The sequence below is a fragment of the Pezoporus flaviventris genome, unplaced genomic scaffold, assembly GCF_033815535.1.
Source record: "Pezoporus flaviventris isolate CSIRO_AGI_PZ_B2104156 unplaced genomic scaffold, CSIRO_AGI_Pfla_v1 ptg000064l, whole genome shotgun sequence".
NCBI lineage: Eukaryota > Metazoa > Chordata > Aves > Psittaciformes > Psittacidae > Pezoporus > Pezoporus flaviventris.
In genome coordinates this window covers 670,646-1,136,955 of record NW_026892612.1, presented here as the reverse complement: position 1 = coordinate 1,136,955, position 466,310 = coordinate 670,646, and the positions used below count along the sequence as shown (strand labels likewise).

The following is a 466,310-nucleotide window of genomic DNA, read 5'->3' as shown; positions in this document are numbered from 1 at the left end:
GATTTCATTCCCTGTGTTGTTGCAAAGACATTTTTTTCTTTTTAGTTTAATCCTCATTTATCACATCCCATATTGATAAGAAAACTTCCTTTTCTGAAAATAAACTTTTCTGCCACTTGGCTCTTCATCAAGTAAATAAGATTCAAATGGAGATTTTGTGGAAAAAATCTTTTGAAGCAAGATTTAGTTTTTCTGTCAAATAGTTCAAGCTATCCAAGTTAACCACGCGAATCACTATTCAATTTACCCTGTTTATGCTGGACTTCATAAGCAACTGAATTTTTCTCATCACAATTTATTTCTGGGGAACTTATGGAATGAAAAGGTTTTCGTTTTTCTCTCCTTTGTTTTCATTCTTGTCTCTGTAGTGTCTATCTTTTATTTTTGTTGTTCCTTTCCCCTTGTTTTGAAAAAGTGACATAGTCACAAAATAGGCTTGTACAGAAGAGCCCATTCTATGCCTAAAAGCTCACCTACAGACAAAGATGTTTGATTGCAGATCTTGAAGGTATTTACAACAGATAAGTATGGCAAAGGAGAGCTAGCCTTCCTGTGCTAGAATTCTGCTAATTAGCTAATCTAACCTAATCAAGCTACAGAACTGGTGGAAGCCACTGCTTTGATATTTGAACAAGGGAAATTACGTATCTCAAGCCAGAATCATTTATAGGCTGTGTACCCTTTGCTCCTTACTGATTTACATGAATGCCAGAGGCAGAGAGCCCTGTGGGTTTTCATAGCAGTGACCCCAGAGCCATCGCCCTTTTTTTCTGACACTGGTATTGCTTTGCTACTCATTACCTTGGGCACTCTTACCCGCAACCCCACAGCTGCTTTCTGTTCACAGCCCTCTACCCTTTCACCCCCGCTGTGGGGACAGCATTTCCCAGAGCCCCCAGTGCACTATTTTTCCCATATTGTTCCCATACTGCTGTTGGTCTCATGCCTTTGCACATGCCCATCCCTGTTCTGTTGTTAAGGCAGGTTCTCACGGGAAGCAGTTGCTGATAGATGAGATTCATTCTCCCCCTTCCCTATCCTGCAGCTGCAGCACTGGCTTTCATTTGGCGACCCAGTAATGCTCCTGATCAAAGCTCAACAGCCAGCCAGAGACACAACACCTGCCCACACCAGAGCATGCTTCTGGCGGTGGCAGGGCAGCACAGGTGCCAACAGCCAGCAGGGACTTCAAACAGGTCTTGATGAAAACCTGTAGTGTTGCTATGGGAAACTGTTTTGAGGTATATCATCTGCTGCATGAGAAAGAACACTTCACCTTGGAGGATGTTCCTCCAGGGACACACAGCACTTTTTTTTTTGTCTCCCTCTACCCTCATTTTTGCCTATTTTTTTCTCTGTATTTCTTTGTTTTTTTTTTTTTCTCTGTAAATGTAATCTTTTTTTTTTTTTTTCAGTCCTTAAACTGTCTTTTTTACCATCAGAGTTGAAAAATGTCACCAGCTACAGACCCTGCCAACACCTTGTTGTGCATGGAAATCTTTCCCAGCACATTTTTTACAATAACTTTCTCCCATTGCTATGGATTTTTGGGAAGAGCATTTTTGTGAGAGGTCTTACTTTAATTTTATAAGAATTGCTATATATGCTATATTTGTGTAGCATGCTTAGCAGTCCTGACCCTGGAAAAGAAATAAAGGGTTTTAAAGTAAAATAAGCCACATCCGTGTAAAAGCTGTCACATTTAAACTTTCTATTTAATTAAACGACATGCTGTGCTGCTGCAATCAGTGTCTAGATTTAGCAGGTTGGCCTTGTAGTAATGCTTCAGCAATCTGTCCTGTCAGGGACCACAGGTACAGCCATCTTATCCACCCCTTCATTTTCCTGTCTACCTCTTAGAGTGCTTCAGCAATGAAGGAGCAAAGAGATCATATGACATCTCATTAACAGCCTGACTGAAAATCTAGAGATTTTCCTCTATGTCTTCCACTAAATATTCAGATGTATTTTTCTTTGATCAGATTCTGCTCTTCCCTTTCATTACTGATTACACTCAAGAAAGAAAACTGTGCTCCCTGTAAGACTTCTGCTCCATTCTGAAGCCTGTCTTGGCATAATAGTGTCCTGTGACTTGGCATACCACATGTTCATGCATCAGCCTTAAAAAACACAAACTAATGAACTTCAAGATGTTCTGCAACGGTGCATGTCAGACTCTTGTAAGAAAAATGATGACAAATGCAAAAATGTTGGTTGAGATATGGTTCTTTCATGACTGTTTCTGTTTGTGAAGACTTTTGCCAAGGCGAAATAGTTTGATTGATAAAGGGCATGCTTACATGGGCACACTGAAAAAATATTGCATGTAAAGTTGTGATGCCAGCACTACCACATTTGCCGACTGATGCAAAAGTTTTGCTGCTCTCACAGTAGAAATTCATGCCTAGCTTTAGTGTGTTTTGCACTCTCTAAGGTTATGCAGACATGTTATAAAGACAAGTTTAAGGTAAGAGGGATCTCCAGTCCTTGTGTATGCTATTATGTCCTACTGAAGTCTTTTTGGCTTTAAGAGGATAAGGAACCATCTTAGTGCTGTCTACAACTACTTAGTTGCTCATTTGGAGAAATTTCCACAAGATATTAGGAAAAATCTTCTTTCTGTGGGGGTGGTCTGGGGTCAAGTTGCATGGGCATCTCCATGCTATCTCCATCCTTAAAGCTATTACAGCTATAACAAGCCCTGAGCAAGCTGCTCAAGCCAGCTGTGACTGAGCTCAGCTTCTGTTCTGTGATTAAGTCAGTCCCTTATTTCCTCTTCACCAGGCTGAACCAGCATTCCTCCCTCAGGCCCTCCTTGCATGCCAGGTGCTCCTGCCCTGTAACCTCATCAGTGACCTCCACTGCTCATTTATGGACATCTCTCTAGTACTGGGGAGCCTCAGGCTCTCCTCCCTCAGCCCGATGCCTGTGCTCCTGCTAATGCTGCCCAATATGTGCTTGGCCTGTACTGGAACGATTAATCTCAACACCACCTGTGTATCTCCCAGCACGCTAAACATGCAGCACTTTGTACTGGCGAAAACTTCCGCTGTTCAACAACAAAAAGAGTAATTCTGGGTTGAATTTTGGAAGTCATGGTTTAATTTCTCTTGTTTGGAGTATAACAACATGGTTTTATATAAATGAAAAGATGCACACACACATGTATGACACATACATGTATGTCTGACTATTCAGTCTTTTACCCTCAAGTACCAACATATGCCTTAACAATATTGAAGGTGCAGCTACGGAAACCCTTTGAAAACTTGGCACCTTGTGCTGAAATTATCGAACTAGACAATCTGAACATGTTTGTACTGCAGAATACTTAAACTATACAGATCAATGCAGTATCCTGGCTCAGTCTTACAGCTATTTTAAATGCTCATAAAATAATTTGAGACCTTGTGTGAGGACAGCAGTGTAGCATATGCATGATAGTCTCCATTCAGCCCGACCTTAAATTAGATTTGAAAATTTTATCTCAGCAAAATCAGTAGAGGCACATATTCAAGGATGGAAGCATAAAGAAAAATTCTGCAAATTATTTTCTCTAATTGTTTTTAAATGGCAAGAATTACTACCTTGCATATGAGTTTTAGGATCTTTCACTGAATTAAAGTCATCAAATGAGGCTTGTAGGTGTCACTAACTCATATGTGAGCCCAAGTATGTGGTGTAAGGCTGAAGTATAAACATAAAATCAGAATTACATTAACAGTCCAATTCTTCTATGGATAAAATTCCTTGATTTGTTTTGGCTTATTTTTCTCTTTCTTTGAAAGAAATTTAACACCATCTGGAAAGCTGCATGGACTATTTCTAAATTAGCATCCACTGCCTCATAATAATTTTACTGTAGTATACTGATAATCACAATGGCATCTTATGCACAAAAAAGTTTTGTTTTCCTGAAGATAACAACTATAAGAAAGTAAATGATAGAAATAGTGCAGCCATGGTGGTCTAGGTATGTGAACGAGGCAAAGCCTGTGGACACTGGTGTTTTGGGGGAGGGAGAACATAAACTCTCAGGAGCATAGTCCTGCTTGGAGTCAATCTGAGAGTGAATCTCCAAGCTGTGTTTCAGGAAAATTTTGGTTACCTGGAGAGTGAAAGTTCCCTTCCTCAGAGATACTCTTTGAATATGAAAGCATGCAGTTTCATTTGTATTTCTTAAAGAAACAGTGTCCCATGTGTTTTGCTACCTTGTAGTCTGTCTAGGCTGCAAGAATTTTAAATAGAGTGTTCTTCTAGGCTCTTCTAGGCTATTTTATTCTACTTCTGTTTTGTACTTTCATTTATTTTAAATTAAATTCAAATTAGCTTAATTTTACTTTTAATGTTAACCACAGTGCTTTCCCTTTGTCTGAAGGTATGAGTTTGCTGATTTTAGGTCTGAACCTGGTAGTCTTACCTGTGTAGCATCTTCATGGGGAGCTTTGCTAGCTACTCATCTCTCTGTTTCTTCCTGATTCCTCATTTTCCCATTGCTCTGTTTGGTCTAAATCCTGAAATGCTTCTCCTGTCTAGGGCAGCAGTCCCCAGTGATACTACTAACCCCTCATCCCAGTCTGTGTGTCATCCCTGCTGAGCTGGACCCTGTTCCAGAGCCCCAGCCCTCCATGGCTAATGCCAATCTCCTCCAAGGCCTTATGGCACAGTCTGCACTTCTTCACACTGCATCCACATCACTTGCACACAGTTCTTGATGATGGTTTGCTTTCTGTATGGTTCCAGAGGTTTGGTCTGATTTCTGAGTCTGGCCTTTCCACCAAGCATAATCAGGGAGTTTTCTTATTTCACTTCTTAGATCCGCTTTGTTGTTAAGTCATTTAACATCTTACATACTTTTATGGGTGGCAGGAGAACACATCAATTGCTGGGGGGGGGGGGGGGGGGGGGGGGGAGTAGAAAAAAAAAGAAAACAAAAGCAAAGAAAAAGTAGCATTTTGAAAAAAAAAAAAGCAAAAAAAAATAAAGCATGAATAGAAACATCCAAAGAGAAATGCCTGATACATTTCTCTATGCATTAAAACATTTCCAGATTTACAGCGTTTTTACACAGAATATTCTGTGGCAGATCCTTATTGTAGATCAAATTCTTTTTCCTTTTCTGTCCAGTGATTTTTGATGCAGAACACCTGGTTTGCAAAACACCTTTTCATCAGCACAATCTAGTTTTCTCTTTTGTGTTTTTATTTTACATTAGCTGCAGTGCCAGCAGTGTCTTCTAGCCTGTGACTAGACCCTGGAGGAGGCAGAACTGTTTCCAAACTGTAATTAGACCTCACTCCTCTTTAATTATTTAATCAGAAGAACCCACAAATGTAAAAGATATCTTCACATACATAACACAGTCATGATACAGCTGATCTCTCATCATACTAGTTTACTCTCAGATTTGTACTACTAGAGGGCACAAACATGAGAGAAATATACCATGAACTCATAGAGTCCACATATATTGACATGCTGTTAAATAAATGACAATGATTTTCATAACCTTTACTAGCATGCATGCCGAGTGAATCAGATACCTTCCACTCAATCACAAACTCTTTTCCAAGTCAAGTCCTCCATAGCTGTAAAATATTTCTTCTGTGGGTGGGAATGCAAAATTGATTGACTCTGAGCAGAAATAAAGTACCTGGAACTAGTGTACAGAACAGAGTTAAGATTGAGAGGTTATTAAATAGTTATAAAGGGCTCGTTCTTTTCTTGTTAAATGTTTGCTTAAACATGAGTAGCAGCTTAATTTGTTAATGAATCCATTATCAGCTAGGTTGTTCCATCTATCTCCAAATACTAATTTGGGGGAAAAAAAAATCATTGATATTTTGGCTGTAAAGTGTTCTCTCATTTCTGAATGAGAGACGTTGCCCTGAGAACAAATAAGCAATAAGACATCCTCAGTCTAGGATTATCTGAGGGATGTCCCCACCCTGGCCAACACCAGCCCTGCACACTGGTGGCAGGTTAGGGCAGCAGCATTACTTGCCTCTGCCATGGATGGTAACCTTCTTCTGCCACTAAATGGCAACCTATAGAGTTTGAAAATGCTGTGATATCTTTCTAGAAGTCTGGATGTCAGAGTCTGCATGTGAGTGTCTTGAAAAATCCACATGCCACCTAGCTGGCTCCTTAAATTTTAGTCCAGACTCCTCCCTGCTTGAAGGATTTTAAATGTATTGCCAAAACAAGATGAGAATCAGTTTGTGAATGACTTTCCAATTGTAAAAGAATTGAAAAAAGTAAAAAGGCTTTGAGGCACTCATTTTACCTACCCAAGGGATTGTATTTCCTGTCAGTTATACAGTTGGGAAAATTAAGTACATGAGCTGTGCAAAGGTCTGGTTCTGTTCAGAAGTGATAACAGAAGTTAACTTTCCACGGTCAAAGGGGAGACCTCCCCAGATAAGTTTTCTTGGCCAACACCAGCTATTTTCTTTGCAATTTTTTAATATACACATTTTGTTTGAAGAATTTGAAATTGCTTTATAAAGAAACACTACTCCCATATTAGTGCTGGGGAAAACCAAAAAAATCCTTCCTGTAGTCACAAAGTGCATCAGCAGTACAGACCTTAGTGATAGCTAAGTCCTGTGCATCTCTTCTCCAGTTGAAAGCACTGCAAATTTAACGAAGTCCTGCCTTTAGGAAAAATACTAGTGCAAGTGAAATTTTGAACTGCCTCAAGCAATTCTGTATTTTTTAAAATTATTTAAAAAATTCTCATTACTTAGCTCCTTTTAGACAAGATAAAATTCCCAATACAAAGTGGAGCACCCAGGTTTTCTCATTAGTCAAACAGCTCAAGATATCAAGCATTTCCAACCTCGTTTTGAAAGTGTTTTGCATTATATATAATCCACCAGACTACCATCTTGATCTTCGTAATATCCTGATTTATTACTTAAATTATTTTGTTTGCTCTCTCTGATAATATCAAAATCAAGCCTTGTTCAGACAATCCTTCGTGATGGGGAAGGAGAGTTTATATTTGATATTGGCATACAGAGTGCAAAATGATGTCTATATAAATAATTAGTTCAGCTATCATATTTCTATGGGGAACAAGTTGTGCAGTAACTGCCCTTTAATACATGAAATGCAGCTGAAGTACATTTTATGGTTTAGTTTCTACAATATGGGCACTCTGTTCTGCATGTTTACAAATGTACCAAAGATAACAATCTTTAGGACATATAAATTACATATCTTATTTACAATCCTGTATCCAAATAACTAATTCTTAATCCACCCTTTCTAAATGTGTAACTATTACTGCCCTTCACTTAACTGATGGCCGGCTGGAAGCAGAGAAGTGTGTAGTGATTTTCTCCATAATACACAAACTTAGGTTTCTCACAGACTGAAGATGGGAATTCTGAATCCCAAACCCTAGAATACTCTTCAGCAGTATGCACTGTCCTATGTCTCCAGACAAATTCTTCTGCAGTAATACAAACTCACAGGACTCTGCTCTGTAGGATATGCAGCATGCATGGATGGCATTCGCTTCCCATATGGCAGTATAAATATATTGTTGGAGAAACAATTCAGCTGATACTAGAAAAGGAAGAAAGCTCTCTGGCTGTGGGGGATGGCTGGTGCCTTGCAGCAGTGAACCTGAGCTCTTCTCTGATCTTTCACACTCACCCGTGGCTCTGAGCACAACCAGCCTTGGGCAAGGCTCCTAGGAAAACAGAGGAAGCGCAGGTCGGCTGGTCTACACATGGATTTGGGGATATGTTTATGTTGATTTAGAAAGGTTTGTAGCTCTTTGGCTTGCATCAGTGAATTTATATTATCATCATGTGGCTTTCAAACACAATGGGTGATTGTTAAGATTCTCTGTAGGAAAATAAAATAAGGAACATTGGCTAGCTAAAGAATTCCTTCTGCCTGCTGTTCTTCTGTTTGCCTAAGATTGCTGCAACTTTTTATGAAAAAGGACACACCTTTAAAGTAAATCTCAGCTGGAATATTTTCACTAACCTTAAAGAAAGGAAGGGACACAGTGGCAGCCTGGAGTTTTCACTGAAACTAACACAGGTGCAAGCACGTGTTGAGGGAAGGGCGATTTAAGGCCATGTGCAGAAGAAGTACTCTGTATTTAATCAATCAGTTTCTTTCATGAAGGTCAGAAACAAGATTCATAAAAGTATTTCTCTTTGCCATACTTCTGGTTTGGTTTTATTTGTTGTTGTTACTGGGGAGGGAGGAGGTTGTTTTATTTTATTCTCTTTTCTCTCTCTTTTCTTTTTTCTATTCTTTTCTTTTCTTTTCTTTTCTTTTCTTTTCTTTTCTTTTCTTTTCTTTTCTTTTCTTTTCTTTTCTTTTCTTCTTTTTTTTCTTTTTTCTTTTCTTTTTCTTTTTTCTTTTTATAAGGAGAAATTTCAGGTCAGAATAAATGCTAGGGTTCTGTTGTTCAGATAGCTAAGAAAATTGAGGAAGCTTAAAGATGACCCAAAGTTATCAGCATTCCCAAGCTGTCAGCCAGCAGTGCAGATAAAACAATTGAATGTCAATAATACAATGCTGGGGTTTAAAACCATAATAAAACCTTGATCTTTCAGCACATCTGCTATGAATTTTCTCCATGTCATCTCAAAGTGTTCAGAAGTAGGATAGAGAACTACCCTCCCTCCTGGTGAAGACTGAATGCTGTGCAGAGATTGTGAGATGTCATGCTGAAGCGGCTTGACAGCCTCAAACCAAAGATACAGAGGTGGGGAAAGACATATGTGAATACTGATATGATTTTCTTTGAACTTGAGAAATGACACTGTCTAGATGGGATGCAATCTAAGTGTGAAAAAAAAAACAAAAATCCTTCTCACTTTTCTGCCCACAACATCACCAGTACCTTTGCCACCCCCAGGTAGACTGGTGGGTTAATACCAAAACAAAGCAACACAACAACAAATACTAACAAAGTTGTTGCTTGTATTAATTCAAGACTAAACTTGAGGATACCTTTTGTTTAACTTTGAACGTCTCCAAAACTTAGCAGTAATTCTGGGTCTCAGCTCTCTGGACAGCCTTTTCTCCATAAAAGCCTGTCCAATTAGCACTTCCCTTTCTTTTAAAGTAAGGATTACTTTTTTTTTTTGCCATTTCTTCAGTGTGCACCTACACCTACACTACCTCATGTGAGCCCCATTTTTCTCTGTGTAGTTACCTTGAGCAGTCAGCTGGAAATAATTCAATATTTTAAACTTTGGAAATAAAATGGATTTCAACTTGATTATTTTACAGTTAATTTTTTCATAAAGCTTTAGAGGTTAAAAGATAGTATCTTTTGGCTCAGAGCCTGGCCAGTCGTTGCCTTCAAGACTTATTTTAGAACTGCAAAGATAGATAAAAGAAGGTTAGTTCATATCTGAATTAATTTCTGCTTTGCTGATAGGTAATTGAAATGTTATGCTCTCCTTTGACTGGGGCTTTTTTTTTTGTTTTTTTCATTAAGGATATGAGCTACATGCCAGTTGCAAACAGAGATTTAATATTACAGTAGAAGTTTCTGAGCAAAAATTGTATTTCAGCTTTCTGGTTCCATGGAAAACTCAACATCACATCTTAAAATTATTGTAACTGAAAGGTATTGTTCTGCTTAACTATAACAGGAAAATTTTCTTCATTTTCAATTGTAGTTACAATTGCCAACTATCCCTGTAACATTTAACTCATAAAAGCATCTTTCTATGTGCAATCCATCATACTTTATACAGCATCAAATGGCTTACCTCTATTCAGGTAACTTGACATAGGTTCATCTTATGTTTCTTGTGTCTTTTCTAATGTTCAAGAGTTTCCTAGAACAGCCTCTGTCGTGTGGAAAGTACTGCTGAATTTGAGGCTTGCTTTCCAGAATCATCCATTTGGCTTTCCAGAATTATCAAGACAGTTCACCACATGGACAGGAAGCTGTGATTTGAATGAACAGGGTATAACTGTTTTCACATCTTTGCCTCTCTTTACCCACATGGTGTCTTCCAGGAAGCATAAGAAATTCTCCTTGTGGGATATAACCATGTTTCCAGCTCCTGCTCCACTCTAATACAGCAGCCTGCAGTCACTGGAGTGTCTGCAGACACTTTGCTCTTTTCATATATAGGAGACATTTTTTTCCCTGTCATTTATATTTCTGAGCTGGATGACCTTTGCCTTAGTTTCGTTTATTATTATTAATTTTTATTTTTTATTTTTATTTTATTCTGCTTTGTTTCTTTTTTGTTTTCAAATGTGTTGAGAGTTGAGATGAATGTTGTCATTTGTAAATTACTCAGAGCTACAAATCACACCTATGGGTTGGAATTGTTAAGTACAGCTTTGTGTAAGTATCAGAGACTTCTTTCAGGGAACTGAATTGTCATGTCCAACTCAGTAGAAAGAGTCTCAAGAGATTCTGAAATGCAAACAGTATATCGAAGGAAGCACAGCATGTTAAATATTAAACAAAGAAGGCAGAAGGTACATAATCAAAGGGGAGCTGTTAATAAGAATAGCCAAAGTGCAGACAAGATACTACTACTTATTACAGCATAATAAAGTCTGATTTAACAGGTGGACTTGTGCTGATCCCAGAGCTGTGGGTATGCTAGAATTTCAACTGTGCACCGCAGTGGGGCTGTTCAGTAACTGTTGCCAATAGTGTGATACCGATGAATATTGTAATCCCAAACAGGCCCAACATATCAGTGGTACAGAAAGGACTACTGGTTTCCCTCACAAGTTTGCTATGCTAGGATGTGCCTGGTCTTTTTAGGCAGAGAGGATAGCTACAAAACCTATCTTTTTAGAGTCCAGAAGTGTGAAATCTTCAGCAGCTACACCATGAAACTAGTTACTCTCATGGCGCTCCTGCAGTTAATAAATACGCAGAGAGAAAAAAAAAAAAAGACAGAAAAGAGGCAGACCTGACAAATGCCATATTTGCAGTAAATAAGAAAATCTCCACAATTTTGTGTAGTGTAACTATGAGCAGAAAAACATGGCAAAATGCAGTTCTGGTTTGAGATGAGAAGAAAGAGCTCAAAAAGGGTTGCAGTTGCTTATTTCAGATACCAGTTAGAAAAAAAATGGGTTTACACTGTTGCCTACAGGTCCTGCTCAGCATCAGTTAAAATAATAGATGTCATTTTCAATGCAAAAATATTTCTTTTCAAAATAGACTCTGACTTTTCCTCTTCTGCTGACCTTGTTTCTTACAAAAACTGTCTTAAATGCTCCTTTCCTGCTTCTCTTTATGTTACCACTACACTTTGAGGGAGAGGGTGTAACTTTCAGATGAAAGTGGTTTCTTGATTTTTCCGCCATGCATATATCCAGAGGATAACACATTTTCTCCCTGAGGAAGAAAAAAAATATGCAAAGAAATATGAAGATAGGCATTAGCATAATCTTTTTAGATTAGATCTGACAAAGCCTGTCAGTGCAATCACTTTACAAGGCTGTCATACATCCAGTGAGTCCTTCTCTTTGAAAATGCTCACTGTGAGCTCTGGGTTTGGCAGAACTTAATTTGGAGGCATAAATCTTTCTCTTAATGCCCCTTCCCTAAGACAGAATGTAACTTCACTAATTTAGACATCTCCAACTGTGAAACTGCGTATTTGCCATTTGATCTAAAAAGGGCTCAGCAGCTTCAGGTAGGATCCTTGTGTTCCAGTGCTTCATGTGAAGGAAGTGTTCCTGGACATGCTTCCAGAGAAGGCTGAGGTTCTTAATGACGTCTTTGCCTCAGTCTTCACTGCCAAATGCTCTGACCACACCACCCAAGTCTTGGAAAGCAGACACAGGGACTGTGAGAATGAAGACCTCCACTGAGGAGAGGACTAGGTTCGAGACCATCTTAAGATCCTGAATGCACACAAGTCCATGGGACCTGATGAAATCCATCCGTGGGTCCTGAAGGAGCTGGCAAATGAAGTTGCTAAGCCACTGTCCATCATATTTGAAAAATCATGGCAGTCAGGTGAAGTTCCCGATGACTGGAAAAAGGGAAATATAACCCCCATTTTCAAGAAGGAGAAATTGGATGACCCAGGGAATTACAGACCAGTCAGTCTCACCTCTGTGCCTGGCAAAATCTTGGAGCAGATTCTCCTGGAAGGCATGCTAAGGCACATGAAAACCAACAAGGTGCTTGGTGACAGCCAGCATGGCTTCACTAAGGGGAAATCCTGCCTCACCAATTTGGTGGCCTTCTATGATGGGGCTCCAGAACTGATGGACAGGGGTAGAGCAGTTGATGTCATCTACCTGGACTTGTGCAAAGTGTTTGACACTGTCCCACACGACATCCTTGTCTCTAAATTGGAGAGACATCAATTTGATGGATGGACCACTCGGTGGATAAAGAACTGGCTGGATGGGTGCACACAAAGAATTGTGGTCAATGTCTCAGTGTCCGGCTGGAGACCAGTAACGAGTGGTGTCCCTCAGGGATCGGTGTTGGGACCGGTCTTGTTCAACATCTTCGTCACTGACATGGACAGTGGGATTGAGTACGCCCTCAGCAAGTTTGCTGATGACACCAAGCTGTGTGGTTTGGTTGATACGCTGGAGGGAAGGAATGCCATCCAGAGGGACCTTGACACGCTTGTGAGGTGGGCTGATGCCAACCTCATGAAGTTTAACCATGACAAGTGCAAGGTCCTACACCTGGGTCAGAGCAATCCCAGGCACAGCTACAGGTTGGGCAGAGAAGAGATACAGAGAAGCCCTGCGGAGAAGGACTTGGGGGTGCTGGTTGGTGAGAAACTCACCTGGAGTATTGTGTGCAGTTCTGGTGTCTTCAGCATAAGAAGGACATGGAACTGTTGGAACAAGTCCAGAGGAGGGCCATGAGGATGATCAGGGGACTGGAGCACCTGCCGTATGAAGATAGGCTGAGAAAGTTGGGGCTCTTCAGGCTGGAGAAGAGAAGGCTGCATGGAGACCTCATAGCAGCCTTCCAGTATCTGAAGGGGGCCTATGAGGATGCTGGGGAGGGACTCTTCATTAGGGACTGTAGTGGTAGGACAAGGGGTAAAGGGTTAAAACCTAAACAGGTGAAGTTTAGATTGGATATAGGGAAGAAGTTCGTTACTGTTAGGGCGGTGAGGCACTGAAATTGGTTGCCCAAGGAGGTTGTGAATGCTCCATCCCTGGCAGTGTTCAAGGCCAGGTTGGACAGAGCCTTGGGTGTCATGGTTTAGTGTGAGGTGTCCCTGCCCATGGCAGGGGGGCTGGAACTTGATGATCTTAAGGTCCTTTCCAACCCTGACTATTCTATGATTCTATGTCTTTAAATGTGTTTAGCATCTAATCTTCTCTACAGATACGTTTTGTGACCTCTTTGATTACCCCTTTTCACACCTACCCTTTTTTCCCCTGGCTGGGTGATGTTTATGCCTGACACCTTATTTTCTGCCCTTTCCCACTGTGACTCCCACCAGTCTGCACTCACATTGGCCTTCTCTGGCCTTTAGATATGCCCAGTCTCTGACAGGCTGTGGTTAACAAATCCAGGTAACAAGTGCTCCTGTAATTTGCTGGTCTTCACAGGCTTCCTAGTGCTGAGGAAGGAGGTTAGCTTATACTGAAAGCAACAAATTCATTGAGCTATTTCCTTGGAGACTAGGGGGCAGGAAGCAAGGAAGAAGGATGAGGTAGTAGTCGCAGGTTAAGCTTGCAGGGGGCAATTCATAGATTTGCATTTTTATCTCTGAGGTTCCAGTGATTCCTTCTTTATATGAACTATCAGATAGGATTAAAAAGAGATAGGATAAATAATGCATGGTGTTATTGGCTGAAAAATATTGCTAGAATTCACTTCAAACAGCATACTCTATTATATTGTCAGATTTTCAGAGCCCTTCCATTAGTGCACATTTAAACATGTAATATTTTCCAATTAAATGTGTTGGTAGGAATTATTCATTTTAATAATTAAAGCATTTCCAGAGCTCCCTGAAGAGCGTTACCATGGAAGATCAGACCCTCTGCTGGGAACACTCACAGCATGCTAGTGTACAGTATAGGCCAACTGCTTAATGTCAGTTGTGAAGAAGCATGAAATCCAGTCCTGAGGCACATTAGCTTTGGTTGCACGTATCTGTCCTTCTGTGGGTCTGTCAAAGTTTTTCGAGTTATCTTTTGAATTCTGTGGTTTATGGAGCCTGCTACTTGACCACCCTCAGATAGGCTGCGAAGCTGCCAGTCTCCCACTGTACATTATGGTGATGGCTTCCTCATACCTTCAGTCCTCTTAACTTCACGAGCTGGCATTGCCCCCCCTTATGCTAACCCATGTTCTTGGCATGCTTCTCTTTAATGATCAGAAATTAAGAGACATCTGCTCCTTGTGGATATTGAAAATCCCATGGCACACTCTGGAGAGGAGGGCATCTTTAGCCAATATTCTCATTTCCCACTGCCATGCAGCACACTGGTTGGCTACCAGTTGGCTTGTGTGACTGTCACCCTCCCACTAGTGATGGCTAATGCTCTGTGTTTGTGGGTGGGCACATGAAGTGAGACAGACAGACTACTAAGTGCTTTAGAAATAAGAGGTATGATACAGAATAAAGCTCCACTACCATCAGATTTTCAGTCCGTATTCAAAGACACAAACCCCAGACTAAACTGAATAAAAGGAAACCTGGCAAACAATGTGTGAAGATGGGAGTCATAGGGGCCAGGTATTCTCCCAACACCTTAACATTTTTTCTTTGTTTTTTTTTTTATTTTGTGTAAATAGAGAACGAATTGGAGCAAGGAACTGGTTAAGATGCTGTGTTCTTTCAGGCAAGCAGAGAAAACTGGAGAAAACTGATGGAAGATTATTTATTTATTTACTTATTTATTTATTTATTTATTTTTAGCTAAGGCAAACAAACCAATAAAATAACTTGAAAGAGACAAGGTAAGTGCTACAAAACCAACTGTCAACAAAACCTTTTATTTTTTTGTTGTTGTTGTTGTTACAGATCCCCTTGCACTACCTACTTCCTTATCTACAGATAGATAAATGAGATTGGTTAGCAGTACTGATACCCCTTAAAAATGTAACAACTATCCAGACCTCCTACATTGTCCTAGTGAATCAATTATGTTGTAAAATAGTCAAAGGTTTTCTTGATCTGATTTTCAATGTTTACTTCATATCCTTATATCCTTGGAATACTTACAAATGAAATTCACAGTTTGTGCTCTCCAGATTGTAATTTGGAGACGTATGAGAATTCATCAACAAGTTTGTGGGGAAGTATCAGTGGTCAAAGCTAAAATATTTCTGAATAATTTGGCTTAAAGGAATTCCTTGACATTGAAAGAATCCTTAGAAAAAAGAGTTCTGAAACCAAGCAGAATCTCACTGGAAAGAACTGAGAGAACTTTTCATCTTGAAAATATCAACTAATTATCTAAAAGAAGCTGAAATCTAGACAAAACATTCAGGCTAATTGTTTAGCCATTCCCTTAACAACCAGAAACCAAAGTCTGAAACTGGAATAGACTCTTTTGAATAGCTTGAAAGGTCACAGCAAACAGGAAGATCATTTTCTGCATACATATAATATCTGGTAGCATACAGTTTTATTCACCTGAGGATTTAAAAAAAAAAAAAGAAAAAAGAAAAAACTATCTTGCATAAAAATCTTTCAAGGACAAATAAATTTCATAGGTTCTTCTTTTCTGGTACCTCTTTCTCCTCACCTTCCTTCCCCTTCCCCCCCCCCCCTCACCACCCCCCCCCCCCCTCCCCGGGGAATGAAAACACAGAATTAGATTAACTATTTTCTTGTGGGATTTGGAATGTTAAGATATCTTCTCCTGCATTATAATTGATTGGTAACCTGCACACATTATGTGAGTGGAAGTGTGATTATGAACCATAGGGATATTTCACAGTCAGTACTGGCTTCAAATCTTGCTGTATTGGTGCCTAGTATTTCACAGTCAGTACTGGCTTCAAATCTTGCTGTATTGGTGCCTAGGTACTGGTTGACAGAATTCAGCAGTGCATTGCTGCAGCAACCAAGGCAAATCAAATCCTGAGCTGCATCCACTGGGTTGTATGATTTGATGATTCCACAGTACTGGACAAACCTTAAACGGTCCAAAGATTTTGTTTAGCTATATCCACTTATGCTTTGTTTATTTTCTATGTACTAAGCTCACAACTTCCTCTACATAGTTATCTTTTTAAAAAATAATTCTAAAGATATTTGAGTGTGCGCAGAAATAAGTTTGATAATCAGCCTGGTGTCTGTGAGACATCAGAAACAGCTAGACTCATTTACCAAAAATCTTCACTAAGGGTGGCCTGGATCTGGCTCTAGGTCTCTTCCTCTGTAGCCTAAATAAGTGTGGTCTGTCTGTGATACTCTCTTGAATGTTTATTCGCTATAGAAGTGGCTATCCAAAATTTTGCATAAAAAAGTGTGTTTGTCTGCATTTCAGTATCACTTGGTAACCCTTATTAAATGGACTCTGAAAAGTGTTGGCTATTAATTATTATGGTTTTTGTGTTCCTTAATTTATCATTGACTTTGTCTGACAAAACCAGATTGAGTTATAGAATCATAGAATCATAGAATAATTAGGGTTGGAAAGGACCTTAAGATCATCTAGTTCCAACCCCCATACCGTGGGCAGGGATACTTTATGCTAAATCATATCACCCAAAGCCTCGCCCAGCCTTGTCTTGAATACTGCCAGGGATGGAGCATTCACAACTTCCCTGGGCAACCTATTCCAGTGCCTCACCACCCTAACAGGAAAGAATTTCCTTCTTATATCCAACCTAAACTTCCCCTGTTTAAGTTTTAACCTGTTACCCCTTGTCCTATCACTACAGTCCCTAATGAAGAGTCCCTCTCCAGCATCCCTATAGGCCCCCTTCAGATACTGGAAGGCTGCTATGAGTTTCATAGTACTAAGTAACAGGCTTAAAATATTTCTCATTTACTGTTATTTAAACTGCTAAAATGACTTTGCACTCTCAGATGAGAGCAGTGCAAGCAGCTAACATTACTTATATGTCACAGGTTGAACAGTGATTTGCACAAATCATTTCTCTCCTCAGTGACTCGTCTTGCTGTGCAATTTGTAACAGAAGCTCATTCAAGACACATTGTTAAACCTTGATGTAACTGTAACAAGTGAGTCAAATTAGGGGTAAAAAGCAATTGTTTTACAAGTTTTAAAAACTTATTTTAAAAATAAGCTTTTATGCTCCCAATACTGCAGCCTGCTTTAGAGCTGCCTCTTCGACAGTTCACACTGGTGCCTCCAAGCTAATGAAGTAAGGTCACAGATACTTGACCTTCTTGTCAGCCTCTTTTCTAGCGGGTGAGCATGAAAGTGGCCCCATGACAAAAGAGTCCAGATTAATATCACTTAGGCAGCCAAATGTTCCTAAAAAGTGTTGTACAGTAGAAAAGAGAGAGAGAGGGAAATGGTCCTCGTCAGCATGCAGCTGAAGATTCAGAGCTGACTAGCTGAGTAAAACAAAGCACTGATCTCCCAGCTATGGATGGAAACCAAAGTAGGATAATCAACCACCACCTTTTTCACTGTCCAGGGGTTTACTTCTGATGTACCTCACAGACCATGATGGCTAAATCTAAAATCAGAGCCTTGTCTGTCCATTTTAATCAGAGCCCCTGCTGTGCTCACTCCAGCTGCCAGTCTATGATCTCCTGGCACCACATCCTCCCCCTGTGCCTGCCATGGCAACCTCCCCCACCTCAACATACTCTAGGCTGCCACTGCAGCTGGGACCAGAGAGAGTTCAGTGCCTCTGAGTGCAGTTTAGTGCCTCTGAGCTCCAGGTTGAACTGGAAAGGCTGACAAGGTTAAAACTCCTCCAACCTCTCCCCGGGAAGACCTAACTGAGAAGAAATTCCTGATCCTTTGAAGTTCACAGTGCAGTGTATAAAGGCAAACCAGCACTAGTTTCACTGCTTCTGCATCAATCCATCATAGCATAAACAACACCCAATGTGGAATGAATTTCCCAAGAATAAAGTCTGTAGGGCCAGTTCTGATCCCATAGGAAGTCCCTATTTCTAGCACTCCTTTTGTAAGCCCAAAGCCTGCAAATACTGTTGATTTATAGCTAATTCTTCAGGCACACAAAGATGCATAAATTATAACTAGACTGAAACACAGACATTAAACATGCTTAGCAGTTGATAATAAATTCAAACACATGGCAAAATCATGTATGTCTGTACAAGCATTTTGCTTATCTGAATTTCTCCACCAGTCTTGGACATAGGACAAATTTTCCTATGGAGTCCAGGATCCCTAATCTTACAAGAAGTTTCTTTGCTGAGATGCAGAGTCTCAGTTTCTCTCTTTGCCTCATTCCACCTTGCAATAATTTTCCTTTTGCAATCAGTCATACAATTAAACAAGAGCTCTGTACTACAAATGCACATTTTGTCCTCCCTCCCTTCCTTATCACTTCCTTGCTTCTAGGACTGATACTAATATTTCAAGTTTGCCTAACATAACAGCCACCCCCCCCCCCCCAACCATTGCTTTGGACACCAGTTTTTCTTGAAGCTACACTTGTCCTGTTTTCCTGAGATTCACCTCAGTGGAAGCCTTTCAAAAGCATAGGTCTGCGTAGTCACAGCTTGCATGAATACCATTGCATGGGAGAACTTAAACATGAGAAGTTTGTGTCCTGACCGAAACAGACTTAAGGAGCTACTGAATCAAACAGAGCAACACTAACAGACTCAATGTCACTGCACACTTCATTCTCCTTTTTTCACAGTCAGATAGATGACAGTGGCACTGTTTGTTGGCCAGTAAGTGCAACAAATTCCTCTGAAATTTTTAATACTTTCAAGAGTGGGGGAAATGGAGAGAAGGCAATCACTCATAGTAATGAAGAAAACTTGGCCTGCTTGACAGCTTGTAGTCTCAAGCAGGAAATCCCTGAAGGTAGTCAAGTTTGGCTGTGAAGGTTTTGAACTAGGTTGTCAAGTGACTGCTAGAGCTTGTTTGAGGAGGTGAGAGGCATTGGTCCAATTAGAGATCTGAAATGCATCTCTATAATGCCTTTCTCATCCTGGTATCTTCCCTGTTAGCTGACAAGATAATTAGAATATATATAACCATTACTTACACCTTCCCCCAACTTTCCAGGGCGGATCTGACCTGTTTCTTCTCTGCTCATCTCCCCCTCCACCCACCTCCACCTGGCTACCAATCTGTGAGAGTTTTTGCTCATTTGTTACAGTTGTGCAGGCTGGCCGTGCTGTGCATGGAACAACAAACTGGTTCATTTCCTCTCTACATTTTTACCCCATATGCACAACATCAACACAGGGCTCTCTCAAAACTATATTACTATAGCAACTGGTCTCAGATGCCTCTTAGACCTATTGTTTCAGCAGAAACATTCGCTATTATATAAAAGGTTTTCAGCTGGATATATTAATCTTTTCTATTTTACTTTAATTGCTGGGTTTGTCCCTATTAAAAAAAAAATTCAGAATTAGAGAATCATAAGGTCATTGGGTATCTGGTAAGAAATAACAAGATAAATATGTAAATAAATAATTCAAAAAGAATTAGTGTCTTACTTTCAAAATCTTACTTCAGGTGAGACGTTCCACTTCAATTTTCAGTGTTCAAAAATCAAAGACGTTCTGGCAAACCATTTAAAGCTTCTTGTCACTGGCAATAGCTGTACAACCTATGTCAAGAAGACTCAGGTTTATGATTTTTTTTAATTTTTTTTTTTTGTTCCAAGTTAGCTAGTCAGCCTAATCTCATGGATATTCAGATATTTATTTATGTGATCATGATGGATGATTCTTTGAGCACATGAGGATTAAGAAAAAGTGCATGGTTTTAGATTCAAGTCTAACACATGGGGGGGGGGGGAAGAAAGCAGCTTTCTTAATGTCCTTATTGTAAATTGTATGTTTCTGATTGTAGTTTAGTACTGAGTAAGATTATGTCAAGGTTTTGCGCTCATTGAAGTGGTGGCTCCAAGGGGTTTTAGCTGGTGAAAATCACAAGAGAAAACATTGTACTAGGTTTGAATGCACGTGTGCACATTTACATACCAACCAGAGTTTTAGAAGAACAATACTGTGCAACATAAGAACAGCACAGGTTTGTAAAGATGGTCAAGAATCCTCTAAGTTACTCTAAGTTACCCCTCTATGCCCAAGCTGTCAATGATCATCTCAGCAAGCTTAGGAATAGTAGCAAACTCCATACAGAAATACTATGCATGCCTATGACTGCTTGAAAAGGGTCATGAATTTTAGTGTAATTAAAAAAAATATGGAGGGAGACATTTTACCTGCCATCTCCCTGTCGTATGTTACCTCAGTTGTGTTATGCTGCCGCTGCATGTCACTGTTAAGACAGCAGCAGTGAAAGATTTTAGCAAGGTTTATGAAGTTCTGGTGGGGTCACCCTGCTGCTTGCAAGGAAAGAGCCACACTCATTAAAAGGAAAAATAATTTTGACTTGTACACATGAGTAACTATTCATTGCATTATGTTGTAATAATTTAAATCCAGGGAACAGCTAATGGCAGTCTATGCTTTGCTTCTGGAGCTTATCTTGTCACTTTCTTTCACATAGAATTTTAGTGGCTACACTGAATTTTGGGTATTCTTACAGTTATTTTTGTGCTTTATACTTCAAAACAAACAATTTAAATGTCAGCCTACCTAAATATTGACGTGTGAAAACAAAGTTTGAAAAACCTTACAATGCTTCAAATTCTTTTCACTATACTACATACATACAAGTGAAAACTATTACCTAAGTAGTAACATGTTCACAAAATGTTTGAAACCCAGACATTGCTGCACAGCTGAAACAGAAGAACATCATAAAATATACAATTATTTTTCTTCCATTGGCACAACTTAGAAGACTTTAAATTATAGAGAGCATGCATTTTGACAGAACAATTACATTTTTAGCATTCATTGATCCTAGACATTTAACGTGGTGGGTGTAATCTACATTTTTACATTGCAAGTTTTTAAGCTTGTTCTGGAGCTTTTCTTTTTAATGAAAAATCTTCATTATTTAGTTTTTCTTACCAATCCTCATCTCTTTTGTTTTAAAATAAACTACATTGTAGTTGTTCTTCTCTCCAGGACAAAATCTGGAGAAAGGTCTGACTCACACCTGCTGTTTCATCCACATGTTATCTTAGCTGTCAAAACCTCATTGGAAGCAAATAATATGAGTGAGATGAAGAAGATAAAGACCTTTGTATCTCTCCAAGATAATGCCTTTCTTTTCTTTCTTCTTTGTTCAATAATTATTTGATTTAAAATTTATTACAATTTATTGTAGAAAAGTAAAAGTCTCTGCAAATAGACAAAAAGTGAAGGATTCCACTTCTTCAATATTTCTGACATACACACACATTGAAAGACAGAAATGTAGTTGAAATGCAGAAAGGGACTGGATATTTGGTACCTGGAATACTTTTTTTTTTTTTTTTGGTACCTGGAATGAAATCTGTTATGAAAACTGTGTATGTATGATATACTTCAAACCTCAGTTCAAAGCCCTTTACAAATTGAACGGCAAACTACCCCAAAACAGCACTGCCTGAAGCTAGTTGTTAGAAAAATACCAATATGAACAGGGCCTTTCCTTAAAGCTTCCAAACGTTACTCTTAAGGCTATATATGCTCCAGAAGACATTCTTGGATGGACCTGGTACTGATATCTTTTTTTTTTTCCAAGGCAAAAAAAATGAAAAGACTAACTTACAGATGCTGAAAGCAGCATTTGGGCCTCACTGTAGGTATTGTATGTATTTCCTTAAAACCAAAGAGCACTGGTTCAGCTCCCTTTTTTTCTGCTGTGGAGATCCACATGTGGATATCCACATTGTATGAATGGATGTTGCCTGCTGTGGGGTACAGATCAGTGGTAGGCAGGAACCCAGGGACAGGCAAGAGGAGCTGGGAGCTTACATACCTCTGGGAACAGCCTTAGGAAATGTTCAACGTTCACTGGGTCCAGGGGATAATTTGCAAGAAGATGCTTTACTCAAGGAGAGAATTCTGCTCCCCATTTCTAAGCTTTCTAATATTTTTGGTCATTAAGTAGCCATTAGACAACAAATACATGTTACAGCATATATAACCAGCTTTCATGTGGGGATCAAAACCTGTACCCCCTCCAGGACAACTGAGCTCCCTGCTGCACTGGGGTACGGTCCTCAGTTTCTCTCAGTCCCACAGGAATCTTGACTTTGTGACTGCTGCAAGATGAGAGAGAAGTTTTAGATCCTCTGGAGCAGAGAAAGGAAATGAATTTGGCTTTGTCATGTAACAGGTGACTCTGCTAAATGATGGAGCTTATTTTCCTCCTTCACAGTCCTGGGTGACCATTTTAAATGAAAGCAGCATTTGCTAGAGTTTTCTGAACAGAGGTCTTGCTAATAGGTATTTACATGGAGTCTGAGGTACAGCTTGCCTAACAGGGCATTGCTAAGGAAGCTGAGACAGGAATTCTTCTGGTTTAATGCCGCAGTCAGGCATTTGTATGAAACCCATACCTGAGGTTCTTGTAGCTTCGTAGGATCTATAAGGCTGTAAAGAAAAAGCAACAATGGAGGCATTTAAGGAACTATGTCAAGTTTTACAGAGTGGCAGACAAAAGAGTCACAGGTCTGGGTTTACTGAGTTACTGAACTTTTTCATATTTGGTAAACTGAAATTAAATAAAGTCATATGTAATTTCTGATTAAAAAAAAATCTCATTCTTCTTATTGTTTCTGCTCAGAGTATTATTTTTTTACTTCATGAGTAAGTCATTCAACATTCTGAGACTTGTCTGAAGTCACATTGAGGTAAGCCTCAGTAATACAATCTGATTTTGTTGTTCTGCTAACAGTGACTTGAAATTTCTTAAAGATCCTTCGCTTGCTTACAAGAGGGTGAAATGATCTGACGAGCATGTCGCTTTTGAGGGCAATAAGCAACGCTTGAAAGCAGAGCTCAAGCTTTAGGGATGCTTTGTCTGGTAACCCATGACCCTGAAGAAGTTAGAAAACAGCATCTTCTCAGTCCCTGTGTGACACTGGTAAAGCTGATTCACTACAGCCTTTATTTATTCAGCCATAAATAAATAAAGTGAATTCTTAAGTAACCACCGTTTTATTGTAGTTTGCCATTAGTGTGAAAGGTTTGCCAATTTATGCATCTAGCAAGTAATGATACCTACTAGGAAAAGGGGAAGCTCTTCTCACAAGGGAAAGAATTCATTCCATTCCTGAATTCAACATGACTCCATAAGCAGAGAAAAATTAATCTATAAATAGGCCCATTGAACCCATGTGCCACAATGCATTTCACACCAGTTTTAATAATCATGATCAGTGTCATTCATAGATTGTTTGAAGAACCAGCTGGGATAATTATCACTTGGCTTTGAATCCAGCATTAGTACTAGAATTAGGAAATTGATCATTTTATCTCAGGTGACAGGTGGCAAAACTTCTTTCCTCCCCAGGTATCGATTGTCTCTGCAGTTGATAAAACACCAGGGTTTACTGCAGGAGACAGCTTGAGGTGTACAGTGATTAGTCTTCCTTTGCACTCCCCAGCTCAACAGGCAGCAATGTCAGAGGAGAGGAGATCAGCTAAAGCCAGTCACGGGAACCTGCGGCAATAACAACATGCAAGAACTCTAAACTGCTGTGAGGGCTGATTCTTCTCCCTCCACGCCTGCTTCTTCCGCCTCCCTGCTGTAGAAATGCACCAGTGTTGCACTCTGCTGATAGACTTGAACCTGTCACATTTCCTACATCTCCCAGTATGAGGAAAAGGCAGCTGGATTCATAGCAGCTCTTCTGTGGAGAGTTGATTGCCCAAATGAAGAATAAACAGGCAAATTTGGTGAGTTTCTTGTTCTATTTAAATTACAAGAAGTTAAAGTTGTGGTGGTGGTGGTAGTATTTTTTAAAAATGTTAATTTCAGATACTGGAATCTCTCTTTCCTAAGTCTCTAGAGGCTGTCATGGTTGGGAAACTCTGGGAAGAAAATTTACTTTAAAGGTTCCCTCTGAGATCAGATGCACTGTGGAGCAGAATGACTGTGAAGCCACAAACACCTGAAAATACCAATCTTCCCGGCTGATGCAGCATGAGGGTACTAGAGATATTGTATTATAGAACAACAAGCTCTTTCTAGATTTGTTGTTCCAGGAAAGGCAAACAAAATAACAAATATAGAAAAGTTTCAAATCTCTTAAACAAACTGACACTGTTCGTGGAAGTGAAATGATGAAATTCAAAACTACCACACACTTTAATGTAATAACTTTGTTAACTAATTCATAAAGCTCAAACAATAAATACAAAATAAGAGTTACATTTTTTGAAGGTATGACAGAATATTAGTATTTTGCCTTCTCTCCTCTGATTGTTGAACGTTTAATTCATGTACACAGTATATACACAGAGTGTATGCCATTTTGGTCTTTTTTACTTGTAGATTTTTGCTACTTTTTCAGTAGCATTTGTTGAATGTGATAAGAACCATTCACTAGACAAAATGACAGCTTGCTTCTGCACCCTGTTTCGTAAGCAATATACAAATGCCTTTTGAGGGATGACACTTAACTCTGGTGAGAACTTCAAACAAGGAATATTGTTTTCCTTCACATATGAATGAGATGTTTTCATCTGGGGTTTTGCTTTAAAGCTTAGGACCTCACATTTTAGTAGCGTAGAGACTAATTTTTTTATGTGCAATAATCATTTGCATGTAATTTAGGTGATAAAATACACATTTTCTAACTCTGTGAAGTGTATTTTAAATGGAACTTACTAATGTAACACTAAAATTATACAAATAAAAGGAATTTTCTCACAGAAGGCTAATTTGGAAAGGGTTCCTGACTATGGTAAGTGGCTTTCCTGTTTCTGAAAAGGTAAACCATGATGTGATCTGTCTTGCTTCCTGTGCTTTCCATAAAATGACTTTACCAGAACCCTTGTTTTAGAGGTACTGCTAAGTCAGGTAAAGTGCTGAGAGCTGCTGGCTGACGGTGGTGTTATGGCTGAGTGCAGAAGCAGCTGATTTTGGACAGAGTAGGGGCTGAACAAGAGAAAAAACAACATTATATGGAACTGCTGTCACAGCCCTGTGGCGCAGGAGAGCAAGGATCTGTGTTTTAGGCTTGTGGCTTACTGTAAACTTTCAAGTTGTTTTATTGACACCATTAAGACCTGTCTATAGATGTCTGGAAATGATGACATCCTCATTACTGAGAGAAGGGACAGATGAAATGGAAAATGGATTTTCTGGGTCTTTTCCACTTCTATCTCAGGTTTTAGAGGACAAATGTTTTGAGATGCAAACGGAGGGAGTATCAGGTCTGCCTTGCTTATGTGCAGCGTCAGAGGCAGAGATGTAGAGGCTCTGACATTGTAAAGCATACCAAGGGAGCTGATGACATCCAGAAGTATTACCTTAGCAAGTGAAAAGTGCAAGGGCTTAGTTACTGCTTCTGAAGGATTCTTAAAAATACACGTTGTTTACATTGCTAACTATACTGCTACAAGTCTCTGAAAAATATCTGAGGATGACAGCCTGGGGGGAACTCAGGATTGGACAATGAAATGGCTTATAGTTTCTGGATCTCAAACATACTTCTATAGTTGCTTAAAATTATATATAAAATTTATTTTAAGGATCTTAAGTTTTATAGTACAATGATAGAAGAAAAGTATTTTTCTAAATCACACTCCCTCCATATAATTTTAAACATACAAGTACCCTCTGGAAATTGCTGGCTTTTAATAAAGTTGACTCGTGGAGATCTTCTGATCTATTTTTTGTATATTTTTTACTTTCCTCTTCTGACGCAAAGAATTGCACAAACTCAAGGTATCTGATGATTTTTAATGTCCTGTTCCTGCTGATCTGAGCATCATATTGTTCTCTACAGCAATACTAACTGTTATGGCATAATAACAGTTGAAGGGGAAGGCAGTAATAATCAACAGGGGAGTATCACTAAATCAGTAAACGTAAGTTCACATGAGAAAAAAAAATATTAAAAAAGGAAGAGAAAATTAGAAAGCAATGTTTTCTGATAGCAGGAATTCTTCAGAAAGGTGAGGTTCCTTTCAGAGAGGCATCAGTACATTTCAAAGTGCCTAGAATGTAATTTAGAAGATTTCATTTATAATAAAGATTAAAGGATTAATGGTTTGCATGTTTTGCTTCTAGACACAGAAAATGATAGCTCAGCTGTGCACGGCATGCTCCCCATATTAAGTTTCTTTATTGCAAGAAGAGCAGATGTAGTCGCTACCTATATTTTTGCAGTCTGCAGGATTTTCACAGATCAGTAGTACAGTACAAAATTAGCCTGAACATTAGCAACACAATCTTCATGCATACACATGAAAACATATTGAAATCCATTATTGTTTAGAAAGTATGTCTTGAAAAAAGACATCATGATGATATTTTAATATTGGCTGAGAACACATTTCAAAGACTCCTGTTGCTCTTCTCCAAGAATTTGAAGTGTCAACGTTGGCCAGGAAGAACCAAGTTTCCCAGGGTGGCTCTGTTAAAGCCTTCCTGTGACTACCACAAAAGAGCAAAGGAACACAGGGTTTTCTGCATTATGTATCTCTGAAGTAGCTTTCCACTGAAAGAACGAAGGGCTTTGGCCTCCTAGAGTCTGGTTCAGTTGATGTCCTCCAGCTCCCTCCTTGTCCCAGGCTCACCAGCCCACATCAGCAGGTGGAAGGCGTGCTTCAGGAGATCTCCCAGCATGGCATCTGAAGTGACATGTTTTCAGTACCATCAGGCCAAAAAGCATGTGTGAATTAGACATCACAACACTTTCCATTCACAGATTTTAAACTGTTGGATTCCTTCCTGAATCAGTACCAGATGGATCATTTTCTAGACTGTGGGCATAGCAGCCCACTTGCTGGCAGTAGCTGTTAAGACTGCCATTTTCCATCCATCTGGGTATCAATCTGCTCCACTTTCTGACACTGAGCTCTGCTGGCTGAAGGACTGCCTCCCTGTTTTTGGAGTGCTCCAGGGGTCAGTGCTGTTGTTGATGAGGCATGCTGCATGGATCTTTAGTGTATACTGAATTGTATCTTGCTGGGAAATAAATGATCTACCAACAAGCTGACTCATTCTCTTGGCTGGAGAGGTAATATGCCAGTGTTTAGGTCAGCAGAAGTTTATTACAATTGAAAACCAGCTGTGGTGATGGGTATATGTGTGCGGCACACAGGTTATAGTCTTAAGAAACAGGTGTGAAGTCTTCATGGCATGCAACAGCCTCTCCTCCCTTCTGCCATGAATGGTTGGTTGCTGATGGGATTGCTTCTTGAGAAAAACTGTTCTGACAGAATTAGTTCTAGAGCTACACCAATTGTGCTGATCATGAATTTGCTTTTGTATGATTATTTACTATCTTCAGTATGAGTAGCACAGAGAGTCACAAAGGAGAAAATAAATACTTTAGATGACACTGATCTGAAAGAGAGAGGGGAAGCAGCTTCTATGGAGGGCCAGGGAAGGTGTTTTGTCTGAATTTTAAGCAGATGCAGGTGAATTTTGCTCTGCCTTAAATGGCACCTTCTCTTAAAAAAACATGTACATGAATGGTTTGAAACATATTTTGTGGACTGGATACTTTCTAGGGGAGAAATGTGTATTTGCTAAGCTTTTCTGATAAACTTCAAATAAAAAGCATCCTCTGGCTATAATTTTAAATACGATGGTTGACAGCTGGTTACTCTACCATGGTCTTGTGTGTGATACATGAACACGGTGAAGTCGCCTGGATGAAATGTAGACTTCATCAAGGCCTGAGGGCCACTCAGAGCAAATGGTTCAAGAGGTGAAGTTGCAAAGCTTTTATCTCTATATATAAATGAGATTTCCACAGTGCAGAATCTCTTAATGAGTTCAAAATGAAGAGCTGAAGAGTCTAACATGAATCATTCCTTTCATTTTTCTCATGCTGAGCTCTGTAATTTCTTACAGAGAAGTTTAACTTCACACAAGCACTGAAAGAGGTTGTCAGGTTAACAAGGGTTTTGTTTAAACTGCCAGGCCTTTGATTCCTCATCTCAGGTGTTCTTGAGGACAGGGTTTTTCGGCTGGTGTTTGCAAATAGTGAAATCGTGACATGTACCCTGTGAACTGTGAACATCCACATCAGGCAACTGCCAGACTTGTTCTGAAACCACACTGTACTCTCGGCTGCAGGACAGAGCCACAGCGAGCTCAGATGTTCGTGATCTGGCTTTGCCCTCTGGTGGTCCCCTCTTGAAAAATTCCCCAGTCTGGAGAGAGGAAAAGGTCTGAGGAAATGGCAGGCTAGTGTGAGGAATACTATAGTAACGATTAAAACAAGGGAAGGTTTTCGAGCCTCAGTTCCTTCCCTGGTTATGAGGACATAAGTCATAGGAGCCTGTCCTATACCTCAGTATTAGGAAGAACTTTCGGGAACCGGGAAGTTCAATTAGAGGCATCTTCTCCTTGCCCTTCAGAAAGCAGTCAGTAACACTAGGGGGCTTTCATGAAGTGTGACTAGCCTTTCATTTTACAGGCAAAGGTATGAGGGGGGGGGGGGGGGCAATTCTTTGATTTTTGCCACCTGGGCACTTTATATGCTGCTAGTCCTACATGTGTGGGAATAAAACTTCTGCTTCTCCTCTTGAAAAAGGAACCAGAAGGTATTTGCAACCTATAAGGGAAAGAAATGCTCATCTGCAAATATGGTTGCAACGTAAATCAGGTCCAAACAGCAATTAGAATAAAGAATAGTGTGTTGTGATTTGAGAAGGAACGTGGCTATTATAGGTAATATAAAAAAATTGTGCAGGATTTGAAAGTCCTGATGTAGCTTAATTTAACGGTTTTGCTGCTTTTCATGCTACTTTAAACTAGAGAGCAGAGATTAATGCTTTTCAGAGAAACGATGGGTGTTTTTTTCTTCTTAATAAGAGATTTTTTAGTTTGGAGAAAAAAGGTTCAGAATAGTCATTGTTATAGCTAGTCATATAAAAAGATTCTCCCTTTTTACTTGTTTTAGCATTTACAAGCATAAAGGTGCCAGTTAAATGAAAATCAGTGCAATGAAAGTGGCTATGCAAATATAGGGCTAATTTGTTCAGTAATTCTTTCTGAAAAGATCATACAGGGAAATGGCTACTGATAAATGACTAAATAAAATCTGGGGCATGGCATGGGAGTACATGTAAAGGATCCACATTGCTATTGGTTGTGATTCCAACATTAAAGTTTTTCTCATTCCATTCTAGTAAATAGTTGTTTGTTGTTTTTTTTTAACATAATGTTGCCTAAAATGCCCTGAAATAAAGTTACTAGATAAATAACCCATATAATCAGAATTGCTGTATCAGTTATCATCTATATTTTCAGAAAAATTTTTTGCATACTTTAAAATCTTTAATTTTTCAAGGTTTTTAAAATTAAAATTCTGAACAAAAGGGTGAATAACTTATTTATATAGTCCATTCAAAACAGAACCTTTATTTTTTCAGTCAATTAAATTCTAAATGCTACTCACTTTAGAAACATGCTTCCCCCAGTTGCTGAAGATGAATAAGCAACACACTTTTCATTCTTTTTCTCTTTCTCTTCCTTAAGCATTTATATTCTTATTTTTTATCTTATGTTCTTATTATTATTCTCATAATTATAAGGTATTTTTCTCCTTCAAAGGATAAAGAAATATAATGATCAGTAACTGCATGAATCTAGGCTTGTAAAAGCAGACACCAAGTCTGGATATCTAAAGTTAGGTGGTAAGAATATCAAACATTCTGTACTACATGGAGCAATTGCTTTTTTAGCTAGCATTTATGCAATTCATTTTAAAATAAAAAGAATAAATAAATAAATAAATTCAATATCACTTCAGTTTTCTCAGTAGGTGTCTTCAAAACCAGTATTAACAATGGAGATCTTTGTGGACATTAACAAGAAAGACATTCCATGACTAGTGTACAGCATCTAAAACCATAAAGAAATATTTGAGAAAGGGATGACAAATGGGTAAAGGAGACACAGCCAAATAAGTAGAAAATAGGAAAGATGGAATAAAGAATTGAACTTGAAGTAAGCGATAAGATGTTCACATTTTGATGCCTGAGTTGTTGGACAGGTTCAAGGATTAAAATATTGTGAAAACTATAAGTAAGGAAAATGGCCTTGTCAGGCACCTGGGTAGTTGTGGGCTAGACAGTGAGAAGGAAAGAAAATCTAGACTGACACTGAAACCTGCAAGACCCAGGCAAAGAGACACGAGGCAGCCTTCTGCACTGTCTGGGTACCAACAACTTCTATACCCTACCTCTAATGTCTAGTTTATGAAGTATTACTTGTTTTGTACAATTGATTTCAGGACACTTCTGCTAATCAAAGGTTTTACTAATTCAAAATAGTCACTTAAGAAATCTGGAAAAGACTGTGACCTAATATAAATGAGCATGTTGATGACAATAGTTTAGCCATATTTCCGTTTGAGATTGCTTCAGTCCTACATAAGCTTACATGGATGACAATTTTGAGAAGATTATTTACAGTTTCACGATGAAAGGTCTCCCCTTTTTCTCCGAACTAGGAAATGCTGACACAGAACTCAGTTACACACTAGCTTCCTTAAGTACTACAAACTCTTCATATTTTGTACTTTGGGAATTTTAATTTTAATGTCAACATCATTTTCTTAAAAACAATTCTTTCAGTTTGAAACCAACGATCAGTAGAGCCACCTAAATTTCCATTTTGAAATAGGGACAAAATTGTAACTGAGGAATATACCATGGAGTGGATAACTAGTTCCAGAGGTGTCTAAAGCTGCATGTCTGACTAGTTTGGTTACATCACCAAATTTCTCCTGGGTCTGTGCAGACCTGGCTCTCCACAAGCCCACTTTCTTGCCAAAATGGGTCGAGTTGTGTTGCAAATGCCCAATGACCAGACAGGTATCATTCAGTTAGTCCCCACAGTAGTTCTCACACAGACTTGTATGATTTAATCATAAAATAGAATAATAGAATCATAGAATAGTTAGGGTTGGAAAGGACCTTAAGATCATCAAGTTCCAACCCCCCTGCCATGGGCAGGGACACCTCACACTAGACCATGTCACCCAAGGCCTCGTCCAGCCTGGCCTTGAACACTGCCAGGGATGGAGCATTCACAACCTCCCTAGGCAAACCATTTGTCGTAGTTTAAACCCTAGCTAGACAGCTTGTTCACTCACTCCCAGTGAGTGGTGCCAGGCTGGAAGCAAACAAGGCTCCCCCCGGGTCTCTCCCCTTCCCTGCTCCCGGAGGGATGGGGAGGAGGATCGAAAGAGTGCAACTCCCATGGGTTGAGACAAGAACAGTCCAGCAACCAATGTACAACACAAATCACCACCGCTACCACCAACGACAACAATGATAAGAGAAAATAACAAGGGAAGAGAATACGATACCACCGGCCCACAAACGAGTCCCACCTGGAAGCCCGTGTCCTTCCGGGTAACTCCCACTTACCCCCCACCCCGGGCATGAAGTGCTGTGGTATGGAATACCTCCTTGGCTAGCCTGGGTCAGGCGCCCCGTCTCTGCTTCCTCCCAGCTTCCCCTCCTCCCTGGCAGAGCATGAGCCTCACAAAGTCCTTGGTCAGGGTAAACATCACTTAGCAACAACCGAAAACATCGTTTTCACCAGCACTGTTCCCAGGCTGGAAGTCAAAACACAGCACTGCACCAGCTACCAAGAAGGAGAAAAACTGACTGCTACTGATAAACCCAGGACACCATTCCAGTGCCTCACCACCTTAACAGGAAAGAATTTCTTCCTTATATCCAATCTAAACTTCCTGTGTTTAAGTTTGAACCCATTACCCCTTGTTCTACCACTACAGTCCCTAATGAAGAGTCCCTCTCCAGCATCCCTATAGGCCCCCTTCAGATACTGGAAGGCTGCTATGAGGTCTCCATGCAGCCTTCTCTTCTCCAGGATGAACAGCCCCAACTTTCTCAGCCTACATACACTGTTCTTGGGGGAAATCTCTTATGTAATCACTAGAGAAGGGGCTGTGCTCCTCAACAGCACTGGTCACAGTTGAAGTAGTAGGATGATATGGCTCAAGCACCTCCTGTAACCCCTGGGAGAACCCTGCTCAATGATCTGTAAGCTGGTTTGAGCAGGGACAACCCTGCATCTTTTTTCAAGCTATGCCCTTGTGCAGAGTAAAGAGTTCGGTTCACAGGATGCAGGTTTGTCCTCAGGTGGCTTTTTCCTCCTACCTGAGTGCTGTTATCTTACAGATCCCTGTCCTCTCCTGGATAATGTTTTATCCACAGTTCCACATTTCTCTGCCTCTCTGAAGAGCTGTGCAGGTTTTTTTGCATGTTTTCTCTTTAATAGCCTGGTACAAACTGTTTTATGGTCAGGGAACAGACTCTGTCTCCGAGCAGAATGTGTTCAACAAAACAAAGCTGGCTTTTTCAAACGCATGTGCTATGAGATATCTTCATCTTACTTGTAATAACCTAAAAAACCTAGCAGGCACAATACTGCTATTAGCTTCATAAAATCCTTGTCACAGAGGCTCTGGCATACATACTGAATTAGACACTTAAATGAAGTTTAGAGCATTAATCCTTTAGTGACTCATTAACCTGTTAGACAAATCCCAGATGCAAAAGAGTAACTTTAAACAAATGCAAGCTATTTCCTTTTCAGGTAAAAAAAAAAAAGATCTAAAAATTATACATTTTTGAGTTTGTGAATTTGTGGAAGAGAAACCTATCTTTATTAATGTTAAGGATTTTGTGAACTACATCAAATTGTAATGTGATATTAATGTGTTACGATGTAAGAGTAGCTGTGTGCCTAGAAGGTAAGTAGATGACAGAATAACATGTCAATTCCCTTGGAATGGACTGAAATTGAGTAATGAAAACAGAAAATGAAAAATAAGCATATGGCTAGGCAACACATTATCCACTATTCTATGTTTTAATTAGAGCTAACTATTTGAAGTGGAAAGTTTCATCTGTGGTGTCATAAACCTACATCATCATAATAATAAACCTAGGCATATTAAATTTCCCAATCTCTACGGCAACAAGCTCTATGATTCAAATTGTAATCATTCAATTGCATGTAGGTAAGCAAGGCACAATAAAATACGGTGAAATGCTGTTAAGAGAAACTTCTTCCAGTATGGAATGGGATTTTCTCTCATAACTTCTACAGTGAGTGCAATTGTAAACAATTGCATTAGGGCTTATTTAACTCTGTGCTTTAAATTTAAGAAGGAAAGACTTTGGTCCCTCATTTAATTTGATGTACCATTTGGAAAATGTTTTTAAAATTTTAGTCACAGGTGGTTAGTCTTCCTACTGAAGAACTCTCTTACAGGCAGATTATTCACCAACTTGTGTTAGCAAAAGAAGTTTGGTTAAAAGAATTCGGGCCTAAGCTCAATTTGTGCTGCAAAATGCACCAAAAAGTACTTGCGCCTTTGCTGGTATGGCGGGGTTTTTGTTTGTTTTTTCTTTTTTTTTGTTTGTTTTTTTTTTTCCCCCAAACCAGAAATTCAGACTTTTTTAAAGCTGAGCATTTTGGGATTAAGAATTTTCTTGTAAACTGATGCTAGGCATGTATTCTAGGTTTTCTGCTGTCCTGCTGATGAATAACAAAGAGAATGGAGTTGAGAAACTTTGCTTCTATTTGCTTTAAAACAAACGTGGCTTTTGAAGAACTTTATATGCCTTAATTCTGTTAAACTTGTGTGGAACTTGTGGGTTTTTTTTTTCTACCCTTTTCTATCTCCCAGTAAGCAGCAGTAAGCTTCTAAATGATGTTAACAGAGCAATGTTACTGCTGCTTTTGCAGAGCCCAGGTGAACCCAACAACTTTGCAGAATGCTTCAACAGTCATTTTTGATCTTTCTGACATTCTACTGGCAGAAGGGAACTGCCGGTGACTCTTTCACATCAGAAATGAAGAAAAACAAGGCGGAAAGGTTTGACTCAATTTTGCGATTTGAAACAGATGTAAAGAGGAAAGGTCTTAATCTCCGACCACAAAGCATGCAGTGTTTTACGTAGGTTAATGCATTGAAGTGGCTGGCTGACTGGGTGATTCCTAGAGGTGGAGACACTGTCGGTGTCATGGAAACAGCAGTCGTCCAGGGATGGCAAGGAGGTCAGAGCACCAGCGGATCCATCTACAGGAGTTAATGCAGAGCCACCTGCAAATCTTGATGCAGGTAAGTGTTTATATAGAGGGATCTGTTTCATTAACCATTGTGATAATCAGTACCACTTTACATGGCTACAGATTATTTTGCAATGGTCAAAGGAATGTTAAATTGCTATATAACATCTATAACAACTGTTGAGTATACTACAGTCAATACAACTTCTGCCTTTGCATTCCTTTGCATCCTTGAATGCTTAGGATTTTTGGGTAACTTCTTTTCATAGGCCTGAACTTCATGCAGCTGTCTTTGAGAAACAGACAAAAGTATACGGACTTTTTTTTTTTTCTAGATGACTTTATACTAATGCTAGCATCGAGGCAGAGATAGATATTAAGACAAAGTGCACTTTCCTAGCAGATCTGCATGCTGCTAGGGAGGTTTTTTCTCAGCCTGGAAATGCCCACTCCTCACTCAGAGGAAGAGCTGCCTCATCCACCATCCAGGAGCATTGGGGTAGAAGGGCATCACCTGGTCACCCTCGACCTTGGTAGAGAGCAGGCAACAGGGCTGAGCAGAGGAGCTGTAACAGAAAACCAAACTTCCAGATAGTAGAGGTGACTTTATCCCTTTCTGCCTGGGGGAGATGATGCTTTAGGGCACCTACAAGTGGGTGCAGCTTGGCTTTGCCTTGCTGCAATTTCATACACTTAGACCTGGAATTGAGAAGGACAAAGGCTGTGGGGGCTCTTCCTGCCACCCTGTGCCCCTTCCCTCAATTCTTCATTCTTTGGAGCCCGATCTTTGTACATGAGGATGAAACAAGAAGTGGGGAACACCAAACAGCTGATGAAACAATTGTCAGGTTCCTTTTAGTAAACTCTTAATTTATGTACTTCCCAGGGGCCTCCCACTAAACAAAAATACATGAAATGAGTTGGTTATAATCAGAAATTCATGTAAGCAAAGTTCTAGACAGGAGAGTGTTTGGCCCATTTGTGTTTTTTCTGGCCAGAATCAAACTACAAGTATTCTTAAAAGGTAAGGGGGGGAGGGGTGGTGGTGCTGAGAAGAGAAAGTGTCCAGTAGCTAAAGACTTTTTTTTTGCCAAATGCATGTCATGTCACTCATTTGTACCACAGATGCTTATGGTGTGTAGCTGCTTCCTCCCGGACTTGTTAGGATGGTATGCTTAATGTAGCTCTTTTCCTGCTTTTATTCTCTTCTTTTGAGCACTGTATATTTGCCGCTGATTGAACATAATGGGGAAAGAGATTTCAATTTCCACTGATACATATTTCCTAGGTCATTATTCTTTCTTCAAGCAACGGTTCTATTTCTTATTTAATAACTCAACTCATAGCTTACTTTCCAGGCACTGTTGTTTAGGAAGAAATTTTGTGGGTGTTTTGTATTCTCTAGTCTTTCTTAGATCTACTATTTCTATTAATTTCTCACACAGTAAAATTTAATCTACTAGTAACTAGAGTCCCCTTTCCTTTTCCCAGGAGAGGTGAGGAGAGGGGGAACAAGTACCCTCTGGCATGGAAAGGAAGAACAACTCCTCTGTGACAGGTCAGCAGATCTGTGGTTGACAGAGGTTTCCGTGTACTGTCACATACTTTAGGAATCACATAGACAAAGAAAATCACTGCTGTAATGCAAATGGCCTGAAGGAGCCATGTTGGCATGGTCCACTAGAAAAACATGTCCTGGCTGTCACTGTAACATGGTGCTGAAGCTCAAAATACCTGTCTACACACACACACCATACGTCATGGCCCACAGTGCTTTAAAGTCAAGGACCTGATCCTGGCATTTGTGCCTCCATAGCTGCTGTCAAGTGTCTGAGTTATGGTTCTGTCAGCCAGTGTGTGCTTACAGGCAATTTGATGTGTCTTTTTCTCTTTTGTGGGTTTAACCTGACCCACAGTAAGCGATCTTAAGCCTGAATCAAATTGCCTTATATTTACCATAGTCTATAGCTTAGTCTGTAGGCACTTACTACTACAAGCCAGCTTCATTAACCATGACAAATTGATCATTGCTGATATTCAGCCTAAGAATGTGCCCCAAGGGAATAAATCAGGACTTTTTGATTTCCTCCCACAGTGAATTCTGGCTTCTGCTGCTGCAATTCTTTTAGAGACGGAATTACTAGAATCTTGATTAAAAAAAGCAGGGAACTTTTTCATGTAAAAACATTAGTGTATTGCACTCTTCTACTCTTCTACTTGAACGGTCTTACAAATAACATTCTTGTTGTTTGCTGAAGTAGCCAGTATGTCCTCTAAATTCTGGAGCTCTGGGTCCCATTGTGTAAACTTAACACTTCTGCTATTCAAACTGTGTAGTATAGTGCTAACTGACATTTTATTGAAGGGATACTAAAATGACCATTTAGCCTTTTTATCCAAAAGCACTAGCTGTGATTCCCCTTTTTTTATGTGGTGCATCACTGTTAATTTGCTACTTGACCATAACCTTCCCTGCTGTGTTCTGAGTGCAAAGAAATCACAGCTCTCAATGGCTGTGTACAATCATGTACAACACAGTTACCTTCACTGTCATTTAATTGTCATGTCTTCTGAATACTCTTTAAAGATAGGTATTGCATATGGTTGTCTTCACCTAAAACTGCAAGTTTACCCTGTTATAATACAACCCTTGTAGACTCTTTGTTCCATTCTTTTGCTCCTGCCCTAACTACTGTAATATCCACATTTAATTTGCATGCAAGGTTAGGCAATCAGCCACATAATTTTCTTTTTAGTCTTTCAACATTTATAAGATTGGGCCTGACTGTATGCATGAGAATAATCTGTGCTGGCAGTCTAGAAAATATAATTGTATGCAGTTGCTATGGTAAAGCTCTTATTAATAAAAAGTTGCGTGGAAGGGTTTATAACAACTGTCATTTTTTTCCAGAGTTCATCTTTTTGGATGAATGGATACTTCAGGTTAGAATTTGCTCAGTTATTTGAATTGTCTGGGGTTTTATATTATAAATAAATTTTAATGTTGTGGGACATATGTTTTTCAAAACCCTTGTTTTCAGGCTAATAGAGGGAGAATTGTCTCAGTAACTCAGTACAGCTGCTGCTCAGTTTTCCCAGATGCGTCTTTTTCAGCCTTTTTATTGCTGAAAGATACTGACTGGCAAGAGAGATGGGATGTAGCTTTTCACATCTTATACGTCAAGAGGAGGAAAACACTTCACCACGAGGTCATTAAATTTTCAGTATCTGCAATACAGAAAGATAAATCTTTAAAAGCAACCAGTTTGGAAAGAGACCAGCCTGAAATGGCTCCATCCCCCTGATGGCTGATCCAGGTGTAAATGTTCCCTGCAGGACATGACCCAAGGAAGGCTGGTGACACTCAGTACCAGCCCTGTGAGAAACTTCTCTCAACCAGGGGATATCAAAGCAGATACTTCTGTGTTCTGTGTAGATTTTTGCCTTAAATGCAGTGTGAAGCTATTTGGCAACTGGCACTCTTATACTGTATTTTTCTGAGGATGCTGGGGGAGTTTCTGAGGTAATCTTAGTCAAACTAAGATTTCCTCCTGCCTCTATGTTTTGCAGCAGGTAAAAGCTCTTAGTTGCTTCCAAGAAGGGATGCTGTCCTCCATCTCCTAACCCTGGATGATAGGTACAGAGGGCGCCAATGACATACATGTTACTTCCTGCTTTAAATTAAGAAAAGATGAGATTTATTTCACCCCCATTTTTATTTAATTCCTTGCAAATGAGAGCAGATATCTTACAAGAGCAAAGCATTAAGTATGCAAAAGCTTGGGGGATTTAAATATGAAATTGAGATTTTGTGTTCTATGTGCCTAAAAAAATTGACTGGAGCTGTGCGAAAGGCTTCCAAATGAGAAGGATTAACTACCCATGTCTTAAATTAGAATAGCTTAGTCATTGCAAAACACTTCCCATAGTGAGGACGATTTAAACCTGGCCTGAAAAGCTGTGCACTGAAGCCTATTCTCACCACCTTAGCAAATGCCCCTTTCTGATGTCGGTTGAACTCTGTGCTCCTAGTAGGAACCCTTAACTTCAACCAGCCCCTGATGTAGAAATGAAGGCCCTGCACCAAATAAACTTCCTGTAGTTAGGAAGGTGAGACTAAAAGAGATCTGGGCCATAAAATCTCACGTTTTTTTCTCATGGGCAGCTTGTTTTGTGTCATTTCAGAATAGGTCCCAGAGAGTTTAAACAACAAAACGTCTCTGTGTAAATGACCTGCTTTCCAGATAAGGCAGTTTGGGTGCTGGATGTACTAGCCACAGCCTCTTTGCTTCAGCAAGAGTACAGGAGTTATATCCTTTATAATATCCTTTATAATAAACTTACTGCAAGCAGAAGCCAGAAGTTATTCTGACTGAAAACCATTTATGGTTCCTCTTTCTGTGGCATTTGACCTCTCAAGTAGCTTTGGGAAGGTTGTGGGAATTTTTCACATTTATCTGAGCTAGCTGTTGACTTTAGCAGCTACACTGCTTCATTTTGCACTAGTAAACAGGCTCTTCAGAGGAAACACAGTACAAGTCACCAGGGCTGGATCTTTTTCCACTTTTCAGCTGTGAGCCTAAGGATGCCAATATGTATGAAATTCTGTGATCATTCATTTTTTTTCTCTTTCTGCAGCTGCAGGAAGGATAGTCTCAGAAACAGCAAAACTAAGCAGGCGAGACTCTAACAGGAATTGATCGGTACAAACACAAAAGAATACATTTCTTCTGGTGTCTTTATTCTGTATGAAATGTATTAGCTGTGAATAATGGTGGTGTGAGCTTTTGCATGGGTGGTTATTTTACACAGAACTTGTTGAGTATTCTCTCATTCCTTATTTTCCTTTTGTGTTGTGCACTTTTTTTTTTTTTTTTATTTTGCCTTTTGGACCAAAGTTAGTAAAATGCCTTCACACTATGTTGGTGAAGCTAATTTTCTTCTGAATTATCTAATAAAAATAAAAAGTTCTGTCTACTTACAGAACAAAGAGGAATGCAACAGTCTTGAAATGATTAAAAAAACTCAAAAATCCAGTCTTAACACTCCTGAGAGTGGCTGGTACTTCATTCCTACGCACTGAACAGCTGTAGAAGACATCTGTAGGTTGTCAATTTTGAAATACCTTTGCCTGCACAACAAACATTGGCTCAGATATACTCTAGTACATATCTAGTTCTCCAGTACCTTCAGTAAGAGAGACCTCCCATAACCTTAGTCATAAAAGGCTTAGATTTCTTATATTTTTTTGCACATCTTGCAAATCCAATCAGTTTTATATACTTTTTAAAAAATGTCCCTTATTAGTCAGCCACCCTCAACTGATACCAGTAAATATGTAAGGAGGTTTTTCTATTACTTCTTCATTAAAGGATCACACAAGCAATCACTGCAGTCTGCATGAACGGAGTATCCCCTGTGCATCCAGCATATAAGCATATAAGAATCATTCATGTTGCTTTTCATGACATGGCAGTCTTATTCTCAGTATTCCTATTTTACTGTGTTTTTCCCCTGAGATCTCAGGCTTCTCTGATATAAGGCACATTATTCTTTCACTGGAGTGAAAAGTGGTTTGCTTTTTTTTTTTTGTTCCCGTGGTTAGGCCTTGATTCTTGGTAAAGTTATTCTTGTGATCGATGACGTTCCAAATGTTCTCTGCGTAAACAACCTCTTTGTGTCCTACCTGGGGCACAGTGACTTGGTCCCTACTTCAGTTCACATTTTTCTTTCTGTTTAAAACATTAAGGAACGCAGAATGTACTCCTCTTTCCACTCCCACTCTTCCACTCAACTCTTCTTTTCAGAGGTTTCTTAATTTGGAAAAGTCAATAAAAACCTTTTAACATTTCTGGATAATGAGTCTGCTGCAGCAGAACAACTAGTGTCCAGAAAAATAATGTGCTTGAATGACTTTATTTTTCTTAAGTATATAGAAAAAATGTGTTCGCAGAGAATAGCTTTGGGCTTTTTGTGTTCGTTTTTTGTTTCGTTTTGCTGTTTGTTTTTTACATTCAACAGGCTTTCAGATCATCATAATAATTTGTCATATGGGGACTGGTGGGGATCAGAAGAGGTCAAAGCAAGCTATTTGCTTACCATTACTTCCTAGAATTGCTCATCTGCAGAATCATAAATAGATGTTATACATAACAACAGCAGGTGGCTAATTAAAAAAAATACTGAGGTAGGTGGTAGGAAGTTATGCAAATCAATGAAATATTAAGAATCGGTTAATTTTATTTTTGCCTACTGTCAAATTAGTGCTTAATTTTTATTGATAATTTTTTATTTCTATTTAGCAGGATCATTCAGCAAAATTAAAATCAGGCTTATGAAATTTGAATAAGGGATTTTTAAAAATAAGATCTGCTATATGTATTCCAATGCAAGTGCAAGCTAGTACAGCCTAACCACAACCTTTCAATCTTGTTTGGTCAAGAGATTGCAAGAATGATGCCCTATATTTCCCCACAATCTCTATAATTGCACTGGAGTGGTACACTGGCCATGCACTGGGTGTGTTGTGCTATTACACTACTAGTAATACAGTATTAACCGGATGCACATGTACACAATCTTTTTGGTAATTGACACTTTCAGAAACCTCTAATATCCTTTTCAGAAGAAATATTAATTTCACTTCCTTTTCTAATGATGGGATTTCTGGGGAATACAAGACTCTTTAAAGTCTAAAAAATCACCACACGTCTTTATGACAGCTCTTCTCTGGCATTCCATTTTTCTCCTTGGCTTATGTGAGATCCTTTTGGCTTGTCTTCTTTATTCCTCCACTTTATCTTCCTTTATTTCCCTTCTTTCCCCATCTTCTCCCTCATCCCCTCAAGCTCACTATTTTCTCAAAACACTAAGCTAAAATAGTATTGTCTTCCTGAACAAGTCCAGAGAAGGGCCACAAGGATGATCACGGGACTGGAGCACCTTCCGTATGAAGATAGGTTGAGGAAGCTGGGGCTGTTCAGCCTGGAGAAGAGAAGGCTGCGTGGAGACCTCATAGCAGCCTTACACTATTTGAAGGGGGCCATAGGGTTGCTGGGGAGAGACTCTTCATTAGGGACTGTAGTGATAGGACAAGGGGTAACGGGTTAAAACTTAAACAGGGGAAGTTTAGATCGGATATAAGGAGGAAATTCTTTCCTGTTAGGGTGGTGAGGCACTGGAACTGGTTGCCCAGGGAGGTTGTGAATGCTCCACCCGTGGCAGTGTTCAAGATCAGGTTGGACGAAGCCTTGGGTGAGATGGTTTAGTGTGAGGTGTCCCTGCCCATGGCAGGGGGGTTGGAACTAGATTATCTTAAGGTCCTTTCCAACCCTAACTATTCTATGGGTCTATGATTCTATATTTTTACTATGACACTATCTGGAAGAAAACTCTTGTGCTGTACTTTTATAGCTCCATACCTGTAAAAGCAAGGAATTGCCACAAAGTGTGGTCATGCTCCCATTATTCCACCTTCTACCAGAAGCTCTTGTTCCAGCTGTGTATATGTACATTGAACTAGATCCTTGCACTGGTACGGATTGCCCATTTTAAACACTTAAGTTCCTTGGTTGACTGAGATAAGTTTTAGCATAAATAAAGATGACTCTTTTTTTAGTCTCTAAAATGGATGACTGTGGCACAGATTCTGCATCCTCTATTGCTTCCAATCCATCCCCATCTGGCTTCAGAGACTTTTGGAGTCCCAGTGAGCGACGCTTTCTCATTGTCAACCAATCTTAAAGATTTATGCATGTATATTGCAGGAAAAGTAATGCAGTGTAACTCAGCATGAAATCTTCTGGAAGGAAAACTTGATCCTTTTTTATGAAATTTTTAAGCAAGTTGAGTTCATGTATTCACACTTGCTCTCTCATCATCTTCATGCATTCACTCTTTCACTCACACATGCTAACACTCGCAAGCACCGAGATATATGGATCCAAGTGGCCATATAGTGTTTCGATTCATGCTTACTCCATTCATACACCAGCTTTAATATTTCTGTTAAAAACACACAGAGCATCAAAATGTGAAGTATTTGGAAAAAAAGTCATGAATAATTTACTTAACTATTTTTCTATTGTGAAGTCTATGTCTTAATAATAGATAAAAAGTAATTCATTTGTATTTCAACGTAATAAATCTTTGCTACAAAATCAAAGTGCCTCTCATTTCAGTAGAAAAGAAGAATGTTAGGTGATAGCAAACATTCTTTTGTTGGTATAAATAATCAATCACTCTGAGTATTTGATCACATTAAATGACATAGCTGTACCAAATCTGAGAAGGAATTAAACTGCTGAAAGAACCCGGGGTACCATGGTAACTATTATTTCCAGAATTCACAGGGTACAGTTGAAGTTAAAAAGATGTCTATCACTATTTACGGAAAATATCATGTGCTAATACTTTTGTGCTAGTGAGACAAACCACAAGAAGTCCGTTGGTTTACTTTTCATCCCAGTCCAGAGAAAATACTCTCTTTATATGCTTAAGTCTAAAAAAAAACTTTTTAATTGTAACTGACAGACTAAGAACTTGGCTACACATAGAACATTATTGGAAATGGCCCCTATAGGACATTTCCACACTTTGAACTGTGCACTGCTTTCTTCTACTCATTAGGTAAATTCCTTCAAATTGTTACAAGCAGAGGAAGGAATATAGTAGAGTAAAGCTAGTGTTTTATATTGCAAAAGTTTGTGCAGGTTCAAGTGCTAATCTATTTACACATGTATATAGTTCCAGAGGTAAATGCATTCATGCCCAAGAAAGTAACTTTTGTATTCTGGGATTTTGTCTAATAAAACTATTACAGAATGCAATGTATAGGACCAGCTTTCTTATCTAAAATGTTGGTGATGGGAAAATCAAACCTTTAATAGCTGACACTTCCATACTACGTGTAGCAGTACTTACGTATTCAACAGTACTTCATGGAGGAGACGCAGCTCCAATAAAGATCACTGGCAGTTCTATTAATTTCAAACTTGATATTGGCCCAAGTGCTTTGCTGGGTTAGGATTTTAATTTTATTTGAAAGAAAATATTATGATGTTCAACTCAATAAAAGTCACAGTCTTTATGTTTGTGAATAACATGCAAATTATTAAGCTCCCATCTCTCAGGTGTCAGAAGTAAGAATTAGATTAAAAGATCACAAAATTTGTCTTACATAAATCTAATGGCTAATGCTGGCCAGACTATTTCAATATTGATCCTCTACAGGGCTTCCTTTCTGCAAGGACTCATGCATGGTAGCCCAGATGAAGAAATTCTGGGGTCACCCCCATTCAAACTTGGCCTTAAGTCTGGCAGTACTAGAAGAATGAAGGCAATCTTAAAGTGACAAATAAGATTCTTATGCTTTTATCAAGGAAGAGGAATTAATAACTTTTGCAGGTGAGACAGACCAGTTCTATCTATCAGATAAACACAGACCTCATTCAAGCTGGTGACCTCCTAGTGTTGGGAAGTCTTCTTTAGTAAGGGCTGGATGGTGGTTCTCACAAGGATTTCTCTTTTAGAAATAAAGAAAAGTGAGTAAAAAAAAAACCAAAAAACTTAGTTTTACCAAGCTTTCCAGAACTTTTGAACTGAATACCTCTGCTCTTTCCTTAAATAAATAAAAAGGGCATTAAAGGGACTTCAGAAAAATCTGAGAAAATAGTTATAAAATACTGCCCCTCCCTGTTTCCCTGGAAGTTTTTCTTCCTTACTTGCAAACTGTTTTCTGGGTTGTCTGGGGTTCATACCCTGCTACTCAAGCATTTTTATGACAGATTCCTATAGAGAGAGCAGACCAGTGAATTAGTTGTGATGTTGGATATTAATAGTCTAACAGGGAATGGAGATGCAAAATCAGAGGAAGGACTTAATATTTCCTGATCTGAATGGATTAAGTGTGGCACAAATATGTTGTGTCATCAAATGTTCTCTTTATGCTGTATTACCAAGTGTTAAATGTGTCTTGAAATGAATATTCAATTTAACATTTCTGTAAAAACAGGCTGAATTCCAAGTCAAGCAATTCTTTGTTTTGTTCTGAACTCACTGTTTTTTTTTTTTTTTTGCATAAGATAAAAAACAGCCTTTGCAAAAATACTGTACAGTATTTGTTCATGCTGTCTGCTTGCTTTCAAAGGTATTACAAATGTTTCTGACAATGTTGTGGTGGGGACTGTGACCTTTTGATGTGAACAAACGTGAGAGAGAAAAAATGAGCATAATTAAAACTTAAGACGTTGAAAGTTTGATCTTCCAGTCTGTGCTCAAAACGCCTTCCTTCTGAGTGGGAGTTCACCTTGAATAAATACTACACTAAGGGCTTCTAAGAAACCACAAAAATTGTGCCTTTGTTTGTCCTGTTATACTTTAATGAGGTGTCTAGACATGTTTTAGAAGGAGGCATTATTAAACACCAGTATGTTTCTATACTGTTTCTTTCAATAGTGATCTGGAAAACTCTGTTTGAGGTGTCTCCCCGTCTAAACACTCCAAGGCAAGAATGATCGGCTGGCTATGGCATTAGACAGAAATAAGCGAATACAGGTTAACAACACTTAGCTGAGTTTTAAAGTTGGTGTGACTCACAGGAGGTCACTTTAACTGTTTTTCAGACATAAATTGCCAACAGTGCTTTTCTATTCAATTTGCTATCCTATGATGATGACTCAGGCAAACATATATATAGTTCATTTTCTAAGAATCTATATTATTGGTATAATCAATATCTGCCTCCGCATACTTCATATTGCATGGAAGAAAACTCCAATGTTTAATCCAATGTTTTGTTTTGAAACAAGAAGCCTATTCCTAGTTAGGTTATAGCTTTTCTTTCCATCAAGGACAGACTCAGTTTTTAAAGAAAAAGGTTTCATTTATAATCTTCAAAAAAATCAGAGACTGCTGTAGATTTGTGCTTTAGAAAATAAATTTTACTTCGATAATTACCAAGAATTTCAATAATAGATAGCTTTATTACCTAAAATCTATTATTTCAGACTTTCTGATGGCCCAGCCAGAGTATGAATTCTAATTGAGCTTCAGGGCTGGTTTTGTTTCCTGACTATGGAAAAGTGACTGATCACCTTCATTCATTGTACAACCAGTAAAGAGTGGTCACACTTTTTCTTTCAAAATAAAATTTGTGTGCTGTTGGACTCCTGCCTCTCTCAAAATACGTTATGGATGAACTAAACGAGCATTTTCTAAGTATTCACCAAAGAATACTGGTATTGATTTGTCTGTCTACAAAACTGGGAGAAATAAAAAAAGAAAACAAAACTGTGCTAGGCAATACAAATGATAAGCAGCAAGTGTAATACCAAATTTCTGAAAAATAGCCCTGCAAGACTTTGATCCTGGTATATTTAACTTTCTTAATTAAAACTCTATAAACTGGAGAATGGAAAAAATCTTCCGTAATGCCAGTGATACAAACCAGATGTGTATGACCCACTCCCAGCAACAGATCCACGAAAGAAACAATTACATTGTTCCCATTTTGAGAAAAGCAAGTAATTTACATCCGCTCTTTCATTATTACTTTTTCTGTGGAAGGCAGAAACTTTGTGAGAAATTGCTTTTTTCTAAAATGAAAAAAAGTTTGGCACAGAACTTTGCCTTTGAAAACTATTTTTATATCATGACCCACACTTTGAAAAGGAGAATTCACAGACAACCTTTCTGCCCTTCTGCTATTGTACAATATCCTTGAAGTAATTACTCCCACGAAAAGCTAATCAAAGAAAAGATGTAAACTTTGTTTACATCTTTTTGTGGAGTTGGCAGAGTTTATGAAGTAGTTGCATAATTTTCTGAAGCTTGAGGTGGTCAAGAAAACATGATCAAAGAACTGGGAATGAAAGCACTGAAGATATTTCATATTTGTGATACACTTGTGATGTAAGACCTTACAAAATGTTCATACTGTAAAAGAACATAGAATTTTCCTGGGTTTAACTTTATGAGCCTTCTATCAGCTTGTTTCTCCAACCTGTCCAGATCCCACTGAGTAGCAGCACTGCCTTTCCCTCAGGTACCTACTGCTTTCCCCAAGTGTGGAATCACTTACGAACTTGCTGAAAGCAGACTCCACCTATGTCATTAGACATCAAACAGTATTGATAGTATCGATCCTCAAAGGCTGCTATTAGGAACGAGGCACCAGTTGGACTTTGTGCTGTAGTTTATGCTGGTCAAAACCCTTTAACCCTAATAGTTCAGCAGTATGCCATCCATCTTTTTAGGCACTAAATCTTATTAGGCACTAATACGGCCCATATCTTAGCAGTTTGGTTAGAAGGGTACTGTGGGAAACCAGAGAAAAGACTTTGCAAGTCAAGCTGTGTAACATCACTGCTCTTCCCTTGTGCCCAGAATCAGTTATCTCATCACAAAAGGCAATCAGGTAAGTGAGGCTCGATTCCTCTATGGTAAAGGTATTCTAGCTATTCCTAATTATGATCTTGTTCTTAATGATCCTGGAAATGGCTTTCAGGAGTACTTGCTCCACATGTTCCCATGGATTGAGGTGAGATTGACTAACTTGCAGTACCCCAGATCCTCTTTGCCTCTCTTGGATATTGGTGTGATGGTTTTGGATTTTGTCGTTGTTGTTTTTTCTCCCCCTGTCAAAAGGAGCCTCCCATGATTGCCATGGCCCTTCAAAGGTGAATGACAGTGGCCTCTCACATTGATGTCAGCCAGCTCTCCCAATACCCTTGGATGTTTTCCATGAGCTCACATGGACTAGTGTGTGTCCAGTGGGTTAAGCACGGCTTTACCATGGGGACTACCTCACTCTTATAGGCTCAGCTATACATGCATCCTAACTTCTGTATTTGTGCAATGAAAGACAGAAAACAAGAACAGATAGCCATTTTTTTTCTCCACTTCCAAAAATATTGTCACCACACATTCTTAATTACTCATCCATAGTGCATTTTTATTTCAACCAAGCTATTTAACTAAATTATTTCCTGAAAGTCTCTGATAATAACTTTCAATATTTATAATATTAATATTGTTTATAATTAGTTTTTAGAGGGAAAACACAACTGAGGAAATTACTATCAAGCAGAACTAGACACTTGAACTGGCATCCTTCCTTCATTTTCAGGAATGTATTCAAAGAAGACAGCCATCTGTCCTCCTCTGGTTTCATCCCTAGCTTTTGAACATATTGACCAATGAAAAAAACCCCACAGAAATGGCAAAAGGCTGACAGTTAAACTCCCGTAAGTCTCACAAAACAACAACAACAAAAAATGTGCTTGTACTAAGCAGCAAGATAGAAATAAGCTGTAAGAAATCTGAGGTTTTACATTGACCAGCTGGGCGCCGTGAAGCTATCACTGTTCACCTAGCCCTGGGTGAGCTGAAACATGTGTTGGTCATTGCCCAATGAGACTGACATAGGAATTATTAGAATAGCTAATAATAGGTTTGCTACTTCACCTGAATATAGAATAACTTACTAGATACTAGAAAATTTGAGGACCTTGAAAAGGCTAGACAGATCTAGCAGACTAACAAATGGTTAGAAGGGTGGTGCCATAGTCAGGGTTACTTAGATGATGGGACTTGTTCTGGGAAACTGGGTTTACTGAGGGCTGATGGGGCTTGTCTGACAAAGAAGGGGAAGAACTGCTTTGGTAGGAGACTTGCCAGGCTGGTCAAAGCAGCTTTAAACTGTATTTTCTGGGAGAAGGGGCCTTTGATCCATCCCAATACTGCCAGTCAGATACAGCACCTGTAACGAATGCTAAGAGCAATGCAAAGCTACTTCAGCCGCTCCAGCTAATGAGTCAGCTTTATTTGGAGCTCAGCTCCAAATGGCTTCACCAAGGGCAAATTGTACCTGACCAATTTGATGGCCTTCTATGATGGGGCTACAGAACTGATAGGTAGGGGCAAAGCAGTTGACGTAATCTACCTGGACTTGTGCAAAGCATTTGATGCTGTCCCGCACTACATCCTTGTCTCTAAACTGGAGAGACATCATTTTGATGGGTGGACCACTTAGTGGATAAAGAATTGGCTGGATGGCTGTGTGCAAAGAGTTGCTGTCAACGGCTCAATGTCCAACTGGAGGTGGGTAACAAGTGGTGCCCCTCAGGGGTTGGTATTGGGACTGATCCTGCTCACCATCTTCGTCTGATAGTGACATGGCCAGTGGGATTGAATGCATCCTCAGCAAGTTTGGTGACGACACTAAGCTGTGTGGTTCAGTTGACACTAGAGGGAAGGGATGTCATCCAGAGGGACCCTGACACGCTTGAGAGGTGGGTCAATGCCAACTTCATTCAACAATGCAAAGTGCAAAGTCCTACACCTGGAAAGCTGCTCAGAGGAAAAGGACCTTGGGGTGATCGCTAATGGCTGAACATGAGCCAGCTTGTGCCCAAGCATCCAAGAAGGCCAGCAGCATCCTGCCTGTATCAGAAATAGTGTGGCCAGCAGGGCCAGAGCAGTGATCATCCCCCTGTACTCAGCGCTGGTGAAGCTGCACCTCCAATACTGTGTTCAGTTCTGGGCCCCCTACTACAAAAGAGATACCGAGTTGCTGGGGTGGGTCCTGAAAAGAGCAAGAAAGCTGGTTAAGGGTGTGGAGAACAAGTCTTATGAGGAATGGCTGAGGGAACTGGGGGTGCTCAGTCTGGAAAAGAGAAGGCTAAGGAGGGACCTTATCACCCTCTACAGCTGCCTGAAAGGAGAATGGGGAGAGGAGGTGTCTGGTGTCTTTTCCCAAGTTACGAGTGATAGGCCAAGAGGTAACAGCCTCAAGCTGAACCAGGGGAGGTTTAGGTTGGATATTAGGAAAAATATCTTCACTGAAAGGGTGATCAGATACTGGAACACGCTGCCCAGGGAAGTGATGGAATCACTGTGGAAGCATTCAAAAAACATGTAGATGCCCTTAGTGACATGGTTTAGTTGCGGACTTGTCAGTCCTGGGATAAAGGTTGGGCTTGGCAATCTTAAAGGTCTTTCCCAACGTAGTTTTCAAAATACGACTGGCTAAAGACCTGAGCAAGCTTATCTAAGTGTACCTACTTTAAAGCAGAGGGATGAACCAGGTAAACTCCAGTGGTCCCTTCCAACATAAATTACATTATGGCTTCTGTCTTGCTTATGTAAAGTGTAGTGAAAACATTTCATAGGTTCTGAATGACTGCTTCCAAGCCTCTGGGTAGCTAAAACTTGTCCCAGATAGTTCAGTGGATCTTAGACTCTGCTAGGCTTGAAGATTTAAATCAGGCAAATGGAGCCCTTTCACCACTTACTGACATGCCTTCTTCTAGTGCTTGATAAATATTTGAACATACTTATAAATGACTGTGAAGAGCAAACATGTAGATGAAATGAGAAAGGCTGAAATAAAGATACCGGGCTACTGCATGCATAATATGTGGTCATGTCCTTCTCTGCTCAGGATGAAAATACTTTCCTGCCAGGCATACAGTCTGGGTGATTAAAGCCACAACAGCAATGTTTACAAGCATATGAGGAATAAACATACGGTGTGTATAGTATAAATATTAGAAACCAATCCTATGTAGGTGGTTATTAAACATAAATGTTGCATTAAATCCTCTCAGACCTTGTAACAATCTGAATCTTAGTGTCACGGTTTACATAAAAGTGGACTGGCACTTGGATTGTCAGGTTCAGATGAATTATGGACTGAAATAAGAAGAAGTAAGCCATTTTCTGTGCTGAAACCTCAACCTTAACATCTGAAAAGGAACAATATTTTCACTTCTATTGACATGTGAACTGCTTTTCACAACATTTGACCTTCTGATGTTACTCAAATGACCTGTGTTATAAACTACTTTTACTAAAGCTTAAATTGCTCTTGGCTATGATTTTGTTCTATTTTAGTTTCAAGTTTGTAGTCTATTTAAAATAGCAAAGCTATTTTATATAAGAACATTTGCTTGCTTTTCTGTTTTATATTACATGGTACTGAAAGCTGATTAAGTAGTACAGCACTGTCTGTGTAACTGAACAGGCACCAAACTTCATATTCTAGCTACCAAAGAATTAAAAAGGACTATTGACAAATGAGTAACACCAATGTTTTTGTATCCAGTCCATGAATTCCTTTACAGACTCTTATTCTCCCCTCCCAACAAGACTGCTTAAGAGCATGTCTTCTGGGTTTATATGATTTGAGTTTTTAAAAATTAACCTGCTTACAAATTTTTGTGGGATGTGAAAATCATTAGATTCCTCTAATGCATAGTTAAAGAAAAACACTGGAATTCAGAAATTTGATAGTTATGACTAGGAGACAAAGACATCAGAGAGGTTGATCTATAAATACCATAAAAAATGATAAAGCTAATTGACTTCATCAGCAAAGATGACCCAATACTAATGTACCTCAGTGGGGAATAAATGAAGCTAAAAGAATTTATGAGAATAGTTCACCCAAATGAACTAACTTGTTATAGTTAGACATGTTGGAATGAAAAGACCCTCCAGTAACATCTACCTTCACTGAATAGAAGGTACCGAGTCAGGAGTCTGATTAGGGGTGTGAAGGGCGTTAGACTACTTAATACCATAACAAAATCCTTAGTCATTAACTTCCAATCTGTATTTCAGAGAATTTAATATGTTCTTTGGAAACTCTCACCCATTTTTCTTGCTTATTATGATGTCATTTAATATACCATAAGGAAAATATATCCTTTCATAAATCATTTGAAGTACAGTGGCTATAACTAGAATAATATTATTCATGACAATGTCATATCATCTTTTAAAAATATTTAGGTTTTATTTCAGCTACTTCAGAAGCTTTGAGAGAGCACCATACAACTGACTTTTTCAGTAAAATGGTACTCTGAGAGATCTTTGTAGGAAGGGTTAAATCATAAGTGGTTTAGTGCCTGCAAAACACTTACTGTGCATTTAATGATCCCTGAAAACCAGTATCTACCAAGATTCCTTTTTAATATGGCTGTGTAGAGCAAGATGAAATATTTACCTTGTAATGCTGTTGCCTGAGCTTGTACACTTACACGCTGACTAGCCATCTCGTTAGCCCAGGTGTGAGGACTCTCACCTCCTGAAGGTGCAAAGAGCTCGGAGAGCAAAGGAGAGGCAGCTTTCCTGCATGGCAGAGCACTAGTGTCCTGTCCACGCTGAGCTGATAAGCCTGGTGTACACGTTCCTAAAGTGCTTGGTAAGGCATACTGGATCCAGAAGCCTGACCACGACTGCAGGTCCTTCCAGTATTAGAAAGACTGTTAATTCCAGAGACGCCCCTTGTGAAATCTGAGACAGAAAAGCAGCCCTCCCGCCCCCAAAGGTGTGCCACTAGAAGGTATCTCTCCGTCTTTTGCCTCTGACTTGGTGTTTCCAAGTCTCTCAAGTGTAAACAGGAGAGAAAACCGCTGGACTTGGTGTGGAAGTTGCGTACCGGTAAGCGCTGCTGGACTGGAAGAAAGAACATGTTTATTGCGGGGAAACTAATTGTGCCACTATGCACACAACCCCCGCCCGGCCATCCCCCTGGGAGAGTGCCACCCCGCTGCCCCCCCCGCACCCCTCCCTTCCCGCCGCCCGCCCCACCACGGAAACACCGGAGGGAAGGCAGTGGCGCTCCGCCCTGGCCCGCCTCCCGTATTCCCCCCCCTCCGCGGAGTCTGGGCAGCACCGTTAAAAGTAAGGGAGGCGCGGAGAGGTGTGGGGGGGGGTGTAGTGGTGTTTGGTGCCATGGGGCAGAGGCAGCAGAGCCCTGGGGCGGCGGAGCGGGGTTGTGCCGCCGATGGGGCAGCGAGCGGCAGCCGCGGGCGGCTGGCGGAGTCCTGGCGGCGGCTGAGCTCCCGGCGCGGCTCCGCCAAGCGGGGCGGACCCTCCGCGGCCGCACCGCCGGTGAGTGTCTGCGACCGCGACCGGGCTCGGGCTCGCGCTCGCGCTCCTCCGTGCGGGCACCTCGCGAAGGCGGGTGCTGGGTGGGGGTGGTGTTGAGAAACCTGTTGCACTTCGGGAGGACGAATGCCCCTTCTGATGCGCTGTGTCTGACTAGTTCTAACAGGTGGAAGTCTCCCGTTTTCCTCTGTGTGTGCCTGTTCCCTTGCGGCGAGGCTGGCGCTTCTGCGGCCGGAACAGCAGCTCCCGTTGCTGGTGTCGGTGTAGGAGCCGCGCGGGAGTGCAGCCAGCGTGGCTGGGAAGTAATAGCTTGAGACTTATGCCTGCGTGGTGCGGCTGAGAGGGGAGTTGCAGCTGTCATAAGCGAAAGACTTGAAGGCAGGTGGACTGAAAACATGCGCTTGAGAACCATAAGTGTACTTCTTGTGAAGGTGTATTCCCTGGCGGTGTCTGCCTTCAGCCAGCTGGGTGGGATATGTCAGGAATCCCTGAGGTGGATGGACAGGCATCTTGATGAAGATGCATGGCACAGCATAGATTACGTACAGAAAAGCAAACATTTTGGCAAGTTATACACAGAAATTGAAAGAACAAATTGAATATTCAAGTAGAAGTGAGCGGCATTTGTTAGAATGCTTCGTGGTCTTTTTCTGTGGGATCAGAATGCTAGTGCTACGTGCTGGGAAAACATACAAAAAATTTTGGATGAACTGCTCACTGTCACAAGTACAACCTCAGGCCTCGTGTTTAGAAGCAATGTTGTGTGTTCGTACTGAAAGCTGACTCCATAAGGTCTGCAGTAATATACCTCACTCAATAGACCAAGTGTATTGTTTTAAAACCAAACACTGGTATATAAGCTTTTGAGCTGGGGGGAAGATGCCCACAGGTTGAATGCCAATTGGGGAAATAACATAAGGATGAAGAGACCTACGGTAGAAAGGATGCCATGGCAACAAGAAAGCATCAGAGAAAGTAATATTCTCTTATGGAGGGGGAAGAGGAGGAGCACCACATTCATCTGTAACACACTGTAGATTAAAATACTATGATTTAGTTGGGTTTTTTGTTGTTTTTTTTTGTTCCAGGATACACTAACTTTCTGCAGTTGATGCCTTAAATTTAATTTCCAGGTAAAAGTTCTGTTTGCCACAGCTCATCAGAAAAATGCACAATGAAGCTGAGGATGGGGTTTGGTTCTTTTTTGCTTTTTTTTTTTTAAAGGTGCGTTGAGTTTCTGTTCTTCCAAAGTACTTCTTGCGGCTTACAGCAGAGATGAATTCTTACTCCGGCAGAACCCAGAATGTGACTCAGGTTGCAGGTGTTTGGCCAGAATTGAAAGTCTGTATTAATCTTCAGTTATTCTTTACATTTCCAGAATCTTTCTAAATGGATAAGCAGCTTCTTCCTGTTATCTTCTCTCAAACAGTAGTTAAGTGGTGTATTTATACTGGAGTTGCATTACATTTAAACTTCTGAATTCCATGAACTGCAGGACAGATGGGAAAGGCTGACTCTGATTTTGTTTGTTTGTTTTTTTATTGTGTTAGTTTTTTTATAAACACTTTTTTTGGTGAATGGGTAGCAATTAGTTTGTGTTTTCATTTATATACTTTATTGTAAGAGGGCATAGGATTTTTTAAACCACATTTCACTAAGAATAACTCACTAGGGATCATTTTCAAAAGCAGCGACAGAAAATACTAATCCTTAAGACATTTCCCACCACCATCTTTTTTCCTCCCCCCTTCCTTCCAAACAAACCCTTAAAAAAAGAGTAAGATTTAAATCCTTTTAGCATTAGCTCTTCCCCCCAGCCTTGCCAGCCTGATTGTGTTTTCCTTGTAGTAACTTCTCTTTGTCTTCCTCAGTTTATTTCTTAAAGGTTGTCACTTCTCTGAGGAGTTTTGGGGTGTTGAATTAGGAGGGTGGCATAACTGACTCTGTGCACATGTATTTTTTTGTACATTATTATTCCCTAATCTTGTAATAATAACATTATTCTGGAGTCTCAGATGGTTTCTGTGCCTTTTTAATTAAGAAATGTTAGGTTTGGTCAGTTAATCTTCTGGAAACTGGACAGGCTGTGTGGACATGCTTTCTTTTGCTCCTAAAGCAGGCTAGTATATCAGCCTTTTGTAGCATACCTTAGGGGAGAGGCTGCTACAGTTTGCAGACAGTTTTGGATAGGTGAAAACATAGAAAAATCACTTGTTTAGAGCAATCTTTGGGGTTTAACCTATGTGACAGACTTCTTTAAAACTGGGATTTATTCAAAACAAAATGCAGAGTAACCCAGGGTGGTGGTGGTGGTGTGTGTTTCATTTTGCATAAAGGGTCTCATCTGAATGTCTTTTAAAGCCATTTAGGTAGGTGTTCTTGTTGTGCAAGAAAACAAAAATTTGGTGTTTTGAAGAACTAGTTTCTCTGTGTTAAGTCTCGGTTTAGATTTGCTGTCAAATGCAGAACTTTTAAATTAGTAACTGCATGTTGTATTTAGCAGTGAGAAAAGCTATTTTTTTCTGCATCAATCTTATCAGGTACAGTCTATAAATATCATAATTTTTCAACCTTTCTTTTATGTGATTGTAGAAATTGCCCATCCTGATGTTTCACACCAAATCAGTGAAAAAGTAACAATAATCCTGAAAATTGACTTTTATTTCTTTAATTCCAAAAGAAAAATTTATAGTCTTATTTCTTTGTGAAAACAGTTGGGATTTCTTTTTGTTTTGCTTAGTTTGTTTTTGTATTAGTCCTAGAGTGACAGAGGAGGATTTGTTTTATTGGCAGGAGTGGAGGAAGGGAAGGATATTTGAGATAGCTCTTGCAAACCTCTTCTTAGTTTGGCTAGATCACCTCTGTGGCTGCCTCTAAACAGTCTCTATCTTTAAAGCTGTTATTTTGTTTATAATGTACTGACCCCAGTTGCATTTTGAGTAAAGGGGTTACATATTGAGGAACTAAAGTACAGCTGCTGCTTTAGAAATTAAGCCTTTTCTCTGATTTTCTTCTCTCCATCATCTGTTTTTGTAACTCATAAAAGAAAGCGGCATGGAAACCCCCTGCTCAAATTGATGAAAGTTTTGCCATTTGGAACAGCAGATCACATTTTGGATGTTAAATTTCTGCACATAAAGAGAAATGTCTGGCTTCTTTCTATGAGGATGTTGAGTATCATTTATACTTACAGCCTCTGATTTCTATGAGTTTTTCAACCCATTTTGACCAGGGGCTGCACAGTATAGTGTTCCAGTTTAGTAAAAAAAGAGGTATGTGGCTATTCTCCTGTACAGTTTCTGTTCACAGCAACTTATTTTCTTTATTGTTCAAAGATAATAGGTTTTTCTTATTGCTTTTGAGCTGAGTCTTCCCACAGGATATTTATATGAGCTCAGATACAAAATGATAAGTGAGAAATGTACAAACACATGAAATACAACTTTTCCCTTTTACTTTGCTGTGGCATCAGTGAAATCACACCTGTGAACCAGTTTATTGGTCCTGTCCTGGACACTGAAGATCAAATGGGATGAACACAAAGGATTGGCAGGGAGAAATCAGTTACCTTATGGCAAAGCTGAGCTAGTTACATGTGTATGTGGTTGAGGAACAGTACACAATACAGTAGTTGTCACCCAGTGGGTGAAGAGTTGGATTTCAGGGGGACTTGTTGTGGAGCAGATTTGAGGGCCTTGAACAAAGTTTAGTTTGCCCTCTGAGTTCCACATCTGTGAATTTAAGAAATGAGTTGTCATTTTCTCTTTCTCAGTTATTGTGGCAAAAGCATCTTTGCCAAGAGGCTGACCAGCCTGGTGAGCATTGTTTAGAGGCAGCCATGTGTGTGACTTAGCTAATATTATCTCTTGCAGACCTTTTCTATCTCAAATAGCCATCTTTTTCTCAGCTCCTTCCAATAAAACAATTCCCTCTTAATCATTCAGGGAGTTACATGGGAGAGAGATTACAGTCCAGAGTAAAGTGACAAAATAGTGGGGCAAAGGCAGAAAGCGAAAATGCAGGGTGGGAAGAACAACTTGGGTATGTTAAAACAGGACAAAAGAACACCTGTTTCCAGCATGTGCACATAACACATACAGCCTGGGAGCTGAGCACCAGAACAAAAGTTTAGCATGTGGCTATAGAGCTGCAGCATCACTGGGTTAGCTGTGATGTGGTGAGAGCTCATGTGGCTGGAGTGCTGTGATGGATGGAGATGAGCCCTTCAGGAGAGACAGGCAGGGAAGAGGAAGAAGGAGTTTGCCCTCCATGTGAAGGAGCAGCTCAGATGTTTGTAGATCAGGGTCAGAGGAGGAGTCACTAAGTGTGACACTGTGGTAGGATGTATTACAGACCCCTGATCAGGGTAAAGAAGTAGATAGAGCTTTCTCTGAAAAATCTGAAGAAGTCTCTGTGCCACAGACCCAAACCTCACTGGAAACTTTAATGTGTTAGGATGCCAGCCATCCAGAAGATTGCTGGAGGGTGTCGAAAATAAGTTCTTGCTGTTGAATGGTCCCCAAGTCCTTGTGCAGCACACCGTGTAAACCTTGTCCATTGAAAGTTTGACCTGTTTTGCTCATGCAAGCTATTGTATGATTTTCTTTGAAGGAAATGGCTGTATTTGTCTTTTCTGCTGGTAAGCAGAAACAATGTTCTCGTGATTTCTTTCTGCACTTTGAAGGCAAGGCAGTGCAGGTGGTGTAATTGTTGGTAATGAGTGGGAACTGTCCACAGGCTCCTTTTTCAAAATTAGTTGGCTATATTTCTCCTACAGCCAAGGAATTTGTGCAGTGCAACAAGACAGAAAGTCATATGTGCACAGCAGCACAGCACAGGTCAGGGTGTACTCAGCTTTACTAGTGTATGGATCACTGACTCCTTGATGTGCAATGGTCTCCCTGTCAGGATCACTACGAATGGAGAAGGTGACAGTGATAGCAGACACAGATAAGGTAGGTCCTTGCAACCTTTTTTGTTGTTATCAGCAAGGTCTGCTGGGCCTCTGCTCTTACTGACAGGTCTCAAGGAGGAGAGGAGCTACCAGCTGGGGACAGTGGTCCAGTTGATGTTCATTCAAGAGCACTTGACCCGCACACACCCCTGGGACCTGTTGGGCTGCATCCTGAGGTGCTGAGGGAGGTGACTGACAACCTTGTGCAGCTGCTTTCCGTCAGCTCTCAAAGGCCATGGAGATTAGGGAGGTCCCAACAAGTGGAGAAAGGCAAATGTCACCCCTGCCTTCAGAACAGTGTAGCAGCAGCCTGGGAAGCTGCAGGCTGGGCAGCCTCCGGCCAGCCCCAGGTAAAACCAAGGAGCGAGTCCTGGAGCCCACGCCTGGGCACATGAGGGAGCAGCCAGCGATGGGAGCAGCTGGCAGCGAGTTTCTACAGGTAAATCATGCCTGACCCACCTGACTGCTGGCTGCGACAGGATCATGGGGACGAGAGGAGAGCAGTGGATGCCACCTGCCTCTGCTTCAGGCTTTCAGCACTGCTCCACCAACATCCTTCTGCCTGGGCTGTGAGGTTATGATCTGGGAAGAAAGGCACAGTGGTGGGTGAGAACCAGGTTGGGTGGTGGGCTCAGGGAGGTGGTTGTGGGTTGGACATTGCCTGGAGGCCAGTATTGAGCTGAGTCCGCTGGGTCTATGCAGGGCCTGCACTCTTCAGCACCTCCATCAGCAACCCGAGGAGGGGATGGAGTGTGCGTACAGCCCTGTGAAGCGGCAGCTCTGGGGGTGGTCCTGGGCGCTGGTGGGCAGTGAGGTGAGCCAGGGCCACCCCCACCCGTGTCCTCAGGTAGCAATGAGGGCCAGCTGTGCCTGGGGTGGTGTGAGCAGGACATGGCCTGAGAGCCAGGGGAGGGCAGGGACTGTCCCCTCTGCTTGCTGTTTGTCAGCCCCTGCCTGGGTACCACCTCCAGTTTGGATTCCCAGCACAGGAACAACACTGTCAGACTGATGGGAACCGAGGGAAGGTCATGGAGAGGGCGAGGCTGGGATCCCTTACCCTGTGAGGAGAGGCTGCAGGACCAGGGCCGGTTCATCTGGGAGGAGCAATGGCTTTGCAGCCACCCATCAGCATCACTGGCAGAATGGGAGGGGACAGAGAAGATGCAGCCAGGCTCTTGCAGTGGTGAGTGGTGAGAGGGAGAGAGGCAGCAGCACAGGTGAAACACAGGAGGCCGAGGCTGGAGGGAAGAAGCCTTTCCCCCAGGAGGACAGCAGTGGAGCCGGGGCCCGGGGAGTTCCACATCCCAACTGGTGAAGTCCTGAGCACTGCCATCTGACTCCCCTGCTGAGCCTGTTGTGGGCATGGGCTCATGACCATGGAGACCTCCCCAAGTCCCAGCCTGCCTGAGTTACCCTGGGATTGTGTAAGTCAACATTAAAAAGTCCTTTGAGAATTAATTTACAAGATACATGCTAGCACATCTAGTAACTTGTCTATGATTTTAATAACTTCTTGAAAAACATAAAAGCATACCAACATTAGTTATCAGAAGTGAAAACACACTTCTTAAGCAGAAATGTAAGTTCCAGGGCAGGCACTGGTAAAATAATATGGTAATATTAAAAAATGGAAAGTAACACTTTTCCTGGCCATTCTCCCTCCTGCACTAGCAGGAGGGTGCCCCCCCCCCCCAGTCCCCCCAGTCCCCCGGCCAAGCCCTGACTCCTTGATGCCTCCTTCAGGAGGAGCTAGCTAAAAGCAGATGTCTGTCATTCTTGAATAATGCTTTTACGATTGTTTCATTATACAGAAAGTCTAGCAATAAAAGATCCAATAAAAATGGAAACGAGATCTCTGTCAGTGGTGTGACTTGGAAGTGAGAAGAAGGCTTGAGTGGATGAAGCCTACAAGAGGTGTTTGTGCAGGCTGTGGGTTGTATGTTGTGCTGCTGTAGGACTCGCAGTGTAAAAAGAATTGTAATGAATTTTACTTATGATCTGATTTTACCATCTTTGAAGAAAAGATTTGTTTTCATTATGAATTAATATTTAAGTTGTTGGTAGGTGAAGAGAGCATAACTAGTTCTGTGCTCAAATACTTTGTCATGCCTGACAAATTGGACATTTTGTCTAGCTACGATTTTAGGGATCATGCGTGTTTTGGTTTTTTGTTTTTTTTTTTTTTTTGTTATTTGTGTGTGTGGTTTTGGGTGTTTTGGGTTGGTTTTTTTTTTTTTCCCCCTCAGAACCGTCCTGAGGAAAATGTTTTTGCTTGCATGTTGCCATTCTTGTGAAGGACTTCTCTGTTGTGTAGACTAAATACTGTCTTGATACTGGGAAAACATCCTCTGTTATTAGTATGGAGTGACTTTGAAATTGCTAAATTTTGTGCTGAAGAGAAAGTTCCAGATTTTGGGTTTAATCTGGGAGATGCTTGTATTAGGCAACCCTCAAAAGTCCCTTCCATGTTAAATCATTTTATGACTGTAGCTTTTGAGATTAGTTCTCCGTACCTTGTAGAGCAGAGTGTGGCATAACTGACTGCAGTCACCTGTCATGCAAGTCACTACAGAGCTGGGTGTGATTTTTAGCACAGAAGATGAGGAATACAGAAAAAGCAAAGCAAAACAAAACAAAAACCGAAATGAGGAGAGGAAATTAATTCTTATTAAAATGGTAAACCAGAACAATAATTCAATTTCCACAATTCTCATCTGTTTGTCTTCCCTGAAAATACATTAGGGACTATTATATTGAAGACAGTGTGTCTAAGAAAATACAAAGAACTGAAGTTACCTGGCTATTTTTTTGTTCTTTCTTGCGGAAATGATAATAATAATTAATAATTAATGTACAGTCTATTCTATATCTGAAATCAAACTACATATATTTCAAAAGGAGGTACAAGTTTAATATTTAGAATGACAGTGTTGAACTCTATGGGCAGAATTTAAGAGTTACTAATAATTGGGGTTTCTGACTTTATCTCACTTGCTTCTTTGGGGCCTGATAATTTTTAAGTGGTGTCTGCTTTTCCTTTTTAATAAAAGATTGATTTCAAACTGAACATCCAGACGTCTTTTAAAATCTTGAGCACTTACAATTGTATGCTGTGGATGAACTGTGAGTCTGAGTTGGCTGTGTAGAAGTACTGTTGTTCCTGACCACCCTGTCAAAACAGGCCCCCGAAGGCTTGCTTTCTTATAGGACCTTTTATCTGTTGCCTATTCTGTACAGTTGCTCAGGTCTTGCCTGAAAATACTGGATTTCATTAAAAAAGAGAAAAAAAGTTTAAATTCCAAACAAAAATTTAGGAGTAAGTAAAAAGGAAACCGTCAGTGTGGGAAGATAAGAAATCCCTACACCTGTGACTAGGAGCATGAAAACTTGTATCTAGATTAGTAGACACCTTCAGCTTCCACTCGTTTGCAAGTGACATCTCTGTTGTCTTTTGATTTGTGCGGGGTTTATTTTCTACTATTATTTTTTTTCACCGTAGGAAGCAACTACTATGAGACATTCATGTAGGTTTTTGGAATTCACCTGAAGGTTATGGTATGGTATGTTCTATTCATCACTTTTTAATACAGACAAGTACTTATCAAAGTATCCGAGATGTTAATATTGGTTAGGAAAGCAGGAACAATTTCTTAGACACAACTTGTACTTTCTAGTCAAACACTGTCCAGAAAGTAATACAAGTATCCTATTATAACTCATTTGCTGTGTTTGTAGCTGAAAGAAACTCTTTAGGGACATATATTTAATACTTCTCTGAAGCAGCACTTCAACAATTCTGTCACATTTCAAAATGAAAATGTAAAATGTTCCTTCTGCTTTTAGATAACATATCTTTTTTTAATGACATAATAGAACTGTTGTGTAAAGTATATGCGAAGTAGGCAATCTCCTGTTGCAACTTTCTGAAGTTCGCTGTGAATTGCAGGGAAACTCTCTTGTTATAAAACCCTGTGAATCACAGTGACTGCAGAATTGCAAGGAGGAAAAAAAAAGAAGTCTAAATAAACAACTAAATGAAAACTTTTTGCTACTTACTGCCACACTTAAGTGCTTCTTCTCTGGAATTAAAGTGTCATGAGAAAGTATCTGACGGTAACGTGCTAATTTAGCTATTTATTGTCTTTATTTTTAATAATTTCCCCTGAATTGTAATAACATGATATTTACTGTGATTATTTTTTCAGCCTTTTACTCACACATTTAATTGTATTTTTGTGAACACATCAGATAGTTACTATTTTTTGTGGCTAAGCTGAGCTGGTTTATAGACCAACTCAGAAAAAATTTAGATCTTGTGAACATAAGTGTAACCCTCAGTTATGTCAGAGTATTTATGCTTAATCCTATCATACATCTAAGATCAAGAATAAATGAATGGAGAAGTACGTATGCATATATTTATATGTATATATGTGTTTCTCAAGGTACTGGAAAATCATTTCCAAATTTAAGACTAAGAAAGGAAGAGGAAGTTTCTGCAGCCGAACCTTACGTTTGGCTTTACAAACGGTACCCTATTTCAAGTTACTCATGACAATAATTTTGAAATGTTGTTCAATCCATAGGAGGAGTGTTAGAAGTGTTAACTAAGAATTGAATTGCACAGGCTTCTTCTTTGTAGTTGTTTTCTGCATGTTTAAAAAAATTAAAGAACCACTTTTCTTTGACTGTCAGGTCTTATGTATCCATGTGCATGCTCTGAAAATGTTAGTTATGGAACAATAAAGACTGCGAACTTCACTCTCTCGAGGGGTTTTGCTTTCAAAGCAGTCAAAACTAAAGGCTAAACCTGTGTCTTCTTCATGAAGAAGCAGAAGTGGCTTTAATAATTCTGTGGACCCAATAGCGTGATATTTCTGTTCTCTGATTCTAAGCACATACCTCCATTAGTTAGTACTCCTTGTTCCTCCAGAATGTGCCCTTATGCTGATCTACAAGATGTTCTGGCACGAGAAGTTCTTCATGGTCAGATGTGCTCTAGGGAATTGCATTAGTGGTCCCCCAAGAGATGGGGATACAAAAAAAAAAAGGGAATGAAAGGGAAAAAGAAATTACGGCCTCTGCATGTGGCTGGATGACTTGGAATCTCCTAAGAGGCTGGTGGGAAGCTCTGGATCTAAAAAAAAGTCATCATAGGAAATGAGTAGTGTGTAGTAGTATCAGAAGTTGTGAATCAGGCTCAGGGACAAGTGGAAAGTTACTGGGGCAACAAGACAGGTTAAAAAGATTTTAATGAGCTTAGCAGTGAAGGTGGATGTTCACAGAGGTGTGCATATTTGTTCATTCAATTATCAAAATTGTGACAGGGTTGAATTTGATTCAACATAATCGCTGTGGAGCTGGACATTTTGATTTTCAGATGCTCTTTTTGTTTTGAAGAAAATATTTCCCTAATGCTTAGACTTGTTTTAAAAGCTAATACTAAAATATACCTGTCAATCATTTACACTGACAGTGGAAGAGCACAAGATACTGTGTTGTATGAAAATACAGTTTAACCAGAATTCAAGGTTTCAGCCTCCGTGAACCATGACTGCAAAAGCTCAATTTCATTCCTGACACAGTGCATTTGAAGTTGGTAGAATGCGCCCTGGTGCTGAGCATATAAAACCTTTGAATATAAGAATGCAAAAGTGTAGGGATACTAGAAAGCTTTTAAAAAGTTGGAGTCTTAGAATTCATTCATACAAGGCATTAAGGTGGCAACCCCTTAGTTATGATTGTTCTCTGTCACTAGATTTGACAATCTTACTAAAACTCCCTGATGGCTATTTCTCTGAAATACTAAGAGGACTTCAGGGATGTCTTATTTTACACTATTGCATCAATTCAGTTGTGATGCAAGTAGAGCAGTAATGATTTGTCCTTATGTCAGCATCGAGTGTGACAATATAGATACCAGTTCATGTAGGGTGTCAGAACCAAGACTGCAGAATGAGCTGCTGAAAATCCAAGATGAGTAATTAAGAAAATGCAGAATAGAATATGTGGATTGCAATGCACAACATTATTAAATGATGGTGCAATAGAAAGCAGCAGTTTCATTAACTGAAACACGCTGCCGTTGATCACACGATTTTTCTGCAGTAAACGGAGGGTACAACTAGCAACATCCTGAAATTGCTCACGGAAGGATATTATTCAAAACCTAATCAATGAATATCCTTCTGTTAGTATTAATTTATTCTCAAATAAGGGATGAATTTTGAGTCAGTAAAGAAACACACTCATGGTTTTGGTTCATCTTGTGTTCTTCTCATTGTTATGAATAAGATGCTTCTGGGCTACAGAGATACTGGTTTGGATTTTGTTTTCGTACAAAGACAAGTTCATCACCGCAGACCAAATAAACAATGGCTATGAGGTAAAACATATGCTTAAGTCGCTACTTGAATCACTGTAATCTACTGACTGTGGTATCTCAGTGGGAAAGCTATGGCAAAGTGGCAACTGCACAAAAATATTTGTTAAAGCAGAAGTTTGCCTTAGCTATTTCTGCTGGTGTTTTGTGCCTTTTTTTTTTTTTTTTAAAGGTGGAGAACCTTTGAACCCTTTAAAGATCCCTATATGCTGTGACTTAATTTGACTTACAAAAAATGCAGTTTAACCAGCTCCTGCAGATTGCTCTTTGCACTCACCAAAATACTTGTGCTTTACTTTGTCCATCGTAAAACCTTTTTATCTTACTTTTCCTGTTTCATCAGCTGTGGGACTGTCTGAACCTCCCCCAGACCAGTCTCCCTTTTTAGGAGTTAACTGCATCTAAAGATGTCAAATTTTTCTTGGAAGTCCGTGAGTGTGTCTTTCCCGGATTGTCCTCTTCACATGTGTTAACTGTTCTGTAGACACATACAGGATGCCTGAAGCAGTGATTTTGCACCATGGGTGTTTCCGTATCTCCTACCTGCTATATTTCTTTTGGTTCCCATAGCCTTTCCTCCTTTATTTCATCTTCTTAGAAACAGCAGTTTACCTAATATTGTGATGCTTAGGCTGTTACCTGGCTCTTTCCGAGTTGGGTGACTTGGAATGTGGGGCTGGAACTTAAAGAGTGGTCTCAAACCCAGTCTTGAAAAGGCTAGTGAGAATATCTCTATATGGTCAGGGGTCTTGTGACATAAACTAAACCACTTAATGTTGAAACTAGAGGCAAGGCTTAACAAAGATTCATGTCTAACTAAACGTGCCCATTTGGCTTTTTATATGCATATGTATGTGTGTGTGTATATATATATATATTTTTTTTTTAATTTTTTTTTAACTTCTGGCAAAGGTTACAAGAACGTCCTGGCAGATTTGTATATGGACATTTCCTGGGCCCTTTCCATCTGATCACCTGGCATTATAACAGGATAGCAAAGTGATTCTGATACCTGGACAGAGACTGAGGTAGTCTTTGATAGGATTAGTCTCATAGCCAATTTTATTTAATGTAATGATTTTGACTGTATTCTCTAGTCTCATACTGAGAATATCAGGTCTATTCCAGTTGCATAAATGTTGAAATATTTTTAATTTCCTGGAGGCAGTGAGTCTAAAAAAAAAAACAAAAAAATTCATGCAGTCTTATGCAGTTATTCTTCACTTAATAACATGGCACTAGAAAGCTATAGTTAATTGTGCCTCCTGTGCTAAATGACCTTGCTGAGTGTGATGTTGTCATCATAGGCAGCTAGGGACATCACAGTTGCTAGCATCTGGGGTGTGTGTTTCACAAACAGCTGTGTGTCTCATTGCAGAATGGGTTCTAATGGAACGAGCACTTCAAGCCAAATTAAGAAAGTTGTGGATATTTCACTGTTCCAGTAATCTGACTAGATGAAGTGTCTATAACTTAATAATCAGATCTAGAACACTGGGAATAGGGTCTCAAACACATTGAAAATCCATGGTTTCTTATTTCAGTTTATTAATGTTAGAACTTCAGCTGTAATTGCCAGGCTTCTGGATCTTGAAGTTCGCCTTAGAAAGCACTGCTTGGTTGTCAGATAGGTGATGAGTCTCAAATTTTTATCAGGAAATTCAGCTGTTAAAATGTTGATTCTGCTGTAATCAACTGGTGTACTGTTGCTGTGGTAGATGTGTATGCATGTACACAATACACAACATTGGTGTTAAGTGCTGGTAATAGATACATATTTGGCTCAGTGTATAATGAAGCAGATACAGAAAGTATAGCTTACATGTATCTGGACGTTGTAAAAAAAAGTTCTCCACTTGCCCTTGGGATTTCTTGTTTTTTTCTGGTATTTTCTGGATTACCCACAGCTATAGTTCCAAATGTACTGATGAGCATTCTGAAATGCAGATATATCTGATGCATGCATGCAGATGAGAATCTGGTGTGCTTTAACTGCTCTGGGTGTGCACACACATGGCACATAGTTCATCAGCTGTTTTCCTTCTTGAAAAGTTCGCAGTCCAGGACAGGATTTGGTCCCAGAAGCTGTAGCTGAATTAATGAATTCATTAATTAATCAAACCACATAGAGGATTCCCAGATTTCTAGATAGAAGTTTGTCCTAAACACAGTCCCCCATATTGCTGTGGTTTTAAAGTGGACCCTTCTATCTAGGCATGGCATTGGCAAAGATGTAATGCTCTTAAGAAATAGAATATTATACTTATAGATTTTCCAGGGTTATTTGTCTGTGTGGATAGATTTCGTGGTTTGTGTGGTTTTTTTTTGTTTGTTTTTTTTCTTTGTTTGGTTGTTTGGTTGTTTTTTTTAAATTATTTTTCCAAAACAAAACTTCAGAAATAAAAGAACAAGACTTTATTTTCAGATGAGCTGGTTGTATATAAATAATAATAATAAAAAAATGGGTTAGATAACTGTGTAAGACCTCTGCATTTGACAAAATACGAGTATTGAACAGTTGAAAAAAATGCTTCTACAGTTGGACTTGATGATCTTAAAGGTCTTTTCCAAGCTAAACCATTCTGTGACATTCTCATACATGCAGGTAATGAAGAAACATGTTTTCACAGGTACAGTAGGAGTCCTAGTGAATTTCTAAGCATATTCAGAACCAAATAGTGGTATGTTTATGTGGAATTCAAAGCAAAAAGAAAAATCTTTGTTGAAAAACTTAAATAGTGTTTGCACCTGACTTTTTAATCTCTGATGGATACAATTGCTTTTCCTATTTAGAGAAAATCTTTGTGCAGTTACCAGCATACTTTTAGATACTGATGTTGCCCTTGTCTCTTGCATAGAGAGAACCCAAGTTCATAACAGTTCCCGGGACAGTGGAGAAATATTCAAAATACCTGAAATTCAGATAAATGTCTGTACTGGGTTCAGCTGTAATGGTTATTTTTCTTCTTAGTAGCTGGTGCAGTGCTGTGTTTTGGCTTTAGTCTGAGAACAGAGCTGACAACACACCAATGTTTTAGTTGTTGCTAAGTATTGTTTACCTCTATCAAGGACTTTTCAGTTGCATTCTCTGCCAGTGAGGAGGGGCACAGGGAGCCAGGAAGAAGCAGAGACAGGACTCCTCACCCAAACTAGCCAAAGGGGTATTGCATACCACAGCATGTTATACCCAGTATATAAACCGGGGGGGCAGATTGCTGCTCGAATCAGACTGCGTGTTGGTTGGTGGCTAGTGAGCAACTGTATTGTGTGTCAGTTGTATTTATTCTTGTTTTTTTTTTCCCGTCCTTTTTTAGTTTTATATTCTCTCCACTTGTTATTTCCTTTTTCGTTATTATTGGTAGTGAAAGTAGTGCTTTTGTATTATACTTAAGTTACTGGAGTGTTCTTATCTCAGTCAGTGGGATTTACACTCTTTTGGTTCTCCTCCCCATCCCGCCTGGGGGGATGTGGGGGGAAGAAAGGGAAGAGTGAGCAAGCAGCTGCGTGATTCTGAGTTACCATCTGGGCTTAAACCACAACAATGGCAATATCACAAAGGTATGTGTTTGAAACTGTTTTAAGACTATATTTTTCAAACCATATGCTATGTCCTAAAACTGCTATGCTAAGTAACCTGGCAGAGCTGCAATTTGCAAATAATAAGAACTAAGATGAAATTGTATCCTGCTAGTAAGAAATCACATAAAGACTTTCAAAATTCAACATCTTCTTTGTTTATATCATAAGTATGCCATTAAGAAACCTGACTGATTATATTTAAGGATCAGCAGTGCTGAAGTCTGGAAATACACAGTCCTCACTGAAGAAGGAACCTTTTCTTCTTTGCCAGGTGGAATTTTAATCAGTGATTTGGCATATTATGAAACACATCCTATTGTTTACTCTAAAACTCATAGAGGTCTGATGGTAATATGTAAAAAATAGGGCATTTTAAAAGCCTCTTCCAACAAAAGGAGTTTTCTGAGGCCCTGTTTCAACAATGTAGGCAACCTGAGCCTGATCTTTTCATTTCTTAAGACTTGCTTAAGGGTAATAATCATAATTTCAAATAGTTTATATATCAATACAAGCACCATTCCTGTTTTCAAGTTGCATTTAAAGTGTTTTTGTGCAGATGACCATCTGCTTTTTCTTTGTCTGCTTCATCATAGTACCAGGAATGTGAGAGGTCAGAAATTCTTCTGGCCTAATAATTTGCCCTGCTTCAGTGCAGGAGAAGTCAGAATTGAATTGCTACCTGAAATGTTGAAATGTTACCTTTACAGAAGTAAAATGAAAGTTGGAAAGGGAATAATCATCAGAATATATTTTAAACAATCAGTATATTTGAAATGCATAAATGTGACAGAAGTATAGGACTTCGTTAAAAAGAAGTGCTTAAATAAAAAGTCACTTATTTTATATATGTATATACACACACTAATATTACTAGTGCAGTAATATTATTTGCAGCCTTAGAAATAGATACATTACAGAATTCTCCATTGAATTTGGATCCTATCAGCAAATGCCAACAACAAAAGGAAAAACTCCAAAAAATCTGTTATCAACATATAGTTAGTTAGGTCTGCCCTTTAAAAAGAAGTACTATAGCTTTTGAGAATGAAAAGAAGCATAAAAAATTAATCTTTTTGAAGGGCATGTCTCATCACCGTTCTTTTTTTCACTGAACAAAAGGCTGAAATTTTTGTTTACATTTTGTTTGCCAGTCTTACTCTGGGATGTGCCTGCAGAGCATTAACAATAAAATATTGAAAACTTTTATTGCTATTGTAGACAAAGAAGTTAGACGTGTAGAAGTGTACAGGCTATAGTCTATCTACTGCAGCAAATAGAAATGGAAAGTTTATTAAAAAAAAAACCAAAACTGAGTGCATCAAGTCAACTATTTGACCTGTTCAATTCTGAATGAGAGTGATTTATGTTAGAATTAGTCCCAGATGGTAATGACTGATTTCAAAAAGTTCTGTGTGTGGCCACTTCAACTCTTGACTTAACCTGAATGGCATGGGCTATTGTTTATATACTGTTATCTCCATAAAGTCGTCCTGTTGGTTTTTAGTAAGTAACAGCTAGAAGTCTAGCTTCTTATCTTCAAACATCTTTCAGCCCTTCTCTGTGCTTACTCTAACAGAAGCAAATTTTATTTATTCTTTGTTGTTCTTTTTAACATAAATGGGTAATGGTTATAAAAACTATGAGTTACTGCTGTGTAATTCTGCAGGATTCCAAAATTAATTTCTCTTCTGGAAGTATATTTCCTGATACATTTTGGTGGCATATAGTTTTATTATCTAAACTCCTTTGTCACTTAACAATTGTTCAGTATATGGTATTGCCTTCTGTACTATGAAATGATCTTCTGTTAGCTGACATGGATAAGTTATCCAGGTATTTCTGTATGTAACTAGTGCTTTCCAATATTCTGTCATTGTCAAATGTGACTGCTGTTGCTGGGACAGCTTCTTTATGTTAAGGCAACTAATGAAGTTGTGGAATAAGCCTGGCCTCCAGAATCATACATGAGGAAATCTGCTGGTAACTTCCTTCTTCTTTGGTGCATTTTTATTCCTAACTGCTGTTTCATGTGGTTTTTACTTTAATAATTTTATTCTCCCATAGTTTATCTAATCTCTTGCTATGTGGCAGTGTATCAAATGTTTTCTTACAGTCAGAAGAGATAAAATTTACTACACTTCCCCTTTGTTCAGAAATCTGTCTCTTTATCTAAGAAGGTCCATCTGACATGCTTCGTTTAAGCCAAATTTCTTCAGACTTTTAGTCCTAAGCATAATGGAAACAGCTAGCTGGTGGTGATTTTCTGTTTGGTTGGATTTTTTTTGGTGGGTTTTGTTTGCCTGTTTTTTGTTGTTTTTTTTTTTTGCGTGTGTGTGTTTTTCCTTTGTACAACAATATGAAAAAGGATGGGTTTTTTGTTTTTTTTGGGGGGGGGACGGAGTTGTTTCTTGCTTTGGGTGAGGAGGGCTTGGGAGGCTCAGAAAAACAAATGTATGGACTAATACACTAACAGCTAACAGCGCTACTGATAGGGTTTAGTCCTGCACTTAAGTGAACAAGAAATGTAACTTTATTACTGAAAAGGACCAGGGAGACAGAACATTTGGCATTTATATTCTTCAAGCAGCCTTTTGATTGCCATTTGTATTTAAGTGTCTACAGACTCCCACATATGTATCTCTTTTCTCTTAAGTCTTCTGCTTCCACTGAAACAAGTTGTAATTTAAAAAAATAGCCTTGAAACCTGGCATATATTTGGCTTGAATAAACAGTGTCATTACATAAAATGCCAGACTTTTTGTAAAGGCAGACAATGTCATTTGTGATACAAGTTTGACAACTTAATTGAATCTTCATACTGAAACAAAGGCAGTAAGTACTGAATACATTTGACAAATAAATTCTGCTAGCAGATGGTGGCACCCATCCTGTCTTTCGGGGAGATCTTGCTTTCCATCCTCTTTTCTGTGTGAGGGCTTCTGGAAAGATACCTGTCATTCTGGTCAGAGAGGCAGAGAAAGAAATTTGTAATGGGGCAGATAAAAAGGCACAGATTAGAAGAGCTAACCTTCCTTGTAGCAAAGGAGGTCTGTGTGCACAAGGTAAACATGAGAGTTGTGCAAGGGGATTATTACAATACATGAATAATGCCAAATGTAAGTATGTGGCCAAGGCCTTGATAATGTCAATCTGTAACAACAGGGACACACCTTGAAGTGAATTGTGTGATGTGACTCAAGTGTTGCAGAGGACACTGTGTTATGCTTCTGAGGGACCACTGCATATCCCTAAAGCCATTTCCACAGCCCAGTCATTCACACCTGACAAGTAAGCTTATTTAAAATTTTAGTGCTAACCAGGAACCCTAGACTTACCAGGGGTGTGTAGTTTCTTTTTTGCTCTGTGTCCTGATGAGAAGCTTTAGCACATTGGAGTTGTGTAGCCAGATGAAGGCTGTGTGGAGACCTCATAGCAGCCTTCCAGTATCTGAAGGGGGCCTATAGGGATGCTGGGGAGGGACTCTTCATTAGGGACTGTAGTGATAGGACAAGGGGTAACAGGTTAAAACTTGAACGGGAAGTTTAGACTGGATATAAGGAAGAAATTCTTTACTGTAAGGGTGGTGAGGCCCTGGAATAGTTTGCCAAGGGAAGCTATGAATGCTCCATCCCTGGTGATGTTCAAGGCCAGGTTGGACGAAGCCTTGGGTGACATGGTTTAGCGTGAGATGTCCCTGCCTATGGCAGGGGGGTTTGGAACTAGATGATCTTAAGGTCCTTTCCAACCCTAACTATTCTATGGTTCTGTGAAAATTTTTTTTGTCATAATGCCTCTTCCTTACTGAAAAGTAATCATTTGAAGGTATCTTACACTTTATTTTTCTGCTATGTTTAAGTCTCCGTAAAAAGGCAAGGAATGTCCAAGTGAGAAGTACAAAAATCAGTTAGTCTTTTTGTACTACAGTTATACATGGGAAACAGTATAATCTGCAGGTTTTGCTGTTATTAAAACTACTTCGTATTGGCAAAGGAGAGAAGGCAAAACACTTCACTGCTGTTGACTGGGCAGGCCATTGCATGTGCCTGTGTGACTCTTGCAGCTGATGGCAGGACCTTCCATTCCAGGAAGCTGCCTCGTTGAGAGCTTGCTGAAGGTAAACCAAACTTTTTTCCAGGTTCTCTTCCTTAAGAGGCATATAATCTAGATCTTTGCTTCCTCATGTTCACCTCAGCCATACCAATAACAATCAGACATACTAGCGACAGTTTGTAAGATTGTATTATTTTCCCTGTTTCTTATAAATGTTTGCCTTTATGCTGGCTCAGTCATAAATTTCCTCGTTAGGGCTCCGATTCTGCTTCCTAACCAACAGTACAGTAACAAAAAAGACCACACTGTAAAAACACTTCTACAAAACCTCTACATGAACATAGGAAATAAAAATACAAGCTGAGTAGAGAATGGATTGAGAGCTGCCCTGAGGAGAAGGACTTGGGGGTGCTGGTTGATGAGAAGTGCAGTATAAGCCAGCAGTGTGTGCTCGCAGCTCAGGAAGCCAGCTGTGTCCTGGGCTACGTCAAAAGGAGCGTGACCAGCAGGTCAAAGGAGGTGATCCTGCCCCTCGACTCTGCTCTCGTGAGACCTCACTTGGAGTATTGTGTGCAGTTATGGTGTCCTCAACATAAAAAAGACATGGAACTGTTGGAACAAGTCCAGAGGAGGGCCACAAGGACGATCAAGGGACTGGAGTATCTCCTATGATGACAGGCTGAGAGAGTTGGGACTGTTCAGCCTGAAGAAGAGAAGGCTCTGGGAGACCTTACAGCAGTCTTCCAATATCTAAAGGGGGCCTGCAGGGATGCCAGAGAGGGACTCTTCATCAGGGACTAGTGGTAGAACAAGGGGGAATGGCGTTAAACTGGAAGAGGTTAGATTTAGATTAGGTATTGGGAAAAAAGTCTTCACTGTGAGGGTTTTGAGACACTGGAAGAGGTTGCCTAGAGAAGTTGTGGCTTCCCCTTCCTGTTCAAGACCAGGCTGATAGGGCTGTGAGCAACCGGGTCTAATGGAAGAATGGGAATGGTTGTGCAAAGCGTTCGACAGTGTCTCACCCGACATCCTTGTCTCTAAATTGGAGAGACATCAATTTGATGGATGGACCACTCGGTGGATAAAGAACTGGCTGGATGGCTACACGCAAAGAGTTGTGGTCAATGGCTCAATGTCCAGCTGGAGACCAGTAACGAGTGGTGTCCCTCAGGGATCGGTGTTGGGACCGGTCTTGTTCAACATCTTCGTCACTGACATGGACAGTGGGATTGAGTGCGCCCTCAGCAAGTTTGCTGATGACACCAAGCTGTGTGATTTGGGTGATAGGCTGGAAGGAAGGAATGCCATCCAGAGGGACCTTGACACACTTGTGAAGTGGGCTGATGCCAACCTTATGAAGTTTAACCATGCCAAGTGCAAGGTCCTGCCCCTGGGTCGGAGCAATTCCAGGCACAGCTACAGGTTGGGCAGAGAAGAGATTCAGAGCAGCCCTGGAGAAGGACTTGGGGGTGTTGGTTGATGGGAAAATGAACATGAGCCAGCTTCAGTGTGCACTCACAGCCCAGAAAGCCAAATGTATCCGGGGCTGCATCAAAAGGAGTGTGACCAGCAGGTCAAAGGAGGTGATCCTGCCCCTCGACTCTGCTCTTGTGAGACCTCACCTGGTGTATTGTGTGCAGTTCTGGTGTCCTCAACATAAAAAGGACATGGAACTGTTGGAACAAGTCCAGAGGAGGGCCACGAGGATGATCAGGGGACTGGAGCACCTCCTGTATGAAGACAGGCTGAGGAAGTTGGGGCTGTTCAGCCTGGAGAAGAGAAGGCTGCGTGGAGACCTCATAGCAGCCTTCCAGTATCTGAAGGGGGCCTATAGGGATGCTGGGGAGGGACTCTTCGTTAGGGACTGTAGTGATAGGACAAGGGGTGACAGGTTCAAACTTAAACAGGGGAAGTTGAGATTGGATATAAGGAGGAAATTCTTTCCTGTTAGGGTGGTGAGGCGCTGGAATTGGTTGCCCAGGGAGGTTGTGAATGCTCCATCCCTGGCAGCGTTCAAGACGAGGTTGGACGAAGCCTTGCGTGATATGGTTTAGTGTGAGGTGTCCCTGCCCATGGCAGGGGGGTTGGAACTAGATGATCTTAAGGTCCTTTCCAACCCTAACTATTCTATGGTTCTATGATTCTATAATGGTCTAATGGGAACCAGGTGGTCTTTAAGGTTGGCAGTTGTCAGGGGTTATTTTCCCTGGGTGTCTTTTTCACTGAATTATTATCACTCTATCTTTTCTGAAAGATTAGTGAGCAGAATTCTCTCAGGAAAATACACAATCAAAGCTATTTGTCTTACAACATTTCTCCCTCTTATCCTTAACGCTTTGGTCTTCTGAAGCTCATGTCATACTTTTAACAAAATGGTAAATAGAATTGAACTGATTATTAAATCAGTTATGGATAGGCAAAGGACTGAAACAGTATAAATTAGTGCATGAAAGTGTAGTCTAATTGAGCTGAGAAAGAGCTTGCTTACTGAAGGCTTACTTGGAGGAACTTAAAAGAATTATATTGCTATTTTAATTGGGACATATGTGCATTGTGTTTGTTAACTTACATCAAGCTATTGTATTATTTGGATTAAAGATTTCAAAGGTTACGGCACTCCTAATGTTTCCTAAGCTTCCACTCCATATCTACTTACAGTCATAAAATGTAGTCAATAAAAAATGGCTATATAATTATTGTTGCATACTTTCATATTTGTGCTGGAAAACAGATCTGTTTCAGTATTTTGTGAATCAGTGTTTATAAGCTGTGTTGCGAAACTGCTTATAAACATTAAAATGGTAGCACTGTTCTGCAGAGCAGAAGGTCCCTGCTGAGAGCTAATTGCAAGGAAAAAGCTCATCAGTGCATTATGTAGTTTAATTTAACTATCTGTATTACCTTGACATTACAAATAATATTTATCTCACTTTACAGCTGATTTCAGGAAGCTCAGCTGCCAAGATGCAAAGTTTAAAGGAATCCGATAGTAGGAAGACAAAGTATTCCTCTAGATAAGGAATTGAGAGCAAAGACTGGGGAAGCATTATTTCGATCCTGTCACTAAATATATTTGATGTTCCAACACTGGAAAACATCAAAGGCAATTCAAGTATTGTTTTTTAAAAAAATTATTCAGTTACTCCTACTACACAATCCTTTGAAAATAATCTTTGAAAACCATTTGCACATGTGTATTTACGGGGGGGAGGGGGGGTGGTGGTGGTGGTGGTGGTGAAGAAAAAGAAACCAAAACAAGGAAAAATACCACAGCTGAACATTAAAGCTGTAGGATAGGAAGAAGTATAGACATGGGCAATTTCTCCAAGCAGTGAAGTGCCATAGTTATAACAATGTTGCAGTAATATTGCAGGTATTTTGAAGATATGGGGTGTTGAGGTGGGGTTTTGTGGTGTTTTCTTGTCTCACCTCTAATTATTAAATGAACACTTTTGCTTTCTGAAGTATGAGAATATTCATTATTTATGTAACAGAGTGTGCAGAAACTCAAAGGAGGATGTAAAATGCTGGCACACTTCCAGGAAAAAACCAAGAATCTTGACATGGGGCAGATGCCTTGATTAATTCTTCCTACAAAATTGTAGACTTCATTGTTCGATGTTGTTTTTAAACCTTCTACACTTTGACAGTAGTGGTGATTTGGCATACATCTCACAAGTCTGTGGGTTTGTTTTTTCCTGGGGCTTCATCTTATATCTGTTAAGGAATATCAGTAATGCACACACATATCCACTCATTCTGAAAAAAAAATAAAAAATAAAAATTTGGCAATATATTTGTGTATTTGTATCTGCATATATGATATGTATCACTTAACCATATCAAAACTGAGAGGAAGAGGCTTAGGTTTTTTCATTTTCTGCCTCATACAGTCTTCCTCATGATTTCCTTAGCTGGAACCAGATCTGCTGGAATCCTTGGGACTATTAAACCTCCACTCGGTACATGACCAGAGAGAAGTGACGGCATGATTTTCAGTGCTATAGCTCACAATCACAGATGTGTTTAGACAGTCCTGTCTGTCATTTGTACTGTATGTGAACAGATTGGGCCCCTTAAAAAGTTTCTGCGATTCATTTTGCAAGCTGGCACTCCAGAAGCCAAACTGTTCTTCATAAACTGATATGCTGTTTCTCCAGTGAAGCACTTGTGGGAGGGTTACTCTGAGCTGTGCTGCAGAGATGTGTGCATGAGCCTGGGCTTCCTCTGTTGATAGCTCAGGGATCTCTGAAGGTATTAGGGAGATAACAGACCCCTTTGTGAATTTTTGATGAACTCTTTCTACTTACAGCATAATGAGATTCTCTTCCTACTCTTCTGCTGTGTCATGTCTTAAACCACAAAACTTGCAATAAGGGTAGGGAAGACAGGCATTGTTTTAGGCTAACACAACTAGACTAGAGCTGTTTTCTTGCCTGAAAAAGATATCAGTGACTGTTTTTTATAGCGTCTGTATAAGGAGAATAGGATTCAAAAGCATTTCCTAGACTTGGTATGAGAAATCGTATCATTTTGAAGAGAGAGTTTTTGATCTTGTGGAGTCTGTATAAACTCCCTGAAAAAATTAGGCTGCTATTGAGGCACCAGTCACTGTGGGTTGCTGTGACCAGATCTTTCACAATATTGAACTTCTCTTTGTAATATGCTCTGTAATTAAGAGATTGCAAAAGGACCCTCAAAAAATTTATCTGGAAACATTATATCAATTTATACCAGGGTATCCTATCTTACAATGTACGTGGATATAATATGGAGGAATCTGTACCCTTATATAAAGTGTAAAATTGCAGCTGACAGGAAACACTAGCTGAGTACCATCTTGAACTTACTGTAGCTCTTGAATTTTAGTATTCTTCTTGAATACTATGGGGCCAGCTTGCTCTCATAAGAAGTCAGTATTTCCCTGGGCCAAAGTTTCATTTTATTCTAGAACTTTTTGACTAAACACAGCACCAACTTAGTTTGTGGAAGTTTTTTCAATGAAATGGATAAGGAAACAATTTTTGTTCCTTTTCATCAATAAGTAATGATGAAATGGCAGCAAAGTCTTTGTGAGAGATCACACAGCCACAGTGATGTTGAGCCTGGCAGCAGCTCTGGCGATTGCTTAGTCCAGTCATCAGCTCTGAGTAGTCAGCTGCAGCAGGTTGCTTAGAACCATGTCCACTTGATTCTGAATACCTCCAAGAATGGACTCACCACAGTGCTCTCTGAGCAAGTTGTGCCAGTGCATAACAACCATCACGGCTGAAAAGATACTGCCTTCTGTGTGAATGGAATTTCCTGTATTTCAGTGTGTACCCATTCCCTCTTCTCCTGTCACTGGAAACCACTGAGAAGAGTGTTGCTCTGTCTTGTTTTCCCTTCCCATCAGGTATTGATGTACATAGATAAATCCCCCTGAGATTCCCCTTTCGCTCCTCCAGTCCCAGCCCTCTTACCCTCTCCTGAGGACAGATGCTGCAAGGCCTTCAGCCATCTTCATGGCCCTTTGCTGGACTTCTGTGGCTCCATGTCACCCTTGCAGTGAAGAGCCCAGAAAGGGACACAGCGCTCCAGATGTAGCCTCAACAGTGCTGTGCAGAAGCAAAGGATCACCTCCACCAGCTTGCTGGCAGTGCTCTTCCTAATATGCTCAGGATGCCCGTGGTCTCTGCTGCAGCAGCATGTCGCTGGCTCTTGGTCGGCTTTGATGTCTAGCAGGACCCGCAAGGCCTTTTCTAACAGGATACATTCCAGTTGGTCAGACCCCAGCCTGTGCTGGAGCCTGGAGTTATTCCTCCCCAGGGACAGGACTTAGCATTTTTCTTTGTTGAACTAAATGGTGTTCCTGTCAACCCAATCCTCCAGCTTGTCAGTGTGTTCTTCTGAACCATTTGGTCTGTCAGCCACTCCTCCCATATTTGTATTATCTGTAAATCTAATGACAAATAGGTCTGTGCAGAAAAACCTAATTGTCTTGCTGGAGATCACTGTGTGAAGACAGTTTGATTTCCATTCTCAAAAATGCTTCAAAAGTTTTCTGTTTATAACATTGATAATCTGATTCTGTGAATTGATTTTGTCAGTACCTTCAGCTCTGGCTGTTGGATGCCATCACATTCAATGCTGAGAAGGAAAATCCTCCTTCCACTGGCAGTTCAGATGTCTTTGAATATATAGTTGAAATGGTCAGTTAACATGTGCAGTTGTTAATGGTATTCAGAGGATCCAGGAGACTGATCATATGTCTTAGGAGTTCTGCCTGATAACTGAGCTCTCAGAGCCTGTAAGTTACAGGATAGGAGGGGTGTCTGATCTCTCTAGTCAGTAGCATGCCAGTGCATTGCCTTATTTCTGGAATTTGATTGCTTGTTAAACTATATCAGGCTATATGAAATAGCTAGGCTGTTTATCTTTTTTCTTGAAACAGATCTTCATTCATAATTACATGGAATTAAAACATCTAATAGGAATGTGATTGGGGTATTATATTTTTTAATTAAACATTGGAATGACCATTAATCATCGCTAAGATGCACAAAAAAAAAAAAAAAAAAAAAGAAAAAATAGAACATCTACTTGCGGAATATCTTTAAATAAATTCTAGTATGTGATTTGGGGCAAAGGCTATTCAGTTTTTTATATTGCTCATGCAAGAGGAAACAAAGAAAACATACCTTGTAGTAATGTACACTAAAAGAGTGTGTTGTAATTCAGTTCGAAAGGTTTTTAATGAAATGTCTCTTAGTGGCCTGTATTTTTATTTCTTCTTAGAAGTCAAAGAAGACTTCTTCATTCTAAATAGGCAATTTTAAACTGATTCAACTAAATTGTAGGGAAATGCTTATTGTGAATGCTTGGGTTGTGCTTCAGGGAAGTCTTTAGGTTACATCCTTCCTTTCTTTTCAAAATGAGAGCTATTTTATTGTAAGTTTTCATTCTTTGAAAATCAGAGTGAGATTCTGACACTTGGTGATTCTAATTCCTGGGAAGGAAGAGGAAATCATAGAATCATAGAATAGTTAGGGTTCAAAAGGACCTTTAGATCATCTAGTTCCAACCCCCTTGCCATGGGCAGGGACACCTCACACTAAACCCAAGGCTTCATCCAACCTGGCCTTGAAAAATAATTTAAACAAGTGTATGTGAAATTAGTTTAGGCATTTTTTAAGTAAATCCTGCTATTTAAATTACCCTTTTGTTGTGTTGATTGTTAATTGCAGGAGTCTGTCAAAGCTCAACAAAAATGCCTGAAAACCTCCAGCTATTTTTATAGTCAGAGTTTACCTGCATGCACTGCATGGCATTTTGGTTACAGACACATTACAAATTCAATAATATAAAATAAAGTAGGATTATATGTATGACCAGTTTTGCAGAACTGATGTTCGCTTTCCAGCAAAGCAGGCCAGTCTGGTCTGTGGCTGTTTCTGCATTTCTTGAAACTTCCTGTGTACCAGCACATATTGGCAACTTGTGACTTCAGATACTTAGCCCTGTGTTATTTAGGTTGTATTTAGGTATCATTGTTTGACTTTGTTGACAGCTCTTCTATACGCACGATAAAAATGGAAAAAGCTCCCAGCTGTGAGTATTGAAATAAAGTAATGAGGAATACAGCAGTGCAAGCAGGGTGAAACTTTGCAGCCGTAAGAGTCAAGGATTTATAGCCAAGCTGTACCCCCTTGCTATAAGGAAGAGAGGAAGAATTGGGGAAAATAAACTCATGGCTGTATGGAGTTGCAGGTAACAACTAGTGAGTGAAGCAAAGTTTGAAAATTACAATTGCAGATTTTTGTGTTTTTTTTGTTGTTGTTGTTGTTGATTATTATTATTTTTTTTTCTTCTGGCGGTAGATAGATGTAGTTATTGTTCCAAAGATTTTATTTTTTTTTTTTAATGGGAAGAACTGAGATATGCATGACTCCATGGTCGTGTATGATCATGACTTAAGACGTCTTTAGTTAGAATTGCAAATGCAATTCCGAATAGTCATTTCAGTACCCTTTTTATCTAGCAAACGGGTCAAGATATGAGTATTATAATACCCCAAAGTAACATTATTGTTATGAAATTAGAAATGAAATTGCATCTCTGGCTTTGGAAGTAGTACTCAGAATTACAAGCAATTCCCTCAAATCTGTGGGGAAAAAAAGAATAGTTTTCAAATCTGTGGCTGGTTTATGCACTATATTTTTCATAAAAAGTAAAAGCAAATATTTTTGTAGTAGTGCTGCAGTTGTATTATGATATTTAATATATTTCTTTTATGTTCTCTAAACCAGATACACTTACCTTTAACCTGTTTTATTCTGCTTTTATAAGGAGATTATTGCAAGACGAAATTGCAGTGTTGATGAAAATGTTGCACATTTTAATGACATAAGCCTCATGCTGCAGAACATGTAAATCATTGCAGAGTGAATGTAAATTGCTAGAACCATTTATAGCCTACTAAATGTTCTCTCAAAATTAAGCAAATAGGTCAGTGAAGATGATGGACAGGTTTTGTGTGCATTAATGAAGCGGAGAAAGTATAAAGCAGCAAATGCGGTCTTCTGGAATATAACAAAGGTGGCTGGTGCCATCTTCTGGAGGTGGCCGTGATGATTCAGAGCACCTAAGATTCTAGACTGAAAACCATAGAGGTTTGAATTGCAGTTCAGGACATTTCAGACAAGCAAACAAGAAAATGTATTAGCTACAAAGCTAATGCCAAGCATTGAGAGAAGACATTGTGCAGCTTAGTAGCACTTGCTCTATCTGGGACATTGAGAGTGGTTTTCCACTGCTGGTTTTCAATTTTTGGCAGCCCTGACTCAAGATATGTAGAAGCATCCATCTCTTTTTCACAGAAAATGATCTTGTGTTAGTTATGTAACATTTTACATTAAATTCCCTGGGTTACTATTTTTTTCTTTGGGGTTGTATCAGTGCTGGTTTTCCAGGAGCAGCCTAGCCGTAGTGGGTGTGTGGAAGGATGTGTGGTACCAGGATCCTGTCTGCTCTGTGAGATCACTGGCAGATTTTGTTGTTCCTTGCAGGTTCTGTTTTTCACTGCCATTGGGCAGCTGTACATTTGTTTAAATGTCTCCTTGATTGTTTGTTCAAATGAAAAGATGCTACTTTGTCTTTAAAACCCCATTTACTGATCCGTGTTTAAATGCTGCAGTTTATTCCTCATTCTTCCATTCCTTCATTTCTTTGACTTCTGAGAGGAAGATTGTCTTCACTATACAGTTGAAAACTTTTTCTAACAGTGTCGTGTAACTTCTGTAATTTAGGTCTGCTACTTGCATTAAAGAGCTTAGAAAACAAAACAAAACAGCAAACATTACCGACCAGCAAAGGATGAGGATGTGGCTCTGAGTCTTGTGTTTTTTACAACTTGAATGGAACACTAGAAATTTTTTTAGTCTTATTTCAGGCTGCACTGAATTAAGCCTCATTTTTTTTTAATTTTAAAGTTACTAATTTCTTAGAATTTAATGATTCTATCTTCACTTTTCACAGTGGTTTTGAGAAACACACCTTAGAGACTTGATGGGGAAGGTACTGTGCTTGGCTTTTAGAGGAGGTACGAAGTGACTGGGGACAATGCAACTGCACAGCATGGTAGCTGGCAGAAAGATGTTTATTTTGATCTATGTACAAATGTGCAAGTGCTGCACAAAAATGCACCCAATAGTTAATGCTGAAGTAAAACAACAGGTTTTTTTTTGTTTTTTCTTGGAGATCATAGCTTCTTATATGCTTGTGTAGGGTTTTGTTGTTGTTGTTCTATTTCCAATTCATATATAGCAGAGAAAATCAATTGCTTGCTGTTTTCCCCTTCAGTATTGCTGTGATAGGATACTGCTATGCCATGTTGATCACTACAAAGCTATTTAAATACAGGCCAGTGTATCTTATACAAGTTGCAGCAGAGAACCCACGATTACTCCTTTATTTTTGTTTTACAGCAGTATCCAGCTGCTAGTGTGAAGATACTTGTTGCTAATTGCCTTTATAAGGATGATAGCGTAACTTTTTCCCACCCCTAGAATACTGTGTGGGTACCCTATCCTTAATCTGTTCTTCCCAGCATATGTTAATGGTTGCATAGAGCAATATGGATCAAAGCTCCAGTGTCGATTGTTGCTAGAAGCATAAAAATCCCAGTAACACAGCTCAACTGTGCATAGATTGGTGACACTGTATCTCCTGTAGTGTAGGCTGATTCAGCTGTAAGTTGTCAAATGAAAGTTAAATGCACCTAATAGTATTTAATTTAAAAGTAGGTTCTTACTTGTTTGTCAGTTTCTCTAAAGGTATTTTTTTTTTAATTCAGGTATCACTTATTCTTGGAAAATTGTATTATGCGATGATGCAGACATTAGTAAGGCATTGGATAAACCCACTTTTTTAGGGAAAAAGAATTGCTCTTCTGATTCAAAACAGAGGAGTAATAAATGAAACTTATTACTGGTATGTTGAATAGAGAAGAAAAATTCAGATGTCATTTATGGTTGAACAAAATTCAGTGAAACTAAGTAATTAAAAAATCCCCAACCAACCCACAGTCATAATTTAATATTCTCAAGAGAACACCAGGATGGTTGAGGTCACTTTCAAAATATAAATTCCTTCACTTTGCAGAAGAATGGTATCATTAGAGCAGAAAAAATGACTCAGTCTTGTAAAGTCCTGAATACCTGCCAGTGTTTTCTTAGCATCAGCTTCAGTATGCATTCAGTAACACATACCTATTATTTTTTGCGTGTGAAGCACATATGGAAAGCCATTTATAAGAGACACTAAACACATGCAGGCTGAGGAATGTGGAAGGAATACCCTCCTGAGAAGTGCTGAGCATGTTCAGCCTCCAATGGGTAGATTTCTGTAAAACTGAATTGCATTGTGACGTATAATACTACAGGTGAATATTGAGATGGTTGAAAACAGCATATCCTTTTGCAAATTTGAAGGGGAGGTAAAAAGACAGCTTCTTTCCTTTGTTTCCTGTGGGAGGGATGGGAACCAAAGTGCTCCTAGACTGTAATGTTGATGTGTGCTCAGGTAGCGATGACTATGTAAATTAATTTGTGTGAGATTATGGTATGCTTCTTAAAAGCATGCGTGTTCCTACATACTTGAATTGTTTAAGCTAGTTTTCTTTTTTCTTTTTATTTGATTATTCAGAGAAAAATGTCACATTATTCAGAAAATATGTATCCAATTTAATTATAAATTTAGTAATAGTGTTTACTTCTCAGCAGCATTTGGTGTTTAATACTACTTGTAACTGGAAAATTGTTCCTGCTGCTCATCAGTGAAAACTGCTTGTTCTATTTATTTGCCTCAGTGCAGTCTGCTCTGCCTTAAAATAACAGGTTAATTCTTTATTGTGACAGTTTGACAGTGTACAGAGGGAGGCTTGTGCATGATGTAATCAGTTTGTTTCTCAGGTCTGTAGCATGGGAAATTTATCTTATTGCACATACTAATCCTGATCTTTTCCTCAGAAATACTGCCAATTTTTTTTGCCTGTTTGTTGCTTTCAGCGGTTCCATCTTCTTCTGTCTTTTGTTATCTTCACACCTTCTGACTCACTCAGATTGCACATTATTCCTGGTTTTCTGTTCAAATGTAGTTTAACTGCTTAAATAGTTTTGTTTGACAGTATTTGTCACTATTCCTTTTTAATCAAATTAAGTGCCTTAATCATGATTTCTTCTAACTTCCTTTCTCACCTGCTTACTTTTGATCATTCTTGCGCAGGCCTATTTACATCACTGATGAGGATTTGTTTATGTTCCCCCTCTGCTTCTGTCTGTGCTCACAATATGTTAAATGTTCTTGTTAAGTTAGTTTAGCAGGATAATCTTCAAGCTTTCAGATTTAACTGTAGTATTTTCTCCATCTGGATCTTTATAAATACATAACCAGATCAACGCCTACTTTTATTTATTTCATTAATGTGGCTTTTTTATTCTGCCATTTCTTGGATTTTTTTTCTGAGCATATGTTCTGTGGGAAAGGACAAATTAGCCCTCTAGTATTTGTACAATATTTGGTATTCTGGGTTTTTAAAAATAAGTATGTGCTTTGCAGTGCCCACACATAAGAGAGAAATCTGGCACCAAGCACCTGCAGTTTAATTAAATCCGTTTTGTACTGAAAATGGGGGATAGGAGGAACTTAAAAATGGAAGTAATACAGTCAGGATGTAATACTGAAAATCACTAAGTTAGCAATGCTGCTCTCAAATAAATGTTACAACATACGGGTAATGTATTTAAAATCATACTTTTACAGACCGAGAGAGTTTCTCATCATATAGTTCTAGTTGAAAATCGTGATTACAGCTGTTAAAATTATGAGAGGAAGCCATAAAGTTGTTGTATCTCTCTAACAGAGATAACTGTTGAATAAAAAAGCTGAAATGGATTAATTCTGGTTTTTGCTTTCCTGATTTCACTTTCAAATTTTTTTGGGCATGTAGGAGTAGATATTTTAATCTACTATGCTATATGTAGAATATTTTCATAGAATCATAGAATGGTTTGGGTTGGAAGGGACCTTAAAGATCACCTGGTTCTAACCCCCACCCACTTCTGTGGGCAGGGACATGTTCCACTAGATCAGGTTGCTCACAGCCCTGTGCAGCCTAACCTTGAACACTGCCAGCACTAGGGCATTCACATCATCTGTTTCTAGATTAATTCCTACTTTGGGGAAGGTATTTATGCCTGAGAAAAGTAGACAGTAATGAGGATGGCCTTCTTAATTAATTTCCAGCATCTTTGGAATACTTAAAGAAATTAAGAACTCCCTTGTAGGAGAGGAAATCCCTGCTTTGTCAGAGGCTACAGCTCATGTTATTGCATCAAAGCAGCACATTGAGATATGGTCAGCAAGGTTCAAGACCAGGCGACAATTCAGATGTTGTCTTGGATTGGCCTAGGTCATAAAGCAGTCAAGTCCTGCAGTCAACTCCTGCAGATGATGGGCCAAGCTCAGAAGAGCTAAGATCAAGTGGACTTTTGTACAGACATGGAAATTTATTTTTAAATTAAATTTCTTGAGTACTTTAAAATATATTACTTCTTAAAGATAACACACTATTATTTCAAATTGCAAATTTATCCTTTTTCTTTTCATTTCTTTTGCAGGAGCAGTGTCTGAATTCCATAATAAATCTTTATTTTTGTAGGATATGTCATTTCGATTTGTAATATTGACACAGCAAATGGTCACAACTATAAAGCAGTGGAATCAAAAATCTCTATTAACTATATTGAAATTTGACAGTAGTTTTCATTCCCATTTAACACAAATCACCTTATCTCAAAGAAAGTAGCAGAAAGAGAACTTCCTGTTTCTCTTTTATTAGCTTTTAGTCATTTATGCTTCAATAGCCCTCAATAACTGTAATAATAATAATAAAAAAAAAAACAAAACTGGAATAGAACAAATGCAGGGGAATAAAGCTGATGTACAGGGAAAAACATATAGAGAATTTTAATACAGACATCTGTGTGTGTCTAAAAGATTAAGCCAGTGAAAGAGAAGCACTTATTTTCAGTGATGTTTTGAAAAGATATGATTCAGTTGAGAATGGACCATCTAATTACTGGAATGGGACTGAATGCTGTTTGATAGTTCAGGTAGAACAAGTAGCTTCTTGAGGATGGGAAAAATAGCAGTTTTGGTTTTGATCTTTTACCCCTCAAATATGAACAGGTAAGTTGCAGTCAAGAAATGTGCTAAGTGTTTGTACTGCTTATCAAAACCTGTATTAAAATCAATGACTGCTTTAATAAACACATTCAGGTGATACACACAGTCTCAGATTAGTAAGTCATGAGCTTTTTGATAACTAATATGGGAGCTAATAATAAAATGAAGATTAGAAGATCATTTATATGAACTTGCCATGTCTAGCATAGGAAATATGCTAGAAAGTGCTCCCTTAGGCACTGAAGTAGGTATTTAACCTACTGTTTAAATGTCGCTGCTTGGCTGATGTTCTTGTTGCTTCCTCTCCTTAAAGGCACGAATAGTATCTGTTTTTAGCTCTTTAGGAGCAATAATTAATATAAATCGGTGGGTCATACAACATTTTGCTGCAAGAAATGAAGAGAGACTTAACTCTTCTGCCACTTGAATTGCTCACTCTCTAAGCAATTCCATAGTTAAAATAATCTCTTAATAGGTTAGTGCAAGTATCCCTTTCCTGTTAATGCAGACTTTAACTAAATTTTGTGAATTGCCAAGAGGCCACTGTTGCCATGAAGGAGCACTTTTCCCATTCTTACCCACCTAGCACAGAGCAGAGCAGCAGAGGGGAGCCTTCACTGACAACCTCTGTCAGTGCAGGACATCCAACTCATGCAGGAGGTCATTTGAGATGACTGTGGGAGTCCACACTGGTTTTACTAATGTATGAATATCATACCAAAGTTATTGGAAGGTTTAACCTTTTATATAAGTTTGAGAGCTTCGTGTCTTCTGGCTGAAGTGCTATGAAGGTGTAGTGGATTGCAGCAGCATATTTAAAGTCCTGATTAATTAAGACCATTTAAAAGGAAAAATTGTGAATGATGGCAATATGCCTAAAGATATAGTGTCTTTTGCATATCCAAGTTTCTAATCAATCTCTATGTAATAACTCTGTTTTGTTGTTAGTTTACTTTTCAGATGTTACCATAATTTTAACTGAAATTGCAAGTTATCTACTTAGAAGCTGCTGTATCTACTCCTAGAAAATGACTTGTGTTCCTCCTGTCTCTTTGCTATGTTTCTAATATTTCCAGTCTTAGTTACATAAAAATGTCTACCTTTTAAAAACTGAAGATAGTTATTTTTTTGATCACTATTACTTCTCATATACATTGTTTTCAATGAACCAGTGCATTTAATTTGGTGGATTCTTAAAATAGCCTTGCATCACAGGCAGGAAGGAACAGAACGGACAAATTATGTAAACAAAGGATATGTCTAGGCCACAGATTAGAACAGCATGTTCTTAATTAGCTTTATTGAAAACTGTTGTGAAGGCCTCCTGAAACAGAACACTGACCTGTAATATTTTATTTCTGTCTTGCTCACTGTTCTGACCAAATAAGGGCCACATTAATACATCTACCACTGAAAGTCATTAGCAGTATTTTTACTAAGATCCACTATCAAAGGTTTGTTCCACCTCACCCTGAGACTGAGTGATAAATATTCCTTCTTTATGTGAAACGTCTGCTTCTATATTTTATTTAAAGCCCCTGAAAGAAGAATGAAATTTTTAGATCAATGAGGGATGTGTATCTCCATGGGAAAAATTTGGTCAGGCCCCTATTGCCCAGAAAAAATGAAAATGAAAACTAGAAAATCACCTGCTTTTTCAGCTGTCTCAATATCACACACAGTACCACACAGTATGCTAGAGATTGGAAGGGACCTCAAAAGATCATCTAGTCCAATCCCCTTGCCTGTTCAGGAACGCCTAGATAATGTTACACAGGAATGTGTCCAGGTGTGTTTTGAATGTCTCCAGGGAAGGAGACTCCACAACCTCCCTGGGCAGCCTCTTCCAGTGCTCTGTCACCCTCGCTGAGAAGAAGTTTCTTCTCAAGTTTAAGTGGAACCTCTTGTGTTCCAGTTTGTACCCATTACCCCTTGTCCTATCATTGTTTGCCACTGAGTAGAGCCTGGCTCCATCCTCGTGACACTCCCCCTTTATATATTTATATACACTAATAAGGTCACACCACAGTCTCCTCTTCTCCAAACTATGGAGACCCAGCTCCCTCAGTCTTTCCTCATAAGGGAGATGCTCCACTCCCTTAATCATCTTAGTTGCCCTGCGCTGGACTCTCTCCAGCAGATCCCTGTCCTTCTTGACCTGAGGGGCCCAGAACTGCACACAGTATTCCAGATGCGGTCTCACCAGGGCAGAGTAGAGGGGAAGCAGGACCTCTCTCGACCTACTAACCACCCCCCTTCTAATACACCCCAGGATGCCATTGGCCTTCTTGGCCACAAGGGCACAGTGTTGGCTCATGGTCATCCTGTCGTCCACTAGGACCCCCAGGTCCCTCTCCCCTACACTGCTCTCTAACAGGTCGTTCCCCAACCTGTACTGGAACCTGGGGTTGTTCCTGCCCAGATGCAAGACTCTACACTTTCCCTTGTTATATTTCATCAAGTTATTCCCTGCCCAACTCTCCAGCCTGTCCAGGTCTCACTGGATGGCAGCACAGCCTTCTGGCGTGTCAGCCACTCCTCCCAGCTTAGTGTCATCAGCAAACTTGCTGATAGTACACTCCAATTCCCTCATCTAAATCATTGATGAATATATTAAATATATATACTGACCCCTGAGGCACTCCACTAGTTACAGGCCTCCAACTAGACTCCTCCCCACAGACTACAACTCTCTGGCTTCTCTCCTTCAGCCAGTTCGCAGTCCACCTCACTACCTGATCATCCAGTTCACACTTCCTCAATTTAGCTGTGAGGATGCTGTGGGAGACTGTGTCAAATGCTTTGCTGAGGTCAAGGTAGACCACATCCACCGCTCTGCCATCATCCATCCACCGTGTTATTTCCTCATAAAAGGCTAAGAGATTGGTCAAACATGATTTCCCCTTGGTGAAGCCATGTTGACTGCCCCTCATAACCCTCTTATCCTTGATATGCCTTAAGATGGCACCAAGGATAAGGTGTTCCATCACTTTCCCAGGGATGGAGGTGAGGCTGACCCGTCTATAGTTACCCGGGTCCTCCTTCTTGCTCTTTTTGAAGACTGGAGTGGCATTTGCTTTCCTCCAGTCCTCAGGCACCTCTCCCATTTCCCAAGACTTGGTAAAGATGATGGAGAGTGGTCTAGCATATGAGTGTGTTTCAGCTAGCAGAGCAGTTCATGTGCTTGCTCAGGTGAGTGGGACAAATCTCTTGACTTTACTGAGCCCTGTCATTCAGTGCCTGTAATAGATGTACTTTAGAATCTGTGTTTTACAAAAAAAAATACAAAAAACCCACGTTGTCTCTGAATGTCTTCCTTTATTTCTTTATCAGCATGATGGAGCTCCAGAAGGTGGGAGCTGAAGAATACATTTGAAAACTAAAAGCTGTTGTATACATCACACTAAAATGTGATATAAAAAGTCTTAGATATATCTTTGTGTTTTCTAGATTGCAAGTAGAATTGATAAAACTATTTTTTTAGTGAAGAAGGATATAAACGTGCATTACTGGAGTATGAGTTCTGAAAATATGCTAATACGGAATTATAGTAGGTTTAGGTGAAGTGTACTCTGTGTTTCAGCAATGTTTAAACTTCAAAAGCATAGTTCTTTTCCAACATTCAGTAGTGTTCAAAAAGGGCTGGATTTTTTTCCTGAAGAATTTCCCAAAAGAAATATGACACCACTTGCTGATTCTGTGATTTTTCTGCGAGTCAAGCATGAGCAGTTTTTTGAACAGATACATAACTGTTTTTAAATACTAAGCTTAAAATTATTCACATCTGTGAAAAATCATTTGAGTAGTCTACTCATATTTTATACTATGCAGAACATGCTAGTGGCTCATCATGGTAAAAGGAGATAGATTTAGAGGAAAAATTTAGAGGAAAAAAGCCTATTAAAAAACTCATTTTTAGAGGAAAAGAAAAGCTCTTTTGTTTTTTTTTTTTTAGAGGAAAAAAGCCTATTTTAATCATTTTCCTATTGGAAAATGAGGAAAAATGTTCTATGTAAGGTATAAATTAAGACAAAGCCAGGGATGGATTGTGAAGAAATAGTGGCAGTATTTTTCTGTATTTTTTCATCCTGAAGATACTGTTCTATAAAGTTTTTTCTGCTTAAGAAAACATCTGTTGATGAAAACAAGAGCTCAGAAGTAATGTTGGTAGTATTTTAATCACTATTATTTTTCTTATCAGAGTTTTAAAAATAAAAAAGCTTAAAACTTAGATTTTTCTGGGAAATGTTGTCGCAAACATATGGGCTAAGGAATCTCTATTTCAAGACTTGCGCACTCTCCTTATAATGAGCTTTATTCTAAAGCATGCAATTTACTTGGAAGAACAGTTGAACACTTATATGCATATGTAAATTTGAGACTAACAGACCTGTGAGGTGGCACATGCTTAGTGATGCTAAAACCAAATTTTTGTAATTGTCATGGTTTCAGCTATAGCAGTCATTTTCCTTCTTCTTAGTAGCTGGTGCAATGCTGTGGTTTTGACTCTCAGCCTGGAAACAACGTTGATGACACTGATTTTCTTAGTTGTTGCTAAGTATTGTTTACCTCTGTCAAAGACTTTTCAGTCTCATGCTCTGCCTGGGGAGGAGGTGAAGCCAAGAGGAAGCAGAGACAGAACACCTGGCCCAAGGTAGCCAAAGGGGTGTTCCATACCACAGCACACCATGCCCAGTATGTCAAGTGAAGGCAGTTACCCAGAAGGGCTAGATTGCTGCTCGGGGTGGGCTGGGTATTGGTCCGCAGATGGTGAGTGGTTGTATTCTCTTCCCTTGTTATTTCCCTTATCATCATTATTATTACTGATGGTAGCAGCAGTGATTTGTGTTATACCTTAGTTACTGGACTGTTCCTATCTCAACCCGTGGTAGTTACATTGTTTTGATTCTCCTCTCCATCCCTCTGGGAACGGGACGAGGAAGAAAAGGGGGAGTGAGCAAGCAGCGGTATGGTTCTGAGTTACTGGCTGGGCTTAAACCATGACAGTAATGAAGTAGTCATTGTTTGAGACTTCTAGTGTCTGAGTATCTTGAATTGCCTGTTGGTTTTCTTAGTGCAGCTGATAGAGTGGGAAGGGTAATGGAGGATGGTCTGCTCTGGAAATTTATGTCCGTTTCTTGGCATGCATTGTAAAGAATCAGCATGTATAGGAAATGATGGTGGCAAGCCAGGGCAGTTAAAGGCTTGTGCAGGAAAAGGGCAGGTAGAGTGGCTTCCCAAAGAATGTAAAACTAGAGAAAACAAGCATGGAAGTGGCACTCATAGTTAGGGCAGTGGTGTTTACTAGTTGTCACTCAGTTCTTGTGAAGGATGCTATGGCCTGACACTGCCTGCAGCCCGCACTGTTTGGCAAGAAGCACCCCTGTCTTTCCCCAGGACCACATATATTTGTCTTAGGAAAGACTCTTAAGGTTTTAAAGTGTTGGCTATTTCACTGCAGTTCTCATGCTTAAAAACCTTTTCCATCTTTTGTCATAGCTGTGATGTAAGGAATTAAAAATGTGGGCGTTTATTCTTTCTCAGTAGTTTTGTGGGTTTCTAGGTAGAATAAACTTGACTGTGAAAGTCCCCTGGCAACCTGATCTAGCCTTAAAGCTAGCCTTGCTGAGGAGGTTGGATTGAGTGGCCAGTGCCCTCAAACCTGGCAAGAGTGTGTGTTCAAGTTCTAGCTCTAGAGCTACTTTTAGTATGCTCTCCTATTATAAGTGTTTAAGATGAGTCAATTTCTGATATTGTATCATGCTAGTTTTTGCATATTGTCTTATGGCTTCCCAGAGAGAGGAAACTCCTGCTATTACTATTTGCCTGTGTTACTGTGACTTGGAGTAGTCATTGTTTATGTAAGTATGCATTAATACTTTCATACTGTCTCTAATACAATTTGGCTTGTAAGAACATAATTTGTTTTAAACAAGTGAGAGCTAGACTATTAAGTCTTTGTAAATTTATGATTAAGTGCTTGATCAGTATTAAATTTTAAACATTAAGAGACATATTTTGCCTGATGCATGATTGTGTGATTTCAACTATGATCTGTTCATCTAAATGTTCTACCTAGAGACTGACCATTCTGGAAGTGTCTAGTTGAATAGGCAGATAGATAGAATATCATATCATCTGAATAATGAATTTGGATTCTTTTGGACTCTAAATATACTTGCCGTTAATGTACTCTATTAGGAGCAACTGTAAGGCCTGTAAGATGGGAATTTGTCTTAATCAGCTAACCAACCAGCCTAACCAACCAAATTTGTCTAAATATTTTTTGTGTCTTTCTTTTGTCAGAAAATTGGTTGTCTTGACATCTTGCTGAAGTTTGTAATTTATAGACAAATACTGGGATATACAGGATCTTGAAACCTTCTATTTTAACTCTTCAGTTTGAGATTCAAAGCTACTGAATTTGGGTGCTTGACATTAAATGCAAAAAGAGGCTGTAATGATGATTTGTTTTCAAATTGGCTAATATTCAGGTGGTTCAGTGTGTGTGCGTGTATACTATGTAATCTTCTGTTGTGCGTGTTGCAAATTATCACGTAAAAAGCAAAAAAGATAGATATGAACAACTTCAGATCTGAACAAGATGAAGTTGAATTTACTTCAGTTGTGCAAATCAGCAAGTCACTGAAAAAGTCCCCAGAGCTTTTATAGATGGAGATCGGTACACACCACGGAGTCAAGCTGCTATTTTGCTCTCTCTGGACAGAAGCTCTCCCATGATGGTCTGTTGGGCATGGTACTGGAATATAAGTACTTATGTAGAAGTACTGAATTATTTTGAAAAACCACAAGCAGTTAAACTAGATGGATATATATTGCCCTTTTTTCTTTTTTTTCTTTTTTTTTTTTTAAATATCAAAACACTATTTGTGTGTTTGCAAGAAATTACCACGACTAGTTTCTTTATCATGTCTTTCAAGATGTTTCTTGCATTTTGGAGAAGAGGAAATTACATACAAGTAGAAGGGTTCCCTTACCCCAAATGTATTATTAGGAGTAAGGGAAAGGGATACAGGGATGCCTTGTGTGAACCTTTGAATTATCCACATTCTCTCAGCCTACAACAAGACAAAGGGATATGGATACATTCCAGAATACTTGCAGATTTTGAGGAGAACCTTTGTGTATGGGTTTTAGAGCAATTTACCTTCTGTACTATATAAAAAAACATCTTGTTCTTCTCAGGTCTTATTTTCATTTTGTTGTCTTTTTCTTTAGATTTCTGTCTTGTGATTCTTTTTGACCTTCATCCCACCCACTCCTATGCACAACCAACTGCTCATGGAACAAGGAGCTTTTAGAGTATTTAACATTTAAAAGCCTTGCCCTATATGACTATCTTCTGTCCTTGTACAGCTTTATGGTGTCCCTTCCCATTCAGCCAGTCTTTTCAGGCTTTTCAGCTGTCTGGTAGATGTACAAGATTGTCCTGGGTTCAGCAGTAGCAGTCATGTTTCTCCTTCTTGGTAGCTGCTGCAGTGCAGTGTTTTGACTTTCGGCTCAGGAACAGAGCTGATAACAAGGATGTTTTTGTTTGGCCAAGGACTTTGTGAGCCTCATGCTCTGCCAGGGAGGAGGGGAAGCCAGGAGGAAGCAGAGACAGGACACCTGGCCCAAGCTAGCCAAAGAGGTATTCCATATCACGGCGCGTCATGCCCAGGATGTAACTGGGAGTTAGCCGGAAGGGCTGGGAGTCTGCAGGGTTGGAGGAGGTATGGGTCAGAGCTTGGTCGGGCTTGGGGGGCGAGTTATCGGTCGACTGGTGGTGAGGTCTTGTATTCTCTTCCCTTGTTATTTCCTTTATCATTATTATTATTGGTGGTAGCAGTAGTGATTTGTGTTATACCTTAGTTACTAAACTGTTCTTATCTCAACCTGTGGGTGTTGCATTCTTTTCGATTCTCCTCTCTGTCCCTCTGGGAGTAGGGGGAGGGAAAGAAGGGGGGGAGTGAGTGAACGAGTTGTCTGGTTTGGTTTAAACCACGACAAAGATCCACTTGCTTGTGACTCACCCTCAAGGTCTGTTACCCTATCCAGTTTTAATGAGCATGATCAAACACCTTTTGTTTCTCTGCCTCTTCCAGCTATAAGTAAAAGGCTGCTGATACTCTTGATTATGCAGTTTTATGCTTTATTCTGGGCCTCTGATTGACATTTGTACCCACCCACTTCCCTACTGTTGTCTGAGAAGCAACCTCTGTAAGTGTGTAAGTGCAAACATTTAGTCATCTTGCTTTTTCTTTTCTATGCTGTTTTTCTCCCGTTCCCTCCTCCTTAGACAGCTAGGGCTGTGTCGCAACACATAGTGGATATACTTAACATTCTGTTTAGATATGCTTATTATTCGATAATGCATAACGGAATTAATATCTTGTGGGAAGTCAGTTGAGGAAGAAATACATGCTCACCTAAGTAGTGTTTTGAATTCTTTCTCCAGATGTGTGTTTTGAGATGCAGGGTTAATTAGAACTGTATGAAAAACATATAGTGGAACATTGTGAAACCAGTTAGTATTTCAGTAATGTGTTATGAAGCAGGAAATGTTAAAAATGGATGCTTTTGACACCTGTGAACTGCTGCAGAGTGCGGAATACAGAAGACTAATATTTGAAATAGTGGGCTGAAGAGCTGTGGAAATGAATGTGCCCACATACTATATAGCCATAGCATAGAGATAGGGATTTAGGACATTCACTGCTGTGATGATAAGTATTCTAAAATACACAACCCCCCACTATTTATTTATTTATTTATTTAGGCAAAAGACCTAATTAACTGCCTGAGTTAAAATCCGTATGCTGTATTTACAGTGAATTCATATTGTTCACAGCTTGTGGTTGCTGAAGGGACAATGTCTAGCCATGAAGACTAAATCAAGGACCCTGAGAACTATTTCAATAAAATGAGTCTTTTAACTTCGTTGAAAGCACACCAGATTGCATTTTGATACCCTAGAGACAGTGAGGTCTCTAAGTTTGTTTAAAAACTGAATTACTTCTAAAGTCCCATATACCTGCATGATGTTCAAACAAAACACTTCCTGATAGTAATTAATAATGAATTACAGAACATAAACAATTGTAGAGGAACAAGGTGATCACTTGCTATAACTTGAGTCTCCAGTCTTTGTAAGTAAGCATACTGATATTTCTTGAGAAACCTAATCTCTTTATCATCCATATTTCTTTGTCATCCGTGTAAATTTTATATGCAAATATCTGCAAGGTAAAAGCAGCTGGAAAATTACCTTTTTAATCTCATACATAAATTCTTGGTGTTGTACAACAGATGGTGCATATGTTCTCTGCTAAACAAATGCCAGTATGACTACAGTCTTACAAACTTTAGAAAACTTTTATTTTTTTAGTGAATATCCTGATAATGTTGCTAATGGTCTTTCCAGCTGAGTTTTAAGTTGGGTCTGGGGTGGATCCCACTACATTGGTGTATTCTGCAAGACTGGTGGAGTGAGGGAAGTGCTGTAGGCCACAGTGCTGTGACACACTGTGTGCTCTGTTCTGCAGCTATAAAGAAGGGGACCCTTACTGCATTTGATGCAATAGAAGGTTTCCACTTTTTAATGGTTCTGGTAATCTGTTCCGTAGTTAATCTCCTGCAGAATGCTTTGACAATGTACAGATACTTTGCGGCTATGTGGCATTATGGATGTAGGCTCTCACAGTCTGTAAATAAAGAGCATGTGGGCATGGGTAGAAGCCCAAGCAATCCTCCTACCACCAAAACAGCCTTTCTGGATAGGCAGATTGTCCATTCATAGGTTGGCTCGATTTATTTTCCTGTTCTGTATGTACTATTAGACATGGGTTTATATAAATAATCCACATTCTAAGGAAATCCAAATTACCATACTCATTTTGCACTGAAAGGGTATTATCTAATTTTCTAATTGTCATTTAGTGAGAAGATTAGTGAGTGTAAATATAACTCAGTATTTTGGGATGGTGCTTTAGTGGTTTCTAGTATGGCTTCATGTTTATTTGAACTTGATGCATGAACTTCTGATGCACAGGGGAGATGCATGTACACATTCTTAATTGTTGACTCTGGAAACAGCATTTGGCTTGACATCCCTGCTTGCTATAGTTGTTCATATATTACTATGTTATTAACCTTCAATTTATACAGGTTATAATTACATAGTTTATATTGAAGTTAAATACCAAGGGCTTGAATGATAGAAAATGTCTTACCATATGAAGGTGCAACAGAACCAAGTCCTGTGAGTAAAAATAGTTCAGTTAAGATGGCCTTTCCTGGGTCTTCACATTATCACTTCTACGAGCTGTGACCTAAAGCAATCATATTTCTAAACGATATTGTCCCATCCCCAGAACACATTAAGTAGGTTTGTAGATCATAGATGTAGTCCCCCAGCAGGATTTTACCTAGTCCCCAGAATGCTGTAGCTGAGGGAGCTGGATTTACAGGGCACCTGGCTATTAAATTTTGTAGTAAGTTGCAATTTCATCTCTTTTTTTGGTGTAACTCATTCCTACTAAGTCAATCAGATTTAGCCACACAATGCCTTCCCTGCAGCCAGTTGCACAGGGTGCATAATAATCCATGCAGTAGCAATGCTGTGTTAAAATTAGTAATTTAAGACCGAAAATGCATCCAGCTGATGTGGATCTGCTCACCCTTTGTTCTCCATCATAAACATTTGAGATTTCACATACGTATCAGATGGAAATGAGAGATTTAAATAATTTCTGTTTAGAATTGCACAGTGTTTGAGAACATAATAAAATCTCCAAACCAGAAAAGGAAATTTAGGTGGGTTGCAGTACAAATTTCTGTTTTGTTCCCTTAACATATTTACTAGGGAAATATATTGGTTTTCAGTAACTTTTATGAGTAACAAAAGAAAAGACTCATCTTATCTTGTACTTCTAGCCTGGGGGAGGATATCATTTAGCTGATATGGTATGATTACTTTTTATCCATTTTATACTCCTTATGTGCTATAAGTGGTTTGTCCTAACACATTGGCTCATCCATATCCATGCCTTAGTCAGTAATTGCTGTAGATGCTCTGGGAAAATCCAGCTATGATTTTCAAGAGTGCAGTGCCCTTCCTTCTTGTCTCTTTTAAGCTAACCAATTTAAAACTTTAAGCTGAAGCCATAATTGCATGCTTTTGGTTCTTGAGGTGTCAGATTAAGTTCCACAATGATGACTAGGTATTATTGCCTAAAGAGGGGTTAGGGAAGGCAAGTTGTATGACGGCAGGAGAGACATTGAATGAGCAGAAAAGCATCTTGTTTCAAAGGGCTCGCAAAGCCTTTTGTGTGGAATTTGCTGGTTTAAATAGAATTTGTAAAGTCCGAAGGTAGTAGAGCTGAGGAGTTACAGGTAAAACTGCATAAGTACTAAAGGAAAAGAAAATCCAAACACTTTTATCAATATGTAATATAATTAAACATCCTGAAGCGTACACAGCAGCATCATTTTTCTTCAATTTTATGTTACGGAGTTTGTGAAAACCCATCATGAAAAATTAAGTGGCTTTTGAGTTGATTTCCATCTAGTTTTGAATAGATGAAGAAAACAAAACATGGAGATAATTTGTAAAATTAAAATAATTTTATTTTCTTAATGTAGATTCCTGTGAATATGAGGTAAATTCTTGTGAATATATGAATACAGCAAGAATTACTATCCTGCATATAGGGATGGAATATATACACCAGTTAAGTTTTCATTTGGGACCACCAAAGCTAGACCAATAAACCTTTGTCTCAAGATAAATAACCAAGCCTTGTTTGAGGCAGAGGATTAATTAACTTCATATGGACTAATAATTAACAGGGGGGAAAAGGTGTATGTAGAAACAAACACAAACAAAAAAAACCAAACAAACCCCGTACTCTGTTTCTAGCCATAGAAAATTACGCTTTAATTATGAATGAATCAAATATTATCTTTGTGAGCGTACAGACAGCATAACGGAATAGCTCTGAGGGTAGTAACCTTGTTCATTTAGCTCTTGAAATGTAGATATAATTATTTAGGAACTTTACAACTACAGAGAATCTTTTAGCAAATGTAGGACACTTGTTAAATACTAAAACCAAGAAAGTCTTCTAGTGATTATTATATAGTCACCATGGAGGCAAGTATGATTTTCCACCTCTAGAATGAAGAATTGGAAAAATTAAGTTTATTGGGCAAAATAGCCAAGTGTATACACACATATTCTGGAAGAGGTACCAGAACCCTTTCTGCCCAGATCAGAGGTTTAGGGAACTGTAGTTTTCCTTCTTCAGATAAAGTCATCCTTTGTACAGAAGCAAAAGTAAGGTCCTGTGTATTAAAACAATTTAGCTCTTTGTATTCCTAGAACTTATCTCTGTTCTTTGTTATCTCTTCTCTGTTATTCTTTTTTCTTTCTTTTTTTTTTTTTCTTATGATGAGTTCTGCACTGCTGGCTATATGATCTACTTTGAAGACTTTTGCAGTTTAGGTAATCTCTTAGAAAATTTGTTTAATAAATTTTAACTAACCACAGTATGGCAGCTTTTACAATATGCATGTGATGTAGTTTAATTATAATTGCATCTTGAGAGCTACAGCTGCTGTATTTCATATATTAATACAAATTAGGGGGAACTAATTAAAGTGAGTACACACAGGTGGAAACATATATAAACAGAAAAGCCTTTCTGAGGTGTCATCTTCTCAGCTTCATCAGCTTCTCTTCCAAGAATAGCATTTCGCAAACATTTTAAATGACGAGCACAGTTTTCACCAATCTTATCTGGATAATAAATATTTTATTTTTGTTTATTTTATAAAGCACATAGTTCAGGAACATGGTGCTAAAATTTTTGAGAGGAGAAATTTCTCCTAATAGGACTGAGGTGGCATGAAGAAAGATATCAAAATAACAGAGTAGTTTTACCAAGCAGTAATGTATTTTTTATTATTTGAAGAGCAAATAAAGATATTATTGTAATATTTAGCTCCAAGAGCTATTTTTAAATTAAAACTGCCAAATGTCAAGAGACAAGTCGTAAGTTAAGATGGTGCTTTACCATGTTTTTGACTTTTAACATGCTAGCCTCTTGTGTGGCACCCAGCTATATGCTTTAACCCAAGATACTTGCACAGCCACATGCACCATTTATTCCACTTGGTGAAGAATCTATCATTCCCTGAGCTGCAGCATAAACTAGAAAGTAGGGTTTATTGTGTTCCAGTATCTCAGAATGTGCAGTCACTGTAGCAACCAGCAGGCACAACGGTCCAAATGTGCCTAATAGTGCTCTCAAATGTTTTCCTCTGAGACCTGTGCACACATATACCATAGTATTTTCATCTCCTGCTGTTATTTCAGGCTTGCAAATGATCTGGATTAGTATTCCTGTGACTCCAGTGGTGTTTTCTTCGCAGTTTTGCTTTCTGGTTTTGAAACAATGTAGTAGTGAGCTGGTGTTAAAGACTGCCACAATTACAGCCATATACGAAACAAGAGTTTTAATGAAATGAACTATTTACACTTTTAATACCATAAATAAATTGAAGCTGTGCAAAGTTCAGTCTCACGATCCACAGAGTAATTGTGGGATTATGTTGCCTGGATTAATTTGTACAGAGAAGATAAAGGAATGACGTAAATGATATGCTTGGAGTCTACTGGTTGTTAAATAGGACAGCATTTCTTGCTATCAGTGTCAGATGAATACCCCATTTTAGTATGATGGGTTGGAGTTCAGAACTCTGAATATCTGCAGCAATGTTTTTTCCTACCCTGAACCAACATGGCCAAACTCGGAGCAAGAGTATGGAAATTGATGGCTCTTACCTAGGAGAGCTTCAGTAAATAGATGCAATTCTTGGAAGAAAATAGACACTTTTCAAACCCAAGTAATGGACTCATATCTTACTCTGGAAATAGGAAGTTGGTGTTTTGGTTAGTAAGATTATTTGAATTGATTCAAAGCCTGTAATAGTAGTTCTGTCTTCAAATGATAATTAATATGATTCTTATTTTGCCTACACTCTACTTTTTCCTTCCATATGAAATTATTATAAAAGCAGCAGATAAATAAAAGTGGGGAAATGCAAACATTCTGCTAAGAATATCTGGATAAGCTTGCATTTTAAACTGAATTTTATCTCAAAAAAAGTATGTGTTGCAAATTGCATCCAAATATATGTTATCCCAAATGAAATTTACTGGCATCTTGTAGCTTTATTTAGGTGCAGTTGATGTAGAAACTGACTTCTGACAGATGCTGATTAGTCTTAAATCCCAATAGGCTGTATAACCCTTTAGTAATTGCATTAGTAGGAAAAGGCAAAAGAGCATCTCACATGCACTGAAACTAACTTAGTTTCTGGAATGGCTTGTATGGTGGATGCCAGAGTCCCACCAAAGCCACTCGGTTGCTTCCCCTTCCCAACTGAACAAAACCAGACTCAGCATTGGGAAGTTAGTTTCATTTATTTCCAGTCAAATCGGAGTAGAATAATGCAATTTAGGGCCTAAAAGTTGATGGGATGTGAGTATACTTCATTGTGTCCCTACATGTCTCCCTGGCTGTCAGACTTCTGGCTCTGCTGCTTCTTATGGACAAATGTAATGAAAAAGTGGGACAGGTTAGCATTGTATTCTCATGGCTATGGGAGTGACAGAGGTACTAGGTGACTTAGCAAGTGGTAAATACACAATGATTTAAACACTATTCTACCTGTTGATATTGATGGTTTTAACCATTTCTCTTATTGCCTGGATTTGGATATTTGGTAACCCATGTCACTCAGATTTCTACATACCTAGATATTAAAGAAGTCCACAATCTGTTGTTTATAGGCACCGTCTGCAGATATGCTTTAGGCATATATGCTTTCACAAAAAGAAAGTCATAATGCTGTAGGTGTACCAATTTTGTAATAAATGATGTTAGTTGTCTGAGAAAATCTCAGAGTGAAGTAGCACCATTTTCTACGGGATGTGTCCTTTAAGTATGAAAAATGGTGATTATGTATGTCGGAGTCTAGTGAAGCAGAAAGCCTGTCTATATGCATGGACTCCTCAGCCAGCTGCCTGAAAGTACATGGATGCATTTTCCGTTGGCAATTTTGTATTTATTAGTTATATAGTTATGGTCACTGTGACTGAAAGCTGATATTTATTTCCCTACTTTTTTCGGTTTATTTCTTCATGCATTTCATTAGATTCTAATGAGATTCTAATTCTTCATTCTAATTTCATTAGAACAGCACAGTATAAGAACAGCCACACTTCTTAATTTATTTTCCACTCATTAAAGTGCATCTACTCTAAAATCAGAAGTAGAATCAGGACACTGCAGGCACTGAAGTATCCTGCAGAGAAGAAAAGGTGGAAAGGCATGAAGTTGCTTTATGCTGCATGCCTCACCTAAAACTCTTCTCACTGTAGACAGGTATAACCGAAGTATTACGAATGTGTCTAACTTTAGCCTTTCCCTGTATCCTTATCCATAACCAATTCTATTGGAAGCACACTCTGAGAACAGTTTTTGAAGTTACTTGTTTAAAATGACCAAGGTCTGTGGAGTTTGTCATGTTAGAGCAGATAAGAAGTACAACATGATTGACTTTAATTTCTTGCAAGTGGTTTGGTCAGTGTTTATAGCACAGACGAAATAAGACTTGGAATTTAATCACGGATTTCAGTGCAAAAAAATTCATCTTAACCCATTCCTTGAAGACTCATTGTAATGGAAATTAAGAAAAACTCTTTCTTGGGGATATCTTAAACAGAAACAGCTGACTGGGCTTCAAATCCCAAGGAATCAGTTATCTCACCACAGTGTGAAACCCTATTGCCCCTTCCTGCTTAATCTCAGTGGATTTTTTAAATTGAAACTTTGCTATATTGTTTTTGTCTCTTTCTATGCGTCACTTGTCGCTTGTTAGTTCCATTTGCAGAGCACTGCAATTCCATTAGTGTGAAAGAACTCTGTTCCTTTGGCTGCTGAAGTAAATTAGTTTGCAGTCAAAGCCAGAGCACGACACCTAACCTCAGTTAAAGGCTAGCTGAAATAAAGAGGATTTTACTTTAGATTAGAGCATATATGTGGTGCAAAATCTATTTAAGGCCATCAAATGAGAGATTCTGGTTTTAATGACATGACAGGTTATTACTGTGCTGTGAGATTCGTACTGTGGTATGTAAGAGGTGCTTACTGTCTAGAAGCTTGTCACTTGCTAACAAATATTTTCATTACCAGCTGAATTTAAATGATACGTTATTACAGTTCTGTAATTGTAGAATCCTAGAACAGTTTTGATTGGAAGGGACCTTAAAGATAATCTAGTTCCAACCCTCCTTGCCACAGGCAGGGACACCTTCCACTAGACCAGGTTTCTCAAAGCCCCGTCCAACTTGCACTTGAACACTGACAGGGATAGGGCAGCCACAGCTTCTTTAGGCAACCTGTGCCAGTGTCTCACCATCTTCACTGTACAAGAAGTCTTTCTTATGTCCAATCTAAATCTATTCCCTTCAGTTTAAAGCCATTGCCCCTTGTTCTATCAATACAGGCCCTGGTAAAATGTCTCTCACCATCTTCCTTAGAAGCCCACGTTAGGCGCTGGAAGGTTATAGTATTGCTCCTTGGAGCCTTCTCTTCTCCAGGCTGAACAACCTCAACTTCCTCAGCCTTTCTTCATAGGAGAGGAGTTTCATCCCTCTGATAATTTTTGTGGCCCCCTCTGAACCTGCTGTAACAGGTCTGTGTCTTTCTTGTAGTAGGGACCCTAGAGCTGGATGAGGTACTCTAGATGGGGGCTTTATGAGAGCAGAGCAGAGAAAGAGAATCAGTTTCCTCAAGCTGCTCTCCCTACTATGTTTTCCTTTTGTGCTGCCCAGGATATGACTGGCTTTCAGGTCTACAAGCACACACTGCTGGCTCGTACCTAATTTTTCATCTACCATTATCCCTAAGTCCTTCTCCTGAGGGCTGCTCTCAATCCATTCATTCCCCAGTCTGTATGGATACTGGTGATTACCCTGACCCAGCTGCAGGGCCTTGCATTTGGCCCTGTTGAACTTCATGAAGGTCTCGTGAGCTCTCTTTTGAAGCCTGACAAGGTCCCTTTAATGGCATCCTGTTCCTCAGGCTTATCAACTGCACTCCTGAACTTGGTATCATGTGAAGACTTGCTGAAGTTACACTCGATTCCAATGTCTGTGTCACTGGTGGAGTTACTAAAGCATTCTGGTTCCAGTGTGGACCCTTGAGATACACCAGTCATTTCTGGCTTCAATTTAAACATTGAGGCATTAAGTATAACTCTTTGGATGCAGCCACCAAAGCAGTTCCTTACACATCTAATAGTTCATCCACCAAATCCATATCTCTCCATTTGAGCAGCAAGAATATTGTAGGGATTGATGTCAGAGGCCTTTCTGAACTTCAGGTAGGTGATAGCAGTTGCTCTTATCTGCTGATGGAGTCTCTCCATTGTTGAAGGCTGTTAGGTTTGTCAGGCACAATTTCCCCTTCGTGAAGCCATACCGACTTTTTCTCATCACCTTCCTGTTCTCCATAGGTTTCAATATATCCATTGGGAGAATCTGCTCCAAGATTTTAATGGGCCCTGAGGGAAGGCTGACTGGTCAGTAATTCCCAGTGTCTTTTTACCATTTTAAAAATGGATGCAATATTCCCTTTCTCCAGCCACTTGGGACCTTGTCTGACTGCCATGGCTTTCATAGCTGACTTTGAAGACATACACCAAGGAATGGGATACCTTTGCATGTTGTCACTATAACAATAGCTGGAAAAGACTTACTCTCACTGTTTCACAGCAACAGCTGTGCTTCAGAACACAGCAAGAGAAATATTTTAAGTGTTGTGCTTTAAGACGTGCTTTGAGCACTGACTTGACTTTCTTTCACTATCAGATATAACTCCCATTATATTGTTAGATCCTTTTGATATTTTTTTCCTGCTCCTGCTTCTTTTCCAAGAACCAACAGGCATATGAATGTACATTAGTTCTCAGAAACTCTTGTTTTTGTAACAGTGATCTCAGCCTGTGAGCAGGCTGTACTTTTATACTTTTAATGCTGCTTCTAAATGGGCATCATATGTGAACTACTGCCTTTAAGGACATCATCTTTGTTCTGCTGTGTCATCCCTGCCAGGGGTGAATCATCCCTAAGCTAGCTGATTTACAACTAACTTTATTGAAGAAAATATCCCCCTAAGTTTTGGTCTTTAGGGTTTTATTTTGTTAATAACACTGATAAGCTTGAAAATTTTCTTACTTGTTATGTACTAAGTCTTCTCTTACATTTCTCTCTGGACATGATCATTTGGTAATTAAAATAATTTGCTAATTAAAAAAGGGTTAAGATTGAAAAGACTGCTCCTGTTTTGAAGGCATTTGAGTTGTTTTGGGTTATGCAGTCTTAAAGGTAATAATGAACAGAATTTGATTCCTTTTACTTTTTCTGTAATTAGTGAAAATCTTCTGATTCCCTCACAGAAATACTTGGGAAACCTGCCCCAGCTCCTGTGTGAGCTAAGGAAAGGACCAGGCAGTTTAGAAAGTCAGATTTGGGGTTTGGCTTTGTTTGTTTAGGGTTTTGTTGGTTTTGGGGGGTTGTTTTTTTTAAAATGAAGGTTTTATCACGTACTTCATCTCTCGATACAGAATCCCTTTATTCAGCTTATGTTTTAATTTTGATTCTTTCATGAAAGCAGTTAAATAAGACTTATATCTTGTCCTGAAAAAAAAACCAAAACAACAACTTTTTTCCTTGAGAAAGTTCTCTTTTTACAAATGACACATGAAAAAAGACATTTGCTTTCACCAAAAAGAAATTGATGTCAACAATAAACAAGGAGAGTAAAGACAAGGAATTTTGTGCGTAGAGTGATTTCACAGATCTAACAACTAAGTTGAATGTCGTGTTGGCATAAATATTCTGTATATGGGGGCTACACAGATATTTGTAACTCACTGTCAGTGTACACAGCTCCTCCAGTGCTTCATGCTTCACTGTTTAGACAGCATGGTGACTGTGGTAGCTGATGAGAATCTTGACTGATGATGCTGCTGTTTCATATATTTTGGAACCACATAGTTTAGTTGGGAAAGTTTAGTTGGGAAAGATATGGCCCAAACTCCCATTCAAATTAGGGTCAACTTTGAAAGTAACTTGTATTACTCATGGCCATGGAGTTTATGCTCAGTGATTTCATTTTCAAGCGAAGTGTTTAATATTCTCATGTTAAAGGGATTTTGAAATGGTTGTATTAGAGGAACCTGAGATACTACATGCCATTGTGTGAGAGTCATGATGCAAACACAAATAAATGTTTCATCTTAATGTGTTCATATAGTAAGATGTGGATGATTGCATTTCATGAGGATTTCTGATATGGATGCTTAGTGAGGGAAATCGGCTGTATAAAAAGTGAAAGTTGCTGCTCATGTGCAGTTAATTTTAAAAGTTCTGTAGCTCTCTTTCTTTCAGTTTTGTGGCCTGGAGAGAAAACCTGCAGTAATATGTTTTGTGATAAAACTGTATTGGATTTTTATTTTATGAAAGACCAATTGTATCAGGTGAGATCAGAGACAGATCTAGCCTGGAGAATTTTTAGAGAGAATTTGAGGATAAATTAAGCCCATGAGGAGAGCTCCTCGCTGTGCTTTCTGAACTCCAGTTGTTTGCAGGTTAGGAATGTCTTTACCTGTATCATAATTTTTATTCAATTTTTTTTTTTTTTTTTTAGTAATCTGCTGCCTCTTTCAATAGTGCTCCAAAATAGTGATGAATTATCTGTGAAGCTATTGTGTGTTCAGGACTCTCATTTTCATGTTTATGTTTCAAGTGGTAGCGTTCATTAATAGACCAGTAACGAGTGGTGTCCCTCAGGGATCAGTGTTGGGACCGGTCTTGTTCAACATCTTCATCACTGACATGGACAGTGGGATTGAGTGCGCCCTCAGCAAGTTTGCTGATGACACCAAGCTGTGTGGTTCGGTTGATACACTGGAGGGAAGGAATGCCATCCAGAGGGACCTTGACATGCTTGTGAGGTGGGCTGATCCCAACCTCATGAAGTTTAACCATGCCAAGTGCAAGGTCCTACACATGGGTCGGAGCAATCCCAGGCACAGCTACAGGTTGGGTAAAGAAGTGATTCAGAGCAGCCCTGTGGAGAAGGACTTAGGGGTGTTGGTTGATGAGAAAATGAACATGAGCCAGCTTCAGTGTGTGCTTGCAGCCCAGAAAGCCAACCGTATCCTGGGCTGCATCAAAAGGAGCCTCACCAGCAAGTTGAAGGAGGTGATCCTGCCCCTTTACTCTGCTCTTGTGAGACCTCACCTGGAGTATTGTGTGCAGTTCTGTTGTTCTCAACATAGAAAAGGACATGGAAGTGTTGGAACAAGTCCAGAGGAGGGCCACAAGGATGATCAGGGGACTGGAGCATCTCCCGTATGAAGACAGGCTGAGAAAGTTGGGGCTGTTCAGCCTGGAGAAGAGAAGGCTGCATGGAGACCTCACAGCAGCCTTCCAGTATCTGAAGGAGGCCTATGAGGATGCTGGGGAGGGACTCTTTGTTAGGGACTGTAGTGACAGGACAAGGGGTAACGGGTTAAACCTTGAGCAGGGGAAGTTTAGATTGGATATAAGGAGGAAGTTCTTTACTGTAAGGGTGTTGAGGCACTGGCCCAGGTTGCCTAGAGAAGTTGTGAATGCTCCATCCCTGGCAGTGTTCAAGGCCAGGTTGGACAGAGCCTTGGGTGAGATGGTTTAGTGTGAGGTGTCCCTGCCCATAGCAGGGGGGTTGGAACTTGATGATCTTAAGGTCCTTTCCAACCCTAACTGTTCTACGATTCTATGATTCATATGTTTTACATGGAACACTTGCAGAATGAAGAAATCTAACCTGTAAACTAAGACACTTCAGAGAAATTAAAAAAAATAATTAAATGTTCAATGGGCTTCGGAGGGCAATGAGTTTACAGCAAGCCTTGCCGTTCGATCATTCATAATTTTGATGTCCTTATACTGTCTGGAAGGTGCTCACTGGGAAGAGCAAAGATTGAGATATTGTTCTGTCATTTTCATTTGATTAACAGTTGCTTTTTTCTTTTTTTTTTAAATGTTATGCTTTACAGTAACTAGATACTGCACAACATTTTTTTTTCCAAATTCAGGAATTACATATGTATTTCAGTTGCATATCCTAGCAGAACTATTCTTATAGCAATAGTTGGGATGAATACAAGGCAGGGGGGCGGGAAAAGCTGCATTTACTGAAGGTTTCTATGATGTTGCTTTCACTGTATCTGCATTCAAAATGGTTACACTTGAAACTTTTTCCTTTCCAGCCGTTTCTGTGCTCTCTGTGTTTTACTAACTGCTTGCTTCGAGTTTCTCCTCTGTCACTTTACACTGAACCCCCATTTTGATTTGGGTACTTAATGATTATCTCACTTCCCTCATGAAATCTCAGAATCAGTGTGATTTCTCTGCTTAGGCTGTTAGTCACCTTCACACCAGGAGTCGTTGTGTCTTCTTTGAAGAGCCTCTCCTTCGTTTCCATGGTTCTAGGCTATCCTTGTTCACTTGATGACTCTCAAAACATTTTTTCTATTGGACCTTTTTCTCCGCAGGTGACTATCATGGGTCCCTAGCTCCGCAGTGTCTCAGAAATGACATCTGAAAACAGAATCAGGTCCTTTCCATGCCTGTATTTTAGTAAATGTCTCAGATCTTAGAACTTTTACCCCTAGCACAAAGGGACAGAAGTGTTTTCTTAAAAGTAGCCCTGTAAATCACTCCATTGCTTTTTCCTTCACTTTAGTGGCAGAACTTACTTCTGTGGTATAGAGCTGTTCTTTTCTGAACTCTTTAATTTCATCATTCAGTAGATCTTCCTTCCAGTGCCTACCATGAAACTCACATCATTTGACCTCTTGAGGTAGTTAATCCCAGCTTGAGAAGCAGTCGCATCTGCAGTGCAATCACACTTGCATCTTTCTTGTGGCATGATGTTATGTTTGAGATGCAGTATACTGAATCCAAACACTGGCACTAGCACTATGCAATCTCATTCATTTTTCCATTTATATCATGATTTAGAAAGGAAATTCCCTTTCAGTGATATTTGTGAACCTAGTTTCCTATTTAAATAGACCAACTGTTTTTTATTATTAATGTGCAAACATGCAAAGCTACAGATCATAAAGAAAATCTTTGATTAAAACAAACAAAAAAGTGAACAATGTTTTCAAAGGCTGCACAAAACTGGTTGAGAAATGTTTCTTCATCTTTGATATGAAAAAGGGCTACAGAGTTTTGTGAGTTTCTTTTGTTTTAATTTCTTTTGTTTAAATTACTTCCTCAAGAAATGGTCTATCTAGGAAAAACAGTTATTTCTTAAAAATGTAAGACGTGCCGCACATACTAGTTGTAACTCTCTCACTGACATTTGAGAATTATACTGCAGCCAGAATATTTTAGATCACCTTTTCTGTTTCAGAACAGCAGGATAGCACCTTTCATGTAAAACATTGATTTTTTTTTTGCCAGTCGTAGTGAGAAACTTGTGGAATACAGCTTTTACAGTTTGAGCATTTCCAAGCAGATTTTCAAAGGTGAACGTGATGTGCTTTGTGTGCGGTTGCCTTTATTGTGAGTGGAGCTGGAGACATCTAGTGGTATAAATGGGTAATTCTGCAGACCTGAACCTTCCATTTAGCAGTTACCAAAATAGCGCTGCAAATAACATGCAAAATATCATAATATCAGAATTATCATTCAGAAAATAACTAGTTTTCGCTTTTTTTTGTGACTAAATAAATTTAGTCCATTCACTTATTTAGTATCAACCAAAAGTTGCAGCTTTTGTTGACCCATCTTTTATTTGATTTTTATTTCTAGGGATATAATATAAATCTATTGTCAGAAAATGTTCTCACATCACTACTACTATACTCTGATATAAATTCTTCTCCATTTTACTAAAATATAATTTTAAGAATTGGATTTAAATTATATGCTTCTGTGGTGATTTGTAATTAGTGCTGACTGAGATTTAAGTGATTTGCAAAGCTTAAAAAGAAAAAAAAAAATGCTCTACTTCAAGAGTAAAGGCTTATTTCTTCAGTTTTTGTGCAGATGGTGCAACAGGTGTTGCCTGTCAAGGACTTCTAAACTTGTAAACTGCTAAACTGTCTTCTAAACTTGTAAACTTGTAAACTGTCAAGGACTTCTAAACTGCTTTGAAGTTTTCTAAATATGTAGATAAATATGTAGACAGCTTTGCAATTTTTTTGGCACAATTTATATTGGAGAAAGATATCTATAAAGGAAAGGTCAAAGCTGCTTTATGCTTATAAATTGTTTTTGCTGCTACTTTACATCTCACTGACTAACTTAGCAGAAATAGCTTGCCGAAATGTCATTGGAAGGTTGAATGCCATGGCAAAATATTCCAGAAACATTATAAAACCAGTCTGCCAAAGCTTTCTTCAGGAATTGAAAAAAACAGACTGTTTTCTGTTCACTGCACAGCTTCCCCGTGATGTGATTTTTACCATCTGAGGTGGTGATACTGCTCAGACTAGAGCTCCAAATTCCAAGTATGTTTCAATTTGTTTATTTTCATAAATGACTAGTTCTGGTAAATATAGTTCAGTTTTCCACAGCTTGTAAATTGGATAAAATTTGTTTAGTAGATCAGGATGTCCCCTGTAGGTGTTCTAGTACCTGTGTTGGCAGGTGGGACTTCCCACGTGTGTCCTTTGTGCTGGAGGAGGCGAGCAGCCTGGTAGAGATCCATCTGCTGTCTGTAGCCATCAGCTTCATGTGACCCTGCAGCCAGGGGGATAGCATTCCCCCAAAACATACACACACATACTTTCACTTTAAAAATACTTTATTTAGTTAAAATCACAATTAGCTTTTTCCTGTGCCTAGACTCACAAAAAAAATGGTTGTGCATGAGCTTGCCTAGACACAGGTGGTGCTGCTGAACTTGATTGCTTACACATTTAAAGCTAAGTGTCTGCTGTTGTAATTTTTGTAAGTCCAGAACTAACCCTTTTTTTTTGTAAACTTTTTTGGTTTTTGGCACTTCATGGGTGATTTTTATAGCAAGACTATGAGTTTTGCCTACAGAGTTTATTCTCTATGTGTAAAACAATCTCAACAAGTAAGCATAGGGAAAAATAAGTCTGTAGAATCATAGAATACCATGCTGGAAGGGACCTTCTGGTTGGGTCTTTGAGCAACCTGGTCTAGTGAAAGGTGTCCCTGCCCATGGCAGGGAAGTTGGAACTAAATGATCTTTAAGGTCCCTTCCAACCCTAACCATTTTATGATTCTGTGATTCTGTTCTGCAATAGCTTCCTGATGTGTTTGCAGTAATGACTTTGATGAACCAGCTGTGGAAATGTTTTGTGATGCTTGCTCTCCTACTGGCTTCTCTCTCTTGTTTCTCCCCTTCTTATCCAATTTGGAAATTTATCCTGCCCACCACAATGCTTTGAGTAAGGATACAAAAGAAAACCTCTTGACAGTGAAGTGTATCAGCCCAGTCTAAAACATTTTCAGAGATGTGGCTAAGAAAGATAAGGTAAAACCTCCATCAGTCCTACACTGAAGATGCTGGTTCCCAGTTCTCATTCTTTGAGTTACTGTTTAACACTGATCTAGTCTAGTTATGTGTCAGTATACTCATCACAATTACTGTATATTATTATTATGTGAAATTCTACATAAGGCCTGAATCAGTGAGTGCATTCAAGGAGGACTTGTTGAGAAAGTAGTTTCTACAGATATGCTGCTTAATGCAAGGAGAAGGAGTCTTTCACTTACAGGGGTCAATACAGGAATGCATGGGACGGATATCTTTCCAAGAAAGGATTTGGGTACTTGTTATTGAGGTTTTAGAGATGTTGAGCAGGCAGTGCAACAGGAATGATCCAAAATGTGCTGGTACATAGATGAGTCAAACATTCCGCCATGTCAGTTGAGGATGATATCAAGTCCCCATCAAAGAAGTAAGCAGCGTGACATGACTATTTTTAATTTCTAGTGCACGTGTATTTGTTGGCCTGTCTTCATTTTAGGTACAGTCGTTTTTATAATTTTCTCCAGCAGAAATAAGCTTACAACTGAGATTTATGCCCATACAGAAAACCAACCTGACATTCCCTGGGCACCTCTGTTAGCAGAATAATGAGACATTAAAAACTTTCAAAATTTGTTTTTATTTCTTATTACAATGAAATCAGGGTGTAAAGAAGGTGGCAGGAAGACTCACTTGAAATAAAACAAAGCACTGAAATGTGGTTTTTTTTTGTGTATGTGCGTGCCTGGGTGGAATAAATGGTCAGGAAAAAACACATATAGATTGTTTTATTTGTGAATACAAGTAGATACATGAATCTAAAAGAAAGTAAGTTGTAATAAATAGTTTCCACAACCAAGCAGAATCTAACATTTCATACCTATATATTTAAATTGCACTGAATTATGCTAAGTAAACCTAAATTCATTTTAAGTGCATATGTAATTATTTACAATGTGAAACAAACAAGAAGTGGCAGAGTATTGGATTCAGGCATCAGAACATTCAAAGGTACGATTGAATTGTGTTGAATATTGTAGTGAATATATTTAGCTTTGCAGTAAAGCTGCAACCTAAACTTTTGATAGCAGAGCACAACAGTGCTATAGCTGTCCAAAACCTTCAAAAAATAACGTTGAAAATGAAAAATGTGTTGGATTATATAACACCGTATCACCAGTAATTAAAGTGGATTTTTTTTAAAGTGCAGTACTTGGTATTCTGAAAAACAGTCTCTCATTTTCATTTTTTTTTTTTTAAATAATTATTTTTCCTGTTAGAAAATTAATAATATTCAACTTTGTAAAAGTGCAAGATAGTTAATCTTTTTGCAGTCCACATAATCCTTCTGAAATCATGAACAGAAAGTATTTTATTTTTTGCAACATGCAGAGTAATTTATTTAGTGTGAGATGTCCCTGCCCATGGCAGGGGGGTAGGAAGTAGATGATCTTAAGGTCCTTTCCAACCCTAATTATTCTATGATTCTGTGATTCTATAGTAGTTGAATGTAGTATAGTCTAGCACACAAAATATGTAGGCTTAACGAAGTGCAACAGTCATAAAACCAGAAGGTCATATGCTTCTACTAAGAATGTGAGTATCTTTCCACCTACTTTGGTAGATCTTAGGAGGGGATAGTCACAGAGCATAGCAGCAGCTGCTGTTTAGAATGACAGCAATAGCTGAGACACAAAAACCCAGGGAAAGTATATGTTATGGCTGGGAAGGCTAGCTACAGTGTAATCTTTACTTCTGGCTAGAACTACTTATTTTATTTTATCACTGAAGAAAAGACCTTTATCATAAGAGAAGGAGAAATTGAAAATACACTTTTGCCTAGTGCTGGAAATGGCTGGCATTACAACAACCTTATTCTTACACAACCGCCTTATTCTGAAGTTTCCAGATCCCAAAGCTATTAGATTTTCTTCGGGTTTGTTTGTTGTTTTTTTTTTTCCTGTAAGCACTTACTGTAAGAGAAATAAGAACAGAGAGGCACAGAGACTTTATTGATAATCATCCAACAATTATATGTGATTGTAAGATACAAACATAGGATAATTAAGGTCGACAGGGACTTCATCAGGTCGTCTCATTCGTTTACCTGCTCAGACCATATGAGGCAAACCTATCTTAATGTGTAGCCTAAGCTAAGGCTTAGAAACACTTCTTTCTCTCCCCTTTTTTGGAGGTATACAGTAACTCTTTAGGTTTAGCAAATGTTTTGGAAGCATAACCAACACTTAGCTTTCAGTAGTTATTTTGATACTAATGATTCTCACCTGTGAAAAGCAATAAATATGATCAGTGCTTAAGAATGAAATGTGGGTTAATGAATGGCTGTATGAAGGATCTTCTGAGTTTTAATTGTTGAGCATACTCTGGTATGATGGTATTCCTCTACTCAAGCTTAAAAAAAGGCACTTGTGAATCAGTCTTATACACTGCTTGCATTGTTTTCCCTGTGTCTTATTAATCTTTTTATGTTACTCAAGAAAAGTATTACCAAATACAGAGTAAGCACTTGGTAGAAATTAAAAGAAGGAAGTTTTTAACTCTTTGTATACAGATTTCCTTCTTTATAGCCAGAGGAACTTTTTGAAGAATTTCCCAGAAGTAGAAATACAGGGAGCAGTGACACTTTTCCTGGGGGAAAAAGGATGTCTGAGTTGCTGAGTGACTCTTCCTTTGCAGTCTGTATCACTTACTGATTTTAGTACTACCCATCCAAACAGAAATAACTGAATTATAAACCCCTATGATGTTAAAAATGAAGTATTTTCTTTATTAGAAGAATATTAATTAGTTCAATTGTGTTTTAAATTCAGTAACAATATTTGTAGGGAAATTTCTGCATATCTAAGGCTCATAAAATTTTAGAAAATGAAACCTTCTGCCTTAAACATTGATCTCTTTTTGTCCCTGGATTATTACCAGTATTTTGGTAACTTCCAACAACTTTTTTTCCTCCTTTCACCAAGTTCTTACTACCTTCCACGGAGATAGTTTCACCGGCGTAATATCCCCTCTTAGATCTTGAAAATATGCTGATAGTAAGCAGCCAAGTTATTGTGAAGGACATATGCTAAAACCAAGCAAGCAATAAACGTTTGGTGCCTGAGCATACTGGATTTTTGTGTAGGTGGGCTGTTGGGGAAGTAGAAATTATGAGGGATTGTGTGGGTTGATTGGTTGTTTTACACAAGACCCTTATTTGAGTTGCCTCTCAGTCCCCGTTTTTCTCCTATTCCCGTCGCCAACTGGGCCGAAGATAGGTCCCTGATGTTTTCTCTGTTCAGGCTGGGAAAGAGCCTGTACGCCACTAGTAAAGTGCATCACTTGTCTGTTTTCCCATTTTTTCCTATCTTTTTGCATCTCATTCAGTGTAAATGTAGAGATAATGCATTTCATTTCTGTTGTCCCAGATTTTTACAGTGAGGTTGAACCATTGCTTAGCTTGAAGAATTAGCATCAGAAAATACATGTAGGTTTCCTGCAGGATTTGGCGTATACAAAACTCTGAATCTCTGACATATGATTATTCTATAAATAATATTCCTCTATGTACAGTCCAACTTTTTGTTGCACCAACAACTTCTAAGATAGTGAGTCTAACTATTAATCTCCTTTATGTGCTTGTGCCACATATGGCTCTCCATTGCTTTTGGCCTTAATCTGAAGGAGGCCTCAAGGCTGCTTAAGAACTGTTCTATAGCTGACAGAGGTCATGCTCAAAGAAGTAGGTTTACTGACATGAGAAAACTGAATATACAAGACATTTATTGATTGATTGATTGATTGATTGATTGATTGATTTCAACTGTGACAGAATGGTGCTAAGAGGTGGGAAAAGGAAAACACTGAAAACCAGCTACGGTCCACTGGACAGATCATGATCTCAATTCAATAGCCGGTACTGCATTAAGATGTGTGGTTTTAGACTTCTGTTAACTTTGCAGCAGCTTTTATTTGAGTATTTCGGGATATTGGCATTAGTGATTGCATTTCAGTAAGACTAAAGAAGTGTGCAAAGATAACTTCAGCAACAACTAAAATGACATTATCAGAAAGGCGCAGTAGCTTAGGAAATGTAGAAGAAAATTTGACTAAGGCTATTCAAAATACCAGTTCTTCTTTAAAAGTAGAATTCACTGGTCATAGTTACATGAATTACAGTATTGCATGCAACATAGCCAAATTGCTGTATTTCAAGGAGATCTATACCATTTTGTCAAACATCTGTTTGTATTTTAGTAATAAAATTGAGCATTCATATCTTCAATGAATTAGTATCTCTGTTAAAGATCTTAACAATCATATGATAAAAATCCTGTTGCAGTAGATTCTGAAAGTCATATCCATGTTAAATACTGTTTTTTTTTTCTCCAAAATTCTATCCTTCCATGTAATGCAAATAGTTTTATTCTGATTCCTAGTAATACTGTCTCTTAATACACTGGTGAAGTGGCATTAATCTTCATAAAGGTATTATTCAGTGCAAATAACTTCTATCTTATTTTTGGTCCACATATGAAAACCTAAGCACCATTTGACACTATGTAGTTCTATTATTTTAAAAAGCTGAAGTTCTAAGTAAAAGACAGATCCCTTATGCTACTTTTCCAGGTTACTCATTCACAAGAATTTATTTTTTTGTGTCTTAAAGGTATTCTGTTGTTACTTTTAGAACATTTTTGCAACGTAACTTTTGATTCTTTTCAATACCCAAGATACTTTTTCCAAAGAATTCACAAGGTGAACAATTAATATAAATAATATTTTGCAGAAAAAAACTCCAGTAAAAATGGAAAAAAATCCAAAAAACAGTGGAATTGTGGTATAACCCTTTCCAGCTTCTACATAAAGAAAATTCAAAGTCAGCTTTTTCTTAATTCATACTGAAGTAATACATGCACTCAATTTGCATATGAGAGACTTGGGTGGGTGTTGCATGTTAGGCAGAAAAAACAACTTGTTCTGTTATCATGCAAATTGAATTTTGCTTTTTGTCAAAATGCTTCACAACCAGATTTTATCTGCCTATTCTGAGTCTTGCTAAGAAAAAAATACACCCACTTACTGCCAAACTTTCCCCAAGACTTTTATGATATTTACTGCTTCACATACTCTCCCCTTTCTACTTTATGTGTTGCACTTAGTGGCAAAAATATCTTTTCCTGGTAATGAAATTTACATAGTTGAATAACAATAGTGAGTAGTGGAAGATTTTAAGAAAGTGCCTAATATTTATTTAAGGAATATTATACAGGTATTACAATTTATTGTACTGGAATATATTTAGAACTAACAGTAGTGCTAAATGATTTTTACTATATCAATTTTCTTGGTATTTTAACTTCAAAATTCACTACCACAGAAATTAAATTAAGCTTTTTCATCTGATAAATACATTAAATATCCTTTGACTCTCAAACTGGATTCAGGAGTGGAGCTAGTCAAAGAACTTTGGAAATATATTGCCAGTTGTACATTTTCCCCTGAAAATATCAATGCATGATATTTTGGTAAAATTAGAGAAAAGGATTGGGAAAATAGTTAAAAGGGTTGGGAAAATAATGAAGAGAATTGGGAAGATAGTTCTGATGATGCCATATGTCCCAGTTTAACAGTTTAAGGTAACAACTTTAGAAACTATTATTTTATGTAAAACTGTTTTTTTTATAAACAATTTTTTCTTAGAAAAGTGGCAGTTTTTCCAAATGGATAGTTTGCAGTAAATGAATGCAGTGTTCTCTCTGAGCTGAGTTAGAGGATGGACTCAAGAATACAGATAAATCTTTATGATTCTTTGGAAGAAAATCATCACCCTTGATTTGAATTAAAAAACCCAAACTGACAAAGCCTAACATGGCAACATAAATTTGTCACACTACTATTAATACTACTTAGGCTTGAACATTTCTTCAAATAAAAAGATGAGTAGCTTAAAGTAAAGAACAGTTACCTCTTTACAGTGTTTCTTAGTACGATCAAGGAGCCACATGGCACAGCTGATGTTCAGATAGTATTTATATATAGTTTCCCTTTTATTATTAAATGTTGCACTGACAGATTGAGGCAACTTCTGCACTGAAAGACTGGCCCACAGATGATGCATGGGGTCTGATATCAAGTTCCTTTAGCAATCAGTTTTTGCGTCTAACTTGTTTAATATATTTTTATATATTACTTTTTAACAGTATAATGTTCTTTTTCCTATGCTTTTACAAGCTTGACACCTAAGGCTGGAGCCTCATGACTTCTCCAGAACTTGGTGCATGTATCAGCTGCTGTTCTTTCCATCTCCCATATTTCAAAATGGGATTGATTCAGTAGCACCTGGAGAGCTAATGTTTGGGTCATCTCAGCGCTGGATTACTGGGGACTGTTGCCAAAGATGCCACATCTCTGAGCAGGAAGGCATAGCCTTCCTCATTACAACTTCTTTATTTGCACAGCACTTCAGCTGCATAATGTGTTGAATGAACACTATAATTCTGACTGATGTTGAACCAGATGTTCAGTTCAGAGACATATAGTGGTTGATGCAACATAATTTGTACAGAATTTTTAAAAACCTATGAGCAAGCACCAAAGTTTAACACTTTCTTCTTCAGTTAATATATATCTTAATTGAATAATGCTTCTCAGAGTACCTTGGTACTTGAGTAAAGGACTTAAAAATCTGTACCCTCGTTGTTTCTCTAGTATCAGTCTCAATTGGGTCTTTTTTTTACTGCCATACCATGTGATTGACATTTGTCAAATAATTTAGAAAGATCTAGCTTTTTTAAAGGTTGGCTTTTTATTTTATTTTTTTTTCTCCTTTCCATCCTTAACATCTGGTGGGCTTTCATTGTGCATGGTATCCTTTGAATGTGCAATACCTGTGTTGCATCAGCTCAGCCTGATAGATCTCTTCTCTTTTAAGGCTTTATCAGAAAGCAGAATCTATATATGCAATGAAAGAAATGATATGGAAGACTAATATGCAAATACAAGAAATTATATTAAAAAGCTGTACCCAATTACTGAATTCATATTTTAATATAATCAATGGCAAGCAATGTACAGTGGCTGTTTCAAACTTCAAGAGTACTCACTCTTGCCAGTACAGCAAAACTGTAAGTGTCCAGCTATATTGCTGTGTTGCGTAGGAAAATAATATAATTCTGCAGAAATGTAATTTATCCAGTATAAAAATCCATGGAGTATTTTTAACAGGGAATCTAAAGCCTCCTATAATTTGGTTTCTACAAGTATCCTTTTGGAATAAATATCATAGATTCATGAACCAAGTATATTAGCTTTAAATGGCTTATATGACACTTAACCATACAAGCAATACTAATTTAAAAGTCATTGGGGTAATTTTTTTTTTTTTTTTTGCTTTAAAATAATTTTTGTAATAGATATTCAGAATTAATACTGGATGATGTGCTATACTGTATTTAAAAATGAAAAATAAGATGCAACAGAATTACCAAGATGTATTTTAAATCATACAGTGGATTAACTTGTATTTATAGAATCATAGAGTTACATTAAGAAGTGTCATTATTCAGACACATTTTTAGTTACATTTTTGGAACTTGTTCTACTGGTTTGATATCGTACACCACTAGATGTCACCGTAGTTGAATCCTACCTCCAGTGTTGTATTAACTTCGTGCTGCCTTTGGCCTCTGGATGGCATCTTTCAGTTGTTTTCAGGTACGAGGCTTCTTAATAAACTGATTTACACAAAGCAGATTATTTTAATGCTTCATTTAATGCTACAGTGTCTTTAAAAGCCTATGTTCAGTTTGCAGGCAAAAACTGATATGGATGCCTGAATATTGTCTGGGAAGATTATACTCAAAAGAGAACTGGAAAGATGTTGGGAAGATTATACTCAAAAGAGAAATGGAAAGATGTGTATATCAGTAGTTATATGATAGTCTTGCTTGAGGGGAGGTTTGTTGTGGTGCACCTTCTGTAAGAGTTCGGGACATTGTGATCTGAAAAATTCTTTGAGCCTCATCAGACAAATTTCAGGCTTATTGAGAAGAGGATGCAGTGTACTGTGCTTAGCATGTTGTTGAAATGCATCTGCATACTTGCTTATTTGGCATTTCTCTAGCACAGAAAGTGTAATAAAACTTCGTTGAGTACTGGGACAGATAAGAAAGCATAGGCTCTTCTACAAGTATAGGTTATACGAGTATACACATTATACAAGTATAATCTTTCAGGAACGCAAGTGTTTGATAAAGTGTTGAGAGCATGGTTTGGTTGGACAGACTACTCTTTTTCCCACTTGTTTTTTTCCCTTCATTTCTCCTCACTCTCTTCACTTTCCTGACCACATGCAGGGTCACCTCTGTCCTGGCACCAGAAAGCCAATGAGGGAGGGGAGCAGGACCGCAGAGCCTCCCTCCTTCAGCTGCAGCCGCCCAGAGATACGATTTCCTGCCCCCAGCTCTGTGTGGGATGTTTTGTCCTAGCTGTGTGGGTAGGTGTGCTGGTGGTGCCAAATGTGAGTCACTTGCAGCAAGAGATGGTTGGCATCCTTTACATCTGCAAGCAAAGCCCATCTGTGATGAGGGTGGGGAGAAAGGCTATGCCAGCTCCTTCCTCCATACAGAGGCAGCAAGGCATTTTATTCTCTTGTCCTGGTTTCCCTGCTAATCTCTGCTGCCAGTTTGTATGTTTGACTGTAAATTAAGCCTATGCATAGCTGGGTAGAGATTTGCCACATCACAGAAGGGATTGTTCTTGGGCATCTTGGGAACTATGAGGGTGGTGAGACACTGGAACAGGTTGCTCAGGGAAGTGGTGAATGCTCCAACCCTGGAAGCATTCAAGGCCAGGTTGGATGGGGCTTTGAGCAGCGTGGTCTAGTGGAAGGTGTCCCTGCCGATGGCAGGGGGGTTGAAACCAGATGATCTTTAAGGTCCCTTCCAACCCTAACCATTCTATAATTCTGTGATCTTGCACTGCAGCAACAGCTTTGCATTTGTTTATGCTTCCCCAGAGCTGGGAGTCAAATGGCCACTGGGCCGCACTTGGAGACCTGTGAGGGCAGGCTGTTATGCAGGTGGGTTGTGACTCCCAGCAAAGGTGTACAAAAGGGGTTTGCCCTGTTTCTGTCACAAGGTTCAGCTCAGCTTGCAGAGTTATTTTTCTAATAGTCTTGTTAAAAAATAATTTTATGGGTTGTTTAGTATTACATTGGAACAATTTTAAAGCCTGTTGAGATAGGGTATGATGGTACTTAGATCTTCACACAGATTTTAACAAATCCCCATGGGCTGCAGTGTTAAATTTAGTCTCCCTTTTCTAAATCAAAATTCACAGAAGCTATTGGTTATACATCTGTGTGTTTCCTTCATTTACCTGCATGGGAATGTAAAGACCTATTCTTCCAAAGACAGAAATTCAGCTTATCACTTGCATTCTCATGCACATCGCTTTAAATGTACTTTTAAAACTTCTCTAAGATATTAATAAATTTCATCTTCAGTGTGAAATTAATCTTGAGACTTTCATGTTGATACCTACCAAGGGCAGGTGTTTGTTCTAATTAGGTAAGTGTGCAAGCAGTGTCATGCGCAATTTGCTTTTGGAGACTTTTCTTATATACAGACAAAATTAACAGAAGCAGAGATAAAGCTTACAGACTGCTGAATATTGGTAAAGGTCTGTGTTCCATTAGCTTTTTTGCTCTTGAGTAAGCTCAAAACTCTTTTTTTTTTTTTTAGCCTGCATTGTTGTGTTAAGTGTATTTAGGTCTGCCTCTATGTATGGCAACTTAGAGTAGCAAGGGTTCTAGAGTTCAAAAATAATTGGAAAATAACTCCAACCTGTCTTTTTGTGCTGGAAATGTAGTTTAAGACCTAAGTGGCTGACATCTGTCTTTAAAAAAGGCCACTAAGTAAGATGTACCCATGATCACTCCTGTGGTTCTGGAAACCAGGTGTTTTTTTCTACAGAGTAATCACTATCCTCACTTCCTTTGCCTAAGAGTTAAATTGCGACCTATTCTGCAATGAATTGCCTGCAATCTAGAAGCAGAGTGATACAGTTCTACCTTAATTATTGACAAGAACACATCAGTATATTTAATGGGAGAGGTATGAACCTCTCAAGTGCATCTGTTCATGTTTGAACCGCAAACATAATGGGGAATACCTGAGAAAACCAGAGGAATATTATGAAGCCTCAGTGGAATGCTTTCAAGCAAAAAAGTTTCAATAGACTGAGTGCATTGATTAATGAAAGGTTAAACGAGCAGACTGAATCATCAGTCACTGCTCATTCTGATCATAATGATAAGATTACAGTGACTCAATCCACTGATTTTTACAGTGTAGTATCTATAGTGCTTTCAGTTTGCAAATAATTGAACAAGACTTTGCTAATTCAATCTTGTATTAAATCTAATGTGGTTTATTTTAGGCTGTTTGCTGTCATCACTGTGAAGCATTTTGCATGGTGACCTGGCAATTTCATTTGTAGAGGGAAGGACTCCTTAACTTCTCTTTCTGTGTTCCATTTTTCCATGCCTACTTCATGCCACTCCAGTCCCAGCTGTCTCCCACCCCTCTGCACAGACCTGTCTGAAGTAATAGTAAGAGCTAGTGTAAGTAAGAGCAATCACAGCAATAGTAAGAGCAATCACAGCAATTACACTGCTGAATCTTTAAGTTCTTTTCCTGTTACTCCTGGCTGCATTGATGCAGGTCCCAGTGACACCATTCCCATTGTGGGAGGTACAGTATATAATAAAAAACCTTTACCCTGGAGCTAAGGTCTTCCTGTTTGTTTCTTTGACGTTATCGAAGTGTCTTTAGAGTGATGTGAGCTCCCAATAACAAACTCTTTTCAACTGCTGATGACTCTTAAATGCAGGTAATTTCAGCCTGCTGCTTTCTCTGTTCCTTCCCCTATTTCTAAATTCTTCTTTGTACCCAATAAAATTGTCTTATATTTTTTTCACTGCCAATTTCAGGTGGTAGGTTCCTTTCTTGGAGATTTCATTAAGATTTCAAGAAGAAACGCTGAGTTTCCAAGTAAGCTCAGAAGGGGGCAGAATTTTAGGTGTTCTGCTTTATTTTTGCTAGGTACAAACAGTTAAGTACAATAGAAAAATAACAGGTTCTTTGAGACAGATGTTTTAGTCAGTGAATTGAACTTACTCCATATTGGAATTGTCTGTGAAAGTCTATTCCCTGCTGTACATTTTTTTTATTTTATTTTTTTTTCCCTCCCAGGTATTCTGCTACGGGTCTACTGTTTTGCCATAAATACAGGAGAAGCATGTGAGAGAAAAGAACAGCTATGTTTAAAATGTAGGATTTTAAAAGGTGGACTTAACCTTCCTGAACTCTCCTACTTTCTAAGAGTTTTAAGGAAATTTTAAGGCTGTGAAGCATACTCTTACTCTCTCAGGAAAACTAGGTAAAATGAATTCCCATCCACTGTATAGGATCAGGGAGCATAAGGATTTTTAATACAACATAACAATGGAAAGAGTGAATCAAGGGATAAAAGTGAATGCTTCAGTGTTAATTAAGAGAAGCCAATTAAGAGGTCCCTACAAAAAAATCGGAAAAGATCAAATCATTGCATAAGATGTGATGTTTAAAGGTCAGAAAAATAGCTTTATTCTAGCAACTTCTTTATGTGTAGTCCCTGATTTAATTTATTATCATGCTGTTTGATGTGCCCTACACAGGACTGCAGCAAATTAATGTCTTTATGAGCCCAGTGTGTTGCCATACTGAATTATACTCTAGAAGGCAGTGGAGGTAATGGGCTTTCAGGCAGCCTTTACTGTTCTGCCATGTTCTCATGCACTAACTCGTAACAAGACACCCTGAATGTATTCCATCAAATCTGATTTTGTCATATTCAAACAGGTTTGCTGTTATAACCTTGAAATGTTTCTTCATGTTGGCTGTAATGTCCCTTGTGGGTGTTATAACTGACAGGTGCTCCCATATTAAAACAGAACCAAAAATGCTTTTGCTAAACAAATAGGACGCACAAACCCCTGATTTTTACGGTATCTGTGATTTGCAAAGACCCAGCTATTGCTGTAATGTAAGCTGTGTGAGAATGATAGCTTGCTGTTTTCTAATGTCTTTCAGAGGAAAATAATCCATGATCTTTAGCTGCTAACTAATAATTGAGAAACTAGGGAATTAAGTTTCTCTTTAAAATATGCAGAGAGGAAACTGTATCATTTGCATTAGTCTTTCATGTGTAGCATGACTTAAATAGTAAGTGATATCATGATAATAAAAGAACCCCAAACAAGCCACATTCAGGAACTGATAGTAGTTTATTTTTTTCAACTGAGTACTATTCTATATATTAGAAGGTCTTTTTAAAGAGGAGAACTGAAACATTTTTCTCAGATGGCTATTTTGCTGCATAATTCTCTTACAACATTTGCAGAGTTCATCTGTGTAATGACTTATTCTGTTTGAAATTCACTGAAAGCATTTATACACAAAATCTGTGTAAATAAAGCTACAGGAGGCTTAAACTGGCTGGTAATATAGAGACTGCCTGTTTGCAGAAAGGTGTTTCCTTTTGAAATTAAAAGGCTTTCTTAAGTGCATACAGTGTCTGACTGCCTTTATTTTATTAGAACCAGGACCTAAAAGTGCAAGATAAGAGCCTGGGTCAGCATTGTTACCTCATGACAGTGACTGTCACTTATTGAAAGCCTTTGTGTGGCAGTGCTTACAGTCAGAAAAGCATAATCCCTCTTCCAAAGAGCTTTTAGTTTATCCTGTAGGGCCTGACTCTAGTGTACCTTGCAGTTCTGTAGGGAACCTTACAGTCTCTTGAGCTGGCTGCTTTTTTTATGTGATTCTTTTGCAAGTATCAGGGATTTCATACAACTGATTCATACCTAACGTGTACAGATATTTTTTTGCCACATAAATACATTTTGTTGCTACACTGAAAAGGCAATTTTTGTATGATGCTTCAAGGATGTGTGTTGGAGCTTTGCTTCAGTATTGGCAACTGTCAGGATTTGTGGGTAAATGCTTGCAAAACCAGTGACAGAATTTACTTCATACAAACTATTTTGAGTAGTTGATCTCATGAGGTTGGGGAAATGTCTGATTCAATTGAGCACTTAGCTTTCTGATTCCTTAATTTAACTGCAGTGCAGGTTTTATGCATTTATAATGCAGTTAAAAATAGAGGAGCAAGAATTAATGTTGTAAGAGTGGTACATGCATGCAAACACTGTACCGAGTAAACCAAGAACTGAAATAACATGTCAAAAATAGGTATTTTTTCATGTGGAGGATTTCCCCCCCACCCAATGTAGAATAGAGTGATGTTAGACACTATACCATGCAGTCATCTCAGAAAGCTCAATCCAGTAACTCCTCAAAGAGGAAAGTTAGGGGGTGATTTATCAGTGTCAGCACACACTTGGTAAAACGACTTTATATTCTAACAGACAAGTATACCTAGAGTTATGGATGGAAGACAGCAAGTTTAATCTAAAATAAGCATGTGCTTGAACAGCCACAGCATTGTCCATTGCAAAATGTGAGTTGCCAGAAGCTACTGTTTGCTGGCAATTTTAAAATCAGAATTAGATGTTTCGTGATGTATATGCATTTCCATGCAGCAGTGATTCATTCAAGAAAGTGCTGCTGTTTGCCCACACAGTAGATTAAATTGAATGACCCTTTCTGACCTTTACAGATCCAGTATGAATCTATCTATACAGCAAGGTGTTTGTGCAATTCTGGTTGATTTCATCTAGTTGCACTTAAACTTATTCCCTTTCTAAATGGGATTCAGCTTTTTTGGCTGATATGTTTATTCGCAGGCATGACTTATTTGTTTCTCATGTTTTATGGGAGTTCATAAGCAATAGATTTGTGTTGTGGAAAGCCACCACGTCACTGGTGCAGTAGGACCAGACCTGGCTGCGTACTGAGGGAGGCAGAGTCCTACTTTTGCCATGAGTAACACACTCACATTCAACAGTGGGAGGACAAGACAAGTGTCTTGTGTTGGATGAAACCCTGCATCAATCCACAGGGCAGAGTTTGCAGAGAAAAGGTCAAGCACCTGTAGACACACTTTTTGGTGGAACAGTTGCTCTCATAGATACTGTTGTTCAACACCTATTACGCTTTCATGAATGGAAATTGTAATTTTCCAAGGCAATAAAACTACTCCTTTTTTTAGAAACCCAGCGTGAAATAATTTTAAAATATGTGGGTAGAAGGAAATTCTAAGGTAAACAAAAGGATAATCTTCAGTAATTTCAGCACCTTTTGTTTAGAAGGAACAATATGGATAGTGTAAGAATTTGAGTTTGAATGGATACTATTGTAATGCAACACATTTCTAAGATGCTTAGAAATTCCCTTCTGTATTAGTTTTCTGCATCTCCATCATTAAGATTGTACAGGGCATTTATTTTAATAATGAATATTTTGTGCACAGTTGTTATGTTTTCTATAAATGTTTATGAACAAGTGTTTGCAGTAGTGCAGATGCAGAATGGTTCAGATTTGTAGGTGTCAGACTCTGAAAGATGGGCTAATCTGTAAAGGGATTCAAAGTGGATGTTTTCATGTCCAGTTGAAGGTAGAAAGGTAGAAATCAAGTTGCAGTTCTGATTTCCACCCCCACCCCCCCCCCCCCCCGCCCCCCAAGAAAGTTTCTGCTTTTATTTTCAGTTTTATTTTCTTAACCTTAGAGAAGATCAAGGCTGAAGAAAACTGCAATAGATAGCTTATGTGAGATGTAAAATTGTAATGTATGTGTCCAGGTTGCATGTAACTATTCAACTCAGGTGTTAAATATACTACCTTATTTGCTGAGAAAACTGCATTTTTCTGGCCCTTTTCCTTGGCTAAAGTAATCTACTGGCATAATCATCCCATTAGCAGCTGTAAACAACAGGAAAGTATTTTTTTGAAAAATAAACCTATGCTTCTCCCCAGGTTGCATAAATACTTACGGGATGTGGCTAGTTTAATGAACTAGTTATCTGGTTTGGATCATGCTTTCACTTTTTTATTTTTTAAAGTATATTTACTACAACTTTTCACTCAAAAAGTACTGGAAACTATTTATATTAATAAATATATATATATATTCCACCCATCCACAACTATTTTGCATGTTGAAATTTGTCTCCTCATGCATAATATTCTGACTTTCTAGTTACTTAAAGATGAGCTGAGGAGGATTTGTGTGAGTTTTTTAAAATCATGAATTCTGTGCATAACTCCAGTACTTCACTATAAGCTGGATTTTTTTAATATTCTAGTCAGCAGTTTTTTGTTTTCTTCACCTACTGAAATTTATTAATTCATTTTCAGTTGCCACTAAGATTTCATTTTGAGAATCAGCTCTTAGAAACTGTGAGATCTTAGAATTTAACTTATTGATGCAAAGTATTGGTGGCTGAAATGCTAAATCATAGAATTATAGCATGGTTTGGGTTGGAAGGGATCTTAAATATCATCTACTTCCAACCCTCCTGCCATGGGCAGGGACACCTGCCATTAGACCAGGTTGCTCAAGGCCCTATCCAGCCTGTCCTTCAACACTGCCAGGGATGGGACAGCCATATGATGATACATGAATGCTGTTTCTGTGTAGTATGTATATTTAATGTATCTTGAGTATTCACACCTTGAAAATCCTTATAGCAAATTCCTGTTAAGGTTATTCCAAGTGAAATATTATATCAGAATTTATCTGTGCTGGTAATCAGGAAAAGTGGAAATGGTTTGGAAAATTTTGGGCTTCAAGACACTCTATGAAATACTGAATTTATTAGCTTTCCTATTACTACACTTCTTGCCAGCATGATCTGCTTAATAGCTACCATGTAAGCCTTTGTTAAAGAAACAATTGTTATTAACATTGTGTGATTTATGTGTGGAAAAAATGGGCATGGGGTGCTAGGGGCTAGGTGAACCGGGAAGCAGCTCTCAAAGTATTTTTAAGATTCTTCACAGCTGTGTCTGACAGTGCATGGTGAATTGTCTTCTTTTTTGTTTTTGCTGTAGCATACTTGATGCTTGCATCTATTGTTGGAATGAGGTGATGCTGAGTAGGCTATTAATGTTTTATAAATTACTGTTAAAAAAAAATCACACTCATGCTTTTCTAGTGAGCTCTGGATCCCTCTGATGGCATGGTGTTCTAAACGTTTATTGGGAATTAAAGAAGTGGTGGTGTAAGTGAGAAGAAGGCCTTGGAATCAAAAAAGAAAACCACCCAAAGTATCCCTTTTGCATCACATAAATTAAATTAATTTTTTTAATTGTTCTGCTAGTAATTTTTTTTTTAATACTTTAATTGTAATTCTAATTGTATACAGCTAGAACAGTAGGGCAATATTAGATATCTAGGAGAAAATTGAGAAAATATATGAAGTACCATACAGAAGCTTTTTTTATAATAGAACTAATTTAGTCTCAGACTTTAGGTAGAGTATACCAGTAAAGCCTGATTTCTTCAGCATGACTTCTGTATAGCCCTTAAGCACACTTCTCTCTCAGCTGCTAAGATAACATAGGACTAGTGTGATGCAGTGACCCTGTCCACTCAACCTATTTATGGGTATTAAGGTTCTGATTTAATGGTACTTTACTGATTTAATGGTGCTATATGGGATGTATATCTTTTTCAGTGGATGAGGTGAAATGACACAGTGCAGCAATGAATCCCATCTACAGTCTTTGCAGAAACCTAGCAGCCTCTGAACTGCTCTGCAGAGTTTATCTCATGAATCAAGCAACTGTCAGGATCTGAGTGGATGGATACATACTCCTTTAGTATACATTCAACTGAATAACAGATGTACCCTATTTTATGAGCAGCTTATGAAATCATTTGCTTCACCTTTCTTACAGAATTAGTGGAGACGAAAATTGCATTCATGGCCAGTCTTCAGTTTCCACTCAGTAGGTGGAAATTAATGTGGCACTCTACAGATAAATTTTGAATGACAAACCACTGAGTGAAGGAACTTGTCAGTCTTGAAACAAAGTGATGGTTTGTCTCAGGAAAAGCTGGGGCATGGGATAAATGTGGTGTGAGCATCTGTATCTGTTACCCAAGTGTCACTGTTTCCAGTATAGTTAGAATATTTGAGCTCAATAGTGAATTCAGTTTGCAAATTAAATAAAAAATGAAATGAATACAAGCAGTTAAACAGAAGTAAAGAAGAGCTGAGAAGCTCCTATGCAAGGATTGGAACAATATTCTTGTCTCGCTGTTACTTGGATGGATACAGCTAGATTGTTCACCTGTCTTTTTCCTGATGTACAGTAACTCTTTGACGTAAAAAATGTGTTCTTGATAATCAGGAGAGTGTTTGGAGATGGAAAAAAGCATAGTGTGTCCAGAATCCCTCTTCAAATCAGTGCAAAGCTACCTTTTTTTGGAGGAGTTTTTTTCATGGATAGTTGTCCTTATAGTAAACTTGGGATGAACTTTTGTAATCCTTTTCTGCCATATACCCGTGGGTCTTTCCTGCAAGTGATTACAATTTAATGATTTAAGTAAATGAGAAAATACAGCACTGAAAGCTGCAGCTGTGCAAATAGAACTGCTGATACCCACTTGCCTAAAATGAAGCAGTACTTAATCTTATTATTGATCTTTATGCTGAAAACAAAATCTCTTTTGTTTCTCAGCGTTTTAGGTTTTTTCCCTACTTTCATATATCCATGAATTTGAGTTTCAAAGCTTAGCAACCCTTTCATACCTCATTATGAATCAATTTTTGCTAGCAATCTTAAACATACTCGGATGGTAGATAACTAGCTCTTTCTGTCTCATGAATTGTTCTCCATTGCTACAGTGACCAGTTCCATATAGCTGGAAGGATGAGCTTTAATGCAGTGCTGACACTGGAAAAACTGAAACAGGAGCTATGAGTATTCCTCTGCAGTGAGCTCTGAGAGCCTAAAGTGTAACTGTGTCCTGTCTTCTGGACCACAATGAAACTTATTCTTCTTGGCAGGCAAAGGGACTTGATAGGAGAATTGACAATGTATCAGGATAGGGGCTTCATTGTTATGTTTTGCCTTGCATTGCTTCTTTCTTTTTGGCATTTCCTGACTTTCTTCACGAACGAAAAAGAGAAACCTAGAGTATTAACGGGACAAGCACAGTTAGATCAGGTATTGTGGAAGATGAGAGCTGTAATAAGTTATTTAAAGAAGTGTAAGAGTTTAGGGAGAAGATGTATCCATGTTTCAGCAATGAAGAGCAAAAAAGTCTGAAAAAATATTAAGTGGAGAATGAGGTCTAGCATCTTGATTAAGGCAGATCAGCAGATCAGTGTGGCAAGTTTATGCATTAGGCAGTGACTGTGATTGGATGAGCTCACAAGATGCAGAAGGGGATAATCTAGCCTCCTACTAAGCATTAAAAGTACTTGTACCTTGTCTTTAATTTCTTATGAGGCTAGGAAACAAAATTCTGTGGCATTTTACATTTTCAAAATTGAGAGTTCCTCTGAAGTAACATTGAAGTATGATTTTACTAAATGTATTTTCTATATCAACTAAAAATAATGTATATTATACTTTTGCTGTCAGGCAATAATCTTTTGTCACTGCTGAGTGCAAACTTGATATATAGGTTGTAAAAAGGGATATATGTTGCATTTATATTCTAACTTTTCAGGTCAGTTACAGCCAGCAGTTAATTAATTGTAGCAATTTCTTTTGATTTCCCCCAATATTGTTTAAAATCTCAGCTCTGATAGAAGTTGTGATGTGAGCTGAGTAGTGATATCTTGATATAAAAGATCAGGAAAAATTCTTAAACAAAATATGTGGGCTCTTAAAAAAAATGGCAAAATAAAAATGGAGCTAGTAAGAAGTAAATTATTGGCAGACACATTTCTTTCTAAAGAGATCAGTCTGAAGCAAAACCTGAGAAGATTTAGGCTTTTGAGCCTTAACTCTTTGGGGTGAATACAAGTGGCTAAGCCACTTGCAACTTAACTGTTGAAGAGGTGGTGCTATCGTGGACATAGCAAAGTATGTTGGGCTAAATAAAGTGAGTCAGTATGTCCGTTTTAGGAAGGGATATAGGTTCAGGGAGGAAGAAGTCTGAAACTCTTAACCCCATTGCTGTGTAAGGTTGTCTGTCATGTAATATGCTAAAGACTTTTCAGTCCTGAATTCTTTGTTCTTTATTAAAGAATATATGCAGTGTTACATCTCCTGATTATTGCTGTCCACTGTTGAAAGGTCCCTTAAGATGTTATGATGCTTCTCACGTCTGTTCCACTCCATGCTAAGACTTATATTGTATGCCTTGTTTTGTGCTTTAAAATCTGCTACCTATACTCCTGTGATGAGAAAATTTGACTGAAGGTTCTTGAGTGTTTTGAGACTAGTGGGGGATCCAAAGGAGAGGGAGAAAGTAATCTGTAATGACATGGTGTTGGAAACAGTAAGGAAGACAGGAAAAGATAGTGAAGCATGATTGAAGTTGTTTGTCTTTAACTGTTCTAGTTGGACTCTGAAAAGCCTACAGATTGGTCAGACTTCCCAAATGAAAGTGGTAAAGAAATGAAAAGCTGTTAAAAAAAAGAAGAAAATAGCAGGGAACAAAGGTGCTGAAAGTCTGAAATCGCAAGTTCACTTAGGACTTGTTATTCTTGGTTGTAGAGGTGTTCTGAAACTTTTTTTAATTCAAGGAGCTACTTCAGGTAAGACCTCTCTGCCCATAATTATGAAGGATGCTTGCCCTTCACTAGTGTAAAATGTGAAATTCCTCAGTTTAATTTCTCTTTGTTTTTAGGGTTGTTTTTCTCATATGTATTCAGCTGTGTTTTTGCTGAGAAAGGAAAAGGAAAAACTGCTTTGATGAAGGATTATGTAAAACTAAAATGCTACACAGTAAGAATGGGCTTAAGTTTTAGATTTAGTTGCTGATGTTTTAGCTTTGCCAGTGACTATTATAAGGGAAGCATTTTGTAAAAGGCCTGTGTTATACACATGCAGGTGAAACAGTTCTTCCTCTTAGTGTGTTATGGATAACATAGGAAGCAGCAGACATTTTTACTCTCTTGATGAGTATTTAGTACGCTAAAAGCCTTTCTCTGCTAATGAAACCTCTCTGTATTTTAGTCTTCTCCTATTTCAGACCATTATGTCTCCCTTCTCCTTTCTGATTCCTGAGTAATATTCTCAACATTATAGCAAAGTTGTCCTCCATTTACAGTCCTCCTGAGAAGGCCTTCGGAGTTTCCTATTTTTAATGTTTAAAAATTACATGGCAGTGTCTGAGTATTGTCATTTCCATTATAACTCATAAGAGATGTATCAGACAGCTGTGTTTACACATTCAGGTTGCAGTTTGAAGTCTGAAACTTACGGTAAACCTTGTCATCTAATCAGTTATTTCAGCAAGAATTAAAACCATAGAACTGTTTACTTGATATTATTTTAGTAGCTATCCATACAGCAATAGAGTAGGTTAGGGATTTTTGTATCACATGTCATTTGGGCAGACTGAAAATCTTCAGTTAATTTAAACCAAGCCTGACTTTTGTTTTGCCTACACTAGGTTAAAGGAAAGCATTTTTCATAAATGGTTGCATCAGTCAAAGGAAAAGTAGAGATGTGAAACCTCAGAGCCATCAATGGATGGTCAGCTAATGCTTGAAATGTTCACTGTAGATGCAGGAGATCAAGCTGATGTTTCTGTGTTACCTGATTTATGCCAGGATCTTGAAATTTCATTTCAGCATTGCAGATTGTTGTTCTGTCACCAGAGTATAATAATGCTCTAGTACCAGACGCTTACTGGCTTATGAATATTTCACAATTAAACAGAGGTAGTGGCAGGATTAAGGGAAGAAGAAAATCACAGTAACCAGATAGGCAAGGGATAATCAGCTGGTCTATGGAAGACCAAAGTAAGTATGTTTTCAATAATTTTGAATAAAATACTGTTTTTTTCTTCCTTCTTGATGTCGAATGCAAAGAGATTTTTTTTCTGTGAGAAAAAATAAGAATATTTCTTTTCATTATGTTGCATATTTAGTGGAGTTTGGATAGAATTTTTTTTGTCTGCTTCCTGACAGCATGTAGTACTTTTACTTTAGCTAGGGATCCAAATTCAGTATTAATGGATATACTTAATAGGGTACATTAACAGACATAAGGTATCCCTCAGTTTTCATGTTGAACATTTATTTTGAACAACATTTATGATGAATGATTGTTACCGGTACTTCCGGTAACAGGTCCTTCAAATACATCTCAGTGTCAATGTACAATTTCATTGGATAGGTTGCAGTGACCCTATTATAGTGCTATAGTATTTTGAATAATAAATGCCTTGTGCTGTGTCTCACAAGTTGATTCTTAAGTAGACGATAATGAGTGTTAAGAGATTAAAGGATAAATACAGAAATTTTAATTAATTTTGTGCTGTGCACTATCCACTCTGTATCTTCCAAATAAAAGTAGTGAATTAAAAAGGAAAGTGGAAATAATGTGTTTTAATGTGCAAAGCATTTTGTTTAACATGTCCGCTTTCCTAAGCTACTTTTTTCGAATAATAGAAAAATACTGTGCATTCATTTTTGTAAGCAATTTTCACTGCCAAGAAACCATTAGTGAGCAGACACTTGGCAAGTGAGCGGAATCTTCTAGGATATGCTTAGGTTTCAAAAAAAAAAAAAAAAAAGTTTATTTGCAGGTATCTCTCTCCCTCCTCTTGTTAATGCTGTCCTGTGAAATTTTAATTAAGGCTGCCCCTACATCTATTACCCACTCCACCCTGACTCACCCCTAGAAGAGGTAACAGCCATATAATCCTTTCTGCTTCAGAAAAGTTTAGCTGGTTATGGTTAAAATGTCAGTTTTACCAAAACTCAAACATTTAGAGCAAATATTGATAAGTGATGGAACAATAAGGATTCATGGTGGTTTTCCCTAATGATTTTAATTTTCTTTTTCGTGTATATTTTTTGGAAAACATAATTTGAAATGGTTTTATTCTGATTTTTTTTTCAGCCTAAACTGAAAACCTCAACAGGAAAAAGCAGTTAAGCATGCACTGCTCAGGAATTTGAGAGACCTTTCCAAAAATTTAGTGCCAAAATTGCTCTAAAGTTCAGTTACTAAACTCATCTGAGAAATACATGTTTGTCGTTAAATTGCAGTTTTTTGAAAGAAGTAAGAATATAGGATAAATAATCTGCCATTAACTTTTCATGCTGTAGCTGTGTCCACAAAGCGCTGTGACTAGAGCAGTCCTGATGATAGGAAAACTGCATAGTCTAACTGAAATACAGAATCCAAGTTGCCCTTTAGAGTTTTATGTCACAAGTGTCAAAAATATTTCTAGAGAGACCTGAAGAAAGTGTAATCTAAGCTTGGAAAAAAGCAAATACGGTTTCCTATAGTGGCACTAGTTAAGACCATATAGATGTTTAAAATAGTGAATTAATTATAGGGATTTTACTTCTAAATTTTCATTAGGTGTCTTAATTTGTGTGCCAGTCATAAATTAATATGTTATAATTTCTGAAAGTAATTCAGGATTTGGGAATGTATATAGATTGCTGAAAAGTCATTGATTAAATTAGAAAAGTGGAACTTGCTAACTGTACAGCAAACACCAAAACTCACCTCCATTCACCATGAAGCCCCTAAAGAAGGAAAAAGGCATGATCATGAGTGTATCATGTGCAAAAACCAAACCAAATCAATCAGTCAAACAAACAACAACAAAAAAAAAACCAAACAAAAAGCAAAGAAACAAAACCAAACCAAAAGAAAGAAAGACTGAAAGACATCCTTGATGTTTCACGGATCTTTTATAAGAAAAAGGCTCAGCCTACCATTGCAGACTTTAGAAGCAAGAGAGAAGGTACAGTACTAAGTCATCTCGGCTAAATGTGTTTCTGTTGATTTTCTTGTGAAAGTTGTGAAATGTATTTTGTCAAAGTTCACTGTCCAAGAGTGTCCACTTGACAATTAGTGAGTTTTTACATTGTTAAACCTCATCACATTTCTCCTGATTAATGTGATTTTATTTCTAACAAAAGCCTTGCTTATGTTTTGTGCCCTTTTCACAAAAAAAAAAAAAAAAACCAAAAAAACCCCAAACCAAAACGAAGCAACAAAATAAGAAAACAAACAACAACCAATCAACCAAACAAAACCAACCACACACACACGAAAAAGTCAGCAACAACACAGTGTTTCTAAGGCAAGTATACCTATTGAAGTGTTAATCGTCATCGAGTAAGGGGAAATTAAACAAGTTGATCAGGAGAGATTAAAGGACTTCATGCAGAGCAGTGTGTGGATTTCCCTTATCACATTGGAGCTCAAATTCTTCAAAGGTACTTCATGTTCTCATGTGAAATACAGGGCCCAAATAAAGCCGTGATAAGGTAGCTTTCTCGGTAGCATACAAGACTTTGAAAGCAGTAATGATACAAGCAAACAGGAATATTGACTTGTGGAGATTCTGATTTTCCCTTGATCCATGAATGTTTGATCACATGACTAGAATTAATTTTCCCGTCAGACCTGAAAGACATCTCCTCATGGCTGTCATCTAGCTGCTTTCCATGCGGCTGCAAAATCTCCAAACTGCCAGTCCGTTTCCAAAGCAATGAGGGAGAAATGGTTCAGCAGCAAACAAATTCCATGAAGCTGGAGGCTTCTAGCACACTGCATGTAATCCAGGACAGATGGGTCAAGCTTTGAATTAGAGTACAGACATGGGAAATCTACCCACAGGAAATTATTATGCATTTATGTAGTAGTAGTAGTAGTAGTACCAAGGGAAGCTCATTAGGAATCTGGGTCGGTTGTCATAGGAACAGTATGCATAATGATTTTTAAAAGATGGAAAACATTTTAAATCATATCAGAAGCAGAAGAGTTTAGTTACATTACTCTTTTCCAGGGTATTTTCAAGGAGAAATTGGGAACTATCCTTTCCTCTAGTCTGCCAGAGAAAGCCAGGCTAAGAAATTAAAGGTTAGAGGTAGGGAAGTTGAGAGAAGACCTCTGTTTGAGAGCCACACATCTCAGTAAAGGTGCCTGGCACTCAGGTGGAACAGAAAAAAGGCAGACATGGTTTTAGAGTCACTTCAGCACATATTTAGCATAGTACCCTGTTTCTCCTTGCTGGCCCACCTGTTGCATGCAGAGATCCATCTGTCTAGTGTTCAAAGGTGTGAATAACACATGCCACCAAGTCCAAAATGATATGGAAAAATGCTCTGAGTAAAGGGTAGATACATATTAAAAACTTTGTCAAATTTGGAAGTCTCCCCAAAATATCATGGCGCTAGATGCTGGAATAATTTACTCTGCAGGAGGATGGAATTAGTAGGAGTAGTCAACAGCTGGTTCTGATGCTGTTGGTGCTTAGGCAGGTTTTCAGTACAAACTAAGAAGAATAACTAGACATATATAGATATATAGATTATTATTATATATTATTATATATAATATATTATGTATATTACATATTAAGGTATTAGATATAGATTATATACATTTCTAATTCACATCACCTTTAACCTCAACTTTTGAGGTGTAGAAATGCTAACAATTTTTCAATGGCCTTCTCATCTATTCCTGTAGCCAGCCAGTGCACAGACTTGATTAGTTTCTATAGTTCCGTGTAGCATTATAAATAGTTTAGAAATTTATCTCTAATAAAGCGTATTTTATGAAAATCTGAGCAATAAGCTTTTGAATATAAATGGATATAAAAAGTGTATATAAACCATATAATTACAAACATATATATACGTATAAACATAAAAATATATATAAAACTAAAAAATAAGTGGGCATATGAAAAACCAAAATACTTATACCTAAGAGGGCGGTCAAAAATTTCTGAAGGCTAAGCTGAATGTCTCATGAAAGAATAACTCCAGTTCAGGCTGTGGGGTAAAACACTCAGTGAGAGAGACCCCTGTGGAAAGTAAAACCAAAGATAAATTAAAACCGAACCCACACAGCATTTCACCAAGCAGGTCCTTCAATGTATTTCAAAGCACAGGCTGGACATCTCTGCTTGAGACTGTATGTACTGTGGAGTGCTACAAGCCAAAATCTGAACAAGAACTCAGTTGGACACCACAATATAAGTACATGAAAACAGACAGGCGGAGTTAATCATAGCCTCTGGGCAAGGCAATCCCATTTGGAAGCAGATGCAAGAATTTAAATGGATTATGTCACTTCTGGGATTTGGCACCACCAGCAGGCTCTGCACAACATATACAAAAGGCACAGTATGGTTAAATGTATCATCAACATCTGTGCCATCTCTCTGGTGTAGGAAGAGACCAGAGACAACACTGAATAATGAACTCTGTGTGCAAAGAGACTTGTGCCAAAATCCACCATCACCTGATACTGCTGCTCTGAAAAGCTGTCTGTGGGAGCTGTCCTGATGGATGGGGCTTGAGAATCGGAAAAGACATCATTCGGGAAACTTTGCCTGCCAAAGGGGATTAAAATAAAAAAATCTATGTCAGTATACCAAAGAAGACAATGAGGTTTTTTTTGTTTGTTTGTTTGTTTTTTGTTTTAATTCTTCTTAAGTATGGACCTATGTTCAGAAGTAACTGTAAAGCATGTATACACAGGTAATCTGAATGCTATTAACAACTTCTGATATATTTTGGCGTTAGTTTTGTGGAAGTAAGGATCACAAGGAAATAGAAGAATCCCCTTTACAGCCCTTTTGTATGCAATTATTTTCCTTTTGTTAGTTGCCTCAGACATTGGACTTGAACATTGCAATTTGCCATCTGCCCCTACATAATGTGCACGCTTGTTGCTGTCTTTAAATAGTCACATTTCTCACAGGTTCTTATCCCAGACAGCTTCAAAAATGCAGAATCAGGATTTACTTATAAGCCCGTTTGGAGAAAAGTTAGCAGATGTCATATGACAATAAAGCAAGTGCTCTGCTAAATTACTTTTCTTCCTGATGAATTACATTCTTACATTGAAAAGTGTGATGAGGCAAAGAATTGTATATAAAAGCTGCCTTATTTCATGTGGTCCTCTTTCCCCTCTGACTTCTGACCCTTTGAATAATGATGAATGCTGCACAGAGCACAAATCTGTGGAAACTAATCCAAGTCTGTGTGCTGGGTAGCTACAAGAACAGAGAAAGCCATTGAAAACTTGCTATCATTTCTATACTTCAAAAGCTCAGGCTAAAGGTGATGTGAACTAGAAATGTATATTATTTATATGACAGATTTGCATGGTGCTTTTCTGATTAGCTGGAATGGACAATTGCAGCCTTTCTGCTCTGCTTGCGCTAAACTGAAAACTATCAGTACTTAAGTAATACTATATTTTTGTTACTTATAAAAGCTGTGTCATTACTAATATAATTTTGTAACATAAGAACTGTCTTTGTCTAAGGTATAATTTGCAGTTCCTCTGTAAACTATAATCCAGGTGAATTACAGTGTTCATTAAAAAACTCCAATGCATTTATTAATATTTTCTTGTAAAGTCTAATATATCCTAACATGGTTTCTGAAAGCTTTCAGTCCCATGTCTTTTCAGTTTCTGATGATCTTTATACCCAGAAATGTCTTCCATAAACATTGTACTACCATATGATAGGTAGCTACAGAGAACTGTGGTTTACCAGTATTCCACAGGGCATGAGTTTACATGGCTTGCCTACAGTTAGCTTGTTGGCAAGCATCTAATGTACGTGTGGAGAAATGCTCCGAAAGACTGTCTTTCCTGTGGCAGAAAACACATCCCTCTTTCCTCATTGACTGTGAAAAGAGCCAAGATGACTATCTGAGATGTGGTGCCTAGCTGATGTTATTGTTAAATGTCCCATAATTATTCTTAACTTTTATGTACGTTACTTTGTTACCTGTCTCTCAAGTAAAAACAATGTCTGCGACAGCATTTGGGAGAAATACAGTATGCTTTTGCCCTGTTGTTACTCCCACTGCTGCTACTTGTGCTGCTAACAGAAAGAAGATGCTGGATTTTGTGGATATCATATGAATAACATATGAACTACTATGGCCATTCATAAATGGGTGGCCTTGCCTACTGAGTTAGCTTTTTCCTCTTTTTAACCTTTCACTTTTTATTATTTTTTTTTTAGCCTGAGCATTCTGTAATCATCTATTTTTTTAATATTTTCAAATGCTGAAAAATGGCAATAATAATTTATTTGTGTGGTCCAAACTTAGTAATAGGAACACTTAAAGTGATGTATTTTTAGTGATATATTTCTGTCACACCATCAATATCATTCCTTCATCCAGTAGTTTTAATCTAAATTGCTCTTAATGTAAGCACTTTGCTGTAATCCCCTTGAGATTTTAGCTAGTGCCACCATGCCTGTGTATGCAGAATTTTTACATTTTAATGAAATTTATTAGAAAAACAGTAGCAAGGAGCTTAAAATCCATCCTGCCTTCATTTTCTAATATCTGTGAGATTTTCAAGCCCTTCCAGCTGAGCTAGAGAAATGTGTATTTGTTAAACAGTAATACTGTCACGTTTGCGGTGAAGTTTAGACTGACCTTTAGTGACATGGTTACCATATCAGAGTAATCCAAGATGGTCTGGGATGTTGTTTCTCTCTGTCAGTATATGTAACCAATGTTAAGGATCCTCCTACATCTTAGCTAAGATCTTTAAAAGATATAACTCCATTTGCTTTTTTTTTACTTTTACATATCTACTTGCAGGACACCGTTAACTTCCTTATCTTCTGAGTATTAATTTCGTATATGTTAATGGACTGTTAGATTCTTGGTAGCAAACATAACAGGAAAAAAAAAAAAAACGTATTGAAAGTGTAACTAAAGCTAGAAAAAGCAGAGACTCATCAGCATCTGAAGTACCTGAAATGGCATGTAGACAGAGGAACTGAGAATTTTTAGTAACCAGACTTATCCAGACCTGCAGCTTGTTGTTTCCCTGAAATCCTTATCGAAAACATTTTTCAGTAGCCACTAGATTCAACCTAGTCTAGAGGTTTCTTCTAAAAGAAGAGGAGAAAACCATGTAAGTTGTAGAGAGCCAGATCTGATTCACTGCTTTTCATGATCCAAGACTGAACCTCCTACTCACTGCACATCATAGTTAAATTTCCTAAACAGACATAAGCTTTCCATTTCTAAGTCAGTCATACCAGTTGTAATTTGTTTACGAGAAAAGGGAACTGTAGCTTTCCCAAATTTGTGTTTTGATTTGTGATAATTGTGCTTGTTTTTTACTGTGACAACAAGGCTTTAGTGTCCTGGCAAAATGGTTAATGCCCTTTCTCCGGCATTCTCCAAAAAATGATTTCTTTGTCCTTTGCTACCTGCATACATGATCTGAATCATTTTGGTGTGAATCATGACTGCATCTCATCTTGGACACATGGTTAGCCTTTTAATCTTGCTAGTTTCTCTTCAGAAGGCAAGTGGTAAGCACCTAAGTTTTTTACCAAAGCCCCACATCCTAAGCAATACATACTACCTGGCAGTAAACCTAAACCTGCAGCTTAAGTTATCCTACTGATGAGCCAGGTGTTGTGATGTGTTCATGTTACACAGAATGAAGTGTGCAGTTATTGCCTTAATAATTTTTAAATTACTATCAGAAGCAGGTAAACCTCCTGATTTATCTACAAATACACCAGATGTGTTAGAATGGCTTAAAATTGCATTGTTTCTAATGAAAGATGGAAATTTCATGTGTAAATCAAAATATTTCCTGTAACTCTTTTGTGAATTGATGCTGTGTTAAAATACAGCGATGCTAATTCTGGTAGAAAGTAGTAACTTTTTCTGGAGTATAAGAAGAGCCATAGCTTAGCTCCCTCTAACTTACATGACCAGAGTTATTATAATCCAACTGTATATTCTGGCCTTCATTGCCAGCTATCTCTTGCTCTTAAAAAGATCAGCTAATAAATACATGAAGTATATAAAGCATAAGGAAGTGCTGATATTTATACTCTAGGATCAGATTCACCTGTTATTCAAGGTTACTCTACTTATCAAGGCATTATATGGTGTTCATAATGGGCTTAGCTATACATGCTGGGTTTTCTACAAGATTTGTTTTCCTCCATCAGGAGCTATGCTTTTCAGCCAGACTTTTATTCTGCCCTGGATAAGAATTCATGCACAGCTGTTTGCAGCTGATTTTATCCATGAGAAGCTATTTTCCTGGTACAGATCCTTCCTCATGTTCCCCAGATCTCCACGCCTACTGTTAAGGCTTTAAAGAGCCTAACAAAATGATACACAAAAATCATTGCCAAATGGTCAAGGCAGCTACAAATAACTTTCAGTCTAACCTACAAAGCCACAAAAATTAATCTGTAAGACAATGAAAGTCTAGCCTTGCTACTCTTCTCTCTAAAGGAATATAGCATGGAGGGTGCACCAGAAGTCGCACTTCATTTACCTCCTCATAGGGTGCTTGCTCTTGAAATCTTGCATTTTTAGGTGCACACCTTTACTTTCAAGCACCAGTTGTTAAGGCAAAATGGGTACATAGAATGAGAATGCAAGAGGAAAGGAGGAAAATTTGAACTGACAGGTTCTGAGAAAAACTCTGCAGCATAAGGTGGGTAGAGTAAAATGCCTCCCAGTGTGCAGGGTGGTAGGAAGGGTGTATCATTCGTGACTTCTTTGTTTTTACATCTTCAGTGTCTTGCAATAAGGTATGTGTAGAGATCTGTCTGTTCCTAGCGTAACATGTCATATATTGACACTTGCATTGTGCATCAAATTGTATTACTACTCGCAGGCACTGAAAGCTGCTCTGGTGTGTGTTCCTGGTGCTGGATGCTTCTATAGCTGCACTGGAAGGGACAGGGTCACCGTGTTTTCATGTTTGCTCGTTATTTTAGCTGCCTGTCAAAACTTTTTGAAAGAGCCCTTGGAAGAAGTGGGAAAAATGAATTTTTTAGCGCAAACAGTTACAGTTTGGCTTCATGAGTTAAAGCTATTACTGTAGCCTTGGACACTTCTTGCTATATTTAAAAGGCTTACCTCGCTTGATGTGTATCTTAAAAATACTGTAGAAATTCTTCTGCCTGGGAAGTTAGAGAAAGCATAAACACAGTTTCTTGTAGAGTCACGTGTACAAAAAAAAAGTGGGTGTATCATATGGACTAAGAAGCTTTGTAATTAAAAGTGTTCTTGGGGATTTCCTGCTGCAATATCACATGAAAACGTGGCCTACAGATGCATCATTTATCATTGTTTTTTCAAAACAGACAGGATGAGACCATACTCTACTTCAGAACTGACTTAAATTTTGCTACTTCAGTATCTTTTTAGAATAATACTGAATACAGCTGAAGTAACAGCTACAGCGTCAGCAGAACAGGCTAGACGTTCTGTGAGAGAATTTTTGCGAGAGTATTTCAACTGCCTGCTAAAATAGGTCTTATTAAAGGAGGGGAAAACCCAGCAGCATAAGCAGCTTATGTCACAATATTGCATAGATGCAGTGTAATTTGTTAATCTTTTTCATAGCTCTCTGAATCATTTTGTTCAGAAAGCTAATTCAACATGGCTAGGGACTTTGGCCTTTGCTGTTGAAACCATACCAACACAGGCTTCAATGACTTGTCTGCAGATGCTACCCCCTGTGTAGCTCAATGAAACTACTCACGTGCTTTGCACTACTTGTACACAATTGTTTGCAGAAAGCGCCTGTCATCTCCCCCTCGGCATACTTTGGCATTCATACCACTGGTTTCAATTTAGTGAATGCTTCTACTTCCCTTTAAATGATAAAGGGAATCAGATAAAAATTAATTTCTACCGCCTTGGCATGAATAACGTAGACAACTCACTGTTCCTCACAGAGGAAATGTAGAGGGTTTGTTTGTTTCTTTTTTGTTTGCTTTGACAATACATGAAGACAAAATATTTTATTATTCCAAGTATTATCGTAAGTTCATTTTTAAAGACCTTTTGTGGCTTGTTCAGTGTTCAGTCAACTAGCATTCATCCAGTGATTAAAAGAATTGTCTTTGAATTGTATAAAATTAAATAATACTCCAAAGTTCAATATTCTTGGACATTTCTGCATATTCCTTCTATATGATGTGCTAAGCTAATATAATCCTGCTGCAACATTCAAGCGATTGTTGAAGAAGCATTTCATTAAACAGATCTGTAAATCTTAGTTAAAAATCAAAGGCTTAAATCCTTCTCAGTGGTTGAGATTCTGCATAGAATGCAGGCCATCTACACGATGGTTTATTTTAGTGTTCTTTATTATTTGGTATTCAGCATTCTTGAACCACAGAAAAGGGAGATCATAGAATAATGGAATCATAGAATGGTTAGGGTTGGAAAAGACCTTAAGATCATCTAGTTCCAGCCCTCCTACCATGGTCAGGCATGCTTCACACTAGAGCATGTCACACAAGGCTCTGTCCAGCCTGGCCTTGAGCACTGCCAGGGGATGGCAGTTTTAAATTTTTGTGGGGAAAGAGAGGAAAAGCACTATAGAGAAAACAGCTTAATAGGAGACAAAGTTCCAAGGTTGATTTTATATGTTTTTAATGATGTGGTTGGTTTATAATGCATGCTACATAAAGAGTAAGGGTTTTCTAAGCAGTGTAATGAGAGTTGGTGGTTTCTATCAGGGTCTTACACTTTGTAAAATATGTAGTTACTAACTTGATGTGTAGGTTCCTTTTCTGCCATTTTTTGTCTGTTTAGAAGGAATTTAGGTTGTGAGTATGGCATATGCTTCTGCATGTCTAGTAGTATCCTTCTTGCTATTCACAGTTGTATTTTGTGGTTTCTTGGTGGAATTTTTTACATCAGGCTAAGCTGTGTAACACTACTACCTGATGCTGTCTCACATGTGCATTCTTATATCTGCTTCACCATGGAATAATATTGGTGTTTGTGCAGCCCTTTTCCAGCGTGAGCTGTCAACATATACTGTAAGTATTGATTAATTAACCTTTCTGTACAGAAGTGCATTACACTGGGAAGTTTGATCCTGGGAAGGATTGAAGAGCCACAGACATGATAAACCCTTTGCGTGTCACACGGTTGATTCCAGCAGCTGTCTTTAAAACTGCTGCTAAATGTAGGAAACTCTGCGTTTGAATGCTGCAAGTGTGCAAGCAGGGATGTACTTGCATGCCTCTATGAGGAGAAATTTCAGAAAATTAGCGTGATGAGGCTTGCAGTAGAGCCACAGACACTGGCAGTGGAATGGATGTCAAGCTGTGACCTCCTTGAGTCTGTCCTTGGCCCCGTAAACCTGCTTTTGTTTTGATGCGACCATACAGCTTGTTATATCTGTCTGCCTCCTTATGCATCTTGTCTACTGCTTCAGCTTCTACCACTTTCTAAAGCTGCTGATGACCTCCATGCACTTCATTCATTAAAAAAAAAAAAAAAACAACAATAGCAGTAAAGAGTTTAAGCATTTGCATGGTCTGGTTTTGTTTCTTATTTTTTGTCTTTCTCATAAACACCCAAATCTCAGCTGGTGGTGCAGCAATATGAAAGTGGTAGCTGCTTTAACCTGGTTAAAGATTTTGGGAAAATTGGGTAAATCTTTTTTTGGTTGCAGCTGGTCATAAGATGCTTGTCACCAGAAATTTGATAAGCAGGGCCAGAGGGAAAGAATTCCTTTCAAGTGCAAAGAATGACAGTAGTAGAGAAGGTTCCCTATGAAAGTTGTGCTATGACTGGATATTTGGTGAATATTTACCCTGAGGAAACAAAAAAGATTTTATTAGAGAAGGAAAAAAAATATCATTTCCAGAGATTTCTTGGTGTTTATTTGTATGTTGTTCATAGTCCAACTTATATTCAGATAACAAGCAACCAAACTGACCCAATGAAGTAATGAGGTAAGAAAAGTTTTTGAGAGCAATGTGATTTTCTAAAAATATCAGAAAAATATTTTAATATTTCCAAAAGTCTCTGTATTCTTTTTCTGTGTTCTTCATCTTTTCAATCTGTTCTACATATAACATTGAATTTTATAATTTGTTTTCTAAATATCTTAGTGTAATATCATTCATTGAAAACAGCACTCCTTGACTTGTTTGTTGTTGGGTGCTCTTGCCTAGTAGCACCTTCTTGAAACATACAGCATCAGCAAAGCATTCATTCTTCCTGGGTCTTCCTTTGAATAGATCTCTTGATCGTATACTTGTTTTCTCACGTAGAATGCTAAATTCATCTTTGCATGTAATCCAATTTAATGGTACCTATTAATGAGCCTAATGTAGTCACAGATGAAAATAAATACCTTTTCATGACTTTGTTCAGTTCTTAACCAGAATAAATCTGTGGAAAAAATTCAAAAACACAGGCAATTCGAAGTCATTCATCTTATATGTGTTATTCTTTAAGCTGAAATATATGTGTAAGGAAAGAACACAATATGTTTGCAGTTGCTGTTACAAATGCTAAGGAAATTATTTTGGATCCATTTTTCATGTGCTAGAGATGCAGTAGTCATGATGGCCTAAGAAATGAAGTTCTGTAGGAAAACAGCAATGTATTTTATTAAATTACTTTTTTTTTTTCCTTTGGAGGAACAGCTCTAACTATTCTGTGATTCTATCATTCTATGATTCTATCATTCTAAGTCTGAAGATTTAGGATCTAATTTTTCTGAAACTGTACATTTGAGTGATATATAGCACCTGTCCCTGTGTCCTTTCGTAGTTTTTTGCTACTCTGTGTTTTTTTTCATTTACCGATCTGTTTTGATCTATACCTAATACACATGCAGTTCATTTAGAGATAATTATTGATAACATTCAAAATTCAGGCATTCAAGCATGAAGAACTGGTTTTTTTTAGGTTAAGCACAAAATGGCAATATTCTGGGGGTAGTTTGGAGGGGGTAGTGTAGATTGTAAATCTGCACTCTTTGTCAATCAGTGAAACTATACCTCATGTTGAATGTCTACTCTAAAAATGAATGTTAAAACATACCTATGTTTGATTTCAATGAACAAGTGAAAAGAAGTTTGAGCACAGGAACCAAAGTTGGAAAATATACTTGTTTGATTTACAATGATTCTGATTAAAAGTCTCTTTCTGAAGGGTGAAGGCGCCTGAGGAATATTAGCCTAGTTTGGTAGTGTTTACAATTGTTTCCCAAGTGTAGCCTTTACTTGTACAGAAACATTCAAGAAGTAAAAGGTCTTGACTTAATATTTCCGATATATATGATCAGTTTGATGCCTTTCATTTGATGAACAACAGTGTCCCTGGCAAATACTCACTTTCACTTCTAGTGGTCATTTCTCAGTGAGGCAGTTGGCTTGTCTGATGCAGTATTAGTCATGGGAATTCACTGAAAGTGGATTAACACCACTGTTGCATTGACAGAAAACCTCCTTAATTTCAGCATTCTGAGAAAATATACCACAACACTAGAGCTGTTAGTAACTCAGCTGTTAGTGGATAATAATAGATACAGATCTAATTATGCAGTTAAAACTGCAAACATCTGATAAACTATATTTAGCATCACAAGTATACTATAATCTCCAAAATAAAAGATAATGCTTAAATCCCCAAATCCAACATCATCTTCTGTTCATAAATAGAAGATGTCAGAGCAATAATTTCAGTCAATACTGAATCCTAATACAATTGGGGGTGCCAGAAAGCATATGGGTTATGCTCTGAAAAAAATATTATGCAAAGCTGCTTATCTCTTGCCTCAGAATTTAAAGTGTTTCCCTCTGCAGAGATTCCACTTTGCTATCTCCAGATCAAGAGGGGTTTCTTGCAGATGTCTGTAGTACCAGTGTGGAGCAGCAAATTAAGAAAATTTCACTGGGATTATGGTATCCTTACAGGAACACAAACAATGTCAAAATGTATTTTTAGCTCTTCAAAATATCACTGATAATCTTAATTAAGGAGTAATAACAGAAGCCTGTGTTTATCCTGGGTAAATCTTGCATAATCCCTAAGGTATTGTGCATGTTGCAAACCATGGAAATGGCATTGAGCATTTCCTGATGTCTGGTTCCAATCTATCTCCACAGAAAGGAGAGTAGGGAAACTTCAGACATTTATATGAGGAACTGAACAAAACTGGGAGGCAAAACCAGGCTTAGAGGAGGCAAGAAAATCAGATGGTATGGATAAGGATTCATTGTGGATGGAGGACTTCTAAATAATTTTGGCTGTGGACAGGTTTCAGTGCCGTCTGAGCCTGATGGTAATATTTCTTTCTCTAAATAAAAAATATGGAAGTGTGTTTACTTCTACATCCAGCTAAAGAAATCGCTGCAAATAGGCTGATAATTGCATTGCTCACAGTGATTTTTTTCTTTCTAACTTGGGGATGTTTGTTTAGCTTTAGAGCCTACTTTTTTCCCTCCAAGAAGAGAACTCCTGCATTATTAGGCTTCATGTTGTAAAAAATACATGCATCAGGTTTTATTTATAGCAGAATATTGGGGGAGCTTTTTATATCATACTTACTGAACTTCAGTGTGCTGTTAGCATAAAAGTATGTACATCTGTGTTTCAAGCCAATGTGGCACGTGGTCCGCCACAGTAACCCAGTGACTTCATGCAAAGATCAGAGGAAAAAAATTCATTTTCCTTCTTAATGGAATGGTGAGATGACTTAGAAAAGGCTGTACAAGATGTACATCTAAAAGGGTTTGTGTTGTTCTGCTTTCACATCTGAATCTATTCAAATTATAAATCCCTTCTTACAAGTGTAATTTTTTTAAAAAATGTATAAGTAATTTCGTTTTGAGAATAATGACAAATATGAAATATTAACTATTCAAACATCTTTTTCCTCCACACAAGGAGCTATTCCCACATAGCTGAAATAAGGCATGCAAACAACAGTTTACATGAAGCTTGGGGCGGTGGTGTTGTGGGGGAAGTCTGAGGAAACTTACATGGCATCCTGGTTAGCTTAATCAGTATTTAGACCTAAAAGATTCTTACACGGACATATAAAGAAGTATATTGCTCAGGTGCCACCCACCACAGTATAATGTGGCTGGTTGTGGCTGGTTCTGTCCTGGGATTGTTGTACAGTGCAAATTTTCATTTTGGAATTATATGATAATTCTGTGAAGCCTACTCCTATTACTTCCTCTCTTATTCTTTTTCTTATTTTTATATTACAGGACTGTTTAAACTTTTTTTTTTGTTTATCTGATAGTGGTGAGGAAATGTTAGGCTTCAAGTTTCATTTTCAGTGAGGGAAGTAGACAGTAGAGCCTTCTTCACAGCGTCTTCGCGTACAAAGTAATTCCACTGAAATTTGGGCATTAATTCCTATAGCTTCATAAAAGGAAAATAGAGCAAAATAAGTGTGGAGACAGAATAGAAAATACAACCACAGAGAATTCTCTGGATGTATGTTGGAGAGCTGTACATGTCTTCTATTTACTGCTTTTTCATACTGTAGGTAATTATAAGTAGTACCTAAATTTTTCAATGAGCAGAGCTTGGAAACCACAGAGACACAAAATATAAAGATTCAGAACAGACAGTAAAAATTTCTAGCTGGATTAAAAAAAATGCTTACAGTTGCAGGAGTAAACTTATTTTGTGCTGTTGGATCAATATTAATCTTTTACTTTTTCTCTCTTGCAAATTCAGATGCAACTTAGGACAGCAATACAAGTATCTTTTAAAATCTAATTATCAGTATATCATCTGTTATAGAAATAACAAAATTGTCACTTTACTAAAAACAAATCCAAATATAATGTTCAAGTATAAGCATCTTATTGCAAACATTATGTTCACAACACATAATGGAAAAAACATGAACAGGTAAAAATACTCAGCCTTGAAAGCTGAAGCCTGGATTTCTCTAGAATGCCGTTACCATTCTCACAGGCTGCTTTGTCTTCCAGACATCAGTTTAGTTTTCCGAAACACATTGTGGCACTCTTCCCTAGCCACCACAGAATGCACATGTTGCTTCAGATTCATAGGAGCTGCCTTGCTGAGGCTGGCAGAGAGATGCAGACTTGGAAGCTGGCAAAATGCTGCAAGGTGCCCTAAGTAAAAGCACTCATCCACAGCATCTCTAGCCCACCACTCCCATGCAAACAGCATACAATGTTTGGAAAATGCAGTAGGGTTTACATTTGTGTTCATGTGTGACACTTGCACCTAAATAATTATGGTAGCCCTAATGTCTGCCCACTATGCTGTTAAAATTTGAAACACTAACGTGTACTTTTCTGAGTGGTAAGCACAGAGTCTCAGCAAAACACCGCTTCATGCCAGGACAGCTGATAGAACCATCGAGCCACTGCCTTCTGTTCACTGGTGTCAATTTGTAAATCTTTAATTGCACAAAGAGATCTCTTTATCCTTTATGTAGACTCCAGCATCAGAATACGTGGGCAGTGCAGTTTTCCCTGACTTCACAAGTTAGTATTTGGGTTCTAGTTTGAGCTACTATCAGTAAGTTATCAGTAATTAAAGTGAAAATTTAAGCTTTTCAAATGCTGTACAGAAGAACCGTGACCTCTGGTTCAGCCTTATTTCTGTTACATACCCTATTAATGTCTAACAAAAGTTCTTACTCCTTTCATGAATATTCCTTCCCACATGCTATCTGGGAACAAAACTAGCAGTAGGTTACCTTGCACTGATTTTGTTTTGAACAATACACCTAATGAGATCCTATCTTTCTGTGGGTGGAAATGCCAGAAGTCATTAGAATTCTGAGGTCTTTCTTACTGCCGTGCTTGTAAGTTACATAGCCACTCTCTACTGTTTCAAGAAGCAGAGGCAAATTTACCATAATGTGCTTGCATGGAAGAAGGGAACATGGAGCCTTGTTCTCTAGGTAGGGTTTAGTCATAAAAAGTCTGTACAACTGCAGTCCAGAACACTGAGAGATGTTTCTCTGAGCCCTACCTTTGAGTTGGTCATCCAGGCTTTGGGACAATGAGTCCTTTGGCTTCATATCTAACATCTGCTCTGAACAGCACCAGCAGAAGTCTGCTTTTGTTTCAGCTTCTCCATTTCACTGAGGAGCTAACCAATGATTAGTGTTTGTCTTAAGGATTTTTTTTTTATGATCATAAAATAATTCTTTATAGAATAGAGTTTATTCCAAAACGCTGTATTCTATCCTTCCTTTTAATCATCCATGTATTGTATCAAACTCATGAGCAGTTTTTGTAATCACATAAATAAAAGTCAAATTTCACAAAGCTCAACATCTGAAGTAAATACTTGGCTATATCCTGAAATCTGAATGTTCTTGTTTATATATGTCTGTGATGAGTTTTACTAATCATCTCTTTTTCATAGTAGCACAGGTGTTTCAAGAGCCTCAAGGGTGACACTGCTCATGTTAGCCTTTTAGCCATGGCAGTTTATCTCCAAAGAAAAGAAAGTTAAACAGATCAATTATTAAGCGCTTTCAGATATATTCTTCTTAAAAAATTTAAAGGAAATGTAAGCAGTCTAAACCTGACAAAGTAAGAAATGGCCTTCAAACAATACGCTGGCTGAACTAGAAGCAGGCTAGAAATAGAGAGCAAATTTTCCTTGTAAGAAGGAAGTTCAAAGAAGAGTGTAGATTTCTTCTTGCTAGAACTAATTGTAGTTTGATACAGCTGCAGATAATTTATATGGACAAAGACTATATAGATGTCTATCAAAGACATCTGTTAAACAAATAAAGTGAATCATTCTTGAGGAATAAAACTGTGTTTTAAGATACCTTCTGAAGTCCTCATAGCCTTCTTTATCAATGTAAAAATCGAGGTAATAAAATCAGTCTGTGCAGTGTCTAAGTTTGTGCCTGTGTGACATTTTTCTGGCAGTGTTATTAGGTATTCTGCAGGGTGTCTAACTCCCAGAGATCAGGAAGGAAAGACAGCAGAAGTGCTCTGAGATAATCAGTTTCATGTTAGCATTCCTAAGTTATTTTATTCCCGTCTCTTTAGGCACCTGTTGCAGTTTTAACCCTGTCTGGCAGCTAAGCACCACACACCTGCTCTCTCTCTCTCCCCTGGCATAATAGGGATGAGAAACAGAAGGGTAAAAGTAGGGAAAACTCAGGGGTTGAGATAAAGACAGTTTAATAAGCAGTGCAAAAGCCATGAACAGAAGCAAAGCAAAAACCAATTCATTCACTACTGCCCACGGGCAGACAGGTGTTCAGCCATCCCCAGGAAAGCAAGGCTCCATCACATGTAATGGTTACTTGGGAAGACAAACACCATTAACTCCAAAAGTACCCCCCCTTCACTGGTCTTCTCCCAGCTTTATAGGCTGAGCATGATGCCATGTCATCTGGGATATCCCTTTGGTCATTTGGGGTTGGCTGCCTGGCTGTGTCGAGGACACTCCCAGCCAAAGCTAGAGAGATGAACTCTTAAGGCTTTTTAAGCAATGCTCAACAGTAACTAGAATATCCTTCAATTGCCAAGGCTGTTTCCAGCAAAAATCCAAAACATAGACCTATACCAGCTACTGTGAAGAAAATTAACCCTATCCCAGCCAAAACCAGTAAAAAAAAAACCGCACAAAAACATAACCAAAACCCACAAAACCACAAAAAAAAAAAAAAATCACCCTCAAAAAACCTCAACCCAAATAATTAAAAATTAAATACACACCAAATATAGTTCTACTCAATTATGATACAAACACATCTTCTGTTACTAAGAACAAATTAAAATAGAAAACGGCTGAGCTTACTAACATTTTGTTGTTCTTCATTTGTGTGCAGTGTGCCAGCAGAAAGCAAAGTTTTTAACAAAGAATCGGTAAACATTCCTGTACTATCTTTCAGATGGCCAACACAAAGGAAATGATAGAGTGGTGAGGCTTATATAAAACCTTCTGGTTTCCCTTTTAAAAAATTTCTTTTGATTCACTTACTTTGACAACTCTTGCTTGACAGCAAGGATATAAATGAACAAAAGAGAGAAAAAGACTTGCTAATTACACACTCTGAAATATGAGATGATCCAGTAGGAGCTGAAATATGAAATGATACAGTATGGATTCAAGATAGCATAGATTCTGAGTGGTAGATTCCCAGTGATCCAGTTTTCTCAAATACAATTTCTGTTGTACACATTTTCATTGAACAATGTCAGATACCAGTCTTATGTCAGTCTATTACCTACTTAGTTTCCCTTTTACCTGTACTGTATTTGTATTAGTCACTTTCTTGGGCATTGATTGGTAGAACAAAAATATTTTTCTAGAAAAAGGGAATTGAATACATGAATCCATTGAAGTTTTCTCATTCTTGCGTATGCAAATGCCAAGTAATGCTTTATAAATCATATCCAGTGAATGGTGCCATCGTTTGTGGACTGGAAAATCATGCCACTCACTTACAAGTTTAGGAGGGAAGGATTCAAATGAGGAAAATTTGATTTAGCAAGCTTACACATTTGATGTGCAACTGGACCTTCATCAGTAAAGGGGAACAACGTGCCTGTGGGCTTTGTATGCAGAAGTTAAATGCCGGAGAATCTGTACACCAGTTCTTAATTCTTTAAAAAAAACCAGCCTAACCAATTAGTAATATGCTCTTTTTTTCAAGAAACAGTTAGCAAATGTTCTATCACCCTTCATTAATTTTATTTACATGCTTATTTGCTACATTTGCCAGATAGAAAATTCAGTTGTGTGTGAGTATACAGAATGGTGAAAATAGTATTAATTGGATACTGAAATGCTTTAAACAGTTACATTGTTCTGTAGTCCGCATTTTCTGGTAATACTAACTAGCACGAATCAGTGAAACATGACTGGCATAATGCATATATAAAGGAATAAACTTCCTAGGGGCATTTCTGGTTTGTTTTAGTAGATACGAAGCTTACATATATATCCATAGGCTATATATCTCAAACTACATATATATAGAGAAAACTCTTTGAACCTTTCTAGTCATTCCTTGTGTAGAACTTGTAAAGCACATGCACCATAAATTCCTTCCGTTGTTTATGCTTACAGGGCAATATTTGTATGAATAAAGGTAGTTTCGTCCTACTGCAACCCCAGTGTTGCTGTAATAAATTTAACATCAGATAAGAGGCCAAGAAGCCTGAACAAAGTCTGTGCTAACATAGCAGTGCTTCCATCTTAGTTCAGGTCAGGTAATCTTTACTCTTGAGACTTAAAAGCTTTCAAGTCCTGTAACACAGGCTTAGAAGATACCTTCAGCAGCCTTATCCACCTGATAGTGTCAATACAACTGCAGTATGTTAGGATGGCCAATGATTCAGATATTGAGGAAGGCAAAATACTCCATTAAATAAAGGAGTTACAGACCTTACGTAGCAGAGGAACTGACTCAGTGATCCAAAAGGTCCATTCTGGTTTGGTGCAATGTGCTCTTACTGTCAAGGCAAAGATCCCTTTCTGTAGCACATCCTGCCAGCAGCTCTCAATGAAGTGGAAAATAAATACAAAGGTTTCTGCAAATGGTAGCTATGGTAATATGGTATAGAGAGGGAAACATTCTTTCAACTAGTGAAGTATGGAGCTATTTTAGGTTTTGTGGGTCACAGTCTTAAAGTCCACCCAGGAGCAGCAGGAGACTCCTGTATCCTTCTCCCGTATGAGAAGTGTTCCCATATTCTACACTATTTTAAGCTCCTCGGTAGATGCAGTCTGTACTTCCTCCTGCAAAATTTCCACCATAATTTTACTAACAAGTTTATTTTTAACAAGTCAGTGCTCTGATAATTGTCTACGTGTGTGACTATGGAGAATGAGGCCTTACACATAGAAATGCTGTTATGCAAAATGATATCTGTAAATTGTAACTCCTAAAAGAAATGGACTATAGTGCACCAACGTTAAAAGCTTGATTATTACCACGTTGACACATCAGATTAAGAGAGATTCCACAAGCTGCTGGGTAAACTGAAAACATGTTTTTCTTCCAAAATGAAAAAGTAGAGTGATACATAATTCTAGATATTCTGAACTGTATTTCTCTTTCTAAGTCTTTTCTAATGCCTATTGAAAACAAATGGAGTACTCCCCCAGCTTCAATATGCTTCAGGTTTGGCCTTTTTCTGTGTTCTAAAACCATGTAATCAGTTGTGGGATGTAGGGTAAGCTGCTCTAATTTCTTCTTGACTGTATTAAAAAAAAAAAACCCGAGAATTTTTTCTTCAAAATTTTCTTTTCACTAGAAATCTCATAATTAGTAACAAACCATCTTTGCTTTTGCAGTATTTTATTTAGATTCCATTTTTAGTTAAAATAAACCTTTTAAAATATTTTTGATGATGAAAGTTAATATACGTACACTGCACAATATTTAATATAAAGACATATCATACCCTCTACTCTGCTCTTGTGAGACCTCACCTGGTGTATTGTGTACAGTTCTGGTGTCCTCAGCATAAAACGGACATGGAAGTGTTGGAACAAGTCCAGAGAAGGGCCACGAGGATGATCAGGGGACTGGAGCACCTCCCGTATGAAGACAGGCTGAGAAAGTTGGGGCTGTTCAGCCTGGAGAAGAGAAGGCTGCGTGGAGACCTCAAAGCAGCCTTCCAGTATCTGAAGGGGGCCTATAGGGATGCTGTGGAGGGACTCTTCATTAGGGACTGTAGTGATAGGACAAGGGGTAACGGGTTCAAACTTAAACAGGGGAAGTTTAGATTGGATATAAGGAGGAAATTCTTTCCTGTTAGGGTGGTGAGGCACTGGAGTGGGTTGCCCAGGGAGGTTGTGAATGCTCCATCCCTGGCAGTGTTCAAGACCAGGTTGTACAAAGCCTTGGGTGAGATGGTTTAGTGTGAGGTGTCCCTGCCCATGGCAGGGGGGTTGGAACTAAATGATCTTAAGGTCCTTTCCAACCCTAACCATTCTATGATTCGATGATTCTGTAAGTAATTTTCTTTCTCCTCTACTTTTTTTCCTTCCTTTTTTACAACATTCAGGCTTTTCAATGTTATTAATTCAAAGTTATTGACATCACAGTAATGTTTTTTAGGTATCTCCACAACCCCTTGGCCAAATCATAGGGATTACGTAACATTTTCAAGACTGTTCTGGAGGGTGCTGCTGATACAGAAAAGCTTATGAGTTTGGTGGGAGACTGGACACTATTCACAGAACAGAAGCCGCCTTCAGGCTTGCTAAGATTTACAAATAGCCTCAAAACAAGGAAGCTGTAAATTATGCATGCTAGGATACCATCATCCTTCACCATCATATGTGTTCATTCGCCCTATTCTTACACTCTTTCATAGGCACTGCCTTTAGCAAATACTGGAGACAGGATACTTTGGTCTGTCATTCTGTTCTGATGTTCTTCATACTTGTATGCACCTCTGTGTGGTCTCCATGCAATCTGTAATGCCAATCTGCAATTTTCCTTAGAAAAATCCCACTTTTCAGTAGGCATCTTTTAAATTTGACACTCTCTGTATCAAAGTAGTCTTGGAGCATTGTAGAGTTTTAGAGTGCACATTCATGCTGGTGTTAAAGGTGCATGCTCAAAAAACGGAAGAAAGTGCATAATCAAGCTGATTATTTAGCACAGTCATATTCTGATACTGTAAATATCTTCTATCATATTTTGGTACTTTAAATAGCTTCTTTCAATTAAGTTATTGCAACATTAATTAATGGGACAATTTGTCTTTGATATGTGATAGCAGGGTGGAGTTATGGGAAAAAGAAATTATGTCAGAAAGTGAGAAAAGAAAAAAAGAAAAAATATATGCGTAAGAATGACATATCTCTGAATTATATTGGGTTGTCTGAAAGTTATAACAGGCTGTGCTGATGTACAATTTGTACTGAGCACAAATGGAAAGAATGTGAGTAAATATTTTTACGGATATTGTATAATTTTCATAAAAGTTAGGAGGAGTTTTGCCAGTGCATTCATTTATTGTAGTTTGTTTTTCTTGGTGCTCTGATAATTGGACATCACTTGCTTTGCTTTCCTTCCACGGCAATCTGATATGTGTTGCACATTCTCTTGCAAATGCGTTGCATGGTGTTATTTGGAAATACTGTTGTTTAAGAAGAGAATAAAAGGGAGAAAACCCAGCACCAGCAGTACAAAAAGTAGAAGAATGCTAAGAAATTTTCTCAGCATGTACAGCATCATCCTTGTTTTGAACTGATTACTCTGACAGGACTAGCCATAAAATAAAACCTTATTTTCTGTCTGGTAGATTTAAACCTTACTTGCCTACCAAGGGGATGATCAGAACTTTTTCTCAAACAAGATAAACTCTTCTCAAACTTTGTTATTGAACAACACTTTAGGTAAAAAACTCCACCAGTTGTCTGTTAGATGTAATCCTTAGTTAGTGACAAATTACTTTTTAATTTTTTCAGTAAGATAGTAGTCACAGAAGGCAGTTAAAGTTAGAATACATAAATAACAAAGGTGCATTGTGGTTCTGTAAAGAAATCCCTACTTTTTAAGATGTATCCATCTTCCTAGGGCTGCCCGGCTGTGGTAGCTGTCACATTTACGGCAGAATTTCCCAAGCTTGCTGTTATGAAAGTTGCAAATAAAATTTAATACCACTGCAAATCTTAGAGCTTTACTCTAATACTGACATTTGAGATATTTTTACTACTACACCATGTTGTTTAGTATGCTGGTATGGGTGTTTCCCATTGTTTATGGCCCATGATGTAATTGTAACCTACAGTTCCATCAATTAATAAAGAGGGGGATTTGGGAAATATTTAATTACTTCTGTAGGCAAAAAGCTTTCAAGCTTCCTTCATTTTTCTTCTTTTAAATAGGTATACTGCTCGGTGGGGTTTTTTTTGCTTAAATATTGATATGGCTAGAAATTTCTAGACCTTTTAAAGCAAGCTTGTACAGCAGTCAAGGTTGTGTATCTGGAAAATCAGTTTATAAAAGTTGGCATATCATGGCTAAGAACAGCCTCTTCTTCCACCCACATCATTTGTTTATCTCTAGCATTGGCTATTAGGGATGACTGAGAACAGGACAACCGTACAGTGACTTATTAATGACACTCCATCCTCCAGCATTTTGGCACAAAGCCAGTCAGACCTAGATGCGGTCTTTGTTATTTAACTGATGGACTTTTTCTTTACCCCATGAACTTCCTAAGTTTCTAGTGATATACTAATGTATTCTGTGCATCTGGGATGTCCTGGGACAAAGCATTCCACACTAAGCACAAGCTGTGCAGAGGGGCAGGTTTTTAGTTCACTTTGTTCTAGCTAATTTTCTTTAATGTCTCTTAGTTCTTGTAAAGAAAAAACCTGAACAATTTTTTCCTCTTCACTTTTGTTATTCTATTTGCATTTTTATGTCTTCCTATCATGCCTGTTCCACTTGTCTCTTTCCCGGGGCAATGACTCTTTGTCAACTTAATCTTTCCTATTTATAATAAAAATTGTCAATGTCAGCTTCCTCAGAACTCTTCCAGTCTATATACCATTCTAAGATGAAGAATCAAACCTACACAATATTGAAGATAAAGTGCACTATGGAATTTTATAGTAGAAAATATCATTATGCTGTTAAACTTCTTCCTTTCCTAATAAATCCCACCATTTGATTTCTTTTTTTTCTCTCTGCTGAGCTCTGAGATGATATTCTCACGGAAGTACCTATTGTGGTGCTGAAATCTCATTTTTAAGTAGTAAAACCCACCTCAGAGACTATTATTAAATATATAACATCAGGATTGGGATTTATTTATATGCATTACCTTGCCTGCAGGAAAGTTCATAATTTTATCAGTAATTCAGTCTTAAAAGTTCTTAATGCCTTTCTTCATGTTAGGGCATCATCTTTGATTTTACTTTTTTTTCTAATAGCAAGTATCAGTAAACTTTGTGACTCACTATTATTTACTTTTCTGTGGCATTCATAAAGCTGCTGGATAGCATGAGACTAAAATGCACTGTGGAATATTGCTGACCTTTCTCTGGTGCAGAAGTTTGCCCTTCAACTCAGTTCTTCTGTTTCAGTAGTGTTTAGCTACTAGTTTTCCATTTGAGCTTTCCTGGTTTAGTTTCTTTGAGGTTTTATAGAATAAAATCTCTCCTCAGTACCTTTTGAAAACTCAGATAAGCTGTACCAACCCCACCTTCTTTGTCCACGTACGTATCAAATATCCTGAAGAACTTTTGGGTTCGCAAGGAATGTCCTTCCTTCTGAAGACTCTGTTGACGGTTTTACAGTATCTGTGTTTCCACTGATTCTGTTCTAGAGCAGTTTGTCTCACAAATTTGTGAGGCTTTCTGCTTTTTCTTCCCTGAATTTTTTCCCAAACCCTGTAAAAATTTTGCTATCAGATTTGACACCTTCCATTTTTATGACGTCTCACCGTTTCAAACCAGATGAATTTAAGTTGAATGTCCCTAGTGTTATATTATTGCTCACTTTGTCAAGGCATTTTCTATTTCATTTGTCTTCACTTGAAAGCAGAGGGAATTCCTCTGAAAGGACTCCAACATGAGAAACCTCTTTCTGCTGTCCATGGTGCCTTCCTCCCTTCCTCCCTTCCTCCCTTCCTTCCTTCCTTCCTCCCTCCCTCCCTCCCTCCCTCCCTCCCTTCCTTCCCTAAAACAACTATGAAAAATTGGTTTGCCGTCTGTTATAACCTTATCTTCTCTGCGAGATCTTTTATATTCTAGCAGTCATCTGCTAGCTTTAAAAACTCTGGCAGACTTCCTCCTCATTAATGTGCTTAAACATGCATGTATATATATATTTATATATATATATACACACATACACACACACACATTTATACTGTCTGGAACTGCTTTGTGTTTTTAACCTGCCAGAGTTTATAATCCTTTTTATTACACTTCCTTAGAGATAACGTTGGCTTTCTAAAGATCCCCTCTTCAGTTTTGGTCCCCACTATACAGATGAGATGTGGACAGGCTGGAAAGTGTCCAGAGAAGGACCACAAAGACGATCAAATGACTGGGCAGCCTGCCATATGAAGAAAGGCTGAGAGAACTGGGTTTGTTCAGCCTTGAGGAAAGAAGTCTCAGGGAAGACCGTATTACCATGTTCCAGTATTTAAAGCATGGCTACAAAGAGGATGGAGATTCCCTTTTTACAAGGATTCAGATGGAGAACACAAGGGGTAATGGGCACAAGTTACTCCTGAGGAGATTCTGGTTGGACACAAGAGGAAAGTTTTTCATGATGAAAACAAACAGCCATTGGCATAATCTCCCCAGGGAAGTGGTGGACACCCCAGCACTGGACACATTCAAGATTCAGCTGGACAGTAGTGATAGGACAAGGGGTAATGGGTTCAAACTTAAACAGGGGAAGCTTAGATTAGATGAAAGGAAGAAGTTCTTTACTGTAAGGGTGGTGAGGCACTGGAATGGGTTGCCCAAAGAAGTTGTGAATGCTCCATCCCTGGCAGTGTTCAAGGCCAGGTTGGACAGAGCCTTGGGTGAGATGGTTTAGTGTGAGGTGTCCCTGCCCATGGCAGGGGGTTGAAACTCAATGATCTTAAGGTCCTTTCAAGCCCTAACTAGAATAGTTAGGGTGCTGGGAGATCTAGACTAGGTCTTGCTTTGCCAAGAAAGGTCAGACCATATGATCCTTGAGGTCCCTTCCAACCTGGTATTCTATTATTCTATGATTTCTAGCATCGTATTTTATCCCGTAATGCCCTGCTGACTTTATTTTGGTCTTTCTAAAATCTATTTGGACAGGTGCTATGTGTTTGATCCAAGTTGGTAATAAATACTTTCTGTGCTGTCTTAAAACATTTTTCTCTTTTAGTTGTTCTTCATTGTTTTGAGAGAGTTTGCTTTCCAAAGTGTTACCATAATGAAGTTGCTGTCTTTTTTCTCATGCAGGGAAGCTGAATCAAAGTATACTTTTGACACCTTTGGAAAGCTTTTCACTAGAAACATTTTTTTTTTAATGTCCAGTGTGCTATTCAGGATATCTTTCTCTCTCCTAGGTTCCACGTATGGATTAGGATATGCCTTCATATGGACTGAATTTGATAAGAGCTAGCATCAGTCTTCTGTTGTTACCATGTTCTTTCCCTAAAGACACACTGATATCCCTATACAAGTCACAGTCCTGTTCCTATCTCGATAAGACAGAAATAAGATCATATATACAAAAAAGTTACTTCACTTATTTTAATTTTACAGAGAAAGAATTAATGTTACCATCAGAATTTATCTCACTCCAAATAATTTAAAATCTAAATTAAAAAAAAAAGAAAAAAAGAAGTTTCAGGACACAATTGATCCCATCTATCTGGATATCAATGATCCACTAAGCTAAAATAGGCAGTAGACGGGGAAATCTAGATAGACTCAAAATTCGTTTTTAGCACATTTCTTGTATTCCTGTTTATGAAACACTAAATACACATTACTATTTAAACATGTTTTCAGTAGTATTTTATTACTGGGTAGTAACTTTAAATGCTGAAACATATCTATCTGCCAGTCCTTCATCTTATGGATAAACAACACAGAGAAATGCTTGTAAAGCACCACCAGTGTACTGAAATGGGTACAGACCACAGCATTCATTCTGCTGCTTCTGTGCTTTCTTTCCTGAACAGCACGTTTGTACTGAAGTCTGACTTTGCTCCCTGTGTTCCCATCGTTGTGCACAGCAATACAGCAGAACTAGCTCAGCCATTGCCACTGGTTTACTGCTGGTGTGCTGCTGCTGGTGATCACTTCTGGTTAATATAAGAATTATATGCTCCCTCACATCACTGAATTTCTCAGCTGTTAAGTCATTTACCTGTAGAATACAACTGAGATATAAAATGGAAGTGTGAATCTGGTTTGCAGGATTGTAGTGGGTGTAGGCATCTTGTGAGTGGGCACATACTGGTAGCACAGACAACTGGATACTAGAGGGCAGGTCATTCAGGAGTACATGCTCTGGTAGCTATGCAAGACATGGGCTGTACTAATACAGTGAACGATGTGTGGGAATGAGTTTTGCTGACAAGAGGCACAGCTTATATTCTGGGAATGGTCTGTAACTTCCAGAGAGCTGCAGAGGCAAAGGATAATAATTCAAAAGCTGGTTAGTTCTTAGGTAGCTATTTCAGTATGAATACCTTTTCCTTGTATAAAAACATAAAACACCATATATAAGGCAAACACACACTTTTTACAAAATACCTTCAATTACTATTTGAGAATAGCAAACAGAAGCAGCTCTACAGTGATAATCAGCCTTTTAGGGCTCAGATGTGAATAAAAATCATCAATATTTTTCACTACATAAAATTTTAATAAGCTGTTGCTTAATTGTAATAGTAAATTTATAGGCTCCCACTTAGACTTATTTATCCTGATTCCTCTCCTCAAAAAAGTCACAGTGCATATAATCCTTTATTACCTGGTCACTCTTTAATAAACCACAGCAATTTCTGATATTGAAACCTCTGAAAGCTCTTAGTATGGCTGCACTGATCCTTTTCTAATCCGGGTCTGGCAGGAGAGTGGTTTGTAGACCTAAGTGTGTAAGGCATAAGGAGAAGGTTTACTGTGTGGTTATTTATGCATTTCACAGCAATCTCTGAAAAGTATGGCTACCTTCTCATTAATGTCTTGGGTAAGTATTTGCATGCTGTTTACTTCTCTTTTATAAGGCACTTTGGAAAAGAAGTTATTTACTGGATTCACTTTCTTTCTATATCTGTTGTGTACAGTTGCTGTGCAAATCTAATCAGTCATTCATATCCTGTGGATAAATCTACATTTCAGTGAAAGGGGATGTGAGATGATAAAGTAGGGCTAGGGCATTAAAAAAAAAATAAAATTGCTAAATATTGTGATTTTTCAGGATGAAAACCCTTACATGAACATAAATTTATAGTCAATAAAGTGCCGCTGTCATTTAAAAATTCTACTGTTTTGCTTTTCTGAAGAGCCTGTTTAAGTGCCTAGCATTGCTGCAGACCAAACCAAACCCCAAATGTTCTTATGTAAAACACTTACTTCATGAGTTGAAATGGACTTTGTGTGAACAGGGCTTCACTGTTGTGAATGTACCTTATCTTATCCTATAACTTAACAATCCTGCAGTCTCAAGGGGCTAACTACTCCATGACTCAGATATCATTGCTGGGAGACAAGGAGTATTTGTCTCCAAATGTTCATCCACTGACTCTGCTGAAAAGACTCTGCTCCTCTCTGTACAAACTGTCAGCTTCATAAATAGGAATAGATTTGTTCTTCAAGACTGGAGCATGTACCTCTTGCTGATGGGGAAGAAGTAGTTGTGGTCCTCTTAAAAAATGGGAAGAGGCTTCCTGTTCATGGGCCTTGGTCCTCATAAGAGACTTGTATCACACTAATAGCTGCTGGAGGGGAGCACATCAAACATGAGTGATGCAGGTTTCCGGAGTGCTTTGGTGACAACTTGGTGACAGAATTGATCAAGGAGACAACGAGCTGCACTCTTGACAAAGAGCAAAGGATTGGGCAAGGATGCAAACGTCAGGGTCAGCCGTGGCTGCACTAACTGTGAGATGATGAAGTTCAGGATTCCAGGAGCAGGGGAAAAAATAAAAAAAAAATCAGGATCACAACCCTGGACTTAAAGACCACAGAGTTTGGCCTGTTCAAGGTTTGACTTGCTTAGAAGAATCCTATGGGAGATGATCTTAGAGAGGAGAAGTGTCCAGGAGAGCTGGTTAATGTTTGAGGTGATCTGCCGGCAAGATCGAGAATGATCTGCTCATTACAGGCTAGAAATCAAGCAGGAGGCCTAGATGGGTAAACAAGGTGCTCCTGACAAAACTCAGAAATAAAAAAACAGTGCACAAGAGGTTGAAGTTTGGTCAGGTGGCCATGAGGAATTCAGAGACACACTCTGAGCATGCAGGGATGGGGTTAGGAAAGCCAAAGTCCATTTGGAGTTGAATCTGGAGAAGAAAATGAAGGATAACAAGAAAGGCTTTGATGAGTATGTCAGCAAAAATAGAGGAATAGGAAAAGTAGTGTCTATTGGTGAATGAGGCAGGGAACCTGGTGACACTGAAGAGGAGTTACAAAACAATGTGCTTGGTGCTTTCTTTGCTTTAGTTTCTACTAGCGAAGACACAACAGGACATAAAAGGCCACAGCTGACCAGCTGGGGACACAGACAAGTTAAACAATCTTCTTACCAGCTGGATCTGCTTCAGGAACATGGGTTGCAAAGTTTGTGCCATCCCAGTAACAGCGTAACCTCTGTTATTTTTCTGTGGTCATAAAAGAAGTTTGCGAAGCATAGCTTAAGCCTGTATAGGGGATTAAAGAGGAACTTTTTGTTGCTTCATTTGATGGATGTATTGCATTTCACTTTAATCTTGTTTGGCAGCCCCCAGCTAGACACCTTTCCACTGGGGATCCCCCATGAACAGAGTCCCCAGGGCCACAGTGTGGGTCTAGAAATAATGAATACACCCAGTGCCAGGCTGCCCAGCAGTGTGTTACCAAAGCATTGTATCACTGATGTTGAGAACTTCATTTCTCAAGAGTTCAAGGGAAGACTCTCTTATGAGCTTGTCTGATTTTTCTGCTTTCCTGGCTTGCAGTCTAAAACAGTGGGTTCTGCTTAGATCAACCTTCATAGAGGCTGTAGCTGTTAGCAGCACTTGAATTCTTAGCAGGAATTAAATGCCTATTGAATTGCTTGTATCTCTCTTCTCTTAAAGTCTCTTTGCAAGGTAGACAATAAATATGTTTGACAACAGAATGCTAGGAAAGTCGCTGATACTCCTTTTGGAAAATTTCATTAAGTATCTTCTTGCTGTTTCCATTTTATACTTGGAAATTGCCTAGTATCTTAATCTATTATATGAATAATATATTACACCTCTCAAGTCAAATGCAAAAAGAAAGTATGTATAACAGAAATAAAATTTTAGTAGTGCTCAGTGTAGTAAAAGCAGGCTCTTTTCCCTAGCTAAGAGAGAAAAAAAAATAGGTTGCCCATGCCCAAAGCAGTCCAGATGGAATCCCAGTAAGCAGCATACTAGTGTAAATGAAATGAGTTTTATTTCAGGCAATGTACACTTCAGATTTCTGTTACATTTCTTTGCTTTCCTAACTATGTCACAGTAATATTCAATTACTAAGTCTTCAGGGATTTTTTGATTTCCAGTGTGGTTTGTTATATATGTATTCCGCATTTTCTTTGTATTAAAAATATGTTCACTTCATGGCAAGACTGGTTTCAGACAACTGCACAATGCTTTTGTTTTCCTGTATGCTTCAGTATAGTTGTAATATTATATATTATTCCAAATGAAATACCTCAGGTAGCAAAGCATCTTGTTACATTCTTTAAAGTAATTTAAGTAAGCTGTGCTGTAACAAATTTTGGAGCTCAAAATATAAATCTAGGTTGTCATGGATACACGCATGAGAAGGCTTTCTTTATAAATATGTTATGAGTCTGACTATTTTTAGCACATAAAAGTAGATTTTGAAAAAAAAAAGAAAAAGACATGGTATAAAACTAGGGTCATTATTGGTTACTCTTATTACACTTATGTACAATTTCTTTTTCTTCCTGTTCATAATCTCAAAATATTTTTAAACATTGACATTTATGTGGATGTCAAAATGGCTGATGAGAGCCCTGGGCTTTTTTCTCACCTGTTTGACCCCTTTGTAGCAAGTATGCCTGAAGCAGACTTTGGATGTTGCTTAACACCAAAGTTAGGTTTTTTTATCTAGCACAGGGTCCAGAAGTGCTTTCAGATCTGAGGATATTTCAGCTGGCATTTTTCTATCCCAGTAGTTAAATTGGATACTGTAATTATAACATGTAGCTGGATAAGCTAAATAATTCATGGTACTTTCAAGTTAGTGGATACCTTCTGATATCATATGTTACATTTTTCTTCCTCTTCTCTGCTATATCATTTGGGCAAGAGGCAATGCCCTAATAGGTGATTATAAAACTGAAAGTTATAAGCCTGTGATAAAAACTGAAAAGCCTGTAATAAAAAAAAAAAAAAAAAAGGAAAATAGATTGCTGAGAATAATCCACAGATATAAGTATGCTAAAAAAATAATGCTTTCGGCCTGTAGAATTTTATAGAACAACAGACAGAGGAGATGCTGGTTCAGAGCTCTCAAACTGGGTGTGTCTTCATCTAAGAAAACAAAGCAAACCTTTAAGGAGAATAAATGGAGGATTTCCATAGAACAAGTACAAAATATTAACAATTATTTAGAAAATCAGACTTCTTCCAAGAGTACATAAATGTTAATCTTCTGCTTGCTACATGAACTGTGGGTGGAAAACCAGATTGTATTTAGAATTTGTGCAGTTCTTTTCATAGAAACATTCTGTTAACTAAAAATTCATGAAAAATTCCATATATGATAAAACACTCCGGAGAGTTGACCTGTTTGAAGTTTTTAGTTTTTAAAGCAGGTATCAAAGATGTTGATGCAATTACTTGTGCAGATGTTCCCTGTTATTTTCTAGAAAGCTTTTCTGCCAAGAATTTACTTGCTTGTTTATCCAGCTTCAGTAGTCAGTTTTCACTTTTTTCTTCTCCCCTGACTTAGCTTAAGAGCTGTCGCAAAATGATACATAAATCATAACCATAGGTGCTCTGTTTCATTAAGAATCAGAAAGTCTTTTTTACGAGTCTGAAAAATAATTCATGACTTGTGTCCTAAATGTAACATACTTTAGACATAACACAGTAGAAGCATAAAGTCTAGTGCCAACAAACCAGGAAGAATCTGCTTGTTTGCCTTCTGGGACTAAGACATAAATCAGAAAGCCAAAATTTCTGACCTAGGACATAAAGAAAGTGCTAAAAACATGAAAGAGAGGGTGAAATCACATAGTCCTGGAGAGGATCTGTCATTTGCCAAGGCTGCCAGCATCACGATCGTTTCATGAAATAGAATATGAAATTACTACATTAGGAAATTGCTGTCTCCCAAATTTGTTTTCAGGTTCTAGTAGTAGAGAAAGAGCCTAAAATACAATATACATATAGTGTCTTGTGATTTGAAAATCTTACTAATAAGGATTCATAACTAGTTGGAGAATTAGTAGAATTGTGCAAATCATGGGACTCAAATGAGTGCTTTAAAAATAACTGATATGCTGTGCATATTGGATGTTAATGAACAGTCTGTAGTGAGAATGCTAACCCACCAAAGACTTGCTAGGTGTACAAAGAAACTCCTTCAGAAAAGCCTTCCAGCAGCTCTTTATTGCCAGTGGAATCTGTCCATTTACTGATGGTATGAGTGGCCAGACTTTCATAGTAGTGATAAGGGAGCTATGAGCACAGTGCAGTGTTAGAAAATGCATGCTTAAAGGCTACTGCAGAGAACAGTTGCATAACTGAGTGATACTTTTAAGAAATACAATCCTCTTTCCTTTTCTTTTGCTCTGTTTCCCTGCTCCTGTGGACTCTGCTGTTGCTATGTCTGAATAGTTATGTGTACTCTCTTTGAAGATGTAGAAAAGCATGGGCAGCTTGTCTCCTTAAATAAATGGGCAGTTAGTCTGTCACGAATAGTACTAAAGTTGAGCTCTACCAAAAAAAAATAGATTCTTCTGCAGTGCAGTTTCAGATTCCAGATCCACTCTTCTGTCTGGTTTAAGAGTTCAGAACTGCATCAATAGGGGACTAATGTTGCTACTTACTTATTAAGGGGGTTCACAACCAAAAATATTTTAAAATTCACTCCCCTAAAGTAATACAGGTTGGGCAGGTGTTTTTGGAGTATGAGTGATGGTTTTTCAAATGGACTGATTTAAGTCATCTATAAAGTGTGAAACAGATGTGATACAATATGAAAACATCAATGAGGATTTAGTTTATAATTTCCTGATTTCTGTGTTTTCTTTTGATCAAGGAAATAAACTATGTTTTACATCTGAGCAGAAAAAGGGTTTAAATCCCATAACAACAACATCAGCAACAACAAAAGGGATTTCAAAAAGACAAGAAGAGTTTTTTCTATTTTCAAGAAAAAAAATCACTGGGAAATATATTTCTTCCTGATGAGCATTTTTTTCCCCGAGTAATTTCCCAGGTATCTATAGTCATAGGATCATTTACATGCAATATCAGACTCCAGTAAAAAATTGTCTATAATGTAAACCACTATGAGAGAATGTCATATTTAATGGTGGAGTATGCTCTTGATAGGTTTGGCTTTTCTGTCAGAGCTAAAATGATTTTTAGTTAAGTCAGTGCAGACCATTTCTCTAGTATTTACAGGCATCTGTATTGGTGCCTTCAAACAGCAGCCCTGGGAAGTGGTTAGGCAAGTGCAAGCTGAGACTGCAGCTTATCTGATACAATTGATGCATTTTTTTACCATTTCCTTCATCAGGCAATTTTCACATCACCCATCTGTTGTGTTTGGTTAGGAGATTCAATTATTCTCTCTGGAGGCCATTAACTACTTTTCCTACAGCTTTGATCAGTGATCAGTCTAAAAGCAACCAAACTTTGGTTTTGTCCGCGGTTTCCCACTGAATGCAAATGTTTAATTAATGCAACAAACACTATGGGAACACCTATATCACGATATCCAGAGCTTGTCGCTGTCTAGATGTGCTTATAATTGTACCAGTGAAAATGTAGGTGTAAAGTTACAGGTGTTTGAGCTCAGGATATAACAAGAATGTATGGGGACTTGGTATGTGACTTTAAATAAAAAGTACTCCCCTCCGCAAAGTACTAAAAAGAGTCTTGAACCTAGGTGGTCAGTTTGGAAGTGTATTTTAAAGTAGACCACAGGAGTCATTTATATGTATTTGAAAAGTGTGGTTTTGAATAATACTCTTTTTTTTTTTTGCAAAACTTGGTCAAGCTTTTGCCATTCTCCTTTTGTTTAAGTTCATGAAGATCCCTTATACTTTTCCTTGTGTTATTCTTTAAAAGAAAAACAAATTGCTCAAGGGAGAGAAAAGATCAGTAGGTCTGTAAGTTGTCATCCCATTGCCTGGTAGAAGGTGTTGCTGCTCAAAATGCATTAGGAAAAGATACTTGCAACTCTTGTGAAAGCTTTATTTTCCAGTTAGTCTGGAACTTCAGTGAAGGATGTCCTAGCAAAAGTTCAAGTATATAGTTGTTAAATTCATAGCACATGTGTAATACTCATAACTTTAGCTCTGGACCAAGGACATTTTGCTGCTAGTTGCCAGCATTATGCCTGTTTGTGTTAAATTGATTTGACAGTCTTTCTACAGATGCTTCTGTGGTGCTGCCTGCTGTGTCTGTTCAGGGTATCAGTCACTGGGGTGTTTCTTCGCAAGTGTGAGGGTGCGGCAGTATGGTCTTTTCAGTTTTGGTGGCTGAACCATTCACCAGCAGATACACTTTACCGTAAGCACCTGGTTAGTGCCTAGGTTAGTTTCTCAAACCAATATCAATACTGGTACACAGCTAACTGAGCAGCTGGGGAAAGTACTAAAGGCAGCACAAGATTAGCTGTCTTCACTGATGCATGCTGAAGATGATAAAAAATTTGGTGGAAGGGAATTCTCAGGAAAGCATATGGGTCGGTAGTGAAACCCCAAATGTGCTCAACCCTTCCATTCTAAGCCAAGGGGTTGCAGGAGGCTTGATCATCAGAGATGGTGTCTGCTCTGGAGTAAGACCTTTGCCTTTGTAAGGAGGGTAAACCTGGTGGAGGTGGGGGGGCTGTGGGGGTAGCATGCAAATATACAGTACATGTGGAAAAGATCCTTTGGTTATCTTCATTGTTTATAGCTCATTGGCAGAGGGCGTTAGTGATTTTTATGATTCTTTGCCACTTTCAACTAAACTATCCATTTCTGGAGGACTAAGAGCTGAGATGAGAAAGATGCTCTTGTTGCATACTGCATCTGTCTGTAGCAAATTACGACAAGTGCTCCACTGCACAATAGTTCCTGCTTAGGGTCTTTGTTGAAATGCTTAACAGTCAGGGTGAATTGCTCCCTTTCATGAAGTTAAATGTTTTTTCTTCATGTTATTTACCAAGATAATCAAGACTAGAAAATGTTCTCCATTTATCTACAGGAAAACATTACACCAACATAACTCAGTAAAGTTGATATCTGAGCTGGAAATACTAGAGAAAGTGAGATTACATCAAAACTGATACAGCTTTAACACAAACAATGCAGATAAGAACATGATGGCTAAGATGGAAACAAACTTTTAGTACAAACAGAAATCTGAATGCCTGAGCAGCCTAATTTCTGTTGTATGCTGTAGAGGTTACAGAACTAACAGCTTGCCTACACTTGAAAGTCAATTTAAATTAAGATAGATTGTGATTTAAAATGCAGTATTTGTTTCTAAGTAACAATCAACCATGGACATTTCTAGTCCCAAAATAAATGTGTTATACGCCTATGTGTTTTAATCCCTTTCAAAGATAAACTCCAAAGGCTGCAAACTGTCATTAAAGAGGAAGGTGTGGTGAAATACACCATTCAAGGATACAGCTTCCATAGTTAAGGGTAGGCAGGTTTACAAGTACGTGGAGAGCAACTGGAGGTAAAATGGTGTGAATTATTGGGACTTTCTGCCAGTAGCTGCAGAAGTGAAACCACTAATAACGGTGTAGCCTGCTTGTGACATACCACCTTAAACTTCCATTTTCTGTGCGTACAGTCTGACTTTAATGTGCACCTCCACTTGCTTATTTTGGAACTGGGAACAATTTAATGGGGTGTGTGGAAGAGTATCTCTGACAAAGGAGTGTTGTGTTTGTCTGCACTGCCCAGATCACCTGCTGTCTCACAAGTGCACTTCCCCTGGTTCTCTGCAGAAGCTGTGTGTTGTGGTACCCTGAGATCTCTTGTGGTAGCCCAGATAAGTGCTGTCCCAGGAAAAAGCCAGATACAGATCAGTTAAAGATGACCTCAAAGTGATAGTGAGTATGTGAATAAAATAATCATAGAATCATAAAATCATAGAACAGTTATCGTTGGAAAGGACCTTAAGATCATCTATTTCCAACCACCCTGTTATGGGCAGGGACACCTTGTACTAAACCATATCACCCAAAACTCCATCCAACCTGGCCTTTGATATTCATCACACACTTATGATAACTTAAGATAACATAAATAATACCTTTTATTTCGGCCTTTCAGTCTTTTGTCAAAGGCCATAATTTATAGCTGCGTACAGTACTGTTTATGTATGTGCTTAAAACTGTCCACAGGATTGCCTGCATCTAGAACAAATTAATTAACATTTAGTAAGCATGTAGACATTACTTTTGTCTGTTTCTGAGGGAGAGGGAGTAGTGAGAATGATTATGTGGCAGAAGACAGGACTACCTTAACAAACAGCAGAAAAAGCTACCTCAGACATGCTGTGGCTAGAAAAGGTGTGAGAGCAATGAAGAAATTTTATAAATTAATTATCAGTTGAGTAAAGCTTCAGGAAAATTTGGGTCTGTTAAGATGTTATGGCAGGCATAAAATTAAGCATAGTTTATCCAGACTTTATAACACACACTAGCTTTCTATCCTCTGATTTTGCAAGAAATCACACAAAATAAAAGTTAATAAACTGAAATATGAATGTGTTGGGGGAAAAAAGAAGAGTTATTGCTATTGTAAATCAGGCTTCTGTTCGTTGATATACTCTTCATTATTATTTAGGTTACTACAGACATGCAGTGTCTGGGTAGTAAGATGTCTGATCCTTCTTAACTATACCTGTGAACTGCTTTGTTAACTCTTTAATTTTAAATAAGGGCCTCTAAATGACTTCTTTTTCTGTTGTTATCCTGCTGTTTCTTCCATGAACCTAGAAGATGGCCAAAGTGGTTTATGAAGATCTAACACCTCTGCTTCAGGATGTCTATGTAGTACTCCCATGATGAACACTGCAAGCAAATGGGTGCAAGAGTAGCTCTGTTTTGTCTGGTATTTGCTACCCTATTGGGCAATGCAAGCCCTTGAGGAAGCAGGAAGGTACTCCAAGAGCAAGGAAGCCTTGGCAAAGAGGGTCTATAGCTGCAGTGTGAAGATGTGTCTTTCTTCTCACATCTTTGATGTACATGAGAAAAACGGGTGTGGTATCATGGGAAAACTCTTCTGCCTCTATGTGATGTTTGTCCCCAGTTAGGCAGTGGCTCCACAGAAGAGGTCGCCTTCTACCACACTGACAATACACCTTTCTGGTTTCCTCATCCTGCCTGCCCTTTCTGCTATTGATTTACACAGAATCTCTTATTTCATAAAGGAATTGTTAGCTAGGGAGGATAGAAGAGCAGTACCTGGGTCTACAATACTTTTAGCTAAATGTTTGCTCTCAGGTTGAAAATGTTGGACATCGACGGTGTGCTGAGTGGTCTGGATGTTAATGGACTTCTCAGCCATTTTTCATTCCGTAGCATTCTCAGAGGAGTTAAATTTTACAGTATCAGAGCTTTCTAAGTGTAGGATTATTATCACACTAGATGCCAGGAATCTACAAAGAGGTGCTCTTAAAAGTGCTTTCCATGAACAATAGGTTTAAGAATAATAGAAATCTCTCTGTATTTCAGGAAGCAATGGAATTTGCTATGCCTTCTTGTGATACCAAAGGGGCTCCTTGGCAAGAGACAAAGGACTAGATGTGAATACTGATGGTGCAGTGAGCATTCTTCAGGGACAAAGTGTTTTAATATGAAAGTGACAGATCTGTATTTTAGCTCTAGCAAAGTAGGAGCATAAATTCTAGTGGGATTGCTACATCTTTGCATCTCCTAATGGGCGTCAGATTGTAGAAAAGCTGAGCAGATGATTTTCCAGCGAACAGAATAAGAGATTCAAACTCTGAATTTTTCACTGAAGTGATAAAAAGCTGCACAAAACAAACAAAACCCAACGTCTCCCTAATCTTTTACTGTATTTTTTAACCATTGCTGTCAGCATCTCTGAAAAAAAAAACTTTTCAGAATTTGCTTCTCTGCTTCCTAATCCTTCACCATTTACACTTACACAAATTGTTGGAGGCTGCTGCCAAGACAAAGAAATCTCCTTGCTTGACTTCTCTGAAATTTACACTCAAAATCAGTGCAGTATTGCTTATAGGCAAGATACATGTATAAGGGTTAAAATTAATTAAAATTAGGGCAAAGCAGAGATTAAATGATATGTTGAGAGGCACCCAAGAACTTTGTGGTGTAAGTGAAGTTCCCATGTCATGGTGATGTTCTGTCTGTAAGAGCTTTCTTACTGCCACTGACTGCAGTTAGTACTCTTGCACTCTCTGCAAATACAAATGACTAGACAAGGCACAAGGCAATGTAAAACAGCAAAAAGACAGGAAGCTCTGTGGAAGCTAGAAGATACATTGGGCTCACTATTTTTAGTTTATTAAAGCTATCTGTTATGTTTCTTTATTGTCTTCTGCTCTAGAGACTCCTCAGAGATTTGTTACTCTACTCACTGAAAAGAAGGGCAGCATGCCATGATTGCTCTGTCTTCTTTGTTGCTAGCACATAGGCTGAACAGTCAGGTTTATGGCAGATGCCTAATACAAAACAGAAGTGAAAGGGTCAAGGTAAAGATGAGTCTGGCACCTTCCCAAGAAACTCCTTCCTGATCTTCAAGGGTAAAGAAATGTTATTAACATGGCTTGGAGTGTGGGGGATACGGAAGTGCTTGGAGTCCTTGTTTCTGATTTGTTTAGTCTTTTACTTTCCTTTTACTGTGAACCTCAAAAGCTTTATCACTGGATATTATTACCGTTATAACAGCAAAGTTATCATGCTGCATGTATTTTAAGGTACATGCTATTTAAAGTCAGAATTATTTTTTTCTATGTACTTAATATGTCTGTTGACTGGAGCCTTAGTAAAATTGGTTTCAGAAAATAATTAAGTTACTTAATAATTTACTTATGTTCCTTTTCACTATCAACAGCAAGATTTTTTACTCTTTCATAAAACAAATACATTCTGAGCTCAAGCAAGAAGCCATTTAAATATGTATAATTTAACCTAGCTGCCCAGTCATAACCATTTGTGCCAGTCAGTGGCACAACTTTTTTCACAAGGAAATGGCTCCAGGTGTTCCACCCATTCTGTTCCATACACAACCCACGGTCTGGTCTCTGCACCTTTGAATTTTCATCATTTTAGCATGTGCAGTGGGGTGGAAGAAGTGAGAGAACCCTTCCGGAGCAAAGTCAGCCTTGCAGTTATGTTCTGGGACATTACATTCTGGACAGAACTTTATCCAACACTGAGATTGAATAAGAACGTTCACACAGTTCCTAAGAGGGTACAGTGAGGAAGAGCTGCCTGGTATGTGTATGTTCAAAAGAAAGCACAGATGTACTGGGCTTCCTCCTCAATGCAAATAGGCTCTATCTACATGGGCCTCAATATACAGGTTTTGGAGAGTATCAGTCTGTGTACAAGCACAAGACTTCCTTTGGGGAGGAAGACCAGGATGTAAATACCAATCCTTCCCTGCTCTTGAGGGGTAACTACAGTTTTTAGGATCCTCTGTTTTCCTTGGAGGATCTGATGGTATTGACTGAGGTACTAAAGTTTCCCTGTTTTTCACAAAGTTGCCTGTCCTTAGATAAACTTTGAAAAGCAAACCAGAAGTATTGTTAGAGAGTTTTAGATTTGTGACCCTACTGCAAACCATTATAGACAGTAATACATGATCCAAGCAGATTAGCATAGCCTCATGGAAATAGTATTCTTCATCTCTTTGCCCTCATTTGGAGAATTATTCACCAGCTATCGATGATGTATGTATATGCAGTAACAAGAATAAATTAAAAATAGAGAAAAATATGTGCACTATGGAGATGAAAAGGAATGCCATGTGAAAATGGCAGATCAGTGAAATCTAGCTATAGAATCCACGTTTCCTAACCTGATTTATGAGATACTTAAACTGTACTGAGAAGTGGCTGTTTTGCTCTATAGTCATTGCTATACTTTATTAATATACTTACTATATTTGCTAGTAAAAACTGGTCATTAGTAGCAAAATGAATAATTCCCATTGCTTTATGGGATATTTGCTTTTGCACTTCCTAACTCTTCCCTCATGTAACCTTCATCCCCTCCAAAAAAATACTGGGGGAACAGATTTCTTTTAGCTGGAGAGCTGGCATTCAAGATCTTCATTAGCTGGGAAAGCCACTTAACTGCCCCTAATGGAAACATGATTTGTTATACTTGTATTGCCCCAACTCTATTACTAATAGTGATTGCATGGCTTTAAAATAATTGTTCTGTGCACAGATTTAATATTAAAATGAGCTGAACTGTGAACTTGGCTTGCTTGACGTTAGTTTTTCATTGTTGTTGTTGTGCGGGGTATGTGTGTGTGTGTTTGCCAGAATGTACATATTAACATTTACACTCTTACAATACGGCTTCTAACCACTGCCAGTTGCCTCTAATGAACCAGTACTATACCAGATCAATGAATCTATGCTTTCTAGGGCCACTGTATCAGTAAATCAAGAGTGAATAATTTTTTTTCTCTCTCTCTTTGCTGTCTGAGCGTTGGCCCCTCCCCTCATGCCGATTTCCCTCTCCTTGCAATGCTTTGGGAAAGAAAGTACAAGTACCCCCCCCGTTTGCTTTATTTAAATTATCTCGTTTCTGCCCGTCTTTTCTCCCTGGGAAGCCGAGGAGCGAGGCGGATGGCTCAGCGTGCCTGGGAGCGGCTAACCTGGCTGCTCTCGGAGGAGGGCAGGAAGGAGAGAGCAGGAGCAGCAGCTCTCACTGCAGCCTTTTTTTTTATGCGGGCTGCCCCTTTCCGCTCAAGCAGCGCAGCCTGCCCCGAGCAGCGGGCTGATCGCCTCCATCCAGCCGCATTTGGTATGCATGAGCGCTGCTGTTCCCACGCAGGAGCCAGCTTTCTTAAGGAGGATCGATCGGTGGCCACGGCCGCGCAGCTCGCCCAGCTTAGCCCAGCCCAGCCCTCTGCCCGCTGCCCGCTCCGGGCGAGCCCTGCCCGTCCCGTCCCTCCCGGTCCCTCCGGGTCCCTGCCCCGCGGCGGGCGGGATGCGCACGGGGTGCCCGCGCCGGGGAGGGCGGTTTCCGCGGTAGGCGCTGCCAGGTCTGCGGCTGATCTCCCAGTGGGATTGATTTGCGGAGGGTCATGAATCAGACCGATGCTCCCCGGCCGCTGAACTGGACCATCCGGAAGCTGTGCCATGCCGCTTTCCTCCCCTCCGTCAGGCTTCTGAAGGTACGGTGACAGCACGCTTTGAAAACCGGTGTGGCGCCAGCCGCTCAGCATCTGCCGGAGGACTGCAGACGCTGTTGCTGGAAAGTTAATTCAGAAATAGCCCCAACTTTGCCTCTAATTAGCTTCCTTGCTGCCTTTAAAGCCCCTTGCGAGTACCTGAAGATACCAAAATTGTGCTCCGGTTCGGCGTGTTTATCTGTCGAGAAAGGTCTGTGAGTGGGGTAAAAAGGGAGTAAAGGGTGGTGGGTATCCTCTGTGTTTGTTCGTTTTGTCTTAAAAAAAACAAGCCGTGAACTTCCAGGGGTGAAGAAGGAGTCTGTTGCTAAGGTGTGTCCCTTTGTGAGCAGTTCTCTGCTATCCGTTCTTTAGGGTTGCCTCGTCCTAGGAAACGCACAAAGATCTGGTACCACTCAGACCAACTTGTAAGTGGAGCAGTATGTGAGTGGCCAAAAATACCTTGGTTTGTTGAAAGGTGTACACAGGAACAGGTCGGTTAAAGACTGGCAGAGCAGGCATAATCAGTGAAACTTTCTGATGATGATTATCTCTTTGCTTCCAAAGTTGCATAGTTTTGAGGGTGTTTCTGAAAGTGTTTTAAAATGTGTTTTCCTAGGAGATAATTGTTTTGGGGAAAAAAAAATTACAGACAATGGAGGGCTCTTAGTCTCAGCAGACAAAGTACTGCTACTACTGCATGGCCCACTGAAGCTGCTTTAGAGGCATTTGTAACTGGAAAACAAAATCTCTTGAATCAACTTTGTGATGAAAAAAGGTTGCATTAAACTGAAAAGTCTTCTTTGTTCTTAGAACTTCTCAGTTAATTGGATTATACAGTGAAAATTTAGCTAACATGATCAGGTCTCTTGAGGCTTCTGCACCTGTAATACGTTTTATAAAATGTTGGATTCATGACATTAATTATCTCAGTTTATCTTAGTATTTGCTAGTTTTGGCTTTAAAATTAATATGCAGCCAGGTAAAACATGGGTACTCTAAGGGTGTATTAGAAGGTAATGTTTGATACAACCATTTGATACTTGTGTGGGTAGCTTCGAAATTAGGTCAGTCCTTACTAATGCAACATATTAGAGTAGTAGTGTAGCATGGTGATAGTGCAATTAGCAGATCTGTATTGCATGGGTTATTGTTATGCACAAGTGACTATACTGTGTATGATAACAGGTATGTATTGCATCCTGACAGTAGGGCACTACCCTAGAAGATAATTCTGTTTCCAAACCAGATGTATGGCTGCTGGGAGGTACATTGTGAGCAGCTGTAAAAAAGAGAAGATAAAACTTAGGTTGCCAAAAAATCAAAATATAAGTCATACAGAGCAAATCAGGAAGTGGTGTGGATTCTTTTGCAAAGGTTTTCCTCCCAGCCCCCCACGCCAAAAGCACATGTTAGAATATCCATACTCTACAAGTCAGATACGTGTAGGAAAACCTAATTTTCCTGAGGTGTGAGAGCTCAGGTATGGGGTATTTTATCATCATTCTCAGTGCCGGAGGGGAGAGGCGAGTCTGCAATATTTATCTTTTTTTTTTTTTTTGGCAAACAGTTGTTGCCCCCTGTGTATGGTTTCTCTTCATTGCACATTTTAAGGGTGAATGTTGTGATTAATTATTAAAAGAGCTGACTAAAAATGTTTTTCTGAAGCTACGGCTATAGCCTTTTAGGGCCAGATAAGGAGTGGACCCTGCAGAGTTAACAGGAGCAGGGCGAATAACCAGAGACAAGCAACCCCTGCACAGAGGGTGTGAGAGGTGTGAGAGAGACCATGGCAAAGGAGGTGGGTCTCTTGCACCTTCCTGAGGTGGTGAGCAGAGCTGGGTGACTGGAGAGGGAAATGCATATAGAAGCATCTTCAAGGATCCAAATCAGTTTAAAATTTTGCTTCTGAGATATACTTCTTGTCTTTTCTAATATTTAACATGTAGAAAGCAAGTGATTCACATAAGAGCAGGTCCTCATTGTCCTAATTCCACAAAAGATACAATAGCCAACCTGAAGGAGTATTCCTGTCATGAAGAGCTCTTAAAGAAAGCCTGACAGCAGCAGAATCAAATTACCAGATGAGCAGTATAAATATTTTGCTGTTTTCCTCAGGGAATTTGAACATGTTTATGTACACAAATTCACTCATTGGAATGGTGTCTGTGTCCTTTTCTCTTTCGTGTTTTTTCTCTAAAAAATAATTTTTTTTTTTTTTTTTTTTTCTAAGTGAAGGGTGCTCCTGTGAATCCACAAACATTGGAAAGGCCATTGCAGAAATCTAAGCTCGTTTTTTAATTGCCTGGCTTCCAAATTAATTAAGTGGTCTTGGGGGCTAATGCAATATTGTTTCTCAGTAGACATCCAGTAGACCCATTTTTATACAGCCTTTCTCTGCAGAGAATGCTCCCAGTAACAGAATAAAGTTTGCAAAAGCTAGTATGTAATGACTAATTTTCATTTTTTATTCTCTGCTTTATCTGTGATTCCCAAACTCTATTTCAGTGTACATTGTAAATTTATTAAAAGAATACAAAGAATCATTATGCCTTTATCATTTCAGTGCTTTACTTAGTCTACCAGAATGAAACAACTAAATGACATCAGTAAATTTAAGGATACACTTTTGCCAGAAGTTGTAAAGAATGAGAGATTGCAGAGATTTCCTGTTTCATAGAATCATAGAATGGTTTGGGTTAGAAGGGACTTTCAAGATCTCTGAATTCCAACCCCTCTGCCATGGGCAGAGGCACTTCCCAGTAAACCAGGTTGCTCATTTTCCACATGAGAAAGTCACTGTGGCCTGACCTGGACCTTGGTAATAAACAACACAAAACTTTCAGTTAATGCAATGTTTTCTTGAAGAGAAGTTTAAAGTTCTTACCCTGTGGATGTAATTTCAGGTGTAGCATCAGTGATTTCACACTGGTGGATCTAAATAAACAGTGGAATCTGAGACCTGCATGGGGCCTCTCAGTTTATATTGCTCATTAGAAATCTGTAGGATTGTCTTGAAATTACTGATTTTAAATGAATAATAAAAGGTGTTATTCAGCAGGTAGGCTATGCTTGTATTCTGTTCTGTTGAAATGGTGTGCAGTGCTCAGTTGCCTGAACTGACTGATATGGCTCTGGCCACAGTGGCCTCTCTTAACTTAGATAACTAGGATCATTTACAGATGCTGTCCAGCTTTGCTCCCTGTGCTTTTCTTCCAGGCGTGCGTTCCTATTCTAACCTACTTCACTAATACCTCATGTTCAGGTATGGTTTTATAATCCTATTTTCTCAGTTTTTCATTTTCTAACAGGCACAGAGAGTACTGGGAGTTGTATTTGAAGTACAGATTGGAACAAGTAATTAAAGAATGCTTTCACTGCTTGTGTCATCAGCTCATCCTTCACTGCTCCCATTTTTTCCCCTAATAAATACTTCCTGTAGCATGTTTTGTGCTGGTACTTTTTGTAGTGGTTTCTACATGCTTAAACACACACACACAAACACACTAATGCCTTCCCATCTGAAATAAGAGGATTAACAAGTGCCTTGAGCACACGAGCAAAGAGGGTGGCTTTGCGCAGAGAGGGGAACCGTAATTCTCCTCAGATGGTCCTATTAGTTTCCAGAGGTGGCTTTCCAGCAGAGACGTGCACAGCTTCTGTTTCTCTGCCCAAGTTATGAAGCTTGTTTCTTTGTGTGTTTGGTCTTGCTACCTTAATTTTTTTTTTTTTTAATTTCTTTTAAGGAAGGCTTAATATTGGTGGCAAGCAGTGCTGATCCATTTTGTGCCATTGTACATGTAAGAGCTACTGTTCCAGTTGCAGGAAGCTCTGGTAGTCATGTTTCTGTTTGGTTTATGGTGGAGAAGAGTTTCTGAGTCTCTGTATGTCAGAAGAAGAGATTGTGTCCCAAGAAAGGAAGCAAAGTCCAAATGGCAGGATTTAGAGAGAACAGATGCTTCAGAGCAGTGTTGTATGCTCTTGAAAAATGAATGAATGACATCATTCTAAAGACTTCTCTCAGGGGACCCTGTGCCCTGGGAGAGACTGCAGATGTTGCATTTCTGCTGGGACAGATGGACATGCCAGGGGATCGAGGAATGAGCAAAACACTGAAAAAAGACCAAAATCCACAAACCAAAAACTAAACTGGGAGTAGACAGAGGACTAAAAATTAAAAGGTCTGCAATGTGCAATCATACAGATTTAGGGACATGCATGTGTAGAAGTACGACATTAAACATTTGGAAAGCAACAAATTACCCATGCTATTTTTTTCTTAGTAACACTACTAAATTTTTTTATAATGAATTTGAATTGCATGTCAGTAAGTAGGCTTGGAAGGCAAGAACTTTGGAAGGGACAGAGCAAAGGAATCACTGTGAATCAGAAAAAACAATGGAGAAAATGTTTTGGAGAATTTTTTCCCAGCTCATGGCTCTGTAAAAGTGCTTGCTCAGCTCTATCTACTACATAAATACAAAGAACATTTACTTAACATGGGCAGCAGCCTAATCTACCTCCAGGAATTGCTAGAAACTTAAGAAATCAGACACTAAGTTGCTTACCAAATGAGGAACTAGGTCTTATTTTTCTTATTTTTATTTGATTGCCCTACCAAGAGTATATAAGGTAGCCCCAGAGAAAACTAAAAAGGTAAAAAATAGTTCATTAGAACGAAGCACAGTGTCTTTTAAGTGTCACAATATATACATATGAAATTCTGTCAGTATTTCTCCAGATACAGCAAGTTTAGTTATGTCCATAAAGTATCAATAGGAAAAAAGATGGTGAATCACTTGGCAGGCTTTATGAAGGTACACGGTGAAACACCACACTGTTCGACAGCTTGAGTCAGCTAAAATGTCATTGCTATTTGATTATCAAATACAACTTTATTTCAGGACACCTGGTTTGATAAATTGAATGAAAAATTTGCCTCTCCAGAATGGTGGAAGAATGAAACATGTTCTCTATAAAATAGTAAATATTTATGCTTCTAAGCACCCTACTGTGAGAAAAAGTGACTGTAAGAGAGAAGACTGTGTGTTTTGAAACTGATTTTATTCCTCAGATGGGTTTGAAGGGAAAAAAAAAAAAGTTATTGGATTGATAGAATAGTCCATTAGCTCAGGAAAGATACTTCTGATAATTTTCAAAATCACTTCTAAGCGGATTTGTGTGCCATAACCATGAGATGGAAATGTTAGATTGTGTTACGGTCTTCATAAACAGAAGTGTAAACTTCTTGTGCTATTTCCTTCACTATCAATGAGAAAATCAGCAGAAATGGAGGCAGTCAAAATGTGTAGATTTTTATCTCTTGGCTGGTCTTTTGATACCCAGTTGGCAGTAGAGTCATCTGGTTTATCACTGAGTAATAGTTAAGAATTTATTTTGACTATTATTTTAGCTAATTTACCATGTATGTCTGCCTTTCAAATTGCAACAAAGTAAAAAGACAGGTTTATGAAATCTTGACTGGAAAACTGAGATACTTGGAACAAATCCTAATGCATACTATTATCATTAGTGAACTGGCACACTAAATGTTTCTGAAAGTAATATGCACATTACCGACAGTAAAATGAGAATAGTAATTTACCTTTGCCTGCACTTAGCTGCTTACTGACATAAATTGTAATAACAAATGAGCCACCACTATGCTTCCTTCAAGAGGATTTGATAAATTATGGGAGGTAATGACAGTTCACCCCTTGGGATCAGATTGTTTAACACACTGACATGTAGAAAGTATCAGTCAATGTAACAATTTTCTTGTAAATTCTCTAATAGAAAAAGTGCTCACGCCTCTCGGTATGGTGGGATGCTGTGTATGGTATGAAAGATGAGCTTTAAGAATGAACATAAGTTCTGTTCAGAAAGAAATTACTTGATATGCCAGTTTCTGTTTTCCTGACAGGAAGATCATAGTTATATCTATTACAGTTACGATAGGTATTGCGTGTTTTTGACTCTTAATTCATAGGTTTTCTGTGGTCCATTGTTTGTCTTTAGAAGCCAAAAAGCTGTGTTAGCAGCAAAGAGAAAGATTCTGCTTTCTGTTGTATGTTCTACTCCTGTGCCTTCAGTTTCATCATTTAAGGATTGCAGGAAAGAGACGTGGCTAGACCATTCCTTTGTCTTTGCAGGCTCCTGCTTTATCATCCAGAAATTCATTTAACACCCCAAATCAGCGGAGCAGTGGGTGCTGCAAAGTAGCTTCAGGGCACCTTTCACAGGTGTGGTCGCATTACTGCTGCTCAACTGTTAGCTGCACCTCTAGTACTTCATGTTTTAAATCAAGTAATGGCAGCATGTGAAGACATTTTACACCTGGGATTGAAGAACTGATAACATGTCTTTTGGGGATTGCACATTCCGAAAAGCTGCTTATTTCTAGAAGTCATGCTTCTCATCAGCAGTGACAGGTGCTGATCTGGGCGTGTTCATGTCTTAAGTTTTTTCTAACATTATGCCAGTTCATTTCTTCAGAAGGGAAAGAAAATGTGGAAGCTGATGATGTTTTTCTTTTTTTCATGTACAGAAAAGGTCACTTTGGTTAATTCTGATGCAGTGTGCATTTTGTATGTTATCTACGGTGAATTGGGGATTGTTAGCAGTTTGCCTTATTAACTGAATCTTTCCCATGAATATGACTCAGGCTGGTGACCATTGACTTGGAAGTGATGTAATAGCAAAAAGAAATTTTATCACAAGAAAAAAGAAAGGGAGAGATCGAAACAGAAAGTCTAGCAGTAGAAGTCATGTTTCTAGCCTACAGATAAAAGAAGTAGACGTATCAGTGCCATTTTGAAAGAGAAAGCTGTAGTCTGCTGCTTTCACTTAGAGGGAAAAGTGGTTTTGAGTTTCAGGTTGAAAAAGGCTTTGTGAATGCAAACTTTCTTCTTTTAAACCAGAGAATTTTAGGAAAAAATGGCGTTTCTTTCTAGGTGTGTCACCACCATGTGAGTGCTTCTCAAAAGGAAGTGATAGAAAAGGTAATACTAAATTCTCACTCTTGATTCAGCAGCTACGGTACAAAAATACCTGACTCTTTCAAAGTAAGAATCCTCCAACAGCTACAGGTTTTTATCCTCTTGAGTGTCAATCATATTTTTAGACCTTTCCCTAAATCTGTCTGTTTCACTAGTGTCTTTACCTTCAGCTTAGAAAATACAGCACAGTTTTTCCTTCTTCTGTGTTGCATGGCCAATGGCAAAGGTGAGGTATCAGAGAAGTCATCCAGGATCATCCATATTCCTGCACACAGAAGGGAAAGGCTCATAAATGATCTGTGTTTTTTCATGAGGCTCAGGCTTTCCAGATTTGAATACTTACAGAGGTGGTAAGTGGCCCAAATTCCCACTGATCTTGGTAATACACAAACCACTGCAATAAGTTTGCCTATCAAAAAGTAGATGGTCTTGTTTCCAGAGAAATTAAAAAAAAAAATAAAATACAGGGCTACTTACTGTGTTAGTGGAACCCTGTATTAACAGCATAAGATTTTAATGTTCTGCAATACCATTCCTTAGGTTCAGAAGGGTGCTGTGTGAAAAATTCTGAGCACGGGACCATAAAGTGAAGCAGAGTGGTTTATTCCACCTGAATGGCTAACAAGGCTATGCTACAGTGTAAAAAGAAATGCCCTTTGAGGGTCTCTGGAAATTTATGTCAAAGCCGATAATAAAGCATGAAATAAAATCATTTAATCAAAGATATCTTTCATCCCCCAAATAATACGATGACATGAAACAGTCTGACAAAGTGCTTTTTTCAGTGTCAAGAAAGTTCCTGAAGAAAATAATCAAGATTCTTATAATGTAATTAAAACAATCATCAAGCTGATGTGAGAAGGTGACTGAGCACAGTCTTTCAGTTGTCTTTTTCTTCACGTGTTGTTGGCAGATGCAGCGGCAGACATAGTAGCTTACTGAGCCATCATAATTAAGAATATAAGGAGAATGCGTTGCATTGTTTTGTTACAGAAGGATGCCTTCTTTGAACTTTTGTGTTTTACTGAATTGATGTAGCCTGTTGCTGCTGGGTCTGTTGTAATGCAGTATCACACCTAAGTTTCCCAGTGCAATGACTTGACATGCATCTTTGCATACAGCTACAAAGCAGACCAAAACTAGAAATGGATAAACTAATTGCAGGATACCCTGAGGACAACCTTCCAGACTGACTTTACATGATTGTATGTAGAATTTTCTAAGTTTTCTGAATCACAGACAGTATTTTCTAAATATGTTCATGTTCAGCTTTTGGGTTCAGTATTTCAAATTACTAGGCGCTGTCTTATGCAGGAGGCCCTTTTTGATGAACAGTTTTTTTCTAGCTGCAAATTTTGTGTTACCACATTAAAACTGTGAAGATCTGCACAACCTAGCCATAATACTACTGCTTTTCTCAGTTTTTTTTTGATACATTTCTGCCCACCTCCTGACAGGCCCTTTTTCTGAATTGCATCACTCAAAGCAGTTTTCTGACACTTAGCTGCTTAGCTTGTGCTCACAGAAGCAATAGTGGTGCCAGGTTACAATGGTAATAATGATAACAAATAATTTGCTGCATGCAGTCCAATGACTGAGCCATTCAATGAAGAGGTCAACTCTGCCTGCCTGAAGGATGGGTAGATCAGGCATCAGAATTGCCCAAAATGCTCATTAAGACAAACACAGCAGTGCTTAAATGTATCCCTTTGGTTTTGGATGTGATGGCTGTAATTTTGTATTATCTTTCATGTCATAGAATCATAGAATGGTTTGGGTTGGAAGGGACCTTAAAGGTTATCTAGTTCCAACTCCCCTGCCATGGGCAGGGACACCTTCCACTAGACCAGGTTGCTCAAAGACCCATCCAACCTGGACTTGAACACTGCCAGGGATGGGGCAGCCACAGATTCTCTGGGCAACCTGTGCCAGTGCCTCATCACCCTCATAGTGAAGGATTGTTTCCTAATGTCTAACCTAAATCTCCCCTCTCTCAGTTTAAATCCATTCCCCGTTGTTCTGTCATTATGTGACCTTGTAAAAAGTCCCTCTTCAGATCTCTTGCAGGCCCCCTTTAGGTATTGAAAGGCTGCTGTAAGGTCTTCCTGGAGTCTTCTCCAGGCTGAACAAGTCCAACTCTCTCATCCTGTCTTCATAGGAAAGGTGCCTCAGTCCTCTAATCATCTTTGTTGCATATATCTAGTTGCAAATTAATACTGCTTGGAAGCCAAGTACTTTTTTTTTAATTACTCAGTTCTAATCCAACTTTGTCTTAAGAAAGGATATGGTGCCTGTTTTTTAGAAGTCCTACATTTAGTTTCTGCTGTGAGAACAGGATCAGCAGGGATACATTGTGAAAAGATAGATACCCCCAAAAGTTGCTTACTCTGTCCCGCCAGTAGCAGGATTACTTGAATGTGCATAATTTCTTACAGGTGATTGTCTAAATTCCTAAAGCCATAATAACCCTCTTAGGCAGTCTCTTATAGTGACCCTATCTATGCCATCAAAAATACTTTAATTGGTGTCTGCCTAGATCTTTCTTGCTGCGCTTAAATTCTATGATTTCTTGTTTTGCCCAGTACAAGCAGAGGGAACAGATTCAGCAGCTTTTTGTGCTTAAAAATTCTTGAGTTGTGTTTGGAAATTGGCTCGTTTAATAGATCAGCTGATGACATACGGCTCTCATCTTCCAACACAGATTATTAGATTATTCCACTATTTCTTCCATTAGTTAGACTAGAATTCCCTTGATGCTCACTTTTTTCTGTCTTTTTTGTTGTCTTCAGGTATCTTAATGGAAAGGCCAGCAGGGATATGAGGGACTCCTACTCAGTTTTCCATCCTAATCCTATCTTTATAAACTGAGGAAGGGTTGATAAAGAAATACAAGGTATCACAACCTTCCTTCATTTCTGTCTCTTTAAGAGACTAAATAACATTTCTGTTAAAATGCTTACAAATTCTTTCTGATTTAACTGAATTTACAAGAGTGTGAGGTGACTAACAACACAATCGCTTTCTGTTTGCACAGTAAAAATACCCTTTTTAGTTTTTTGCATAGCAATAAAACCAGTGTGTGCTAATGGTTACATTAGCAAAGAAATTTTAAAACTCCATATGGGGGACAATCAGCAGCACAGTTCTTATTAAGACACTGATCTTCAAGCATATGTGTTACCTTTAGTACATACAAACGATGGAATTTAATTTCTCTGGAATAAAAAGGTGGATTTGAGCCTTTTAACACAAATTTGGGGAGGGGGCAACATGACAAGAAAGGTTTTCAGAGATGTCCTAGTGGGAAATTAAATGTGATCGAGTTAGTCTTGATACATGTGATTAAGAATAATTTAAAGATAAAGATCTGATCTATAAAGCAAAAAATATCTTGTGCAGTTTCTTATTAATGGGAGCTTTAGCTTATTCAGGATGGGAATAGTAAATTGTTCAGAGGATTGCTGTGCCTTAGAAGCTGCTGTCTGCTATTGCTAATATCCGAATATAATGTTTTTTTTTCTTTTGATTACTTTTATTTCTTAAGTAGTGCAAATTTTCAGTTTTATTTAACGTTCAAAAATTGTCAAGCATTACTAAAATGTCCCATGTTAAAATGGATGTCTGTAGAGTTAAAACCAATAAGAAGACCTACTTGTTTGCCCAATATTGCAGTCTGCCAGATATGTGACTACAACAGGAAGTCTTTACGTAAGGCCTGAGAAAGTAAGAAACTGAGAAAAGTGTTTGCATTGAATTATCTGACAAATTTAGGATCTCAGTGCCATGCACTGTGTTAGCACAGATAGTTTCCATTGATTTATTTAGGACCTACCTGAAATCCAGTTAAATCAACGGAGACACTTTCGCCAGTTTTTAGGGGGTGTGGCCCTTACTTGCAAGTTAGCGGATCTTGATGCTAGTAGCAGACACACTACAGTTGTCCAGGATATATATAATGTACATTATGTTACTTAAATTCAAGGCTGGGCATGTGTTCAGGTATCTCTGCTGCAAATAGCTCTGTGCATAACTAATGTCATTTTTTTCCATATCAAATCCCAAGTTTACTCTCCCCTTGAAGTAAATTGAAGTAAATGGGGAGGGCAAAAAGCTGAAGCAAACTACTTAATATGATTAGCTAAATATGAGTGGCTGCAGAGAAATGTGTGGAACATTTATTAATGAAATTGATTAACAGCATAACATAGAAAAGATGCTCTTTTATTTTCTTTGAGCAATAAGGGTATGCTCACTATCAATAGCAGTAGTAGTGCTTGTTTGCATTGATGCAGTCGCAGAATGACATTTTGTTACAGTTAAACCACATAAATGGTGAAGTGTTTGCTCCTAGTGCAAATATAGAATTGTATAGTGAACTATTCTACTGTAGCTCGTTTTATAGAATACACTTTATTTCAGTATCAGTATGATCACTTACTATGACATTGCTTCAAGCCTTGGTAACTTGAAGTAGTTAAACTTGATAACATTTTCTGAGACAGTCATCCCAACCCTAATTCTACTCTTAGTGCTTATTAGTAAATGCTTATTTGAAAGGCAGAGGTTATTTCATGTCAGGAAGGATTTCTCCCCAGTGGTGATTTAAGCTTGGCTGATATGGCAGTTGGACACCAGTTCTGGGGCACATTTTCTTGGCTTTAGCCAAAGCAAGTTAATACTGCAACACCATCTGAACTAAGCTGGTATTTAGATAGTAGGAAGAAGTCCTTAACTATGGGAGTGGTGAGGCAGTGGAACAGATTGCCCAGAGAAGTTGTGGATGCCCCATCCCTGGCAGTGTTCAGTGCCAGGCTGGATGGAGCTCTGAGCAGCCTGGTCTAGTGGAAGGTGTCCCTGCACCTAGCAAGGGGGTTGGAATCAGATGTTCTTTAAGGTCCCTTCCAAGCCAAACTGTTCTAGGATTCTATGATTTTAATATGTCTCTCCTCTCATAGCATTTCTTCCTCATGCCAAAATGCTGTTGCATACACTGAATATATATGTAGTCTAGAAAAATTCTCTTGCAGATGAAAAATCAAAGTTTAGAAGCACCTATTACATATCATCATGAGTAGAACTAGGATTAACATCCTCAAGAGTTCCTTATTTTTGTGTGCTCAGAATTAGTATCCCTTGACTCTAGACTGATTTTTCAGAAACCACTGAAGCAACCTTCTCGGGAAATAACAGTGCTCATACAATCATAACAGCCTATTATCTTGTTTCCTGAAGTTGGAGAACTCGAAATTGCTGAAATGAGGGACTTAACAGTATGTCTGCATCAAAACTGCTCTATTAAAATCTTACATCTTTCTAGGCTTCCTGTTCTATGCTTCTGTGATGCAATTAGGCTATGCCTCTTAATCTCACTTTTGAGATTTTCCTCAGACACTCAGAATAGCTGTCATTAAAACACTTGCTTCGTGCTGTGCGGGATTTCAGCTTTTGACTGGAAGACCACAGGCAGCATAGCCATGTTGCACTTGTTTCAGTGCAAATGAAACAAGAAAGATTCAGTAAGGAATGAGATACCCATAATTAACTTAAGTTCAGTGCAAATGAAACAGGAAAGATTCAGTAAGGAATGAGATACCCGTAATTAACTCAGGTAGTTGATATTTGATCAGAATACTCTGTAAATACATTAATGCTAAAACACGTTATGCTTAAAGGAGCAGTTATTTTTATATTCTGCTTCTTTGAATTATATGTATATTAGTAGATCTCTGCTCGAATAGATTTTTTTTCAAATTCCATTCATAAAATTGGGTTACTTAAAAATAAAAAAGTAGATGTAAGATAGCAACATAAATATTGACAAGATGTTTTAAGTAAAGTAAAGCAGATGAAAATAGAAATGTTAACGTTAAACCAATGTCTTTGAACTTCATGCACAGGGTAAAATACAAATACGTTCTAGAACATCATATTACTAATATCAGTTTGTTGCAGTTGTTAATCTTTTCACTAGCCGGTGTTTGCTGTCTGCTTCCTGATCTCATTCTGTAGCTAGCAGATTACTAGTCCTATATCCTAGCTAAAATTAATTAGCTCATACATATATATATGCTTAAAATCCTAGAATCTCTCAAGCTGGGAGGGACCTATAAGGATCATCGAGTCCAACTCTCTGCTCCTCATAGAACTACCTAAAGCTAAACCACGTGTCCAGTAGTGTCATCCAGACACTGCTAGAATTTTGACAGATTTGGTGCCATGACTACTTCCCTGGGGAGCCTGTTCCACTGACCGACCTCCCTCTTGGTGAAGAAACTTTTCTAGTGTTACAATCTGAACTCCCCCTGATGCAGCTTCATTCCATTTCCTTGTGTCCTATTTCTTGTCACCAGAGGGGGGGATGAGCACCTCCCTCTCCAATACCCCCCCTTGAGGAAGTTGTAGACTGCCATGAGGTTACCCCTCAACCTTCTCTTCTCCAAGCTGAGCAAGCCAAATAACCTCAGCTGCTCCTTGTATGTCTTACTGCAGGGGCCTTTTCACCACCTTGGTCATCCTCCTCCAGACACAATCTAATAGTTTGATGTCCTTTGTATACTGAGGTCCCCAAAACTACAGTGTGTGAAGAGGGTCCTCATCAATGCAGTGTAGAGTGGGACCCTCGATCATCTAGCTATGCTGTGCTGGATACGCCTCATGGCATTGTTGGCCCTTTTGGCTGCCGGGGCACACTGTTGACTCATATTCAATTTCCCATGAACCCAGATCCCCATGTCTCTGTCAGCAGGGCTGCTTTTCAGCCTCTTGTATCCCAGTTTGTACATGTAGCCAGGATTACCCCATCCCAGGTGGAGAATCTGGTTCTGTCTTTTATTAAATTTCATGTGATTGGTGACTGTGGAGTTTTCTTGTCTATCCATATGTCACTGTAAGGCCTCTCTATCCTTGAGAGAGTCCACAGCTCCTCCTGGTTTATTATCAGCAAACTTACTTAATGTACTTTCAACTCTGCATCTAGATAATTTCTGAAAACATTAAAATATTACTTGATTTCCTATTTGCTTTTTTTACTCTCAATACTAGAAATGGTGGAAACTGGGGCTCATGGTGGACAGCAAGGTTGAACATGAAGCAGATGTGAGCTCTTTCAGCACTGTGTTAGGACTGTTAACCAGTAGGGGTCAAGAAAAGTGATGTGTGTTTGTCAGACCACATCTTGGTGCTGTGTCCAGTTCTGGGCTCCCCAGAGCAAGAAGCATATGGACACATTGTAGTGAGTGTGATGAAGGCCCCTAAAGTGGTCAGTGAGTTTTGCACATGACATGCAAGAGAGAGATGGGTTTGTTTAACATAGAAAGGGAATGAAGGTGTAGTGGAAATCCTACTTCTGGCTTTCTATGTCTAGAAGCAGGGTACAAAGGAGATGAAGGCTGAGGTTTTTCAGAGATTCAGAATGTCCGGACAAGAGTGACGGAAACAAGACATCATAAGAGTGTTTAAACACTGAAACATGTTGTCTGAAGGGCCTGCAGACTTTCCATCCTTGGAGACGCTCAAAACTGAGCTGCATGGGGCCTGAGCAGTGTGATGTAACTGAAGATGTCTGGCAAATTGTGTTTTCCTGGTTTGATGTAGTTTGCAAAATAGTGTTAATTTTCAAAGAAAATGTCTTCAGTTTCCTTTTTAAATGTGGGCAGAGATATATTTTTAAACTTTCTGAAGCAATGTAGAACAGCACTACAATTGCTAGGCTGTTATCACAGGAGCTTTTTGACTTAAGAAATTGTCAGAAGAGTCTCCTAAAGTTACTGTAAATGCTTGGTGGCAGCAGATATATCAAGGGTGAAAGATGACAAGCCACGTATGTATTCTGTGGAAGTGGAGCAGAGTGGTTTCGAGGTACACATTACATTGAAATTATGTTCTGGAGTTGGTTTTGCTGTAGCAGCTTTGTAGCTGAGCCTCTTGGATTTATTTGGATGGCTGATTGTATCACGATTGTAGAAACTGATTTACAGCAACATGCAGCTTTCAGAAAGTTCAGACAGACATTGTGTCTGTGACTTTTTAGCATGCTAGTGGTTGAGCAAGCAATTTATATCAGCTACATGCTGTCAAACCGTTTGTTATCTGTGACCTACTTCATTTCAATTGAATATTTACTTGTTTATGCAGTTATGCACAGTGGGGATATCAGTCACCTCTTTGGCATGACTTGTTTTGATAAATCTTCATGAATAGGGCTAGGCAGCACTGGCAGCTATGATGAAGAAAGAATCCCGAAAGATCCTGAGGCAGGGTTTTGTCTTCAGGCTCTGTTGTAGAGAGAAGCTCAAGATACTGATTGTCTTGAGGTTGTACAGGTGCAGCCATGCCTGCAAGGATGATAGGAAAATGGTGTGCAGGATGAGGAAGGACAGAGTGTCTGTTGTCTCATGTGTTATGGGTTCTCTTTGGATGATAGAATCATAGAATCATAGAATCATAGAATAGTTAGGGTTGGAAAGGAACTTTAGATCATCTAGTTCCAACCCCCTTGCCTTGGCAGGGACACCTCACACTAAACCATCTCACCCAAGGCTTCATCCAACCTGGTCTTGAACACTGCCAGGGATGGAGCATTTACAGCCTCTCTGGGCAGCCCATTCCAGTGCCTCACAACCCTAACAGGAAAGAATTTATTCCTTATATTCAATCTAAACTTCCCCTGTTTAAGTTTTAACCCATTACCCCTTGTCCTGTCGCTACAATCCCTAATGAAGAGTCCCTCCCCAGCATCCCTATAGGCCCCCTTCAGATACTGGAAGGCTGCTATGAGGTCTCCACGCAGCCTTCTCTTCTCCAGGCTGAACAGCCCCAACTTTCTCAGCCTGTCTTCATACGGGAGGTGCTCCTGTCCCCTGATCATCCTCGTGGCCCTCCTGTGGACTTGTTCCAACAGTTCCATGTCCTTTTTATGCTTAGGACACCAGAACTGCACACAATACTCCAAGTGAGGTCTCACAAGAGCAGAGTAAAGGGGCAGGATCACCTCCTTCGACCTGCTGGTCACGCTTCTTTCGATGCAGCCCAGGATACCGTTGGCTTTCTGGGCTGCGAGCACACACTGAAGCTGGCTCATGTTCATTTTCTCATCACCAGCACTCATTTGATGTGTATTTTAAAAGAAAGTCTGTTTAAAATCCGAATTGTGTTTTATAAAGAACTTCACTTAAGTGAAATATATAGCAGAATGTTTTTATGAAGAAGTATTTCCCCTAGCAGTGTGTACTGATATGACCAAATGTTCAGGTGAGCAGTCATTAGACTAGGGCTTTCCTCAAAGAGCTGTGCTGTATTTGAAATGTTGATCAAGGTATTCATATGGAAAATACAAGTAAATGTTTTTCTACTTCAGTAAAAATGCAAGTTTAGTATTTTCCATGCACTCACAACCTCACAGTTCCTTTTTCAAGGGAAAACGTATATGATATCGTTTTGAAAAGCTTAAGAATTCTTCTTTCAGTATTGGTATTGGGGCACCTCCTGTATGAAGACAGGCTGAGAAAGTTGGGGCTGTTCAGCCTGGAGAAGAGAAGGCTGCGTGGAGACCTCATAGCAGCCTTCCAGTATCTGAAGGGGGCCTATAGGGATGCTGGGGAGGGACTCTTCATTAGGGACTGTAGTGACAGGACAAGGGGTAATGGGTTAAACCTTAAACAGGGGAAGTTTAGATTGGATATAAGGAGGAAATTCTTTCCTGTTAGGGTGGTGAGGCACTGGAATTGGTTGCCCAGGGAGGTTGTAAATGCTCCATCCCTGGCAGTGTTCAAGACCAGGTTGGACGAAGCCTTGGGTGAGATGGTTTAGTGTGAGGTGTCCCTGCCCATGGCAGGGGGGTTGGAACTAAATGATCTAAAGGTCCTTTCCAACCCTAACATTCTATGATTCTAAGATTGCTTCAGATGCCCTGGAAGAATTATCTTTCTTTTTACTTCCCTCTTCCCAGGAACTGTCCAGAGGCTGTTTTCCTTTTCTTCTTGAGCTAATGACTGTACCTGGAAGCAAAGTGTCAGCTCTCAGCCAAGTTGTTCTGAAGGATCCTGAAGGATCCTTTCTAAAGTACTGAATGGCAATACTTGCATTTCTTTCCAAGGCTGGAAGATCTAGACAGATAATTCAATTTCTGAAGCATAGAAGATTAATCACCTGTTGAGGTTATGCAGATATATCCAGCCAGATGACATATGCGTTATTCACTGGGCCGTGGGCATCAATGGTGCTTTGAGATCTGCCGTTTCTTACCTTTGGCATATGATGAAGAGTTTTGTAAGGTTTGGAAGTGTTTTAATTAGAACTAATTCAGCTGAATATAGAGATCTATAAATATTGGAAGTCAGATCATAGGATTCTTTTCCAGATGGCTTTGAATTCTTTAAAAATATTAGAAATAGATCTGATTTTTCTTTTTCAAACATTTTCTCGACAGCAGGTGGAAACAAAACCAATTAAGTAGAAGGATAGCTTTCTCCTCCATGTTTGTATGAAACAAAGATAGAGAAATATTATTTTTTTAGTAAATAAGTGGTCTGTTATATGACAAAATATAGCAGTTCTGGTACAATACATGTGAAAAAAAATAGTTCTTGTATTCTTACTGTTACTGTTTGGAATATTCAGTGTGTTTAAATATGTTGTGCTTTAGCAGTCATCAGTATTTCCACTGACAATTAGATGCCTATGAAACATCAGATTCAGCTCTCAATATTTTTACAAACCCATGTTGGATTTGTAGTCAGGAATAGGCCCCCAGAACAGAACCTACTCAGTTTGTGATGCTTTCATGTTGTATGAGTCAACAAATTTAAGATTGATTAATTGACTGAGAAATCTCTAGAGAGAACTCAAAGGAAGAAAGAAGGTAGCAGTAATTATTCAATAGGTAATTCTATGGGTTGGGACCCAGTGAGCTGAACCAGTACTTCAGTATAGTGTTAGATGGACTATATAGCTTTTCCTGATGAAACATAAAAACTAAGGCTCAGCTCATTCATGTTATCACTAAGTACCCACTTTTGTGTTTTGGGCAAATTTACTGGTTTGCCCATTATTATAGGGTATGTATTTGTCAGCTTTGAATGACCTGTATTTCATTGATAAGAAAGTTTATGTAATCATCTGCGTATTCCAGCCCAGATCTAATGCTTTCTTGTGACAGAATACATGATTTGCAGATAATTTGTTCTTTGTTGCTTTTTGGAGCTTTTGTTTTGGTGTTTTTCTTAACCTTCATGGTGAAAGATGGTAAATGTAAGTTACTGTCTACAAGGCTAGGCAGAATAAAGATGTAGCTGAAGTACTTGCAAGGTATGAATCTCTAGCTTCTGATGGAGCTACCTTATTATTTTTTTTAATATAAAAACTAGATACATACTTATGAAACCTTTATTAAGTTAAAATTGTCATCTGAATGTAAGAGCAATAGTAATAATTATGTGCCTGTTCTTAATCTTTGCATCGATTGCACAATGATGCATTTAACTGAGCTGAATAAAACAAGATGCCATGTTTTCCATGCTCAGAATCTGTGTTTAAACGAACAAAGAAAAAGCAGTCTAAACAAAATGAGCTTAACCTAAATTCTATTTTTTCTAATTTTGTAATTGCTAAAAGCAATTACTTGTTAAAGGAAAGACAATTAAGAGAAAACCTTGCAACGGTCTTCAGAATTACTATTGTTAGGAAATGGTTACACTGCCCGAATAAACATGGGTTAATAACCTGATACTGAATACTTGCCTCTTTGTCTTACCTCCAGGTTCTGAGGGACTTCACTGAGGTGTGCATGCAGACAGCAGGGAGACCTGTTGTATCAGAAAACATGCCTTCTTTAAGTTGCCACCTTAGCTGTTTTTGGCTTAAATGGTAGCATGTCATCTTTTTCTATTTCACGGTCCTTGCAGTTCTCCTGACCAGAACCATATAATAAAACAGAAATTAGGGGAAATGAGGCCCAGAATTCTGCCTTTGTCATTTTGCACTCTGGGTTACTTCTACATATGGTACAAACATTTTGCTGTGGCACTGGAAAATGAAGCTATAAAGTGAATCATATTGCAAAAAAAAATAGTGGTGATTTGAAAATAAAGTCCAATGACATTTTCAGGGCTAACACTAAAGTAGGTTGGGCTTTTTGGTTTTGGTTTGGTTTGTGGTTTTTTTTTTTTTTAAATAAATAATGATGCATGGCAAGTGATATATTTGTTGCTTTTCTTTGTGCCTGTATACCTAATACAAACAATTGTATTTTCTCAAAAATATACATTGATAATGCATTTCTTAAAAAGCAGATAGCAATAACACCAGAATAAAACAAACAAAGCAAAACACCCGATAGTAGCTAAGTTTGGCACATATTTGAATTTGTTTCATTAATGCATGCACTTCAAAAGATTTTTTTCTCAATTAAGGATACCCCATTGTTTGCTATGAAAGAAAATGTCTGCTTCAGGAAGCTAAAGTATAAGGATTGCAGACTAAAATTAAGGTGAAATAGTAAGCCTGCAAGAGAAAAGATTATAAGGGTGATGCTGAATTAAATATAATACCTCTATAAGCACCACTGAATACATTCTTTATGTAGTAAATCTACACTGCACGTTCAAATTTACTCTATTCGTATGGTAATCTGTCGTATCCAGTTTTCCACAAAATGTTTTGCAAGCTGCAAGATGGATTTTTACAAAGTAGATTCAGCTTTCATTTCTTATTGTGAGATTGATTACTTTTGCTTGGTGTAAGTAATTTGTATAAGTATGGACAGTATTTTTGTTACATACTCCGTTTTCTGAATTGAAGTGTATATAGTATTGAATTCACATCAGCTGTGTTTGTTGCTTGAGTGTTGAAAGTAGCAAAGACAATAAGGCTTCCATGATCCTTTTATGATATGAAACTAAATTTTGAGTGATACAATTTTTTGTAGTTCTCTTTTGAATAAGTCCAGTCCAAATATAGCGCTTCTGATCTCAACTGGTAAGGTTTGTAGGTCTTTGGGTATTCATATGCTTCATTTGTAAGATAGGTGGTTCTGTTCTAATGAGGTGGCAGCCCCAGCTGTGCTAATTACACAATGCTCTAGAGGCTGGCAGTGATTCCAGTTCATTGGGTTGCATATAGCATAAGAAGATACAGTTGACTTCTTTATTATAACCGTATGGAACTTCATGAGGTATCTCTTCAAGAAAGTAATTTTTGTTTGTCTTACCTAAAACCTCACAATGTGAAGATTTACAACAGCTGTTGACAGTTGACTTATGCCTTTGTTATAAGAATACAAATCTCTGTAAAATCACAAATTTCTATAGTACAGGATAATTGCTTTTGTGTGGAATGCTTTACTTTTATAGAGCATTTTTTCCATCTGGGTGACTTGTCTCTTCATGTTACATGCACTTTTTTGCACATTCACAGTTTGCATTTTTTTCCTGTAAGGCCTGTAAACTGAGCGTTGCTGTTGTCTACTGTGTAATGCGAGGTTTATAAGGCAGATTTTTGTCCTTGGCATGACATCACAGTTTATTGGTGAAGGAAATGTGGTTATTCCTTCAGATCATAATTTTGCATGTGAGACTTACCTCTTTTGGCTTTGATTTCCAAACATTAATATTCAACTACTAAAACTGCATTAGATTGCTTTGTGGACACGTGTTAGATATGGTGAGCTGCATTTGAGTATAAAATGTTTGGATGCTGCTGCACATGGAGTATACACTTTGTTTATATATTCTGACACTTTTTTTTTTCTTTTTTATACTTTTCTAGCGTGCAGCATTTTATTGTTACAGTCCTCAGAAGACCTGAGCAGGAAGTAATACCCTTATCCTGACAGAAGCTTTGAGATTTCATAAATTCTTTCCAACTCCACAACAAACCTAAGATCCCCATCCTGTCCCCTGACAACTCCTGAGACATACTGGAAACCTCATTTCAAAGAGTCCTCTAGGCAGTAATAAGTTATTATATCATCTGTCTTTATTATGTGTTCCAGTAAGTTAATGCTGATAAAATACTACAGGTTATCAAGGTGGAGTAAATTGCCTGTTCTTTGATGAGATAATTTTTTCTTTATTATGATGAAGACATGGTGAATATTTAGGACAAATTTTATTTAAGAAGATACAATTTTTATATAATTCACTGGGCAGTTTAAACGTCAGTTAGAAAAAAAAAACATAAATTAAATAGTTCAAATGCCTTTGTTTCCCCCCCCCCCCCCATTTGAGATGAAGTTAGATTTCAAGAACTACACCCCTTTTTCAGGATCTTTCTAGTTTCCAAAAGCTAAATTAAATTCTCATTTATTAAATGGAAATTAAGAATTGCATAATAATGAGTCAGTACTGTGGGGCCCAGTTCAGCTTTGGCAGAGCAGAGAGTCACAGGAGTTTGTGGGCATATTGCACAAGCCCTGTACATGACGTAGGCTGCTTATTTTTTCTGTCACCCAGATTCTGAGCCCACTATCATTTTGATCAGCATTTATCTCTGGTTCAACAAAGAGCAAAAGAACAAACATTCATCATTACTTAAAATGGTTTTAGCTGATTCTTTCAGATCAGACAACTGTATTTTTCAGTGTTTGTGGGAAAACAGCTTTTTTAATTACATACTATCTAATTTTTTATATATGTATCTAGCCCTACCTGCTATTCTGTTTTGAAACTGGTGTCTGAGAATTTCTCCCAGATGCCCTTGACACTTTCTTTTGTAGTACTGAGCTAGCATCTTCTCAGTCTTTAAAAAGGACAATGCATTTTGTTTACGAGTCTCTACAATGGATCAACAGGATGTCTTCTGCAAGAATAAAAGGGAAAATAAGTAGATTTTATAAAATGGCTGGATTTGGTTCAAAGCCTGGTGATTTACGTTTGAAAAAAAATACATAATTTAGCTCTTTCCCCTTTTCCAACTTTCTTTTATACAACTGACTTTATGCCAGATCACCTTAATCAGTTAAAAGCTAATGACTGTTGAAAGAAGGAAACCTTTCCTACTTCTTCAAAGCCAGCTGCTTTTTCTCTACCAGCTCTCTTTTGCCAGTATGCGCATTCATACAGTCAAATCCTGAGCGGAGTAGCAGCAGCTCCATCTTGGAAAGATGTCCATATTTATCAGCGTAAGGGAGAGCAATGGGAGTGAGCTACTTCGGACAAGAGAAAAGTCTGATTTTTTTTTTTTTTTTTTTTGGCTATATTAACTAGTAAAGTAACCACGGCTTTAATGGATGACTTTTCATGGCAGGCTATCCCTATTTCTTTTGAAAGCATATTTGTTCAATGCAGTGAGTTCTTGATACTGGCTCCTTCTTTCATTCGTATGAACTTTTGGACTTCATATTTTTTTCTGTTTCTGCAGGCACTGGTGAAAATCACATCCTTCCTCTCTACCAAGGAAGCAAATTCAGTCTGTATTATTAACATTTGGGTTATGCTGTGAATTGTCATTTCCTTCTGGTGGCAAACTATCCCAGTGTATTCTTGCTTTCACCTCCCTCCTTACCCCTATACTCGTGTTAGCACTGACACACTGCACAGTGCATTTCCAATGAATTATTGCATATCTTGAGTGTTTAAGTTCTTCTGGCTGTGCACGACATGCCTTAGATTACCATCAGCAGCATGCAATAATTTCCAGCCAAATGCATTATTTTAATGTCTTTTTATCTAAATAAGTCATATTCCATTGACTGTATACATAATTGTCTAAGGTATTTCATGACCCATGCCTGAAAATGTCTATGTTCTAAGTGATTTGGGGCTTTTGCACTCCTTCAGTTTCTTTCCTGAGCAAAAACAGTCAGAAGTGATGTTGACAGGGTCAGTGGGCTTATTGCTGTGGTTGCCATTGTTTATTGTGTCAGTACATTTCATGAGTCCCTATTTTTTTTCAAGTCTTGACCTAACTTTTAAATGCTTTTGAAAACGTGAACCCTACCAGGCTAGACCTTTCATTGACTCACAACAGTCGTGCAGAGCTAGCAAGTAAAAGCCACTTGGTATTGTTTTTTGTATGCAGTGTAGCTTCGTGACAAATACAACTAATCAATTTAATTTTAAACCAGTAAACTTTTACACAAGATTTCTTTTGACCTTTTTTCCTTAATTAATCCTTTAATTATTTTGAGTACAAACTGTGTGTGCATACATGTATACTGTGTCTATATGTAAGTTCAATATGTAAATTCAATTCTCTATGCGTTTTATCAGTAGTGAAAATGTTACTACCAAGAAGACTAAGACTGGATAAGCAATGAAAACAGATGCTTCTCTCCCTTTAAATCATTTTAAATTGTGACCTGCAGGAGGATCAACAGCAGTGCTGGTAAAGACAAGTAAGCACATGACAGATGTTACCATGATTTTATTAGAGCAGCAAATACTAAGACATCACTGTCTTAAAAGATGCAGGACACAAAAAAATTATTTCAGAGGGAGAGAAGTATAAAGACAGGTGTATCTGCAATAATGGCTTTGTTTCCACATGGTTTGCAGTGAATTTTTTTTTTTTTTTTTTTAGGATAGAAGTTTTTCCTTTTGACACTATTCCCTCCTCTCTCTTCTATGCTCGGTAAATCTTCCTGTTTAAAAAATCAAAAAGACCCTTCACTTAAACCTGTGTGAATTTGCATAAGCCATTTACAAATATAGATAGATATTTCTTTGCCGTGCTTCTGCTCATGACATTTTATCTTTCTGTGCCCTTTTTGAAAATGTATAGCCTAAGGACCTGAGGCCACTAAACAAACCTGAAGTGTTTGGGTTTTTTTTTCTGTAAAACACACAGAATGTGTTTTTCTGTATTCTTAAAGCAGTGGAGAAATTACACTTTAGCTGGGTATTAGAAAGTGCAAATGGGGAAATAGATTCCCTCCTCTGTGCACAAGAGAGGTATCTAGGTGGAGGGAAGCAAGAGCATGGAGGCTGTTTTCTGTGTGATGCCAGAAAAACAAGAATTCTGTAAATCGTTACTTTTGTTAGGAAAGATGCTAGCCATTAGCAGATGCTGCTTCTATTTTTTTAAACATTTATTTATTTGTTTGTTTATTCCTTAGAAAGGAGCGGTTTTAGCCTTCTTCAGTCCATTTCTGTCTTTGGGGAGTGACAAGAGAGATCTCTGAAAAGGTTGGAGGTCCTGGGGGAGAGGGTGGCTAAGAGAGAAGGGGATTAAGAGCAGTCTTGCAGTGCATACCCAGGAATGACACAAAGCTGAATACTTTGTGAATTCTGTAAGTTCTGAAGACTTGAAGCAATTTGCAGACAGGCATTCTGCATGCTACCTCTTTTCTTCAAGCACTGGCATTGCCAAAAATGTATGAAGACTAAAGTTCAGAAGGATGTTTTTGTGACGGACATTGTACAAACATAATATACAAATGAGTCTAAAATCACTGCAACGAAAGTGTCAAGAAAGAACCAGAGAGGTCAGTGCAGAAATTGGGCGTTTGTATAACCCATACTGCAAGCCGTGTCACAGAGCAGAGCAGCTGAAACCTTATTGCTTCCTCTACTTGTTAAAAGATTTGGTGATTTTTGGCTCTCAGGGAAGCTGTGCTTGGTTACTATGACACTTGGAACTGGCTGCAGAACTGATTCACTTAAAAGTACCGTAGCAATGTTTTACCTCAAAATAAGGACATTATACATTGATTTCAATATAATACAATGCACAAGCTGTATTTTAATGCTCAGTCTATTAGTAGTTGTCCAGCTTTAACAGTTGTTAATATTCTGTTACAGGTTATTAATTTAATATCTGTTGCGTCAAGTTATGCTCTCTCTTAAATCCTGTGAGAGACAGCTTCTTTTGGTGTCACATCTAGTTGGCCACTGGTCACTACCCCAGGGCACAGGGGCGGCGCCAGTGTTGTTTAATAGCTTTATCAATGATCCAGATGAGGGAATTGAGTACACGCTCGATAAATTTGTGAACATCAGCAAGTTGGGCAGAAGTGTTGATCTGCTGGTGGAGAGAAGGCTCTGCAGAGGGATCTGGACAGGCTGGATCTATGGGCTGTGGCCAGTGGTATGAGTTACAACAAGGCAAAGTGCTGGCTACTGCACTTGGGCCACAACAACCCCCCACAATGCTACAGGCTTGGGAAGAGTGGCTGGAAAGCTGCTCAAAGGAAAAGGACCTGGGGGTGCTGATTGACAGAGCTGAACATGATCCAGCTTGTGCCAGGCAGCCAAGAAGGCCAATGGCATCCTGGACTATATCAGACATAGTGTGGTCAGCAGGGCCATGGCGGTGGTCATCCCCCTGTACTCACGACTGGTAAGGGTGCACCTCGAATCCTGTGTTCAGTTCTGGGCCCCTCACTACAAGAGAGACATTGAGGTGCTGGAGCGGGTCCAGAGAAGGGCAATGAAGCTGGTGAAGGGTTTGGAGAACAAGTCTGATGAGAGACAGCTGAGAGAACTGGAGGTGTTTAGTCTGGAGAAGAGAAGGCTCAGGCAGGACCTTATCACTCTCTACAGCTACCTGAAAGTAGGTTGTAGTGAGGTGGGGGTAGGTCTCTTTTCCCAAGTAACAAGCAGTAGGACAAGAGGTAATGGCCTCAAACTGTGCCAGGGGAGGTTTAGATTCTATATTAGGAAAAATTTCTTCACTGAAAGCGTCGTCAGGCATTGGAACAGGCTGCCCAGAGAAGTGGTGGAGTCAGCACGCCTCAAAAGTATTAAAAGCTGTGTAGATGAGGCCCTTAGTGACATGGGCTAGTGGTGGACTTGGCAATCCTGAGGTAACAGGGACTTGATGATCTTAAAGATCTTTTCCAACATAGTTGAGTCTATGATTCTTTGTAAGTTTATAATCTTGATGTCCTTTAAGTCAACTTGACCTGAGTTACCTACAAAGAGATTTCTTCTTCCACCAGATTATAATTTCAAGTTCTCTACCAAGATAATGGACTTCTCAGAATACAGATATTTTTTTTTCCTTTCTTCTGAATTAACTTATGTTGTAACTATGGTGTATCTATAGACTGTAGGAAAAAAGACGTGTTTTCAGAACAGTCTCGTATTGGGACTTGTTGAGCCTCTGCTCCTCTAATCTTTCCGGGTGAAGGCTCTTTTTTCGAATCCCATCAAACTTCCTTTAATGTTGTTTGTGGGAGTTTGAAATCTCATGTTAGACAGTCTCATGTGAGTACTTCTTTTTGGTAAGAAAGTGTAACATCCTTACTATTGCTGTCTTTCACAACTAGCTACTCTTGTGAGTGAGCAAATTACAGAAATGCTAGATGGTTGAAGAAAGACACGCCTCAGGAAGGATATAATCTGGAAGTAAATGAAATAGTGGTGTGTTTCGTCTATGGGAAGACAGAAGTATTACTGAGTATCTTTTCTCAGGAGAAAGAAAAAGTTGATTTGGTGTTTAATATGTTCAAGTTTCCATGAATTTGTAGCACTGATTTTGAAAAGTAAATGAAGTGATAAAACTGATATACAGCTGTTATAACTGAATGTCATTGTATTACCTGATGAAAACAGCCCAAGTATTTTGAGTTTTTTTCTTTTAGCTTATCAAACAACTAGATACCAAGATTTTAATATCTTGATTTGTGTGTGCAGAATACATAGACCAGGATTTTATAATACAGCTTAAGTGAATGATACTAAAAGAAGTGTACCCAAATTCAGTAATTTTTGTTGTTGCTGCTGACTAGGTAGCTAATGGTTCCATTTCCAGCAATTGTTTCTTTTGAGATAAATATAGGGTAGAATAACTTTCATAGCTTTCAGCTGTAAGGAAACTTGTGCAAAATATCCATAGTAATATAACTGATACTCCCATTTAAAAGATCATCAATCTCTTTATGCCGTGAATGAAAGCCTGGAGCCAGTAGTCCTGAAGCAAAAATCATGTCTTTACCACCTCCTCATAATTTGACAGTACTCCCCTGTATCTGTATCAAGTTGCTCAAATCTCATGTATGCTAAACAAATCAGAGATTAAATGGTTATCCTTCATGTGTGTGTACTATGTAGAAAGAGTATAAAGGAGCATAAACCAGTCATAATCTACTCATGTCAAATTCAAACATAGTGAGCAGCTATGCCTCAAACATAGCAAGCAGAAAAGCCCCCAGAATATCAGCATTCTCCCCAAAAAGCATTATGAGTGAGTTAAAAGCACTGTGAATCTCTGCAACAGCCTTTAGAGATTCATCAAGGTTGGCTGAAAGCAAATTTTTGTTTTCCTCCATTAAAATGATGTTAGCTTCTTCAAATAGAAGAAATAAGGAAAAGCAAAATCAGATCACTTTCCTTGTTCTGAGATTTTCTCTCTATTGTCATTGCTGTAGTTAAATAACAAAGTGTAGTCTCAGAGTGGCAAAGTCTGTGTTATCTAGACACCTTTCTACCACTATTACTACTGACATTCCACATAATTCCATATTTGTGGGGAATTTATTGTTGGTATCAATAGGTATGGGTGTTTGGTGAAGCAGCATTCTTTTAACATGGGTCTTAGAACTGAACTGTGACTTACTCTAGGGAGATGTCATCTAAAAGTACCCGCAAATTTATTGTAAAGGAAGTTCTTGCCTTCTAGTTTCATGGTATAAAATGAAGGTTTCTTAGAACTACATTCAATTTTGGAAGTTATTAGATTAATTAAAAAATATACTACTCTTGTTAAAAAGTAGCATATTGTGACAACTTTTGCCATCTATTGCTTACCTATGATAATGTATTAATTTATTGACAGCACTAATGCTGTGACAAGGATTTGAGGCAAATTTCCTGCAAATAGAAGGATGATTTTTATTCTAAGAGTCAGATAAGTATTTTACTGTTCATACTCTTATAGACCCATGAAGTAGTGGTATTTTAATATATGCTCTTTAATTATCATTTTGAGAAGCACAGGGTTTTTAGCAATATTGAATTTCTTATTTTATTAGCATTTTTAAGGCAGTCTTTCTGGTGATACTTTAGTTTGAAGCCAGAGTAAGAGGGCTTCCTGAGAGCAGAAGTTGTGTTGCCTACCTTGTTCTATTTCTTCAGTGATGAAGCTGGTTATTTGTGTTCAGGGAAGAGGTGCACTTGGCTATCTTTTGAGAGAATTTATAAATGAAGCATTTTTTAAAGGACAAACTTCAGTTTAAGTGTCTGAGCATGAAAACTGACTCTCTAACAATGCCTATTTTTTGTAGAAATATCAAAAGCACATAACTGGATTTGAGAATAAAAGGAATTGTTTCTCTTTTTCTAATGCAAGAGATCTGTACTTTTTAGATAGCTCACAAGTTTTCTGTTTTGGGTTTAATTTTCTTTTTTAATTACTGTGTGCTGGAAAAAGAGGAAAAGGAAGAGTAATTGATACAGAATAACTCAACAAAAACATGACATGGGATTTAGTTAACAGGAAGTTTCTGCTCAAAGCAAATGCTAGTCACATGATTATTAAAAGGTCTCTGTCAGTTATTCTTGCTGGATCTGTTCCAGTATTTAAATCTCTTTACTTGTAAAGGTGAGTTACTGACATGTCCATCTGTGGATATATCAGAAGCAGAGATGGTAGCAGAGAGGAAGGAAGACAGCTTCCAGAAAAGTCATGTACAATCTAGTAGTTATACAGTGGCAATGGGAGTGTTGCATAAATCAAAAATCCCTTCTTCCCTATTTGTCATCTTCCTAACCTGATCATTTTTTCCCATGTATGAAACACTGCCATTATAAGAAGTGAAGAATGCTAATTGTTGAGGAAAGAAACGATTTAAATGGAAGGCAGAGGAAAAATCCACTCATTATATGCCATGAATTATTCTTTCTGTATGCACAAATCTTTCTTCTTCTATCAAAAGAAATTCTATTTTTATTTAATTTACTTGTATCCTGTATTACAAATTGGTGTGTGTTCTCATTAAACACAGGCAGAATTACAGTGGAATTTAATACAGCAGTATCTATTAATGATCCACAGAATTTAGCACTTAGTAATACCCCAAGTAATGCCTACCAGACAGAATAATGATATTTTTACAATATTAAAAATTTGTAAAACATTATCTCAGTGCTAGTCATGCTGAGAACCTCATTTGCAAAATATCCAGAGTGTTTCCATTCATACTCTGCTCAAATGTGTGTTCACATCTTCCACAAAGATAGTATTTTGCAAACACAGAAGTGATGTGCTGTACTGTAAGCAGCTGAATTCAGAAGGTCTAGAGCTTTAATGGTGCCAGCAAGCAGGATACTAAGCCTATAAATGATCAAACTTCTCATTGGAATTCTTTCACTTTACAAATAGTCATTTGTAATGGTATGTTTGAATGGCAGGAACAGTCTTTAAATTAGGATGAGTTTTGCTTGGATGCTCAGAGAGGGAAAAGACATTGCCCTAGTTTTATACTTCTTTCTTTCCACTTTGGAGAAACTGGAGCCAAAATACAGACCCTGTCATCTCTTTCTGATATCTTTGTTTTTCTGAAAAAGTCTTGCATTAGAAAGTACAAAGGATGAAGGTATAAAATCTGGAACCATCAAAAGAAGACAGCATGCAAGTGGTAAGGGAAGAAAAAAAGTCAAAGATTTAAATGGAAGAGTTGAGGAAAAACTTCAGGAAATACAAGGCATTGGAATCCAAGTGAAAAACCTGCGCAGTCTTCTTGTTCCTGTCGTGGGTACAGGGAAGAAAAATAGATGTGAAAGTCAATATTGTGAGGGAAGAATGTTGAGCATTAGTTCTTTTCCAGTTGTAAAAGAAGTTCCAAGGAAAGCTAGGCTAAAAATTTCTTTAAAGGTCTGTTTTTAAAAGCTTCCTTGGTGTTTTATTGTAGAAGTTCTTGCTTCCCCTCATGTCCCCCTTGTCTTCACTCAAAATTTAATGATGATTTCATTTCTCACAGAAATGAATGAAGGTAGTGCCTGTTCTAAATATGTATTTTAGACAAAGTTAGGATACTTTATAAAAATTACAAGCACAGAAATCTTTGTGATTTTGTTCCCACTTGGGAAAAAAAATGTAGTAACAAATACTTCAAAGACACATAGAAAAAGGAAAGGTGCTTTAAATGTTTGTTTCACAACTGAAAGTCAAATCCAGATCCAATATATGGAAAGCAGATGGGATTAGAAATGAGCAAAATTGACCTTCATGGAAGCCTATGCATCATTCATGATCTTCTTATAGCATGCAGAGCATATAGCAGCCAGCAAATACTGGAACACATCCCTCAGTCAGCCCCCCTCATTTCTGCTGATCTCACCCATCTCTCTCTCTTTCTCTCTCTTTTTCTGTGTTGTGTAAATATATTACAATGTTCCATTCTCATTCTTTCATAGTATTTTGAAAAGCACATACAAAGATTCTGCGCATCTTAACAAAATGCGTTTTCCACCTTCATTCCTTACCAGAAATCCTTTGTTTCAAACAAAATCCTCTATTTCATCAGCATGGACTGCAAAAGGAATACAGCTTGTGTACAGAACCCTTCAGGATGAGAGGCTCTCACAAATGTTATGAAATTTGAAATATTGTTTGAAATATCATTTTTCATGAAAAAAAAGATAATGCTAAGCACTAATTGACATACAGGCCAGACTGTGTCTTGAAGGCCGCAGGTTGTGGATATGTATGTACATGAGATGGCTTGATAGCTTATTACCATTTGGAACCCTTGCTTGGTGAACTTCCTAGAAGTATTCTTCCCCTCACATCAAGTGCACATGCACTAGAGTAGCATCTCCATTCCAGCTGCTGAAGGGGTTGCTGCTGCAAGACCAGCTTTGCTTGAATGCTCAGAGAGGGAAAAGACATTGCCCGAATTTTGCACTCCTTTCTTTCCACTTTTGGATAAACTGGTACCTTATCTGCTAGCATACCAGTGTTGGTTATAACTCAGAGAATTTTTTCAGCGAGCAGTTCAGGTTTGAATATTCCTTGCACAGGACTTGAGGGGAGTGAAGGGACTGTGTACATCATCTTTTATCATCTTCAAGAGCCAGGATCAAGTGGATTGCAGCATCTCTGTGGTGTAGAGTACCCAGAGGATTGCTCGTGCTGTTAGGTAAAGCTGATGTATAGCATCTCTTCTTGTGACAGCTTGTGTTTATGAAATTTTTCATAAATACTGAAATGCATTATGAGTCTGAACAGAGAGAGGTGCAAGTTGTTATGCGCTAAGGTAATATAAAGCGTCATAAAGCAAAAGAAAACATGTTCTAAGTAGAATTTGATCTCCAACAGTGACTAATGCTTCCTTCTTTATAGAAATGCTCAAAATATCCTAGAGAAGATATTTATGGAAAACTTCAGCTTTACCCTGAGCAGCAAATATTTGGCATATTTGCAGAAGAAGCATGTGCATGTATAGCAATCCCATGTAATGGAACTGTGAATGGTAGCAATATCTTAAATTATATCTAATCCTAATTTAGTTCTTGTTTTCCATATTATGTGGACATTGGTTTTGATTTACTGGATTTAAATGTCACTGAATATTCCTTCCCCCCCCCCCCCCCCCCCCCAGTTTTCACTTACAATTCATGGTCTTTCTAAGCATTTATTTTATTATCCTCTTCAAAACAAATAGTTCTAATGTTCACTCTTTCATATACATGTGTCCTTTCCATACTTAGTTCATCAGGTGTACCACAGTCAGGTTTTTTAGCATACAGTGAGAACCCTAAATGAAACAGTGAGCTACCTGTGTTGCAAATGCATCCTTAAACTCACCCCTCTCTATCCAGTCAACACAACTATTATTTTTAGAGAATTAACTAACTTTCTCATGTATATTTATCTGAGTAACTAGATTTTTTCTATAAAACTAGTTGTTTTTTTGTTTGTGGGGTTTGGTTTGGTTTGGTTTTGGTGGGTTTTTTGGTTTTTTGTTATTGTTGCTGTTGTGTTTGGGGTTTTGTTGTTGTTGTTTGGTTGGTTTGGTTTGTTTTGTTCTCTCCTAGGCATTTGCCTTTTTTTATTTATAGTTGTGCTATACTTTGATTATGATGCAAGTTTTCTTCAGATGCAGTTCAGTAATTCTACTGTCTAGCTGAAGGTGGGACTCAGTTCATCCATTACTAAGGTGAGTAGGCTGATTTTGGGTAAGTTTAGCATATGAAAGTTATCTTTGTGACCACTGTGCTTCCACACAAGAGGTTTTAGAGTCAGATCCACAAAGTTCTTACAACAGGATTGCAAAAAGCAGTGGAACCACTTATGAAATGTCATTGCTCATACACTTACATGAGTGAAATGTGTTAGGTATAATGTATTTCTGTATATTTACTTGTAGAACAGGGAATCTTCTCTCCCCTAGTGTGGGTCATCATCAGAAGTAGAGTGGAGGCATTTTCTGGCTTGGAAACACAGGAGACAAGCGTTTCCCTCCTTCCTCTGTCTGCCAGGGCAACCCCATTTGCACAATCCCTGAGCTCCCTATGAGCAACTCCTGCTTCAATTTTGTCTTGCAGTCAGCGTCCTTCTGCTCCTTGGGGAGCATAGCCCTTGTATTGGAGGCTGCCTAGAGGAGACACATGTGTCTCTGTTTGGGCTCTAGGGACCCTACTGCTGGCTTCAGGCTGCTACCAGAGCCTAAGGCAGGCGTTAGCTGCCAGCACAGCTGCCCTCTGCTCCCAGGAGACCCCCTTCTCCTGGGAGTCCTGAGTTAATGTCTTGTCAACACTGTTAATCAGGACCCATTTTTTTCATAATCCTCTCTCACCGGGATTCTGAAAATAAATAATATTTTAAAATCCAACTGTATGTGTGGAACATTGCAGATGTAGCTGTTTGAGCTGGATGTTCAAATAACATCTGCTCCCCTCAGTCCGTGTTTCTGTTTTGTTTATCTTCTGCCAAGGTAGCCTATGATGACATAAGCAGGGACAGTGCAGAAACACAGCTCTTAAGCCTATCACTTTCTGTGTCAGTGGAAGCTATATTGAAGGGGCTTGTCAGAGACGAGCTAGCTCTGCAAATTAGTTTGTAACAGTTGGCTTCAGAAAAAGGGAATTTTCTTCATTGCCAGATCCCACCACATCACTATTGTATTGCTTTTCCTTCCTTGGATAGCCAGAGTAAGCATAACACATCTCTACCCATTTGCGCAGTACATCAGAGAGTTTTAATGTCATTATACTGCATAGAATGGAACTGGCATTAAAAAATCTTTAGAAAGTGGTTCTCCTGTGTCTTCTTAATGTTCTTACACTGGAAGGAATGATTGCAGTTAGTAATAGATAACATGAAGTAGAAAGTAAGAACTAATTTGCTTCTTTCCCCTGAAATAAATTATAGAGCTTTTGTGTCTGAAAGAAGAACCACATGCAATTTTAAATGACTACAAAAGCTTACAAAACGTAAGTACTTCTCAATTGCATTTTAATACTTCGGGATTTTTTCAGGTGTGCTCAATACATGAATAAAATAATAGTGGTTTCCTATAGTTTACATATATGTTTTGTTTGGTGGTTGTGGTAGTGTCTTTCTACATAGAGATAAAGCATGTATTTAACAACTTGTTTCACATCAGTACATCACAGCTGTTTATAGAGCAGGAGAGAGAGCAGATCCTGTGTCTCCTTGCCTTTCTAGTTTCTATGACAGCAGAAATGGAGATAATAAATTTGGAAGATCTGGGTTTCTTTCACAATTCTGCAGTTACAGTCCCTTTCAAAACTGCTGTGCTTCACTGCAAGGGGTAGGAGCAAATGACCTTTGTGGAATTACCTAGAAGAAGAAAGAAAATCAAAGCTGATGATTGCCCTAAGAGATTATTCAGATTCTCTGTCCTTACTAACTAAGCTTCAGTTCATATCTGAAGTATTTTTATTTCTATGCATTTTTGGCACCTGAATTACCTTAAATAGTACTCCAGGGATTGGGAAAGATGATGTTTGGATATTATTCTTTAATCCTATCACAAGCAGAGGACACAGAGGGGGACATAATGTTTGTCTGCCACTTAACGATATTTTTTTTCTTTTGGGGTACAGTGTATTTGCTTATGTTTAAATGTAGGGTCTTTAGAATTAATGTGAAAAAAAGCAAAAAAACTAGTCGTAACTCTTAAAAAGTGCAAATAAGTACAGTTGGGAAATACAGTTAACCATTCAAAAGAAATTGCTATTTGTAACATATCTTGAATAAGGGAACAAATTACTTTTGTGATTATAGGTCATGTTTATTCTAATATGCACGTTGTCCTATGTCAGATAACTTTCAAGCCTTTCCCTTTTAAAATGGAGCAAAATACTGAACAGAAATAGTGTTGCCACCTCAAAGTCTAATGCATGATGGGACAAAAGCCTCCACATTTTTCACTTATATGTGCTATTCTAGCTAATTGTATTAGTCTTCTTTACAGATTTTGCTTTATACTACAAGCTTCCTGGACAATCTTATCCCAGTGTTGACTGTCCCAACAGGATTTTTTACCTATATGCATTTGGAATTGTGCTTGTTGCAACTTGTGACCACACTGCCCCTTGTCCTTTCACTGTGCTTATGAGCAAACTATGACACCATCTTTTCTACAAGTCCCTGTACGTAGTAGATTTCAGCAATTATCTCCCACCCTTAACCTTCTCTAGGCTAAATAAACCAATTCCGTTATCTGATCTTCATACGTCATATGCTCCTATGATGAGCTTTTTGTGTTTTTCTTTACACTGAAATTACCTCAGTGGAGAAGATTAATACGAATGTTGCGTATCAGGATCCCTTGTTACTACTGTTTTAGGCAGCAAAACCAAAACTGTCATAAGGCAGCATCCTTTACATAATGTGTAATAACTCACATTCTAAAAAAAAAACCCTGAGCCTTTTGTTTTCCTCATTTTCCTCACATAGTTTTCAGCTTGCTTCCTCTTCATTATGCCTGTACATTATTTCCGTCTCTCACCACCCAGCTTCATAAAGTCTATGACCATACCATTCAGTCTTGCTCTACCTATGATACTTATGTCACCTAAAATCCCCTCAGAATGGGGCTGAATGCCTGTCTCAGACAAAAGACTTCAGTAGCTTCTGTGGACCAGCATTCCCTAAGGCTGCTTCTCTTGAACACATGAGTGAGTAATGGCAGAGCTTTCTGGATCAGCTTACTGGTACAGCTGCCATTAGGTCACCATATTCTTTATGGTTTTCATAAGGCAATGACCTGGCTAGCCTCTGAATTGTGAATAGTCTACACTGTGTGCAGTCCCTCAGGAAAGTGTGCTAACTGTAATTAATAAGGCAGTCTTACTGAGTAGACCATATAAAAATCTGCAAAAGAGCTTACATCCAACTTTGTTGAATTGACTTTGAGTTTGGACAAAGAAAATCAGGCCAAGAACAATCAGCTGTCTTATGGTAAATATGTAAGAACTATCCTGAGATTTAAACTTTTCGTCAGTTTATAGAACATGTGGAAGAAAAGTGATTCTGTGGATTTCATGATTTTCCAAGTCATAGACACTCTTAGAAGGTAGCCACCAGTGAGGCATTTTATTGCTAAATTGTGATTTATAGCAGTGGGAAGACAAAAAGAGAAATACCAGAAGTAGCAGCTTCTGTCTCAAATTCAGTTTGGAGCATTACAGAACTTCCCCCAACATCCAAGTTCTGGCCAAGTTCATATCTGATCTCCTCTTTCACTCTACTTCTGAATCAGTTTTGAACAAAATCAATAGCCTTTGAGTGTGGGGTAGGTGTATGTAAGTTCTTTGCTGTATAAAACATTGCAACATGCAGACTGTGTTAGTGGCTGGGTATAGAACATAGCAAAGTACCAAATACAGTTTTCTTGCTTTCCTCATCTTTTCCTTACCTCATATGGCCCACAATTCTGGAGAAGTCACTTAGGATGAGATGTACCATGTACACCATGGTTTGGCTGCTTGTCTAATACATCTTAAAGTAGCATTGAACGTGTTCATTCCCAGGTACAAGAAGTCTCTCTTTTGCATGTTTGTGCATACACGAATTTGTTGATCACTTTAGTCATAATCACAGCCCCAGAGGGAATTGTTGAATTCATTATTCCACCCATGGAGAAAAAAAAAAAAAAAGCTTTTGGAATTTGGTGGTTTCTCCCAGTAGACTCAATTGTCCAGAATGATTTAGCTGCCTGTACAAAGCAAGAGCAGAAATTCAGTTCCATGTCTATGCCTGACATAGATGCTGTTCTTTCTTATGTTTTCAAAAAGTAGGAGAAGGAGGGGTTTTTTTCTTCCTTATTGGTTGGCCACATGACATATGTCTAATTTTTTAACTCTGAAAGAAGGTGCTCTTACAGCAAGAAAATGGACCAGAAAGAGTTGAACTGTGTCTAAGTGGACGTTTTATGAGCCTTTCAGTTGAATTGATCTAATTCAATAGACTTAATGCAGTTGAAAATGAACCATTTCCCTGTTCTAAGCAAGGCCTTAAATATTAATTGAAAGTATCACAATAAAGAATTGAAAGTTGTTCTCCTAGTAAACATTATACTTGAATCTTACTTTCTTCCATAATGCTGTTTTCACAAAAAGAAAAAAAAAATCCAATAATAGATTATAGCTATTTTCCAGTGATGAATCAGAAGAACATATATTGTTTATTTGCTAAGCATGAACAATGCAGTCAATGTTGCGTAAGGCACAAAAGCAGTCTGTGCCTGGAAGAACATTTTAATCTAATGGCACAGATGTTGAGTAGGCAAAACATGCCAGAATCCCCAGCAGTAGGTAATTGGAGTTTTTGGTCAAATTTGTACTCAATATAATTTATTTACTGTTTCTGCTCCTGGTTGAAAAGGTTTGACTAAATACTCACTGAGATAAGAGTCCATTTACTAAGCTGTATGAAAACATATTTAATATGGGAAATGGTTAGTGTAATTTCATCTGGCATCAAGCAGATCAATAAGTGACTGAACTACTTTGAAATCAAAGCACAAGATAATTCTTTGTATGTGTAGAGGGAATGGTACTCCCTACTGGAAACAGCAATTGGTATTGGTTGTGAGCTGTTGCTCTTACACATTTCAACAGCATCTTCTAGCTACTGCTTTCCCTTTTATACCTGCGTTCCATGAGACTAGCAATATGCAGTATTTGAAGTCAAGGGGCTGGATTCCTGTGGATACAGATGTTTAGGACAGGAATCCAAACCGAATCTCTGTACCTGCCCTGAAAATGTAGGCTGTGTCAGGCAGAGATGTGGAGCCCTTGCAGCTGCAGTCAAGGATGTTAAGTGTCCTAAAAAAATCTACAGTTTGCTCAGTTGGGTGCCTGAAATTAGAATGTGTGTTGGTATGAATCTGTCTCTGGCAGACAGATAATGCAACTGCTGATTTCACAAGTCTTGTGAAAATTTTTATCTGTGAAGCTCTCAGACATCAGCAAAGATAGGTGCAAAAAATCATCACTGTAGCTTGTCTTATGCAAGAGAGGGAAAAAATGGATGGCTACTGATTTTTGTAAACAGTTCTTTTGCATGCAGCTGGCGAATAGTTGTGTACTAAAAGGCTGAGTTTTCCTGTAACTATAATTTACTGTGGATTATTTTAAAAATTCCATTACAACTTCTTGAGTAAAGAAAAAAAAAGTATTTCTACAATTTCCTACTGTTTTATTGAAAGATATCCTTGGCTGCAGGTGTAAAAATGTCTTCTGTTTTTCTCACTCAGAACTTCTGGAACTCTTAAGGAGTAGGAGTGAGAGAAGTAGCTTCAGAAAGAAACTGAAAACCAGCAGTAGGTGGTGGCTGGGTGGACTGGGGCAGAACCTCTCCAGAGTAACAATAAGGTGCTGCCAGTGCAGCATCCCAGAGCCTGAGCTGAGAGAACAAGGTGTTGCAGGGAACATGCATAACTGCTTCAGATTAAAAAAAAAAATCAGGTATAATAAGAGCACTGGAAAGCTGGACTGGCTTTTATCCAACCCACCAAGACTAAGAAAACATCTTTTTCACATATATATGAGTGCTCTTCTGGGTTCTCATCTTGCTCTTCTCACCAGGATTCATGGCACAGTGGTAGTGCTGTGATATTGGGAGAGCATAAATTTCATCCAGCATGACAGTAGTGGAAATACATGAGTGGTATTGAGTGGTATGATAGCCTTGTGCCTAAGTTTTGTCCTGATGGACAAAAAAAAAAAACCGCTTGATGGAACTGGTGTTGGCCATTATAGTGTAGTACAGGAGTTCACCTGCAGGGCAGGTGAGTTCTTCTGTTCCGGTAGTGGAAACGCAGCCTCCTGTGGCCATGCTAGAATCCTTCCATGTGAGAAAGGGGGAGTGCTTAATATGGTAAGGATGTGTACATTGTTACTGATTTTATTTTTTTTGTGTCGTATGATGGTGATTGCCGTAAGCAGTTTTTCCTTTGAGCAAGATGCCACTTTTGGTTGGTATTTGATATTTTTAAATGATTGATATTTTTTGAGGCAAAAGAAAACAGGAAAAGTAGGGAAACTTAATGCCATTTAAGAAAACAACAAATCGGTTTTTCTTACTGAAAAAAAAAAAAGAGATACTATGAATCAACCTTCAGAAATAACAAAATATCTTCTAAAAGGGATTTTTAAAGTAGGAGTTGTCTTTTGCTTAAACGTTGTGTAGTTTAGTTGAAGTAAGTAAAACCACTCTTTAGTACATTCTTGACAGGATTAAAATCAGCTGTAAGCAACAGTATTGTTTAATTAATTCAATTTTATTTGGACAGCTGGACTAACATGGTATTAGTTGGAAAGCCAGCACTTGTGATTCAGAATCTTTATACATCCTCTGATCCTGCTTTCTTTCCTATTTCATTTTCATGACTAATACTAGCATCAAATAAATAAGCACAAATGTGAAATCAATGTAGACTTTTTAAAAGCTGGCAGTGAAAAACATATAATTCACTAATACAAGTGTACTCATGTGTAGAACCAGTAAATGTATTTTAAATCTCCTTTAATAGCCATTACAGTAATTTCTGAATCCAGCTTAGCAGTTCTCGTCTTGTCACATCTCATTTTATTGCTCGCATTTTAACACACTGAGGAGTGTTCTGATGATCTGTTTATGACTTTTTCATTTCCTCAATTGGTAGGTGTGTTATTTAAAATTAAATTCGATGGTGCCAACCACAACTATAAAATTTTTGAAGAGCAGCATATGCCAAATTCCAGCTATTTATGATAGTTACTGAACACAAACTTTGGTTTCCATTAGTGAAACACGGGTAGCACTTAGCAGTCAGATTCCCTGTATTAAAAGTAGTTTATATGAAACAGATATGGTGTCTTTGGGGCTGACACACAAGTTTAGTGGAAAGCTCTATGTGGCGTGTTCAGTGAAGAACTCGCGCATAAAGTTTGGTATCGCTACTTCTCTAAACTACCCTTGTGTCTGAGTAATCTCCTTGACACCATAGCACAGGCATGAACTGACAAGTTTTACGAACAGTTTGGAATAATCCTAATGGTTTGTCTAGATATAACTGTGTCAAGGTACCTCATGCTGCAGATCCATAAGGAAAGGAAAATGGGATGCTTGATTTGACAGTTTGCAATGGCTCTGGAAATTACAGCTAGAGGCAAATAATTAACCTCGGGGCTGAGGACTGGACCCTAAGCATCACATTGCAAATCAGGCTGGTCAGCAGCCACAGTCTTTCTGCAGGCAATCAGAGGAGGCAAGTATTTTTCCAGCCAGTTTTTTCTCCCTTTCTATTCTACAAGTGGGTTTGCTTCCTTTCTGTTCCAAAAGCAGTCAGATGGAGGCAGTTTACTGCTGTGTATGTATTACTCATCATGTTGTGAAGACTCTTCTTATTTGTGCCTTGTTTGGCAATGTTTTCATGTTCTTTACATGTTGGGATCCTGTAGGATCTAAGAAACACAGAAGAATGCACCATCTGTGGCAGTACCCTGCATCCTCTACTGTTTCTTCCTTTATAAATGAAAAGGAATTTATCCTTATTTGCCTTTGGTTTGCTTTTGTTTTGTTGGTTTGTTGTTTTTTCTTTTATTATTGTTTTTCTTGTTTGTTTGTTATTGTTGCTTCCAGTGTTGAGTTAGTGAGCAAATGTCATTGCCCAGGTGTTTGAATCTCACTGCCAGAATTTACATGTGTTCTCAGTGGAAACGTGCCATTATGGGAAATTCCTGCTGTTGAGTGAGGAAGAAAATCAGTGTTCTGGCTGGTTTTAGGAAAAGGCGAGCTGATCAGACTGTTAGTGGTAAACAGACCATTCTACCACTTGGTATTTCTGTGTGTATATATATATGTTTATAGGTAAGATATTCATCTGCATGTATCAGGTGCAGTAACGTACTAGGTAACACAATGTCAGCCAGTAGACTGCTTAGTAATGGTAAGATTATTAAGAAATTTGCTGGCAGAGCAGCAGTTTCAACCTCTAGTCATCTCCCTGAAGGTCCAACCATGCTGCATCTTAGATACAATGGTAGGAACCCCCAGATTTTCCTTGTGCCTGAAATAACACTGTTAATGTAACAAGGTTTAAGTCAATAGTGACATCCAGTGGTCAGACCCATTTTATTTCCAAGACTTTCCATTCCTCAGTCTAAACACCAGTAATCTAGTATAAACTAGATTAATTTAGCCCCTCTTTCTGCTGAGCATTTTCCATACAAAGACAGATTTGGAGAAACATGAGCTGCTCAAAAAACTGTTCAGTGGATTATGTCCGCTAATCCATTTCAGCGTCAGGACTGCTTTGAAATTCCTTGGTTGCAATTATTGCTTTATGTCTCTGGTGATCAATATTTTGGACTGATGATCAAAGCTTCACAGTGCTTTGATTCTTTCCTGGATGTCTCAGGAAATGATTATTTTCCTGGATGTCTCTGCCCTGCTGGAAGCTTGCAGAACGAGGTAGGTAAGTATGTGTCTGTGTGTATCTTTATGTGTATGTTCCAGTACTCCTACTGATTCCTGGCTCTGATGCTCTACTTTTTCGATTTTATTATACACTTTGGGAGCAAATATTCACCTAGGGAAGACTGAAGCATGACTGGAAGTGATCACATGCACCAGTGAATTCACTCTGCTGTGGGCAAGGAGAGTGTCTTTTAAGAATGTCTCACAGAACAGGCATCCACAAAGAAAGAGTAGGAATACAGTTCTGTCAAATAGACTTTTTATGCCTCTAAATATCTAGAGAGTTACATTACCTTTTTTATTCTTTATCCCACAGCTGCTAATTAGTGTGTAAATTATTGCCTGTTACCAGGCTGACTCCAGAAACTAAAATGATATATATTCGTGTTAAAAAAAAAAAAAGTTTTTGGCAAGTTAGTTTCTAATCAGTTAACATGAGGTCAGTCAATGAACTGGACTAAAAGGTAACTGAGTCACATGATTTAAATAGGCTGTTTTATTTTATCAATCAAGTATCGGGGCTGAAATAAAATTATGTTTTGGGGAGGTGATATGGGTGTGTTTATTTAGCCCACACTGCCGTGTGTTGAGCTGTACTTTAATATTATACTCTGTCTCAACAAATTGCAAACCAGAATCTGCCTTCTCAATAATAGAAAAAGAAAACCGAAAACATTGGTATTGAAGTAATATGATATTTTGTTGGTATCAATATTATTTTAAATTTTTCTATTATTAGAAAAGAGCTCTTCTACTGGAATTGCCATATCAATTTGTATTAAGATATTTATTTAAAACATTATTTGAAAAAACATTCTGAGGGAGCAGTTAAGTGATTAGTTTATTTTTGTTCTTATAGTTTTGGGGGGGGGGGGGGGTGTGCCACACTTTTTAATAGCTTATTTTGTTGATCTTCAGAAAAGCTGGAGGGGCAATGTGCTTTTCCTGCTTTGGATGTGTTGCCTTTTTAGAGAGGCAAGCCCTGTGTAGGAAAAATTAAGTTTGAATTTTATATTTGTGTATCTGTTGGTTTATTAATCTCTTGACTGACTTCAAATGGGTCACAATGGTGATAACGGAAATTACTGCCTTTTGTATGGGTGCATAAAAACTTCTGATCCATTTTTCTAGGTATGCTTTCCTGTTATTTATTTTAGACTTATGCGTAGAAAAATCATTGTTTTTGGAAGGGACTGGAGACCTCATAGCAGCCTTCCAGTATCTGAAGGGGGCCTATAGGGGTGCTGGGGAGGGACTCTTCATTAGGGACTGAAGTGACAGGACAAGGGGTAATGGGTTAAAACTTAAACGGGGGAAGTTTAGATTGGATACAAGGAAGAAGTTCTTTCCTGTTAGGGTTGTGAGGCACTGGAATGGGTTGCCCAGGGAAGTTGTGAATGCTCCATCCCTGGCAGTGTTCAAGATCAGGTTGGACAAGGCCTTGGGTGATATGGTTTAGTGTGAGGTGTCCGTGCCTGTGGCAGGCGGGTTGGAACTTGATGATCTTAAGGTCCTTTCCAACCCTAACTATTCTATAATTCTAAAATACAAAAAACAATTTTAGTCTTGCTATTTTGGTCACAAAAAAAGTTAGAAAGCTTTGCATGGTAAGCACTGATTTTAATTTCTGGCTGCAAGCCCAATCTCATCTTCAAGACTAAATTTTTTTACTCATTGCATTTTGTGGCTATATAGTCATGTTTCATGTAGGGTAGTGATAATGTAAACCTAATAATTGCAATGACAGAGGTGTAGCACTGCGTGCAATATTCCATGTGCATAAAGAACCTTTTATCCCAAGAAATGTCAGTGCATTTCACAAACTAAATATGTACTAAGGCTATATTCTTCACTGAAAGGGGAGGATATACATCATCTGTCATTACTAGCACCTATCAAAAGCCAGCTCACCAAATCTAGGCAAAACACGTAGGCCCTTATCTCTGAGAATGATGGCAGGAAGTTACCTTGCATAGCATATTGCAGTGCAAAGCGAGGAAGTAGTGATACTTAGGAGCACTAAGTAAATTCTTTGTAAGAAAGATATCATAGAGACTTCTAATATTTGGGATGAGCAGACATAGGATGTCACACAAAAAAGTTTTAACAGGAGAGACTGCAGAACTTGTTACGATTACTGAAAGTAAAGCTATTAATTATGTACAGTGTGAATTCAGCATTCCACAGATGCATGTCATGCATTGAAAATCACTGTGATATATCCAAAGCCTTCCTTTCCAGAGCTGACATTATCTTCCACCATTCATCAGTGAAGCTTAAAAATTCAATCTGAAATGCAGGTAAATAATTGTGTTCACTTCCTTGGTGAGCAAGTTGCTCTTGCCACAAACAGCAGTTCCAGCAAAGCTTATGTTTTAAGGTACCCCTCACTTGACTTGGTATATGCAAAATCAAGGAAAAACCACCAAGTGTAGCTGTGTGGACATGCAGTTTCCCTTCCTGCTCCCAGGTGGAGAATTCAGGAGTGAAGTTGAACCTGGGAAGAAGGGGTAGGGGGAAGGTGGGTTTAAGTTTTATTTTTATTTCTCATCATCCTACTCTGATTTGATTAGTAATAAATTCAGTTAATCTCCCTAAGTTGAGTCTGTTTTGCCCATGGTGGTAAGTGGTGAGTGATCTCTCCCTGTCCTTACGTTGAATCGTGAGCCGTTTGTTATGGTTTCTCTCCCTTGTCCAGCTGAGGGCAGGGTGTGATAGAGGGTTTGGTGGAGGAGTGATAGACTGGCTTGGTGGGCACCTGGCATATAGCCGTAGTCAACCCAGCACACTAGCCAAAAAAGAAAAACAATGCACCTGCTCCTGACGCATCCCAGGTATAAGGTGGCTGGAGGCCTTGGGCAGATGTCTGCTAATCTCCCAGGTTAGTCTGGGAGCTTGCTGAAGTCTGAGTTTATGTTACATAACTGGAGAAAAGAAAGCAAATCTCTGCATTTGCTAATTAATTACTCCACGCAAGTAAAAGAGAATAAAATATTAAGAATACAACTACTTGTTAAATAAATACAGTTCCATTCTGAAATAGTTAGTAAGGGTTAATACTAGCTTTCAGAAAATCAGGGATGGTCTTGAGGCCTCTTAGTTACCTTATCCTCCAAATACACATAATGCTAGTCACAAGAAACTTAAATTTTATTAATTGTTACTCTATCTAGACAGATTAAAAATGAAGGTGAAGATGCATAATCAAAGGTTAATACTTGTAACCTAGAGAACTGATGAGAGTGCATAGCTTTTGTCCCACTCTTACTGATTTGCTGTAAATAATTCCTTTTTTAATTTCATGTTAAAATGAAATTAAAAAAACAACAACCTTACTGCAGTAGCACCTTCCATCTAAAATGAGTTATTCAGTGGTGAGTGTGCATCCACCTTTTAAAAAAATCGTCAGTTTTCAAGGGAAGTCTTATTGCAGTTATCAAAAGACTTCCAACAGTTGTGTTGTAAAATTATTTCCCTTCCTATATAGTATTTCTATTGTAAATTAAATTTCTGAGTAACATCAAGACGGTAGGCAGTGCTTAGTCAAATTGAAAACAAAGAGATGTGACATGCACCGAAAAGATTAGTATGGTGGCATAGCAGATGTTTGCAGTGTTGTGTTTCATATACAGGTAAATAAATGACCTCTCTTGCTTCTGATTTCATCATTTTAGTTCCATCTGAAATAGCAGTATGTTATTTGCTCTGGTGATATTACACTGACCTCATGACTCCTATTATTTACCAGTTGTATTTTAGCTCTGGAGGAAGTACTGGGCAAGCATGGACGGTGGTTTCTCTGGACATAGGTAGCTCACCAGTTAATATAAATCAGTGTGACTTCCTTGAGCTTGATCTGATCCTGCTTTACTCTTTTCTATATTGGTTTTATACTTGCAATCTTAGAGTTTTGTCAAAAGCAGTAAGCAGTCTCCTGAGGTCCTGTAACCTGATGAACTCTCTGATACCACAGTATCAAAGCAAGGAGAACCATGCAAGGATTATAACATTGCTGGCTACTCTTTCACCCTTCTCTCTGTTGTGGTCAGGATTATCTCATCCTTTCATGTGAGCACAAGGCATTTTTGATAAGTTTTCCATATTTTTAACCCATCAATGCACAAATATGCGTCTACTCAAGTTAGATGCAAATAGGTTCTGGGACACTTGTTAAAGCAAGAGCAAAAATGCAACACTAAAGGCAAAAGTAGAGAATACACAATGAAGGTAAATAATCAGTTCAGGCACAGAGAAGCATATATTGTGTACCAAAGCAAGCTTTTTGCTTTTCTCTTTTAAATAATTACTAAGGTATCTGTATAGCAATTTCGAGTAAAGTAAGCTGGAAATTTTAATGTTTCAATTTTAAAACATTTTCACTTGAACTTACAGGTAAAATGAACATGTTTTAATGGGGGAAATATTTCATATTTCCTTTGTCCCAGTTTCTTTTAATTTCTTTAAAAACATTATTTAACAGAATTTCTTCTATAGAATAAGAAAGATGGGGACAACTCTTTAGCAGGGCCTGTTGCAATAGGTCAAGGGGTAATGGTTTTAAACTAAAAAAGGGGTAGATTTAGACTAGATATAAGAAGACATTTTTTGTGGTGAAGGTGGTGAAACACTGGCACACGTTGCCCAGAGAGGTGGTAGAAGCCCTGTCTCTGGAAATATCCAAGATCATGTTGGATGGGGCTGTGAACAATGTGATCTAATTGAAGATGCCCCTGCTCATTGCAGGGGCATTGGACTACATGACTTCCCTTCCAGCCCAAACTATTCTGTGGTTTTATGAAAATAAGAGCAATAAATACATTCTAAATTAATGTGAGCAAGGAAAATGTTTAACTTTTATCCATCTACAAAATCAGGGTGTCTATGTGATACTTAAATTGCTTTCCTGTGACTAGTACAGACTGGTTACTGCTTTCTGCATATAATACTGTATGTAGAGCTGTGTGCACAGATACGTACAAGTGTTTCATCGCGCATTTAGGAAAAACTCAGGAAGTATTTATATAACTTGTCACCTCTCCTGCCTCAACATTAATATTTAACATTAATTTTACTTGTTTGCACATGAAGAGTTATCATTCCCAACATCTGAAACTGAATAATAATGTTTAACTCAAAATTATGCTTTCTGATCTTGCCATTTTCTTCAGCTTATTAGCTAATTAAATGCTTTGCTTGATGTTTGAGGAAATGTGACATTTTTGTAATGAATAAAGTACTGTTGCTCAGTTTATGCAGATATATTACGTTAGTGGGAATTATTTAAAAAAATAGCTTCTAGTTTTTGCTCTATAAAGGTTTACATACAGAAGCTAGTTTTCTGCTAACACCTGAATTATGGGCCAGCTGTATTTGAGGCTTTTTCAATGCTGCAGGTGATATATTAATGAGATATTTGATTCTTGCTCTGATCCCCTTAGAATAAGTCACAAGATCATCCCCAGTAAATTCTCCTCCCTGTCCATGGGTGGCCATCAGCACCAACTGGCAGTGACAACAGTGAGGATCAACTTCCAGCCTGCCTGGCTTTCAAACAAGGGGAAGATGTGACTTTATGACCCTGGAGGCTTGATTTGAGGGTGCTGTGAATGACAGTCAAGGCTGTTGAGGGTTTGAATGAGGGAATAATTAGGACGAAATCCAAGCACTGATCCATGTCTAACACACAGTACGATCAAACCTGTAATGGTACATCTTCTGATAGCGCAGAAGCAGAATTTACAGCACATCAGTAATGCTGTTGAGGCTGTTTCCCCTCAAATTTAGAATGTTTTATTTGGCAGTTTTCAGATTCTTCAACGTATTTTGTATATAAATCGTTGTAGTAGGGTTGTTTGCCTACTGCCTCAGAACTCACTGACAATGCTGAATTTCTGGTGTGTATTTTTTGTGTTGCTAAAACCTCCAAAGTTATTTCTTACAGAAGCAATGGATTTGTATTTTATGCTTTCAAGGGTTTTGGCTGTCCTTAGCCAGCTCACTGATGAGTTGAATGACAAGTGAGAAATTTTGAACCAAGAACAAAGTTCTTGATGGAGAAAAGTAGTAATACAGCCTCTGTTTATGTGACATAGGGTGCATTACCTGAAGTCTGTAGCACATAAATGAAAGGCTTGTTACTTTAGAGTGAGAAAAATTGTTGTCATTATAGTTCTTGTTAGAGTGCATGCATGGAAATCAACAGGAGGCATCTCAGCAGAAGAGCCCTCTCTTCTTCCATGTTGGATTTTTTGTTTGTTTTTGGTTTGTTTTTTTTTTTTTTTTGTGGGTTTTGTTTGCTTGGTTGGTTGGTTTTGGTTTTGGTTTTAGTTTTGGTTTTTGGTTTTGGTTTTCATTTTAATCTTTATTTTGGTTTCTTTCTTTCTTTCTTTCCAGAGTATCTCTGGATTACAAAAGCATTTGGAGTGTGCATATCTGTGTGAGTTGATGGATCTTTAGAAATCCGTGTGTTACCATTTTTGTCAGGTGTGAAGGAAACATAATCCTTTCTGGGAAAAAAATAATGTGATGCAATCTGGAGATACCGTCATACGAGTAGTACAGTCTGTTTAGCACATACCATGCTGGCAAATGAAGGTGTTCCCTAAAAGGTACAGTGTGAGACAGGAAGCTTCGCTTGCAGAAACAAATAAAATAAGAAAATTATGCTGTTCACCCACTTCACCACAAATTCACTCTCTGTGTTCTGTCTTCTATCACCAGTCCCTTACTCTTTTCTAACTTTTTTATTCAAGTGGGGATCTGTTAGAAATTAGTGACCCTCCTTCAGAAAAGCCCTCTAGCCAATTCTTAGCTATTCTTAGCTTATTCTTAAGCTATTTTGGGCTTAAGAACTAATGATTACCAGGTGGAAAGGCTATTTGGAGTACTTCAGGTCCAAGCCTCTCAAGTACCTTGATAGGTACTTTGACCTGAGGACATCACACTTAAGGGTCTGGGCATGATCCCACAATTTGCAGCAACTTCTCCAGATGCAGTGGACAAAATAAGCAGTAAGATGACGTGCAGAACTGAATCAGAGCTAAAAAAGCTGTGTTTGCGTATCACGGTCCATGAATCCCAGTAAATAAGAAAATGAGACCTTTATGCGGAGAGCTTGCAGGCACACAGAAGCAGCATCAAGATTTCTTGATTTCTACTTCAGTGTAATTATTTGCAAAGCTATAAAACCTTTGAACGCCTGCAGGAAGGATGTTCTGTGTGCCAGTGATAAGCAGCAGTAGATGCACAAGGAAAATATATTAAAGGTAGGGCAACTATAAAATTATTTTCCTTTCTATACCCCTCTAGCTTATGGTAGACAGCAGTTTAAAGGGTCAGTCAGGAGGATCTTCCAGAGCAATGTGTTTTAGATACTCTGCTTAGAGATATAGATGGTCTCCTTCATTAAATTATCATTGTATTAATCTTGTAACTCATCTGTCTTTTTTAGCAGACTGTATGAATGTGTTTCATAGTTTAAATAATACTCTGGCTGAAAGAGATTTTTTGGTTTTACACTTGCAGCAAAATTCTTAATTCCTAACTGCTTTTATGAGAAATAGGGAATTATCATTCCCCGGCTCCTCTTAGCAGTCTTCATAATACTTGAAGTTTTTTATGTGATTTTTCCCTCCTTCTTCCCCCTTTATTTGTCTCAGGTGGTAATGCCTTGTCTCTGACACTATGTAGTAGAAATACTGTGGAATACTATAAAAGTATTTCATACCTGTAATCATCTTTATGTCATTCTCTATTTTATCATAATTATCCTAACATATTTCTTAAAATCAACTAACTAGAGCTTTGTAATGGTATGCTTTATTCTCAGTTCCTTTCCCAATAATTTTTAGGGTTCTCTGACTTTCTAGTGGCTGAAATGATGTTTTCCAGGAATTATCCCTGACAATTTCAAGGTATTTTCCAAAAGGGAATGACTGACTCAGAAGCCATACTTGTGCTTCTCCCTTTGGTGTTACTGTGTACTTTCTATATTACATTTACCATTTTATTGCCAATTTATTCAGTGTTATGGAAATTCTTGATTTCCTAGTTTCCTAGGAATTGTGTGTTCTGAATAATTCTGTGTTGTATGGCATCCTGGTCATTTTTCAGTATACTGAACTGTTCACAGTACCTATCACCTTTCCCACATTGTGGTGTCTGCCTTATACCTCAGGGCTGGTGAGTGTGGAGACTACTTTCAATTGAATAACTACTTTGTTTCTTTAAGAGGCTTTGCAAGAGACTAGTTACAACTTCCCACAATATTCCTAGACGCTACCAGCTCACCCAGCTGCTCATTGAATCTGTCATGGAACTCTACCATATTTTTGAGACATTTTTATCTACAAAGCTGTACTGATTTCTCTCCAGTACAGTTACTTTATCCTTTTGCTTTCTTCATCATTATAGTTTCTACTAGTTGTCTTGGTACAGATCACAAACACACCACTCTTAATTTTTCTGGTAATGATTTTGCAACCTTCTCTTGTTGAAACCTTGCTGACTGCACTGGGCCAGGATTTTACTCAGTGGTCATTATGTCAGAGAAGCTGAAGCTACCAATTAACGACATTTCAGAAATACATTCAGATATGATATGCTTGTTTCAGTAGTTTAATGCTTGATGATTTATTTCCCTTGGCTGTCTTAGCTTTCAGTTCTGTTTCATGAATTATTGTTACACCAAATGCCATGGTAGTCAGCGACTCTAACTCTGCACCTGCTTCTCAATCTGATGTGTCTGATAGTAAAAAAAAAAAAAAAAAAAAGGAACAAATTCAAATCAGAATGTTACCTGTTTTTTTTAGTATCAGCAAGAGATAACATAAAGAGCATTGCCAGACGGTTAGAAATTACAACTTAGAGTCACGTGTCTTTTCCTAAATAAAAAAGCTCTGCTTTTCTGAAATGTTTGTGACACCTGCTTTTTGACTCTTTGAAATGTAAGGTGCTTTTTAAAAACTAATTTGGGGTTTTCAAGTTTTAAACTTTAACCTTTCTTTAACTTCAGAAGACTTTAACATGCTTATACATTACTAGTGCCTCAAGCAAACCATTTTACCTCCCTCAGAATTGTTAAATACAAACCCAGTAATAGGTGCAGTTTCTCAAATCTTGTTTCTTATTTTTCTTTTTAGACTTTGTTTCCTCCCCTACCTCCACCCCCTTAGTCATTGCAGAATCTTCATCCTGATAGATTTTTCTCATAGCTGTATCTCTGTTCACTGCATGCTTTCATTTCCCTTTCTCTTTCTTTCCTCTGTAAGAAAATAAAATGTCTTCTTGAACCCAAACACACTCACTTATATAGCTTACTCATTTGAGTCTTCACTTTGAGGTGTAGGGGGCAATCATTTTCAGCAGTGGAGAGTAGTTTCCCTTCAATCTTTCTCATCTGATCAACCTGTACACTTGCAGATCAGTAGAAAAGTCCTTATATTTTCTAGCCTATTTAGATGCACAACTTTCCATTGAAGTGTACAAATGACTAGTTATGTACAGGAGATTCGTTTAGACATTTCACAATAATTTATTAACATCCAGATTGCAAAATTCATGCTTCAATCCAACAGTTCGTACAAACCTCCCCAGTGAAACATTTAGTTAGCTAGATGGAAGATATTTTTCTAGGTAGAATTAATAACAACCCCTTACCTTTTAGTAAAGGAATTTTTAATAGGAGCACAGCATATAGTGATACAACGTGTTAGTACATCCACATTTCATTTGAGATGATCAGAATTGTTAGTTTAGACCACTGGACAAAATTTATTCAGGAGTGTTCGTATCATTTTAAGTCAGTTGCAAGGTTTGAGTGTTTCATAGTATTTCAAAGGTGTTTCAAGAGGGAGGTGCTCAGTGCAGCTTAAATAATTAGCTTACATCTTACAAGGATTGAGGATGCAATGGTGGAAGAATGTGGCCTTTGAATGCCCATTTGTGTCACCCAACAGAAAGCAGTAAATAAATCTGATGTTCTTGCAATATTTTTCAAATTAAAACTTTAAGATTAGTACCAGAATTTGCAATTCATGTGATCTGCCAACCTTCCTACATGAACCTACATAGCACTCACCAGTACTGTTTTTGGTGTCAGAAATCCTTGACTTTTCCCTCACTTATATGAACAATGAATTTTCTTACAGAACACAAATGAATTTTAGATTTCGGCCCATGTATTCATGTAATATGTACTAAAAAATTTATGATAAATTTTGCAAAACATGAAACCATTAATTTCATTTATTTGGAGGAGGAAACTTTAGAGGTAAAATAAAATCATTATTTTCAGGTAATCATGTCAAGGCTTGTGTCTTGCCTAATGTTATGCATGTAGAGATAGTATTCTAATGGGTTTAGGCACCATTTAATGTATTTATGTGAATAAGTATTGAAATAATCAGGGTTTTAAGCTGTGCTGTTACACACACACACAAAGAGACACCCCCCCCCAAAGAAAAAAAAAGGCATCATGATAGCATATCTCATACATTTCTGTCTTTAAAAATATTGTAAAAAGCATATTGAAATGTGGAGCTGTGCTAAATACTACCATTTTATTGGTGACATTAAATTTTATTGTAAGCTGTTGGTATCTGTACTTTTTTCTTTGGAAAATTGGTTTCGCAATTATTGTTTTGTTTACATTTTCTTTAGACCTTGGATGAATGTTTTGAAATTCAGGTTTGATACAGGATAAGTTATCACCATATTTCTTTCATTCTGTCTGTCTTTAGTGTCTGTCATAGAACACAACTTGTATATATAGGAGTTAATTTGCATTTCTTTTTTCTAATAGAGGATAATTTTACTTGACCATCTTATTTAATTTATCATGAAAGTGCATGAGTTTTTATTGTTTGATCACCAGCTGTGGCAGGCTCATTGACCGTTTAAATACAATTCATATCAAAGTCAAAATGTGAGTGCAGCTGGAATGCAACTGCTGAACATTTCTCCGTTATTAATAATTATTTTATTTGAATTCATTTGTTTGAGAAAATACTGGTAATAAACTGACCTTCCTGATGATAAATTAACAGAACAGATACGTTTTACTGTCAGAGACAGTGAATCTGTTATCAACAAATGAATTAAAAGGTGGTAAAACCAAAAAGGATAGAAAAGAATTCCTAGAAGTCCCTGCTATAGCATAGAGCTTGGCTGCCAAAGAGTGTCATGTTTTGAGCTGTAAATAGGGTAATTGTACCTTGAGCTTTGATAAAGTATGTGGACTCACTGCCCTAGTTTAGAATGCTTAAAATTTTGCAAACTGTATGGATGTCACCTTCAGAGAACCTCATCTGACCTCTCTTTTGTTTACTCTTTTTCATGAACATGTGAGAACAGAAAATGATAAAATATCTGATTGTAATGTCCCTGTGCTGCAAATGTGAGATCAGAAGGTGGCAGGAAGTGAAAATATTTTGAAAAAGAGGAAATTTAATAGCATGGACCATTTAAATAAAATTCAGAATTACAGCCAAAACATTATTCGTTTTTTGTAGATACGTCTTGCTCTCTGTTCTTTCTTCTCATCTCAGTGCTTTTGCTGAATTCTATTACAGTAGGATTTCTGCTTGTGTGAAGACCATTTACACAAACATTTCCCTGTTCTATCCTTCATTCACTTACAGTTTTTCTTTCTTGTTGAAAATAAGTTGAAAATAAAAAAAAAAAACAAAACAGTAGTAGCTCAAATTTTTTGAAGATAAGTTTTTGCTGGAGTGTATGCAATGACTTGTAACTGCTGTTTCATAAAATAAGCCAGCTTGTTCAAGTTTCTTCTAAAGTCAGCATTGGTAAACAACATATAAACCATTACTTTAGATTTCCATGTCTCATAGATTGACTTGGAAACATTTTTAAATATGGAGAGAGTGAATTATAAAGAACTTACTTTGTCTCTCTTTCACATTCAATGAATGTTTTTTTCTGGTTCTATGTTAATGGGATCTGCTGTGCTAACATAAAATACTGACGGAAAGCCCAGCAAATGTCTTTGCAAATTGTCACCGGGATCTGTCCAAACAGCATGATAAATGTCAAGTTTCAATCAAAAAATGAATGGTTCTGTCCTGTAGAGACAGCTACTGAGCTGATGAGATTCTTGTTATTTTATGTGCCATATGCAGGCAGGCTCAGGGAGTACGTAGATATTGTGGATGTTTGGCCAGAAGTTCTGGCTAACTACTTTTCCTGTTTTAAGTTGAGAGTGTTTACCATTTTCAAGAACAGTAGAGTAAAATTTTAAACTTTGTATCTGCATTTCATATATCTAAGAGTTGTCCTGAAAGAGCACAGAACGTCTTTAGTCTTGCTTTGAGCGTACTCATACTCTTTTAGATGTGTTTGCAGATTTAGGTTTGCCCATTCTTTCCCCTTGCAAGATTCATTTTTTGCCCACTTGCAGTAAGCTCTGGCATCAGCCTCACTTAATTCTACTGTAAAACATGTCTGACAACTGAACTGACACCTCCAAACAAATTTCACACATTGTAGGTAGACCTTGCTGGCGTGTACTTTGAAGATGGATTTTGGTGGTGCTCTATCTACACAGAGTAGGACTGAGAAATTAAAAAGCCAGGTTTCTTTCAATATTTATAACTTTTCTGCCTAGCATCAGTGATGAATAAGGGTCATTTGTAGATCAGATTTTTAGGTAGATTGCTTATTTTACAAACCAGAATGTTGTCTTCCAGAAGTTACTGTTTTTTCCAGTAAGGATGCCTGCAAGATGTTCATATTGAACTAACAGAAGTTGCAAGGAGGCTCTGTGTAAGGGTACATAAAGTCATAGAAGGGTTTTGCCTGGAAAGAACTTTCAAGTATCATCCAGTCCAGCCCCCCTGCTGTGGACAGGGACATCTTTCACTAGACTGGGTGAAAGACATGAAGAGTAGCTCTTTTGCTGTGCCTGTGTTAAAGCTAATGTCTTTTAAGGTCTGGTTATTTCAAATAAAAATTTACAAACATAAAACTATGATAAAGAGAAATTGCCGTACAAAATATTAATGATTATAAATATAAGAAAAATTAATGCAAACTCTGTGATACCTTAAATCCACAGAAATCATTTCCAGTCACTACTGTGCTAAGCATCCTGTACAGGATCATATGGAGGGCAGTGTTTGTCCAAGAGTGGAGCTAAACATCTCAGTGACCACTGTTGCATTTGTTTCCTGTGCAGCTGTTAGGACAATCTCTGAAAATCTTTTTCACTGCTAAGTTTGATCTCACTACGAATAGTCTGAAAAAAAGCACCACACACTTTGAGCTTGCTCCAGCATGTTGGCATATTTTCCTATTTTCATGGGCTCTGACTACTCCAAACTGTGATGCTGACAGATTATCACTTGCTTTATCTTTTCAGGTACCAGTCATGTCAGTATACTTTTTCATGATGAAAATGTGAACTGTTTGACTTTCAGGATTAAAAAAAAAAAAAAAGCATACTTCACTAATGATCAACCATTTTAGATTACAGTGTACTTTTCAGGTTTGTTTGCTATTTGGTATTGAATATATTTTACTTGCACAGAGTTGAAACAAGCCTAGGAACAAAATGGCTGCCATGTTGGGCTCACACCGAAAGAAATGTGATATTTTTACATTCAGAAAATAGGTAGCATCCAACTTACCAAGCTACTTGTGCAACAATACTCTGAAAACAATATAGAAATGTGATAAGAGCAGAGGGGATGTAACCTACCAGCCGTGTCTTCACATGAAAAAAAATAATCTTTTACAAAAATAAAAGCAAAACAGTTAAGTAATTTTATTAATGTTTTTAAATCTGTGTATGTGCCAAAAATGGTTTGAAGCTTTCAATATAGGAACACTATAATAATTTCTTCAGGTAAAACTAAACAGGAAAGTGAATGACAGGAGTATGTTTGTTGTTCATCGACTTCTACTGAGCATTTAGTCCCTGGAAGCAGACTAGGACAAGACCAAAGTTAAACCCTTCTAAAAGCATATATTGTGGACCCTTAGCACCAACTATTTTACTCTACTGATCTTCTCTGGCTAACACTTGCTATTGTAGGTGTTGCCTAAATTTATTAGCTGCACAAATTTCAAGACTCATACTAAAGCAAGGTACATAGAAATCAATAAATCATCTTAATATAAAGAAATAATATCCTTAATATTGTTATCTTAAATACAATATAACTAGAAATCATAGAACTTATACTAAGCCAAGTAACATTCTTCACAAATGCTTTTCAAAGAAATGTTGATATAACTATATTCTTCCTTCTGATTTTGCAGAAGGTCTTCCTTTTTCAGAGGTCTCTGTAAATTCTTCTAGGATGCAGATTTTTTCAAATTTTGGTCCATGTATGAAACCAATGCAAGATTCTGGGTATGTTGAGAAGAGCAAGGAAGAACTGGAAATTTTCAGCTCTGCCACAACAGTGTGTGCAGCCCAGCTAGCTATAATTGAAAATCCTTAAAGTCTGAAGAACTTGACCCAGCAAGTATAAAACCAGTAGCTTTGCAATATTTGAAGGATTATAGAATTTTGTTTGTTTTTTTTAATGAAACCCAACACATTCTGCAGTCACCTTTCATGGAAAGTTCAGGTGCATGCCACTTCTGAAAATCAGGTGTATGTGACAGCAAGAATCTCATGGCCTCATCATCTTATATTGCATCTGTTCTCACAGAAGCCAGGACCTGACTGACAAGAGGTTTAATAAATCAGCCTCCAGTTTCCAGTAGGGCATTATAGATGTTTATGCTTGCATTGTTCATAATACACTTCTGGCAACTGGAGTTAGAGATCACTCTTAAAAGTTGTCATGCTCTTTTTTTCCAGAAACTTATTCAAGCTCTCTCCTTTTTTTTCTATTTTTTGTTTCAGTAGATGGTGTCAGTCTATTTTTAGTATTACCCACTTAACTTTGGCCCTTGAGACACCTGATTGAAAAAAGAATGACAATGTGAAGATAGCTACTGATAATAAAAAGTAAACTGAGCATTTTGCACCTCCATCACTGATTTACAGATCTCTAATACTTGAATGCCTTTTGGGATCCCCTCTGGAATGCCATAGTGCATTTTTAAGGGAGAGGAATGGAAAAATTCTGTTAAAAGAGCTGCCAGTTTGATAGAGGGAAAGCAGGCATTGTATATGTAATGAAGGTACAAACTATTTTGGCACAAAATTGTAGCACTTTCAGAATACTTACCTGTTGTGCAATCGTAATATTCTAAAGAGTGCTTTTAAGTGCCTTGTTGTTGTTACATAACTTTAAATAGTTTTGAGATAGGGGTATCTGCATTTTGAGGTAATCCCATTTTGTTTCTTTAATTTTTTTCTTTCTGTTTGGACATTTCTTCCATTATTGGAGTAGCATCATTTAAACAAGCATTTCTGCAAGCATTAAAACCAGTTTCTCAGATCTGTCTTTCTTTGGTGACTGACTTTGGTGTTTAAAATGAGGCAAAATTTAATTAAAACTTTTCCTATTTTAAGGGTATTTTTGTCTTCATCTCTTCTCCTTCTTCCGCATGGACCCACTGTGCCAAATAACTCATGTGTTGCTTCTGCATTTTTTCTGCTTTTGCCAACACCTATAGGGTCACATCCTTCTCTCCAGGCTATTTTAGGACCTTGCTTCTCTGTGACCTCTTTTATCCTGACCAATTTGGGTAAAGTCAGTCACTTGGGTCAGAAGTCTTGGAGGTAGGGAATGGAAAACATAACTACATGAATCTGAGAAGCCAAGCTTAAAATAGGAAGAACACTTACCTTACTTGCTTTATTTTCCAGTTTCTGTTAGGCCTAGGTCTGAAACTAATGGAAATTTTATAATGGGGTCATTCAGGATTTTTTATCAAAATCCACTCAGCAATAAGTCACATACCAGTTCCAGGTCTATGGAGATGCTTTCTTCCGTATTTCCATTAGGAACTTCATCATATTTTTGAATTTGAGGCCCTGGAGATAGGAAAGATTATAAGAAATACTGAATTGCCCATAGGAATGGAAAACATCTTACACCTGAGATGGTGACTGGGTTTAGGCAAAATTTATTTTAGCTCCATATCCATACTGGAGATTATTTTACAATTAATGTTTTTTGTCTTCACATACTCTGTACCTGAATTTTACCAAGGTTATGGGGTTGACTGAGCTTAGAAACAGGTTTCAGAGTCAACAGGATCTGAGAATTTTGCAAGAAATAGGGGGAGAGAAGGGAGAGTCACTACAGTGACAGATTCTGGGACTGAAAATTGTGTGAGATAGATAGAAAGGGTAGTCATACAGTTAGATGAAATTGTTATCTCAGACAAAGGTATGTGTAGCTAATGATATGCCTTCAGGACATATAAAAATGAAAGTTAAGACACAGCTTCTAAGCCTGAGGAAAAGGGGAATCAGTAATGTTGGTGTTTTGGGTGCATGGTTCAAGTCAAGGCAGCATCGTAGCAGCTGAAAAACTAAACTTGTTTTAGTTTTAACCTGGTGTACTTAATCAAAGTATCTGTAAGCCTCCTGAAACAAAGAAATTGGAATATGGAAGGATGGAAGGGTGAAAGACACTGAATTATGTTTGTTCTTTGGTAATGGATGTGAGGAAGTTTTCCTACCACCTTGGGTCTGAATGTTTTCTTCAGGTGGCAGTAAGGTGTTCAGGGATGCTCTTTGTTTCCTTCAGTATCTCTGCCAGCAATTCTCCTGTTTGCAAATACTCTTGTATGCATTTGACTAAAGAGTGAGCAAGACAGACCAAATTCAGTGGTTAGAGTGCATGCACGTAGGTTAGTGTCTAACTGCAGTGAATGCCTATGTGTCTGAGAATACAAGGTTAAGAAAAGTCTAGAGTACCTTATCCCATGGTATCCTAGGAATAATAAATAACAAATTTAGATTAAAATCTCTTTAAGCTGATGAATTGGAGTTGTTAATAATATCGATAATTCTTTATGGATGTTTTTTCCATCTGACTGCATTTGACAAAATCTGGCTGAAGTCATTAACGGGTTTTGAATAGCTAAGGGAGAGGGTGTTGTTTTCTTGCTTGTTTGTGATTTAATGGCTAAACTGTTTACCATATTTTAAGACTGGATGTTAATGATTTATGTGTTTGAGTCCTCCCATTTTACAGGTTAATAGATTTCCCACCTTGAAGGCACATATGTAGTTCTGATTTAGAAATAAAGATGTCTTAATGAGGATGTTTTTTACTCAAGGCTTGAGCTTCCTGTTTTCAGGTGTTTTGAACCAGTACCAGAGCATGAAAGAAAGTTTTGCTGAACTCCAAAGTCAGATGCTGAACATCTGTGTAGATACACTTGTAATCAGAGACATGTAGAATTTGGTTACTTCCTGTTTCCATCTGCAAATATCCTAAGTCCCAAAATGCAAGTGGAGAGGAAGAGGTCGGAAGAGGAAATAAATGAGATACCTGCGAAAATAAAATAGTAGAAAAAAAAGCTAGGTGAAAGAAATAGTATTATGAAGAGAATGTAGAGGTATTAAAAAGTGACAAGAAAAGCTGCAGAAGGAAGATTTCCTAACTGTTTGGGGTTTTTTTAATTGAAAGGGTTTGTCAGCATATATGTGATACGTCGTTCTGGACAACATGATGTAGTTGAAGATGTCCCTGCTCGTTGCAGGGGATGTGAACTGGATGACCTTTGAAGATTCCTTCCAACCCAAACTATTCTAGGATTCTGTGAGAAGAGAAATAATCAAGTAAGACCAACAGCCATCTTCCTCCAGTTCATTACTTCTCCGAAGTAGTTTAATCAAGTTGGTCTTGCTCAAGCAAAAAGAATTTTTATAGTTATATACAAATGCTCATGGAAAGATGAAAAAGAGGGAAAAGAAATTATATAAATCATCTTCAGATACCTAGTGGTTGTGTTGTTTATTTTTAAAATAACATGGTTCCAGATACATTTTTTATTCCTAGAAAATTATCATGTATTCCTGGAATTCAGCAGCAGCAGCTGAATCAACAGCTTATTTTTACATCTGTCGTATCATCCTCTACAATTTCAATTAAACACTTGACGTAGACTTCAGTAGAACAGAGCAAGGGAACAAAATTTACTAGTTTTCTTGCTAACTCCATGGATGCTCCCAAGAGTCATTGCCCTCAGAGCAGCAGCTGGATGTTCATTGTGCTGAATCAAGTATAATGAGAATAGAAACTCTATGTACTGCTCTAGCAAATGCTCTGGGAACACCCCTGAGACGTTCTCAGCCTGGTAATCTCTTTCTAGAAGGAATGAAATTGAATCTGTCTATTCTGCTTACATACTGAGGAAAAGAAGCTTTAATTGTTGCTTGATAATCTTAACATTTTACTTACAGTACTTATATAAACAAATTTTCAGGTAATTCATACATGAAAATGAAAATTCTCACTTACTCAGTGGTGCAATGTGTTCATAACTACCTGACATTTACCTTACCCTGCTCCCTGTGTAATCTTTTACTGTTCATTGGATGCACATTATCTGGTGAATTATTTTCAAGGAGTAGTTCCTTGTAAAGGGCTACATTGTGTTTGATTCATAGGTTATGCTATTAAATGATGATAATTTCCTGGAAACTTTGGTAACACTCAGTGTTAGTACCTTGAAGTAATGCTTCTGGTAAAATTGATGGCATAAACCAGTGTTTATTAAATTGAAAACAAGTCTGTTCTGCCTGTAGTGTAGCTGTTAAATGCATCATTTCATATACGACTGATAACTTCCATCAGAAAAATTTTCTTTCAAATCGTCTTTTGTGCACCCAGTTAAATCAGATTTCTGGAGAAATCCTAACTGCAGGTGGATACTTAAGGAAATAGCAAAAGCCAGATTTTATTTTTTCTACTGCTTGTAGAACGTTGTAGAGATTTGCCTGTGGCAGGATTCATTTTATTTTTAAGGAGCTTACAACTCTCTTATAAAAACGTGCTCAGGGTTGGAGATGAACTAAACCAGTTCAACTACTAAGGATTTTCTTTTTGAAGTTTAAAATAATTCGTTATGTGCCTTAAATAAAGGATCAATACTGCAAATTCAGTGAAATTGCAACAAACCTTTATTTTGCCATTCAAAACCCCTTGAGTCCCATATTGGAATTTTCACAAGTGTCTGCCACTTTGTTAAAAGAACATATGAAGAGAGGCACTTCCCCACAGTCCTACTTTGAAAAGTTGGTGTTCTATGACTGTATTTTTAATTCAATTTAATTTAGAAAAGGAACAAAAGCAAAGCACTAAAATAGAAAGAACAGTGTCACTACGAGAAACTAATTCATTTAGCTCCAGGCAAAGAGCATTTCAACAGAAGGGGGTTTTAAGCAAATGTTATATTTAATTTCTACTTTCGGATGTGCTCATGAGGCTCAGTTTCCTTCCCTTGGCAACAGTGTCAATTAAGAATGAACTTGATTGAAAACCCTTGCGTTTCACAGACACAAATAAAAGAAGAATCTGACGGGATAATGATTATTCATAATAAGTAAGTTTAATGTGTGGGCTATTAAAGCTTATTAAAAGTGGAAGCCATGAAACGCCATCTTTGATAATAGTTAGAAGATTTTGAATTCAAAAAGGAGACATTAAATAGTCTCACAGGTTTCTTTCTTCCTCATCTCATTGAAGGACTAAGAGCAAGGAAGGAATAAGGGGTAACAAAAGGGGTATTTTCTGTTTGCAGTGAAAGGCTGTTCATGCTTGTATTTAATTCCAATAAGGGCTGCTAGTCACGATGGATGAACTGTTTTCCTTTTATCTGTGCTAGCCCATCTTTCTGTTCTTCCTTAACAGGCTGTTTCTCAAGTTATCCACTTGTTTATGAGACAAAATGCACATGGTTGATACTGTTTACATGCTCTCTGTGAAGTTTTTATACCAAAGCACATACTAGAAATTTAGAATTGAAAGCAAGTAGCTTATTTTTAGCATACAGGTAGCCTCTAAGAAGGATTATGGTGCACACATATTTTGATCTACATTATGTATCAAAAAATTTATCCCAAAATTCCTGGATTTACATTGTGAATTTGTTATGTCAGGAGACGTATTTCTAAATTTCTGTGAATGGGGGTAAATGGATTTTAAAGAATTAGCTATCATATAATCTTGGCCTGAATGTTTCTTTTTGCAGTTTAAAGGTTGTGTTTGAAGTATTTTGTGAGGACAAGGAAATGGTAAGAAGTATGTATATTACAAAACATGAAACAACTATTTAGCTAAGTGGGTAGAACTTTTGTGAGATAGGAAGGAAACATTATGATTAAGACTCTGTGTAGGAGAGTCACCAAGAAAGAAAATTTCAAGTTTTGGACATTATCCCTGACTTGTCTGTTGCAGTCATTTGCAACAGTGTTTGTGAGACAATACTCATTGGAGTTTTATTTGCAGTTGTCTTGTACCCACATCTGTTCATTTGAGTACAAAAGTGGAAGCAAAAGCTTTGAAAAGTCTGATCTCCAGCATGTTGTACTAGCTTGCAATTTGCAAAAATAACTCCATGAAATTTTAGGCAACAGATGAATTCCCTCATTGTTTTTGAAAAGAAAAGCTGCTGGTCTGGCAGAGCAAGAGGAAGGAGAGAAGAGGGGATCGTTGCTGCCTGTTTTGGACAAGGACCCTTCCCTGAAGTCATGTCCAACATGTATTACTTAAATGCAGAATTTAGAAAAATGTAATCCACCCTTCTCATCCCTAGAGTGTTTATTTTCCTAGTGAGCTGGAGGTAAAAGAAAGCCCTTTAGTGTCTTCACTGGTGGGATTCATTAGTAAGGTGACTTTTCCAAGTGTGGCAGGTGGCAGCAACATTGTGACATTTGTGTCCTAATAGTGGAAGAAAAGTCCTGTGTTCCTCTTCATGTGTGGGAAGCAGCTATTACTATCAGTGTATTTTTGACAAACTAACGAGAAAAAATACAGTTTCTTAGAGGGAAGAGAGCATGGTGTCACGTGCTGTGTCCCATCTCTGTGCTGTATTTTCCTCCACTCCCCAAAAAAATCACATAACTCTCTTGTCTTGCCAGCATGACAAGAGGTTCTCTTTATTTAAGGGTGCTGTGAGTAGGAATTAGAGCAAGACCTTTTTGCATGTCTAAATCTGTATATTACTCTTGAGGAAGTACAGTTTGGAAAAATAGAAATCCAGGAATGATTGAAGCAGTCCCCAAAGTTTTCTTTAACTGATGAACTGAAAGCACATTGAAAGTTTAGTATTTATTCTGAAAACTAACTTTCCTTACTTTCTGTTTGAGATTTGATTTCAATATTTTTAGAAGAGGTTTATTTACTGGATTAGATTGCAGAGCAGAACATCACAGAGTTTCATGTATCCATATAAAGGAAACAAAAAAATGTAGTATTCAAGACTTCATTTTCATAAATGCTGCAGTGCAAGGCAAAACAGTGGATTTTTTTTTACTCTATGAAGCTGTAAAAAAATATTTTTTAAACTTTGATGAATTTGACAGATCTATCAACTGTCTCTTTGTAGGTAAGGGAAAGTGAATTTCTCGAATTACTAGCTGTTCTGTAAAGACTAGCATAGATGCAACGTGAAGGGTTTTGTTGTTCCTAACTATAGTATTCTGCCTGTCAGGCAACTGCAAAATGTGGCAACCAGTGGTGCCTTAAGCTCTAAGCTGTCCAAATCTGGTAGAAACCTTGTAAAGGTGTATAATACGCTTTGTAAAGGGACAGTGGTGCCTCTGCAAAATATTTTCTAAACATTCAAATTCTGTATGTATGTCTGTGATTGTACATGGATACATAACTAAAGATGTCTCAAAGAACTTGAAGTTCAAAACATCTTTTTCAGATGCTTTGGCATCAGAGTTGTCTTGCAAGTTCTGCTATACAAATCCAGTCAGTGGTTAGTGAAAAACTGTTACCAAAACATATTATGTAATAGACTCTTTGAAGAATTCATAAGTTTTGAGAGAGTCTCTTCATGTATTCGTTAAACAGTAAATGCCTGCTTTCTTCTGGTATGTTTATGCACAAGTGACTATGTATAAACATGCCAACACTTTTTACAAGAAACATTGTGAATCCTATTTTATTTTTGGAAAAGTGTCTGCATACATGTATTCTTTAAAAAGACAATTTTATATAATGGCATAATTTATATGTAATACATGCTCTTATCTTCTTGAAGAAGTGGTGCAGAGAGAAGAAATGCCTGAGATGAAAATCTGATGGCTCACCAGTCACTGAACTTGCAGTGTATTCTCCAGTTCACCCCAGTGTTATCAGAGGATCACAGAATGGTTGATTTTGGAAAGCTTATCTGGAGATCACCTAGTCCAGCCCACATGCTCAGTGGGGAACACTTAGAGCCAGTTGCCCAGGACCATGTCCAGCTGGCTTTTGAATACCTCCAAAGCAGATGACTCCAGAACTTCCCTGAACAAACTGTTCTACTGCTTAGTCAGCCTCACCAAGAAGGTGTTTCCCGATGTTCAGAGGAAGCTCCTGTGTTTCAGTTTGTGCCCATTGCCTGTCATCACTGGGCACCACCTGATTCCATATTCTTTGCACCCTTCCTTCAGTTATTTTATATTAATATGCTGTTCTCCAGGCTAAACAGTTCCAACTCCCTCAGCTTTTTCCACATAGGAGAGATGCTCCAGTCCCTTCATCAGCTTAGTGGCTCTTCACTGCTCTGTCTACAGTGTGCCTTTGTCTCTCTTCTTTGTAGTGAGCAGCCCAGAACTGAACACAGTACTCCAGGTTTTTCCTCACCCATGCTGAGTAGAGAGGAAGGATCACTTCTCTTGACCTGCTAACAGCATCTTCCAAATGCAGTCCAAGATATCATTGGTCTTCTTTGCAACAAGGACACATTACAGTAGCTCATGAGCAAGTTGGTTTCCATAGCACATTCATGGGCTTTTCTGTAAAGTTCCTTCTCAATGTATATACTGGTGCATGGTGTAGTGTGGAAGTTTGTACTTTGCTGAACTTTGGAAGTTTCCTGTCACCCCATTTCTCCAGCCTGTCGAAGCCCATCTGGATGACAGCATGACCCTCTGGTGTAACAGTCACTCCTCCCAGTTTTGTGCAATCATCAAATTTGCTGAGGATATACTCAGGCCCATAATCCAAAAAAAAAGATGCTGAGGAGGACTAATGGACTGACCGCTGATCCTGGGGTACATCACTAGTAACTGACATACAACTAGACTTTGTGCCACTGAACACCACCCTCTAGCTCCAGCCATTCAGCTAATTTTGAATCCACCTCACTGTTTTTCTAGCCTGCACTTCATCAGCTTCACTATAAGGATCTTATAGCAGACAGCATCGAAATTGTGACTGAAATCTAGGTAGGCAGTATCCAGTACTCTCCCCTCATCTGCCAGGCCAGTCATCAGAGAAGTTTATTAAGTTGATGAAGCGTGACTTCCCCTTGGTGAACTATTTTCACTACTCCTGGTCATCTTCATGTCCTTAATGTGCCTGGAAATGGTTTCTAGGATTTGCTGCTCCATCACCTTCCCAGGAACTGAGGTGAGGCTGACAAGCCTACTGATCCCTGGCCAGTTCTCCTTGATGCCCTTCTTGGAGGTGGGAGTGATATTTGCTTTTCTGATGTCCTCAGGTACTTCTCCCAGTTACCAGGATTGATCAAAATTGAGAGTAAACTCATAATGACATCAGCCAACTCCTTCATCATTCACGAGTATATCCCACCAATGCCCGTGGACTTATGTGTGACCAGTTTGCTTAAGCATTTGTCACTGACCTGATCCTTTTCCACCAAGGGCAATTCCATTTCTTCAGGCTTTCATCCTGGTCTCTGGGACCTGGGATTCCTGAAGGTTGGTCTTGCCAGTAAAGACTGAGATGAAGGAGGCATTCAGTACCTCAGCCTCTTCCATGTCATGTGTCACCAGGGCCACTACTTCATTCAACAATAGGCCCACATTTTCCCTAGCCTTCCTAGTCATGTATCTACCTATAGCAGCCTTGCTTGTTGCCTTTGACATGCCATGCTGGATTCAGTTACATCTGGGTTTTGGCTTTCCTACCTCCTGTGTGGATGCTCAGATGATGTTTCTGCATTCATCCCAGATTGTCACCATATACTTTATAAATAGCTGTCTCCCCAGGCCTATTCTTTATTTGTCCAGATGGAGACTATCAAGAGCAATGCAAACCTGACTAAACCACAGTCTGTCATGAATGCTGACTTAGTATTGAGTGGAACACCCACTCCTTCATGTTGTAAATTTTTCTGCCATAGGCAATACACAGATAGAACTGCAAATGTATTTGCATATTCTTACAAAATACAGTAACCCTCAAAAATATATTATCAGGTGTACATATTAAAAAGTTGGTTTTCTGATTGCTCTTAATCTCCTCGTTTTGGTGCATTTCATATAGATATCCAAGAGAACAGAAAGTGAATTTGGTATGGATTTGAGCTTATTTGAGCTTTCACATAGGTGAAAGATGACTGCACAGTGTTGTAATATCAGAACAGTATGTAAGATGACCTGTTGTGCTACTCCTGTTTTTCTATCAGAAATAACCAATGTTGCTTTCTTGAGGGAGAGCGTATGCTGCTCTGCATCAATATTTTTGTATATCTTGATCTACTTATTTTAAATGGCATTCTGCTCACCAGTCATCTGCTGGTAGGTCACATGTTTAAGATTACAGATAGTTCATTTATATCTGGCTTTGTAATTGTTTGCATGCAGTCTATTTAGCTGTTTTCCTCCTCCATGTCACTGTCAGCAGTAGACTGGTTTATTATTGGATACTCTAGCCTGAAACATGCAGAAGGTGCTGAAACCATATTAGGAACTGATTTTGAAAGAAATTCATTGTGGTGCAGGAAAGTATACTGAGTTTATAATAAGAAAATATATCAGAAGGCTTTATCCTGAAGGGGTAAAATGGTAGCCATAAAATGTTCTTTGAATGCCAAATTATGATCTGATGTATACTGTGGCATTTTTTATAAGAAAGATTGTAACTCTCACAGCGGTTGTGCTCAATTTGTTTAGTAGTCAGACAGCTCTAGCAACAGAAGGTTTTTATCTTTAATTTGAAAAACATATGCTTGGAGCACATGCCTCAGTCAGTTCAGGGATCTGGTCATAATTACTTAGGAAATCTTTTACAGAAAGACAGAAGTAATTCTAGACTATTTAAGAAGCAGGTTTCGCTGAAGCAGTATGTGTTTATGTAACATACTGCGTCTCGTCACAGTTCTGGAGAGCCATTTACTGCCAATTGTAAACCGCTTTGCAGAGGTTCCTCTTATGTGCAGTCATAGTCGTAGCAGAGGACTGCATGGTGTTTAGACCAGGTTTGATTTACTCATCCTGACAGGTGATCCCCATTTACTCACAAGGTTAGAGAAAGTATTAGGTAGCCTCTCTACAGACTCCTTCCATGTGCTCCTCTTCCTGACTTATTTATTAGGAAACACTTCTGGGCTATGACAGACATTGTACCTCTGGACTCTACAGGGTGGCCTTTTCAAAGCAGAAGAGAAGGCTTCACTAGGATGGAAGATGAAAGCAAGTGTTACAGATGTGTATTTTGATAAGCTTAGTTTGGAGGGGGAGGCAGTTCGTAGGAGAATAACTGGGACTTCTCTGATCTTGTAGGTGTAAATAAGACTAGGTTTAATTGCTTACTGGTTCATGTTGTACCTCTGAATCTATTGTCTCTTGTTCTGTTGGTTTGTGTTTGGTTTTCTTTTTAGGTTATATTGTATTTATCATATTCTAATTTAGTTTCCAGAAGAGTATCAAACGTAAACATATGGTGGAATGAGACTGAAAGTTGACCTTTGTTCAGCACCTGAATTTCAGTAGAATTTAAGCGGCTGTTTCTGCTGTATCTGTTACTAAAGAACTCTGATGCAATGAAAGGAAGTCTGTCTTCCATGTACTTTTGGTTATAGGTGTACCCAGAAAACAAATATTTATAAGGAATACCTGATGACTGACTTTACTACAAAAATTGGTCAGCAAATACAGCTGAGAGTAAACAGGTAATTCCAGACTGTCAGATTTCTGCTTGAGCATTTTCAGTGCTGGTGTGTGCTTCTGCCTGCTTCTTTATTTGTCCTTTTCCGTACATGGCTGTTGCTGATGTACGTTTCACCTGTGGTGGCATCTCCTGCTGCCTTTTCAGGGAAAATGAGAGTATCTGGCATCACTCAACTACCAATTTCTAGACTGAAAGGACTGAATTAACTTGCTGAAATCTCAGCTATGGAAATCTGCTTCATCAGGAAGACTGAACACATAATTGTCTCTTGTTTTACAATTTCACGAAGATCACTGCAGATAGGTGTTTGGGTAGTGTTGCAGTCAGTCTGGTTATCTCAGAGCTTTCTGAAAATTCCATCTGTCTGCTTAACTTTATGATGCACTGAATTCTTGATCTAAACCAAAGGCTGGTTTAGGTCTGTTTGCTTTATTTCTCTGCAAACTATTGAAACAACTTCAGCCTTTGTGTACATTTGGCAATTACTCTTGTATTTTCTGTCCTGCTTCTGTAATATCTGTAACTATACCAGATGCAAGATGTGCTTTTAGAGGAAGTATGTGAAAAAAGCTTCTGTTTCTGCAATACCTCAGGGATGCATGGCCTGCTTGTCCTTCAGCAAGTTGGTGAAGCACCTTCAGTGATGTTGTTGTCATTAGCATCTTGCATATTTTAAGTCCAAAAAAGCACTAATCAGGGGAATTAAACATTGTAGGTGAGAAACTTTAAATTTTATGCCCCAGTTTCTCTCTGATGAATTACCTTGTTTTTCCAGCGTTGGATGAAAGGGTAGAACTAACTATAGAACTGAAACAGCCCATGTTTTGAGGCACCCACAACCCTTCCGTATCTTGTTTATCTTTTTGTTCCTAGTGGCCTTTGTTCTTGCCCACTCATGTTTCACATGTGCTTAAATGTGGAGGTAAATCTCCTGCTGAGATTGTTTCCATGAGATCCTTTAGATCAACAAATGAATCATGGAACAGAAAAGATGCCATATAAAAGAGAAGTTAATGACTTTCCATTGCGTCTGTTTTTCTGGTGATGGGTCAAGAACAATTACGTAAGAGATAGGAATATCCCAGAGCACAAAAAATGGTAAAATGTAAAAAATTTCAGGTAAAACTTTTATTTTCCTTAAACACCTGAAGATTCTTTTAATCAACACACAATTCATTTTTCTTTATAAAGAATAGAATACCCAAAGGGATAGAGGGTCATGGTGGGTGTGACAAAACTGCAGCCAGTGCTTACTTATGATAAAGATGTATTTCTACTTAATAGTGAGTGAGGTTTTTCTCTCTAGTGATATTTGGGGCTGTTCATTGACTTCAAATCAGTTTTTCTCCAGTTTTGCAGAACAGTTACCAGGACTGACTCCCGTCAGCTAATAATAATAAAAGATGAAGAACTGTAACCTATAGGGAAGCACGGTTAGGCTAATTGGTGGTGGATTTTTATTATTTTTATTTTTTTTTGTCTGGGTTCTTTTGTTCACTTGCTTGCTTCTTAGTAAGTGGTATAGCAGGCATTGCACAAATTGGAAGTCATTCAGGAAAAGGAGGCTTGATGATCTGTGGTGTTCTAGAGAGTATTTTTAAAACATGGAATAGAGGAGAATGGCTCCTTCACCTTAAAAAAACAAATGTTTGGGAAGGTATCTGTAAACATAGTTGAATAAACAGGGGAAGAGATGAGCTAGTTAATCCAGCAACAGTTAACAGCTATTAACAGAGAAGCAAATGGTAAAAAAGCAGACCAGTAATAAATGTGCATTAGAAGAGTGTAGGGGCACTTGACCTTATGAGCAGTAATATTCTGAAACAGCCTTAGAACAAGAATTGTAGATGTAAAGAAAGACTGTGTTCCTCTAAAGACATATCCCATTATATATTAAGGGGATTATGTGATACAGTATCTGTGATAGGTACATAGGGCTTATAAACAACTGGATGCTTCAGTCACCAAGTCCTGTTCCTTGTCATGTCAGCAAACAGGTGCATTACTGGGTTACTGGACATAATCACTGGTTTATTCTTAAATGTCCAGTAAGCGATCACATGAGGTTTTGGATTCCCTTCTCAAAAATGAAGGACATTATACTGGCAAGTATGCTTAGAGCTGGCTGCTGAGGGTTTTACAGGCATTAATCCTGGTGAAAATGAGTGCTAACCAGATGTACAGATTCAAAAGGGCTCCACTAATTAGTAACTCCTTCAGACACCAGCTGGTCTGCAAAGCCAGCCAGCAGTCTTCTAAATCACTATTTCCCAAGGTGTTCAGGAAAGTGTGAGTTGTTGGAAAAGCTGTGGTTAAGACCTTTTAGAAGGGAGGGAATCTTGTTTAGTTTTTACTTTGTGATCAATTAGTTTGTGTAAAATAGTAAGAATTCGGAATTCATAAAATAGTTTGGATGACTTTGGATTTGTGCTTTGCAATCTCTTGGGAACAATTTTGTTTAATTGGATTGAGGAAGACACTAAATGCCTGCAACTTCTTACATGCTGTAGTCAAGAGTCCTTATTACTCGATTACATGCTTTTACATTCATTTTCATTTCTTCTATCCACCACGCATCTGCCTCCACACATTTCTGGCTTTGTTTTTTGTTTTTTTTTTTTAAGATCTTTCAATACTCTGCTTGGAATTTCTCTTGTCAATATGTGGTCTTAAAATCCACTTCTTTTATAGCTGAATTTTTCTCAGTTCAATTGTCCATCTTTGTAGTAGGTCACCATTTTGACCATACAAAGTAGGGCAGATTTGTTTAATCAAATTTCAGTATTAAAACTGAGACATCTACAGCCATGAAGATTGCACTTATTCCATAGACAGGTTTAGTGAATGTATGTCTCCACAGACTCTGCTAAAAGGGTGAGCAGAAGCCTGCTAATTAGTAACTCTGTGGCTTGAAGGTTTGAAGCTTGGCTTAGTTGCAACTGTTGGCTGCAATGTCTGGGTACTCATTGGTGGTCCGTCATACTTTTTTTCTCCTCCTTTGAAGTATTAGTATTTCTTATGGTCAAATGAATAAATTTGGACTGAAAATAGTAAGAATGTGGTCTTTTGTTGTCCATGCATATCTATAAAAATCTGGTGTTGTAGTCACTTGTCTTCCTTTTTTTATTAACATTGTGCAAAAAAAAAGAGTCACACCTGCATAGGTTAGAAAAAGGGTCTTTGCTTTTTAGCATGAACCTTTTCATTGACTCTTTGTGCTCCAGTTTTTGCTTTTATGCCAAAATAAGAGATCATTGAAGTCTTTCACAAGATACATGAGTATTCTTTGGAGATGGATTATTTTTATATATTTTTATTGAGGTCACATCTTTTCTAAGGCTTTTCCCACACCATTCTTCATTAGAGTAGATGTCATCAGACTAGACAGTTGGAAATCTGAATAATCTGTGATATTACCAAAATACTGCACAATCCCATTTAGCCTTGCTCCTGTTATTTTCCATTCCTGTCCTCCTCTGTTTCTTGCATGTGTGCATGGGCTATTTAAACTGCATTCTTATACTGGGAAATCTCTTCTTTGTAACTGTTTATTAGACTTGTTGTGGATGTAAACTTAGTACCAATATCTAACCATAATAAAAATCTGCTGGAATGAATGTGAAAAATAACTTTAGAATGAACAATTTCAACTTTTTTTTTTTTTTTTTTCTGTTTTTTTCTCACAGTAAGCTGCTTTTGTTCCACTTTACCCGTGTATCAAAGAGGAGATTATTCTGGTATCTATAATGGCACAAAAGATCCTAATGAAATTGTTAGGGCTTTTTATAAGCAACTGTACATCTTTAACAGATGTGCTTATGGAAATTTATGACCATAAAAATACACTGAACTTAATTCTTTGAATAAATTCAGAAAAGGTATCAGTTATGTGAACTCAAAATTGAATTTAAAGTGATCAAATCAGAGTGGTAAGAAACAGTGCTTTTATTTCATGAGGTCTAATCAGGAAGTTTTAAAGAATGTAGACTATCTCACCCCAAACCAAACCAAAACCCTACCAAATTACTTTTTGGCTAGTAATGGAAATTTCTTTTTGTGCTGCGAGTTGCAATCATTGTCTGCAGATAATCTTGTTCTTTAGTCTTATCCTTACTCCTTAATACGTTGGGGTTTTTTTTTCTTTCTTTTCTTAAGCAAAACATCATCTTTTGAAGATCAGTTCAACAGGTGCAAGCTTACCTGACTTTTTCTGAGCTTACATCTATAAATCACCTTATATTCACCTTCAGATGTCTCCCTTCCCATAACTCCCCTGTCCTTAAGCAAAAGACTCAAGGCAGTAAGAGGAAATTCTGTCAAACTCCTTCACACATCTTTCCAGTGATCCTATATAAATAATTCATCTGTGAGTGTCCAATAGCTTAATCAGATACCTTTTTGATATCTACCCCTCTGACTGAACTCATTTGGTACACCCCTTTTCCTTCTAACAGCAACATAACATTTTTATTTAAAATCTATCCATAATCAGAAGAGGTCTGTGGCAGGCATTTTCTCATATTCCCTGAGAATTGGCTTCAGGTGATCCATTTGCTAAAGCACGTTCACTTTTACACTTCGCTTTCTACACTCTTAATTTAGGGACCAATAGGCAAAAGATCCTCTTTTGCAGCCTCTTCACTTTAGCTGTAGGTCTCACTATTTGTCTCTATTTGACTGCTGAAAGTAGATTGATGTGCCATTAAAAGATGCTGAATAATTTACATGCACTAATAATTCATAAGCCCTGCAGCCATTTAGGGAGAACTCTGGAACAGAAGAGAGATGGCATACATGACAAAATACAGCTTTTGCAGGGGAGAAAAACAAAACAACCAAAAGAACAAATAAACAAAATCACAACAACAACAACAACAAAATAAACAAATATAGATAACCCAGAATTGCACAGTTGGCTAATTTCTGGTTTTACATAGTAGAATGACCCATTGCTTCCTAATAATTCTTTTATCAGAAGACAAATTTGCATTTTAGATTATTTTGAAGGCCAGAAAAATCTAATATCCCAAACCTTAATTTTGTTTGAATGAATTTTTAACAAGAGACATTACCTGTTGAGAGTCAGTTTTACTGTCTGTTTCTACACTTTATTCCTATGGCAATTTTGATAATTGATTAGATACAATTGAAAAACTGACAGGGAAGGAATTAAGGGTTTATGCAGTTTCTTTTTCAATTGTACTACCTATTACTGAGCTAGTAATATTGCAGTTAAATGTCATTTGAAGAGTTCATCACATTGTAAATTTTGACCAAGGCCTCTAGGAGTTTATTTGTGGCCAATTGTTCCTTTGCTCAAATGATTCTCTTTCTAACTAAACATTCTTCTTTTAACATGTCTGTTCTGTTCTGTTAGCATATCATCTAGTTCCAATCCCTCTGCCATGAGTAGGGGCACCTTCTGCAGCATCCTCTGGCATGCTCCATCCCTGGCAGTGTTCAAGGCCAGGTTGAATGGGGCTTGAGCAACCTGGTCTACTGGAAGGTATCCCTGCCCATAGCAGGGGGCTTGGAACTAGATAATCTCTAAGGTCCCTTGCAACCCTAACCATTCTGTGATTGTATCTGCTGAAGCAAGACTCCTAATGAGACACCAATTTACTGGAAGCTGAGACATCACTGAAGATATGCATGTGTAGTCTTGCATGGGGTTTTGAGGTAGCAGAGTTAGAAAGCGTATGTTTTGAAAATACTCTGTACATTCACAGGAAACTCACAGGCAGAATATATGTGCATGGCCTGTACAAGAGGCATGTCATACGGACTGTCCTTAGTGAGCTTGGGAACTCTTGGGTCTACAGGCACCTGGCGTGTAACCAAAGGAAATGAGCTGCAGCTAGTGTTATACAAGCAAAACCTTAAATAGGAAGCAAGTGCTGCAACGGCTTCTTTCTTCTGGCTGGTCATGATGTTGACAGGGGAAAGGAGGTGTTGCCAGAATGTCTCTGTATCATCTTAGAGATGAATTAAGAGGCAAGAGGCTCAAGAGAGACGCTGTGTATCAGAGGGAGTAGCGTGGTCCCCCACCTCCTCTTCTGGCAGCTTCATTGAATGTTCTTTCTAAAAACCAGGCCAGCACTGCATATTTAAGATGAGAAAACATTATGTGCAAGACGAAGCATACATCTGTTGACTACTCCCAAAAGTATGTCTGTCAAGAATTATCAAGTTCCATATTTTACAAATGCTGTTTTCCCTATCAGCCTTAAGCAACTCGTGATGTGAAGCCCTAACTATAAAGAATAAAATGCTGGAGGATCTTTTACATGCTTTTTACAACATTTACTTAGAGAATCCCTCTTTTGGCTATTTTTGGCTCACAGGATTTTTGGTTTAAAATATACAGACTTCATGTATCACAAATACGGAGACTAGATTGAGAGCAGCCCTGTGGAGAAGTATTTTGGAGTGTTGGTTGATGAGAAGCTCAACATGACCCAGCAGTGTGCACTCACAGCCCAGAAACCCAACTGTATGCTGGGCTGCATCAAAAGAAGTGTGGCCAGCAGGTAATTCTCTCCCTCTTCTCCATTCTTGTGAGACCCCACCTGCAGTACTGTGTTCAGCTCTGGGGCCCCAACACAAAAGGGATGTGGACCTGCTTGAGTGAGTCCAGAGGAGGACCATAAAGATGCTCAGAGATCTGGAACACCTCTGCTATGAAGACAGGCTGGGAGAGTTGGGCTTGTTAAGCCTGGAGCAGAAAAGGTTCTGGGGACACCTTAGCACAGGTTCCACTGCCTAAAAGGGGTGTACAAGAAATCTGGAGAGGGACTTTTTACAAGGGCCTATAGGGACAGGACAAGGTATAATGGCTTTAAGCTGAAAAAGAGATTTAAATCAGATATTAGGAAGAAATTTTTCACTATGAGGGTGGTGAGGTGCTGGCACAGGTTGCTTATAGAAGTTATGCCTGCTTCATCCCTGGACGTATTCAAGGCCAGGTTGAACAGGGTTTGAGCAACCTTGTCTATTGGAGGGTTTCCCTGCTTGTGATGAGGGGATAGGAACTACATGGTCTTTAAGGTTCCTTCCAACCCAAACTATTCTGTGATGCTATTATTCTGACATTGATTTCTGTTCTTGAGTACATGGTAACATTTCTGTATTTCTGTTAAAAGTTACATTGAAAATTGTTTTCTGAATTTCTCCTGCATTCGTAAGTCATTCAGAATTTCAGATAAATGTGGCAGCCTTACAGGGTAATGATCCTTTCCATGATGTTTTGATGAGATGCAAAACCTGTTAGGTTACATTTGTGGGATGCTAATAATGGTCCTGACTAACATGAACTGTGCTGTATGAGAGATGATGTGAGATGGACAATGGAGACAGCAGGGCGACTGTATAATTGTAAAAGGATGTGAAAGAACAGGAAGTCTTGTTTAATACTGCCTTTTGTAATATGCCAAAATCAGTTCATCCAATTTAAACTAATCATAGAATATTAGAATGGCTTGGGTTGGAAAGGATCATGGGCAGGGACACATACTAGACCACGTCACCCAAGGTTTTGTACAGCCTGGCCTTGAACACTGCCAGGGATGGAGCATTTACCACTTCTTTGGGCAGTCTGTTTCAGTGCCTCACCACCCTTACTGTAAAGGACTTCTTCCTTCTATCTAACCCGAACTTCCCCTGTTTAAGTTTTAAGCCCATCACTGCAGTCCCTGATGAAAAGCCCCTCTCTAACATCCCTATAGGCCCCCTTCAGATACTGGAAGGCTGCTATGAGGTCTCCACGCAGCCTTCTCTTCTCCAGGCTGAACAGCCCCAACTTTCTCAGTCTGTCTTAATACAGGAGGTGCTCCAGTCCCCTATCATCCTCATGGCCGTCCTTCAGACTTTGTCCAACAGTTTCATGTCATTTTTATGCCATTCCAGACACCTGTGTGCATGAAAGTGAATCCATAAAGCCTCCAAGAGAAAAAAAACAGAAAAAAAATGACAAAGGAGACCCTGTAAGTTAGGTTGAGGAAAGAGGAGAGCAGGAAATAGTATTCCAGTTCTCCGTCAGAGTTTGCATTGCTTCTGATATTTTGAGATCGCCATTACTCTGAAAAGCAGGTGCTTCTTGTGGACCAATGACATATGTGTCAGGCATACCATACAAAGAGCACTCTGATTCCTTTCTTGCTGTAGCTTGGTCCTTCCCAGTAATCCCCAACCTGCTCAAGCTAGCGTATTATACAGCATATATCCTTTTTCTAGTTACATTTTCTAGCAAATAGCATACCCATCCTTTACTTTTCATTAACTTCAGCTGCTAAAATACTTACAAATCAGCAGAAAAAACTGCAGCATGTTGTCTTAACCAGTGCGGATATCAAAAGTAAGGAAGTTTTGATCTCTTTACTGAAAGGAACTATCGCAAATACTCTAATAGCTATGGATCTGAGTATGGATTTCAAAAGAAATTTGAGGGATAGTTACTGAACAAGAGCACTCTTTGTTTATAATTTTCCTACTTTCCTTTATAGAAAGTAGTCTTTTTTTGCTGAATTCATACCACTTCCCTCAGCTTTTCTTAAAAGCATGTTTATCACCAGGAAAGCTAAATCTTTAATGTTCCTTTTTCATTAATATTACACATACTACATCCTTTCCATACCATTTGGGGTTGTGATAAAATGTGTGTAATTTCTACGCACAGAAAACTTAATAGAATTAAATATTAAAAATACTTAATTACCAGCTGCCTCAGATGATCTAAATAAAAGTCTTTTGAATTAAGATTAGAGCCTTGCAGTAAAAGCAGTAACAATTCCTTGTCTTCAGTAAGTTATGTTCTATTACCTGTGTTTCTGAGCGCATTCCACTTATATCTCTACTATATCAGTAAATGCCTGTGATAGCAACTTTCTTTTTAAATTCCTTTGTATTGATTTTTCCTGGGTGTATTGTCAATAATATTGTTAAATATGTTTAAGTATAGTCCCCAGATTCTAAATGACTGATGTATACTAAATATTTGTTAATACTGACTTATTTGACAGTTCTTTGGGGGGGTTGATAATCCTCAACGATTTATAGTTCACTCAGTATTAAAAATTAATAATTGAAACTATTTCCTATATCAGAGATAATGAGAAATAAACTCAAATCTTAAACAGTCTGTCCCCCCCCCTTCTTCTTCCTGGGCTCAATTTCACTCCTGAATTCTCTGCCTCTTTCCTTTGAGTAGCACAGGGGGATGGGGAATGTGGTCAGTTCATCACATGTCTCTGCTGCTCTTTCAGGACTCCTCATGCTTTTCCTCTGCTCCAGCATGGGGTCCTTCCCATGGGAGTCAATCCTCCATGAACTTCTCCAACAGGAGTTCTTCCCATGGGATGCAGTACCTTACAAACTGCTCCAGTGTGGGTCCTTTCAACAGGGTGCAGTCCTTCAGGAACAGACTGCTCTAGTGTGGGCTGTTTCACATATTCTCACTCCTCTGTTCTAGCTGCTGTTTTTCCCCTCTTCTTGAGGTGGCTTAGTTTGTGTTTGTACCTGATACAGATGTTTGTATGGAAGCAAAATTGAAAATTTTGGAATTGGTAATACTTACATTACATTTGGTATTGCAGGTGCCCTAGGAGTTAGTTACTTGGATGCAGTCAAAACTTTGCTGTGTATGGACTGTATAGGAAAGCTCAAAATCAGGTCTTGGTTTTCATTTTACAATGTTTACAATATTTATAATGCAGTAATATTTCTTTGCAAGTTCTGAAAATCAGTTACAAATCTGCTTCTGTAGGAGAGTACCAAAGACAACAAATGCATCATTTCAACAGAGAAACAGGTCAAAGACTGCTCAGTGGTGGTTTATATAGGAAGGTTTGAAGAGAACTTTTGTGTTGGCTAGATTGCAAGGGGAGAACACTGAAAGAAACAATGAGCTGTATTGGTTGTCCAGGAGGTAGACAAAGGATTTTTTCTTTTCATAATTGCAAATTATGTATCTTATTACTCTGCAGAAGAATATTTCTAGCTTAAAAACCAAGCAAGGCAAGTAAGTATTTTTGCAGGAAAAACTATTACCATGTGTTACACTCCAGTTGTACCACCTGGCCTACAGATATTTTAGTGGTACTAGAAGTTTAGTAGCTTGATCAGTGATCAGTCACCATGCAATGATCTGTTTGGATTTTGTCCAGATTCATTTTTGTGCTGGAATCTGTGCTGCCATTGAGATCAGTACTGACAGTTTGATATAACTAGAAGCAGTCTTTTCTTTTGGTTATTTGAGAGAATGTGCTGGGATCAAGGCAGATGCAGAAATACATCACACACAGAAAAAAAAAAGGGGGGGTGGGATTACATAATTCTCCAGGTAGCTCACAGAACATAACAGACCAAGCTTATGTAACTCACAAACTTTCTTTTGTTAGTAAAAGGTTGCCCAGTTATTTAAAATTCACCAACTCATACCCCAGCGTTTCCCTTTTTATGTTATTTTGTGGCAAGTACCCTTTCTATTTTTAGCATTTGAAAGCAGTTTCGGAGAGAAGTTTTTGTAACCAGTGTGTTTTGTCATGGTAGAGGTGAATTTCCTTTTAGGTCAGGTAGTGCCTAAAACTGGAATACATTTATCAGAATGTTCCTACAAAAAAATCTGCTCACTGCAGTAGCACATCAAAAAGCTACAGTTCTAGTCTTGGTACTGAGTTTCAGCTCTGTATATGTTACTGAGGTGACAGCTGAATGCATTACAGGTGCCTTAGAGGACTGAATCCTTTCATTGCTTGCTATATAATGTACAATAATTCAGTTAGTAAAAAGCTGAGAATGGTTTCTCAGGCCAGATGCAGCAAAATAACTGAGCTGTGATATAAACAGACATAAATGAATAAATGCTGTTATTTCCAGGCTAACAGGCAGGAAAAAAAAACAAAACAAAACTTAAAATATATATATATATATATATATATATATATATATATATATGAAAAAATTGTTGTGTGAGAGTAGATAGGAAGTAAATAATGTGAATTACCTAATTTAGAATGACAGCTCAATAGGCAAATCATAGACCATTGAATGGTGTCAGTTTTCCTTGGTACTAGTAGTGTGTTAAAAAAATAAAAATTGCATTGATGTAGCTCTGTGTTGGAAACCTGATAAAATGGGATGATGATAACTGAAAGGAAGCAAGATACAGTTTTAAAGTAATCCAGGTAAAATGGTTCTGTATGAAAGAGAAGAGAATGCTTTTATCTGGCTTCATCTTTTGCTGTGCTACTTCAGTAAGTAAAAACAGTGTCCAACCTGAAGCTTAAGAAATATGAAGTACTGTACGTATCTGCTGTGCTCTGAACAGGAGTTCACCTGCAGGAAAGGAAAATAAATGTTTTCAAAAATATTTTACAAATCTCAGACTAGTTCTTCTCATAATCTGTGTGCAGCCTGTTGACATCCTGAAAGAAATCAGATTGGCTTGAATTACTTTAATTAATCTTTTTAATGTTCAGGTACATACAGAAAATCAAGAGCACTTAGCCCAAGTTCCAAGTAGTCTCTCCATAGAAAGTCAGCTGTATAAATTTTGCTGTGATGATTAAGAAGTTCTGGCAACAAAGCTGGCATTAAAATAGCATGACAGAGAATGCTAGACCAAAAAAAAACATGGTAATGAACAGCTTTGGAGTATAAGGAAGTATCTTAACCTGGTGCTGGTACTGGTATATCTCATGTTTAAACCCTGGGCTCATAATAACTGCTTGGTGAAATATGTAAAACTGGTTAAAAATTAAATGAATGCAGTAGAAAAAATCACCCCTCTTTTTTTTCTGCAGAAGCAGAAGCATCTCTGCTCTAGCTTGAGTCTAACTTGATTATTAGACATACCTGAAAAACATCTGCTGTTTTTCAGTCATATTAAAACAGTACGGCTTCTTCTATGAGTCTGCAAGAATAGGCTTAAATGTAGGACATATTGTATGCTACTATTATTAGGGCTTTCAATGGATTCTGACATACGGAGTCGTATTTTCTTTGATCATCTGTAGTGTTTGGGAAGCTGCCTTAGTGTTCCACTTTATGGAGAGGTATTTGGAAGTTGCATTCTATAAAAACTTCAGTTCTTTAATATTTTAGAGTCTGTGGTCTCCAAGGAATCTGGAAAAACATTCAAGTCTCAGAAGGAAAAGGGAGTGAGAAGTTTAGTTTAGAGCTAATGTGAAATAAAAAGAAACTGAAGCAGTTGTGGGTTTTTGTTACATTCTTACTTTCATGGAAACAACTCAAATAAGGATTTTGTATCTTCCATGTGTCAGTTTCCATGTGCCCAAAGTATTCATTGGAGTTTCAACATCCAGTGTAATCCCAAATAGTTTAAGAACTAAATTGGGATTGAGAAGAATGATCTACCCTGAATCAAAGACTACCTTTTCTTTATAACATCAAATGCTCTTGGATAGGTGGGATTCCAAATTTACTCTCAGCTGTGCTGAACCTCTTCGAGTTGTTTCTTAGAACTGAGCTCTCAATCAGCTAAACTAATTTTATTTAACTGTCATATTTACCTATAAAAGAATTTAACTTCTTTTTTTTATGAAAATGTATTTGTGATTTGCTGGGGGATCTTGCCTTATGCAATCAAAACAAATTGCTTGAAATTTCCTGTCCTCACTGTTGAAAGATTTAGTATGTCCTTACCCTAGTTAAGGGTGATACTCCCTCCATTGTAAATCCAGGTGTTCTCAGAAAGAAAAAAAAATGCTTCTTTGCATTTTCTCATTGCTAGGGGAAAGTCTATTATTTTTAAAATATGTGTGCTACTTGTAAGATCCAAGATAGAATCTATGCAATTTGCATCTGCTTATTAGTTTTGCTAGGTGTATATGCAAAACCATATTGTATTCTTTCTCCGGTGCTTTTTTAGTGTTTGACAGCTCACAAATAGTGTTCTAGTAAATACCTGGTGATATCCGACACTGCTGTTTTCACAATGTATTTCTTAATTATACCATAGTTAGATTACATTTGCAAAATAGTTGGTAACTTGTTCATGACATCTGCTGACTTCTACAATTTAAGAACAGTCTGCATTCATGGAGGGTGTTCTGCCTGGCAACCTTGAGCTATTGTTTCCCAAACAATTGCGAAGTGTAAAATCCTTTTGTGAAGCTGTGTGTATAAACAGACAGGCAATCCTGCTCTGGAAGTCCCAGTGACTTGCACAGTTTTATTGTAAAGTGCAATCCTAGCACTATAGTGCCATCTGCTGAAAAGGAGTGCAGACCCACTGGTGTGTGGGCTATTTTCCAAATGCCCCTTTCTTTCTAGGATGGCATATTGTCACTTCCCTCATACTTCTCTGCCTGTCTACAGTTACCACTATCATTTTGTCTTAATTTTTTTTTTGGTTTTTTTTTTTTTCTTATACTGAATCTCCTTACAGTTTTCAATCATAAAACCATTTCTGCTGCAGCATTTTCACTTCGGGGGCTGTTTATGTAGAAAACCCAGGAAAGTTAAGACACAAATTAAAAATATTTCGTATTAATCAGCCAGAAAAGATTTTTGGTAACTTTAGTGTGCTCTGAGATCCCACACACAGATGTAGAACGAAATGGACAATGTAAATCAAGAGCTGCTTTAGCTGCTTTCTGTTTTCAAGATCCCTGGGTTTGTTGTCTAATACCACCAGTGTGGGTTTCTTGCTTGGGTTGGTTCAGTTGTAGGGGTTTTTGGTCTATGATACATGAAAGCACTATCTACCTCAAATAGAAGTTGTGAATCCAGTTTTTCCATAGCCTCTGCACTCAGGTCTTTCTATGCCTTTCTTTGCAACTAGCCCTCAGCTACCTCTGCTCCAAACGATATAGCGATAGCCTGAAAGGCAAGTGCACAGTGCAGTGTTGGGAATGGGGGAGCAAATTTGGGTATTGACATTCCCCTTCTGACAGAGCAGGGGCTGCTGTCCTCCTTTGAATAGCCTGTTTGTCAGAAAGGTGACACCCACCATTATCAGTGGATAGTGGGTGACATTGTTCCAAAGATGTCTTTGAGACATTTTTAGTGGAGTCCCAAAACCTAAAGACTATAGTTTCACTCCTGTGGGAGAAGCTTCAGGTCTCATTAGTCAGAGCTTCAAAAGTTGTTTTAGCAAAGGGATTCCTAGGCATTGTACTTATCATGACAGCTGCCATAATATTCTTTTTCAACAAGATAAGTTTTTCTTAATCTGTAGCTAGGAAAGTGCTGAAATTGGACTTCAGGTTAATGAATAGTATTGTTAATGGCTGCAAAGAAATGGAGTGCAGTATGTGCTTATAACAAAATTCTGGGTGAAATAGTTAAATGCTAATGAGGGAGATTGAAGATCTTAAAATTACGGAAAGGCAGTGCTTTTGTTACTTATGATCTGACAGTCTTAATCTTGGGTTAGTCACAATGTTTTGTTTCTGTACCAGTTCAAATTAATATACATGTAGGGAAAACAGCACTTCAAGACACTGGCAAAGAGGAACACGAGACTAGAAGTTGCACTTTACTGGACAAGTATCTTTTATGTTTCTTTGATAACAGAAATGAAACCAGGTTACCTTACTGTACCGTTACCTGCAGAAGTGGAGATTTCTCCTCACAGTTTGCCAGCAAAAGTTACCAAAATATGTCTAGGAACCATAATAGAATTAACTCAAAATATTTTGCCAGAATGAAATGGCTAATTTTAATAGCTGTGTCAGCAGATGGTCACTCTCATTTATTTTGTTCTCAGAGCTTAGTATTTTTGTGGTGTTGGTTAAAATGGCTTGCCTGCTGTTCAGTTGTTTGCATTGGAATAATACTTCATTTTGCTGCTCAGAGATCCATAAAAAATGGATCATTGGAAAACATTTGTGTCGCATCAATAGGCTCCTTATCTAAACACCCAAAGTTTTTCTAACTGAGTTTTCTCAGGCAAAATGGTGAACCCAGCTGAATAACTTTGTCAGCAGCAACTTAATACACAGCTAAGGTAAAGAGTAGTCAGAAAATCCAAACCTGATTTACTATATATCCAATTCGTTTGGAATCAATTAAACAATCATTTTAATCTCATTAAATTACCACCCAATTAATAAAGGAAAAGAGGGTTCAAACAGAGAAAAGACTGTCCATTTTAACTTCAGACCCTAAAATTAGGGACAAAATGATGTCCCACTACTTAACAGCAGTTGAAAAGGGCTTAGGTAGAAAGTTGTAGTACTTGATGGGTCAAAATGCTTATCTGTGTAAAGATGTCACTTGATCAGTTTTGATAAAATACATTTAGAAACTTTTCTAGCCTAACTATTGGTCTTTGATCCTTCCTAAGTGGAGATACTTATACTTTGTAAACTTACCGAGTCCGATTTCTGAGCATTCAGCTAGTGAACAGTTTTTATGATTACATTTTCTTAATAATAAAAGTACTTGCTTATAGCTGATAAATGATACGACTACTTTGCAGAAGCAAGACACCCACAGAGTTGTTTTCTCTATATTTTTTCAGCTGCCATCTTTATTGGCTTTACTTCTCAGATCCATTATGCTTCTGACTTTAAAATCCGTATCATGGTAGCATGGTCTGTGTTCTGATGTGAGTATGGATAACTTCTAATTAAGGGAAATGAGGCTTATTCGTGTCACTTTCATAGGTGTTTTCCAGATCTGATTTTTAGTTCAAATTCTAAATGTTGGTTTGCTATGACCTGTAAACTTCTTACATCATTTCCACTTTGTTTTCTTATCCTTTTAGTCAGCTGTTTCTGATGTCTGAATGGGTATTTGCTCAAGAGATTGTCTGCTGAACATTTGCGCAATGTGTAACACAACATATAACAAAAATTGCTATAGGCACTGCTAGCTGCGGAAATAAAACAGCTGAGATTTGAAGTTTATTTGATAATTATTTTGCTTGCAAGATGACAAATATTTTCATCTGGCTGTTATAATTCAGGACCAAAATACATCATTATGTTCTGAAATGCATTTCATATTTGAGGTGATTTTGTTTATTCATATGTTTAGAGAGGTGTTTGGATTGATTTTCTTCTAAAAATATGAGATTTGTTATGGACAGTCACAGCTGTAACTCTCTAGGAACCTTCTGTACTTGTGCTCCAGAAAATAGTTTAGTCCTCACTAACAGTATAGGTAACTTGAGATGTTTATTGTGAAGGGGAGGTGTTTGATCCAGGTAAGTAATTTTGCTGGAATGAGATTTTACATGTGATGCATCTCAAATCTGATATGTGGTAGCAAGTCAGATCTACTTATCCAAACTGAGTAAAAAATATCTATCATAGAATCACAGAATCAGCTAGGCTGGAAAAGACCTTTAAGATCATCAAGCCCAATCGTTATCCCAGGACTGCCAAGTCCACCACTACACTAGGAGTCTCATCTGCACATTTATTTTTTTGTTTATTGTGGCACTGTAGTGTTTGAAGACCATCTGTTGGCACATGCACTGTGTATCGTGTCCTGAAGGACTACAAGTTGGTACAGCCCGCTCATCAAGCCTGTGTCACCACTTGTGACTGGCATGCATTTGGAAATCACAAAGAAAAGGTCTTCCCATGTAGTGTTTTCCAAAAGGCATCTAATTTATGCTCACTGAAGCGGGGAATCTAATTTATACTCACTGAAACTGAGTATACCAAACTAGTGAGGAAAGTAATATGAGGACTCACTTCAAAAACTCATTACCAGTCTAAATGCTAATGTTGTATATCTTGAAATCAGGACACTTCTGGTGTCTTTTGTGTTTGATTAGTGCCTTTTGAGAGGAAGAGAATGTTTGATTGGGGCTTTGTTTCTAAAGCTAGACTTAAATAATGCAAATTTCTAGAAAAATCATCTATGTGTTTTTAAGTTTAATAATCAGATGGTGTTTTATAGCCATTCTCCACACTAAAAGAGGCTGGAGGCTTGCTGGATTTTAGTGAAAGCTAAAGTAAAATGTGGCATTGGTAGGATTTTGAATGAATTCATGAGGGTATTGGTTCTGTTGGCATCATGAGGCCACAAAGGCTGTTTTTGTTGAAATTGCTAATCACATACAAGGAAACTCAAAGATCCAATATTGTTATTTATCCACCAGTAATGTACTGCAAAAATGTCATTTAGTGTTTGTACTTTGCTTTTCACTTCCAGAGAGAGTCTATGTGTTGCAGTTTCAATGACTAGAAGAGAGCTGTTATGATGTAGTAATTGCATTTACCCTGTTGTCTGCCCTGGGAGATGCTGCTTTTTTAATACTCAGACAAAGAAAAATAGGAATGCTATGACTTGGAATTGAACCATACTTAAATTCATCAGGGTAAAATGTGTACTTAGCATACTGGATCTCCACCACTCAATCACAGTTAATTTTTATAATAATAATAATAATGCAGCTGTTTAGTGATGTAGAAAGTGCTTTGTAAAATAAACAGTTCAGAATTTTAATTCTGCTTTAGCAGAATTTTTCTCTCTTTGCTTAAAAATATACAATAATTAATGACTTACATTTCTTCAAAACTGAGTATTGCAGATTCCTACTACATCTTTTTGGCAGTGAGATAAAAGCTTATAACTATTTGCAACACAAAATCTACAGCTGAACTCCTTTATGTTTTCTGCAGAATGCTTGATGGGGTTTTATTTTTGCCTAATGTAGTCTCTGAGTTGTTCTTATACTTTGCAAAAGTGGATACAAAGAGTTCCATTCATGGCTCTCTTGCAAAGATTCAGGACTCATTATTTTAAGTAACTGAGGGAGAGATTAGACTCTTTAATTTGACTGAAAAGGGAAAGGCTATCACTGAGCGGAGTAGTGATCAGAACCCAGCTCTCATTTAGGCTCTGGGATACCCTTCTCTACACCCCTACTTTTTTTTTTTTCCTCAGTGGTTCTGATCTGTCACGTGCATAAAATGGCTGTAATCCCCACAACCAAACTTGTCAGTCATTCTCTACCATAATAATGTGCTGAGATTTTAAAGTCTGGTGATGAGTAGGATCTCATTTAACCAACAAAGAAAACTCAGATAATTGTTTCAAGTGCAAAGCTCTGCTACACTGCAGACTATCTCCAAGTGCTCTACATTGTCCAGGTTCTATGACCTAGAAACAAGAACTCTAGTACTAACAGAGAAACTTGTCATGTCAGGAGTTTGAATATAGAGAATGCAAGGGAGTGATGGCCGAGAGCCTTGTATGTGTAGCTTGACACATACATTTTACTTCCCTTGAAATATCTCTGGCAAAAATTTATCTATTTATTTGTTTATTTCAATTCTCTCTAAATTATTGTCTAGTAAAGAACAGCTTTTTAAGGGCAAACTGAAGGAAGGTATTGAAATAAATGTGCAATTTTGAGGTGTCTTATATGATACAAACTTACCTGTTTTAGAGCCCCAGGCTTAGAGCTGGCCTTTATTCCTGGTAAGCATTGGAAGAGAACGTTTATGAAAATTGCTGAACTGTAGTTAAGATGTCTTGGCTCTACATTTTTGCATGCCGCAGTAAAAGGGCTGATTCAACTCATGCTGATGTATATAAGCCAGCTTTCTGCTAACTAATATGACTGCTAAAGTTAAACCATCATAAAGGTTAACATGGCTTAGTGTCTGAGTCAAGCTCATTCTTTACTTTTGTTTCAGTGATTACGAGACTATTAATACCCGAGTTTGCAAACCTGAGTCTTGCTTTGTACTTCTGCCTGCTGTCAGGCATTTTGCTGTGGTAACAACATATCCCTAGACTGATCCGTGGTGGAGTAACCTTACACTCCTGATATCCACTGCCTGTACCTCAGTAAAAGCATTAGACCTCTGTTGCTCCTTCCAGCATAAACCATCAGTGAACATTTCTTCCTTGAAAGACCCACTATGGCTAAATTTCTGAGGCTGTAATGCGTGCTACTTCCTCATGGGCTGCTCTTCATTCCAAGACATTTGGTCTTGCAGAGTCTATCCATCATGTCAGGATGATTTCTTGCTTTACCCAAACAGGAGATGGTAGTGAGTGACCTCTGGAAAAGAATACAATGAAATATATTGTGCATACTCAGCATGACCGCAAAAATAATGATGGGCTCTAAGAAAAGAAAGAAATAGGAAAAGAAGGAAAATCAGCTACATTGTCTGAAGTCTTCTTTAAATTATAGCTATTCTTACTGTGCTATATGGTTTTCTTCACATCAACAGATGAAAAGATTTGTTTTTCTAGGGAAGCCATTCCCTGTGATGGCATATAAGAGCTCTTATCCCCCTGCAAACTGTATCACAGCCTCATCAATCACATCACTAGTTATGTCTGTGCAGATCTGTGACAGTAAGTCCAAAGCCTGAATGTTCCACAAGCCCTGTGCCAAGCTAGTGAAATGAGGACACTTTGCAGAGTAAGCATCAGTGAACAAAAATTAAGAAAAAAACATTTCTTTTAAGGAATCACAGAACAGGAAATGTTGAAGTTGGAAGAGATCTCTGGAGACGATAGAATCATAGACTAGTTAGGGTTGGAAAGGACCTTAAGATCATCTAGTTCCAACACCCCCTGCCACCTCACACTAAACCATCTGTCCAACCTGGCCTTGAACACTGCCAGGGATGGAGCATTCACAGCTTCCTTGGTGTCCTGGGTTCAGCAGTAGCAGTCATGTTTCTCCTCCTTGGTAGCTGGTGCAGTGCAGTGTTTTGACTTTCAGCTCGGGAACAGAGCTGATAGCGATGTTTTGGTTTGGCCAAGGACTTTGTGAGCCTCATGCTCTGCCGGTTAGGAGGGGAAGCCAGGAGGAAGCAGAGACAGGACACCTGACCCAAACTGACCAAAGAGGTATTCCATACCACAGCACGTCATGCCCAGGATGTAACTGGGAGTGAGCCGGAAGGGCTGGGAGACTGCAGGGTTGGAGGAGGTATCGGTCGGTGCTTGGTCGGGGCTGGGGGGGCAAGTTATCGGTCGGCGGGTGGTGAGGTGTTGTATTCTCTTCCCTTGTTATTTCCTTTATCATTATTATCATTGGTGGTAGCAGTAGTGATTTGTGTTATACCTTAGTTACTAAACTGTTCTTATCTCAACCCGTGGGAGTTGCATTCTTTTGATTCTCCTCTCCGTCCCTCCGAGAGCAGGGGGAGGGCAAGAAAGGGGGGGGAAGTGAGCGAACGAGTTACCTGACTGGGTTTAAACCACGACAGTTCTTTTCGGCGCCCAACGTGGGGCACGAGGGGTTGAGATAAGAACAGATCTGACTGGATTGATAGTCACTCGTCACAATGCTGATTTATTGGCTCTCAAGGTTTTTCCTCTTGATCTCACAGTTTCAGTATATCGTATCTTACGTCCATCCGGTATTTGCTGTATTAGTGTTTTTCAGGTGTGGGGCTTGGGCTAAGGTTTTTATCCCATTGTACTTTATGGTAATGACTTGTAATACAGTAGAATCATTGATCATGAAACTGATCTGGCTTATGTTCCCAGTGTGGTCACCACCTTTATACTTTGGGAGGTATATGATGGAGGTGCTTCGCAATTACACATCTTTTTTCTCCTCCTCAGGTGCTCAACCTGTGAAGGAGACATCCTTTTACCCTCCTAGTCATCCCCCCAGACCATTTACATTTGAGAGTTTTGAATTTTTTGAATGGCCTTTTAATGCTGTTGAGACTTGTTTGCTGATGGTGATGGGAATCACCATGCTAACACGCATACAGAGTGTGTTTTGCCCACTACTGATTTCAAGAGTTAAGCAGGTTCAGGTTTGGGTCTTGTCTGGGGTCAAACGACGATGTAGGATGACTGAGAGATTTTCCCTGAGGCTGGACAGCCATGAGTGACAGGGTGTGTGGGATAGTATGGGCAAGTATCTAGGTCAGTGGGCCCCTCCAGTACTTTGGAATTTCACTACCGAACAACTGCAAAATCCAGAAGAATTAGTAAAACACTTAAATGAGGTGTGTGGTCATTCTGGCCATACCAGAGATGGACAAATCACGGCAACGTGCTGGGGCTTGGCCTATGCTTACAGGGCCTTGTTCAACACGACTTAAGTGTCCAATGCTGTGACGACCATTAGAGGGGCCCTGCCTCCAGCCAGGTGGAGGTAGGGGACAATCGGATTTACTGGACTGTGTGGATCAGATGGCCTGGCACATCAGTCCCACAGAAGTATAAGGCTCTAGTAGATACCGGTGCACAGTGTACCCTGATGCCATCAAGCTGTCAAGGGGTGGAACCCATCTATATTTCTGGAGTAACAGGAGGATCCCAAGAGTTGACTGTGCTGGAGGCTGAAATCAGCCTGACTGGGAGGAAATGGCAAAAGCACCCTATTGTGACTTGTCCAGAGGCTCCATGCATTCTCAGCATAGACTACCTCAAGAGAGGGTACTTCAAAGACCCAAAAGGATACCGGTGGGCTTTTGGTATTGCTGCTTTGGAGACTGAGGAAATTGAGCAGCTGTCCACCTTGCCTGGTCTCTCAGAAGATCCCTCTGCTGTGGGGTTGCTGAAAGTTGAAGAACAACAAGTGCCAATTGCGACCACAACAGTGCACCGGCGGCAATATCGCACCAACCGAGACTCCCTGATTCCCATCCATCAGTTGATCCGTAGACTGGAGAGTCAGGGGGTGATCAGCAGGACCCGCTCACCCTTCAATAGCCCCATATGGCCAGTGCGAAAGTCTAATGGAGAATGGAGACTAACAGTAGACTATCGTGGCCTGAATGAAGTCACACCACCATTGAGTGCTGCCGTACCGGATATGCTAGAACTTCAGTATGAACTGGAGTCAAAGGCAGCCAAGTGGTATGCCACGATTGATATTGCCAATGCATTTTTCTCAATTCCTTTGGCAGCAGAGTGCAGGCCACAGTTTGCTTTTACTTGGAGGGGTGTCCCGTTCACTTGGAACCGACTGCCCCAGGGGTGGAAACACAGCCCTACCATTTGCCATGGACTGATCCAGACTGCACTGGAACAGGGGCAAGCTCCAGAACACCTGCAATACATTGATGACATTATTGTGTGGGGCGATACAGCGGAAGAAGTCTTTGAGAAAGGGAGGAAAATAATCCAAATCCTGCTGAAAGCTGGTTTTGCCATAAAACGGAGTAAGGTCAAGGGACCTGCACAGGAGATTCAATTTTGGGGAATAAAATGGCAAGATGGACGTAGACAGATCCCCACAGATGTGATCAACAAGATAACAGCAATGTCTCCACCAACTAATAAGAAAGAAACGCAAGCTTTCTTGGGTGCAGTGGGGTTCTGGAGAATGCACATCCCAAATTACAGTTGGATTGTAAGCCCTCTCTATCATGTGACCTGGAAGAAGAATGATTTTAAATGGGGCCCTGAGCAGCAACAAGCCTTTGAGCAAATTAAACGCGAGATAGTTCATGCAGTAGCCCTTGGACCAGTCCGGACCGGACCAGATGAAAAAATGTGCTGTACACTGCAGCTGGGGAGAACGGTCCTACCTGGAGCCTCTGGCAGAAAGCTCCAGGGGAGACTCGAGGTCGACCCCTCGGCTTTTGGAGTCGGGGATATAAAGGATCTGAGGCCAGCTCTGCCCCAACTGAGAAAGAGATACTGGCAGCCTATGAAGGGGTTCGAGCTGCTTCGGAAGTGATTGGCACTGAAGCACAGCTCCTCCTGGCACCCCGGCTGCTCGTGCTGGGCTGGATGTTCAAAGGCAGGGTCTCCTCTACACATCATGCAACTGATGCTACATGGAGTAAATGGGCTGCACTAATTACACAACGAACTCGAATAGGAAATCCCAGTCGTCCAGGCATTCTAGAAGTCATCATGGACTGGCCAGAGGGCAAAGATTTTGGAATGTCACCAGAGGAGGAGGTGATGCACGCTGAAGAGGCCCCACCATATAATGAACTGTCAGAAAGTGAAAAGCAGTATGCCTTGTTTACTGATGGGTCCCGCCGTATTGTGGGAAAGCATCGGAGATGGAAGGCAGCTGTATGGAGTCCTGGACGACAAGTTGCAGAAACTGCTGAAGGAGAGGGTGAATCGAGTCAATTTGCCGAGGTGAAAGCCATCCAGCTGGCCCTGGACATTGCTGAACGAGAAAAGTGGCCAGTACTTTATCTCTATACTGACTCATGGATGGTGGCAAATGCCTGTGGGGGTGGTTGAAGCAATGGAAGCAGAGCAACTGGCAACGCAGAGGTAAACCCATCTGGGCTGCTGCACGGTGGAAAGATATTGCTGCCAGGGTGCAGAACCTGGTGGTGAAGGTACGTCATGTAGATGCCCATGTACCCAAGAGTCGGGCCACTGAGGAACACCAGAACAACCAACAAGTGGATAAAGGGGCTAAGATTGAAGTGGCTCAGATGGACTTAGATTGGCAACATAAAGGTGAATTATTTTTGGCCCGGTGGGCCCATGACACTTCAGGCCATCAGGGCAGAGATGCAACACAGAGATGGACTCATGATCGAGGGGTGGACTTAGCAATGGACACTATTGCCCAGGTTATTCACAAGTGTGAACACTGCACACAGTCTCTCCTGCTCTGGAAGACTGTTTCAAGAGATGGAGCCTGACATCATGGACCAGATGGATTCAGCAGCTTTATAGCTACTGGTCCATGCACTAAGATAAGAGTGATGGTATATTGAAAATGTGGGATCTGAGCATGACGTGAATGGTATGGAATAAGGGGTGGATAATGTCCTGGGTTCAGCAGTAGCAGTCATGTTTCTCCTCCTTAGTAGCTGGTGCAGTGCAGTGTTTTGACTTTCAGCTCGGGAACAGAGCTGATAGCAATGTTTTGGTTTGGCCAAGGACTTTGTGAGCCTCATGCTCTGCCGGTTAGGAGGGGAAGCCAGGAGGAAGCAGAGACAGGACACCTGACCCAAACTGACCAAAGAGGTATTCCATACCACAGCACGTCATGCCCAGGATGTAACTGGGAGTTAGCCAGAAGGGCTGGGAGACTGCAGGGTTGGAGGAGGCATCGGTCGGTGCTTGGTCGGGGCTGGGGGGGCAAGTTATCGGTCGGCTGGTGGTGAGGTGTTGTATTCTCTTCCCTTGTTATTTCCTTTATCATTATTATCATTGGTGGTAGCAGTAGTGATTTGTGTTATACCTTAGTTACTAAACTGTTCTTATCTCAACCCGTGGGAGTTGCATTCTTTTTGATTCTCCTCTCCGTCCCTCCGAGAGCAGGGGGAGGGCAAGAAAGGGGGGGGAAGTGAGCGAATGAGTTACCTAACTGGGTTTAAACCACGACACTTGGGCAACCCATTCCGGTGCCTCACCACCCTCACAGAAAAGAACTTCTTCCTTATATCCAATCTAAACTTTCCCTGTTTTAAGTTTGAACCCATTACCCCTTGTCCTATCACTACAGTCCCTAGTGAAGATGATCTAGTTTAACGTCCTGCTCAAACAGGATGAGCTACAGCAGGTTTCTTAGGCCAGTGAGTAGTCAGGATTTTAATATATTCAAGGATGGACACTGTACAATCTCTCTGAACAACCCATTCCACTGTTCAAACGCAATAAGGTTTTTTTCCTATGTTTAACTCTATTTCAATGGGTGTTCATTGCCTTTAGTCCTATCAATGAGCACCACTGAATAAATAATGGCTCTGTCTGCTTTGCACCCTTCCTTTGGGTATTTATATATATTAATAAGATCACCCTGACCCTTCTCTTTTCAAGGGTGAACAGTCCCACCTCTCAGACTTTCCTCATAGGAAAGGTGTTCCAGTCCCTTCATCATCTTAGTGGCCGTTCATTAAGCTGTCTTTCTTGTACTAGGGAGACCAGAACTGGACACAGGACTCCACACAAGGCATCACCAATGCTGAGGAGAAAGGAAGGATCACCTCCTTCAACCTGCTGACTACACTCCTCCTCATGCAGCCCAGGATGCCATTAACCTTTTTGCTGTATTGGCACATTGCTGGCTCATGTTCATGTTGGGCTTACAAGAAATCTGGAGAGGGGGTTTTTACAAGGGCATGTAGTGACAGGATAAGGAAGAATGGAGGAGCTGAAATGAGGGAGATTTAGATTAAAGAGGATGAAAAAATTCTTCACTGTGAGGGTGGTGAGACACTGGAACAGGTTGCCCAGAAAAGCTCTGGTTGGATGGAGCAACTTGGTTTAGTGGAAAGTTTCCCTGCCCATGCCATCATATTTGAAAAATCATGGCAGTCAGGTGAAGTTCCCGATGACTGGGAAAAGGGAAATATAACCCCCATTTTCAAGAAGGGGAAAATGGATGACCCAGGGAATTACAGACCAGTCAGTCTCACCTTTGTGCCTGGCAAAATACTGGAGCAGATTCTCCTGGAAGGCATGGTAAGGGACATGAAAAACAACAAGGTGCTTGGTGACAGCCAGCATGGCTTCACTAAGGGGAAATCCTGCCTGACCAGTTTGGTGGCCTTCTATGATGTGGGGCTACAGAGCTGATGGACAGGGGTAGAGAAGTTGACATCATCTACCTGGACTTGTGTAAAGCGTTCGACACTGTCCCACACGACATCCTTGTCTCTAAACTGGTGAGACATCAATTTGATGGATGGACCACTTGGTAGATAAAGAACTGGCTGGATGGCCGTACTCAAAGAGTTGTGGTCAATGGCTCAATGTCCAGCTGGAGACCAGTGATGAGTGGTTTCCCTCAGGGATCGGTGTTGGGACCGGTCTTGTTCAACATCTTTGTTGCTGACATGGACAGTGGGATTGAGTGCACCCTCAGCAAGTCTGCTGATGACACCAAGCTGTGTGGTTCGGTTGATACGCTGGAGGGAAGGAATGCCATCCAGAGGGACCTCGACATGCTTGTGAGGTGGGCTGATGCCAACCTTACGAAGTTTAACCATGCCAAGTGCAAGGTCCTACACCTGGGTTGGAGCAATTCCAGGCACAGCTACAGGTTGGGCAGAGAAGAGATTCAGAGCAGCCCTGCGGAGAAGGACTTGGGGGTGTTGGTCAATGAGAAAATGAACATGAGCCCGCAGTGTGCACTCGCAGCCCAGAAAGCCAGCCATATCCTGGGCTGCATCAAAAGGAGAGTGACCAGCAGGTCAAAGGAGGTGATCCTGTCCCTCTACTCTGCTCTCATGAGACCTCACTTGGAGTATTGTGTACAGTTTTGGTGTCCTTAACATAAAACGGACATGGAACTGTTGGAACAAGTCCAGAGGAGGGCCACGAGGATGATCAGGGGACTGGAGCACCTCCCGTATGAAGACAGGCTGAGGAAGTTGGGGCTGTTCAGCCTGGAGAAAAGAAGGCTGCATGGAGACCTCATAGCAGCCTTCCAGTATCTGAAGGGGGCCTGTAGGGATGCTGGAGAGGGACTCTTCACTAGGGACTGTAGTGATAGGACAAGAGGTAATGGCTTAAAACTTAAACAGGGGAAGTTTAGATTGGATATAAGGAGGAAATTCTTTACTGTAAGGGTGGTGAGGCATTGGAATGGGTTGCCCAGGGAGGTTGTGAATGCTCCATCCCTGGCAGTGTTCAAGACCAGGTTGGACAAAGCCTTGGGTGAGATGGTTTAGTGTGAGGTGTCCCTGCCCATGGCAGGGGGATTGGAACTATATGATCTTAAGGTCCTTTCCAACCCTAACCGTTCTGTGATTCTAATTACTTGAGCTTTAAGGTCTCTTCCAACCGAAACCATTCTATGATTCATTCTCTAATGTCCAGCATGACCCATAGGGCGTACACAGCTAACTGGTGTATCAACATCTCCTTCCAGTTTCGTATTGTCCACAAATTCATTGAGGGTGCACTTTATCCCACCATCCAGACCATTATTGAAGTTATTGAATAGTACTGGTCACAGTAGTTAACCAGCTGGAATTTAAACAATCGCTTTCCTCCTTCTCTGTTAATTTCAAAATGGTCAACTCCACAAAGATTTTCAGATGCATAATTGGCAGCATTTTTTCCATGGACAGGGTTTGCTTAAAGATTTTGGTTCGAGCTTCAGAAAAGTATTTCTATAATGTTTGCCTTCTGAAGCTGCTGTGTTCTCTTGAAGCTGCCAAATTTTTTAGTCATATTTTAAAGCAGTAACAGTAAAAGCCTTATCTCCCTAATATTATTAAAGAACTACGTAAGATGGTAGCTATGACTAAGCATTTCCTTTTCACTTTTTTCAGAGAACAGTTTTGACCCCTCCCTTATTTTTGACAATTTATTGTCCTTCTGTTTCATTTAAAAGTAGTGTGTAGATTGATGCTACCTAAAAAGCGATTCAGCCCTTGAAAAAGTAATTATGCTCTGTATACCAAATGTGGAAAGAGCATGTCTGAAGGCAGTAAACCCCACACCTCTTAGCCAAAAATAAATGCCCTGGAGTGTGTAGCACCCGATGATATACATGTATATGCGGTTTGTGTTTTGTGCTGTCTATATAATATTTGTAAACATATTCTCACTGAACAGGGGGTGTGGATTCATTATTAAATGGGAACATTATGTGAATGGAGAGGAATTTCTGACCATTGAGGAAAAATGTCCAATATACTCTGTACTTCTGATAAGAAGGAAGACTGAAGAAAACATTGAAGTATCCAACTAGCTGAAATTTTGCAGGCCCTATACTTCAGTGGCAATCTGCTTCAACATAGCTTTTTAGAGCAGCTGAGTTCTACTGATCAAGGCACATTAGCTAACAGGTAAGAAAACAAGTTGCTTTTAGCCGGGAGCACAAAAAATAATTAGATGCTTAGAAAATCCATGAGCCATGTACAGTACCTGTTTCTTGGACCCTCCTTTTGCTACTACAGCATATAGGATGCATTTAATCTTGCCATAGCAAGATTTCCCCTGTCACAGGAACTGGTCTGAGTTAATGTATGCAAGGTGTAGGAGATGTAGCAGTGGTCTGGACTGTGAGTTATTTTCAGGATAATACGATCAATAAACTCAGGTGGTGAAAACATCCTAATTTAGCCACTTCTACCTGGAGTGGTTTCAAAGATCACATACTTTAATTTCTTTATGCTAGTGCAACCAGTTATGTTGATGATGTCTATTTTTTTATGAGTTTTAATATCCCCTTTTTGAAGTATAATCATGCCTCTTTTTCATGACGTAAACCATTCTTAGCAGCATGTGAGCAGATTTCTATTTGACCAAGTTGCTGAGCATTGCAGAAATTTTTAAATATCCAGCGGCAGAAAAGATGTACTTATTTCATGTGGGTGCAATTCATGCTATGTTTTCTATAATGTGGGATTTTCCAGTGTCTGATGTATCTGTGTGAAATTTTTTGTGCTACCAGTGGGATTCCCATTGTACTCTGAGCTCTTGCTCAGCACATGAAAAAGGGGTAGTAGTGATGTTTATGCATGCCAAGGGCATAAATTTGAAGATATTCAAGGATCATACTACGAGTCCCTGAAAACTGGCTGTAAGCCCATGCCTTTGTCTAATTTAAGATCTTCTATAGCGTATTAGTGCTGAGCTAGTAGGAATCCAAAGTCAAACCATGGGATACATGAGGGCCGGTTAGAAATAAACTTTGAATGGATGTGACTATTAAGGGAGTAACAACAAACAGTTGTGAGATATGCAGGCACTGGTAAGAAGAAAGCAAGGTGCAATCAAAAGAAAATGAGAGAGCTGAAATTTATCCAAGAGAGGCTTTGGGAGATAAGATTTGTGGCTCAAAACAGGCTATGACTGTTGGAAAAAAAATCAGATTGCAAAATAACATTTTATAATACATCAGTGGAAATGGATGATAATTGAGTTCTAAAACAAATTTTGGTGCTGCCGTGCAACCTTGTGTTCACATTCTGCCTTTGCTTGTGTTTCCACTTACTCACTGTCTAGACTGCTTTGAGCTCTGAGTTCCTGTATTGCTGTGTGAAGTGCCAGCAACAACTAGGTTCTGACTTCAGACAGTGGTCCTATGAGTTAGTGAAGTATAAATTATTAATAGTTCTATTAATATTGCATAGCTAATTTCGTACACTTTAGACACTATGCTTCCTGTCTATAGGGCTTTCAAGTAATGGTATCCCCAGCTTACTGAGGAACAAATGGAAGCAGGGAGACAAGCTGATTTGCTCACTGTAGCATAAGAAATCAGTCAGTGAAACTGGTTCCCAGCACTGTTATGTCAGTGGCAAGTGGCATAGATGTGCTTTTCAGAAGGAACTGCTTCTTTTGTGTTCCTTCTTTGACATGTCTGTTTTACTTTTGGTACAGCCTGAGAAGAGCTGGAAAAATTTCTTCTTTTTTCCTACTCTTCTAATAATACTACATTATTGGTAGTGGTGGCTTTTTTAATATATCCTATAAAGAAATCTTGAGTTGTTCCAATAGCATGAGTTTTGGGTCCTCTTTCTCTTTGCCAAAAGAAATCCAGAAGCAAAGCTTTTGTTTGAGATAGATCAGCCTACTGCCATCATCTTAGGTCAAGTATGTCTTCCAGGTGCTTTCTGATACTTTCTAGGAATTAGTTGCAGTTGGAAAAAGAGTCTACGGTAATTGATACTTATTATTTGTGTAAAGCTACATTTATATTGTAGTTCTTGGATGTGCATTTATCTCAGGATAAAAATTAGGTCATGGTAAAGAAAAAAATCCAAACTACTGTTAAACACAGAGATACATGTGGGGTGAGATTTATCAAAATAATGGAAGCAACCTGATTATTTGTCATTGTAGCCATTAAAACCTATGTTTCAAGATAACAGTGAGTTAGGAATTGCAGATTGTGGCATTGAGTTGATGAACTTCCCGAAGCTTCAAACCTCTAGCCCTTTCAGTAGCCCAGTCTGCTGGAAATGCAAGGGTTTTTGCCTTTGCTGAAGATGAACAAAAGTGTCTTAAGTGTTTCCTAGTAACTGAAAAGTTACTTTTGCAGTTCAGAGGAGCATGCACAGTCTTTCTTTGGATCAGGAACCCACTACAAAGCATAAACTGGTAATGAAGACACATCTTTCAGTCAGTCAGAGGGTGGGCAAAGCCCTTTCCTGGTGAGACTCTTCACCACAGATGAGACTCTATGTGAAATTTCTGGATACAGTTCTGGCAGACCAGTATTGACCAAGTCTGGAGCTGGGAACAAGAGGGTGCCCATCTGCGGGAAGCAGGTAAGCATCGATAGAGATCAGTCACTTTAAGGTACAAGTCTTAAGTAGGAAGGGGAGCTGGTGCTGAGCTGAGCTGAGAAGAGGGGGGCAGTTTAGCTTCCCAGACACAAGACAGCAGCAATGCAAGCAGATCTACGCAGGGGCTATTTTAATCATCCAGTTTTGCCAAACAGAACTTACATACCTCAAACATAGCAGAATAGCAGCCTAATTGTGTCAAGACTGTAAGTGGAGTGGAACTGAGGAGGATATTCTAAATTTTGGGAGATGCATGTAGTATAATAATGAGAATATGCGTTGTTCAACACAACGCAGATAGTGATGCCATAGTTTGTATTTACTATCTTCAAACTATTAACTTTTTCAAGTAATGTTTTACGAGATACTTTCAATGTAAGATACCTTTATAAGTCAATCTCCTTTTTATGCAGTATATGTAGTTCATGATGAAGTTTATTTGCTGGGTTGCATCAAACCCAATATCTGCCCTTGTGCATGTCCCTAAGCAAGCAAGGACTATTTTTCCATGGAAATTCTGCTTAACAAACAAGTGGCAGTAACCTTTTGAAGAATTTTTTGTAGCTGATCATCTTTGTTGACACAGTACCTCTTTCCTGCAGTCTAATAGAAACACTCACGTGTAAAGCGCTGCTCAGTGCCTAAATGAGCGTCTGCTTCCCCAGTCATGTTAGGTAGGCATGAAGATCCTGAATGCATCTGCACTGTAATAGGAATGTTAGAGAAAAAAATGTCAGGAGTTGATTGTCTACTATCTACTTGCGTCAAAAAGCATTAGTAGTTGTTCTGCTAACAAAATGTTAACTGTGTATTGCCAGAACTCTGTCTACTGTGTTTACTTAGTAGGAGAGTATGTTGCTATTCATGAAGTCTAACAGCAGAGCTGTGATAATCCCTATTGATCATTGTTCATATAAAACTAATTTTTATTTAACTCCTCCCATTTGCTCACTTTCCTGTTTATCAGTGAACCTAACTATAATGGTGCATAAAATCCCAGATTTGTTTGGAGGTTGTTTATTTTACACTTTAATCAGGTGACTGGGTTGAACACCAAATGGTCAGCTTCTATCCTTGAATGTATGACTACAGGTACACTCCTGGGTGCTTTGTTTGAGTGGGTGATACATAGGGCTAAATTTAATTGACTCGCGTAATGCTGGATCTCTGTAAGCTTTATTTGACTGCTGAGCTTAGATCTTATTATTATTCATTGTTAAAGATTGCAATTATGTTACCAAAACAAAACTTTTTTTCTGAAGGGAATTAATTTACCTGAACCCCTTCCAACTCTATGTGAAACACCATGCACGATGAAAGCTGGTAGAACAACTGCATTACAGTAATTTTCTCGTGGAAATACTGTGCTGGGTTTCTTTATGCACAATGGAACACTCAAATACTGCAGATGGAAAGGTTACCTTGCCAGCAAATACAGAGTAAACCTATGGTTCATCAGACTGTAAGCCTGGCAGCAGTTAAAGACAAACTGGAATGGATAAGCTCTCTAATGCACAATTGCATCAAATAAATCTGACAGCCAAATAGTTTTCAGCTCTTCCCCTTCCCAAACAGGGAGCCTGAAGCAGTATTTCAAGGAAAATAATCAGGGCATCCAGTTTTATTAAAATGCAGAAAATTATGGGGAAGAATAAGGAAGACTGTAAATATCCCGTGCAAATACCTGATTTGCAAATCCAAACATTTTGGTGATACACTGTAATGGAACAGACAGCACATTATGTCTGATTTTTTTTAAATTTCATGGAACAGAAAAAGGAAAGAGACAGGACAAATGTTATGTAAAAATAATGGAAAAAAAGCCAGCAGAGTAGTACTAAACATAATTTTTCTCTAAGAGTACTTTTAAGGATGGCCTTTCTCTGCTTAAAGATAGAAAATAGTTTTCGAAATAAGTGATATTTCAGTCCTTAAAGAGCACAGATATATATTTCAGAAAATTATCTGATTTAGAAATGTCCTCACCTAAAGAGACTGGCCTTTCATGCCAGAGAACTAGATTGACCTTATAAGAGTCTTTACAGATTGTTCTTGAATCTTGGCTTTAAACTGAAACACTGAGCACAAGCTCTTATGGACCAAGCTACTCCAGCCATGGATTTTAAATTTATTTGACATGCAGCTCACTCAATAACAGAATGTAAAGAAAAACAACCAGAGCACAAGCTACATTCAGTCCTTTAGCTTTCTGCTCAGAAAAACAGGCCCTTGGTTTATTGTTACTTTCATGTGTGAAAAGTTAAAACCCTCAATGTAGCCAAGGGAGGCTAGGAAAGGCAGGTGGAAGACTGTTGGTTAAAGAAGCCCTGATAATGCAACATACTTATTCACTTTCTTTTACAGATTAAGCAGGATAAACACTGCACTTCCTTTTTATGGTTCAAATAGTTAATTGTGTTTGCTGCATAATCCCAAAACCCTTGTTCATGTGTAACTACATAGTCACATGGTCACTGGTGAGAGTCTTGCCTGCCTCAGGATTGGAGGTTAAAGTTACAAAGGTCTTTTATCTATCGCCTTAGGAAATACCTGCTGTTAAAAACTACATTATTAACATCATGCCATAACAAGTCTGCTTCAAGGAAGGTGTGTTCTCCTCCACAAAAATACATGCAAGGAGGGAGATGTGTTTGTAGGTAGGTTCCTCACTTTCCAGTGTAAAAATTCATGTAGTACGTGAGCACTGCTCTCTGCTGGTTTTGCTGTCCTGTCATTAGATATCATGAGTGATGATTCTGACATTATTTCAGACTTCCAACCCAGGCTAGTGTGTATAGTTGTTTTCCATGGCATACGCTGGAAGCTGTTGGTAGTTGAGCCGACATCTCTGCCAGATGATAGTCATTGTTTATAGTCCTTCACACACGATAGAATCACAGCATATTTAAATACATCTGGCCTAATGATTTTGATATGCAAGAGCAATGAGGTTGATACAAAAGCTGAGAATCCTGAAATTTGGAGACAGAAATCCTCCTGCTTTAGGGATGATGTAGAATTGGCTTGCTGCTCAAATCATTGTCTTACTCAGTACTCACGGTGTACCACTGTCCTCTTTAACAGTCATTAGCTAAAGCTTTGTTTTCTGGCTTACTAGGTATACTGTGAAGCCCACCAGCAGATGATGCAAATAATAACTAGGGACCACGCACTTGATGCAGTTCTTATCTGGGTGCAGACTGCCCATGTTGCCAACTTATAAGTTGACAAAGTGAGTTAGAAAAGAGCAGAACACATGCAGTGTGAGAAGTGTGAAAGGAGGACGTAGGTAGTGCAACCTAATAAAAGCAAGTAAAGGGAAAGCAAGATTGATGCTGAAAATTATCCAGGTAAAGATGAAGCACAATCTGTTATTATAGGGAGGGGAAAAATGAAAACCAGGACAAGGGAAAAATGTTGACAAGAAATGCATTAAAGAGAAGGCTGGAGTTCTTCTCTGATGAAGACAGGCTGAGAGTTGGGCATGTTCAGCTTGGAGAAGAAAAGTTAAATGGAGAGCTGATATCAGCCTTCTGAGAGCTAAAAGGGGCCTACAGGAAATCTGGAGAGGGACTATTTACAAGGGCATGTAGTGATATGACAAGGGATAATGACTTTAAGCTGAAAGAGGGTAGACTTAAATTATACATTAGGACAAAATTCTTCACTATGAGGGTGGTGAGACACTGGCACAGGTTGCCCAGAGAAGCTGTGGCTGCCCCATCCCTGGACATACTCAAGGCCAGGTTGGACAAGGCTTTGAGAAACTAGGTCTAGTGGATGGTGTCCCTGCCTGTGGCAGCAGGATTGGAACTAGATGATCTTTAAGGTCCCTTCCAACCCAAGCCATTCTGAGTCTGTGGTTCCATGAACATTATGGACTGCATAAAGTTGACTGTTATATTTTATGAGCATCATAAGTACTACTATTGAACCAGAGCAAAATTTCAGTTATATTCTCACTTTTGGCTAACAGAGCTTTCTGAAGTCTGTGCCAGAGATAATTAAAGAATGGTTCAAATGGCAGTCTCTAGGCTTTGAGAATGCCTATGGGAAATAAGCTGTTCATTTGTTCTTTACTGCCATAATGTATTAGAAGTGACACTACTAAAAATGGGCTCATCTTTCTGGTCCAGTAGACCAATTGAGACATTAGCATTCTGCAGCCCATGATTGCACAATTGTTGGCATCACTTCTCCCCTTCCAGTTGCTTTGCAGAAAGCCCTGTAATATTATGTGAAGCCTTTTAGTATCTGTGTTTCACAAGGAAAAATCCTGTAAAGATGTTAAGAGTGAATGAGAAGGATAATCAAAGGTATGACTCTTAAGCATGATAAGCTTCCCTGACTTCTAGTGTCTTGATTTCAGTTTGTTTTAATGAGTGTTACTTACCTAAAACTAGCCTTCTGAAATGACTGTTAATTTACGTTTTGCACCTTAAGATCTTTTCTTTTTATTAACTGTAGTTTTGAAAGCATTCATTTAGCAAAAAATAGATCCTTCATTCATTAAGATACTTAAGCATTTAAAAGTGCCCCATAGTCAGAAATTCTGCATGTTCCTTTTTAGTTATCCTAGTCTTTAAAAAAAAAGGCTGCTGGCATCCTATATCTGCATGCACAATAGCAAAACTATCTTTGCAAGGCTGACCAGTTCGGTACTTCCAGGCTGGTTACACATCTGTTTGATCAGTGCCTATCTTTTCAGTCCAATTAGGTGTTCTAGAAGTACACTCTGTAGTCTCCATTAATTACTATTTTGCAGCTTCTAAAAAGAAAAATCTAATACCTTCATTAAAGTTTTTCAGTTGCTGGCTGATGTTTTCCCATTTCCGCTTCATTTTTCTTTAGCTCTAACACAATTTCAGTGGCTCACAATAATTTGTTTCATTTATGGCACAGTTAATTTTAAATAATCTTGTGATATGGGGGGAGGAAGGTAAGCGTGAAAGATGTAATCTCCACTATTTGCCTAACTTAACTAATTTAAGATGGAGGTTTCTGTTCACATGTTGGGCAATGGTATTAGAGACTTAAGATTTTTTCAGTGGTAAACTGTGATTCAGATCTACAGTGAAGCTAGAAAAGCAGCAGACATGAGGTTTTGCACTCATGGCAATTTATTTCACAAGCCTGACATTGAGACTATATAAATTAGATAAAGCATCCCGCTGTCAGTGAATTTTAAACAAAATTGGTAGTATTCTTTTTCAGTTTAAATTGTAACTTGCTTCTTTTTCTCAAAAAGGTGTTACTCCCACCTTTAATAAGTTTTTGAGTTTTGTGGTGAAAATTTCAGCTACGAGCAGCACAATTTGAAAACAGTCACGCAACTATTTTTCATTGTGTGAGATTGTTAAAATAAGATAGATAGCAGGACTGCATTATGCAACCTGCAGTGAGGCCATGAGGCACTGGTGATAAAATGAAGATGAGCTAATTCCAATACATTACTGAAATTGTTCTATATGTAACTCTGTAAAAGCAATGGTAAAACAGACTTTTCCAGTAATAGACGCCTTTGTTGTGATTTCAGATGAGATCTTAAAGTAGCAGATCATGTCCGTGTAATTGCATTATTGTCAGTGTTTTTGGAAAATGATCTGCAGTACAGTTCATTTGTAGTAGAAGAAATTGATGTGGTCTGTGGTTTATTTGGTAAATTATTATAGGATGGAGACTGGTGCAGGGAAATAGGGGGAAGTGGAAAAGACTTGCTGTCTATTAAAGTCTTATATGCTGTTGAATTAATTTTAATATACAGCATAATACAACTGAACCCATTTATCTAAATTTGCATAACTGAGCAAAAATGCCAGGTATGGGCAAAGCATGATTTCACTCAATTTGCTGGACAGTGATAGACTATATGAGGTCAGATTATATTATTCCAGTTTCACAAAGACATCTGATATTTTCCTTTTCCAATACATGAGGTAGTCTCCTGGGTCCCTCCTGGGTGACAACTCTCCCTGCCTCTCACCTCCTGTCCTGGGGCAAGAGAGAATTCCAAGTCCTGTGCATTGGTCACTGCTGGGCAGGGAGCAAGAGGGCACAAGAGCATGAGAGTCTGCCAGGTGCCTACATGTTGCATGGAATAGAAAAGTGAGAAACAGGACAGAAACCACCCTGCACAACTGCAAACCCTTTCTTCCTTGTCCTACCTTAACTCTAGCAGTATGCTGAATTAGCTTCATAAGCTGAAGAACCTCTTCTTGAACATACTGATTCTCCACAGATTGGAGAGTCTGTGGCTTTCTAAAGGACCGCCACAGAAGGAGCACTTTGACAATTTTTTTTTTTTTTTTACTTTTTGTTGTTGTTGTTGCCTGTTTTTTATATGCTGTTTTTAAAATGCTAAAGGAAAGAAAGCTGATTTTAAAAATACTGATGCGATTTCCAGAAAACTCCTGAATGGTCGATTTGGAATGTAATGGTTGTAGTGGAAACATATACATATAAGCTGAACTAAAACTGTAGAGCTAAAGAATTCCAAATACATTGGTGCTTGAAATATTGAACCATGTTCAGTAGAGGATTCACATTTATTTTTCATCATCTTAAACCAAGAAAGTTAAATGCTGTTCCAGAAATGGTTATAAACATATGGTGTTCAAGTTGCCCTCTTGCAGGGTTTGCCACTATTCCCTTTGGATCTCTCTGGCAGTGTGTTGAAAGTGTGCTAATGTGTTTACTGCACATCCTGAAAGTGAGATCCCAGCAATTAGGGAACACAGGGCCAGCCTTGACTCATGTAGAGTCCCAGGGGCAAAAGACGTTTACCCTATTGTTAAATAAGCAATGAAGGTTTAAAAATAACCTTCAGTTTTCTCCCTTGACACAAATACAAAGAGACCATTAATTTCTGACTGCAGTTAGAATAAATGCAGCCTAGAATAAAAACAGCCCATTTTTCTTTTTTTTTTTTTCATCTCCCTTCCCTCTCCCCTCCAAGCAAATTACCTGAAAGGCCTTGCACAAAGGCTGCGTAAATCATTCATACTGTAGCTGGGGCCTGGAAGATTCAATACAGCAGGAAGAACACTGTGGATTTGTCCTGGGTTCAGCAGTAGCAGTCATGTTTCTTCTTCTTGGTAGCTGGTGCAGTGCAGTGTTTTGACTTTCAGCTCGGGAACAGAGCTGATAACAAGGATGTTTTGGTTTGGCCAAGGACTTTGTGAGCCTCATGCTCTGCCAGGGAGGAGGGGAAGCCAGGAGGAAGCAGAGACAGGACACCTGACCCAAACTGACCAAAGAGGTATTCCATACCACAGCACGTCATGCCCAGGATGTAACTGGGAGTTAGCCGGAAGGGCTGGGAGACTGCAGGGTTGGAGGAGGTATCGGTCGGAGCTTGGTCGGGCTTGGGGGGTGAGTTATCGGTCGGCTGGTGCTGAGGTGTTGTATTCTCTTCCCTTGTTATTTCCTTTATCATTATTATCACTGGTGGTAGCAGTAGTGATTTGTGTTATACCTTAGTTACTAAACTGTTCTTATCTCAACCCGTGGGAGTTGCATTCTTTTCGATTCTCCTCTCCGTCCCTCCGGGAGTAGGGGGAGGGAAAGAAGGGGGGGAAGTGAGCGAACAAATTACCTGACTGGGTTTAAACCACGACAGGATTTGATTACAAAGAAAATTAATTTTACATTATATTAAGCCTGTCTAGGCAAACAGTTGTGTCTTGTGTACTTTGGCTCAAATTCACCTTCAGTGTAAGTACACGTATCTCACTTCAGTTATCAGAGACTGGAAGTGAATTTAACTTACTAGATCTTGACTTGTTTAGATCTAGGCAAAAATTTGACTTGTTTAGATCTAGATGCCATTTATACATTTAGTTGCAAAAGAAAATCTGTGATTGAAGACAGAGGATAACTCTTCAGTCTCTTGATGGATGCTAATTGCAAACCTGTGTTGGAAACTGGTGTTAGCAGTAAAATATTTCTCTACATTTTCTGTTTACGAGAGTTTTCATAGGCACTTATATTATATTCAAATCATTACATGAAACATTTTTAAATGCAGTGAAATAGATAACTAATAGAACAAATATTAGCTGTTTAACATATTTGAAGTTATAGCCTGAAGCTGTCATGACTGACTACCATCTCACCCAAGGCTTTGTCCAACCTGGCCTTGAAGACTGCCAGGGATGGAGCATTCACAGCTTCCCTGGGCAACCCATTCCAGTGCCTCACCACCCTTACAGTAATGAACTTCCTCCTTATATCCAACCTAAACTTCCCCTGTTTAAGTTTGAACCCGTTACCCCTTGTCCTGTCACTACAGTCCCTAATGAAGAGTCCCTCCCCAGCATCCTCATAGGCCCCCTTCAGATACTGTAAGGCTGCTATGAGGTCTCCACGCAGCCTTCTCTTCTCCAGGCTGAACAGCCCCAACTTTCTCAGCCTGTCTTCATACGGGAGGTGCTCCAGTCCCCTGATCATCCTCATGGCCCTCCTCTGGACTTGTTCCAACAGTTCCATGTCCTTTTCATGTTGAGGACACCAGAACTGCACACAATACTGCTAGTGAGGTCTCATGAGAGCAGAGTAGAGGGGCAGGATCACCTCCTTTGACCTGCTGGTCACTCTCCTTTTGATGCAGCCCAGGATACAGTTGGCTTTCTGGGCTGTGAGTGCACACTGAAGCTGGCTCATGTTCATTTTCTCATTGACCAACACCCCCAACTCCTTCTCTGCAGGGCTGCTCTGAATCTCTTCTTTGCCCATCCTGTAGCTGTGCCTGGGATTGCTCCGACCCAGGTGTAGGGCCTTGCACTTGGCATGGTTATGGTGCATCAGCCCAGCTCACAAGCATGTTGAGGTCCCTCTGGATGGCATTCCTTCCCTCCAGCTTATCAACCGAACCACACAGCTTGGTGTCATCAGCAAACTTGCTGAGGGCACACTCAATCCCACTGTCCATGTCACCAACAAAGATGTTGAACAAGACCAGTCCCATCACCGATCCCTGAGGGAAACCACTCATTACTGGTCTCCAGCTGGACATAGAGCCATTGACCACAACTCTTTGAGTACGGCTGTCCAGCCAGTTCTTTATCCACCGAGTGGTCCATCTATCAAATTGATGTCTCACCAGTTTAGAGACAAGGATGTCGTGTGGGACCGTGTAAGAGAGAAAACTGCATAAAGCTTTTTAAGTATACCATGGACACAGTTTGTTATTAAAGAAACTCATAGCTGATCTTACTTCTCTACAATATTGACACAGGAAAAATCCTTAGCAAAAGCATTTTTAGGTATTGAAAATGAGACATTTTCTAAGTCATACGTATGTGTATAGGGCTACCATTCAGTTCAGCCCAGGACTCTCATAAGTAGCACCTGTTCTGAACTAACGGAACTAACCTTTTCTCAGATGTCATGGGGAAAGTCTGCTTGATGGTAGTCCCTAAAAATGCCAGTACTGGATCCTCTCTTTGTTTTGGTGTCTTCAGCTCAGTTAGCTAAGGAAGTAATATTACAATGTGTGTTTTGTGGTAAAAACTTCAAACATCATAAAAAAGATAAATTAAGAGCAAGTTGTTTTCACTGCCAGTGTTACATTACAGAGTAACAAGACTGTTGGGCATATCTCTTTGTAAGATATTTTTTCCTCTTTGTTTCTCTCTACTTTCCCAGAACGTTTGAATGGCTTTTACTATCAAAGTCTGAGACACTAATGAGGAAGCTGTAGGGGAAATGGAGTAATAAAAATCTGAATTAAATATTCAGAAACGTCATGTATACTGTGAAAGTTATATATTGTGTTATATTCATAAATATTGTGAAATCCTGTGACATTCTTTCATTTTTTATTCTGTACTGTGGTTATTTAACTCTTGCCATTTTTTTGTCCTGTAAAAAAGTGTTTTAGTATCTTCTACCTAGCTAGCTGCCTTCATTTTGGTGTAATCTAACAAGCTGGGTGACCCTCATCCTGTTAGCATTGCCATAAAAAGGAAAATAACAGTCACATTCTTCTGTAAGTTGAGAGAGAGACTTTTATAGCAAAGGGTAGCTCTGCTCTGAGCATGTAGCTTCCAGGTTTTAAACTTACTGAGTCCTGTGGCTGTGGAGTTCTTATAGGTATCTTAATCTTCAAGTTTTTATGATATAAACTTAAGAAATCCAAGTTTATCATAGAATATAGCTATCTGTGCAGAAAAGTCTAAAATGAAGAATAATGTGAACTGTTTTTCCAAAACATCATAGCTACTATTTCACATACTTTTTATTTGGAGAAGCAAACTGTGCAGCATCATTCAGATTCTTAAAAATTGCAGTTCTGTGATAAGAGGCGCATAAAATTCCAGAGTCTTGATGAAGTGACTTCATGAAAGGAAAACCCAGAGATGCATTTTTTCGTAAGTAAATCTTGTATTTCTGAGGCTTACAGTGTGATTCTCATAGATCCAATTTCCTGTTTCTTCCTTTCCTTGAGCCTTTTGCAGGCATGAACAAACATAAAATACTGACACTTCGGACAGTTAGTGGGGAACTCTTGTGGGGAGCATTTAAGCTTCTTCCTTTTGGTGAAGTACCTGGCTTTCAGAGGTTCAACTGAAATGTTTGCTTTAAAACGCTTCACTTAAAGCCACAGAGTACCACTCAGGTTTAGACCTCTGTTTTCATGGTAGAATCATTGGTGTGATTCTAATCTTGCACATTTCCTTGCTAGGAGGTCTTTGACAGTTATACATGCAGATGAGTAATTAGAGGATAACAGGAGGTTTGCAAGATGTTACATAGTGCAGGTCGCACTATTACTCTGAAATACCTTTCAAGCGTGAATGTAGAGAATAAGAGATATGTATCAGATTTGTTGAAGTAATATGGAGTTTTCAAGAAATGAACCACTTTCAAGTCTGTAGACCACTGGCTAGATCCCAAGACAAGATCTTACAAGGAAAACTACCCAGAAACACACCGGTTTACTAACCTGACTGTCAGAAGTATTGTGATAGGGCTGCTGCCAGGACTCCCAGCTGCACCCAAGTGATGGCGCCAGGGCAGGGCTGCCACAGAAACTTGGACCACCTTCATCAGCACTGTCCACACAACCAGCTTCTGATGTCTCCGGAGCTACACAGGTAGTGAAGAGCTGACACAGTTAATCCTCCTCCCTCAGATCTCTTTTCTTTACTATCACTGTTGCTATAGAGCTGCTGATCTGAGGTGCCAGTTCTAACACAGAAGTCTGTGCCTTTGGAGCTGCGACCTTCCTGTACTCTGAATAAGTCCTTGCGTTTTCTCCATGAATAGTTAAGAAGTGCAAGGGCACTTTAAATCCTCAGAGATGGAGTGTTTGTATTTTTTTTTTCTTTTGAAAAGGTGTAAATTACAGAGGAAAAATGGAAGAGAAAAGGAAGACAGGAGCAGTCCTTTGGGTTGCTAAGAAATCAGACTTCCACAGCAGCAGGCACTGTGTCTTGACCTGTCATTCCTGTCTGCAGACTTTTCAAGCAGATGTGGCTGAGTTGAGCCTTCTTCATGCTGTGAACCTGTGATTTGCAGGAAATTGGATAAGATGAACAACTGCACTCATTTTTAGTCATAGTATGTCTTATTGCATATCCTCCCCTGGATACGAAATAGCAGACACACTAGCACTGTTAACTGTACTTTATTACATATCATTTTTAGCCATAGTATGTCTTATTGCAGATCCTCCCCTGGGTACGAAGTAGCAGACACACTAGCACTGTTAACTCTACTTCATTACATATGAGTGTTGCCCGGAGAGACCCAAGGAAGCTCCATTACAAAGCATTAAATTCCATAACTGAAGCCTAACTTACACTAGCATTTCCAGCACTGAGATAAAATCAAGCAAGTTCAGAGTCAGTTTCATCTCTGCATTTTATTGATGCTGTACCACTAATTTAGGTGGCTTTGCCTGTCAGAAACTAAAAGTAAAGTTTAGCCAAATGAAGCCCTTACCTAATGTTATTTTAAAAGATAAAATTAAAATTTGGATATTCTTTCCTTCTGAAATTCACTTACATCATCTCTGCTACAATGTGTATTTCCTACTCTACAGTTTGGCTAAACAGTAGTGCAAAATTTCATTAATTCCTAGTAAAACTTGTCTTTCTTTTTAATTATTGTTAGTTATGTTTGGTGTGAAGTGTCTTATTTGTGGAATATAGACTAAACTGTTCTTAGAATAAGTAATGAAACTTTATGCTGGTAAACCTATCTTGCTATAACAAGGTTACTTACTTTGAATTATTTTGAATATGGGAAACATAGCATAGTTTAAGTCTCTAATAATGTAATAATTATGAATTCTATCTAGTAATAAATTGAGTGTACTTATTCATATCTTCAGTTGGCAATGAACATCTTTCACCCTAGCCAGAATCCCACTGGGCTGCAGCTGGTATGGTTATATAGACTGTATTTGTTGTATGCAGCCCTCACAGCAACCTTATTTCACTCTTACCAGTTTTCAAAGATGGCTAGACCTCTGTGTTGAATGAGCAATCAGAGGTATGTCTCTGAATTGAGGCTTTCCTCACTAGCCCTTTTACTTTAGCAGGAATTCTTCTGCTGGGCAAAAAAAAAAACAGGAGCCATTTTGTTATCACATCTCTCTCATAGACACAGAGGTATTTTTCCAAATTCTCGTGGTTTAAGCCCAGCCACGCAGCCGCACTCTCACTCCCTCCTTCCTTCCCCCTGGCTCCCAGAGGGGTGGGAAGGAGAATCAGAAGACTGTCACTCCCACAGGTTGAGATAAGAACAGTCCAGTAACTAAGGTATAACATGAATCACTACTGGTACCACCAATAATAATAATGATAAGGGAAATAACAAGGGAAGAGAATATAACCACTCAGCAGCTGCCGACTGATACCCAGCTGTCCTGGGCTCAGCAGTAGCAGTTATTTTTCTCCTTCTTGGTAGCTGGTGCAGTGCTGTGTTTTGACTTTCGGCCTGGGAACATAGCTGATAACAATGATGTTTCGGTTTGGTGAAGGACTTTGTGAGCCTCATGCTCTGCCAGGGAGGAGGGAAGCTGGGAGGAAGCAGAGGCAGGACACCTGACCCAAACTAGCCAAAGAGGTATTCCATAGCACAGGACGTCATACCCAGGATGTAACTGAGAGTTACCCAGAGGGGCTAGGACTGTGGGGTTGGAGGAGGTATCGGTCGGTGCTTGGTTGGGTTGGGGGCAAGTTATCAGTCGGCTGGTGGTGAGGTGTTGTATTCTCTTCCCTTATTATTTCCTTTATCATTATTATTATTGGTGGTAGCAGTAGTGATTTGTGTTATACCTTAGTTACTAAACTGTTCTTATCTCAACCTGTGGGTGTTGCATTCTTTTCGATTCTCCTCTCCGTCCCACCGAGAGTAGGGGGAGGGAAAGAAGGGGGGGGGGGGAGTGAACGAACCCTCTGGCTGATTTTAAACCATGACACCAGCCCGACCGAGCAGTGATCTAGCCCTTCCAGGTAACTGCCCCCAGTTTTACATCCTGGGCATGACATGCCGTGGTATGGAATACCTCTTTGGCTATTTTGGGTCAGGTATCTTATATCTGCTTCCTCTCGGCTTCCCCTCCTCCCTGGCAGAGCATGAGACTGAGAAGGTCCTTGGTCAGACTAAACATTACTTAGCAACAACTAAAAACATCGCTGTTATCAGCGCTATTTCCAGGCTGAAAGTCAAAAACACAGAACTGCACCAGCTACTAAGAAGGAGAAAAAAGACTGCTACTGCTTAATCCAGGACACAAGTGTTTTAGGTGGTTTTGGTGAATTATTTTTTTTTCTTATAATCCTCTTTTTCAAGTCTTACTGATTTTTTTCCTTTAAAGAAAGAATTGCCAGTGTAAATCAGTCACAAACTAAAACATTAAAATTCATGACTCATTATTTTTAATTAAATTTTAAATTATCATCCCCTAAGAAGGCAACAGTGAAAAACAATGTGGCACATATTTTCATTTTGTAAGTTTCCAAACAATCTTTTAATAAAGCACTCTTCAGTGGGTCACTAGCTGCAGTGGGTACAGGATTATTCCTTAAGTTTTTGTAATCTTTCTTAGTATTGATGGTCAACGGGGAATAAAGTCAAATAAGAAACTATTTACAGAAACCCTTATGAAAACAATTGAATTTTAAATAAGAATTTAGTACGTTCCAGCATGTATGTTTTTTCTCTTTCTTTTTTTTCTGATCAGAAAAATCAGTGCCAGATTTTACTCATACATTTGAGAAGGCATTCTTGGTGGTGGCCTTAATTTATTCTTTTCTTAAATTAAACCATTCCAAAAGGGTGCTGTTGGGGTCAAGTCATTTTCTGATTTTGCTGAACCATAAGCATCTCTGTAAGTTAGAAAACTGCCAGTTTAAAATGCATAAGCCCTATAGTCATGTCACCCTCAGAAGCCCAGTGGAAAGGTAATTATTTCATTCAGTGGTTTGTTTTTGTGAAAGAGAGCAACAAATTAAAACAACTAATCCACTTCACTGAACAATATTTAGCAGAGCTCAGAGGCTTCAATTAACCACAGTTTAATAAAGGTACTAATCTGTATTAAATGAAATCCTTCAAGGGCTCACACTGAAACAATGAATAAGTAGTAATCAGCAAGTCCTGATAAAGGGTCCTGCTGTGGCAGATAGACGGAATGTGCTGTGTAATCGAATTCCAGGAGATTTCAAACCAACAAAAAAGAAAAAAAAGTAGAAATTGCTCAAGCCTCTTCTAAACAATAGGTGTTTGGTGTTTCGAGCTTTTTCCCATCACTAGTGTGTGATTTTAATATCCAGTATATTCAAAACCGCATATTTAAAAAAAATTGCATTAAAATCCTTACTTCAAAGTCAAGTCAAAACAAGAAAGTAATTTGAAGCTGCTTACATGCCCTCCCTGTGAATGACCCCCACCATACAACTTTGCAAAGAGTAAGACTAAGCTCCTCAACTGCGTTTTTTCCATCTCCGTACTGAGCGTTCACTAAACTCAGAAGCTCTAGTTTGACGTCATTTCTGTGTTTAATTCCTTCCAGAATCCTCTGGAACATTGTAAGCTGTACTCAACATACAGTGCTGGAGAGCACTGTGTTTTTAATAATCAGTCATAATGTGCATTTGTTTGTAAGTAGACTTGAATAACCTTGTAAATTTCAAGATTATTATTTTTAGCACTGAATTGTTTTTAACAGACATTATTTGATTTGTATTTAATGAAAGGCCTGTACCATCATGCTTTCCAAAGGTCTTAGTGCAAGTTTCAGAAGAGGCGAAAGTTAAAAAAAAAAAATCAAACCACAAAAAGACAATTAAATTGACTATTAGAAATGTTTGCATTGATCACTTTGTGTCTAGAGACTCAAATTCCAACTTTGTGGTCAGCAAGATTTATTACGAGTTAAGTGTAAGTGTAAAAGTGACAGTTTTGCCAGTCCTGTCTGACCCCTCAGCAGCACTGAACTCTACCTCAGCCTTTTGGGATAATAGAGTGGTAATTGTACTTGTCATACCAGCAGTGTTACTATTTTACACTTCATCACAACTCTACTTTCTCTTGTATACCTTTTCAAGTAAAATGAGTCACTTGTGACTACCCAGACTGGCCAGGTGATAGCACAAGTCACAGCAGTGTGCGTTACCTTGAGCTTGTAACTTGGAACTGGTCAAGAGTGGTTTAAGGAAGTCATTTAGCCTTTTTGAGGGAGAAAAATGTACTTCATTACTTCATAGAAAGCTGTTCCTGAAAATGTGTCTATTCACATGAAAATGTTTTATGAGGTACTGGAGGTAAAAACAGAGGATAAGATCTAGTAAAAAGTAGGGACAGCTCTCTTCCTGAGTTCACGTTCAAATGCCTTCCCAGTGGCTTGCCAAGTACTTTCCTGTAATGGTACAAAAATTGTGAGCTTCATCCTTTGCAGATGGATATCAGCCATCAACAGCCTTTATCATCAGGACTATTCATTTCAAATTTGTGGGGGAAATGGGGCTCAAGTACAGAGAGTGGAAAGTTTACAACATTTTGCTCATGAGTCAGAGTCTGTTTCCAAGGTTTTACCTGCTGTATTCATGCTTACCATTTATTTCCAGATTAGTATAGTGGAGATCCTCCACCCCAGTTGTGTTTTATGCTTACACATGTATATGTACATCTGAAAGAATTATTGCATGTGAAGAAACATGCACTGGCAATATAATTTTCTTGTTGAGATCATTTTTGGCAGCTGATACATGAATCAGTACACCGAATCAGCTGTTGTGGCTAAAAGCACAAGGAAGTATGGTAGCAACATGAAAGCATGGGACTTGTTTTCTTCATTGACAGGCTTCAGTCCTTCACATTTTCCAAAGTCATAATTCTGTGGGTTGCCTACGCAGAACAATTTGCAGGATGAGGCCCACCCAAGTTCACTATAAGATTATAATCCTTATCCAGGGATAAGAAATGAAACTGTAGGATTGGTTTAATAGTCTTGTTAAGTCAAATCCAGAATAAGCTGAAAGCAAGCCTTTCATTAAAGCTTCCAAACATCAAGCAAAGCTAAATCCATAGGTTAAAATTGGATGGAAAATGCAGTGAAATATTTGCAATTATATATAACATAGCTCAGAATTATGTTTTGCTACACATCATGGTTAACATAAATTCTAATACAATCACCTTTAAAATTATTTCTTACAAAAGAATTTAAAATTAAAATCCTGCTTGAGTTTCTGTATCATGTCTTTTGCTTGAGGAATTCAAGACATCAAGCCGAGTTTCAAACTTCCTGGGTCTAAGATACTAGCTGATTTTCTTTCAACAGTCCTTCTAAAATAAGACCCTTTTTTTCAGATCAAAAAAGAAACACCTGAAATACTTAATTTATATTTCATGTGATTTTCTTCTTTACTTAGTCTGTGATTCAGTTAAATATTGTAACATAATATTTGGTGACTATTTCTTTGTTATTAAAGAATAGTATATGTTTATTTCCATTTAAGCCACATGGTTAAGACTAAACATCAGAGAGAAAACAGGAATAATGGATTAATGTGTGCAAAAAAAAAAACCAAACAAACCCAAAAAACAAAAAACACTTGCTATTTATTACACATCTTGGAAAAAAATATTTTTGCTTTTACAGTCACAATTGAGTCACTTGAAAACACTTGGAGTAATGATTGCATTGAATATGATTGATTATAATCAACTTCCTTGGCCAGTTAAGGAAGTCCATACCTGTGAGTTGATAGCACTGGTCTTTATTTCTTAATTAAAATCAAATTAGTAAATACTGTTGACAGGAAAAAGCAATGTTTTATTATGAAGGAGAGAGAGTAAAGGAGCAGTGATCAACACTCAAGCATACAACCTGTATGAAAAACACTGTAGTGTGCAAAGTCTTCAAGTTCTCAAGTGTAGCTATGTTCTAACTGAGTCAAAAATACTAGAAAGATAATGCAGATTCCTTGGCATAGAAAAATTATACGGTGTGTCTTGACCCTGACAGATATGTTCATGACATGGAATTATTACGGGCTAAATGAGATCAGAAACTACAAATATGCTTCCAGTTTTTGCATAACTGATTTTTGCATTGATGCAGCAATGTAGGTCAGAAAATGATCTGAACCTTTTTTTTTAAAAAATTATAGACTCACATAATGCTATTACATTCAGTGAAGAAATATACCTAAAATTAGAAGTACAAAATCGCCGTAGTTCTACTAGGGACTGACTATTTAAGTATTTTAGATTTGCTGAACTATAACATTTTAAATGTGCTGCTTGCATCATTAAACAATAACACACACTTCCCCCAGTGCAGTGACAGCATTGTATGTTCAAAGCATAAGCAAAGTGTGTCAGACCAGTTTCTTGTACTGTTCACAATATCTGAATCAGGGTTTATCTGACAGTGTTTCAGATTGATCATTCACTCCAACGGCTTCATAAATATTCTCTCTTCTTCACTCACAGTTATGCAAACATGCTGAAGGTATTACAATAAAACCATATTTTTAAAGGTATTTATATTTTATTTTATAAATACCTTTCTTTATAAAAGGTATAAGGTATGATGATACTTCTGATTAATTAATGAATTTAATCATTAGGCTATACTGCAGTTGTGTTTTTCTTATTTCTGTATTCCTAGACTGAAACATTGCATTAGATGGACAACTGAAATGCGGATATTATTTTTCAGGAAAATCAAATGACAGCAATCTCTGGGTACTTAAACAAAAAAAGAAACAGTAAAAAAAAATACAAACTAACTATACAGCCAATCTTAGATTCTAATAATGCCAAAATATTTTAATGCCAAAATCCTTAAGGAAATAAAATACTATAATACCAAACTTCATAGAATTGTTTCTAAAAGAAATGTAACTGTTACAGCAGGGAACAAATTTCCTTTCTCATAAATAAGTTTTTTAAGATCCATACTTTGGATTTGCTATGTGTTTGTTAAAGCAACTGGCCACACGATGTTCTTAATGAATAAAAGATTTTTCTGCCTTCCCCCTCCCCAACAAAAGCCACTACGGGTTGCATGGGAGAAGACCTATCAGGCAGCATAGGACTTTCTCTGATATTTTCCATTGTGTTGTGACAGTCAAGTCAGAGAAGTCTACTCTGGAAGGAGAGGAATAGCTGTTCATATGGTTGTATGGAAGGATCCAAACCTTCTAAAGTGGGGTTTAGGGGCAAAGAGCTGCCATACTTCTGGCTGTGGAGGCCAGAGGGCTGCTCTCTCTTCCCCTGTCCACCTCAGCAGTGCCTCTAGCTTCTTCCTGGAAGTGCTTCTTCTCTTTGTTTCTCACTAGTCATGGGGGACAGGTACAAGCCGCGAAACTGAAAAGAAAGCATTTACCTTTTGTGATGCATTACGTGTCTGAATGCTTTCCTGTTCCCACTTAGTAGAAAAGTCAGAGTAATAGCTGTGGCTTGCATGTAAGCTCTGAAGCCTAACACTTGTCATTACTTCCTCAATCCACTTTCATATTTGGTGAAAATCAACTGTAAATCAAAGTCAAAATACCCATTTTGACCTAATCTCCTGAGAAATGTTTTCCTTAGCTCTATTTGACATCACTATAAGGCTTTATAGAATTTTACTCAATTTAGTTTCAAGTGGTATGTCACTGGCATAATTTATTAAATTCTTCCCTCGTAAGTGTTAGCTAAGGTAGAACATTTGGCTTCAATTCAACATATCACTGAAAGATGACAGCAGATCACATAATTAAAAAATGACATCTGAACAAAAAATATTGGAGCTCTTCATTATAATGCCATTTGAATGGAAAGCAAGAGAAAGCAATATTGTTGTCACCCTATTCAGAATATGTCCACTATCTCACTGCAAGAACATACATAAACAAGCTAATGTTCAAAGCACTCTTGTCAATACCACAATCTGGCTATCATATTCTAAGTGATTCATGGGGCTTGGCACATGCCTAAAAAGTTTCTCTCTATTTTTGGTGTTTCCTAGGGCAGAAATTAGTAAAATCTGGTGCGTAAAGTACTGGGAAAAGAAAAGTAAGAAATGCAGGTTATAGGAAAGTAAATTAAACAGCTACGTATATAGAGAATCTCTATCCTTTAGTACTTGTGTTTTGTATCATGAAGTTAGCAAGAGTTGCCCAGAAGGGTACCCATCCTAGCTTCCATGCTGGTGAACCTCACAGGAAGAAAGAAGCTATTTAGAAGAGTAGCTTAGAGATCCTGACTGAAATTTTACCAAAACTGGGGGACCAAGTGCTCCATCCAGCATAGCCTGGAGCCCCTGGTTTAGTCCCATGTTTTGTTTTAGTTAGTGCGGTCTGGGTGTGATATCCAGGAAAACCTTTTAAAAAGTGGGTAATCTCTGTTGGTAATACCTCATCACAGTGGAGGACATGCCTTGCAGCTGTGCTGTAAAGATAATTCCATAGGTTCTGCCATATTGTTCTCTGGACTAGAGCAGGATTAAGTTAGTGCCAGAGTTTAGTAAGTTAGAGTAAACCATGGTTTATTAGAGATTCCTGTCCCATAGTAAAGGTTTCTCAGAAAGGCTGTGCTGAGTGTTGTAATGATTTCAGCCCTCTGGGGATGTCTGCTGTGCACAAGAGTTTTCAAGTCTTAATGTGACTCAAGCACTGCATTTTCTGTCTTTTTCCCACGTCTGGTTCTGGTGTCCTTTCAAATACCAAAAGAATTTTTTTAACCACGGCTGAATATAAAAGGCGAAGAAACTACAAAATTTATTTCACATTAACATGTTAATCATGCCAGATTCCCCATAAAAAGAAGACACATTTATAAGTTTTATGGCTCTTGAAAATATTGGCACTTTTCTCTTCCATACTGAAAGTGATTGATGCATGTTCTCTGTACTGTCTTTGGAGTATTACTATGCCCTGTCATGTGAACCAGTCAACTATAAATACTGCTTCCACATTCTTCTGTCTCTCTCCATCCCAATAGTGATCATTTGATTTGGCAGCAGTTTGCAATTTTATATAATGAATTAAGAAATTCTTCACTAATGGTCTCTTTATGAAGCTATTGACAGATCTGGAAAAATAGGCATGGAATTTATATTGTTACTGCAAGAGGGGGGAGAAAATACGTGCCTATATGGGGAAACCATCTACGATGAGCAAGTTTCTTTCAATTTATGCTTGGAATTCTAACGTAATTTTTTTATCTCAGCAGTTTCTAATTATTTCTTCATGTGTTGTATATTTAGTCATTACCTGACCTTGCATTTTCTGAAATGTATCTTTTGTAGTTTCTTTCCTTGAAAAAAGGTCTGTCCTGCTAAAGATCTGTCCAGCTACTTCTGCAGTGAAGTTCCACTATTCTACATGGTTACACTTTCAGACAAAAATGAGAAACTTGAACAGTATATGTCCAATTTTGTCTAACAACCTTGAATGACTCAAAAAATACCACGTTAGTTAAGCATATCTCATAGCAAACTTACAAAGCTAGTTTTTTTCCGTATTTAAAATGCAGACCATATAGATAAATTTCCATTGGTGAATTAAAAAAAAAGAAAAAACAACCACGAAAGAGTAGGATTAAATATTTCCATAATATTTTATCCCTGTTTCATATGGGATGTTGGTGTATCAGACTGGAGTATGTACAAAGAATAGGTACATTTACAATTTTCTCTGTACCTGTAAAAAGGTGCAGCTATGAAGACTTACAAGAATACAACACTTTTTATAAGGGCATGTAGTGATAGGACAAGGGGTATTGTCTTTAAACTGAAAGAGTGTAGATTTAGATTAGATGCTAGGAAGAAATTCTTTACTGTGAGTGTGGTGAGGCACTGACACAGGTTGCCCAGTGAAGCTGTGGTTGCCCCATCCCTGACAGTGTTCAAGGCCAGGCTGGACAGGATTTTGAGCAACTGGTTCTAGTGGAAGGTGCCCCTGCCCACAGCAGGGGGTTGGAACTAGATGATCTTTAAGGTCCCTTACAACCCAAACCGTTCCATAATTCTATGATTATATGATAATACCTGCTTCCACATCTCTCTTGATTGCTGCTAAAGTCTACTTAACTTTGTTAGTGCAAAGAGATAATAGGATTTAGAAAACATTGAACTGGTTTCAAATCACATAGGAAGATTTAACATCACAATTTAAGTTCATAATACAAATTCCACTTTACCTTATCTGCTTAATGATGTGACATAATCAGAAATCTTAATGTTTCATTCCAATATTGGCAACCTGGGTAGTGTGATTATCATTAGAAGAAAGCGCAGTGCTGTTAGTTTATTCCATATCAGACAACTGACATTATCAGTTCTGAACAGTACAGGCTGATACGATTCCAATTCACATAGTTGCGAAATGCCAGCAAAGTAAAAGAGAGTTAATAATTTCTCCTTATGACACAGAAAACTTAAGCATCACAGCTACATCGGACTGTGATGCCCGATGATGTGAGAGATGCTTTTCTTTTGACTTCTTTGTCCTCTGTCTATATTTGGTGATAGTGTTTGTTCAGGGATGAGTTCATGGGGTGGCTGTGCCTCCTATCAGGAGCCTGACTATTCCTTCCTCATGCTTTGTCAAGTGAAGCAGAAAAGGAGAATTACCAACAGGACAGTGCAGAGGAGGCAGCATCATGCTTGTCCGTGCTTTGATGAATGAAGGTGATTTCAAACAGGATGGCTGATAGGAGATATTTAGATGGAAGGAGTCTCCAGGAGAAAAGTCTGGAGATTTTTGTGAAACACAGAGGGGTGTAGAGAAGGAAAAGGATGTTGGCCCACCCAGAAGAAACATCCTCTGGTGTTTTGCCTTCTGGGTGTTTCAGTGGGCTGCCTGAATTTTCCCCTTCAGATAAAGGAAGCTTCCCTTCTTCTGCATCTGAGAAAATTATGATTTTGTCTCTGCAGAAAAGAAGGGAGACAAAAGAGCTGATCAGAAATGTTGTCTCATCTCTTATAACTGGCTCTTCTCTTGTTCCATTTCTCCATAACAGTCCCTGGAGGAAGACTAGAGGGTGTTGGAAACAGGACCTCAACCAAGGTATTCTAGCAAAGAATGCCTCTTGGGGGGCTGCATTATGCAGCAGGCTCAAGAGGGGCTTGTGAGTAATTGCAGCACTGGAATATGAAGTGAAATGTGAACAGTTGCATATAATTGGTCCATTTGAATGTTTAGGCTTGGGGAATGTCTAGAATCCCTATTTCTTCAGGTCCTTTTATACAATTGTGTAAAATTTAATTTTAATTGCTTCATCAACTCAGCACTCACACAATGGCTAGCAAAACCACCTCATTCGAAAGAAAGAGCAGACAATGTTACAGCTGTTATACATTTGTGGAGTAGAATGAGCAATTTAGAAATCAAGTAGTTCAGACCGAAATTAGAGTTGGTGTAAAACTCCTATGTGTGCATTTTAACTTCATGATTTTTTGTTAGAAATTAATGAGGTCTGTCTTAATGTGAATGTTATTTTCTTTCCTTAATTTGAGGAATTAGGAATAATGTTACACTTTTTTTTTTTTAGAAACCAGAACCAAGTTTACTGTTATAAAAACCATAGTCTGCCAGGGATTAATGACAGAAAAATATTTCCTGTATATTCTACTTTCCAGTTATATATATGCACCTATAGACTTCTGTGATACCATGTTTCATTATGATTTGTTTAACTACTTTGACATAAATTAGAACTTCATGCAGGTGTATTGCTGTTCTCTCAGATTTTCATTAAAACAGCTGGATTTTTATAGCTGTCCTTTACAATTAGTATTATCAATTCATTGCTACACTGGACTGGAATATTGGGGTTACACTAGATACTTCTGAGAAGGAGTTACCACAGTGCTTAGCAGTGTTGTTGAAGAAAACCAAGTCATTTTTCTTAGAAATTATTAGGAAAGGAGTAGATACCAAAGCAGTGTATGTCCTCTTGTCTGTATTTCACCTTTGGTGCACAGTTCTGGTTTCTCCCAGAAAGAACAATCAGATTAATAGAAAAGGTTTGGGAAGGGCAGCAAGGATAATAAAAGGTACGGGAGGGAATACTTCGTAAATGGTTAATCTAGGGGGAAAATATAATTAAGAATGTATTTGAAAACCATGTCTGGCATGAAAAGGATAGATGGAAACTGACTGTTCATTGCCTCTGCCAGTAATAAAGATCATGGAAAGTATAAGGAGTCACATTCAAAATACACAAAAGGACCTAATTCCCTAACAGTGGGGAGAAGGATGTTCATCAGCTTGAAATCATCAGGCAAGTTTGTGGAGGAAAGCCCATGGAGGCTTACAGGGTGCATAGAAATCACAGCGTTGTATAATATCCTCTGAAATATATATATATTCTATATATAATATTCTAATGTTCTATAATATTCTATAAATTCTATAAGCAGAAGTTAGTTGCTAGCTGAGAAACGTAGGAAAAAAGCATTATATAGATTTGACATATTTTTCATTTTCTCTAGCACCTATTTATGGCACTTCTAAAGAGAAGTGGGCTAGGTGAACCTATCATTTGATAAAGTAGGACTTTCCTACTGGAAAAGATTTATTTACTTACGTAAACAACTTTAACCTCATAGCAGATTTGGTGAAATCATGAGTATTTTCTAAATAAGCATCGTGAATGAAGTCAATAGGCTTCATTCTACTAGTCAAATGCCAGTATCCATAAGAAGGAAATAGGGAAACTTTGTTCCCTTGCACTTATACTGGTCTTGAGGAGATCTGTAGGAGCCTGGATGTCTACACCAATTCTTCTTGGAATGTCTGTTAAGGTTTCCAGTTAATTTATCAATAGCATGGATAATAATGACTGTTCACGTATGCTTGTTCTAGATAATGTTTTAAAAATACATAAAGCATAAATGCAAATTTGCATGGCAACATTAGCAGAGATACACAATTTCATTACCTTGCAGTAAGAAAAGTAACAACTATAATGCTTAAAAGCCTAAACTATGGAGTGGAAAGTTTCCGATTATTTTTAGATTACTCTTTCTTCCAAGTGCAATATAAAAATTACTTCTGGTAAACAATGCTAACATATAAGTTCTGTAATATGCCCTAGTAATATTGGCTGCATTCTATGCCCTCCTGCTCTGTACTGAATACAACTTGCTTTTCAAGACAACATTGTTCTTGGAACAACTTGATGCTAAAGTATGTGGGAAATCAGTTAGAAGAAGACCAAACCTGCAAAAGTACAGCTCCAGTGGGTAAAGGCCTGATGACGAGCCTCTAAGATCCTACTAGTAGTAAGTGTCTGTTAGAAAATTAAACATTTTGGGACAGCCTAATGGTCCCTGTCTTAATGTCCAGAGAGCTCAATTCCTAATGTTTTAAACAAGACATAAAAGCGCTTGTAGTGCTTATAATTGGGCAACACTGAAAAAAGGGGTAGAAATTTGGCTTGCACACACCTAGTAATAAGGTTATATTGAAGCACTGTTACCTTTTGTACTAATCTAGCTATATAAGTTTACAGATGGAAGGTCTTTACGTGGAGACAGGGGATTTGCAAAAGTGCCCATTTAATTGAGGAACACTAATCTCATAAGCTTGCAATTGCACTGATGTAGTCACCAGATGCTTCTTGAAAATCCTACCTGTAATTTGTTTCAGTAATACTCCATTGCCTGCCCAGCTGTTCTGCCCCACTGTAAGGTAAAGAAAGGCTTTTAACAACACCTTTCTTGCCCCAGTGAAATCTATTTTATAATCTAATTATTTCTTGGAGATAAAGTTGGGAAGCAGAGGGTGAGAACTGCCTCCAGTTCAGATCTACCATTGAAATTGCAGGTTTCCAAAATTGTCACTCCTGGTGCTTCATTTAAAATAATTTTAATTCAGAGGTCAGCAGTTAAGCATCCCAGCTACATAACATGTTGAAATCTGCCAGAATTTATGTTCCTGAAAAATTTCTGTTCTTGATTAATTTTTACTACTAGCTCTCCTGTTGTATGAGGAATCAGTACTGAGCTCATTGCTAACTGCTGTTTGAGAGTTTTTCATTAACAGTGAGCTGTGTTGAAACTGTAAGTAGTGTGTAGGTTTGTATTGTTATATGTGCAGCCCACCTCTCTGAAAGCACTATATTGCAGTTGCATCCTACTGAAAAAAACCCAGCTGCCTCTGCTTATTGGTTGTTTTTTAGTTACTCCTTCACTTTATGGCACTAGCATGTTATGACACTTTAATTGTCGTAGCATTAACACATCTTCAAATAAGCTATGGCAAAGACAGTTGTAATTTCCCGTGGCATCCATGGCATATGCCAGCTCTACCTAAGTCTCTGTCTGTGAAACATCCTTCACCGCGTCACCAGGTGAATATGAATAAATAAATGTTGTTTCTTGTGCTGATGTATCAGGGTGAAAGATCTGGCTTCAGCCCAGGCTACTTTGCAAGCTGAAACCCGAATCCGGAACAATCTTTAAAATCTTGTCAAGTCCAAGGACTGAAGTTTCACTTCCAAGTCAGATTTGGATTTTTACTCGGTTATCTCAGTCATGTCAAATCTTTTTCCTCCCCTCACCCTTTCTACACCCTCTCAAACAAACCAAATTCCCTTGTGTTAACATGCAGTCTTCTTGCTGACTCCCCAGTCATATTGTTTGTCTCATTGAGCTGTTTACTAGCTGCTCCCTTGGCAATGCAATTTTCTCTGCCTTGCTGTTCTTTTCCGTCTTTGGTCTGATCCTGTGCTAAAGAAATATCACATGATGCGCACATGGTCTCTGTTGTTCTGGACTGTGTGGTAGAGAAATCTCACAGCTTTGCCAGAAAAGAATGTATGTATACATATATATTCAGACAGAATGGGCATATGTACATACCTCATATATAATTTACATAAAAAATATGTGTATGTATTTTACACAAAACCACAGGGAATCAAGAAAGAAAAAAAAATCTCATGGATCAACCAGCCTAGCAGAAGCTTCTCAACATGTGCTATGGTATAAAGAGTTTAGAAGTTAATGCATATGCTGAGTCTTGCCCATCCTAGCCCGTCAGAGCTAAAGTACATACAGAATAATTTAGTGTTTGTGTATAGATCAGTGACAAGGGTGAACAGCATATTTTCTATGCATTACGTGCAACCTTATTGAAAAGGAAAGGAGTGTATGTATGCATATGTAGGAGTAGAGAGGAATTCATTCAAAATTGGGGTGGGGGGTAAAAATATTTTATATTTGGAAAACTAAGTATTTGAACAGATAAATATTTGCTATGTAATAAAAAAATTTAAGTGTTATTTATGGGGAAAGGTTATTCTTCAGTGTTGATATCAAGAGGGTACAGTAAAGAAGTAGTCTCCAAATTCATAAACATTCAAGTTGCGTTTTAAGTTACTAACTTTCAATTAAGCTGAAAACAATGCAGTTGTTTGTCTCTGAAAGACAAAGATTTATGTTTATGACTTTCTGAAAAGTTACTACAGTACAGCAACTGTGTTGAGAAACAAGAAGAAACCACAGCTTCTCTGGAAAAATGCCATTGTTGATTAATTGCAGTATATTTCAACTGTGCATAGATTTGTTGCAGTTACCCAAGAAACACAGTGGTTTCATTCTTTGGAGATTAGCAACCTCTCTTGTGTGCTCAGGTTCTTTCCAGCTTAGTACACTGTTTCTTTTGAAGGATTTGTTTTCCTGGATTGAATTTAAGAACTCAGAGCACCTTATCACACTTTCGCAAGATCACTCTCTAGGAGAGAAAGAAGAGGAGGGGAAAAAAGCCCATCAAGGCTTGTGCCAGTTAAATCCAAGCTCTCGGGGGATTTGTTTTTCTTTTGGCATCAGATTAGATGTTCAAACCAAGTGATGTTGTCAGGCTCGGGTAAGCGTCCACCTAACCCTTAATGAGACTAATCCCATAGCAGCACATTCCAAGCAACTAATGGACACAAGGGCTTCGGTCTCTCTCACATCTCTGTGCTGTGGACGGACTGAGCGCCTTGTTAAGGGGGCGGTCACAAATGTGTTATTAGCAGTGACCAGCAACAGGGAAATATGGACAGCAGAGTTTGCTTCGGACAGACTTAAACACCAAGTTTGATGCTCAGGTAAAGAAGAGGGAGAAAAATGTTTTGGTGGGATTTTGCAGCTATGTTAATAAAGAGAGAGACTTAACCTACAGAGCTAAGCTACAAGTAAACTACATCCTAGTATAAGTATGGCATTTACTTTAGGAATTCGGTCTAGGATTTATGTTGTTTTAAGAATTAATGCGAAAGGAGTTTTTATGAAATAAGAAAAGGTAAGCTTCTTGCTCTGCTGTTCTTAAAAATAGTTTGCTGTATTTTTTCTAAACATTCTACTACTTTATTAATTCACAGTATAAACAAGACTTTGATGCAGACTGGTTTGTCTTGAATATGTTGATTTCCACAAGTTATTCTAATTTTGTTACGAAGACTGTAGGACAAGTAACATAATTTCTATATGTCTGAACACTCATTTCAAATTATCTGTGTCACAGAAAGATAATATCTTTGGGCAGTGAAACCAGATGCTTTCTTTTGAGTTTGGAAGGGCAAGGAATTATGAAAAGAGTAAGTCATGTATTCTGGCATTATGATTCTGTCAAGTAGGAGAGTATATTTTTTGAGACATAAAAGCTGGAAGATCTTTTTTCCTGATGTGAACAATGGGCTTTTTAAATCAGACTATTATTTTTGCAGTGCTACATTTGAAAAAGTATGATGAAATTTCAAATGCAAGTTATTATATTTGATGTAGCTGAGTTTCTTTTCTACTTACAAAGACAGTATGAAAAAGAGTAAGAAAACAAATTTTAAATGTCAGTTTCTTGGGTTTTGAAAGTGTGCTTGTATACCTAAAGAAAAAGTGTTTTAGTGAAGTACCTGTTACGGCACCTTTTTGTAATGGATCTCGAGGCTTAGAGAAATTGAACTAGAGCCATCTTTAGGACAGATATATTGGGTCTATGTAGTAAGTAAATTCACCAAAGTAAATTGACTGCAGAAAAGTATGCAAAATTTATGGAATTTAATCAAGGATGTTTTTAGGGAGTCTTGACAACATAAATGATAATCATATGCCATGTGAGCTTTGCAGTAGGAGCTGATTTTGGATATTCTGAAGAAAAATTGTATTCTCAAAAACTTTTCATGTTGCCTAGAGAAGATAAAGGATGTTGCAGGCATGTGTTTAGTGTTAAACAAGCATGCAGATAAAACTGGCATTATTCTATAAGTGTTCCTTTTTTGTCTGTGTGTATGTATATGTGGTTTTGTCTGTGTGTTCCTTTTTTTGTTACTCTGTGTATATACAGTTTACATATATATATATATATATATGTGCACACACACACCAAAGGGGATTCGTAAATCTGCTGCTTCTTATCAGTGTGTGTTCTTAAGGTAATAAAGAAAGTTTGTATGCTCTGGGAGTTTGAAGAGAAGTTTCAAGAGTATTTGGTGCATACAGTAAAGTATGTGATTTCAAATGTTAGCACTGCAATACCAGAATAATCGTAACTTCCTTTCTTTCTCAACACAGTCAACAAAAAGAAAAAGCCTTATTTTCCCCATGTAGTTTAGCTTCAAAAGCTCTGCAGTAAGAGGGTCAAATGAAGTTCATAAAGTTCACTCTGGATGCCTTGACAGTTCTAGAAAGTTAGGCTATAAAAAGCCTTTCTTTGCCTGAAAAGACTACTAAGTTGACAAATTACTAAATGATACACTGGACTTCTAAGGTGATTTGACAGCATAATATAAAATATTGTAAAGATGATGATGATAATGACTGATGATGATTATTGCCTGCAGTTCTGTTTAAAGTTTTTAATAGACTTTTCTTTTTCCTAACTGTAAAAGACATGTTAGGGTGTCTGCCATTCCTACAAAACATGAAGTCTAGCAAATATTTCAAATAAAAATACAAGTAGAGCAAAGATAAAATATTGCTATGTTACAGGAGTGACCACTAGATCCAGTAAGGGATTACGTTCAATGAAAAAGGTAAAAGAATAACTTTTTATGTCCTCAGAGTGATAAGTAATGAATGTAACTAGAAATTCTTATTATGGTATAATAAATAATATTAATAAATAAAACCTAGCACATAATTTGTGCTATGTTTCTGGGTTTAAACTTGAAAAACAGGATGGAGATTCATTTGACAAGGTAACAGTAGCTACTTAGTAAGGTAACTTTAGTTGGTAAAGGTAATAAATAGATTACTATCTAACCTTACATAGTAAAAGGTAACATTAAGCAATGTTATAAAGGTATTTTCCTATTTCCTGAGGAAAGATGCTCAGGTTTTCTTTGAATTATCCAAAGTTCATTTCATGTTACTTAACTTTCAGTTAAATTTGTCATAGTTCATATTTTATAGTTCTATTTATGCTGTGCAAATAAACAGGTAATTTTATAATGTAATCTAAAACTTACCTGTTTGAAATGAATTTTTAAATGAAAGTTTCAACTTGTATCCTTATTAAATGAAATAGTTGAATTCTATCTGGGGAAATATTTTAGAGAGCTTGCCAGAATTCATATTGTATGGAGTGAGAACTATCTAGATAACTAAAAGAATTCAGAGCTCTGAAAGTCTCTTTTTCTTTCTTTCCTACCCATGATTTTTTTTAAAAAAGATCTCTTGTGTATCCAAAAATTAAGACTGCTTTGAGAAAAATGACTTGATTTCCTGCAAATATGTGAGGGAAGATACGGAGTGTAGCTTCATCGAACTCAGTTTTAGAGGTTACATCAGCTGGTCATCTGACTCTTAGCATATCAAAGTTTGTTGTGCCTGGTTTCAGAAACAGATCTTTTTTCTTTTTTTTTTTTTCATTAACATGTCCACCTGTGAAACTGTCTTCTGGCTCCATGTTAAACAGCAATCTCAGTTCTTTGGTATTATGGTATCAAAAGTTTTATTGTATGATGCTTATTTTCTAGTTTCTAGGATTTTTATTATTTTTTTAATTAGAGCTGACTTAATTTCATCACTAGAAGGGAAATAGATTTAAGTATTTTCAGTGAATAAGTGTGTTTTTCCATGCAGAAATCTTTGCAGTTTGAATCAGTTCTTCTCCAGTGATTCCTGCTATGAGCCAATAGATGACAGCAAGCATCAAAGTCATCTGCCTAGTGAATATGAGAACAATTTTAAGAGTTTTTGTTGGGTGCTTAACTCTAGAAGGGAACTGCAGTTCCAATGGAAAAGGTTTGCTCTGTACAGAATGCGTACTGCATATCTGCAAAATCTGTGAAGTTTTCTTTCATGTTTGTAGATTCTCTTCAGTTGTACTAGGAAATGTGTTTAATAAACAAACATTGCTCATGGTGTTTCCTTTTTTTTTAGGCACAGAAATCATGGATAGAAAGAGCATTTTACAAGAGAGAATGTGTTCATATCATACCCAGCACCAAAGACCCCCATAGGTAATTGCATTCTATTTGTATGACAAATGAAAGTCAGTTGCAAGAAAATATCTCTCTCTATATATGCATATATATGTATATGAAGATAAATAGTTTGTACTTACTTGGTCAGAAGGTGGTGGGGTTACATCTGGAGTGATGGATTCCTGGAGACACAGTAGTGTCAGTTCAAAACTTATTTCATCCTAAATTATTTAAAAAAAAAACAAACCAACAAAGAAATCAAAGGTGAATCAGTATCTGTGTTTGATTTCCTTATCTTCTTAGTTCAATATACAGTGGCTTGAGTATTTACTTAAATTGGATGCATGACACACAATACTGTCAAAAGAAAATAATTGCCGTGAACTACCAACTTAAAATTCAACTCCATGCAAAAACTGTTTATTTGGCCTTACATCAGCTGAAGACTGTAGAAAGCCTTACCTTCATTTTGTGCATATTTAGAACAGAATGATGTTATTGAAATAAAGGAAAGTCCAAAGTAAACAAGATCATAGAAAGAAAAGGTAGTATGTTGCTTCTACAAGCAGAGAGTTCGTATAGCAAGAAACCGGGCAGCAGAGTTGAAAAGGTTTTGGCTTTTTTTTAAAGAGTGGTAGGCTGCTTAAGATTGTTTCTCTGTTCGGTTTATACATGCACATGACTGAAGTTTTCTGTTTGTTTAATGTCATAGGTGTTGCTGTGGGCGTCTAATAGGTCAACATGTTGGACTGACTCCAAGCATCTCTGTTATTCAGAATGAGAAAAATGAAAGCAGGCTTACTCGCAATGACATCCAGTCGGAGAAGTGGTCCATCAGCAAGCACACACAGCTCAGTCCGACGGACGCTTTTGGAACCATTGAGTTCCAAGGAGGAGGCCATTCCAATAAAGCCATGGTAACCATGTTTTTCTCTTAAATAATGCTGCTAGCTCAAAAAAGTCATTCACGAAGAATTAACAGCATTCTTTATTAATTTCATTTTAAAATGCTATTTAGTGTAAGACATAAAACCATATGTTTTTATGATCATGTACCAAAGAATTGCTGAACAGAATTAACTGCAAAAGCTGGAGTGCAGCATAAGAGGGGCTACTGTTATGAAGACTGAAGACATGCTGATGTGCTGCTATCTCAATTTTCTTCCAATGGTTAGCTTTCCCTCTTTTTCTGAATAATTTTAGAATTCAACTGTGGTTTTCCATTGCTGGCTTTGTCTGCAAGACTGATAAATTTGAAACATACCAAATTTATTTTAATGTGCCTCCAGACATATATCAGAAGGTAGACCAGTTAGACTTACTGGTTCATCCCAATAAGTGTCCAAGCTAGGAACTGGGAAATCTCTATTCTGCCACAGATTTCCTTAAGCAAGCCACTTAATCATAATATTATGCTGTGGAGCTATACCAAAATATATTAATCTGAAGGCATTGCTGCACTAAGGTGGAGAGATGTTTCCAGCACCCACACTAACCCATGCATGTATTTCTTCTATGTGTCATTACATGAAAGGACGAATCTCTCTGGCTTTGTCTAAACTGCAGAACCTGGGACTTAGGGAATGAATGCGTGCATACTTAGTAGACTGTGGCCAAGCTACTGCTTTGGACAGCAGTAAGGGCAGAAACAGACCCTCTGTGTGCTGCACAGAATAACCTGCCCAGCAACCCAGTACCATCTTCTTTGCCTGAATCCTTCCCAAGGGGTCTCTCAGATCTCTCATGGTAATAGATGGATTACAGATAATACAAAACTCACGTACTGTGCTAGCAAGAGCCAAATATTTTTCCCTGGATACATGCATATGTGCTGGAGATGGAATGATTACTTAAATGGGCAGTTCTTCTCACCCAGATGGAAGGCTTGTTTTGATAGAAACCAGAAAAAACTTTTGTACCAAGAAATAGATAGAAAATTAGGTCATTTCTCTGAGAGTATCACAGGCACCTTATGTTCTGTTGCTAACCACTCATCTAAAAATCTGCAAAGCCATTGCTAGAGAGAGACTCTAATGCAGTAAATAACATTTGCTTAGTGTGAATAAATTGACACCTCCCTCAGCACTAAAATGAACCAAACCGTTCCCACTCCTTGTTGGTATCTTCACAAGGAGTGGGAACAAAACAGAATGATTTCACCAAAACTGAGTAATATTCAGAGATGTAGTAGCCATCATGCTATTAATCATATATGGATACTTTGCATTAAATCTGTCTTTATGAAAAAGAGTAATCGCTAGAGCTTTTTGAGTCATGTTGAAGATCATTATAAACCAATAAACGGCTCTCCCCAGACTAAAGTAGTCTTGGGCAGCCAAGAAATGATGAAGGGTTTAGGAAAGCTGTTGATGCCAACTTCTGTAGAGGATTTCTGTTCTTTGTTGGGATTTTGGTGTCCTAGCACAGTGGCATAAGAGAACAAGGTATATGCTGTGTGCTCAAAAAAAAAAAAAAATACTTGGGGTGAAACTGTGAAGATGAAACTGGAAGTCAACATGAAAGAAAGAAAAATCTTGTCACAGAGTGCAGTCAGGAATGAAACCATGGAGAATTTAGAAAAACAGAAAAGAAAAAATGGTTAAAAATCTGAGACTTAGAGATCAGTACGGACAAAACATTTATTGCTGGAAAACCCGTGAGTTTATTTTGATAGTACTAGAATCAGGAAGATAGTTGCTTCTGCCATCTGTTCTTAGTTGTCAAATTCCACCTGAAAAATGAGAACAACCAAATTCTTCATTAATTAAATAATTAAATTAATTAAATTAATTAAATAAGCCTATAAAAGCTCCAGAAATTCAGTCATCCCTCGGGTCGGAAAAGTGCTTCAAATTAAACAATTCACTAAATTTCTTTTTAATTGGTGTCCTGTCTTGGACACTACCAATGAGAAAAGTATCTCTCATTTGACAAAAACACAAATAAGGAGTTTTGCATAACTAGTAATTGTGCTTTTCTTTTAAATGGAAACAAAATAGCTTTTTATAATATGGTGTGTTTGTTACTGAAAACAGTATGAAGGTGTTTTTATGGTCATATTTCCAGCTCAAAACATTATTTTAGGGTAGATTATAGTCAAAAGAGCTGCCTAACTATTTGTTGCAGTTTTATCAGTCGAAAGAATGAATCTCCTATCTCTGAATTTACTGGGTACAAGGTCTTTCCCACAATAAATACAACTTGCCAAATCAAAATCTTCCTGTGAAAGGCAATATTTTTCTCAGTCAAAGCAACCAACCAACTTTGCCAGCAGAGAAGGGAAAAATGAGCTTTTAAATTATCTTAAAAATTAAGGCTTGGAAAAAGGAACAAGTACATAATAAATCTTGGGAATATTCTTGTTCAGGCAGTATATTTTCAAACTCAAAAGCAGAGAAGCAAGGAAGCATGATACATGGACATGTGTATTCTCTAAAAGTATGCTACTTGGTTATTTTCTTACAATTGGAAATCAAATATCACTATAGCATAGGAGCTGATTTTTGCTGACAATCATGGTAGGTTAATATTGTGCCTACTAGGTAATGAAATAACTCTAAAAGGAGCAAAATCTTGTAAGCTGACCTACATCAAGAAAATCCACAGGGGAAGAATTTGGCATAAAATTTGCCACCTGTTCCTTTATTTATTTACTGAATTGGATGCCCACACCTGAAAATTATTAAGCAAGGGAAACAGAACTGAGTACTATTATCTTGGTCTGTGCTTACAGCAAAATTGGCAATTATTTCTGAATCAGATTATAAGGTATTAGGTGGGATTTATTAATGAAAAACTCAGATTTATAATTGGAAAACTGGTAGTTAATAAAATTAGTGTGACTGACAGATAATTGTTTCTTCCATTGGAAGTAACAGAATTTGATTTTAATAATACACGTACAAATTTGATAATACGTATACTTTGCATGTATGTTTGCAAGCTACAAGTGCAGTGATATAATATTATATCAGTTGCCACCAGACAGTTAACAATGGTATTTTTGCTGTGAAAATGAAAATCATACTGAAATTATAATAGAACATGTGGATTTGGAACAAAACAGAAAAGACAATGCACGTTTACATATTGCCAATAGAACTGACTGTGCTATTAATTTCCTTCCCACAGCCACATAAAACAAAAGTTGTCAAACAGCATGAGTTTTGCTAATACCACTTGTTAAAGTAGTTAAAGTATCTTCACTGGGGCATCACTAAGCTACTTAAATCAATAATGTGAATAGCTGAGAATGCAGCAGGTTATATAGAACTGTGTAGCCAATATTAGATAACACTGGTAAACAAGATGGGTTTACTAAGGGGTCTTTCAGTCTTCATCTAACCACAAATGATCCAGCAACAACACGTGATTTTAGATCTCTAACAAGCTCTTATTTTCTTTAAAAGAGGCTCATTCCATTAATGTTTCAGAAACATTTAACATTTTTTCTGTTTGCATTTGCAGCTGTAGAAGAAATTAAATTCAGTGTCAGATGCCTAAGCTTTCTTATGGTACATGAAACATGAATGAACATCAGTAGAATTCCATTGTACATTAAAAGTTTCTTAGACTTTCTAATATTCAGATCATCATAACTTTATGATTTATTAAGGATATTTAGAAATCAGCCATATAAAAAGGTATATTTCTGCTTTAAAAAGAAGTCATTATTATCAAAACTGTAAAAAGGAGCTTAAAAGCTATCAGTGCTTTTGAAATAAAAAAAAAGACAATCCTGTAACTTGTACGAACCATGAAAAAGGCAGCAAATACTGTTTTTCTCATAGTAAATTAACGCTTAAAGAACATTTAAGGAATTTTAAAGATGGCATTGGAGAAAAAGGGGAAAGGAACCAGTCCCGTTTCAGTCTAGATGACAGTTTTTCTGTTGAGTTCTGTGAGAATTACATCAGGGTTATTTTTTATGCAAAGGTCATACTTTTAAGGGAATCATTCTTTAACTTGAAGAAGAGTCTGCAGTGATGGAAACTTAATTAAGGTAGGTGAAATAACCACCCAGCACCTGCATGCTTCAGAATGAAACAAAAGAGCAACCTTAGAGTGCAGATCACAAAATGTTCCCTGAAGATATTTTCTTTGAAGAAATACCGTAAAATTCTGAATCTTTTCAATTTTATTCACTGATACCATCATCTGCAGTCACTCATCATGTACTTTAATGAGACATCTGTACCTGAGTAACAGAGTACATTCTCTTTACACAGCTCAGGAACTTTGACTTTTCCCTAGGGCACTGGAGTCCAGCTTGCAAGCATCTGGCTATTTGGTTGGTGATGGAAACAGTTATGTTTTAGAAAACCAGTGAAAAATATAAAACAACTATTGGCATCCAATGGTGCCCTTGCTGACTACTTCTGTTTAGGGATCAAACAGGCATGACAGCTTGAACATGATGATTTATCATTTCAGAGCATTATCCTGATGTGTCAGGTCAGTCTGTAAGTTTTGTGGTTAAAACAGTATTTTTGCTTCCTATCTTGCCCTGCTCTGCTGACATATAACAACAAAAGTCTTGCATCCTAGCCATGTACCACTCCCATAAAAAAGGGATTGAATCATTTGTCATTAGAACTGATCATGTCTGCAGCTGGCAAATACACCTGACATGGAATTTCAGGATACCAGAGCTGTTGTTTAGCTGAAATTTACATTTACGTATTAAATCTGCCTCTGGAGGCTGTAGTAAAAAAAATCAGGTACTGCAGAAATACTCATTAATATTCTAAACAAAAAAAAATGAAAAGGCCAGATATTCTGCCACAAGATTGAAAAAATTGATTTTTAATATGGATAAAACCAGTGTTAGAAGTGATTCTTTTTAATTTAATGCATACTTTGAAAGGGATGACAAAAGAATTATTTTGTACTTACTAGTTAACATATTAACAGCAAGAGTCACCCCAAGTGTACCAAACTGAAAATAGACTGTGTAAGAGCAAAAAAATGGAGTAGACCGTCATAAAAATTGAGGTTTATGCACAGGAGGAAAATCACATTTGATGCCATTGCCCTTCTGAAACAGTAAAGTTTACCCATGATGATTTAAATTTTAATTTCCATGAAAAGAACTCTCAGATTTATTTTTGCTTAAATTTACTCTTTATGAAGTAAAATTAATTCTTATAAGCATAGAGGGGGATTGCCTGCAGTATAAAGAACAAGTAGTTGTTTGCAATTAAAATTGGCTACATTTCAAATAAATGTAAGTAAATAGTTCTAACTTTGTGATTCACTATATAGATTTTAGTTATTGAAATCCAGACATCTTAGTAGATAATAAAATTAATACATGGGCTTAAGAAGGTAGGGTCAGGGAAGTCACACGTTCTGGGTTGTAAAACAGTGTTAATGAATAAAAAAAACACACTGTCTGGATTAGATACTACACATCTGATGCCATTTGTGCCTTCATCTTAATACCATCGTGGATGATGCAGTAGTCTGCTACTCTGCAGTAGCCTCTGATTTTCATCAAATTTGTATGGCCACTATTAATATGATTTTACTGTAATTATCTTCTTAAAATTCCCAGTCAGTCTTTACCGTGAAACAGAGTAAATTACCTGTGGTCCCAAAATGTAATCCACACAGTTTGACCAGCAAAGTTTTCATGTAGGCCCCCTAAAGGGATGGCCCTTTGCAACCTCAGATCTTCCTAAGGTCAGGGCAAAAGGAGTAAGAATCAGTCTCCGGACAACTCCACTAATGTGTTAAAACTGTGACAGCCATCCAATCATAACCAAAATTGTTAGCTTCACCATCTAGTCAGTGGGATCAGGTGCCATGCGAGGTTTTTCTCAACTTCCACACAGAAAATTGAATGGATAACTATTGAGGATGCAGTTCATGTGTATAGAAGCTCAAGATTACAGTATGGTCTTGCCAGACCTGAATATTGTATGTTCTTTGTCCATTAGCTGTTATAAAGCTGCCTTGGTGCTGCGGAGGACATTACTGATTCACTGGATTGAATATGCATTTCCAAGTTCTTGCTCAGCTTGCAGTCTGGCTGTGCCCCCCCTTGCTTCTCTGTGACTGTTTGCCCAAACAGGCTTCTGCTTCCAGAAATGTTAAGAACACCTATTAACAGTGCAACAGCCCATTCTTGGGAAGAAACCTATCAGGAATTCTGGAAAAGTCAGGTCCTTATTTCTCACTCAACTAGAAAGGAGCCCACTTTACTGTCATATGATTTACTAAAAGATAACAATCGCTTGGCAAGAAATAAATACTGATGGTGTTAAAGAGGGACAAAATGATTACATAATATACATGGATATTAAACTACCTGGCATGTTACAATAAATAAGCTGGAACTAGGGATTTCTCTGGCTGAAAGCAAAGATGCCTGTGTTATCTGCCTGGTGGCTGTGCTCACAACCCATCAAGGGAAGGACTGCTGAAGTAACCCTATATGCATTGGTTCAATCAGAAGCTTGACAGACGAGTGGCTTTCTGTAACCTATTTTGTTCAATTAAAAGGGTCCTTCCAGATCTTAACATCTATAGAGAGAATTTTATCCTCTTATGGCCCATATCTGCTATGTAACTAAAATAAAAAAAAAAAAATCATCTGTCACGGGCTTTGTGAAACCATACGTCAGCAACAGAAAGAGCAGGAGAAAGAGCCCAGATAGGCTTGTCAGGAAGACAGGTGTATGTGACATGCTAATGTTGTAGCAATTTTGAAGACGATTGTTATCCTTGAGATCACACAGATGGGCGTGATCTACCTTGGAGAAAATGCTACAGATGTACAGAATAAAGCCAAGAGCTGCAAATGTGTAAATGTGTTCCATAGCACTTTCTGGTCCTATACCTTGTTAGGCAGATTCATGAATCTATACAAATCACTCTTATGTCATTCATCTGACAAGTACCTGTTCAGAAGTCTTGCTCAGTTTAAATTTACCTGTGCTTGAACAACCAGGTTTTTTCCTGCTGTTTCCTACCTTTGGAGAGTTTGACTTGTGTCCTGGGTTCAGCAGTAGCAGTCATTTTTCCCCTTCTTGGTAGCTGGTGTAGTGCTGTGTTTTGACTTTCAGCTCGGGAACAGAGCTGATAACAAGGATGTTTTGGTTTGGCCAAGGACTTTGTGAGCCTCATGCTCTGCCAGGGGGGAGGGGAAGCCAGGAGGAAGCAGAGACAGGACACCTGACCCAAACTGACCAAAGAGGTATTCCATACCACAGCACGTCATGCCCAGGATGTAACTGGGAGTGAGCCGGAAGGGCTGGGAGACTGCAGGGTTGGAGGAGGTATCGGTCGGAGCTTGGTCGGGCTTGGGGGGCGAGTTATCGGTCGGCTGGTGCTGAGGTGTTGTATTCTCTTCCCTTGTTATTTCCTTTATCATTATTATCATTGGTGGTAGCAGTAGTGATTTGTGTTATACCTTAGTTACTAAACTGTTCTTATCTCAACCTGTGGGAGTTGCATTCTTTTCAATTCTCCTCTCCATCCCTCCAAGAGCGGGGGGGGGGGGAAAGTGAGTGAACGAATTACCTGACTGGGTTTAAACCACAACAGTTTCTTTTTGGCGCCCAACATGGGGCACGAAGGGTTGAGATAACGACAGATCTGACCGGATTAATAGTCACTCATCACAATGACGATTTATTGGCTCTCAGAGTTGTTTCTCTTGATCTCACAGCTTCAGAATGTTGTAACTTACGTAGAGCCGGTATTTGCTGTGTTAGTGTTCATCAAGTGTGGGGCCTGGGCTAAGGTTCTTGTCTCACTGTGCTTTATGGCAATGACTTCTAATACGGGCGGGCTCCAGCAGCAGGGTGGGACGGACGTGGCCGTGGACTTGTACCTGGCCGTCCGGCTGCTCTTCACCGTCCTGGCCCTCACCCTACTCTCCATCTTCGTGAGGCTGCGGGGAGCCGAGGGGGAGCGGCCCCGGGAGCCGGCGGCTGCTGAAGCGGCCCGGGAGAGCGGCCCCGGGGACCAAGCGGCGGCGGGAGCGGGGCCGGAGGCCGCGAGGGGACGGCTGCCGGTGGAGGAGGTCGGGGCGGTCGAGGAGAGGAAGGAAGCGGCTGCCGAGCAGCGGGAGAAGGCGGCGGAGGAGCCGAGCCCCGCGGCGGAGCCGAGCCGCGCGACGGCCGAGAGCATTTCCCGGAAGCCGCCTGCCGAGCCCCAGGAGGATGCAGGAGACAACGCAGCATTTCCCAGCAAGGCAGAGGAGGAAGAGCTGGACTCAGGAAAAGAGAAGCTGGTGGTGGGAGAGCCGGCAAGCACAGCAGCTACACCAGCCCCAGTGACAAGTACAGCAGCATCGTTTGAGAGTTCTGGAGGTTTTGAATGGCCTTTGGGTATCCTTGGGACCTGCCTGCTGATTGTGATGGGGATCAGCATGTTGGCACACACACAGACTGTGTTCTACCCACAACCATTTTGTCTGATCTCAAAAGTTAAGCAGAGTCAGGTTTGGGTCTTGTCTGGGGTTAGACGACGATATAGGGGGACCAAGAGATTTTCCCCAAGGCTGGAGAGTCATGAGTGGCAGGGTGTGTGGGACAGTATGGGCAAGTATCTAGTCCACTGGGCCCCTCCAGTGCTTTGGAAGCGTCGGAGATGGAAGGCAGCTGTATGGAGTCCCCAGCAACAAGCTGCAGAAACTGCTTAAGGGGACAGTGAATTATTTTAAGCCTGGTGGGCCCATGGCACTTCAGGCCATCAGAGCAGAGATGCAACATACAGATGGACTCATGATCGAGGGGTGGACTTAGCAATGGACACTATTGCCCAGGTTATTCACAAGTGTGAACACTGCACACAGTCTCTCCTGCTCTGGAAGACTGTTACAAGAGATGGAGCCTGACATCATGGACCAGATGGACTCAGCAGCTTTATAGGGACTGGTCCATGCATTAAGATAAGAGTGCACTGAGATAAGAGTGATGGTATATTGAAAATGTGGGATCTGAGCATGACGTGAATGGTATGGAATAAGGGGTGGATAATGTCCTGGGTTCAGCAGTAGCAGTCATTTTTCCCCTTCTTGGTAGCTGGTGCAGTGCAGTGTTTTGAATTTCAGCTCGGGAACAGAGCTGATAACAAGGATGTTTTGGTTTGGCCAAGGACTTTGTGAGCCTCATGCTCTGCCAGGGGGGAGGGGAAGCCAGGAGGAAGCAGAGACAGGACACCTGACCCAAACTGACCAAAGAGGTATTCCATACCACAGCATGTCATGCCCAGGATGTAACTGGGAGTTAGCCGGAAGGGCTGGGAGACTGCAGGGTTGGAGGAGGTATCGGTCGGAGCTTGGTCGGGCTTGGGGGGCGAGTTATCGGTCAGCTGGTGCTGAGGTGTTGTATTCTCTTCCCTTGTTATTTCCTTTATCATTATTATCATTGGTGGTAGCAGTAGTGATTTGTGTTATACCTTAGTTACTAAACTGTTCTTATCTCAACCTGTGGGAGTTGCATTCTTTTCAATTCTCCTCTCCATCCCTCCAAGAGCGGGGGGGGGGGGAAGTGAGCGAACGAATTACCTGACTGGGTTTAAACCACAACAGACTTGTCAATTTGAAAATAAGATACAAGTGAATACACAGTTGTGACTCTTGACTACCTAGGTCATCTTTGGTCAATCACTTAAATTTTGCTCCAGCTTTTGGATCAGTAAGTTAAAGACATCTTTCAAGCATTGCTAAGCATATTGAAACAGTCAATGACTAAATAAAGAAAAACTGTCCAGCATATGAATTGCAGGTATTCCATGATTCCTAGTTGCCTACTTTCATAACTGTTGAAAAATCATGAAGTTAGCAATTACTTAGTGCTTCTGTCATAAAGGCTGCCTGTTTTCAGTGATCCATTTGCATACATCATGTGTATAACCATTCTTTCTTTCTTTCTCTTTCACTACTGCCCTTATTCCTGCAGTATGTACGTGTGTCTTTTGACACAAAGCCTGACCTTCTTCTGCATCTGATGACCAAAGAGTGGCAGCTTGAGCTCCCTAAACTTCTCATCTCTGTGCATGGGGGCCTTCAGAATTTTGAACTTCAGCCAAAACTCAAGCAAGTCTTTGGAAAAGGCCTCATTAAGGCTGCTATGACAACCGGAGCGTGGATATTCACTGGAGGAGTAAACACAGGTAACAGCAACATTGAAATGAAAGCAGTGTGGCTTCTAGGAGTTCGTCACAGAAAAAAATCAGGACTGATGAGATTAAGAAGCCATTCTGTATTTTATTGTATTAGTGTTGGCTGTACTATGTGCAAACAAGAAAAATGTCAAGTTCATACTAGCCTGAGAACTGCCAGAGAATAAAAGGTTTGCTAAAGCATGAAAAACACACTGGAGAGTTGAAAGTAAAGCCTCCCGTAAGGCAATTATATTAGTATATTGCCAGTGAAGACTTTGCAACAGTAAGCTACAGGGAGGAACTACTAATGAGAAACTGAAGTCGAACTCTTATTACATAAAATGGAAAAAACACTCATCCAGAAAAGACCTCTATTTTACCTTATAAGATGATCTGAAACATGAAAAGAAGAAAGATTCTGTGTTGTGGATGTGGTAGAAAACTTTATTGTGAAGTATCACTTTTTTTTTTTTTTTCCCTTTCTTGTAGACAGCTTGACCTATTTTATTTTTTTTTTCTATTGCCCCTGCAGCAGGAACAATAACTTCACCATTTGTACTCAAAGAACATCTGTAACATCCTAGGTGGGTGTCCTAGTGACCCAAGATAGCAGCTGGCCCAGCTCTGCTGGGAGAAAGCATGAAGGTTTTGGGAATAAGTTGCAAAATATGGTTCCCCAGATAGAAAAGGTTGAGCAGTGGCTTCCCATTTACCCTCCCTGGAAGAGGCAGAAAGAAGGACAGATTCAGGAGAAAGTCAAACAGTTCTGCTAGAGATAAATGCAAAAAGTTTTGAGCTGGGACAGGTATTAGTAGATTCTTACGTTATTCTCATTTGCTGCAGTAACAAAGCTATAATTTATTAATTTACTAATCGCACAGACTGTATCTTCTTGTTGTCTATGGAAAATATTGTAATCACTCTATCAGACATTATATTTAGTGCATTTTAGGCAGGTCCTACATATTTGAATATGAATGCTTAATAGGAGTCTTGGGCTTTTTAGTTTCCAAAGCACATCAAATTTAACACTTGTCCTGGTTCAGCTGTAACAGTTATTTTTCTCCTTCCTAGTAGCTGGTGCAGTGCTGTGTTTTGACTTTAGTCTGGGAACAACGCTGATAACACACTGATGTTTTAGCTGTTGCTAAGTAGCTCTCACGCTGGTCAAGGACTTTTGAGTCTCTCACATGCTGCCGGTGAGGAGGGGCACAAGAAGCTGGAAGGAAGCAGAGACAGGACACCAGACCCAAACTAGTGAAAGGGGTATTCCATACCACAGCACATCATGCCCAGTATATAAACCGGGTGGGTTACCAGGAAGGCCCAGATCACTCTTGGGTCAGGCTGGATATCAGGCAGCAGGTGTTGAGCAACTGTATTGTGCATCATTTATGTTTATTGTGGGTATTTTTCCCTTTTTAGTTTTATATTCTCTCCCCTTGTTTTTTCTCTTATCATTATTATTATTGATGGTAGTAGTAGTAGTTTTGTATTATACTTTAGTTATTGGACTGTTTTTATCTCAACCTGTGGGAATGACATTCTTTTGATTCTCGTCCCCATCCTCCTGGGAGCAGGGGGGAAAAAGGGGGAAGTGAGTGAATGGCTGTGTGGTTTTGATTTACCGGCTGGGCTTAAACCATGACAAAACTATATTCAGTTTTATCACAGTACCAGTATAAATAGCAGAAAAAAGGCATAGCTTCTGGAGTGTCACATATGTAGAATATCCCCCACATCTCTGCAGAACAAGCAAGAAAGTCAGGTTAAATGTTGACCTGTATACTGTGATGTTAATAGTTATGTTAGTTGACATAGTAGTGTACTGAAGATGGCAGATATAAATTCTAAGTTAAAAGCAGATTAGAAAACTGTAGATAATGTATGCTTATTGCAGTGGATTACCATAGGAACTGTGGAAGTCAGACTACAGAAATCTTCTAAACAAGGGCTGACTGTAACATGCATTTGGCAAATGCACATCTGCTTCATACCATTTCTTATATCATCATAGTTGCAAATGACGAAACAATACAAATGAACCAGGGAAGTACACATATTTACAGCTGAAAAGGATTTTTTTCCCTGTAATCAAAAATTACCTAAATAAAACAATAAAGCTCAAGTTGCTGAGTGTCATTTTAAAAACATGAAGTTCTAGAAGCAGTTCTGCATCACCAGTGATACTTCATTTCTGGTTTTGATTTCTGGAGGACAGCAGTTTATTGCTCTGGGGCTAGGTTTTCAAACTGTGTAGGTGAAAATTAAGTGTTTTATCTCTATGTGAAATCACACAAATTGGAACGTTCTGAGTACAGGCTTTTTTGTTGATGATGGATTTTTAAATCAGATTTCTGTTACGGAAAAGTATAATTGAAAAATTCTGAAATACTGCTGTTGGACTGAGAATCAGTGATCTGATAGGAATGGTGCATACATGACTGTTCAGTAACTTAAACAAATTGTTCTGAATATTCATGTCAGGCAGAAAGCTGATGATTCTAAGCTGCAGAATGTTTTCATAGTCAAGAGAGATTTCCTGTTTTGAATCCTTTGGGTTTCTGGATCGTAGATTAATTCATACTCGATTACAGGTACAGGTTTGGTTGGGTTTTTTTTCTTACTTTTCCACCACAAGAAGGAAATTAGACTCCTGGACTTAAAGAGTAAGTTGTGTTTTCTTACATGGTTCATTTACAGTGCAGAAAAACTACAGCTGAAAACACACCTATTGTGTGACTGTTGTTAAGTCCAATCTAGTCATCTTGAAAGTGTGGACTTCGAACAAGAAGCAAACACAGAACTGAGTTACAGATAACATCCACAGCCAATCCACAGTTTTGTTTCAGTGCAGCCACATCACAAAAATAGTTATTGATACACAGCTAAAAAAAGTATTTTATGAAAAAGAAAGGGGAATGACACTTGTCTGCTGCAAAGAGATGCCACTGAAACAGTGACAAAGCTGTCCTAAAGCATACAAGAAGCATTCTCAGAAAGCACTTGGAAAAGAGCTGGCACAGTCATTCTTTCTGTGCTAATTTTTGTTTTCTCGCTGATCCTCAGGCGGCTTCTAATACCCTGCTGGAAGCTATGTCAGGTGACTTTGTTTGGAAAGAATGGTAGACTAGCTCACCACAGGGTAGTGTAATGATGTTTTCACATTTACATCCCTTAGTCAGACAGAAGGGAACATTTATGTGCCATACTTTTTTTTTTTTCTTTTTTGCAGGATGGATGGAGGGTGTAATTCTTGTGCTTCTTTCTGTGTTAGGGAAGGATGCAAATGCTTACATGTGCATATATACTTGTGAAGACAAGTGCAGATAAACAAGTTACAGTCAGCTGTCAACATTTCTATTCCTGTCCCTAGAGCTGTGTAATTTTTTCTTTCTACTTCATTTAATATTTTTTAGATTAGGTAAAATAGACTTACAATGTTACAGTAATAATAATCAACAGGAGTATATTCATGGCTTTCCTTAATTGTAAGTGTATGCACGGGTGTTTCCTAAAAAAGAATTCTGTACTAAATCCATACCATAATGAACAAAAAGGTCATAATTATGGATTTTTGCTCTATGCTGTTTCTTCCCCAGGAGTCATTCGGCATGTCGGAGATGCACTGAAAGATCATGCCTCAAAATCTAGAGGGAAGATCTGCACCATTGGTATCGCTCCCTGGGGGATTGTGGAAAATCAAGAGGATCTGATTGGCAAAGATGTAAGCCCTATATAAGTCTTCCAGCTGTTTTTCCTCTCCTCTCCGTCCCTCACATAGAATTACATCTGCAGCAAAAAATCAGTACATATACAGGCTTTCCATTATGGTTGATATCCATTTTGACACAGGAACAGTAAAAAATCCCACAATGTACAGTCATTAAAACTAAATTATAAAGAAAGTTTGTTAAAAAGTTCATTGAAAATACATTGAAGTTTCCTTCTTAGAACGCTATGACCCTGAAAAGTGCCTAAGAAAACACTGATTGCAAAGCTTAAAGTCTGATTCATTTTGAAACAGTACCATAATGTGTTCTTTTTTAAACCTATATGATCACTCAGAAAGATTAACCTCTCCTATTTTAAGTACATATGCAGTTTACTTATGCTGGTTATATGTTACCTAAAGCTTCTATGAACCCTGTTTTTTAACCCTCACCTCTAGTTCATTCACAAACAATCTTCCTGAGAACCAGTGGGATAACTTGAGTGGAAAAGAGGCATAGGCTTCATTCTGCATAATGAACGTTTTTCTTGTCTACATTACACTACAATATTCTTCTCTGGATCCATTAGCAAGCTCAGGTGGGGAAGAACATTCAATTATCAGTTATGTCAGAAGGAATTACAATGAGTATGAAGAAATTGATCCAACTGGAATTCACTGCAATTCACTGTTAAAGTACAGCCATTAGAGGGAATTGTATTACCATGGGGTTTTCTACTTTTAATACCACCAGTGCTTGTATAATAGGATTACCAATATATACAGACAGGACTTTGCAGCAGCAATTCTGAGTCACTAATAAACTCATCTAAGATGCAGTGCAAAGAAATGACCAGCAGAAATAGCTAACTGCAAAGACGAGGTGTGTCTTGTTACCTAAGTATAATGTACACATCAATTTCAAATAAGCAGTCTTTACTGACTGTGCATAGAGTTCTGGAAGCTTTGTAGGAAGAAAGAAGACAAGAAAGTACATCAAATTAGTTGTGAATTTTGGGACTTTTTAATTTCTCCATTAGTTAGTTCCACGTGTTCAAAAACTAGCAGCCTCTGTTCACAGCTAGTCACCACCTGTTAAAGGAGCTCTCTTACAGAAAGAAATTAATTAAGAAAACAGTTTCTCAGCTGTTCCATCCAAATGGAACACCCCCACCCCCCCCACCCCCCCCCAGTTTCTTGTTACATTAAGACACTTTTTCCTTTAAATATCCTTCCAATTTAACAGGAAGCCAAGAAGTTGAAGGCAAACTTGATCATCAAACAGAAAGTGGCAAAAGTTTAAAAATGCATAAAGAAAACAAATTTGGATAGTCTTCATTAAGGCAGCCACAATTATATCAGTAGGATTACAATTACAGGTTCATCTCTAAATAGTTCTGAAATGTATCTGTGATAGACAAAATTGAAGTTTTTCTACCAAGCCTCCTGGCCCCAATTATTTTCATAAAATGATTGATCAATAGCATGATGTAATGCTGAAGCAGTTCTGGTTTTATTCATCTTTAATGCACATAATAATGATACTGCTTTATGCTTACCAATATTAAATTTCAACTTCCATTTTATAGCCTACTCAGGCTGCTTTATGAAGACTTTTTTTAACTCTTCATAGTCCATAGCTTTTCACACTCTTCTTAACGTGGAACCTCTTACAACTCTGTTGAACAGAACGTGATGCAGCTTGAGGTAGACTACTTGTGTGAGTAAATCTTCATAGTAACAGTCTTTGCAAAAATTAATTTTTTCCTCCTTAATGTTTTCTCTCCCTTCCCCTCAGTTTTTCCCAGATACTAATACCTCAAAAGACTTTCCCTCTTATCCTGTGTGTGCATTTTCTTCAGAAACATTTGGTGAGGAAGCTTTTTGAAAGCTTTTTAAAAATCAAAGTGTACTGTATTGACTGGCTCATTAGAGGTCAATGCTGTGAAATGAACCAAGAAGGGGAAATATAAATAGTACCAAAGCATGTAAAATGAATCATCATTAAGCAAGAAACAAAGACCACAAAGGATTATGCAGGGTGGGGGGAAAAGTCAACCAATAGTAAAAGGCTTGTCAAACTCCAGCATCAGTGTGGCTTTATGCCTATATGCACTACGTCTAGTTAAGTTATGATCAAAAGTGAAGAGTTGTCAAAACAAACTCTTCCAGCATCAGGCATATACAGAAAATTGTCTTAGTCGTGGGATTTGGGGAGGGAGAAAAAGAGGGGGGAGTTATCGCTGTTTCACATGACCCAGTGCATGTTGCCTCCTTGCACCTCGTGGCAAGTCAGGCATGCTCAGCAGAGCTGTGCTTCTGCTAATGCACCGGCCCTTGTCTTGCCTGTATAGATTTTGAAGTCATAGCTGAGGAGTTTTATTACATTTCCCAGTCCATCTGAATCAGTCAGGCCTCGGGAATCCTAAGGGCTTTCCTCAGAGCCATAAAGAGAATTGGCTGAGCTAAGCAAAATATTACTGTTGTCTGCCATTTGTTATATTATGATGGTTAAAGATCCCTAAAGAGACCCATCTTACTCCTCTACTGTAAAAGCAATATAGCAGAAAATAGTGCTTCTCTCAACACACTTAGATTCTAATTTAAAAACAAAGCACACAAGGGAAAGGTAGTTAGTTACCTTACTTCCAATTTTCTGATAGAAGAACTGAGAAAGTAAGATAGCTCGCTCAGTCTTGTAGAAAACTTGGATTATAAACAAGTTTCTTCCAACATACACAGCCATTCTTCCCTTTAAAAGAGTGCACTTTGGGTGTCTTTATAGCATGCACATCTTTCTTTTCAGGGTCTGTTTAGTCCTCAAGTAATCACTAAGTATATATTACTTATATATAATATAATATTATATTGATGGCTTGGCTTCACGAGCAAAGATTTGGGAAGGGCTTTAACCACGCTTACTACAAGCACGATGACCAAGGGCAAATGGGATATACAAATCTGGTTGGAAAAAAGGGCGCTTAGGCAATCAGGGAGTATCCAATCAGGACTGTCATCTCCTGAGCGATCTCGAGCTACCCATGTGCTGGTCTGCCCGCATGCAAGGTTGGATCTGCAGCTACCCATGCACCTTGTCCCCTACCATTTCGGCCCTGTCCCGTCCATACAGACAAGTGAGAGTGAGTGGATTTTTTAGGTGGAGCGCAGCTTGCACAGAACTGGCCCTACCCTTTACACCTGAGGTTTAACTGCCACGGCCTAGCTAGCTAGGACGGTGACAGTGAAGTCCACAGGTCGTAGGTTTTGTAAGAGTGACCTTCTCTTTAATGGAAGACCATACAAGGCTAGATGAGCTCCATCAGCCCGGGTGTGAAGATAGGAGTTTTCCTTCTCCTGTGAGGAAGGCCTGTCTTTGCTAACGAATTCGGGAAGACCTTCACCCACGCATTATGAACAAGACTGTCATCTCCTGGGTCAATCACAAGCAACCAATGATGCAATAGCACAACAAGTGTCTAGGCGGGTTCTTAGAGGCGTTCAGTCATAAGCCCGCGGATGGCAGCCTCGCGCCAGTGGCTCCTCAGCCAAGCGCACGCACCAGGGGTCTGAAATTGCGGTTCCTCTTGTACTGAGCAGGATTACTATTGCAGCAACAGAGCATCAGTGGGGTAAAACTAACCTTTCTCACGACAGTCTAATCTCACCTCACATTCCCTATTAGTGGGTGAACAATCCAACGCTTGGTGAATTCTGCTTCACAATGATAGGAAGAGCCGACATGTGTACACATATATATTATTGTCACTGGATTTGCTGTTACCAATTTTGACTTGATTTTGGTAGCTACTTTTCAATTCCTTCCAGAAAGATGTTATTCTTTAAAAACAAATCAAATTGCTGGGAAAAAAAAAAAAAAAAGAAAAGAAAATATTACAAATAATTATAAATAGTTCACAGGTTTGTTTTGCTTTACCTTTTCTCAGTGTCAAAATTTCAGTGTCCCCTTGCAGGCTGGGTCAGGAAATAATTACAATAAGGAAAGCTGAGATGAAAAGAAATTCAGCTATCTCATTGCAAGCTACAAGGTAGGAAGCATGCCTGGGGCAAAGCTGAGGACTAGCATATTTGTAGCATACACAGGGAATTTGGACCATCATGCTTCCAGGATCCTCTAAATTAAACTAAGAACTACTCTATTCTCTGGTGTACCCCAGAACAGTAAGGCTGTGAAGAAGGCTTAATTTGAACAACAGCTTCCCTGCTTCAAAGCATGGCTGCTGTCACATTCATTAACCTATATTTAGAGGGGTTGTCTTGAACACAAATGCTGCCTTTCAACTCTGCAGAGAAGCATGCCAGGGGACATTATTCCTTCTTGTCAATGCAGAAGGAGGATGAGAGCACATTAAAGTCAAAGTTTTCCCAACCTTTAAACTTACCTGTAAATTGTAAGGGATTGAAAAGAACAAAGGAATGGGAACTGCAAGAGTGAGAAATTGAAAATCTGCTGAGTGTTGTGGAAAAGCCATTCACCTCAAGGAAACAGCATCAAAGCCTGGTATTTTCTTGCTTTCCTGAAGATTTTGCTTATCCTTTAATCAGGAAAACAGTCTGACAGTGTGGTTTGTGAAATTTGTTATTTAAAAAAATGTATTTCAGCTGTTGAATTGTGCATGCTGTGAACAGTTCAATTGAAAATGATTGTATTTTCATTTCACATCTATAGCATTTAAGATTCACCTTGTAGCTAAACAGCAGACACAGAGCCAAAGCATAGCCTTCTAGTCTGCCCTGCAGCAGCTTTTCTAAGTCAGTGTGTGGAGTCGTTGGTGCTGCAGCACCAAAGAATTGCAGATCAAGCTGTCACCATTGCGAAGTTTTGAGCTGTGGCTCTTGGGCACAAACCAGAAGCTGTCAATAGGATTGCATACACAGCAGCTTGTAATCATACAATGAATGAGCAACTCAAGTCATTCCTCTTCTATTAGATCATGCTGAGCTCTGCCCATTACATTATTGAGAGATGAGGCAGGTACTAGTTCAAAAAATCTGTAACTGTTTTAGTTTGATTTTTGTTTTTTAGGTGTGTGTGAAAGAGCCTGTTTTTTCTTTCTGACTGTGGCATGGGACACATGATTTCTGTATCTTCAGAAGCTAGTTAATGAACATATTCCAGCTACATATTGATATTTGCTAAGCTATATATGCCTGCAAAATAAATGTTTTATGAATGGGGCACCAAAAGAAACAGGATAAAAGAAACTTCAGCCAAGGCTATCACCTGTTCTCACAGTGGAGTGCACTGCCTTGCTGTTGGCCATCTGCCTCTTGGTCCTCAGCTGGGACTTTATTTTACAAATCCTCAGGAGTTATGCCGTTCTGAAAAGACAAGCCATACATAAACAATGCATTTCTAGCAAATGTCTTTGAATAATCAACCAGGATCCCTCGACATGGCACCAGTGCTTTTGCGACAACAATGCAGTTAGTCTTTCTTATGTCATGGGATACCCACTATAACAGCTAACAGCCAAATGAGATGCAGTGCTATTATTTTGCCTGTCTAGAGGCAACAAGGTACTGCCAGTAGAAGAGTTTCTCATGATGAAAACAAATTAAAGGAAGTGTAGCAAATTTTCTATTGAATGAAACTTTCTAAAGCTGTTGTGAATGCCAGCAACTGCCTTTATACTATACCATTCTTAAATGAGCCAATAGTTTTTTACAAGGAAATTGAAAATGTGGCGTAATATTGCGTGTACATCTCTCCAAGAGCTTCCAAGACACCTCTGTTGATGTGTATGCAAAGGACCTCCTGTGTTGATGGCTCTGAATGGGCTAGAACGGGACATTGTGCATGGTAGGGTTTGCAAAGGAAGAATCAAAGATTTCAGTCAGATGAGGTGAGGATTTATGGCAACACTACTGGAAGACAGGATGTACAATGTGTGTGTAGTTAGACCTTTGGAGGACTGACTGTTAGCCTGACTTGACACTGGAACAGTGGTCATCGATGGTACTGAAACAGATTACTATGGAAAACCCTTTAAATAGTGTCTGCATCTAAAAGGCCAGTGTTTACAGGATGTGGCCACACTGGTCTAAATACTAAGGTTATTTTCTACTTTACACGTAGAAGACAGCCGAGCTTGAGTGTAGTACTTAAAGCAATTTTTTTTTTTTTCTTTTGTATCATCTTGTCAGCTGGCAGCTCATAATTGGTTTAGTACAGAGAGTCTTTTCTCTTTATTACATTTTTTTCTCCTCTGGCTCTAAAATGCAGGTGGTCCGGCCATACCAGACGATGTCCAATCCCATGAGTAAGTTGACAGTGCTCAACAGTATGCATTCTCATTTTATTTTGGCTGACAATGGGACTACTGGTAAATATGGAGCCGAGGTGAAACTTCGTAGACAGCTGGAAAAGCACATTTCACTTCAGAAGATAAATACAAGTGAGTAACATTCTATTTGTATTCTTCTATTGCAGTTATATCAAAGACACTATGAGTTTAAATAAGCAATAAGGTCTGTGTATTTTGGGAAGTAGTTCTACTGTCTAAAGTGGTGAGCATGAGCTAATAAAAGCAAATAGTGCTCAACAAAGATAGTAAAATTTTATTTTAGAATCTGGGCACAGCACAAATAGCTGATTTTGTTTCCAATAAGTTTCAAACAATGTTTGTCAAGGCTCTTCAGGTTTAGCTTAGGTCTTTGCTACCCCCAACTCCCTAAAACATTATACAGTTCTGTTCCCTACATTTTGTAAAGAGTGGAATTAGTAAAGGTAGAAAAAAGGGTGGCAAAAAGGAAGGAAGAGCTTTTTATGGTACTTTGCATATTGGATGAGAGGTGGTTGAAGTGCGTAGAGTTATATAAAATCCTGCAGTTTGAGATAGTATGATCTAATCCTAGGTTGACCAGCAACAAAAATTCACATTTTAAAATGGCATACATGAAGTACTCAAACTGTAGGAAGCCGTGTCAGAAATAATAATCATTTTGAGAACATTTATAGGAAATATGTGAGATTTTGTAGTTTACAGCACAACATTTTATTGGAGAAATCTTAATTTTAAAAAATAAATTTCTTTAGAGAGATTTAGCATAATTCAGTTTTGGACAAGAGGCTTATCTGCTGGAAAGCAGTTGATGGATAAACCTTCAAACTTTGATGATTCAGGTCAAATTCTTGCCTGTCCTCTGCAAACACCTACAAAAAAATGAACGATTTCTCTTTTCTGGTTTCTGTCTGCATCATTCTCTCCTCACCTGCCAGCAGTATCTGTTTTCCTTCTCTCTTCCCTTTTCTCTGAGGCACTCTATCTTCATTTAACCTCTTCCTTCAAAATCTCACTCTCTTATAAACTAAAACCACTTTGGTCTCAAAACACTTCTTCAAAATACTTATGTGAGAGAGCTGTTAAGAGGCAGGGTTGCTGGTAAGATTTGTATGTCTTGGTTCAGTTACATCCGGAATGTGTCTGCCACATTTTGTTTTCCTTTGTTTTATAAGAAGGTGACTGAGTCCTGGTCGGCCTATAGTTAATAGAAAGGTGACCATATGGATGAGAGTAGTTACCACATGTCGTGTTGGGTCAGCCAAACAGATGGTCACTTTCAGGTGCCTTTGCTTACCCTCTTTTCTATCAGAGCAATGGAGATCCTTCACCCTCTCTATACAGAGTCACTGCCATAAGGGCATCTTCATCCAGACAGGAGTGTGTGCAACCATGTATGTGTGTCATTCCCATTTTCCAGTAGTAAGCATATGGGGTGGGGAAGAATACTGACAGCATCAGACTTTTGTTTGCTGGAGAGCTGGGAAAAGGTACAGTTTTTAGGTAATCACCAAACAAAGGAGCAGAGGGCAAGAAAACCAAATAAACAGTTGGTAACTTCTTATTTCACCCCCTATCCCTGGACAATAGTGCTGAAAGCAGATTTTATTCTTATTTTTAAGCCTGCCTGACTTTTACATGGTAGGCTTGTCATTTTGTCTTATTTACATTCCTTTGCTTCAGCTGTCTTTCTCCAGTGCAGTTCTCTCTTCTGAATATTAGGGATCACACACTATTCACAAAGGAAAATTTCAATCTTGTGCTCGCATATTAAAGACAAACAAAACTGTATTCCCTTCAAATAGATTAGGACAGTGGCAGTCTCTTTTATAAAATTTAAGATTAAATCAGGTCATTAGATATGCCAGATAATTCTGAAAGACTCAGCTAGTTTTGTTCCTAATATGGCATCACTCTCTGTCATTCAGCAGTGTCTAATTTCCTGAATGAGTGTACTATTAAATGATAATGATAAAAAGCTTGCCTTATGCCCCCCTGTGTAGACTAGAGCATAGATTTCATTGATATTCTGATTCCACTTTATCTTTTCAGCTTTTACAGCTCCCATAGCTCTTATTTTGTCCACAGCAAATATTCAGGAATTAAAAAATGCTTTCCAGGGAAACAGAGGGTACAGTTGTATTTGTGGCTCAGTCTGAGTCGGCAGGCTCAGGACAAAGTAACTCCATTGTGCATTTAGCTAGAGGTCAGTTTGATGGTTCAATGTCCAAGGCAGGTCTTCTTTATTTTCACAAGTGAAGACTATTTTAACACACACCAGCAACCTCACAGTAAGCCACAAGATGTCTCAAATTCATGGTTTTGAATTGCATCATTTTGTAGTTAGAAATGCTGAAAGTAAGATGAACTTTTCTAAAACTATTTCAATATCAAAAGGAAACATTCGAAGTTCATGCAGAACAAGCTTTTCCCTTGCCTTGCCTTGCCTTGCCCTTCCTTGCCCTCCCTTCCCTTCCCTTTCCCCTTCCCTCCCCTTCCTCTTCCCTTCCTTTCCCTTCCCCTTCCCTTCCTTTCCCCTTCCCCTTCCCTTCCCTTCCTTTCCCTTCCCTTCCCTTCCCTTCCCTTCCCTTCCCTTCCCTTCCCTTCCCTTCCCTTCCCTTCCTTTCCCTTCCCTTCCTTTCCTTTTTCCTTTCCTCCTGCTTGCATTAAGTTCATGTGGTATCGAATCATAGAATCATAGAATAGTTAGGGTTGGAAAGGACCTTAAGATCATCTAGTTCCAAACCCTCTGCCGTGGGCAGGGACACCTTACACTAAATCATATCACCCAAGGCCTCGTCCAGCCTGGTCTTGAATACTGCCAGGGATGGAGCATTCACAACCTCCCTGGGCAACCTATTCCAGTGCCTCACCACCCTAACAGGAAAGAATTTCCTTCTTATATCTAACCTAAACTTCCCCTGTTTAAGTTTTAACCCATTACCCCTTGTCCTGTGTAGTTGTTGCTACTAACTGAACTGTTCTAACTGAATTATTCTCAAATACTTAAAAAGCTTACAATATGATTGCTATCACTCCCATCATAAATGTCTACTTTCCATCATAAATGTCTACTTTCCTTCATATGAATAATCTTACTGGAGCAGTGGAGAAAGACAAAGACAGAAATTGGTTTTTTACTTGAGATGATCATGTGTAGCCTTTACAAAAGTTTTTAATTTGAATTAAAAAGATTGTGAATTAATTAGAAATGTTTTAAGTTTTTCTTTAGAAGGACATGTATAATCATCTATCAGCAGAATCAGAATATGAACGTGGTGCATAGTGTAGCATAGCATAGCGTAACAAACAAAACTAAACAAACCTCTGTATTTTGCCCAAGAATCACTCTGCATTGCTCAGTCAGTTCCACGCACCAAAGTATGCTGGTGTTTCTTACAAAGATTACCTTAGGCTGTGAAGCTCCACCTTGTGATATTCTTACTCTTCTTTTGATAAGTACACACCTGGAAGAATTATGTCCTAGACCATGTAGGATTTCATGTGGAATATTACTGTTCACTATCAATCTGCAATGTTCTTAATTTAAACGTGCTGTTTGGTGCTGAAGGTTTGCTCTGCCTCTACAGTATGCTTTTTGAAAACAGACAGACCACAGGCATTGGTTCCTTTGTTCCTTGTATTTAATCTTTCTTCTTTATAGTGTTAGTGGATATAGTTGAGTTTTGGTAGGCCTACAAGAAAGGAATTACCTCCAAGTAAGGAATTGATTAAGTAGAATGATTGGGTAGAGAAGGCAATTTGGACAGTGTAATATGTCAACAGTATCTGTTCATGTGACCCGTGGACTTCCCTTTGTCATCCTATGCCTGAGAATATATGAAGGGGGCTGGGACGGCAAAGGGACGTTCAACTGTCATCACTGGCATCTTCTCTGACCATTGCACCATCGTCATTTGCTTCAGATTTTTCCTTCATATTCTGTGCAACCCTAGATGCGTTTTCATAACTACATAGCTAGAAAGATGTAGGTACAGACTTCTTTTTAGGAGAGGAAGATGGCTGCAAGTTTAAGTTCTGTGAAATATGCATAAAACTCATAAGTGTTTGAACCTTGATTCATTTCAGATTTTGTTAGAGATTGGAAACTTGGGGCTTTTCATCAAAAGCATCATGATGTTGGTGGATCAGGCACTGGTGACAAATATACCGCAGAAAGGGCTGAGAAAGAGCATGCTCTTAAGAAGTGTTCTTGAACACAGATAAATACGCAGTTGATTGAGTGCAAGTGGGTTCATAAATTCCTCGCATGGACTTGACTTTCAATAGATAAGTTTATGGAAAACATATGCGGTTTCATACGATTGATGTACAAATGAACCAACACAGGTAATTTAAGCTCTGTAATATTTGGATGTTTTAGATTTATTGAATTCACTACAAAAATCAGGACACAGATGTAAAACTAAGAATCAGAAATTATTATCCTTTTTAGCAAAATTTGTACTGTTCTGTATTTCAGCTGTTGTAGTTTTCTAGAACAGGTGAGCAAGGGATCATTTTCTGAGATTATATAGTGTCAAATATATTGAAAAATATGCAAAATATGAAAAGGAAAGGCTCCTCAATATGAAATTTGAGGTAGTAGAAGCTGGTTATGTTATTGTGGTAACTTTCTGAAGCGCTGACTACAGTATGTGGTATTCACATATTCACATCCAAAGGGAACCAAGAAAAGTACCAAGGAAGACTAGACACACTGTGAAAATTACTGAAACTATAGTTGCTCCTGAGTCTTCTAGGCCGTTACCTACAGCTGATATTTCAAGAAGAGTGAAACCAGTTGGGTCCTGTACTGCTGGCCTAGTAAACAGTTCACTGCTAGGACAGATAGGTTAAGTTTTAACTGCAATCCATAAAGGTTCTTGTGGATGTGACTTGAAATGTCAGCTTTGAACAATATATTGCCATCCTGTAGAAAGTAACCAAGTGGGTTGCTATGGGCTTGTGAAGCTCACAAATCCCAGTATTTAGTCTTACATAGATTGCTCCAATGTCTTGCCTATTCTGAGGACTCTAAAATTTGTCCTCTTGCAAAAACAGGTATAAAAATCAAAATAAGATACCACAAATTTTTCATCATTTTTTACCTGTTACTATCTTTGTTTTTATTTGCAGAGTATTTTAGGAACAGTCCAATATTAAATGAACATACGGTCCAGGTGTCAAGTCCACATATTTGTCAATGCCACATCTGGCAGGATGGCAGATACATCACTAGGTGGATTTAGACAAATGAGGAAGGAACACTGGACAAATAAATATGAGAGTGAAAGTACTGAGATGAGGGAGAAGAGAAAGGAGAACAGGCTGGGGCACGTGAAATGCAATCATACTCTTAGTAAAGAGAATTAAAAATAGAGGAGATAAAAGGGGATTATAGATTAGACACATGAACACTGAGAGGAAGTGAAAGTGATACCTAAAAGGATACTAAAGGACACTAAAAAGGAAATTTGAAAGATGAGAAAGCAGAATGGAAGTGACCATAACAAGGGGAACAAAGAGAATGAATGCAAATCACAAAAGAAACAATAAAACTGGACAAAATAAAATTCATAATAGTAAATTTTTAAATGGGGTTGGGAAGCATGGAAAGAGGAAATTATAGCAGATGAAATTCAATGAGTCTATGGTAGACAAAAAGTAAAATAATAAATTGAAAACCAAAAATAAGTCCCATGGTTGTGAGCTCTGTTTCATTCTGTCACACACAATCCTTTAAATTTGAGAAGAAGAAAATATTCTTAGAAGTTGTTGTACTGACTTACCGGATCACTTTGGTTTCTCTAAATATAGGGCATGTAATGAAGCCTCGAAACAAATGGAAATTCTACTTAATTCTACTTAATAGAAAACTGTTGTTCAGAAAAGGGTAGAATGAGTTCAGGCTCCTTCTCAAAAAAAAAAAAAAAAAATCGGTCCTTTTCTCTCCTCTTTATATTGAACAGTCCTTTCAGGGATTAAAATAAATATCTGTCTCCTCTTTGTCCAATCTGAAATAGTAGCTACTGTTCTGTCTGGAGAAAAAAACTGGAGATAAGGGGTGAGGAAAAGGGAGAGCTGACTGTCAGAAGTGCAGCTATGTGAAAGTAAGTTTGAGCTGGTTGTGGCATCTCTCTCCATCATCCTGTGAAGGCAAGCTGCATTCCCCTCTGTCCAGTCATGTTCACTTAGTAGTTAATAGTGTAATTGTTCTGGTGGTAAATTACTACAGCTGTGATTTGCTGTAGATCTATGGTACATGCAGTTGATCAAATCTCTTTGCTATTGGCATTGATATTTTAGCCAAAATTGTTTCATACACATCAGGAGGTGTTTCCAAAAGGGCCTGAAGGCTGAAAATAATAGAAATAATAGCCTGGAGAAAAAAAAACAAACAAACAAACAAACAACCAAGAAACAAAAAACAGAAAAAAAAATACCACACAACAGTCTGTAATGTTATTTCAGTGTAACCTAACAGGAAGGATATGTGTTGTTTCAGGATGTTCTCTGTTATTACTTAGCCCCCCTGAGGCAGTTGGGACATTAGGCAGAACCACATATATGTCCAGAGGTGATACTGTGCAAATTTTTTTAAAGACTGCTGGACATGCAAAACTGTTTTATATCTATTTGAACAGCACTTACCCTGTGGTTAGACACACTCTATTAACAACCAAAAAACAGTATCTGTTGACTCTGCATTACAGTAAGGCAAATATTAGTTCAGAAATTAAAAATTACATTCCTCAAACTTTTAAGTTCATGCTGGGGGGATTTTTACTTATTAAAATTCCAGAGCATATTTCATTGTTTATTCATTCTGTATAAATACTAGGATATTCAAGTGCTACACAAAATGTTTCTGAAAGCCACAGGGTTTATGTGGTGTGTTTCTTTCAGCCTTTGCTGATGCAACATGCTGTTGCATATTCTGCTAGGCCTATGAAATATAGCAATGACCTGGAAGTTGGACTTTTAAGACAAGACTTCTTGAGCTCTAATGGCTTTCTTTGTTTTTTTTTTTAGTTCCCAACTTCCAGCTTGTTTTTCAAGACAACATAAGCCTCATATTCTGCAAAAAAAGCCAGAAAGATACGCTATTTTTGCCATGTTTCAAATGTGAATCATTAATTAATGCCCATTAGTTGATTTCCACTCAGAAATTGTAGTTTATCTCACATACTTCGGTTAAAATCAAGATCAGTTTTTATCAAAATGTAGTTCAAAACTGTCAAAAAGATCATAAGCACATGCATATTCTTGTTGAGCTTCACAACACTTGGTCTTCCACTGAGAGTTAAATAGGATTTTCTACTGAACGCTCCTGATAAACAATCCTGAATTGTATCCTCATCTGTTGAGTAAGTTGCCTGTACATGAGAAACACATAATCTGTTGGATACAATTAAGGAATTGCTATACTGGCACTTGCTTAAGGATTAATGGCTCACATGTGCAGGGTGGCATTGGTGTTTCTAATCCTAGTTAGTAGAGTCACGTATATAAATTCATAATTTCTTGAATTTTTTATTTACTTTTCATAAATATGGGATTCAATTGCAGCTTAGTTTAATTTCAGTTTTTACGCATCCCACACATTTGTAACAATCATTGAGAATAAAACTAAGATGATTAGGATTTACCAAATTAAAGTGAGGATCAAGATACCTATTGGTAATAGAGTTGTAGTAAATGAGTTCAGAATTCATTTGCGTTAAGATTAAACAAACCTCTGAAAACAAGTGTCAGGGCCAAGTTGCTAAAAACTTGTATTTCGAAGTTTCTAGTTTTGATCATCATATCATACAGTTCTGTGTGAAAGTATATGAGGACTCATGTCTGTAAGGGAAGGGATGATTACCTTCAGTATTCAAAAAGAAAACATGTTCCATTTTGCTTTACAGTGCTGGCCACTTGCTTTTACATTTATTGTTACAGTGACTAACGCTTAAGCCAGATACCCAGCAACATCTGGGCCCTTAAGTGATAGACTAGGCTGCAACTAAAAGCGGGATTGTGTCATACCTCAGAGCAACAGAAGTACTTGCTGGCTAGCAAGAGCAGCAGCTTGTCAGGGAGGAGAAAGGCACCAGCAAAGGGCTAGCAAAATAACCTTGAAACTCAGGGAGTTTTTAACTCCTGAGGTATGGGTAGCACAAAGTTCCTGAAGTCATATGTGCAAAGGAAGCTATGATCCAGATTAAGCAGCACCTAGTTAGAAAAGCAAAGGTCAGAGAGAATCATTTCTTAATATCTTTGGGAAAACTTCTGTGTAAGGAAGCATCATTTTCCATCAGCTGGAACACCGTTTAAACCAAACAAAAAAAAAAAAACAACCAACCAAACAACAGCAACAACAAAAAAATACTATGAAGGCAGGAAAATCTGGAAGAAACAAAGGTCCTCATTATGTAAAATTGCATGTGACAGGAAAAGCTTAAAATTATCTGACTTTGCATGCAAATTAATTCTACTTCTGCACATGAAAGGATATAAAGATTTGAGTTTCAGGAAACCTACAGGGCATTTATGCTAAGCAACCTGTGCAAAATGGTGTATATACTGTGCAGCTGCAAACACTTGCAGGCGCACTAAGATGTATATAGTTGTTGATTTAAATTTTTGGACCTCTATTTTATTACTCTATTGGTTGGCTCCTAAAAGAGCCTAGACTTTACCTCTTGCAAAAGCTATTGTTCTAAAAGAATTTTGCATGTATAAAGGTAGCTGTTGCCCACAAATGATAAACCTTTTGTAGGACATAACACAAGTTAGAGGCCTAAAGCAAATCTAAAGCCTGTCATAGAAACTTTCTACTGCTAGGAGTCCATTATCTCATTATCTCAGTTAAGCATGACACAACCTATGATGTAATAAATAATTAGTGGAGAAACCTGCTAATTTATGTACCCCACTGTCTGCAGTACATCTAGCATGAGGAATGTTTAGTAACCTGTTGACCTGGAGGGTGGTGCTATGCAAAATTGTAGAGGCCCCTTGATCATGCAAATATACCTGATTTCGTGATGAACTGATGAGTCATTCCAGCTCAGTGTTGCTTTATACATCCCTGCACACAGCTGCAGTAGGCTCAGGATTTCTAGGAAGGGTGAGAATTCTGTTTCTACACTGCACAGAAGAGCAGAAAGTTAGGCTGACTGCACATGCATTGTGCATAGGTTCATGGAAGCTTACTCTCCCCATTCTTTGGCACAGCTTGGGCTCACTGTGTTTGGCCATGGTAACTGCCTTATGTCCACCATAAGCCTTGAATTCTTCTTTTGCATCCCGCTTCTGGAGAACTTGTACAGCTGCATGTTGAGTGAGAAATGTGACAGATTTCCAGCTGTACACCACTTCTGTACCCACCGCTGTGCAGTACCTGCTCCACTGGGACAGCCACAGGCCCCATCATCCCAAACAAATCCAAATAATGAACAAATTCTGCAGCCAAAATTTACAGGTAGAAAATGAATGTAGGGGAACCCACTTGTCTGTCCTGATGAAAGAGAAGAGGCGGCCACTGGGATATCAGCTTAGATGCACCTACTGTCACCCAGTGTTAAGATGCAGAAATTAGAGATATTTCTGCCAAGGATAGTGAACTAGAGCCTTTTAGTTTTATTTGTCCTGATCTCAGGGGTGAACTTAGAAATAGTATGCAACATACCCATATGTCCCAGTTACTCCTATAAGCACACTTAAAAACATGAGTAGTAAAAGCATTCTGTAGTAAACAAGGCATTTTATTCACTTATTGGTCTATAAAAAAGTGGGTTACTCATGTTTAGGTCTTCATAAAAAGAATTAGTAATAATTTATAAGACAGTTGTAGATTATTTATAAATATACTCACAATATAAAATATTCATGTTTTTTTCCAAGAACTGGGAAAACAAAGTGGGCTTCTGCAAAACATGGTAGATTTTTTAAAATCCCTTTTCACAGAGCAAAGACATTATGCAGGGTTTTTTTTTGCTTCCATTTCCAAATTCATTTCTTCTAGTTTGCTATTTTAACTTACATACTCATGCACTACCCCTATGTCTGTGGGGAAATAGGATTATTTGTTAACATGAAGGCCTACAAGTTACCACTGATGCTCATCTGGGCAAATATTCTGGTATGTAGATACTCTCCTGAAATCACAATTGCCAGAAAGTCTCTCACTGGCTCTGTTGCTGGCCACAAAGGCAATAACACAGTAATGAAGCTTTAGGTTGACTGTATAAATCTTTTCTGCAATATTGCAGTCTAATTTACAATATTGCACCAGCAATATCCATAGTAGCTGACAATGTGAAACACTTAGCAATCTAGTCTTGCCCTGAAAAGATCTATGCTTATTGAAATGCTCCAAATAGAAGTTATTTTTTTTAGAAATTAAGATAATGATGAGACTCAGAGAAGTGATTTTAACTCCGAGGTCTTCGGTCCTATTCATCTTCTTTTTGGATAAACCATGATATGAAATGAAAATAAAAAACACTGTTTTGTCTGTATTCTATTAATTATGTCATAAAATACTGGCTTTTATTTTTTTAGGTATTGGAAATGCTAAGATCTCAGTATGTGAGATGGAGATGTTATTAAATGAGAAATTCATGTGAAAATTTGAGTGAGATGTTTCATACATACCTGCTCTTGAATACAGTCTGAATATTTCCTTTGAAAATCTGAGGAAAAAAAAAATTATCTCTGACTTACAAACTGTTTTCAATAACACAGAAAAAATTCTGAGACCATTATAAGTAGGAAGATCTTTGATTTTGATATCAGATCTATACCGTCTTGAAATATTTTAAAGCTTGGTACAAAGTTGACATCTTCTGGATGTGTGCTGTGAGTTTTGCATCAGCATGGTTTTATTTCAACATTGTTTCTTTTCCAACAGTCTCAACTCAAGCAACAAACTCTTGTTATAATGATGCTGTCCTTGGCTTTGCAAGGAATGTATTACCTTTCAATTTAGCATCTCACCTCCTAGCCTGACATTCTCCTTCTGAATGAAGTTGCTGAAACAAGAGGCTCCCTGTGGATAAATCAGACACTTCTAGTCCATTTTTTGCAGATTACTGTACACTGTGCATGCACAAGCTGTTGTGGAGAATTCATGACTCTTGCATTTCTAGCAGATCTAAAAGGAAAAAGTACGTTGATTACCAGTTAAAGAGAAGTCCATCAGCTAGTGTCTTCCTAATCACTGAAGTTTTTCTAGAGAATCATAAAATGGTTTAGGTTGGAAGGGAGCCTCCAAGGTCATCTAGTCCAACGCCCTGCAATGAGCAGGAGCATCTTCCACTAGACCAGGTTGTCCAGAACAACCTCCAGCCTGGCCTTGAATGTCTCCAGGGATGAACATCTACCACCTCTCTGGGCAACCTGTTCTAGTACTTTACCACCCTCATTGTAAAGAAATTTTTCTTCATGTGCAGACTGAATCTCCCATCTTTTAGTTTAAAACCATCACCTCTCATCCTATCACAACAGGCACTGACAAAAAAATTTCTCCCCATCTTTCCTGTAAGCCCCTTTTAAGAACTGAAAGGCTGCAATGACATCTCCCTGTAGTCTTCTCTCCTCCAGGCTGAACAACCCCAACTCTCTCAGCTTTTCCTCATAGAAGGGGTCCTTCAACCTTATGATAATTTCTGTGGCCCTTCTCTGGACCCTGTCCAACAGGTCCATATCTGGTTTGTACTGAGAACTCCATATGGGGTCTTACCAGAGCAAACTAGATGGGCAGAGTCAGCACCCTTGACCTGCTGGCCACACTCCTTTGGATGCAGCCCAAGATACGGTTAGCCTTCTGGGCTGCAAGCACACACTGCCAGCTCATGTCCAATCTTTCATCCACCAGCACCCCCAAGTCCTTCTCCTCTGGGAGACTATCAATCCCTTCACTCCCCAGCTGGTATTGATACTGGGGGTTTGCCCCAGCCAAGGTTCAGGACCCTGCACTTGGCCTCGTTGACCCTCATGAGGTTCACATGGGCCCACCTCTTGAGCCTGTCCAAGTCCTGCTGTATAGCTTTCTGTCCCTTGGGCGTGTCGACTGCACCACTCAGCTTCACGTTGTCTGCAAACTTGCTGATGGTGCACTCAATCCCTTTGTCTATGTCATTGATCAAGATATGAAAGAGTACTGGTCTCACTGTGGACCCCTGAGGGATGCCACTTGTCACTTGTGTCCACCCAGGCATTGGACCGTTAACCATTACCCTCTGGATGCGGCCATCCAGCCAATTCCTCATCCACCGAACAGTCCACCTATCAAATCCATCTCTCTCCAGTTTAGAGAGAAGGGTGTTGTGGGGGACTGTGTCAAAGGCTTTACACAGGTCCAGATAGACAACATCCATAGCCCTTCTTTTGTCCACTGATGTTGTAACTCCATCATAGAAGGCCTCTGGGTTGGTCAGGCAGGACTTGCCCTTGGTGAAGCTGTGCTGACTGTCTCAAATCACCCACCTGTCTTCCATGTGCCTTACCATAGATCCTAGAAGGCTCTGTTCAATGATCTTCCCAGGCACAGAGATGACAGGTTGGTAGTTCCCAGCATCCTCCTTTCTACCCTTTTTTAAGATGGGTGCAATATTGCCGTTTTTCCAGTCACCAGGGACCTCGCCTGGCCCCTATAACTTCTCAGATATCATGGAGAATGGCTTGGCAGCTACATCAGCCAGTTCCCTCAGGACTCTGGGGTGGATCTCATCAGGTCCCATAGACTTATGTATGTTCAGGTTCCTCAAATGGTCATGAACCTGAGCTTCACTTACAGTGGGAGGCACTTCTAGAAATGTACTTTCTAATTTTATCTCCTTGCTAATAAAACACTGTTTTTTTAAACAAAAATTATTTATGGGGAACAGTGAAAATTACAAAATAAAAAAATTAAATCTGTTTGCTGAAATTCATGGAGCACTTCCAAAAGAAAATGAGAAGCCAAAATCAACTTTGTTTTTAAAATATTTTGTTTCAGAAAGACATCTACAAGAATAATTGAAAGAGTTACATTTCAATCTGAAACTTATTCATATATGATAAATTAAGGTTTACATGAGTTGGGCTTTTTTAGCCTCATTTAATTTGTTTTACTAGCCTCAAATTAGAGGTTGTTTTCGTGCTGGATGTGTTCCTGCAGGATCAGGGAAAAATAAGAATGCCATCTGATTAACCACACTGAAAAACAACTGAAACACTTGCAGAGAACTGCTATATGCCATGCAATTGTTGACTAACCATAATTATTTATACTTTTAGAATTACATAGCTGCACAGTATCTAGCACAATACATGAGGACTGAACAAATTTCCAGTAGACTGAAGGAACGTGCTTTAGGAACAGTTTGAGATACATAAGGTGACTGCATCTTTAATGGATTTTGAGCATCACTCCAAAGTCAGCAAGTTTTTCCCTTTTAGTCGTATAAGGATGTGAAGAATTCATGCCTCTGATAGCCAGAAATCTTCTGAACTCATGCGAAACTATAAATCGCCAATGTGCTGTATGTCATGGGGGTATTCAGACATTGTCTCTTCACCCTTCAATTTGCTAAGGAAGATGAGTCAAACTCATCTGATTTTATCTTTTAGGATGGGGTCTTGATTTTCCATATGCTCCTTCTGGCTTTTTCCTCCATTTGTTCCAGTTTGTTCTTTTTCAACATGGGTGAGCATAATTACAGACAGTATTTTGCATGGAATTTCATGAGTGGCTTGCACACTGGCACTGATGTGCCCATATTTTCTACTGAAAATGCTTTGCTGTGTGATCCTGGAAGGATCATATGTGCTTTCTTTGTGGTCTTGCTATACCAAAGACTCGGTTGTCCTGTGATCAGCTGGATGATACCTTTCTCTTTTCTAGTATTTCTTCCTAATGAGTTCTCAGTTTACAACAATTCATTAATCATCAAGTAAGTTACTTTGCATCTTGCACTATGAACTTTCTCTATTAATCATTGTCATCCAGGCCCTATTTGACTCATTACCTAGAATACTTCCTAATATTATCTTATTAGAAGATGTTACTACCAGTTTTACTTCTTGTTTCAAAGTCATTAATAATAATGATAGGTTCAGACTAAGTTTTTCAAGACACTTTATTAGTTTTACTGTTGCACATGACAGCTCTACCCATTAGTTAATTATATACATTCAAAACTGTGCATTTATATTCAGCTTTGCTAACAATTTGAGATCTGGCATTATAGAAAATACTTTACAAATTACCACCTTTGGTAAATGTTAGGATCAGGCTTTTAAACGTAGCACTGAAGGGTTTTTTTTGGTCCATAATGAAAGAAAGTGGGCCCTACCAGTCAGTTTCCAGAAGAAAATACTACAGTGCCAAAGAGGAATGCCAGTTAAAGGTTTCAGCTAGTTTTGGGCCTCCTAGTCAGAGTTCTTGTTAGAACTGCCCTGTGTTCAGTCTTTTGAGCAAGAACTGAAACAAGAACAGTGAAGGGAAGTCCTTATTTAACTACCAAGGACTCGTATCTTTAAAAAACTACCAGCAGAGCCAAAATTGGTGTATTCGTTATACAGTGCAGTATAAAGATAATCTATAAAAAAAACGAGTACTCACAGAAAGTTGAAAGAACTTGGTAACATTAGAGTAGTCAGACCAGTAATAATTAAATGGTAAAATAACTCTTTCCAATTCTATATTAAAATTTTAACTGAAGAGGGTCTCTCATCAGCCACCATGTGATTATATTGGGAAGTATCATAAAGAAAAATATTCCACACCAAGAATTTCATTTTTATTCATCTTCCAATAGCAACTGTTCAGGAAAAAAAAAAAAAGGAGTTTTTGGAGTAGGCATAACTGTAAACAACATTTCTTTTGTCACCTGGTAGGAAAGGAAAACCTGGCAGCCTTGTGACATGAAGTTCTATGCTGCATGCTCAGCTGCAACCAGATGTATCACATTGCATGTATTAATATGGTAAAAAAATTGTATTATAGGATTCTCAGGGGAAAAATGGGGTTTTATTGCTAACATTTAGAATGCACTTTAAGGAATGCAGTTTTAAGCATGCGTAAAATGAATGTGGGTAAACAGATTTTCCAAACAAAATTCATCCTTAGCTTAAATCCCTTAAAGTTAATGGAAGTACATGTGGGACTTATAATTCACTCTTCTTAAACAAAGTTTTTTCTTTCTTATTCAACTCTGTTCCCCAAAACTGCTTTTTCAGTAAGACTTTTGAAAAAAACTTAACCACCAAAAGAACTTAACTGCTTATGTAAAGCAGCAATTCAGAGAAGTCCTTATCAGCAATTAAAAAATTGACCAATGAGCATTGTGCAAATCATTCTGTTAATCACCTTGTTATGTTCTACCCTTATTACTCTCTTATTAGCCTGGATTTTATAATTCTGCATATAGTTAATATTTATTTACATAAATATTAATTAATATTTATTACCATAATATTAATTTTTATTAAATAAACACCATGCCCTTTCCTTAAGTTATATAATAAAAGAGCCACAAACTGACAGTAGATGCAGCCATAACAAAGCATGCTGGAAGTCTCTCCAGGAAACACAGTGTTTGCTTGTGAAGTAGTTCCAGAGGTGCTTACAATATTTTGCTGTTTCATACAAGGACTGGTGGGGTTTTTAACTTTCTAAGGAATAGTTCACTTGATTTTTTGACAGTAATTAAAATCAACTAGTTCTACTGCATGGATCCTTTTGAATGTCACCAGTCTCAACTGGTCAAGAACTGACAACCAGCTTTTTCAGTCATGTTAACACCAGCCTGGTGTCAGATTGGCTTTCTCTAAATCCAGATTTTTCTGGCAAAGTCTGTGCTGCAGCTTCTGCAGTGGGCTCCCATCTAATTATGCTACAAGTGTTGAAATGAAGATGTCTCTCCTCTGGTTCAAGCACTAGTTCAGCTCTCTCTGGAGATCTGCAAATCAAGGAATATGCTGCCAAATTTGGAGAGAATTCAGAGCAAATTGTAAGGTCAACTAGAACTGGAAAACAAGCATTGCATTAACTTGTAGCAGAATATGCTTAGTTTACCAAACAGAAGTTGAAAGTGCTATCCACCTGCAACCATCAAATGCATCTTAATACAGCAACAAAAATATCATAGAGAGGATTTTAAATAGCAAGCAAGGCTGCTGGAAGACCCAATGATTGCAAACTGGCACCATGCAAAAATCTAGATTACAAGCAAGCTACAAAGTCATGACTGAGCATGTCTGGGAGACTTATAGCTTCTCTGTGATTTCAAATCAAGATTCAGTATTGAAAGAAAAAAAAACCATGGTTTATTTCAACCTTTACTATTACATTTAAAACAGTTCTAGAAAATCCTGCTTTGTGCAGTGGAACTGACAAAGTAGCTATACAGTCCCTTCTGTCTTTAAAATCCATGATTTTCTGAATGTCATTTTCTCTAATGTAACACTTTACTGTCACAATGCAGTAACTTCAGTGTGATCTTTTTTTTGTCTATGTTCCGTTATGTTTTGTTTGCTGGCTTTGCATTTTTTTGTTCCTTCTCTTTTTGGGTTTGGTTTTGTTTGTTTGTTTGCTTGTTTCGTTCGTTCTTTCTTTTATTCCAGGAATTGGTCAAGGGGTTCCAGTGGTTGCCCTTATTGTGGAAGGAGGTCCCAATGTTATCTCCATTGTTCTGGAGTACCTGAGAGACACTCCTCCTGTTCCTGTTGTGGTATGCGATGGCAGCGGCCGGGCATCTGACATCCTTGCCTTTGGTCACAAATACTCTGAGGAAGGAGGGTAAGTCACTTCATAGTGTCCTCTGTCTTCCTCTGCAGGTTCAACTTGATGGTAAGACAGGGCCCAGGAAATTATTACCAATATAGTGCAAAAGCAATGACTTCCTCATGTGGCTGTTTCCATTATCAACACAGGTGAAATACTGAAGGTATCCAGATAAAAAAAGGGGGAGCTAAAGCAGTGCTATTGACACCTGGTCAAACACGCTTTCTCAAGCATAGCCACCTAGAGTCAGTTGCCCAGGACCGTGTCCAAATGGCTTTTACATATCTCCCAAGGATGGAGGCTCCATGACGTCTCTGGACAGCCTGTGCTAATGCTCACTTAGCCACGCAGTAAAAAAAAAGGTTTTCTTGACGCTCAGAGGAAACTTCCTGTGTTTCAGCTTGTGCCCATTGCCTCTGGTCCTGTCAATCGCAGCTCTGAAAAAGGTCTGGCTCCATCTTCTTTACACCCTCCCTTTCGGTATTTATATACATTGATGAGATCCCCTCTGAGCCTTCTCTGCTCTGAGCTGAACAGTCCCAGCTCCCTCAGCCTATTCTCATATGTGGGGCAATCCAGTCCTTTCATCATCTCTCTGGCCCATTGCTGGATGCTCTCCAGTATGTCTATGCCTCTCTTGTACTGAGAAACCCAGAACTGGATGCAACACTCCAGGTGTGTACTCACCAGTGCTGAAGAGACAGGGTCACCTGCCCCAGGATACCATTAGTCTTTGTGATTGCAGTGCCATTTTGCTGGCTCATGAACCCCAAGTCCTTTTCTGTCAAACACCTTTCTTGCTGGGAGGCCCTCAGCATGTACTGGTAAATGGGGTTGCTCCTTCTCACGTGCAGGCTGCTCATGATACTCATTGGAAAATACTGGCACTTTATTGGCCCATACCATTGTGGCTGCCTTTGCCTTATTCTTACCTGGCAGCAACAGGCACCCCTGAAGAGTTTGCAGGTGTTCTGCAATGATTGTGAAACTTGTTCCCAGAAGCCCCCCCAAAGTAAAACCAAGTCTGCTGCTCAGAGTAGGAAAAAAGAATAAAGAAGGATTTAATAATTTGAAATGGGAATGAAAACCATCTCAGATTCTTATAACTAAGCACTATTTCATGCTTTTTGCCTAAGTAGCTGCAGTAATCTTCTGATCAGGATTTACCAGGAAAGGACAGATTTATTTTTTTTCTGTTAGAATATATGAACATATGTATTCACACTTACAAACAGGGTTATGCAAATAATGAAAACTAAATCCGTAAACACTGGGCTCTAGACCAACTGCTATTATGTGGTGGGTTTGTTTTTTTTTTTAAATAAATGTAATCATGTGCTTACTCAGTATTCACCCTAAAACTCCTACTGGGAATAAGATAGTTTTCCACAAATATTTAGATCTGCTTTATATTCAGGTTTATACATAATCAGTGCTGAATGTGGGATAGCTCTGAATATGCCAGGTTTCATCTGAAGTGTTGAGAAGCTGCTTCTCTGTTTTCAGTGACCTCACTGTTAACACATTTAACATAACCTTACTCAAACACGTTTTATCCCTCTGCTTGCTATGTAACTATACAGTTTCTGTTCAACTTGTCTGTGTTCTTATGTCTTCATGAAAAGAATATAGCAAGGAGAGAATGAATGCAGCTTATTTCGATATATAAAGGAGATTTATAAGATGGAAAGAGACTTTTTACAAGGGTCTGTAGGAATAGGACAAGGAGGAATGGCTTTAAGATGAAAGAGGGGAGATTTAGGTTAAGGACTTGGAAGAAATTCTTTACTGTGAGGGTCTTGAGACACTAGAACAGGTTGCTAGAGAAGCTGTGGCTGCCCTACCCCTGTAAGTGTTCAAGGTCAAGTTAGATGGGGCTTTGAGCAAGCTGGTCTAGTGGAAGGTGCCCCTGCCCACAGCAACAAGTTGGAATAGATAATCTTTAAAGGTCCCTTCCAACACAAACCATTCTAATATTCTGTGATTCTATTTCATCACCACTAACTCCTGCCTGTAAGAAAAGCAAGTGATAGAATCAGCAGAGGCAGAAAAAGCAAGTAATTTCTTACGTGATACACCAAAGTCTGGCTTTGTGAAAGCTATTATTCTCACTTCTCATGGGTCTTCTTTCTGTGATGGTGCCATTCCAGGTGGTGCCTGCAATCCTGTCAAATAGCGTAATTATTTTTTCCTGTTTACCTTGCACTAACTAGAATGTATTAACTCTGAAATTTGAAAAGCTACCTAGTGGGAATTCTGTGTGTTTGCCCTGCTTCAGAAAAAAGCAGTTTAAAATGCAGTAATATTTTTAAGAATACCACTAGTAAAACAACAATATTATTTACTTTCATAAAAATGTTTTACCCAAATGCATTAGGCTTCAGATACAAATTGGGTACTTTTCTCCTTCTGTAACTTACTTTTTAATAGTGCTTAGCTATGTGAGGAGACTACCGAGTAATTGGCACATTGAGTTCCGCTACTAGCTTGTTCTTTTAGATGCAATGTAAGTAGGTTATACGAAACTGTGTCTATTAGACTCTAAATCAATGTAGCACATCCAAATTGCATGCAGAATTTAATTCTGCCATCTACTGTGCAATTACAGTCCAAAGCCAAAACCCTATTTTTATTCTGGCTTCTGGCTGCAGATCTGGGTCTTCTCCAAGACCCAGCATATCTTCCAACTGCTGTACACTGAATATCTGGTATAAATCAGTCAAAAAACACATCGTTCATGGCAGCAACAGACTCATCAATTGCAAGTTGGTATTATTATGATGGCTTTTCAGTGTCTTAAATTTTCACTCATTGCTGATGAATATGCATTCATTTTCTACATACAAGAACGTGTATATGTGTACTAAGCACTGCTGTGAATTTTCAAGTTTATTTGAAAGTTTGTTTCAGGGGGAGGGACAGAAGGGGAACTGTATCTGGAGGTTAAGGAGGACAAAATATAGCTCTCTGCTTAAGTGTGGTGCCAACATGTCCTCTCAGAGGGATCCTGAAGTGTTGAACAGCTGTGTATTTGCCAAACAGGTCCTTTTGTATTGGGTTTCACAGAATTTTGACATGCCTGCTTTCCCTCCTCATTATTTATCCTTCCTAATAGATTTCACATAGCTGAAAAATGAACAATATTTTATATTATTCAAGGTGCAGTACCCCTTTGCAATGCTAGTATATGTGTGTCCTTGAAAAGAAACAAGAAGCCTGCAACAAGGCCTGATTATAGGGTTTCCTCATGAAAAGGCAGACATTTCACTCACCTAGGGCAGTCTTTGGATGCATATTGTAAATGTAAGCCTGCGTGCACTGCCTTGCATGTGCTGCCTGCAACTATGTGATGTATTGAGAACAGGTCAGAAGGAATTGTGAAGCGTACCTTGAACTAAAGATGTCTTTGGAGGCAGATCAGTTTTGAGGCCTCAGTATCTCATGTCTCTCATAGAAGTTCCAGGGGGAAAGCAAGGCATATATGCCATTTCCCAATGAGCTGAGGTTTCAGCTACTATCAGTAGCAGATCTGCAGAATTAACATAGGTGTTTTTTTTTAAGTTTGACGTAACTTTAATATCAGGGGCTACATATTGCCTTGGTATCAGTAGCAGATCTGCAGAATTAACATAGGTGGTTTTTTTTAAGTTTGACATAACTTTAATATCAGGGGCTACATATTGCCTTGGTATCAGTAGCAGATCTGCAGAATTAACATAGGTATTTTTTTTTAAGTTTGACATAACTTTAATATCAGGGGCTACATATTGCCTTGGTCTGAAAAGTCTTCAGAATGTACGAGGTGGCTACATTTCACTACAAGCAAATAAAATTCCACTAAGAATTTTAAGCTGAGTAAGTTTCCAGTATTTTTTACAACTTAATGACAAACTACCTACGTACACGGGATAACCTAAGTGAGAACATGTCTTAAGTGCAACCTTCCCCATGTAGTGAATTGAAAGTATTATTTGGGTGCTCATCACTACTGGCCCTAATTTAAAGGTCAGGTTTTCCAGACTTTGAAGCACTTAATTTCTCATTTACTTAAAAGTTGAAAATATGTTGAACAATGTTGAGAGGCAGGATCTTTAGATGAATCGTAAACACTCAAATTTAGTCCCTACCAAGCTCTAAGCAAGTATTGTAGTTGTTAATAATTCCTCCACATAAAGCCAAAGTATTTGTGACTGTATAATAGAGGATGCCTTCTCATTTCATTGTCTTTCATAAAAGCACAAGCTGAAAATAAAGCAACTGTAAAGTGCAGCTATTTATAGGATTGCTTAGCAGGTTTTAATCCTCAGAGATTTTTTCAATTAAACACTGAATTTAAAATGAGAAAAATCAAACACTAGATTAAAACTATGTCACTTCCTAGACAAATATTTCCTTACAGAATGACAAATGACTTGCAGAGTTTGAATGCAGTCTCCAAGCTCAGTTTATAGCATATTAACTGCTCCATCAGTTCTACTCCTGTGAGCATGAGACCCTTAAGGGGTACAATTCAATGCCATAAAAATGTACTTCTTGTGTAATATTCACAAGGGAACATAAAATATTCTCTGTGCTTTAAATGAACATCCTCATGTAAGAATCATTAAAGATTACCTTTGGATTGATCTGTCTCTGCATCCACTGTGGCATAGCTTTTAGGCTTCATAACTGAAGTATATTACTTAAATCTCTTTTTTCTTTTTTTTTCTAATAGGGAAAATATAGGGATTTTTCATTTCAAGCAGAAAGGATTATAATGTAGGTATGATGTGGGTCTTCTGTATCCCCTATGGTTCATACCATTTCACACTGCAGATTTTGATATCATTACTTTTCTCTTGTAACAAAGTACTTTGCAAATCAAAATCTGGATAGAAGAACATAATTTCTTTTTTGAAATACAATCATCTCTCTTTTGGCGAAGGGAACAACCATTTACTAAACAGTCAGGGAATAGTGTAAAAGAACAGCCACCAGTGAAAAGCTTCAAATTGAGCTGATTCCTCATAAAAGTGCCCAGAAATCATTCCTGTGTGAATGGAGCAAAGGATTACTTACATTATTTTCTGTTTTTTCTCAAAAAAAAATTCTATGCAAAATATGTGAATTTACAAAATATGAAAAATTCACTCAGTACCACAGAGTTGCACACCAGTGACTTATTTGTAATTCCAATGGAAGAAAATATCAGTGGAGCCTCTGGTTGTTTCTTGCATATGATGTGATTGCCTAATGTGTAAATCGTAATTAAAAGAGTAATCCCCTAAGCTTCACATAAAAGAAGGTAGGGGATAGCTTTTATGTCACACTGATATTTTATGGATACTTCTTCTTTATCCTGAATAAAAAGAATAAAAAAAAAATAATAAATGGAAAGTTAGAAACAGACTGCAGGCTGTTCATTGAATGAAATGCTTTATTTAGAGAATTTCAATGTATTTTGATAAAAATAAGTTTATAAAAATCTATAATTAACATGTATTTTGAAATTGGGTTAGAACACAGTTTTTATAAATTTCTAGTACATCGTACAACTCCAGTACTAAAATCTCTGGAGAAAAAGACTAAATAATTTAGGGACCTGGCTATGAGCCAGATCTTTCAAATCCTCTCCGATGTTCACTACAAAATGTTATGCCATGAGTTTGAATGACTGTAATGTTATTGAGGGGAGTGTCTATTATCTCTATTACTTAAAAAAAACAATTATTTTTGAGGAGAGAGGATACCAAAATGCTGTCATCTGTCTCTTCTCCATTGGCCATAGCAATGAAGGGAGTTCTGTTTTGATGTTTAGTCTTCCAGCATATCTTGGCCAGAAATAAAATGTCACTTCATTTACTTTGTCAATTTGGTGTTTTTAAGTGGCCTCTCCTGATGGATCCAAGACATCTTTCATCCTTTCTTCCTGTGGTAAGGCCATACAGATCAGTTCTGATAATCTGATGCATCAAAACTAATGTTGGCATCTCTCTTGGGGGGGGGGGGGGGGGGGGAGGGGGGCAACAGGACACGGGACCTAACTAAAAAAAAAAAGCCAAAAAAACCCCCACAAACAAACAAAAAAACCCACTCTAATAACGATTATGAGTAGTTATTTTTCTGAAACTGAATGTATTTGTTTAAAATCTATATAGCTCTACTTTAAATGCCAGATTTTTGACAGTAAATACGTAAATTCCATCAGCAATCGGGATGCATAATCTAGGGAGAAAAAAAATGTTGGATATCTGAACTGGTAAGAAAATGGGCTTATCGTAGGTATTTAGGGATTGAAAGAACAGATTTTAACTATGTGGGGAATGAAATAAAAGAACAGGTTAAATTGTCTTTTTGTAGGACATTTCATTTAGGGAGGAAGAAGTTACCTGAAGCATTGCTTCTATGCAAAATTTAATGGAATTCAAGGGAACCATGCCCCAAAGCAGGATTTGGTTCGTACGTTGCAAAATATTTTCAGAACTGAAGCCTAGCAGAAAGATGATAAAAATGCTGTCTTCATCTGACACTGTGCAGTTTTGTTAGGGTGGGAGTATGCTGACTTTGAAGGAAGTCATAATCGTAGAATTTCAGTCTGGTAAAGTTAACAGTTTTACACCTATGGAGCTTTATGCATATGAGGCTTGTAGTCCATGCTGAAAATACTGTTCCCAAGAGTGTGGCTAAGAATCTCCTGAGTTCTAGGTTAGACCTCTCATCACAAGACTCAAGGAGCCACCTCTTTAACTAGGAATAAGTGACTTTAAAAATGTGTGCTAAGGTTGTATGTGTAACAAATGTGATTGTCTTTGCACAGTGGATAAATCATCTCCCCACCTGCAAGTCACAGTTATTTTGCTAAGAGTAGTCTGTGAAGTTAGTAGTTTAACATGCATTGGATTTGGTGTATGCATTATACAGTTAGCCTGGCACAGTTTGCGTTTGTCACAGCTGGTTACCCACTTGGGCACTTTAATCTGATGCCTTTAAGATTTGTAGATTCCTAAGGAGTAAGTGTGATACAGTCTTGATATGACTGATTTCAGTTTAGAGCTGAAGTCAGCTACAATTACTTTATTAGAGAGCTTTCTGTTATTGTTTCTATTTTTGATTAGAATCACTTCAAGTTTTTGATCTCACAAAGACACTGAAAATGTGTGCTGTAGAACTGCAGACCAATGAGCTGTTAAAACAAAAAGTACTTAGTAAGGCTAGAAAACTGCTTAAGTCAAATGATGGCAATAGGAAGTTTCTGAGCAGTGGTGCTTCAAAAGATGTTTACCCTGTGGTTAAGGAACCACTTCTTGTTACTTTTTTTTTTATTTAAAAATCTCCATATCTTTCACATGGAGCTTGTTCTACGTGCTATTTAAATTTATGATATGACAGTTTCTGAAAGCTTTAATTTAGGAAAGTGATGGCTGCTTATGAAGCCTCAGGACTTAATCCTGCTTTCAGTCAGTGCTTACAAAACCAAGTTTCTCTTGCTGTGTGCATTAGCCTGACAGAGGGCCAATTTCTGTAATGAAATTCCAGGTTTGGATTCTACACTTTTTTTCAAGGAAATTGAATTGTGATGAGAAAACAGGATTATTTTCAACCCTGATCTTTGGAAATGTTTTCTGAAGTTCTCTCATTTCAGATTCTTCAAATTCCATGCATTTTTTCATATACTTTTCAGACTTCTTAATGTACTTCATTTTTATATATCATTTCCAAAGGAAATCAGAGCATTATTTACATCTCTTTTTAGATCCTCCAGTTTATGTTCTTAGAGATTAACTTTTTACTTTCTTAGTTTGAAGGATGGAAAATTCCGTAGCTCTGAACCACTTATATTTACCGTGAGAGCACCATTTTGTTTGAGGACAGTCTTCTTGATTAAACAAATTTGCGATTTTTTTTTTTTTTTTAAAGCCTAAGGGTCTTCAGAATTTATATTTTATATGACATACTAATCTGCAACTCAAAGTAATGTTAGTGCTTTTCAGGATGTCGGCCTTTCCCAGTTTATTCTGTTTAACATGGAGCAAATCTACATTTCTGCCAGTGCTCTGACATATTTTTTTGTGTTCCCATGTGCTTTACAACATCTTCTATCCTGGAGGTCAATTTGTTTTTCTTAAAACCCACACACAGAATGCCCTCTGCTGTCAGCTTTCATTACTGCCCACCAAGAGAACTGGAGGTTTTGACTCATCGTGTGTTGCCCTTTGGCGGGGGAAGCAGGTAATGCTGTAGGGAAGGAGTGCTTACAGGGTGAGTGAGCAGTAAATGCAGTGTTGCCAACTCTCCGGTATCTCAGGAAAAAGCACCTCTGCGGCCGTAGTGCTCCTTGGTGAAAAGAGGAAATGTGTTCCATTCAAGAGAAGTCTGTAATAAGGTAAAAGACAACATAGCCATAGGCATGGAAAGAACAGTGATCCACAGCATGGTCTTAAATCCCATGTAAACTCATTTTAATCCAAACACATTGACATATGCCTTACAGGCTTCTTTGTGAAGTGAAAGCCCTACTCAACAGGGATATTTACAGTCAAAGTCAAATTCAGAGAGCAGAGAATATATGCACTCCGTATGCTAGGTGTTCTATATTCTCCTATGCAGCTGTATACCTCTTTCCCATTATCATTTTTTTTTCTCTTCTAATGACATGTTTACTGTAGGTATAAAGACTAGATAGTTAAATCATATTTGAAATTCAGCTGTGTAATGAATATCCTGCAGTCTCATTTGGGCTTCCTTGCTGCACAGAAGTACAGGCAACTTTTACCAACAGTATGAAATAAGCAGGGGTTTGCTCATTGCTTTCCAAAAGCAGCTTCCATAAGCTAACAGTGACTTTTAGATACTATGCTGATTCTGATAATTCTTTGCAGTTGCTAGAGGGCTAAATCTTTCTTCATCTTCATCATGAAATATGAGTCATGAAGGTTCTCTGATTTTCATTTCCTCAGATGATCAACAATGACAGTCTGTAAAATTGTCTGACTCAGCTAATTTGAAACACTCACTTCTTTTTTGTGAGAAAAATGCTATAGTGTAGAAACTTTCATACATTAAAGAATACATGTTCTAAATCAGAGCAGACTACTTTTTGGGACAGTAAGAACAGTAGTGTTTCACCCAGAACAATCCTAAGGAATAGGCATTTTTGATAGCAAAGATTTAGTCCAAGTGCTAATATTTCATGTAATGTTACTATTTATTTCTGAAGTTGGGCCACTCTTTGCAAGTACTAACATTAGAACTGAGGAGGAATGTAAAAATGATTACACTTTACACTCATGGAAGATGAGTTTAAAGCATGAACAAAAGCAAAATGGTTTCTTTGAGTGGACTCAGGAACAGAGTTTGTTTTCTTACCTGCTTGCATGCAGCTTCAGTAAGGTGAGTTGAAACTTGGGATATTCGAGCTAAAATCAAAACCACTAACAACGCAAATGCTCTCAATTTCATAAAATTAGCCATGAGTTGAATTCTCATTTATAGATAGGAAGAGGTCTTCAGCACCTAAGCGTTGTTCTCCCTCAAATCGAGGTTGTCAGGATGTTTCTGTTTTTTTGTTATGAAATCCCACAGAGCTGATAGTTTGAATGACCTGTCATGCAATAAGTAGGAACTGACGTAAAAACTTTGGACATGAGGGACCCCAACATAAAATGAGCCGTCAGTGTAACTCACAGCCCAGAAAGCCAACCTATAACCTGGGTTGTATCAACAGAAGCATAACCAGAAGGTCAAAGGAGGTGATCCTGTCCCTCTACTCTGCTCTTGTGAGACCTCACTTGGAGTATTGTGTGCAGTTCTGGTGTCCGCAACATAAAAAGGACATGGAACTGTTGGAACAAGTCCAGAAAAGGACGAGGATAATCAGGAGGCTGGAAAACCTTCCATATGAAGACAGGTCCATGTCCTTTTTATGCCCTCATCAAGGACATGGAACTGTTGGAACAAGTCCAGAAAAGGACGAGGATAATCAGGAGGCTGGAAAACCTTCCATATGAAGACAGGTCCATGTCCTTTTTATGCCCTCATCATGAAAAGGACATGGAACTGTTGGAGCAAATCCAGAAGAGGGCCACGGAGATGATCAGGGGCACGGAGCAGCTCCCGTTTGAAGACAGGCTGAGAAAGTTGGGGCTGTTCAGCCTAGAGAAGAGAAGGCTGCGTGGAGACCTCATAGCAGCCTTCCAGGATCTAAAGGGGGCCTATAGGGATGTTGGGGAGGGACTCTTCATTAGAGACTGTAGTGATAGGACAAGGGGTAATGGGTTAAAACTTAAACAGGGGAAGTTTAGATTGGGTATAAAGAAGTTCTTTACTGTAAGAGCGGTGAGGCACTGGAATGGGTTGCCCAGAGAAGTTGTGAATGCTCTATCCCTGGCAGTACTCAAGGCTGATCTTAAGGTCCTTCCAACCCTAACTATTCTATGATTCTATGTTTCTATGATCAGTGTGTTTTTCTAGAACTGTGTTTCCCAAATTTTCTCTGATAGTTCCAGCTATTCTTGTCCTTCAGACCTGTGAAAAACAGCCTGCAGCAATTGTTGTCTAGCTCTTACTTGGTAGACCCTTTGCTGAAATTGCAATGTTCTCTCATATCTGTTTTTCTAATTTATGTTTTCCTTTTGAATTTCAGACTTATCAATGAGTCTTTGAGAGATCAGTTGCTAGTTACCATACAGAAGACTTTCACATACACCCGAACCCAGGCACAGCACCTCTTCATTATCCTCATGGAGTGCATGAAGAAGAAGGAGCTGGTATGTCCACACTTTCCTTAGATGCAAAGAGAGAGAGCTCAGTGCATTGTTCTGATCAATCTTTCAGGTGTCTGTTGAAGCATTTCACAAACACTGTGATCCAGAGACTCTAGAAAGTTATTATATTGTTCTGACTTTTGTTTGCCTTAATCTGTATTTTTTCACTTAGAGTGATTAATCCAACCGATCTGTTCCTATGTAAATTCCTCTATATTTCTTTGACACCACAAAATCCAGCTAGTAGAGTATGGGTATTATTACAGTTCAGTCATCCTCAGGCATATCATGATTAAAATTCTACCTCATTCAACTACAGAAAACCTCATGAGGAAGCATAATTGTTTATCTGTCACTGGTATCCTATTTGAATGGTGCTGTAGAATTCACAAGTATCACTAGGGCTATTAATTTGTCATTGAGATATGTGACATGAGAAGAAAACAGCTTGCCTTCAAGACTTCTATTCTGCAGCAGCAAGGCTATCCCGTTAATGCGTGCTTATGCTGTCTTGAGAAACAAAAGATCTGTCAACAGTTTTGGGGAGCTCCATCAGGCTGCTTTTGCAGTAGTTTTGAAGCAAAATCACATTGTAAAAACCTGAGATTCAATTCCAGGGGTTTCAAATGGATTGAATGGATGTGCTTCAATTCTGTAACTTAATCTTTCTTCTAAGCTTTGTTCTCAGTTCATATTGCAGCTTCCTGGAATTCCAAGCTGATGACAGTCTGCAACACTTAGTGTAGGGTAACACACAAGGGGAAATAGTGGCTCAGAAGTTTCATTTTCTGAAACTGAGTTTTTGTGACTTCATCTACTGCAATGCCTTTTAACAGAAGTTGAAAGTATGGCAGACAGTAGCTAATACCGCTGGAGGAGAGCAGGGAAAAAGAGTTAGGAAATGTTAAAAAAAAAAAAAAAAAAAAAGGCTGCCCTTCTACTCAGAACTCTGCAAAAGTTCTGATTAGAATGCCATCCAGAGGGACTTTGACATGCTTGTGAGATGGGCTGATGCCAACTTCATGAAGTTTAACCATGCCAAGTGCAAGTTCCTACACCTGGGTCGGAGCAATCCCAGGCACAGCTACAGGTTGGGCAGAGAAGAGATTCAGAGCAGCCCTGCAGAGAAGGACTTGGGGCTGTTGGTTGATGAGAAACTGAACATGAGCCGGCTTCAGTGTGCACTCACAGCCCAGAAAGCCAACTATGTCTTAAGTTGCATCAACAGAAACGTGATCAGCAAGTTGCAGGCAGTGATCCTGCCTCTCTACTCTGCTCTCATGAGACCTCACTTGCAGTATTGTGTGCAGTTCTGGTGTCCTCAGCATAAAAAGGACATGGAACTGTTGGAACAAGTCCAGAGGAGGGCCACGAGGATGATCAGGGGCTGCAGCACCTCCCATATGAAGACAGGCTGAGAAAGCTGGGGCTGTTCAGCCTGGAGAAGAGAAGGCTGCGTGGAGACCTCATAGCAGCCTTTCAGTAGCTGAAGGGGGCCTGTAAGGGTGCTGGGGAGGGACTCTTCATTAGAGACTGTAGTGATAGGACAAGGGGTAACGGGTTAAAACTTAAACAGGGGAAGTTTAGGTTGGAAATAAGGAAGAAGTTCTTTACTGTAAGGATGGTGAGGCACTGGAATGGGTTGCCCAGGGAAGTTGTAAATGCTCCATCCCTGGTGGTGTTCAAGGCCAAGCCTTGGGTGAGATGGTTTAGTGTGAGGTGTCCCTGCCCATGGCAGGAGGGTTGGAACTAGATGATCTTAAGGTCCTTTCCAACCCTGACTATCCTATGAGTCTATCATGCTATAAAATAGAAGATACTTCTTTATATGGTTTAACTTGCCAAAAGCATAGTATTCTGTTCAATAACCAACAGTTCATGCGTCCATCAAAAAGTGGTCTGCCTTCCTCATTAGTTATGTATGAACATGACTATCATTTACATGTATCACAATGACCTGGCATGTTTCTGGGACAATGGCATAAAGGAGATGGTCCCCAGGACAACTTCTGATGGAAGACGTGACAGCAGCATGCGGTTCCACTATGCTGTTGCAATATATATAGCTCATGATACTGGACAGCTGTCACTGCTGCCTTCTTCCTCCCTCAACAAGAATTCAAACTGTATAGTAGCCTTTAAACACCCTTTAGCTATTCACAGTCAGTGCAGCCCATAAGGTATAGACCAGCCCCTTCAATCTTTTATGTTTTCTGTTAGTATAAATAACAATAATACCAATACCAATAATGATAATATGTATGTGTAGGACGTACTTGTGAACCAGTGTTCTGCATAGAAACATAAAAAAATACTTAGTGATAGAAGATGGAAGAAAGGAATGTGGAAGTGAGGAAAGGGAGAGAGGTGGAGCAAAAGGGAGGATGGACCAGGGGAAGCAGCAAGGAGGAAAGGCACACAGGTAGGAAGGTAGGAAGGAACAAGGAATAGAAAGTAAAGGCGTTCTTTGAATTATCAAGACATCTAATTCCAGAACTGGTTGTCAGGCTTTGAACAAGTTCTGCTAATGCAAAGTTAACTGTGATGATTTTGTCTGCAGTATTCACATCAGGACTTCTGTTCCAAGCAAGGTTGTGTGTTTGTTAAAAGTTTCTTTGCGGAAGTGTAACCTCTGTCACCACTGATGTTCTTTACCTCCATGTCTCATAAAGAGCTATTACCCAGGAGATGGCTGGCCCAAAATTAAGTGCTCTGATTTTGAATTAATACCACTAACCCAACCATATGTAAAGACAATACAGTAAAAGAAGTGTTTCTTTCTGATGCCTTAGTTGTATTCAGGGTATTAATTTTAACATGCAAGAAAGATTTTGTGTCTGAGGTGTGGTTGCTGGGTTGATGGTGTCTTTTAAGATTCATAACCTTGCAAGTGAATGTAAAAGATGATACTCACAATGATGATGATAGCATTACCAGAAGAGATGGATGACCTTGGAGCTGTGAAGAATTCGCAGGAGTAGTGACTTCACTGGTTCTAGAAAGCCAGATGTTTCATATTTCCACATCTGTCCCAGCCCTGATCCCTCCTCAGGCTTGACCTTCTGATTTGGTTATGCATATAGTATGACAAACACTGCTTGATGAACTGACTTCATCATTAGTCTGATCTCCCCACTCCCCGAAGAAACAAATAGAAGGAAGATTCAAAAGATTGTCTCAAAGAACTCAGCAGCAGCCAAGTTGATCATGGCTGTTCATGGTCAGTGCGCTTGCTTGTCTGACTTCGTGGATGCTGAATTTGTAAATAGGTCAGGAAAGCCTTGTCATATTATGGTGACATTAAACAATTAACTGCAAATGTGTACAGGCAGGCATATGGTCTTATAGCAAAGTAAGAAATACAGATGAATCACAGATGTAGAAAGAGAAAATAAAGGGCAAGTTAATCTCTGGAAAGGAAAAAAAGACTATGGTTCAAAAAAAAAATTTCCTGCTCTACCTACTTAGAATTTGAAAAAAGACTGGCATCTCTTTTATACATTTGATGTAAGTGTAGTGGCCAGGGAAAAAGCATAATCATAACAAAAATTACCCACTTCACAGAACATCAGATTTTTCAAGTTCTGACTCAGCTCTTAAAGAATGGTCTTTGAATTGTATGCCCAGGGAGCATCATTATTGTGATGTGCAATGTTCCATTTATTTGATAAAGTTCATTTGTTGAATAATATGTGAGTACACAAGCTGGATGATAAGGTGAGGCCATAGCAGAGGAGAGATCTAAGTCTGTTAGGTCTGCAAGACAGAGCAAATTCCACTTCCTAATTTAATGAGTAGTTTGATTAAATCTTAAACAGCTGTGTTGATACTGCAAGCATCAGAGTTTATATTCAGAAATGTATTTTGACTGAGGTGCTTAATGAAGTCTGTGGTATAAAAATGGCTTTAAAATGAAGTAGGTCTATGTGTATAACCATAGATCACAAGAGTAGGAGAGCATTTTGTATATAATTTATGGAGATTCTCTACTACCACGTTTACATAGAATTCTTAAAGAAAGTTCCTAAAATAGGAGCACAAATCTCCCAAAATAGGAGCATGAAGGTTTATGAAAGCTGAGTGGGCAGGAGGCAGTTTTATAAAGGCCAGGCCACGCATTTTCCACCATGAACGTTTTTCTTCATGTTCCCATTCATGCAGCTCATGAGAAGCTTAAACAGGCCATTTGATGATAACCTTGCCTGCCACATGGGGAAGGGGGGAGAAATATACTTCCTAATATCTAATCTTAATCTCCCCTCTTTCATCTTTAGGCCATTCCCCCTTGTCCTGTCACTAACTTGCAGATGCAGTGCTGTCACATTAAACAAAGCAGGTGTCATGCTGAAGTAGCTGGGTGCATTTAGCTCAGACCAGGACAACCTGCATTATAAAGGTGCTTGCTATTTACTGTGGTTGTCTCAAACAGCAATGGATCCAAACTGTCAGAAATGCACAGTGCATGATCACGCTAAGACAGGTTTTTGACTCAGCTTATTGGTTACTTACACAAAGTACTGGGAAGCTATTGAGTAATTTAGCAATTTCTTTTCTCTTTGGTCTATGAATAAGAGCTATTCAGTGGTTTTAGTTTTGTCTGACTAAAAAGTCTCGAGTACACCTGCTATGTTTCTGGAAGACTTTATGCTGAAAAGAGCTTGACTTGATCATATACTTGCTGCAAAAAACATTGTGCTTTTCAGCGGGATGTGCAGGCTCAGTGAATTTGTATGCTAATTAAACACCATCTGCAACTGTTTATTAGCATACACATAGATATGCTTCAAATTAAATATTAGCTAAATCAAATGGACTTTTAAGAATTTACCAGCAAATTGTCACTTCATTTCTTTGGCCCTTCCCACAGTTTAAAAAGATCATTCAGATTTATGTTTTTAAAGAAAACTGGCTTATAAAACAACAACAAAAAATATTTCAACTGTGATATTTAATAATGATGGAATCTTTTTTATAGAGGAGGCAGAAGGAGGCTTGGTGATTTCTTAAAAGGTAAAAGTCAGCTGTAGTTCCCTCAGTATAATTGCTGTGAATAGCATGTAATTTGGCAGTAGAGATCTGGAGCAGGAAAGCATCATGTAACTACTGGACTGCTGGTTGCTGAAGGAGCTCCTGTCTCTCACATAGAAGCACTGTATGAGATTTCCAGCAAAAAGTGTACTGATGGAGGTGCCAGGTACCTTCAGCAGTGACTGTAGCAACTCCCCTAATTTTGATGAAGGTTATATCTCCTATCCAGTCAGCGCAAATCAATAGGATTAGTCAAGACTTAGACACTACTTATGTTAAGTGTTAAGATGATGAGTACAGGGTAGTTTTAACTTCTGCATGCCTTATTTGGTTTCTTTTTGGTAAAGAGATAAAACATTATTTGTTTTTTCAGCTGCCAAGAAGTCAGATGAAATTAGTTGGTCTTTGTACTGACTCCACAGAGAACAAAATCTAACCCCAGGACTGGGATTTTATTTCAGAAATTCAGAGAACAAGTTTCTCAAGCAAAGAAAGAAAGAAAAAAAAAAACCAATCTGTTTTATTACACTAAAGCCTTGTAAAGCTTTTGATCCTACCAGCTGCTTTTCAGCTGCTGCCAGATGAGGTAGAGCTTCTGCTAACAGAAAACACAAGAATGTCACTCCCACTGTTGAAGCAAAAGTTCTCAGTTTAAGCAGTCATTTGGTCCATCTTGAACCTCTGGAGTGCCATCTTCAGCAAAGTCCACAAGGTCCAGTATTCCTTTTGTTGCTTACATTCAGTAAGCAGATATTTTCTGCTCAATTTCTTCCACGCTGCCTGCACAATTATCACAGTCACCTAGCAGATACTAGCGCAGCTTACTACAAATCTTTTCATACATATTCAAGGATTAAAATTACAGCTACAGAAATTAAATTTAGAGTGTTTCTGTTCACTCTAAAAATATAAGCTTGTGAAAATACACATTACCTCAGATACACTATTACCAAATAATTCTGGGAAATGCACACAGAATCCTTATACAGCTCTGTCAGTTGTCGCAGTAATGAAAGTGAAGGCAAAACAGCAACTTCCACATTAGAAAATATAGACCGATATTGCAGTCAGGGAGTTAAAGGGTTCAATGCTGTTACAACCACACAATAACTCCACAATGCTGTTCAGAATCCTGGCTCTGTTGTGTCTGGGAGCTGTAATTTCTTTTGTATTTCTTAGAAAATATAATTATAGTTTCCTTGGCTTCAGATGGAGCATGAAGACCTATTCATTACTGCTATAATGTCTTGGTCATAGACAAGGAGCTCACTGGATGAGATGCAGATTCTGTGTAGGTATAGTAGTAACTGCAAATTTACTGTCCAATAGGAATATCTTACATTAAGTGAGCTGTCTTCTCCAAGTATTACCTACTTAGCCTCACCAGCAAACCAGCTAGAAAACTAATGGTTTGTGGCTATTTTTGCTGCTTTTTTCTCTGTGTTTCGTGACATTGTTGTCAGCCTAAATACAGAACAGGCATATGCCTGCTTCACATTGCAAAGCAACCTGGGCACCTATGTACTGTCAGACTATTAGAAAAACTGTTGCAAAGCAAAACTACAAATTGAAGTTTAAGTTGGAGAAAGAGTCCCCAGCTTTAATACCATTGTCATTAGGACAATGACTTGCAAGAAATAATTTTTCAGTATATGCTGCAGTGGGAATGACCAAACTGAATTCTTGTTTCCCTGAAGTAACAGAATATTAAATCTATCCATCTCAGTGATGAGCTTTTTACATGACTCTTGGCTTTTTTATTAAACATTCCCTTGAAAAGCAATTAATTTTTCCATTGCTTAGTTTCTGTGAGTAAGAGATGAGTTACAATTAAATTATTTCACTAAAAGCCCATAATGACATTATTTTGCTTGACTGTTTTTCACAGAAGTTTACCTACCCAGGACCACTAGTTTTGCAGAGGATCAGAGATGTTGCAGACCCAAGGTTAGGTGCCAAAAGGAGCCTGTTCCTTTAAGAGTAAAACTGTATGAGACTGCAGTTTGCTGCTAGTTCTTAGTTTCCCAGGATGAACTAATAGGACATATGTGGGGACGCTCACCCACATAAAGACCTGAGTCTACTGAGACTCTTAACTGCAAAACAAAGCTGAAATGGTATGCACCATTTGTTTGTGGGTAACAGCTGCTTTGGGACCAGCAGGGTTAATAAACTCCTGTATACTAGGTTTCAATCGGTCTTACCTCCTATTAGTTTGGGTTTAGGTGTCAGAACCTTCCAGGTGATAGTTTCGTTATTTTATTCACAGTGCTACTCATGTCCCTTTCTACTTATTTAAGTCATGTTATGTTTTCAGAAGGATACCTATAAATGTAGCATCTTGCCAATACTTCCAGACACCCTGTCTGTAATAGAGGAGATGGAGAAAGTGAACTACATCACATTTAGTCCACATTTCTTTCCTGAATCAGGGTGATGGAAGAGCTCAGATTACACCAAAGTTTAAATGAAAAGGCCTATCTCATCACTCAAACTCATTTCTCTCTTGGTCACTGTTTTTAACCAGTTCCAACACTGCAAGTCTACCTGGAAACACATCTGTGTTTATCATCACAGTCTGTTGATGTACATAGCCTTTTCTCTTGAGTCATTACAAGGTTGACATTGCTGTCTCAGTCTGGAACAAGAGCTAACAATGACAGGGGAAGCCAAATATTTACACTGATTTCTGTCAAATGATTTTCTGTGCACCCAGATGGCTCTTCCATTGCAGAGTTGCTGCCTTTCTTATAAGCACTGATTTTTCTGTCTTTTTTTCTTTTTTTTTTCCTTTTTTGTTCCCTGCTTTTTACCAGACAATGAGTTTATGGCAAATTATTGGATCAGACTAAAATTTAAATTGTTGTAGTGCTACCACAACACAGAAAGAGATGTAAAATTCAAAAACTTTGCAACCAACATTCAAACTCCTCCACTCATATCTGTTCCCTCTTATTTCCTCATGTGGAAGTCTCTTACTCCTCAGAATAGCAGACTACTTAATTTAGGTTTTCTCTAAACATAATTCTCTCTAATCTTTTTATTCCCTAATTTCATTTGGCCATCCCCTTTCTTCTGCAGTATTATCCATTGACTCACCTGCTCACTTTGATCTTTGTTATGCTTCTACATCAAGCAGCTTTTTCCCTGAGTTAGAGACTATTCACTGCAAGAAAAAAGGAAATGCTTTCCCCTCTTATCTGAACCATTTTGAGGTTTTGCGTAACTCATCTCCTTTAATGTTTTGTTTTATCAAACTCTCATTTTTATTTTCAGGGTAATTTTACTGTGAAATTTTCAGGTAGGCCCAGATTAATAACACTGGTCAACATGTACTCTGGAAGAATCTGCCTGTTTTGCAGGACCAGCCCATGCTCTCAAACCGTAGAGTTTCAGGTTGTATTCACAATTGCATCTGCTTTTTTGTAGAAAAGGGAGATCTTTTATCTGATTTACATAACTGAGATACATACAAAGAATTTGTGTGTTTGTTGAAAGTGAGATTTAAATACATTAAAAAAAATCTGGAGATAGCAAGGGAAAAACAAAAATCACTTTGAATTAATTTTAAATTGCCATACATTTTCTCCTGGCGTCATAGTGAAATGATGGTGAGAAACAGCTCCATGTCTAAAAGCACGAATAATCTGAAGCATTCTGAAGATGCCATGAATACAGTATGAAAAGAGAGCACACTTGGCTGCCTTCTCTGCTGTCATAACTGCTAGTCTGTTTTTTAACTGTGTCTTCAACCATGCATTGTCTAGTCAGCAGGCACTGTCAATCTGAGGTGCAGAGTATGATTTTTCTGCTTCATTGCTTGTCTCCTTCATGCCAGTGGGTAAAATGCCTTTCTGTTCGTGTGTGCACTGCACTCTCTGCTTATTTGGTGGTGGTTCCTCTTTCTATGAAATACAAGCTAAAATCTTAGTATGTTTCAGCTCACTCTTCATACTCCAAAGTGTCTGAGGTTAACCCTACTGTGAAAAACTAAATGGTCACATATAATAGAATATTTTAGAGATACCAAGTACAGCCTGGTGCTCAATAGCTATTCAAATTCAGTCCTGGGCCCTGGGCCCTTATACTAGCCTCAAACAGAAGCTCCTCCTTTCTGCGATGTTTTTGAAGTCCTGGAAAAAGTAGTGTGGTGGGAGGGAAGGACTCAGTCTTTTTGGTTAGAGAAGACATAACAAGAGTAACTGAATATGCTAGTACTTGGGAAGAATTTTTATGTCCTATGATTAGTTTCACCAAACACTGTTTTAAACTATTTCAAAACAGGTTTTTATATTAATTAGCATCCTATGACCTGGCAAATTTGCAGTTAATGCACAGTATCTGTGGCTGCTGCCCTACCTGTTGCTCTTTTTTCTCAATCTAGGGGTAAAACCAACTTCATCCATGTAGAGCACAAACCTGTTTGCAGTATAGCAGCTCATACTGATGAAGTTTTACCTTTTACATATCCAGCTAGGCCTGAATACAGCTTTCAGTTTGACAATATCTTCCCTCTTCAGCATCTGCTTGACTTTCCTCTTATCTTGTCCTTTGATTTGGCAGCTTCCATTAACAAGACCACATGTACAGATGTCCATGCATATGGCCAGCTGTGATTGTATTTCTGTTATCCCTGCATTTACATGCATACAGGATTTGGGAAGTCCAAAGTGGCAGTGTAGTATCTGTGTCTCTCAGTGTGTGAATAATTTCTGAAAGTCTGTCTGGTATTCACTGCTCTCAGGTAAGACATTATTACCTGACTTCACCTATGGAAGAGCAATGCAGTATCAGCATGGCAGCAGGAAACAACAGAATGTATCATGTTAGGTTAAACCGAGCCTGTTGAGCCAGAAACTACATGGAGGAAAGAGGAAGAAAAGGTAATCTTTCAAACACGAATTAAGCTGGTGCTAAACAGAAAGTGGAGCTTTTTTAAAACAAGTGCTTTTGGTAGAGTTTAAGGTAAGATAATATTCTTCATGCTCACCCCCCACCTTTCCTTTCTTTCCCTTTTCCCCCCTCCATCTCTGCTTTTTTTACTTGCTTGCTACTTTCCCTGCCTGAAAATCAGGCTCCTACCCTGCTGGACTGTAATTACTGCTGGCAAGTATCACAGTGTGCTGCAGTCTTTGTGCTTGCAGAGAAGGTCTGTTTTGGCTCAGTGATTTCCTAGCATATTTTCCTAGGAAAAATTAGGACACAGCTAGGACTTTTTCCTGAAAGTTAATCCTGGTCTAATTGCAATCTTCAGTAAAATCTGCAGTTAGGTAGATAGAAGGAAGACCTTTCCATGGTTTTGGGGCAGTCTTTTCCTACATTTAAGGGCAAACCTCAGGCATGTTAGTCAGGCAGGTTTTTGTGGAGACAGATGAGAGGGTGACACAGGGTTTTGAATGGTGGGTACCAACCACGTTCTCCTGAGAGGAGCCCAGAGCAGTAGAGCTGGTGGTCCTTACCTGGCTGCCCCAAGAACCTGAAGTAGCTGCTACCTATTGTACTTTGCAAGCAGATCACTATGGACGTATGGAAAGAAATACAGACATTAGAGTTAAATTTAGCAAGACTCTGGATGCCTGTTAACTCTGCTTTTGCAGCTTATTGGTGCAACCTTTATTGGTGACTCAAAAGCAATTTTGCTTGTCTGTTTCAGGTGTGTTTTCAGCTGAAGGTTTAACTCTTTCTTCAGTGCAATGCAATACAGTTTTGTATTTGTAAGGGGTGTTAACGCCAGTTTCTATTATATTTGTAAAGAGAAAGAAAAATATATAAAAAAAAGCTTTCTGTTAGAAGTCATAGTTGTTCACTGAGATGCCTCAGGCAATTACCTGAAAAGTCATTTCAAACCAATAAATACTGTGAACACCAAGCAATGAAAGGAGGAAATAAAAAAAAAAAAAATAATAATAATAAAAAAGACCAATCCCAAAATACCCAAGGTGGTATCAGAGGAACAGAAAAGATTTTTTTTTTTAAACAATTGGGTTTGACATCAACTGTTGAAACTACCAGCTACATGAAAGTAATAATGTGGTCTAAATCCCTGAGAGAAAAGAGTACTTGATTTTTTTATTTTTTCTTCTTAGAATGTAAATTTGTCTTTTACTCAAAAGAGATATCTGAGTAGAGTAAATGGCAGGTTTTTTCTCTAATACAATTCCATTACACTCAGAAAAATAAATAAAAATAAAAAAAAATTAAGATGCAGTTTGACTCAGATCAGCATAAAGAAATTTTTTCAGTTTAAACTAATATTCTTTTTTTCCCAGCAATGCAAACAAACGGCTAGTGTTAGTCTGACTAATACTGAAACATCTTATTTTCTTTTGGCAGGGTAATCAAGTCTTAAGTATGTGTTACTTTTTAAAGCCAACTTCTTGTTTGTTTTGGTTTTGGGTGGGTTTTTTTTTATAATTAAATGTTCTGGATTTCATATACACATCTTATTAGATTCGTTTTCCTTTTACTTTTTCACTGGAATTGTAGAGGGGCTAGGACTCAACAACAGGCTTAAGCAGCACACAGCAGGTCTTTTGAAAGGTGAATGGGCTCTTAGGCACTCTGCCTTCCCTTCATTTAAAGAAGACCTTCCTTTAAAGAAGACCTTCCTTTTATTTAGTTATTAATTCGGTTTCTGAGTCTTTAATTTACTGTTATTTTTGCATATCAGTGGCAGACATTCATCCAGCAAGAGGTAGCTGGCAATACAGTTTACTGACCCAGATATTTTCCTTTAGCACACCAGTTTTATACATATTAGAATATGTACACAGTAGAATCTGTAGCCCATTCCAACAGGGCTCTGTTGGACAGGGCTCTATCTGTCAGGACACTCTAGTCAGTGTCCTAGCTCAACAGCATCAATGTGGTGTTTCTCATTCTCTGCAGTGATTTACTCACCAACATACTTGTAAATGGCAACTAGCATGATATCAAATACATTTAAGACTCTTGAAACTAAATTAGTATATTGCAAACATAAAATTCTTACCTGTTAATTGGGAGAAATCACCAGAAGAACAGGTCTCCAGCAAGATGATAGACAGACATTTTGAGACCGAACAATATTTAACATTTCTAAGTGTAAAGTCTGCATAAGTACTTCAGGATCTGTCCCTATTTCCTCATGTCTCTGACTACAAATGTTAAAGGATGCTAGAAAAACTACAGGGGCTGTGAAGCAGAAAAGTAAATTCATGTTTAGAAACAGTTGCTGTCTCATCATAACTGTACTCATAAAATGCAGAAACAAAATCCATGCTTTCATTCTGGACAGGTCAAGAGAGCCTTTCACACAAGGCACTAGGATCTCATCCAGGTACAAACTGGATGCTTTTCTGTTTTGGTGTTCTATAAAGCTTGGTTATTTTCTCCTTTTATCCACGTTTGAATCTGTCAGAAAAAAAAAAACAAAAAACAAAGGGGCAGCATTTGGGGATGCATTTCCATCATTAATGAATCATTCAGGCATGAAACCAGCCTAACATAAAGCTTCATTGGATAAGAAATACAGGTCTGCTGGACATACACGGGGTTCCTCACAGGCTGTTGGTCTGGAACTCAAAACACAGCAGTGATATTCCTTAATTCCTGCTGCCTTGTTCCTGGGTCATGAACAGTTAGCGAAGAAGAACTATAAGCTGCAACTGCATGGTCTGGTAATGATCTGGCTTCGCCAGGTAAAGTACAAGTGGTGATGAGGCAAATGCTTCAGTAGCCAGCATGCTGCAGCTTTAAGCCTCATCTCCCCAAATTCATTCTGCAGAGCCATGTGTGCTGAAGTATTTTCATTTAGCTGTTTAAAAGCAAATGTCCCTATACTAAAATAATCTCTGACATCTAGTAGTGAAAGCAACCAACACATCTTGCAGAGATACGAGGTGAACAAGATACATGTGAAGAATGCTGCAGATCAGGACTAAGATTTTATCAACAGAGATAAAGATTATATTGGCAGTGTGACAATGTTGGCTCTTTCCCTAATTACAGTGCAGTCATATTTTAAATCCTACACTTTGTGAATGAACAAAAAACATGGGTCAAGCTTTAGGGCAATAGTGGAAAAAAGAAACAATTCATCTTCCCAAAACCATGGTAAACCATGGCAGGGCAAAGATCTGCCTGTAAGGTCCAGACTGATAAAAAGCTGTTTCATCAGGTTGGGAGGCAAAGGATGTTCAAAGGATAACTAGCTGTGAGAATTATTCATTTGTAGTCAGATTTTCTGCTGTGTTTGTGCAGTTTTGGCTGCTTATAAGCTCAGTCTCCAGCCAAACTTTTTTGGGGGGTTCGTGCTAAGTTCTATCTGATAGCCTCACACAATAACATTAACTTTGATTAAGCCTACTTGCTGAGCATCTGCCTGGACCAAAGGTCCGTTAATTCATAACAGGAGTGCACCCATTACAGAGACAAAGTAGCTATGGATAGTTACAGTTAACCTAAACCATAAGGAGAGGTTGAATATACCTGTTTACCACCTTAGAAGATTTTGTGTGCTCAAAACAGGCAAAAGTCCACAGTATCAGCTGTCTTTGAGCTGCTGAACTCTCAGCACTTTGGAATGAAGTATCATGATATTTTTCATTGGTTCTGTCTAAATTTCTAGTTCACTCTTGGGCATGATCCCCCAAAATGGTAATAGTTCTGGTATGAGTCTGAGCATTCTTTCTAGTTCCATCTTTTTTTCCCAGTTATTCATCTTCTTTATTTCATTAATTGAATTCACTAGGCCTCTTAATAATAAAGTAACAGTTACTATGGAAAGACATCCTTTTTATTCTAATGTAACTAAATTATATAGTTCTGTTTTATTTTTAACAGAGCAGCAATTTGTTCTGCTGAAGTGGGTTTTTCTGAGACCCTCCAGGGAGGAGGGATGAAAGAGAAGTTAGAAATTTAGGATTATATGTGGTCTGATGCATGCAAAGTGCTTCACTTAGTTTTCCTGTGGTGATAAGCTGTTCTGTGCTTGCAATTTATATGAGGCCCTTTAATTAAGCTGGAGTTCACTGAGCATGTGTTTATTTTGAGAGGTACTTTGTTCTTCCACTGAACTCCTGTTGTTCAGTATTTTTAGTCCCTGATGTGCAGACTGCTTCACCTTTGGCTTCACCTTCTCCTTCACAGAAGAAGGGTGTTTTGCTGTATGGTGGAGCCACCAAACGCAGTGATGCAAACTAGACATTCCCAGCATTAGCTGATCCAGTTGCCAGGCTGTCACACTTCTCTTCAGTGCTACAGAGATGCCTGTTGCTGCAAAAATCACGTAGGAAATTGCAAACCATTGTAAGGCTGTTATGAACAGACTGTTTTGTGACAATGCTGTATTCACCCACTTCTTGCAAGCACCTCCCAGAGCTGCCCATGAGAAGGGAGATGTTCCTCTTTCCTACTGAGTTGGGTAGGAAGGTTTTTCTCTTCCTTCGGCCTTTTAACCTGCCTGGCTTGCTGCTAACCTCTGTGGCACAGTTTGCCATGTGTGGCATGGGAAGCACATCATGAACACGTACAGTGGAGAGGCTGATCTCATCAGCTCACATTTTTATTGTGTTTCAGGATGGGACGTATATAGAAATGTGTATTTCTACCCACATGACCTGTGCCCTACAGGTCAGACAAGCAGACAGCCTGTACTGCAGGGAAAACTTCCTTGCCAGTTGTTGAGGAGATAAGAAAAAAACATCAGCAATCACTTCTCATTCTGAGGAAAAGGTGGTCAAACACTGGAGAGGCAGTTGATGCCCCAACCCTGTCAGTGGCATTTGGCATATTAAGAGGCATTTGGACAACACCCTTAATAACATGCTTTAGCTTTTGGTCAGCCGTGGTCAGACAGTTGGACTAGATGATTGTTTTAGGTCTCTTCCACCTGAAACTATTATATTCTATTCAAGTTGTGGTATGGGGATAGACATCAAGTGGTTTGCCAGAAACATCTGTAGAGTCAAGGGGGAGAGAGAAAATATAGCGTTAAAGTATAATTTTCAGTATTTATGCTTGTCTCGGGAACACTTCGAAGGGTGTAACTGGAAAACAGTCTACTTCAACTGGGGAGGACATCTAACATGAATGTTTTCTCACATTAATTTAGTCATCATCCAAATCAATTGGCTGATTGAGCTAAGCCAGTTTCTTGTTACTTCATCCAGTTTGCCTTTTCACTAACATCCTGTACTACTGTCACTGATGCCAAAATCTCTTAACCAACCTCTGAATCCCCTAGAGCTCTAGAGTCAAGCGAAGGTAGAATAGGTGCTACAGGAGGGCTACAATGAATTTCTTGGAATACACTCTGCAGAGCTATTTCAGCAAGCAAACTTAAGCTTGTCACCAAAGTATTGTCTTAGCCTTGACCACTTTATATACTTCCTTTCCCCATTACAGTACACTATTATTGTGTCATGATGTTTCCAGACATCAGATGCTGCTACAATTCAGTGGTTCTGTAGGCATAGGAGTCTAGGAATGTGGGGCAACAAATGCTGCTGAATATGAGTTCAAAATATGTTTGCACAGTTCCCAATTAAAGATAACACTTAAGAAAAAAAAAAAAGAGGATTGAAACAGTCCATACTGGCAAAAGGAAAAAGAAAAAATATAATAGGTACTCAGATCAAAATGCTTCATGAGTAAAGGAAAGACACTGATTAAAAGCTTCACAAGAAGCAGAGGCACAGGAGCAGCTACTGCCATGGCAACCAAAGGAGCATGGGGGTTTACACTTCTATATATCTTAGTGCAGTCTTAGCCAAGAGTGAAACTGGCTTGAAATAACAGCCTCCCTGTGTTCATTCTTTATGAATTGTGTATCTCATCTCACTGCTTCAGTGCTTATATCTTACAGTGATGGGTCACTGACTACCCATGTTTCTGCATGTGTTAGAAGCTTAATTCTTAGGTTATTTATCTGACTTTCTGCTATATAAAATCATGAGTTGGAATAGGTTGCTAATTTCAGTCAAAAGTATTTATTCAATGCCACATGCCATAAATAAGGTCCAGCACCAATTATATACCTAATTCCTTCTAGTAATGCATTGTGAATACTAAATCTAATGTTAATCTAACACAAAAACATTTCTTCCTCTCTAATTTCACCCTGTATCACTGAACACTTTTCTTCTATATGTTCAGTAATAAAATTTCTACAAATTTTATCTCATAAAAAATACTGTGTATTAAGTCTATTCAATATGATTCTCATAAAATGTATAAAGTAAGATCATCTTGTAGCCATCAGGACGTTTTGAGATCCAAATGCTGCTGCCCTAATTTAATTTCTTTTTTTAGAAAGTACCCTGGTTTCAATGATGATATTGTCTTTTAACATTTCAGATCACAGTATTTCGCATGGGATCAGAAGGACACCAGGATATTGATTTAGCTATCCTGACAGCATTACTGAAAGGTAATGGAATTTCACTCCACTGTGAGCCTGTATGAACCCAAATGGACTAACTCTGTTAATCTGTGCTGTGCTGAAACCTGTGTTTTTGACAATACCGATGAATTTATACTGTGAAATTGAAGCATGCTTTTTGCTCTAACTGCTTTATACAAATCCAGCTCTTTTTTTAATGTTTAAATAGCTATTGTTTTTCCTTCCTGAACTTTTATTCTCCACACACAACCACTAATGCAGTGCAAGAAACATCAGTGTTGAACCTCTCTTACTACTTGAAAAGATGCTCACAAGAAGACAGCCAAAGAACGTCTCACGCTTTTGACTACCTTGGTGTCTTGTAGAACATCCAGAAGGAGGTTATCTCCCTCTAGATAAAACTGGCACTATTGTCAAGTGAAATGATTCCTGTAGTCATCCTAGGGACGTCTAGGAACTTCATGGGATTTCTTCTACCCTCTGCTTAGCTGGTAAAGCTAAGAATTTACCTGCTGGAGTAGTAGGGGTTTTAATCTTAAGGTCTCTAAATCTTTCTAAGCCATTACATTACAATTTAAAAGATTGTCTGACAATAAATCTGCTGTTGCTACAGGTCAGTATAAACCTCGGTCTTGCAGACACACCATTTAGCCTGGCTTTCTTCAAAATAAGATACTGTTGGGTAATTTAATATCTGCTTCTGAATACAGAAACAGGTGTGATTTGAAAGGCTCTGAAGCATATGTACTTACCTAATGGATGATTACTTACCTAGGCAGTGGGTAGGAGGTTCTAGGCCTCCTTTTATATATTTCCCAAAATGGGGTTTTGGGAAATACAAATTGCGTGTATCAACCATGTTCATCTTGTTGCTGTCTGGACTGGTTTGTGCTATGTAGTACAGGCCATACTGCCCACACCTGAATAAGAGAGTCTGTGATGCCATAGAGCAGACCTGAATTTGAATCATAACAAAATAATTAATAGATTTACTAGGTATTCAAATGGTAATGAGAATTACTCTTGCTTGTTCCAGGGCTCAGTTTTATTTTCAGTTTCTTCCTGTGCAGGCATACAAAAGCTGTATGAAGAGAAAAGACAGAAGGCATCAATAACTTCAGCTAACCAAGCAGAATAGTGTTTTACCTTTTACACAATTACAGATCCCATTTCAAACGTTATTTCAAATATTTAAGACAATAACCTGAACAGGAGGAGTAAACGAGCACTGACCGCCTCAAAAGTATGATTGCAAGCTGCTAGCTACCAGCTAAGGAAATGAACTGGAATTATTCTGCTCTAGTAGTTTTTGTCTCCTTAGTCTTCTGTAGTTTTGCTTTCTCCACTACTTCTGCTCATTTCCATCAAGATAAAAGTTGTTTGAGCTGCAGGTAACATGTCTATTTTGCTACTATCCTGAGGTAACAAGTTTTGGCCATCTGCATAATTAAATTGCAAGACATTTTAGACATCCTCACACAGAAACAATATAAATCAACATGAAGTAAGAAACAAGAAATTTATTTAAAGCAAGGAATGAGAATTGCATCCATCACCAAATTCCTCTTTTCTATCCTCATGAAATATTTTAAGTGAAACTTTCATTTAATTTATCTTAAGTATAACTGAATCCTTTATTACCCTCACTGTAAAGTCTATTTACTTCATATTTGTTCTTAAGACAATCACTGGAACTATCGCTATTGATTTATATTAGTGAGATACAGATTGTCTGAAAGTTGTGATTCTACTTTGTCAAGGTATATTTCCAAAGTTTGAATCCCAGTATGGATCCCTGAAGACTTTTGCCACCTTGAAAGCTGCCTCTTAGAAGGCGAAAAAATTAGATCATAGGCCTAGGAAGGATTGCTTTCTGTTTGAAAAGTTCTTTTGCAGTATTTACTTGAGTAACTGTAGTATGGGTGCAGTCTGTGTATATGAGTAATCCCCTCTGATCTGAAATACACATTTTGCAAGTGCCTAACTGGTCCTGTTGTCTTCTTGGTAAAATAAAATTACCTTCCCTCTTCATAATAGTAGTGGAAGACATAGTGGCAAAATTCTGTTAGCTCAGAAAGTGCCTGGATCTGTGTAAGTAATTTTCACATGTTCTTTCATGATTGCCAGTCAATCTTGGTAGTCTACTGATGAGAAGCAGTGCTTGTGTCTTGCTCAAGAGCCAGAGGAACTACAACTTACACCTTATCTTCCCTGCTCTTCAGCACTTTCTGATTATAAATGTAGTCTGTGAAGATTAAATTTATCTGGTGCCTCTTGTTAATCTGAGCTTTGTGATCACAGGGAATGAAAGTCTATATAATTTTTTAATCAATGTGTGCAAAGTCAGGCAAGTTGTTTGTTCTTATTCATACCATGTCTTTGTACAAAGTTTCTGGCCTACCCTGAAAGAAATGCTGCATTTCCATAAGTATACCTCACCAGGGTGATGGATAGTTGGGTTTTCATCAAATCAAGAAATCTAAGGTGGCAATTCTGAACCACTTGTCTATTTGATTTACTAGTAACCAGATCTGAAGACTGGGTCTGAATTACCTTGAAATTCATAAATTTAGATTCAGAAATTAATCTCTTTCACCTCTTCAGAATTGTGTGAAAAGAGGGCAGAGAAAAGTATGGAACTGTGTGAGTGATTATTGGTCATCTTTTCTCAGTCTCACTGATGAGCATTTTGCAGTTCTTGCTAGCCGGTATTCAAGGCATGTACCAGCTAAATTACCAATCCCATCCTGGTGTGAGTGATTTGTTCAGCAAGTAGGAGGAGGACAAGTACTGGGAAACAGGAAGTATCATTTCCTGTTTGCTGTGTAAAATTTGTGATGAGCTAGTCTCTCTTTAAACCAGCCATCAGGCACACTGCCAATGCAGGAACTTTCACAGACCCCAAACCCTGCACTGAATGTGAGACATTATTTCCCTGTTTGTTTTCATGAGTCATTTGTTTAATCTTGTCAGCAGATCTATCTTTCTTAGAAGTGATTTCCAATAAACTAGGAAATGGCATCCAAACTGGTTATCAATTTATATTGAATGGCTGTCACAACAGCATATGGCTTGTGAATTCCTTTAAAAAAAAACAAAACAAAACAAAACAGTTCAAGAGACATGTAAATGTGGGAAGTTTCCAGTTGCATGAATTTATAGCAAGTAAATTTATTGATACAGATTAACTGTTTGTGCTCTCTTAACTTGAACAGTTGGAACTCAAAAATTAATTGATTTTGTCCTTTTGCAGCTGCTAACTGAGCAGAAGGCATATGACAGGGAAGTTAAAGACAGCATATGGAGATGTTCTAAAATATAATTGGTTTGGAGTGGCATCAAAAACCCTAGTTCACAAAGCTCTTACAATGTCTGGAACGCCAGACATGTTTCAGCTGGTGCTCTAAAAGCTTTCCCAGTGCAATTGCCAGCACCTGGAAAGAGTTGCTGTGTGGTATATGGTAGTATTAATACCATGCAACCCTCTGAGATGAGCTGTGTCAAGCTAATGCAGATCTGATGTCTCTGCATACTTTCCAGCCTGTGAATAAGTCATGATTCATGCCAATTGAACAGTTACCATGCAGTATCAGATGGTCTTAGAAGACATTGTGATGGTCTGCCAACCATGAAATTGCTGACACGGAAGATTTTAGAGTTAGGCCAGATATCTGGTTACTGCCCTTATAACTGTTGGTGCTACCTGCTTTGTTATTGTCAATTGATTTGCTGAATGCCAGGAGGATGCCTGTAGCAAATACAGCCTTTTCACCAAAAAGTTGCTGAAACACAAGACCTGCTGAGATGTAGAACAGAAAGTAAATTTGTGTTGCTACTTTCTATAATTACTTATTTTCTTTAAGTGATTATTCAAAGAGGACACTAGCATGCTTAGAAGCGCTGTGGAAATGAGTCTCCAACAACCTTTTTGTGTCTAGATAGATCAGTTTTGTGTCATTTCAGCTTTGAAGATTCTGAGCACTAGTTGTCACAGACTATCCCAAGAGAATCCTTTAGAGGTTTAGATTGATCACAGTAAACTTTAGCCAGTATACAAAAGCCTGTAGTCATATCTCTTCAGTAATCTGGGATCCTGCAAGGACACAACACTAATAGTCTGACATGTACCTTGGCTCACCTAGGGTACCAAGTCAAGTTTATGATCCCAGGCTTTATCATCAAGGACTATTGCATTTTTTGATAGACAGTATGACTTTTCACCAGAAGCATCTATGTAAGATATCCAAGCATTCTTTATGCCTAAGAGCATAAAGTTAACATCTGCAGAAACTAACAGCTGATTCAGATCACCTTGTTCATTTAACTTTGCACCATCCTTGCATTGTCTATCTATATTCAGAAATATCTTTACTGAAATAAAATATTGCCAGTCAGTGCACTGCATTCCAGGTTCAACTATTCTTCTACAAAGAGAGGAAGGCAAGGAAGAGTCCCACTGCAGACATTAGTCTTATAAAACATTCTTTTGAGGAACATATCTCAGGCCCAGTCAGGCATCCGAATACTGAGTAAATATTACAGAGACGGTAGTCAAAGCGCCTAAAACACTGTTTAAAGCAGTAAGTATATTACAGTAATGAAAAAAAAAAACCACAACTAAGCAGAGAATCTTTCCAAGAGACAAAATGAAACAGAAATATACAGAAGTGCTAATTTCTCATTACTGACAGTGTTAAGGGCCTAAGATGTGGGTCCCGTGTGATCCCATTATTGCAATAGGTTATTAAGTCTACCTTATTTTTTGATTTCCCAAATATTCATTGGCTTTGATTTGAATACATTACAGGGACACTCCTGTGTGAGATGATTCCTCTAAGAGGTCACTACTTGGATTCTTCTTAATGATTCAAATCCATGTTCTTTGGCATCGAATGCAAAGAAATGATTGAAAGGAGACAGTATCTTAAGAAAGCCCACCTCACATTTATTCTAGGGAGATTTTCTTGTATTAATGGAATTATTTTTACTTCTTAATACTTGATAGAATTCCATCTGAAGTATCCTGAATACTTTTTTTTTTCATTTGAGTCAAAAGTCATCAGTTCATCCTGGAATAAAATTGATTAAATGGCTTCCACAGCCCATATGCTGCTCTGCACAAACTTCTGTAGCTTTTATTTTTCTTTTCCTCTCGGGTAATGCCAGTGTAACCACATTCACCTGAAAACCACAGAGGGGAGGCCAGAAAGAGGAGAAAGATGCAAGGTTTTTGCAGCAGCAAGCCTCAGTCTGGGAGCAACCATGCCCCTATGGCTTTCTTTCCTCTCTGCTTGGTGTTTGGGGTAATAAGCATGCTCAAAGAAAACATTCTGATGAACTGTGGGGCTTGAGGGCTTTTCTGGAGATGCAGCCACCCCTGCATACCCATGCCAGTTGCTCTTTCACATGATCAGATCCACCAGAAGACCCTGTGGTCATCCAGCAGCCAGGTCCTTCCTAAAGCATGAAAAGGCACAGGAAGGCCAGGCTTCTTGTCACAGACTGGGGACAGAAGGTGTTCACCTGCCTTCTCTATTATTTGGCTTGAGTTTTATCTGAAGTGGGGGCAGTGTAAGTAGCCCAGTTCCTTCCCCAGGTCCATCTGATCTACTCTTGAGCCAAAATAGTTTCTAACCAGGCTGCATCCTTGGCTACCCAGACAGCATGCTGTGGTCAGTTTAGGAAAAGCAGGAGATGGAGCTTCCCTATCACACGTGCAAAAAGGTACCAGGCTGAGGGATCGCCATGACTGTCCCTGGGTTTTGGAGTTCATGCATGTGCCTCTTCCACTGCTCACCAGAGAGCTTGCCTAGGCACCTGCAAAAGCTCTCACTTCTGCAGGCGCATGGGTAGAAAGAGGATCCAATGACATTTTGAGAGGATCTGTTGTTTGCTTCAGAAAGGGGGAAAACTATTTGCTCTCTGTATTTAACTTACACTATTTTACCCACTGCGGGTAGTATTTTTCTGTTTTTATAAATATAACTGCAGAGACATCTTTGCCCTTCCCAAAGGTAAATATTTTCTGTTCTTGAATGTTGCATGTTGCTTGTGTAAGAAACTCAGAAAAGTTCAGATGTTGTCGGCATCCCCCATGAAGTCTCTTGTGAGAGCTTTTGTCTGTGTCTTGTTATATAGTAATGAGAAGCTGAGTCCTACATACTTCTTAGTCATAGAAAAGTCTTTTACTGTTTTTCTCTTGTTTTGTCTTCTTCATTTCTTTCTATCGTTCTGCTCCTGCATCACCTACCTTTTTATCAGAGCTCATTTCTGTCATAAAATGAAAGTGGATGATCTGCAATCCAGCATCTCCCAAATAATTACTGCAGATACTGCCAAGTATTCAGCAAAGTTTCGTGGCAGTGAACTGGCTGAAAAGTTGAGAGTTACAAAATCAGACTGTAGGATAAGTTTCCCAAAGGTCTGCTGACCATATCCTTCATAGAACATTTCAGTGGCCAGAGTTTACATTTTCTGTGCCTCCAATTTCAGAATCCACTTTCAGCTGGAGCAGTGTGTGGTTTTGAATAGTACAAAAATGGGAACAGAAGCAATGAAAAGCTCTTGTTTATCCTCACTTCATGATACCAGTACAAAAATTAATAAAGACAAGAAACCAGTGGAGATATGAGGCCTTTAAAAAATGAGCCTCTATACAATTGCCTGATCTCTGCAAGCAGCTGTGTAGTCAAAAGTCGAAGAGCCCTTTATTTATTTGGTTGATCAGTTCATTTGGGCCAGTTCTCCCTAAGACACTGAAGCACAAATACTGTTTTATTGTTACAAATCGGCTAATAACAATGAAATCCTTAGTGAAACATTACAAAAGCACAGCAGGGCATGAATGTCCCACAGAGTACATTAAAACTTCAGGGAAAAACATAACCTGCCTTCCAAAAAAGCAAACAGCTCCAAATGCACCTTATCTGCATAGTTTCTTATTTAATTTGAAAACATTATACCTTGACAACAGCTTTATAACATGCTTTCTTACGTGACTATTGCATGTGTGAAGGGAAATTTGGCCCACCAAGACCCATCATAGAGGAGAAATTCCCATGCTTGTACAGGATCCCCACCTTATCAGATGGGAATGCATAAAATGTGTATAAAATGCACAACTCTTGAAATCAGTAGGTCTGTGTGAGTTGAACCTCTTCAGAATTGCTAAATGCGGAAGTATGTGTGTGCTCATATGCACATGTGTGCATGCGCATATTCTGCCCATGGATCAGTATCCCACCTGGGTTCTGCTCTTGCTTCCCATTCAAGAGGAGAGAAACCAGTTCACTCCACTGCAAGCTACATCTTCTGATGTCATGTCTACCTACTGTATTTTTCAAGGGGCATGTGAGGAAAAAATTAACATTCATGAGACCATCTGAGAAGCATGGATTCAGATTTGATAAACAGTATTTTATTTCAGGGACAATGTAAGGCTTTGTTTTAATATTTATCAGTTGCAGAAACGACATGGACATCTGTGAGAGGAATTACCATGGTGGTCTGTTGGCTGAGTCTAAAGTATTTCTTGTTTCTTTTTTCTCCTTCTCTCCTCCCTGCACCCCTGTATGTATACACAGGAGCTAACGCGTCTGCTCCCGACCAGCTGAGCCTAGCATTAGCGTGGAACAGAGTAGACATCGCCCGCAGTCAGATCTTTATTTACGGGCAGCAGTGGCCGGTACAGTATATATACAGCATCTTCTACTGAAACACTTTAAACGCTACTCAACATTAAATCCATTCTGTTGGCAGCGGTGGTTTAACACAGTATAGAATATACTGAGTCATGCTCCCAGCCAAACACGAAGTCCCCGTTCACAGCTCTTGGAGGCAGGCAGTTCCAAAGACATTAATGTGTTTGCTTGTTCAAGGAAATAGTGACATCTAGCGATGACTTAGCACTGAGAGACCACAGCTTTAAAGAAATGGGAAGCAACACTTTTACACTATCAAATAATGATTCTGAAAGCTGAGAAAAGTGAGCGTCTGTTTACAGCCGTGTTACAGTGTGAGACTATAAACTAATGGCAAGGCAAAATTTCTTTTTGCTCTTCAAGCAATGCTTTTTACATAGAAATACTGAATTTGATGATGATCACATGTCCAAATATGCTGCACAGATGCTGGAGGTCATCAAATGGACCACAAGAGCTGATCAGCAATGTTACTGCAGGAGTGCTGTGGCTCCAAACCTGAGCTGGTGTTCATTTCATGGCCAGTGCTGCTCTGCATTGATCTGCCTGTTTCACAGCTGCCCCGTCCTATGCTCCAGCTGCCAGTTGTGGGGACAGGCTGCCTGGCCAACACTGTTCCCTAGGGGCCACATGGGCAGAGCTTCTCTGCAGCGGTAGGAGGGCTGTAAATAGAAAGTATATTGAGTGCTGTGTGGGGCAGAGGAGGAGGTCGACTCCCAACTTGTGCTGCAATTTCTACAGTGGTGGTTGTCAACCAGAAATAAAAAAAAATCCAAGCAGGACTCTACCTGTAGCTCCTTAAAGCCTACCATGCCTTCATTCAGAAGGTGTAATTGGATCATAGTATTCATTAGTGTGACATTTATTTTGCCACCATCATGAAAATTTCATAGGCTATCATTAGATGAGCATTTACAACTCCCCACAGAAAAAAAAATAACAAAAGGAAAAGCTGCTGTTTAAATATCCTTGCTTTAAATGCAGTGTTTGGAGCTCACTACCTCTTGAAGCTAGTTTAAAAAAACCTTGCCTTTTCAGTTATGGAGTGAGTTATTTATACAAAAATATACATATGGACTTTTTATCTTGTCTTCAATATTGGGCATAATTATGCATCAAAACACAGGAAGGATTTTAATGCTTCTAAACTGTCCTTATCATTATCACTCTATCACCACATTATAGGAAAAATTTGCATGAATGCTGCAAGCTGAAGTAATTTCACAAACTAAAAGCTGGAAGTATGAGATAATTTCTCATCCTTCTGACCTCCCCAACCTACAAGAGATAGAAAATGAGAGACTTGCATAAAAAGACTTCTTACATTTGGCCCTTCAAAGAAATGGTGAAGCTATTTATGCTTCCTGGGTGTCAAAGTTTCCCTGAGGTTCCACACCATGAACAGGAAAAAGCTAGAATTAAAGTGAGTGTGCACATAACAAATATGCCCCATATAAATAAAATTTTGATAAGGAAAGTGAAAAATAAGGATAATAATGAGATGATGAATAGTGTGAAGGTGTGGTCACCAATTTCCTGAGTTCTAGTTCCTTGGTCCTACTCTAGATTTCCTAGGGTATGTAAATCTTAACACTCTGACACTCATTTTTGAAATGCTGCCCTGAATCAGAGAAACAATGGAGACTAAAACTGTGATTATCCCAGTTTAAGCTAGGAAGAGCAATCCTCAGAAATTTGTCAGGATTTCCTCTTATGCCAGAGTGATGGGACCAGCTGGATACAGCCTACAATGCCCAGGAACAGCCTGAATTAATCGCTTGCTTTGCAGGTGGGCTCCCTTGAGCAAGCAATGCTGGATGCACTGGTGTTGGACAGAGTGGATTTTGTGAAATTACTCATAGAAAATGGAGTAAGCATGCATCGTTTTCTCACCATCTCCCGGCTAGAGGAATTGTACAATACGGTAGGGCCAACCTAAGGCAAATTTTCTATCTCTATATTCATTGTTGTAGCTCCCACTCATATTACAACAACAAGATGATGCATAAAGCAGCCAATATCTGTTGCAGGAATATTCCGTGTTAGAAGTCCATATTGTCTGTTAGTTTTGTCTCTCATGTAATTGAACATGCTGTGTCTTGCCCACCTAATCTGCCATATGTATTTTTTAAGACGTGGAGGAAGCCCCATGCAGTACCAGCTGATTTCTGGTCATTGTAACTCCAGTATGACAGACCTGAGATTTAGGCAGGTGGCACTGGCTGGAAAACAGTTACTGGTGACTTAGGACATTTAGGAGGTGATAGATGACTCCTGACAGTATAAGCCATTATGGTTTAAGAAAAATCTTGCAACTGTTAATCAAATTCAGCCACTAGAAAACAAATAGGCATAAAATTCTTGGGGTAAAATTATTAATTTGAAGGTGAAATGCAGTGATTTCAGGAGGTCTGTTACAGTGAAGGACTTCTCCATGTCCTCACCAAATGTTACAAAAATGATAGTTTTGACTCTTAAAAGCCTGTTTGAAAGTTTTATATCTTTGCCTTTAAAATGAACATAAAACCACCCAGGTTCAAATTGCTTCTGAGTTCTCTCAACTGCAAAACACATTCTAGCATTCACATCATTATTGCCTACCAAGAGGAACCAGTAAGTTGGAATTGCTAAGCGGTATGGAAAAATTCTGAGAGCATTATCTAGTTCTTAGTTTTGATAGTTCTGTCTGTTGGAGAGAGCTTGTAATACAGTGCATAGCCCTACTCAGAAATTTTTTTTTCTGCCAGTACTTTACAAAAGACCTGCCATCATAAGCTGTCACACTGGACTGTTATCCAGAGATAACAGAAGTCAGTTTTGGTGATGATGATGACCAGAAGTCAGTCTTTCAAAAAATATCAAATATGAAAAGAACTCATTAAATCTGTGCAAAATATAAGGGAACAGGTATCCGCTCTACCCTTGAGACAGAATTGCATCTGATCTTTGATTGGCTTAAACTTGGCCTATCAACTAGCATGTATCTATTGAGAATAGAAAGCCTACGAGCTTTCTTACTACAGAGATAAGCATTGTAGTGCCTGTACTAAAACCAGTTCTTACAGGGAATAATTTAGAAGAAAGCTTTCAGTTCCACTGCTTTTTGAACAAATTTATTGTGACCTAAGAAAGCACCATAAATTATTTATGCAAGATTTTCGAAAGATAGAGGCTATGAAATGCCTAAACTACCGACTTTGATATATGACCTAATGATTCCATAATAGCCTTAGCACCAAAACAATTACAAAGCCAATTAAAAAATACTAGGTTACAATACAAGCCTAAGTTACAATACAATGACCTAGAAGATTTAAACCAGTGAATTTGACTTCTGCTGTGGCAAATTTGTAAGAATACAATAAAGAATAGAATTAATCAAACGAGGGGATCAGTTTTATGTTAAAGAAGAGTTTCTCTAGGAAAATGTTAAACCTTAGTAATCTGTTGCCATTTCTGAAGCCAACATGCAGGAAAATAAGTGTGTTGCACTTGGCTCACCTGCTTTTGCAAAACTGTTTTGACAATATTTGAAAGCCTCAAGTGTTATTCAAGAACTATAGCTATCATGGCATAGAAGATATGGTGTACTTGCGGTTAAAAAACTACTTGAAGGATAGAAAACAGACAGTAGGAATACATGGTTTGTTCTCACCACAAAATGACATTATGACCAGGCTCATCCAGGACCCTGTCCTGGGACCACTGCCTGTTTAGAGATGATCTGAAAAATAGTAGCTGCTGAAGGGTCAGTGTTTGCAGGTGATTTAGCATCACTCAGGGTAGGCAAATCTGAAGTTGAGTATGAAGAATCACAAAAAAGTCTCATCATGCTCCGTGATTGGGTTACATAAAACTCAGTCTTGGCAAGTACAGAGCAATGTATATATGGAAACACTGACTCTGTACATGCGCAGTGGTCTCATCTATCATCGGTTACAGGCAAAGAGACCTCCCATAAAAGTGTCTAAAAATATCATCAAGTCAAAAGCACAGCAGAAAAGAAATATACGAGTTCAATTGTAGGAGTCTCCTGCAGAAAGTTTTGCATATCAAGTGGAGACAAAAGAAGACAACAAATTCACAGACTGTGCAATGCTGTTAGTGGCTTTCAGACAAGAGATCCCAGATGAAATGTCAGGCTCCAGGGCTCTCTGAGCCACCAGCAGTAGAACTGGAGATCCTGAGTGCAGGAGGGCTGACACTGAAGGAGCTGGTTTTCCTTCCGCTGTCTCCTAGAGGCTGTGCTTGTTGTGCTGGGTTTCTGCTTTGCCTAAGCTAGGAGACTAATTTGATATATAGGGCCTTAGTTTTCATTGTGGTAGTTCTTGCAGTTTCCTTACTGAAGGTTTGTGAACAAAAGAGAAATCAGGTGAAATAATGCTCTTGTGATATTTAGGTTTGTTGGGGTTTTTTTGACTGATAACACTGTATAATTGAAGTGATCTCAGCTGCCTAATTTCTAAACAACTAAGGTGAGAAAGCCTGTTTAGCATTTACATCTTGCCAGTCTTTGGACAATATGAATTTTTTTTATTCTTTATTTGTCCTTTGCAGAGACATGGACCATCCAACACTCTGTATCATCTAGTCAGGGACGTCAAAAAGGTAAGAGTCCAGTAGACGGTAGGTTGGAGATAATGTTGTGATTGCTTTTTATAGCTAGACACAATCTCTGCTTTGCATGAGCTTTCAGTGAGAGCCTTCTATTTCCCCTGCCATTACAGTATGTCCTGTTTGTATGTACCAAATACAATGTTTTGGCATACAAAGCACAATTAGCAAGTTACTTGGCTTGCTTTCTCTGTGGTTTTAGATGCTTGGGTGGTAGTGTTTCTGCTAGCATAATTGTAGGCTCTTACATACCGTGTGGATTTATGCTGTTATCTGTATTTTTCCATACCTGCAACTTTTGTCAAAGCTTACTTCTATGTTGTTAGTTTACTTCCAAGCTTGTAAATAGCCCTTATGCTGTGCTGGATCCTGTTGAAACAGTTTTTTGTTCTGTGTTTCGTAGTATATTGTAGCCATCTTCCTCAGCAGAAAAAAAACTAAAAGAAGCAGTACAGCTTTCCTCTGCACCTCTTATCAAGTTAATTTCAAGCATCTTGAATTATAAAGAGTTATTAAAAGGACAGGACAGAAACACAGAAAGGCATAGTGACAGGAAGGAAATACGAAGTACCTTTAGCAATGTGTTGGATGAAAAGTGTTACAGCAGTAGCAATGGATGAAAATCCCTTATCCTCTAAATATGCGGATCAAGTAAGGAGATTGAGTCTGCAGCTGACCTTATCAGTATGTACAGATTACAACCTTGCACATTACATATATTGGACCTCACAGGTAACATGCTTGAGAAAGGAAATTTCTGTACATGGGACTAGATAGAAGATTGAAAAAGGAATGGAGATTTTTTGTAAGAGCACAGGTTTTGGTGGTTTCTTATGTCCCTGACAGCTGAGCACAACTGAGGGCAGCTAGGGGAGGGGAGTGGCAATGTTTCATAAATCATCTTTCTCTTAAATAATGCTGCAGAATTATCAGTAGTTATGTTTAAGGAGGTTCTGGTCATTTTCTTTGGTTAGCACGTTCCATTGCATCATTGTTCAACTACATGTAGTATATTAAGTGACCACTGGAAAGTGTGGAAAGCCTACAGAAGAAAATGAAACTGTTCTTAACACATAAGTCCCCTTGGATGGAGCAGAGTAAAGCTAGAATGCATTTAGGCTGGCTACTTCTCTTCAAGCCCAAATTACCAGAATATTTTTTTCATACTAAATATGCAGTTACTTATGTGCCTTCAAGAGTTTGAAACAAGCATTATTTGCCTTCTTACTTTAAAATATATTTTTCAAAATCTTTGTCTCTCCCAGGATCACCTTTCCAAGTCCTCCTTCAAAGGTGTAGCAATGTGTATGTGGGGTAACTAAATAATATCTTTTTCTGAGTCCCTAACTAAGGTTTTTAAAGATCTTGAAAAAAAAAGGCATCAAAATAAGCAAAGATTATCAGAACTCATAGGAACATACTGATAGACATTGGCAATAAACCTGCACTATGTTCAATGACATTATTTATTCCATGGTGATTGCTAAATGTTTGATGATGGTCATTTTTCCATAAATTCATCTTTCTTTCCTCTGTTCATATGTGAAGTCTCCAGTAATTGCCACTGCATGAAGTCAATGTGCACTCTCATGGGAAAATAGTTGAGAGCTTTAAAAACAGCTGGGTGCAGCCCTCTAGTACCTTCATCAGAAAAATGCACCTCTGGGCCTGTATTTCTCATTTTGTCACTGGTTGAGAAACAACCACAGTTCAGTCAGAGAAAAGTGACAGCACCATAGCCCTGATATCTGAGCAGATTCCTTACCAGGCAGCTAAGCTGTAAATCAGTCAGCATATCTAACAACAGTTTAAAAGAAAACACCTCCTTGGAAATAACTTCTTAATGGACATCACTGTATGATAGTCAAGTGTCCCACCATGCATGAAAACCAGACCACCTGCTGATGCTAGCTTTTTGAGTTTATATCTATTTTGATGCCAGTTACCCAGCCTCTCTGGTCTAATTACAGTATCACAAAATATAAATACAAAAATGTGACGTGTCTCCTTGAGACAACACTTCATGCATATGCACACTCTGTGCTTTATATGCATACAACCCAGTTTTAAAACCTGCACTTTATAAAAGGGCATATGCTACAAAAAAATAATTATGTCTGCATCAGTGTGAATTCTCAAATAGAAAATGCATGCTTACAAATTATAGAAGCACTATTTAATTTATTACTATTGTATTACATAGTCATATAAATCACTAGGAATTTGTTTGTTTGTTTCTTGGGGAACTGCCCTGCCTGCTTAATAAAGCAAAAAAAAATTGAACCTTAGGAGTCACCACATCCTGTTTGTGGCAGCTTGTAGACTCGTATGTGTGCATGCACACAGGCGCACACAAAAAACATAGAAGACAACAATTTATTTTCTCTTTGGATATCCAAGTATTGCTGTGAAGACTGTTAGCCCGGGCAGCATATTGGGAAGGCCTGGAGACAGTCTTAAAGAATTTACGGCTTTAGACTGTAAATTTAGTTGCTTTAGAGACAGCTGTGCGCATATCTCTTTTAGATCCTCTCTGTTCCATAACTACATACGGAGACAGTTCTGCCTGCACCGTTTGCATTGTGGCCTTTTTGACATCCCCTCTCAAGGGTACAGAGCTTAACATAGACGGTTAACTTCCTTCCCTAGACGATACAAACCAATATACCCAGCCTGAGCAGGAAGAAACCCTGACCCTGTTCGACGTCCTGTCTGTAAGTGAAGGTTGCCCTCTACAGGTTGTTTTTAAAAAATCCTTCCTAGCTGAGCTGGGAGATGAAGATCAGTAGAAATTACCAGATACTTTTTCTTTAATTCAAGAATTGTATATAATCAATATATCTTAATACCACCCTGGGGTGATGCAAGTTTTCAGAGTTTAGTTTGGACTGCCACTGTCTGGCTACATTTCCAGAGAACTAACAAGCAATATAGAGAATTTTGAAAGTACTCTTTTTCCCTCAGAATGCAAAATGAGAGGCTTGATACCTGCAGAATATAAAAATGCACTTCAAGTGAAAAAATACTGTAATTGGTTAGCTGCAGCGTAAAGTTGAATTTTCTTCAGGAAAAGAACAATGCATTAGCACTGAAAAGCTTGTCCGAACATAGAAGGTTAGTGGGTAATTAATCAGAGTACCTGTCATACTCAGAAATCAAACTTTCTCTGTCATTCCATCACCTTAGCTGTACTAGTATTAGCCCATCCAAATTTTTTACTTCTTGCAGTGGTTCTGGCCTACTTGCACTGCTGCACTTCATTTACAAGCAGACTCACCGCTGCCAGGGTAATTTGAGGTGTCTGCTGATACAGCAAGTGCTTTGGCACATGCATAACTCCTCACACAAGGGTGGTCCCATTAGCTTTAGTAGACTGCTCACTTTGGAAAAGTAATTGTGTGTTAGCATGGAGCCATTCATATGCATGTGTCTATAATGTGTATTTCTGCTGTGAATTTGTGAGGGTTTTTTAGGAAAATCTTTCAATATTATAGTGGGAGGTTTAGACACAAATTTTATTTAAGTTACTGTATTGGAAATTTTTTATCTAAGTTCCTTTATTTAATTTTAGAAATCAAAACTTCATCAAGAAGCTAACACATGCTGATGCCTGTTGTTCTCTCTTAATTGTTCAAGTATTTTTTGCCACTTAATAGTATCAAAGCATTCAGTTTTAGTGTCTTGCATAAAGACAGCAGGAGTCTGTTGAAGAACTACAACACTGTTTGGAGCTACAACTCCCACTTAGCAGTGCCATCATCCTTGTTCTAGTAAAACTGTCAGTGCCTTAAGCATTATGGAGAGAGAAGAATAGGGGAAAAACAAAAAACATAACAATTTCATTTTTAGATTTACGTAATTTTTCCTTAAACAGTTCAAAAATAAAATGTCAGCATTCAAATAAACTAATATGCATTCCTGCAAATCCTATCCACCAGATCAGCCAAAAAGTAGGACAGATGCAAAAGTGTATGCTAAGGGATATTGCTGAAGGACAGTTGGCAGATCATCTTTTGCCACTAAATTAGTTTGATCTTCTGTCCCTTTGAATCCCAGCCCATTGCTAGGCATGGTACACCATAGCACTACCTCCCTCTCGCCTTCCTCAGCCTTTCAGTGTGCCCTTTGTACTGTAGTGAGCAGGGAAGAAAACAATCATTGCTCTTCCTGGCTGAAGTGCAGTAGGAAGGAAGATCTTTGCATCCACTTCATCTCTTCTGCAGAACCAGTTGCCATCTGCTCTCCATTAGTGTTTCTCTATTCTGAATCTAATAAGCACATCTGCAGAGAAGCCAGGCAGATATCTGCAAATATGCAGATATTTCCAGCAAGACATAACAGTCATAAAATTGCTCTAATAACTAACCTTCTTTTGATAACCACATAAAAAGAGCTACAGGCTAACTGTAAGCTGTGCTGTATATCATTACAGGAAATGTGATTATTTTATTACAGTGCACCGAAAAATTTTAAAGCTAACAATTACAATTTCCTAGTCCTTCTGCAATGTTGGCTATACCAGTTAATTTTTTACTAATCTCTTTTTCTAAGGCTACTGCTTGCAGTTCACAGAAGTCTTATTTACCTCACTTTCCACCTTTAATTTGTAGTCACATCTCTTGCACAACATACAGTACAGAGAAGGATCTGTAAATCTACAGGGTTCTTAATGACAACTCTAGATCTAGGTGACCTATTCACAGTTTGCCAAATCATGCCTTCTTTTCTCGTAGGGAACTGATTTTTGGACCATAATGGTCATCCAAACAATTCAGAGGCAGTGATGTAGAGAAGGAGGCAAACTTCGATTTGGGGGCATTCCCTTCCCATTATCCCTTTCCTCCTGTAAAGCAATCAGAGCTGTCCTTGTGGAGCTCCCAAGGCAGGGAACAGAAGAGCAGATGTGCCCCATGCTAGGGTTTTGTTCTTCCATCGCTGGAGATCCCCCAAGAGCACTTCACCAGCACATCCATGAGACCAGACCAGCCTGAAGTTGTTCTGGCCTGCTTGGTGTCTCAGAAGCTTACTGCTTCTGGAGAATAAAAATGCCCAGCTGTCCTGGGTTCAGCAGTAGCAGTCATGTTTTTCCTTTGTGTTAGCTGGTGCAGCGCTGTGTTTTGACTTCTAGCTTGAGAACAGTGTTGGTGAAGCCGATGTTTTCGGTTGTTGCTAAGTGATGTTTACCCTGACCAAGGACTCTGTGAGGCTCATGCTCTGCCAGGGAGGAGGGGAAGCTGTGAGGAAGCAGAGATGGGGCGCCTGACCCGGGCTAGCCGGGGAGGTATTCCATACCACAGCACGTCATGCCCGGGGTGGGGGGTAACTGGGAGTTACCCGGAAGGACAGGGGCTTCCGGGTGGAGCTCGCTTTCTTGGCCGGTGGTATCGTATTCTCTTCCCTTGTTATTTTCCCTTATCATTGTTTTAGCTGATAGTAGCGGTGGTGATTTGTTGCTGGACTGTTCCTGTCTCAACCCGTAGGAGTTGCACTCTCTCGATCCTCCTCCCCGTTCCTCCGGGAGCAGGGAAGGGGAGAGCCCCGGTGCGGGGGGGGCGGGAGACGGACACGGACCTCGATTGTTGTCAGCTCGGCACACTGGGAGTGAGTGAACAAGTTACCTGACTGGGTTTAAACCACGACACCAGCTAACTGAAAGGCAGACTCAGATTTGTATGCAGTAAGAGACAATCTATTACTGAGAGCTTTCTTCAAAGCTTTGCAAGCTGTAAATGTTAGAGGACTCACAGCCTCACTGTTGCTGTTTTCTGGCTTGACAGTAGAGAGAAGGAAGATACATGCAAGGATGTTCACAATGTGAGGGCAATAAGACATGGACATATTTATCATTCTTTCCCTTGAAAATAAAAGGTGCATGCTGAAGACATTGTGTGTGTGTATATATACATACACACACACACACACATATATGTAATATTTAACCTAACAATAAGAAAAGAAAAGAAATGGAAGAACAAGTATGTAGATGACTTTTCCAGGATCCTACTAATGACAGGACACTTCATCTCCTGGGAGACAATCTCCTTGGCGCTGCTGGAAATTAGGTAGCAAGATTACTGTGCTTAGAGTGGTTTTCAGTAAAATATGTTGGGACTTCAAGGAGGAACAATCTAGGAAAATTGCTAGGCCTGTAGTTCTTGAACAAAACCCCAAAGAATTAGCCACAGGTATTTTGTTTATTACAATTTTCATATTTACTTTCATATATACATATTATTTCCTCATACTAGATGTGGAATTTAAGCAAAAATATGTGTTTATTTGTAGAAAAAATGCTAACAGACTCTCCTTGCCTCTAGCAACAAGCAATAATAATAATTCATGCCCTGTGTAAGTTCTCTAGAGTAGATAATACAGCCCTTTCCCTCTGCCCTTCCTTCCGTGGAACATGGGAAGGAAACACTGACAGGATGGGAAGATCACACGCAGGAACTGATTCCATGTGAACAAATCGTATTGCGTGATGTCACTTCACCATGCCTTGGCAGTACAGAGAAGGCAGTCCAAAGAGGTGCCAGCAGAGACATGAGATTCCAGGAAAGAGTTCTGGGGGACAGATGGTGCACAAAAGGTGCTATCTTGCAGGACTAGAGTCGAGCAACTGTGCCTGACTTTTCAAGTGTGCTGATCCTCATGCTTTTTGTTCTGCAGTCATGTTCCTTGTTTCCCCAGCTGAAGAATATGAGTACTGTGTACTGACATTGTCTTCTGTTACTTCCAACAAGTTCTTCATCTTATTTAACCTGTGTCTTCTTTCCAAGCGAGAATATCCAGGTTTCGGTTGGATCTATTTTAAGGTGAATTAATTAACCAGCATAATAATACGTTCCTGTTTTTAATTTGTTTTATTCTAACATAATTATAAAGTATATTTAACAACAGCAATAATAAGCATTTACTCCTCCCCAACCATCCTTCTTATTTTCATTGCAGGGAAACTTACCTCCTGATTATCGGATAAGTCTGATTGATATTGGTTTGGTGATAGAGTACCTGATGGGAGGAGCGTATCGCTGCAATTACACCCGAAAGCGTTTCAGAACACTGTACCACAATTTATTTGGGCCCAAGAGGGTAAGAAGCAAGTTATTTGCCATTTGTATGACTGAACCCACTGGCAGGATTTACTGTAGGTTCTTAGTTGATTCAGGGCTGGGGGGACATATGTGTACACGCATTCAGTGTACAGATTCATTTCCATTATGTACATAGAAGCTGTTTCACCACAGCACACTGCAAAGCAGCCACTGATAGAAGAGACATTTTCTTATAAATTTAGTGAAAAAAAATTATTAGGTTCTGCTGCCCTGGTGTGATTAGGACATAAAACAATCTCCTCGGGCTCTAAACCTGTAATTATGAGTAACCGCATCTTTTGAAAGGCAAGTCTTTTGACCTTTACAAATTACACCATAAGGCAATTAAGTTAAACTTGAAAAACTTGTGTTTTGATAAATGCATTTCCTATCTCATGGCTCATCTTCTTGACTGTGACCTGAAGGTATCAGGGCAAAGAAACACGTAAATCAGAATTGGCTTTACTGGCTGGATGTGGCTCCAGCAGAGTCCCTGGGCTCCAGGGAAAAAAAAACCCTCGGGTATTTTTGTGGTTTCCATGTTTGATAAATCACAATACTGTGAATCCAAAGTAAGTTTGCTACCGTTATAAGACAGAAATATATTTATTGTCATCCATAATGCCACGGACCCAATCCAGCATGAATAAAAATCTGCTTGATGGCTCCCAGTAAGATGTGTACTTCTTTCTTTCCCTACTTTTACCTCACATTTTTATTTCCTGTCTCAGTTCAGATTTTAGAAATGCACACCTTGAGTATTGTTCTAAATGGCTATAAAGAGCAATAGCTCTGTGAAACAATTAGATCCAAACATGTGAAGTGGTTGGTTTGTTTCGCTACACATTTCTTGCTTTTGAGAGGAAAGGTAGTAATTGTAGCTGCTGGGAGAGATATCCTCCCCTTAGTCACTCCATCAAGAAAAGCATTTGAGCAACAATTTCACAGATCTCTAACCAGCATATGGAGGAGCTCCACAGCAGTCAACAAAAGTGTGCCATGGGAACGGCCAAAACAATGATGTAATCCAGAGGAATCCATTCATGCATTAGCAGTATTTCCTACCTTTTTTCCATGTTGTACCTGAACTAAAATGTGTGTCTTCTATTGTGTGTTTTGGTGAAATAGGATCAAACTCAAGGTTGAATTAAATATATATATAATTATTTGATTTATGTATGTATGTATATTACATTGCATTGTGTATGTATCACCTATATTATACATTATCTATTAAATACTCTGTATTATATGTTGTACATCACATTACGCATGCATGTATGTATGTATACACACATAGTTGTAATTTTTCATCACCTTCTGGGAGAAATAACATTTTTCTAACTTTTTTGTACAGCCAAAAGCCCTGAAACTGTTGGGAATGGAGGTAGGCGACCTGTGATAAATCTTAATGTCTTTCCCTTCTTTGACAAATGTACACTATATCAAGATAATGTTTAAATTCACTGTAATGAAGGCACCAAGAGTTGTTTTCAAGTTTTGTATGAGAAATGTGCCACACAAATTGTATTTTTCATCCAGATAACTTTTTTACGGAAGGGTCAGATTAAGAAACATTTCTTAATAAAACTCCAGTGGATAGGCAGCAGAAAAGAATGCTCTTCCGCCTCTATGGACCATTTTTCTTGTCACAAAGATTAAACAAAATGTTTCAGTCTGTCAGGCCAAGCAGAATTCCAGTCAGATAACTATATAACTGTGAAACATGTTCAGGGAAACAAAGCAGTTGTGGAGAATGATGCAGAAATCTTTACATGGGCAAATTTTCTATTAGTTTTGTTGACAGTTTTGGCTACCACCATGCTTCAAGGAAATAGCATGTTTTCTTGTTTATTTATTTTATGCAACTACTTTCATTTTGCTGTCCACAGATGCAGCCCAGAATAGGTCAGCTTATCTGATAAAAGCAATAGGCTAAAATGGGAAAAAAACTAAAGCCAGTAGAAAGAACTAAGTGATGGAGAAAGAGGGATAAAAATGCAGTACAAAGGCAGGATGGAATGATGAAAGGAGATTCCCATTCTTTTAAGAACTTTTGAGAAGATAAAGGGAGAAAACACAAGAATAAGCAGGGAGGAAGTCTTCAGGAGACCATAACATCCCCTGAATATGTACTTTCTGGAGGTGGAAAGAGGCGGATACATTACAACAGATGTTATCTTTAGGGTGCCTTCTTAGCTTATTTTAATGATCGCTTTTCCAAAATGGCTCTGGGTATTGTGTGACTGTGGTCTGTCTGCTTAGGAAGATAGAATAGTTCAGTGATAGTCCAAAGCTCTTTTTCACTTAGGTGTGAGGTTACTGACTTCTCAATTACAGTGCATGGACCAATACATTTTTTTATTGTTTTCCTGTTTTAAATATTTTGTCCAAAAAAATGAAGGGGCTGGCCTGCAGGGAGTATGTTTGACATCTCAGGTATTGACTCCTATACACTGTGTGAATTGGATCAGTTTCTTCACTGGTGAAAAAAATTTTTCCATGATTCTCACAGGATGATGTCCCTTTGCGGCGGGGGAGAAAAACAACCAAAAAAAGAGAAGAAGAAGTAGATATTGATTTGGATGACCCTGAGATCAACCATTTCCCCTTCCCATTCCATGAGCTGATGGTGTGGGCTGTACTGATGAAGCGTCAGAAGATGGCCCTCTTTTTTTGGCAGCATGGGGAAGAGGCTATGGCTAAAGCACTGGTGGCCTGTAAACTTTGCAAAGCTATGGCCCACGAAGCATCAGAAAATGACATGGTGGATGACATATCCCAAGAGCTGAACCATAATTCCAGGTGAATTTTCGTTCATGTACACTTTCCTGGGTTAAAAAAAAAGGAAGGGGGTGTGGTGTGATGTGAGGGGAGTAGGAGAGGGAGAGAGGCTGCTGACCATGCCTGCAATTTGCTTATCTGTACCTTGCTTTCATTTCTAATTTAGGAAAAACACAGTCCCTTTAGAGGAAATCTAAATAGCTTTTAAACAGCCTGTGAGACAGAGAAGCAAGATTTGCTACCAGTATAAGTTCTGAAATGAGAAGAGAGTGAAATATGTTTTGTCTATGTGTTCTTTATGAGGCTCCAAGAATCAGGTTGCAGCCTTTCTCTGTGCTTTTTCAATACTCTATTCATCCCAGGGAGAACAATTATTGAAATCCTAATTAATGTAATATTGAGCAGAAGTGTTAATTAACCAAGAGCTCATGCTTAGGTGAGCAAGCCAAGACACTAGATTCCATCGTAATCTTTCCTGATGTTAAAGGCCTGAGACACAGAATTTAGAAAAGAGTATTGGACACTCCTTTTTCCAGGAGACTTGACCACTAACTCATGGGCAAGTAGTACAGAAGCAATTCTCTAAGCTGCAGATAACCAGAGGATTTCAAGCAGGAAATGTCAGGGAGGTGGGCAGGCAGGTGGGAGCAGACAGCTGGTAGGTGTGGGTGCTCACCACTGCTAAGTCAGGGCACTTATTTATATGCCTATCATTAACACTCACATTTGAAAATGTGGGTTTCCATGTGTACAGTCAACATCACGATTTGCATGATGGAAGGTGATGCCTCCCTTGCAGAGGCTGTCAGTTGCAGAGGGATATTTTCTGCAGCAGGCTGCTTAGGCTAATGGGAATGAACGAATGTCCCCCTGTTGCAGGGACTTCGGCCAGTTGGCAGTGGAGCTGTTGGACCAGTCATACAAGCAGGATGAGCAACTGGCAATGAAACTGCTGACCTATGAGCTGAAGAACTGGAGCAACGCCACATGCCTGCAGCTCGCAGTGGCAGCCAAGCACAGGGACTTCATTGCTCACACTTGCAGCCAAATGCTGCTCACAGACATGTGGATGGGTCGTCTCCGGATGCGCAAAAATTCTGGCCTAAAGGTCAGTACTGTTTTTAAATAAAAATAACGGTCAGTGGAGTTCTCATAGATGGTAACAAGGTAATCTTCAGAGCCTCCTCTAGTGTCAATGAGAGCTATCAGAAGAATTGAGCCACGGAGTTAGTATGTCACCCTGCCTGGTGACTTGAGGAGTTAGTCAAGGATTTTAAAGATACATAAAGAAGAAGGATGTGTAAATGAATTAACTGTTAGGGAAAGGTGCTGATCTGACAACCTTCCCCAGGACAGGCCAAAGCAAGCAGTACAGATTTTGTTGCAATCCCCTGCCAGTCTTTCTAATGACTGACCTGAAGAAACTACCTTAGAGTATCTAGAGGATAATTCAAATTTCAAAGCTGTTTAAGCTTTACTTCTACAGGTAGCATAACTGCTAACAGAGTAACGTAAATTCTGAGAGATAAATTTGTGTCCAAGGGCTAGTATCTTTCACCTTCACCAAAATACTCACCAGTCAGTACCTAACCAGGGCATGCCTTTTCCTCCCAGATGACTGAGAAATATTTTCATCAAGTGGTTCTCTCTCCTGCACTAACCAAGTGTGTAAAAAGTGGTAACTGCTCAGCTGTCTTCCAGTATGAAAAGATGTTCAATAATGGTGAGAATGCTTATGAATACATGCACTGTCATTGTACTGGGTCTAATGCGATGGAAGTAGTTGAATAAGTGCCTGATAGCATCCTCATCATACTCCTGCAGAACTGTGTATAAATATTGTTCTGCTTACTGATAGAAGGCGCTCTCACATTTGGAGACGTCTTTACTGCCTATTTTTCTGACTTGACCCATGGGCCCATTGCCCTTCAGGGGGACTGCTTCCTTGTTCAGTGCTTGGCTTTGCAGATACTCAGTTTGGGTAGTTGGGGATTAGTGTAGCAATACATTTCCCACTGCATGCTTTCTTCTTTGCAGCATGCATCTTTTAAACCATAAAATGTAGACCTTTCTTTCACAAAGAATAACCAAAGGTAACAGATTCTGTTTCCTTTCAGCTTCTTGTAACATCAGGGCTTCACAAGGGTCCCTTACTCAGCTTTCAGCTTGTGTTTTCACTGAAGTTCATTAGCAGGGCCTGTTTAAAGCTAAAGCAGTCTACAAGCTATATGATCAAGAGGCAGCATGGCAAATAAATTTGCAAGCATGAGTAATGAATTATTTCCCATAGACAGTCTTCTCTTGTTGAAACTGGAAAATGGATTAATGTGATTCTTTAGAGTCTCACTGGGGATATATAGCACCAGTGGGAGAGGGAGAGGCAATTGCTAATCCAGCCTATTCTTAAAAATAGCCTCTCTGGGAAGCCAGGTCTGCCTGTAGCCACCTCACCCTTTTGTGACAAGCCAAGTTCAGGAGCAGTGCAGGCAGCTCTTCCAAGGTAGGGCACAGCATTCATATACGCTAACTGCTCCTAATTGCAGAATCTTAATTGGATGCTTAACACACATGCTGTCTGTCGATATGATGAGCATAAGCAGTCATTGTCTCTGACCTGCCAACAAGCTAACTACATGGTTTCACTGTCATTTAGGGAGAGATTTATAACAAAATAATTTTCCATGACATTACAGCAAAACCAGCGAAAGCTATTGTGCTTGTGAATACAGACAAGCCACTTCTTTTTATATTATTATCATATCTCTTCTGTTATGCTACTGTTTTAACTCCAAGCATCATTCATTGCATATATCCACTCAAGGTAACAATGGTTTCTTCACTCCCACATCATGAGAGAGGAAAGGCAGAAAAGAATGAGCTGGCATTAACGTGGGCATTACACATCTGCTAGGTTACTGAAGCAAAATCTAAGAGGACTGCATAGCTAAGCACATCAGCATATGCTATTGCTGGCTTTTCCTTATCTCCTCAGATCCACACATGCTTAAACCTTGACTATCTGTGTGAACTAAGTATATGGACACTGAGACCTTGAGACCTATTAACCCACTCTGAAGAAATTAATATTGCTTCTGTGTCATTTACACCAATATTGTCTATTATGTAAAATGCGGAAATTTTCAGGTCCAAGGTCTGAACATCCCCATGGTCCTACCTGCAACTGACCTTATGTAATATTTTGTAAATATGTTCTGGTATATAATAATATGCATCAGATGAGGAAGCAAAATAAAAGTATTCAAGAGAGGCAATTTGCCATAGCATGCACAGCAATGCTAAGAGAAGTCACAGGCTTTATTTCACTATGGACTTCTGATAACTTTACCCCAACTGATGAACTCTATTGTCATAGAAACTCACGTGCACACATATCTTCCTTTTCCTAAATGTCCTGAGGGGGTTTTTCCTTTTGATGAGAACTATCATGATTGTAATTTGTTTGCTGTGATGATTATTGTTATCATTATTATTGCTTTAGGTAATTCTAGGAATTCTACTTCCTCCTTCAATCCTCAGCTTGGAATTCAAGAACAAAGATGATATGCCTTACATGACCCAAGCCAATGAGATCCATCTCCAAGAGAAGGAGCCAGAGGAACCAGAGAAACCAGTGAAAGAAAAAGAGGAGGAGGACATGGAACTCACCGTAAGTGTCAACAATAAATCACCAGCCTCAGTGCTGTCAGTTTGATATTCCCACCTCTGTGGGTGTTGCAGGCTATCTGACAGCTAAATTTAGCAGATGATAGGATACCACTCTTCACACTCCTCTTCTGTGAGACTAAAACCAGGCAAGATGGCCTCATTGTGCCTTGATGCTGCAGCAGTGCATGGTGATGCTGAAGCATCATGCTGTGATGTAATATCCTCATACTTTGATTCAATTTGATGGCGCATTGTCTGAATTAATGAGTTTTCAGAATTGAAAGAACTCAGCTATGGTAGATGAGTGGCCTCTCTGGTAGACAAGAATACTGCTAAATCTTCCTTTGGGTGGAAATGTCCAAAGATTCGTAGAAGCTAGAGATTATTATTTTTTTTCTTTTGATTAACTTCATTGGAGGGCAAGTAAGTGTGCAAACAGGCAAGAAAAGTATGAAAACATGTTTTAAAATTCTTTATGAATTTATGTTCATTGCCTCTCATACTTACACACATGAATTTTTTAATCCACTGAAGACATTGTGAGTAGCTAGACAGATCATCCCTTAATAGCAGGTTCTGCAGCTCAACAGAATTGTGACAGAAAAGACTTGGATGTATTAGTACCATAGAGGAATAATTTGCACCACAAAAAGAATCAAATAACTAAAGTTCTGAAAACTGTACAAGTCAACTTCTAGTCTCATGATCTCAGGCTCAATTGACACTTTGTAATTTGGGCAATTATCGTATAAGCTATCATCAGACCTACCTTAGCTTAGTTTGGTTTGTGGTGTCTTTGAAAGGCTTAAAACTCAACCCCAGTTGGTTAACGTCAGGATAGAGGCATGGAACAAAAAGAGATTTTTCTGGTTAATTTTTTTTTTTTTGAAAGTAAAAAAAAACAAAAACCTAGACTGTTTCCCACAGGCAAACAGCAGGAGCTGCCCACAGGACCCCGTCTGCAGGCAGGCAGAAGGACCTGCCTACAGGACCCAATATGCAGGCAAGCCGAAGGAGCAGCCCACAAGACCCACCTACAGGACTCATTTGCAGGCAAGAACCTGGCTGTTGGGAAGGACCAGAAGCCAGAATAGCAGCAATGAGCCATTCTCCACTCATTAGCTACTAATTGCAGTTTACTATCTCTGGCTTCTGATCCAATTATGAAGTGCCTATTCAAATCAAATAAGCACTTTGCAAGCTGCCTTTTTCTTGGCAATGGGGAGAAATTTGGGAAGGAAGTAATTTCCATCTTTTTGCAATTATCCCAGCTCCTGGTTTCTTGTCTACAATGCTGTGTTTCCTATATACCTTCTGACTCCTGCTACAAGGAAGTGATGTGTGAACTGGATCTGCTTTTCCAGATGAGCTTTAGATGTTCCCTCCTTTCTCCTTTTCATGTGCTGACAGTCATTTTGCTCTTCCCTGTCATTGACTCTGCCCTTAACTCTTTCAAATTCGATGCATCATTCTAGTGAAGTTTCAGACACTTACAGCCTTTTCTGTAAAATAAGAACTGTTTCTATGGAGACCAGCAAGTTTAGAAACAATATCTTTGGTACGCTACTGCTGACCTAATATTTCTGTTTGCAATCTGCACTGGACTTTTGGACTCTACTGCTTCTTCACCAAGGTGCCCTTCAGGGGTAAGGAGAGATGATTTGTTGCTAGCAAAGAACCCTTTGCACATATTTCTGTGGTTAGATGCCATTGCCAGTTGTATTTAGTCACCTTCAGGTACCATGTCAGGGAGAGTATTCCTACCTGACATGTTTTAGATAGAAGAAAAGAATTTCAGACTGAAGTTATGCATTGTTCCAGCCCTAGTCAAATGGTCTGGCATAAATTAGGTTGGGTCTCTTCTCCACTGATAAGATGATGCCCGAAAGACTCTTTGGAAAGTTCCTCTGTGAAGTTTCCCTTTAGACACACTTAAATTTACCTTATTCATAGTTTATTAACATTAATAATTGATTGAGATATGATATCACAAATGTTTGATCAGTTGCTGAACAATGGGACAATAGATCAATCACTCAGCCTAAACACTGTTTGCAACTATCGTATACAGAATGACGTACCTATTTTTCTTCATATTTTTTTTCCTTTCAGGACAAACAAATAGTTTATTTTAAAAATTATTATTTCAGTTTTTTATTCATTTACTTCACTGGCACATGTTGGTTCAAAATATTTATAATTTTTTTTCCATGGTTTACATTTCTGAGCTTTGTTCAGCTTAAAACTTAAAATTGAACTAAAGCTCTTCTTGGTCAATGTCAGAAGTCCATTTCTGGCAAATTATGTATCATCCAAAAAATCTGCCTAACTCTGTTTCTGATCGTTCCCATAGAATACTTCTCAAGTCTCTGTATTCCTATAATATTATGCCCATATGCAATTTTTGCTTTTAACTACTGCTGAGTAAAGAGATCAGATCTAGTCAAGGTCTGTTCATTGATTTCTTATGAAGTCTTGTGTGCCCTGCACTGCTAAGCCTGCGTGATTATTGATAGGCCAAAAGAGATAGTTTCTCTGCATAAGTGCAGAGTGGATGAGGTGCAGGGCCACAGCGATTTTTGTGCTGGTTTACACCTCATTTGTGTGGAATAATGTGATCACAGAGACTGTAGCAACAGTGAAGTAAGCCTCTGTAGAGGTGCATTTTCATGCAAGTATGTGTTTGTTTTATGCTCCTCTCAAATGATCTGGTGGGTAGCTGAACATTTGGATATACTATAAAGATGTAATGTTTATTCACTGTAAACTACTTGTTACTCGCACCTGCTTTTAACTTCATAACAGATATATGACGGCTGGGCACAAATTTCTTTAACACCTAGATGCTAGGCAACAGGCTTCCCTTACAACAACTACCCACAGAAACATAGAATCATAGAATAGTTAGGGTTGGAAAGGACCTTAAGATCATCAAGTTCCAACCCCCCTGCCATGGGCAGGGACACCTCACACTAAACCATGTCACCCAAGGCTCTGTCCAACCTGGCCTTGAACACTGCCAGGGATGGAGCATTCACAACCCCCCTCAGCAACCCATTCCAGTGCCTCACTACCCTCACAGTAAAGAACTTCTTCCTTATATCCAATCTAAACTTCCCCTGTTTAAGGTTTAACCCGTTACCCCTTGTCCTATCACTACAGTCCCTAATGAAGAGTCCCTCCCCAGCATCCCTATAGGCCCCCTTCAGATACTGGAAGGCTGCTATGAGGTCTCCACGCAGCCTTCTCTTCTCCAGGCTGAACAGCCCCAACTTTCTCAGCCTGTCTTCATATGGGAGGTGCTGCAGCCCCTGATCATCCTCGTGGCCCTCCTCTGGACTTGTTCCAACAGTTCCATGTATTTTTATGTTGAGGACACCAGAACTGCACACAATACTCCAAGTGAGGTCTCACAAGAGCAGAATTGAGGGGCAGAATCACCTCCTGCAACTTGCTGGTAACGCTCCTTTTGAAGCAGCCCAGGATACGGTTGGCTTTCTGGGCTGCAAGCACACACTGAAGCCAGCTCTTGTTCAATTTCTCGTTGACCAACACCCCCAAGTCCTTCTCCGCAGGGCTGCTCTGAATCTCTTCTTTGCCCAACCTGTAGCTGTGCCTGGGATTGCTCCCACCCAGGTGTAGGACCTTGCACTTGTCATGGTTAAACTTCATGAGGTTGGCATCAGCCCACCTCACAAGTGTGTCAAGGTCCCTCTGGATGGCATTCCTTCCCTCCAGGGTATCAACCAAACCACACAGCTTGGTGTCATCGGCAAACTTGCTGAAGGCGCACTCAATCCCACTGTCCATGTCACCGACAAAGACGTTGTAACAAGACCGGTCCCAACACCGATCCCTGAGGGACACCACTCATTACTGGTCTCCAGCTGGAACATGCTTGAATACTGCTGTCACCAGTTTTCCCTCAGCACCAAGGAATTATCCACAGTTTGTCCATGGAGCTGCCAGTCATTAACCCTGAGCATTAGACATTCAGGAGTAGGTCATTAAACATATTGGCCAGAGACATTTTGTATTTGTACAGGCCTGATCATGTCCTTAACCAGTTGCTGTATTTTAGGTCAGCCAGAAAACACCACAGTCTACCTTTCTCCCAAAATAACACTGATTCTGGAAGCCATGAATAGGAGCAACATTATCCCTATTCAGTGCCTTATTACTCGGATATTGGAGTTCCCTAGTAAACAGTCTTGTTTCTGAACACAGAATAACTCATCTAAGTCCTTTAGAAGATGTTTCAGTTGTTGTTTTTCTCATTTTGTTCTAATTTTTCAGATTGAATAGGAAGTTTGCACTTGAATTTGGACTTTTCAGTAGCAGCAAAGCTAGTTTTGTGGCCTCTGGGCTCGCATTATCTCATCTATCATATGTATGTATGGCTTTTTCTCCATGACAAGGACTAACCAAATCTTACATCACTAAAAATACAGTTCTTAGGATAGGAAGGGTTGAAGACTAGTGTCCTTGAGCCCCTGGCCCATCTCACCCTCGCTGTTGGAGGATGGTGCTCACAGCATCTCACAGGCCAGCAGCAAAACACCCCTTCAGCTCATCTAGAATACAGCAGCGGCAGACAATGCCAGTGGCCACGAGGCAGAAGTGCTGGCACTCTCTCTAAAGAGAGATCTCCCTCTGTTTCTCCAGGGGTTTTGGAAACCTCCCATACTGACACCATACAACTGCCTTGGCACTCTTCATGCCATTTGCCATGCCCAGCATCCAGGACTGAGCTCTTAGTACTTTAGCCCTGCTCTTCTGAGGCTTAAAATACCACTGAGCACATGCAAAATGCAATTTTGCACAACTGTAACTCAAAGGCATTAAGCCTTTCCCACTACCAGTATTTCAAGGAAGAGAACAGTAATCCTAGAGGCAGCATGTCCTTATAAAGCTTAAGATACAATAGGGTGTGCAGAGGTGTGTGTGTGTGTGTGTGTATATATATATATATATATATATATATATATATATGTGTATATATATATACCCAACTATGTACTGTTTCCACACTAGTTCTGTGTGGATATGGGGTAAGCCTATATGTATGTCCTGGTTTCAGCTGTGTCTTATCTCAGCACATGGGGTCTACATGCTTTTGATTCTCCTCCCCATCCCACCCGGGGGAAGGAAGGACGGCATGAGCAAGTTGCTGCATTGTGCTTAGCTACTGACTGGATCTAAACCATAACATGTAGCATTTAGATTTCACTAAGAATAAAATCTGAGGATCCTGTGATCATTCTAGCAGGACTGAAATTCCTGTTATTTAATTATAAATAGTATATTATGGGATTATTAGCATATATTAATGCAAAAATGCACAACCCCTGACTGTCCTGGCTGCCTATCAGTGAGTGGTGAACAGTCCTTAATTGCATAAACCAAAATCTGGAGGAAATAAATAGATAAATAAAATAAATAGATAAATAAATAAATAAATAAAGCAAACAAATGCCAAACCAGAACCCTGATTAGAAAAATCTCCATGAAAAACTGTGCACACATCAATCCCCTGAGGCTAAAATGATGCAGTTGTACTGTACTTTACAACGTAGTTGAGCTGCTGTCAGGCTTACCTCGCATGACTCATGGTGAATCATGGACAAAATTACGTATTAGAGAAAGAGATGCCACCCACACAGAACAGTGTCTTGAGTCATTCCCACCCTACTGCTTCCCGCTCCAAGGGAAAACACATTTGTTCACATTTGGCATTGCAGCTATTCTGTTAACACAGTCATTTAGGTTATTTCTGTATGTTTCTAGTGGGGAGGCTTTTCAGTTTGTTAATACTGTGATAAAATTAACAGTCAGGACATCAGGTCAAATTAATCCCCAGCCATCTCAGAGCGATTCCCCATCTGTAGCATGGAGGAGGGGAGAGGTTAGTATTACTTGATAGATTTAATTCAAAAATAATTATAACAAGATAAAATTACAGCATCATTATCAACAAGAAAGCAATAAGCAAACAGGAAATCAGCATTCATCAGCTAAACTAGAAATCCAGGTACCAAAAGAGCATTATCCTAAAAACATCTACAACTCACCGACTCCAGTGAGATCTAAGGGGTATCTCAGAATTAGTAAATTTATTAAATTGTGAAGGATTTAAACTCTGTGAAATAATCCCTTTGACTAAAGCACGGCAGTGCTCATTTGTTAAAGCTGCCAGAATTCACTTTAACTCTGCTGCAAAATTCTTGAGCACCAGAGGACAGCAGAGTCAAAGCCTTGGGAAAAGCTATGGAAAACTGTAGCACCAGATGGCAGCTTTCCCTAAAACAGCATAAGGATGTAGAGTGCAGCAAAAAAATTAATACCTTCTTGGGCTATAATTTTCCCAAAGCATTTAGATCATATTCCACTTTTTTTTTTCCTAAAATAGACAATCCATGCTATAGATCAGGGGTTGATTTTGTAGACTTCAGGAAGTGATACCTGGGGTTCTGCTATGGTTGTGTAATCTCTGCTACTATAGTCATATCCAGTAAGTCTCATGTTCTTGCAGACTATCTGCTTACCTAGTAAGAACCTTTCTCTTCTGCTTAATGGCAGACTTCATCTTCTTTGGGTATTATGAAATTCTTGATGGAATTTAAGGGCTTTTATATGCTCGGTGACAACCATTAGGAGGTATTATATTTAATTTTTAAACATGCATTTTTATCTAAATTTTAAAAAATTAACATAGAAATCTGCAGGCATAAATAGGTAAAGGAAATACATAACTTCATCAAAGCAGGCTATGGTTTTAAGAGGATGTCAGTACAGTATACTTGTGTCCTGAATATTTATTCTGTTTTATTAAAAATGTGCAGGGCAACATCTGTGTGAAGTCAGATTCAAGAATATAAGGGACCACATGGAAAGTACTAATACCAGAGGAAAAAACTAACATCATAAGTGAAACAAGTGAGAAATATTAGGCAAAAGCTATCTAGGGCCATACACAGTCCTCATGTTACATTACCTATGCTGACTGAAAGAAAGAAAAAAAATATTATTCATCAGGTTATCATTACAAATTACTGTTTTAGAGGTCAAAAAACCTATATGAATAGCTCCACATGAGGTCTAAAAAAAAAAAAAAGAAAAGGAAAGACTGTAATTCTTACTTTGAAAGATATGAGAAGCCCATCTCCTGTTCCTGCAGGGCACTAGAACCAGCATAAGTAGCTCACCTGAAGCTGATTAGTTAAGTATGTGCTGAACATCCTGTTGAATCAGAAAGCCCAGAGATAGATAAAAGACCTCTTCATTGAAAGACAATATGCCTGGCATCTCATTGTTCTCTTTACAGGCTTAGTTTTCCACATTTTTAAGTTGCAGATGAGAACATTATCTTCAGGGGTGGTGAAAGTTTGCTTCAGTTGACATAAAAGTATGAAAGTGCCTTGATCTACCTGTAGAAAAACATTATAGAAGCATATAAGTAAAAGTATTATTGTGCAATCACTGCATACTTAGAACAGTTGCGTATCAACTCTTGCAGTTGCTTTCATGTGCAAAAGTGTTACAATATATAGATGCTGCACAAACTAAGTAGTAAGAACTTGCTCAGGGTACAGTGACCTAAAATCTACTTTTAGTCTACTATTCACAAAAAAATTGCTTTCAGGAAGAACATTTAATAGATCATGATGTACTCTAAGAAGGAACAGCTTTTAAGCATTAACTTCAGTGAGTATATAGTTTAGCCATGCGTTCCACCTCTCTGCAGCTGACCATAAAGTTAAGTAAAGAAAACATCACCATCTTTTGCCTGTTTGGTTTGCATTTATAGCTGAGGACTTCTTGAGTACATGTTTCTGGAGCTCAGCTTAACTCTCTAGTGGGTCTGATTCATGGCAGTAAGATCAAACCTAACAGAGTCAGTGCATGAGCAGTCTGGAGCTTCATTATGGAAAAAGCTACTATCATGCAAAAGGATCTTCCAGTCCAAGACAGTGTTGCAGTGAACTCTACTGGTTGGTCCTCTACATTCATGTCAAGTTCCCTGTGGTGTCATCACCCGTAACAGATCCAGTGATCAACACAGAAAGTCACTGGCTTCATTGCTTCCAATCCAGCAATTGCTAACTCATCTTTCCCCCTGTTGTTCTCTCTCAGTCTCAGCCTTACGAACTTCTCTTTGCTTAAAACCAAAATTTATCTGTTTTCTGTCTGCATCTGTTTACTGTATGGAAGTACACCACAAAAAGCTGTTGTCAGGTAAAATTTTTGCTGTCTATACAGCAAAAAGGAGCAATGTTCTCCGCATCTCATTTTCTGTTCATCAGTCAAGGATTGCACTCAGGTGCTGACAGATGATGCCAAGGCATTGCTATTTCGATTTACAAAGTATTAAAACAGAAGCTTCCCTGCAATGAAAGATAATCTGAGAACAAAGCATTTTACACCTGGCTATGGTCACCTAGTTTTGCCTAAAGATCAAGAAATCACAGAAGTTTTGAATAGTTTCATTTTAAAATTAAATTAAAAAAAAAAAAAAGTAGCTGTGTAAAAGCTTTTTTTGTTTTTCACAAAGAAAAATACAAAAATGTTCTTTCTTGTAGGCAATGCTGGGACGAGGGAATGGAGAGTCCTCAAGAAAGAAAGAGGAAGAGGAAGTTCAGAGAAGGCACAGACTGATCCCTGTTGGAAGAAAGATTTATGAGTTCTACAATGCTCCCATTGTTAAATTTTGGTTTTACACAGTAAGAAATCTTTCCTGTTGTATTACTGCTCTTTGGACAAATATGGAAAGTGGATTAAGGTCATCTTGTGTGTTTCATTGAAAGCCTGCGTCTGTATGCATTGGAGGGCTTACCTGTAAATAGTCTAATAAAAACCTTTCATGAAGACCAGCTAGCACTTGCAAACCTGCCTAATGGTTAAAATTTTAATGGCTTTGTATGTTTTTCTTCAAACACAACAATAAGGTAGTTTGCTGTTCCCAAAAAATTCCCTATAAGAGAGTTCCCAGTAGGAGAGAGCTCCCAATAGTAAATGCAGTGGAAGGCTGGGCTGAATCAGGATATCAAATTGTATAATAATTGGTGAAAACAAGAAGCAGATAGAACGTACCTGTTTTCTTGGAACATATTCTTTCTTTGTTCTGTTTTGACTAGTCTGCAGAGTGTCTTTCAGAGTGTTTGTGTAAATACCGACAAGATAACAGAGACATGAATAGCAGTTATTGTACATTTTCCTGGGACAAATTATATCAAATCAGTATAATCTCCTTGTATTATAAATAAACAGATCTTGCAGATGGAGCAGGAAAAAAAAAAAAAGTCATATATTTTTACTAAAGTAAGACAGTGGCAAAAACTTTACAGGGTATTCTCACAAATAAATTAACAACTGCTTTATTAAAGTTACTATGTGGATACAAAGTGTTTTGGCAATTAGTCTTTCACTATCAAGCTGGAAGCAAGGATTGGAAAGAATTCCATTACCATCTCTCCTACATCAGGTGCTTTCTGATATTTTCATTTGAAACTGGGATGATGAAGTAGAGATTAGTTATTAAATTGCACTAGAATTTAGAAGGATGATATCAAAAAGTAAAATGAACACTGAAAGTAATCCTTTCAGTCTCCTTGGCTGGAATATTCAATCCCAGTTCAGATCCTGCATCATGTGACAGGTATGGTTTGAAGGACACAAAAAAAGAGCAAGAAAAAATGTTTCAGGATTTCTGTAAAACTTGACTTAAGGGGAAGGATTTAGGGAAGTAAGGTTGTTTTCTCGGGAAAAAACAAGTCTGCAGAAGGCATGTAATAGTTTTCAAATAGGAGTAAGTAGCTGCAGAGAGGAACAAAATGGCATAATCTCCAAATCATTGCTAAACAGAACAAGAAGTAATGATTTAAATTGCAGCAAGGCAGTTCTAGGTAAGATGTTAGGAAACAGCTTCTAACTCCTCTGACAGGTGCTGTCATACACTGTGTAAAGAGATGGTAGAGTTTCAATTATTAGTGATTTCTAAGTCTGTCTTATAAAAACGTGTGTCCATTGTGATACACTGTAATTAATGCCATCTCAGCACCATGGAGTTGGCCAGAAGATTTCGGGTGGTCATTCACAGTTATATTTTCCAGCATTCTGCTAAATGCACAGCAAATCACAAAGAACTCATCCTTCTTGTGAGAAAAATTGGTTGCTGAGATCAAGGCAATATGTCTACAGACAGCAGGAAAAACTCACATCAACAGAGACTAAACTGTCATGGACAGCTTGTGCTAGCAAATAGCTCCAGTTTGGCAACTTGGAATAACTGCTTGCTGAACTGTGTGGCCATTGAACATGAATCAGGCTGATGAGTCCAGAAATTGCTCATCAGCAGCCTAGTCTCATTATCAATTGCAATATGTATTATACACAACCAGAAAAGTCTTCACACTGTAAACAGAAAGAAGCATCCTGGCTCTCCCTGTTAGTTCAATTCTGAAATGGGAGAAAAAGATCAATATTACATTTCCATTTAGACCTGTTCCTACAGTTTTGTGTCCTGAGGCAGGTCTCAATCAAGGTCACTTACTAAAGCTGGATCTTGGCTGCACTGAAGAGCAAATTAAGGTGGATTCTGGCTGCAGTGCCTGACCAGTTGGTTATACTGAGAAACTCCTGGAGACCAAAAGCAAAAACATTCAGATGGGGGTTAAAATTGCACAGGCTGTCGCACTTTTACGAGCACACAGGCAGAAGTACTAATCATAGGTTTCAAAAGAAATCCTACAAATTTTACATTCAAAAAAAAGCAACCATACTTATGGCTATTGTATGCCATGTAAAATAATTTGATTATTCCATATCTGCCTATCTGCTATTAGTCTATAGCTATATCCATCTTCATTCTTAAAATGCACAAGAGTGGGTTAAATGTGGGGATCTTGGAGTAAGTAACATTTTGACTCAGCAGATGAGCCAAAATAAACAGCTTTTTTTAAAGAAATTAAATTAGTCTTTCTATCTGGACATGCAGTAGTTTCAAAACATAACTACTGTGGTCTGGTTTTTGACTGTTACATTGAAAACCACTTTCAATGAGTCTTGAGTACCAGCATGGGCAGCTGTATTGAGGTTTGACCACAGTGTTGATCAGGACATCCTTCTGGAAGACAGGAGCAAACTGCAGTTCCATGGAAGGAGAAGAAAGGTGTCACTTCCTATCTGAAAGGCTTGTTCCTTGGATCCTTGGGCTAAGGTGGCACAGTTTCAGCATCATTTTATTTTTAAATCAAGATCCTTTTTTCCTTTTCTTTTTTTCCCAAGCAAATTTTTTCAGCAATTTTCAGCAAATTTGAATTGCAAACGAACAAACAAAAAAAAAAGTATCAAAAAACCTTTAGTTACATGGTGGGTCTTGTGATTTCTGACACCTTTGTAACGTTAATGACACTATTCTTTTACCATACTAACTGCAAATGCTCACCAAAGACTGCTGAGTCAGACTAAATTGGTATGATTATTTGGCATAATTAATAATCAAGGAGATTTAAGAGGAGGTATGTTAGTGGCAGAGTCACCTGGCTTTTTGCACTACTATAGTAGAAGGCGTAATTTCATCTAGGGAGGTGTGCATGCAGTTCTGCTTTCCCAGACAGAGTTTCTGCTGACTCAGCTGGCACCCTAGATGTTGACCTAAGTCAATATTGCTCTCCATTTCCTTTAGGAGTGTTAAGGGAAGACCAGACTCTAGACATGAGCATTGCAATCCACCATCATGCACAAACTGAGACCAGTGAGATCATTTCCTCCTATGTTTTATGTAGACAAGAAGCAGTGTTTCAGCTGACTGTCTTCTCTGTACTGATAGTTATGGCTAATGTAAAGAAATCTCTCAAGTGTCCTTCAAACCAGCAACTGGAAGAGAAACCAAAACGCTGTGGCTTTTACACACAGCAGAAGTGATGTTCACTAACAAATACAGCTGGACTATAAATCCTGTTCTGTGAGACACTGAGCACTGAAATAACCCTACCGAAAAGGACCTTCTGGGCCACAGGAAAGGCTTGTGCAAAAAGAGTTTGGAAAGCCAGAGTCAACCTAGAACAGGAAGAAAAACACAGAGGACTGGTGTTGGAGGAGTAAGGCTTTATAAGCAGATGAGGGAGAAATCTTCAGTTAGGTAACTTGGTTTGGTAGTTGACATAGTGGTATCAGACTTCCCAACACTGTGGGATGATCCAGGGTGACTGCATTAATAAAATTTTATTGGGGAGGCAGATGTAGCTTGAGGAGAGGACATTTGTGCATGTAGGTTGCAGAATACACACTATGTGATTTAATGTGAGCATTTTCAGGCAACTCAGAACACTGGTTGTTCTTTTGTCTGTTTGACTCTGGTTACATCAGAATTAGGAATATCAAACCATACCCAAGAATCTGGGTCAGTTATATAAATATAGTGAGTATTGATATTCATTTTGTTTCTTTACAGCTGGCATATATAGGCTACTTGATGCTTTTCAATTATATAGTGTTAGTGAAGATGGATCGCTGGCCATCTACACAGGAATGGATTGTCATCTCATACATTTTCACTCTGGGAATAGAGAAGATGAGAGAGGTAAAATCACTGCAACCAAAAAAGACAGAATGAAAAAGGAACAGCTTTGGTTTGGTTTTTTTTTTGCTTCTTTTTTTTTGCTTTTTTTCGGGGGGGGGGGGAGGGGTGTTGAATATTTGCTTTTATTATTTTTCTCAGGACAATTTTTGATGAACAGGTTTATCATAGAATTGCCTTTTTTTTTCAGAACAGCAGATGGATTATTGAAAACACAGCACTAAAAAAATCTATCTTCCTTCATTTCAAAATCAAGTGTCTCTTTCTTTTTCTCCTGTTTTCAAATTGCTGTGTGATACATAATAGCATTCACAAGTATGACCACCTTTCTGATATATCTCAAAACATAGCTATATTCCTTGAAATGTGGCCCAGAAACTGAAGTTTGCTTCAGGGAGAAGACGGAAATATGCTGTAAAATAATGGACAGAGACTTGGGGATAGCGTGAAAAACACATGTTCAGCTTCTCAACCCGAACAGAGTTCATTCAAAATTTACAGCTGTTCTGTACATCCACATGTGTCATGCAAAGGATATAAGTAAAACCAGCCATAGCTGGGAGAAGATTCAGATCCACATTGAATATTGCAGCACATTTCTAAGAGAATTTCTCCCTTCTAATCATCTTGAAAATTTTTGCTAATTATGTCAAGCAACAGCATGCATCTCCCTAAAGATGCCAACACACACATGTAGAGCAGAGACAGCATTTAAGGTGGCACTCGGTCTGTAGGCAGAGGGAAGTTGTTCTGCCATCCTCCCCTCATGGTCTCTCCCACTTGCAGATACCACTGTGCCCTTTCACTTGGCCAAATGCACATCTATTCCACAACGACACCAGAGGCCAGATTCAGCCCTGATGTGAGTGGGTGCAAATCCTGTTGACCTCAGCTAAAACAGCACATTTGTACCCCTGGGCTTAATTTGTTTCCATCTGCATTTGTATTTTCTGCAGCAAATGCTTTTGAGGGCTAGACTAAAAATGGTCTTGCAACAACCACTTAGACTTCAAAGGCCGATTTCAATCACTGTATGGTAAACTCTACCTTATAAAAAACAGAGAAGAAAAAGAGGAAAAGTCACTACTTGTGTGGCCTATAATGAGAGTACTTCACTAACCAAAAGAAAACCAGTGGCAATAGCCACACAAGGACTCTGCAGCACTGATGGAGACAAAACACCACTGGCTCAGTAGATGGGAGGCTGCTGGCAGGAATCGTATGTGCCATTTTTGTCTAATCATTCACCCCAAATTGTGCTTTCCACAAAAGTTTATCAAGAACATTTGTCGTAATGGATTTCTAAGCAGATGTGGGAGATTGTTCACAGAAGACAAGCCTAAAATTCACTCTGAAAATGAATTATAAGAAAATTATAAGAATAGCATTCATCTTTTTAAGGAACTGTATGAGTCTGCTCAAATGTTCTCAGGCTAAATTTAGAAAATTAAAACAAACAGCTTGTTAACTCACTAAAAGCTACGAATTATTCATAGATATCACTTGAGGAATAGTTTCAACAGTAATTTAGGAAAACAATCAAGTCTCTCAAATGATCTTGCAAATAGAATGGCGATAAATTATAAATAAAGATTAATTATTTTTGTGAATTATATTCTCAGCTGTGGAACTTGATTTTCAAAAATAGGTCCAAGTAGTAGCTAGTATCTCTCTGGATTAAATGCTAAATCCAGATCTTAATGGTTATTCATTATTTCTTGACAGTTTGATACACATTTTAGAATATTTTTTCTTAAAATTACAGCTTCTTCAAATGTTAATTTTCTGATGAAATATCTTTGTACATTTCTCCCTCTCTATCAAGACTCTAAGTGGGGTCAATAAATTTGAAAAACAGAAAGATATGCATACATTTCTTCTGATTTCATGGGTGTTTTCATCCTTTTAAGTAAATTGCACATAGATACAAGCTAAAAAAGATTGAAATGGAAGATTTCTCAAAAAAATCAGAGAGTGCATGAGGCATTTATACAATAGGAGTCTATCACCTTTCCTTTGGCCTGTGTAGCATATATCTGTTTACTATAGATTTCTGCAAGCTTATATTAAGACAGCTCAGCTCCTTTCCTCTCCATTCCCTCTGTCCTTCAGATATTGATGTCAGAGCCTGGGAAGCTGTTACAGAAGGTGAAAGTTTGGCTCCAGGAGTACTGGAATGTTACTGACCTCATAGCTATCCTCCTGTTCTCCGTTGGGATGGTGCTCCGTCTGCAAGATCTGCCACTGCGGAGCGATGGACGAGTGATATACTGTGTTAACATCATTTATTGGTATATACGGTTATTAGACATCTTCGGAGTAAACAAGTATTTGGGACCATATGTTATGATGATTGGGAAAATGGTAAGAGAAGTAGTATACTCTTTTTATGTTTTACCAGCATGTTCTTGACTCAGTGCATTTTGCCAATGATATCATTGCAGATTGGTCTGTATTTTTCCTACACATCAGGATTTTCATGCAAGCTAGAAGTCAGTGCCTTAATGAATCAAAACCTCATCACAGATTTCCAGAACTGAGGATTAGACTCTCTGTGTTCTGTTACATAATGTATTACTTGTCTTTCTCTGACATCTCACATCTCTTCAACAGCAAAACCACCCATTTACACCTTTGCACCTCATTTGAAGAAAATACAAAGGATGCTAATTCTCAACTAGTTGTGATGGAGGGAGGTTTGTTAAGGTTAAAAAAGTGTTCGGTACCTGGTACCTTAAGACTCTCAAAGTGTGTTTAATAGGCGTGGTATATTCAAATCTATAATGGCTGTGATTAAGACTGTGACCTTTCTATAGTCTGCTCCATGTCGGTATGTTCTTCCATCTTTCTTGTTCAGGTGTGTTCTTGTGAGATGAGGAATCCATTCGCATAGCTGCAGCCTCTGTTCTCTGGCCACATCATGTACATGTACATGACATGCCAGGAATATGAACAGTTTATGTAGTAGTACATGCATATGTACATTACATGTATGTAATAGTACATACATACAGGAAGAACCAAGAGGGATTGCTACCAGATGTATTATTTTTGACTTTTCACCTTTTTGTTTTTATGTTTCAGTCGAAATGTTGCATTAAAGCAGCATTTTACACATACGAGTTAAAGAAAATGGCTGAGCCTTCCAGATGCATGTCCATGCCGTTTGAGTTCTTGCACATGTAGCTAATACACATGCTCATGTTCTATATGCAGTTATTGTGTAATTTGTCACTGTTTCATGCATTCTGGGGTTTAAAATTTATTTAAATATATATATATTTAAAAATAAAAAAATCTTGAAGCTGGTATTCAGTAAAAAAAGTAAATTGAGTATCAACTTTCCTACATATGCTATATCATTTATATGTGGACAATACTCAACAAGTTCAAATAGGACTTGTATCCACCCTTCTTCCTCACCATAGTGGGAAAAGGGCACATATATGAATGCATGAATTGGCACCCTCCTTGATGTTACATTAGTCACAACAAGCTCAGTCACTCAGTGATTCTAAGCAGGTATAAAATTGAAATGTAAAATGTATGTCCAGTTAGGCTTCCTACCCAAGAAGTGACAGAAGAACCATTGCTTAGTGGAAAAAAAAGAAAAAAAAAAAAAAAGGAAAGATAGAGGAAAAACACAAAATAAAGTGGTTGTTGAATCATCATGTCCTGCAAACAGGATTCTGAAGTGGGCTGCCTTCCTTCAGGGAAGCCAGTAGGGTGTTGATGTGAGGGATTTTACAGTGCTCCAGAGTACAGAGGTGAAAATACTCAACAGTTCTTGCTGGCGTTTACTGTAAAAGGACAATAGGACAAAAGAAAGGACCAAATACCAAAAAGAAAACACTGCATTTTCATCTGTTTCTTTCATGCTCCACTTGGACTATGTCACTCCACTGGGGAATCTGGTTGTCACTGGGACTTACACAACACACAATGTATAAAACTCAAAAAAAAAGAACAACTGCCCTCCTCGTCTGTTGTATTTTTCACAGGTGCCTTGAACAAAAAAATCCAGAGTTGTGGTATTAGCAAAGACAGTCTGAAAAACAGTTCAGTAATAAACAGACTGGCCATGAATAACAAACTTTGAGTAGCCAGTGTTATGGACGGCTGAAAGGAGTCCAGCTTCACCAGTAGTATCAACAGTAATTTATTTTTCTCCTGGGGTCGACACAGGAAGACAGTGGTTGAAATCAGTAAAATAATATCATTTCCATTCCTTTGTCATCCTTTGTACAACAAATCAAGCCTCACTCCACCAGCCTCACCAGCCTCTGTAGGCCCAACACCCACTCAGACGGTGTTGAATTTAGCTACCAGAGTACTCTGAAGGTGTGGGTTAAAGGAGGAAAGTTCTTTTTATTTTTTGCCTTCCTGTTAGTTGGTTTTCATACTTCATCCACTCAGCAGCTCTGACACATCCACTTTCCCCACACATGCAGTGCCCAACTGGTTTGAATTACACAAATTTGCCTCTCACATCTGTTTTCTGGACCACTTACTCCCCTGTGTAATGGCCAGTCCATTTATATCATTCACAGACTTCCCTGGGAGTTGTACATGCTTGCTTGCAGGCTACAGTGGGCTCCCTTGAGGATTTTTGTTTAAATCCCATATCCATTTACTTCCTCGTGTTCTGTCTTTTTCATCTCATGGTCTTGCAAGTACCATTCAGTACTATGGAGAACATCGAGCTGGTTATACATATTACTACAAAGTGTTACGCGTGTTTCTACGGAGTAAGCCCATCTCAGCTTTTGAGTTCCTGAACAGACCATGTTTAGTGCCTGAACTTTTATGATGAGTTTCTACTCTAAGTATGTTTTAGGCTCAGGAGGAAAAAGTTGATTCTTTCCATCTTTACAATGTTAAGGAACTTTCTTGTCACCTCCCTCTACATTGTATCCAACAAAATAGCTGTAATAGGTTTTGCCTCTGGGCATCATGAACAAACATGTAAGTGAAATTAAGCAAAGGATAGGAATGGGCTTGAGTGGTTTAAAACCAATGGGATAAAGCAAAAGTAAGGTTAGGGGAAGGAAGCTGAATGCTGAAGGTTGTTATTATCTACTAGTTTCACTAACAGGGTATGTTCATTATAATGTGCTTTGCTGATCTCTGCACAGTGATAGAATTACAGGGATGAAATGAAATCACTGTAGCATGTTGAGAGTCCAAGGTGTATCAGTTCTCTTACTGTGTGGGAATCTCTACATTTTCTTAGCTTATGTGCAATTAAAAAAAGGAAACAAAAATAACTTTATAAAACTGCGCCAACAGTTTCTTTGTTTATCACTTTTTTCAAATAGGTGACTAATGAGTTCTGCAGAATGATTGAAATGGTCATTGCCTTATTAAGAAAACAATTGTAGTGTGACACTACAGGCCAAAGAGCCCGATACAATGTCCACTAGAGTCAGTAGAAATTCATCCATCTCTTCACTAAATTTCAGTCAAGCTACCAAGGTTTTAGGATACCCAGCCAAAGGGGGGAAAAGCTAATATGCAGCTTCAATAGAGCATAGCACTGAAAATTTCATTTCTTGCACCATGAGGTCAAACCTGTAATTCCTAATCAAAAACACTGGAAGGATTTAAGAAATTGTTTAAAATTGCTGCCAAATACTCATTATGTTTATTTATTTGCATGACATGTTAAAATAGGTATTATATTGCATCATATCGCTTTATGTATTTCTACCTGAAACAAGTTTTCATCAGAGAAGAAAGGAAAAATCAGTTTTATCTCCAAATTCCTTCCCTAAAAGCAGTAAGAACTAAATGTGGTTGTCCATTTCAGGATGCTGTCTGAGGTACAATGAACTGGAATCCCTTTTCCAGCAGGTTTTCTTGAAAGATTAACAGAGAAGGAGTAACAGAGGAATGTTAGTGATTTACTTGTCTTTTTTTCTTTAAGGCATTTCTTTTCCTCTCCCATGTCCCAGACTTGGGACGGTTTTGTTGTTCTTTTGGGGGGTTGGTTTTTTTTGTTTTGGTTTGGCTTGTTTTTTGCTTTAATGTGTTTTTATGGACCTCAGGACTTCTTTTTTTCCCAGATATTTTTTCACTTGTCCCCAGTTCCTTCTTTCCAGCTCCTTGAAACTCTCTTACCAGAGCATTGCCCTATAGATGTCTTTCTCCTACAGCCTCTCTCTCAGGACATGTGAATATCCTTTTCTGTATGCTGATATGCTCTTTTCTCTCTTAGATACTTTCCCACTGTTACTTTGATCTCAGGTCACTCTCCTTGTGCCTTAAAACTGAAGAACCCTCTTCTACTGGCTTGTCATGAGCAACCTTACTCCTGAGCTGCTTCAAGTTAGCAGTGGAGTTACAAGGCCACCAGTTGAAGTGCAGATTGCTTGCACACCTACCTAGCGGGGAAGGTAGAATGCAGCTGAGACAGAAAATGCAAAGACTGAAACTCATTAGAACTTTGAGGTTTAGAGGAGTTTTGGGTTGAGTTTTGGCCAGAAACAAAAGTTACATCCAAAGCTGTGAAAAAAAACTGTCATAACAAGCCTTGTAACTGAAGACCTGTAAGTCTGTAACTAAGGATTTTGAAGGGATCTTTACTGTGGGGTGATGAGGCACTGGCACAGGTTTCCCAGAGAAGTTTTGGCTGCCTCATCACTGTCAGTGTTCAGGGCCAGGTTGGATAGGGCTTTGAGCAACCTGTCTAGTGGAATGTGTCTCTGCCCATGGCAGGGGGTTTGGAACTGAATGATCTTTAAGGTCTCTTCCAACCCAAGCCATTCTAAGATTCTACAATTCTATGATCTTACCAGGGACCTAACAGGACGCTCATTATTTTTACCATCATTTGGGGTTAGAAAGCATCTCTGCTGTACCTGCTTGATGGCCATTGCTTTGCTCTCTGGGAGGTCTTTTCTAGCACAGCTCATCTTCTAATTTTCAGCCTCTATTCAGCACTTCCTAGTATTGTTGTCCTACTTTTTCCAGGAACATTTTGAATGGGTAGGCACTGTTTGCAAGCACTGGTTAAACTTGTGCATGTGCTAATGAGACATTCCAACAATGGAGAAGAATAGTTGAGTGTCTGTGTTATCTGCATTACTTTTTTCAAAAAATATGGTCTTTGTCAGACTCCCCCACCAAGCTGATTTCTAGTCCAGCCAGTATCACAGCTTTCCTTTCTCACTGTTACCACCATGGTGTCCCTTCTGTTGCAGTATCAGGCTGTTCTGGCACCCCTTATTCCTTACATTAGATGCAGCTCCCTTCCTTTGCTCCACGACAATGGCTACCCGTAAATAAAATAATCCATGTCAGCTCATGTCAACTGTTTTGATACAGTTTCCAGTAGATACCTATAAACAATACATCATCTTTTGAGCCATGACCAGGCCAGACTGCTGATTCCAGTGAACCTACATTCTTGTTCAGGCAACTGATGTGGCCAGACGGTATCTTATATTGCCAAGTCTATGCACAACATTTAAATTGCGTTTAAAAGAAACACTGGATAAAACCAAAGATACAATAATACTGCTTCACTTATTTGAAAGTGAAATTTGTTATGTGTAAAACTGAGAATGGCTTTTCAAATTTGTTTTTGAAAATTCTGTTTCTAAGATTTATAAACTTTTTTTTTTTCCCAGCATATAATAACAGAAATATGGACAAATATGTTCCTCTAATTCTTGTCCCTTCTCTCTTTCTCTCTTTCTTTCCTGTCATTACATTCAGATGATAGACATGATGTACTTTGTCATCATCATGTTGGTGGTTCTGATGAGCTTTGGTGTTGCAAGACAGGCTATTCTCTTCCCTAATGAGGAGCCCTCATGGAAGCTGGCGAAAAACATTTTTTACATGCCTTATTGGATGATCTATGGAGAAGTGTTTGCAGACCAGATAGACCGTAAGCAAGTTTATGATTCTCATACTCCAAAGTCAGGTATCCAACTTTGATCAGATGATGTCCTATTAGATCATGTGTGTGTGCTCGATAAATGGCTCAGGGTAGAGGAACTCCTTCATCACAGAGAATGGTCCCAAAAATATTTGTTCAGCTAATATTGGGATGTCAGTTTCTGAATGTGCTTCTGGTATCACTTCACAGCTATTTACCCAGAAGTCTGTAATGCTAAATTATCTTGCATATAAAGAATGTTTTAAATGGTTCCTTTTTACCAGTTGGTAATATCTTCGCAGGGATACACCATGAATTCTTTGGTATACCTAGGACGTTAAAAAATCACTTCTTTTTTTTTTTTTTCTCATCTATTTGTTTGATTTTAGACCTAAATACTTTTTACCTAACTTCGTACTGATCATCAAATCTAATAATACTGGATTAGACCTTCAGCTCCTGCACTTCATGAGTATCTAATCCAATGTGTTTTCTCTGTTGCCTACTCACTGCCACCAGCTTTATGCTAAACCATGTGATGCAATTCTTTAGGGACAGTAGACATTATTAGAATTTTGCTTTATTTATTTACTGAAAGGCGTGGCTGTGCTCACGTCAGTGCAGACAGAACAAAAGCTAGCATTTTACATACTGTCTCTGAGGATTCATTTGGCTGGTGATCAGCAGAATGCCAGTTTTCTATTTAAGTTAAACCTTCTGATGCCACCCAGTGCATTACAGCAAAGGAGAGGGGAGGTCATAAGAAATTATTTGTAGATGCACAAACTAAAAATCACAAACAATGTATCTTTAGCAATCACAGACATGCAACTGATGTTCATCATTCCCATTTAAATATGCATTAACCTTGGCAGCATTTAGAAGTATCTTTTCCAGTGGCAGATGCCATCCATTAAAGCTCCGTTTAGGATATTCCTTTTCATCCTATGCACCACCTTAGGAAAGGGCAGTGTTTTCATAATTTATCTTCTTGTTCAGTATTGACAAAGTTTGAATGAAAACGGTGCTGATTTCTCCTGAGTTGGTTACGGTAATAAATGTATCTATATGACCAATAATTTCCCCAACTTAACAGAGTTTCAGATGGAGTGACATATACATATCCATGGCAGGTATTTCAGCAGCTCCATGTTCATTTCTGTACTGCTGGTTAGCACAGAATCATTACTGTGGATACAGGTGAAACCTCTTTTTTATATTTACTTCCCCACTTTATTTTCAGAGGCAGCATGGCATGCAGGGAAGCAAACAAATACCTAAAATCACAAAGCTTCTCACTGAGTTGATCTTTTTACCTGGTTCCCTCATTTTTATCCTTTTTCCTTTTCTTTTCTTTTAACAATTCATTGCATTCCAAAGGCATGATGGCTGGGGGTGTAAAACTTCATCTTGCTTCAAAAGTATTATAGAGTGACAAGGGTTTATCCTATTAAACTATGACTTCCTTTCACAAGCTGAATTCTGTCTGTCCCTCTATAAGTGGCCATTTATTGGTATTGTGCTAAGTAACTATCATCATAGTGCAACAAACATGGTAATTGGCTGAATATAAAGGTTGTGGCTGGTTGTTTTTGTTTTTAACAATTAAGTGCTGATTATAATTTAGAAACCCAAAACCCGAGAAACTAAAGTGTCTTTGTATGAAGCGTGGGTTTTAAGCATGAAAAGAGGGTAGCAGGCTCCATGCCCTTGCATGAGGATTCAGGGATAGTCTTGGGTGTTATTCAGATGCCCAACATTGAAACCTCACAAAAAAAGTGCAGCATAATTACTTCTGAGTCTTAGGAAAAGCAAAATTCCTGATTGTTTCAACTCCAGCTATAAGTGTAGATACGCTATTGTTCTCTGTGCCAAGGAAACTAGGAGTTGCAGCAAAAGTGGTGAGGCTGAAATGAAAAGCAGCACCTAGTTCCTTCTTCCTGGGAGACAGATGATGCAGGGAATTAGAATCTGCCACTCTTGCAGCACAAAATGTTTGCAATATGTCATGTCTCTCTGAGGTTTGGTTGTCTCAAAAATATTACCTCTGGAATAAAGCGGGAGCATAAGCAAGCGGTTGGTTATCCTGTTACACGATCAGAATGACCTGATTGGCACCCAAAAGGATTTATTAGTATACTTGCATTTTTTCACAATTGGAAATATGTTTTAAAATATATTTTCAATGTTGTTCTAAGCTAAATCAGCCACTGCATTCATGTTAGAGTACTACAGTGTTTGTACTTTCTCAAATAAGATAAACATGTTCTAAAATTGTTCTGCTGCATCTAAACTGTAGTTGAATGTTACAGCTTGGAGCACTATTATTATTATTTTTATTTTTTTATTATTACTACTACTACTATTAATGTTATTATTATTACTATTATTTTAGCAAACCGAAAGGGTTTCTTTGTGGGTTTCCTTAACATGTTTAATATTGCCACATTATCTGCAAGTTTGGGATTTAGCAAAAGTGCTAATCTTGGAAGTGCATATACATTTCAGCCACGATTTTGGAGAATATCCTGCTGTTGAGAACTGTACAAAAAAAAAGTATGCACTCTAAAATGTCTAGCTTACTTTTGTTTGTTTGTTTGTTTGTTTGTTTCCTTTTCTGTTGATTTGCGGAGCATGCCATTAAGACTGACCAGTTACAATGTCTGGATTCATATCAGCTGGCAACCTGTTCATCCAGTGGGTCTACTCTTGATTTTTGTTTCAACACACTGCACTGCTAAAACACTAGCTAAATGCCTCACTCTAAAATAATGCTTTCATGTATATTTACATTTTTAACCCATAATTTCTGTATTCATTTCAGTTTTTAAATACATATGTTAACTGTAATGTGCATTAGTGTCCTGTTGACATGTGATCTCCAACTCAAAAGTGGGGACAATTAATACTCACTTCTGGGGTTATGAATACACTATTCAGTGGTGTCATTTATTATCAGTGATGTACATAAAGACTACATTCCTACAAATTCCTGACTATCAACCAATTGTTGATAGGGAAGGAAGGGGAAAGCAGGCAAAACTTTTAGAACTATGTTCAAATTTTCAGAAAAATTCAACAAAAAGAGCAAAAACAGTCTCAAAGTTGTTCCTCTCAGACTAGGTAGTTCATCACAGGTGGAGCCCCCACTTTCTGAAAATCTTGTCATAAAAAGCAGGGGGGTTGTAAAAAAGGATTCAGAACTAGAATGGTCAGCTGAAGTAATTCTTGGATGAAGAATTGGCTGAAGCAATTCTGAGAAGTAGGAACCTCTGAGTATGCACTTTTCAGTGCCTAAAACAGTGCTGGGGGAGAACCACAGTAACACATGGAACAGCAGCTGCTACTCACAATGGAGACATACTAGGTTCCTGGTACTCTTTCAGTCCCAGCTACCCATGGAGCCCATAGCTCAGCACCGTAGCGGCTTGGAGAATGGGAAATTAGAAAAGACAGACTTTACTATCATAGTGCAACCATAATGGCTTCCTCTAGATCTTTGAGCAGGAAGTGAGCAGTATGTGGTCTATAGACAAAGGAGGCACAACAAAGGTTTATTAGGCCATATTGTTCTTCCAGCTATATCCAGCTATTCAGCTAATTCTTTGTAGCTGATCTGACAGTGGCAGAATATTACATGTACCATGTTGGATCCTCAGGAAGTTTTAGTAATCACCTGAAACAGCCTTTGGAAACATGTAAAGATCAGGGATTAGTTAAGCTACTTCATAGAGAAGTGCAACCAGTCAAAATACCAGTCCATGTGAAACATCATTAATGACTAAAGCCACACTGGACTATTGAGTTTTGAACTGGGCCTTGAAAATCTTTGTTAGGGATTCGTGGGATTCAAATAAAGGCTCAGACTGGAGAATTAAAAGGAGGCAGTAAGCTAATCAAATTTATGAATTATTTAAAGGTTGGGAAATGAAACATTAAGTATATTTCAGGAAAGGAATAATAATAAGAGCTTGATAAATTGAAAAAAATTAGACTGGCATCAATTATGTAGTTGAATGAAGATATATTATTATCCACTGTTAGCTGGGAGAGGAAGGGCGATCCAGGTCAGGGAACTGGTGATGGTATATGCAGCTGTCTCACTTTTAGGTTCCCTTTGCTAATGCATCTGAGCCTTGTGCTGCCCAATGGGGTCCATGGAACAACAGCCAGCCACTTAGCTGCTTTGGTGAACACCTGTCTGGAAGGAAATCCACAAAAGCTATAAAATGTCTCCCTCAGTTCCCTCCACTTTCTCTGGCACTATTGCTGGCAATTTTAGCAAAAATAAAAATAATTACAACATGGTTGTCATAGGCAGAGAATTTTGTTTTCATCTTACCAAGTTATCTGTGCCTTCAGAATACTATGGATGCAGAAGTATATAAGAAATACTAAAGAGGAAAGGATTATTCAGGGGGTGAGTTTCCTTGGTAAAAAATGCAGATAGATACCACTCAGAAATGGCAATCACCTCTAGGAAATCAGCAGCAGACCTCACATTTTCCTATATTAAGAAGGCAAAGCAACTGAGAGTACTATTAGCCAAACATGGGTTTGGGTTTTTTGGTTTGGGCCGCTTTTCAGATTTGCCTAATGTCTTACATGTTAGGTTTGCATCTGGATTTTTCTTTCCAGCTGTAGTATTTCAAATGCCATCTGGAATCTGAAGATCAGTTTGAGTTGTGTTTGTTGCCTGGGCCTACACCCTTATTGGAAAAACCTACATAGCGTAAGAGAAAAGATGGGGTCTCCTTCTCTTCCATTTGTATTGGAGGAATGCCGAGTAACCAGAATGCAGTTGATTCGGAAGTTAAGAGACGATTATACACAGACTTTAAATATCCAATAAACTCAAGATGCAAATATAACTACTACAAAGGACTTTTTAAAAAGTCTTTGAATTTCTTTGTCTGATAGATTTGTTTATTTATTAAAGTTATTGAAGGTTTCTTCATATAAATGAAAATTTTAATTTAAATTCTGTATGATTTTAGAGGTCTGATGCTTTTCATGTCTCCACTGGAACTTCCTATAAGGGATGTCATTTCTATGTGGTCTTGTACCCATTTTCTTTTCAATCTGTATGCAGGTCTGCAGCACAGACAGCATTCTTAGCATTTTTATACAAAGGCAGTGGATAAAATTTGTGTCCAGCCTACATACAATTTTGAAAGTCTCTCTGGCCTGAGTTGCAGTAATATTTCCCTTCCTAGCACTCCTGTGAGATTATGTTTTGGGTTCCACTTGGTTAGATGTTTTTTATGTGGGGGCAAGAAGGTGAGAGAAAGCACTAGAGAGAACAAGAGAAATATAGGCATTTACTATAAATTGTGATTAAAATACCAGCAGATTGGAGAGTTGCTTCAAAGTCATTTTTAATGTTGCTGAGGGGAAGAGGCAGCATGTCAAGTCATGATGATGTAGTGAAAGCAACTTTTTTGAAGTAACGAGGCACTGTTCAATTCCCAGGATGCTTCTGGTGATGAACAGAGCAATGGTGTGATATTCAGTTTTCAGAGTTCGGTATTTTCTCTGTCAGTGAAGAAGTGGACAGCCCCAGGCGGCTTGCTTAGCCTTCTTTCAATACTTACCAGCCTGGCAAGCTGGTAAAGTTGCTTAAACATTTCATTAAAAAAAATCATAAAATGCTTTCACATGCTCTGATTTCAGTGCAGATCAAAACTGGAAGGTGCCTATAGACTTACAGACAGGGTGAGGAAGGTGCATTTAAAATGTCCAGATTTGAAAAAAAAAAAATAAAAGGTGTGTTGGTTTGTTAGTTACTATACACACAAATTGGTTTCCTTACTCTTTAGAACTGTGATTATGTGAACGCATTCTGCAGTTTTGTGTCATCTCGTACAAATCATCTTGTATTGTAAAAGTGGTATCATAGAATAATAGAATGGTTAGGGTTAGGGTTGGAAAGGACCTTAAGATCACCTAGTTTGAACTATCCATTTTTATGCGAGGTGCTTCATCAAAGTCAGAAAGCTATTTGGAAACAAAGCTGTTCAATTATGCGCTTTCCTCTCTCCATTACTTCCCACAACTACTTTGGAAAGGTGAAGCTGGGGGAAGAGTCATGACGCAGAATTTGCAAACATCGTTTCCCAAACCCTCCACCCAATAAACAGTAAAAATGAACAGTGTTCATGTCATGGCAGTAATTAGAGCAGGGAGACAAATTCTTCTTGAGCTCTGCTGCCACTTTAGGCTTGAAACACACAGAGGCCTGGGTTATTGATGTATGCTATTTGCTGGCCAGGAAAGAGGAAGGGTTAGGTATGTAGCAAGAAAGGCCCATACAGGAAACTGTAAATGGGAGCCAGAAAAGAAAGCATAGGAGGAGACTGTGAAAAAGGAAACGAGAGATGCAGAAAGTATGTACATCCACAGATGTCAGGATGCAATATTTGAAAGCTGAGTTAAGTTAATGCATGTAATTGAAATTTAAACTACAGCCATTTGTTTTTTTCTAAAGCCTGAGGTCAGGACATAAAGTGCAACATTTATCCAATGTCCTGTAGGTATCAGGCTGAATGGGTTTTTCAGTTACCTGAAATAGACGTATAGTTGCATGGACAGAATTTGCTTCAGCAAAACATTTCACTGTAATTAACTGCTCTATGTGTTTTGTTAAAGCAAGGCTGTAATGTAGAAAGATGAGTATGTTTTTGCACATGTTGAAATTGTTCTTTGAAAACCTTTGAAAAAGTTTGTTATTAGAGTGTGTTACTGCACGTACTACAAAAACTACTTAATTTCTCCACACATAATTAAAATGGTCAAACCGTGTTAGACATGAAGGGCAGGTGCAGTTCCCTCGGGGATGAGACACAGTACACAGCAAGCAGAAACTTTGGCCTTATGGAAAGTGCATCATTTCCACGGAGGGAGCCCTGGCTCACTGACTCTAATCAAATGGGGACCTGATATGGCAGAGTCCTACTTGGGAGTGAAGCTCAAGTGAAAGTACTGTAGGGGTGAATAATACAACTTACACTGATTATCAGATCATATTTATGCACTGTCCTGTTTTGCTCATTAGCAAACAGCAAGTGCTGTTGTCCAGATTCTGAGATCCATAGCTGGCCATCACGTTGGCACCCAGACAGGGAGAAAGCAAACTACCCCATCGTACCAAAGCAAGGAAATAAGATGTGCCTGTGAGTCTACATACTTGGATTGGGAGGCTAATTTTTTTTGTTATAGGAAGTCTAATTTGGCCATCAATGGCAGAATAAAACAACAGGGGTGCATTAATGGTATTCTAAATGCTCTGTTGTAGGCAAATAAAGCTGGAGAAATAATTTTTATCTTTGTAGGTATCAAGGCTGATTTTACTTTTCAGATCAAATTGTTTTTTCTCAATATAAAAAAGTTGGATAACATAATTGTAACCAGACTTTGAGCTGAGTTTTTTATCTCATTGATCTAAGGTTTAAAATATGTTCTTCACTGATTTCTTCTTTTTTGCATCTCACCATTATTTATTCTGTTCTTCAGCACACAAAAGGGCAACAGGTTTCATCGACTGATACATCATTTTTCTGTTACTGGTGAAATCATGATGGGTTTTGGTACTGTGTTGTTTTGGACTTTGTAGCTCTGAATCAACATGTGAGCATGTTAGTGAGAAGTAAGTAAGAAGGACTGATGATACCACAGGTCCAGACATAACAGAGCTGCCTGTAAAAGTTGAGTTGTGAACCAACTTCAGAAGGACCTTTCTGAGAAAGAGTAGTAGTTGGCATTGGAAATCATGGATTTGTTGACGTAAGACGGAATTTTACAAAACACAGGGCATTGGCAAATTTTGTTGTCTGTGAAATCAGTGTGAAACTCTCACTGATACCAGCAGGAACCGAGCCAGTACTGAGCACTTTGAAAATCCCTCAGTTAAAACTTCTTTTTGATGGAGAAGAGGGGAAGCTAGCTGTAGTGCTGTGCAAAATTTATTAAGATGGTTTGCATATGTAAGCTGCTGCTTCAATTCTTTGCTTGAAAAGCTGATTACAGAGGTGTTTAGGATGAGTAGGACTGAGGCTAGAAAAACATAAACTAAACCCACACTTGCATATGAACGTCACCCACCACAGCACATGAAGGCATGTAAAAAATAATCAAAGCAACAATTTAGCAATGGTTTTTCTCCCCTTGCTTCACTTCTGCAATATTAATACTAAGAACATTTTGGTTCCAAAGCATTTGGGGAAGAAACAGGTGGCAACTCTGCTGCCTACATGTCCCTTTACCTGTTACAGTAAAGACTTGATAATCTCCCCCACTGTTTCTAGGCACGCAGTCAAAAGTCCTTAATAGCAGAGGGTCATTATGAGTATGTCTCAGAAGGGCTGAGGGCAGTGCACACAGTAATAAATGTCTCCTTTTAAATTTACTTTCATGTCCTTCTTTTTCCTTATGCTGTTTGTCACATTATCACATCCTTATGCTATTTATCACATTTTTATATCAATCAAAAAAAGAACTTTCACCAATAAAAGAAAAAATACATAAGGTTTCTCCAGGATTAAACATTTTGACTGTTTTGTTTGCACAGTCACTAATTACTACCAGAATACCATGATATTTTAGCTGTATGCAACCAGACAGCTTAGTCACACCAGGCATGTCTCCTGCAATTTCTGAGGGGAATATCTTGATATTTATGTCAAATAGGACACAATAACAAGAACTGTAGCTTGTAAAATCTGTGATACCAGGTGCAGACTTCTTGGAGGGGAGCATCAATGTAATTATTATTTGGAAGATAATTGCTTTGGCTGGCAAATCTTTACCTATATCTAAATATTTCTGTAAAATGCACGGAAAAAATAAGATTCATTCCCATTTTGCATCTCGTTCCCAGCTCCTTGTGGTCAAAATGAAACCAGAGAAGATGGCAAAATAATTCAGCTACCTCCCTGCAAGACAGGAGCATGGATTGTTCCTGCCATCATGGCCTGTTACCTCTTGGTTGCAAACATCCTTTTGGTGAACCTGCTTATTGCTGTTTTCAAGTGAGTGATATACTGCAAATACAGACTGGGGGGGATGCACATTACCCAAAGCCTAAGAAGGCTGCTAAACTAAAAACTTTGGCTAAGACCCGTTTTCAGAGGATGTGAAGGTGAGAGGGACAGAGGGAGTAGCTTGTCTCCAGGTATAGAGGGAAATGCCAAGTTCTTCACATTGTCTCATTTCCAACAACAAAGACTCCATGGGAATCATGGCAGAGAAGCCAGACTACTCAAAGTTCAATCGTAGCATCTTTCACTCCTAATAGGGAAAACAAGAATGAAAATACTTTCCTTTCTTATTGGGTTGTTGTAAGACTCCGTGATTATGCAGAGCAGATGTACAGTGATACTTCAGAATGACTGATTGCCCCTGTGTTTTCCTGAAGCACAAACTTTCTTTTGTTCCTCTTTTTGCAAGGCAACATTTATCACCAATAGTGAAATACATCTAGAGAAGGTGCTGTCATATCAGCTTTGGCGAAGTACCCAAAACCATTTCAATCTTTGTTGTTTTCCTCCTCTTGTCTTCTAGCAATACATTTTTTGAAGTCAAGTCCATATCCAATCAAGTATGGAAGTTTCAAAGGTATCAGCTAATCATGACATTTCACGAAAGACCTGTTCTCCCACCGCCTCTGATCATTTTCAGCCATATGACTATGATATTCCAACACCTCTGCTGCAGATGGCGGAAGCATGAAAGTGACCCGGATGAGAAAGACTATGGATTAAGTAAGCCTCAGACAATTTACAGAGAGGCACTTTCCAGTGCCCTTGGTAATATCTAGTATTTGACATGAATAAAGGCTAAGTCCAGCACGCTGATAACCTTTCCAGCAGAAAACTACTTTTAACTGCAAAAATCTTACCTGAATCAGTTTTACCTGCATTCCCCAACCCTTAGTTCTCCTCAAGTATTAATGAGGCTACATTTTTCTGGGATTTTTTTGGGATTGCTCCCCCCTTTATTCCTTCAAAGGAATATGGCTTGTTTTGCTGTTGCTAGAAGTCTGTTATTGCTGGAAATCTTCTAAGAGTCCATTGCACTTCCAGACCTCAGTTTTACTTCAGAAAACATGAAGAATGCATTCTACTTTTTCAGCAAACAGCACATACTTCTGCCCAAAACACTTTTTGCCTGTATAATCTGAGAGATGGAGAGAAGTAACTACTTTGTAGACACATGTTCTTTTCTTGACACTGACTCAAACTGGAGGAGTAGTTTTTCCAATCGCTTTTAATATGAGCCTCCTTAGACATGATGAAAACCCTGACAGATTATTTTGATAACACTTTTTCTCCTTTTCTCTTATCCAGTTTGTCAAAGTAGAAGATCTCCACCTCCGCCAATGCACATGCCAGAGGCAGAGAGCTTAGGGATACGCATCTCTTCCCAATATTAGCCATGCCACAGCCCACTTTTTTGTGAGGAGAGAGCTGGAGGCATGTGATAGCACTGGAGATGCAAGCGCAATTAGCTGTATCTATCTGCTTCTAACCAGCAGATAATTAAATTGCCAGATAAATTTGAACCCTGCTTTTGAAAGTTTATTCCATGAATTCCACAATAAGAGGAATATAGTTAATTTCATGTGTTAATCTTTGCCAAATTCACATTTTCCCACTGTTTCCACAGAACTTTTCATAACTGAGGATGAACTGAAAAAAGTCCATGATTTTGAAGAGCAGTGCATAGAAGAATATTTTAGAGAAAAGGATGACAGATTCAATTCCTCCAATGATGAAAGAATCCGTGTCACTTCAGAAAGGTGCACTTTTCTGTTTTTTCCCTATAAGTTGATCTGGAAATGTGTTTCTGTTGTCATTCTCACCTTTCCTATCTTCTTCTTGAAAGGGAAATATATGAGGTATTTTTAATATCTTAACTAAGAAGTAGAATGATAAAAGGTGGTGAATTTCTTTTCTCTTTTTTTTTTTTTTGTGCTAAAGCAAATATTCCAATGTTCCTCAAAGTTTTGAAAACATGAATCTTTCCAATTGTATTAGAACACAACTGACATACATAGTGAGAAACACAAATTATCCTTACATTTCAGTTCTTAAAGCACAACCTTAGGGCACAAGTGGTCAGAACACAGTGGGAGGGTAAATGAGAGTTCCTAAATTAAAACTATGGCTTTAGCACTGACCTACTAGCCATTCAGTCTTGTTTCAGGATAGCTTTGCTAAATAAGTTTGTTTCTTTGAAAGCAATAGGGATTCTGCCATTAATTTAGAAGGTAATAGATACTTCACCTACAGCAATGAAATGAACAGAGGACAAGGGTAATATGCTAATTTAGTGGAAGTTGCTAGTCTTCAAATTGATCAGTCCTAGAAATTCATAAATCTGTTAATCTGCTGTGGTGCTTATATGCTTTCATTGCATGGCAGCTGAGCAACAGAGTTAAATTTTGGGGACAGAGTTTGTTATTTGATTCGTAGTACTGTTACCCATAAATATTTTAGGGCAATATCTTGTCAGATACTAAAAAAAATTTATGAACCACTGAATAGTCCATTGCCTGAATACTCCACAATAAGCTGAATATAGAGGTCAGGTGAGTTGTCATTATAATTGGTTACACAGATGTAACACTTTTCTCCTTATACACAGTCTTCTAGCACTGCTCCTGATGCAGCTATGCCTAAGACATGTTTTCTCTAGGCAAGCAAACACTTTTTTAATTTGGTTTTGAAATAAATCTGTCCCAGAGCAGGATTAGTAGATATAAAATCCTTTAATTATCTGCATTACTGAAAACAGCACTCCTAAAAATACGTATCTTAGAAAAGGATAATAGAGGGGAAATATGGTAAGCCATGGAGTGACTTCCTCTTAAAGAATTGCCAAGTGATTCAGCTCTGGTTGGACTAGAAGAGACAAATGAAGAATGAAATTACAGAGGTCTGTATAATTATGAGTGCAAGGAGAGGATGAGTAGAAATCAACTGTTTGCTGTCTGTCCCAGAACAAGATATAGGGCAGCAACAGATTAGCAGGATCCCAGGTTCAAAATAAACCAGGATTGGTGATTTTTCCATGCAGTAAGTAGTGGAACAGAGCAAATTCTTGAAAGCTGCTAAGGTCTAAAAGAAGCTGATGATGTCAGCTAAAAGTACACGTGGGTTCAAACAGAGACTAGGTAAGTTTATGGAAGAAAAATCCAGTAAAGACTGCAAAATACACTGAGATCATATTGAGTCCATTAAGTTCCTGAGCAGTAAATACTTAGAGGCTGGAGAATATAAGGGGGGAAGAATTACATGTTCTTCAAAGCAAGATCATGGTGTAAATTGGTTGGTCATCCAACTGTGTGCCTTTTTTTCTTATATTCTTATAGTCTAGTGGTCAGAGAACTCACCTGAAAATCATCAATTCAGGTTCAAATCTCTGTTTGGCCATAGCTTTCCTTTTGGTGGCCATGGAAAAAAGAGGCATGTTTGAAGCCTCTGTAAATAAGAAGTGATCCACCTGAGACCTTCGCATTTGGGAAGTGCACTAAGGCCTTGAAGTCCAGTCTGTCTCTGTGTTGGACCTACTTTATAGGAAAAAAGCCCTTATCTCTATTTTAAATGAATAGCCTAAAGCACCTCATTCCAGAAGAGAGTTCAAGATTATGAATCCTAAATGAAGACAAGCACCTGAGCCCTACAGAGAAGTAGTTCTTTAAAAATCCATTTACCTCAGTCAACAGTGTAATGTGGAAACCAGTATGCCCCAGCTGTGTAAGGGAGACAACGGTAGCGACCCCATGAGGTACCGGGGACACTCCCAGACCCAAACACACTACTAGTACTTGCAGCAATTAAATCCCAGGTGAGCACAGTTTCTCAATTCATAATAGCTCTCTTATTTCCTTGCCAAACCAACTGCAATGCTTTACCACATAAGGCAAGTTCAAATACATCAACGATCTGAAGAATACTTTAAAAGGTTGAGAAATCAGAGATACCCAAGTATCCTAAATAACACACGTTTTAAAAACTAGATGCCCAAGTCTTTCATTTTGCCTGCAGTTATGGCCAGGGAAGATTTCCTTGAAGTGTTCTTAATCTAAAACTTCAAACGTTTGTTTGTTTGTTTTTAACCTGTGGAACATTCAAATATTTAAAATCCAGATTTTATAGTTTCTATGTAAAGACATCTTTGTATGATAAACAAGAGATAAAAAAAAATATAGAAGATGCAAGACTACAGTTTCTCTTCCAATGTCCAGTCATTAGCCTGTAGCAGTAGACCAGGCACCAAGCACAATGCCATGAGATATCAGTTTAGTCATCTGTCCAATTAACTCAGCTTTACACAACGTCAAATCAAACCAGAAAGCCCCACACATGTGAGTGAAGTTCCCCCTGAAGAAATTCCATTTGCAGGAAGTTGCAGGATACAGCATCAAGAAGGAATGGCTAGGACAATCCCTGTGTGACATACCTGCACCTGGACCTGGACTGCTCACTGCCTTCCCTCCATGTGTCTCTAATACGCCCACCTATTATTGCTTGAGCGGCTCCTACTTAGAAATGGATTTATCAGAGTGCCCCCAGTCCTACTTGGAGGAAGAACAGCTGCATATCATAGGTGCAAAACACGGTACTCCTGGAAGAGGGATTATAGGGGCTAGCACTGGAGGGGAAATGGGAGATGGAAAGAGAGCCTTGCTCTGAGGCTCAGCCTAGGAAGGTCCCAGACAGGTTAGGAGCTCAGGAAAACAACAGGACATCCCATTTCTTTCTGCATTGGCTTGGGTGTAAATGAACAATTTCAGCTAAGCGGTCAGTGGCTGTGCTGTGTCAGACCACAGCACCTTGTCTGACTCACCTACAAGAAGTTTCAGTTCCTACTTTCACCCTGGCATCCAGTGGGGGCCCTTTTTGATTCAGCAATCATCTTACTTTTCTAAAAAAGAATACCACTGAGGTGTCCAGATTTGGTGTCACCATACAGAATCTCTCTTTTACCTGGTCCTTTCATATTCTGAAGTTAAAAGCTTGAAATGACGTTTGACATCAAAAACCATGCTTGACATTTGTCTTTCCCTGACTCCAGGTAGTAACTTGGTGGAGTAGCTCACTGACTAGAATCTGTCATGAGCACTTGGGAGTAGCTGCAGGTTAGTGATACACTCAGATGAAGTGATTGACTAGTCAGAAAAACACAAAGCGGTACAAAGCTGTAGGTGTTTCCCTAATTGCATTTATAAGGTTAGGCAAATCTTGGTGAATCTCCTGGAGACCCATGAGGAAAACAAAGTTGGACAAATTCACTTCATTGCAGCAGACGAATCATAACTTTTCCTGGAGAGCCTTCCTTTCTAATCACCATGAAGTTTTCAGTGGCATATTTTGACCTGCACAGAGGCATGCGTAATTTGATAAATACTGAATTTTTTTTCTTGATCTGGCATGAAGCCACTAAAACAATCTCATCAGAAGGTATTTTATCTACATGGACAGGTCTTGACTCTTTCAAACCCAATGCAAAACCTCTTGTTGATTCCAAAGGGAGCAGAATCACATCCTAACAGTATTTAAAAAGCAGATAATCTGGCTGGAGTAGATGTTATTATGTCATCTTTGGTACTATATGGTGTTCATTACTACAGCACCCTAACACTTTATAGTTTGCAGTGCAATTACACTAACAGGATGCATGTGAATTAAGTCATAGTTATTGTCTTGAGTTCAGAGATGGCATGCCGAAGTGCACAGAAATAGATCTGGGTTGGTAAAAGGGCCGTTACTGAGCCTGCTGGGCCAGGCCACATATGCAGAGTGACAGCAGGAGAGGTCTGTGAATCCCACGGCCTCTCTCCGTGGACACAAAGAGTTAAGTGGTCTTAGGCTCCACATGGGAAAGCAGCGAGGACAACCCAATGTCCTTAGCCTGCAGAAACCACTGCATCTAAGAAAATTGGCTGACTACTTGCATTAGCAGTGCTTTACCGAAAGATGTCAGGCAAAGTACCAATGGCTTGTTACGTGCTTGAGAAATGCTGTCAGTAGTTTCTTTAAATCAAACCATTGTACAGAAGCTTATAACAAGCAGGTAGGTACCTCTGTAAGTGACTTTCATTGTCTACAGTCTTTGCAGCAGCTGAAAAGGATTTTGAAGTACAAATCATACCTTAAAAATAGACATAGGTTCACAGAAGACACTTGTGAACTAGCATTCAGTTAATTGGTCTGCTGCTGAAAAGAGTGACTTACTCCAATTAAATCATTATTTCAGTTACATTATTGATGACCTGACCTGCAAAAGTTAAAAATAAATATAACCAAAATGAATGCCAGCAAAAGCTATCATCTCCCAAACCATAATTTAAAAGGCTCATCAAAAGTAATATAAAATCTTTGCCAACTTCCCAGTTATGGCCTTTTATTTATTTCCTGGTTACTGAATATGGTCTTCAGATAACCTAGGCTTGTTTCACTATTAGAAATTTTTGAGCTTCAGGAGAACACGTTTAATACACATTTTACATGTAGCCTCCTTTTTTTCTGTTTTCATTCCCATCTGTTTTGATGGCTTGTGCCTTCTCATACATTGGATAAATATTGCTGTAAGGAAAAGCACAGGTGTAATGAAGGCATCATACATGGGTATTGTGAGACCCCCAAAAGGTTTATACTGTCTCCAACACACATGGGGCAAAAAATGCAAAGCAAAACTTGGTCATTCTTATTTTGAAATAGGATTGTATTTCAAAACTGTTGCTGAAGGAAATACAGCTCTAGCTGTCTATTCACTGAGTACAAGATAATAAAAAAAATATGGGAAAATAAAAGATTTTGTGTAATAAAACTTTCTGAGGACCAGATTATGATTGTATTTCTCCAGAACATATTCTTTTATGACCACAGTGTTTGGCTGTGGTTTGATGTGATTTTATTATGTTTGTAGTAGGATTACTCCCAGAGCATGGTGCTGTTGTGTGTGATGAATGATTGAGCTGAACATTAAACTAATATAAAATATCACTACTTAAAAGAATAAATATTAGTTAAAAGGTCTGGGAGTGGCCATATGCAATATATATAACAAAAAATAACTGAGTTCAGCTAGTAGCTTTGGTTTTGGAGATCATCATCACTCAGGCTATTACAGTCAGGGTCAATCCACTGTAAATACACTTATGTACTTTTCAGTTATCTATGCACATTTCTTTGTACCTCTGGTTTCTGAACCCAGACTGCAGTATCCTTATCTTGTTGAGTTTCTACATAAATTTCCCAAAACTATCAATGCACTCACATCTGTGATAATTCCACAGCAACCAACAGAATATGTAACTCAGAAGTCTCTCTTCATCTTGGCCAGCAATACCACTGGTTTTACACTCTGTGCCTCTGTCAGTAGCTAATAGATCATGTTCAGGGAAGGCAGAACAAATACATGAATGTGTACCTACAAGGTATGACTCTAGGTTCTTCTTATGATGCATTAGTTGCATTCAGTAGCATTGTACAGCCCTCATGGGAATACAGTATGCAAGACTTACTTCACTATGGACAGTTGTACTCATATTCCAGATACCAGATACGCAACCAAGCACAATGATTCAGCTGGCTACGTTTGTATTAAGAATTATTTCACTTGCGTACATCTCTCAAAGAAAAAAAAAAAAAAAGAAAAAGATAAAGAAAAAGATAAAAAATAAAAAGAAAAAGGAAATGTTCAGTTAGCTTGTTACTTTCACAGAATGACAGAATGTTATAAATATTCCAGTTCTTGGGTAGCTTTAGGTGGGTAAATGTTTCTTTTTGGCCATAATCTGAGCATTCTCAAGTAAAATCCAGGAGGTTTCTGAAATTGTTCCATAGGACTGGACAACCCTAAAATCGTGATGTTGCATCTCTTCATCGCCTTGGAACAGTTGTTACAGAATATGAATGTGTGATGAGGCATTCAATTATTAGCTGATATTTCAAAATTATAATTGTTTTCAATAAAATAGCAGCTCAGATAACTAATAGCATGTGGGAAAATTCAACTGCTTTCCATATATAAACTATGGAATTATATGCTGTGCTTGCAGTAACATTAGTCAGTTGTGTTGAAGAAGTTGGTAGAACAAGAGTTAGACTAGTGACTAAATGATAGCCAGATCATAGAACAGTTAGGGTTGGAAAGGATCTTAAGATCATCAAGTTCCAACCCCTTGCCATGATGAGTAGAATGAGATTCTTTGAAACTGCTAGTTTATTTCTTACCTGATCATTCTGTTGAAGTCTGATGACAGCAATACAGTTACTTCTTTGCACAGGATTTGCTGTGCTTGTGCTTTCAAAACTCATGATCTTCAACAGAGCCTGTATTTCACAGGAATGTGAGACTTGCTATAGGGAGTGGTGTCACACTTCTCCCGCTTCTTTCTTGCACAGGCAGGTTGCTGTTGCTCATTACCATGAGGCAGTCAGACCTTAGTGTTTCACCAGCTGAATATCTGTGCATTAATTAACAAGGCATAAATGCTACCCGATACTCATTCATTGCTAAAATCTGGTTTCCTTCTGGGCAAGAAAGAGTGTTTATGGTGTTGCCAGTTCCAGGTCAGTTGTGCTTGTGGAAATTCAACTAGCACTAGTAGAAGATGATACTTACCTCATCAGAAACCTTGACTATGATTGACAGGGTGCCGATTAATATTTGAGTATGAATTGCACCAACAGGCAGAGAATAAGAGACTTGTGAACACAAAAGTGTAGAAATCCTGCCGTTTGGTACCTGTTATTTCTCTGTTCATTTTTCAGTGTCTACAGGAATGGAAAAACCAGAATTGTAACCTTAAAAATCACACAAAGATAACTATATAAATGTGTTGCTTTTTATACTATTTTGGCAGATAATGGTGGTCCCTGGCCTGCCATAGGAGCTGCAATCAGAGAAAATAATTGCAAGAAGAAATTTCATATGTGCTAAAGACATTTTCACTGCGTAAAATTAGGGGACACCAAGCCTTTAGTAGAGATGTTTTAGAAACCAGAAAATTGAAATGGTTGAAAGCCATCAGTATGAATTAGTACAAAATTTACCTTAAAGTCAAAAATAATTTTAAAATGAGACAGACCAATAGTGCAGATCAAGTATACTAAAGTTTAAATTAGGATCACACATTAAATTATTACCTATTAATACTTTAATCTTTTTCTTTATATGTTAGAATAGGTAGCTAAAAAATAACTTTAAAAGCCATCATGTCAATCTCTAACCTATTAAAACAGACTACAGAAAGCACAATCACACTAATGGAGAAATCTTACCCTGTGTACCTTATCTAGGCTGTGTATGGTTGGATCAGAACTTCCTCCCCGCAGTTTTTATGCATACTTTACTTGATATTACCCACATTCAATATAATAGCTTATACTTTTTATTTTATATATATATATGTATTTACGAGCTCATATATATATAAAGATGAGCTAAAGATTAATCAGAGAACAAAGAAATTATCTCCTTAGCTCCACATAGCACTAGCTATGTTTTACCCTGGGGCAAACACCATTAAAAAAAAAAAAATGGGATGTTACCTACCTTCTATGGCACATTGACCACTTTCATTATATTATTTAGTTCTGCAAGTAGCTGTGGTGATCCTGCCTGTGGCACAACTTGGGATGTCATGTGGTGTCTGCTCTAAGTGTTACTCATTCATAACAACCTAATTAGAAGTTTTGGCAGCAAAGAGGCAGCAAATCATAGTAATGTTTCTGTAATAACACAGTCCCTGGGATAGAATCATAGAATCAAATAGCAGCACAGATAACTAATAACATGAGAAAAATTCAACTGCTTTCCATATATAATCTATGGAATTATATCCTGTGCTTGCAATAACATTAATCTGTTGTGTTGGAGAGGTTGGTAGAACAAGAGTTAGACTGATGCCTAAATGATAGTAAGATCATAGAATCATAGAAGACTAGGGTTAGAAAGGACCTTAAGATCATCTAGTTCCAACCCCCCTGCCATGGGCAGGGACACCTCACACTAAACCATGACACCCAAGGCTCTGTCCAACCTGGCCTTGAACACCGCCAGGGGTGGAGCATTCACAACCTCCCTCGGCAACCCATTCCAGTGCCTCACCGTCCTTACAGTAAAGAACTTCTTCCTTATATCCAATCAAAACTTCCCCTGTTTAAGGTTTAACCCATTACCCCTTGTCCTGTCACTACAGTCCCTCATGGACAGTCCCTCCCCAGCATCCTTATAGGCCCCCTTCAGCTACTGGAAGGCTGCTATGAGGTCTCCACGCAGCCTTCTCTTCTCCAGGCTGAACAGCCCCAGCTTTCTCAGCCTATCTTCATACGGGAGGTGCTCCAGTCCCTGATCATCCTTGTGGCCCTCCTCTGGACTTGTTCCAACAGTTCCATGTCCTTTTTATGTTGAGGACACCAGAACTGCACACAATACTGCAAGTGAGGTCCCACGAGAGCAGAGTATAGGAGCAGGATCACCTCCTTCGACCTGCTGGTCACGTTCCTTTTGATGTAGCCCAGGATACGGTTGGCTTTCTGGGCTGCGAGCGCACTCTGGAGCCAGCTCATGTTCTGTTTCTTGCTGACCAAGGCCTCTGCAGGACTGCTGAGAATCTCTTCTCTGCCCAACCTGTAGCTGTGCCTGGGATTGCTCCGACCCAGGTGTAGGACCTTGCACTTGGCATGGTTAAATTCATGATCTTGGCATCAGCCCACCTCTCAAGCACGCCAAGGTCCCTCTGGATGGCATCCCTTGCCTCCAGTGTATCAACCGAACCACACAGCTTGGTGTCATCAGCACACCCAAATTTCCCTTTACATTACACAGCAGAGACCCTTGGTTTAACCCACAATTTTCTGAGCAAGCAATATTTATTTGCTTAACCATTTTTAGCAGGGTTTTGAAGCAGCTAAGGTAGTGTAGACTGGCTTTGAATTTTAAGACCTGTTTCTTCATGTCTGTTTTGGTGTCCTATTACCTGAACTTCACTGCTTTGTAGAAATTAACATGTTTAATTCTTCTCTTTTTTTTAAGGGTAGAGAACATGGCCATGCGACTGGAAGAAGTAAATGAGCGAGAGCACTGCATGAAGGCGTCTCTGCAGACTGTTGACATCAGGCTTGCTCAGCTGGAAGATATGATGGGACGAATGGTGATTGCCCTAGAAAAACTGACTGGCATAGAAAGAGGTGAGACAACCAAGATACGATCCAGGACCTCATCCGACTGTACTGATGCAGCCTACATTGTGAGGCAGAGTAGCTTCAATAGTCAGGAAGGAAATACTTACAAGCTTCAAGAAAGCATAGATCCCACTGGAGAGGAATCCATGTCCCCAACATCTCCTACGATCACACCCCGCATGCGAAGCCACTCTTTCTATGCAACAAACATGAAGGACAAGTGTGGGCTGGAAAAGTTTGAAAGCATTTTTAAGGAAAGGTCTCCAAGCCTGCATCGAGCTATCAGTTCCCACTCGATAGCAAAAGAAGGAAAGACTCCCTTAGCCCCTACCAGCACTTTGTCAATTGCCCCAGACTCCAGAAGGCCTTCTTCTTGTATTGACATCTATGTTTCTGCCATGGATGAGATTCATTCTGACACAGAGCCTCTCGACAGCTCCATAAATATTCTTGGTACTGGAGATGCAGCTTTGCAGGCTCACATAGCCTCCTCCATTTTGGCTAACAGTGCGTACATTAGCAGTACACCTGGCGAAAAAATCTCTGGCAGGAGTCTTGATTGTGAGGAAACCTCTGGAATAGAAACAAGAGCATTTTCTTCAGACTATTCACAAATCACAGATTGTCAAATCCCCTGGGATTCAGACCCTCCATTGTATCATGCTTTAGAGCGATCTAAAAGCAGTCGTTATCTGGCTACAACTCCATTTATTCTAGAAGAAACACCAATTGTGAAATCTCACAGTTTTATGTTCTCTCCATCTCGGAGCTACTTCAGCAGCCTTGGTGTCCCAGTCAAGACCGCAGAGTACACAAGTATTACAGACTGTATTGACACAAGGTGTGTGAGTGCTCCCCAGGCCATCGCAGAGAGGGCCAGTTTCCCTGGAAGTCTTGGAGGTAAAGTGGAGGACTTGGGATGTTGCCACCCAGAGAGAGAAGCTGAACTAAGCCACCCAAGTTCTGATCATGAGGATATTGAGGCCAAAGACAAAAAGGGGATCCCCTTATCTCCTCAAGATGGCAATTCTTCAAGAGCTCTGCCCAACAGCATCCCAATTCCTAAAATAGAGCGGGCCAACAGCTACTCTGCAGAGGAGTCCAACATGTTATATGCACAGCACACACGAAAGAGCTACTCTATCAGCGACAAACTTGACAGACAGCGAAATGCAACAGGCCTGCGAAACCCTTTCCAGAGGAGTAAGTCCTCAAGGCCAGAGAGCAGGGGGGACAACCTGTCCATGAGGAGACTGTCAAGAATGGGAGCTTTCCGCAGCTTTGAAAGCAAGCACAGCTAGGCCTAGACAAAGCTCACCAGCAGTCCAAGGGTCGCCTGCTCTCCAGTCCATCTTTCTTAGCAGAACTTAAAAAATCTCTCTTGTCACTCTTTGCCAGCTCCAGTTGGCATTAGGCACTGGTCAAGAGAGTACGTTGTTGGTCTCAGCATTGCCCACTGAGTTACTGCATCTTGCCCCAGTTGACATTTGCACTTAAGGAAGAAGGGAGGGATTAAAGCTGTACAGAGTTTTCAGTAAACAGCAGTTATAACTAGCCCCTTTATGAAGTCGCAAGAAATAAATTAATAGGTTCAGAAATCTGCCTTTTATTAGAAAGCATCCTAAGGTCTTTGATCATCATTAAAGTTTGCAGGATACAGGAATTAACTGGCAAAATACATGTACAAGTTAGATGTTCTAAACTTCAATCACAACTTCTTTTTCATCTGTTTCACTGTTGTGATGGCTGATGAAAAGCATTTATTTCTGCAGTAAATGGCAGCAAACAAACCTAAAGTCTCCCAAATCCCTTGCATTCCACACTTCTGGAGATGAAGAAAAATGAACAAGATAACAACCATAACGTTCACTTGTCTCTTTTTGTATCAACTTCTAGTGCCACAAAAAGTTTGTATTTTCAAGAGCAGAAAGGGAAATGAAATGTCTTTTGTACTGCAACTTAAATGGAGGAAAGATTTATGTTAAAATATCAGGTGATAACCTGTATAAAACAGGCATTCTAGATTCTAGTGCAGCTGAGGAAGCTCAGGATGAATGTAATTAAGTGGAATAGTATATATTTATTTTTTTAACCACATTTGTCACCAGTATGTTGACATATTTGACATCAGTATGTTGACATCACAAACGATGTGACAGAACAGTAAGAACAGGGTGATCAGAGCACAGCACTGTAATATTGTCAGGTTCTCACTGCTCCATTTCATTAGGTATACGAACTGGGGAGATTTGTCCACCAGGCTGCTACCAGACTCTTCTTGCTGTTCTGTTTGAGCTGCCAATTTTTCTCATCATTCACTTACATTATTCCTAAAAATATACACCTTTTTTCTTTTTTTTTTTCATGATAACATGGCCATAATTGAACATTTCAAAGTATACAAGATGTATCAGTCTCAGTCCAGATTAATGCAATTAGACTGAAGTTGCTTAAGGGAGAATGTTCTTGGCAGAGAACTGGATAGCACTAAAAAGTGTATATGCTTTTAAGGTAAGTTAAAGGACCAAAGTGAAACTGTACGTGTCTGTAAACAGCAAAAGCCATCCGTTGAGAGTAGGATTCCACCATTCAGCAGCATACTACACAGTGTGCATTTCAGTAGGCTAAAGTCTTTCTAGGTATGGCTTTTGATTGAAGACAGTCGTAATTCCATTGACCCCATACATGTTCCAAGGGTCCGTAATGTCAACCAGAATTTCAAATTTCTCATGAGAAGATACCACAGTGGTCACAGGTGGAAGGGTATGCAGAAGACAGGGAAAGGGTGGAAAAGTATGAACTGCAACTGGAATCAAAATTTCACATCCTTTGTAACATCACAACTTATAAGCTTGTAAAGAGCTGAAGCTAATGCTATTAAAAATTAAAGCATCTCTACACAGACCAACATGTGTGTAGAACTAACTTCTATTTGTTATTAAAAATGAACATGTGATTGGAGTACATACTTCGCATTATTTAAATGGAAATTATCTTCTAAATCTCTAACACAGCTTTGAAAATGCAGACTGATATTTTCTAACTGGGAGCTCACCCTTGGAGACTTCGAGCACCATATGAGAGCTAAGTCTGAAAGGCAACAAACCCAAACATGAAAATAATTATCAGCCTCAAGAAAAGAGGCAAAAAAGCTGAAAATATTTAATTACTGAGTCACTACATTGGAAAGTTAAGGAAATAAAGAAATGCAGCATGGGGACTTTAAGCACAATGTGTTTCATACTTCCTGTACCACCATGTTCCTTGCTTTCTTCTATTTGATCAGGCTTTCAATGAGCTAAACTCCACCAAGACACCGTGTTTATGCAATTGCCTTGCCATCCATGTGCAGCATTGCAGTCACATGGCAACACCGAGAAAGGTCAGAAACCTTTCTGTGCATTATGAAGCATGCTTGTCACAGGCTGATTGTTGAATAGCGAAATGCCTTAGGGCAAAGGAACTTGTATTTAACAATCTGCTTCAAATGTGCCAACTTTTGATAGCAGCCTTCTTCTAAGGCTTCTCCAAATATGTCTATCCTTGGTGAGTAGAGGGGGATATTCTCACTTCATTTTCTTTGTTACTTTTACGAATGTCTGCTGAAACTGTTCATGGACTCTTCCACCGTCACCATAATACTGGCTGACTCTAGAGAAACTTTAGATTCACTAGAAATTCCTCAGCAATGCATAGTGAATTAGTTCAAGGTTTAGGGCTGTCCTCTGTGATAGATTTCATTGCTTAGTTTGTCAGGGTAAAGGAATTTGCCAAACCCAGAAGCTGTTCAGGATACAGCACTTTATTGATCTGGAGCACACATTCCAGGTAAAATGAAACAGGACACTTTATTTACCTCTTAAAATTTGCCATTATCTATAAAATGTAAAATCAGATGTTAAAAGTGTGATTGCAAGATGTCGGCACACTATACTGCTCCTGAATGTTTCCCATTTGTTCTACAATGTGGTGTCTATAGAATATATTATGATGGATGTTAGATTATTTTATCTTCACCTGGTTTTTACAAATTGCATTAAACTGGTCCTTTTTGAATCTGTTGGTTAAACACCCTTTCCTTGCAACGGGACCAGATTTCCCACTCCCAACATTACGACCATTTAGTGAAAGTAGAAGTCTTACCATCCATCATCATGTAGCTATAGCATGTACCATATGACATATTCTGTATCAAAGGATAACTTATGAAATATATATATAAACACACATATATACATAACTCCCATATATAAACCAGTATAGTTGTGACATGTGGTACTATTAGTGAACGTTACAGGACAGTTTTTATATCACATTATGAGGTCTTGTTTATAGATCTGTAACATTCAATTAAAATAGCACATGTTGCATCACGCATTAAGTTCCACTATCCAATTATTAGCTTACATATGGAATATGCATTTCTGGTCACAGTGCGTGTTTGGTTTGTTTCACACATTTCTCTGTATAGCTCCACTTAAATGTCTGTGTGAGCTGATGTATAAACCTCTAATGAGCCAATGTGGGCTCTGACAGGTGAGTTGTGATAGTGTGAAAGATGAACTGGCATGTTATGCAAAAGATTATAAATGAACTTTAATAATATTTTGAATCTCAAATGAACTTAGCTCTTTGTTTACATATGTTGGTCAACTGAGGAAGCGTTGTACAATATTTTATAAATATTTTCCTATAGTAATCTGTTCTGTTGTTTCCAGTTTAAGTGATGCTATTCTGCAGTTGGGGTATACACTTGTCCTAGGTATTGGATTATAGCACATTATTCTTTCACAATAACAGTGTGATATGACTGAAGTAGTTTCTCTTCCTTACAGTCCAGTCTTCTTTTGTGTCAATGAAAATGCATGCATTGTTCCATGAGTTTCTTTGGACTACTATGAGATTTAACATTTTGCTATTGCCTGCCTGTAAAGATGAATCCAGTTAGGAGTGAATTCAAGCTTTTGGATGTTTACATTATTTCCATTATGTTTGATCTTTAGCAAAGTAAGTGATTTTTTTTTATTCTTTTTAAATTACAATTGTATTTTATGAAATTGAAATACTCAACACAAAATGCGAACCTACAGCAGTGCTCAGACATTTGGCTCTCTTTTTTTGGAAGAGATAAGGTGCTACATTATTGTTCTTAGCACAAGTGCCAGTTAACAAATGGCAGTGAGGGGATAATTTGAAAATATAATTAAAAACCAAAACGTCCATTCATCCACATAAGGAAATCCCTCTGGGTTCCAGATGTAGATTGCTTCTTTTTTTTTCGTTTTCCATTTATAAATTTTTGGTAAAAAAAACAAACAAACAAACCTGATTTGTACCTTTTGTGGAATGGATAGCCTTTTGTCAGGGGATAAATATCTTAGGTGTATTTTTTGTATGAGAAGAAAATGATTCATTTCTTAGGAACTGCCAGTGCATGGAAAATGCAAATACACAAATACCTGCTCAAAAGAAGTGCTGGTAGCAGCACACAGCCTTAGTCCAATGACTGCAGTTGGAGCAACCAAGCATCTGTCCTGAGAGGAAAAGTTGTCAAAAGTATTAGCTTAGACGAGACAGTGAAACAAAATTTGCTGTAAATGCATGGTACAAATTTTCAAAACAAGCATAAATGTTTTGTTATGTTGCTCAGGTTAGATACTTAAGAGGATCTGATGATCACCAGAAGGGAGGATGTGAGCTGGTCATTCCTGGATTTCCCTAGGAATACTCAAGTAGTTGTGATGTCTCTCACCTGCTTAAAAAATTACAGTATATTTGCATTTTTGCACAAATATGCACAACTGTTTCAACAAAGGCCACATTTTCAGTTCTGTTAAAAGATACCAAGTATAGATTTCCTTCTTCAAAAGAAGTGGGAAGCTTCCTAGCATGAATTTTCTCTCATCCACCTCAAATAACAGCACGATTCAAACTGGATAGAAATAAAAGTGTTGGGGGTGTCTGCTTACGTAACAAAACCATTCATTCCTCTAGATGTTATTCACTGGCCTTGCCACACATTGTCATAAAAGCATGAAACCATAATGTTGAATGTGAAGGGATGGAGTTTCTGCACCCCTGTAAGTTATCCTGCTTTATAGGCAATCACAGGTTGAACACTAAAGATCACACAGGCTTCTCTTCTGAGATCAGCTACAGTTATGGTCTTAGTGATGCTGGTGCAAATCTGCAGAAAATCCACTGCAGATTTCAATGGAGTACTCTAAATTTTGTCAGAGGATGGGTTTATTCTGTGTTTCTAACTGTATATTACTTTGAGTCATGACACAGATTATCCTAAGTCATCATCAAGTGGGATGTCTAATAACTGAGCCATTGAGCCCGACTGGTTGTGAAACAGTCTCTGATCTTTTAATGTTTGCTGTATGCTTTCAGATCTCTTGTAGAGCCACACAGTACTTATTTTAAAAAGCTATTAGGAAAATATGTTTGATTATGAAATTGCTGCTGTTTCTGCTGCAGGGAAGTGATAACTCTTGTTTATTTTAGTATTTGGTAGGAAGGAAAAGGGACAGAAGTGGGAATTGGCTGTGAAATGAAATTTAAGCCTGCAGAAGAGTAAATTGTGTTAAAGTTGTATCTTTTTTCCACCACTGCAGTTGTTGTACATGAGGAGAGTCTATATGCTGCTGCTGCTGTCTGGAACAGTGTTTGCAATATACTATACTAATATCTATTTAATCATTTATTATTTGGGCTATCATTTGTAAGTGTATAACAATCATTTATAAAGGGAGAAAAATTATTAAAATGTCATTTTAAACAAATTCCTACTAATATGAAGCTTTTCAAGTATGATTTGTCTAAATGTATATCACTAGGGAAAATGGTCATTTCCAAAGGTCTACTGGATTCACAATGCACTTTTAGACTGTGTTTAGATACGTAATTAAAAGCAGAAGTTGGCAATTACTGCAGCAGAACTTCCTGAAATTTCTGTAACAATTGTTTTGCAATAAAAAAAAAGAGATGTAGTTCAAAACATCTGCTTTTACCGGCGCATTTATTTATGGTCACTTGCTTTCAAAGCAACAAAGAAACAATGCAATGGCAGCTGCTTTTCTCTAAGATGTCCAGCTGCTCTAGTTCTACCTTTAGTTCAGCTTTAAAGAAAACCAAAAGGTTTGCACTCTGCTTACAGACAGAATGTTGTAGTTTCCACCTCTAAGAGTAGGTGTCATTCAGGTATTCCTTATTCCAGCCAATAATAGATCCCAGTTTGAGCCAAGACAGATACCTCTTAGTGTGTTCATTTAAAAGGAGGGAATAGTTTCTTTTATTTGTAGCTGCCATTTCAGCAAGGGGGAAAACATAAGCATTGACTGCAGATCCTTTCTAAATTGCTTCCACAAAGCATGCTCCTTTGTATGGCAGTCTCCCCAGATGGGTGGCATTGCTGGTTCTTGTAGCTAAAGAAGTTCATTAAAAATAGAGGGCAACAAGTAATATGCTAGTACCTATAATCTCCTCTGAATTGGTATCTCATGTTCCTCAAGAAAGAAGTCGTCTTCTCTCTCTTCATGCAGCTACAACCAGCTCTGATACTTCCTCACAAAAATGCTGAAACAAAAGGCACTGACACAAAAATAAGTCATGGTCACGATCTGCAGCCTCCACAAATCAGCCTTCACAGTGATAATGTCTTTTAGCTAAGTGTAAAAGAAACACAGGAAACAACTAGCCAATTGAATAAATTGTTCAGATACTCAGAACAGTTCTGCACAGATCCATCACACTTCAGGAGGGGAATGGTTCAGAAAGGAACTCTACTTCAGATTTCTGAGAAGGAAATGCTGAATTCGTCAATCAGAATGTATCTACTCTGTTTTCTGGGACTGCTCTTTAGTGAAGACTGTGGCATATTCAAAGCTTTAAGAAAAAGAAAAAAAAAAACCAAAAAAAAACGAATTTGTGCCAGACAGTTGTCATTATGTTTCTTTTCAGGTAACACTGTATTTCTGGTCTCCCTGGGATTTTTCAGGTAACACCACCTAAATTCAGCCAAGTGCTGGAAGCAAGCAGTATATCACTAGCTTTGATTTTAACTCCCATGAGCTGCAATTTTGCAGCTTTTAAGGGCAGTAGTTTAGTCTCTTTTAATCTGATAATTGCATAATGGCAAAGAGCTCCATTTAATGTTGACCACGGCAGTCATTATTCTCATGACTGAATACAGCAAGAACTTAACAGTTATGTCAACCCTCACTATATTTGCATATCAAGCCTGAATTTCATCCTATTTATATTTCTGGAAAAACAAAGACCTTATAAAAGTCCACAATTTCATTATGTTGAAATTTTCAACTGACTGCAGGCATAAATATTGTATATTTGGGTTACCTTTTGGGAGGCAATAATGACATGCATTATCTGAGAGAAGGGTACTGCTGTGTGTTTATATGAAATAACAATAGTAGCCCATGAACAGTTGCAGACATCCCACTGCAGATGATGCCGGCTACTGTTATAGAGAATTATGGGTGAGAAAAGAACAGCTATGAGAGAAACTGTCTTGGTTAGCCTGGATTTCAAAACAAGAAATTTGACAACTGTACAGATGGTTGGAGAGACTGATATGCTCCTACCACCTTCTAAAACTGAAACTTTTTGCTACACCTTCCTCACTTAAACATGTAGCCAAATGTTAAATAGTCACATGTACACCACTGAATCAGCCTGTGGAGGTGATAGAATTATCCATACGAGATATTCCAGTGGTTTTTGTTTTCAGTGTGCAAGATGAGAATTTTCTTAACAAGCTTGGAAAAAATAACATATCAAGGTTCTAAGGACATTACTGAAAATTTTAGCACATAATCTTTTTTTCCCCTGTTTTTGAAAGATGACAAAAAATTCAACTACCAGTGTAGCATTTCACTATTCACTAATGAAAATCTTGAAACTAAAATTGTGTCTTTAGGGGGAAAAAAAAAAAAACAACTTCTGAAAATACCAGTAAAAAACTAGCAAATCTGATTGAAAAATTACTTTCTTAAAAAAGCTTTAGAAACATTAGTCGCAAACCTGAGTTCTAACCGACAGCTACTGAACCACAGTAACTGCATTGTAATTCAGGAAGGAGAGGGACCAGGCAAGAGGTGTGCAAATGGGGAATGGGGAACAGACGACTTAAAGGAAAATACGAACAAGCAATGAACTCTGAAATTCACATCACAAACTATACAGCTAGATCCCACTTTTTTCCAGAGTAGATGTTTGGAGAACTATACCATAGCTCTGCAATTAGTAATAGGATTAGTTTATGAAGAACCCATTTCTACCATGCTATTTGGCTAATAATGTAGTATGTCCTTCAGAAAACCGTAACTTACACAAGCAACTTACAGCGACAACAGTTTATTATGGAATAAATAGTCCCCATCTCAACAAAGCTGTTAAATGGTTTTTGATGAATATCTAACAGGACATTCTTGCTCTTTGCTCAGGCCTTATCTGAGGGATAGTGAATAGCTGCCCTGCTGCAAGAACGATCCAAAGATTCAGAAAATTTGGCCTGATCTCCAGTTCTGCAGATCACTTTCTCCCTGAAGCATTTGGCATTTTAGCCAGAGCAGATTGACTTCATCTCCACTCCAGTTTAGCTATGTCAGAGAGGAGCAGCAACCACCATGGGAAGTACACAGGAATTCAGGGACATTCCCTTTCCTCACTGGAAAGCTAGGGCTTACATTACCACTGCAGTCCTTTAAACATTTATCTGGAACTTTTGTATACTTACTTGGTTTCTCAACAAGTCTAGAAAACAAACCATATCTGCCCTAGTCCAAACAAAGTCTCTTATAACATGTCTGGGTATGTTCAGGCCGTAACGCACTGTGGACACTTACAGGGTAACAAGTTCTCATTAGCAGTATCTGATGCTACCTACTGACCACTGATGATGATAAAAAAATTCAACCGTCTCCATTTTGTTTAGGTGATGGAGGTAATGGTGCCTTGCAGCAGCTCTGTGGTTTCCTAGTGTTTTCCTTAGGTACGTTGAAGTGCCTTTACACTACCGATGTGTAACAGATACTTCCATTTGCCCGCACCAGCATCAGGGATGGGTGCAAGCCATCCCCTTGGGGGATGGACAAGGCCACTTGGTCTATTAACTTCAGCACTGAGTTTGCAGGAGAAAGTGGCACAGCCTATAGATGGAGGAAAAAAGGACATGGACAGTTTATCACCTGTTTACTCAAGACAGGCTTAACAGCAAGGCTGAGAGACAGGATTATCTGTATCCCTATTCTCTGGTGTTCATTCCTTCATGAGAAGTGTGTGGAACTATGTCAAATAGGTGTGCTGTAACATACAAATCTACCCTAGATAAGTCCAAACAATACATTGTAGTTCAAGATACAGATCAAGGGTGGGGTTGCAAAAAAAAAAAAAAAGAAATTGAGTGCTTTAGGCTTACAAATCCCATAGTAAAATAACATGTAAATAAATAAAATCAAGTGCAGATCCTTATATACTTAAGCAACATATATGAGAGATTTTAGTGGCATGTCGAAGTGTTTATCTCAGGTAATCACTGAAACACAAAGCTGATTCCTGAATCTTCCCTCTGCAAGGCAGAGGCTGGTCTCTTCAAAGCCATATTTTCTTCCCCTTGTCTTCAAGGAAGTGTACACATTTGTGTCCTGCAGATAAGGCAAAGCAGATAAGCAGCTAATTTATGGATCCAAACAAGGCTTAATATGGGGCAGACACTGAAGACAGAACTTCCTGAGAACAGGAAGTTAGGCATGAATTTTGTAAGTTCAGAAGAAGTTGTACAAAATAATTATACATTAAAAATATATTCATCAAGAAAGGAAGCCTACTAATGTGAATTGCTGTTCTGTTGAAACTTAGAATTGGATTTTCTCTTTTAAAGAAGCATTTACAAAAGTGTGCACTACAATACAATGCAAAATAATGCAGATTATACATTACTTGTTAAAACTGTTCTGATAATGCTTTCATCTTGCCTCTACTGAAAGGGAGGCATTTAATAACTGCTCCTTTCTGTTCTGGTGAAATTAACCCTACAATCAAAATGATACATTTTAACATGACTTAACAGAAGTTACAATCTAAGATAATTAAGGGAAACCACTCATTCATTGCACTGGATGTTAATATCACAGAATCATAGAATTGTAGAATCATAGAATGGTTTGGTTTGGAGGGGACTTTAAAGATCATCTAGTTCCAACCCTCCTGACATGGGTAGAGACGACTTCCAGTAGACCAGATTGATCAAAGACCCATTCAGCCTGGCCTTGAACACTTCCAGCAATGGGGCAGCCGCAGCTTCTCTGGGCAACTTGTTTCAGTGTCTAACCGTCATATCTACTCTAAATCTACTCTCTTTCAACTTAAAGCCATTCCCTCTTGTCCTAGCACTATAAGCCCTTGTAAAAAGTCCCTCTCCAGCTTTCACATAGGCTCCCTTTCAGTACTGAAAGGCTGCTGTAAGGCCTCCCTGTGAAACACAGACTGAAACTAGCAATGCACCTGACCCAGGTAAGGTTGGGCTTATGTCGTACCATGGAAGTTCTGCTACCAACACACCTATGTTTATGGGACTCCTCTTCTTACATCCTGAACTGATCACTGTGCCTTATAATGTGACATTGAGGGTGGACCTGGCTGACCTGTCAGGTTAGTACAAAGCAATCAGAACCTCTCTACCATACTGAATAGATCCTAGAATCCCAGTTACATTTTTGGTAGCGTAACACATTAAGTACTGCTGTCTGTAAATTTAGGTAACTTCCTGATTCAAAAGGATGGTGTTGGTGAGCTTTTCCTGTACCTAAAGTTATTTATGCTGAAAGCCAGAGACGTTCATAAGCTGAATGGAGGCATACCGGAAAACACGCATTCTGCACGGTAAGGAAACGCAGCATTTCAAACCTTTCTCCTTTGTCATCTGCCCTCCCACAGAGCCCTTCCAGGGGAGTAATGCTCAGGCTGAATTTGGAGTCGAGTGACAAGCCGCTCTTACCTCCAGCCCAAGTTGCTGGCACGCTGCGCCCCACGCACGCCCCACGCACGCCCTGCGCATATCGGACCCTTTGCTGCCTCTCCCTTGCAGGTCGCTACACCGGTCTTATAACATGATGTCATTCTTACCAAAGCGGCCGCTGGATGTCACTGTTTCCATCTCCGAGAGAAAGCCCTGTGGACACGTATCTCTAGCTCGAAATACGGGAACTGGCTTCCTTAGGGACAAAAAAAAAAAAAAAAAAAAAAAGCTTCCGACCGTGCCCAAGGACGTCTGTTTGAAGCATCCCTTAGTGAAAGAACAGGTGATACAGGAGCACCAGGGGACAAGCAGGCCCCCTACTATAACAGAAGTGACAGAACTGAGCCTATATGAAAAGGTTTTTTCCATCAAGAGACTTCTGACATCTGTTGAGACAGGAAGCCACAGAAAGTATTGTACTGACTGTGCAGTGCAACTGGCGTCTACCTTGCACTGTGGAGCACTATGGCACACTGTCCTTGGGGGTTGTTATTTAGAAAACATCCTTGAAGAGCGACTGGGTGATATGGTAATTGTGACCTTCATTTTCTGAATTTTGGGCATCATTTCCTTGTGTTCCATAAGGCTGAGCACTCAGGATGGATGGAAGTTAGGGGTAGCTGCTCACTGAGCAATTCAGAAGGACTACAAGGATGTCATGAGGGTATGTAAGGAGAAAACAGAAGGGCCAAAGCCCAACTAGAACTCAACATGACTATTGCCGTAAAAGACAATTAAAACATAGCTATAAATGCATTAGCAGCAAAAGAAGGGCTAAGAAGAATCTCCATCCTTTATTGGATCCAGAGGGAAACACAGTGGCAAAGGATGAAGAAAAGGCTGAGGTACTTCATGCCTTCTTCGCCTCAGTCTTTGATAGTAAGACCAGTTGTTCCCTTAACACCTAGCCCCCAGAGCTGGAAGACAGGGATGTAGAGCAGAATGAAGCCCCCATAATCCAGTCCAGGTTAGCAGCCTGCTACACCACTTAGACACACACAGGTCCATGGGGCATGGGGTTTATGATTCTACATGCAACCCTGTATAATGTAAAAAAAATCCCAAGAAAGCATATCCCCTAATCCAGACCTAAATCTCCCAACAGGGCATTTCTCTGCCTGTCTTTCTGCTCCCATATACAAGACACAGGAGAAAGTGTGTTTATACTATGTCCACCCTTCAGGACCAAGAACCTTTATTTTTACAATACTCATCCAGGACATGGGAAAATTAGGTACAATCTCTCCTCTTAAGTAAAATTTGTCTAAAACAAATCCCTCTCTCCACCTCCCTAGAGAGCAGCTAATCACTTTTGCATCTGAGTATCCTTGGGCAAATTACTCCTAGCCAGGAAACTGTTTAAAACTGTTCGTTGAGCCAGAGGGGTCCAAAGCCCAGAGCAAAGCTACAGTAAGACATTTCCCTGGTGCAATCTGAAGAGTCTTAGACAGAGCAGAGATTGTAAAATGCAGGAAATCTCTCAAGTTTCAGAGTGCCTTTTACATGCTATATAGGAAGAGAGGACACCAATGGCACATGCTCTGGGTTGGCCTATTTTAAGCCTCTTGGGCTTGGAAACCAAAAGAAAAAGGCAGAGGGGGGAAATCCTGCTTAATGATTCCTTAACAGACTTTATGTATTAGCCAAGCTCATGACTGTTTGGGAAAATCCTGCATAGAAGGTGCTGGGTATGACTGCCCCAAGAAACTTGAGGAAAACCCAGTTTTTGAGGAAACTTCAGTTATGAATTTAATGCACCTAATGCATCAGGCAACAGCTAGGCAAATTTATCAATCTACTTTTTGTACATAGGTACATAGCCCATGATATTGCAACCATTTTGAAGATCTCCTTCAGTACTGTATCTGCCAACAGAAGCATTTCACAGGAGAAAGGACTAAAAACAGTGAAGACTTCAACCAGTCTGTTAATCTGGAGGGGTATTCCGGTATACTTTTTATTCTGTTGGGCTTTAAGCACAGTCAGTAACTCAGAACCATGCAGCCACTTGTTCCCTCACCCCTTTCTTCCCCCCACACTCCAGCTGGGATGGGGAGGAGAATAGAAAGAATGTAAATCCCACGGGTTGAGGTAAGAACAGCCCAGTAAATAAAGTATTATATAAAACTACTCCTGCAACTACTACTAAGAATAATAATCATAGAATCATAGAAACATAGAATCATAGAATCGTTAGGGTTAGAAAGGACCTTAAGATCATCAAGTTCCAACCCCCCTGCCATGGGCAGGGACACCTCACACTAAACCATCTCACCCAAGGCTCTGTCCAACCTGGTCTTGAGCACCGCCAGGGATGGAGCATTCACAACCTCCCTCAGCAACCCATTCCAGTGCCTCACCACCCTTACAGTAAAGAACTTCTTCCCTGTATCCAATCTAAACTTCCCCTGTTTAAGGTTTAACCCATTACCCCTTGTCCTGTCACTACAGTCCCTAATGAACAGTCCCTCTCCAGCATCCTCATAGGCCCCCTTCAGCTACTGGAAGGCTGCTATGAGGTCTCCACGCAGCCTTCTCTTCTCCAGGCTGAACAGCCCCGACTTCCTCAGCCTGTCTTCATATGGGAGGTGCTCCAGTCCCCTGATCATCCTCGTGGCCCTCCTCTGGACTTGTTCCAACAGTTCCATGTCCTTTTTATGTTGAGGACACCAGAACTGCACACAATACTCCAGGTGAGGTCTCACAAGAGCAGAGTAGAGGGGCAGGATCACCCCCACTGACCTGCTGGTCACGCTCCTTTTGATGCAGCCCAGGATATGGTTGGCTTTCTGGGCTGCAAGCACACACTGAAACTGGCTCATGTTCAGTTTCTCATTGACCAACACCCCCAAGTCCTTCTGCACATGGCTGCTCTGAATCTCTTCTCTGCCCAACCTGTAGCTGTGCCTGGGATTGCTTTGACCCAGGGGTAGGACCTGTACTTGTCATGGTTAAACTTCCTAAGGTTGGCATCAGCCCACCTCACAAGCGTGTCAAGGTCCCTCTGGATGGCATTCCTTCCCTCCAGCGTATCAACCGAACCACACAGCTTGGTGTCATCGGCAAACTTGCTGAGGGCGCACTCAATCCCACTGTCCATGTCAGTGACAAAGATGTTGAACAAGACCAGTCCCAACACCAGTCCCTCAGGGTCACCGCTCATTACTGGTCTCCAGCCAGACATTGAGCCATTGACAACAACTCTGTGTGCGGCCATCCAGCCAGTTCTTTATCCACCAAGTGGTCCATCCATCAAATTGATGTCTCTCCAATTTAGAGACAAGGATGTCGTGTGGGACAGTGTCGAACACTTTGCACAAGTCCAGGCAGATGACATCAACTGCTCTACCCCTGTCCATCAGTTCTGTAGCCCCACCATAGAAGGCCACCAAATTGGTGAGGCAGGATTTCCCCTTAGTGAAGCCATGCTGGCTGTCACCAAGCACCTTGTTGTTTTTCATGTGCCTTAGCATGCCTTCCAGGAGAATCTGCTCCAAGATTTTCCCAGGCACAGAGGTGAGACTGACTGGTCTGTAATTCCCTGGGTCATCCATTTTCCCCTTCTTGAAAATGGGGGTTATATTTCCCTTTTTCCAGTCATCGGGAACTTCACCTGACTGCCATGATTTTTCAAATATGATGGACAGTGGCTTAGCAACTTCATTTGCCAGCTCCTTCAGGACCCGCAGATGGATTTCATCAGGTCCCATGGACTTGTGCACAGCATCTGCCTTCCAAGACTTGAGTGGTGTGGTCAGAGCCTTTACCAGTGAAGACTGATGCAAAGAAGTCACTCAGAACCTCAGCCTTCTCCAAATCCAGGGTAGCCAGTTCTCCCGATAGCTTCCAGAGGGGGCCTACATTGTCCCTAGTCTGTCTTTTATTTGCAATGTACCTATAGAATCCCTTCCTGTTATCTTTCACATCCCTAGCCAAGTTTAATTCTAACTGGGCCTTAGCTTTCCTAACCTGGACCCTAGCGTCCCAGACAATATCCCTGTATTCTCCCCAGGACGCCTGTCCTTGTTTCCACATTTTATAAGCCTCTTCTATCCTTCAAATTTTCCTCAGCAGCTCCTTACCCATCCAAGGAGGTCTCCTGGCACTCCTGCTGCACTTCCTTCTAGTTGAGATGCAACACTCCTGAGCTTGTAGCAGGTGATCCTAGAATACCAACCAACAGTCTTGGGCCTCCCTGCCCTCTGGGGCTATATCCCATGGAACCTTACTAAGCAGGTTCCTGAAGAGGCCAAAATCTGCTCTCTTGAAGTCCAGGGCAGTGAGCTTGCTGCACGCTCTTCTCACTGTTCTGGGGATCTCAAATTCGAGCATCTCATGATCACTGCATCCAAGGCTGCCCTGGAGGATCACATTTCCAACCAGCCCTTCCCTGTTGGTGAGCACAAGGTCAAGCATGGCACCTCTCCTTGTCGGCTCCTCTATTACTTGCAGAAGGAAGTTGTCTTCCACACAATCGAGGAACCTCCTGGATTGCTTGTGCTGGGCCGTACTGTCCCTCCAACAGATGTCAGGGTGTTGAAGGCCCCCATGAGGAAAAGGGCCTGCAAGCGTGAGGCTGCTCTTATCTGTCTGTAGAGTGCTTCATCCACAGAGTCCTCTTGATCAGGTGGTCTGTAACAGATCCCCACAGTAATGTCCCCCATAGCTGTTCTCCCTTTAACCCTGACCCACAAACTCTCTGTTGACTGATCACCTGCCCCCAGACAGAGTTCCATACTCTCCAGCCTATCATTGACATAAATAGCAACTGCCCCTCCACGTCTGCCTGACCTGTCTTTTCTAAAGAACCTACAGCCTTCCAGTCATAGGAGCCATCCCACCATGTTTCTGCAATGCCTATTATATCATACCCCATGGACGTGCACACATCTCTAATTCCTCTTGTTTGTTCCCCACACTACAGGCATTTATACAGAGGCATCTGAGCCGAGCTCTGAACAAAGCCAGCTCATTGGCTGGAGCAGCTGGAATATTTCTACATTGCCCAAACCATTTATTATAGGTGCTGGCAACTGACTGGGAATGCTGGGATGGAATGATGCCCCCCTCCTCCAACACATCTAGTTTAAAGCTATCATCTTGACCAGCCTGGCAAGCCTCCTACCAAATAATAATGATAAGGGAAATAACAATAAAAAACAAAAAAAACAAAAAACCTCAAGTGATCCACAATACAATTGCTCACCACCCACTGACTGATTGATAACCCAGCCTGACCCGAGCAATGATCTGCCTTTCCAAGTGACTCCCCCCAGTTTATTCTGGGCATAACATGCTGTAGTATGGAATATCCCTTTGGCTAGTTTGGGTCAGGTGTCCTGTTTCTGCTCCCTTCCAGCTTCTTGTGCCCCTCCTCACCAGCAGAGCATGAGACTGAAATGTCCTTGACCACGGTAAGCGCTACTTAGCAACAACTAAAACATCACTGTGTCATCAGCATTGTTCTCAGACTAAAGCTGAAACACAGCACTGCACCAGCTACTAGGAAGGAGAAAAATAACTGTTACAGCTGAACCTAGGACATATTCATATCTATTTAATTCAGTGCAAAAACCAAGCCACAGGAAAACTTGACTACTGCATCCACCCAAAAAGCTGAGCTACAGCAAGACTCTCAGTTCTGTTTCTCTTAGGGCTCTGACCAGCATAGGACAACTTGTCATACATATGCTTCTGCATCCATAAAAAAAGAGATTATCCAGGATTGCAAAGAAATTCTGGCAATCTCTGACTGCCAGTCTATCGTTCTGAAAGCTTTACAGTCAGGTGTAAGTCCAGCTCACTTCATTTTACAGCAGGGAGTTGGGTAGCCTAAAAGCTGTTCCTCTGCTTTGTACTTTGAGGTTTCATCAAATATAATTTAATCAAAACAGGCAACTAACTGTCAAAGCTTTTCTACTCAATACTCTTTATGTTTTGTGTCTTTCTCCTTCTGCAATCAAAATACTGAAAAATAGTACTAAATGAACATTCAGAAACATTAAGCAAGCAAAACTTATGGTGCTTGTGAACCAGTTCATATTCCCACTGTGTTGAGTAAAACAGCCACAACTGAATGGAAATGGAAGCAAAACATGCATATCCGGGCCAGGAATCACTTGGCACTATGGATATGCAAAGAAAAAATAAATCTTGCTGAAAGCAGCCACCTGACAGGAACACAGAGATCAAAATCAGTATTTTACTACCTAAATAAAACAAAGCTTTCAGAAATAATCTCATCATAAACAATTGTCTTCTCATAACAAAAGCAATATCAGTGTTCATGCATTCTGAACAAATTAGCGAAAGTGCAAATGGAAAGAGAAAGAGGTAACTTGAAGACCAAAGTTTCACCTTGGTTAGGCCCAAACTGGTCAACTGCCTGATCCACTGAAGTATCTAATTTACTCAAGATAGGCACTTAAATATCTAGCATCAAAACTCAGCACAATAAATGAAATCAACCTGACCAGCACTTCATAGTGTGATCAGTGATATTGGCTCTCTGTTCCAAATAAAGGAGCATCTAAAATCAAATTAGTAAGAGATGCCTCAGATTTTTCTTAACAGGATTTATCAACCTTACTTTTCTTACGGCTTTCTACAAAAAAAATCATTTCAGCCCACTTCTCGTCTATGCTGGTGGTACACAAATCATGTGGGCTGCAATGATTCATGGAATTTACATAGTAGCTGCGTGTAAAGTTTTATCTCCTTTCAGTAAGGCAGCTTAACACCCCTGGACTTTCGTGTAAAAGCTATTGTTAGAGTATCAGGACAAAACATGGTCCCATCTGCCAGTACTATGGTCCCAGTAATTTGGGCTGAAATAAAAGGATTTATAATTATCTTTTATTCCAGTTATAGTAGCACATTGCAGGCATATATTTCTATTACTGCCATTGTTATTGATAGCCACATTCCCAAATCTAACATCAGTGTAATGGATGGGAACCTAGATGAGAGGTGATTCCCATTCATGATTGAAACACATAACAAGGTATGATTTTTGTCAAAATATATTCAGTAGAGTATGCACGTTTATATTCATTGTGACTGTAAGAAAGAGGCAGGAAAACATAGGTGTGCAGCTGTTCTATGACCTTTAATAAACTGTGAATGTTATACAGCTAGTGTATGGTTGTTTTGCTGCGTACCATGTCTGTCAGCAGAACAATTTGGTGTAGTCGGCAGGATATGAAACAAAATGGCATTTTTTTAAGGTATAGAAAACTGTTGCTAAGGCAGATGTAGAGCTGGATATTCCTGGCTGGGAATAATTACCTTATCGTCCTTGGGCTGCTGAGTGGCCATGTCATGGTTTACGTGTGAATTGGGACTCCTGTTTTATGAAGGCAGAACCCCTTGATGTAGTGAAATGTTTATAAAAGGTTCAAGTGAATGCTCTAGGGAGATGAGGGTGGATTCTGCTGGCTGCATATCGAAAGCAGCATCAGCAGAGGAAGCGAGTATGTAAGAATAAGATTGATTTGGAGAAGAAAGTATGCAGGGAAAAACAGTTATGGTGTATGGTGCAGTGCCCAAATAACTATTAATGGATAAATTGGACACATCAAACAGGAGCACTGTAGTGGCTGTTTGGGTAGCCCAATATAAATTTCAAAAGTGAAGGGGTCAAGTAAACAGGAAAAAAGTGAATGCAGTGATCATAGAGGCAGGAATAAATAGTGACCCTGAGAAATGGGACTGGAATGTGGGATTCAACAACTTAGGTAGTAGTTCAGATGGGTGAAGTGTTCGCTGCCATAATTTAGGGGCTTCAGAAATTAGATTGGATTCAGAGATAGTAAAAAATTTGTAATGTTAAGCTTCGACTCACTTGTTCAGGACACTTTCCAAGGCACCAATAGGAAAACTAACTTATTAAGGCTGTAACAAAAACATAACCCATGGAAGCGGAATGGCCCGCTGCAGATCAACCCTGGTATACTTTACGGGATTGTATTCAGTGTGTTAAGGAGGAGGAAGGAATGCAGACTGCTGTTTTTATTGGAGATGCAGACACTGCTGCAGACTGCACTATCAGCTCCAATTCAGAATAGGATCATTAAGATGGTACCACACGCAAATGAAAGTGTTTTGATGACTTTATTGATAAATGAAACCGGAAAACCCATAAGAAAAGTCATAGCAAAGATCCACCAGTTAGGAGACTTGGGGGAATAGGGGCCCAAACAAAACATGAGAGGTGATAAGAGGAGGGATGAGGTGATAAAGAATCAACACTCTCTAAAGGAAGTGTTTGCTGCCTTGCTGGAAAATGGCTTGAGATAAGATTGAGGGGATCCCCACCAAGGAAATGTGGAGACTTTATGAGCAGAGTGGGTTGTATATATCTGTGAAAAGGGTAAACAGCTCAAGTTCAAACAAAGGTGACATGACAGATAAAGCAATTTGACCTTCTGCTCCCACTTTGAACCTCCATGGGATGGTACACTTGCAATGGAGAGTCCCCATTGGTGAGTCAACTCTTCAGGGGGACAAAAAGGGATGAGATCAGGATCAGTATGCAGAACTTTATTCATGGCCAGATGTTAAGATGTTAAAATAATTGAAAACAATTAAAAAAGGAATGAAATGAAGGCCAAACTCCAGCACAAGGATGAACAAGGAAAGACTATCATCCTTATGTGGAGCTTCGAATTTATTGGAAAAATAGATCTTGGCAAACAGTTAAGGCCCTCACTGGAGTGAAGCCTCTTTAATTTATGGTAATACTTTAAAAAAATTAAAGGGAAAAAGGTTTTGATTACAGGATTAGGTGGCAAACAAATTGAAGCAGTACAGACAAAAACTGAGATGAATATTGGCACTCTGCCGAAACAAACTTATTCAGTGATGATTGTTCCTATCCCTGAATACATAATTGGAATTGAGATGAGCAACCCAGCCCAGTACAATTAAAACATTGGAAGTGGTTATTTTATATTGTGCTATTCCCTTGCAAATTCAGATCAACAATGGTTCACACCTTAAAATCCAGAAAGTACAACAATTTGCTGATACAACCTACAATGGATATTTCATATACTGTATTCTTCACAAGTCACCAGATTGACAGATGAATGGCTTGCTTAAGGAACAGTTAAAGAAATTGTCAGGAAGCAAATTAAACATGTGGAGAGATAATTTCTCTACAGATATTGAACAACAGACCCATTGGGGAAATGGAAACCCCTTTAATAAGAATGACTACCCCTAGTTTGCAAATAAAAGCATTTACAGTAGCAGAGACACTCATACTGGGAAATAAAGGAGGAAGCTTTAGCACCTTATGAAGCACCCCTGAATGCTGCAGGATTAGATGTATGCTTTACAAATGCATGTATTGAATACCCAAAGTATCTGTGTCACTGATAGTGGTATTGGAGTATATATTCCATCAGGTTACTTTGATTTGATATCCCCAGCAACCAGTTCACCAGTCAAAGGTATTTAAATACTTGGGGGCATCACTGATTCAGATGATCAATGGGAGATTAAGGCAATTTCACTGAATAGTGAAGATCCAGGTATCTTAATCCAGCCATGAGACCATGTTGCTAAAACGTTGATATTTTCCTGCAAGTAAGCAGGGAGGAAGACCCAGAGTTTTAGAGACTCAAATGAGTAAGAAGGAAGCCCCATAGGTAACCACAGCTTGAGGTAACTGTGGATTTGTAACCACTGACCAATTGAAAGCTGAGCCAGCTAAAGTCATTGCCACTGGAAAGACAATACTGTATTAGTGATTAAATCCAGATGAGAAAAATGGGAATATGTCCCTGTGAATAAATGCTATTTAAGAGAATAATGTTATTATGTTTTATTTTTGTGTTTTACAGAAATTACAGATCCTAGCCATCCTCATATGTCTTACGGTTCCTTTGGGCGATGCCATTACCCCAGGAAGCTATCTGAGAAGGATTGAAAACTGGCTTGTGCACTGAGATAAAAGAGCAGCACCAGACCTCACAGATAATTACACCTGTCCCACTTGCCCTTGGTCATCGTATTTGTAGCAAGCGTGGTTACAGCCCTTCCCAAATCTTCACTCGCTAAGCCAAGCTATCAATATGAATGAACTTTGCCTTCCTAGCTAATTCAACATTTTGCCCAGGAGTACATCTGTGGATAACCAGTTCATGAGGAAAACGCTACGGATGGTTGTTTATACAACACCCAACAGATTAAGATGTAGTAACTATAGCTAATGCTAGCACTGTCACTGTTAAATGTTGTAACCTTTCTAGTGCTTATAATCATCATGATAATTGTACTGAAAATCTATTCAACCTGAGCAGTACTAGTGGGAATAAAACTCTAGCAGCCCTAGTGTGCATAATAGCTGTTCTCAGTGTGCATAAGTTACTATACTCATTTTATTATCAATATGGAATTGCCATCTATAGAAGCAATCATAAGACATTGTGTCTTGTGTGTCTTTGTCATGATCAAGAATCAAAGGACCAGATGTAATGGATGGGAACCTAGCTGAGACTTGATTCCCACTCATGACTGAGAGGCATAACCAAGTGAGTTTTTTGTCAAAGTGTATTCAGCAGAGTATGTACGTTTATGTTCATCATGACTGTCTGTCAGAAAGAGGCAGGAAAACATAGGTGTGCAGCTGTTCTATGACCTTCATACTTGGCCGCAGCAGGGCTCCTGGCCAATGTTCTCAGTGCAGACAACAGTGAGATCATGAGAAACTGCACTGCCCACAAGTAAACAATTACTGATCTGGCATAAAGCCAGTTGTCTTTCTAAGGGTATAAAAGCAGGACCCCCTATAGCAGAATCCAAAGCCTCACCTATGGGTGTACGCACTGCACAGGAATTTTTCCAGTTACCTCAGACTCCTGGCACTGGCTGCAACAGGGCTTCCCAGCTTAAAGTGTGGGCCTGGATGATGATTTGGTGGTAAATAGTGATGTATTTCTTCTTAATCTCTGTTCTCTATATGCAGCAATGATTTGATGCATTGCTAATTTTCCTCTGTACTTTACTCATACATATATATCTGCTTTGCTTTATTGTACTTATTTACTATATATAGAGAGAAATATACCCAATTCGCATTAATGTGCTTGTTTGCTTTAGAGTGCTTATTTGCTTTAGTGTGCTTGTTTAATAAACTGTGCATTTATACAGCTAGTGTATGGCCATTTTGTTGTGTACCCTGCCTGTTAGCAGAACAGACTCCTAAGTCTAAATGAGAGTAATACAGAGGTGATGATTTAGTCAGAGCTGTAATCAATGAGAAGGGCAACCTTTAATGCTCATTTTGGTCAGCATTTTCAAGCAATTTCCCTAGCCAAATCTTGCAAATAAAAGAATTAGAACATTTACCTGCTGACACCTGCCAGTGCACAGTTGACACACACACAGATGGTGCAGTGAGCCAAACTGCAACTCATGAGGCCAATGAGGATGTGCAGGGTGAGCCCTGCTAGTCAGCTGCACCTTTCCTCCTGGAAAATGTAGGTGATATGAGAGATGGGGGTGGGGGCGAAGAGTGTCTGATTTGGCAGCCTATAAGTGAAATTGCAGCTGTAGCTAAGCACCATACAACACTAGAGTAATTTCAGACCAGGATAGTGATGCTTACATACACGAGCTGTAACTATCCACTTCACACACATCCCAGTCATCCAATTCCCCTCGAGAAAACATTAGGTCATCCCAGAGTAATGGCTCACCAACTCTGCAGGGAGCAGTGTATGAAGAGAAACTAAGGTGATGTAGGGCTCAAGATGACTTTGTTAATGACAAGCCAGGATAGTTCACACACACACCCCCCCCCCCAGTCCAAGTATGTAGACTCACAGGCACATCTCATTTCCTTGCTTTGGTACGATGGGGTAGTTTGCTTTCTCCCTGTCTGCACATACTGCTGCATGGGCACCAACATGATGGACAGCTATGGATCTCAGAATCTGGACAACAGCACTTGCTGTCTGCTAATAAGCAAAACAGGACAGTGCATAAATATGATCTGATAATCAGTGTAAGTTGTATTATTCACCCCTACAGTACTTTCACTTGAGCTTCACTCCCAAGCAGGACTCTGCCATATCAGGTCCCCATTTGATTAGAGTCAGTGAGCCAGGGCTCCCTCCGTGGAAATGATGCACTTTCCATAAAGCCAAAGCTTTCACTTGCTGAGTGCTGTGCCTCATCCCTGAGGGAACTGCACCTGTCCTTTGCTCCGAAGCAGATGTTATCAAGTAAGCCAGGCAGCTTCCACAGGTGAGGCTCTGAGGAGATCACAGGCCATTTGCTATTAAGCTGTGTGGTCACTACTGTCCTAAATGAGGGTGTATGTCTTAGGTTCAGCTGTAACAGTTATTTTTCTTCTTCCTAGTAGCTAATGCAGTGCTGTGTATCAGCTTTAGTCTGAGAACAATGCTGATGACGCAATGATGTTTTAGTTGTTGCTAAGTAGCACTTACCATGGTCAAGGACTTTTCAGCCTCTCATGCTCGGCTGGTGAGGAGGGGCACAAGAAGCTGAGAGGAAGCAGAGAGAGGACACCTGACCCAAACTAGCCAAAGGGGTGTTCCATATCACAGCACATCATGCCCACTGTGTAAACTGGGGGAAGTTACCTGGAAGGGCAGACTGTTGCTTAGGTTGGGCTGGGTATTGATAGGCGGGTGGTGAGCAGGTATTGTGCATCACTTGTGTTTATTGGGTTTTTTTTCCTTTCGCTTTTTAGTTTTATATTCTCTCCCCTTGTCATTTCCTTTCTTTTTTTTTTTTACCTTAGTTACCCAGTCAGTGGGGTTTACATTCTTTTGATTCTCCTTCTTATCCCACCCAAAGCTGGGGAGGGAAATGGGAGAAAGAGAGAAAAGAGGGAAGTAAGCAAGCAGCTGTGTGGTTCTGAGTTACCATCTTAAACCAGGACAGTACAACATAAACCACCATTCTCTTTCAGTGAGCAAGTCCCGCCAAAACAAAAGGAGTAGCTTCAAAACCAAAAGCCCAGAGGCAGAAATGGAGATGCGTAACAGACAGCTAAGCACTTGCAAAGGAGGGTGTTTTAATAAGACACAGCTTGCAAGACCACCTTGAGATTACAGCTTTTAGCTGTGATTAGAGTCCCATTTATTCAGTTACCTATCCTCTGATCACAGGCTGTTGATTCAGATGCATTCATTTGTTCCAGAGCCATTAATAGGAATACCACTTGTGGTCCACCACAGGGCCTCAATGAACAGATTCATTGTCTTTCTTGGCACAGATTTACTTGGATTTTTATACAGAAGGAGCACAGTTGTGTTGAGTGTTTCACAGGCCACTAACAATGTTAGAAGCGCTGTTGTCTGCACTGGTTTTTTGTACGGGTATGGTCATGTAAGATTTTTGAGCTTTGTACTTTTTTCTGTAAAGATGGTGGATTCTGAATACCAGCTGAAAGGGTCAAACCAGTCTCAGATCTCACCATTCTTCCCTGCAACTTTTCATTTTAATGTTAGAAAAATATTTTGCAATGTACTCAACACAAATATTCTCCTTCTCCCCTAAGAGCTTTTCTGTGGCCTTCTCACTTACATTTGTACACCAACCACCATCATCCCCCCCAAAAAATAGAAACAAAAAATTAAGTATCGTGATATAGATTGAGCCTACAGCTTGAAAACATTCACTTCATTTTTCTAAACAAGCATGGGAAAATGGGTAAATAACTAAAAGACAGGAAGAGTGACATGCTACAATGAATAATGAATTCTCAAGCAAGCCTTGCATGATCATACCTTTTGAGGCAACTTTTGTAATTTTTTTAATTAATACAATAATATATTTTTATTAAGTTCACCTTATCACCCTCTACTTGAACAATCTGCCAAATACCTGCAAAATGCTTTCTTAGTTTTTGAGTGTTTTCAAGCAGTTTATTCCCGCTGGCCAGATAATAACAGGACATTCTAGATTCTCTGACAAACTGGACTATCTCCAAATCATCTTTAAAATTAATTCTTGCACGTATTAGTTCGAGGCATATTTTTTAGAAGAATCTGCAACTGGCACTTGAAACTGCTGCTTCAGTGAAGGCTTCAAGGAAAACCCGTTTCTTAGGGTTTTAAATGGCAGTATTCTCCCCACTCATATCTAGGAAGCTAGAATTTAGTATTTCTACTTCTGATTAATTAGGGTATTGCTCAGGATCAGATATTTGAAGATGTTTAGCACCTAATTCTTCATGGGTAGTTTAATACGAAAATACTCAAAGAGCTGAGCTTTTCTCTTTCAGCCAAATAGTCTTTCTGTAATTGAGTTTCCAAGTTTATATGAAAGGTTCACAGACTTAGCCACAGTAACTTACTCAAACTATAAATAGATATTTATTGATATTCTTCAGCTATCTGTCTGGCTCACTATGGGATCAGCACAATATGCCTCTTTTAATACAAACAGTTCAACGGTTCCTCCACAGCTTTCAGGTCTTTCAAAACTGTAAGCAGTAAAATGAACATTAAACTTTCTTTCATTGTATTTTGAAGGTACAGGGAACTCTAGTAACAACCTTCAATTTTTTCGTATCCTACCTTAAAAAGCATTATTAAAGTTGCAAAGCCCTAAAAAGTTAACAATCAAAACATCATCTATGCATTCCCTGCAAAAAATGATAGATTTACTTGAATACCATTCCCTCCTCCCCACTACCTACCCATAGGATTGGTTTAAATTAATGAGCAGCTATGCTGTTTTCTCATCAGTCCCTGAACATCTTTCTCAGCATGCTCTTGAAGATCAACTTGTAATTTCATTATGACTTTTTCCCTGATCATCTCTGTCAAATTATCAAGTGGTTTTGCATATTTATGAATTAATTTGCTTCCACAACAACTTTGACATGAATCTTGATAATCTCAGTTTACAAAAGGATCTGTAATTGTGGTAACCCAATTTGAAAAACTTGTCATCCAAACTTGTAGCATGTTTTATACTGAGTGGTATCCACCTTAAGCATTCTTGGTGGATTTTCTATAGCTTAAACATATATTGCCTTTGCACATGGCTTCAAGGCAAGTACCTGGAAGACAACGGCGATTTGGTGACTGTGAAAATTTTAACTGAAGCAATAACCAAAACCACCAGAGCTTGTGGCAGAAACAGCCACAAGCTGAGGGACCCCAGTCCTTCAGAGAAAGACTTCTCCATGCTAATATTCTTTCCTTTTCCTGGAATCTTCCTGTCTCATTCATGACCACTGACTGGAAGCGTTCCACTGGGAGGTATTTTGTGACAGAAAATGCCCTTTCAGAAAAGTCAAATATTCTTTAGGATGTAGGAAAACTGTAGAAGTAAAAATAGTTCTTCCTCAACAGCCCAGCCAAAACCAGGCAATTTCCTCCCTGTCTGAGCATGCTGACATCTGTCTGCTCAGCTGCCACAGCTGAGCTCCCACCTCCTTGTGAGCCAGGCAGGGGACTGGAGGCTTCACAGTCCCCTGCCTAATGGCACCAGGAATGGAAGGGCCTTATCATCAGCTTGTGCCTTCAGGAAAAGTGTCAAAATTAAATTCAGGCATCTGGAAAGCAGGAATTATATTTATCTTCCCTGATAAATAAATTATTCTTCTAAACCAAAAATCTAATATCTATTCAAGAAGAAAATTTTTGAAATCCAAAATCCAAATGCATTTTTCCCCATGTGGGGGGGCATTAGATACTAATCAGCTTTATTGAAATCTGACTTCTCCAGACAAAAGCTGCCTTTGCTGCACACCTCCTATTCATCACCAAAGTAATTCCATCCTGTGGACAGAGTGAGGAAAATCCTGTAGGCAAGATGGCATATAATCATATAATTAAAGACTGTTGAATACACAAACGTCAGGGGTATAACTGAGGCTTTATGGGCACCTCCAGCTGTAGCCTCTCTCAACTTCTGAATGTGTAACTTCAAAAGATTAGTATTAGTAGTCTGGGACATCTATATTACTTGCATTTTTCTTAAAGGAAGAGGATAACCCACCCATTCACCCCCGCCAGATATTCCTCATGTGTAATTATATTGGACCATAGCTGAGATGGAGCTCTCAGCATTGCAGCTTTGTGCTTGATTTAATGGAGTGATTCGTAGCAACTGGTGTCAGCAGCCAGGGTCAGCCGCCAGGCAAGGGTGCCAGGCCTTTCCTTCAACAACCTGTCACAGACCACAGCCAGCTCCCAAACGCCAGTTCCCTGTTGTTGCCCTGCCCAGTTCGGAGCCCTACCTCTCCCCTCCAGGGCACACCATTCATTCTTGTCCTACACCCTGACTCTCAGATATCAAGGAAGGTCACGCAGCTGAAAGATAGTTCTCTGAGCAATAACCCTATTTCTAAGTCTAAGGTGGTTTACTTCAATTGATAGAAAAAGAAGGGTCTCCATGTTGCCAAAAACATGAAAGCAAATATGCCTAACAGGTCTTTTTCTCTGACTTGACACCAGTTATATTTCATTTCTCTTCAGCGGTATGAATCCTGACTTACCCTCAGATAAAAATCTCACATCAGATTTAGGCCAGTGTTTTAATTTGTATTACACATGGACTCTGAAGGGAGATCAACAACTCCAAGTCTAGATTTCAAAAAACAGAAATTAATTTTAATGACTTCCAGTAGTTCCTGAGTGTTCATCACTCTTGCAGTGCTGTGAACAACCCACATAAAATCCAACACACTATCCTGATGTAAAAGTCAAATGGAAATCAAACTGGACACTGCACCTAACATACGGATGTTAACAAAGCAGTGCAGCTGGTGCTAAAACTGAAAGAATCTTGTCTTTATCTGCAGCAATATGGAAAACTATGTCAGAAAGAAATATAACTTTCAAGTTGATTGTGACCTCTCTAATACATGACCTGCTTTTGAAATTAAAGCCCATACCAAAAGCATCTGATCTTACCCATCAGCAGAACTACGGGCTGCATTCTCCACTGTTTACTGCTGTATAAAATCATAAACTTCAGTAGGAAGCACGAATGGATAGGGAGTGAGTTTAAAAAAGCTGTAAACTTAGCAAAAGCCAAAATCAAAATGGCCACAGTGGACAGCAACCCATTGGACTGAGCTACCGTTGCCTCACTGTTGATTCAGACTCTCAGCAATGACCAACATGTCATGGATATGACTGCACAGTCATGACAGCCATTCTCTCCTTCAGATAATGCATTTGTTTTGCGCTTCATGCCCCCTGCTTGTTCTCTATTTGTCCAGTCAGTCATGTGTGCCAGCCTCTCTCATATGCTGCTTTTCACGCCTGGGAAGTACTCCCAAGGGTTCTCATTACTTTACCAGAACTCTTGTGCAAGTCTCAACACCTACAGAAAATTCATCCGGACAGGTTGGTGATGGGATGTTATGATGTGGTCAGGTTGCTTTCTTCTACTTATTTCTCTTACAGTCCTTTATAATACAGGCATGTAAAGTCCATGTCTGTATTTTTAGCCAGTGCCTGCACAGCAGCCAGCACAGAGAGGTCCTCCTCCCTACCATGGGCTCCTCGCCTCTGTGCTAACGCCAACACAGAGTAACCACAGCAGCACTGCTTCACCCAGTGAGATGGCTGTGAGCAGCAGCAGCCTGTGGTGCAGCTGCATCTCTCCTCTGCAAGAAGTGCAAGCCCATGCAGTGTTTATTATCCAAAGTTGGGGAGAATGACCTGATATCTTAGAGTTGCCTCCATGTGGTACTTGAAATAGACAAGGATTTGTATCCTCCATGTTTGTAAGCTCTCAGAGGAGTTTAGTACAAACTTCTCCAGTTGTACTGGAGAAATCCGGGAGTTTAAAAAATCAGCTTTAGAAGCAACACAAAAAAGCATAGTAAAATATATCAAAGTTAGGATTAAGTCCATTAAACACCTTGGGTTTTTTTCAAGCATACTTTGTCACTTGCTCTATTTACTAAGTATATCTGTTTCATAAAAGAGCTTTGTCTATTGCAAGGCATGACGATTACAGAGGCCCTAATGACTCTTCTTGTTCTTGAAAAAGTTTCCTTTTCAGAGATGATCCTCCTTTTATCTGTAGCTACAAATGTTTATAAAGTTATTGGTCTGCACAACATAGCAGGAGAAAGAAAGCAAATGGCTTGAGTTAGTCTTCTGCCTTATATTCTGTGAGGCCGTCATTAAAATGTCTTTGAAAACTGTCCTTTACAGTGACAATAGGTAGAAGGTACCATCCACCTTGTGTCACTGTAAAGGCAAGATATAAATCTAGTAGCCAGACTTGTAAATTATTACTAAGCTTAACATCTGGGTTGACCAAACTAATTATAAAAAATATTCTCCTGTGTGATCTATAACCAAAAGAGATTTTGGTTGTTGGTGTTGGGTTTTTTTGAATATTTCCAGGTGATTGGAACATGATTTTTTATACAAATATTTTTACTAAACAAATCAAAGATTATAAACAGCCAAGTCAAACATCTTTACTTCAAAGTTCACACAGTGCCACAGATACACAGCATTGCTTGTAAAAATTTATAAACTGACTAACTCATGGCCTGAGATTTCAAAATTAGACATTTAAATTCACATTCAGACATTTGAGTGAGTTCCCTGATTTCCAAAACCCGCTGCACCACCACCACAAGCAGTTCCTACCCGTTCTTTTGTAGCCTCTTCTCAGGAAGAAGAACTCATCACAAGAATATTCTGCCTTGCCAGACTTGTTAAGTCTGGTTTTACATATATTTCACAGAATATACATTATATATTCAACAAACCTGGCAGAGATGAAAAGTGTCCCTATAATCATATCCAGAAGTTAAAAAAAAAAAAAAAAATAGAAAAACAATTATACATGTATTCAGATGAAACATTTCTGTCAGAAAATCTGCCAAGAAAATGTTACTTAATAGGGTTTTCTAGAGTACAGTTGAACTTTCAGGTCATCAGTGATAGCAAGAGAAGCCTACTTAGATGTTTCATAAAAAATGCTATGCTAATTTAACTTTTAAATACAAATACAACCATTTTAAAATAGGGTTACGAGCTCTGATGCTTTAGTAGTACTGATCTGTCATTGTAAATATAAATAACACTTTGAAAATCAATAAATGCATGAGTCAAGAATTTCAACACAAAAGTTCAGAATAGCAGCCTTTGCTCTGATACATATTCTGTTACCTTCATCACTGAGAACACACATATTCCTAAAATACTCATGTATTCTAAAATCACAGATTACATTCCTGACATGACTCATATCTTCTGCATGTGAAAAAGCTACCCAACAGTAGGCCCACCTCCAACTCCTTTTAAACAAGCAAAAATCAAAGTATTTCTTTCTTGGCATCCAGATTTGGCAGTGGTTGAATATCCTTAGTGTCTAGTGAATTTGTCATGGTACCACAAAACTTCCATAGCCATTCCCACATAGAGCAGCAGGTCTGCAAAACCCATCCACAATACACCATTGTAACATGCCCTGTGATGGCAATGGGATCTGTTTGCCTCCCATTACAGCCTAGAAAGATGCTTTGTTTAATTTATTTACCTTTTCAGTGACCATTTCCATTCAACTATGGAATTCAATTGAAGCTCAACATGGATGATCAGGTAGTGAGGTGGACTGTGAACTGGCTGAAGGAGAGAAGCCAGAGAGTTGTAGTCTATGGGGCTGAGTCTAGTTGGAGGCCTGTAACTAGTGGAGTACCTCAAGGGTCAGTACTGGGACCGGTATTATTTAATATATTCATCAATGATTTAGATGAGGGAATTGAGTGTACTATCAGCAAGTTTGCTGATGACACTAAGCTGGGAGGAGTGGCTGACACACCGGAAGGCTGTGCTGCCATCCAGCAAGACATGGACAGGCTGGAGGGTTGGGCAGGGAATAACTTGATGAAATATAACAAGGGAAAGTGTAGAGTCTTGCATCTGGGCAGGAACAACCCCAGGTTCCAGTACAGGTTGGGGAACGACCTGTTAGAGAGCAGTGTAGGGGAGAGGGACCTGGGGGTCCTAGTGGACGACCCGATGACCATGAGCCAACGCTGTGCCCTTGTGGCCAAGAAGGCCAATGGCATCCTGGGGTGTATTAGAAGGGCGGTGGTTAGTAGGTCGAGAGAGGTCCTGCTTCCCCTCTACTCTGCCCTGGTGAGGCCGCATCTGGAATACTGTGTGCAGTTCTGGGCCCCTCAGGTCAAGAAGGACAGGGACCTGCTGGAGAGAGTCCAGCGCAGGGCAACTAAGATGATTAAGGGAGTGGAGCATCTCCCTTATGAGGAAAGATTGAGGGAGCTGGGTCTCTATAGTTTAGAGAAGAGGAGACTGAGGGGTGACCTTATTAGTGTATATAAATATATAAAGGGGGAGTGTCACGAGGATGGAGCCAGGCTCTACTCAGTGGCAAACAATGATAGGACAAGGGGTAACGGGTACAAACTGGAACACAAGAGGTTCCACTTAAACTTGAGAAGAAACTTCTCAGTGAGGGTGACGGAACACTGGAACAGGCTGCCCAGGGAGGTTGTGGAGTCTCCTTCCCTGGAGACATTCAAAACTCACCTGGACACATTCCTGTGTAACATTATCTAGGTGTTCCTGCTCCGGCAGGGGGATTGGACTAGATGATCTTTTGAGGTCCCTTCCAATCTCTAGCATACTGTGTGTGTACTGTGTAGCATTGAACTGGGTCAGGGCAAACGCAAGCACAAATACAGGCTGGATGGAGACTTGGATTGACAGCAGTCCTGCACAGAAGGACTTGGGGGTGCTGGTTGATGAGAAGCCCAACATGGCCCAGTAGTGCGTGCTAGCAGCCCAGTAGTGTGTGCTAGCAGCCCAGAAAGCCAACCATATGCTAGGCTGCATCAGAAAGAACATGACCAGCAGGTCGAAGGAGGCGATCCTGACCCTCTACTCAAGCTCTGCCGCAGGTGAGATCCCACCTGCAGTACTGCGCTCAGCTCTGGGGTCTCCAGAGATGAGCAGAGATGCAACATACAGATGGACTCATGATCGAGGGGTGGACTTAACAATGGATGCTATTGCCCAGGTTATTCATGAGTGTGAAACGTGCTGCAATTAAGCAAGCCAAGGGGTTAAGGCCTCTTTGGCATGGAGGACAATAGCTGAAGTACAAATATGGGAGGCCTGGCAGATTGACTATATCACACTGCCACCAACCCGCCAAGGCAAGCGCCATGTGCTTACCATGGTGGAAGCAACCACCCTGTGGCTGGAAACATACGCTGTGCCCCATGCCACTGCCCAGAACACTATCCTGGGCCTTGAGAAACAGATTTTGTGGCAACACGGCACCCCAGAGAGAATTGAGTCAGACAATGGGACTCATTTCCGGAACAACCTTATGGACAACCTCATGGACTGTTCTTACCTCAACCCGTGGGAGTTACAGTCTTCTGATTCTCTTTCCCATCCCTCTGGGAGCAGGAGGAGGAAGAAGGGAGGGAGTGAGCGAGTGGCTGCATAGTTCTGTGGAGTGAGTGAGTGAGCGAGTGGCTGGACTTAAACCATGACACCAACACAAGAGGAATGAGGACCTGCACAGTTGAGTCCATGAGGAGGCCAGAAGATGAAGATGACCAGAGGGCTGAAGCACCTCTCCTACGGAGACAGGCTGAGGGAGTTGGGCTTGTTCAGCCTGGAGAAAGAAGGCTCCAGAGAGACCTCAGAATAGCCTTCCAGTACCTAAAGGGGACCCACAAGAAATCTGAAGAGGGACTTTTTACAAGGGCATGCAGTGACGGAACAACATGAAATGGCATTAAACTGAAAAGAGGGTAGATCTAGACTGGATATTAGGAAGAAGTTCTTCACTATGAGGGTGGTGAGGCACTGGCACAGGCTGCCCAGAGAAGTTGTGGCTCCCCCATCACTGGCAGTGTTCAAGGCCAGGCTGGATGGGGCTTTGAGCAACCTGGTCTAGTGGAAGGTGTCCCTGCCTGTGTCAGGGGAGTTGGAACTGGATTGTCTTTAAGGTCCCTTCCAACCTAAACCATCCTGTGATAACTAAATGAAAGCTGTTGAACTTGAGAGAGGAAGAAATCAAATATCTAACTGCCAAACTCAAAGCCAGCCATGCAGATTTTGAAATGTATTTCAAACCAGACATGTATTTTCTACATTAGTAGCTATCAACATCACACAAAGGTAGGTATTCTTACAGCATTTTGAGCTTTAAAGGTTTTTTTTTGTTGTTGTTGTTCTTCTCCAACTGTAAATTGGTTATGCTGGTCATGGTTACATCTGCACATCACGCATCCTTGGAGTAAAGTGCTGCTCAGCGTCCTGATGTAATTTTGCTACTTACTCAA

The 466,310-nt window shown here is 38.9% G+C and overlaps 1 protein-coding gene across 10 annotated transcripts; it reads left to right on the top strand.

The window, feature by feature from the left end:
• The first annotated feature begins 23,522 nt into the window (after positions 1 to 23,522).
• Positions 23,523 to 434,088, top strand: TRPM3 (transient receptor potential cation channel subfamily M member 3). 10 transcript variants are annotated; one of them, XM_061470789.1, is made up of 26 exons: positions 23,523 to 23,909; positions 300,374 to 300,453; positions 301,130 to 301,334; positions 311,331 to 311,544; positions 315,138 to 315,262; positions 321,492 to 321,663; positions 338,152 to 338,326; positions 348,933 to 349,056; positions 365,419 to 365,491; positions 373,048 to 373,148; positions 374,954 to 375,088; positions 377,722 to 377,772; positions 384,558 to 384,593; positions 384,730 to 384,870; positions 386,230 to 386,259; positions 387,388 to 387,677; positions 388,536 to 388,764; positions 391,156 to 391,323; positions 399,902 to 400,042; positions 403,774 to 403,902; positions 406,012 to 406,263; positions 411,619 to 411,793; positions 420,660 to 420,810; positions 421,343 to 421,542; positions 422,447 to 422,579; positions 431,831 to 434,088. In XM_061470789.1, the coding sequence occupies exons 1-26, from the start codon at positions 23,886 to 23,888 to the stop codon at positions 433,278 to 433,280; spliced, it is 5,004 nt and encodes a 1,667-aa protein (XP_061326773.1). In that variant the 5' UTR covers positions 23,523 to 23,885; the 3' UTR covers positions 433,281 to 434,088. The 10 variants fall into 10 exon arrangements, with proteins under 10 accessions (XP_061326773.1, XP_061326765.1, XP_061326767.1 ...); XM_061470781.1 differs by lacking the exon at positions 23,523 to 23,909 and adding an exon at positions 51,975 to 52,152; XM_061470785.1 differs by lacking the exon at positions 23,523 to 23,909 and adding an exon at positions 172,030 to 172,659.
• Positions 434,089 to 466,310: the final 32,222 nt, after the last annotated feature.

What these genes read in the sequence shown, in the direction of transcription:
- TRPM3 (XM_061470781.1), top strand. Translation starts at nt 51,994, where the DNA reads ATGGGGCAGAGGCAGCAGAGCCCTGGGGCGGCGGAGCGGGGTTGTGCC. An exon ending in TAGTCAGGGACGTCAAAAAG is followed by an intron (nt 377,773 to 384,557) that starts GTAAGAGTCCAG and finishes CTTCTTTCCAAG; the next exon opens with CGAGAATATCCAGGTTTCGG. An exon ending in TGAGAAAGACTATGGATTAA is followed by an intron (nt 421,543 to 422,446) that starts GTAAGCCTCAGA and finishes CTGTTTCCACAG; the next exon opens with AACTTTTCATAACTGAGGAT.